Source organism: Schistocerca serialis, chromosome 9 (assembly GCF_023864345.2).
Source record: "Schistocerca serialis cubense isolate TAMUIC-IGC-003099 chromosome 9, iqSchSeri2.2, whole genome shotgun sequence".
Classification (NCBI taxonomy): Eukaryota; Metazoa; Arthropoda; class Insecta; order Orthoptera; family Acrididae; genus Schistocerca; species Schistocerca serialis.
This window is the reverse complement of record NC_064646.1, coordinates 68,211,010-68,787,725: the sequence shown is the minus strand read 5'-3', so window position 1 is coordinate 68,787,725 and position 576,716 is coordinate 68,211,010. Positions and strand designations below refer to the sequence as shown.

The following is a 576,716-nucleotide window of genomic DNA, read 5'->3' as shown; positions in this document are numbered from 1 at the left end:
AATGCGGCTCTTCGATGCCACGACTCTCTTTGGATGGTGGCCCTTCCCCTTGTGCTATTCGGCATTCGTGCAATCTATAAGGAAGACCTCAAAGGCACAATAGCTGAGTTTGTATACGGTCAGAATATTGTTCTCCCTGGCGAACTTGTGAGCTCTTCCGCTTCTCTCCCTCAGTCTGACTTACCTTCCTTTGTGGACCGCGTCAGACGCCACTTCATCAACCTCCACATCCCTCCGCCCACCAGCCATTCCCGCCCTAAGGTTCATGTCCCGAAATCTCTGAACAATTGCGAGTATGTCATGCTCCGAGATGACATTGTCCGTTCTCCCCTCCAACCCCCATATACCGGCCTGTACCGAGTTCTCCGGCGCTCAGCCAACGTCTATGACATCCAGATAAAAGGTTCAGCCGTTACAGTCTCTCTCAACAGACTTAAGCCTGCTCAAGTCGAGCCCACTTCTACCCCCCCTTCAGGCCACAACCACGCTACTCACTGTCGTGGCTCACGATGCTTCGACCACTCCCTCCACGTCGGACTTACTCACTCAGTCGAGTGACTTCCAGCTCCAATCGTCGAGCTCTTCTCCGACCTCGTCCTCTACTCCGGTCTCACGCGCTCCATCAAGTGATCACATGCTCCCCATGTCGAGCTTACCTACGATCACACCCTCACCGCCAGCCCCTTCTCCGGTCCCTTTGACCTCTCCCCCATCGCCTGCCTCGCCCTGTCGAAGTTTCTCACGCCCCCCATCTTGAACGTGCCCTCGCTTGAGGTGTTTGTGCCTGTCCCCCCAGACATAATCCACGAGATCTCTATAATACTACGCGAAGACACACTGTTCATCATGTGTTTCCCTTCATCCGGCGCTCATGACACAAACCTCTGCCATTCCCTGCCACCTGGTGAAATGTGTTCCCCTCTCACCTGACGTCGACCTGGACACGCTTCATGTGTTCGCAACACCCACCGGAGACATCTTCGTCGTCGCTCTGTTCCTCCTGCAAACCGCTGGCCTACCTGTCGCCACACGACCAGCACGCCCAGTCACCCAGTACGACGCCCGGCGCACTTCAACAACTTCCAGGTTCGGTGGCCGGACCTTCCTTCACGACATCTACCCACACAGCTCCCCGCCAATGCTGTCGAGCTGACCATGGTCCGGCTCCCGCGGACCACCCCAGCCGACGCCATAGTCACCCCCGGCCTCTCAGGAGTACTCCGTACTGCAGGGGGGAGGGGCATCATCTTTGAATTAAGCAAAACATTATCTTTGTGTAGTTCCGCCATCCAGCTCTTTGTAAGCCTTACTTGTGTAAAGAGGTGAATAAATGAACTCCTGATTATAAGGTGTTGTTTGGTGTATCTCACCCGAGCATCCACCTCAATCCCAAACAGTCTTGCCAGTCGGATTTTCGTAGTACTTTGAAATGCTGCTACATTCGAAAATGAACAATACGGAATTTGTATTTACTTCATTGGATAATGTATGAAAATGCAGTGGTCGAAACTCCGGGCGGAGAAAAAAGCTCGTCTTCGACCTTTTTTTTTTAATTTATTTACTGACGCAGAGGTTTTGGCGCCAGTATTTATCTTTGTGGCTGCAAAGCATGCCTGTGTAGCGCAAAATATATTCAACGGCAGAAGTTAGTTGCGGCGCCACCTACCAACATTTTTCAGAACTTCTGCTTACTTTGCACTCAATTCTAAGCAGTAGGCGGTTTTTTGGATTACAAAAAACGGAAAAAAGTGCAGCTTAGATTCGAGAAAATACAGTATTTATAAGCTGTAGCATAGCACACCTGGTTTGTGGGGGTGGCATAACTTTTGTAACACCAGTGGGTTGGATGGCTGTTACAACGGAACTCTATAGTGGACGACCCCTGGAGCACCTGTTTCACTCAATTGTTTTAGGTTTGTCTAAGCATGTGGAATTGTATTGGGGACTCTGTAGTTCCCAAGCCTTCCAATAGACTGGGTTCATATAGTTCTTAATTTTCTTATCATTCTTCTAGGCCCTTAAAGGCTATCCCTTCATATCAGGCAATCTGAAGAGTTTAGCTGCACATGAAGTCCATATCAGTAAGGGTCACAAGGAAATGATCTGACTGACTGAAAGGGATGTGTTGATTGGCACAGTTGTGGTACTTCATAAGCTAAGTTTGCCACCTGTGCTGAATGTCAAGCACCTCTTGAGATCAATCAGCAATAAATGGGTTCAGATTAGTCAGACTCTGGGTTCTCATGACTTTATTTTATTACAGTCTGTCGGATAATATTTCCATAAAACAATTGGCTAGAATGGATTCAGTACATTTTTGCCGTCTTGTAGCATACAATGAAATTGTTTTACGTTAGGTCTAAAAGTAACCTAATGAATGTGTATAACAGAAGCTATACAAAACATCTAAGAATATAATGTTACTACATCAGAATATCACCTGCCTCCAGTCTGGCATACCCTCTCGGCCATTATCATCTCCTGATCAGTCCACAGATACACATACTCAACATATTGAAAACTAGTGATAAAAGACATAAAACTTAGTGAAATCAGGAATCATGTGCGACACACCAATAGTATGTCTGCACTGAAATGTATGAGAACATAAATCTATTAACGATTACACTCCAAAACATGGAAGTTATACAAGATCCTAAATATTTAAAAATGTGCAGATGATGTCACTTAATTAAAGAAACACGTACATTGGGTAAGTCTACAGGGAACATGGCATAAATATCAAGAAGTGGTGTTCTTGTTTGTGGAGGAGCTTTCATAACTGGTGATGCTTGTTGATGTCACACTGATGTCTAATTTTGAGGATAGTGATGAAGTGTTGTATCCATGCTAATGATGGACATCTAATTGCCAGGCATCTAGTTTTCTAAGACTGTGGCAAAGTTGTTGAATAATATATTGCACCACTTAAGAGCATGTTACTCAGTAACTAACATTTGAAGTTGCATGTAAAAACAGAAAGCCAACCAAGGTGGGAGGTGGAACAAATGATTTCATGCACAGATTCTGCAGATAAGGCCACACAGTAACCATTGGAGAAAGTAAGTTTTGGTTGAACGTAACAGCTATAAATCACTCACAAATGCATGACAGGGTACTTCCCATGCTACACATACTAGGGTTTCAAACTGTTACTTGGCATATGGACTGCAGGACGAGTACTGACATGTCTGTATGTGCTACAGTTTTCTAGGTTTTTCTTCGTGGAACCTACAAGAGCGATATACAGGGTGTCGGGATGGGAGATATCCAAAATAATCTATAACTTGCGAACTATTTATTACATAGATTTATGGCTTACAGTGTAGCTAAAGAATACTGCCAAAGTTTTTTTCCTAAAGGTCACATCCTCAGAAGATTTCAGTTTGGCACCCTCTCGTGGCACAACAAATATCCATATATTCCACCTTGTTCCACGTAGCCTGGAGCATGTTTGGTGTAATTGTTGCCATAGTATCTCTTATATGGCCTGTCAGGTGCAGAAGATCGTTAATCTTCAACCAGTAGACAGTTTTTAACATAACCCCACAAGAAAAAAATCTAAAAGGGTTAAGTCTCAAGATCTAGCCGCCAAGCTGTTGACCCACCTCTGCCAATCCACCTCCCAGGCATTTCTATAATAAGAAATTCTTAGACAATGAGACTGATATGTGACAAAGTTCCATCCTGCTGGAATTTAGTTTCACTTTGTGGTTGTGGGAGGGCACCCTGTTCCAACACATCCAGGTATGAAATTTCAGCCACTGTTGGTTCTAAGAAGAAGTAGAAGTAGTGAACGATGACCATGTTATGCACTGAGCCAGTCCACACACTCACTTTCAGCATGTCCCTCTCCATTTCACATGTGATGTGTTTATTTTCATTGCCCCATATTCGACAATTACGTCTGCTTACATTCCACTAACATGAAAGATCAGAGAAACACACATGTTGAAGGCAGTTGTGTGACTCATCAATGCTTTGTAGTATTTCTATTGGGAAGTTCATAAGTATAACTTTGTCATTAGGTTTTATTATGTAAATCATTTGATTCTTCTATGCCAAACAATGGAAAATCCAGGATGAAATGTAACAATATTACGAAAAGGAAAGTTGCTATTCACCATATAGCAGAGATGCTGAGTCGCAGATAGGAACAACAAAAAGACTGGAATACTAAAAGCTTCTTTTGGCCAACAAGGCTGTTGTCGAGAATAGATGAGACACACACACACACACACACACACACACACACACACACACACACACACACACACACACACACACACACACACGTCTGCAGCCTCTGGCAGCTGAAGCTACGCTGAGAGCAACAGCAGCAGTACGTGATGGGAGTGGCAACTGGGTGGAGGTAAGGAGTAGGTTGGGGTGGGGAGGGGGAGGCATAGCAGAGTATGGATGGGAGACAGTCAAGTGCTGCAAGGGTGCACGCAAGGATGACGTGGAGAGAGGGCAGGACAACTGCGTGCAGTCAGGAAATTAGATGGAGGGTAGGGGTAGATGGGTGGGGAGTAACGGAAAAGGAGAGAAGTAGAAGGACTGGGTGGGTTGGTGAAATGAGGGGCGTGTAGTGCTGGAATGGGAAGAGGGAAGGGGTTGGATGGGTGAGAAAAATGATTAACAAAGGTTGAGGCCAGGAGGGTTTCCAGAATGTAGCATATATTGCAGGGAGAGTTCTCAGCTCAGCAATTCAGAAAAGCTTATGTTGGTGGGAAGGATCCGTATGGCACAGGCTGTGAAGCAGTCTTTGAAATGAAGGATGTTGTGTTGGTCAGCAACAGCGTGATCCACTTGTTTCTTGGCCACAGTTTGTCGGTGGCCATTTGTGCAGACAGACAGCTTGGTGGTTGTCATGCCCACATAGAATACAGCACAGTGGTTGCAGCTTAGCTTGTAGATTACATGTCTAGTTTCACAGGTTGCCCTGCCTTTGATGGGATAGGTTATGTTTGTGACCAGACTGGAGTAGGTGGTTGTGGGAGGATGTGTGGTATAGGTTTTTGCGTCTAGGTCTATTACAGGGATATGAGCCATGAGATATGGGGGTGGGAGCAGGGGTTGTATAGGAATGGATGAGTATAGTGTATAGGTTCAGTGGCTGGTGGAATACATCTACATCCATACTCCGCAAGCCACCTAATGGTGTGTGGTGGAGGGTACGTTGAATACCTCTATTGGTTCTCCCTGCCCACCACTGTGGCAGGTGTGGGAAGAATAGTGGGCAGGGCATTTCTCAATATATGTTAAGTTTCCTAACTCTCCTGGCCTCAATCTTCATTAGTCATTTTTATCACCTAACCAACCCCTTCCCTGTTCCCATTCCAGCACTACACTGCCATCATTCCACCAATGCATCCAGTCTTTTTACATCTCTCCTTTTCCGCTACTTCCCCCTGCAGGTCTGGGGGATAGAATAGGCCCGAGGTATTCCTGCCTGTAAGAGGTGACCGAAAGGAGTCTCTCACGTTTCAGCTTTAAGTGACGGTCCCCTGTAGGGTTTGACCTCAATTTTTCAAAATTTCCCCAAAGAGCGAGCTAATTGGGGAAGAGCACCTTACATGATGCATCTTGTCCATCATGCGCTGAGACCTATCGCATCCTTCGTCGATGGGGATCTGCACTTCTGCTCATTCTCCAACTGTTGGTCGAGGTCACCCTCATGGGTGTGTATTTTTCCGTCAACTGTGCAGTATCATTTTCTACACTGACGATGATAATGGACTTGGTTACTTGTTAGCACCTGATAACCAGCATGGTAGTCAGTCCATTGTGGTGGGGCCGCGATGTACCCTGTTGGTTGTAGCCCCCTGACCACACAGGGACTGCTCTACTGATGCCTGCCAGGTGATCTTTGCTGTGGCTGGGTTGCGCCCATGGTGATGGCCCCTGGTCAGAGTGGGTGGCATCAGGGCAGATGACATGCGATGAAGCGTAGTACATCATCTCTTGCTGGTGGTCAAACACCAGCAGTCTCTAAACGTTCTCGGGCTCAATTCAACACACAGAAGTACGACCCAAAATTGTTCCCTTCCCTGGCCACACCATGGAAGGAACGTCAGGCTAAGGATGGCAGCGGCTCTTATTCGCCCCTGTACCTTGTATGCTCAAGAGCTGATGGGAAATATTTCATGACGATGAAGCCTCAGTTTTTAGTTGAGCATTTAGAGGACAAGTTTGGAGAGATGGAGGGCTTGTTCATAATGAGATCTGCCCACCCAGGGGGCCTACAGTCCCTTTTGTGGGTACGTTTGTGGCGCACACGGGTATCCAAGCTATTGCAGGACTTCTTCCTTTTTCCAGACTGCATTACCATCCCTGTTCCTCTCCTTTCCTGTCCTTGCTCCTTTCTCCCTGCCCCCTCCTTTCCCTCTTGGTGGACTTCATTATGTTGACCTGGCTATTCTCCTGGCTTTGTTTTGGTATATGCTATTGTTTAGTTTACTGTTTCCATTTCCTTTTCGTCATTTTTTGGTCCCCTTGGGGTTTGACCTCCATTTCCAACGTTTTCCATTCAGTGTGGGCCATTTGGGGATGAACTCCCAACCTAGTTTCCATGGTGCAGGCTCCTCTCCTGCTCCCCTCCCTTTTCCTCTTGCACCCTGGCCCCCTTCATGCTAGGTCACTAGCACGGTAGCCAGTCCGTGTGGTGGGGCTAGTACCCACTTGGCTGAGCCCTCTGACAACACAGGGATCACACTGCTAGTACCTGAACTGTTAACGTCTCGTGGATGCCAAGGAGTCGATGCTCATCACTTTGGGGCATCAGAACTCCTGGCAATGGCCACTGTGCCAGACGGCCTTTGCTGTGGCTGGGTGGCGCCCACAGGATGGGCCCCTGGTCGGAGTGGGTGTACTAGGGCGGACGCCTTGCGCATGAAGTGACAAAAGCTTCAACATCCTGGCCATTCTGTGGCCATCTCTAAGAGTGATAGAAGACATGACACTCCTTCTTCTGATCCTCCCCTCCCTGGGAAAAGGGTCAAGCTCACCAGCTTGGGATGAAACCTTTCCCTTGGTACCTCGTTTGTACCAGGACAGATTTCGAAAGTTTTGCCTTGACCAAGCCTTTGTTTTTTGTGGAGACGACTGAAGGTATGTTTGGTGAAGTGGAATCCATGAGTAAAATGCGGTCTGGTTCTTTGCTCATAAAGACATCTTCTGCTGCCTAATCTGCAGCCCTGCATGCTTGTGACCATCTAAGTGACGTCCAAGTCTCCGTTGCACTCCACCAATCTTTGAACTCCGTACAGGGCATCATTTTCCACCAGGATCTCCTCCAAACTGACGAGGAGCTCCAAGCAAACCTCAAGATGCGAGGAGTCCGATTTATCCGCTGCGTACAGCGAGGCCCTAAGAACAATTGCACTTATACAGGCGCCTTTATCCTGTCCTTTGAGGGGGATATCCTCCCAGAGAAGGTCAATGTGATAGTGTATCGATGTGATGTAAAACCTTACATTCGACCACCAATGAGATGCTTTAAATGCTTACAGTTTGGACGCATGTCTTCCTGCTGCACCAATGATCCCTCTGCAGTGTCTGTGGGTGCCCCCCCTTCATGAGGGGAGTGCCTGTGCTCCCCTGACAGTGTGCATAAATTGTAATGCGCAGCATCCTCCACACTCGCCAGCATGCTCAGTGTATGGGAAAGAATGACGAATTCAAGAGTACAAGACATTAGATCAGCTTACCTACACTGAGGCTTGTCAAAAGTATGACTGGCTCCATCCCGTGCCTACAACTTCTACTTTTGCTTCAGTTGCGTCCATTCCCCCTCCTGCCCCTCCTCTTCCCAGTGCTGCCCCATTCGCTACACACCTTCCGCCTCCTTCTCACTCTCCTGCTCTCCCTCCCCATCAGGACCCATACTCTCCCCTTTGGGTGCCCCCCCCCCTCGCCAGAGAAGCGCTCCCCTTCTTTGGCAGCCACCTGTACTGGAGCTCCCTCCTGGGACTCCTCTTCCCGGCGGTCCCCTGAAAGGCGATCTGCAAATCCACATCGGTCGCAATCCAAGGCCGGTGGGTGCCAAGACTGCCAGGTGTAATTCCATGTCCAACCTTGCTGCAGTCCACCTTTCTTTTCCTTCACAAGAGAAGCAGCAGAAACACAAGAACAATCGCAACGCCCCTCCAGTCCCCCTGACCTTCTCCTCCTCCAGCCAATGAACCTCATCCTTATTGGTGACGGATGGTGACTCGGCAGTGTGACTGGCTCCAGTCCATTCGCTTCCCATTTGGACTCCTGCTTGAGAATAGTCCAGTGTAATTGTAATGAATGTTTGCGTCACCTCCCAGAGTTGCAGCCCCTTTTTTCCTCCTACTCTGCTGCTTGCATTGCTCTCCAGGAGACCCATTTTTTCAATTCTTACTCATGCACCCTTTGTGGGTTCCACGCTTTCTGTAGGAACCGAATTCACCCCTTGCGGACTTCTGGTGGTGTTTGCGCCTTGGTCCACAACAACATTGTTAGAAAATGGGTCCCCCTCCATACCACTCTGGAAGCAATTGTCGTCAGGGTCTATCTGGCCACTCCAATCACAAACTGTAACCTCTATCTGCCGCCTGACAGGCCGCCCACATCCCTTGCCCTAACCACCTTTCTTTGACAACTCCCTTTCTGCTTCTAGGGGACGGTAATGCCCACAGCACTCTTTGGGGTAGTCACACAACTACTGCCCTGGGCAGGACAGTTGAAGCTGTCCTGGCAGGGCTTGACCTCTGTCTACTAAACAACGGTGCTCCCTCACACTTCAGTGTGGCACATGGCAATTTCTCTGCCACTGACCTCTCCATCTGCAGTCCCAGTCTTCTTCCCTCCATTCAGTGGGGTGTCTAGCATGACATATGTGACATCGATCATTACCTGATTGTTTTGATCTTCCTTCAGTATATCTCGCTCCATCACCCTCCAGGTGGGCCTTCTGTAAAGCTGATTGGGGTGCCTTCTCCTCTGCTACCATCCCCCCTGTACTACCACACAGCAGTATTGATGAGTCTACACGGCCTTTGACTGCCACCATTCTCTCCGCAGCTGTTTCATCCATTCCTTCTTCCTCAGGTTCACACAGTCGGAAGATGGTCCCTTGGTGGAATCTGGAAATTGCTGTGGCCATAAAAGACTGCCGCCATGCTCTTCAATGCTCCAAGCGGCACCATGCTACTGCTCTCCTTCCGGTCTTAAACAATTCCATGCCCAGGCCTGTTATCTAATCAAATTTCAGAAATGGATTTGCTGTGAACGATATGTGGCTGCTATAAGGACCGCACACCTCCTCTTCACAAGTATGGGTGAAAGTCAGGCGAATTTTTGGCCATCGTCCTCTCACTGCCATTGCAGGAATTTCTGTGCATGGTGTTTTCCTTACCCATCCGAACTTTGTCACGGAGCATTTTGCTCAACACTTTGCCCAAGCCTCTGCATTGACTCCGTATCCACCCATGTTCCTCCTCCTGAAAGAGCGCTCAGAACGACTGCCTTTGTCTTTTGTTTCTCGCTGCTTGGAGCCTTATAATGCCCCATTTAGCGAGTGGGAATTCGACAGCCCCCTCGACCTTCATCCCAACACAGCTCCTGGACCGGATCAGATACATAACCAAATGCTCCAACACTTATCGGTGGCTGGCCACTGTCTTATACTGACCCTTTTCAACTGTTTGTGGAGTGAGGGGGTATTTCCTACCCAGTGGCAGGAAAGCACTGTTACTCCAGTTTTGAAGCCTGGGAAGCCACCTCTTCAGTTGGATAGCTACCGTCCAATTAGCCTTACCAACATCCTCTGCAAGCTCGTTGAACACCTGGTGAGTCAGCAGCTGTTTTGGATCCTTGAATCCTGCGACCCTGTGTCATCAACTCAAGGTGGTTTTCACTGTGGCCGCTCTACGATGGATAACTTGGTCCACCTGGAGTCTGCTATCTGGTCGGCTTTTGCCCATCGGCAACACCTCACTGCAGTCTTAATGCCTTGAGGTGGTGGACACCCATCGCTTCTTAGGTCTGGTCTTTGATGCCCAGTTGACATGGCTTCCTTATCTTTGCCAACTGAAGAGGACATGCTGGTTATATCTCAATGTTCTTAGATGTCTGTGGAATACCACCTGGGGTGCAGACCGCTCTAATCAACTGCGGTTGTACAAAGTGCTGGTCCAGTCTCGTTTAGGCTACGGGAGTCCTGTCTATGGTTTTGTGTCACCTTCGACATTGCAGATCCTAGACCCCATCTACCATTGTGGGGTATAACTTGCGACTGGTGCCTTCTGGACTAGCCCCATATTAGCCTTCTCACTGAAGTAAGGGTTCCACCACTGCAAGTTTGCACCAACAACAACTGATATCTTATGCGCTCCGCATTCGCTGCACCCCAAAGCACCCTAATTATGATCTCCTTTATCCAGACATGGAATTCAACCTCCTGCAGCAGCCGCCACGATGTGGGCTTACCATGGCTGCCCGCATTCAGTTGCTCTTTTCTGAGATCCAGCACTTCCCTTTACCGCCTCTTTTCTCCGCTCACGCACGTACTCCTCCGTAGTGCGTCTCTTGGCCACAGTTCTGTCTTGATCTCTCCATCAATTCAAAGGATTCTATCCATCCAGAGGCCCTTTGCCACCAATTCTACTGTCTCCTCAGTTCATTCAGGTTTCAGAAGTGATTTATACTGATGGCTCCATGATTGCTGGTCACATACACCTATGCGAGACACACAGAACTTCATTCCTTGCCAGATGACTGTAGCGTTTTTACTAAAGAATTGGTAGCCATCTTCTGCGCACTGGACCACATCCACTTCTGCTCAGGACTGTCCTTCACTAATTGTAGTGACTCCATGAGCAGTTTCCAAGCTATCAGCCACTGCTTCCCTCGCCACCTGTTGGTCATAGCTATCCAGGACTCCCTTTCTCTCCTTGATCAATGTGGATGCCCAGTGGTTTTCCTTTGGACCCCCAGCCCATGTTGGGATCCCTGGCAATGAACTTACTGATTGACAGGCTAAATTGGCTAAAAACAGGCCATCTCTTGCTACTGGCATTCCAGAAATAGACCTTTGCTCAGCATTACGTCATCTGGTTTTGGGACTTTGGAATGCAGAATGGTACACTCTTTCTTCGCCGAACAATCTCAGGACGATAAAGGATTCTACAGCTATGTGGCGGGCCTTACAGACCTCTAGTAAGGCCTCTGTCGTCTTTTGCCAGCTCCGCGTTGACCATACTTGGCTGACTCACGGTTAGCTCCTCCGTCGTGAGGACCCCCTCTCTGTTGTTGTGGATCAATGATGACTGCGGTTCACCTCTTACTGGAATGTCATGACTTAGCCCTCTGCGACGGACTTTTAGCTTTCCTGACTCGCTACCCCTGGCGTTAGCTGACAGTCCCTCAGCAGCTGATCTAGTTTTATGATTTCTTCATGAAGGGGTTTTTTATCACTTTATTTAAGGGTGGGACCCTCAACCTTATCAGGGGGTGGAGGGGATGGCAGGCCATCTTGCTCCCCCCTTCGCCCCGATTGGACTGGCTTCACCCTCTGCCTTTCCACTCCTTTCTTTATGGGGTCTGTTTTATCTTGAATGTCTATCTTGCCTACCTGTGGTTCTTCCTTCATATCTCTGTCATAGTCACTTTCTTTCCCTCCTCTCTTCTTCCACTTTCTTCTTTCCTTCTCTGCCACTAATTTTTAATTTTATGGTCATTGTTGTTCCCTCATATAGTGCGAGATTTTATCGGTTTTAGTTATTCCAAGATCTGAGGGACTGATGGCTGTCTAGTTTGGTCCCTTTTCCAATCAACCAAACTGAGATCTGGGTGTAATGGTACTTTGACTTCCACAAAGTTATAATTTATGATCGCGCATGCAGAAGAGCACTGCGCCAGCGACCGATTTTATAAATAATTTTGTTCTTTTTTTTTTACTTTTGCGTAGGTTTTTTGTTTTTAAGAACTAATGGAGGACTGTCTCTCTCTTGTCTTGATACGAAAGATGTGTATTTTTCGGCGATGGTTGAATGTGCTTTGGGTGAAAATTAAAATTACATTACAAAGCGAGGTTGTTTAAATAGCTAATGAGGAGAAGATAATAAAAGGTAACACCAGAATTGGCGTCCTGGTGACAGGACTTGCAATCTTCGGATTTGATACAAGTGCAGTTTGGATTTGATACAAGTGCAGTTTGGATTTGATACAAGTGCAGTTATTATAAATTTTGGACATTTTATCTAATTTTAACCACTTAATAGCATCAGAAAATGAATTTGGACTAAGTCTCATTCATTTCAAGTGTAATGTTACGTGCATGAAATTTACAACAATATTGTTTTCCCTGTTATTAATTCGTGTTAATTTTCATTTTCATGTTGAGGAAATTAATTTGGTAAAAAAAAAAAAAAAAAAAAAAAAAGGGGAAACGGATAACGTTCCATAAAATACACTCCTGGAAATTGAAATAAGAACACCGTGAATTCATTGTCCCAGGAAGGGGAAACTTTATTGACACATTCCTGGGGTCAGATACATCACATGATCACACTGCCAGAACCACAGGCACATAGACACAGGCAACAGAGCATGCACAATGTCGGCACTAGTACAGTGTATATCCACCTTTCGCAGCAATGCAGGCTGCTATTCTCCCATGGAGACGATCGTAGAGATGCTGGCTGTAGTCCTGTGGAACGGCTTGCCATGCCATTTCCACCTGGCGCCTCAGCTGGACCAGCATTCGTGCTGGACGTGCAGACCGCGTGAGACGGCGCTTCATCCAGTCCCAAACACGCTCAATGGGGGACAGATCCGGAGATCTTGCTGGCCAGGGTAGTTGACTTACACCTTCTAGAGCACGTTGGGTGGCACGGGATACATGCGGACGTGCATTGTCCTGTTGGAACAGCAAGTTCCCTTGCCGGTCTAGGAATGGTAGAATGATGGGTTCGATGACGGTTCGGATGTACCGTGCACTATTGAGTGTCCCCTCGACGATCACCAGTGGTGTACGGCCAGTGTAGGAGATCGCTCCCCACACCATGATGCCGGGTGTTGGCCCTGTGTGCCTCGGTCGTATGCAGTCCTGATTGTGGCCCTCACCTGCACGGCGCCAAACACGCATACGACCATCATTGGCACCAAGGCAGAAGCGACTCTCATCGCTGAAGACGACACGTCTCCATCCGTCCCTCCATTCACGCCTGTCGCGACACCACTGGAGGCGGGCTGCACGATGTTGGGGCGTGAGAGGAAGACGGCCTAACGGTGTGCGGGACCGTAGCCCAGCTTCTTGGAGACGGTTGCGAATGGTCCTCGCCGATACCCCAGGAGCAACAGTGTCCCTAATTTGCTGGGAAGTGGCGGTGCGGTCCCCTACGGCACTGCGTAGGATCCTACGGTCTTGGTGTGCATCCGTGCGTCGCTGCGGTCCAGTCCCAGGTCGACGGGCACGTGCACCTTCCGCCGACCACTGGCGACAACATCGATGTACTGTGGAGACCTCACGCCCCACGTGTTGAGCAATTCGGCGGTACGTCCACCCGGCCTCCCGCATGCCCACTATACGCCCTCGCTCAAAGTCCGTCAACTGCACATATGGTTCACGTCCACGCTGTCGCGGCATGCTACCAGTGTTAAAGACTGCGATGGAGCTCCGTATGCCACGGCAAACTGACTGACACTGACGGCGGCGGTGCACAAATGCTGCGCAGCTAGCGCCATTCGACGGCCAACACCGCGGTTCCTGGTGTGTCCGCTGTGCCGTGCGTGTGATCATTGCTTGTACAGCCCTCTCGCAGTGTCCGGAGCAAGTATGGTGGGTCTGACACACCGGTGTCAATGTGTTCTTTTTTCCATTTCCAGGAGTGTAATTTGGACGGACGCGAAAGAAAAATTTTGGATTGAAAACTGTATATTTGACGCAACATTTGCAACATAAGACTGAAAAAAAAGGTGGGTACAGAAATTTACATTTTTTCTAGTTTCAAGCAGCCATCTGTACTTCCTTTATTCCGATCCATTTATTTCGAAATTATTTTTTCAAATTGTAGTTAAAATTGATTTACTACTATTATTGCAAATGCTAAGTGAAGAGCATATTCACAGTCATTTATTTGTGAGAGGGAAATTTCAGTACCAGTTTAATAATTCAATTTCTAATTAGAAATCATACAGAAATATCCATTTCCATAAAAGAAATTTCAGATTTCAACATATCATATTTAAAAATTTTTTCTACCATTGGAAAATTTTATTTGCAATTAATTACGAAAATCGCAAGATGGATGCTAGATGCGTAGAAATTGTTTCCGCGGACGAGCTTAGTGAAAGTGACACATTGCAAAACATGTCCGACAGTCAAATGAATATTGAACTTAATTGTGAGGATGTTCAAGACATAATTTTACCGGACTGATTAAGGCAACAGCCCCTATATTTAAACAGATATACAGGCGAATGGAGAGAGAGTACTACGCGACATTGACAACGTCAACTTCAGAACCAGACATCAATCAGACACGAAAAATGATGGAACTAAGACACAGGACTCTGACATGCTCAACCAGATTCTGAAGTTACTTGGTGACCAAAACAGAAAATTTAACAAAAGATTTGACGCTTTAGACGAGAAAAATTACAATTTAAAACGTGACATTGGGAAATTTGACACTAAATTCGATGAACTGACACGGGACATTAAACAAAATTTTGAAAAACAATCGAGACAAATTGCCGACTTGATAGAAACCACCAGTAGTCTCGGAAGGAAATTTACTGACTTATCAGACAAGGTTACGAGACAAGAAAAGGTATTTGTGGAATTCAGTGACGAGACAAAAACTGACTTACAACGATGTAATGAGAAATTGTTAACAGTAGTTTTTGAACAACAGAAAACCAGTACCCAAGTTGACGAATTACGAGTCACACAAATCCGTAAAAACAAACCAAGAACACTTAGACCTGACGATTACAGACCTTTCAGGCAGATTAAATGATGTAACATTGGAGCAGAAATCCTTACAGGAAAAGTTAGAAAAGCTTGAAGACAGTGCAGATGTAGCATCTTTAAAGAATGACACAACTCTAGCAGAAAACTTGTACATGAATGCAAATTATGTGATGATTATTTAGATGAGAAGTTTGAGACAATGACACAGATCATTTTAGATAAGACAAAGGAACAAGTAAAGGGAGAAACAGATAATATTCAGAAAGAGGTACGTAAACTTAAAGAAAATGTAATACCAAGTTCGTCAGTGATACCAAAACCCATAACAGCCAACCAAAACATAAATGAGAATCATAATAATGCTAGACCCAGCACACAGCCGAAAATAGAATTATCAATGAGTGATACAAATCCCAATGAACCATTTTCAATGCTACCACAAGATCAAAATTACTATCAGACATCACCACATACTATGCACAGTTTGACACAAAATGCAGGACCCATAATACCATCGGGAGTAGCTGATGAAACATTAGTACGACATGGATCCTTTCAGACATTTTCATGTGATGAGAAAGACAAAGTGCATCCGATTGTTTTCATCTGCTCTTTTGATGGTATTTTCCCGAGACATTGTTTAGAAGCCGATAAAATTAGATATGTTACAAATTTGTTACGTGGAAGAGCAGCTAAGTGGGGAGCAGCAATTAAAAGACGATGTTTAACATTTGAACAGTTTGAACAAGCATTTCTTGAGGAATTCTGGTCGATCACAGAACAGCAACGTTTAAAACGAGAAGTATACAATTCAGAAATTTACAACCCAAAGAAAGAGACTTTACGACAATACTTTGAACGCTACCTAGACAAAACATTATATTGGACAAAACCAGCAGATTTACCAGACGTAATTAGAACACTTAAAAGCCACTTACCATTTCCTTACCGTGATAAATTAATAGGAGTGTCCGAGGACAACATAAAGAATTTTTTCAGTTATGTTGATGAGATAGATGTTGTTTACAGAGATGAGATCAGGAATTTCAATCAATTGTATCCGATCCATCCAAGCAATTCGCGTACGCACAACAGAAATGACAGAGGCTATTGGAATCCGCCTCCGACACCACAACAAAACACTCAAAGAAACAATTCGCACTACACTGGGACAAATCCATTCAATATTAGGAGAAACAACTCGCAGCATTGGCAAGGAAACAGTAATTATTACTATAATGGTTATCCGAACAGTAATTACAATCAGAACAATAACAGTTATATTCAAAATAACAACAGAAGAAGGAACCGAAATCATAGAGATCAAAGAAGAGAGGATAACAGGTACCATCCAGGATATTTTCAGAGAAACAACATCCAAACATGTATTGCAGGAATAACAGTAATGATAATACCAGTTACAGTCATGGGCGAAATAATGTATGGGGAAATCACAATGGACCACCGCCACGACACATGCAATACAGCAACCCTCAATTCGTACCTAACGGAACTCCCAATGCGATGCGAGGTAATGTCAACAACCAAACAGCTGATACTTGGGTGACGCGCGACAGAAATGTAAATATTATTGAGTTGGGCAATGAACCCAACCCGCAGCAACAACCGAATTTGCCGAAAACGAACGATGACCGAGCTAAGAGCTCGAGTTACAGTCAATAGGGAGCAGAGCGCAACGGAACCGACGATTTGTTTTCTCCGATATGATGACAGTAAGAAAATAGAAAAAGAATTATATCAGGATGTAGATTTTAATAGTACCAGTAAAACAAAGAAGATTATTCAGGCTATAACACGAGTTATGATTGGTAGTTATGAAGTGGAAGTAATGTTAGATTCAGAAAGCAGAAATATGACAGAGGTGTCAGGAAAGCACAAACATTTCAAGTTGATGAGTTAGTTTTACTAAGAACACATCCTAAACCCACAAAACTGAAACATTTAAACAGGAAATGGCAGATCTTATACTCTGGACCATACCGAATTGCAAATATTCCACACCCTGGCTGTTATTCATTAGAATATCCATTAACACATAAACCCAGAGGTCTACATCCACACAGACATTTGAAAAAATACATACAGTAAAATGTTAGCTAATGAGGAGAAGATAATTAATATGACATACAGCTATGATGAGCCTACATCTAAGTTATACAGATACTTACAATCTAATGAATGCAGGTAAGTCTAGAAAGCAATGTGAACCATCCAATAGCTAATAAGATATTTGGTTATAAGAGGAGTTGCTATTGAGGCATATACACATTAGAGGAGTCATATACACATTAGAGGAGGCAGAGAACTGAACAGAATTATTTTCCTTAGGAGGCATGTGATAATAGTAATGTTGATACGAGTGATGTGAGTGACTGAATGAGATGAGTGAATGTAATTTTAGGGAAATACGGAAGCGTCCGATCCCACCCGTCTGCTTTGACATATGACGTCACAAATATGGCGGAAACAAAAACAAACACACACACTTTCCACAAGAAGCCCAATGACACTAACGGGACAAGCGCGGGAAATGGGGTGTTTTGGGTGGGGGGCAAACTAAATATAAACAAATTTAGACGCCTTGCGTAGCTACAATGTGTAAGTGAAGACAGCCATGCATGAATACCCACCCACCTCCCCAGGGGTTGTAACCCCTGCAACCCATAGAAGATAAAGATGCTTCAGTAGCTGATTAGTGTTTTTTGCCTTTAAAAAAAAAAAAATATCTCACGGGATAGAACGAACAGATCAGAGAGATAAATATAATAAACTAAAACAGAAATTCGAGGAAACAGATAATTAAAATAAGTATTAAGTGTTTTTAAATTAAAAAAAAAAAAATATCTCACGAGATAGAACGAACAGACCAGAAAAGTAAATAAAATAAGATAAAACAGAACTGGAGACAGCCACACTCAAACCAAACTCCGCGCCGTCTTGACGTCACACACGACAACACCCTTACGTCACGGGTCAAAGCCGACGCGTGGGATCGGACGCTTCTGTCGACCCAATTTTAGTTTAATAAGAGGACAAATAGTAATACGGAGAGAGGTAAATGGAATATAAGATGAGAAAAGGGTATTATTATTGTTGTTGTTGTTGTTGAAGTAAAAAGTAAGTGGTGATGAATAAGAGGAATATATATATATATATATATATAATGCTGAGGAATAAGTATGTTATTTTGTGAAGAATGAATAATGGATAGGTGAGAATGTTATGAGTAACTGAGAATATGTTGAGAGGAGAGAAACTAGATTTGAACGCTATATCACATGTACTCATGGAATACAGAATGAAAGTAGTGGAAAGAATATTATTTATTGAAAGATTGGTATGCCTGAGATAATAACTAATGTGGTGTCTTATATATTCTTATAACTAAAGGTGAAAGTATAGATTTATGTGGAAAGAATTATTTACAGCAGCCACTGTTGGAAATATACCAGATGATTTAAATCTATTACACTTTAACACTAATCTAATGGGAACTTGTAATGAAATTTTTGGAGTTATGTAGTCTTGACACTTCAGATTGGAAGAATTATTTAAGAGAACATATTTAGCAGTCATCTAATGACATAATTAAAGCTCGTCTACTGAACTGAACTAATGCACCATTAAATAGAAAGGAGAAAACAAAACGTCAGTCCTCTGTTGCGGCTCATACTCTCATCCCTCCCTTAGAAAAATTTATACATGTTGATGAAATATTTGACATTATATAATTATATATCAACTTAAAATTCATCTCGCCTCCTGGAATAAAATTTACACATATTTCAAGCTTCAAGACAGCCCTCTGTAGGAGGATAGGTTCATGGGATAGTTGCTAACTACTTCATAAATACTAGTAAAGTCATCCCCTACAGTAGACTATACAGTGGAATATATATAATTATATAATAAGTAGAGAGGATATAAAATGTAGGCTGGCAATGGCAACGAAAGCATTTCTGAAGAAGAGAAATTTGTTAACATCGAGTATAGATTTAAGTGTCAGGAAGTCGTTTCTGAAAGTATTTGTGTGGAGTGTAGCCATGTATGGAAGTGAAGTGTGGACAATAAATAGTTTGGACAAGAAGAGAATAGAAGCTTTCAAAATGTGGTGCTACAGAAGAATGCTGAAGATTAGATGGGTAGATCACATAACTAATGAGGAAGTATTGAATAGGACTGGGGAGAAGAGAAGTTTGTGGCACAACTTGACCAGAAGAAGGGATCGGTTGGTAGGACATGTTCTGAGGCATCAAGGGATCACCAATTTAGTATTGGAGGGCAGCGTGGAGGGTAAAAATCGTAGAGGGAGACCAAGAGATGAATACTCTAAGCAGATTCAGAAGGATGTGGGTTGCAGTAGGTACTGGAAGATGAAAAAGCTTGCACAGGATAGAGTAGCATGGAGAGCTGCATCAAACCAGTCTCAGGACTGAAGACCACAACAACAACAACAATATAATTTGTGATTATCTGACAGTATGGAGAGACATACACAAATATTTATTTATGAATAGAATTTTACAGGTACCACAAGGTAAATACAGAATGAATATACAGCATGGAACGCAGCAGCAATTATCTAAGAAGATTTATTTATTTATTAAGTAAAACATTTATTTATATTGCTTGATACTCATGAAAGGAAGGAGATGAACTACACGAACTTTATAGGAACATGATTGTTTGCACACACACACACACACACACACACACACACACACACACACACACACACACACACACGTCCATACTTTACTTGTAGGATCCTAAGATATTTAGAGGGGCACCGCTCTTAGAAACGGTAATAGAGGGGTACCACTCTTAGAAACAGCAATAGTGTGGACACCACACTTAGAAACGGTATTAGGTATAGGAATTTTTACATTATATTAAGTTAACATGTATTTTATTTATCATATTTTATTTTGTGTAGTCCACTGTAGGAGATGACTTTACTAGTATTTATGAAGTAGTTAGCAACCATCCCATGAACCTATCCTCCTACAGAGGGCTGTCTTGAAGCATGAAATATGCGTCAATTTTATTCCAGGAGGCGAGATGAATTTTAAGTTGAATATTCTAGTGAGTTGCCACAATTATCTTCAAATGTTGCCAGTGTAAGGAAAGGGGAAGGAACAAAAAAAGGAATGAAAGGAAAAAGAATGAGCTAACAAATAAAATAAATAAAATGTATATTTCAATCTGAATGTAATGTAATTCACATGCCAGCACAATGATATTGAATGTAACGTAAAAAATTTACTATATTTTTCATTTAATTCTGTATATGTACTATATGACAACAATGTATCTCATGTAATGATTAATTGTAAATATTTGTATATTTATGTACTTACTATATCAAGAAATGTATTTTAAGGAGATGTTAATGAGCTGCAAAGGACTTGTGCATGTAGCACATGATTCACATAAATGGAACTGAAAATGCAAAGAAGAAACCAACGTGATGGAACACTGGTCAAGCAATATTTACGTAGTGTCAATATGCTTTGAAGTGTATGGTGTTGTGGAAGCCGGCAGGTCTTCAGGTTGGTGTAAAAGACAAGCTCATCACCTGTCGTAGGCAGTGAGGTGTTTCCTGTGCCCTCATTGACCATTTATACCCCGGTTGATGCCACCAAAATTTAACTGCTGGAGATCACAATTTCGTGTTGCCAGAATGAACAAACTTTGGATTTTCTTCAAGTCACACGCAAGAGATCCAGGCAGTACACACACACTCAGAATCCGATACTACGTTTAAAGACATTGGAGCAATATAATAGAAACATTTATTGTTCGAATTAATTCCATTGTATGATTGTAAACACGAATCATGTGAACTGAATTCAAACGCTGTGCTACAGGCGTCTAAAGTTAGCGAAATGAGGGATGCTCAACTACCGGACCTACCGATAGATGGCTCTAGCGCGTGCCGCCAAGAGATTATCATTGAGTGTCCGCCATATCTGAATTTGGCAAAAAAACGAAGTGTTAAAACACGGATGAAAATGTTTTTCGTTCTGCGCCCTCATAAGTATTTTATATTGGATGTTCTAGATATCTACACATCATCATAATGAAGTGTTTCTAATCTAGCGAGAAAAAACAGTGACAATTCTGCTACGAAATTCCTAAATTCGAGTGTGTTTTGAAAGTTTGACAAGCTGACCTATAAATTGTTTACTATTTTATGAGTGCTTTACTTATTTGCCCGTTTTAAAACACTATTTAAGATTCAATGGAGGTCAACAAATTACCTTACTTGCCGAAGCTTTTAACTACTGGTATAATTCGTAAAATCAAGTGTGGACAACAGTGAAGACGTCTCTTGAAAAAAAGTTGACATCGTGTGCTTAGGGGTATCTTTACTGACAACAGAAATTACAACTGAACTATTAAAGTATTACTTACGTATAAACAGAAAAAATCGTTATTTTTTCTTTATCTGAAGTGATGCATTACCGATCTGCATATATGCTGACACTGTAATTGCGACATGCACTTACGAATTTGGCACTCTCTTTGATCAGTAATTTAAATGCCATGATTTTATTAACGCCTGTACATGACACGGTGTATTTAAACTGAGTGATATGGTAGAAGCACCAGTTTTTAACAGTGCTACAGTCTTTGATACGAGACAAGAAATACATTTAAATGAGATAAACACAAAGCCCAACGTTAAGGCTCCTCTTAAATGCTTGACTTGTATCATTTGGAAGTTAAGTCTAGTAATAATATTATATTGGACTGATCCATGGTGATGTAGGAAGTGAAGGGACTTGTTGAAAATAACCTCGATCACAGCTGTTAATTTTAAGGTTGGGGTGTCTTAAAACTGTAATTTTCCAGTCTGACACCCAAACAATTTTAAAATTGAATTCAAAACATGTCAGTGAGCAAAATTAATTACACTTTGAATTACAACCATAGAATTCTATTTCTGTGAATCTTGGCTCCAGTCTTTGACATGGTGTCAATCACTGGAATGACTGGTTGTCAGTATACGGCCCAAGCAAAAAACAAACCTGAAAGTGAAAGCTGCAGAAGCTGGCCAGACAGGCACCCCAATGGCTGCTACAATCTCTGTGAGACAAGGGTGACATTATATTGCAAATTTAGTGTAAGAAGTTCCATATTGTCTGAATTTGTCATATACTGACAGGACAATCTAGTCCAGTCGATTTTCTTATCTGCAAAAGTACACTAGCCAATACCAGTGGCACAAAGGTAGTGCCACATTACAAACTATCTGGTAATAACAGAAGTATTGGTGGACAATGTACAGTAAATAATATGTAATAACCTGAGAAATTCAAAATTGGTTTGAAGAAATAGGACAGTATTTGGAAAGAGAGTAACATTTTGAAAATAACAAATGACGCAAGTAGAGTTTTCAGTTATGAAGGCTCGCTTAAATTTTTTTCCCCCTCTCTCTTTTCAATTATCAAGGGAAAAAAGTGCAAGAAAGTTGTGTACAATGTTGGAAATGATGAAAAAGAAAATTTCACTATGCTTCCTCCTCCATGTGAAGAGTATTCCTGTAATAATAGCTAATAGCATACCAAGAACATAAGGGTGTCACAGTGGAGATTTGTAAGGGTGTCACAGTGGAGATTTGTTTTCTGGTACAGACATCTGATACAACTATTCCACAACAAAACGTACTTTCAATAGGTGTGGTACCAGTGCACTCCCATGGGATAACAGAATATTATGTCCTCCAGGAATCACATTGGGTACACCACATACAGCATAAACTGTACAGCAACTACAATGCTTTGTGAGCAAGTAATAACAGTCAGTATCTTTAATTTTAACATAACTCTTGACTCCCATAATTATCTGCTTATACGTGTGCTTGTACTACACGTTATTGGTAAAGCAAATACTAATTGAATACGTCTTCACACTTTTAATACTTAGCAGAAATTCTGAAAAAAGTAAATTGTTTTACTACTGTATCACCTCTATGGCGAATTAAGAGATACTGACTGGTTTCTTTGAACATTTAATAGAAGCCGGCTTTTTTACATGCTATTGATAAAGAGCCATTCCAAGTTCTGTACAGAACAATCTCTCGCATTTTTCATGAGGTTTGTTATTCTGTACACTAATATTTCTTCTTCTAAATGGTAAATAATGCATTCAGGCAGTGCTGGTATTAAAGGTAATTCATGAAATAAATTATATTTAAACCAGAAAATTAAAGGTTCCACATGGCACATGAAAAGTACCTTGCTACACGCATGTATGTACAGATTCCAGAATGTCTGTGAATTTGAGTTACAAACTTTTTTAAATAGAAATATGAAGATCACAATACTTTGGGTCTGCAATAACTCAAACGTAAAATACTTTAGTTTCCTATGGGAAACTTTGTTCTTTACGTGACTTGTGCAACTGCTTTCACTCTTAATGGAAAACTAAATGGTTTATGTTAAAGTTAACTAGCAAAAAGTGTAACCATTGTTACATAATTTCTGTGAAGTAAGATTCCTTAATGTTATTTCCTTCCTTTGTCATCATAACTTGATAATTTCAGTTCCGTATGGGACATATGAACTAACAAAATGAAATGCTTTTATTACTATGACCAAACAAAATCTTTTTAACATGTAATACACAGTTCAAATCAGCAAAAAGTGTAACCGTATAATTAAGGTAAATGTTAATGAAAATTAGGCATGTAACATTACTGAAATTTCCTAGATTTCCACGTGTACCTGTAATCACTGTATTCTGCACTTTGTAGTGCTAGAAAGATAATTCTATATGATTATTTGCATTCTCTTCTCCCCCCTCAACACAGGAAAATATAATAGAAAGACATCCTAGCAAAATAAAGACAAAATTCAGAAAATTAGGTTTTGCCTGACTCAGGTCCCCTTATTCTAGAATGGTTATAAAGTAATAAGAATGCTTATGATCAACTGGAACATTGTGTTCATTATAGGAGGTATTAAAACAACTGTTTTCTTAAAGTGAAACATTCAAGTTAACATAGTTATTGAGGGACATATTTTCTCACACTGAAAGCCATCTGTCAAATAAGTCTCAGAACATTTTTTTTTCATTAATTTTACACAAATCACCCGTTTTTAATGCAAGTGCATATTTTGTAACACCAAACATCTTAAAATAAGCTTATATAATAAACAATTATAATTTTGTTACAATATCTACACAGGATGTAAAGACTAAATTTTACTTCAATGTGATTCATCTTTTGAAGTTCATCATCACACAACAACAAATCTATGGACAAAATAGTTTTAAAAAATCTGTCAAAATGTCACACCCATCTGCATGGAATGTCCCATTACATAATTTTTCCAATTTGAGCACTATACATGATTAAACAATGTGAGTTTACTTGATTTGTTGTTTAAAATTTTCTCAGCAGGCTTTTTTTCCACGTTTTTAAGCATATGCAGGAGTATAGGGATGCAATCTTACAAGCAATCTGAGTCTGATGTAAGTCCTCAATCCTAATTTCATAACGGTAATCATGACCAAGAGCAGGAAATGGGTAATCTACAAATTTCTTTTTAACACAATGCAAAATCTTGGCCTGTATATATTTCTGTCACATATCCCCAGCAGTCACAAACATCTAAAACAGTTTCTGAGTATTCTACAACAGAGTACACGCAGTCACTTGTTTTAACCAGTTTTCCCCAGTTAACAAAATTTACAAATGCATTTTTATTGTCCATATTGGGAAAAGCATAGAGAGAATCACATTCTAATGCAGATTTAACTACTGGTGGCTTCAGTATGTGAAGACAGTCTTTGCATGTGATCTGCCTTGAAAGCGCAATGACACACACCCTGAAATATAATAGAGTATGTTTTACTTGTGAAATGAGAACTTAATCTTATCGTCAAGAAGTGCACACCACTCCTCTACTTCATTTTCTGCAGCACTTTCATCACTTTCTACTACATGCTTTCCTGCATGAAAATCATAAACAGGTGGCAAACAACACACATTAATATTTGAGCAATTCCCTTTCATTGCAGTGACACTGTTACCCAAGAGCAACTTTCTCATGGCACGTTTGAACTGGTATGCATTTGGATTGTTGTTCCAACCACATCTGGACCGAATGCAGGGGAAAAAAAGCTCTATGTGGTCTTGTGACAGTTTATATGATAGCAAATGCTTCAAAGGAGATTCAACACGAAGCATACTTGTCAGAGCTATGTGCCTTACTGATTGCATATTGAAAATTATCCCAAAAGCAAAAGTATTTCTTGCATGGAGCAGCAATGGAACACCAATGATTTTTAAGCTTTTGATATAATTTTCAGTGTGTCTGAAAATACCAACGTGTTGAATGGGTTTTGTGTGATGTCCTTAGGTTAGTTAGGTTTAAGTAGTTCTAAGTTCTAGGGGACTGATGATCATAGATGCTAAGTTCCATTGTGCTCAGAGCCATTTGAACCATTTTTTTTAAATTTAATTTTTTTTTTAAATACCAAGCCAATAAGATTTGTTGTCAAGTCTCAGGGGGCTCTTATACCCTTTACCTAATGGATTTCTGGAGTTCAGAATATCAAAAATCGTATCAATATTATACAAAAATTCTACTGTTGCTTCACTTCCTTTAATATTTGGATCAACAATCCTCCTCAAAAACTCTATACTATCTGCCACACTAGAACTCAAAGTCTGTTGAGCTAATGAAACATTCATTTTTCTATTTACATAACTTAAATGTTGTCCTGATAGTTTGTTGGCAAATGTCATACCTTCTTCTTGTTGTACCTTGTTCAATTGCTCAATGAAATGCCATCTAATAATGCCAGTTGGAGACTCAATAGCAGATACTTCTGCTAGAGCATTTCTGGCAAACTTCATCATATGACATGTCCAACATACAATAAACATTGTAGCTCTTAAAATCACCCTTGGAAAAATTTAAAGCACAGCCAAGTGTACATAAAGTGCTTATATTTACCTTCCAGCCATTACATTTAACACACCAAACCCTAATGCCAGAACTATGCAGCCTCTCTAAAGCGGATTTCATCAGTGTGGCCTGATTATTTGCCTGTACACCGTTGATAAAGAAATATGCAATCGGGCATATAAATTTGCCTTTAATAGAGACAAGCATGAAAACCAGACCCTCAGATGCCTATATTACTTCTTTTGACTGAGGCACTTCCCCACCAAACTCTAAAAAACCTGTGTATTGCTTAGTTCCTTGGTCCCAAACTACTTGCTTCCTAAGTGCCACACTGTCTACAATTAGACATGAATCGCTGAACTGGTCCCTTACGATTGGGTTCGAATCAACGTACTTAAAAACATCTTTTAAGAAGCCAGTTTCACAGTCGACACTTGCCACCCATTTGGAAATCAATGATTTATGGGTCAGAGGCATTAATTTTTGCAGGTATTCATATGCTGCTGGTGAATAAAAGTACACAGTCATTGCAAACATTTTCACATTAGTTGTGTATCTATTACCCTTTGACGGAGAGAGTTGTCCACTAAATTGCACACTAATTCCACTTGTGTTCCTTTCTGATGATTGAAGAAGTTATGTAACTTCTCAGGAAGATGCCCCTTCTCCTTCAATGAACTTATGATGTCATCCATGGAAAACACTTTCTTCTCTCTTCTTCGAAGTTTTTCACGGACACACTTCGCATTTCAGTTAACGTTTTAATTCGTGCACAATGTCTGAGAAAAAATTGCAAGTTTTGGTCGCCTTCTCTTCCATTTCTACTATCGACTGTATACCACAATCAATTACTTGAGAACCAACTGCACTCTGAAATAAAGAAATAATTTCGTTATATATGATTGAAATAACTCAAGGCTTGATGAAAAAATATTATAAGAAAACTTTGGGGGTGTGAAAACATCCTTATACTAACGATTTCGACACAATTCGCAGCTTCTGCATTGGATAAATGGGACATGCTTTCCACGGAAGAATTCTCATTGACAAAATTCTCCACGCAATCAGTAGCTTCTGCAGAGGGCAAATCAAGCACGGATTCCAGGACAGAACGCTAAAAACAAAAATATGGAACTGTATTACAACATTGCTTAGACCTATGTAGCCCATTTGTGTCCGCACGAAATAAATTCACAAAAGTCAAAACCACACACATAGCAAGGAAATTAATTAGCTACCTCAAATGGAGAAGCATCGTTGTCACTCAAAATCCTAACATGTCGTCGTGGCTGTTTATTTGGTGGCATCAAATGTGTCGGAAAGTCAAAAATTGATGGCACTGCTTCGTGTCTGAGACGTTTCTTCCACGTTCCAGGGGTCACTACGTAATCATCTTGCCGGAAAAGGTTTCCGCAAAGAAAACTGCAAGACGTAGGTTTAAAATCTTTCCGCTTCACGGAAGTAATCCACTTCTTTAGCAGCTCTGGGTGCTTTAGAGGAAACCTGTTCAAAAACATCGAATTAGCAAACGCACTAAGTCTGTATTGTTGTCGTATTGTATCGATAGTCCTATTACCTGTGAAATGGTAAGTCACTTTCCTTACTCCATCGCTTCGTACACTTGAAAGCGGAACAAGAAATCACCATTTCTATAATCCTTAATTCCTTATACACCGTACAGACCGAAAAAAATTCTTGCCAAATTCGAATATGGCGGGCGATACAGACGACAGTAATCAGCTGGTAGAGCCATCTATCGGTAGGTCCGGTAGTTGAGCATCCCTCATTTCGCTAGATTTAGACGCCTGTCGCTGTGCTAAGCAAGGATAATACGCTGCAATTCAAAGACGACTCCTAAAGAAGATACACACCAGAAAGACTGTATACAAAGACTGATATGCAAAGAGCATTGTGCTCAGAAATATTTTTTGTAATATGTAAATTTCTTATTTTCTCATATATATATATATATGTGTGTGTGTGTGTGTGTGTGTGTGTGTGTAAATTTTCTATACTGCCACGCTCGCTTGCGGAGCATGTCAGTAGAGGAGGCACTGTAATGGTACTTTGACTACCGCGCCTCCGCCAATACAAAGATATAATTTACGATCGCACATGCAGAAGAGTGCTGCGCCAGCGACCGATTTTATAAATAATTTTGTTCTTTTTTTTTTTTACTTTTGCGTAGGTTTTTTGTTTTTAAGAACTAATGGAGGACACTCTCTCTCTTGTCTTGATACGAAAGACGTGTATTTTTCGGCGATGGTTGAATGTGGTTTGGGCGAAAATTAAAATTACATTACAAAGCGAGGTTGTTTAAATAGCTAATGAGGAGAAGACAATAAAAGGTAACAGTACATGGGTCAGTCTTGATCAAAACAGCATCCTCTGACCAGTCATGGGTGTTACTTGCTTGTGACAAGCTGGGAGATGTTTCTGTAACCATCATGCTCCATAAGAGCTTAAATATGGTCCAGGGTATCATATTTCACAGGGATCTTCTTTTGCAGCCTGAAGATGATCTGCACACCAATTTAGAGTGGCGAGGTGTACATTTTATTTGGCAAGTGCACCCGGGTCCGAGGAATAATCAAGTTGCCACTGGTGCCCTCATCTTGGCCTTCGAGGGTGATACATTACCCAAAAAGGTCAAGGTGATGGTCTACCACTGTGATGTAAACTCCAAAGTACCTCCCCCCAATACGGTGCTTTAAATGCTGGAAGGTTGGCCATATGTCCTCCTGCTGTACTTCCAGCGTCATATGTCGAGATTGCAGACGCCCATTACATCCCACTACTCCATGTGCCCTGGCTCCCATACGTGTCGACTGCGGAGAGCACCGTTTGCCTTGCTCGCCTGACTGCAGGATTCTCCAGAAAGAAAGGAAAATCATGGGGTACAAGACCCTGGACTGACCGACCTACACTGAGGCTAAGAGGAAATTTGAACGCTTACATCCTGTATGTATGACATCGTCTTACGCTGCCACTACAACATTTCTAGCCCCATCAGCTCTGCCAACCCCAGTCACCTCCCAGAAACTGAAGACTACCCCTTCCGCACCCGATGGTCAGGGACACTTCCCTCCCTGTTGCTCCCAGACGCGTTGGAGGAGTGTAAGTCTTCTTTGGCTCCTCTCGCTAGGAAGGGGTCCCTTGGGTCACTCCCTTCCCAGGTTTCTGCTAGTGTGAAAGATGACACCTGCCAATGGCTGAAGAGCCCAAAAGCAGCTGGTCATAGGGCTTCACACTCATCCTCAGTCCCGTAGACTGAATCAGTGAAGTCCTTCCAGCCAGGAAAACACAAGGAGCAGGGAGAGAAATCCAACAAGAAGATACCCAAGACCAAGGGAATTGCGGTGACACCCACACAACCGCTACCTACAAGCTCTGCATCTGCGGATGAAGTGGAGATTCTGTCATCTGCTGAGGACCTAGATCTCGCCGGACCCTCAGACACAGTGGATATAGACTGTTCAGGCAATAAGTCAGTGGCAGCAGGTGACCCTGAGGCATAAAACTACCTCATTGAATATTCCGTGACTTCCCGGTCTCATGATGACGTCATCCTCCAGTGGAATTGCAGCAGTTTTTTCCACCGACTGGCTGATCTAAGGCAACTGTTAAGCTTTACACCTGCTTTCTGCATTGCCCTCCAGGAAACCTGGTTCCCGGCAATGCGGACCCCTGCCCTCTGCTACTATAAGGGGTATTACAGGAATCGTAGCGACTATAATTGAGTGTAAGGTGGAGTTTGCAACTATGTCCTGAACTTGATTTGCAGTGAATCTGTGACCCTTAAAACACCTCTTGAAGCTATGCTGTCAGGATAAGGACGACACAGGAAATATCTGTCTGCAATTTATATCTTCCTCCAGGTGATGCAGTACCCCTGAATGTATTAGCTGCACTGATTGATCAACTCCCTAATCCTTTCCTACTTTTGGGAAATTTTAATGCCCATAACCCCTTGTGGATAGCACCATGCTTTACTGGTCGTGGCAGAGATGTCGAAAATTTACTGTTCCAACTCGACATCTGCCTCTTAAATACTGGGGCCGCCACACATTTCAGTTTGGCTCATGGTACTTACTCGTCCATTGATTTATCAATTTGCAGCCTAGGGATTCTCCCATCTATCCACTGGAAAACACATGATGATCTGTGTAGTAGTGACTCCTTCCCCATCTTCCTGTCACTGCCCCGGCATCAGGCACACGGACGCCTGCCCAGATGGGCTTTAAACAAGGTGGACTGGGAAACTTTCACATCTATTGTCACTGCTGAATCTCTTCCACATGGGAACATTGATGTGCTGGTTGAGCAAGTGACTACAACAATCCTTTCTGCGGCAGAAAACGCGATCCCTCGCTCTTTAGTGTGCCCCTGGTGGAAGGCAATCTCTTGGTGGTCGCTGGAAGTCGTTGAAGCAATTAAGGAGCTTCGGCGAGCTCTACAGTGGTATAAGTGGCACCCTTCCGTGGAGCACCTCATAGCTTTTAAAAGGCTCTGTGCCCATGTTCGCCAACTTAACAAGCGACAGAAGCAGGAGTGTTGGGAGAGATACATCTCGACCATTGGGTGCCATACATCACCTTCCCAAGTCTGGGCAAGGATCAAATGCGTTTTTAGGTACCAGACCCCAACAGGTGTTTCTGGTGTTAACTTAAATGGCGTGTTATCTACTGATGCAATCGCGACTGCCGAGCACGTAGCTGAGCACAATACTCGAGCCCCTGTGTTGGAGGATTACCCCCCAGCCTTTCGCACTCTCAAACGGCGGCTGGAAGGGGAACTCCTCTCATTCACTACACGCCACAGTGTATACTATAACGCCCCATTTACATAGTGGGAGCTCCTCATTGCCCTTGCACATTGCCCCAACACTGCTCCTGGGACAGATCGGATCCATAGTGAGATGATTAAACATCTCTGATCTGACTACAAGCGACATCTCCTCATTATCTTCAACCATATCTGTTGCGATGGCGTCTTTGCATCGCAATGATGGGAGAGAACTATCATTCTGGTGCCCAAATCCGGTAAAAACCCACTTGATGTGGATAGCTATCGACCCATCAGCCTCACCAGCGTTCTTTGTAAGCTGCTGGACCGTATGGTGTATCGACGGTTGGGTTGAGTCCTGGAGTTACATGGCCTACTGGCTCCATGTCAGGGCGACTTCTGCCAGGGCTACTCTACCACTGATAATCTTGTGTCCCTCGAGTCTGCCATCCAAACAGCCTTTTCCAGACGCCAACACCTGGTTGCTGTCTTTTTTTTTTTATTTACGAAAATCGTATGACACGACCTGGCAACATCATATCCTAGCCACATCGTATGTGTGGGGTCTCCGAGGTCCGCTCCCAATTTTTATCCAAAACTTCCAGTCGCTCCATACTTCCCATTTCAAAGTCGGTGCCTCCCATAGTTCCCCCATATTCAGGAGAATGGCGTTCTGCATGGCTCCTTATTGAGTGTGTCCCTGTTTTTAGTGGCTATTAACAGTCTAGCAGTAGTTGTAGGGCCATCTGTCTCACCTTCTCTGCATGCAGATGACTTCTGCATTTCATACTGCTCCAACAGTATTAGTGTTGCTGAGCGGTGTGTGCAGGGAGCCATCCACAAGGTGCAGTCATGGGCTCTAGCCCACGGTTTCCAGTTTTCGGCTGCTAAGTTGTGTGTTACGTGGCGTCGCACCATTCATCCGGAAACAGAACTTTACCTTAATGACAATTCACCCACTATAGTGGAGACTTCGATTCTTAGGACTGGTTTTTGATGCCCGATTGACTTGGCCTCCTTACCTTCGTCAGCTTAAGTGGAAGTGCTGGTAGCAATTCGATGCCCTCTGCTGCCTGAGCAACACTAACTGGGGTGCAGATAGCTCTAAGCTGCTGCAGCTCTACAGAGTCAATGTTCAATCCCGCATTGACTGTGGGAGTCTGGTTTATGGTTCGGCAGCACCCTCAGTGTTGTTTACTAGATGCAGTGCACCACTGTGGCATTCACCTAGCGACAGGAGCTTTTAGGGTCAGTCCGGTGACCAGCGTCCTGGTGGAGGCTGGAGTCCCTCCATTGTAGGTCAGGTGTGTACAATTGCTGGCCAGTTACGTTTCACACATTTGTAGTTCTCCTATGCATTACTGTCTCCTTTTCCCATCCACGGCGGTTCATCTCCTGCATCGGTGGCCCAGGTCAGGGCTTCCAATTGCAGTTTGTGTCCAATCCCTTCTTTCTGAACTGGAGCCCTTGCCTTTACCACCTATACTTGAGGTCCGTTCACGTACACCTCCATGGTGTACACCTAGGCCGCGAGTTCACCTGGACCTTTCACGTGGCCCTAAGGACTCGGTTAACCAAGGCCATGAAGTGGTTTACACCGAAGGTATTGATTACTAGTGATCAAGTCTGCTTCGCATATGTCCATGGAGAACATATTGAACAGCATTCCTTGCCCAATGGCTGCAGTGTTTTCACTGCCAAGCTGGTGGCTATATCTCGTGCTCTTCAGCACATCCATTCATGCCCTGGGGAGTCGTTTCTTCTGTATACTGACTCCTTGAGCAGCCTACAAGCTATCGATCAGTGCTACCCTTGTCATCCTTTGGTAGCAACCATCCAGTCAATCTATATCCTGGAATGGTCGTTCAGTGGTGTTTGGACCCCAGGTCGTGTCAGAATCCCAAGCAATGAACTTGCCGATAGGCTGGCCAAACAGGCTATGCCGAAACTGGTTCTGGAGATCGGCTTCTCTGCGACTGATTTGTGTTCAGTACTACGACACAAGGCTTTGTGGCTTTGGGAGACGGAATAGCATAACTTCAGTATGCACAAAAAACTGTGTGCCATTAAGGAGACTACGAATGTGTGGAAGACCTCCACGCAGTCCTCTTGCAGGGACTCTGTGGTTCTCTGTCAGCTTTGCATTGGCCACACTTGGGTGACACACGGCTACCTCATGTGCCATGGTGACCCACCTCAGTGTCGGTTCGGCACCCAGCTGACAGTGGCCCATATCTTGGTGAGCTGTCCTTCTTTGGTTGCTCTGCGACGGACTCTTCAGTTACCAGACGCGTTGCCATTACTTTTAGCTAACATCAACTCAATGCCTAATTTAATTTTACGTTTTAAACAGGACGGTGGGTCATATCATTCTATATAAGTTTTTGCACATGTCCTTTGCCCCTTTGTGTTCACCACTCTAATGCTTTTAGGCTGGATGTTTTAATGTGTCGCAGAATGGTTGGCTTTTCCTTTTTATTCTCATGGTCTGCCAGCCATGGTCATCCACTCCCTTGTTTTTATCCCTTCTGCCTGTTTCTTGCTTCTCTCTGATGTATTCCTTTTTTGTTTTGTCCACAGTAGTGTTGCTTGTCCTTCTGTAGTTCTTCTGGTTCTTCCATTCTCCTGTTATTGTGCTGTACATCTCCTTTCTTTTCTTCTTTCCATTGTGTAATTATTTTACAGGGAACAAGAGACCAATGACCTAGCAGTTTGGTCCCTTCCCCCCTTGCTTTAAACCAAGCAACCTTTTGCACTTCTCCTCCCTCCCACTCCTCCACCTCACCCCTGCCTTCCATCTAATCTCCTGACTTCACCTAGCTGCCCTACCCTCTCTCCATCTCATCCTTGCGCACTCCCCAGCTGCACTTCACTGTCTGCCACCCCTACCTTGCTATGACTCCCCCTCCTTGCCCCAGCCTCCTCCTTACCCCACCCAGTTGCCACTCCCACCATGCACTGCTGCTGTTGCTTTCAGTTTGGCTTCAACTGCTAGAGGCTGCAGCATTCATGTATGTATGAGTTGCGCGTGCATGTGTGTGTGTGTGTGTGTGTGTGTGTGTGTGTGTGTGTGTGAGTGAGTAATTGTCGTCTGCTTTTGATAAAGGCCTTGTTGGCCTAAACCTTATATTGTGACAGCTTTTTGTTGTTCCTATCTGCGACTCAGCATCTCTGGTGAGTAGCAACTTTCCTTATCATATTATTGTTACATTCCATTACGGATATTCCATTGTTTGATTTTTGCCTGATGGCTTTTCTTCGATCCTAACCCAGTGCTGTTTCCTTTTGTTACTATTTTCTAACGCATTGCTATATTCATTGTCCGTCCTTCTTTCTTTTCTTTCCTGTGTTTCCCTTGTTGCCTTACAAACCACAATGCACGCTCTACTTACGAGCCACACTGTATCAACCATCTTGGCCGCACAAAACAGGTGGCTACAAGACCATGCTGATAGATGGTGCAGCATTTTCACATTACTATCGCCGATATCATTAATCCTATACTTTCATATTGATCACTCTCCCCTATTTTCACGTGTTTTTTCCTGCACCTTTCCGGTGCCACACGATCTTGTATCATCCTATGAACCCCTCCTCACCACCCACTTTTTCTCCATTCTATCCCAGTTCCCTCCCACTAATTTCACCTCATCCAGTCACATCTGCTCTCCCCCTTCTTCACACTTATCCAACCTCAGACCTGCCACCCACAGTTAATTTCTTTTATATCTTTTATTTGATCTCACTGCCAATTTTAGTGAGTTTTCTCATTTCACTATCATCGACTCCCTTAGATTTCATCTTGTTTTCCTCTTCTTCATCCATTTCTTCCTTCTCGTGATTTTTCCCACGTATTTGGCTGTATTTTTGTGAATTTTTTTAATGTAATTCTACACTATTTAAATAATTTTGTGCATTTTTTCTACCACCATGGATCCTTGCTCCTTCCATCTGTTTCAATACTGAAAACTTTGCTTATCTCTAGCCGGAAGCCAGTCCTACATATTGTTTCTGCATTGTTGCTTGGCTTATGGAATGCCCGCAAATGGTATTACCATCGAATTACCCAGCTCTGCTTGCCATCCCTCGTTACACAACTACCTCCATCTTTTCAGATTCCGCCAATCCTTAGCCCTCACCAACATAGTCCTGCAGAACCATATCAACCAAGCCCAAACCTTGCCATACCTTCTCTCCATCTGTAAAATTCTCCTGCTATGCAATCCCAAATTCCTGGAACCCCTTAACAAACATTGAAACTCGTGCCCTCCAGGAACTAGGGCAACATGCACGATGCCACCTCAATAAAACTCTCCAACTTGCTCACTTCCTTCTCCCGCTTTGGAGTACCCCCGCCCCCCACCTCTACAATAACCTCCAAACCTCCCCCACATCTCATCATAGGAGACAAACCCTGTCTCGCAGATCTACTACATGTACCCCACCATCCAAAACTCCCTCCCATCACAACACAGAATCCTGAATCTAAACAGACCCATAACACAGTCATGAACCTTCCCTCCAGAAGCCTTAGCTACACAGATATATCAGTCCTTTCCAAAGGCCTAACCTTTTGCCCTACTCCAAAATTCAATCATGCATGACTTTTTAAAGACCTTCACTCCTTGCGGTCCCTACAGTAGAAACACCTTTTCGCCACCAAACCTACCTTTCAGACTCAACCAAAGACCAATGTTGACCCCTGCCTGACTCAGTTCACTCCTGCATCCAACCGTGATCCACTCCAACTACACCCTCTCTTCCCCAAATCACTCCTGGTTAACTTCAAAGGGTTTCTTAACCTCGAACCTTACCTCACCATCATTCCCCAAATCCCCCTCAACATGCAAACTAACCTTACACCCACAGAAAGAACCGCAGTCCACCATCTAACAACTGATCCTAACCTTACGGTCCGACATGCAGACAAAGGCTCCACCAATGTTGTTTTGAACCGCAAGGATTACCTGACAGAAGGACTCTACCAGCTGTCAGATACATCCACCTACAAACCTTGCTACAGTGACCCCATTCCAGAAGTCCAGCAGGATATCCAGTCTCTCCTCAAATCCTTAGGCCTATCCTGAAACCTCTCCCTGGAGTCCATCACTCTGCTCACCCCTACCATTCACTGCTCTCCTACCTTCTACATGCTTCCCACAACCCCATGGTGGCAGGTTATTGTGCCCCCACTGAGAGAATCTCTGCTTTCGTAGGCCAACACCTTCAGCCTATTACACAGAACCTACACTCCGACATAAAAGTTACCAACCATTTCCTCCACCAACTCTCCACAGTTCCTGTCCCTTTACCACACGGTGCCCTGCTCGTCCTATTGATGCTACTTCCCTCTACGCTAACATCCCTAATGCCCATGGCCTTACTGCTGTTGAACACTACCTTCCCAACACCCAGTTGTCTCCAAACCAACAACCTCCTTCCTAGTTGTTATGACCAACTATATCATCACCTTCAATTACTTCTCCTTTGAAGGAATTACCTACAAAAAAATCTGGGGTACTGCTATGAGCATCTGCATGGCACCATCCATGCCAGCCTATTCATGGGCCATCTAGAGGAATCCTTCCTAAACACCCAGAATCTTAAACCACTCACCTGATTTCGATTCACTGAGGACATCTTTACAATCTGGATCGAGGTTGAGGACATCCTACCCACATTAACCCAGAACCTCAACAACTACTCCCTCATTTGCTTCACCTGGTCCTACTCAAACCAACAAACCACCTTCCTAGATGCTGACCTCCATCGCATCTGCAGTGACAAGCAGTACCTCTCTAAATTTACTGAGGGTCTCACTGAGGCCTTCACAGACTGTAATTATCCTCCCAACCTTGTACAAAAACAAATCTCGCATGCCTCATCTTTCCAGTCTCCCACAACCTTCCAAAGTGTCACTGTCTGGCCACAGAGGAGCACTGCCCTCGTAACTCAGTACCACCCAGGACTGGAGCAACTGAATTACATTCTCTGCCAGGGTTTCGTGACCTAACATGAGAAATGTCCTGCCCACTATCCTTCCCACCCCTCCCACAGTGGTGTTCCACCGCCCACCGAACCTACACAATATACTCGCCTATCACTACACAACCCCTGCTCTCACTCCCTTACCTCATGGCTCATATCCCTGTAATAGACCTAGATGCAACACATGTCCCATACATCCTCCCACAACCACCTACTATAGTCCAGTCTCAAATGTCACCTATCCCATCAAAGGCAGAGCTACCTGTAAACCAGTTGTGTAATCTACAAGCTAAGTTGTAACCACTGAGCTGCATTCTGTGTGGGTATGACAACCAACAAACTGTCTGTCCACACAAATGGCCACCGACAAACTGTGGCAAGGAAACAAGTGGACCTCCCTGTTGCTGAGAATGCTGCCCAACACAACATCCTTCATTTCAATGGTTGCTTTACATCCTGTGCCATAGGGATCCTTTCCACCATCACCAGCTTTTCTCAGTTGCTTAGGTGAGAACTCTCCCTGCAATGTATGCTACATTCCCAAAACCCTCCTGGCCTCAACCTTCGTTAGTCATGTTTCTCACCCATCCAACGCCTTCCCTGCTCCATTCCAGCACTACACAGCCCTCATTCTACCAACCCACCCAGTCTTTTTACTTGTCTCATTTTTCGCTACCCCCCTCCCCCACCTATCTCCAGCCCTCCGTCTAACCTCCTGACTGCACCTAGTTGCCCTATCATCTTTACAGCCCTCCGTCTAACCTCCCAACTGCACCTAGTTGCCCTACCCTCTCTCCAGCCCTCTGTCTAACCTTCCGACTGCACCTAGTTGCCCTACCCTCTGTCCATCTCGCCTTGCGCACTCCCCACCAGCACTTGACTGTCCCCCAACCTGTACCCTGCTATACATCCCTCTCCTCGTCCCTGCGTCCTTCTTACCCCCACCCAGTTGCCACTCCCATCATTCACTGCTGCTGTTGCTCGCAGTGTGGCTTCAGCTGCCAGAGGCTGCAGTCTTGTGAGTATGAGCTTTCGTATTGTTAAGGTATTTTTGTTGTGCCTATCTGCAGCTCATCATATCCGCTATATGGTCAGTAGCAACTTTCCTTTTCATAATTTTGATTCTTCTGTGCTTTGGGCGATGCCTTTTGTGCAACATCTCATGCATTATTGAATGTGGATTCTGTAACTGCAAACTAGCAGCATAAACAGATATACGAGGAGTTCACTGAAATGCTTCTCTAATGCAGCTAGAGTTATCTTAGGTGGTCTGTGGCTTTCTAGGACTTTTTGCACTTATCAGACTATCTGTGATTCTCAGTTTATTGTTACAGAATTGAATCTTTTCCTCGTAAGCAGTTCACAATCCTATCGGGTTCCAAAAGATTGTCATTCAGACATAACAGATTGCTACTCTGACAGCCACAAAACACAGTGAATCTGCTCTTGCACTGTCACCATTTTACCCGTGCATAATAAAAAATAAATGATGCACATAACCTTGCCAGTCACAACAAAAAAAGATTCTCTTTTTAGTGATGTAATTTGGCAATGTTTTTATAAAATAGTTTGTGAGATATTAAAACTTTTATTTTGAATATCTGTGGAGTGACATCCATTATAAAGAACTAGATTCCTTATTTAAGACTGGTTTCTTAAGTAGGTTTTCGCAAGATAATTGGTGTTATCTTCAAGTGCCTGTCAATTCAGGTTTTTCATTGTTTCTGTGACAGTCTTCAGTGGCCCCTACATCCTTCGTTGCTGCCCTTCTGTATACAATCACCATCCTACATCAGCCATATTTCATATGGGTCCCACACACTTGAGCAATATGTAAATTCTCGTTTACACCGGCATGAACGAGAATTATCTCTGGCATAAATGGTAGGCCAACACAGGCAAACTGCATTCCCTGGCATTTGACTGTATTCCACTGGTTGTCAATCTTTTAACAAATTGTCAAAGGAAGTTCGCACCCTCTTAGCTTTGTTGCCTGCAATAAAGAAGGCTTCTGTCTATTATCCTGTTTTCTTTTGTTGTTGACATGAGTTGTGTGAGAGATGCAGTGGTCTGAAGAAAATGCAGTGTTGCTGGTAGAAAAATATAGGTATCATCATAGGGCTTTTTAGGCTCCAAAAGATCCCACCACAAGTGCCAAAGGAAAAGAAATATGATTGATAGAAAATAGCCAAAGCAGTCGAGGGTCCAGCTGTACACTTGAGAAAGATAATACATTTGTTAGATTCTTGCATCAGGTGGTAACAGTGAATAACAAAAGATATGTATTTGCTTTAGTTAATAAAGAAAAGCACAATAAATTTTCTTGAAAGTAAACAAGTGTGAGTCTGTATCTATTACACTGACTAAAATTAAACCTATGCAAAAGACCTGATCATTCTCATGGCTTGTGTTTTTAATATCTGTAAGTCAGTGGCTGATGTACGACTGTTATGTTAGAGATTTTTGATGATAAATAAAAACAGTTTACCAGGAACCATACTGTCTGACCTCTGCAAACTATGTAGCAGATTTTATCAAGTAGCGTATGTGACAGGTTGTACATGTGTTTCACATATCATTAATCATATTTCATTGACATTACCTTCCTTATACATAATTTAATAAAATGCCTGAAGTGCTCAACATATGTCACTGCAGACATCAGAAACTATCTAAGGTATAGCAGGTATTGAAATGCAAAATAATCACCAGTGTAAATGTCTCCAGTTGCTAATAACCACAGTCTAAATGCTAGCATTTCTTCAGGTTATGTTAATCATCAGTAATTAGTGTTCTGCTTTTAAATTTTCTTCTCAGTTGTAATAAGGAGCCAGTGAAGAGCATCAACTGATGTATAAGAAGTTTTTTAGGTGGGAGCATCTTGAACATCTATCCTACAGCCTGCAATTGTCATCCTGCAATTTACATGTGTTTGGTCTGTCAAAGGAAAGTGCTTCAACTCTGACAGCAAACTGAGGGACACATTAGAGGACTGACTCCTGTGATAGTCACAGGAATTCTGGGAACAGGGAATCCTTTGGCTCTTGAAACAGTGGGATAGTTGTGCTCAGGCTTCTGGTGATTACTTTTGAATAAGACCAATTACACCCATATTAGTGTTATGTACCTTTTCTTTTGAACACCTCTCATATGTTCAAAGTTCTGGAATATTGCCAAGGAAAGCTGGAGCTGCAATTCAATGTCTTGTTCACTACCTCCACATGTTTCATGCTTTTATACAAATTCACAAATTCAGACACCTAAATTCTATTCGTACACTATTTTGTTTGCTGTGTCAAAAACAATGCCATCATGGTGCAAAATAATCCTTTCTGAATATCAAAGGCTTATATTGTGGCTCTAACTATATTATGTTGCATCCTGTGTGCCAAGTATTGAAGTATTTGGGAGGGGGGGGGGGGGGGGGGGTTAGCGTTTCATAGGCTATGCCCATTTTCTTGTGTTTTTTTCCATTCCCTCTAGTGTAAAAAGTTGTTCACTGATATAGGCACATGGTACTGAACGTTCTCAAGTTGTGTGCTGATGCTTGTCTGCATCCAGTGTGTGTTTAAACAGTCTTCTTTGTTGATTGACTTCATTTTTCCAGTATCCTACCTTCAAAGCTAAGTCTGCCACTTGTTTTTCACACATCTGAGCCTATGAGAGATTCCATTTCATATCCTTCCAATTTGCTTTTCCCAGGTATTTATATAGTATATTACTTTCTGTGTTTTTTTGAAGTGAATAGTTTTAAATTTCTGAACATTTAAAACAAGTTGCCAACCTTAACACCACTTCAGAATTTTTCAAGATATGAATGACATGGTGTTACATACCATTCCAGATGATTGATGTATCTACCTACATTTGTTTACTGACATATGATACTTGCAAATGAAAACCACAAAACAAGTGATCTTACAGGAGAGCACAAATATTGTGTGAATTTCTCATTTTATTAGCTTGTGGAAAACCAGGCTGAGGGATGTCACATGTTTTCAAGGTGTGACAGTGATAGCAGTAACTTCATAAGAGGAAGTAACTGCACAGATGCAAATATAGAAGCTCCTAACATTGCCAGCCCACTTTGGAGAAGCATGAAGTCCTCAGAGAATATATAATTCTGACAGTAAGTATGCTGTTTGTGCTAACAAATGAAATGTAATTCAGATTCATTCATGTTTTGGATAGATTTCTGTGCAGAGATCTTGCGTGCGACATTGCGATTTGACAGAAGTTTGAAGTAATTTTTTATGCCATGGTGCCCTAAATATCAGACACAATTGACAGCACGCACAATGTCTAAATACACTAGACTCTCACTAATCCGGCCCTAAGTAGTCTGGCCTCTCAGTAATCTGGCGCACATCCAAAAACACATGCACAGTGAATTATCCTGCACAACAATGCTTAGTTAAACAATGCTTTATATACAGTATTTGAAATTTTAGCTTTCTTTACAGTTCGGAAACGTGTCTTCTAAAAGGAAACATGTTATGCTAGACCTCAAGCAGAAACTCGAAATTTTAGGTAAGAAAGCCATTGCTGCTGAGTTCAGTGTTGGACAAGCAACTATTTATGACCTCAAGAAGAAAGATGTTATTCGACAGTACTCAACACAAATGGATAGTGAGCTGGGAAAGCAGAAGATTATGCGAAAGAGTGAGAATGAAGAACTGGACGTGGCTGTTTATAGATGGTTCATACAACAATGCAGTAAAGGAATTCCAGTCAGTGGCCTGATTATAAAGGAAAAAGCAGCTTCATGTAGCAAACAACTTGGCCGTAGTAACTTGTTTGCAGCGAGTGAAGGTTGGCTATCAAACTGGAAAAAACTAAATGGCATTTGGCAGCTGACAGTCACTGGGGAAAGTCGCTCAGCTAATGATAAGGATGCTGATGAGTTTGTAAGCAAGATACGGAAGATAAAAGAGGAAGAAGATTTAATTCCTGATGCCTTGTATAATGCTGATGAAACAGGACTCTTTTACAAGATGTTTCCTTCAAAAACATTAGCTACCAAGAAAGAGAAGGAAGCTCGTGGTTACAAGCAACAGAAACAATACGTAACATTAATGGCGTGTTGTAATGCAAATGGGAGTGATAAAATACCGCGTAGGGTGATTGGAAAATCCCAATATCTGTGTTGTTTTCAACACACTGACATAAATACTCTACCAGTGTAGTATTGCACTCAAAAGAAAGCGTGTATGGACAGACAAATATTCTCTAGGTGGTTCCATGAAACATTTGTACCAGCAGTGAGAAAAGAGCTAAAGAAGAAAAAGCACCCACTGAAAGCATCCTTATAATTGAGAATGCTTGATTGATTGATTTATTGAGCACCTGTTTTATCATGTACAATGATATGGGACTTGTCATATGTTACATACAGAAAAAATATGAATAACAACATATTATGTAACAAATATCAGTGAACAATCTGAATTAATTATGTGGGCAAAAACAATTATAGCTTACATGATATAAATTTGTAACAATATAGGACACAAATAAGCTACATATATTTTGTGTATAATGGACAGCAACAAGAAACAATGATTATAACACTATATATTGACAAATTAATTAATTTTTGTGTGTACATAAAAGAGTCTACCCCATGACCAAAGTTTGTATATGAGTGACTTATAAGATAGGTGAAGGCACGCTATCTTTCTGAAGAATTCATGTCTTCACTAACACTGTAAAAACTATTACTAATTAACATTCTTTTGAGTTCACTTTTAAAACTGCTCAGCTTCTGAATCTTTTAATTTTTAAGGGAAGAGCACTATAGAGAATTTTCGGGTGGTATATTGAACTCTTGTTGTACTGGACTTTCTTATGCACTTCTCTGTAAAAGTCATTACTCTGTCTTGTTGTATAGTCATGGAACTCGCTGTTTAAAGAAGAAAACTGGGGATGAGACTTCAAAAAGCATGTACTTTCATAGATGTAAATGGATGGAAGAGTCATGATTTTATATTCCTTGAAAAATTCCCTACATGGATCTCTAGGTGCAGCTCCTTTTATGATCCTTATCGCTCGTTTTTGAATAATAAAAGAGCGTTTTACCTGACTTGAATTGCCCCAAAATATGACACCATATCGCAAAAGACTATGCAGAAATGCATAATATGTACACAATACTGTTTGATCACTGCAGCAATTTTTGAGCATTCTAAATACATAGCAGCATTTACTCAATTTTTTATTGGGCACATCTAAATGCTTGTCCCACTTTAGATGTTCATCTAACCAAATTCCTAAGAATTTCGAATTTGGCGTTTGTAGTATATTCTGTTGGCCTAGCTTCACAGTTATATTGGGCTTCACATTATTTGAAACATGTCTGTAATTCATCCATAATGTTTTTTTCTCATTCACCAATAAACTGTTGTACCTGAACCATTTACTTGCTTCAACTGTTGTTGTTTCAATTTTCCTCTTAAGGTCAGTCTCATTCTGAGCTTTAATAAAGAGACTTGTATCATCAGCAAGAAGTACACAATCAGCTTGTGTTAAATAGTTTGGCAAATCATTTATAAAGATCAAGAACAACATGGGTCCCAACACTGAACCTTGGGGCACCCCATAACTAACTTCCTTATAACCAAAAAAGTATGACTTTCCATCATGAACTATTTCTACTTTCTGGCATCTGCCAGATAAGTATGACTTGAACCATGCATGAGCAGTACCACGGACTCCATAGCAACTAAGTTTTTTGTGTAGTAGTTTATGATCAATAACTTCAAAGGCCTTTGATAAACCTAAAAAGACCCCACAATTTCCTTCATTATTATCAGTGGAAATTTGGACAAGTTTTAGAAAGTTGTATATAGCTGTTTCAGTTGATCTATTCTTTTGAAAGCCATTTTGTTCATTTACCAATATTCCACTTTTTTTACGAAAGTAGAGAGTTTTCCATACATTACTCTTTCTATAATTTTTGAAAAACAAGATAACATTGATAAAGGCCTGTAGTTTTTTACATTACAGCGACCCCATTTTTGTATAATGGTTTTATAATTGATTGTTTCAGCTTTTTAGGGAAAGTGCCAGTACGGAAAGATGCATTAATTATATCTATAAGAAGAGGGATAATATATCTGCTATGTTTAATGATTTTGTCTGGAATGCCATTGGTGCCACAGGATAATTTATTTTTTAGTTTGCTGATGGAATTCTGTACCTCATATACTGTTACAGGATACAAAAACATAGTTTTGGGATTCAGTGTGATGTTATGACTGATGTCTGTACTACTTTGTGTTTGTATGAGGTTTTGAACTACACTTGTAAAATGACAGTTGAATATATTGGCAATGTGTAATGGATCATTTATAGTTTTGTCCTCAGTTTTAATAACAATGTTGTTTCTTACTTTGCTTCTTCCTAAGTTACTATTGATCACTTTCCAAACTGATTCCATTTTTTTTTGCCATTATTTCTACTGATATATGAATCATTATTTAACTTTTTTGCTGCAGTAATTACTTCCTTGTATAATTTCCTATAACACTTAACACATTGTTTCAAAGCAGGATTTTGCCTTGCTGATTTACTTAACATTCTGAGTTGCCCTCCAGACTTTCTTATGCCCTGTGTTATGCATGTGTTAATTTTGCCTTTTACTTTCATTTTCTTAAGGGGAAAAGCAATATCAAAGTTATGTTTGTAATCAGCTAGAAATGACTCAAAATTCATGTCTATACTATCATGTCTATCTAGATCCCAACATGTATTTTTTAACAAGGAATTAAAAATCCTAATGTTGTCCTCATTAATACATCTCCTGTGGATGTGTTTCTCACTTTGCCTAGAGTTTTTACAGAGTATTATTTATACTAAGTTTTAGTGCTTTATGATCAGAGAATCCAGTGTCAATCACTTCTACAACATTGTCTAGTTTACGTAAGTCAAGAAATATTTGGTCTAATATTGTTTCAGTGTTCTTTCCACGTCTAGTGTATTCAAAGATAGTTGGCTAAATTACGCGAACAAAAGACATTGGTCAGTTTTGTAACATTTAAACAGTTGATTTTAAAATTTAAATGCTCCCAGTCATCCTTCAGATGTTTATCTAAAGTCCGATGGTATACATGTAAAAGCACTCTTTCATCAACCCAATGTGAAAGCCCTAGTTTAGCCCACGGACCAGGGAATTTTGGAATCAATTCTCGTCTCATTGCTGATCAAAAGTGAAAATGACTCTATTGAGACTATGCTGAAGGTGTGGAAAGTAATTAACATACTTGATGTTGTTTTCCAAGCAGCCGAAGCAGGGGATAAAATGGGGAGTGCTACCATAGTGGCTGGTTCAAATGGCTCTAAGCACTATGGGACTTAACTTCTGAGGTCATCAGTCGCCTAGAACTTAGAACTAATTAAACATAACTAACCTAAGAACTTCCCCCCCCCCCCCCCCATGATCCATGGACCTTGCCGTTGGTGGGGAGGCTTGCGTGCCTCAGCGATACAGATGGCCGTACCGTAGGTGCAGCCACAATGGAGGGGTATCTATTAGGAGGCCAGACAAATGTGTGGTTCCTGAAGAGGGGCAGCAGCCTTTTCAGTAGTTGCAGGGGCAACAGTCTGGATGATTGACTGATCTGGCCTTGTAACATTAACCAAAACGGCCTTGCTGTGCTGGTACTGCGTATGGCTGAAAGCAAGGAGAAACTACAGCCGTAATTCTTCCGAGGGCATGCAGCTTTACTGTATGATTAAATGATGATGGCATCCTCTTGGGTAAAATATTCCAGAGGTAAAATAGTCCCCCATTCGGATCTCTGGGCGGGGACTACTCAAGAGGACGTCGTTATCAGGTGAAAGAAAACTGGCGTTCTACGGATCGGAGCGTGGAATGTCAGATCCCTTAATTGGACAGGTAGGTTAGAAAATTTAAAAAGGGAAATGGATAGGTTAAAGTTATAGTGGGAATTAGTGAAGTTCGGTGGCAGGAGGAACAAGACTTTTGGTCAGGTGAATACAGGGTTATAAATACAAAATCAAATAGGGGTAATGCAGGAGTAGGTTCAATAATGAATAAAAAAAATAGGAGTGCGGGTAAGCTACTACAAACAGCATAGTGAACGCATTATTGTGGCCAAGATAGACACGAAGCCCACGCCTACTACAGTAGTACAAGTTTATATGCCAACTAGCTCTGCAGATGATGAAGAAATTGAGGAAATGTATGATGAGATAAAAGAAATTATTCAGGTTGTGAAGGGAGATGAAAATTTAATAGTCATGGGTGACTGGAATTCGTCAGTAGGAAAAGGGAGAGTAGGAAGTGTAGTAGGTGAATATGGATTGGAGGGAAGAAATGAAAGAGGAAGCCGTCTGGTAGAATTTTGCACAGAGCATAACTTAATCATAGCTAATACTTGGTTCAAGAATCATAAAAGAAGGTTGTATACATGGAAGAATCCTGGAGATACTAAAAGGTATCAGATAGATTATATAATGGTAAGACAGAGATTTAGGAATCAGGTTTTAAATTGTAAGACATTTCCAGGGGCAGATGTGGACTCTGACCACAATCTATTGGTTATGAACTGTAGATTAAAACTGAAGAAATTACAAAAAGGTGCTAATTTAAGGAGATGGGACCTGGATAAACTGAAAGAACCAGAGGTTGTAGAGAGCTTCAGGGAGAGCATTAGGGAACGATTGACAAGAATGGGGGAAAGAAATACAATAGAAGAAGAATGGGTAGCTCTGAGGGATGAAGTAGTGAAGGCAGCAGACGATCAATTAGGTAAAAAGACGAAGGCTAGTAGAAATCGTTGGGTAACAGAAGAAATATTGAATTTAATTGATGAAAGGAGAAAATATAAAAATGCAGTAAATGAAGCAGGCAAAAAGGAATACAAACGTCTCAAAAATGAGATTGACAGGAAGTGCAAAATGGCTAAGCAGGGATGGCTAGAGCACAAATGTAAGGATGTAGAGGCTTATCTCACTAGGGGTAAGATAGATACTGCCTACAGGAAAATTAGAGAGATCTTTGGACGGAAGGAACCACTGGTATGAATATCAAGAGCTCAGATGGAAACCCAGTTCTAAGCAAAAAAGGGAAGGCGGAAAGGTGGAAGGAGTATATAGAGGGTTTATACAAGAGCGATGTACTTGAGGACAATATTATGGAAATGGAAGAGGATGTAGATGAAGACAAAATGGCAGATAAGATACTGCGTGAAGAGTTTGACAGAGCACTGAAAGACCTGAGTCGAAACAAGGCCCCGGGAGTAGACAACATTCCATTAGAACTACTGACGGCCTTGGGAGAGCCAGTCATAACAAAACTCTACCATCTGGTGAGCAAGATGTATGAGACAGGCGAAATACCCTCAGACTTCAAGAAGAATATAATAATTCCAATCCCAAAGAAAGCAGGTGTTGACAGATGTGAAAATTATCGAACTATCAGTTTAATAAGTCACAGCTGCAAAATACTAATGCGAATTCTTTACAGACGAATGGAAAAACTGATAGTAGCGGACCTCGGGGAAGATCAGTTTGGATTCTGTAGAAATGTTGGAACACGTGAGGCATTACTGACCCTACGACTTATCTTATAAAATAGATTAAGGACAGGCAAACCTACATTACTAGCATTTGTAGACTTAGAGAAAGCTTTTGACAATGTTAACTGGAATACTCTCTTTCAAATTCTGAAGGTGGCAGGGGTAAAATACAGGGAGCATAAGGCTATTTACAATTTGTACAGAAACCAGATGGCAGTTATAAGAGTCGAGGGGCATGAAAGGGAAGCAGTGGTTGGGAAGGGAGTGAGACAGGGTTGTAGCCTCTCCCAGATGTTATTCAATCTGTATATTGAGCAAGCAGTAAAGGAAACAAAAGAAAAATTCGGAGTAGGTATTAAAATTCGTGGAGAAGAAATAGAAACTTTGAGGTTCGCCGATGACATTGTAATTCTGTCAGAGACAGCAAAGGACTTGGAAGAGCAGTTGAACGGAATGGACAGTGTCTTGAAAGGAGGATATAAGATGAACATCAACAAAAGCAAAACGAGGATAATGGATTGTAGTCAAATAGGGTCGGGTGATGCTGAGGGAATTAGATTAGGAAATGAGACACTTAAAGTAGTAAAGGAGTTTTGCTATTTAGGGAGTAAAATAACTGATGATGGTCGAAGTAGAGAGGATATAAAATATACTGGCAATGGCAAGGAAATCGTTTCTGAAGAAGAGAAATTTGTTAAAATCGAGTATAGATTTAAGTGTTAGGAAGTCATTTCTGAAAGTATTTGTATGGAGTGTAGCCATGTATGGAAGTGAAACATGGACGATAAATAGTTTGGACAGGAAGAGAATAGAAGCTCTCGAAATGTGGTGCTACAGAAGAATGCTGAAGATTAGATGGGTAGATCACATAACTAATGAGGAGGTATTGAATAGAATTGGGGAGAAGAGGAGTTTGTGGCACAACTTGACTAAAAGAAGGAACCGGTTGGCAGGACATGTTTTGAGGCATCAAGGGATCACAAATTTAGCATTGGAGGGCAGCGTGGAGGGTTAAAAATCGTAGAGGGAGACCAAGAGATGAATACATTAAGCAGATTCAGAAGGATGTAGGTTGCAGTAAGTGCTGGGAGATGAAGAAGCTTGCACAGGATAGAGTAGCATGGAGAGCTGCATCAAACCAGTCTCAGGACTGAAGACCACAACAACCTAAGGACATCACACACATCCTTGCCCGAGGTAGGATTCGAACCTGCGGCCGTAGCGGTCGCTCGGTTCCAGACTGTAGCGCCTAGAACCGCACGGTCACTCCGGCTGGCCGCTACCATAATGAAGAGGTGGAGAAAATTGTGGCCATCCATTGATGCCGAATTGGATCCAGTAGTGAGTGACAGGGATGAGCCAGACAATTCGGAATTATCAATTGCTTTGTACACTGACATGTTACACAACCTTTCAGGAGGAGATGAAATTTATGATGACGATGTTATTAAGTGGCTGAATGAGGAAAACTGTGATACAGACCAAACTTTAACAGATGATGAAATAATCAAAAGCATGCAAGAAAGTAGTGATGAAGAAGAGGAGGAGAGATCATGAAGATTTCTTACACTGCTGCTGCTGAAGCTGCGAAGGTCTTCCTGGAGTACATTATGCAACAACCAGATACATGCAGTACCGATGTAATGCTTGTAAAGCAGTTGCATGATAAAGCATTCCACCATTGCATATAATCATTGCGACAGTTGAAACTTAGGGACAGGTTTCATAGTGAGTGATACGACTGTATAATATATACACTTAAGGACTAAGTTTTCTTTGAAAATTAATATATTTTTGGATTTAATAAAGTATGTCCTCTGTGTTTCAAAATTGTAACCTTCGGTTTAATAACATATAGTACTTATATCCCATATGTTTTCAAAATAAATAAAAAACAAAATAAATGAATAAAATAAATTTCAGACACTCAATAATCCGGCACTTCCGCTAATCCGGCACCTCTATGTGCCAGGAATGGCTGGATTAGCAAGAGTGTAGTGTAGTTTCGGCTGCCGCAAGCTTAGCTCCTCTGGACTGGATGCGGAGGGAAATCTGAGTTCCAGACTCCGTTACCATACCATCAGGTGGTGACAACAGCTATCTGACCAGACCACAGGCAGTGTGCGTGACGTGACTTATGAAATTTTCCTGGGGTATTTCTTTTTCCAGTAATCTTCGGGTTTGCAGCCAGATCCCATCAACATTCTGCCATGATATTTCGGCCTTTAGACGTCCGGCCATCCTCAGGTGAGTAGACGAAGTACTGAAGAGGCCTGATGCAGTCATGGTACTTATAGCGAATCCTGCGTATGCGAATCGTACTGGCGGTTTATGGCTTATGCGTTGGGAGGTAACATGCGTGAGGCAGCAAAGTTGTGTGTGCTTCCCTCATCAGCAAGACGGATTTCCACGGATTCTTTAATTGCAGAGTCCGAGAAGCTGGAAACCGATGCTAAAATTTTGGTATTATTGTACTCCATTGAATGTCCTATGAAAATGCAATGTTCTGCTACTGCTGATTTTAGAGACTGCCTCAGATGGGTGTGTCTTTCGTGTCCTACACAGTGACCCTGGACCGTTCGTGTCGTCTGACCTATATATGCAGAGCCACACTTGCAGGGAATTTTACAAACACCCGACTTCCTCAATTGTAAATGGTCTTTATTGGATCTGACTAAGGCCCTGCTCTTTGCTGGTGGATGGAAGATGACATTAATATTGTTCTTCCTAAGCAATTAGCCTATTTTAGAAGACATGTTCCTGGCATATGGAAGGAACACAGTTGATTTAAGTCGTCAGTCTCCTCAGGGCGTTGCTTCTTGTTGTTATAACTGTGTATGGCGTTCTGTATTTGATGCGAAGTATAGCCATTATCTTTAAAAACCTTCCCCAGATTCACTAATTCTTCGTGAAGGCTGTCAGCATCCGATATTACATGCTCCCGATGAGTTAAAGTAGTGAGGACACCTGCGGTTTGTGCAGGGTAATGGCAGCTGGGCGCCTGAAGATATAGATCTGTATGTGTTGGTTTTCTGTAGACCGAATGCCCCAAAGACCCATCATTCTTATGGCATACTAATACGTCTAGAAAGGTTAAAGTCCCATCTTTCTCAGTCTCTATAGTAAACTTGGTGTTCTCATGTAAAGAGTTTAAATGACCATGCACAAGCCGGCCGGGGTGGCCGAGCGGTTCTAGGCGCTACAGTCTGCACCAAGCGACTGCTACGGTTTCAGGTTCGAATCCTGCCTCGGGCATGGATGTGTGTGATGTCCTTAGGTTAGTTAGGTTTAATTAGTTCTAAGTTCTAGGCGACTGATGACCTCAGAAGTTAAGTCGCATAGTGCTCAGAGCCATTTGAACCATGACCGTGCACAATTATAATAACAGAACCAACGCCCTGAGGAGACTGCTCACTATAAATCAACTGCGTTCCTTCCATATGCTGGGAGTGTGTCTTCTAAAATAGGCTAATTGCTTAGGAAGAACAATGACGATTTACAATTGAGGAAGTTGGGTGTTTATAAAATTTCCTGTGAGTGTGGCTCTGCGTATATAGGTCAGACGACACGAACGGTCCAGGAACACTGTGTAGGACACGAAAGACACACCCATCTGATGCAGTCTCTAAAATCAGCAGTAGCAGAACATTGCATTTCCATGGAACATTCAATGGAATACAATAATACCAAAATTTTAGCACCAGTTTCCAGCTTCTGGGACTCTGCAATTAAAGAATCCGTGGAAATACGTCTTGCTGATAATTTAATGGACCGCGACAGTGGCTTTCAGCTGGATAAAAACTAGAATCCAATTACTAAAATTATGCAGTCACAACGGAATCGACATACTTAGTTGATATTCATTCATTAGATTATTCTTACTTCATCGCTGAGGGAAGCACACACAACTTTGCTGGCTCGCGCATGTTACCTCCCAACGCATGCGCCATAAACCGCCAGTACGATTCGCATGTGCGGAATTCGCTATAAATACCATGACTGCATCAGGTCTCTTCAGTAGTTCGTCCACTCACCCGAGTATGGGCGGACGTCTCTGGGTCGAGATATCGTGGCAGAATGTTGATAGGATCCGGTTGCATATCCGAAAATTACTGGGAGTGTGCATGACGATGTGCATGCATCCTACCGAAAGGCAGTTATTCAGGCTGACATCCAAGTTCAGCAGGGCAGTTCCATCCCAGCAAACAACTGACAGGGAGATGTCAGCAGTGCCCCTTATGGACTCCACCACCACTTTCGAGGACAGTATGCCATCTTCTCTGTCCGGGTTCTAAGTGTGATTGGTGACATGGTAACTGTGACTTGGTATATTTTCTATTGTTTTTACTTAACTGAGAAGATAGTGCCAAGACTTTGATTTGTGATTTTATGCCTGCTGGACTTACAAATTTTCTGTACAATTTGGTCAACAGAACTTCTCTTATGCAGTATGACTATAAGACATTTTGAAAGTGCGAATTTTAAGCTAGACTGCAGATGTGATTTATTTTCAAACCCATTAATTAAGGAACTTTTTTATCTTGAACTTTGACTTTATTCAGACTTCATGATTTTATTCCCCATTAAAGAGTGTTGTGTTTTTCTTTATCAACTGGTTATTTTAAAGTATTGACAGACTTATTGATTTCTTTGATTTAGGAACTTTATTTTTTCTTCTGTGATTCGAGAGCTATTGTTTATTTTGCCCCTGTCAAGGAACTTTACTTTCGAATTTCAAGGAACTTTATTTCCAAAATACATTGAAGATTTTGGTGAAGTTGTGTTCAAGAAATAAACTTGTTATACTGTTACTACCTGTCACTCTAGTGGATATCCCATGGAACAAAACAAATCAGATGGTCATAGCTTTTAAGAAAGACTTTTTCCATGTGTCATGTTCTAGGTAATCTACCTCTGTTTGAAGGACAATTTCCAAAATGGCTGCTGCTTTGGATATGGTGGACGTAACACATCCAGTGATCATTCTCCTGTAGAGAATGCAACACACCAATAAACTCCTTGTCAAATGGTCAGCAGCTATCATGCAGTCAACTCCAGAGTTCGCCGGGCACTTCCCACATATTGATTCCTCCATGCGCAACATCCACCAATGCCACAGGCCTTCCAGCAGATCAGCTGCAAAGTAGAACCCTGATCCTGTTACATCACCAGGAATTACACTTTCTTGTCCATGACATTGCAGGTCTTCCGAATCCTTTCTGGGATGGATTGCACATTTGCAGGGATTATCTTGGAAATGTCGCTTCCACTGCACCATCAGCCAGTGCAAGCAGTCATACGCATCCTCCTTTGTCTGAGATATGGTGCTGACTCACTCCCCAGACGGGGATTTTGTGATTTGCTTAAGCTGTCCTTGGAGGTGTCCTTCCCTATGCTTTGGACATGTTCCTCAGTGATGCTGCAAGATCCAGCACATGTCTTTATCTTCCACTAGTGGGCCCTTCCCCATTCTAATATCCTCGGAAGCCAAACAAAGATCATGTGGGTTCCCACTGCTTTTGCGAAATTCCGTCCTGTTGCCAGTGCTTCATTGGTCATCAATGGCAACAATGGGCGAAATGTGCAGCATGTGGGAAATATGTCCACAAAGCAGAGGTTTTTTGTTCCTCTTTGGTCATGGTCATCAAATGGGCACCTATGGACTTTCAGGACTCTGGTGTTGCAGTAGGATGATCAAGAATGTATGTACAAATAGACTGACAGAACATCTTTTCAGCAGCAGTCATCGGAAAACAATGCATGTTCTGGAATAGGGGCGATGTAATAATGGAACTGTAGTTGCACATATACAGGATGTCCCAGGAGGAATGATCAATATTTAGGGATATGACAGGAACGACCGTTCGAAGCAAGAAAGTCAAGTAATCGTGGACTCTAAAATGAATGCCTTACATACGTTAAGAACTATGAGCACTTCCACCAATGTCCTTGGTGTGGCAATCGAAGCATTTCTTGCAGGAGGACTGAGGAATAAGAAGCCACGAATAGTCGTTATCCGCATGGACCAAGATAACACCATGCTAAAGAGAAAGAGCGAGCCGCAACGCAAAATAACGGCAAACAAGTGGAGTGTGAACATCGTTCCTACGGCAAACTGCGATTGTACTGTAATAAACATCATATCAGAGTGCAAAGCCGTCTCCCAAGCTAGCCACCGAAAATTTGCAGGAAATTCCTGAATTGACGCGTGATCCTGAACATCAGTCCGACAACATGACTCCTCTGATAAGTCAAAAGCTAAATCTTCCCCCTATAGCAGCAATTGCGACAATGTTTCAGCATTAGAATGCTGAGCCACGGGTCAGTAAAGAATTTCGTACTGGTAATTAGACATCACTGGCGTCCACTATTGTAAGTTATACGCTGTGGATGGTGAAACAGACTTTGATGTATTGAAAGAAACTGGAAGCGGCTTATAGTCTGTAACAAGGAAGAAATTCTGCCCGTACAAATGCTGATGGAGCTTTGTTATGTCACATAATGGCGAGCGCCTCTTTTTCCAACTGACTGTAACTGCTTTGAGCCTTGTTAAGAAGCTCTGAAGCAAAAGCAATAGATCTATCCACAGATCATATTCTGTGGGAGAACACTATAATCGCTCTTTCCGTTTAGTAATTTGTTAAAATTGGTTCTGACTTTTATATTCAGTCAAAAGCGAGAAACAACGATTACAATTGTGGGATGAATGCCGAAAATCGGCTTAGGCCGCTCTTTAACACGATGATGCGCTACCATGGAAAGATGATTAATCAATTTTGTGCGTCAGAATCAACTTCGCAATAAAATGACGCTTATAAATCGGCATCGGAGTTTGTTCTCATGCAATTGAATGAAGATGGGTTTGTTTTCTAGAACGTGATGAGAGCAGGTACGGCTGCGACAATGGCGGCACCTCCATTTTATATTTTATTCAGTCTACCAACCAAGAAATTTTCTTTTTTAAAAACATTAAAATTTTTTAGATGAGGACAAGAAGTAACTTAAATAACACAAATGAACAGAGTAAATATTCATATTATTGTAATTCAGCCAATCTAAATTAACATGATAGGACACTACCTTTTATTCCATCCATTCACTGCCGGCCGCAATGGCCGAGCGGTTCTAGGCGCTATAGTCTGGAACCGCGCGACCGCTACGGTCGCAGGTTCGAATCCTGCCCCAGGCATGGATGTGTGTGATGTCCTTAGGTTAGTTAGGTTTAAGTAGTTCTACGTTCTAGGGGACTGATGACCTCAGATGTTAAGTCCCATAGTGCTCAGAGCCATTTGAACCATCCATTCACTAGCATGGCTACGACGGAAGAGAGTACAAGACAGTAACAAGGCACGTTACCGTCTGTCCTAAAAACGAACTCGCAGCGATAGTAAGTCATAGTACTCGTACATGAGATCGGGGAGTTGTGATGATAATATTTATTTTTGGGATTACAACTGCCCAGTCCCGTACAAAGATGCACCAACCACTAGTATGACTGGCTTATCAAGATTATAATGAATGAACATTCGTCGCTAAGCAAGGCATCTTAGAGACGCTGAAAAGCGTGTCGAAATCCAGAGACCAAACAAAATGGGAATTCTTCCGGTGCAGCAGCGCCACAGTTGGCGTCGCGTTAGTTATGAGCTTAATGTAATAGGTCATCTTGCCCATTAATGGTTGGCTGGAGGGGGGGGGGAGGGGTCCAAACAGCGAGGTCATCGATCCCATCGGATTAGGGAAGGAAGTAGGCCGTGCTTTGACAAAGGAACCATCCAGGCCTTTGCCTGTAGCGATTTAGGGAACCAAAATCAGGATGGCAGGACGCGGGTTTGAACCGTTGTCCTCCCAAATGCGAGTGCAATGTACTAACCATTGCGCCATCTCGCTCGGTCATTAAAAATGGTTCAAATGGCTCTGAGCACTATGGGACTCAACTGCTGAGGTCATTAGCCCCCTAGAACTTAGAACTAGTTAAACCTAACTAATCTAAGGACATCACACACATCCATGCCCGAGGCAGGATTCGAACCTGCGACCGTAGCGGTCTCGCGGTTCCAGACTGCAGCGCCAGAACCGCGCGGCCACTTCGGCCGGCTCCTCGGTCATTAATGCCTGTCTCCTGCTTACTTTGTGAAGGGCCGGGAGCCCCTAATAGCAGATAAATGCGGCTGTGAAGAGTGGATGCACTGACCGTTGATAACATGCAACTACATTTAGAGGAACAATTTTTTTTTTTTTTACCAGTTCTGAAACAAAAACGCGTCCATGGAATGTGAGTTGTCCAAAAGAAATGATTTTAAGTCACATTTAAAACTTGATTTGTTACTTGCCAGACACTTTATGCTGTTGGGCAAATGATCAAAGATTTTTGTTGCTGAATAATGTACTCATTTTTGAGCAACTGACAGCTTCAATAAAGGATAGGAAAGGTCATTTTTCCCTCTAGTATTGTACATATGAACATCACTCACTGTTCTTCGCGAATTGAGATGGATTATTTATAACGAATTTCATTAGCGAATATATGTACTCTGATGGCGCAGTTACAATACCTAACTCCTTGAACAGGTGCCTACATGACGTTCTTGGGTGAACACCACTAATTATTCTCACTGCTCTCTTTTGTGCAGTCAATACTTTGTCTAAGTGGTGAGTTACCCCAGAAAACTATTCCATAAGACATTACTGAGTGGAAATATGCAAAGTATGTTAGGAGGCTGATCTGTTTATTACCAAAACTAGTGATTATACGAAGAGCAAAAGAAGCTGAAGTTAATTGTTTGAGAAGCTCAGTAAGATGCTTCTTCCAGTTCAAGTTGTCATCAGTGTGAACACCCAAAAATTTGGAGATATCTACCCTGTTAACTATGCCCTGTTCACATGCTACATCAATTGTCAGTATGACTCTATTCGGTGTACAGAACTGGATATACTGAGTTTTTTCAAAAGAGTCCATTTTCTGAGAACAACTTAATAATTCTTTGAAAGACATCCTTAAAAATATCTTCAGATGCTTTTTCTGGAATGGGATTTATTATAACACTCATGTCATCTGCAAAAACTATAGTTCTGCTTGCTGAACGCTAAGTGAGAGGTCATTCACATGTATAAGGAACAACAGGACCCAAAATTGAACCCTGTGGGACTCCCTTTGTAATAATTCCCCATTCACTAGAATTTACCACCCTCCCAACATTATTTGTGTTATTGAGCACAACTTTTTGCTTTCTGTTCGTTAAGTACGATTCAAACCAGCTGTATGCATAGCCTTCAGTTCCATAAAACCTGAGTTTTTCTAAGAGTGTGACATGATCCACACAGTGAAATGCCTTGGAGAGATCACAAAAAATACCAACTGGCGATAATTTGTTATTTAGGGCTTGTACTGTTTGATGGGTAAATGTGTAGATATCATTCTCAGTCGAGTAACCCTTCCAGAATCTCAACTGTGACATTCTCAGTAAATTATTTTCAATTAAATGTGAGACTACTCTTGAATACATAACTTTTTTCGAATATTTTAGAAAATGAAGTCAGCAATGAGATTGGTCAATAATTATTTAAGTCACGCTTATCCTCTTTCTTATGAAGAGGTTTGACAATTGCGTATTTGAATCTGTCTGGAAAAATTACGTATGTCACTAAGCACTCCACTTATTAAATTGGAACAACACTTCAAAATTCTGTTAGAGACTGCATCAACACATGAGCTCTTGTTTTTCAGTATTCTATTTCCGTTTGAAAAAAAGGAACATTTGTCTCTGTTACACTTCAGGCTGGCATCTGAAATCACTAGGAAAATTCGCTCAATATTTGCTAAATGGTCGGCAGATGTCCGTCCCGAAATCACAATGCTGTGCAGATAACTGGCACATGATAGTACTGTTGCAGTCAGCTGTTCCAAGAAATGTTCGAATGCTGCTGGAGCACAAACACAGTCAAAAGGCAACCATTGAATCTGAAAAAAAACAGGTGGATTTCTTATGACAAGAAAGCGTTTGGACTGGTCATCTAATGACAATTGGAGGTAAGCATCTCGTAAATCTAGCTTTGGAAATGACCGATGGCACCTAATTTACCCACGAGTTCTTCAGGCTTGGGATTGGAAAGGTATCTACCACTGACTGTGGATGAACACTTGACTTAAACCTACACAAAAGTGCAACCTGCCAGAGGGCTTTTAATAATCGCAAGGGGCGAAGCCCATTAAGTTGTAGAAAAGAGGGTAATCAAACTAATATCTTGCCACCACTGCAGTTCAGTCGCCACTTGATCGCACATTGCGTGAGGAATGGGCCAAGGCCGGAAAAATCTAAGTTGAGCATTGTCTTTCAATTTAATGTGGGCCTAGCTCTTCTTGAAACAAAGAGCCATATTTCTCACATAACTCTGTGACACTGTCACGAGAACAGAAGAACTCACTTGCTGGATGTTATCCTGGATACGCAGTCCAAACAAATCAAAGGAGTCTGTGCCAAAAACATTCAAACTGTCATGCAACCACAACAACTGTGCATGACACCGTTTTCGTTATCTCACGAAATGTCATGAGAAGCCTACAAATACTTAGCACTGGAATGTCATAACCATTATATGCAGAAAGCATGTGGTGTGACATAAAACGTAAGACTACCCAATAATTCGTACATGTGTCTATTCAAGAGCGTAACTGAAACGCCAGAAACCAACTGCAGTTGAACACTGTATTAGGAATCTGCAAGTGTAAAAAACGTTTGTGTGACTGACTGTGAATGGTAAATAACTACTGTAACCCCATTCTAGCAAACATCATCTGAAGAATATTGTTTCCTACTGGAGGACTTGGTGATCACATCAACAACATCCACTGCGGAACACATTGAATCTGAGCCAGACTCACAACTGACTTTAAGCTTTTGCAAACATCCAGACTGTACATGTCGTTACTTGCCACAGAACTCTTTGATTCCCATCAAGGAGATTCATCATGTTCATGTCCACTGTGTTCAGTAAACATGCTAGTGCACTATCATGCCGACAGCATGGCCGAAATTAACTAGAACACCACCTGGGTTGCTGCATGAGACTAGATTGGCACAGAAACTTGTGGGTACCATCATACTTAGTGGCGAAAATAGCCAGAGCATTGAAATCGATCTCTGCACTGTCTAAAGTGTTGGGTGACACTGTAATTTTAAGTACTTGTCCTAAGCTAGGTTCCAGCAATTTTAGGATGCCTGCTCGGATTCTAGGGTCCTACACATTTTGCGTAAAGAAATCTCATACCATAGTATCACTATAAGATTTTTCACAACCACATATGAATTTACAGCCCCCCCCCCCCCCCCTCTAAGCTTTGATATCCACTGTCTATGCATCTGATGCGGTTGCTTCCACATGCAGAAAAACTTGAATCTAGCAGTTGCTACAAATATCTGCACCTCAAAGTAATCGTCCAGCTTGTCCACTAATTGTTTGTAGTCAATGTCTTCTGGACGAGAATCTTGAAAAAGCTTGGAACACAACGGTACACATCGACCCTATAGTTGAGAGAAAATGTGCTTTGTGGTCTGTACCTGTAATGTTGTGCACATAAAAGTGTGCACAGTAGTCAGCCCTGTGTTCCTGTTGGCTGTCAGATTCTCTAAATTTTAGTGCCAACAGCGACATTGCTTGTTGTGATGTTGCTGCCATAACCTGGTGTGGCACCAGTTGAGAGAAATCTTGGCGTAGCTGTTGTATCTGCTGCCCCCGTAACTGTGAAATCTGACTTAGAGCCAGTTCTGGCATATGAGTAGCCACGAGGACTTGCGACCACAACCGTACATTAACTGATACTGAATGACTACTTGCAAACCAGAAGCAGACAGTTGGTGACACAACCACAATCCCTTAAAATGCAAGAAAGTACACATAGCGTTAAAGAAGCCTTCAGAAATCATCTGTCGTCCAACTGTGTGGCAGGTCTCACAAACACTGTGTGGACGAAAAGTACATCTTCAACTTTAGTCTCCTGGAATTCAACTGCAGTTGAAGATGAACTGTCAAACAAACTGGACGCCACGTATGGAACACAAGTTGATATTGATTATTGCAAATTACTTAATGCAGTGACAAAACAGCAACAATGTCCTGGGACTGCACTAGTCCTCATTAGAGTGCTCGAGCCACACTTAAGTCCAATCCGTAGCTCTGGGGAGCAGTCCACCGTCCAACTCTAGGCAAATATTGTTTACTAAAAACAGTAAGTGAGTAGCATGTGAACTCAAAGAAGTGGGCTCAAGAGCTAATACAAGACTGGGTCTAGATTCTCGGTGCTGTATGGATGAGGGCCATTCAATAAGTCATGTAATACATTTTTTTCTGAAAGCAGGTTGTTTTCATTCAGGATTTCAGTAGACCTTGATGTGTACATAGTTCCATGTAGTCAGCGCGTACACAACTTTCCCACTAGAGCGCGCCCTGCTAAGCTCAACAGCGCAGGCGCAGCGCTCGTCCGTCTCCGCACTACAAGATGGCGCTGCCTTAGAGATGGACCAAATTCTGCCTCCGCCGATCTTCGTATTAATATGTAACGCAGCCAATGAGATTGCTAATAACATAGAACCTTTTCTCCTTGCGGATCGCACTCGCACAGTGATACATGAACGCGTGAGGTATTATAACAAGTGTACAGACCTCCGATTAGTCAGTCTGCATTTGTCTGCACCAGTCTGTACCAGTCTGCATTAGTCCGTACCAGTCTGCCATTGTCTGTACCAGTCTATAGTCAAGTTTCAGTCTGCGCCTAATAAGATTATCATATTCCTGTACATAGCCATGAAGAGAAATGTATAGACACTTTGTCAAGTATCAGAGATATGTGAGAATAAGATTAACGTACCAAGACCAAAGGAACTTCAGATTGTCAATTCTAAATAGCATCCAGAATCAAGTTACATAAGGTTTATGCTTGTTACTATTTTAATAAATGTGTGTGAAAATTAATCAAGTTCTGTCTAAAGCTGGTCACCGTCAATCTGATACTCTAAGCGTGCAAGTGGCATTTCTATCGTCTGACCTAACGGCAGAAGATAAACACGCCACGATAAGACCACGAGACATATTGCTGACACTCGCCTACTTCGTTAGAGCGACAAGTCAAATAATCTGATGGTGTGTGTACCGAAGGTCTTACAGTACGCACACCACAACCATATTACTCCCCACTCTTTTGATTACAAAGCCCTATGTTTCAACATAATCTCCATTCAATGTGACAGCCTTAGGCCACTGTAGTGAGAGGGCCTGCATACCGCAATGGTACCACTCTACAGGTCGACGTTTGCTGCATCATAACCTCCCAATCATCAACGTACTGCTTCGCACAGAATGCATCCTTCATTGGGCCAAGCAGGTGGAAGTCGGGAGGTGCGAGTTTCAGGCCGTAGGCAGTTTTGTGAGCACCTCTCAGGTGCACAGACTTGTGTGAGGCCTTGAGTTGTCATGGAGAAGGAGAAGTTCCTTTGCGTTTTTGTAGGCATGAACACACTGAAGTCATTCATTAAATTTTCTGTGGGTACCACAATGTACTACAGGGCTGATTATTGCACCATGAGGGAGGACGCCAAACAGAATGAACCCTTCAGAGTCCCAGAAGATGGTCGCGATGACTTTACCGCATGAGGGTGTAGCTTTGTTCTTTTTCTATATGGCACCACTCTGTGTATTGCCATTTTGTTTCCGGTTCGAAGTGATAAAACCATTTTTCATTGCCTGTGACGTTCAACAAAAAATTGTTACTATCAACTTCGTAACGCGCAAGAGAATTTCACGCAGATGGTCCTTTGTTGCTCTTTATGGTCTTCTGTTAGGCAGCGACGAACCCAACAGCTTACACCTTTCAGTACCACAAATGGTAGACGAGTGTGGCAGCAATACCACACAGAGATGTCCAGTGGTGCACATTCCAACATTGTGAGAGTCACAGCTGTGTGCAACTGGCTGGAAAGTGGGATATCAGACAGGTTTGCGCGACCTTGTTGCGATGATGACAGACGCCTCGCCCAACGACTCAACTCTGCAAGCGCCTCCGAATATCTGTGATGCTCTGGTTTTCCGCAAAAATAACCTTAATAACAGCTATGTGCTTGGAGCGCACCCCCATTACAGACGCCGTTGTGAAGGCTATGTATAGCTCCACCACATGTCGGCACTTCATGAAACTGTAGGAGCTGAAGCACGAATATTCCACAATGTCCCGCAACAAATTCTACATTTCTTAACCCGAAATTGGTTGAGAAGAAGATGCAGCTTTACTTATTGAATGCCCTCGTAAATAGCGGCATCGAGTCACCACTGTGCACATTACCTGGAGGCGTTGCCCTCTCCTTGGTTTCTCATTGGAAGCTGGTGCTGCCACTAACTGGCCTCTGGTGATTTGTAGAGGCACATGGTAGCACCAGCTGTAGAATCTGGCGTGGTGTAATAGTGGATGAGACCACGATTTCTACCAGTGGTTCTTTCAACAGAACTTTCAGAACTTTAATTTTGCATTTGGGAGTCCTCAAATGGGCACCTGAAGCATCTGTGGCACAGTAAAATATCAAATGAAAAGTATTAATTTGAGGGAAAAAGGGAAGAAACTTACAGCTGAGAAAGAGATACATCTTAGAAAAGGTGAATGTTTTTCAAATGAACTATGGGATAAATGCGAAGAGGCACTGGATTAGGCTTCTCTCGAATCACAGTCTGTTGACTACCAGTAGAACATGCCACTACTCAGGTTACCATCTACTGATGCATTTCACAGTCGTCAGTTTTGGGTGTATACACTATGTGATCAAAAGTATCCAGACACCTGGCTGAAAATAACTTATAAGTTCGTGGCGCCCTCTTTGTAATGCTGGAATTCAACATGGCGTTGGCCCACTCTTATTCTTGATGAAAGATTCCACTTTCGCAGACATATGTTCAATCAGGTGCTGGAAGGTTTTTTGGGGAATGGCAGCCCATTCTTCACGGAGTTCTGCACTGAGGAGAGGTATCGATGTCAGTCGGTGAGGCCTGGCATGAAGTCAGCGTTCCAAAACATCCCAAAGGTGTTCTATAGGATTCAGGTCAGGCCTTATGCAGGCCAGTCAATTACAAGGATGTTATTGTCGTGTAACCACTCCGCCACAAGCTGTGCATTATGAGCAGGTGCTCGATCGTGTTGAAAGATGCAGTCACCATCCCTGTATTGCTCTTCAACAGTGGGAAGCAAGAAGGTGCTTAAAACATCAATGTATGCCTGTGCTGTGATAGTCCCACGCAAAACAACAAGGGGTGCAAGCCCCATCCATGAAAAACACGATCACACCATAACATCACCGCCTCCGAATTTTGCTGTTGGGACTACATGCGTTGGCAGATGACGTTCACCGGGCATACGCCATACCCACACCCTGCAATTGGATCGACACATTGAGTACCGTGATTCGTCACTCCACACAACGTTTTTCCACTGATCAGTCGTCCAATGTTTATGCTCCCTACTCCAAGATAGGTGTCGTTGGTATTTACCGGCATGATGTGTCACTTATGAGCAACTGCTCGACAATGAAATCCAAGTTTTCTCACCTCCTGCCTAACTGTCATAGTACTTGCAGTGGGTTCTGATGCAGTTTGGAATTCCTGTGTGATGATCTGCCTATTGCACATTACGACCCTTTTCAATTGTCGGCGGTCTCTGTCAGTCAACAGATGAGGTCAGCCTGTACACTTTTGTGCTGCACGTGTCCCTTCACGTTTCCACTTCACTATCACATCGGAAGCAGTGGACCTACGGATGTTTAGGAGTGTGGAAATCTCGCGTACAGATGTATGAAATAAGTGACGCCCAATCACCTGACCACGTTCGAAGTCTGTGAGTTCCGCAGGGCGCCCCATTTTGCTCTCTCGCGCTGTCTAATGACTACAGAGGTCGCTGATATGTCGTACCTGGCAGTAGGTGGTAGCACAATGTGCTTAATATGGAAAACGTATGTTTTTGGGGATTTCCGAATACTTTTGATCACATAGTGTAACTTCTTTGTCTATGGAGCCAAGAAGAAAGCAGCACATTTCATATGTATGATGAATAGACTGGAAATAAAATTGCAAATGAGATAACCAGCTTTCTGAATAATTTCTTTGAGAATATACTGAGCGGAGATATTTAATAGTGATAACAAAGACAGATTTCTAGTGTCTATTTATTCAGTGCTTCGTTACGTTGATGATAGTGATGTTGCAGAATGTAGTGTATCAGCAAGCGTGTCTATCTTCTGCAAGGTGAAGCTGCTGAAGAAATCTCGAAATATTATCCTTGCTGCTCCACGTGCATACCAAGGAAAGCTGCCATTAAAAACTGCACACTAAAAGACAAAATGGCATTGGCGGTGTTGTACAAACCACGTAATGACATATGGAACTATTAAGCAATTAAGCATTGAAGTGTACCTCTGACTCTGTTACAGAAAAGACACCGCTGAAATATTGAATATTCCACTTACTATAGTGACTATTTTTGTCTCATTTTGTTTGTATACTTGTATTCGATGAAAGGTATGAATCTTTATTTTACATTCGCTTTGATCATGTTTCAGAGTATTGAGTAACAGAAAGCTAGATTCTCTTATGCACTGGCGGAAAAACACCAAGAAGTAGTTGCGCGACGTAAACGAAAGTTGGTAGGCGTGTTTCTACACCTGAAAGATGATGTCTATTAAAATTTCGCACCAATCGCATAAGCGTGGCGCTAGTGTCCCCACTGTGAGAATGCAAATCAGATTTGCCTGAAACAGACGCTGTAACGGTCGCGAGCGTTAGTCACCTTTAAGATTGGGCTTCATGACTTTATGTTAGTCAAGAATGACTTTATGACGACAAAGACTCCATTATTAACACCTCACTGAGTTTGAACGAGGTCGTGTAATATGGCTACGAGAAGCTGAATGTTCCTTCTGTGATACTGCAGAGAGACTTGACTGGAATGCAGCCACTGTACATGTCTATTGGCAGCGGTGGTCACGAGAATGCATAGTTACAAGAAAACTAGGCTCTGGACGTCCAAGTGGTATTACCAAGATGGAAGACCGTCACATTCAGTGTATGACTCAAGTACATCATATTGCTTCTCAACAGCAACAGGAGCAGCATCTGGCACTACAGTTTCACAAAGAATCCTTACAAATAGGTTATTTCAAGGACAGCTACAAGTTTGTCGACCTATAGCGCGCATTCCACTGACCCCAAATCACTGTCATTTGTGACTTCAGAGGTGTCAATTGAGAGCTCATTTGAGGGCAGGGTGGAGATCTGTTGTATTTTCTGATGAAAGCTGCTTCTACCTCGCTGTCAGTGACGGGTGTGTGTTGGTTAGGAGGCGGCCAGGTGTGGGCCTGCAACCAATTTGTCTGTGTGCTAGACACACAGGAACTCTACCTGGATTTATGGTCTAGAGTGTCATTTCGTGTGATGGCAGTAGTATTCTCGTTGTTATCCTGCACAGCCTGCTTGCAAAACTGTACATCAATCTGGTAATTCAATGTGTAGTGCTGCAATTCGTCAACAGCAGTCCGAGGGGTGTTTTCCAGCAGGATAATGCTTGCCTACATACTGCTGTTGTAATCCAAGATGCTCTACAAAGTGTCGACATGTTTCCTGGATCTGCTCGATCACCAGACTTGTTTCCAGTCGAGCACATATGAAACACGCAATCGATTGTGTGTATATAGCATTTGAAACTGTTGTAACGGCCAGAACGTTGAATGGTTCAAATGGCTCTGAGCACTATGGGACTTAACATCTGTGGTCATCAGTCCCCTAGACCTTAGAACTACTTAAACCTAACTAACCTAAGGACATCACACACATCCCTGCCCGAGGCAGGATTCAAACCTGTGACCGTAGCAGTCACACGGTTCCAGACTGTAGGGCCTAGAGCCGCACGGCCACACCGGCTGGCTAACGTTGAATGCAAGCATGCAAACGTGCAAGGTGTCAGATGTCTCTTTGACGCTTGGAGTTCCATGCCTGTTGCACTTGATTGGTCAGTACAGGAATGGTTGATGCTGATTGTGGATGACACTGGAGTTGTCATCTGATGATGATGTCCCATATGTGCTCTGTGTGTGTGTGTGTGTAGATATATTGCAATGTAGTCACTTACATGTTACCTAGACAAATCTATTCCCGAAATTTCATAACCTTACATTAATTATTTTTTAGTGCTGCGATTTTTATCAGTGTATTTCACCACATTTTTAATATTTTGATGCAAGGCAGAGGTAACTCCAATTTACTCTTATATTAATATAAGTAACATTAATTGGTCTAGCCGGCCGGAGTGGCCGAGCGGTTCTAGGCGCTATAGTCTGGAATCGCGCGACCGCTACGGTTGCAGGTTCGAATCCTGCCTCGGGCATGGATGTGTGTGATGTCCTTAGGGTAGTTAGGTTTAAGTAGTTCTAAGTTCTAGGGGACTGATGACCTCAGTAGTTAAGCCCCATAGTGCTCAGAGCCATTTGAACCATTAATTGTTCTAATTTTTCAAATTGTAACCATCCATTACTACATTAAAGTAGGTGCTTTGAGAAAATATCTCTCAGAACTAAGCAAGCTAAATGAAACTTGTTAATCAGTTTTATGTCTCCCCTAAAAAATTTGGTGAAATTTCATTACTCAACTCTTGCACCAAAACCCTCAGTTCCTATTTCTTTACTTCACAGAATGCTGATAGTGAGTGATGCCACAAATGAAGAAATGCAAGGAAATCGCTGTAAGGTGCAGAGAATTATGGTTTACTATATGTAATTTTAAAAATAATTTAAAGTGCAGCCACAAATAAGACTTGATTTTAATTATTTCAGTTGTGTATCCTGTGTTTCTTTCTAGTTCTTGTAATTACTGTTGTATTTATGTTCAGCTATTTAAATTAAATACACGTTACGATCTGTCTGCGCAAACGTCTGCGCACATAACATCTGCGCAGACAGATCGTTGCGTGTGGACAGAAGATTTGCACCAACCTGAGGTGTGTGCAAACCTGGAAGTTGGAGTTGGAGGTTTGAGCGAAACCTCTCAAATCTGTGGGTTCAAACCACATCTGCACAGACAAGTTGGTGCGTGTGGACAGGAGATCGCCGCAAATGTGGCGCGAAACAGCTGTTTGCTCAGTCTAGTGTTTGTGTGCACAAGGCATTAAATTGACTGATACTCGTCAGTGTTCTCGAGAGTTTGTAAGTGAATTCATTGAAATATATAGAAACCACCCATGTTTGTGGAAGATTAAAAGTAAAGAATATAGTGCCTGAGACAAAGAGACGGAACCATACAACGCTCTAATTGAAAAATTGCGGGCAGTTGACGCCTCGGCAAACAGAGAAACAGTAATTAAAAAAAAATAATTCGTTGCGAACTGTTTAGCGAAAAGAGTTATTCAAAGTTAAGAAATCTAGAAGATCTGGTGTAGGAGTAGATCAAGTATACCAGCCAACATTATGGTATTTTGATCTGCTTGGCTTTCTTAGCGATCAAGAAACGCCAAGACCAAGCAGGAGTACGATAAAAGATTTAATTGGGTTGTCAATGTGCGAGGAAATGGAACATGAGGTAATGTAAAACAATTTATTTCACATATGTTTATCAAAAGTTAATTCAAAAGAATATATTTGTGTGCAAACATAATAGAAAATTAACTGCTGTTATAAAAAGAAACATGAATATACTTGTCCATGTTTTACAAAACAAAGTTTATTACGATACGAATCCATCCTGCCATGGAACAGCTCCAGTAGTACTGAAATAATGTTTATATTTTTTTCCAACAGAATTTGCGCTTTCAAAAATTTGTCCACTCCTTCCACATTGCAGGGCGTGCATAATTTCTTTGTCACATCTTTCGCCCAGTTAAGAGAACATTCGGTGATATTTTCGCCATCCAGTGACTCATATGGTGTGTAAAATTTTCCAGCTTCAAGTTTATGGTTGTATGGAAGATATGGAACCTTGATGCCAATATTCCAAACGTATATTTGTTTTGAATCACGTTCATACTTTTACTTATAAAATACTTTATTAAAATATACATATGTTCACTTTACAAAAGACGCACGAAGACTATCTATTGCGCCTCATCACTCACGCATATATACACAATCATAGCTGTCACCACAATCGATACTTCTCGAACATACTCGATATAACTTATTCTAGAACGATGTTCTGGAACTTTCTCATATCCGATATAAATGTATTACATAATTCCAACACACCTCCTTACATTTATATCGCGATGTTTAACATATTCCTAATTTTAATGAATTTTTCTTTACATAACGACTTTGTGAATATATCTGCAACATTTTCATTTGAATCTACTTTAACAATATCAATGAGCCCCTGTAAATACTACTCATTCACAAAATGGTAATGCACTTCTATGTATTTTGAATTCTTTGTAAAATTGCCAAACTTCGCTATATTTAATGCTCCTGAATTATCTTCATATATGACAATAGGTTTTTCAAATTTAACATTAAAAATGTCTAAAATATCATGTACAAGTTTCACCTCGCTTACAGATTCAGACAATGCTACATATTCTGCGAAAGTTGAAGCCTTTGTAACACTCGCTTGTTTTCTTGACTTCCAAAATACAACATTACCAAATAATCTAATTACATAACCAGAAGTTGACTTTCTATCCACACTATCACCTGCCCAATCTGAATCCACAAAACAATCTAAAATCTCAGCACTTTCATTCCTACAATAGTTTAATTTCAAATCTTTAGTTAAATATAAATATTTCAAAATTCTCAAAGCATATTTAAAATGAGTACTACTGTAACAGCTTTGGAATCTGCTCAAGTAATTCACACTATAGCTAATATCTGGTCTAGTACCCGAACTTACGTACAAGAGTGCACCTATCAAGTTTCTATATCTAACGTCATTACAATCTTCATACGCTGGTTCTAACCTTAAATTTACTTCCATTGGAGTTTTGTACAAGATCGAATCTTCAATTTTATATTTCGCAGCTAACGAATCAATATATTTTTCTTGACTCAAACTCATAACTCTTGTTTCACAATCATAATTAATATCGATGCCAAGATATCTTTTTACCTCACTTAAATCTTTCATATTAAATCGTTTTGACAATAAGTTCTTAATCTTAACAATTTTTTCTTTTCTCACACAGCAAATGAGCAAATCGTCGACAAAAATAATCAAATAAATCAAGACATCTCCATCTCGCAATACATAAAGACAATAATCATATTTACTCCTTTTAAAACCTAAACTTCTTAAAAACTCGTCAAGACAATTGTACCAAGCTCGTGAGCTTTCTCGCAAACCATACAATGCTTTATACAATTTACAGACTCTATCTGTACCATCATCATATCCTCTTGGCTGCTTTACATAAACTTCAGATAAAACTTTACAATTTAGAAACACAGTCTCTACATCCATTTGTTCTATAACCAAACCTTCTTGACAACAGTATGACAACAAAATCTTTAATGTTTGCATATTGGTTACTGGAGAATAAATATCCTCAACGACTTCTTTTTGTTGAAACCCCCTGACAACTAATCTTTCTTTGTAAACACTTTCTGATTTCTTTGTGAAAACCCACTTTACATCAATGGCTTCTTTATCAACTGGTTTATCTACTAATTCCCATGTTTTGTTTTTGTTCAAACAATCAATTTCCTTATTCATCGCTTTTTCCCAATAATTTGATTCGGCGCTGTTAATCGCCTCCTCAAAGCTTTCCGGACTATTTGCACTGCAAAAGTTTACATAAATAAAATTGCTGTAAACATAATCATTTAATATTTTTGGTTTTCTTTCTCTAGATGATCTCCTCAACTCAAGTACTTTCTCTGGATCATGATTATCAGAAAGCTTTTCATTTTTCTCAATTTCCTTCTGTTTTTCTATTAGTTCAGTTTCATTTTCTATATTTTCGTGTTCAGAATCACTAGAATATTCACTTACTGAATCATAATCTTTAAACCCAATACATTTAACACTACTTTCAACAATATCCACATGTCGAGCAACAACTATCTTATTGTTTATTAGCACTCTGTAGCCTACTTCACAATAACCCAGTAAAACCCCCAAATCGGCTTTCCTATCCCATTTCGACTTCCTCAGTTGCTCAGGTACTCTTACAAAAACTCTACTCCCATACAACTTCAAATGATTAACATTAGGTCTTTTCCCCAGTAATATCTCATAAGGAGTTTTCTTTTCAATGGTGTTAGCTAAAGTTCTGTTTTTGAGGTACGCTGCTGCACAAACCACTTCAGGCCAAAATCTCGTGTCTACTCGTGCTTTGGTTAGCAGACACCGAGACATGTCCATGATGGATCTGTTATACCTTTCAGCAGTACCATTAAGCTCATGCACATAAGGTGGACAAGCATTCAATACAATTCCTTTTTGTCTCACAAATTCATAGACATTTTCATTTAAATATTCCTTCCCATTGTCACATCTTATCTTTTTAACAGTTTTCCCAGTGAGATTCTCAACTTCATTAATATACTCTACAAAACAATTGTATACTTGATCTTTAGATTTTATGGTGTAAACACGAGCTGCCTTACTGTAATCATCAATGAAAGAAAGAAAATATCTTTTCCCATGCATTCCAGTAGTTGAGTGAGGCCCATTTAGATCTGTGTGAACAATTTCTAAGATTTCTTTTGCTTTGGTTCTATTATTTTTAAAAGGAACATTATGCATTTTGTTTTCGATACAGATTTTACATTTCATAAATTCTGATTCTAGTTCTGAAGGAACCCCATCTAACAATTGATGTTTACATAAAGTATTTAGATAATTGAAATTAACATGTCCCAAAATGCGGTGCCATTTTTCCTTTGTTGTCATATTATTATCTTTACTCATAACATTAACTTCTCCTTTATTAATAGTACTACTCATTTTATACAACCGACTCTCTTTCCATGCAATCGCAATCAATCCATTACCTTTATCAAAAATTTTAGCATTATTCCCTACCGATACAATTTTGTGATTATCTGTAATTTTGGCATAACTGATCAAGTTTTTTTCTATGTCTTTTACAAAGAAAACATCTCGCATATTAATTGGAACCATTTGATCATAGACAGGAAAATTACTAATTACATTACCAACTTTAGTAGCTTGCAAAATTTTTCCATCAGCAATTTTTACATTTATAGGTTGCTTTAAAGTTATACTCTTAGAAAAATATTCCTCATTATTAATAACATGATCAGTACAGCCACTGTCTAATAACCAATTGATTTGAATTTGATTGTTGTTACTTGACTCTACTGTTCTATTTTGACCTATCATAGAATTAACCTCTGTTATAAAACTGCTCATACCATGATCACTCTGATGGTAACCTTGCTTGCTGTGTTGCCAACCGCTGCTAAAACCATGCTGCTCTCCTTGACCACGTTGCCTGCTGCCATAACCTCCACGCTGCATGTTGCCGTAATTTCCACGCTGTACATTGCTATAGCCTCCACGCTGCATATTTCCATTACCTCTGTCGCTACTTTGAAAATGTACTCCACGATGCCATATGCCTCTGTTACTTGTTCTTCCCTGGTTACAATCACGTTTGAAGTGACCTACTTTGCTGCATCGATAACATACTTGCTCCTGATTTCTTGAATTCACTTTTCTTTCTGTGTGAAATGCATTTGATTTTACCTCTTCATTTCCAGTTTTTGCATTCAATAATTGAATCTTACTTTTAACGTATTCAACTGTCTGGTCCTCTTCCTTGAAGACGTCCACTAAGTCCCCAATATAGCTCATTGACTCTGGTAATGTTCGCAGCATATAATTTAACTTCTCCTTTTCCGTTACTTTAGCGCCTGCAGATTTCAGCTCATTTACAGTTTTTTCAAATGCACTGAAAAATGTCCCCATATCACTGTAATCACTTAACCTCAATTTGTCCAACTTGTTTCTGCATAATATTTGAAGGGCTGTAGACTCTTTCGAATATAATTCATCAAATTTCTTCATGATCTCGAAAGCACTTTCTCTGTCACTCACGAATTCTAGTTGCTTATTTGTGATTGCACCATAAATATAGTTGATAGCCTTCAAGTCCTCTTCATCCCACGTTTCGTTATCTGAACTCACTTTTGCCCTTGTAGTCACTGTATGGCATTTCTTCATTTTTAGGTACATGATTATCCGCTGCTTCCAGTTCCCATAGTCCTCGCCATCAAATACAGGAATAGTTATATCAGCCATGTCAAACTTTCTGAATAACACGCGACGGCCACAATATAATATTTAACTTCTACTTTTCTTTTCAACCACGCTCTGCTACCATGTTTTGAATCACGTTCACACTTTTACTTATAAAATACTTTATTAAAATATACATATGTTCACTTTACAAAAGACACACGAAGACTATCTATTGCGCCTCATCACTCACGCATATATACACAAACATAGCTGTCACCACAGTCGATACTTCTCGAACATACTCGATATAACTTATTCTAGAACGATGTTCTGGAACTTTCTCATATCCGATATAAATGTATTACATAATTCCAACAATATTCAACAACTCTGCATGCTCTAGAGGCGGTAATTAAAGATTCTTTCTTCCTTTGATGATTTTTCTTTGTGAATTGCGAAGGCATAATCACCAACAAAAACATACTCCATTAGGCCTATTTCCTGCGAATTTGCAATTTGTTGAGGTTGAGGAACTTTTAAACTATTATTAACAAGAAGTTTGTAAAATTTAGTGTTCTGCAGAACCCCTCCATCGGATGCTCTCTCATTTGTTCCCACATCACAGTACACAAATTCATAATTTGCATTAGCTGCACCCATTAAGACAACACTATCTGTTTTCTTATAATTGAAGAAAAACGATCCACTTTCTTTAGGAGGTACAATTCTGATGCGTTTCCCATCAATAGCTCCTAAACAGTAGGGTAACTGCCGTTTGGTTTCAAAATCACTTGCAATTCTCAGCCAGTCTTCTTCACATTTTGGGAACTGCAATGACAAAAAGAATTAAAATTAATTTGTGTAAAGTTTCTGTTAACAGTAACATTCAGCTAATTGCTAATGTACATGATCACAACAATAACAGAAAAATGAAACTCCATTGAGTTGTTCTTTGTCTGGAAGTGTTTTTGTTCAGTACTCATTCTACACTATCTCAGAATTTCATGTGGATAAAGAGTTTCGTAAGCATTCCTGTTTTCGTTTTAAGATGTGAGATTATGGAACTCTGTTTGGCCTTTTATTAACAATTTCTCGGTTTTTGTTAGTTAGACATATTTGTTAAGTTTTTCATTACACCACGTCATGTCATATACCACCACAATACTTACAGCTTGGCTCATATCACAATGTATCAGTTTTGTACATTCCAATATGCATACCTTTTTACAAAAATTATTCATAAGCTCTATAAAGATATAATAAGAAACAAAATCCAAAGCACAAATCACTAACATACAGTCTTTCTTTTTTTTCAGTGTGAAGGAGAGAATGACATAGAAAATGTAGCCATTGAAGATACTGACTCGAATCCAGTGACACCAGTAACTGGCGAGTCAACGCCAATGACACCAGTTACTCCGAGATCATGAAACTCCAATAACAGCTTGAGTAACGATCATTGTGGGAAGCGGAAACGTTCAGTGGAGGATGAAACAAACGAAATATTGTCGATGGTGGGCAAAAAATTGAACACAATGCAGCCACCAGATCCATTCGACACATTCGGCCAGCATGTGGCGAACAAGCTATGTGCACTCACCCCCCAACAGAATATCATTGCCCAAAAATGAATCGATGATGTGCTATTTGAAGGTGACATGGAATCTTTAAACAGAAACTTTAAGGTTGTTGAGGTTAAGACACTTTCAAACATGGAAAGCCAAAACTTGACACAGTTTTTTAAAGGTTTTCAATAATGCAAAATGTTCCATATGTTGTTTCTAATGTCACATTATAAGTACCAGTGATGCATACTGTGAACAGTTGATAGCCAATAAAGTTATATTTCAAAATATGTTTTGTTGCCTCAAATCTTTTGTGCCTTGCCTGTTATTATTGTACCACATATTTTCTAGAATACCCAATTATGGTAGTGTCTTGTGTAAACTGTGGTGTACAGGTGTTGCCTTATATATGAAGTACCTGTGGAGAGACTAATTTCATTTCTTTTATTGTATCATTGAAACCTGGCTGTGTCCCTTATAGGGACATAAACTTTTATAGTTGTTCCTTAGAGTATTTCATTATTTAATAGAAAGATATGCTATAATGAAGTTCATATAATTATTATAATAGAGGGAAACATTCCACGTAGGAAAAACATATCTAAAACAAAGATGATGTGACTTACCAAATGAAAGTGCTAGCAGGATGAGGCAACAGTTTGTTGCGAAAGCTTGAATTTTGTGTGTATGTTTGTGTTTGTTTGTGTGTCTGTCGACCTGCCAGCACTTTCACTTGGTAAGTCACATCATCTTTGTTTTCAGATATATTTTTCCTACGTGGAATGTTTCCCTCTATTATAATCATATCATTAATTTGAACCCAACAATTACGTTTGTTATTGTCGCTGTTGCATTTCGAAATCTTTCCTGTCGTCTTATTTTCTCTTTCTGTTTTTACCAGTAGTCTCACTTTGTATTCACCTTCCCCTTTTTACCGTAATCTACTATACAATTTTATCCCGCCTATATATACTCAATAATTCGTAACCCACTTCCAAACCATAACAAAAAAAAATTATTTTCCACTTTCAACACTACCGCTGCTATAAAATCCACCGTTTCTAGTTCAATAACAGTTGCTTTCACGTATTAAACAACCATTTGGGCTAGTTCTAATAACTTTTACTTTATTTCCACTTCCGTTTTTCGCACATCACTGATCATTTTTAGCCGCTCCCCACAGGTTTTAACGTCATTATTTCTTCGTCAGACAATTGTTAGCCCCATTTTCGTAATCTTTCACCACAACACCACTCCTTTTAATACATTTACACGTAGTTTTTTCGAAATATTCCCGAATTTCTCCGTCCTTTAGCGTGTTTTAGCGCCAACACAACCACCTAACCTTTATGCACATCGTTGTCTACCAACCCAAGTTCACCACAGGATCAACTTAACCAACACTTTTTCGCCTTTTTTCATACCAGATCTCCAGTTGCTTTCTAGTTCACCTTTATCTCTCCCCATATATTTTTATCTTTCATTTTCATTTCAACCTCATGTTACACTTTCCACCTTCTAATACCTTGTCACCCTCACAACACCCCCACAACGACCCCAAAAAGTTTTATTTACATTCCCTCCGCAAACATGCCCTCGCCCTAGCCAGATTACGCTCCCATATTGCCCTCGCCCACCTAATCCTTCACCTACACATCAACTCAGCCAACGAACATACCCGTCAACTCCTATTCTTAATAAAAGTCCTCAATCTTTCCTCTCCCACATCCACACCGGCTGTTCAGAGCATCCTCTTACAGGCCAACCGCAAATTAGAATAGCATGCCACCCTCCACCTCAAAAACCTATCCAATCTCCTGGTTTCCCACGTCCAGAAAGGCAACTTACTCACCCTTCACAACCTTTCCAGTAAACCTCAACCTCCTCTCATTGCACACAAACCCAGTCTCTCCCATCTACTCAATCTCCCACTTCCAGCTCCACTCCCTCCAAAACCTCAAAATTCCGATCAACACAATCTGGAACCACAACACCCTCATTCAGTAGTTAACCTTTCCTCCAAACCTCTCTCCCAATCCGAAACCTCTGTCCTATCCAAAGGCCTCACCTTCAGCCCCACTCCCAGATTCAACCAAACAGCCCTCATTAAAGATTTACTGTCCTACACTCGTACTCTCTCCTGGAAGTATCACTTTGCCACAAAGAAAAATGATCCTAATCCTACTCCTAATGATCCAACTCCCCAAGACACAATCCAAATTGAACCCTGCCTGGAACAGTTCCGTCCTCCATCACAGAGGGACCCACCTCCTCTTCCTCAAAATCACCCTCTCCAAACTTTCCAGGAATTTCTGACTTCCAGCCTTGCCTCTCAATCCTTCTTGAAAAACCTTAATCCTACTCCCAACATCACCACTGCTGAAGCCCAAGCTATCCGTGATCTGAAGGCTGACCGATCCATCGTCATTCTTCCGGCGGACAAGGGTTCCACGACCGTGGTACTTGATCGTCAGGAGTATGTGGCTGAGGGACTGCGTCAGCTTTCAGACAACACCACATACAAAGTTTACCAAGGTAATCCCATTCCTGATGTCCAGGCGGAGCTTCAAGGAATCCTCAGAACCTTAGGCCCCTACAAAACCTTTCCCCTGACTCCATCAACCTCCTGACCCCACCGACACCCCGCACCCCTACCTTGTACCTTCTTCCCAAAATTCATAAACCAGACCATCCCGGCCGCCCTATTGTAGCTGGTTACCAAGCCCCCACAGAGCGTATCTCTGCCTACATAGATCAGCACCTTCAACCCATTACATGCAGTCTCCCATCCTTCATCAAAGACACCAACCACTTTCTCGATCGCTTGGAATCCTTACCCAATCTGTTACCCCCGGAAACCATCCATGTAATCATTGATGCCACTTCCTTATACACAACTATTCTACACGTCCAGGGCCTCGCTACGATGGAGCACTTCCTTTCACGCCGATCACCTGCCACCCTACCTAAAACCTCTTTCCTCATTACCTTAGCCAGCTTCATCCTGACCCACAACTTCTTCACTTTTGAGGGCCAGACATACCAACAATTAAAGGGAACAGCCATGGGTACCAGGATGGCCCCCTCGTATGCCAACCTATTCATGGGTCGCCTAGAGGAAGCCTTCTTGGTTTCCCGGGCCTGCCAACCCAAAGTTTGGTACAGATTTATTGATGACATCTTCATGATCTGGACTCACAGTGAAGAAGAACTCCAGAATTTCCTCCCCAACCTCAACTCCTTTGGTTCCATCAGATTCACCTGGTCCTACTCCAAATCCCATGCCACTTTCCTTGACGTTGACCTCCATCTGTCCAATGGCCAGCTTCACACGTCCGTCCACATCAAACCCACCAACAAGCAACAGTACCTGCATTATGACAGCTGCCACCCATTCCACATCAAACGGTCCCTTCCCTACAGCCTAGGTCTTCGTGGCAAACGAATCTGCTCCAGTCCGGAATCGCTGAACCATTACACCAACAACCTGATAACAGCTTTCGCATCCCGTAACTACCCTCCCGACCTGGTACAGAAGCAAGTAACCAGAGCCACTTCCTCATCCCCTCAAACCCAGAACCTCCCACAGAAGAACCACAAAAGTGCCCCACTTGATACTTTCCGGGACTGGACCAGACTCTGAATGTGGCTCTCCAGCAGGGATACGACTTCCTCAAATCCTGCCCTGAAATGAGATCCATCCTTCATGAAATCCTCCCCACTCCACCAAGAGTGTCTTTCCGCTGTCCACCTAACCTTCGTAACCTGTTAGTTCATCCCTATGAAATCCCCGAACCACCTTCCCTACCCTCTGGCTCCTATCCTTGTAATCGCCCCCGGTGTAAAACCTGTCCCATGCACCCTCCTACCACCACCTACTCCAGTCCTGTAACCCAGAAGGTGTATACGATCAAAGGCAGAGCCACGTGTGAAAGCACCCACGTGATTTACCAACTGACCTGCCTACACTGTGATGTATTCTATGTGGGAATGACCAGCAACAAACTGTCCATTCGCATGAATGGACACAGGCAGACAGTGTTTGTTGGTAATGAGGATAACCCTGTGGCTAAACATGCCTTGGTGCACGGCCAGCACATCTTGGCACAGTGTTACACCGTCCGGGTTATCTGGATACTTCCCACCAACACCAACCTATCCGAACTACGGAGATGGGGACTTGCTCTTCGATATATCCTCTCTTCCCGTTACCCACCAGGCCTCAATCTCCGCTAATTTCAAGTTGCCGCCACTCATATCTGTCATTCAACAACATCTTTCCCTCTGCACTTCTACCTCGACTGACATCTCTGCCCAAACTCTTTGTCTTTAAATATGTCTGCTTGTGTCTGTATATGTGTGGATGGATATGTGTGTGTGTGTGTGTGTGTGTGTGTGTGTGTGTGTGTGTGTGTGTGTGTGTGTGTGTGCGAGTGTATACCCATCCTTTTTCCCCCCTAAGGTAAGTCTTTCCGCTCCCAGGATTGGAATGACTCCTTACCCTCTCCCTTAAAACCCACATCCTTTCGTCTTTCCCTCTCCTTCCCTCTTTCCTGATGAGGCAACAGTTTGTTGCGAAAGCTTGAATTTTGTATGTTTGTGTTTGTTTGTGTGTCTGTCGACCTGCCAGCACTTTCATTTGGTCAGTCATATAATTATTAGTTATTCAGGAAATGATCTGAAGAAATCCTCAGATCTTTCAAGTTCTGGCAACAAATAATTCATTCATCATAGGCAGTGCATTGTCAATAATCAATGTGATGTCATATTTGTACCACCACAGAAGTTCCAGGAATAGTGATTCCACTGAAGATGGATCATAAGAAACAGTTTAAGATTTGTCTTGTAGATAACACTATTACTTGACTTTTGCTAGTATTCTCTTCTCTACAAGATAGAAAGCATACAAGTCTTAACTGGGTGAGTTTGCTGCAGATATTAATCCATAACTGGTACACCTAGGTCCTATTGACCTGAGGGAAACTCCTTTGTTTATTTAATTTTTATTTTTGTAATGCCACAATCTCTCTCTCTCTCTCTCTCTCTCTCTCTCTCTCTCTCTCTCTCTCTCTCTCTCTCCCTGTACTTCCCTAGCAGTCAGTTGGCTACCAGATCATCCTTGTTGCAGGTGTGCCTTTGCTAGTCTGACTTTTGTTAAGCTGATAGGGTCCCAAGGAGCCAGGTGTCCCTTAAGTGACAGGTTTTTTCCCCCAGTATCATATTAAATATTTTGGATTAATGCTAACATACTTATGAAAAATGAATGATGAAGATATTATGGGTACTGTAAACAACCCACTAGACTGTTATTGATGACACAAGCTTTTACTACTAAGTCAAAGAGGAAAAAGACCAGATGTTGAGCACTGTTGTGTTTGGAATGTTCCATTGTTTTGTGTCCTAAACGTGTATGTAGTGTGTGTGAATTAAAAGTACTGAAATGAACTGATAGACTGAATGAGCAAAAACAAAGATTTTACAGCAATTTCTACTGCTGTGAACTGTTTTCGTAAATGATGTAGTCATTCAGCTGAAAACGTTGCAATAAAATCACTCCATAAGTTAAGCCTGCATAAATTTATACACTGAATTTGCACTCTTCTTTTGGTATACTGCTTTGAAGCTTATTCTATTTTGTGTTTAAATAGCTTATTATTTGTAGCTGATGAGTTGGACTTTGGAAAAGTAGGCCATATTTTTCACATTATATATTTTATGTACTTCACTGCCTTTTTTTAATAACATCTATAAGATATGACCAGAAATGATTAATGTAGTTTTAAAAGGATAGCAATAATCCTTATTTGATGTTTAAATTTCACCAAATTGTTTTCTTTTTTTACCAAGGCATACTCAAAACTGAAGTGGGTGCCGAGGATCCAGGTGTACGTTATGCATCAAAATTTTTAGGTGGGACCACAATTTGGATAACTTAAACAAAATTGTAAGATTTGCTTGCTTTGCCCTTTGAAATCTTTTTCATTGTGTTTACCTGCAACAGTGATTGTTAACACAGTTCCACTCAGTACTGTCCTATGCTATAATCTTATGTGACATTGTAGCTATAAGAAAAAGCATGCCCTATCTGTTCTGAAGAAAGTGCAGTCAGAAGGTTGTGTTAAGCTAATATTGGAAGGTCTTGCAACTGTGTGTTCTGGACAGAGGGATTATTACACTTGTTTTACTACCTAACATGTGGTTCATAACAATAGTAATTTAGAGATTAACTATAATATTCATAACCACAGTACTACAAGTAAAACTTTTCAGGCAGATAACGAATCTCTGTCTAGAATTCAGAGTGGAGTTTTGTATCCTGGAACAAAAGTTTGTAACAGGTTGCTTCTAGACAGTAACGAACTGAAAATGCGTACTCAGAAGCAAAGTAAACCATAGCTCATTTGGCTACAAAGGGGGTATACAAGGCTGTTCAGGTATACTGCGTCCAGGTTAAGTTACTCTCTGAGGATTTGATCGTTCTGTTCCACCAAATTACGGGGATGTTCCAGCATGTCCCACAGATTTTCTATGGGGTTCAAGCTAGGCGACTTTGCACACCGATCGAGATGTATCACAGTGTGGATGTTCAGAAAAACAGTCACATACTCTCCCAGCCTGGTGAAATTCGCTGTTGTCTTCTTCATATGTCCGTGTGAGCAATGGCCTTCTGCGAGGTGGCCAACTTCAAATATTAACTGGATTCAGGTCCCCTCGCAATATCCTCTCACTAACAGGTTACCATGGATCCTCATACACTGCCTGCAGCATTTCCTGTCAGGTTTGTTAGCCATTTGATTTACAAGCCATGAAACACCTCTCCTGTGACCTTGTTATAACATTTTTCTTATCTCAGTTCTGACATCATGGTCCATGTTGTTGTTGTGGTCTTCAGTCCAGAGACTGGTTTGATGCAGCTCTCCGTGCTGCTCTATCCTGTGCAAGCTACTTCATTTCCAAGTAACTACTGCATCCTACAGCCTTCTGAATCTGTTTATTACATTCATCTCTTGGTCTCCCTCTACGATTTTTACCCTCCACGCTGCCCTCCAGTACTAAATTGGTGATCCCTTGATGCCTCAGAAAATGTTCTACCAACCGATCCCTTCTTCTACTCAAGTTGTGCCACAAACCCCTCTTCTCCCCAATTCTGTTCAATACATCCTGCTTAGTTATGTGGTCTACCCATCTAATCTTCAGCATTTTTCTGTAGCACCACATTTCGAAAGCTTCTATTCTCTTCGTGCCTAAACTATTTATCGTCCATGTTTCACATCCATACATGGCTACACTCCATACAAATACTTTTAGCAAATTATAGATTATCTGTCTTGAACTGACTACAGTATAATTAAAAAGAATTACACCAGACGCGTTTTGCTTTTATTTACAAAGCATCTTCTGTGGTATTCTGTAAATTGGATACACCCGTTTGTACATTTTTTTCACTCTTTTTTAAGTTAAAAACAGCGTTTTCTTTATGAAGTTGTTCTGTAAGCTAATTACGGTGTTTCTTTACATAGTCTGCATCTTCGCCTTTTGCTAGCAGTGGTTGACGTCGACAGGCTTCATTTCACATCCGCAGTTTTTGGCATTTTGCGTTATTTCCTGCGCTGCACTATTTATAATTAACTTTCTTAACTGGTTTTCATTCATCACTGCTGCAGTGTTTATGCCTATTCGTTTGTTTTCGTTCACATTGTGAGTGTTACCAACCTATGAAACGATTGTGTGTGTGTGTGTGTGTGTGTGTGTGTGTGTGTGTGTGTGTGTGTGTGTGTGTGTGTTTGCGAGAGAGAGAGAGAGAGAGAGAGAGACCAACTTCATAAAGAAATTGCCGTTTTTAACCTACAAGAATCAAAAAATAAATGTACAAATGTGTGTATCCAATTTACAGAATACCACAGAAGATGCTTTGTAAATAAAAACGAAACGCGCCTGGTGTAGTTCTTATTAATTAAATTGCAGTCAGCTCAAGACAGATAACCCATAATAACAGATGTTAACAGCTGCTGTGGAAGATGGCCACACAAACAAACGTATTACTTTTAGAAAAGACTTGACACTTAAATCTATAATTGATGTTAACAAATGTCTTTTCTTCAGAAAGACTTCTCTTGCCATTGCCAGTCTACATTTTATATCCTCTTTGCTTCGACCATCCAGTTATTTTGCTCCCTAAATAGCAAAACTCCTTTACTACTTTAAGTGTCTCATTTCCTAATCTGTTTCTCTCAGCATCATCTGATTTAATTAGACTGCATTCCATTATATTTGCTTTTTCCTTTTTTTTTGCTGTTCATCTTATATCCTCCTCTGAAGACAATGTCCATTCCATTCAACTGCTCTTCCTGGTCCTTTGCTGTCTCTGACAGAATTACAGTGTCATTGACAAACCTCAAAGTTTTTATTTCTTCTACATGGATTTTAATTCCTACTCCAAATTTTTCTTTTGTTTCCTTTACTTCTTGCTCAATATATAGATTGAATAACGTTGCAGAGAGGCTACAACCCTGCCTCACTCCCTTCCTAACCACTGCTTCCCTTTCGTGCCCCTCGACTCTTATAACTGCCATCTGGTTTCTGTACAAATTGTAAATAGCCTTTCGCTCAGTGTATTTTACCCCTGCCACCTTCAGAATTTGAAAGTTCACATTCCAGTCAACAATGTCAAAAGCTTTCTCTAAGTCTACAAATGCTAGAAACGTAGGTTTGCCTTTCCTTAATCTAAGATAAGTCGTAGGGTCAGTATTTCCTCGCGTGTTCCAAAATTTCTACAGAATCCAAACTGATCTTCCCCGAGGTCGGCTTCTACCAGTTTTTCCATTCGTCTGTCAAGAATTCGCGTTTGTGTTTTGCAGCTGTGCTTTATTAAACTAACAGATCGGTAATTTCCACATCTGTCAACACCTGCTTTCTTTGGGGTTGGAATTATTGTATTCTTCTTGAAGTCTGAGGGTATTTCACCTGTCTCATACATCTTGCTCACCAGATGGTGGAGTTTTGTCAGGACTGGCTCTCCCAAGGTTGTCAGTAGTTCTAATGGAATGTTGTGTACTCCTGGGGCCTTTTTTCGACTCACGTCTTTTAGTGCTCTGTCAAACTCTTCACGCAGTACCGTATCTCACATTTCATCTTCATCTACATCCTCTTCCACTTCCATTATATTGTCCTCAAGAACATCACCCTTGTATAGACCACCTTTCTGCTTTTCCTTCTTTGCTTAGAACTGGGTTTCCATCTGACCTCTTGATATTCATACAAGTGGCTCTCGTTTCTCCACAGGTCTCTAATTTTCCTGTAGGCAGTATCTATCTTACCCCTAGTGAGATAAGCCTCTACATCCTTACATTTGTCCTCTAGCCATCTCTGCTTAGCCATTTTGCACTTCCTGTCGATCTCATTTTTAAGACGTTTGTATTCATTTTTTTCCTGCTTCATTTACTGCATTTTCGTATTTTTTCCTTTCATGAATCAAATTCAATATTTCTTCTGTTACCCAAGGATTTCTACTAGCCCTCGTCTTTTTATCTACTTGATCCTCTGCTGCCTTCACTACTTCATCCCTCAGAGCTACACATTCTTGTTCTACTGTATTTGTTTCCCCCATTCCTGTCAATTGTTCCCTTATACTCTCCTTGAAACTCTGTACAACCTCTGGTTCTTTCAGTTTATCCAGGTCCTATCTCCTTAAATTCCCACCTTTTTCCAGTTTCTTCAGTTTTAATCTACATTTCATAACCAATAAATTGTGGTCAGAGTCCAAATCTGCCCCTGGAAATGTGTTACAACTTAAAACCATATGAAGTTCAAATGGGGATTGGTATATTGACCTGATGATTCTACCAACCAATTTTTGAAATATGTAGGTAAGTTAGATAGAACATTGGAGATAAATGAAAGACAGAGTGGTAGGCTGACAAGATATGGTCATCATCAGAATGGGGAATGGTCTCAAAACTGTCATGAAGGCAGATATAAGAGTTTAGAGCCAGGAAACTATAACAATGATTATCAAGGAGGGAAAACAGTTGGAATGATACAAACAGAAATGAAATAGGTAATATGAACAGTGAAGTAGGCTATGGGAAGAAAATAACAGACTATTTGATTATAGGAGGATGAAAAATAGAGGAAATCGTCAGATACACTGAGGAAAACCTCACAGGGAGCCTGTCAGTTTGGGGTGATAAGAATGAATAAAATCAGGTTTATGGATATACAAGAACTATGGGAAGGGATGATTGACATTTCACCATTGTAATAGCAATAAAACATTCCAGAAAGGTGAGGAAGACAGAGCAGGGTGGAGATATTTTGACTAACCATTTTGGTGACTCAAACAGCCAATCCAAGTTTGCAAAACAGAAGGAGAAAAATGATTGTGATGAATATGGGACTATGAGATTAATAGAAAGTGAAAATGTATATTGTGAACATGTTATGAAGATGTTATTGCTAAGGTTGATGATGTGGAGACTGAGAATCATTTACTATCATTTTCTGGGGGGAGAGAAGAGAAAACAGGATAGGTATGGTTGTGAAAGGAATATTGAGATTATTAGTGATGTTTGTACTCAAGATAATGAAGAAATATCGACAGATAGTTGTGTTATGTATAGTAGTGTTAATATTGACGATTCTGATAATAAATGAGCAGAAATCTAATTTTGTGATGAACTATATGGGATGATTTATGTAGAAGTGAAGGATGAGAAAACATTGAAAAATGATACTATTCATACAGTTGTATGTGGTAGTGAAGTGCAGGATAATATTATGTAAGCACATGATAACCAGCTTACACCTGTTAACATATGTGAAATTGTGTCCATTTGTGATGATGTAAAAAGGCAAAACAGAACCAGTGTGGAGAAAGTATTGGAAGTAACACAGGTGGATTATAATGAGAGTAATCAAATACAGTGTTCTGGAAGAGTTTTGTCAGGATTTGCATCCAGATTAGGAATGGGGGTAGATTCTAAAGTAAATAATTAATCAACAGGTGTCAACGTCCCTCTGGGGGCTTTACAACCTCTATTAAAAGGGGATTTAAGTGATCAAGGGAGAGAATTGGCATTCAGAGGAGTTGAAAGTGATTTGTTAGCTGAATATGATGTGCAAGGCAGCCCATTTATTTGTGTAAAAAAAATAATGGGCAAGGGAATTGTCTGGTTGACACTTGATGTCCTGTCAGTGAAACCTTGGGAAGATTAAGGGAATGGATAAACAATGACGAAAATTTAGTTGAAATTCCAATAACTGAGGTTAGAATCAAAGGTACAACAGGGAAAAACAGTAAGATAATAAATAGACGAATTATATTATCGTTTATACAGTGCTGCTTGGTAACAAATGATATGGATGAAAGATTACAATTGGGAATGGACTGCATTGTAAGAGCAAATGTTAGTTTCAATCAGATTGACATGATATTATTATTCAGAGACCTCAATAATGGAATTTGTTCTGAAACTGAAGCAGTAATAAAATAAAAGTAATAGCAGCAACCAAAGTGTGGCGGGGGGGGGGGGTTGAACAATTGAATGAAAGGGGTTATTATGAAGAAGATGAGGGTTTTTTGACAATGTTACGGTAAATGAATAATACAGTGAACTAATCGCAGAAAAGGTAAGGGAGTTGGAGAAATTGAATCCAGAGGAACTGAAGAAATATTTGTGGGCATATTATGACTTCTTTTATGAATAACTAGAGGAGTAAGAGACTATCAGTGTAAGCTGAAGTTGAGATCACATGATCTATTCTTTATTCAGCCATATGGAGTACCATTTCCCAAAGGAAAGTAGTGGAAAGTCAATTACAGTTAGTGAAAAAATGGAAAATCACTAAACTTGCTTCGGGGAGTGGGGGGTTGGGAATGGATACTCAATTGTGCATCACATGTGTAGCAAACCCAAAGGACTCTTGAAATGTGGCATTCTCTTCTACCTTTTATTTTTCTGATGTCACATTTTTTTCTCCTACTGGTCTTTAAGTACAACCTTTTCAGTTTAATGTATCTAACTACCTTATATTTTCAGGTATGCACAAATCATTATGATTGCCAGGTGGGATAAGATAATTTTTGGATATGTTTAATGATGATGAGCATCAAAAATATTTTCTCAGGTCATAAAGTCACACAGAGAATTTTTTTAAATGAATGTTTATATCAGATAAATGTTATTTACATTATTGGAATATTCACAATGAATGCACTAGTAATGTGTTATTTGGAATAGAGCAAGGATAGCATGAACAGTGAAAGTAATACACAGATACATGTTTAAGGTAATTGTAACAGCAGCATTTATGTAGCAGTGAACTGAGTTCTCCACTAGTGTCAGTGAAGGAACATCCATGTGACAGTGAATGATGCTGTGATACGATACACCTATGAAAGCATAACTGTCCATTGTATCATATTTCAGCCTACACTTTTAAACATTTTTGCCTTATCAATGTAACATCATGTCAAAGTGCACTAGATTGCTTTCTTACTGTTTACTGAATGACCTTCCATGTTGTGATTACCTGTACACTTACTTTTAACTATGACTTTTAAGAAAGGACGTTGTTATCAGAAGTTAATAGTTATAAAATGTTTTCTTATAAAGAGAATAATGCTTACAATCAGAATAATGACACATATGTATACCTATAACTTTATTGATTAAGGGTGGCAAGAGGAAAGTACGTGATATCGCTCTTTAAAGTTTCTATAAACCTTCATGATGCATATGATATCATGAGTACATTCACTTGCAACATTACACACTTAATGAATTGTTATACACTCCTGGAAATTGAAATAATAACACCGTGAATTCATTGTCCCAGGAAGGGGAAACTTTATTGACACATTCCTGGGGTCAGATACATCACATGATCACACTGACAGAACCACAGGCACATAGACACATGCAACAGAGCATGCACAATGTCGGCACTAGTACAGTGTATATCCACCTTTTGCAGCAATGCAGGCTGCTATTCTCCCATGGAGACGATCGTAGAGATGCTGGATGTAGTCCTGTGGAACGGCTTGCCATGCCATTTCCACCTGGCGCCTCAGTTGGACCAGCGTTCATGCTGGACGTGCAGACCGCGTGAGACGACGCTTCATCCAGTCCCAAACATGCTCAATGGGGGACAGATCCGGAGATCTTGCTGGCCAGGGTAGTTGACTTACACCTTCTAGAGCACGTTGGGTGGCACGGGATACATGCGGACGTGCATTGTCCTGTTGGAACAGCAAGTTCCCTTGCCGGTCTAGGAATGGTAGAACGATGGGTTCGATGACGGTTTGGATGTACCGTGCACTATTCAGTGTCCCCTCGACGATCACCAGTGGTGTACGGCCAGTGTAGGAGATCGCTCCCCACACCATGATGCCGGGTGTTGGCCCTGTGTGCCTCGGTCGTATGCAGTCCTGATTGTTGCGCTCACCCGCCCGGCGCCAACACGCATACGACCATCATTGGCACCAAGGCAGAAGCGACTCTCATCGCTGAAGACGACACGTCTCCATTCGTCCCTCCATTCACGCCTGTCGCGACACCACTGGAGGCATGCTGCACGATGTTGGGGCGTGAGCGGAAGACGGCCTAATGGTGTGCGGGACCGTAGCCCAGCTTCATGGAGACGGTTGCGAATGGTCCTCGCCGATACCCCAGGAGCAACAGTGTCCCTAATATGCTGGGAAGTGGCGGTGCGGTCCCCTACGGCACTGCGTAGGATCCTACGGTCTTGGCGTGCATCCGTGCGTCGCTGCGGTCCGGTCCCAGGTCGACGGGCACGTGCACCTTCTGCCGACCACTGGCGACAACATCGATGTACTGTGGAGACCTCACGCCCCACGTGTTGAGCAATTCGGCGGTACGTCCACCCGGCCTCCCGCATGCCCACTATACGCCCTCGCTCAAAGTCCGTCAACTGCACATACGGTTCACGTCCACACTGTCGCGGCATGCTACCAGTGTTAAAGACTGCGATGGAGCTCCGTATGCCACGGCAAACTGGCTGACACTGACGGCGGCGGTGCACAAATGCTGCGCAGCTAGCGCCATTCGACGGCCAACACCGCGGTTCCTGGTGTGTCCGCTGTGCCGTGCGTGTGATCATTGCTTGTACAGCCCTCTCGCAGTGTCCGGAGCAAGTATGGTGGGTCTGACACACCGGTGTCAATGTGTTCTTTTTTCCATTTCCAGGAGTGTATTTTTTTAGTAACCTTGTCACACCACATCCATTATGATCTGACTGATACACATCACACACATGATGTCCAACATTTTATGTGCCAAAAAGGTCTCAAGGACAAATAAATATGATTTCATATTTTACTCTTTGGTGATTGTTATACTTGACTGAACTACCATATCTGACAAATTAACACTCACTGTGAAAATTGCAGAGTAATATAAAGTCTGTCACCCATAGGTGAACCTATAGTTTGTGCTTCATAGAGTCAACAGGACTGATACAATACTTCAACTTATATATATTCTCTACTGAATCTGTAGGATTTGGAATGCATATATTCTGCATAAATAGCATAGTGTTATTAAAGTTTTAAGCCGATCTTGTATAGCACATGTCGTTGCACTAATGTGTCACTGTAATACTGTTTAAAGCTCACTTATTGGTAATCTTTAATGACGAAAAGGCACATTATATTGTTGAACGAAAGGCATGATCACTCATAAACGATACACTGGCTCTGTGCAGAGCACATATCATTCCACTATTGTGACACTATATTATTATTTAATTAATATACATATTGAAAATGATTACTGATGATAACATACACATTATTACAGAAAGAGAGGCTAGATGGAATATTACTTGATCATTAATATTGAATATAACATATGTCGCTGCACAAAGCAATGAAAGACAATAGCTACCGATGAACATTGATTTATATCAATAGGGCAAGTTGAAAATTTGTGTCAGACTGAGATTTGATGACGTTTGTGTATTGATTCATAGTGCAGAACCAAAAAGCTTACAGACCATAGCATGTCTTACTACACAAAAGTGAGACCGATAATTGTTATGATAAAGAAGACTTCAATAATTATAACTGTGATATATGAATTGAGGATTTGTAATTGTTTGGAATGAAATGCATTAACATTACCAGGTTAGGCTTATACGTTTCTGTAAAGGCTGTATTTGACACTGAGGTTAATTTTTATCTTTATGTATTTCTTTGGATGCTTTCTACCAGATGTTTTTTAATTATGTTGTAAATCACATTAAGAGATTTGTTGTTCTATATAAGAGCTCTGGCTGACAGCATATGTGGTCAGATTTGTGTAACTTTTCCAGGACAAAATTATATATGATATATAAGGAAAGATGATTACATGCTACAGGCTGAAAGAAGCTGGACTGTGATTATGAACTCCTAATGGCTTGGATACATCTACATCTATCCTCTGAAAACCTCCATGAGGTGCATGGCAGAGGGTACATCCCATTGTACCAGTTATTAGGGTTACTTCCTGTTCCATATAGAGTGCAGGAAGAATTTTTGTCTGAATGCCTATGTATGTGCAGTAATTATTCTAATCTTATTCTCACAATCCCTATGTGATCGACACATAGGGGACTGTAATACATTCCTAGAGTCACCATTTAAAACCAGTGGTTGAAACTTTGTTAATAGACTTTCTTGGTATAGTTTACATCTGTCTTCAGTTCAATTTCTTCAGTATCTCTGTGACATTGGATTACACAAACCTGTGACTATTAGTGCTGCCCTTCTTTATATGTTCAATATCCCCTGTTGGTCATATTTGGTAAGGGTCCCACACACTTGAGCAGTATTCTAGAACTGATCGCCAAGTGATTTGTAAGCAATCTACTTTGTAGTCTGATATTCCAGAATTCGAATCAAGAACAGCTGCCAACATGAGTAACGTAGAAGTTGACATCCTCGGAGTAGTGAAGCAACTTAAATCACTTAATAAAAGCAAGTCTTCTGGTCCAGACTGTATACCCCTCAGGTTCCTATCAGAGTATGCTGATGCAATAGCTTCTTGCTTAACAATCATACACAACCGTTTGCTTGACAAAAGATCTTTATCCAAAGAATGGAAAGTTGCACGGGTCACACCAATATTCAAGAAAGGCAGTAGTAGTAATCCATTAAATTGAAGGACAATATCACTAACGATGACACGCAGCAGGATTTTGGAAAATATATTGCGTTTGACATAATAAATTACGTTGAAGGAAATGGTCTATTGACACACAGTCAACACGGATTTAGAAAACATCGTTCTTGTGAAACACAACTAGCTCGTCACTTGCATGAAGCGCTGAGTGCTATTGAGAAGGGGTTTCAGATTGATTCCATATTTCTGGATTCCTGGAAGGCTTTGGACACACTATCACATAAGCGGCTTGTAGTGAAATTGCGTGCATATGGAGTATCTTCTAAGTTCTGTGACTGGATTCGAAATTTCCTGTCAGAGAGCTCACAATTCGTAGTAACTGATGGCAAATCATCGAGTGAAACAGAAGTGATTTCTGGCGTTCCCCAAGGTAGTGTTATAGGCTCTTTGCTGTTCCTTATCTATATAAACGATTTGGGAGACTAGCATTTTCAAAAGACAGGGAATAAACATAGCATACACAACAGACAATTCTGTACAATAATACACCCCAAAATTGACAAAAAACAGAGACATATACCAGAAAGCAGGTATATATCAACTACAGTGTAACACTCGTGAAGCCACACACATAGGACAAACAGGTAGAACATTTGACGTCAGATACAAAGAACACATGAGAGCCTGGAAATATGTGACAAACCACTCCACATTGCAGAACACCTAAGAGAAAATGACCACAAACCAACCACTAGAGAAGGTGACATGAAAATAATTAGAATCAACAATAAAAAAACACCTCCTAACCATTCAAGAAAATTACCACATACAGAAAACCAAAGTAGAAGGGAAAATCCTGTTGAATGTCCAAGTACACATGACAAGCAATTCATTATTTACACTAATAGATAAAATAATAGAATAACGTTTGCAAAAAGGATTAATATAATAACACTGTCCAATACAATAATAATAGAACCCAACATCTTTACACTCACTCATCCATGAACCCCTGCACAGAATATTGAAACGAAAAGTCAAATCAGCTGTCACCAAAGTTTTCAACCACTCGCTAACAGCTAGTACACCCCCTCCCCCCCCCCCCAAAAAAAAACTCGTCGGCTCTATCCCTCCCTCTCTGTCTCTCTCACTCATACACACACACGGTATAAACATCATAAACAGAAGTTAGTCTGGAACATATACTTCGTTAGGTTGGCAACAAATAGGTACACATGCCAAAGAGGATGAAACACGTAATGGAGTCGCAATATTTACGTTGTGAAAAACAGTGTTCGACGAAATAGTTGTATCGAGTGACAAAAGAACGATAGTACACCACAAAAAAGAGTGAGAAACATGATGTACAGTGTGAGGAAGGCCAGAACACAAAGTTGTGATTATGTGGCAGTGATGAAAGTGGTAGTGCGACCTCCAGAGCAGATGTGAGGAAACGCAGATCAGCAAATCGTAAGTAATATACTTTTATACAAAAAAATCGGGAAGTGAACTGTTTAATAATCTAGAACTAACAAAACTGTATCGTTATAGATCCCACTGATGATGCCTTAGAACAGGAAAAGGTGAAACTAATATGGGATAAATAAAGTAACTAGCAGCAGGAAAAGGCAGTTTTATTTACAAAACAAGTATTTCCACATCTTCCTATGACTCTCCATCCAAGATAACATGCTTCGTCGTACCTACCAAAAAGTTCTCAATCTTCTCACAATTTTCACTTGATACCCCATATGACAGAACTTTTGACAGTAAGCATAGTTGAGGTAGTGAACCAAATGATTTTTGGAATTCAAGAAATACTGCAACTTCCTGATCGCTTTTATCCAAAGCTTTCAGTATATCATGTGAGAAAAGTGCAAGCTGGGTTCCGTGTGATCAATGTTTTCTGAATCCATGCTGGTTCGTATGGAGGAGGTCATTCTGTTCAAGATACCTCATTATGTTCTAAGATTCTACAACAAATTGATGTCAAGGATATTGGATGGTAGTTTTGTGGATCACTTCTACAACCATTCTTGTAGACATGTTTCACCTGTACTTTTTTCCAAGTACTGGGAATGGTTTTTTGGTCAAGGGATCTATGATAGATTTTAGTTAGAAGAGGAGGTAACTCAGCCATAAATTCACTATAGAATCTCACAGGGATTCGATCGCCTCCTGGGAGCTTTTCCAATTTTAACGATTTCAGCTGTTTTTCAACACCAATGACACTAATATTTAGTCTGTTGATTTTCAGTGGTACGAGGATTAAACTGGTGCAATTATCATGGGTTTTTCTTTCCAAAGAAACATTTGAAAACTGAGTTAAGCATTTCATCTTTTTCAGTTCCTTTCTGATTCGGTAGGGGCTGGACACCAGCTTTGCTGCCACTAACAGCCTTTCCATATGACCAGAATTTCTTTTGGTTTTGTGAAATATCATTTGAGAATATTCTGCTTTGTTAGCCGTTAGAGGCTTTACGTGTTGCCCCCTTGACAGCCAAATTCGTTTCATTCAACATCTCTGTATCTATAGCCCTACTCTTCGTTTTACACCTATTGTGCAGTAATCTCTGTTTCTTTAGAAGTTTCTTTACAGTGACTGTTTACAGTACCATGTAGGCTCCCTCCCATTAGGGACTGTTCTACTGGGTACATAGTTTAAAGGCACATCTGTGGGAAAAGCGTATTTTAAGTACAAAATATTTGAAACAAAATAAATAAAGAAATAAAATATCAGTTAAAACCTAAGTACTTTGAAATGTAATAAGTAAATAAATCAAGTATCAATTACAAATTTAGTACCATGAACGGTTGTATCAACTGTAGGATACAACCTAGGAAACAAATACAGAATTATGTCCCTCATACCAAAGCCATTGTCAAGCATGCCTAACAAGAGTAATGTATTAACAAACATTACTTAATTAAGAAATTACTTAATTATTATAATAAGTGTGGCTAACTTCCTAGCAACTATCCATGCATTAACCCATCAGAATCAATAATAAAAAAATTAATCTGACGCCTTTGTATCACAGCCAGTTATTTTATATACTAGATTGTGTTTCTTTGGTGCATAGACGATGTGAATATATATGAGGAGTCATTACCATTGAAAAATTGTAACAACCATACAGGAGAGAAATTTAATGGAAATTACGATTAAACTTGGAATCTGTATTGAAAAATAGGATCCAAGGTAAGATACCACATTGATACTTTAGCACGCTAGTTGAAGTGCACTCCAGACTTATAGTTTGCTTTGTATCTTCGATAAAAATTTTCTGAAACTGTAGCAGTCACTTTTGCTCATAATCACGAATTGTAATTTATTTTACCGAACAGACCTCTACAACAATAGACCTACATTATTTTAGAAAGCAGCCGAATTATGTCTTGTACAGCGCAAAATGGCGAGCACCCATTACACCTTAATGTTTTCCAATCAAATGCTATTCTTGCTCACTAAAAATACATTGTTGCCTTACTGTATTTGACCAAATGAATTTTCACGAATTTAATTTAAGGATTTTTTCCATCCACAATGCATTACATGTAGCATGATAATAACACACAAACATTTTACGAAAATGGAGCACGATGTACGACAAACACAAACAGAATCTGATATTGACACTGAACAGAATATTAACCATAACTTATGTTGACACAGACGTTCATGAGCAGTCAAAAGTTGAAATGCCTAGTGTCGACCACTAGTCAATTATTAAAAGCCAGCTCTGAACCAATTGTTGACCTGACATCAAATGATGTGACACAGACAGAGTAGTTTCAGTTGGCAAATATCGCTAATTTGCTTAATATTATAATCAAGCAAAGGACCGAAAATAAAAGAAGACAGTGACGCATGAATGTCATCAATACAAAATTGTATGACCAGAAATATACAGAATCATATGAACAAAAATAAAAAAGATACTGACATGCATATCGATGCACTATGAGCAGACATACAAAAAGATATGACAGTACTAAAAAGGAGCCATGACGAGATTAAGACCAATTTGATAACACTAAAAACCAGTAACGACACTTTATACAAAAGGATAAATGAGATAAACGCACGACTGAGCGGATAAACGTCTGAACTTGATCAAAGATTTTCCGAACTAAAGAGTGAAGTCAAAAACATAAATGCCACATGTGAAGCTGTTGCGACTTGCGTCAAGTGTTTCCCATCAATAACTATGCGGTTTACACGAATTGAAGACAAGGTAAACACGTTGACCAAACAGTTAACAGACAAGGTTCAGTTAGACATGGAAAACTTTTGACAAACATTACTGAAGAACTTCACAATTGAATTGATGAGGACAAATATTTCGATCAATGCATAAACGAAAAATTACCGACAGTTGTGCATGGCACCTTGACTGAATTTGTTAAAAATAATAAACACATCATAGCTTGATGCAGCACAAAGCAGTGCAGCACACCAAAAACATTTTAATGACTATGTGCAACAGTGCTGTACTAAAGGTCATAGTCAAAATGTTCAATATGGAAATGAAAATCGATACAAGTATGACATGTATCCCATGTACACACCATACACACCACATTGTCAACAAAACACACCAGCATGTACATCACCAAATCACAATCATCATATCAATAGACAATACGTTCCTGTACAGTCAGGCAGTAAGCATTATGATAAATCACTATATCACAGTCGTGATATCTGTGGACAATATATTCCCTGGTATTTAGCCGATGAGCTCTACAATCATGTCGGTCAAAGAAACAGGTATTACAGTGCTGAAGAGGAAGTAAGCTTAATCAGCATCGCCAATTTCACTCGCTTATTCTGGAAAAAACGTAGTGTACAACCTGTGATTTTTCCCAAAGCATTCAGAACGCGTTGCCCAGATCATAGAGTGACTGGAATAGTATTTCATAAGTAGTGGATTACATCCAGGGAGATGCAGCTGTCTGACAAACTACAAAGCTGACAGATGCGTAACTTAAGAACTTACGAACAATTCGAAATATCTTTCTTGGCCAAATTTTGCTCTTTAACTGTTCAAGAGCATCTCAGAAAACAGATCATGGAATCTGATCCTTTCAATGCCAAATATGGTAATTTACAAAGCTATTTTGAGAAATACCTAAACATGACAAATTTTCTAGACTAACCCGTTGCTATGTGTGATATACGTCGCCCACTAAAAGCGAGACTACCATTCTATATCAAAGAGAAACTACTGCACATTCCCGAATTCCCGACAACGACGGAGAATATTTTTTGACCGTGCTAGCTTCAGTTGATTTGCTATATGAAGATCAATGGTGTGGGCGGGAAAACAGCAACCACAGTGTTTACATAAGTGGTATGGAGGGCACGTGGGTTAGCCAATATAATCCTGGCTCGCCAGCTGCAGCAGAATCCGCAACCTGTCTTCGCAAACCAGTTTACTTATCATAATCAGCAGACAAATTCAAACATGAGTGGTAATCAGAACATCACATACATGACAGATGGTAACCCAAAGATGAGGTGCTAAAACAATAATGGTAATAATAGGAATGGAAACAACTGGAACTCGAATACGAATAAAAACAACTATCAGTCAATACACAGCCAACAAGGAAACTGGAACACTAATTACGGAAATGTGTACCAAAACACTGGTCCACCACCACAATACAACAACAACGACACATGTCTGTGTCAAGTGCCGCCACAGCCAATGCAAAACCAAAACTGGACTTTACCTACTTATCAGGAGGTAAGTCATAGTGTTCAACGACAAAAACCTCAGCAGGGTGGAGAGTGGAATCGGCAGTACCCGAACGTGAATGCAATTAAAATATCAGGTGTAACTCCACCTCCACCTGCACCGAATACGACGTTGACAAACTAATGACAGTCACCACTGAGTCCCAGGTTGTGGCTGATGAAAGTTTGGGGGCAACTTCAAAACTGAATCATTGTTTAATACACCCACAAAATAACAACACAATAACGATATTGTAAATAATTTTAAGCAACAACCACTATTGATATACGTTATAATCATGATGAGAATATATGAAATGAACTATTGGAGGAAAACACACAATGTCGTTCATCGACCAATGAAATAGTTTCAGCAACAACTGCTGGTATAGTAGGAAATATTTCAACCAGTATTGTCTTGGATACACCAGCTGCTGTGAGTGTTTTATCATAGAAGTTTTATAAGAAAATGATAGAATTTGAACCAGTGCCTGTATTTCCTGCATAAAAATGTAAAATTTCGATTGCCGTAACAAATAAGTCAAGTAAATTACATTTTACACAAAATCCTGTTAAAACAAGAAGGCCACGAAACGAACACACAGACAGTTGTATTAGGTGAATAGTGTAATGATTTAAGAACATTGATTAGTCATAAGTTAGAAGAAACAACTGCTGTTACTGATGATGAACATAATGAACTTTCTGAACTTCTAAGTATGTACAGATTTTTGCGAAACGACCAAGTCTCATTAAGACGTATATTTACAAAATTGATGTCAAGACTCACCAGATTTTCATTCATAAGCCTTACAATGTACCATTATCTCAGAGACTGGCAGTGTGGAATGATGTCAAACAGATGTTACAGTGGAAGATTATAGAACATTCTACATTTTCTTACTGTAGTCCATTACTTGTTGTAATGAAGCCTAATGGAAACATTAGATTGGTGTCATATGCTCAAGCTATAAATGAGATTCTATTACCACTGCGCGAAAGCCTGAGAACTTAGAGAAACAAATGCAAAAATATTTCAACACTATGTACTATTCCACCATTGACATGAAAAACTCGTTTTCGCAAGTGACAATCACTCCTAATTCCAGGAAATATGCTGCTTTTATATTCGGGAGGGGGATAGGCGGGGCTGACGGTATCAATTCTGCAGTCTACCTTTTGGACTGAATGTCAGTTATAGTGTGTTCATGACTGCTTTAGATACAGTGCTTCAAGATAAATTAGTAGAAGGTGTGACACATAAAGAAGATGACATTCTGGTCACCACAAAGATATAGAAAGAACATCACGAAATACTTGAAAAAATTCTGTACAAATTTGCACAAGGTGGTGCAACAGCAAATCTTAAGAAATCTAAATTTGCATGTAGTGAGATAAGGTATATAGGGCATATAATAAATCCACAAGTTACACTTTCTGATCTGCGTAAGTTGCTATTAAAATTTTTCCTAATAGATGTACCAAAAAACCATTGAAGTCGCTTCTAGACTCTGTTCTTTCTTCCAGTGTTACCTGCCACAACTATTAATCAGTAAATACATTTTAGCTTTACTTAAGGAAAAACATGTATGGATCTGGACAGAGCAGTGTCAGCCAGGTTTAGAAAACATAAAACGTGCATTAGTAAATTCAAACACTTTAAACCATCTGAGATTTTAGTCTACATTCTTGTATGACATGTGGCATGTGAGGCACACACACACACATATATATACATATACACACACACACACACACACATATATATATATATATATATATATATATATATACCACAAATGTTATGACGATATTTACCCATAAGCAACGCAAAAAATATTCGTGAGGCAGTGACATTGACAAATTGTACTGTCAGTCAACATCAATCCATGACTGATAGACATGTATGATAAATGAGATTACAACCAAACATTTCAGCCTTGAAGCAGATTAGGTACACGTCATGTAGAATAAATTATGATCACATCAAACCAAGGCCATATACACAAACTGCTTAACCCCAATACGCGAAATCTCTGTAGTTTTGAACTAAAATTCGTTTTGTAAGACGTCTATCTATTAGTATATGTGTGCCTGAGATTGTTTGCTGATTTTATCAAAATGTTGTGTCTAACATTTCTCTTTTCAAATTACATTACTTTATAATACAAAGTTTGGTTGAGAAATCTATAAAATCTGTAAAATTTGTAAATATTTGAAAATGTGTGTAGAGCAAAATGTGATATATAAAGCAATAATAATCAAAATTTGTAGTATGTAACAAATACGGGTAAAAATATAAAACTAAAGTAAAAAGGAGGGTGAAGGGACATTTTCGTACATTTCAATGACTGTGATGGCTATGAAACATTTGTGTAAAAAAATTAAAAAACAGTCTGTGTACATCGCAAGATGGACTGTAATCGCGATGTAACAGTATATGGGAAAGTGCAATGACGTTTCTCGTACATCGCCTACTGCGATGGAACAGTACGCAATTATAAACACCTAAACTACTGGACCTATAGTTGCAATGCATAAACACTGAAGACAGCTCTACGTGTGGAGGTCTTTTGGATAAGATTTCAGCGAATGAAATGTACTCGGAATGCGACGGCCTGTCACCTACATTAATCATGGATCGATGCCAGAATATTTCCATCTGATGTCTCATGCCCTTGCCTTCATGGAACAAGATATTGTGCAATGGTCATCGACTGATTTTCATCCACACGATGAATGAACTAGGAAAAGAGTGAAGGAAAGAATGACCAAAGTCACATATGATATCGAACAGTGAACAATAAGGTCGATGTACAACCACATTTGCATAACATAAAATACTAGAAACAATGCTTATCTCTGTTTTATTATTGTATATGTGTATGAACGTCGAACAACGACTCGTCGTAGAAAGACTGGAAATCTGTAACCAAAAGACATTCTAAAAGCAATAAACCTTGTCCAATGAGACAATCAACGAAAACGAAATGTATTCGTATAAACAGATGTAATAGTTTTAAGACTATTTTACCTGTTATAGATGTAAGTGCATATTTTCTTCTGAATACTCCATGTAGTGTTCTGTCGCTGTGATCATTTCCGCACAAGCTAATAAACTATCAGTAGCTTGTTGCGAGATGGACCAGTAGCGTAATGACTCTTAGCCTTGCTTGAAAATACATGACTGCACTTGTGTGTGGCAGTAACTACGACCATTGAAATGTACCTGGCGCAACCATCACATTAAAATTTGTGTACCTTGCATTCTTTGCGAAAACGACTTGTAAATATAGAATAAGATGTGCTTTAGGATGAATTTCTCGCCTGCAATTGCCCCACAATTCGGGGAGCGATATAAAGGCACATCTGCGGGAAGAGTGGATTTTAAGTACAAAATATTAGAAACGTAATAAATAAATGTGCAAAGTATCAATTAAAAATTAAGGACTATGAATGCTTGTATCAACTGTAGGATACAAGCTCAGAAACAACGTAGAATTAAGCCCCCCAATTGTTGTTGTGAAGTGGATGGCACCTTTTCATTTTAGAAGTGAGCCAAGATGGACACTTTTCTGCGATTACAGTACATTTATACAGCACACTGCCATTATCATGTATATTTCATAGAGGCGCTATAATACCAGGCGCATTCACATATTGTCGCATACAGCAACTGATTTAATGTATGTCTCATTGTAAATTTATTGTTTATGTGTGATAATTGAATCATATTGACATGGCTAAAAGTTCTGTGTTCATTAAATGCACATAAATAGTCCAGTATGAACCATTTCTTCAATGAGTAAATGTTTTCAAAGTCCAATAAAACAAGTTTTCATTTGAAGAGATAGCCACAAATGAGTAAAAGAATAAGAACAGACCTTACGCAAAAGCCATTGTCAACTGTGCCAAACATGAATAATGTTAATAAACCTCCCCTCTCGTGTATTTATCCATGCATGAACACACCATAATTAATTAAAAATAAATAAAACAGCTATCCAGGGCATGGTCAATTATTCTTTAAACTTGAGCCATAGTTCATCTCATGCTTCTGTCATTTGCTGATTTTTTTCAAGTTCCTCACTAATATATGATACTGTTGATTTTAATCTACTTTACTGAACATACACATCTTTCTGCTTGGTTTAGTTGTCCTAAATAACTGAAAGAATTAGTTACTTCTCACAGAATTAATGTAATGTTAAAATAGCTAACGTAATCCTATTTTTCTCATACATATTGTACGCTTATTGAGCAATAACTTTTATTTTAAAATGACAAATTTGTTGTTTTATTAGATAGTAGATTGCCTCGAAGAGTCTCACACAGTCTAGTGATATGCAACAATCTTCAGAGGTTATTGGTTCGTAACAGACCAGTTTAGGAGATTCACTGCAGCAGTGGATACCATAACTCTTAGTTCATTTAGGTAATTTAACTTCCCAGATTCCATTTAACAGTACATTATAATGCTAATACTATGTTCACACCAGGAATCTCTACCATGTAAACTATATGAAACACATATGATCTTGAAACAGCTATGCAACAAACCCACAGAACTTATTAAATAGTAGGAGTGTCTGAAATTATCGTATTCTGTTCTAAATAATTGAACAATGAAATCTTATGATGTAGTGCCACTTAACTCTCATCTGGTGGTCAAAACACATGAAATTATATCTGCTCTACTACTGTCAATCAGCAGAACAAATGTACATGATGTATATCTTTATTATCAAACCAATTACAATAATTCACAACATACTGCAGCCTGAAATCTGTAAACAAATCATGAAACGGGACTTCCATGTAAAAGAAAAGAATTCTTATGGATAATGAATGAAGGGTATAATCATATGTAAATTAAAAATATGGTAGGAACTTTCAATGTACTTTCATCTTCATGAAATTAAAAAACTAATGGGCTGATTGTTTGTTTCACATATTTAATTCAAATTCCTGTAATAACATTGAAATCTGCCTGAACGGTATGACTAAAATTGCTGAGAGTATTTGAAACTGTAAAGTACATGAGTCAATTCATTCGGATGTAATTAGTTCAGTATTAATATCAGCAATCTGCAATGGTAAAAATGAAAACATTGTGTCCTCAGAGTCTTGCATGGCAGCATATCTGAATAATATCTCCTCGGTTTTCAACCTGCGTTAATTCCAATAAAATTCGAACTGACATGGCTTGAAAACCAAAAAGATCTTATTCAATGAAAAGAATGTTTGGAATGACACATAAATGAGAAAGCCAATTCGCGCTGGTACATTGTTGATTGGGGGTTTTGTGATGCAACATCTATGTAACCATTTGCAATAAATCTGCAATGAGAAATATTAAGGTGTACCTGATTCTTATTTCACAATACACACTGATTGAACCTAAAACGTGAATCCAGTTCTCGACAAAGCACTCCACAACAATGAACAGATCTCAATATGAGTATTCTGAGTTAGATCACCTGCTCAGCCTGTTTACATTCAATCAAGCTTCTGACAGAAATGATTTTATATAAATACATTTTCGTTTAAGGAAGAACATCTTACATCTCAAAGTGATGAGAGTTGTTAAGTGTCACCAGAAATAAAAAGGAATATAACAAATTTTATGTATGAATTTATAGTTATTCAGGAACCATGAACTGCTCTGAGAAGTGAAATGGTGGCTGGTGTTGATATTCATATTAAGAAGCAGTACAATAAAAACATTTTGGTTTGGAAGTGATTATCATTTTGATGTTTGTGTTATAGTAGTAGAATTGATGGAAAGTTCATTGTAATAGTCATGGTTTGATGGGTTCCATCTGATGACTCTGAATTTTTCGTGATATAATTACACATGTTAATGTTATAGTAGTAGAATTGATGGAAAGTTCATTGTAGTAGTCATGGTATCTGATGGCTCTGAATTTTTGATGAAATAGTTACACATGTTAATGTTAAAACAACATTTTAATGTACAGTCAAGGCAAAAAGCTGTTATCAGCTATAGTCAAGTCCCTTGTTATTTCTTATAACCTAACTCTTCCTCATACAGTTTATAACAAAGTTATGGTAGTCAGTAGTGTTGCTAAAGATGCATCTCTGCAATCACATACAGTCTGCAAACAAATTGAGCTAATACTTGTGGTTTAACTACAGCTTAATGAATTAAAAAGGAAAAAATTAATTAGGATTCTGTAAAGAGGAACCCATTTACCAGCAGGGAAAAACGAAATGCGTTCTGTAAAGTAACCTACAGTTCCAAAGATAAATATTTCAAAACAAGTGTAATAATATTATAATACTAGTTTATTGAAATTTATATTGTACAAGCACTGTTGGGGATAAAGATATTAAAAGCAAGTGCTCAGAGCCATATATATATATATATATATATATATATATATATATATATATATACAACAACAATACTAGAATTTATCACAAGTTTGGCATAAATGAAAATGACTATGTTAACACATTATCATATATACAGTTACTGCATGATTTATCACACATGTGATTGCTACATTACGTTTGATAATTTTACATTATAAGATTCCATTTCAATTGGTGAGGAATTCATTTATGAAGTAGAAGCTGTGATCTATCAGAAACGATTTAAGCTTTTTTGAAAGAGCTTTCTCTCTTTAATAATTTGATGTTGTTAAGAAGGTGATAATATAATAGTGTACCTCTATGAAGAACACTTTTTTTGAAATTCTGATGTCCTGTCATAGAAGGAATTCATGTTATTGCTGTTTCTTGTTCGATGACCATGCACAGAGCTGTTTTGCTGATATGCATTGAAGTTTCCTAAATATTCTCTTGTAGAGACGATACTTTGAATTATGTACTGGTGTGGAATGGTCAGTATCTTTGTGTTGGGAAAAGAGGGAGACACACACCTTGTTTCTGTACATTGCATATGATTCTGAAAGCTTGTTTTTGAGTTTCGAATATGGATTGACAATAAGATGCATTCCCCCGAATATTATTCCATATCTAATAGCAGACTGGAAATGTGCATGATATGCCTGTGTTTCTGTTTCACTCTTACAGCTTGTCTTAAGTATCCAAGGGATATAACAGATTGATGACAGTTTAGCTGTAAGAACTTTAATATATGTATTCCATTTTATGTCACTCTGCAGATATATTACTAGGGATTTCACATCATCAACCAATTTTAAACTTTTGTTATTTACTTTCAGTGAGTGGTCTTTTTTTGCTTGCACTGTCTTATATGAAAGTTCATGGCTACTGTTTTTTCGGTGCTTATGCCAAGTTCATTTCTTTTGAAGCAGAGTGTTAGCTCCAGCAGTGATGTGTGTGTAGATGTTTGAAGGTCTTAATTCTGTAATCAAACTACTGGTGTCATCAGCAAGTAAAGTTTTATGTTTGGTGTAGACAGTTGCATTAAGGTCATCTATATACAAAAGAAAGAGGATTGGAAGATTGGACCTAATGTCGACCCTTGTTGCACACCATAATTCATTGTAGCTTTTTACGATGCACATGTCTCCAGTGATTTCATTCTGTTTGTGAACAATTTTTGTCGTCAGTAAGATTTGACCTAATCCACTCATTTGGAATACCTCTAATTCCCTTTCTTTCCAATTTACACAGGGTGAGTCACTAATTATTGCCTCCTAGAATAACTCCGAAAATAAGATAGTAGCTGAAAAGTTTGTGGGACAAATGTTGCATGAGTCAACAGGAGCCATAATATGTTGCTAGGTAGGTTTGCGTCAGAGATGTGAAGGTCAACTTCGTTTTTTTAAATGGGATGCTGTAGTTTGGTACTTATTTTCTGATAGCAGCTAAGGAGACGAATCCAATGATGTGTACCAGAAAGGTCTTTGAAGGTCAACAAAGGTCAAAAAGTGGCATGAACGTCCATTTACAGAATATGTTCGAAGTGATGACCATTGGTATCAATGCAGGGCTGCAATCTTCTTATCATGGATTGAGTGGTATTCCTGATCACATCAGCACTTATCGAGGCACGTGCTATGACAATTCTCTCTCTCGTATATCGTGCAAATAGCAAATATTCACCTAACACGGCGTATCCATCTAACGTGCCATTGGCATGTAAACGCCATTCTCACGGTTTCGCGTTACAACACTAGTAGAAATGGTAAGACTAGTATCGTCGAATCAAGCGAATGTGAAGGGTGTATTCCTTTGAAGAACAAGTCGATATGCTTCTTATTTATGGATAATGCCAACGAAATTCAGTGAGAGCTAGAGACTAATACACTGAAAGATATCCTCAATGTACTCACCCTAGACATCGTACATTTAAATATGTGTATGATAAAATCAGAACGACTGGATCTTTAACAGATTGGAAACATATCCAGCAAAGGAAAGTTACTAACGACAAAACAGAAATTGGCGATCTTGCCACTGTGGTTCGAGATCCTTGTGTTAGTTCGCCACATGAGTCCGGCATGAGCCAGGGTAGTGTTGTTCATGTTCTGCATCGCCATCAATATCATCCTTACCATATCAGTCTCTACCAAGAATTAACTGGTACGGATTGTATGCATCGCATTGAATTCTGCCAATGGGCTCAACTGCAGATTCAGAGGGATGAAACGTTTATTAATTTGATTTCATTTACTGATGAGGCTACATTCACGAACTATGGAAATATTAATTTCCATAATATACATTATCAGGCAACTCAAAATCCCTGTTGGTGCTGGAAGTTGCACACCAAAAACGGTGGTCGGTGAATGTATGGTGCAGGATTCTGGAAGACAGAACTATAGGCCCCTACTTCTTCGAAGGAAATCTTAATGGTAGGAAGTACAACACATTCCTGCAAGGAGCATTAGGTCTGTTGCTGGAAGAAATATCTTTACGAACGAGGAACAGTATGTAGTATCAACACGATGGGTATCCGGCACATTTCTCGCCGATGGCTAGAAATGAGTTGCAGAGACAATTCCCAGATCGTTGGATTGGATGCGGAGGAGATGTGTCATGGCCAGCTCGTTCGCCGGACTTGACGTTCTGGATTTTTTCTCGTGGGGATTCCTAAAAGACATTTTTTATAAAAACGTTCCAACTACACCCAAAGATATGCGAGAGAGAATTGTCAGAGCATGTGCTTTGAAAAGTGCCAATGTGATCGAGAATACCACTCAATCCATGATAAGACGATTGCAGCTTTGCATTGATACCAATGCAACATCTTCTGTAAATGGACGTTCATGCCTCGTTTTTGACCTTCGTTGACCTTCAAAGACCTTTCTGTTATGCATCATTGGATTCGTCTCGATAGTCGCTATCAGAAAAGAAGTACCAAACTATAGCATCCAATTTAAAAAAAAAATGAAGTTGGTATTCATATCTCTGACGTGACCCCACCTAGCAACAAAAGCCCAACATCATATTATGGCCCCCGTTGCCCCATGCAACTTTTGTCCCACAAACTTTACAGCTCCTATCATACTTTCTGGGTTATTCCTGGTGGCAATAGTTACTGACTCACCCTGTATAATAGAACAGAGGTATCTGTACTATCAAATGCTTTGGATAGGTCCAAGAACATTGCAGTAGACATTTCCTCTTCATGTACAGCTTTTAGGATAGCATGCATGAATTCACATAAAGCTGTGGTTGTGGATCTTCATTGCTATACCAAATTAAGTAGTTAAATGCCATGTCGCCATGAGATGAAAGAAAAATGAATGTTTCCAGTTGTTTGTACCCAAATAATTGTGAACTTACTGACAATCAGGCAAAGTGAGGTTCCGGAAGGTCGAAATAACGATAATACCTGTAACTGTTAACCACTTCATGATCAATAGAGATCCATTCACACTTTTCTTCAGTCAACATCCCGCCACAGTCTGGCAGCATCATGTCACCACCGGCAGGGTAACGTCATAGACAGTCTTGCCACTTTGCGATTTGTCTGTATTTGGCTCACTTGTCGTTCATAGTGATACTTTAGCCATTTGTCAAGATGCCGAAAATTACGACAGAAGACTTAGCAATGATGACATAAATTTTGCACAAAGAACTGTAATAAATCTAAAAAAGCTATAGATAAGAAAAATATTCACCAAAATAAAGTTTGTTGGAGAATAATACACATCATTTAAGGAATTAGAAGATCATGAAATTCCCTTGTAGAAATATTTTAGGATGTCCCAATATCAGTTTAGTGTTGTTTTGTCTAAAATTAAAAACCACTTACGTAAGCTAAATTTCACATTTAGAAAAGCCATTGTTCCTAACGTAAAATCGACGATGTGTTAAAGGTAATAAATGCAGTTTGCTTCAACTATGTTTCTTTAACCCTTCGGTGTGAGCATCTGCAGCATTTAACTGGAGGATTTATCTTTCTGTTAGTATCAAAGATAGTGTTATAGTTGGATGCACATCAAAATAGGTACTTGTTATTCATAACAGATGTTGCCACTTACTGCATTAGTACAGTTCACGGTTATAACAGTTTGGCCGCTATTGTTGCTCATAAAGCGAGTGTTGTGTGTGTGTGTCTGCCATATACACCTTCTGATGTAAGCATTTCCTGTTTTTCTTCCACTGTAAGGTAATCTTTCTTTTATTTTAGAACACAATGAATATTGACTCGAATCAAAGTTCACATTTGCAATTCTATTATTTTAAAAAATCTTGATTATTCTTTCTCAACAATATCTTACTTTTGTAAATATTTGTTTCATCCGGTCTCTAAAAGTGTGGAAATACAGCAAAAGAAGACCTTTTTATTGGCACCATAAAACTGTATGTTCTGAAGACTATGAGAATGTTTTATGAGTCTTGTCAGAGAAAGCATTATTAGAAGTGTCAGATTCATGTGAATCTTAGCTGGAAGAGGAAGTTATTGAAGAAGAAAACCACAGCAGTTACTCCAAACAATCAACAAAGGAACCATATGACCATGTTATTGAAGAGGGTAGACAAGAAACAGATGACTACCATTTTTACTCAAGAAAATACGAAGAAACAATTTGGATAAGTGAACCACTTCTTTCTTGTTCTAAAATCGAGGCCAAAGACATCCTAAAAGTTTTGCCAGGTACAAAAGGAAGTGGTAAAAGTACAGAAAATGAAATTGGAGTGTTTTACCTATTTATTACTGATAGGAAGATTGACAGCATTGATTGGAAAATACAAACCAATACACCAGGAATAGTAAAAGAGCTGAAGTTCAATGTTCAAGACAATGGGACTCCAGAGACACCACAAAGTCACAGATAAAGGTTTTTTTAGGTACATTATATCTACCATGTATAAAGAAAGAAGGACACATGATCTGCTGTGAACTGTGTGATTCAGATGGCACCAGAATGGTTATTTTACTATCTCTAGTCAATTAGAAGCGCTTTCGCTTTCTGCTTTGAGCTCTATGGTTCGATGACTTGGGCACCAAGAATGAGAGAAAACAAAGTGACAAACCAGCACCTCTTCAGGACTTCCATCGTGAATTTTACAACTACTGTCTTGCTCACTAGAATGTCAGCAAGTTTGTCACTAGTGACAACAATGTTACATCGTTTCAGAGGTCACTGCAAGTTTTTACAATATGTCCCCAATAAGCTTGCAAAGTATGGGATCAAGATGTATGCCTAGTATAATGTCAAATATTTTCTACCTTACCTTTGAAATTCATAGTGGCAAGCAGGTGCTAGAACCCCCGCTACTGTCTAACAAGCTTGATGACATTGTACAAAGGTTAGTGACACTAACTGAAAAAAGAAACAGAAATCTTACGACTGACAATTGCTACACTATCTACCCTCTAGCTGAAAATCTCCTCGGCGAAGCGTTGACTTTCTTGGGAACCATGGAAAAACATAATGAGTGCAGCATTTAATAATGTTTTCTCTTGTTATTTTCGCTTGACTTGAATCAGTGCCATTAAATAATAAAAATTAAGAAACGATGAAGGGAACAAAGAATATCAGCACCTTGTAAATGACAATGACAATAATAGACAACTGTCAACGCAAAAAATAAATAAAAGATTATTTTTATGAAACCATGTAATGTTATGCTATGTTTTCGCCATTAAAATGCAGCTAGCGATTATATAAACATTATTTTTCCCAGGGCTGAAAATGTAATACTGATTGTGGTGTAAAAGCCGAAAGACACCCATGGACAGAAATTTCAATGGTATGCCCACCAAAGGGCAGAGTCGGATACGTATGGGTCGCGTGAGGGGTGCCCCCTCCCCCCCCCCTTCCTGCGCCGCACCAGCCAGTCAGCCCGCACGCTGTTCGTTTTTCATATGTTTCTGTCTGGCACATAGATAGCTAAAACATATCTACGAAAAATGTCGTGGCCATTCTAGTGATAACGATATGTTATTCTGCCTGGCATTTGTTTGAGTAAAGTCGTGAATATTCTAGTTTTGTGATTAAAAAGCGACTAATGGGAGAGATCCTTCAAGACAAGAAAACAAGCATAAACGCTCTTAATGATAGTAATTGTGTTATTCAAGCCTTGTCTGTTTGTCGTAGATCTGACTATCCTACTTTGCACACGCTATACAAAATATTTGCTTGTCTACCTTTATCTATTGCTACAGTAGAAAGAAGTTTTTCAACATTGCGGCATATAAAATATGGCTGAGATCGACATGGAGGAGGATCGACTCAATGGATTATTGATGATGTAATTAAACAGTTTGCCAGGAAGAATGGCATATAGAATTAACCGTTTAAGGAAGTCAATCACAATTGTAACTTTTTTATAACATAAGATGGCGTTTTCTTGTAAATGTGTATAACCAGTGTAAATGAAACCTTCTCAAACTTTGCATGCGACTTGGTAATTCTTTATTACGGTAAAAGTAAAGGTAGTTGAAAATCTCTTTAGCGCCCCCTCCTTGAGGTTTTTCTGTATCTGCCACTGCCAAAGGGTTAATTACTTGTTTTATATATTACTCTATAATCCATGTAACTTGTAAAAAAACATATTTCTGAGGTGAAATGTTTATAAAAGCCCTGAGTACAGGACACATCTGAATTTGGGAATGAGGTTGTCGAATGATTGTACTACGTATCTTGTGGAGTAAAGGATGAGTTCGATGTAAACTGTTGCATTGGTTGGAAATGTGTCAATTGAGGCCTTTCGTAGTGTGTTTTCGTTTTGGGGACCAGTAATGGCATTTTCTTTCTACGTCTTGTTTCGCATTAGTCATTGTGTTTTGTTTTTTTATGTTGCAAGTACGAACACTGTAGGTCAGACACTATGGCAAAAAGTTTCGTCTTTCCCTTACTATTTTCTGGGATAAGCGCTGAATTGAGAAGCTACAGATTGAGATTATTCTCCATTTTTGAGCAAATACTCCATTAACACTGATGAAGCGGTAGCCTGTGTCTATTTTTTTCATAATGTAATGTGTTGAAGCTGGCATATTTTTTTTTTTTTTTTTTTTGCAGTGGTAAACAGCCTGACACTTGGATGTATTTTTTGGTTCGTTTCTTCAACTTTTTCAAATAAATCTTCATTTATACCCTGTCTCATAACTGCCATCATTAGATTCTTCATTTGTCTTTTTTGACTTTTATATGTTTCCTTGGTTTTTCTTTCTTTGAAGAAGGAGTGCGAAGGACATGCAAACTTCAATTTCTGTTTGATGATCTGCTGAAACGTTTGAGCTCAGCTACTTATGCAATAAGGGTCATTGCAAATTTTGTTGATAAACATCTTAGTAAATTAGCTTACTACACCTATTTTCACTCATTGCTTGCATATGGCATCACATTTTGGGGTAATTCATCACTGAGGAGTAAAGTATTTATTGCACAAAAACGTGTAATCAGAATAATAACTGGAGTCCACCCAAGATCATCCTGCAGACATTTATTTAAGGGTCTAGGGATATTCACAGTAGCTTCTCAGTATATATACTCTCTTATGAAATTCGTTATTAACAACCAAACCCAATTCAAATGTAATAGTAGTGTGCATAACTAAAATATTAGGAGAAAGGATGATCTTCACTATTCAAGATTAAATCTAACTTTGGCACAGAAAGGGGTGAATTATACTGCCACTAAAGTCTCTGGTCACTTACCAAATAGTATCAAAAGTCTGGCAGATAATCAACTAGTATTTTATAAGAAATTAAAAGAATTTCTGAATGACAACTCCTTCTACCCCATAGAGTAATTTTTAGATATAAATTAAGGGGAAGGAAAAAAAAGTTGTTATATTAACTTAATTATGATGTTAAATTAATTTAATTATGTCATGTATTGGAAAATTTGACTTGTTCCACATCATTACAAAATATCGTATTCATGATCCATGGAACTAGTATTAATCCAATCTAATCTAATCAGTTGTTTTTTTATGTCCACTCCTTGCCTACTCTTCATGTTTTTATCTACTTCATAAGTTGATCACATACAGATAGCCTCCCAGGTTTGCTTTTTGGCCCTGAAAATGAAAGAAATAGTAGTATACATGTATTACATTGCAGTAATATATTTTTAAAAACCTAGCACCTTACTATGCAGACATACTGAATAATGTTAATTTATGGTTACAATTTTTAGGAAAAAATCTTTGTGTTAATTTTAAAAAAAATAATTACAAAATAAATATATCGAGAACTATAAAAATGTTACATTGTTCTCTATTTTTTTATCTTCCAGAGCTACCAATTATTAACCACTTTACAATTGACACATTCATGATTAACACAAGCAATAATATTACTGTTTTAGGTTTTGTTCCAGATTTTTAGCGACTGGAGACTCATTTAAGACTATGTCATTTACTTACCTCTTATAATATTCCAGTGTCCATTGTATAGTGAAAGAGGTACACAAATTTATAATAGAATAATGGCAGAAGTAATGCCAATGCCAACAATATAGTACAGGGAGAGAATTTCTGATGAATTCTGGAAGATACGAAACTTCTCGCATTGTTTGGAAGCGCTAGCGGCAAGCATGTAGAATTTTTTCTCCACCAAATGGCCCTTCCCAATTTGTTAATTACAGCTGCACTTTCTCAGGTTTTTTTTAGCTTTGGTGGATGTAAATTATGTTTATTGCAGTTGATATTGGTTCCTATGGAAGAAATAGTCATGGTGAAACTTACAAATTCATATTTTGGAAAAGCATTAGAAAAAAAACTAATGTTCCACAAGACAAAAATCTTCCTGGAACTGAATGTCCGGGTCCATATGTAATTGTAAAATATGAAGCACTTACATTAAAAACCAATCTACTTGGGTCCTACAATAAAGGACATGGAAGTAAACAAATGTTTAACTACTGGCTCTCCTGTGCTAGATGAGTTTCGGAAAATGCTTTAGGACATTTGGTTCAGAAATTCAGAACATTTTCCCAAAACGCAAATTCTTTGCCTGAAAATGTAGACAACATAAATTGACTTCCCACATCTTGCATAATTATATTAAAGATAATATATTGATACTTCAACATCTAAATCCCCCTTAAGGAGAAACTAACTGGAGATGTCTACCCAGATAAGGAGGAAATGTTAAAAATATATCGGCTCAACCACTTATTTATGGTGTAAAACACTACGATTGACGCGTTTCAGAAGTCAAGCTTCCATCATCAGAATAATAAAAAGTAAAAGAACCTATTAAAACTCACTTAAATGGAACATGAACCAGGCACAATAAAATTGATAATAAAATTAAAACATCGTGACTACTTCCCTTGTTGCAGCCATGTCTTCCAAGGTGCATCTCCACATAGTCGTCAAAATATAAAAACTCTAAAATGGTGTCGCCTATGGTGTTCAATATCTAACCAAATAGTTCTCTCCTCTATAGTCGTAAACCACTCGTGCGTCTTCATTGATACCACACACCACATAGCCAAACACGACAGTGAAACGCGAGTGAGCTCACGCGCAAGTAAACAAGGAAGTCACAGAGATGTCTATACAAACAGATAACGTATACCTGTACCAATGACCTTGGAAGGCAGGGCTGCAACAAGGGAAGTAGCCACGATGTTTTAATTTTATTATCAATTTTATTGTACCTGGTGCATGTTCCATTTTAGCGAGTTTTAGCACGTTCTTTTACTTTTTGTTATTCTGATGATGGAAGCTTGACTTCCGAAACGCATCAATCTTAGTGTTTTACCCTATAAACAAGGGTTGAGCCGATATATTTTTTAACATTGACATTCACAACCACGACCTCTTATCCAGTATTGATAAAATCAAAGTAAGGAGGAAATGCCAGCGGTTCGGCAGTTCAAGTGCGTGAGAAGTATAACACATATTACAGTTCTGATAAAGTGGTAATATACTGACAGCGATTTATCATCTATACATTGACAATCTATCGTTATCTATAATGACAATGCTATACATAATGCAAATGATCTATGTATTATTAATAATAATAATAAACCATTTAACTGAATTACACCTGTTGTATTTAATGTTTCCTCTATTGTCTTTCATTTCCGGTCTTTGCGAAATTTGTCACTGACACTGTATTTCTTGTGGGGTATGTTATAAAGATCTTTGTATTGTCACACGTTCTCAGTAAGTTTTTCATCATTCATTTTCACGTTTTGGTAATGGCGCAAAGTGATACTTGGTTGTGCGTAGATCGGCAAGCTAAAGGTTGACTGTTGCAGTCAGATTCTATATTCACACTATTCGTATGGATCAGGGACGGACAGGAACCGCATGACAAACTATTGTTTTAGAGATAGTTCCCTCACGTTGATGTTTCGTGTCGTTGCCGGTCATTGCGAACAGTGCCATTCAAAACACTTTATAGATTATTTTTACGTGACGTTGACGGTCAGTGACGGGATGTTTACGTTGAGCATGGTGTGAATCGACCTGAAGTGTCAATAGCGGTGTGACTTTCTAACTATCGATAGTCGTTCACTGTACGTTGTAAGGCGCATGTTTTGAATTTGTGTGTGTTCTAACAGGAACTGCTAGAGTATTGGAATAACTTTTTTTTTTTTTTTAAACAGTACCAGAGAAATGGACTGGCGCTATTCTAGTGAAGACGAGTTATCAGCCCTAGATGGCATAAATGAGCAGACACAGAATTTGGAGCGAGCTGTGCTGAGGGAAAATGAAATTAATATAAGTAAGTAGTGTTTAATTTAACGTTCATATACGCTGTAATAACTTTTTTAGTTTATTGAAATGTTACATCCGCTACACAATAACATAATATTTCATAAGAAAACGAGTTATTTCTAGTAGCAGAAACAATATTACATGGCACATTATATGAGGAACTCACAATTACCATCCGTATATTTTTATACCATTGTGCTTTCTGTATGGTAAGCAGTTGCATGAACTTTTTACTTACCAAATTATTTTCAGGACTAGTAGGCCTTAACACTCTTTCGGTTCTGTTTTTTTAATTTTTAGAGGTAACTAATAAAATGATATACTCGTTTCGTCTCTGAATCAATAATATACCGTGTACTGTATTTAAAACTCCATAAAAGTGGAAGTTAGTGCATTTAAGCAAGCGGAAAATACGCTAAAAATTTTATTGCACTTCTTTTGTCTCTCATTCTCCTCTATATTTCGTAATCGAATATGAATATTACCATGCAACGAGTAATTTCACAGCAGGATGGCTTCTAATACAGTAAATTGTATAGGGATTTGATTATCAATCTTATACTGTAGCCTGAACAGAAAATCGATTTGAGGAGAAGCCATTAACAGGAGGCACCCCAGTGGAGCTGACTGCAGCAAGTGATGCACATAATCACTACAGGTTGCAATTAAAATTGTGTACCAGTTATATGACACATGATTACAATATTCTAAATTTGAAAGAAGATTAACGTTACAACAATGATGATACATACGGGTGGAATCTGACGCTTCCATTGACCCCATGGCTACATTGCAGACACTTAATCCTCTATTCATTGTTAACAAATTTCTCTTCTTCAGGAATGCTTTTCTTGCCATTGCCAGTCTACATTTCACATCCTCACTACCTCAGCTATTATTTTGCTGCCCAAATAGCAATACTCATCTAATACTTTAAGTTTCTTGTTTCCCAATCTAATTCCCTCAGCATAACCTCATTTAATTCAACTACATTCCATTATCCTTGTTTTGCTTTTGTTGATGTTCGTCTTATATCCTCCATTCCATTTCACTGCTGTTCTAAGTCCTTTACTGTCTCTGACAGAAGAACAGTGTCACTGGCAAACCTTAAAAGTTTTTATTTCTTCACCTTGGACTTTAATTTCTACTTCAAATTTTTCTTTTGTTTGCCTTGCTGCTTGCTCAATGCAGGGGATAGGCTACAATCCTCTCTCACCTCATTCTCAACTGGTGCTTCCCTTTCATGCCCCTCAACTCTTATAACTGCCATCTGGTTTCTGTAAAAATTGTAAATAGCCTTTCACTCCCTTTATTTTACACCTGCGATCTTCAAAATTTCAAAGAGAGTATTCCATTTAACATTGTCAAAACTTTCTCTAAGGTTACAAATGCTGTAAATATAGGTTTGTCTTTCCTTAACCTATCTTCTAAGGTAAGTCATAGGGTCAGTATTGTCTAACGCAGGGCTTCCTAACCTGTGGTCCGCGGACCCCTTAGGGGTCTGCCGGCTCTTTCTAGGGGGTCCGCGACCATCTTTCACCAAATCGTGTAAAATAATGAGTAAAATTATAGAATAAAAATGTGAAAATCTAATTCATCACTATTTTTTCGTATGAAAAACATGTGTACTTTTACTTCAGGTTGTATCCCCAAGCAGCGTTTGCGGTTCCTAAGTGGGAACGTATACACAGTTTAGTGCCGGAGAATGCGGCTTCTCTGATCGACTGTTTAGCAACAATACAGGGGTCGTTTGTGCTCTGGCTCACGGTGCTAGATGCGCTGAAACCTTTTACACATGCGCGGAGTGAGCTTTGCTGGCCAATCACAGCGCTCGCTGACACGTATGTGGCCCCAGGCATCATTAAATGCTAAACTTCCCTTGTCAGTGCACTACCTGTTTCATAAGTCGATTTTTGACCAGTTTATTACTTCTAACATGGATCGGTGGCTGAAGTCAGGATCATTGAAGAAGGCTGCAGTTTCTCCGTCGCCTTCACAACAAGGGAAGTTCCAGTTGAAATGAATGAGGAGGGAGGACGACCACACACAGGGCACACACACACACACACACACACATACACACACACACGCACACACACGACTGTTACGAAATATGCATGCTCCTTACACAACAGTAGCCAAATAGTGGAAGTGAACAGACCATAAGCAAGAGCTTGTCAACAACGAACAGTTTGGACGTGACATTGATTTCTCTTGGAGGAAGAAAGCTCCATCGTGTGAAATTTCAATTACCAAGTAATTTTAATCAGGCTATAGTGTGTTGAACAAAGGGAGTAAATCCACTAGTAAGTGTCTGGATACAGTGGGAATTCAAATTGGATCGTTAATTTCAAGTTGTTTTCATTCATCTCTAAACCAAAGACTATTGATACTTCTGGGGGGGGGGGGGGTCATTGGGAACATGGCACCTGCAGTAAGAAGCTTTCAGTTCCCATGGGTTTCACTCTGAAATTTGAAGTTACTGTACTCTTGACTGACTAGGGGTCCGCCATGGATTTTCGACTGAAGAAGGGGTCTGCCAGCTGAAAAGGTTGGGAAGCCCTGGTCTAACGTATTTCTGCATTTCTCTTGACTCCAAACTGATTTTCCACGAGGTTGGCTTCTACCTGTTTTTCCATTCTTCTGTAAAGAATTTGTGTTAGTATATTGCAACCCTGGCTTATGAAACTGATAGTTCGGTAATTTTCACACCTGTCAACAAGTGCTTTCTTTGGAATTTGAATTACTGTATTCTTCTTGAAGTGTGAAGGTATTTTACCTGTCTCATACATCTTGCACACCAGCTGAGACAATTTTGTCATGGCTGGCTCTCCCAACGCTATTAGTAGTTCTGACGGAATATTGTGTACCCCTGGCGCCTTGTTTTGACTTAGATCTTTCAGAGCTCTGTCAGTTTCTTCTCACCATATCTGCTATCTCATCTACATCCACTTTCCTTTCTATAATACTGCTATCAAATTCACCTCCTTTGTATAGACCCTCTATATACAACTTCCATCTTTCAGCTTTCCCTTCTTTGCTTATGGCTGGTTTTCCATCTGAGCTCTTGATATTCGTACTGCTGCTTGTACTTTCCCTAAAGGTCTCTTTCATTTTCCTGTCAGTGGTAGCCTGTATATCTTTCCCCTAGTGAAAAATGTTTTTGCCCTCTAGCCATTCCTCCATAGCCATTTTGCACTTACTGTCAATCTCATTTTTTAAACGTTTGACTTCCTTTCACCTGCTTCATTTGCAGCATTTTTAAAATTTCTCCTTTCATCAATGAAATTCAGTACCTCTTGTGTTAGCCAAGGATTTCTACTAGGCCTTGTCCTTTTACCTATTTGATCCTCTGCTGCCGTCACTATTTTATCTCTCAAAGCTACCCATTCTTCTTCTACTGTATTCATTTCCCCTCTTCTAGTCAACTGTTGCCTAATACACCTTCTGAAACTCTCAGCAACCTCTGGTTCTTTCAGATTATCGAGATCCCATCTCCTTAATTTCCTACCTTTTTTCCAGTATATTCAATTTTAAACTTCTGTTCATAACCAATAGATTGTGGTCAGAGTCCACATCTGCCCCTGGACATGTCGTACAATTTCAAATCTGGTTTCTAAATCCGTCTAACCATTATGCAATCAGTCTGAAATACTCCTGTGTCTCCAGGTCTCTTCCATGAATACAACCTTCTTTTATGGTTCTTAAACCAGGTGTTACCGACGATTAAATTATGCTTTCTAGCAGGCGGCTTTATCTTTCATTCCCTTCCCCCAGTCCTTATTCACTCCGTCTTCAGGCCACGAATGGCCTACCGGGACCATCCGACCGCCGTGTCATCCTTGGTTGGAGGATGCGGATAGGAGGGACGTGGGGGTCAGCACACCACTCTCCCGGTCATAAGATGGTATTCTTGACCAAAGCTGCTACTATTCGGTCAAGTAGCTCCTCAATTGGCATCACGAGGCTGAGTGCACCCCGTAAAATGGCAACAGCACATGGTGGCCTGGATGATCATCCATCCAAGTGCCGACCACGCCCGACAGCGCTTCACTGCGGTGATCTCATGGTAACCGCTGTATCCACTGCGGCAAGGCCGTTGCCTTCCAGTCCTTATTCACCTACTGTTTTTCCTTGTCTTCCTTTTCCCACTACTGAATTCCAGTCTCTCATGACTATTAAATTTTCGTTTATCTAAACTATCTGAATAGTTTCTTTTATCTAATCATACATTTCTTCAGTCACTTCATCATCTGTGGAGCTAGTTGGCATATAGACTTGTACTACTGTTGTAGGCATGGGCTTCATGTTATCTTGGCTACGATTATGCATTCACTATGCTGTTCACAGTAGCGTACCCGCATTCCAACTTTCTTATTCATTATTAAACCCTCTCCTGCATTATCCCTATTTGCCTTTGGATTTATAAAACCTGTATTCACCTGACCATAAGTCCTGTCCCTCCTGCCACTGAACTTCACTAAATCCCAGTAAATCTAACTTCAGCCTATCTATTTCCCTTTTTAAATTTCTAACCTACACATATTGGGTCCCATCGCTTAAGAAGAAGCAATATTGGAGAATGTTACCATATAGCAGAGATGCTGAGTCGCAATAGGCACAACAAAAGGATACACACACACACACACACACACACACACACACACACACACACACACACACACACACACGCAAACGCTACTTGCACACACGACTGCCTCCCAAAGTCCCACAGTCCAGTCACAGAGGAGCATTACCCTCGTAACTGAGTACCATTGGGACTGGAGCAACTGAGTTAAATTCTCCGTCAGTGTTTCGATTACCTCTTGTCATGCCCTGAAATGAGAAATGTCCTGCCCATTATCCTTCCACACCTCCTACAGTGGTATTCCACCATCCACCAAACCTACACAATATACTCATCCATCCTTACACAATCCCTGCTCCTAATCCCTTACCTTGTGGCTCGTACCCCTGTAATAGACCTAGATGCAAGACCTGTCCCATACATTCTACTACCACCACCTACTCTAGTCCAGTTACTAACATCACCTGTCCCACCAGGGCCACCTGTGAAACCAGTCATGTGATTTACAAGCTAAGCTGCAACCACTGTGCTGCATTCTATGTAGGCATGACAACCAACAAGCTGTCAGTCTGGATGAAAGGCCAGCGACAAACCGTGGCCAAAATACAAGTGGGCCACCCTGTTGCTGAACACACTGCCAAACATGATATCCCTCATCTCAGTGACTCCTTCACGGCCTGTGCTATATGGAACTTTCCCACTAACACCAGCTTTTCTGAATTGCGCAGGTGGGAACTCTCCTTGCAAAACATCCTACTTTCCCGTAATCCTCCTGTCCTCAACTTAGGTTAGTCACTGTCCTCACCCAGCCAGCCCCCTCTCTGTTCCCATTCCAGCACTACACAGCTGTCATTTCACCACCACACCCAGTCTTATAATTTCTTTTTTTTCTCTCTTTTCTGCTATTCCCCCCCCCCCCCCCCCCCTTCTCCCCACCTTCTCTCTTGCCCTCCGTCTCAACTGCAGCACTTCACTGTCCGCCACCCCCACCATACTATCCCTACCCCTCCCCGCCCCAGCCTCCTCCTTACCCCCACCAAGTTGCCACTCCCATCATGCACCAGTGCTGCTGCACACAGTGTGGTTTCAGTTGTCTGAGACTTCAGTCATGTGTGCAAGTTGGATTTGTGTGTGTGTGTGTGTGTGTGTGTGTGTGTGTGTGTGTGTGTGTTTTGCTGACAAAGGCCTTAATGGCCGAAAGCTATAATTGTGTGAATCCTTTTGTTGTGCCTATCGCGACTCAGTATCTCTGCTGTATGGTGAGTAGCAACTTTCCTTCTCTAATATTGTTACATTCCATCCTAGATTTTCCATTGTTTGATTTTTGCCTGACAGCTTTTCTTCGATCCTAACCCTGTGCTGTTTTCCTTTATTACTATTTTCTTTTGCGTACTCAATGTCCATCCTTCTTTGTTTTCTTCACTGTGTTTCTCTTGTTGCCTTACAAACCACACTGTGCGCCCTACTTACGAGCCACACTGTATCAACCATCTCGGCCGCGCATAACATATGGCCTCAAGACCTCACTGACTGTTGGTGCAGCATCTTATGTCCCACATTACTCCCGCCGATATAATTAATCCTATACTTTCAAAACTGATCACTCTCCCCGCATTAGTTCCCGTATTTGTGTGTTGTCTCCCACACCTTTCCGGTGCCACATGATCTTGTATCTCTACCGACGAACCACTCCCCACACTTTCTCCGTTCTATCCCTGTTCACACCCACTAAATCCACCTCATCCAGTCACATCTGCCATCCCCTTCTTCACGCTTATCCGCCTCAAACCTGCTACCAACAGTAATATACCGGGTGATCAAAAAGTCAGTATAAATTTGAAAACGGAATAAATCACTGAATAATGTAGATAGAGAGGTACAAATTGTCACACATGCTTGGAATGACATGGGGTTTTATTAGAACCAAAAAAACGCAAAAGTTCAAAAAATGTCCAACAGATCGCACTTCATCTGATCAGAATAGCAATAATTAGCATAACAAAGCAAAAATGATGTTCTTTACATAAAATGCTCAATATGTCCACCATCATTCCTCAACAATAGCTGTAGTCGAGGAATAATTTTGTGAACAACACTGTAAAGCATGTCCGGAGTTATGGTGAGGCATTGATGTCGGATGTTGTCTTTCAGCATCCCAAGAGATGTCAGTCGATCATGATACACTTGTGACTTCAGGTAACCCCAAAGCCAATAATCGCACGGACTGAGGTCTGGAGACCTGGGAGGCCAAGCATGACGAAAGAGACGGCTGTGCTCACGATCATCACCAAATGACGTGCGCAAGAGATCTTTCACGCGTCTAGCAATATGGGGTGGAGCGCCATCCTGCATAAACATCGTACGTTCCAGCAGGTGTTTATCTGCCAGGCTCGGGATGATGCGATTCTGTAACATATCGCCGTACCTCTCACCTCAGCAGTTACAAAAACAGAATCACGCATTTCCTCGAAGAAAAAAGGCCCGATAACGGTAGATGTGGTCAATCCAACCCATACCGTGACTTTCTCATCGTGCAATGTTTTTCCACGACAGTTATAGGATTTTCAGTAGCCCAGATTCTGTAGTTGTGGGTATTGACAGACCCTCAGAGCGTGAAATGAGCTTCGTCGGTACACAACACGTTACTCAACCAATCATCATCTTCCGCCACCTTTTGGAACGCCCACACTGCAAATGCCCTCCGCTTCACTAAATCACCAGGTACAAGTTCATGATGCTGATGGATTTTGTACGGATAGCATCGGAGGGTAGCCTCAGTGCCAACCAAACAGTAGTGTATGGAATGCCGGTGCGACGTGCAACTGCACGAGCACTGACTCCCGCATGCATAGACGAACCCGCAACAGTCTCCATTTCTTCCTGAACTGTCTCAGCAGCATTATGCCTTGTGCTCGGTCGGCCACTACAGGGTCTATCATCTAAACAACCTGTGGCTTCGAACTTCGAAATCATTCTCGCCACAGCTGCATTTGTCAACAGACCTTTACCCGTTTGAATCCCCTTCCTATGGCAATAGGATCGTAACGCTGAACTAGCACGTTCCCCATTCTGATAATACAGCTTCATTAAAAGCGCCTTTTCAGGTAACATCAACATGCTGCGACTGCTGGCGCATCTAATTCTCTCTCTCATTACAGCTCCTTTTATACACGATTGTCATGCACAGACACTGACGTTTTGCTGTCCAACGCCATCTGTCGGACATTTTGTGAACTCTCTCTCTCTCTCTCTCTCTCTCTCTCTCTCTCTCTCTCTTTTTGTAATAAAACCCCATGTCATTCCAAGCATTTGTGTCAATTTTCACCTCGCTATCTACATTATTCCGTGGTTTATTAAGTTTTCAAATTTATACTGACTTCTTGATCACCCGGTACATATATTTATTAATTATTAGTTATTCTCTACTTTGATCCTTGTGACTTCTCGCCAATTTTAGTGACTTTTCGCCTTCCGCTATCGTCGTCTTCCTCAGATTTCGTTCATTTTTCCCCCTTGTGCATCCATTTCGTCCTTTTTGTGATTTTTCACATGTATTTGGGTGTATTTTTTGGTCGTAATTATACTTTTTTACGCAGTTTATTGCAATTTTTGCACCACAATGGATCCTTGCCCCTTCCATCTGCGTCAATACAGAAAAGTTTCCATATTTCTAGCCAGATCCCAGTCCCACAAACTGTTCCTGTATTGTTGCTTGGCTCATGAAATCGCCCCTAATGGCCTTACCATCGAACTACCCATCTCTGGTTGCCACCCTTTCTTCCACAACAAACTTCACCTTTTCAGATTCTGCCAATCCTTAGCCCTCACCAACATAGTCCTGCAAAACCATATCAACCAAGCCCAGTCCTCCTTGCAGTACCTTCTCTCCATCTGCAAAATTCTCCTGCTATGTAATCCCAAATTCCTGAAACACGTAACACACATTGAAACTCTTGCCCTGCAGGAACTTGAGCAACATGCACAACACCACCTCAAAAAGCTGTCCATCCTGCTCACTTCCTATTCCCGTCTTGGAGTACCACTGTCCACCACCTCTACAATAACCTCCAAACCTGCCCCACGTCCCCTCACAGCTGACAAACCCTTTCTCGCAGACCTACTACACTTACCCCACCCTCCAAAACTCCTTCCCACCACCACACACAACCCAGAATCTAAACAGACCCGCAACACAGTCATGAACCTTTCCTCCAGAAGCCTTGGTCCCGCAGAAATATCAGTCCTTTCCAAAGGCCTCATCTTTTCCCCCACTCCCAAATTCAGTCATGCAGGACTTGTTAGAAACCTTCTCTCCTTCTCCCGGTCCCTACAGTGGAAACACATTTTCGCCACCAAACCGACCAATCAGACTCAACCAAAAACCAATATTGGACCTTGCCTAACTCAGTTCACTCCTCTATCCAACCATGATCCACCCTCACTGCCTCCAAACCACCCCCTGTTAACTTTCCAGAATTTCTTAACCTCGAACATTGCCTAACCATCATTCCCCAAATCTCTCAACATCCAAACTAAGGCTTACAATCTGCAGAAAGAACCACAGTCCACCATCTAAAAACTGATCCTAACCTTATAATCCTACCTGCAGCAAGGGATCCACCCCTGTTGTTTTATACCTCAAGGATTACCTGGCAGATTACCTGTCAGATACTTCCACCTACAAACAGTGCCACAGTGACCCCATTCCAGTAATCCACCAGGATCTCTAGTCACTACTCAAATCCTTAGGCCTATCCCAGAACCTCTCCCCCAATTCTATCTCTCTATTTACCCTACCATTCCCTGCACTCCCACCTTCTACATGCTTCCTAAAGACCATAAACCCAACCACGCAGGGTGACCCATTGTGGCCAGTTACTGTGCCCCCACTGAGAGAATCTCTGCTCTCGTAGACCAATGCCTTCAACCTATTACCTGGAAGCTATCCTCCTACATATAAGATACCAACCATTTCTTCCACAGTTCCTGTCCCTTTGCCACACGGTACTTGCCACAGTTGATGCCACTTCCCTGTACACTAACATTCCTAATGCCCATGTCCATACTGCTATTGAACACTACCTTTCCAGACACCCTATGGATTCCAAACCTACAACCTCCTTCCTATTCACCTTGACCAGCTATATCCTCACCCACAATTAGTTCTCCTTAGAAGGCATTACCTACAAACAAATCGAGGGAACGGCTATGGGCACATGCATGGCACCAACCTATGCCAACCGATTCATGGGCCATGTAGAGGAATCCTTCCTAAAATCCCAGAATCCTAAACCCCTCATGTTGTTCAGATTCAATGACGACATCTTTGCTATCTGGATTGAAGGTCAGGACACCCTAACCACATTCCTCCAGAACATCAACTACTTCTCCCCATTGGCTTCACCTGGTTCTACTCAACCCAACAAGCCACCTTCCTAGATATTAACCTCCACCTCAGAGATGGCTATGTCAGTACCTCCGTCCATGTCAAACCTATTAACCACCAGCAATACCTCCACTTCGACAGCTGCCACCCATTCCATACCAAGAAGGCCCTTCCATACATCCTAACCACCCGTGGTCATCGCATATGCAGTGATGAGCAGTCCCTCTCAAAACATACCAAAGGTCTCACTGAAGCCTTCACTGACCATAATTATCCTCCCAATCTAGTACAAAAACAAGTCTCCCTTGCCTTATCTTTCCAGTCTCCCACCACCTCCCAAAGTCCCACAGTCCAGCCGCAGAGGAGCATTCCCCTCGTAACTCGGTACCATGCGAGACTGGAGCAAGTGAATTACATTTTCCTCCAGGGTTTCAATTACCTCTTATCATGCCCTGAATTGAGAAATGTTCTGCCCACTATCCTTCCCACCCCTCCTACCCCTCCTACAGTGGTATTCCGCCGTCCACCAAACCTACACAATATACTCGTCCATCCTGAGACAACCCCTGCTCCCAGTCACTTACCTCATGGATCATACCCCTGTAATAGACCTAGATGCAAGACCTGTCCCATACATGCTACTACCACCACCTACTCCAGTCCCGTCACTAACATCACCTATTCCACCAAAGGCCAGGGCTACCTGTGAAACCAGTCATGTGATTTACAAGCTAAGTTGCATCCACTGTACTGCATTCTATGTAGGCATGACAACCAACAAGCTGTCTATCTGGATGAATGGCCTTCGACAAACTGTGGCCAAAAAACAAGTGGACCATCCTGTTGCTGGACACACTGCCAAACATGATATCCCTCATCTCAATGATTGCTTCACAGCATGTGCCATATGGATCCTTCCCACCAACACCAGTTTTACTACTGAACTGTGCAGATGGCAACTTTCCTTGCAATACATCCTATGTTCCCGTAACCTTCCTGGCCTCAACCTTCGTCAGTCACTGGCCTAACCCATCCAGCCCCCTCTCTGTTCCCATTTCAGCACTACACAGCTGTCATTTCACCGCCACACCCAGTCCTTTAATTTTCTTTTATTTCTCTCCTTTCTGCTAGCTACCCTCCCCCTCACCCTTTCCTCACCTTTTCTCCTGCCCTCCGTCCAATCTACAACACTTCATTGTCCGCCACCCCCACCATACTATCCCTCCCCCTCCCTGCCTCAGCCACCTGTGTGTGTGTCTATTGCTGACGAAGGCCTTAATGGCCAAAAGCTATAATTGTGTGAATCTTTTTGTTGTGCCTATTGCAACACAGTATCTCCGTTATATGGCGAGTAGCACCTTTCCGTCTCTAAAATTGTTACATTCCATCCTGGATTTTCCATTGTTTGATTATTTAAGAAGTCTTTGAGCCACTCATGTGTCTGGCAACCTATTCCGTATCCTCATACCTTTATTAACAGCCTGCGGTGGGGCGTGTCAAATGCTTTTTGTAAATCTATAAATGGATAATTCCATTTCAATTCAATGCAGCTCTCAAACTGACCCACTCAAGGTTCTTTCAAATTTGGTGCATCCAATGATCAAGGTAGGCTTAAGAAATCTAAAGCTACCAGTTTGCCAGAGGTATATGACAATTGTGAAGATTACAGGTCTGCAGAGTTTGGATATTGTATGAAATTTACATGCATCTGTCTCAACATAAATGACTATAATTCTTGTTCTAATCAGTTACAGCAATGAAACTTATATCATTGTAAAGCTTATGAGTAGAGCTTTACGTTGATATGCCACATGATGGATTTCTAATAATTTTCAAATTCAGGGTCATTGACCTTAACTTTTGACCTTGATTATCTCAAAACACTCCACCTCCAATTTTTTGAAAAAAGTGTGTCCTATTGCTCCAATATGTTACTATAAAGATGGTAAATATCAAGATGGCACACCAAAGGCATCATGACAAAACATTTATTTCGTCTACATCACTACACTAACAAAGTGCAGTAAGCAGCTTATCCAGTTTTTTCTTTTTTTATCAGAACAGCAGACAATAGCAGTCACTATTATTCTGACAAACTGATGAAAATTTCTTGCTGTGAACAGCCAATCATACAGATATTGATTTCAAACAATCACCATTAGCTTGTTTCATGGGTGTGCTTGTTTACTTAAGCTGCAATGTCTGTGTGCTGTGAAGTAGTATTCAGTAGAAGTTTGTAAAAAATTGGTTTCAAGTCAAAATTGTACTGTTCCAATCCATTTAAAGGAGGTGGTCATGCAATAGTACAAAAGAATTTGAGGAATGTTCAGGAGTGGACAGTAAAAAAGTGCTGTAATTTATTGTCAGGTGGAAAAATTTTCAGTAAATATAGAATGCAAAAATCACAAAACTCATCAACTGCTGCAGGTGTTACCTCAGCTGTGCAAGGTACTTCCAGTGAAAATGTTATGTAAAGATGAAATTGACCATCTTTAAACACTAGCTTTCAGTTTTTAGGTGAATCTCCTGTGAAGAAAAAGACACTTCATTGTGGGAAAAAGTATCCAAAGCAAAAATTGAAAAAGTTTCCTCTGTGTTGGAGCATACTTATGTGGCACAGCTGGAAAAAGAAACATGTGAAAAAAATTGGTGAAAAAGAAATCATAGCCCAGCTGAAAGATAAGTTTGACAGTACAGATGGGGAAAACATGTTGAATTATTGAGTGAAAAACTTGCTAAATACTGTAACAATCAATTATTGACAAAATTATTTAATTATATTCAAATTATTTAATTAGATAGATGAAAAATCTACTACCAGGTGGCAGCAGAACACACACATAAAAGACGGTTGTAATTGGCAAGCTTTCGGAACCAGTAGATTTTTTATCTCTCTAATTAAATAATTTTACTAAATACTGTTATATATTAGGAAAACTTGAAGAATACAGCAATTTTGAAACAGTATTATGCACCTACTACTCTTATATACATAGCCTTATAAGGTATAGTATTATACCCTTGGGGAATACAGCGTGTACAATAAACTGTTATGAACTCCAAAAGAGAGCCTTTCGAATTTTTAGGGGTGTTGCCACAGAGAGCCATGTAGAGAATTCTTTAAGAAATTAAAAATTTTTACCCCCTGGTTTATTCATTTATGAATCCATAGGTTTTCTTAAGTCACATCAAGAATTCTCTACTCTAAAGAGTGAAGTACATAACTATGAAACTAGAAACAGGCATGATTTTCACAGAAACAAACATTAAAAAACCCTGTACCAAAATAATGTGATGTATCTTCCAAAAATAAAGTTCAATGCCTTGCCTATAAGAATAAAAAAACTACAGAACTTACATAAATTCAAAAGAGAATTAAAGACACTATTGTTGAGTAAAAGTTACTATAGTGTTGATGAATTTCTTTGTCATCAAAACAGATAGTGCTTATCATTTCATTTAATCTTATGAACTATTGTTATTTAACCTATATGTATATGGAAGACAACAAATTTGTGCAAAAATGTAATGTATAATTAAAAAGTAATGTTATTTCATTTAATTGTTAGAAATATAAATTGTTCTCTCTCTCTCTCTCTCTCTCTCTCTCTCTCTCTCTCTCTCTCTCTCTCTCTCTCTCCATCTCCCTTTCTATATGATAATTACTGTATCATGTATATGATAAAATAGATGATAATAAATTGAACTGAATAAAACACAAATTTTAACAGTACTTCCAAAGTGCTGGAATATAAGGAAAACCATGAAAGAATTTTCCACGTCAGGTTACATGGTACAAAGGGCAAAACAGTTAATAGCAGAACATGGTATATTAGTGACACAAAATCCAAACCCAGATGAAACACATAATGAAAAAACTGTTCAATATGTACATGATTTTTTCTGTGATCATAATGTGAGCCTTGTGATGCCAGGAAGAAAAAGCTTTGCATTTGCAAAATAAAACTAAATTAGAGTACATAAGCAGAAACTGCTAGGGTTGAGCAATCTTAAGGCATTGTATTTATATTTAAAGACACATAAAATGGCTCTGAGCACTATGGGACTTAACATCTGAGGTCCTCAGTCCCCTAGACTTAGAACTACTTAAACCTAACTAACCTAAGGACATCACACTCATCCATGCCTGAGGCAGGATTCGAACCTGTGACCGTAGCAGCAGTGCGGTTCCGGACTGAAGCACCTAGAAGTGCTCGGCCGCAGCGGCCAGCTAAAGATACATATGTTATAATGTCATGTTTAACACACATATTTCAGAGCGACACAACACATATAAGTCACAGAGTAAGTCGACAAGCAAGACATGTGTACACGTTAGCATTCGAATGAGCACTGAGTCCCAGTCTAGCGACCGCTGCTCGGCTGGCCGCTTAGGTGGCGCTGCTGCTGCTGCACGGCTGGCAGACAGCGCCGCATGTAGAGGATGCCCGTAATTGCGCAGCGGCTCTTTGAATGATCGGCGAGTCACAACACTTTTCCCTCCTTTGAAATTGTTGCACTGGACTTGATGGAGGTGTCCTGGAGATGACTAACGTCCATAGGCGTTGTTTGACTCGGCGTAAAGTCTCGAGGAGGAGGCTTCCCGTACGGACACAAGTGTCCCCGATGATAACGGGTCGAGATGACAGGAGACGTAGGGGTCGAATCTGCTGGGGCCCCATGCACCAATCTGCCCATTGCGGCAAGTCCAGTTGATATGACAGGAGACATGGGCTCCATTTTGGCCGCCTGCCATATCCCCATACCCAGACGAGGTCGTCGGCGGTGAACCGGCCAAGTGAAGGCACCCGCGGCCGTGAGGCGGAAGGCCGCAGAAGATGAAGTAGCATGCTGTCGGCCATGTAAGAGCTCAGCCGGGCTGTGATCGCCCATGGGGGTGAAACGGTAAGACGCCAGAAACTGGAGAAGCGCATCATCAGCAGCAGAAGAAGTCAGAAGTTTCTGCATCTGAGCCTTAAATGTGCGAACCAGTCGTTCAGCCTCACCGTTGGATTGTGGATGGAACGGGGGGGCCGTGACATGCATAACGCCGTGACGAGCACAAAAATCTGCAAATTCGGAAGTGGCAAATTGCGGACCATTATCAGTAACAAGAGTAGAGGGGAGGCCTTCCAAAGAAAAAATGCGGGCGAGAGCACTGGTGGTTGCCGTGGTGGTAGGCGACGTGCAACGGACAATGAAAGGAAAGTTAGAGTAGGCGTCAATTACGAGGAGCCAATAAGTATCTAAAAGGGGTCCCGCTAAGTCAGCATGAATGCGCTCCCAGGGCTTCTCAGGCGAAGGCCATGGTGACAAAGATGACTTCGGGGCAGCAGCCTGTGACGCACAAGGGCCGCAGGCAGCGACCATGTGTGCTATTTCAGAGTCAATGCCAGGCCAGTACACATGACGGCGCGCCAGAGATTTTGTGCGAGACACACCCCAGTGCCCTTGGTGAAGGAGGCGCAAGACCGAAGCATGCAAAGACGCAGGTACCACAACACGCGGTGAAGCATTGTCAGTGGAAAGGAGGATAACACCATCCCTAGCCATGAGGCGGTAGCGCAAAGCGTAGTAGTTCCGCAACGGATCAGAAGTCTTAGCGGACGGGCGATCTGGCCAGCCCTTCTGAATACAGCGTAAAACCTGGGAGAGGGTAGGGTCAGAACCCGTAGCAGCCGCCAGCCTGTCCCCAGTGATGGGGAACCCATCCACAACCCACTGCTCGGCAACATCCAGGTGGAAACACAAAAGTTCGTCCCTATCGAATGCCTGATCAGGACCCATGGGAAGGCGAGACAGAGCATCAGCATTTGTATGTTGAGCCGTTGGCCGGAAATGAATCTCATAATTGAAACGAGACAAGTAAAGAGCCCAACACTGGAGGCGGTGTGCAGCCTTGTCGGGAAGTGACATTGATGGATGAAACAAGGAAACAAGTGATTTGTGATCCGTAACAAGATGAAATTTTGAGCCATAGAGAAAAACACCAAACTTATGAAGAGCATAAATAATGGCCAAAGCTTCTTTCTCAATTTGAGAATACTTTTGTTGGGCATCCGTGAGCGTTTTGGAGGCATAAGCAATGGGTTGTTCTGAACTGTCAGAAAAACGGTGTGCAAGGACTGCACCGACCCCATATTGAGAGGCGTCTGTGGCAAGAACAAGATGTTGGCCAGGTCGATAAGTAGCCAGGCACGGGGCCTGTTTCAGCATAGTCTTCAATTTCTGGAAAGCCACATTTCATGACACGGACCAGTGAAAAGGCACGTTTTTATGCAACAGGTGATGCAATGGCTGAGCCACCGACGCCGCAGACGGTAAAAACTTGTGATAGTAAGCTATTTTCCCCAAGAAGGCCTGCGGTTGCTAAACAGATGTAGGGCGAGGAAGGGCATCGATCGCAGCGACAGTTTGCTGAAGAGGACGAATACCATCCCGAGAGAGTTGAAACCCCAAGTACGTGATAGATGCCTGAACAAATTGTGATTTCTGAAGATTGCACTTAACATCGGCAGTCTGTAAGACATGAAAAAGTGTGCGGAGATTTTGAAGATGTTCTTCAGTGGTGGAGCCAGTGACAACAACGTCGTCCATGTAATTGATACACCCAGGGACAGGGAGCAATAATTGTTCCAAGAGTCGCTGAAAGAGAGCAGGGGCGCTAGCAACCCCGAATGACAAGCGTTGGTATTGATAGAGGCCAAAAGGCATGTTAAGGACCAGAAACTGTCGGGAAGCAACGTCAAGAGGAAGTTGATAAGCTTCCGACAGATCAATTTTAGAAAAATACTGGCCTCCAGCAAGTTTAGTGAACAGTTCTTCAGGACGGGGCATAGGGTAAGTGTCGATGAGGCATTGTGCATTTACAGTGGCATTGAAATCGCCACAGAGACAAATATCACCATTGGGCTTAGCAACGACAACAACAGGAGAGGACCACTCACTGGACGTGACAGGAAGCAAGACCCCTGAAATAGTGAGACGATCCAACTCCCGTTTTACCCGATCATGAAGGGCCACAGGAATGGGCCAAGCCCAAAAAAACTTAGGCCGAGCAGTGGGTTTGAGCATGATATGAGCTTCAAAGTCATTTGCACGGCCTAACCCAGGAGAAAAAAGGGACGAAAATGTCGTCGACAAGAAATCCAGTTGAGCTTAAGGAATAGCATCAGAGACAATATTGACAGTCATCTATGGAGAACCCAAAAACGCGAAAGGCATCAAAACGAAAAAGATTTTCTGCATTGCTCTGGTCGACCACAAATATGGGAACAGTGCGAATGACGGATTTGTAAGATACCTCAGCATGAAACTGTCCCAAGAGAGAAATTTTCTGTTTATTGTACGTCCGTAATTGCCGAGTGACAGGTGACAGGAGTGGAGAACCCAACTGAAGATACATCTGAGAATTAATTATAGTGGCAGCAGAGCCGGTATCCACCTGCATGCGAACATCTCGACCAAGGATTTGGACAGTGAGGAATAACTTCCCTGAAAGGGAAGAAGTGCAATTGACAGACAACACATAATCAGAATCACCATCATGTTCATGAACATCATGTATGCGGTCGGATTTGCAAACGGAAGACACATGACCTTTCTTTTTGCAATTGTGACACACAGCCCAACGTTGGGGACAATCCTCGTGTGAATGTTTCGTAAAACACCGAGGACATGAAGGAAGTTGCCGGGGGTTTTGCTGCAGTTTCTTAGCGGGTTGTTTACGGTTAGGCCGAGGCTGTGCGTGGGAGCGCACTGCGGCCATGTCAGCTGGCGGCCAGCGCACAGAGGTTGTATTTCCCCGACATCACCCCACGCCTTTATTTGCACCCCAGCGGTGCGAGAAATTTCAAAAGACTGCGCAATGGAGAGAACTTCATATAGAGTCGGATTTGCCAACTGAAGGGCGCGTTGCCGAACTTCTTTGTCGGGTGCCGACCAGATAATAGCATCCTGTACCATGGAATTGGCATAGGATTCTTTGTGAACGTCAGTAACAAATTGACACTTTCGACTGAGGCCGTGAAGTTCAGCAGTCCAAGCACGATAGGATTGATGTGGCTGTTTGTGACAATGATAAAAGGCAACACGAGAGGCTACCACATGCGTTTGCTTTTGAAAATAGACAGACAGAAGTGAGCACTTTTCAGCAAAGGACAAAGACGCAGGATCCTTCAAAGGAGCCAATTGCGACAACAACCGATACATTTGAAGTGAAATCCAGGAAAGGAACAGAGACTTACATGGTTGTTCGTCCGTGACATGAAATGCCAAGACGTGCTGTCGAAGACGTTTTTCATAATCAGACCAGTTTTCCGCCATCTCGTCGTAAGGAGGAAAAGGAGGTATAGCCAACGACGAGAAACGCCCCGCATTTGACGCCGTGACGAAATCGCGAATCGCCGCTGTTAGAAGCGTTTGCTGTTCAAGGAGATTTTGCAATAGTTGCTCGACAGTAGCCATGGAAACCTGTGGGTCAACGGTGAAAAGGAAAAATCCACTACCTCGTTTCCAATTGTTATAACGTCAAGTTTAATACATATATTTCAGAATGATACAACACATATAAGTCACAGAGTAAGTTGACAAGCAAGACATGTGTACACGTTAGCATTCGAATGAGCACTGAGTCCCAGTCTAGCGGCCGCTGCTCGGCTGGCCACTTAGGTGGTGCATCTGCTGCATGGCTGGCAGACAGCGCCGCACGTAGAGGACGCGTGTAATTGCGCGGTGGGGCTTTGAATGATCGGCGAGTCACAACAACATACCTAAATGTAAATATCAGAGTCCTAAAATTTTGTGAGTTGTGGCCACACTACATTCTTGTTGGCCAGTGGGGCCTATACTGTTGGTGTGACTCACACCAGAATTTTAAGTTAATGGTTGATCGGTGTAAGTTGAAATAACTAAAAATGTGTGAAGAACACACATTACCATCATAAAAACACTGTGTAGCACTTGTTACATGCAATCTTGCACTTCCAGCATGTTTGTTGGGTGAATGTTCCTATTGCCAAGTTTGACAATACTGATTGATTATCTGTTTGATCTGTTTGGTATGAACTGCATTGACAAAATTATGTAGAAGTGTTGATTAACTACAGGCAGGGTAGTCCTACAGACTATAACAAGATAAACATACTATTTCATTGAGGTGTTTGCATCGAGTATGTAGCAGCTCCTACAACACTCATGTGTCATCCAGCAGCAGTCACAGATTTTTAAAAACCCTAAAGAACCCAAAGTAAATTAATCTTTTATTGGTATAGTACTGCTCCTTCACAATTCAGGATGAAGTACGGGCATTCTACTGGAGTAACTCACAGGTTACAATTCACCCATTTGTAGCTAGTTAGTTAGTAACATGTTCCATGGATATTTTGCACGATAGATCGTAATTGTGTGGAATGAGTCATTATACATTCACATTGCAAACTAATTTGTTCATACAGTTACATCATTCTGAACATATCAATTTTTTATTACAAAAAGGGAAAAAAATACAGATATGTTAACATTTTTCGGACAACAAGAGACAGTGTGGTATTGGGCTGCAAGGCTCACACGTCTCTCAAGTCAGTTAACATGCACGTTGTGTATAGCCGATCCTCTTCTCTGAGTAATCAGCTACGTCGAGCTCCCAAACACTTCTTCTCTGAAGACTATAGCTGGTTATAGGAATTTATTAAACTACTTCTCTATCCTTTAAATAATTTGGGTACTCGTAGAATACTTTTCAGTTCAATCACTTTATATTTTCAACTTCCACAGACAACAAGTTCTGCTAGCTAACTTAGTCCTTAAACATTAAACTCATTTACACATATTGAAATATCATTGGTTTGATAACCAAATAACTTATGAACGTTATACATTTATCTTGCTTCGTTCACAGCGAAGACATGAAGTAAGTTAAAAGTCTCTGTCTCAAGTGAGTCCAATATGTGAATGAACATAGAAATCTATATTCAATTGTTCATTAGTCTTTTTACAATCAACACAGACACTAAAGAGCACAGAATACTACATAAACTTTTCTTGTTCTTTTCTACCCATACACGGAAACTCTGTGTACCGTACAGCAGGTACTTGTCTGCTATTGTTCGGCCGCCGGGTCCATCATTTCTCGTAACTGTTTTTTGACCTGCACATACAAATAGGCAATACGTAGTAGGGCATATTTGTTTCTCCCACTCACTTCTAAAATATTGGGTGTTCAAAATGGTGGAAGCCGAGTGGTTCTAGAATTTACTCTGAAATTCTCAAAGCACTACATATTCTCCCCCTTAAATCGAACATGCGATATTTTATAGAATCATTATGTAAATTTTTATCACATACAATTCTAGCAATATACATTCCAACATAGATCTTTGTACTCATTTAGAATAAATTTTTAGCTAATCTTTCATTTATTCTACTTTCATTCTATTCTGACATCAATCCTTAATATTACATCATGATCTGGTAAGTTTTCCTAATAGTTAGGATTTGTTAGGACTCTGTCTCAGTTTCCAATCACAAACTCCAGGTGTTCACGACACTTGAGTACTTTATTCTTTATTCTAATTCTTTGTACTACTTCTTTAATATGCAGTAGTCTTATTATTTACAAACTTTTTGTAGTCTAGAGGAACTCCGAGCAAAATAAAAGTGTTCCTGTTGACACTCATAAAACATAATAATGCTATTGAACTATAGAATTCAAACTTACCAGAATAATTTCTACAAAATTTTGTGATTCATGTCACGATACTGCCCTTTCCCTTCTAGAAACAGTATGCATACCTCACATACGGGTTGATCCTATGAGTACCCTGTCTCCTTCTATTTTGGTAGGTAAGCCCCATTTTTAATTCCTATTTTCCTATGGTACAAGTCAATCCCCTTCTTGGTGCCCCTGTCCGCACAGTATAGGTCCGCCTTTCTTAGGTCTGCCTATCTGCCCTTTTCGTCCAGTACATTCTGGGTGCGTCCCCCCTTATCCTTCTTGAGTAGGCCTCATGGTTCATTGCCCTAGTATACATCTTTATGTACACTATAACTAAATATTATCAGGTAAAACTAAAACCTACTTCACCCTTCACACTCGCTTTTTCGTATTTCTCTTTTATACTCTAGAGTCCACCTTTACTTATCAACTTCTACGTTTCCAGCATCCACTTCATGCCTACATACATTGTCCAATATATAATATGCTTACTTAGGTTATAAGAGTCCCACTATCCTACAAGTCGTCAGACTATTTGTTAGACTAACATTCCGGGATAATTATCACAATTAGTTCCTCCCTGACTTATGCTCATTAGTTATGCTCCTTACCAACATGATAGTTTTTTTCAAGTACCTAGGCGATGTAGAACCTTCACAATGAACAACCATAAGTGCGTATTTCTCTATGTGCACGTTCTTTCCCCCTACAACACATGACGGTTCTCACATCTTTTTAATCTGGACTTTCATTGTTTGCATCTTCTTGTTATCGCATGTGTATGCAGAAGTGTGTTTGTGTAGCCTGATTCTTCGGCCTACTTATATGAAATAAGTTGAAGGTTATTGAAAACCATGGAAAATAAGAAGGACTTCAGTGATAGAAGTATATGCATATGGAAAGAGGGAAAGATAGACCAGTACTCAGATGAGAAGTAAGAAAGGAAAAAGTAGAAATGGTTGCTAAGATTGAAGAAGAGAAAGAAGATAGCCCCAAAGACAGGAAACCCTTCCCACTCCCCTTCCCCAGGATCCCTACTTCACCGGTAATTGGGTGAGAAGCCAGAGGAGGTATGGTGTCTCCTACAGAACAGACATTCTCACCTTCACCTTTGAAGTCCCCAAAGAAAGATCTTAGCAATTCCTATGGAACGGCAAATGATGAAGAACCAGTCTCACTTGTCTGAGAGGGTTGTCTCAAAGGTGTGGTGTGTGTTTAGTGTTAGTCATGCTTGTACGTACACTACCCACCTCTTCCAAAACTAATATAAGCCCTCCCCTATACATCACATTTCATAAAAGGGTAAAAAAAATTCAACATTACGTATAAAATTATGTATGATATTATCACAATTATGTAATGATTCGTACAAAATAATATTTTCAATTAATCTAACATTCTTTGCAGTTTATTTTTCTGCACCCAGGTTTGCATAGACCAGCTTAGGTAAAAAATAAGATCTAACTTTACGTAGATGGTGTGAGAGACTGGCTGACTAGGCAAAAATAAGACCTAACTATACGTGGATGGAGTAAGAGACTAGCTGGCTAGGCAAAAATAAGACCTAACTATTTGTGGAGAGCGTCAGCTGCTGTCAGCATTACAATCGGGGCCACCGCTGACTAGAATGGAGTATGAAGGTGACTGAAATACTTATCAGGCACAATCCTCTAACAACCGAGGATGACTTCTTCCAAATACTTAATGGGCACATTCCTCCAGAGACTGTGTCAGTTGCTGTCGACATCACAGTCGAGAACACTGCTGACTAAAGCGGAGCATGCAGGCAACTTAACAGGCACAATCCTCTAACAACCGAGGACGACTTTTCCTAATGGTGGATGATAGGATAGTATAAGAAATATTTTCATTGAGTTTGGAAAAAACAACAGTCAAAACATTTCCAGAAATTATCCTTGCGGCAACTTTTTGATCAATTATTTCCTCTACCTGTTCCTCCAGATTACTTATATTTATTAAGTCTGTAGTGACTAGTTTCTCCTTAAAGCAACGTTCCACATTATCTACTCGAATGCTCACGCCTGCAATTTGCGTTTGAACCATAGGTATTAATTTATCCTGTTTTTGCAATCTCTCTTTTAAGGTGTGCAACCTCTGCTTTACAGAATCGAATATAACATTGCATACGCTTTGAAATGATCCTAACTTTTTGCCAAGTTCAGTTTCTACATTATTACATTTATCTTCAGTGTCAAATTCTAATTTTTTAAGTTAAATCTTGAAGTTGCTCATCCTGTCTCTGGTTAAATTCAGTAAATAGTTGATTAATGTGAGTATTCAAAATTTCTGTCTGTCAGACATTTTGTATCACTGGGTAAATGATCGAAAAGTTTTGTTGCAGCTTTGTGCTTTTGTGCACCCCTTTTTGTGCTAAAGACAACCTTAATGTGGAGTAATGAATGTCATTTTTCCTTCTGGTATTGTAATTATGTACCTCATTGTTCCCCTTCCACTGTAGTGGATTATTTACAACAATCTTCATGAGGGAATAAATATACTGTGAATCAGTAGTTAAAATGCCCAAGTCCTTAAACAGATATTTGCAAGATGATCGTAGGTGAGCAGCTCGTATCATTCTCACAGCACATTTCTGCGCAATGAAGACTTCCCTGTTTTTAAAGATGACTTACCCCAGAACATTATTCGATATGACATTACTGAATGAAAATATGCAAACTTACTGATTTGTCGCTCCCCAAATTTGCAATGATTCTTAGCACAAAAGTGGCTGTACTAAGGTGTTTTAGGAATCCCAGTTTAAATTCTTATCAGTGTGGATCCCAATGTATTATTTCCTCACTACGTGTTACGCTTGTCATTGGTGTAGTACCTCTAGATATGCAGAACTGAATATGTTGAATCTTTATAAATTAAAGGTGCGACCATTTGCAGAAAACCAGTCAGTGATACTTTTAAGAACTTTGTTTATCATTTCCTCTGCTTCTGTTTTATTACTTGGGCTGATTAAAATACTAGTGTCATCTGCAAAACGAACTAGTTCTGCTTGTTGTATACTAGACAGAAGATTGTTTACATATATGGGAAACAGTAGTGGATCTAAGACTGAATCTTGGAGATCCTCATATGTGATTTTTCTGCAGTCGGAATTATGTCCCTGGACTATATTAGTTGAATCATTAAGTACAGCTTTCTCTATTCTTTTGGTTAGATGTGACATTATCCAGTGGTTGGCTACACCATCAATCCCATAAAATGTTAATTTATCTAGGAGAATACTGTGATTCACACAGTCAAATGCCTTACAGAGGTCACAGATAGTACCAGCCAGTGCTATTTCAATATTTAATGCTTGTAAAATATGGTTGGTGAACATGTAAATGGTGTGCTCAGTAGAGCAACCATTCTGAAATCCAAACTGTGATTTGCTAAGAATACTATTTTGCTAAGGTGAGATACTATTGTAGAATACATAACCTTTTCAAAAATTGTGGAAAATGATGTCAGCAGTGAAACATGTCAGTTGTTATTGACATGTCTCTTATCACCTTTCTTAAGGAGGGGTTTAACAAAAAATGTTTCAAATGGCTCTGAGCACTATGCGACTTAACTTCTGAGGTCATCAGTCGCCTAGAACTTAGAACTACTTAAACCTAACTAACCTAAGGACATCACACACATCCATGCCCGAGGCAGGATTCGAACCTGTGACCATAGCGGTCGCTCGGCTCCAGACTGTAGCGCCTAGAACCGTACGGCCATTCCGGCCAGCAGGGGTTTAACAAGTGGATATTTCAGTCTCTTTGGAAAAAAGGCCTTCAGTTAGTGATGCATTACATATTTCACATAAGACAGAGCTTATTACATAAGAGCAAATTTTTAGTACTCTGCTACAAATGCCACCAGATCTAGATGATGTTATATTTTTGCTTGTAAAATATAGTTAGTGAACATGTAAATGGGTTTCTCAGTAGAGCAACCATTCTGAAATCCAAACTGTGATTTGCTAAGGATACTATTTTGCTAAGAAAATGTGTAATTTTCTTAATTGCAGTAGGAGAAGATGGTGATACATTCATGTGATTGAATTTTATGAAAGTTTCATTTTCAGCATATTGCTGTGATTTTGCTCTTTAACTGTTTGTTCCTATGATTTTTACTATATTTAAGAAATGATTATTAAATGCATTTGCTACCTGTGGGTCATCATTTACAGCTCTTCCATTCAGTTTGATAGTGCTGTTGTGTTCTGCTGTGGCTGGTTGTCTGGGTCTCACTTCACTACGTTTGAAATTGCTTTAAGTCTGTTGTCGGAAGGACTGATTTCTGAAATAATGTGCATGTTTTCTGATTTTTTAATAACCTTTCTTAGTAATTTTGAGTATTTTTGGTAGTGCGCAACTACTGCAGGATCCCAACTTGTTCTTGCCAGATGATACATTTCCCTTTTTCTTTCAAAAGATACTTTAATCTCTCTAGTGGTCAATGGTTTATTATCTAGATGTTTTCTGTCCTTTCTGACTGCTTATGTGGAAAGCTATTTTGAAATAATGATATGAATTTATCATGGAATAGATTAAATTTTATGTTAGCATTTGATTCATTATAGGTTACATCCCATGTCGTCTCCATTAAACTGTTCTTAAAGACATTTGTCCTGGAGTAATTAATTATTCTAACTGATTTGCAATGAGGAGTATTAGTACTGTAAAGCGCTATGTTAGTTATCCTAACTAACTGTGCGTCATGATCACAGAGACCATTTGTTACTGGGTAAACAGTTATTTTCTTACTTTGAGCTTCATCAAAGAAATCAGTAGCATGTAGGGTCCTTCTGTCTCACTACAGATATGCAAATACTAATTAAACAAACATGTGTCATATGCAAAAATACACTCCTGGAAATTGAAATAAGAACACCGTGAATTCATTGTCCCAGGAAGGGGAAACTTTATTGACACATTCTTGGGGTCAGATACATCACATGATCACACTGACAGAACCACAGGCACATAGACACAGGCAACAGAGCATGCACAATGTCGGCACTAGTACAGTGTATATCCACCTTTCGCAGCAATGCAGGCTGCTATTCTCCCATGGAGACGATCGTAGAGATGCTGGATGTAGTCCTGTGGAACGGCTTGCCATGCCATTTCCACCTGGCGCCTCAGTTGGACCAGCGTTCGTGCTGGACGTGCAGACCGCGTGAGACGACGCTTCATCCAGTCCCAAACATTCTTAATGGGGGACAGATCCGGAGATCTTGCTGGCCAGGGTAGTTGACTTACACCTTCTAGAGCACGTTGGGTGGCACGGGATACATGCGGACGTGCATTGTCCTGTTGGAACAGCAAGTTCCCTTGCCGGTCTAGGAATGGTAGAACGATGGGTTCGATGACGGTTTGGATGTACCGTGCACTATTCAGTGTCCCCTCGACGATCACCAGTGGTGTACGGCCAGTGTAGGAGATCGCTCCCCACACCGTGATGCCAGGTGTTGGCCCTGTGTGCCTCGGTCGTATGCAGTCCTGATTGTGGCGCTCACCTGCACGGCGCCAAACACGCATACGACCATCATTGGCACCAAGGCAGAAGCGACTCTCATCGCTGAAGACGACACGTCTCCATTCGTCCCTCCATTCACGCCTGTCGCGACACCACTGGAGGCGGGCTGCACGATGTTGGGGCGTGAGCGGAAGACGGCCTAATGGTGTGCGGGACCGTAGCCCAGCTTCATGGAGACGGTTGCGAATGGTCCTCGCCGATACCCCAGGAGCAACAGTGTCCCTAATTTGCTGGGAAGGGGCGGTGCGGTCCCCTACGGCACTGCGTAGGATCCTACGGTCTTGGCGTGCATCCGTGCGTCGCTGCGGTCCGGTCCCAGGTCGACGGGCACGTGCACCTTCCGCCGACCACTGGCGACAACATCGATGTACTGTGGAGACCTCACGCCCCACGTGTTGAGCAATTCGGCGGTACGTCCACCCGGCCTCCCGCATGCCCACTATACGCCCTCACTCAAAGTCCGTCAACTGTACATACGGTTCACGTCCACGCTGTCGCGGCATGCTACCAGTGTTAAAGACTGCGATGGAGCTCCGTATGCCACGGCAAACTGGCTGACACTGACGGCGGCGGTGCACAAATGCTGCGCAGCTAGCGCCATTCGACGGCCAACACCGCGGTTCCTGGTGTGTCCGCTGTGCCGTGCGTGTGATCATTGCTTGTACAGCCCTCTCGCAGTGTCCGGAGCAAGTATGGTGGGTCTGACACACCGGTGTCAATGTGTTCTTTTTTCCATTTCCAGGACTGTATCTGATTGCCTTCAGCATGGTACATTATGTGTGTATTCTTTCCAGCACAGTTTAATCAATCTCTTAAAATGTCACTTTCCAACTACAAAGCATAGCTACCACTTTTTGGATGGCGACTTTACATTGGTTTCCCATCATGGTTAAGAGTTTCCAAGCTGCAGCAATGTTTCGAAAATACAAGTATGATTCCAGACACACATAAGATTCATTGTGTAACACCTATTAACAATAGTATAATAAAATCAAAGACATATTCTGCTTCTTTAGTGAGCAGAGAATAGTCAGTGATTACTATATGGAAAAAAATCCTGTTAACAGACATACATGGATTTTCTGACCATATGTATGGCAGTCATTGGTGGGTTGCATATGTCTTACAAACTTAAGAAGAAACGGATGAAATACAGGCCAGCTTATTGAGTCCACATGGACCATCTCAGTCATTTGTGTTTCCTACCCTACCAGGTGCTTGTGTTATAAGAAGGCGTGACATTATCACAAGACTGGAACCAGTGACACCTTCTGGAAGGACACACTCTCTCCTTGCATTATATCTGGTGAACATTAATGATTTAATTGGAGACTTACGAAACAAGATGTAACCACTTTGTATTGCCTTTTCTTTGCAACTACTCTGTATATGGCTCATAATAATACTGCAGTAGTATGAGCCATACTTTTATACAACACTGCCCATGTACCTTCCCTCATGACGTGCGCGATTTCAGAGTGCGTGTATCCATGTAGTTTACAGGTCTGCTGATAGAGGCCACCTGGGTCAGTCCCCTGGTGCTCTCTGGTGAGCTGCCAAAGAAACAGCATTATTTAAGCAATTGCAAATGAGTGCTCAGCCCAGTCTTTAAGCTCAGTTACTATCGTCCAGTCAATGTGTTCAGTGCTATGCACAACCTGTATCTTACATGTTGCTCTATGAAGTACTATGTTCCATATATTGTGTTTGTTTTTGCTATAACAAACTTGGTGACAAGTGAGGGCTACATTTTCTCCACTTGTTAGTATCAGTGCTAAGTCATCTGACAAACACTTTGATGGAAGAAATACTCAAACATCTCACTACCCGGCAGAAAGCTTTCATGGAACAGCAGCAGGCTCTCACCACTACTTTCAGTCAAATGGTGTCTGTGTTACTCTCCTATCAGTGCAACCACTGCCCTTTCTGGCATATGATGAATTGGCTGAAGACTGCTTCTCCTAAGAGACATGGTTATGCCAACATTTCCAGGTTTCTTGCATGGGTGATGCAAACCTGTGTAGGGTTTTCTTTCTTTCTTTCTTTCTTTCCTGGCTTTTGATGCATATGTATCAGTTGTTGTGCCGACTTGCACGTATGCAAGAACTGGCCAGCTTATCATTTAATGAAATGTGCAAACTTCTCTCAGACTATTACTGAGACAGAATACATGTCATTGCAGTGCATGTAGAATTTTACTGTTATCAGAAATGCCCAAACCAATGTTACAAAGCCTAGGCTGCAGAATTACATGGTAGGCCCTGTTATAAATTTGTCACTAGTACCCATCACGAATCCTACGCTGATCACATGGTGTGTGATGTTATTACTTGTCTTGCCCTGGATAGGGAAGTCTGCAGAAAAGCACTTCAGTGTGAGAATTCAAAGTACTTCAATGGGAGAATCTGATGCTTATGGATGTGCTCAGCATAGCACAGTCCTTTGAAGTGTCATTCGCCACAGGCGAAGGGGGAGGTATCGGAAGTTGCTCAGACAACCCCTCTTAGGGACGCTGCGAGTGTTCAGGATGACTCAGAAGCTGTTGTAGCGGTACAACCTTCAACTCAATGTTGCATTGGGCAGCATTGGTTATGGCCACAGCAGCAACAGGCTGTGTCACAGCAGCGATGCATTCTCACCTTCCATCTTGCTCGTACTGCTTCGCCAAACACAAGCATGCTGCATGCCCTAAGCATTGTGCGATTTGTGACAGGCGTTGAAAGAAAGGTAGAAATAGTAGTACCGATGGACATAAATTGTATCTCTACAGTGACTGTTTCCCCAAAGAAATTGTTTATTGACTTGTGTGTGTTTAATAAACTGCTAAAAATGCAAGTGGACACAAGTGCAGCAGTGACTTTGGTAAATGCACAAACATAAAGGGACTTGTACTCCCCTGTCCTCACATAGGTTTCACAGAACTTGTTTAGCTACAGTAAACAGCAGGTTCTGATCTTAGAACAGTTCTCCACTCCTGTCTCTTAAAGGTCTGTTGTTTACCCTCTCATCTTCCTTATTGTTGATCATTTCTGTACCGCAGAACTGTTTGGGTTAGATGTGTTTAACGCTTTCAGTTCTTCCATTGCCCATGAGGTAAATTTAGTGTCAGATCAAGTTCTGTATCAGCAACTGGGGTCCCTCTGCTCTCAGTTTTCACCTCTGTTTTTCCCTGGGCTAGGTTGTACTACCAGTTTTCAGGCACACATTACCATGAAAGAGTCCACTAGCCCTTGCCCCCCCCCCTCCCCCCCCCCCCCCCCCCCCCGCCCCTCTCCAAGTGCGACAGGTGCCTGTCACATTGCACAACTCTGTCATGGCCGAATTAGACCATTTGACATCACTCAATGTCATACAGCCTATTTCTTTCAGTGAATGGGCTACACCAGTGGTTACCGTTAAGAAGCTAACCAGTAAGCTTTGTTTCTATGGTGACTTCAGTGTCACAGTCCATGATAGATACATACCCTTTGCCCTGCCCTGATGAGTTGCTTGCAAAATTGTCAGGTGGCCACTACTTTTCCCAGACTGATTTTTTGAAAGCATACATCCAGCTCTCTGTGCATGAGGACACTAAGCACTTTCTTGTTATCAATACTCCTTTCAGCTTGTACAGCTTTGTCTCTGTGGTGACTTCAGTGTCACAGTCCATGATAGATACACATCCTTTGCCCTGCCCTGATGAGCTGCTTGCAAAATTGTCATGCGGCCACTAGTTTTCCAAGACTGATTTGTCGAAAGCGTGCATCCAGCTCTCTGTGTACGAGAACACTGGGCGCTTTCTCATTATCAATACTCCTTTCAACTTATATCAATATCAATGCTTGTCTTTGGCATTGCTAGTGCACCTGGAAGTTTTCAGTGTTTTTTAGGACAGCTGACAGCCTCTGTACCTGGCTGCATCAATTACCTTTAGTTTCGAGTTCTTTCACCAAAGACCACCTTAGCAATCTCCAGTCGCTGTTTCCTGTTTTGCAGTCTGCTGGTCTCAAGTGTAATCTTCCCAAATCTCTAGCTTTTCAGCTGTCAATTGAGTACCTATGATTTCAAGGCTTTTTGCACGGGGTCAAGCTGTTGTGTCACCGTGTTGATGCAGTTGCAGTTTTGCCAAGGCCGACCAACATTAAGGAACTGCAGGCATTTCTATGTAAAGTTGCATGCTACCATAAGTTTTTACTGGGCACACCCACTGTTACACAGCCACTGCTGACACTTTTGTGTTAATGAACAGTGCAGCTGGCTGTTCAGAGGAAATGGGAGAACTGATGTACCTTCACTGATGATGCACGCAATTTTAAAGAGTATGCATTCATACAGTTCACAGGCCTGCTTATGGACTTGGTTGGCCCCCTGGCATGCTCTGGTGAGCTGCCAAGCAAACAGCATTATTATTAAGCAATCACAAACGAGTGCTCAGCCTATTCTTTACACTGTATTACTGTTGTCAAATCAATGTGCTCAATGCTACACACAACCTGTATCGTACATGTTGCTCTATAAAGTACTATGTTCTGTAAATTGTGTTTGTTCTTGCTATAACAATTACTTGTTAATTGTAATAATTATTGAATGTGTTTTTTAATAATTTGGTTTCCATATTTTTCTGCTAGTTTCTGCATTTTGATAGAGTACTGATGTTGACAAAATAAATTTTTGAGCATGATACCTTTTGTGTGTGAGCTTGATAGTTACTATGTTTATAATAATGTATTGGAGCAATACAATATTTTTTTTTTTTTTTTAAATTGAATGTAGAGTGTCAGAGGTTAAGGTCAATGACCATTAATATGAAAATTCTTAGAAACCAGTCATGTTGCTTACCAATGCAAAACTTTTCAGTGATTCAAGTTTCATTGGTGTAGGTGGATTAGAACCAGAATTACAGTAAATTATGTAGAGACAGATGCATGTAAATTTCACACAATTTCTGAGCTTTGCAGACCCTATATCTTTCTTCACAATTGTCATATATCTCTGCAATTGGCAGTTTTCCATCTCTTGTCTGGATCACTTGATGCACCAAAGCCAAAAGAAATCTGAGATGATCAGGTTGAAAATGTTACTTTTCTGCATTCAGCTGACATGGAATTACCAAAGTATGGAATCTTCCTGTTTCCCATCATCCGTAGTTTGCAGTATATCATGTGACGGAAGGGCATGCTGAGTTTCACGTGAGCAATGCTTTCTAAAACCGTCCTTATTCATGGACATCAGGTTTTAGGTCTATAGGATTTATTATGTTCAAACTCAGAATACGTTCAAGACTTCTGCAGCAAACCAGTGTTAAGGATGTTGGTGAGTAATTTTGTGGGTCCATTCTTTTGCCCTTCTTATATACAAGAGTCACCTGCACTGTTTTGAATCACATGGATTTGATTTGATTTGATTTTAACAGGAGAGCTAAAACAGCCCGCACCAAAACTAGTTTTATTGTGCGGTATCGCTCCCTGTATATCTGGTAAAGCCAACTAGTGCCCTTAAATAATGCAAGGAGTCCCTCTACCAGTTTTTTGTTAGACACAATTTCTACAGATCTAGTTGTCCCGAAGATTCTGTATCTTTCACTCTCCAATGCCATGCATTCAAAGATTAGGTGTGATGCCGTTTCTTCACCCTCATCACAGATCCTACATTTAGGGTCCTCTTCCATTATACCCATTGTGTGTAGGTGTTTTTTGAAGTTCCCATGGCCGGTCATCAGTCCAGTCATGAGTTTGATCTCTTTCCTGTTCAATCCCAGGATTACAGAGCTTCTTTTAAAACATGGCTTGGGCATCATTACCTTACCAGGTTTTTGTTTATCGACCTTGGTCCAATATCCTACATGCTGTTTCCTAAGCCAGTTCCGTAGTTCTGATTTGATCATAGCCTTGGTGATTGTCAAGACAGGTTTTGGTCCAATAAATGGAGTTGTTGCCCCCATCCTAGCCAATCTATCGGCTTGTTCATTGCCACAGATCCCTGAGTGGCCACGGACCCACACTAGGTACACCCTATTGCTTCACCCTAGCTCCACCAGAGCCCTGTGGCAATCTGCAACAATCTTAGATCTTGTTGCAGGAGCTGCCAATGATTTCAGGGCTGCCTGGCTGTCTGAATAGAAGTAGATGCTATGGCCATTGTAGCACCTACTCATATTCTCCTCCACACATGCCCTAATTGCAGTAATTACAGCTTGGAATACAGAGGCCAGTTTCCCTAGAGAGATGCTGCTCTCCAGTCTTGGCTGAACCCTGTACAACCCTGCCCCAACGCTTTGATCTGTTTTCGACCCATTGGTGAACAAAACGATGTTCCCCGTACAGTGTCGAACTGTTTTCTCCCACTGCTCCCTACTTCCAATCATTATGTTGTAAGGCTTGTTGAAGCAGTTCGGAGGTATTATATAGTCAGCGGGCATTTTCCCAGCCATACCTATATTTACCTCACTCACTATGTTAGTGTGTGATTCTGGCTATCCGAATGAGACCCAGCTTTGGCCAGTTTTAAGTCTGTATGCCCCAGCTGCTGCCTCCATCTTAACCCAAAGGTGAAGTGGAGGCATATCCAGCATGGCTTCCATTCCAGCGGTTGGTGTGCTGCTAATTCCGCCTGTTATGGCTAAGCAGGCCAATCTCTGCACCTTAGCAAGCTCTTTAGTAGCAACCTGCTGTTCTACCTTCTTCCAGCACACTATGGCTCCATAGGAAATCCTAGGTCTAACCACTGTGGTGTATATCCAGTGCATATCCCTGGGCTTAGGCCCCCGTTTTTGCCACAAGCCCTCCTAGTACTCACTAAAGTGCTTTTTGCCTTGGAGCAGATACTCTTAATATGAGGGGTCCAAGTTAGCTTTTCATCCAAAGTTACCCCTTGATATTTCACTGTCCCCTTCACAGGTAGAGTTTCACCGAAGAGCTTTAGATTCCAACTTGCATGCTGAATATGTCTCTTCGTAAATGGCACCACAACAGTCTTCTTAGGACTGACTCTCAGATCCTGTTTGGTGCACCATTTTTGCACAATGCCCAACCCCCCTTGTGCCATATTCCTGACTGTGTCAGTGAATTTGCCAAGTATTACTGTGACAAGGTCATCTGCGTATCCTTGGCAGAAGCATTGCCTGGAATTTAGTTCCTCAATGAGTTCGTTCACCACTAGATTCAACAATAGAGGAGACAAAACTCCTCCTCGTGGGCAGCCTCTAGTGGTCTTAATTACCATCTTTTCATTCATCATGGTAGCCTCTACCTTCCTTCCACTACGCATGGCTCTGGTCCACCTACACTTAGTGGTCCCCAGGTCATACACCTCTGCTGCCCTTACCATGGAATCGAAGGTCATGTTTCTAAAGGCCCACTCGATATCCAGGAAGATGCAGAGGGCTATTTCTTGGAAGTGAAGAGCTTTTTCCGCCTTCCTGACTAGTTGGTGAAGAGCTGTCTCACATGGTTTACCTAGTTGGTATGCGTGTTGGTTCAGGTGTAGAGGGACCCTACATAGCCTCCTCTCCCCAACGTATACATTAACCAGTTTTTACAATGTTTTGAGAATGAAGAAGGACAGACTGATTGGTCTCATATCCTCAGCCTTGGTATGATCAATTCTCCCTGGCTTAAGAATGACGACAACCTTCACTACCCTCCAAACATTGGGAATGGTTCCTACTGCTAAGCTAACCCTAAATAGCCTGCATAGGAATGTTATAAGCTTTCCTTCTGCCTGTTGCAGGAGAGCTGGAAAAATTCCATCTGGGCCAGGTGACTTGAACGGCTGGAATGTTCCCACCGCCCACTGGATTTTGTTGAAGTTCACACACTCCTTGGCCGATTCCCAGTCCTCTCTTCGAGTGTCTGAGAACCGTTGTCTCTCTGGGGTCGCATACTGGTCTTTGTTATCCGGCAGAGAATATTGAGGAAAATGAGTTTTGAGGAGCAATTCCAGCGTCTCATGTGCTGTCTTTGTATATTCCCCATCCTCCTTCCTCAATGTACCTCCTGGATTAGTTGGTACTCTAGTGAGAATCTTGTGAAGTCTGGCTTGTGCAGCTGTGCCTTCCACTTCCTCACAGAATGCCTTCCAGGATGCCTCCTTTGCATGCCTTATTGCAAGATTGTAACTGACAAGGGCCTCACGATATTTAGCCCATTGTCCTTTACGTCTTGCAATATTAAACAGTCCTGTACCTGTTTTCTCTGAATTTCCAGTTTGTTATTCCACCAAGGAACACTCCTATTTGTGCACTTCCTGGTGATTGTGCAGTTGTCCTGATATGAGGTCACTATGGCAGAGGTAACAGCCTCTACTACTTCCTCAAGTTCTACTGGCTTCCTTGTCGTGTTTTAATTTCTGATATGCCTAAGTCAAGGTCCCTCCCATATGTCTCCCAGTCTGTTTTTCTGGGATTCCTATAAATCATGGTCTGCCTGATTCCCTTTTCAACCCTGGAATTTAATGTACATGTGGTCCGCTGAGGATGGCTCTAACACCACATGCCATTGTTTGACATAGCTACACATCGTCATGGAACCAAATGTTATGTCAATTACTTCTTCCCTTCTGCTATTACTGAATGTAGGTTCATTGCCCCTATTCAGGACCTCTAAGTTGTTAGCTAAGAGGAATTCAAGAAGGTACTCACCTCTACTGTTGGTGTCCTTGCTGCCCCACACTAGGTTGTGGGCATTGGCGTCGCACCCCACCAGCAGTTGGTCACCTTGCCGATGGCAAGTCTCTACCAGTCTCCTCACCTCCAAGGGAGGGGGAGAACTGTCTTCGTAAGGAAGGTATGCTGAGGCAAAGACAATTTCCCTCGTGATACCTTCCTCAAATTGCTGCATTTTGATGGTCACTAAGTCCCTAGAGCAGAAAGCCATCATTGGCATGAAAGAAATGCCGTTTGTAACATAGATGCATGTTCTGGAGTTTCTTAGATTTCTAGCATAGATCAGCTTACCTCCAGTGCCTCCGAGGCCCAATACACCCCCTTTGTATAAATAGGGTTCTTGTATCAGGGCCACGTCCACTTCCTGTTCCCCAGGCAGCGGCTCGGGGCAGCAGAGGCCCCTTTACTGTGCTGCAGATTAATCTGCAGCACCTCCAGGCTCCGTCTTACTGCCATCTTTGAAGTCTTTGAGAACCCTGATGGTGACCTGCGAGAACCCTAAAAACAGTTTCAGGTCCTGCTCCCGCATCGCCTTCAGGGACTTCTCACCAACCTCCACCACCAGGGTTCGTCCTTCCGGAGCAACCTTCTGGTTAATCACTCTCCAGTCTTTTGTCGGGACTTTTGGGTTCTGGGCCCCTATTTTCCCGAACAGAGTCTTGGGAGAGACTTCCTTAAGGATCTTGGGTACCCATAATGATATCTTTGCGGTTTTAAGAAGCTCCGCTGCCGTGTTGACCAGCAGCTTCGCATCTTCCCACGTGGATATCATGGGCACCTTGTCCTTGAGCCATTGTACTGTGTGCACCCCCTCACAGACAAAAAAGAGTGCACCACGATCTAAATAGACCCTCCTGAAGTTGGGACCTGTGCCAGCATCCCCCCCCCCCCCCCCCAATCTTTTCAAAGAGGGCCATCTGTACTAGTTCCTCCTGCTGCGATGTAATGGCCACCAGTGGATAACCTTCCTGGATAACTGCTATCTTAAAAACCGAGACTGCATTACTATAGGTCTGTTTCCCTATTTCTTGCTTCGGTTTTTCCTGGACTCGCTTATCCACGGAGGAGGGAGTCTTTGATTCCTCCCTTATCCGCTTACTACCTGTCTTTGACGTTGTGGGGGTCTGCGTGTCCCCTTCAACCTGAGACAGTTTTTTTCTGGGCGTCTTGGGTTCTAGTCCCTTTACTTCCCTCCATTTGTGTTTAGGAAGCCATTCTTTTCCTTCCTTTTCCCTCTGTTCCCTGAGCAGCTTCCTCCTTCAGGCCCCAGACAAGCCTTTGATCTTAATCTGGTCTAGCTTCTTGGTTACAGTTCCCACTTCTGGTTCAGGTCTAGACCCTGATTCAGTAGTGGAAGTGCTTTCCATCAGTTCAGTCCCCGATGTTTGGGTATCTGAGGTCTCAATTTGCCCCACAGTTTCCTTTTCTTTTTCTGTAGTCGTGTCCATGTTGGTCCCACGAGATTTGGGGATCTAGAAGGTCTACACCACGAATACCCCGCACGGTGTAAGGCTAATTACTCAGGAAGGTCGACCGGTATCCCTGAGGCTCCGTTTGCAACACATCTTCCCATGTGCCACACACCCCTCAGCACGGATCGAATCACACCTTGGGTTGGGTCAGGGATTAGGGTAGGACTAGGAGTGGATAGGGAAGAAGGGACGTTGTGGGACACTCTTAGTCTGATCCATCGGCTGAGGCCTTTCCGGCAGTAGGTCCTCTACCTTCAGGATAGCCCTCAGCTTCCCGCAGATACGCAAGCCTCTCCACCAACACGGACAGTGCTTCGTCAAGGTGGTGTCCCCCGGAGAGGTGAATCACATGGAACTAACGCTGGGTCAAAGTTCACAATAAATGCAAGCTAAGTAAAGAGTCAATGCCATAGAGTACACTTCGTAAAACCGAATTCGGATTCCATTCGGACTTGATGACTTGTTTTCAACTGTTTCAGTTGTTTCTCTGTGCCAGGGATGTTTATTACTATATCGGCCCTATGGTCAAACAATGGCATGTTGTGTGAACAATTTCTTTTAAAACTTTGGCTTTTGTTTTGCTATCTTCTACTGCCACACCAGATCGGTCAACGAGTGACTGGGTGGAAGCCTTAGATGTGTTTAGCGACTTTACATAGGACCAGAACTTTCTTGGCCAGCTATTTTGCTAAAGTAGGACAGTTCTAGTTGTTGTATGCTTCACTCATAGATCTTTTCACAGACGCACGAATCTCTATCAACATTTGCCTGTCATCATTTGCACATTCTCTTTTGAACTGAGAATGCAACAGCCTTTATTCCTCAGCATTTGCCATGATTCATTGTTAAGCCATGGTGGGTCTTTTCGATCATTAATCCACTTACTAGGCACGTATTTCTCCAGAGCATGATTTATAATCTGTTTAAACTTTGTCCATAATTTCTATAAGACCATTGCACTGGAACTAAATGATGTCAATTCATTGTATGTGTATGATGCTAACAACTGCTTATCTGCTCTTTCCAGCAGAAATGATCTCCTAGCCTTCTAGATAGATTCACCAACTTTCATAACCATAGTCGCTATGATGACATCATGATTACTAGTCACCATCTCTATACTGCTGTCATTGATAAGGTCTGGCCTGTTTGTAGCTACAAGGTCCAAGATGTTTCCATTGCATGTGGGCTGCCAAACTAGCTGTTCAAGACTGTTTTTGGAAAACATGTTCAAAAGTATTTCACAAGACTGTCTATCTGTACCCCCTGCAATGAATCCATAGACATCCCAGTTTATACTCAGTAGGCTGAAGTAGATGCCAACCAGTATTGCATGATGTAGGTGTTTATACGGTACTGAACGTAAACTTTCTTTGAATGAATCTAGAACTGTTACAGTGGAGTTGGGTGGCCAGTAGAAACATCCAACAATTAGCTTGGTTTCACCTAGACCTGTTACACATGACCAGAAGACTTTACTGTTACACTTAGTTTTGACCTCAATACAGACAATATTTTTGTCATTGTCATCTCCATTGAACACTCCCTCTTCTATGGCATCTAATACACTCCCCCCTCCTATGGCATCTAATCTGTCTTTCTGATGTACATTCTGTGACTCACTAAATGTCCCAGAGCTTTCCACTTTAAGTTTCAGCCAGCTCTCAGTCCCAAGAATAATTTGAGTCAAGAATTTTCCTGGGGTGCAGCTTTATTACGAATACTTCAACAGTACACTGATAAAATTTTGACAGTCAAAGTGTCCTTACTCTGAACGTGGTCTGATTTTGCTATCTGCCTATCAACTGGCAAATGTTCATCAGAGTACCTCAAGCTACTGGCCTAGCTAAAACAGCCCTCATGTGCACTCCACAAGTACTCTGCTACTTAAGTAGCTGCTTGTTTTGTGTAATGCACCCCTGACCTATCAAAGGGAGTCCTATAATTACCCACCTGATAGCAGGTCCAGAAATCTGCAGTCAATAGCATCCCAAAGTCGACATCTAGATCCTCCACTCAGCTCCAAACTAAAGGACACAGATCAATTCTGGAAACATTGCTGCAAATTGCAAATTCTGCTTGCACTCTGCATGTGAGGCCACCTCCGTCAACTGCCTATATGAGCTGTGGATGGACTCAGAACACGTGCAACAGCCATTGTTGGTGCCGATATGAGCTACAACTTGCAGACAACTGCATCCTGCATGCTCAGTAGTGGCAAGCAAGGCCACCTTCACATCTTGGATGATGCCCCTCTCTCCTCCATGACAGACACTGCGTGGACATTGGCGTTCTTTCCAGTCCTGAATGATATCTTTTAAGGGGCTCCATAACGCACCTAATGCTGGAGCTCCTGATAACTATCAAACCCTGCCCACGTGTGTGTGTCTGGACCCTGCTGAAGGGGTCGCCACCTGTTCACTCACAGGGAAAATAGGCAAGGCCAGATGTCGAGCCTCCACATTGGCCCTCTGTCTTGAGTGACACAAATGTTATCACCTGTCTCTCACCCTGCTGTGAGGGCAGATCCATCACATCAGATACAATAGGAGGTGCATCAGCAGCAGAGCCCATGGGACAAGCAACCAACATCTGAGATGTCCCATATGACAGGGCAGATTCTCAGCCACCACTACACCCTGGAACAGCAGCCTGAAAGCAGCTGAGCATAGCCAAAAAATGCATTCAGTGTTTGTGAACTGAGGAAATCTCATCCTTTGTATGCATACGGCATGCACACATCCTATCCATCCCTAGCAAGACTAAATGAAGAAATAAACTATAAAAGCAGAGAGAAACCCAAATAAGTAACTTTTTACCCTCCAGATGTGTTACCAATGGACACTTATGCTTTAATGAGCTGTACAGCTAGCTGTTCAGAGGAAATGAAAACTGCCAACAAAAGAGCATGCATGAAACTTAAAAAATATAGTACTAGCAAAACACAGGAAAAAGCTAAATACATAACTTGCTGCTGTGGAGATGTAAACAGGCGACAGTTGAGGATCTGGCTGACTGGCTTACTAAACAAATGGATGCTTGCCTTCAAACCAGAACAAATGAGCAGCTGGTGCACTAAAGAGTGATGGAATTTACATTCTCAGTTACAAAACACGAGATTAAACCTCTTAAATAAAAATTTAAGAAATGTACTACTTGGAAAACACAGGAAAAGCTGAATATGTAACTTGCTGCTCGGAAGATGTGAACAGGTGACACCTAAGGGCCTGTTCACATCTCCCACAGGATGTGAAATGTAAACTTGTGCAATCACTCATGTAACTCAATGCAACACGAATACCTAGTGAAATTCCTAGACAGGTAGAGCTAACCATTAATGACTGTGAGAGTCACATCTGCAGTTTGACCATGCCAGTGCTTTATATGCCCAGTTGAGATGCTGCCTGATAAGCTACATGACTACGCATACTGCACTGGCTTCTCAGTGCACATGCAAGCCCAGTACTCCCATTAGAGATTAAGCACCCACCATCTCATCATAAGTGAAACACAAAGTCTCACTCATCCAGTGTCCTAGCTGTTCCCATCCATAAAATTTTGTATTCCCAAACTCGTATGTTGCTGCTATCTGCATCTTGAGCAAGCTACCCTGCATTCTGTGCACCATTTAGTGTGCAGTTGCCTTTATGAAAAAGCTGAAATGCTTCCTTTTGTCAACATTGTAGCTCCCCCTCCCTCCTCCCCCCCCCCCCCAAAAAAAAGGGAAAAAACCTCTATTAGACAGTAAAGTAATAGCTCTCATCTCCTCCCTGTTATGCTTCTTTATCTTGTCATTTGTCAATAGCTCACACCACTTCATCACTTTTGTTTTATCATATTCCTTTTTATCTCCCTCTTTCAACCTTTCCCTCGTGTTCATTGATGCTACTGCTCGTAATTTAAATCTACTTGCACGTAGTTGGTCTTAAATATTGCACTTATCAGGAATGAATATAAATTTGTCCTTTCCTATACTATTTATGTGACGGTAATTCATAAATGCTGGATTCTCTATCAGACATAACTTATAACATGCTTGTCACAGTGAATATAATTTAAAATATGTAGAATGCCTGATAAGACTTTCGAGAGGGTATCTCAACCACAATAAATAACACATATAAGAATACTAAATGAGAACTAAAACTCATTCACAACTTGCAAATATCTGTTCATCACTAACTCATACCAAAAGAGAGGGACCATTCATATACCAGTTAAAACTGAAAGTTTGCTTCACAAGTCACAGAGATCCAGTGTGTCCATCAGAGATTATACACCAAAGTCAAAACACATCTACTTCCCCACAACTGTCCTCTTTGCCAGTAGAGCAGAACTCCAGGAATGTATAATTTGTGGTGAACTTGACGGCTGGTCCATGAATAGGCAGTGGGGATTTTTGAACTCAAATGGTGTTGTGGCTAGGCATGGGCGGTGTAGGCATTGCTGCAGTTTAATGAAGTCACTTGTCACACTTGGTGGTGAATGGGACTAGTGCTGAATTGGTAGGTTGTTGGTGTGTTACAAGTGAATGGTTCATGCTCATTACATGCTAAAAGTTTGTAAGGGCCAGGGTAAGACAGTTGCAGCAGTGTGAGAACAGTGTCTGTCCTCACTGTTTGGTCTCTTCCACCAAATAAACTCAGTCCTTTAATGGATAAAAATGTTGGCTTCTCCAGGGCAGAATGCTGGTTTACAGTGAAGCTTAGTGATTGGAGGTTTCACATACTGCAGTAGAAACAGCTGTTTCTGCATAGATGTGCACTGATCTGGCTTGAAAAATTCTGATAGAAGCTATAATGTTTCCCCCTAGACCATCTTGGCCGATGATGCACTGATATCCAGCTTGGCTGCATGCAAAAGTTGAGTGACACTGATGGTCATTCTGCCATCCAGGTTCTGTTGTGGCACATAAGCACTGCTTTTAGTGTCCTGTGTCAGCCCTGCTCCATCTTGTTATTAGCTGGGTCGCAAGTAGTTGTGTGATGGTGGTGGAAACCACACAACTTAGCAAATTCACAAAATAACACTGACACAATTGTTGTCTTTGGTCCATTGTGACATATGCCGGGCAGCTGAACTGAGTGATTTACATTGTAAGGAATGTCTTTGTTCTTGCAGAAATGTCTGTAATCAGAGGAGTTTCAGACCAACAAGTATATCGGTAGTTGCCGTGAAGATATATCAGAACTCCTTTGTAGGAGGCAGCAGGCCCACTAATTCAGTGAGTACGTGGGGAAAAAAGCTGTGAGGTTTTAGGAAAATGATGTATTGTCTTATGTACATGGAGGCTGACTTTTGCTACTTGACATACCACATATGCTGTAGTACATGCGTGACAGTCGTTTTTAATACTCTGCCAAATGAACCTGTCCTTGGCAGGTTTTTCTTATGCTATTAGCTCCAGGGTGAGCAAGACTGTACACTGAGCTGAACACTTGCTGCAAAAAACAGTAGGTGTGAATTGTCTAGGAGGTTTTTTAGAGATACCACACGAAAATGATGATTTTGATCCCTTTAAAGACAGCTCTTTAGCTTCATTCTTACATCTCCATTTTTCACAACTTCTTCTAACCTTGGCTTCTTATGCTGATGTTGATTTGTCACAATCAGTTTTGTAGGAAATTCTGCTGAGCCTCAAAAACCACTCGCCCACCTTGTTATCAGCTCCATTCACATGTCTCACATCTATGGTAAACTGATTAATAAATTCTAAAAGGACTGATGACCTCCACAGTTTGGCCCCTTAGGAATTCACACAATAAATTCTAATTTTTGGGGAAGGTGTCTCCTTAGGCCTTCTGAAGGCAAAAGTAATGGGCTTGTGGTCTGTATAAATTACAAATGGTCTTGCTTCCACATACGGGTGGAAATGACAAATTTCTTTGTATATTGCAAGCAGCTCCTGATCGTAAGCACTAGACTGCAAAATATGGCAGTTATTCCTCAACTGTGAAAGATTGTCAGGAGTATATTCTGGAGGATCAAATTACAACCCTTCTGCATTTGTAAGCACTGTATGAGGTGGTGCAACATTGTTTTGTTGCTGAAGTATGACATTTGATGGGGTTAGTAAGGGACATGGTGCTGGTTTTGGAAACCTTGCCGAAATGCATCTAATGAACAAAGTAAGAGCATATGGACTATCAGACCAATTGTGTGATTGGATTGAAGAGTCGCAGCGGAGTGTCGTAGGACTGTTGCTATTCACAATATATATAAATGACCTTGTGGATAACATCGGAAGTTCACTGAGGCTTTTTGCGGATGATGCTGTAGTATATCGAGAGGTTGTAACATTGGAAAATTGTACTGAAATGCAGGAGGATCTGAAACGTATTGACGCATGGTGCAGGGAACGGCAGATGAATCTCAATGTAGACAAGTGTAATGTGCTGTGAGTACATAGAAAGAAAGATCCTTCATCATTTAGCTACAATATAGCAGGTCAGCAGTGGGAAGCAATTAATTCCATAAATTATCTGGGAGTAGGTATTAGGAGTGATTTAAAATGGAATGACCATATAAAATTAATTGGCGGTAAAGCAGATGCCAGACTGAGATTCATTGGATGACTCCTAAGGAAATGCAATCCAAAAACAAAGGAAGTAGGTTACAGTACACTTGTCCACCCACTGCTTGAATACTGCTCACCAGTGTGGGATCCGTACCAGATAGGGTTGATAGAAAAGATAGAGAAGATCCAACGGAGAGCAGCGTGCTTTGTTACAGGATCATTCAATAATTGCGAAAGCATTAGGGAGGCGATAGATAAACTCCAACTCCAGTGGAAGACTCTGCAAGAGAGACGCTCAGTAGCTCAGTACAGGCTTTTGTTGAAGTTTCGAGAATATATCTTCACTGAGGAGTCAAGCAGTATATTGCTCCCTCCTACGCGTATCTTGCGAAGAGACTATAAGGATGAAATCAGAGAGATTAAGAGCCCACACAGAGGCATACCAAAAATCTTTCTTTCCACAAACAATACGAGACTGGAATAGAAGGGAGAACTGATAGAGGTACTCAAAGTACCTTCTGCCACACACCGTCAGGTGGCTTGCAGAGTATGGATGTAGATGTAGATGCATGTCAATCGTTTCATTTCTAAGCCAGAGTTGTGCTGTACATAAGTACATAATAATGCAAGAAATTTGTGCCCAAAATGGTATCAGACCCTTCAGCTAACACAAAAGACCAGTCTAATGATCGTTGGAATCCTAAGTCCACTGTTGTTCTGCACCCACTGAATGTGGAGGTAAGCAAACTGTGGGCAGTATTGAGCCACGCGCCTCTCTCTCTCTTGTTGGTAAAATGGTCATGCTTGAAGCGCAGGCCACCAGGTATGTACACAGTGTATTACCTTCATACAAATGTCTCAATCCATGGAAAACACTAGCTTGGCTCAGATGTGTTGGATAGCCACAAGTACTGACAGTGTCAATATTTCTTGTTATTTGGTGTGGGCTGCTGGAAAGGAAAATGACACTTGGCTGCTGGTTTATTATGATGGCTGGTGTGGCAGTAGCTTTGATGTTGTCTCTGTATGTCTGTGCGGATGGATATGTGTGTGTGTGCGAGTGTATACCTGTCCTTTTTCCCCCCTAAGGTAAGTCTTTCCACTCCCGGGATTGGAATGACTCCTTACCCTCTCCCTTAAAACCCACATCCTTTCGTCTTTCCCTCTCCTTCCCTCTTTCCTGATGAGGCAACAGTTTGTTGCGAAAGCTTGAATTTCGTATGTATGTTTGTGTTTGTATGTGTGTCTATCGACCTGCCAGCACTTTCGTTCGGTAAGTCACATCATCTGTGTTTTTAGATATACTTTTCCCACGTGGAATGTTTCCCTCTCTCTCTCTCTCTCTCTCTCTCTCTATATATATATATAATAGGGCTGTTGTTGTTGTCGTCTTCAGTCCAAAGACTGGTTTGATGATGCAGCTCTCCACACTACTCTATCCTGTGCCAGCCTCTTCAGTTCCAAGTAACTACTCCAACCTACATCCTTCTGAATCTTTTTACTGTATTCATCTCTTGGTCTCCTTCTATGATTTCTACCCTCCACAATTCCCTCCAGTACGAAATTGGTGATCCCTTGATGTCTCAGAATGTGTCCCACCAACTGACCTATTCTTCTAGTCAGGTTGTGCCACAAATTGCTTTTCTCTCCAGTTCTGTTCAGTATTTCCTCATTAGTTATGTGATCTACCCATCTAGCTTCAGCGTTCTTCTGTAGCACACATTTCAAAAGCTTCTATTCTCTTCCTGTCTAAACTATTTGTCATCCATCTTTCACTTCCATTCACAGCTACACTCCAAGAAAAGACTTTTGACGCTTAAGTCTATACTCAGTGTTGTTCATAAATGCTTTTGTTGCGATTGCCAGTCTACATTTGACCACCATCACTTATTTCGCTGCCCAAGTAGCAAAACTCTTCCACTACTTTAAGTGTCTCATTTCTTAATCTAATTCCTTCAGCATCACCTGATTTAATTCAACTGCATTCCATTTGCCTTGTTTTGCTTTTGTTGGTGTTCATATTGTATTCTTCTTTCAAGTTACCAACCATTCCTTGCAGTTGCTCCTCCAAGTCCTTTGCTGTCTCTGACAGAATCACAGTGTCATTGGCAAACCTCAAAGTTTTTATTTCTGCTCCCAGGATTTTAATTCCTGTTCCAAATTTTTCTTTTGTTGCCTTTACTGCTTGCTCTATATTCAAATTGACTAACATCAGAGATAGGCTACAACCCTTTCTCTCTCCCTTCTCAATCACTTCTTCCCTTTCATGCCCCTTGACTCTTATAATAATATCTGCCATCTGGTTTCTATAAAAATTGTAAATAGCCTTTCACTCCCTGTGTTTTACCCATGCCACCTTTAGAATTTGAAAGAGAGTATTCCAGTCAACATTGTCTAAAACTTTCTCTAAGTCTACAAATTCTATAAACGTAGATTTGTCTTTCTTTAACCGATCTTCTAAGGTAAGTCATAGGGTCACTGAAATCCAAAATAATTTTCCCTGAGGTTGGCTTCTACCAGTTTTTCTATTCTTCTGTAAAGAATTTGTACTAGTATTTTACAAATGTGACATATTAAACTGATAGTTCGGTAATTTTCACACCTGTTAGCATCTGCTTTCTTTGGAATGAGAATTATTATATTCTTCTTGAAGTCTGAAGGTATTTCACCTGTCTCATACATTTTGCACACCAGCTGGGACAATTTCGTCATGGCTGGCTCTCCCAAAGCTATCAGTAGTTCTGACGTAATGTTGTCAACTCCTGGGTCCTTGTTTTGATGTAGGTCTTTCATTGCTCTGTCAAATTCTTCACAAAGTACCGTATCTCCCACCTCATCTTCGTCTGTGCCATCTTCCATTTCCATAATATTGCCCTCAAGTATATCTCCCTGTTATAGATCATCTATATAATCTTTCCAGCTTTCTGCCTTCCCTTCTTGGCTTAGGACTGATTTTCCAACTGCACTCTTGATATTCACACAGCTGTTTCTGTTAAATCTTCAAATTTAACACATATATTTCGGACAACACAATAACACATATAAGTCACTGAGTAAGTGGACCTGTGAACAAGTCGGCATTCGATTAAACACTGAGTCTCAGTCTAGCGGCCGCTGCTCGGCTGGCCGCTTAGGTGGCGCAGCTGCTGCATGGCTGGCAGACAGCGCCGCACGTAGAGGACGTGCGTAATTGCGCGGCGGTACTTTGAATAATCAGCGAGTCACAACAGTTTCCCTTTTATGTAGAGGTCTCTTTAATTTTCCTGCAGGCAGTATCTATCTTTCCTCTAGTGAAAAATGCTTTGAAACCATTACATTTGTCCTCTATCCATTCTTGCACAGCCATTTTGCACTTCGTGTCAATCTCATTTTTTAAACGTTTTTTGTTCCCTTTCGCCTGCTTCATTTGCTGCATTTTTAAACTATCTCCTTTCATCATTGAAATTCAATATCTCTTGCGTTAGCCAAGGATTTCTACTAGGCCTTGTATTTTTACCTATTTGATCCTTTGCCACCTTCACTACTTTATCTCTCAAAGCTACCCATTCTTCTTCTACTATATTCATTCCCCCTGTTCTTGTCAATCATTTCCTAATGCTCCCTCTGAAACTCTCTACAGCCTCTGGTTCTTTCAGTTTATCCAGGTTCCAGCTTCTTAAATCCTTAACCGTTTCCAGTTTCTTCAGTTTTAATTTTCCATTCATAACCAATAAATAGTGGTCAGAGTCCATATCTGCCCCTGGAAATGTCTTACAATTTAAAATCTGGTTCTTAAATCTCTGTCTTACCATTATATAATCAATTTGAAACCTTCTGATGTCTCCAGAACTCTTCCATGGGTACAACCTCCTTTCATGATTCTTAATCCAAGTGCAAAATTCTACCAGGTGGCTTCCTCTTTCTTTCCTTTCCCTCACTCCATATTCACCTGCTATTTTTCCTTCTCTTCCTCTTCCTACTATCAAATACCAGTCCCCTATGACTATTAAATTTTTGTCTCCCTTAACCATCTGAATAATTTCTTTTCTCTCTTCATACAATTCTTCAATCACTTCATCCTCTGCGGAGCTACTTGGCGTATGAACTTGTACTTCTGTATTGGGTATGGGATTCATGTTTATCTTGACTACAATAATGTGTTCACTATGCTGTTAGTAATAGCTTATCCATGTTCCATCTTTTTATTCGTTTTTAAACCTACTCCTGCATTACCGATATTTGATTTTGTATTTATCACTCTGTGTTCACCTGACCAGAAGGCCTGTTCCTCCTGCCACCAAACTTCACTACCTCCCACTATATCCAACTGTAACCTATACCTTTCCCTTCTTAAATTTTCTAATCTACCTGCTCGATTAAGGGATCTGACATTCCACTCTCTGATCCATAGGATGCCAGTTTTGTTTCTACTGATAATAATCGGATTATGGCTAGTAATACTCTGTGATAGATGCCAATTGTATAGTTGTCACCAACTTTACTATACGTTTTTCTCTGTGGACAGTGGAAGCAAATTAAAAAAATATCCTAAATAGTAACTGACTATATATTTGGCATACAAAAATGATTATTGTGGATGACTTATGGAGTATATGAAGAAATTGAATATGAAATGTAAACATAAATCACTAATACAGTAAAGCGGCTCTTTAAAGTAAAATTATTTGGTTTCCATTTTCTTTGCATCATACTTTCTTCTTTATTTGAGTAACATGTATGATATTCCCATTTTTAAGATCTGCGGGATGTACTGCAGAAAATGCGTGCCGAAATTAAAGCCACTGAAGAACAGTTAAGTACCTATAGAGAAGATATTAAAGCAACTCTCAACAGACAGAGAATTGTGGAGAATAGTATTCAAAGGTAAAACTTTTCACAATGTGACATATCAGAAATGTGTTGGCTATCTTGTTACTTTTTAAATCAGAATACCATGTTACCTTAAACAAGTGTTTATTCTTTCCAACCACTTTGTGTGCTTACATGTACTCTAAGTTTTCTTGTATTAAATGTTATAGCACGAACGATTCATCCCTTTTGGTGGAAAAGCTACGATGTGACCTCAAAAAGCAGGTGACTCTTGAACAAATAAGAACTGAAGAACAAACAGAAAGGTATCAAAATATAGTTACTAAATATGAAAAGCTGTGGAATGGCTATGAGGTCAGTGTTCATACAGTTTTTTCTTTTATGGTTTTTGTGTGAAGTGTATATCCCAGAAATTAGTAGTTAAATATTTTCTTGTCACAGGAGAAGTTAAGTGACATATCAGTATCAATTAATCAAAAATGTCTTAAACCTAAATATTCACTCATATTTATATAAAAACATGAGATTATGCTATGGTCCTATAGTTTAGTGTTATGAATCCCAAAAAAGACTTGTCAGGCTTATAACATTCATTATAATAGTCTGTACTTAGTACTGATACTTTCATTGAGTTGATTCATTTTCACAGGCGGTGTATAACTTGTTTCCCATGGTACCTGAAAGAAACAACTTACAGTTACGTATAAAGAGGCTGGAAATAATTGTTTTGCACAAAAGGAAGTTACTGGAGTCAGAGAAGGCAAAGAAGAATCAAATAGAAGCAATAAGAGGTGATTGTTTCAATTTTTTATGTACAGTAAAGTTGCCAAATTAAATATTTTTGTCAGATGTGTGTTATTTGGCGATAATAACACTCTTTACATGCCCATAACAGCTTTACAGTCTTGAACATAATCATTTTTTGACATCCACATTAATAGTCGTATCTTAAATATAATATACACAGAAATAACACACTAGCTAATATGGGTCAGATATCTTTAAGCAAATATTTGTGGCTGCTGGTATGCTAGAAATATATGTATGTAAAAAAAATTATACAACCAATAATGGAAAAAATTTCTCATGCTTTCAGCCATGTCGAGTGGTTTAAATCCATGATTTCATGGATTTTAAACACTCATGTGGCTGGAAGTCTGAGAGCATTTTATCAGTACACATCCCCAAAAAACTATGCATTCATCTATAACAAATAATGAAGTTTAGAAATCATTAAGTGAATTAATAACTGTTTTAAATCTCCTACAAAGGTTTTCTATGGAAATTATTTATATCGTTTGGTAACCTGTTAAAGAAATGTCTTCCAGCAAAAAGTGGTCTAATGATCCATAGTTCTTTTATTACTTTGTATCATATTCAGTCATTTATTCATCATCTTCTACAGATTACAAAATAAAAGGAGCAGCTTAATGTTTTGATGGGGGGAGGGGGCCTTTGGGGTGAATATTGGGACGAGAAAATTCTGATCCTATGAAAAATTGTTAAGCCTGTCTAAGGCTTGCATTCAGTCCCTTGTTGACCAATCTGGTGTGGCAGTTGAACATAGCAAAACAAAACCCAAAGTTTTAAATTTCATGTTCAAGAAATCATTCACATAGGAGAATCATACAAACATATCGTCATTTGTCCATCAGACAGACTTTGGAATGGATGACATAGTGGTAAGCATCCCTGGCATAGAGAAACAACTGAAAGGTTTGAAAGCAAGTAACTCACCAGGTCCACGTGGAATCGCAATTCAGTTTCACAAAGAGTATTCCATAGCATCGGCTTCCTATGTAGCTTGCATTTATCATGAATCTCTTGCTCAGCACGAAGTCCCAAATGACTGGAAAGAAATGCAGGTGACTTCAGTATATAAGAAGGGTAAAACAATAAACCAGCAAAATTACAGACCAATATCCCTAACTTTGGTGTGCTGCAGAATCGTTGAACATATTCTTAGTTTGAATATAATAAACTTTCTTGAGACTGAGATGCTTATGTCTACAAATCAGTATGGTTGTAGAAAACATCACTCGTGTGAAACTCAGCTTGCCCTTTTCTCACATGATATATTGCGAACTATGGATGAAGGGCAACAGGCAGATTTCATATTTGTAGATTCCCGGAAAGAATTTGACACAATGCCCCATTGCAGTCTGTTAATGAAGGTGAATGGCGAATGATCATCAGAGACAAGGGTATTGTCAGGAGTGCCCCATGGAAGTGTGATAGGACTGCTGTTGTTCTTTATATACATAAATGATTTGGTGGACAGGGTGGGCAGCAAACTGTGACTGTTTGCTGATGATGCTGTAGTGTACGGTAAGGTGTCAAAGTTGAGTGACTTTAGGAAGATATCAAGAAGACTCAGACAAAATTTCTAGAATTTAGTGTGGATAAATACGAAGAACAAACATGTAATGTTCAATTATGTATTACTAATGTCCTACTTGACACAGTCAAATTGTTTAAATATCCGGGTGTAACACTGCAAAACGATATGAAATGGAACGAGCATGTGAGAACTGTGATTAGGAAAGCAAATGGTCGACTTCGGTTTATTAGGCGAATTTTAGGAAATATTGGTTAACCTGTAAAGGAGACCACATTTAGGATGCTGGTGTGATCTATTCTTGAGTATTGCTGAAGCAAAATATTTAAGCAATTCAGAGGCAGGCTGCTAGATTTGTTACTAGTAGGTTTGAACAACACGTAACTGTTATGGAGGTTCCTTGGGAGCTGAAATGGGAATCCCTGGATGGAAGGCAACATTCTTTTTGGGGAACACTATTGAGAAAGTTTAGAGAACTGACATTTGAAGCTGACTGCTGAACGATTCGACTGCTGCCAACACACATTGCGTGTAAGGACCACAAAGATAAGATTTGAGAAATTAGGGTACATATGGAGGCATTTAGACAGTTGTTTTCCCTTCACTCTGATTGCGAGTGGAACAGGAAAGAAAATGACTGGTAGTGGTACAGGCTGCATTCAGCCACGTGCAGTATGGTGACTTGCAGAGTATCGATGTAGATGTAACTGGAAGCAATACAAATGTTTATCATAAAGTACCTGCTACAGCTTTATTATTACAATAAATATTGCACACGATCACATTTACACGACTTGTCATTATGTCAATATGTGATACATCTGATGAACTGGGCTATATATTTACCAGCAGAAAAAGAGGTGAATATGTTCTACTTTAAGAAATTAACAGAGAAGAGGGGAACCACATTCCACCTTCCTCACCAAAATATTTGGCATGCAAACATATTCATACTCTTTTAACACTGAACATTTTGAATCCTTTTACCCAGTCTCTCTTTGTAGAGAAGTCTCAATATTCAGCGTCTCCCTGTCTTGTCACTGTCTATATATGTCCCATGGCCTCCTTTTTCTCTCATTCACACTTTTTCCTGTCTGTTTTTCCCACTGCCACTGTCTTCGTCCCTTCTGTCTCTCTCTTAACACTGTCTCCTCTGTTGCTTTCACTGTATCTCTGTTCCACTGCCATTTTCTTTGTCACATTCTTTTCCCCTGCCATTGTTACTGTCTCTCTCTTTCTCGCTTACAGTCTGCTGTCTTCCTCTTCAATCACAATTGTCTCCTCTCCACATGTTCTTAGCGAGAGTTTGCTCAGTATTTTGATCCCTAACTTGACTTTAACACCTTGGCATAGAGGATGGAAGAACTTGGGCAAATTTTTTAACACATGGGCATAGGGCAATAGGGGAAAACTGACAAAAGTCAACACTGGCCCCCCTCCTTCCAAAATCGGTGACTGGTGGACTGTAGCCTCCTCTCTTTTGCTGCCACTCTCCACACTTGTTTCTTTCTCTCCTATTGAAGCTGGGGGCTCTATTCTTTACATTCTTCCCTTCTGCCTTTCTCTGCCTCCACCAGTGTCTCCTTTTTCTTTGACTCCCTCTGCATCCTGTTTCACTGCTACTTTATCTCTCTCACTGTCACTCTCTGCTTGTCCACCTCGATAGCCGAGTGGTCAGCACAGCTGAATGCCATGTGAGGGGCCTGGGTTCAATTCTCAGCTAGGCTTGAGATTTCATCTGCTCAGGGACTGTGTGTTGTGTTGTCATTTTTTTATTTTTATTTACACACCAAGTTCTGTAGGACCAAATTGAGGAGCAAATCTCCAAGGTCATGGAATGTGTCAGTACATGAAATTACAACATAAAAGTAACAACAGATAAAAATAAAATGTTTGTGAACCCAAAAAAAGTCACTTCATAAATTTAAGTAACGCAATCAACAATACAACAAGAATCAGCTTAATTTTTCAAGGAACTCCTCGGCAGAATAGAAAGAGTGATCCATGAAAAAACTCTTCAGTTTTGATTTGAAAGCGCGTGGATTACTGCTGAGATTTTTGAATTCGAGTGGTAGCTTATTGAAAATGGATGTACATCTTTCTGCACAAGAGTTCCAAGTCCAGTCCAAATGCAGGTTTGATTTCTGCTGAGTATTAACTGAGTGAAAGCTGCTTATTCTTGGGAATAAGCTAATATTGTTAACGAGAAATGACAGTAAGGAATATATGTATTGAGAGGCCAATGTCAAAATACCCAGACTTGTGAACAGGGGTCTACAAAAGGTTACACCACTTACTGCTCGAACCACCCATTTCTGTGCCAAAAATATCCTTTTAGAATGGGAAGAGTTACCCCAAAATATAATACCATACGACATAAGTGAATGAAAATAAGCAAAGTAGACTAATTTTCGTGTTGAATGATCACTCACTTCACATACCATTCGAATAGTAAAAATGGCAGCATCAAGTCTTTGAACAAGATTTTGAACGTGGGCTTTCCATGATAGTTTACTATCTATCTGAACGCCTAGAAACATGAACTGATCAGCTTCACTAATCATATGACTATTCTGTGAATTAAAACATCAGGTTTTGTTGAACTGTGTGTTGGAAACCGTAAAAACTGAGTCTTACTGTGGTTTAGCGTTAGTTCATTTTCTACAAGCCACGGACTTAGGTCATGAACTGCACTATTTGAAACTGAGCCAATGTTCTGGGGCACATTATTTATCTAAATAAGGAACAGTGATCCCTGTGCTACTATTCCCCTGCACCCTAGTTGGAAAAAACACAGTCTGCATCAGATCATATGAATTTTGGAGATTTACCAACATCCTTTTTCTTGCACCAACATATACAAAATTTGTATTGAAGTCACCACATGTGACTAGTTTCTGGTACTTCCTACAAAGTGTTTCAAGAACCCTCTCTAGCTTGAACAGAAATGCTCTGAAGTCAGAGTCAGGGGAACTATAAACAACAATAATTAGACGTTTAGTTTCACTAAATTCAACTGCTCCTGCACAACATTCAAATATCTACTCAGTGCAGTGTTGTGATACGTCTGTGGACTCAAATGGAATACTGGTTTTTACATACATAGCCACTCCACCGCCCCGCAAGGAACTCCTTGAAAAACAGCCAGCTAATCTGTATCATGGTAAAGGAAACCTCCGAATTGTCAAATTATGTAAGTGGTGCTCCGATATACCAAGAATTTCAGAGTCAACATCTATAAGCAGTTCACTTACTTTAATACCTCTTATATTTTGATGAAATATGCTAATTCCTTCTCTTCTTGGAAACATGACGTCCTCTGAAGGTCAGCCCTTAGTTAGAGGGACTTCCTTTAATCAGGTATACCTATTAGCTGACTTCAACCTAAAAAAGGTGCAGCTCTAACATCAACTACTACAGGAATTTTTCCATGAGTGATCCCACCTCCACCCACTACACTGTCACCTGCAAGCTTTGCCAGCCTTCCCTTCCCACACCTATTGAGGTGCAGGCCATGCCCAGTGAAACCCTATCTACTGATAGACCCAACTGGCATCACTGAAATGCGACCCATGCCCTCTGCCATCAGCACCCTCTCCAGCCCCACATTAACGCGCTCAACAGCCACATTAAGATGAGGCTGATCATGACGCTGAAACAGTTGCACAAAATGCACATTAGTGCCACCAGTTTGAGTAGCTATCTTTACCAGGTCACTACCTGCATCATATTCCCCGTCCCTATCAAGACAGTTCCTTGCTCCACCCACTTTCACTACCTGACCCTCCTTCGTAAAATTCATACATAACTCCCCTCTGCTGTCAGTCACCTGAGCCAACCTTGCACAATGCTGGTAACCTGGTACTCACTCACCAACACTTCCTGCAACTGCTGGCCCACACCTCACTGTGCGAACTACGTAGCGAACCTTCTTCTTTCTGTCAGACTTTGCAACTGACCTAGACTTCCTAACTCTTGAGGACTGCTGCATGTTCCCTACTTCTACAGCTACAAGAGGCTCCTCTCCACTCAGCTCTAACAACTGGTCAACTCTATTGCATATACGCAAAGTATAACTGTCTGAAAACCTCCTCCTCCTAGCTGCCTTCTTGCCAACTGCCAGTTCCCATTCCCCACCACCCTTCACCCTCTTCAACCTTTCTTGTTCCTCCTTTGCGCATTGTAACTGCACCTGAAGGGCACAGATCTTATGCTCCTGTACCTCTATCAACTTATTTCTACTGCAGTTTCTGCATTCCCAGGAGAGGGACTCACTAGAATGCCCACTGGCTTCCCCACTGAATCCCCCCCCCACAATGAAAATACTTTGAACAAATCCCACCCCGAAATCCACTACTCACAAACCTAAGACAGAGCCCTCACTTCTCACTCATGGTAAAATTTTACAGTTACTGAAAAAAAACTGTATGTCTGCATTACCTAAGTTCAGTTATACCAGTAGAACTATTTATGGAACTAACAATAGCAAATTGTTAGCTGAAACCAAAAATTCAAGCGGGCACTGAAACTCTCAACGAAGTTAAAACAGTGAATGAAAATTTTACTGAAATGTTTCACTAGACCCAATAAGAAACTTGAGCTGAAAACTAAAGCACAAAATTTACCAAACAACTTCAATGCACCAAAAACTCTAAACAGTGAGTGAATGTTTCCAAAAGTTTATTAAATCATTATTTCACCACAAACCACATGAAACACTGCTGAAAATTATTAAATTTAATAAATGTATAACAGTGCACAAATAAGTTTGTCAGTACTTAGCTTTATAACCACTATAGCTGCAACTGCATGTTGCAAAATGAAAACACACTACTGAGGTGTGAGGCTCACCGACGTGGCATCAAGTAAGAAGACTTGCACTAGGTGGCTGGGCTCTGAGCTGGTGGTGCTTCTGACCTAGCTGCACACATGTCATTATTATTATTATTATTATTATTATTATTATTATTATTATTACTGCCTCCTTTCCATTTCTTCCTCACTGGCACTGTTTCTCTGCTACTGTAGCTACTCTCTTTAAAAAAATAAAAAAAAAAAAAATGCATATATGCGCCCGTGTTAAATTTTTTTGTTAGGAACATGGAATGGGGTCCCACTGTGAACAATGATCTCGAACATGGGATGAATTGGTTGATGTTTGCATGCAACTGTAAATCACCCAGACTACTGTCAAATGATTGGCAGCTGCCACAATCTGGTGTGTTTGAAGAGATCCCAAGAATCGTTTAACTGTGATACTGGTACCAGAGGTATCTCACACACTGTTGTCTCCTGTGGATCCTGTCTCCTGTCATTACTCATCCACTTGACTTTGAGTGTTGTGTCAATGGTAGAGCTAGGTCTCCCGTACAGGATGGACAGGGACTAGAGAGGACTCAGGGTGTTGTACTGATACCCCTAACCAACAAGTTTGAGGTGCTCTCTTTCTCTGAAACTGAAATTGAGGCAGTGTGACTCACCTGTTTTAGGGAAACCTGTTCTGTCCAGTGTGAAGAGGAGGCAAATGTAGAAGGGTAGGGGTCTATTAATCGTCGGCAGTTCAAATGTATTGCGAATGGGTGGTACCCCTTAGTAAACTAGTAGCAAGGGACGGGAAAAGACCCCAGATGCACTATGTGTTATGCAGGGGACTTCATTCAACTTGTTGAAGAAGCTGTTCCAGCAGCCATTGAGGGAACAGGGTGCAAGCAACCGCAGATTGTGATGCATGTTGGAACAAATGATGCCAGTCATCTGGGCTTCTAGGTCATAATTGGACCATTCCAGTGACTGGCAAAGAAGTGGACAAGAAACTCAAATCCACTGAGCTAGAGCTTGAAGCTACATGTGAGATTGTTTGGGCAGGACTCAGTATCACGGGTGGGGATAAAATGATAATTGGGTCCTTCTAACACTGAACAAACTCATCTCCTGATGTAACTGAATGTTGTTGTTGTTGTTGTTGTTGTTGTGGTCTTCAGTCCTGAGACTGGTTCGATGCAGCTCTCCATGCTCCCTCTACGATTTTTACCCTCCACGCTGCCCTCCAATACTAAATTGGTGATCCCTTGATGCCTCAGAACATGTCCTACCAACTGATCCCTTCTTCTAGTCAAGTTGTGCCACAAACTTCTCTTCACCCCAATCCTATCCAATACCCCCTCATTAGTTATGTGATCTACCCATCTAATCTTCATCATTCTTCTGTAGCACCACATTTCGAAAGCTTCTATTCTCTTCTTGTCCAAACTATTTATCGTCCATGTTTCACTTCCGTACATGGCTACACTCCATACAAATACTTTCAGAAACGACTTCTTGACACTTAAATCTATACTTGATGTTAACAAATTTCTCTTCTTCAGAAACGCTTTCCTTGCCATTGCCAGTCTACATTTTATGTCGCCTCTACTTCGACCATCATCAGTTATTTTGCTCCCCAAATAGCAAAACTCATTTACTACTTTAAGTGTCTCATTTCATAATCTAATTCCCTCGGCATCACCTGACTTAATTTGACTAGATTCCATTATCCTCGTTTTGCTTTTGTTGTTGTTCATCTTATATCCTCTTTTCAAGACACTGTCCATTCCGTTCAACTGCTCTTCCAAGGCCTTTGCTGTCTCTGACAGAATTACAATGTCATCGGCGAACCTCAAAGTTTTTATTTCTTCTCCATGGATTTTAAAACCTACTCCAAATTTTTCTTTTGTTTCCTTCACTGCTTGCTCAATATACAGATTGAATAACATCGGGGAGAGGCTACAACCCTGTCTCACTCCCTTCCCAAGCACTGCTTCCCTTTGATGTCCCTCGACTCTTATAACTGCCATCTGGTTTCTGTACAAATTGTAAATAGATTTTCGCTCCCTGTATTTTACCCCTGCCTCCTTCAGAATTTGAAAGAGAGTATTCCAGTCAACATTGTCAAAAGCTTTCTCTAAGTCTACAAAAGCTAGAAACGTAGGTTTGCCTTTCCTTAATCTAGCTTCTAAGATAAGTCGTAGGGTCAGTATTGCCTCACGTGTTCCAATATTTCTACGGAATCGAAACTTATCTTCGCCGATGTCGGCTTCTACTAGTTTTTCCATTCGTCTGTAAAGAATTCGTGTTAGTATTTTGCAGCCATGACTTATTAAACTGATAGTTCGGTAATTTTCACATCTGTCAATGCCTGCTTTCTTTGGGATTGGAATTATTATATTCTTCTTGAAGTCTGAGGGTATTTCACCTGTCTCATACATCTTGCTCACCAGATGGTAGAGTTTTGTCAGGACTGGCTCTCCCAAGGCTGTCAGTAGTTCTAATGGCATGTTGTCTACTCCCGGAGCTTTGTTTCGACTCAGGTCTTTCAGTGCTCTGTCAAACTCTTCATACAGTATCATATCTCCCATTTCATCTTCATCTACATCCTCTTCCATTTCCATAATATTGTCCTCAAGTACATCGCCCTTGTATAGACCGTCTATATACTCCTTCCACCTTTCTGCTTTCCCTTCTTTGCTTAGAACTGGGTTTCCATCTGAGCTCTTGATATTCATGCAAGTTGTTCTCTTTTCTCCAAAGGTCTCTTTAATTTTCCTGTAGGCAGTATCTTATCTTACCCCTAGTGAAATAAGCCTCTACATCCTTACATTTGTCCTCTAGCCATCCCCGCTTAGCCATTTTGCACTTCCTGTCAATCTCATTTTTGAGATGTTTGTATTCCTTTTTGCCTTCTTCATTTACTGCATTTTTATATTTTCTCCTTTCATCAATTAAATTCAATATTTCTCCTGTTACCCAAGGATTTCTACTAGCCCTCATCTTTTTACCTACTTGGTCCTCTGCTGCTTTCACTACTTCATCCCTCAAAGCTACCCATTCTTCTTCTACTGTATTTCTTTCCCCCATTCTTGTCAATTGTTCCCTTATGCTCTCCCTGAAACTCTGTACAACCTCTGGTTTAGTCAGTTTATCCAGGTCCCATCTCCTTAAATTCCCACCTTTTTTAGTTTCTTCAGTTTTAATCTACAGTTCATAACCAATAGATTGTGGTCAGAGTCCACATCTGCCACTGGAAATGTCTTACAATTTAAAACCTGGTTCCTAAATCTATGTCTTACCATTATATAATCTATCTGAAACCTGTCAGTATCTCCAGGATTCTTCCATGTATACAGCCTTCTTTCATGATTCTTAAACCAAGTGGTAGCTATGATTAAGTTGTGCTCTGTGCAAAATTCTACCAGGCGGCTTCCTCTTTCGTTTCTTACCCAATCCATATTCACGTACTACGTTTCCTTCTCTCCCTTTTCCTACTGACGAATTCCAGTCACCTATGACTATTAAATTTTCATCTCCCTTCACTATCTGAATAATTTCTTTTATTTCTTCATACATTTCCTCATTTTCTTCGTCATCTGCAGAGCTAGTAGGCATATAAACTTGTACTACTGTGGTGGGCGTGGGCTTCGTGTCTATCTTGGCTACAATAATGTGTTCACTATGCTGTTTGTAGTAGCTTACCCGCATTCCTATTTTCCTATTCATTATTAAACCTACTCCTGCATTACCCCTATTTGATTTTATGTTTATAACCCTGTAGTCACCTGACCAGAAGTCTTGTTCCTCCTGCCACCGAACTTCACTAATTCCCACTATATCTAACTTTAACCTATCCATTTCCCTTTTTGAATTTTCTAACCTACCTGCCCAATTAAGGGATCTGACATTCCACACTCCGATCCGTAGAACGCCATTTTTCTTTCTTCTGATAACAACATCCTCTTGAGTAGTCCCCGCCCGGAGATCCAATTGGGGGACTATTTTACCTCCGGAATGTTTTACCCAAGAGGATGCCATCATCATTTAACCATACAGTAAAGCTGCATGCCCTCGGGGAAAAATTACAGCCGTAGTTTCCCCTTACTTTCAGCCGTTCACAGTACCAGCACAGCAAGGCTGTTTTGGTTAGTGTTACAAGGCCAGATCAGTCAATCATCCAGACTGATGCCCCTGCAACTACCGAAAAGGCTGCTGCCCCTCTTCAGGAACCACATGTTTGTCTGGCCTCTCAACAGATACCCCTTCATTGTGGTTGCACCTACAGTACGGCTACCTGTATCGCTGAGGCACGCAAGCCTCCCCACCAACGGCAAGGTCCATGGTTCATGGGGGGGATGTAACTGAAGACTTCAGAAAAACCTCAGTTCACTAGTACATAATTTCCCCAATCATACTGTAATCATTGGTGGAGACTGTAGTCATCTAACAGTTAATTGGAAAATTACAGTTTTTTAGTGGTGGGCATGATAAGGCATCCTGTGAAATATTACTAAATGCCTTTCTCTAAAACTACCTAGAACAGATAGTTAGGAACCCCATTCATAACAAAAAGATATTCGATCTAATGGCAACAAATAGACTTGACCTCTTTGAGGATGAACACATCGAAAATGGTGTCAGTGACCATGATGCGGTTATGGCTACAATGATTACCAAAGTAAAGAGGACAGAAAGAAGGTACAAAGGACAGAAGGAAAGATATATATGTTCAGTAAACTAGGTAAAAAACAATATCTCAGTGAGGAACTTGAACTTTTCAACACAGGGCATGCGAGCTAACATCACATAATGTTCTGGCTCACATGCTGTTCCTCTCCGTAGAAATGTCTTGGCTCAAACTCGTCTAGGGGTTGAACCACACATGTCCCATTACATGGCTTAATTAGACGCTTGTGACCCTTTGGTAAAATTATCTGGCTGATGGCAAGTTTGCGAAATACAAAGTTAACATAACACATAATAATATTAATAATAGTATGGGGAACTAAATTAATGACCCATAAATGATGTAGGCCACACAGTTGCAATTTGGTTAGAATAATGTTTATTCAGAAGCAAACTAATAGCGAAAGTGGTTGTATTACAATTGCTGTTACACTCACGCGCATATCCATTTGACACAGTTCAATCATTTACAATCGCTTTGCGAAATACAAGTTATCTACGCAGAAAGTTAGAGTTCACACCAGGCGCTCGGCTGCTCACCGCTCAGAGACTTAAGTCCCACAATACCACACAGCGCTAAATTTTTTATGTCATTTCATTTCCTAGCTTCCTAAAGATCGACTGTCTGCTTTCACATCTCCATCCAAAATGTACCCTTTGGTGTCTCCAGCCGAACTGTCCACTTTCACGTCTGCACCAGCACTGTCAGTCTGCCCGTCCCCAGCCACGTTTCCCACACTCTGAATATCCTCGCTCAACTGACTAGGACAGTTCCCTTTCCTAAAGCCATCCACCTGATTGGCTACAGCTTAGTCTACATTATTTTACATTTTTAAAAACAAAGAAGCTGTGACTTACCAAACGAAAGTGTTGGTATGTTGATAGAGACAATGAAAACAGTAAAAAACACACAAACACACACCCAAATTTCAAGCTTTCGCAACCCACAGTTCCTTCATCACGAGAGAGGGAAGGACGAAAGGATGTGGGTTTTAAGGGAGAGGGTAAGGAGTCATTCCAATCCCGGGAGTGGAAAGACTTACCTTAGGGGGAAAAAAGGACAGGTATACACTCGCACACACACACATATCCATCCGCACATGTACACACACAGGCAGACATATGTAAATGCAAAGAGGTTGGGCAGAGATGTCAGTCGAGGCGGAAGTACAGAGGCAAAGATGTTGTTGAATGACAAGTGATGTACAAGCGGCGGCAACTTGAAATTAGCGGAGGTTGACGCCTGGTGGGTAGCGGGAAGAGAGAATATATTGAAGGTCAAGTTCCCATCCCCGGAGTTCTGATAGGTTGGTGTCAGTTAGAAGTATCCAGATAACCCGGACGGTGTAACACTGTGCCAAGATGTGCTGGCCGTGCACCAAGGCATGTTTAGCCACAGGGTGATCTTCATTACCAACAAACACTGTCTGCCTGTGTCCGTTCATGCGAATGGACAGTTTGTTGCTGGTCATTCCCACATAGAAGGCTTCACAGTGTAGGCATGTCAGTTGGTAAATCACATGGGTGCTTTCACACGTGGCTCTGTCTTTGATTGTGTACACCTTCCGCGTTACAGGACATGAGTAGGTGGTGGTGGGAAGGTGCATGGGACAGGTCTTACACTGGGGGCGGTTACAAGGGTAGGAGGCAGAGGGTAGGGAAGGTGGTTTGGGGTTTTCATAGGCATGAACCAAGAGATTAGGAAGGTTAGGTGGACAGCGGAAAGACACTCTTGGTGGGGTGGGGAGGATTTCATGAAGGATGGATCTCATTTCAGGGCAGGATTTGAGGAAGTCGTATCCCTGCTGGAGAGCCACATTCAGAGTCTGGTCCAGTCCTGGAAAGTATCCTGTCACAAGTGGGGCACTTTTGGGGTTCTTCTGTGGGAGGTTCTGGGTTTGAGGGGATGAGGAAGTGGCTCTGGCTATTTGCTTCTGTACCAGTTCGGGAGGGTAGTTGCGGGATGCGAAAGCTGTTTTCAGGTTATTGTTCAGGTTATTGGTGTAATGGTTCAGGGATACAGGACTGGAGGAGATTCGTTTGCCACGAAGACCTAAGCTGTAGGGAAGCGACCGTTTGATATGGAATGGGTGGCAGCTGTCAAAATGGAGGTACTGTTGCTTGTTGGTGGGTTTGATGTGGACGGACGTGTGAAGCTGGCCACTGGACAGGTGGAGGTCAATGTCGAGGAAAGTGGCATGTGATTTGCAGTAGGACCAGGTGAATCTGATGGAACCAAAGGAGTTGAGGTTGGAGAGGAAATTCTGGAGTTCTTCTTCACTGTGAGTCCAGATCATGAAGATGTCATCAATAAATCTGTACCAAACTTTGGGTTGGCAGGCTTGGGTAACCAAGAAGGCTTCCTCTAAGCGACCCATAAATAGGTTGTCGTATCCAAAGGCCTCATCTTGAGCCTTACGCCCAGATTCAACCAAACAGCCCTCATCAAAGATTTACTGTCCTACACTCATAGTCTCTGCTGGAAATATCACTTTGCCACGAAGAAAAATAATCCTAATCCTACTCCTAATGATCCAACTCCCCAAGACACCATCCAAATTGAACCCTGCCTGGAACAGTTCCGTCCTCCGTCACAGCGGGACCCACCTCCTCTTCCTCAAAATCACCCTCTCCAAACCTTCCAGGAATTTCTCACTTCCAGCATTGCCTCTCAATCCTTCTTGAAAAACCTTAATCCTACTCCCAACATCACCTCAGCTGAAGCCCAGGCTATCCGTGATCTGAGGGCTGACCGATTCATTGTCATTCTTCCGGCTGACAAGGGTTCTACGACCGTGGTACTTGATCGTCGGGAGTATGTGGCTGAGGGACTGTCAGCTTTCAGACAACAACACACACAAAGTTTGCCAAGGTAATCCCATTGCTGATGTCCCGGCGGAACTTCAAGGAATCCTCAAAAGCTTAGGCCCCCTACAAAACCTTTCACCTGACCCCATCAACCTCCTGACCCCACTGACACCCCGCACCCCTACCTTCTACCTACTTCCTAAAATTCACAAACCCAATCATCCTGGCCGCCCCATTGTAGCTGGTTACCAAGCCCCCCACAGAACGTATCTCTGTCTATGTAGATCAACACCTTCCACCCATTACTTGCAGTCTCCCATCCTTCATCAAAGACACCAACCACTTTCTCGAATCCTTACCCAGTCTGTTACCACCAGAAACCATCCTTGTAACCATTGATGCCACTTCCTTATACACAAATATCCCGCGCGTCCGGGGCCTCGCTGCGATGGAGCACTTCCTTTCATGTCGATCACCTGCTGCCCTACCTAAAACCTCTTTCCTCATTACCTTAGCCAGTTTCATCCTAACCCACAATTTCTTCACTTTTGAAGGCCAGACATACCAACAATTAAAGGGAACAGCCATGGGTACCAGGATGGCCCCCTCGTACGCCAACCTTTTTATGGGTCGCTTAGAGGAAGCCTTCTTGGTTACCCAAGCCTGCCAACCCAAAGTTTGGTACAGATTTATTGATGACGTCTTCATGATTTGGACTCACAGTGAAGAAGAACTCCAGAATTTCCTCTCCAACCTCAACTCCTTTGGTTCCATCAGATTCACCTGGTCCTACTCCAGATCACATGCCACTTTCCTCGACATTGACCTCCATCTGTACAATGGCCAGCTTCACAAATCCGTCCACATCAAACCCACCAACAAGCAACAGTACCTCCATTTTGACAGCTGCCACCCATTCCATATCAAACGGTCGCTTCCCTACAGCTTAGGTCTTCGTGGCAAACGAATCTCCTCCAGTCCTGTATCCCTGAACCATTACACCAATAACCTGAACAATAACCTGAAAACAGCTTTCGCATCCCGCAACTACCCTCCCGACTTGGTACAGAAGCAAATAACCAGAGCCACTTCCTCATCCCCTCAAACCCAGAACCTCCCACAGAAGAACCCCAAAAGTGCCCCACTTGTGACAGGATACTTTCCAGGACTGGATCAGACTCTGAATGTGGCTCTCCAGCAGGGATACGACTTCCTCAAATCCTGCCCTGAAATGAGATCCATCCTTCATGAAATCCTCCCCACCCCACCAAGAGTGTCTTTCCGCCGTCCACCTAACCTTCGTAACCTCTTGGTTCATCCCTATGAAATCCCCAAACCACCTTCCCTACTCTCTGCCTCCTACCCTTGTAACCGCCCCCAGTGTAAGACCTGTCCCATGCTTCCTCCCACCACCACCTACTCCAGTCCTGTAACCCGGAAGGTGTACACAATCAAAGGCAGAGCCACGTGTGAAAGCACCCATGTGATTTACCAACTGACATGCCTACACTGTGAAGCCTTCTATGTGGGAATGACCAGCAACAAACTGTCCATTCGCATGAACGGACACAGGCAGACAGTGTTTGTTGGTAATGAAGATCACCCTGTGGCTAAACATGCCTTGGTGCACGGCCAGCACATCTTGGCACAGTGTTACACCGTCCGGGTTATCTGGATACTTCCCACTGACACCAACCTATCAGAACTCCAGGGATGTGAACTTGACCTTCAATATATTCTCTCTTCCCGCTACCCACCAGGCGTCAACCTCCGCTAATTTCAAGTTGCCGCCGCTTGTACCTCACTTGTCATTCAACAACATCTTTGCCTCTGTACTTCCGCCTCGACTGACATCTCTGCCCAACCTCTTTGCATTTACATATGTCTGCCTGTGTGTGTCCATGTGCGGATGGATATGTGTGTGTGTGAGAGTGTATACCTGTCCTTTTTTCCCCCTAAGGTAAGTCTTTCCGCTCTCGGGATTGGAATGACTCCTTACCCTCTCCCTTAAAACCCACATTCTTTCGTCTTTCCCTCTCCTTCCCTCTTTCCTGATGAAGCAACTGTGGGTTGCGAAAGCTTGAAATTTGGGTGTGTGTTTTTTATTGTTTTCATTGTCTCTATCAACATACCAACGCTTTCGTTTGGTAGGTTACAGCTTCTTTGTTTTTAGATATATTTTTCCCACATTGAATGTTTTCATTTATTATATTCATATCATTATTTTACATTTTAACAAATTTAAATAATGAAAGCTTGACCACTTTCACGTTCTAAATAAAGTAACAATAATATTCATTACATAATAAACATTAAATTCCTTTACATAAAACCAATACAATTTCCTGCTTAACTTTGAATGTAATGGTCAGTAGCCCTGCAACATTGTGCTTTCTGGTAAATAAATAAAGAACAAAAGTAAATATTATGTACTAAATTTTACAACAAATTTTCAATTACCTAATGATTCAATAAGGTGTCATGCAGTCATCATTCATTGTGTTTTGTGGGAGGAAATGATGATATGATGCATAACTGAAAATGCTGATAATTTAAATTTTATTATATTTTTGAAACAAATGAAGTTACAGAGGTGATATCTGCAACATTTGTCATTTTAATGATGCTCTTCTGTATGAAATGTCATTCGTTAAGATGACTAAAGCGTTCAGATTTTAGCATTCAGGTCGTTGTTACAAAACTTGTGAATTTCACTTTAACAGTAAATCATTAACGACTCTTTTTTTTTTTTTTTTTTTTTTAAAAAATTCCGATTTTGGCCGTCTAGGGACCGCGTTAAACAACTATTTTTCAATGCACATTTCTCCTATTGCGCTCCTCCTCTTTTCTCTTCTGCCAATATGTCTTCATCCTCTCTCTGTGCTGCGCCCTTCGGTCTTCTGTCCACACTGTTCCTCCAGTTCTTCTCTTCTTCACTTCAAATCCTTCAAAATGTTGAATTTTGTCTCTCATTAAGTCTCTGTTGGTTATATCATCTTCTCCTATACCCATCTCCTCTAAGTCTGCATTGGCTTCTTTGAACCAGGTAATTTGGGTTCTGGGGTTCTTGTCAAAAAACATGAATATTTTCTTTGTCAGCCTTTCATCATTCATTCTTTTCAAATGGGCGTAAAAGCTTACTCTTCTCTTCCTCATAGTATCTCCCACTTTCTCAATTTTGTCATACACTTCTCTATTACTTCTAAGCTTCCAAGTCCCATTCTCAAACCTCGGCCCAAGTACTCTTCTAATGATTTTTCGCTCCTTTTTTGCTATAGGTTCCATTTCCTTGTTAGTGTTCATTGCTAAACATTCAGATGCATACAGACACTCTGGCTTAATCACAGTGTTGTAGTGCCTTATTTTTGCGTTAATTGATACTGACTTCTTGTTGTACACATTCTTTGTTAGCTGGAATGCCATTTCCATTTTTCTTGTTCTTGTTTTATTTCCTTCTTTATCTGAAGCATTGGGCTGGATGATTTCCCCTAAATATTTGAAATTAGAAACCTTCTTTATCTGGCCATACTTATGTTCGGTGCCTCTTTTACATTGGTTAGGTACTCTGTCTTTTCAAAGGAGATTTTCAGTCCTGCTTTTTCTGCTGTTTCATTCAGAATATTGATCTGTTTGACTGCTTCTTCCAAACTTCCTGCCAGAATCGCTAAGTCATCAGCAAAAGCGAGGCAATCTACTTCTAATCCATCCTTTATTCTTCCTAATCTGATTTTTTGTATTCCTTCTTCAGTCGTTTTCTTCCTCCACTCTCTAATAACTTTTTCTAACACACAGTTGAATAGGGTAGGTGACAACCCATCTCCTTGTCTTAATCCTGTTCTGATTTTGAATGGTCTGGATACCTCACCACGGAACTTTACTTTTGCATAGGTATCCGTAAGTGTTTCTTTGACGATTGCGACTGTTTTCTTGTCTGCTCCAAACTCACTAAGGATGTTAACCAAGGTTGTTCTGTCAACGGAGTCGTACGCCTTCTTGAAGTCAACAAACATGATAAAGATGTCTTTTCCTCTTAATCGTCTATATTTAATAATTAACTTCAAGTTTAAAATTTGCTCCACACAAGGTCTTCCCTTCCTAATTGGTATTCACCAATTTCTTGATCAAGTTGTTTCTCCAATCTGTTTTGTAGGGCCTTAGATAGAATTTTATACGTTACCGGAAGTAAAGATATCCCTCTGTAGTTATTTGCATCGGTTTTATCCCCTTTCTTGAAGATGGGGTGGATTAATGCAGTTTTCCATTCTTCCGGTATACGTTCCGTTCTCCAAATCTCATTGATTATTCGCAGTAGTTTTTCTTGAGTTGTATTATCCACACTTTTCCACATTTCTGCAATTATCATGTCTTCCCCTGGTGCTTTATTGTTCTTAAGGTTTTTAATGATTTCTCTGATTTCTATGAGGCATGGGGGCTCAGAATTATTGTTTACAGTGTTTGGGGTGTTGGCTGGTAATTTTTCAATAGGTTCCTGACAGTTGAGGAGTTGTTCAAAATATTTTGCTAATATTTCACAATTTTCTTCATTATTCATTGCCAGTTTTCCACTGGTATCTTTAAAACACAGATTTGGTGCTACATATTTTTGTAGTTTCTGTCTGAATGTGCTGTAAAAGGATCTGTTATTGTTTCTCTTAAAATCTTTATCCATTTGTGTAAGTTGGTTCTTTTCAAATAGTCATTTTACTGATCTAATGAGTTTTGCTGTAGAAGATCTTTGCTGTTTGAACTCCAGGTAGTCCTTATCACTTTTGGTTGAGTGCCATTTCTTCCATGCCTTCATCCTTTGTTCTATTGCTTCCTCACATATCTCATCCCACCATTTGTGTTTCTTTCTCTTTTTCATTTTTGCGACTTCTTGAGCAGATCTTATCATTCCTTCTTTTATATCTTCCCATTTATCTGAACATATAACTATGTTTTGACAGAATTCTTCTCTTTTCTCTTTCAAGATGTTTGCGTCTATCTTTTGAGTTTTCCTGTTTTGTATTTGTTTCTTTCTTTGTGGTATGAAATTTAATTTGATTGTCGATAAGTAGTGGTCAGTTACAATGTTTGCCCCTTTCCGAACTCTCACATTCATTATTTCTTTTTGATTATAGTGTGTGATGGCTATGTGATCTATCTGGAACTCTCCAATACTTGTGTTTGGTGATTTCCATGTTTTCCGTTTCTTAGGAGGTTTTTTGAAATTTGTAGACATTAATTTTAAGTTATGACCCTTGCATAGTTCTATTAATCTTTCTCCATTTCTGTTTGTCCTTTTGTGAGCCGGGTAGTTTCCTACTGTTTTTTTGTATTTTTTTTCTTGGCCTATTTGTGCATTGAAGTCCCCAAACAGTATTTTCACATTTGATGTTGGGATTTTAGAAAGTTCGTGGTCTAGAGATTCCCAATATGTATCTACTTTCTGAGGGTTTTTCTTATTGTCATTGTTGATGGGTGCGTGGCAATTAATAAGTGTATAGGTTTTATTTAGGGCGCGGAATGTGAGAAAAGACAAGCGTTCATTAGGTGACTGGAAGTCGGTTATTGAGTTTACCCAGTTAGATTTCACGATGAAGCCTGTTCCAAGGTGGGGAAGGCCTCTTCCACATGGGTTCCAGCCTTTCTTTCCTTTAAATATCCTGTATCCTTCATAATCCATTAAATCTTCATCTGTAAATCTAGTTTCCTGCAGCGCACATATTTGGATTTTATATACCTTCAAGACTTTGGTGAGCTGCTTCAGTTTTCCCGGCTTCAAGAGCGAGTTAATATTTAGGGTTCCAAAGAAATGTACGTTGTTTTTCTTCGGTTTAGAGGATTTTGAATTTCTTGAACGACATGGTGCTTCAGGCTCTCCAAAATCCTTAGGGCTGATTGCGCTGCTGTTAGCGGCGGAGGATTGGTTACCTCCTGGAGTAGTTCTATCTAGAGAAATTGACATCATGCATAGTTATTTGAAATTCAGGAGGGAGATGGCTTTTTGGGCCATTCCGAGGTTAAAACTGGGATTGTAAGTTCCTGAGTGTGTGTTCAGCCGCTCCTAACATGGAGAACAGACGCTGTTTGTAGCCGCTCCTCTAGGAGTTCAGACGCTACATTTCGTTAGTTTTTGGTCCACCCTTGGTATTTGATTTCCCCAGTACCACCTATATCTAGGAGGCATTCCCCTATCCGCCACCTGGGAATAAACTATTATGGACATGATCAGTGTTCAAGTTTTATAGGGATCACCATGAAAATTTATGAAGGATGGTAGATTAAAATTGCTGTGGCTTCATTCCCTGCATTACTACAGAATTAAATAGTTTCCATAAATGTTTCCCTTTATGGCCAATATTAGGTCCGCCATATTTTACACTGCTTTGTTTCCTTGGCCACAAACGGCTTCTACTAGATTTCTCTATGACGTAGGTTCTCATCTGTCTCATTCACACACTACAGCGCATAGGCCTCAATAGAAAGTAGATGTCTGTGAGTTTCCCCATCTCGCCCTTTGTGGCACCCGGTCCTGGACGACAGGGTTCGTTTCACAATACCTGAAAACTGATTCTTTAGTCCATATACTTAAATGAGAGCGAAATGCTTGTTAACTCACACATCTCCTCTTCATAACATGTTTGTGTGCCATATATGTTATGAAGTAGCACCAAAATGTATAAGACAATAATTCATAATACAATAACATAAATATCCTAAGTGCCAGGTCAATAGTGTAATTATTTGTAGTGGTGTTGATGCAGCATGCTTTAAATTTAAAGAAACTTATATCTAACATAAATTGTGAGTTCCAGCATATTAATTAAATGCCAAATAAAACTATGCATTCACCAAAATTGACTGTTTATTGAAATGCCACAGAAATATCAGTGCCACTGCGCTCATTTTCACAAAACCTTTCTGTCACAGCAAAGTCTCCAGCGGCGCTCCACAGATTTGGAGCTGAGTACCCTGCCGAAATTCTGTATAGCTCTGCATTCCATCGCCAATGTTTTTCTTGAACAAATTTGTTGAAATTTGAATCGGGTGTGGATACTAGAAAAGAAAAACTTTCCGAGGACACCCAGGATCTGCACCAAATGCTTCTCCCAGTTGTATAGATATAAACAGATGTAAACTACACAGTAAACAATTGATTTACAGCTTACTCAGATTTGAATGTATACCGCAGATCAGGCTGGACAGTGAAGCGGGAGGCATGTTTATAGCGATAAAAAGTGCAATAGTATCGAGGGAAATTGACAGAGATCCGAAATGTGAAATAATTTGGGTGAAGGTCACAGTTAAAGCAGGCTCAAACATGGTAATTGGATGTCTCTATAGGGCCCCTGGCTCAGCAGCTGTTGTGGCAGAGCACCTGAAGGAAAATTTGGAAAATATTTAGAGTAGATTTCCCAACCATGTTATAGTTCTGGATGGAGATTTTAATTTGCTGGATATAGACTGGGAGACTCAAACATTTATAACGGGTGGCAGGGACAAAGAATCCAGTGAATTTTTTTTAAGTGCATTATCTGAGAACTACCTTGAGTAGTTAAACAGAGAACCGACTAGTGGCGATAACATATTAGACCTTCTGGCGACAAACTGACCCGAACTATTTGAAACAGTTAGTGCAGAACAGGGAATCAGCGATCATAAAGCTGTTACTGCCTTGATGATTTAAGCCGTAAATAGAAATATTAAAAAAGGTACGAAGATTTTCCTGTTTAGCAAAAGTGACAAAAAGCAGATTTCAGAGTACTTGACGGCTCAACACAAAAGTTTTGTCTCAAGTACATATAGTGTTGAGAATCAGTGGACAAAGTTCAAAACCGTCGTACAATATGCGTTAGATGAGTATGCGCCAAGCAAGGTCATAAGAGACGGAAAAGAGCCACCGTGGTACAACAACTGAGTTAGAAAACTGCTGCGGAAGCAAAGGGAACTTAACAGCAAACATAAACATAACCAAAGCCTTGCAGACAAACAAAAATTACGCGAAGTGAAATGTAGTGTGAGGAGGGCTATGCGAGAGGCATTCAATAAATTCGAAAGTAAAGTTCTATGTACTGACTTGGCAGAAAATCCTAAGAAATTTTGGTCTTATGTCAAAGCGGTAGGTGGATCAAAACAAAATGTCCAGACACTCTGTGACCAAAATGGTACTGAAACAGAGGATGACAGACTAAAGGCCGAAATACTAAATGTCTTTTTCCAAAGCTGTTTCAAAGAGGAAGACTGCACTGTAGTTTCTTCTCTAGATTGTCGCACAGATGACAAAAAGGTAGATATTGAAATAGATGACAGAGGGACAGAAAAACAATTAAAATCACTCAAAAGAGGAAAGGCTGCTGGACCTGATGGGACACCAGTTCGATTTTACACAGAGTACGCGAAGGAACTTGCCCCCTTTCTTTCAGCGGTGTACCGTGGGTCTCTAGAAGAGCGTAGCATTCCAAAGGATTGGAAAAGGGCACACGCCATCCCCGTTTTCAAGAAGGGACGTCGAACGGATGTGCAGAACTATAGACCTATATCTCTAACTTCGATCAATTGTAGAATTTTTGAACACGTATTATGTTTGCGTATAATGACTTTTTTGGAGACTAGAAATCTACTCTGTGGGAATCAGCATGGGTTTTGAAAAAGACGATCGTGTGAAACCCAGCTCATGCTATTCATCCACGAGACTCAGAGGGCCATAGACACGGGTTCCCAGATAGATGCCGTGTTTCTTGACTTCCACAAGGTGTTTGATACAGTTCCCCACAGTTATTTAATGAACAAAGTAAGAGCCTATGGACTATCAGACCAATTGTGTGATTGGATTGAAGAGTTCCTAGATAACAGAATGCAGCATGTCTTTCTCAATGGAGAGACGTCTTCCGAAGTAAGAGTGATTTCAGGTGTGCCGCAGGGGAGTGTCGTAGGACCGTTGCTGTTCACAATATATATATAAATCACCATGTGGATAACATCGGAAGTTCACTGAGGCTTTTTGTGGATGATGCTGTAGTATATTGAGAGGTTGTAACAATGGAAAATTGTACTGAAATGCAGGAGGATCTGCAACGAAATGATGCATGGTGCAGGGAATGGCAATTGAATCTCAATGTAGACAAGTGTAATGTGCTGTGAATACATAGAAAGAAAGATCCTTTATCATTTAGCTACAACTGCAACTGGAAGCAGTTAATTCCATAAATTATCTGGGAGTAGGCATTAGGAGTGATGTAAAATGGAACGATCATATACAGTTGATCTTCTGTAAAGCAGATGCCTAAGGAAATGCAATCCAAAAACAAAAGAAGTAGGTTACAGTACACTTGTTCACCCACTGCTTGAATATTGCTCACCAGTGTGGGATCCGTACCAGATAGGGTTGATAGAAGAGATAGAGAAGATCCAACGGAGAGCACTGCTCTTCATTACAGGATCATTTAGTAATCGCGAAAGCGTTACGGAGATGATAGATAAACTCCAGTGGAAGACTCTGCAGGAGAGATGCTCAGTAGCTCTGTATGGGCTTTTGTTGAAGTTTCTAGAACATATCTTCACCGAGGAGTCAAGCAGTATATTGTTCCCTCCTACATATAGCTCGCGAAGAGACCATGAGGATAAAATCGGAGAGATTAGAGCCCACACAGAGGCATACTGACAATCCTTCTTTCCACAAACAATACGAGACTGTAATGGAAGGGAGAACCGCTAGAGGTACTCAAGGTACCCTCTGCCACACACCGTCAGAAGGCTTGCGGAGGATGGAGGTAGATGTAGATGTAGATGCTCGTAAATTCTTCAATGATTCTGGCACATTATGCAAGTCCCACTAGAGATGTGCATCTTGTGACAGATTCCCAATTGACTTCATCAGCAAATTAATACTTTCTCTTAATTTAAATAACTCCCTTAGACTCAAAACTAATAACAAGTATGAACAAATCTCACCCCTCATTTAATTCCGTGCAGTGAAGCTGCATACACAAACTGTTACTCCATACTACAATAAATTTTTTCCCTCAAAATATTCTCAGATAAGTAGGTAAACATACATCTGTCTTCCTAGGTAAGCATTATTAATTTTCATTTTCCAAATTTTTCTGACCTCCATGCACCCAAATTGGCATGACCATAAGTTATAATTTGGAAATTACAACTAACATAAAACAATCCAAACACTTAAGCCTAACATATACATACACATAAATAAATCCCTTATGTACCGCTAAAACCTAATTTATATGCGTACTGTACACTGATATTTGACTTGATACCGTTCACCAAATAATCAAATTCTCTGACCTCCTCACACACAAATGTGCATCTAAACTATCTCTTTATAGTTGCACAGACCTTGTGCCAAAAAAAATCCTTATGCGACAAAGCAACAAACAAGCTACCATAAGTCTTGAAATAAATCATTTCAAATTACCCCTCCAAATAATCTTATAATCTAAACACAGATACACTTAACTCTTAACCGACTTTCCCCTTCCATCTCTAGAGTACATATATCCTGTTCAATCCAACCCTCAGTTTTGTATTCGTCCCAAAATAATGCATTAAATGCTTTTTTCACCCCTATTTAATTTTTTCTCCCTTCTAGATCTCTTGCTATCTTAAACTTCTCTTGAGTCCACAGATGAGGCAATAACAATTGTAATGTTCTACCGTACCATTTCCAATCAATTACAGTAAAATCACATTCCTCCTCAAGATACCATTCTGTCCAAATATCACTTTCTGTATTAGAATCAAACTCACCGCCTTCTCCTTTAAAATTATTGTCATTAGTAGCTACAACAACATTATCATGGAACAAAGCATTACTTTTTACATCCACATCATTACGAACACCTTCACAAACAGCACTTTCAACAGCCGCTGATACATCATACAACTTGCTACATAAAACCTCATTTACACCACCAATATAAGAACCGTTCCTAGTTTCACCATCCTCTGCCATTATGTCACATAAATTATAGTTACAGCATCATGAAATTTCAGAATCACCAGTACCATTGAATTCTGCTGCATTTTAATTTAAACCTGAGCATAACACCTTTTCCTCTCCTACACACACCTGTGCCACATTAATTGCAAATCACACATCAAATTCAAAGCCACATTCATTCTCAAACAAACATTCAAGATCCACAGGTTCATGCAGACTTTTGGGTTCACCTCCATTAGTAAAAAGATACACACTGATTTCTTCCTCTGAAGTGTCAATACCAGCAGCTACAACTTTCGTAAATTCTGCACATAAAACATCATTACTACCTTCCTTCAAAAATAATTCACCAATATCCGCCAATGCACACACAAATTCATCAACAGCTGACGAGACTACGGCTATGCCACCCTTATTAACCTCATTAACAATTTTCGCTGTCACAATATCACCTGAAACATCAACATCTTCATCGGTATAATCGTTACCGCTGTTTAGTACCTACTTCCACCAAATTCAGCTCCACTTCAGCCTCCTTTTGGCACATAGAATCTTTCATTGCATTAACATTCACACACTCGTTCATCTTCCATTCATAAAAGATATCATTTAACCATAAATCGTCATCATCGCCTTTATCGTTATCTTTAATTGTCTTAGGATTACACCTTTTATGCACAATCTGATTTGAAAATTTACCTGTTTGTTATCTCTTACTAATTTCATTTCAAAATTCTGACACCTTCCAGCCATTTTATTAACACCTATCACATTTCTGATTATTCGCATCCTATTCATCGCTGGTTTATTTTGCCATCTCCGGACCTGAGATGCGGCGAAACGTAGTTTCCTGATATCCCATTATGGTGGATCATTACACCAGGTGCCGGTCCCTCAAAACTACATTCTTGGTGTCACTCCCTGTGACGAAAGTATCTGTTCCCATTACCCCTTTGAAATAAATCATTTGATGTGTTCCTGTTACCGTTTCCCTTATCAAAACTGCTGTTTGCGTTACGTTTATAACTTCCTGAATGTCTTTCCTAGTAATTACTTGTACTGATCTCCACTCTGAAAGCTATTTGTCTGCTTACTTTGTGGTTTTAATTTCAATGCCCATTCTAATTTTTCTATGAAGTCCAAAAATTCATCTATTGAGTTGCTAGGACTGTGCATTAGATCCCATTGCAAATTTTCCGGCAACCACTTTTTCAATGTCGTAATTTCAGTAAGCACTCCCAATGGACGTTTCACACACATTATTCTTGCAAGTTCATGTTTACAAAATTCTTGCATCGACTCGTTCCTGTATATAAGTGTTGGCCCATTCGGAGTCGCGTTTGCTTCGCTTCACTCCAGAACTTGTTCAGGAAACTGCTTTCAAATATTTCGTAGGTAGTGAACGTATCACTGTGTATATTTGCCCACGATTGCGGCTCACCTTCCAAATGTCTTTTCTTGATTTTATGATTTTATCTTCGCCTCATCAGACATTCCCCTTATAAAACCATCCCTGAATGCTACTAGAAAATTTACTGGGTGAGATTTCCTGTCATCTCTAAAACATTTGACCAAACCCGAGTTCATCCACAGAACACTGATCATTGTAGAGGTTTGATGTGCAGCTAAAGAATTCAATTCACTTTTCTAACTTCACTATTTTCAATTTTAATTCCAGATTCTACTTGTTCCTTTATTTTATCTACTTCTTTCTCCCCTTTCCCTATTCCAACAGATAAGTTTCTAATAGCCTCTGACGTCTCAGTCGTTAGAGCATCTTGCTCTTACAGTTTCTTACGTTGCCTCCCAGGTCTGCCTACAGCTTTTCCGCCTAATTACTGAAATTTTGCTCTGCCTGATCTGCCTTAGAGTCAAGTATCCCAACTTCATAAGAAATTTTGCCCATTTCTTTCTGAATGGTTTTTATTTTTCTATCAGTTCCTCAATTCCATTAGCAATTCTACCTACTTCATCTTACTCAGCTGAAGCTATTTTGGATTGAACCGAATCAATTTTCAAATTTATGTCACCCATATCAGTTTTAACAGAATCAATTTTGGATCCCAATCCTCTTATTATTTGCATTAATTGTGACATCATGTCTCACCCAAATTTATCTCCCTTGCCTGATTTCGCACTATTCGCCCTACGAATTTCACCGCTGATCACACTCTCCCACTCCGACTTCGGGCTGAGTGACTCACTAGTATTTTCAGATCCACACAACTGGCAAACTGCTTAATATTAGTGTCTATTATTGGTGACTGAAGTACAGAATCATACATAATCTCACTATCAGCACAGGTACTTAGCTTTGTTGTGCTGGATCCTTCTGCCATGGTATTGCTGCTGATGTTGCAGTTGAAGAAGATACTGAAGATCTCGTAGCCTCTGCCGTGGTACTGCAACCGCCGCTGCATGATGAATCGCCATTGAGGATGCCGCTGCTCGCTGGAACCACGTGCTTTCGATGTCACCTCTTCTTCCACATTACTTTTTTGTCACTTGTAACCATCGCTAAACTCGGTGCACACAACTGTTGCAAAATTCGTAGCTCAGAGCCCCACACAAACTGCCTAAACTGCCACAGATTTGGGACCGAGGTCACAGAATGTCGTTAACTGTGAGAGTTACAATTGTAATTTCACAACTATTAAAGAAACCAAATATTCGGTCCTGAACTAATCCCACAATTAACTTCTGCGAGAGGTGCTGCCTATCAAAGTTCATATAATACTTCAGGAAACACTATGCAGAATTCAAATCCAATTCTAAACTTTCCAGAGTTCATATTCCGCAACTAACACTTTTCAAAATCCAATCCTGTGCCAACACTTCGCTGGATTCTTATTTCTCAACTAACACTTTCCAAATTCCTATCCCGGATGAGCCCCCAATTGCGAGCTAACATCCCATAGATGTTTGGGTTCACATGCGGTTCCTCTTCATTGAAATGTGTTGGCTCAAACTTGTCTAGGGGTTGAATGGCATGTGTCGCATTACACGCCCTAAATTAGAAACTTGTGACACTTTGTTTAAATTGTCTGAGGCAAGTTTGTGAAATACAAAGTTAACATAATATATAATAACAGTAATAATAATGTCGGGAACTGAATTAATGACCCATAAATGATGTAAGCCACACAGTTGTGATTTGGTTTGAAAAATGTTTATTCACAAAGCAAACTAATAGCCAAAGTGGTCATATGTAGAGCTACTGTTACACTTGAGTGCATATCCGTTCGACAGTTTGATCATTTATAATCTCATTCCGCAATACAAGTATTCTATGTGAAAAGTTAGAGTTCACACTACACACATGGCTGCTCACTGCTCAGAGACTTAAGTCTCACGATACCACACAACACGAAATTTTGTAAGTCAGTTCACTTCCTAGCTGCCTAAAGACCGACTGTCTGCTTTCCTGTCTCAATCCGAAATGTACCCTTTAGTGTCTCCACCCGAACTGTCCACTTTCACTTCTGAACCAGCACTGTCCCTCTGCCTGTCCCGGGTCACGTTTCCCCCACGCCGAATATCCTCGCTCAACTGATTAGAGCAGTTCCCTTTCCTGAAGCCGTGTGATTGGCTACAGCTTATTCTACATTATTTTATATTTTATCATATTTAAATAATCAAAGCTTGACCAATTTCATATTCTAAATAAAGTAACAATAAGATCTATTACATGTTGTTGTTGTTGTTGTTGTGGTCTTCAGTCCTGAGACTGGTTTGATGCAACTCTCCATGCTACTCTATCCTGTGAAGCTTCTTCATCTCCCAGTACTTACTGCAACCTACATCCTTCTGAATCTGCTTAGTGTATTCATCTCTTGGTCTCCCTCTACGATTTTTACCCTCCACGCTGCCCTCCAATGCTAAATTTGTGATCCCTTGATGCCTCAGAACATGTCCCACCGACCGGTCCCTTCTTATTGTCAAGCTGCACCACAAACTCCTCTTCTCCCAAATTCTATTCAATACCTCCTCATTAGTTATGTGATCTATCCATCTAATCTTAACCATTCTTCTGTAGCACCACATTTCGAAAGCTTCTATTCTCTTCTTGTCCAAACTATTTATTGTCCATGTTTCACTTTCATACGTGCCTACACTCCATACAAACACTTTCAGAAATGATTCCTTGACACTTAAATCTATACTCGAAGTTAACAAATTTCTCTTCTTCAGAAACGCTTCCCTTGCCATTGCCAGTCTACATTTTATGTCCCCTCTACTTCGACCATCATCAGTTATTTTGCTCCCCAAATAGCAAAACTCATTTACTACTTTAAGTGTCTCATTTCCTAATCTAATTCCCTCAGCATCACCTGACTTAATTTGACTAGATTCCATTATCCTCATTTTTCTTTTGTTGTTGTTCATCTTATATCCTCCTTTCAAGACACTGTCCATTCCGTTCAACTGCTCTTCCAAGGCCTTTGCTGTCTCTGACAGAATTACAATGTCATCGGCGAACCTCAAAGTTTTTATTTCTTCTCCATGGATTTTAAAACCTACTCCAAATTTTTCTTTTGTTTCCTTTACTGCTTGTTCAATATACAGATTGAATAACATTGGGGAGAGGCTACAACCCTGTCCACTCTCTTCCCAACCACTGCTTCCCTTTCATGCCCCTCGACTCTTATAACTGCCATCTGGTTTCTGTACAAATTATAAATAGCCTTTCACTCCCTGTATTTTACCCCTGCCACCTTTAGAATTTGAAAGAGAGTATTCCAGTCAACATTGTCAAAAGCTTTCTCTTAGTCTACAAATGCTAGAAACGTAGGTTTCCCTTTTTTTTCTAAGATAAGTCGTAAGGTCAGTATTGCCTCACGTGTTCCAATATTTCTACGGAATCTGAACTGATCTTCCCTGAGGTCGGTCTCTACCAGTTTTTCCATTCGTCTGTAAATAATTCGTGTTAGTATTTTGCAGCTGTGACTTATTAAGCTGATAGTTCGGTAATTTTCACATCTGTCAACACCTGCTTTCTTTGGGATTGGAATTATTATATTCTTCTTGAAGTCTGAGGGTGTTTCACCTGTCTCATACACCTTGCTCACCAGATGGTAGAGTTCTGTCAGGACTGGCTCTCCTAAGGCCGTCAGTAGTTCTAATGGAATGTTGTCCACTCCCGGAGCCTTGTTTTGTCTCAGGTCTTTCAGTGCTCTGTCAGACTCTTCACGCAGTATCCTATCTCCCATTTCATCTTCATCTACATCCTCTTCCATTACCGTAATATTGTCCTCAAGTACATCGCCCTTGTATAGACCCTCAATATACTCCTTCCACCTTTCTGCTTTCCCTTCTTTGCTCAGAACTGGGTTTCCATCTGAGCTCTTGATATTCATGCAAGTGGTTCTCTTTTCTCCAAAGGTCTCTTTAATTTTCCTGTAGGCAGTATCTATCTTACCCCTAGTGAGATAAGCCTCTACATCCTCACATTTGTCCTCTAGCCATCCCTGCTTGGCCATTTTGCACTTCATCTACATCTGCATCTACATCTACATTTATACTCCGCAAGCCACCCAACGGTGTGTGGCGGAGGGCACTTTACGTGCCACTGTCATTACCTCCCTTTCCTGTTCCAGTCGCGTATGGTTCGCGGGAAGAACGACTGTCTGAAAGCCTCCATGCGCGTTCTAATCTCTCTAATTTTACATTCGTGATCTCCTCGGGAGGTATAAGTAGGGGGAAGCAATATATTCGATACCTCATCCAGAAACGCACCCTCTCGAAACCTGGCGAGCAAGCTACACCGCGATGCAGAGCGCCTCTCTTGCAGAGTCTGCCACTTGAGTTTATTAAACATCTCCGTAACGCTATCACGGTTACCAAATAACCCTGTGACGAAACGCGCCGCTCTTCTTTGGATCTTCTCTATCTCCTCCGTCAAACCGATCTGGTACGGATCCCACACTGATGAGCAATACTCAAGTATAGGTCGAACGAGTGTTTTGTAAGCCACCTCCTTTGTTGATGGACTACATTTTCTAAGCACTCTCCCAATGAATCTCAACCTGGTACCCGCCTTACCAACAATTAATTTTATATGATCATTCCACTTCAAATCGTTCCGCATGCATACTCCCAGATATTTTACAGAAGTAACTGCTACCAGTGTTTGTTCCGCTGTCATATAATCATACAATAAAGGATCCTTCTTTCTATGTATTCGCAATACATTACATTTGTCTATGTTAAGGGTCAGTTGCCACTCCCTGCACCAAGTGCCTATCCGCTGCAGATCTTCCTGCATTTCGCTACAATTTTCTAATGCTGCAACTTCTCTGTATACTACAGCATCATCCGCAAAAAGCCGCATGGAACTTCCGACACTATCTACTAGGTCATTTATATATATTGTGAAAAGCAATGGTCCCATAACACTCCCCTGTGGCACGCCAGAGGTTACTTTAACGTCTGTAGACGTCTCTCCATTGATAACAACATGCTGTGTTCTGTTTGCTAAAAGCTCTTCAATCCAGCCACACAGCTGGTCTGATATTCCGTAGGCTCTTACTTTCTTTATCAGGCGACAGTGCGGAACTGTATCGAACGCCTTCCGGAAGTCAAGAAAAATAGCATCTACCTGGGAGCCTATATCTAATATTTTCTGGGTCTCATGAACAAATAAAGCGGGTTGGGTTTCACACGATCGCTGTTTCCGGAATTCATGTTGATTCCTACATAGTAGATTTTGGGTTTCCAAAAACGACATGATACTCGAGCAAAAAACATGTTCTAAAATTCTACAACAGATCGACATCAGAGATATAGGTCTATAGTTTTGTGCATCTGCTCGACGACCCTTCTTGAAGACTGGGACTATCTGTGCTCTTTTCCAATCATTTGGAACCGTCCGTTCCTCTAGAGACTTGCGGTACACGGCTGTTAGAAGGGGGGCAAGTTCTTTCGCGTACTCTGTGTAGAATCGAATTGGTATCCCGTCAGGTCCAGTGGACTTTGCTCTATTGAGTGATTCCAGTTGCTTTTCTATTCCTTGGACACTTATTTCGATGTCAGCCATTTTTTCGTTTGTGCGAGGATTTAGAGAAGGAACTGCAGTGCGGTCTTCCTCTGTGAAACAGCTTTGGAAAAAGGTGTTTAGTATTTCAACTTTACACGTGTCATCCTCTGTTTCAATGCCATCATCATCCCGTAGTGTCTGGATATGCTGTTTCGAGCCACTTACTGATTTAACGTAAGACCAGAACTTCCTAGGATTTTCTGTCAAGTCGGTACATAGAATTTTACTTTCAAATTCACTGAACGCTTCACTCATAGCCCTCCTTACGCTAACTTTTACATCGTTTAGCTTCTGTTTGTCTGAGAGGTTTTGGCTGCGTTTAAACTTGGTGTGGAGCTCTCTTTGCTTTCGCAGTAGTTTCCTAACTTTGTTGTTGTACCACAGTGGGTTTTTCCCGTCCCTCACAGTTTTACTCGGCACGTACCTGTCTAAAACGCATTTTACGATTGCCTTGAACTTTTTCCATAAACACTCAACATTGTCAGTGTCGGAACAGAAATTTTCGTTTTGATCTGTTTGGTAGTCTGAAATCTGCCTTCTATTACTCTTGCTAAACAGATAAACCTTCCTCCCTTTTTTTATATTCCTATTAACTTCCATATTCAGGGATGCTGCAACGGCCTTATGATCACTGATTCCCTGTTCTGTACATACAGAGTCGAAAAGTTCGGGTCTGTTTGTTATCAGTAGGTCCAAGATGTTATCTCCACGAGTCGGTTCTCTGTTTAATTGCTCGAGGTAATTTTCGGATAGTGCACTGAGTATAATGTCACTCGATGCTCTGTCCCTACCACCCGTCCTAAACATTTGAGTGTCCCAGTCTATATCTGGTAAATTGAAATCTCCACCTAAGACTATAACATGCTGAGAAAATTTATGTGAAATGTATTCCAAATTTTCTCTCAGTTGTTCTGCCACTAATGCTGCTGAGTCGGGAGGTCGGTAAAAGGAGCCAATTATTAACCTAGTTCGGTTGTTGAGTGTAACCTCCACCCATAATAATTCACAGGAACTATCCACTTCTACTTCACTTCAGGATAAACTACTACTAACAGCGACGAACACTCCACCACCGGTTGCATGCAATCTATCCTTTCTAAACACCGTCTGTACCTTTGTAAAAATTTCGGCAGAATTTATCCCTGGCTTAAGCCAGCTTTCTGTACCTATAACGATTTCAGCTTCGGTGCTTTCTATCAGCGCTTGAAGTTCTGGTACTTTACCAACGCAGCTTCGACAGTTGACAATTACAATACCGATTGCTGCTTGGTCCCCGCATGTCCTGACTTTGCCCCTTTGACCTGTTGAGGCTGTTGCCCTTTCTGTACTTACCCAAGGCCATCTAACCTAAAAAACCGTCCAGCCCACGCCACACAACCCCTGCTACCCGTGTAGCCGCTTGTTGCGTGTAGTGGACTCCTGACCTATCCAGCGGAACCCGAAACCCCACCACCCTATGGCGCAAGTCGAGGAATCTGCAGCCCACACGGTCGCAGAACCGTCTCAGCCTCTGATTCAGACCCTCCACTCGGCTCTGTACCAAAGGTCCACAGTCAGTCCTGTCGACGATGCTGCAGATGGTGAGCTCTGCTTTCATCCCGCTAGCGAGACTGGCAGTCTTCACCAAATCAGATAGCCGCCGGAAGCCAGAGAGAATTTCCTCCGATCCATAGCGACACACATCATTGGTACTGACATGAGCGACCACCTGCAGATGGGTGCATCCTGTACCCTTCATGGCATCCGGAAGGACCCTTTCCACATCTGGAATGACTCCCCCCGGTATGCACACGGAGTGCACATTGGTTTTCTTCCCCTCTCTTGCTGCCATTTCCCTAAGGGGCCCCAATACGCGCCTGACGTTGGAGCTCCCAACTACCAGTAAGCCCACCCTCTGCGACTGCCCGGATCTTGCAGACTGAGGGGCAACCTCTGGAACAGGACAAGCAGCCATGTCAGGCCGAAGATCAGTATCAGCCTGAGACAGAGCCTGAAACCGGTTCGTCAGACAAACTGGAGAGGCTTTCCGTTCAGCCCTCCGGAATGTCTTTCGCCCTCTGCCACACCTTGAGACGACCTCCCACTCTACCACAGGTGAGGGATCAGCCTCAATGCGGGCAGTATCCCGGGCAACCACAGTCGTAGTCCGATCAGGGGATGCGTGGGACGAGCTGGCCGTCCCTGACAAACCACCATCCGGACCCCCACAGTGATGCCCACTGGCAACAGCCTCAAGCTGTGTGACCGAAGCCAACACTGCCTGGAGCTGGGAGCGAAGGGATGCCAACTCAGCCTGCATCCGAACACAGCAGTTGCAGTCCCTATCCATGCTAAAAACTGTTTTGCAAAGACCGTCTGAACTAATCTACAGAGAGCGCAAACAAATCGACAAAATTTAAACGGTTATTAAAATACAAGATTGCCTAGTAAATGCAGTAATGCTGCTACTTGCGCACTGCTGACACTGCACGGCGGCGGAAGAAGACTACGCGAATTTACACTATTCAGGTACTAAAACGCGATGCTACACTCTCAAATACTATAATACTCCCGAAATTTATGAATTAAAGAATGCAAGTACCAAAAACACGCAAAGAAATTAAGAATTAAACTATGTAACAAATGAGTGAGCTAGGAGTATACGACTTGCTGCTCAGCTGCTTATCCAACGGCGGCAGGGAGCACACTGACTGTGACCAACCGACACTGGCCGTTCAAAACAAAAACAGAAGACAAACGACTACGCGAATTTACACTATTCAGGTACTAAAACGCGATGCTACAACTCTCAAATACTATAATACTTCCTTTGGATCTCATTTTTGAGGCGTTTGTATTCCTTTTTGCCTTCTTCATTTACTGCATTTTTATATTTTCTCCTTTCATCAATTAAATTCAATATTTCTTCTGTTACCCAAGGATTTCTACTTGCCCTCGTCTTTTTACCTACTTGATCCTCTGTTGCTTTCACTACTTCATCCCTCAGAGCTACCAATTCTTCTTCTACTGTATTTCTTTCCACCATTCGTGACAATTGTTCCCTTATGCTCTCCCTGAAACTCTGTACAACCTCTGGTTTAGTCAGTTTATCCAGGTCCCATCTCCTTAAATTCCCACCTTTTTTAGTTTCTTCAGTTTTAATCTACAGTTCATAACCAATAGATTGCGGTCAGAGTCCACATCTGCCACTGGAAATGTCTTACAATTTAATACCTGGTTCCTAAATCCCTGCCTTACCATTATATAATCTATCTGAAACCTGTCAGTATCTCCAGGCTTCTTCCATGTGTACAACCTTCTTTTATGATTCTTGATCCAAGTGTTAGCTGTGATTAAGTTGTGCTCTGTGCAAAATTCTACCAGACAGCTTCCTTTCTCATTTCTTACCCCCAATCCATATTCACCTACTATGTTTCCTTCTCTCCCTTTTCCTACTCTCGAATTCCAGTCACCCATGACTATTAAATTTTCGTCTCCCTTCACTACCTGAATAATTTCTTTTATCTCGTCATACATTTCATCAATTTCTTCATCATCTGCAGAGCTAGTTGGCATATAAACTTGTACTACAGCAGTAGGCATGGGCTTCGTGTCTATCTTGTCCACAATAATGCGTTCACTATGCCGTTTGTAGTAGCCTACCCGCATTCCTAATTTTTTTATTTACGGGGTTATTACAAATGATTGAAGCGATTTCACAGCTCTACAATAACTTTATTATTTGAGATATTTTCACAATAATTTGCACACACATACAAAAACTCAAAAAGTTTTTTTAGGCATTCACAAATGTTCGATATGTGCCCCTTTAGTGATTCGGCAGACATCAAGCCGATAATCAAGTTCCTCCCACACTCGGCGCAGCATGTCCCCATCAATGAGTTCGAAAGCATCGTTGATGCGAGCTCGTAGTTCTGGCACGTTTCTTGGTAGAGGAGGTTTAAACACTGAATCTTTCACATAACCCCACAGAAAGAAATCGCATGGGGTTAAGTCGGGAGAGCGTGGAGGCCATGACATGAATTGCTGATCATGATCTCCACCACGACCGATCCATTGATTTTCCAATCTCCTGTTTAAGAAATGCCGAACATCGTGATGGATGTGCGGTGGAGCACCATCCTGTTGAAAGATGAAGTCGGCGCTGTCGGTCTCCAGTTGTGGCATGAGCCAATTTTCCAGCATGTCCAGATACACGTGTCCTGTAACGTATTTTTCGCAGAAGAAAAAGGGGCCGTAAAACTTTAAACCTTGTGATTGCACAAAACACGTTAACTTTTGGTGAATTGCAAATTTGCTGCACGAATGCGTGAGGATTCTCTACCGCCCAGATTCGCACATTGTGTCTGTTCACTTCACCATTAAGAAAAAATGTTGCTTCATCACTGAAAACAAGTTTTGCACTGAACGCATCCTCTTCCATGAGCTGTTGCAACCGCGCCGAAAATTCAAAGCGTTTGACTTTGTCATCGGGTGTCAGGGCTTCTAGCAATTGTAAACGGTAAGGCTTCTGCTTTAGCCTTTTCCGTAAAATTTTCCAAACCGTCGGCTGTGGTACGTTTAGCTCCCTCCTTGCTTTATTCGTCGACTTCCGCGGGCTACGCGTGAAACTTGCCCGCACGCATTCAACCGTTTCTTCGCTCACTGCAGGCCGACCCGTTGATTTCCCCTTACAGAGGCATCCAGAAGCTTTAAACTGCGCATACCATCGCAGAATGGAGTTAGCAGTTGGTGGATCTTTGTTCAACTTCCTCCTGAAGTGTCGTTGCACTGTTATGACTGACTGATGTGAGTGCATTTCAAGCACGACATACGCTTTCTCGGCTCCTGTCACCTTTTTGTCTCACTGCGCTCTCGAGCGCTCTGGCGGCAGAAACCTGAAGTGCGGTTACAGCCGAACACAACTTTATGAGTTTTTCTACGTATCTGTAGTGTGTTGTGACCATATGTCAATGAATGGAGCTACAGTGAATTTATGAAATCGCTTCAATCATTTGTAATAGCTCTGTATTATTAAACCTACTCCTGCATTACCCCTATTTGATTTTGTATTTATAACCCTGTATTCACATGACCAAAAGTCTTGTTCCTCCTGCCACTGAACTTCACTAATTCCCACTATATCTAACTTTAACCTATCCATTTTCCTTTCTAAATTTTCTAACTTACCTGTCCGATTAAGGGATCTGACATTCCACGCTCCGATCCGTAGAACATCAGTTTTCTTTCTCGTGATAACGACGTCCTCTTGAGTAGTTCCCGCCCGGAGATCTGAATGGGGGACTATTTTACCTCCGGAATATTTTACCCTAGAGGATGCCATCATCATTTAATCATACAGTAAAGCTGCATGCCCTCGTGAAAAATTACGGCTGTAGTTTCCCCTTGCTTACAGCCGTTCGCAGTACCACAACAGCAAGGCCGTTTTGGATAGTGTTATAGGGCCAGATCAGTCGATCATCCAGACTGTTGCCCCTGCAACTACTGAAAAGGCTGCTGCCCCTCTTCAGGAACCACATGTTTGTCTGGCCTCTCAACAGATACCCCTCCGTTGTGGTTGCACCTACGGTACGGCCATCTGTATTGCTAAGGCACGGAAGCCTCCCCACCAACGGCAGGGTCCATGGTTCATGAGGGGGGGGGGGGGGGGTGATATGCGTTAGACTTACTTACTCAGACACTAAAATCACCGCCAATATTAGTTTTAAAATTACAGTCCCTAAGGACTACAAAAAACCCGTTATTTCACTAAACACTAGCAATTGTGCCAACTTTGATGGTGTTTCTAGCAGAGTGTTAAATGACAAATTTCACTTTTTCTGGAGTTTTTTTTATGCAGCCTATGACAAAATAACGACTGTTTTTCCAAACAGAACGCGTCAGCTGCCTCTAGTTCAGCTATTGTAAAAAATTTTCCATGAAGAAAGCCGTTAAAATCTCACAGATTTAGTACTGATTAAGTTAAACAAGATCATTATCCTCATCAGCTGGTGGATCCCTCACATATTGGGGTCTGAGTGACCAGCCCCTTCTTCTCAGTCTACCAGAACCTATTCGTCTTCCTCCCTAATGAAGCGGAAAACACTTCTAAAGCCAAGAATAAATTTTTTGAATTTCTATTCCTGAAGGAAAATAACGCCCTGCCGTACTGCCTCCTTGTAATTTTAGTCATTAGAGACAGATATTTTTAGTGTTGTGCACCCTCTTTCACCTTTGTTATGAAACTGTTCTGTACCAAACTCTTTTTTTTAGTCACTGGAGTTTGTTGCTAAAGAGATTAAGCTAAGGAAGGGTTTTATTCTGCAGCCTGTTTAATGAAAAGTACAAGAGGAGTTCCATTAGGATAAGGAGTCTGATTAATTTTCAAAATTTCTGTTCATTTTCAGCAATATAAGTGTTCACTTTTAGGTTGTACATTTGAAAAATTATAGATATTGTCAAGTGGCGGATGCATAGTACAATCCAAATGTGTGAATAAACTTTCAAATATGAAATTTTGGATTTTGGCCTTATTGAAATTTTATTTTGGGTTAGTATGGTACTAACCGATGAGATTACATTCCCTAAGTGATTTAGCAAAGGGTCAGAATTTTACTGAATAATCTGAAGTTCTGCGAGAGCCAACATGGCTGAAAGTTGGTTCAGGCATCTTCCATTTCTTCTCTGAAAGATATGTGAATAGTGATTTTTTTAATCTCATAATATACAGAGCCAAATAAAAATTAGAAATATAATTATTAATGATGTGGAGATGGAGCAAATATAGAGAACAGGCATTTGCAGTTTACTGCAGAATGATTCTAGTAAAGACTGTGAAGAAAAGATAACAGAAATAAGGGCTCGTGTGGAGACACATAGACAGTTCCTTTTCCCTTGCTCCACTTGTAACTGCATTGGGAAAGGGAATGCCTCGTAGTTGTTCGTGGCACCCTTTGCCATACACCTAATCATGGCTTACAGAGTAGATATGTAGATGAGTATTCGAAATTAATAAATTATTTACTTAGAATAAACTTTTATACTTACTTAATAAAGCTAATAATTAATAGAATCTTACTTAAATTATAAAAGTGTTCTTCATGAGTTCTTCCATTGAATAATAACATTACTGGACACTTCCGCACTAGAAGCGATTTGGTATCACATATGTGGTTATCATAATCACAGAGATCAGCTTTCACCAGGTATGCTTCACCTCACATTGAATGAAACCCAATTTTTGAAAGCTGCAATTCATCCTTGTGGCTGAGTTACCACAGTAATAAATGTAACAATAAATCCCAGGATTGTAGCCTAGCATAATTTTTAGCATATTAACCTGATGTGTAGAAGGTTGAGGGTTTGAATTTTGTCAAATGTAGCAAAGTTTTTTTAAACCTAATCAGAAAAGTTTGATTGTTATTTTTGTTCAATTAATTGGTAATTTTCTTTATTTCTGATTCTTTGTGCATCATTTTCATCATTGTATTGACTTTGTATTTGCTCTTACTTTTCTTCCTGCCATTCTTTTTTAATTAATTTGAATCTTGCTGCATTGCCTATATTCTGTAACCAAGTGTCAGTGAGGACTGCTCATGTGTTTGTAACATGGCAGCTCATGTAGCCAGAGTGAGAACAGTTTCAGGCAACCAATGATAATGACAAATTACTACTTGCTTTTAGCACTGAAACTGAGTTTTTTCTGTATCGAGTTTGCTTGTAGAGATTAGATTTAATTGCCATGAACAAAGTGATTGTGGTTTTAGACCTACTACAGAGTGTCGACTACTATTTTCCACTTCACGAGGTTGTGTTTAGCTTAGGACATGAGTTTAAATTCAGAGATGTAAAACACATCATCTGCCACAATTCAGTCATTGGTCACTTAAAAGTCAGCTGTTGACAGACTATCTTTCATTTCCAACACACCTCACAGCGCCGGCCGCGGTGGTCTAGCGGTTCAGGCGCTCAGTCCGGAACTGCGGGACTGCTACGGTCGCAGGTTCGAATCCTGCCTCGGGCATGGATGTGTGTGATGTCCTTAGGTTAGTTAGGTTTAAGTAGTTCTCAGTTCTAGGGGACTGATGACCACAGATGTTAAGTCCCATAGTGCTCAGAGCCATTTGAACACCTCACAGCAGCCACTTCCAACATTGCTCCGCATTACACATTAACAGCATTTGTCAAGTGACCTGCAATTTTTGTGTATCACTTATAACCGAATGGTAGCTGGCAGCTGATGTGGTGACACTGTAGTAGGAAGTGACAGATGTCAACTATCAAGTAACGAAACTTCCTGGCAGATGAAAACTGTGTGCCGGACCGAGACTCGAACTCGGAACCTTTGCCTTTCGCGGGCAAGTGCTCTACCAACTGAGCTACCCAAGCACGACTCACGCCTTTTCCTCACAGCTTTAGTTCTGCCAGTACCTCATCTCCTACCTTCCAAACTTTACAGAAGTTCTCCTGCGAACCTTGCAGAACTAGCACTCCTGGAAGAAAGGATATTGCGGAGACAAGGCTTAGCCCCAGTCTGGGGGGTGTTTCCAGAATGAGTTTGAGTCTCGGTCCAGCACACAGTTTTAATCTGCTAGAAAGTTTCAAATTAAAACACCATTTCATGTAAGGTGAGTTTTTAATCAAAAAAACATTTTAAAAAGAAATACATTTAGAAATACTCTACAGAACTCCCCTAATTTATTTAATGACTGTCATGTATAAAAACAAGTAATTAGCAATGTTTCATTAATTTGTAAAGTTACTCTTCTTTGACTTCCTTGAAGATACTTGCATATGACGACTGCCCCTGTTCAACATCCAACTATAGTCGGCCATCATAGTTCCATTCCAGTTCCCATGGTACTTCCTCTCCATCTTAATAACTTGGTGAAAATGTTCACACTGCACTTCACTATAATGTCCAAATTTTCCAGAAAGTAGCTGATGTATGAGTAGACATTCACACTCATGTTACAGCCAATCATCTTGAAATTTTGCAACATTTTTTCAACAATGGCTTTATAATTAGGATATTCGTTATTTCCTAGAAAGTTGTCAGTAACTGTTAGGAAGGTGGTCCATGTGTATTTCTCTCTCTTCTTCATTGTCTTATCAAAATCTTCATCCTTCATTAATTTCTTTATTTGAGGACCAATAAAAATTCCAGCTTTCATTTTGTCTTATGTGGTGAAGGGAAATTTCTGGGAAAGTTACTTGGAGCAGGGTCTGTCCAGTGGTAGAGCATTTACAGATTGCTTCATCAAGATCAGTTTTATGTGCAGTGGTGGAGGCAAGACTCTTTTTGATTTTACAAGCAGTTCATGCAGGATATTTTAGTTTCAGGCACATTTCTCTGCTCTGGCCGAAATTTCACACTTGAATGTCTCTACCTCGCCCAACTGTCCCATTCGCATAGAAAGAAGGCTTTTTGTGAACACAGCTTGTTGTGCTAATAGTATTCTGATAACTTTGAAGTTACCCCAGGTAAGCCATTTGTGTTCCTCATTCTGGATACTTATTAAAATTATCATGTTCTCACATGTCTCTTTCATTTGAACTGAATGGCGTACAGGAATGGACCCATACATGTTCCCATTATGCAATAATATGTCTTTCAGGCTCCTCGTTGATGAAGCCACTGTATAGCATCATGTTCAATGCCACAGAAGTGTATTAACTCATTTATGTTACTGCAGCAGATCAAGGACTCAATCTGTGAGAATGAAGTAACTAGTTCTTTCTTTCTATGTCTGTACCATGCGTAGTGTATTCCTGTTCCAGAAGATCCTTAATTTTTAACTGGGAGTCAAGCAATTCCACAGATTCCTTAAACAAATACGGATCCTTTACGAGATCATTAAGTTCATTCTGAGAGAACAGTTGTGGAGTAAAGCTGCATTCAAGCTGGTAGACATCAGTATTTTAGGTAATTGCATCAACTTCATTTTCACCATCATCTTCTGCCACGTTCCTTAAAACAGCTGGAGGAAGAAGAGCAATTAGATTTTTCTCCATATGCAACTGGCATATTGGTTGAGTCATTGCTTAGATATGTAATTTGGTTCTTATTTTTGGAATTGGTCCCTTGAACATTAACTAAACAGAAGTAATAATCATTAAGGTGATTTTTAGGCCCCCTCCACACCAACTGGAATCACAAATGGCATGCATGTTTTCTTCCCTTTTGTCCACAATCTTAAACTCTCAGCACAACAGTGGCAAAATATTTTTGGTGCCCAACCCTTGTCCTGATCTCCAAGTTTCATTTTAAAATAAGCATGGTAAGCCTTTTTCCACAAAGTCTGTTACAGCCACTCTGCTTAGGCACTGTATAATTTCCAAAAATGTAACAGAAAACGTTTGGGTTGTTAACACACTTACATGCTGACAATGTAGTAGCTATAATCAATAGGCTGTTTTATTATTACCATCTCAAATATATGGGATAATTACAATACAGCATCAGTAATGCAAGCTTGTGAGATAAACAATATTTTCTAGGTCACACAATAACAACAGATGTGACAGCATAGAGGTACAGGGCTTTACTGAGAAATTTTGCTTCAACACTATGCATAACCTACTGGCACAAGAATATATCTTTGAAGTCAAATTGCGACAAAACTGTATGTGACAGCAAAAAACTGAAAACCAATTTGGAAAGAGCATAAAAAGTTCAGATATACCACTCACTAGTTTTCAGTCATTTGATACCGTGCAGACTAGGGTAATCTTTTCTCCTGTATTTATAGTTTTAGTTGCTGTTTAACAGCACTGCCACCTGCAAATCTACATAGTAGATCATTAAATACTCATCTGACTAGTAGATAATTATCTCCGTGTCCACCTACTTATGTTTAAAAAAACATCACACCATTATTTTTCTATGATAAACTGTATTTTGCTGCAGGTTTAAGCTCTTTCATTATCCTGCTTTATCATGTCATATCATTTCGAAATAAAGCTGCTATATCTCGGTTTATGATTTATGCTGCTTTATCATTTTGAAATAAAGCTGTTTTAACTCCATTTATGATCTCTTTAAATTCACTATTTCATCAATTTTTTCATTTAATTTTTTCCCTCTCTCTCTTACTTTGCCCAAATCCAGCCACAAAATATGATACAAACACAAGATCACCTATCTTTTTGTACTTGCATAAACGATGGATCATGTGTACAGTTTATACTGTTTCTGCCACTTGTTAATTTGCCATCAGATCTTTCTTACAACAATTTTAAACAATGGAAAGTCTTGTTTGGAACATCAACAGTATTATGAGAAGGATAGATTGTTACTCACCATAAAGATGTCACATTGAGTTGCAGACTGGTACGACAAAAAGGTTGTTACATATGATGATATTGCAGTGCCTGTGTTGTTCGCTAGAAGTACAATGCAAATTTTCCACATGGATGTCTGAAGGAACAGGCACTGTGGCAACTACAGCCATTTTGAAATATGTGAAATATATTTGCATTTGTGAATATAGGCCACCATCAGCTGTATAATGGAATGACGACAATGAAAATTTTTAGAGGCCAGGGCTCAAACCCAGATTTCCCAGCCACCAAAAGCAGAAAATCTGGGTTTGAGTCCAGTCCAGCACAAAATTTCATTGTCGTCTTCCCATCACACAGTTGATAGTTGTCCATATTCATAAATGCGAATACATTTGATGTATATGTTACATATGAGCTTTCAGCCAAAGCCTTCTTCAAAATCGGAAAACGCATACACATTCACACAAGCAAGCACACTTCACACAGACATGATTGCTGCCTCAGGACACTATGACCATAATGCAACTGAAACATGTTGATCGGGACAACAATCTGGAGTGGAGTGGGTTGGGGAATGGGGAGGAATGGCTGGTTTGAGTGGAGTCAGAATGCAAGAGCAGAGAGCAGTGGACGAGTGTTGTATTGGGTAACCTGTACTGGGAGGAGGTGATAGGGCAGAGGGGCAGAAACAGTTTGGAGTAGGTTGTGGGGACAGTAGATTACCTTAGGTTGAGGGTGAAGAATCTGTTATAAGGATAACTCCCATCTATGCAGTTCAGAAATGCTGGCAGTGGAGGGGGAGGGTGGGGGTGGGATCCAGATGGCAATAATTGTGAAATAGCCGTTGAAATCAAGCATATTACGTTCAGCTGCATGTTGTGCCTCTGGGTGGTCCACTTTGCTCTTGGCCACAGCTTGCGGTGGCCATTCATCTTGGTGGTCGGCTGTTTGGTAGTCATTGTCACAGATGGCCCAGCCTCTGAGCGGCTGGGATAAGTGTGTGACAGATCTGGAATAAGTGGGTGGGTGGACTGGGTAGGTCTTGCAGCTAGGCATTCCCCAGGGATATGATCCTTGTGGCAAAGGGTTGGGATTGGGAGTGGCATAGGGATGGGCTAGGACAGGCTCATCCAAACTGCCCCTGGTGCACCAGCACCCGTGATCACACGAGGCCAGTGCACTGCGCAAATTCGTATGTTTTTGCAGTGGCTGAGCTGTGTCGCTTAGCTTACCATGGAGTCCGCCCACCATCTCTCGCCGTGCCGCTGTACGGGCGCTTTGTATGGAAAACAGACCACTGTGCCAGCAGCGGTCAAAAGCATTGATACGACACAAAGCCATTAGTCAACCAACATAAGGCTACAGTGGATTTTGATGGATGGTCAACAGCAGCAGATAAAAAAAAGGAGGAGAGGTGTGTCTGCACTATTTAAACCTGAGTGGGAAATTAATTTCTTTTATACTGCTGTCGAAAATCATGCCAAATGTTTAGTATGTCATCAGAATTTCATGTATTTAAAAAAGTACTTGGTTGAACGGTACTTTAATACCTGCCACAAAGATCAGTTTGAAAATTTGTTGCAAGTGGAATGCCAGTCAAAGCTTGAAGAACTGAAAGAAAATTTCAAGCAGCATTACAGTGAAGTAAGCGTTTCCTATCGTATGACTCTTTATTATTTATAAAGATGATAAATAAAACTATATTTTATAATCTGATATGTCACTTAGCAACGTGCCAGTTATCAAATATCAGATTGTCAGCAACAGGGAACATTTCTTTTTGGTTAATTTTTATATTTGGGTTGTATTAAATCACGTGGCACAGACATAAGAAAAAGTTTCAGGTGCATTAGTTTGTGCCAGTTTCTGAAAATCCTTCACAAATGCTCTCTCAGACAGCAAAGTCTCATGAAGAATCATTATTTGTTTTTGTGTAGTTGTGTGTTGATGGATGGGAAATCATGTGTGGTAGTTTGACCTATGTTTTCAATTAATTAAAACATAAATATTCCAATAGATAAAAATTTATTTTGCAACCACATTTTGCTGTCTTCGCTAGTGTCTATGACCGCTTTTCAGAGGAACTGGGGGAAAACGCACCTAAAACTAATCTTTTTTTATTAGTTTTTTATTTGGGTTTCAATAAACAATTAATTGTTAAAATGATAAAAGTTTTTGAAAAACAGGATCATACAAAATTAATTGCAAATCTCAGCTCGTCATATTCATTTGTAGTGTTGATGACAATCTGTGTGTCACCCTTTGAATTTCTCGACCTTATACCATTAAAAGACACAACCAAGGGTTTGGATATTTTTCTAGACATGGAAAATGTGTTAGTCAATGGGTTTAAAATGGGAATGACTGGCCAGTGTAACAATGAATGGAGCCCCTGCACTATGAGGGATATGCATTAGATTCCTGGGGTACGTCAGGTCAAAAATGGCTGAAGTCGGCTATTTCTTACTCACGGCAGTCCATTGTCTGATACACCAGGAGGCACTTTGTGCAAAGATTGTCAACATAAACAATTTATGGACACAGTTGTTTGAACGGTCAATTATCTTCACTCGCATGGACTCGCACATTGCCAATTTAAAGAATTTATGGCTGATATTGAAGCAGAGTACCTGGGCATCCCCTACCTTGCGGAAGGAAGATGGCTGAGCAGGGGGAAGGTGCTTCATTGGTTTTTCTCCTTGAGGGATGAAATCAATACCATTTTAGAAATGAAAGGACATCCAGAAGAATTACTTCATGATCTTAAGTGGGTGGTGAATTTGGCTTTTTTGTGTGTGGCCTAACTTGTCATTTAAATACTTTGAACATTTCACTCCAAGGTGAAAATCACTCTGTATAAAAATTTAAAAAAATAAAAATAAAAACTTATTTTGTAGGAAAAACAATTGCATGAGGAGAATTGTCAACACTTCGCTGCATTAGACAGAGTTAAAGAAAATTTAGATTTTTCGAATTATGTCCAAATCATTTGTGAATAACAAGATGAGTTTGAAAACAGATTTTAGGAGATAAGTGAGCTTCAACTAGTATTAGAGATATTTGTTCGTCCATTTTCCCTTCAGGCAGAGGACATTTCACAAGTGTTTCAACTAGAACTGATTGACCTGAAGTGTGATATCCGCCTGAAGCACAACTTTCTTATGTGTAAAACTTTGGATGACTTTTACAGCTGTTCTCCATGAGAGAAGTATCCTCTTTTGCACAAGCAGGCGGCCAAAGTTCTCTCAATGTTTGGTTCCACATATATTTGCGAGTGCTTTTTCTCCCTTTTAAAGCTTGGTAAAATTAAAAACAGTTCACTGCTTAGTGATAAAAATTTGACTAATTCTTTGAGGTTGGCAATTTCCTGGAATATTGTACCAAACCTACACAAAATCATTTTCTCAAATAAGAACAATGTGTAAAATGTTAATTGTCTTCTTTAACAATGTTGACTGTAAGGATTAGAGGTCTTTACAACCTTAATTCTGTTTTTAATAAGTTTTCAAACTTGGTCAAATAAAATTATTACGTACAAAACAGCAAACTAAGGATCCGATGTCTAAACTCTGAAAAGGGATATAAAAAGATGTAGCACAAAGTACAAAAAAAAATGTTTGCCTGTAACTAGTAACTACTAACAATAGAAATGAGACACTATATCCATTACGTAAAATTATTTCTAAAGTAGAATATTTATGACACTAGTTCATTTAAGAAATCGATGTATCTTTCAGAAGAAGCCTACTGTACATACGATGAATGTGCGTGTGCAATAGTGATAGACTCAACCTGTTGGTCAGAAAACTACTAAGTTGTACTTCGATTCTTGTTTTGGATATTGTTTTCTAAAGCTTTGTGTGGTAATTCTGCCACATGAACACTAATTGTTACCTAAACAATAAATGGTTTGCTTGTTTTACCGCTTATGAACCACTTTTACGGAGCTATGCTTCCTCTGTTATTTTGTTTACGTTGGATCTGATCGCAGTACACTCCAGCACAGAGCACTGCTGTGTGGCCTCACTCACTCCGCCTCTATCTCTCTCGCTCCTATGCCGACACTAGTGACACACGGTCACGTATGGGGTGCTGAACTATACTGCCTTGCACCCGCGGAGTGCGGCCGTGCCCGACAGGAACAGTACTTGGATGAGCCTGGACTAGCATGTTATGGAAATTGTTTAGGCGATGGAACACCACTTTAGGAGGTTGAGAAGGATCGTGAGTAGCCTGTCCCTAAATTTCAGGGCATGATGATAGATAATGAAAGTTCTGACGAAGGATGTGGTTCAGTTGCTCCAGTCTGAGGTGGTACTGGGTGATAATGAGGCGCTCCTTTGTAGCTGGTTCTTGGGGATGGTGTGAGGACTGGGAGTGTGTGGGAATATGGTAAGCAAAATCTGTTGAGGACTAGATTTGAGGGATAGCACCTAGCTGTGAAGACTTTTGTGAGACTTTCAAATATACTAGGCACTGGAGCTCCTATTACTGCAGATACACTGTCCCTGGGTGGCCAGGCTGTATGGGAAAAATTTTTTGTGTAGAAGGGATGGCAGCTGTAGAAATGCAGACACTATTAGCGGTTGGTGGGTTTAATGTGGATGGAGGTGTGAATGGAGCCATCAGAGAGATGGTGTCAACATCCAGGAAGGTGTACACGTGACCGAGGAGGACCAAATGAAGTGGATGGGACAGAAGATGTTGAGGATGTGAAGGAATGAGGATAAGGTGTCATGGCCCTGAGCCCACATTATGAAGACCAGGGGTTTGGGGTTGTGGGAGGCTAGGAAGGTTTCCTCTAGACAGTCCAAAAAAAAGTAGGCGTATGAGGATCCCATGTAGGTGCCCATGGCTGTGTCGCGGATTTTTTTGTGTACCTTCCCTTCAAAGGAGAAATAGTTGTGTATTAGGATATAGCTAGTAATGCTGGATTTAGAGGTCACGTGTGTGTAAGGTATGCTTGCTTGTGTGAATGTGTGTGTTTTTGTTTTCTAAAGGAGGCTTTGGCCTAAAGCTCGTATGTAATAGTCTCTTTGTCATGCATGTCTCTAACTCAATGTGTCATCTTTACGGTAAGTAACAATCTATCCTCTACAACAATTTCAGTTTTAATAGTTTACTATTTCTATTAGCGAGTGAAAAGAACTGTGCAAACTGTACAGATTGGCATGTTTTCAGTTTGTAACAACACATTATCTGAAGAAATGTACGTACATTTAGGAATGAAACAGGTTGTCATTTATGCATTTATAAAAGGATAATAATGTTCCTGAAAAGTGCTTGTCATCAAAATACTCAAAAAACTTTTCTTCTTGTTAAAGAACAAATCATGCAACTGAAGATTGTGCAGTTTATTAAGTTAATACTTCAGCATAGTTCACTGCATCAGAAATATTCAACATTGAAAGAGAAAATAAAGTAAGTATAAACTGACTTCTGCTCATTTTTCCTTAATAAAGTCTATTGTTTATACTTATAACATTATTCTCTTCCTGTTTTATTTCCTAACAGAAAAATTCAAGAAGAAATTGATAAAAAAAGGAAAGAGATAACAGAAATTCAATCTAAACTTCCCTGTGAGAAAGAGAAGACAGGTGAGACACAAAAAGCAGCTGTATTGTTACTAGAGATTCATTTATTAGTATTATATATTCAATATATAGTTGTATTGTTAATAACGTGGATTGCCTTTATTCTTTAACCATTAATCTTGAGTTTATCCATTTATCTAACTGTGTAGTTTTTACGATGTGTAATAGTAGTGTAACATTTGACTGAGTACCAACACGAACCACAGTCAGTGACCTCAGTTACATAGACAGTTTTCTGTTGTATAATTGTATCCTGTTTTTTTCTAAAATTATGACCTATTTAATTAGGGGAAATTTCTGATTGTCACATCAAAATAAAAAAACAAAGCAATGAAAAACAGCTCCAAAGACATGAATGGTTACTTCAATAACCATACCTTTTGAATACTTGTTTCCTCCAAACAGTATAGTTTAGAACTGTCTACATCATTGTGTATTACAGTTTGTAACTATTTGTTAATTGTTATATATTATTGGCCAGTTAATGCGCACTTGAGCATGCTAATATGGACACACGAAACACTATAACTTTTACATCACAAATTTTCGAAATAGTGGTCAAGGAGTAATATGTTATTCTGGTTTTCTCATTGATGACTATTAATGGCCATGTGGATGCAGATGTTCAAAGGCCTCAAACTGAGATACGTCATGCAGGTAACAGCAATATATTCAATTGCTCATGGCAGTCCTCACTTGATTATGCATATCCATGTTGTCATACTCATGAGGTATTTTATTGTGTCCAATTTTGTTCTGTCATGACTTTTTGAAGTACTTTTATCAAGTCCTAGGAAATAAGGAGGGAACTTGGAAATATGTATAGATCTTTGAGACAGAGAAGACATAAGGTAGAGTCTCTCAAATTTAGATTCAGAAAGGATATGCAGGTAACATTTTGAAACTGAAAGTAATTCTCAGATAGGCTAGCTGCAATGAATGTTCTACAGTATGGTGTATTGTATGGAAGAGAATCAACTTTGTAGCTCTACCCTCTCATAGTCTCTATACTAAATTCATTGTCGTTACTCTCTTTATTAGCTATTACATGAGGAATTGAATGATGATTTGCTGTAGGATAACAACATAAATGGTGTGCAAAACTAATACTTTATAATTGTTTATTTATTGTATGGTGATTTTCAGTGAACCTCACCTTCATAAAGAATCACAGATTAATTCACAATGTACCACACTGCTATGAAATTTATTTCCTGAAAAATCTTTCATAGCTTCAATGACTTTGAAATAAGTGACTGTTAAAAGCCTGTTATTTGCATGAGAACAAACTGTGCTTCATCATAGTCAGACACCAACAATCTACTCAATATGTACAATGAGTTTTGCCATCTAATGCATTGTTAATATATCACTTTAACTTGATTACGGTATGCTACTTCATATCATTGCCTGTGCTACTTGAGCATAGTTTACACACAGCTTGTTCAGAGGGTGCTAGTTATGAGAAAAAAGAAATGTGGTACGTATGGAGAAAAAATTAAATAATTTCAGATATATTTGTATTCTGTTTTTACTCACTTATTACTGCTCACCAGTTTCACTATTAATTATGACTTCTGAATCACAGGTACATCTGAAAAGTTCAATGACTGGTTTCAGAAAATAAAGAAAACAAGAATTACAAACAAAGTACATTTACTGACCTTCAAATTAACCATTTCAGATGTGATTTTTTCTGTACAAAGTAATTTTTTTCTTTGAGCTGTAGTGCTCTTAGCTGATTTTTTCATGGTTTTAGATGCAAGATTTATACAAAAATATGTACCCATTTCCAAAATTATAATTTTTTCATTTTCCTTCTTTTTATGGAGCAAAATCACTAATTTAGAAATATTCAGTGTTGTAAAAAATTAGCTGATCATTCACTATCACACAGAATAACAACAACAACAATAATAATAATAATAATCGGTTATACAGTGAATTATAACTAACCAACCACTTCTGTGTATTCTGGCAGTCACAAGCTGCTGTGCACTGCTACATTGACTTGATATATTTTTATAGTGATGCCCAAGATTTGGCAGCACTTGTACATGATGAAAAGATTGAACATGCACAAATATGTGTATATGAGGTTTCCATTGGGGAAAAATATTTCTCTTGCAGCCAAGACACATCACAGGATAATGTACACAACTGTAGCCAGAGGGTCTGAAAGGGTTAGTCACCATTAGCAACAACACATTTCTGCCATTAATTGTAAAGCTGTTGGAAACAGTCAGCAAATGCTTTTTTGGAATCACTCAAAGTACTGTGGTCACGCATTGCTGGATACCCACATCATTACAAGAGATGAAATCTGGTGCAACCAATACCATTTGGAGACTAAGCAACAGTCAGTGGTATGGTGTTCATTGTTTTTTCCACCTCCATTGGGTAGATATTCCTGATGGATCAAGCCACTGCAGTCAAAAAAGGTGATCAGCATCATCTCAATCTTGGATTTTTTGACAGCTGATTTTTTTGTGGGAGGCAGGGAAGATGGTGAATACCATGCTATTGACTGTTGCTTAATCTTCATATTGTATTGGTAGCACCAGGTTTTATCTCCTGTCATGATGCAGATATCCAGCAATGTGTAATGATGGTTTCTAGCTATTCCACAAGAACTGTATGCTGACACTTTCCAAAAGCCTTATAACCTATATCAAAACTGCATTGTAGCTAACGGTGATTACTTAGAAGGTCAGTAAAAGTATTTTGTTTGTAATTATAGTTTTCTTTGTTTTCTGAGACTATTCACCACACTTTTCAGATGCATCTTGCATTAGGACACAGTAAAGATGTTCTTTCTGTGTCAGATCCAGATCTTACAAAGTAATGTACGCAAGTCAAGAGAGTACTGTTCTTCAGCAGGTTTACCATGATTTCATTACATCATTGTGGCATGTTACTGGAATTAATCCACATGCTGCCACTGTTGTTGGGGCACTTCCTTTCTCCATTTCTGTCACCAAGCAGTAATTCTTTTGTGGTGTATACCAGGCTGTGTTCCTGCAAACACAGCTGCCACACTTATAGATGTGTACTGTGATTATGGTGCAGCACCTGCTGTTAGTCACTCTACTCCAGAAGTTGTAGGAAAAAGATGATGTTAACACGGTTCATCAGTCGGTTTTCCAATGAGCCTCATGCATCCACCACAGCATTAGATAGAGTTATCTCACCCTCACAATGAGCACAGACTGCTGGACTTCTGTCAGTTGCTTCTGAGTATACTGCTTTACTGGACCTGGATCTTGACTGCCCACGAGTCCACAGCCTCATGGGACTGTGTCGCTACTCATCTTTAGCACCTCCCTACTCATCACCATTATGGCTTTATGCATTTAGACTGCCCACGATCATCCTTGGCAACTTCCTGATCATCATCTCCTGTGGCTTTTATGGATTATGTAAGCACCTTCTAGACCATGGTGGGGGTTGACATTCCAGTTTGTAATCAAGTAGTAAGGACACTTGCCCTCAGAAAGTGTACTGGGTTCTGTTCTTAGTTAATAAACAAGCAGTTGTTATTACTACCTGTGCATTTTGATTGTTACCTTGCATCCCTCGGATAATGGACAGTAAAATGACAATGAGGCTGATTCTCACATGTGTAATATTTCATCATGATGGTGCAGAGTATTCATGCTCATTGTTTAGCATTGACAGTGCTCTCCATTGCCTGTCCGGACTGCCACTTGCTCCACTCTGTCTTGGCACACCAGGAGTTCACATCTGTAACCATTTAGCCCATGGTGGCGCCTCTCTTCACTTCATTCACAGTAGTTCTGCCCACACCCCTGGTGGCCCTGCTGCTCTACCAGTCCTTTTTCTTTCCAGCTATGGGTGCCACTCTTTTGACATGTGATATGCTTGGTCCTTCTTGCCTCTTCCGGGTGCCTCCCATGATGGGCACTTTGCAGTGGCCTTTGGTTTGTGCTATCACTGCTTATTAGGTTTCCTGTTGGCCTTGAGTTGTGCCTTCATGGAAATTTCAATGCAGACCCTGCCTACGCTGGGCTCACCCCACTGCTTCCTGCAGTGGCCAGTTGCCTTTTTCCCTATTCCAACATGTGTGCTTCTCTTTTTGTTGTGATCACTTATTGTATTGTTTTGTAGTTTAACTTGTTCTGGGTGCAGTCTTTGGGAAGTTACCTATGAAATGGTTGTTATGTGATTTTTCTATTTCTTGTTTTGCACATGAGCCTCAGGTGTCAAGTGCTATGAACACATTCTCAGCAATCAGATTTTTTTGTGTTTTTCATTCTTCTTCAGAGATTTGTGCATTTTCATGGGTTAATCAAGCTAGTTTCATACATGGTGTATCTAGCATTTTGGTTGTGTTCAGTACTTGTCGAACACAATGTTGTGTTATGGTAAACAGCAATCGGTGAATAATAACTTCTCGGACAAATGGTTACAAAGTGGCTGTGTGTACTGCTGTTGTCTTCCAGCCGAGGAAGCAGTGGTTCTGGTGGCTGTGTCATGCGTCTTGCCTTTTGGTGTCACACCTTCTCCAAGATGGTTGCACGATCTCTCCTTTAATGGGAGGAGGGATGTGGTCATTCCATGTCAATTCAACCTGACCATCTCAGATTTCTTTCAAATTTGGTGCATTCAGTGATCTAGATAAGAGATGGAAAAAAACCAATTTGCAGATGTGTGTTACAACTGTGAAGCAAATTATATGTCTGTAAAGTTTGGAATTAGTGCAAAATATACATGCATCCGTCACAACATAAATGACTGTAATTCTGGTTCTAATTCAGTTACTGCAATGAAAATGGTACCATTGGAAAGCTAACAAATAGACCTTTACATTGATATTGTAGCAGATTCAAAAATTTCTGCTTAAATTCTAGAGTCACTCAGCCTTCTACCATCTCGAACACGCAATATTCTGGATATGAGTGTAGGATGATAGAATCCTACCTACTGGGCATCACATGTTTGTGTGTGCAGGTTTAAAATCAGTCGCGGGAAGAAAGTAGATGCGGCGGATGAACGGCACCAACAAGTACCTGTCAGGCAATCCATAGATGTTTTAGTGAGTGTGTAAGGAAGAATCATGGAGTTTATATGCAGCTCTGTGCTTATTGTGTCACTGGCTATTGTTATTAAAACAAAGACAGTTGAAAAAAAAAAAAAACCTCTTGACATAACCTTGCTATAGGCAAGACTTGTTTTCTGATTTATGTTAAGAAAAGTTATGGTATCAAAGACAGCTTTCTTTTAACTGTAATTTAATTTGTTTCTGATGTTCAAATGTACAAGGGACTAACCGGAAGTTATATACTTATGTTGAAAGTGAGAGTTTTATTGTGTATGAAAGTCAGATACATCATTAATTGACAAAAAGTAAAGTTTGTATGTCTACTTATTTCATAAGTAGAAAGAGTCTAAAAATTCCTGTACCTAGCGTTATTCAATGGAGAAGAAGTTGAGAGGGTTTCCAGCCGCCGGCTATCGAGTAAAGAAGAGTGGCTGCAAATTCCAAGTAAGTCACCTAATAAAGAAGTGGAAGGTGGTTTGGAGGAATAAACCAAAATAACCCAGATTCACACTCACACTTTAAATCAGGAACGTTAGAACGTGGTGACTTGTGTGAAAGGACCGAGAAAACAGGAATTTTTAGTCAAAAATGAGAAAGAAGCTGTTACTTGTTGCCATAGCAACCAAACATAATAAGACAAGGGAATTACTCCGAAAATCAGAATATGTTCATGTATCCAATGGAGCAAAATTTAAATGGAAAAATGGTGAAGAAATGAAAAATTCACCATGATAAAAACAGCAAAGAGGATTTTGACATATTTGTCTAAGAAGATGTATGCATAGAATGCTTCAACCAAGAAGATCCAGTGCAGGGAGTATACAGTTCTCACACACTTAATTTAGATGCAAAAATTACTATTCCTATAAATTCTCCTGGATTCACTGAATTGTCATTTTCATCATTTCCACACAAGGAAGGTCCAAAGTTTCCACAAAAGAAAATAGTCTATTATTTTGGAAAAATCTTGTTTGCTTACGTCTTTATATTATGCTCATTAATTGAAAGTCTGTAAGCTCCTCTAAGTTTCTCCCTAATACTAACAGTTCCTAAAGTCACAGTGAAACCACATTATCGATGTGCTTCTTAGACTTGTCATGCTTTTCTGTCTTTTCTTTCATGTTGTGTATATTTCTAAAACCATCTTTTGTCCAGGTTCCACCACCATCAAACTGCAAACACAGATAGAAGAACGATGCATTTTTTCTTCTCAACCACAAGGCCAACTTTCCCATTCGAATAATTCAGAATTAAAGCAAGGAATATATTTCGTATTGTTGCCTATGGCTGGCTGAGATATTGTATCAGGTGTTGAACATCCTTGATTCTTTACTATGAGTTCCCCACGGAAAGACAATTGTGAAAACTCAAGCTGCTGAAGTTCTCTTAAGTCACAGATCTTATTTCTTGTGGATGCAAGGCCAAAGTTAAATTTTTCTGTAAAAGAAAACAACCAAAAAGTGAAACAAATAGACTAGCTAGCAGTATAGTAGTCATATCATTCGAGAAAAGGTACATGGTTAAGCATAACAGACGTGTCTTCTCCCTTGCAGCCTCACGTATAGCTGCTTAGGTGCACATGCACACAACAGTCAGTCTCTAGGACCATGGAAGAATAGAATGGAATAGAAGTTTATTTTCTTGTAACATACAATTTAAAGCCATTGACTTAATATACAAGAGACTTGTCGAAACACAAAAACGGGTTTACAATTTTTCTTATAATTTATTTATTTATTTATTTATTTGTCATCAGCCAACATAAGTTGAAATAGACAATTACATACTTAAAAGTTGATCACATTTGATAGTTTACATGTTTAGCTTTACTATATACATTCAGATTCCTTAATACTATACTATATACATTCAGATTTCTTAGTACTATACACACACTTATCAACTAACAATTTGTGAATGTGCTTATGGAAGGTATCACATGGTACGTCTCTCACTGGTGGTAGTAGCTTGTTATATAATTTTATCCCTATTTGTTTAAAGCTACTTTGGACCTTACACAGTCTTGTAAGGTAGTGTATGTATTTGATTTTTTGTAGAGAGAATACATGTTTTAATGTAAAGGGAAGGTACAGTCAAGATGCTGAGGTCTTTACATGCTTTGTATGTGATTCTTGGTTTGTAATGCCAGTAATTGCTCTTGTGACTTTCTTCTGCCACATGAACGTTGTCTGAGCACCATGAGAGTTGCCCATAGTTTTATTGCATACTGGAGGTGACACTGAAAGAAGGCAAAGTAAGAAGTTAAAAAAGTTGTTGTTTGCTAACTAATATTTTTAATTTCTTTAACAAGAAGACTACTCTTGATAGTTTGGTACATAACAGTTCGGTATGGCAGTTCCAAGTCAGTTTAAGATCTAGGTGAATTCCCAGAAGCCACATTGAGTCAGATTCATTTACTTTTGCATTAAGCTTGTGCAGGTAGAAAAACATAGTCTCGGTTTTGCTATTGTTTAGGATTAGCATGTTACTGTGGAGTCATATGGCAGCCTTTTCAAGACTAGCTTTTGTTTTTTGTTTCACCTCCTCCAATTTGTGGCCCCCAGTAATTAGGGTAGTGTCGTCAGCATATATTATTGGCTTGTCAGGCAAGAAAGTAGATAAGTCATTCATGTATATTAAGAAAAGGAATGGCCCAAGCACTGAGCCTTGTGACACACCTCTAACTACTGGCAGGGCATTTGATTGACAGTTATTTACTATGACCACTTGAGTTCTGTTAGTCAAATATGATCCAATTAGTGTCAGTTCATTATACTTGATACCATAGCACTGCAGCTTATTTATGAGTATTTTGTGTGACACAGTATCAAATGCTTTGCTCAGATCTAGTAGTAAGGCACATGTGTAGGAATTGTTCTCAAAGCCATTAAGAATGTCTGTTACAAGTGTTTCTACCGCATTTACTGTAGACAAATCAGGCCTAAATCCAAAGAGCGATGAGGAGATAAGATTATGATCACCAAAATACTTGCAAAGTTGCAATTTAATACAACATTCTGTTACCTTGGATATTAAAGGTATGAGAGATATTGGGCAATAAGTTTCAGGTTTGTTTTTTTCCCTATTTTATAAATAGGGACAACAATAGTAGCCTTCAGTACCTCAGGAAACTTTCCAGTTTTAAAGGTGCTATTGATCAGAAAGGTAAGAGGGGCAACAATTATGTCAATTATTTGTTTCAGGATGTTGTTCAAGATACCATACAGATCTTCACTGTAAGATGATTGTAGGTTTGTGACCACTTTGTGTACAATTTGGCAGGTAACCTGTTTCCACTTAAAGGATAAGTTATTGTCAGGTATGTTATGGAAAAAGCTTCCAGAAGTTGCATCATTTGGTGCAGAGGTAGGAGCAGCTTCATACTTAGTGCTGTTTACAAAGAATTCCTTCAATTTAACTGGCAATATTGGAATTTCTTGTTTGTTTTTATGTTGTCCTGTTATTGTGTGGATTACCTTCCAAGCTGCTTTGCATTTGTTGCTGGAATTTTCTATGAAAGCATCATTGGCTCTTTGCTTTGCTGTCTGTATTTCTGTCCTGTACCTCTTCCTGGCTTCTTTGTGCCTCTGTTTCCATTCTAGATTACCAGTTTTAGCTATTTTAATAGGACAATAAGAGTTTTTCTCTGGCCATGCAGGTTAGGAGTGAACCAGTTGTTTCACTTTTTCTTGTTTGATAGACCATGTGTTTTCACCTTTTTAGTTACTTGTGGGCAGCAGCTTTGAACTAAGCTCTTTAGTATGTTAATAAATATGTTAAAAGCATTGTCATTGCTATCACAGTTATATACTCTATCCCACTCAAGTTCTGATAATTTTTGTCTTAGCTGTGTGATGTTGCCTGGATATAACAGTCTGATCCTCTTAATGTGATTAGATTGCTGAATAGTGTATGTTTCACGATTGACCATCAGCCAAAGGCCATGGTGATCAGATAATATTGGATGTATCGCTCTGTACTGATATTCATCTTTTGGTAAATTGGAAATTATGTTATTCAGGCATGCCGCTAATCGTGTTGACTGGTCATTCACACAGTACAAGTTGCTGGATCTTAGCAGGTTTTGGAAATGTGTGACAGTTGGTGTTTTTTTTAGAATGTCAGTATTAATGTCACCAATGTATACTGTCTTGTGGTTCCTGTATTTTACCAACAGGTACTTATTTAGAGTCTCCATTTGATCAATAAACTGATCTGTATCAGAGCTTGGGATGCGATAAATAGAGATGAGCACTAACTTTTGTTTTGGAAGTAGCACTACAACAATTTCAAAAGGTTGGTCTTTGTAAAACTGATCAACTTTCTGTGCTACATATTCAATGTTAGAGTTTTTGTTTACAAAAATTGCAACTCCTCCATGTCTGCTTTTGTTTCTACAGTATGAACTTGCTAACTCAAATCCTTCAGGGATATACAGAGCAGTCGCATCAGCTGTGAACCAGTGTTCATTTACACAAAAAATATGGCGTGGGTTTGAAATTAGGAATACTTCTATTTAATCTATTTTGTTTCTGATTGACTATACATTTAGATGTAAGATTAAAATTCTGTTGTCAGCAAGGATAAGCAAAGAATTTGATACTTCTGTATTTACAGTTTTTGTGGCACTGACTGGGGCATAATAGTTCATAAAAAATCTTCACTACAGCTAGTCACTTTCCTGCATCTAGTAGATGAGCGAGTAGCAGCATTATCCTTTCTCTTGGGTGTTGATGTGGCTGTATCTGCAGTTTTGGCTGTTACACTTCTGTTGCAGTCTGGTGAGGTGGCCACCCTAGTTCTCTGATGGTCTTTTGAGACTTACATTTAATAGCTTCATTTATCATCTTTCCTAATGTATACTTTCCTTTATTGTTCAAGTGCAGTCTATGTCTGGTGAAGCATGTTCTGTCAAGTGAGCCGACATCTATTAGTCTGACATTAGTGAATGTGTTGCAAGTGCTTTTAAGTTTAACATTTATTCTATGAATTTCTTTGTTTAAGGCAGGTCATATCTGAGGCTAAACTTCACGAGTACAATGTTTAAATTTGTTAAGAATAATATAAGTCTCATGAGCTGTTTAAACGTGTTCATGGCCCTGTTTCTGTAGATGTCATTTGCTCCAGCACAAATCACTACATTGCCAGTAATATAACATACAGTACTGCATAATTACTTAATTAAGCAATTAATAATTTTTCTTCAAAAGTAACAAACTTTTAAAGATTAACAGTCCTTAGTACATGCTCTCTCCTGCTCAAATTTTCAAGTTGTCATTTATGAATTCTCCTACTGAATAGTAACATTTCTGCACTAGTTTCTCATATAAGGATTTTTTCAGTGTTTCTAATTTATGCTGTGCAATTCTCTTCCTTTCACTTTGTTATAAATTTTCATACCCATATAATATGGAGTTTGAGCATAAAGTTTTAAGTGGTGGGTGAGCAGCATAAAATTATTTTGATTTCCGGTGTTGTAATCATGTTGAAAATGATTTGCTACAAATAAATCAGGGTTACTCTGTACAGAGATAATCAGCACATGTATGAACAGTGAGGGAACATGTAATATATTTAGACTTTTTAGGAATGGACAACATAATTTTTTTTGCCTGACAACACGATTTTCTTTGCCCTACATTGTGCATATGTTTAATGATGGTTTTCTGAAGTTTTAGTATTCGACACATATGGTTTGAGTTACCCCAAAATACAATTCTGTACCTTATTACTGACTTAAAGTAGCTGTGATATACTACTTCTCTTATGCCCATACTGGTAGCATTGTACAATATCCTCGTTGCAAATGCTAGGCTATTTAATTTATTTGCAAGGCACTGTATATGTGATCCCCATGATAGATTTTTATCTAGTTGCATCCCTAGGAATTTCACGCAACTAGCTTCCTGCAATTCATAGTTTCTGTGACTGACCTGAATATCATTTAATTTTGCTTGTTTTCTTTTAAACTGCATTAACTGAATCTTTTCCATGTTTAATTTTAACCCCTGTAAATCAAGCCAAGTATCTAATTTTTCTAAAGTCTTTAATACAGTTTGTGGAATTCGATTAGTACTCTTACTTTCAATTATTAAAGATGTGTCATCTGCATATAAAACTGGCTGACACTCAATATTAAGTGGCAGATCATTTACATATGAGGGAGAAGTTCGGGTTGGTTACACCAAACAACACCCATTTTGCAGTAGTTCATTTATTCACCTAAACACAGGCAAGGCTCCCAAAGAACTGAACATGGCAGAACAGCCCAAAGACAATGCTCAGAGTCCAAAGACGATGCTCAGAGTCCAAAGACGAACGCATATCGATGCTGGTGTCGACCTCATCAGCACCACATAGCCCCCCCCCCCTCCCCCGCAGTATGCAGTACTCTTGAGAGGCCGGGGGGGGGGGGTGACCAGTGCTCTTGAGAGGCCGGGGGGGGGGGGGGGGAGGGTGACTAGGGTGTCGATAGGGGTCGTACGTGGGAGTCAGACCACGGTCAGCATGACAGCATCGTCAGGGGGCTGTGTGGGTAGATGTCGTGAAGGAAGGTTCGGCCACCGAACCTGTAAGTCATTGAAGTGAGCCGGGCGTCGTACAGGGCGTGCTGGTCGTGCAGCGACAGGTAGGCCAGCGGTTCACGGGTGGAACGGAGCGATGATGACGATGTCTCCGGAGGGCATAGCGAACACACGAAGCATATCCAGGTCGACGTCGGGCGGGAGGGGAACACATTTCACCAGGTGGCAGGGAATGGCAGAGGTTGTGTCATGAGCACTGGATGAAGGGAAGCACACGACGAACAGTGTATCATTGCGCAGTATTATTGAGATGTCGTGGATTATGTCCAGGGGGACAGGCACAAACACCTCAAGTGAGGGCACATTCAAGATGGAGGGGCGTGAGAAACCTCGACAGGGCGAGGCAGGCGTCGGTGGAGAGGTCGAAGGGGCTGGCAGGGAGGGCGTGATCGTAGGTAAGCTCGCCGTGGGGAGCATGTGGTCACTCGATGGAGTGCGTGAAACCGGAGTAGAGGGCAAGGTTGGACGAGAGCTCGATGATTGGAACTGGAAGTCACTCGACGAAGTCTGTAAGTCCGACGTGGAGAGAGTGGTCGGAGCGTCGTGAGCCACGACAGTGATGGCGTGGTCGTGGCCTGAAGAGGGGTAGAAGAAGGCTCGACATGAGCAGGTTTAAGTTTGTTGAGACTGTAACAGCTGAATCTTTCATCTGGATGTCATAGGTGTTGGTTGAGCGCCGGAGAACTCGGTACAGGCCGGTATATGGAGGGTGGAGGGGAGCACGGACAGTGTTATCTCGGAGCATGATGTACTCGCAATTGTCCAGAGATTTTGGGACGTGAACCTTAGGGTGGGAGTGGCTGGTGGGCAGAGGGATATGGAGGTTGATGAAGTGGTGTCTGACGCGGTCTACGAAGGAAGGTAAGACAGACTGAGGGAGAGAAGCGGAAGGGCTCACATGTTCGCCAGGGAGAACAATGTTCTGGCCGTATACAAACTCAGCTATTGTGCCTTTGAGGTCTTCCTTATAGATTGCACGAATGCCGAATAGCACAAGGGGAAGGGCCTCCGTCCAAAGAGAGTCATGGCGTCGAAGAGCCACCTTGAAAGTGTGGTGCCAGCACTCGACCAGCCCATTACTTTGCAAGTGATATGCTGTGGTATGGATGCGCCGGATGTCGCAATTGTTACAAATCTCGTTGAACAGGGCCGACTCAAATTGCCTGCCCTGGTCAGTTGTAATGATAGCTAGACATCCGAAACGCGATACCCATGACTCGACGAAAGCTCAAGCAACAGTTTCTGCCATAATATTGGGGAAAGGGACAGACTCGACCCAGCGAGTTATTCAGTCGATAGACGAGAGAACATAATGAAAGCCGTTAGAGGGGAGAGAGGGCTGACAGTGTCAATATGAATATGCTGGAAACGCCCAGGAGGAATCGAAAAGGCGCCGAGGGAGGGGTGAAGTGTGCTTGTGTACTTTGCAGCATTGGCACTCAACGCAGGAGCGTGCCCATTGCTGGCAGTCCTTGTTGATATTTCTCCACACAAAGTGCTCCGCTATGAGGCGGGTGGATGCACGAACACGTTGAGCTAAATTATACAATGCGTTGAAGACAGCTCGACGGAGCGTGGTTGGGATGAGGGGGCATAACGTGCCCGTACTGTCTTCCCACCAGAAATGCCAGGGAAGGTGGTGCGGACGAAGTGTAGTGATGAAGTAGAGTCTGAAATCAGGTTTTGTGTATCCTCGTCGGCGGGTTGGATGTTAGGCAGTTCAGAGAGGTCTAACAGCAAATGGACGGCATCGACTCGTGAAAGGAAATCAGCAACTATATTGTCAGCACCCTTTATGTGTCTGACATCGGTGGTGAGCTGAGATATGAAGTCCATGTATCTGAAGCGGCGAGGAGGCGGGTCAGCTGGTGGGATTGTAATGCCTGCAGCTAGGGGTTTGTGGTTCGCTAAAACATAGTAAGGGCGTCCCTCAACGTCAGTCTTAAAATGCTTGATCGCTTCGTAGACTGTGGGCAACTCCCTGTCAAACGCGGAATATTTCCGTTGTGCATTGGTGAGCTTGCGCGAGAAGAACTGCAGAGGCGAAGTTTGGCCGTCGATTGTCTGGCTAAGGACAGCGCCGATGGCAGTATTGCTCACGTCTGTGGTGATGAAAAGCTGCGCATTTGGGTGCGGATGCGCGATGGTGCAGGCCTCGGCAAAATCTTTGATGGCAGTGAAAGAGTCAGTCATAGCAGGGGTCCTTGGAACGGGCTGAGATTCAGAAGCGTTGGTGCCTGCCAAGGCATCTGTCAGTGGAGCCTGAATCTCTGCAGCTCGAGGTAGATGTTGGCGATAATAATTAACCATCCCCAGAAAGCGCTGGAGCTCTTTGAATGGCTAAGGTCTGGGTAGGTTTAGTATTGTTTGTACTTTCTCAGGGGGCGGTGAAAAGCCGTTGGCAGAGACCTGAAAGCCAAGAAAAGTGACAGTGGGTTGATGTAGCTGCAATTAATCCTGGTTGGTCTCGATGCCTGCTGCTGCGACTGTGTTCGTAACAGTTTGCACGTGTCTAATGTTGTCCTTGATGGAGGAGCTGAACACAAAGATGTCATCAAGATATGCAAAGCAGAATTTTACTTCGAATAGCACTTCATTGATGAAGCGTTGCCAGGTCTGGGTTGCGTTTTTCAGACAGAAGGGCATGAATCGAAACTGAAATAACCCAATCGGGGTGGTGATTGCTGTCTTCTCAGTGTCTTCAGGTGCCATGGGGATCTGGTGGTAGGCCCATCTGCAATCAATGACAGAGAACGTGGTCGCTCCTGCGAGGGAACTGGTCAATTCGGTAATGTTGAGTATGGGGTAGGTGTCTGTTGTGTCTAGACAAGACAGCCTAGACACAATGAGAGGAAGCCGAAAGGCACGCGCTAAGCCAAAGCAGGGTGCGTGAGGTCTCAAACAGGATACGTAATGAATGCTATAAAGAAAAGTACGTAGCTTCTGGAATACTTAACTTTAATCCATCCTTTTGGTACATCTGGAGATTGTGGCGATACAAGTGAGACTCTTTAGATACATGCAATGTTACTAATGGCGCCTTGCTAGGTCGTAGCCATTGACATAGCTGAAGGCTATTCTAACTATCTGCTCTGCAAATGAGCGAGGCTTCGTCAGTATGCATCGCTAGCTACGTCGTCCGTACAACTGGGGCAAGTGCTATTCCGTTTCTCGAGACCTGCCTTGTGGTGGCGCTCGGTCTGTGATCACACAGTGGCGACACGCGGGTCCGACATGTACTAATGGACCGCGGCCGATTTAAAACTACCACCTAGCAAGTGTGGTGTCTGGCGGTGACACCACATTCCTCCCCCGCAGATCGGCGAACGGTCGTGTTATAAGGCTTCCGCCCGCCGTGGGGAGGACCCCATGTTGACGTATGTGATGAGGTGGGGAGCCTAACAACAGGCGAGGCTGTGCCACCCGCACCCGGCCATTCGGTCCGAGGGGAGCTAGGAAAAGCCTGAAAACCTAGTCCAGGGTGCACATCAACATGAGGTGTATGCGCCCGTAAAGAGACAGGAGGGGCCGAAGGGTCGACCTCCATTGCGTCGGGGTATCCGACGCGCGATGACGTCATGTGGTCCGGAGCGGGCAAGAGTTCCATGGCGGAGGACAGCTGGTCACGGGAAGCGATCGGCGGCGCGTGACCCAGGGAGACGCTTGGCGGCTGCAGCGAAGCGTCTACTGCGGGCGTCGCCGGCGGGAGAACAAGCGGCGGCGGCAGCGGCGCGTCGCCATGGGGCAAAATGGAAGGCATCGTCGGTATCACCTGGGGATGAGGCGAGCCAGTAGATGGGTCCCCAGGGCGCTGACCGGACGGCACCGTCGCTGAAAGCAGACGGGGAGCAGCAGAACCCGTGCGACGACAGAGGCGCAGCTGATTGAGATGCCGACGCACCTCATCAGAGGCCCCCAAAACCAAATACATCGCGCGGCCGAGGCAGCGAAGAATGCGCCCTGCGAGCCAACGCCGTGAACCGCGAAAGTTGCGATAGAATACAACGTCGCCTGGAACAAAAGCAGGAGTCTGCCGCTGCACAGGAACCTGATGCGGCGGGTGCAGCAAAGACATCAAGGTTCGATGAGGACGACCGTGGAGCAACTCAGCCGGCGAGCGACCATCTCGGGGCTGAGAGCGATACGAAGACAAAAAGAGCAACAATGCATCCTCCCGAGAATGCGACTCTTTCAACTTCAACATCTGTGACTTGAAGGTCCGGACCAATTGTTTAGCGGCTCCGTTTGAGTGAGGCGAAAACGGCGCGGATGTCAGGTGTTGAATACCATTGGCCTGGCAGAATGACTGAAATTCTGCGGACATGAATTGTGGGCCATTGTCGGAAACAATAGTCTGCTGAAGACCTTCAATGCAAAAGATAGCAGACAACGCTTGGATGGTGGCAGATGACGTCGTGGAAGACATCCGGACAACAAAAGGAAAATTACTGGAGGCATCTACCAGAACCAACCATCGAGCATTCCAGAATGGACCAGCAAAATCTATGTGCAAGCGTTGCCAAGGGGAAGCGGCTTTTGCCCATGCAAAGACTTTCCGCGGCGGTGCGGATTGTTGTTCGGAACACGCCATGCAAGAAGAACACATATTCGTAATCGCAGCATCGATTCCAAACCAAGTACAGTGCTGACGAGCAAGTTGTTTCGTTCGCACTATACCCCAATGTCCTTGGTGAAGAAGCCGTAAAACAGAGGACTGTAACGAACGTGGGACCACGAATCTAGACTGATCATTATCAGAACGCAACAACAAAACACCACGTCGAACAAAAAGTCTCTCCTTGTGAGCAAAAAAACGGCGAACCAACGGATCCTCGATCCGAGACTTTGACAAAGGCCATTGCGTAGCAACAAAACGCAAAACGGTAGCAAGGACAGGGTCAGCAGCTGTGGCTGTAGCTACATGACGAAAATCAATCGGAAACGATTCGACCACTTCATCGGTTTCCGAATCAATGAACATGTAAGCAAGTTCGGAAGAATCGAATGCTCTATCCTCAGCAACAGGCAAACGGGACAACGCATCGGCGTTTCCGTGCTTAGCAGTGGACCGATACAAGATATCGTATCGGTACTGCGGGAGGAAAATAGACCAGCGAATGAATTTCTGCGCTGTACGCGGAGGTACAGGCTTGTTCGGATGAAAAAGCGACGTCAAAGGTTTGTGGTCTGTGATGATGGTAAAGTGACGACCATACAAGAAATCATGGAACTTAGTAACACCAAACACGAGAGCCAAAGCTTCTTTCTCTATCTGTGAATAATTTCTTTGCGCAGATGAGAGCAATTTGGACGCAAAGGCAATAGGGCGATCATGCGATCCATCTTTGTGCGCAAGCACAGCACCGATCCCGAAATCCGATGCATCGACCATCAACAAAAGGGGTTTCTGGGGATCGAATGGCGTAAGGCAAGTATTTGAAAGCAACGCCGATTTCAACTGGCGAAAGGCGCGTTCGCATTCCGTCGTCCAGACGAACGGAACACCCTTACGGCGTAAGCGATGAAGCGGAGCTGAAATGGAAGAGGCATTGCGCAGAAAGTGATGATAATAGTTAATTTTACCCAACACACTCTGTAGCTGCTTCAAATTCTGCGGCGAAGGCAAGTCTTGTATGGCACGGAGGTGTTCTGGACTGGGATGTATGCCTTGGGCATTGATGACATGTCCCAGATATGGCAAGTCACGAGCAAAAAACACACATTTGTCCTTCCGCAAGCGAAGACCATTTTGTCGCAACACTTGAAATAATGTTCGTAGGTGTGCTAAATGCTCATTTGCTGTCTTTCCGGAGATCACAATATCATCCAGATAGTTCGCTGCAGTAGGGACTGACGCACAAACAGTTTGTAAATATTGCTGAAACAATGCAGGGGGGGATGCACACCCAAATGGCAGTCTTTTGAATCGGTACAAACCAAGATGCGTGTTAACCACCAAGACGCGCTGGGATTCGGCGTCCACTGGGATTTGCAAGTACGCATCTGCTAGGTCCAACTTCGAAAAGTATTTACCCAGGCACAGTTTATCAAAAAGATCTTCCGGGCGGGGTAAAGGATAAGTTGCAATCACTAATTGTGGATTCACCATTGCCTTGAAGTCCACACAAAGTCTCAATTTTCCGGAAGGTTTCGGCAAAATTACTAAGGGTGAGGCACAGAGAGAAGCTTGTACACGTTCAATTACACCTTGTGATTCTAAATCGTGTAATGTTCTTGCGACCTCATCACGCAATGCGTGAGGAACATTGCACGCTCTGAAAAATTTCGGTTGCGCGTTGACTTTCAGTTCCAAATGTGCTTCATAGTTCTTAGCGCAACCAAGGCCCGGTGCAAAAATGTCTGCAACTTCTTCACATAGACGAGAAACACTGGCGGAAGGCACAGTCTGATTCACTGATAGGACCTGATTTACTATAGACATGTTAAACAACTGAAATAAATCTAACCCAAACAAGTTCACTGCAGTAGAAGAACGAAGAACGTAAAATGACACAAGTTTTGTTTGTCCCTTGTATGTTGCAAGAAGAGTGCACTGTCGTAACACAGGGATATGCTGTCCTGAATAACTATGTAACTTAACATTCGCGGCACGCAACGGAGGTTTGCCCAGTTGTATGCATGTGTCGTGATTGATCAATGAAACTGCAGCTCCGGTATCGAGCTGGAATGGTATGACCTTGCCATTAAAGTCCAAATCTACAAAAAGTTTATTGTCCTGCTGACGACAAGAGCGACTGTCTTGTGCAATTTGAACTGACACTGGTACAGAAGCACTTGCGACTTGACGAGATTTCCGGCGACGTCGACGCACAGTATTTGTGGGACGAACACAGTCACTGTTAGAGACAGTGGCACTGGACGAAGTGGAATTAACTACATGAATGTCCATGGGCGAAGGTTCACGAGCCTGAGTATTCTTGGTTCGATTCCGGCGCGAAGCAAAGGGCCTGGAATGATTAAGAGTGTCTGATCTGAGCTTTTTCTGGCAAACACTTTGAACATGTCCTTTCTTATTACAGAAAAAGCAAATAGCTTGGCGTGACGGGCAATTTTCACGCGAATGTCTAGTAGCACACCGCGGGCATGATTTCACTGCATTTGTATGCTGGCGCGGCACACCTGGTTTAGAGCGTGGCGGCAGCTGCGCGGACGTGTGCGAGGGCAGGTTAATGTTACACACGGCTGGTGAAGTTGCAAATGATTCCTGTGCAAAGCAAGCGTGTCTTGTCTATCCAATATGTCTATCACTTGTTGAAGGGAGGGATTGACGAGTTTCAAAATCTGTTCCCGTATGCGAACATCAGAAACGTTCTGTGCTATTGCATCACGTACCATAGTATCTGAATAACGGAGTCCACATTCACACTCAAAAGCACAATCCCGAGTAAGACCTTGCAATGTTGCAACCCAGTCCCTATTAGTCTGACCGGCCGTACGTTTTGTACGAAAGAAGGTATACCTTTTTGCAATGACATTGACTGTTTCTTTGAAATAGGCGTCCAATGCCGACAAAATTTCTTCGTAGGACATAGTTGCTACGTCGCGTCGGGGAAATAATTTCACTATCACACGGTACGTTTGCACCCCTACACACGCCAATAAATGAGGCTGCCGCTCGTTACCTTGAATTCTGTAGGCGGCGAGATGAAATCCAAACTGGCGTGACCACTCCGTCCATGTTTCCTTAGCTGGGTCAAACGGCCTAAAAGGCGGTGCAACTGCGAGTTGTAGCGGTGGAGCGGCAGCTGCCGCATCGTTTTGCAGTGCCTGTTGACCCTGGACGAGCTGTCCAAGGGCATCCAACAACGCCTGCGTCTGCTGATTCTGCAAGCGATAAAATTCGGACAGTACATCTGGCGAAGCCATGACACAAGTAAATGTAAGCAATTAGAAAGAACAAGACCCTTTCCGTTGACTCGTCGCCAAAAATGTTGTGTCTAGACAAGACAGCCTAGACACAATGAGAGGAAGCCGAAAGGCACGCGCTAAGCCAAAGCAGGGTGCGTGAGGTCTCAAACAGGATACGTAATGAATGCTATAAAGAAAAGTACGTAGCTTCTGGAATACTTAACTTTAATCCATCCTTTTGGTACATCTGGAGATTGTGGTGATACAAGTGAGACTCTTTAGATACATGCAATGCTACTAATGGCGCCTTGCTAGGTCATAGCCATTGACTTAGCTGAAGGCTATTCTAACTATCTGCTCTGCAAATGAGCGAGGCTTCGTCAGTATGCATCGCTAGCTACGTCGTCCGTACAACTGGGGCGAGTGCTATTCCGTATCTCAAGACCTGCCTTGTGGTGGCGCTCGGTCTGCGATCACACAGTGGCGACACGCGGGTCCGACATGTACTAATGGACCGCGGCCGATTTAAAACTACCATCTAGCAAGTGTGATGTCTGGCGGTGACACCACAGTGTCCATAATTGTTCGTGCGTTTAGTCTATGGTAGTCTCCGCACATGCGCCAGGACCCATCTTTCTTGGGTGTCATATGTATGGGCGTAGACCAGCTACTGGCTGAGGGTTCAATGACACCGGAGCTTAGTAGTTCAGAAATCTGATTTTTAAGGTCGGAGAGGCGCTCGGGACAAAGTCGACGTGGTTTACTGGAGATCAGAGGACCTGGCGTGAGGTGAAGCTTGTGTGAACTGTGCCATTGGTGACGATGGGAATGTTGCCGGCGGCATGGGAGGTGGTTTGTTTACAATGTGTGGCGAGTGGGGCAGGCGAGGTGTAGTCCTGGTGTTTGGAGCCACTCGGCAGATCCGACGGGAGCCGAGGCGGCGAAGTGTCCCAGGAGTCAATGTGACAAGATGGCTGCCAGCCCGAAGCAGTGGCACTGTGGTTGGGTCAGCTCGGTAGAGCTTGTGAGCCGTTAGTGAGTCCATTGTCTGAGGGTGCGGCCTGTGGCAGCGCGGTCACAGGCGAAATGCTTGGCGCGAGTGCACTGTTTGTGTTGTCAGTGGCGGTCGCACGGTGGCACGTAGGAGCCGAAGTTGCATAGTTTGAGGTGCTGTCCGCGAGGAGCCGGCTAGGAGCCGTCAGTTCAGGAACACGTGACACTCGTCATGCAAGCGCACTTGTGTCCGGCCGAGTGTCAAACACTGCCTTGTTAGGACGGTGTGGCCCTGCGGAACTGTCAGTACACGTTATGGCATTCTTGATAGCACAATTGCGAGGGGTAATGGAAGGTAAACACACGGAGGCTCGATTGCTGGGATTGCAAGCATATTCGGCGCTGTTACTGATCTTGCTTTGTCCTTGCTGTAGTGTCTAAATCCTTTGCTGCATCGGAGAGCTGGAGCTGTGTTTCGTGGAGCCGGAGGGAGAGCTCAAAGTTTCCCTTGCATAGGAGAGCGATGTGTTCGAGCTCGATAAGCCACTTGAGCATGGTTTCTTGTAACGTTGTCGACAGAGAGGAGCATGTACGGATGAGATGAGCCTGGACCGATGTGACACGGGGAGGGGGGGGGGGGGGGGGGTTGCTCGCGGAGTTCAGGGGAAGTGAGTCTTGGACGGATGATGAAACACGGTGTTTCGCACTAGGTCCAGTGCAAGTTTGTGGTGTCGCAAGAAGTCAATGCCTAGCTTAGGTTTGTCAATTTCGCACACCAAAAAAAGTCCACTCGAGTTTGCAGTTTGCGGAGAGTGAGATGACGCGGGAAGTTGAACCCGACCATTATAGTTTAGTTGAATTCACGGCTTTCAGTGAATTAATGATGAGGGCGGATGTTCAACGATGCTAAGGACGTAGGCAGCAGCGAAACATCGGCACCTGTGTCCACTAGGAAAAGGTATCCCGACGAAATGTCTTTAATGTAAAGTCGTCCGCAATTATCCGGTCATTGTAGGACAGAATGGAGCACTGGGGGGGGTGCCTGTCATGTTGTGTGCAGGAGGCGACACCCGGACCTACCTGCGATTGGCGTTTGGGAAGTAGCAGGGTGATCTGCAGTTTCGTGCCACCTCAACAAACCGTGTGTGGAAGTATGGTACGGGTTGTGCAGTTGCATACCCTGCGGAAAGTTCGTTGCCAGTGGCGGTGGCCGAGGTTCGGTGGCTGCAGAAGGTTCGGTTACAGGAGGGGCCCTGACCGTGGGTGGAGCCGGTGATGTCCCAGTTGCTTGTTTACTGTTCCCAGAGCGAGCGGAACGGTCGGCACAGTACGGCCCCGGCTGCGTCTGGCCACAGGGCAATGAGCCTGAACCTGGCACTTGTCAGGTAGGCAGTGGCTGGCGAAATAGAGCAGTGATGCATCATGTAGCTTGTCAGCAATAGTCATTCTTTGCTTGACTGGTTCAGGAGACCTATGAGCCAGAGCAAAGAGGATGTGAGGAGATAGTTTATGTGACCAGATGGCGAGGAGAGCTGTGTCAGAGAATAGATCGGCATTGACCAGGGCACGTAGTCGTCTCCAGAGCTGGGAAGGTTTGTTGTTGCCTAGTTGCTCGACGTGGAGCACTTGCCGTATTGCTGCCTCAGTTGAGCATGCAAGCCGACGTAGAACTGTATTTTTGGCCAGAGTGTACTGGGTAGATGATTCCAGGGCGTCGACCAGGTCAGCAATCAAGTCCTCCTGGTCATGCAGGTGGGTGAGGAGGCACAGAAACCTGGTTGACTCGTCAAGTTTGTAATGGTTGAACACTTCGTCCACAATTTTGAACCAGGTTGCTGCTCTGTTGGGATTAAATCGTGGCAGCGTCGGTAAGTGTTGTAGAATGTTAGGAAGAACAGGTTGAATCGAGTTCATCTGGGCACTGCCTGCATCGAGCTGTTGTTGCTGTGTTATTCCAGGATAGTGTGCCTCCAGGGGATGTGGCAACGACAGCTGTTCGGGTGGCAGCGTAAAGGTGACACATTGTGGTTGAGCGTGATCCGTCATGACGCGGAAGGCCGACGTGGGTGAGACACTGTAATGTGTCGATTGCGGTTGCGGAAGCTCAACACGTTGCAGGTGTGTTTGGATCGACATCTCGCAGAAGAGCGATGTGGATGAGGCACCGAGATGTGCCGAGAACAGTAGCAGTAGCTCGACTGGAGCTGGTGCAGGGGCGACAGGTGAGAAAAAGTTCAAAGTTTGAGAACGCAGGTTAGTCCGTGGAAAGCTCAATGTATTATCAGAGCCGGGGCCACCTGTGTTGCAGGGAGGCTGCGGAGGTGCGGGCTGTCCAGAAGCACAGTGTGGGAAATGATGTCGAACGTGGGATGGAATGTGTGAATGTTCACTGTTCATAGTCACTCCACTCAAAACAGTATGCGGATAAGGTGAATATCGTGGCACAAAACACTGAGGCATAGCAGTGGGGCTGAGATGGAGGTCAGGCACAGATAACAAGTTATTGTTCCTGTTGCAGGCCAAGGTATCAAAGTAGGAAGGCATGTACTGATGTTGGACCGAGGCAGGCGCGGGCGTGGTCGGATGCTGAGGAGGTAGACCTGTGAACGAAGCAGTTCCAGCCACGTGGCAGGTATCCGCATGGTACTGCATGGACTGCAGTGTTGCAAATTGTTGTCCTGGCGGTAGTAGGTTGTCCGACGAAGGATTTGCAGAAATCGGCATTGGTCCCGCACTGGATGGAGATCCGTAGGAGGTAGCTGCACAGTCGATGAGGGAGGGCACATGTGGTGGGAACAAAGGCATTTGATAGCTGGAGTCATTCGCATTCCTAACCTCACGTATTGTTGCAGGCTCGAAAACGTCTGGCGAAATCGGCGTAATCATCGAGTGAGAGGCATTGTGTTGCAGTCATGGTGGGTGTGCATTGCCCACAACATGGTGCATGTCGATCACAAAATCCGATGTTAGGCGCTGGGCCGAAGTCATTGTTCGAATGCTGTGTCGATGTAATACATGCAAAAATAAAGGACGCGGTGGTCGCGGACACAGTAAAATGGCGAAAACGGAAGACGTTACAACTAGGGGTCACCAGTGAGGGAGAAGTTCGGGTTGATTACACCAAACAACCCCCATTTAGCAGTAGTTCATTTATTCAACTAAACACAGGCAAGGCTCACAAAGAACTGAACATGGTGGAACAACCCAAAGACAATGCTCAGAGTCCAAAGACGATGCTCAGAGTCCAAAGACGAACGCATATCGATGCTGTGTCGACCTCATCGGCGTCACACATAAAACAAAAATAGAATTGGATCTAAGACAGAACCTTGGGGTACTCCATGTGAAATGGTTTTCCATTTTGAAGTATTTGTTCCTCCCTCTGATGTTATAACCACTCTTTGTCTTCAGTCGGTTAGATAGGACTTAAACCATTCTAATACCATGCCCCTAATTCCATACTTTTCCAGTTTACAGAGTAGCGAGGAATGATTTACACTATGACAGGCCATTGATAAGTCACAAAAAATTTCCTGTGCCATGCAGCGAGTTTTCTAGATATGAGCTAATTTTATCAACAAAATTATTTATAGCAGATATTGTGGTTTTGCCTTTTTGAAATCCGTACTGATTTTCTTAGATTATTTTAAATTTTTCTATGAAATTTTGAATTTGTATGGTGACTTCCTTTTCAAATATTTTGGATAATGAAATTATTCCCTTATGTTGTAATAGATATCTTATCATCCTGTCCTTTCTTCTTGTCAGAGATTTCCAAATATTCCTTTCCTCACCAATTCTGCAGAGAATCTCCGCATTCCTTACCTTATCAGTTCACCTAATTTTCAACACTCTTCTGTACCACAACCTCTTAAATGTTTTCTTTCTCTTCTTTTCTGGATCTGCCACAGTCCATGTCTCACTATCATAAAATACTCTGCTTCAAATGTACATTCACAGAAATTAATTCCTCAAATTAAGACCAGTGTTTGGCACTAGTAGAACTCTCTTGGACAGAAATGTCATTTTTGCTAGTTATAATCTGCTTCTTGTGTCTTCCTTGCTCTCTCCATCAAAGGTTATTTTGCTGCCTAACTACGGGAATTTCTTAACTTTGTCATCACCAATTCTGTTGTTAAGTTTCTTGCTGTTTTCATTTCTGCTACTACTCATTACTTTAATTTTTCTTGGTTTCCTCTCAGTCCATATTTTGTTCTCATTACACTGCTCATTCCATTCTGCAAGTCCTGCTATTCTTCTTCACTTTCACTGAGGATAGCGATATCATCAGCAAATCTTATTGATATCTTTTCACCTTGGATTTCAATCCCACTCTGGAACCTTTCCTTTTTTGTCGATGCTTCTTCAGTGTATAGACTGCACAGTAAGTGAGAAAGACTACATCCCTGCCTTACACCCTTTTCAATCTGAGCACTTCCTTCATGGTCTTCCACTCTTATTCTTCCCTCTTGGTTCTTGACTTATCATATATTACCCATCTTCCCTATAGCTTACCCCTATTTTTCTAAAAATTTTGAACAACTTGCATAATTTTACATTGTTGAATGGTTTTTCCAGATTGACAAATAGTATGAATGTGTCTTGATTTTTCTTCGCTCTTGCTTCTATTGTCAGAACCATTGCTGTCGTGCCTGTACCTTTCGTAACCCAAACTGATCCTCATCTAAGAGAGCCTCAATTTTCTTTTCCATTCTTCTGTATATTATTCTTCTCAGCAATGTGAATGTATGAGCTGTTGAAATGATGGTGCAATAGTTCTCACACTTGTTGGCTTTTGCAGTCTTTGGAACTGTATGGATGATGTTTTCTGGAAGTCTGGTGGTATATCTCCATTGTCATACATTCTACACACCAACAAGAATAGTCACTTTGTTGCCACTTCCACCAATGATTTTAGAAATTCCGGTGGAATGTTATCTATCCCTTCCACCAACGATTTTAGAAATTCCAATGAAATGTTATCTATCCCTTCTGCCTTAATTGATTTTAAGTCTTCCAGAGCTCTTTTCGATGATAGTCAGTGAAAGCCTCATAACTCCATTTTGTTAAATTTTACAGGAGAAGCAAAAACTGTTTCTTAAAGAAATATATGAAGTGATACAGATAATGATGTGTGTAATCTCCCCCCTCCTACCTTCTTTCATCTACTGTGCACATTAAACAGTGCCCAGTCCAAGTAATTAATATGCATAGCCTTTTATGAAGATTGAGAGGAGTGAAGATTATAATAAACTTTCGAGTTTATTTAGCTTGCCATGATGAAATAGCTCCGGTTCTTCTTGTGTAGGGGTCTGATTCTTGAAGCTGAAAATCTAACATCAGGACCTCACAACTGGTTTGGAAGATTGTTGTTGCAGAATTTTTTGCGTCTATATTTTCCTATGAATTTCTCACATTTTAGTATATCATACAGTTTTTTTTTATTTTTCACATTAACGAAGCCGAAATTACATTGTTTGCACCTATTATACAAAAATACGTCTGATCACATCAGAGGCAAGCTTACAACTCCCACACTTTGCAGAAATAACAATATTCCAAAGGGTTTACAATTTTTCTTAACATATGAATTCCTATTAGTTTCTGTTACATTATTAATTTCGATTATTATTTCATAAATGAATCCAGAAATAAACAGAATTGTATAATTAACAATAGAAATTTTCAGTGTGCAATTAATTTGTAATTTCAATTGTTTCTTAAAAAAATATAAAAAAAATAAAAAAATAAAATTAACTGTACATTCAGAACTAGTGCTTATTGATTGTAACATCAAAACTCAAATATTTTATAAAGTAATACCTTTTCATAAATTTTATCTTGTAATAAGGCATACTGTGTATAAAATTATATGAAAGATTTCAGAAAAGCAACTGAGATAATATTAATCTGTCCAAAATTCGAAAAGTAATACTGATATTGACAACTACAGTTGAGGAAAAGTAATGCTAGAGTAGGATGTCCCGTTACATGTGGCATATGTAACTATATAGTAGAAGCCTAGTTATTGACAGGTTAAAGAAATCCGTACACTTTCAAATTTCTCATTGATAACTGAGTTACTGGCTACTGGGATCAAGAGGTTTTCACAGACAGACGGAGCTACGAGGTTTTATTGTCTATCAACATTTTAGATTGTGATTCTAATGCTGGACCCCTTACCTCTTCCTTATTGACTCCTGTTTCTTCTTTTATCATGTCATCAGATAAGTTCACGCTTATTCAGAGAGGCCTTCAGTATACTCTTTACGTCCATCTGCTCTCTCCTTTGCAACTAACAGTAGAATTCCCATTGTGCTCTTAATGTTACCATCCTTGTCTTTGATTTCAGCAAAGGTTGTTTTGACTTTTCTATATGCTGAGTGAGTCATTCCAACAAACATTAATTTTTTTTTTTTCTTTACATTTTTCATGCAGCCATTTCACCTTGTCTTCCCTGCACTTCCTATTTTCTTGGGTGACTTGTATTTCTGTATACCTGAATTTCCCTGAACATTTTTGTACTTCCTTCGTTAATCAATCAACTGAAGTACTTCTTCTATTACCCAAGGTTTCTTCACTGTTATCCTCCTTGTATCTATGTTTTTCTTTCCAACTTCTGTGATTATACGAGAGAAGGAAAGTTGCTACTCAATATATAGCGGAAATGCTGAGCCGCGATAGGCACAATAAAAGGATTCGCACAATCATAGCTTTCAGCCATTAAGGCCTTTGCACACACACACACACACACACACACACACACACACACACACACACACGCGCGCGCGCAAGCGCAATTTGCACACACATCTGCAGTCTCAGAGAGCTGAGACTACACTGCGAGCAGCATCACCAATGCATGATGGGGGTGGCGACTGGGTGGGGGTAGGAGGAGGCTGGGGTGGGGAGGGGGGGGAATAGTATGGTGGGAGTGGCGGACAGTGAAGTGTTACAGTTTCGACGGAGGGTAGGAGAGAAGGTGCGGAGGGGGGAGGGGGTAAGTAGCAGAAAGGACCGAAATAAAATTAAAAATAAATTAAAAGACTGGGTGTGGTGGTGAAATGACGGCTGTGTAGTGCTGGAATGGGAACAAGGAGGGGGCTGGATAGGTGAGGACAGTGACTAACGAAGGTTGAGGCCAGTAGTGTTACGGGAACATAGGATGTATCGCAGGGAAAGTTCCCACCTGCGCAATTCTGAAAAGCTGGTGTTGGTGGGAAGGATCCATATGGCACAGGCTGTGAAGCAGTTATTGACATGAGGGGTATAATGTTTGGCAGCGTGTTCAGCTACAGGGTGATCCACTTGTTTTTTGGCCATAGTTTGTCGGTGGCCATTCATGTGGACAGACAGCTCGTTGGTTGATATTCCTACATAGAATTCAGCACAGTGGTTGCAGCTTAGCTTGTAGATCACGTGACTGGTTTCACAGGTAGCTCTGACTGGGCGAGTATCTTGTGTAGGTTCAGTGGACGGCGGAATACCACTGTAGGAAGGGTGGGAAGGATAGAGGGCAGAACATTTCTCAATTCAGGGCACAACAAGAGGTAATTGAAACCCTAGCGGAGAATGTAATTCAGTTGCTCCAGTCCCGGATGGTACTGAGTTGCGAGGGGAATGCTCCTCTGTGGCCGTACTGTGGGACTTTGGGAGGTGGTGGGAGACTGGAAAGATAAGGCACGGGAGATTTGTTTTTGTACAGGATGGGAGGATAATTACGGTCAGTGAAGGCTTCAGAGAGACCCTCGGTATATTTAGAGAGAGATTGCTCGTGACTGCAGATGCGATGACCATGGGTGGCTAGGCTGTACAGAAGGGACTTCTTGGTATGAAACGGGTGGCAGCTGTTGAAGTGGAGGTATTGCTGGTGGTTAGTAGGTTTGATGTGGACAGAGGTACTGATGTAGCCATCTCTAAGGCAGAGGTCAACGTCTAGGAAGGTGGCTTGTTGGGTTGAGTAGGACCAGGTGAAGCAAATGGGAGAGAAGTTGTTGAGATTCTGGAGGAATGTGAATAAGGTGTCGAGATAGCAATGATGCCATCTATGAATCTGAACCAGGTGAGCGGTTTAGGATTCTGGGGTTTTAGGAAGGATTCCTCTAGATGGCCCATGAATAGGTTAGCATAGGATGGCGCCATTCCTCCAGAGCCTCAACTCCTCCCCCATTTGCTTCACCTGGTCCTACTCAACCCAACAAGCCACCTTCCTAGACGTTGATCTCCACCTCAGAGATGGCTACATCGGTACCTCCATCCATATCAAGCCTACTAACCACCAGCAATACCTCCACTTCAACAGCTGCCACCCGTTTCACACCAAGATGTCCCTTCCATACAGCCTAGCCACCCGTGGTCATCGCATCTGCAGTGACGAGCAGTCCCTCTCTAAATATACCGAGGGTCTCTCTGAAGCCTTCACTGACCATAATTATCCTCCCATCCTTGTACAGAAACAAATTTCCCATGCCTTATCTTTCCAGTCTCCCACCACCTCCCAAAGTCCCACAGTACGGCCACAGAGGAACATTCCCCTCATAACTCAGTACCATCCGGGACTGGAGCAACTGAATTACATTCTCCGCCAGGGTTTCAATTACCTCTCATTGTGCTCTGAAATGAGAAATGTCCTACCCACTATCCTTCCCACCCCTCCTACCGTGGTATTCCGCCATCCACCATACCTACACAATATACTCGTCCATCCTGAGACAACCTCTGCTCCCAATCCCTTACCTCATGGCTCATACCCCTGTAATAGACCTAGATGCAAGACCTGTCCCATACATCCTCCTACCACCACCTACTCCAGTCCGGTCACTAACATTACCCATCTCATCAAAGGCAGGGCTACCTGTGAAACCAGTCACGTGATCTACAAGCTAAGCTGCAACCACTGTGGTGCATTCTATGTAGGCATGACAACCAACAAGCTGTCTGTCCTCATGAACGGCCACCGACAAACTGTGGCCAAAACACAAGTGGACCACCCTGTAGCTGAACACGCTGCCAAACAATATACCCCTCATCTCAATGACTGGTTCACAGCTTGAGCCATATGAATCCTTCCCACCAACACCAGCTTTTCTGAACTGCGCAAGTGGGACCTTTCCCTGCAATACATCCTACGTTTCCGTAACACTCCTGCCCTCAACCTTCGTTAGTCACCGTCCTCACCCAACCAGCCCCCTCCCTGTTCCCCTTCCAGCACTACACAGCCGTCATTTCACCGCCAGATCCGTCTTTTAATTTATTTTTATTTCTGACCTTTCCTCTACTTACCCCCTCCCCCCTCCGCACTATCTCTCCTACCCTCCGTCTAAACTGCAACACTTCATTGTCCGCCACTCCCACCATACTATCCCTCCCACTCCCCGCCCCAGCCTCCTCCTATCCTCACTCCCATCATGCGCCGGTGATGCTGCTCGCAGTGTAATTTCAGCTCTCTGAGACTGCAGATGTGTGTGCAAGTTGCGCTTGTGTGTGTGTGTGTGTGTGTGTGTGTGTTTGTGTGTCTACTGCTGAGAAAGGCCTTAATGGCTGAAAGCTATGATTGTGTGAATCTTTTTATTGTGCCTATCGCGGCTAAGTATCTCCGCTATATGGTGAGTAGCAACTTTCCTTCTCACGTATTGTTACATTCCGTCCTGGATTTTCCATTGTTTGATGAACTTCTGTGATTGCCTTTGTAGAGATGTCCATTTCTTTTCAACTGAACTGTCTACTGAGCTATTAATTATCACAGATACTATAACCTCAGAGAACTTCAAGCGCATCTCTTCGTTCCTTAGTACTTTTGTATCCCACTTCATTGTGCATTGATTCCTCCTGACTGGTGTCTTGACTTCAGCATACTCTTCATCACTCAATTTTTGATCTGAGCTTGTATCGCTCCTGGATACACTTACAATCCGCTAACTGATTTTGAAATCTCTGCCTGATCATGGCATTATCTAACTGGAATCTTTCCATATACCCCAGTATTTTCCAAGTAGACCTCCTCCTCTTGTGATTCTCGAACAGAGTATTTGCTATTACTATCTTAAATGTATTGCAGAACTTAATTAGTCTTTCTCCTCTCTCACTCCTAATGCCAAGCCCATATTCTCCTATAACCCTTTCTTCTACTCCTTCTCCTACAACCATGTTCTAATCCCCCACGAGGATTAGATTTTCATCTACCTTTACATACTGAATTAGCCATTCAATATCCTCATATTCTTTCTCTATCTCTTCATCTTCTGCTTGTGACGTCGGCCTGTATACCTGGATTATTGTTGTTGGTGTTGATTTGGTGTCGATTGTGATGAGAACAACATTATCACCAGTAACTCACTCTGTGCTCTACCTTCCTATTCATAACTAATCCTATTCCCATTATACCATTTTCTGCTACTGTTGGTATTACCCTATACTTATCTGATTAGAAATCCTTGCTTCATTCCATTTCACTTCACTGACCTCCACTGTATCTAAACTGAGCTTTAGGATTTCCATTTTCACATTTTCGAGCATCCCTACCAAGTTCAGACTCCTTGATTACCTGTCCTGGCTCCCAGAATATTATGCTTTCGTTGCTTATTCAATATTTTTCTCTTCTGAAGCACACATTGGTAGGAAGCACCATCTGCCGTCTAACATTGGTACTAAGCACTCTTTGCCACATAACATTGGTAATAAGCACCCTCTACTACCTAGCATTGGTGCAAAGGACCTTCTGCCATGTAACACTGGTACGAAACACCCTCTGCCACACAACATTGGTAACAATCAGCCTCTGCCTCGTAACTTAGGTAGAATATGAGAGTCACCAATAATTCTCTTTTGTTAAATGTTTAGGTGATTTAATCAGAATGGATAAAGAATACAATTATTAATTGTTTGGTGACATAGTCACTTTCTTTTTGAACATATTCTGCCATTTATTGGTGGTATTTTTTTGCAAAACATATTTGTTAAAATTCATTAATTTCCTGTGAATGATAAATGAAAAGCACTATTTTGCTTTTGTTCCACAGTATTACTTTTATTGTGTTAACCAGTTTCCACCTTACAAAGCCACTTTCAGACATTTACTGAGTATTGTCACCAAAGAAGTTACAATGTATGTAAACAACATTAGAGGAGAAGTTACACATCTAGATTGAAGCAGAAACATTAAAGTAAATAACATATTTGAAAATGTGGTGGTAATGCAATGTAAAAAGTAAAAAGCTGAACTGTAAATAAATAAAAACAGAGTAAACAGGAAAAAAACTTTAACACAAAACAGGAACAGCAAACCCACATAACAGTTTATATTAATAAACAAAACCAGTAAAATAAAATAAAATTAGTACTTGACAAGGCTACTTCAAGGAGGTATAAAACATGGAGAGTGATACACAAACTGATTAAAAGAAGAAAGAATTATCAATGTAACTACAGAATACATAAGGAACTTAAGCAATATCAATAAGATAAGCAGAAATGAATTTGGAAATGCAGGAAAATGGAGGAGTGTAAAGAACATACAGTAAATGCAATCATTGAGAGTGTGTTAGTACTGGATTTTAAAAAGGCTGAACAATACACAAATACAAAAGGAGCAAACAGGATAAACATTACCATTATACTCAAAACAGTAACCATTTAACAGTTTCCATGAAATAAATCAATCACGTAAAATAAAACAATGCTTGATGAGACAACTACAAGAGGTATTAAATATGGAAGGTAACACAAGTACTAGTTGAAAGAAAGCCTTAACAATTGAAACAACAGTCTATATGGATTACGTAAGCAATTTCAATGAAATAAAAGAACTCATTGAGTACAGGAAAATGGGGGAATATGTAGGAACAGACAATGTGGAAGTAATGAAAACCTGAGAGGTTTATGTGACATTTAGGAGAGGGGAAGTGTCTGGTCATTTAAGATTAGATCTCGACTATGAGCTAGATGTTTGTTAGTTTCCAGGGCTTCCAGCTGGTTGAGTTTATGGCCTTTGTTTGCTAGGTGAAGGATGTGGGACTCTGGCTGGTAGTTGCAGCCCTCACACAGTACATGCTCAGCAAATGTGGAATCAGAATTCTGCAACCTCCAGCTGCATTCATGTTCAGTCAGCCTAGTTGCTATGTCTCTGCCTGACTGACCAATGTAAAACTTTTCACAATCAGAACAGGTAATTTTGTATACTCCACTGTTGGCTAATAACTGGATCTTATCTTTGCTACCGGTACTGAAAATACACTGGGCTGTGGTGTTCTTAACATAGGAAGAAAGCCTATACTTGCAGGCTTTCAGTGCTTTGGCTACAATCTGTGATATCTCTGTTAGATATGGTAATGGACACCATTTCTTGCAAACAGTAGATGGGGAAGCAGATGGAGCATAGAGAAGGGGTATAATTTTCCGTTTTTGTTCCCTATGCAAGATGTGGTCAATAACAACTGGACTGTAGCCATTGGCTGAGGCAATAAATTTTATTGTATCTAACTCTTCTTCAAAATTATGTGTGGACATGGGGACAGGTATGAGATGGCGTACCATTGAGTGGAAAGCTGCATGTTAGTGAGCTATGGACTTTTGTGGACAAGGAGGTATTACTGTGTCTGTAGGTGTAGTTTTGCTATAAATTTTGAAATGGTATGTCTGTGTAATGGTGTCAATGCTGAGATCTAAGAAGTTTGTGGAGTTGTTGCCAATCTCCATTGTGAACTGAATATATTTATGTTGACTGTTTAGCTTTTTTCAAAAATCTGTTGAGTTGTCTTGTAGTACAGAGGACATCAGGTACATATCGAAACCAGTACAGGATATTTGCACTCAAAGGTTCTTTTTTCAGAAGATGTTGAACAAAATAGTCCATAAATATTTCAGCCAACAGTGAAGTAAGAGGAGGTTCCACTTCCACAGCTGTGCTACAAACAACACTGCATTTTGTTCACAGTGAGTTTCAGCCACTGCTTACTTCCTGGAGTCCATGAATCTGGTGTGGTAGCTAATATTCATACTAATAAACAAATACTTTACAAACTTAAACAAATCACACTGTTTTTGGACAAATCAAGAACAGAAATCTGAGGATGGCCAGTGACATGCACAACTCTGCACTGAGAGTTCCAGGGAAGACAGGAACCAGAGAGAATGCAGTGTGTTACACCCACCCCCAAATCAACAAGTTAGATGTGCTATCTTCCAATTGAAATGAAATAGAGCCAGTAAGACTCACTTCACCTGTTGGGGAACATGCTGTGTCCCATGTCAAGGGGAGACAAACACAAGAGGATAGGGGTCTTTTAATCAGTAGAAGTTACAACAGATAGAGGATAATGACACTCATGACAAAATGGCAGTGGGGGGGGGGGAGGGGGGGGGGGGGACACACCAGAGACATACTCATTGTGTACCTGGAGTCTCATTATATATGTCAGAGATGCTGTTCCAGGAACCACTGAGGGAACATGGTGCAGCTAAATGCAGCTTTGGGTATACATCAGAACAAATGATGGCTGTCATCTGGGCCCTGAGATCATGTATGGATCATTTCAGTGACTGGCACAGAAGATTAAAAAGAATAGCTTTGCTTATATAGTTTACACCATTGTCCTCTGAACTGATTGTGGCCCCCTGGTTCTAAGTTAAGTGGAAGGCCTGAACTATAGATTTCAAAGCTTTTGTGACAAACTAGATGTGACTTTCTACAATTGTGCTATGGAGTTGATATCTGTTGGGTCCACCTAAATGATTCAGGCGAGCACTACACATCAGAGGCAGCTACACAGATAGCTGACAGTGTGTGGATTGCATGCAAGGGTTAGGCTGCTTGGATTAGGGGACCCTCCATCCAATCCTGATAATGATTGCTGTAGGAGACCTGGAAGTATCAATGTAAGACCCAAAGAACTGCCTTATCAGGTGAATGTGTTAAAATCCTACTGAACGGAAGTGAAAAGCATTCACAACAAAGTGCCAGACTTTGAAGTCTTTCTAAAAAGTGGGAAAGCTCACATAATAGTAGGTGCAGAAAGTTGGTTAAAATCCAAAATTATAGCAGTGAGATTTTTGGGGAAAATTTAAGTTTATATTGACAGGATAGGTTGATAGCAAATGGATGTGGTGTATTTGTTGCAGTAGACAAGAAATTCAAATCCACTATGACAGAAATTGAAGCTACATGTGAGATCATTTGTACAATACTCGGTATTCAGGATAGGCATAAACTTAGAATAATATCTTTCTATTGACCACAATACTCACCCCCAGATTTAAATGAAAACTTTAGAGAAACCTCAGTTTATTAGTGTGAGAGTTCCCCAATCATTCTGTCATCTTCGAAGGAGACTTCAATCATTCAACAGTCAACTGGGATAATTACAATATTGTAAGTAGTGGGTGTGATAAGACATTGTGTGAAACATTACTAAAAGCCTTGTCTGAAAACTACCTAGAACGGATAGTTCAGAAGACCACTCATGGTGGAAGTATTGCTGCAGTCTGCTCTGCACTGCATGCAGTGTAGGATAGTGGTTAGTGTCTCTTGCTGTGGATTTCTAGTTTAAAGCCAACCCCTAGCAATTATTTGTTACTTAATATTTATCATTTCTGGAAGGTCACTGAAATATTTTATGAATACAGTGTTTGCATACTGCGCAATATTCATGTCCAGGAGTTCAGTTCTGTTCTGCAGCACATTCATATTTGTAATAATCGTGCTTTCAGTTCTAAGTGTTGCACTTCATTGATGATCCTGTTTTTGAATTTATACTTGAGTGTGGTTACAACATGACTTTGTTTGGTGGAGATGCTGGGCACTTCAAGACACCTACATCATCATGGCTCCAATTAGGCAATGTAAAAGCCATTGCCTACATGGACAAGAAACAGAATACAATCGGTACATTCTTCCAAAGGTCTGTATATTCAGCAGACCAATGGATTCTAAGTCAATAATAAGTCAACTGCACATCAGAAATCCATGTGTTTTCTTGAGATGCTGGTCAGAGCCTGATGAAATGGCTGGAAGATTAGAGTGCCAAACACAACAGGTGGGATGACATTATATGTTTGTAAATGTCTATTTTTAGTTGGGTGGCACAACCCAGCAGAGATTTGAAAACAGTGAAGAGAGGCTCAATAGCTGCAACAAATTTCAGGCTGAACTGAAAAAATAAAAAAAATAAATAAAAATCTCATCTGATGACCATAAACAGCAAGTCTGTTTAGCAGAAGAACAATTGAAGAACACAGCCCAACATTATGGGGAATGACACAGTCATACCTACATAATGCTTTAGCCCTTTGCAACATTGTGAACCTGAATATGACAGAAGGTGACAAAATCTCACATTTGATGAAAGGAGTCACAAAAGACAAGTACAATGCTCTTCTGGTAAAGGATGTCACAACTACCAAGAAATCCACCACACGGCATCAGTGCACAGAGGAAATGCAACAGAAACAAAGTCAGACAAAAGAGGTCCCTGTTGCAGTCATGGAAGACCACTTGACCTCATTTCCCTCATACACCAGATTGTAAGAGAAGAGATACAGCATTTTATGGCAGCCAGAACTGTCAGACCAATTACAGAAGAGATAACCAGCCTTGAATGTTGACCCCATACATCAGGAGTAACAGAGAATGTTGAAGGGGATGTTTACTGATCTTTGGCACTAGTTTCACCACCGGCCAAACATGCCACAAAGAATGGACTTGGCCAACTTGGACTTACACCACTGCCATCTAACATCAATGCAGCATCTAACCAACGAAGGTACAGCCAACTGCTCCACCAAGTAAAATGCCCTGCAGAAGAACAGATACTTGGAAGATGGAGGACAGCGCGCCAGTTTGTTTTCCCTGTGAAAGCCCTAGACATATTGTGCACTATTGCAGAATACAAATGTTTGATGAATATTACACCACAAGACATCAACCGTGACAACATTCCTATTCACACAGTTCACCTGCAAACAATTAAAGTCCATCTGTGGGATGAAGCTCATATTTGCATCCTGAACAAAGTTTCTCCCAAACATGCCACAGTCCTTCCCCATCAGCATACAGAAGAACCAGTCACTTACCTAGTTGCCAAATTCAGGAAATCTAAGCAAGGCAACTATCCACAGAGGTAAGGTCACCACAAATGAAGTTTCTCCATGGGTGACAGTTACCAAGATGACAGGAAGTATTATTGACAGCCATCCAGTCCATATGGTAGCTTCTTTTCCCATAATTTTTGTCCCTTGAACTGTTTATCCCTGTATTTTCTACTGCATTTCAGAAATGATTAGTAGATGTGTCTGCTACCAGTGAATGGTCAATTATAGGCTTTCCGTTCAAATAAGTAGTGATGTTATGCTCTTCTGTGGCCTGTTGTCCTGTCTCTTGTTTCCGTATATTCCATATAGACGTAAGTCCATTATCAGAGTTGCTGATTTCTGACTTAATGTGCGCATTCTTTGATTTTTCAATAACTTCTCTTATTAATGTTGAGTAGTTTTTGTAGTGTGTAACTACTGCAAGTGCAAAGTATCCTGTTAAAGCTTATTTACAAAGTTTCAAGAACCAGCTTTAAGTGATGAATCTGGGAATATATTACAACACCCTATGTATCACTCCTGTAGGAATTGTGAAGACAAGATTAGATTAATTACAGTGCATGCCAGAGATATTTAATGCAATGGGAAGTACCCTCTGTTATGCACTTCACACTGTTTTACATTGTTTGTATGCAGATTTAGATGATGATAAACCCAAGTAAATGGGGTTATTTGCCCAGCACTTTATGTGGTAACAGGTGAAGAATGTTCCTTTTTCTGCACCATATCATCAATGGAGAATTACTGTAGATGCATCTTGTAATGTCTCAGACAAAGAAAGTGTCAATGTCATAGAGATACCATTTGTTCCTATCCCGAAAAGAAGTTCAAAACAACTAAATTATGGCCACAGTATTTTGGTACATGCTGTGTGTGCTGCTGTTTGACTTCCTCAGCAATGGAGAGAATGTGAAAACTCCCAATTATTGTGCCAAGCTGGAATGAACACAGAAAAGCAACGAAGAGGAAACAACATAGTTCAACCACATGTGACTTCAGTTATATGTTATTTAGTTCATATCTGGGGGGGATATTAATGTTTAACGTCCCGTCGACAACGAGGTCATTAGAGACAGAGCGCAAGCTCGTGTTAGGGAAGGATGGGGAAGGAAATCGGCCGTGCCCTTTCAAAGGAACCATCCCGGCATTTGCCTGAAGCGATTTAGGGAAATCACGGAAAACCTAAATCAGGATGGCCGGAGACGGGATTGAACCGTCGTCCTCCCGAATGCGAGTCCAGTGTGCTAACCACTGCGCCACCTCGCTCGGTTAGTTCATATCTGATGGACTGTACTGGAATATCCTTGGTACAGGCTGGACCTTCATCAAATGATTTTCATCTCTTTGTACCATTAAAATAGCACCTGGGGAATTGCTACTTCAGAACCAATGCTGATTTTCAGGAGTCTATTATTAAGTGGCCCCTAGGCCTGGACCATGAATTTTTTGGTGCATGTTTCATCAGATTTGTTTACTGACAGAGGAAATGCTTGTCATGGTTACTATGTGGGAAATTCATAAATACCTATGCATTAGTACATTTATGTTTCTCTTTGATCTCCTGAATAAAACATTTTCTTACAGAGGACTTGTTACCTTACTTTTTCAAGCACCCTTGCATAGCACTTCTTGCTTTAATTTTGTCTGTTGTGAACAGTCACCATCTAGTACAATGTACTCAAAGAGTTGTTGAGATACTCACGTCTTTAAAAACCTATTCCATAATAAGCTCAGACCTGTTGTTAACAATCTAGAGTGTGGAATGATTTCTGGAAATCTACGAATATACACTGCTTTCCATTAATATTGCAAAACTGGGAAAGTACCAAATAATAAATTTTACTTATTGTGCATTTACTGTACAGTACGCAGAACATCTGATTAAATTTATAGGTGATCTTGAGGTATGCAGGGTATGAAATTTAGTACATAGAGCTGCCATCTCTACCAGAAACAATGGCTCTAATCCAACTGGATATCTAGTTGTACTGAGTTCGGATCACAGATACAGGTACACCATTCCATGCTACTTCAGCTTCACTATCCAGTCACATTAATGTGACTACATGTGAAAAGCCTGAATAACCATCTTTTGCAGTGAGGACCATTGTGAGACATGCAGGAAGAGAGACAATGAGGTTCCGGTGGGTACCAATAGGGATGTGGAAGCACGCTGGCCCCAGTGCCATGGCCATCTGCACTAGTTTCTCAGATGAAGATCCATGGCATGAACAGCCTGACCAACTTGGTTCCACAGACTCTTGATTGGGTTTATATCTGAGGAGTTTCATGGTCAGAGGAGTACAGGAAACTCATCCTGGTGCTCTTTGGACTGTGCATGTACACTGCGAGCTGTGTGACATGTCACATTGTTCTGCTGATAGTTGCCATTGAGCCGAGGAAAAACAAACTGCATGTAGGGGTGGGTGCACATGGTCTCCAAGAATAGATGTATATTTGTGTTGATCCATTGTACCTTTCTGAATGATGAGATCTCCCATGGAATACCACAAAAACATTCCCCAGATCGTAATGCTCCCTCCTCCAGCCTCGACGCTTTGCTTTCAGACATTGCATACCATTCATGCCCGATGGAACATAAAACATGATTCCTCTGAGAAGGCCACATGTCACCACTCAATGGACATCCAGTTGGGTACTGACATGCAAATCCCAACTTTTGTCACTGGTGAACAGCAGTCAGGATGGGTACATGAATCAGGTGCTAGCTGCAGAGGCCCATAGACAGCAATGGTCATTAAGGAAACACATTTGGTAACACCCTGGTTCATATGGATGGTCGACTGCCCAACAGTTTCACATCTCTCAACCCTACACATCTCCACAGCTGTCATTCCCCCCCTGTCATCTATCATGCATAGTGCACTACATTTATCTTGTCACTGGTTTTTAGTAGCAACATTTTGCCATGTATGGTATACTTTAACCCGACAGCATGCAAACTGTTTACAAACTTAATGATTTCGGAAATGCTTCCACTCTTGGGCTGAAAGCAAGTGATCAGGTACTTTTCTGGTCCACTTCTGCATTATGACAGTGACTGTACTGTTTACTGCATCCCTCCAACAAGATTTATATACCCTCCACTGATAGTGCTGCCACATGCTGTCTGTGAGTGGTTATTGCACGTTGACATTGATCATAGGTGGTGAACACCTTGATGTGACAGGGCCATGTATGTGCCTAGTTCATCATTCATAGTCGCTGGTAAGCGGTGGTGTTGTGCCAGTCTTTAGGCCACCCATGATCAAGTGTTTCCAGTGTGTGAGAGGTTTGGGGAGTATGCTGGCCAGGGCAACAATCAGACAACCTGGACAGCAGAGGCAGCATGCAGTCTTGTGTTACCTTGCTGAAAAATAATGTTATCAAGACCACAGTGATAGAGAACAGCCACTGGTCCTAACACATCGGAAATATAGTGTCTGGCCCAAAAATATCAGTTGTGTGAACCAGAGGAAATTGTGTTGCATTCACAATGGTACTCCATAGCATCTCACCAAATGGTGGGCCCATATGAAAATTAATGCAATGTGTGAGTGTTTGTTCCCCTTAGAGCCTCCACACAAGAATATGTCCATTGTGATGGTGTATGCAGTTCCATGACATGTCTAGAATGCTGATCTGGTTGGACTCCTGTATCCAGTGTTGTCACTGGGCACACCATTGACAGCTTGCCTCCTTTTCCTTCTGTGTCATGGGCAGTCTCAACATTGGTCACCTGCTGACAGCCGGTGTGCCTCCAGACATAAGTTGCACTGTCCATGTAGATACTTGTTTTGCTGCAAACAAGCACATTTTGTGATGCATGCTGCATGATGTGACTGTACAATCTTGCAGCTGCAAGTAAACCATATGTCTGTCCTCACAAATGCTAACTGTGTGGAGCCATTGAGATTCTGCATGATGTGATGTGATCCTGAACCCATCAATTCCATATTTGCATGACCTTCTTGGGATCCTGACTAATGTGAGCAGCAATATCACGGAACAATAAATCACAGATCCAAAAGGCCACACTCCTGCTGCTATCAATAGCTGATGTGGTGATAGATATTTCTCCATTTTATGTGAGGCATAACACAATCTTTCCATAAAGCACCGATGTTCAAATGTGATTTCTAAATGAGAAACTTGCTGTGTGATCTTTCCTTATACATAAAACAGAAATGGCATTACTCCTACCTACTTTGTGGGATTGTGCTGAAATACTAATCTCTTGCATATTCAAACATGTAATGCCAATTTGACATTTTTCACATGCAGCCTTCACAGTGTTGCAGTTTTAATGGCCACCAGTGTAGAATTTATATGTTGGCCTGCAGCTCCAGTTTTCAGAATATCTTGTGTGAAAATGGTGAACAGTGATTTACACATTTTATCCACAGTGAAATCTGTAACACCTCCATTTCAGATGATTTTAACCACAAATCTAACTACCTTTCCTTTGTTTCTGTTCCATGAATCTCACTATTTTGCTTTGCCCCTCCTTAATGTCCTGGAGATCCTTTGGTTCTGAGTGCTTGAGTATACCTGCATAACTACTTAATATTTATTTTTAAATAAATCATCAATTACACTGCTGTCTTTGTTATTGTGGTCTTCAGTTTGAAGACTTGTTTGATGCAGCTCTCCACATTGCTCTATGCTTTGCTAACCTCTTCATCCCTGAATAGCTACTGCATTTACCCTATAAGTAAATAAGAAAAACTCAATTAGTTATTTGAGAGAAAATTACTCAATGAATTTATGTCAGAGTTGCTATTTCAAACAAAGTGTGAGAAATAGACAAATGGGGTATCAAGATAAACAGTGTGGGGTTTAGTTTTGCAACTGAAATTTTTTTTGGAAAAAAAATGGTTAACTGCTTTATGAAATGACATGTCTAAAAGTAAGAGTTAGAGAAACATTTGATGCCACTGATTGACTGTTCAATCAGTTCTTGTTAGAATATTTTATATGTTATGAATGAAAACGCACATAACACTGGTGCAATATTCTACAATATGGGGCGCCATCTGAGAAATTAAAGTTCAGTTTTAAAGAGTATTCAGGAAGATTTGTCTGGTGGATTTTCTGAACTGTGCAGTCCAATTGCTGTACATGATTTTGAGCAACATTCAAAGGTGCCTCAAATGCTTTTCTAATCTATTTTATTTTTTAGTTTTAGACATATCATTTTACAAGACATTTAACTTTTTTCAATTTTTTAACTTTCAAAGTGATACCTCACCCAGGTCAGTTTGATACCCCATTTGTTCATTTCTTACTCTTCATTTGACTATGAATATTCAGACAAAAATTTGTTGTGCAATTTTCCCTCAACTCCCTAATTTAAGTTTTTCCTAATTACCCCATTTGATTTCAAGTAGTTAAATCTCTTTTGCATAACTATACCTCAAACTAGTGAATTTGAACCCCATTTGTTCATTTCACACACTTCATTCGGCTACAAAAATTTGGACAAAAATCCATTGTGTAATTTTTAGGGAGTTTTGCTTTTGCTCTGTTCAAACATTTGGCCAATAGTAAATTTCCATTTCATTATTTATAAGTGTAAGTTTTAATTTTGTTTCAGTTCTGTATAGTAAAATAGTAATTAAGTATAAATTTCAAGAAACTGAGTTGTTCTAATGTTAAAGTTTTCTATTGTATATTTCACTTGTTCTAGTGTCTGTGAAGCAGATTGAGTCTGTACAGAAAGTTGGTTTACCACATACGAAAGTTGTACCAGCTGTCCAGTCACCTAATGTCACATCTGACATGGATCAAAAGGTGTGTTGTGGCTATATAGCAGGAACATCGGATATTCTCTGATTGTCAGACTAAAGTAGATGTAAGCTGTGATTGTATTGAATTTTTATTGGTTCTGTTTTCTACAAAAGCAGCTTGTGCATAAAATATTAGTCAGATGAGTTTATATGCAAGGTAGATGCAACCATAAAGGTAAAGGGTAGATGATAATACATCAAAAACATTACACATACAATTTACATTTTGATCCATACCCATTTACACTACGATAACGCCTTTGGGAGCTATAAATGTACATACTGAATCTTTCAGGAGTCTCACAGCTGTCGTACTGATAGGAACAAAGATCCCAGCATGATATAATGACTACAAGATTAGGCCAGATTTTAACTTTACTGACCTGGATCTACATCAGATGCCTCTTGGTCTTTTATTGTCAATTGTCCCCCTGCTATTAATGGACTTTGTGACCATATGTGAAATAAAGTATGTCACACTGCAACAAATGGTTTTTGATGTCTTCATATTTATTTATATACACTGTTCCCTTTTTCACAGCTTTGTAACATGCAGGAATCTCAATATTTGAAAAAAAAAACAGTAAGCTACACCAATTAAACAAACATTCACAAAGTTCACTGCTTCACATTTTAACATTTTGGTCTGACCGACTGAGAACTACATGTTTACAATTTCTGTCCCAGGTAATGACTTAATTACTTTACATTTTGGATGCTTACTACAGACTGACTGATAATATATTGTTGCATAAATGGTTACATTTTGATAGCTAAACACAGCTGGTCTAAGGCCTTGTGCATCACACCTATTTATAGAGGTGTATAATATGGAAGGCTTATTTGTTGAAATACAGAGCTATTACACATTGGATTTAACATAAAAATCAGAAAACTTAAAAGAGACAAAGACACAATAGGTGGTAATGTAAGTTTATTTAACTTTAACCCCCACTGCCCTATAGTCAAGGGCATACAGAATTTGTGATCTTTAAACTTAATTTCCCAACAGACTCTTCTGTGGGTTGGATGCCGTGGTGGCGGCAAGCTGTCAGCTGCAGCACAGGCATATCTGCAGGCTGTGAGATGGTGGTGGTTAGTGTCTGAGAAAGTGTGATCCAGCCACTCTGGATTGGTTGTGGCATGAGGTGTTGGCAAGGTGTCGGAGACAGTTCAGGTTAAAATCCATGCTGGTGTGACTCATTCAAAGGAGAAATTCAAGGACTTGTCACTGTATAGAATTTCTCTCTCCTCATCCTCTCTGTGCAACACTAGGAAAGGACCATTATACGATGTCTGGAGGGGCAATCTGACTGAGTCCATATGCAGTATTACATGTGAACAGCTGTACAAATCTTTGTGCACAGACACCTGATGGTCACTGTGGTGAGAAGCAGGAGAGCAGTGGATGCTGGTGCAGTGATACTTCAGCTGCTGCACTAACTGTGGAAGATTTTCCAAGGCAAGTACCAGTGGTGGCACTTGGTGGTCTGCTGGAATGCATAGAGGCATGCCATATACCATTTTGGCCGCTGATGCACCAGTGTCGGGTTTGAATGGTGTTCAGAGGCCTAAGGGAAGGGCCTTGATCACTTGTAATATGGAGGGGGCAACCAAAACGCACAATCCACGTAGAAATAAATACTTTTGCAGTAGTTTCATCTGAGATGTTGTTAACTGGGGTTGCTTTTGCCCACCATATACATCCATCCATGACTTTGAAGAAATACCTGTGTGCATGTCAGAGTGGAAGTGGCCCGATCAGTCAAAGTGAATATGATTTGAATCTAGCTGGTGTGACCAGGAATTTACCAACCTCAGACGTAGATGACAGCCCAGTTTGCTCTGCTGGGATGGGAGCAGGAACATGCCCGTGGATATTCTTCCTTCTTGATGGAAGGCCACGCAAAGCAGTCTGTAAGCAATCTGATAGTAGATTTGGTCCCCAGATGGGATAGGTCATGGATCCTGTCAAAGGCAGACTTGTGAAATTTGTGCAGAATGTATGGGCATCAGCTATTCTGGGAGACATAACACCAAAGCTTTAACTTTGAGTTTGGCACAGGAATATGACTGAGATGAACTCCAGTAGATGGATCATTCAACAGCTGTTATAACTGTGGATCTTTAGCCAGCTCCATAGTGAGCTCTCTGTAGGATATCACAGATATGAGAGGAATGGTCAGCTACTAAATTTTCAGCATTTTTTATGGGTCTGTTGTGAACTCGCTTACGAACTCGATATGCTGGAAATGTCAGGGTGAGCACCTGTCACTAACATTCTCAAATGCATATGTAACTGACTTGCGGTCTGTAAAAATAGTCATTGGGCAAGCTTCAGCATGAGGACAAAAGTATCTGACAGCCTCATATATTGCTAACTGCTCTCTCTCCTATGCACTCCATTTTTTATGGGTTGCTGCAAATGTTTGAAGAAAAAATTGAGCAGTTGCCAGTGTTGTTCCACCTGTTGGTGGAGTGCTGACCAACTCAGTTCAACGACTATAGCCAGGTGAGTGTGAGACACATTGTGAGCGAGAAGCACTGCGTGACTTAAGCTCACCTAGGCATCGCAGAGTGACTTGTCCATTTAGGGGGTTTGTTTAATGTGTTGCCATCCTGTGGTGATGCAGCTTGCGAGCACATTCATGAGAGGTGTCCTTACAGCTGCCTATCCTGGGAGGTGACAGTGGTAAAAATTTACCATACCAAGCAAAGTCTCAGTTGCTGGTAATCTGTTGGTTTCAGCAGAGACTGTATAGTCCAATTAAAATTACTTGATAGTTGACGCCTGTCGCCTGCCACTACACTGTTGCCACATTGTCTGCCCACTGCTGCTCCATTGTAGATGGTGCACAATCGTGGTGGGTTACTTCACAAATGCTGTTAATGTGTAATGCAGAGCAATGTTGGAAATGGCTGGGAAAAGGTATGTCAGAAATGTGAGATGCACTGTCAGTAGCTGATTTTAAGTGACTAATGACTAAACTGTGACAGATGATGTTTTTGTAGCACTGAATTTAAACTCGTGTCTTAAGCTAACCACAATCTCATGGTATGCAATTATCCAAGAAAATGGTGGTCAACAATCTGCGACACAACTAAAATCATGATCACTTTGTTCATGGCGATTAAAGCTAACCTCTACAAGCAAACTCAAGACAGAAAAAATTCTGTTTCTGTGCTAAAGGCAAACTGTAATTTCTTGCTATCATTGGTTGCCTGAAACTATCCTCACACTGGCTACACGAGCTGCTGCATTGCCAACCGATAAACAGTTGATATTGGCACTTGGTCGCAAATTATAGGCAACAAAGGCAGATTCCAAATAAAAAAAGACTGATAAGAAGAAAAATAAGAGCAAATAAAAAAGTCAATTTGATGATGAAAATGATGTGACAAAATATTAGAAATAAAAAAATTGCATTTCAACCAATGAATTGAATATAAACAATAATCAAACTCTTGTTTCAATTTAGAAATAAAAAAATTTCGCTAAATTTGACAGATTTTAACCTATGGCCTTCTACACTACGTGTTTATACACTAACCACTGTGCTATGCCACATCACTGGGTTAAGTAGTAATATTTATAACTGTACTGACCCAGTCACAATGAATTGCAACCTTCAAAAATTCGGCTTCACACAATGTCATGCAAAGCTTATTTAATGTAAGCCAATCTCTGTGATTCTGATAACTGTATATATGATGCAGACTCAGATCTTGTGTGGAAGTATCCAGTAGGGTATGGTTAGTGCTGCGTATGAAACCTGTATTTTATTAGCATCATTATGTGTGTTTGTTGTTTCTAATATTGTAATCAGGTGGGATGAAATATGAAATAAAAGTGCCAGACCCATGATTCAGAATCTAAATACGCCGAGAAAGAAAGCCAGACAAGGAATTAGAAGTAAGCTTACCAATTGCTGTGGCAGTCTGGCAATGGCGAACAGTTCAGGTGTAACGTTGAGCACTCTGACTGGAGAAAACCAGCTCCAATGTGTGAAGTGTCAACTATCAAGTAATTTTAAAAAGTCTACAGTGTTGCAGTCCCTCTGTCAATAGATGAATGCCATTGGCTGAAATGGCGTTGCCAAGGAAAGTCACTTGGGTCTTTCCAGTGATGCATTTGTCCTCATTTAAAACTAATCTGTGGATAAGCAGCCATTGGCATGCCTCACACATATGCTCGTGTTGTACTTGAGCATTAGGGGAGAATACTGATGGGAATATTAGATTGTGTAATGCTACCTGTACTTAATAAGTGCTGGATCCCATGCTGAGAATTGGCCTGAACAGTTTTTTAACGTGAAATTACAGAAGCCACAAAATCAGCTTCTGTAGGTGACTTGTCAATATCAGCAAGCAGAGAAAAGAATAAACATAAAGTAAATGAGTTGCAGCTCCAAGTAGTCAGTAATAAACATTAACACAGTGCTCCAAGCAGTGGACATAAATTTGTTGGTTGATGCCATTCTTTTGTCACCACACAGTCATTTGGCGCACCACAACTGCGTCTCTGGATGGTGTGGATGGAGCTAACATACATGCCCACAGCAATAAACATGCATAGTAATCACTATGGGAGCCCCCTTGGTCAAAGCAGAGTGTGAAACATATTCTCTGAACTGGGCCAGGAGATGGACATTTCGTCTGGAGTGGTTGTTATGCTTGAGTGTGGAACATATTCTCTGAACTGGGCCAGGAGATGGACATTTCGTCTGGAGTGGTTGTTATGCTTAGGTTCTGCTTTGACTTGTTGTGGTAGCAGGGTTGAAAGTCGGGGTGTCACATCTGCCTTGTGTGTCACTTTTGACCACGAGGTGGGTGATGCCTCCTTGTAAATGTAACCAGGCTTCACTCTGCTAAGAGACACAGTGACTTGTTTTCCATTCACTTCACTAACTATCATGTATGTATGTGCGCAGGATGTGATGGGGTCCAGTATAGGATGGTTGTAGTGGTGGCTTCATGCAGTCTGTATGTAACATGCTGTGCAAACAACTGTTAAGGTTGTTGTGCACAAAAGTGGTTGGAAAACCATACCTGGAGGCCTTTGTACCTTTGATATGGTTTACATGTTCCTGTAACCTGTGAAGGAACTCTAGTTGGTCGTCTGTTTCTGACAGTTCACTGACATCAACTAACTCCCTTGATAGGTGCTAAGTCTTGCCACAAACCAATTCCACTGCCAAGGACTCTATATCTGGTTTGCACATAGCTTGTAGGCCCAGCAGGACTACGAGTAGTGCAGATGTACAAGATGTCCCTTGATACATTAGCGCAGCCTTCAGTATCCAATGCCAATGTTTCATGTTGCCATTGTTGGCCAGATGATAACTGGTCATCTTGTGATGGAAGTAGCCACAGAACTTCACCAACTGTGTGGATAAGTCTGGCTCAAACTTTCGGCCTCTGTCCACAGTGACCTGGAGTGGACAGCGAAATCTTATCAGCCAGGTCGATGTGAAAGCAGTGGCTAGTGTTTCTGCAGAGATGTTGTTTGTAGGTACTGCCTCAGGCCATCATGTATATCTGTCAGTCATTGTGAATATATAACTTTGGCTGTCCAATGGGGGAACTGGTCCACCACATCAAGATGAATGTGGATGAAGCATGACGAAGCATCTGGGAACTCCCTGATCAGGGAATGAACATAGTGAGTGGTTTTGCAAAGTTGGCAAGTTGTTGTTCACTCATAATAGTCTATTTCTATCCGTGATCACACAAACGACTGAGACACCAGCTTAAATGTTGACCAGACTCCAGGGTGACGAAGATTGTGTAAGGTCTCGAATGGCCTGCGAAATGGGGCAAAAGGACATGATCTGCTTTATTACACCTCACAGCGCAACTATATGTTCTCACCAGCCACATTGACTAGCAGTCTCATCATGCAGTATGGTATGCAGCTTGGGATCTTCTTGTTGCATCTTGGGAACCGCCATCACGGGAGAACCAAAGTTCCGGTTTATCGGCCAGGAATGGCGGCGGGTGTACTTTCATGCATTGTCCAAGCGAATCCTCCTCTCGTATATGTGTTCCGGCCGCGGATTTTGTCCTGATAATATCACTGTCCTGCTCCGTTGAATCCATTCCGTGGTGTCAAACATCGTTCCATTACTCCCGAACCTGACCGCGCAGCATACCCTGCCGGTGTACTGATCATGCTGTAGAGCTTCTGCCATTTGGCGTATGTTGTAGTGTACCTTCGTTGTCCTTCTCCTGTGCCTCTTGCCGTTTGTGTTCTTTTGACTTTGGGGTCACCACTTTGTAGCCATGACGTAGCTCCATTCTATTAATGATAGACTCTTTCCTATTCTTAATGTTCAACTGAATTCCGAAGCAATGAATCAGACATTAACATGGAACATCTAAGACAAAACAAACAAAAAGCAAAGAGTAAATGATTTTGTGCACACTAGAGTCTTTGCCGCTGCCCCTATACTGTGCACACGCAACTATTCGTCTGCGTGCTCCCACAACTCCTTTAAACTTAAACCAGAGTTCCTCTACATGCTATTGTCCTGTGCTGAAAGTCTTAAGTTCCTCATTGAGATATGACACTACTGATTTTTATCTAGTTTACTAAACATATGTATCATTCTGCTTGTTTTCAAACAATGGAAAATCCAAGATGGAATGTAACAATATTATGAAAAGGAAATTTGCTACTCACCATATAGCGGAGGTGCTGAGTCGCAGATAGGCACAACAAAAAGACTCTCACAATTAAAGCTTTTGGCCATTAATGCCTTTGTCAACAATAAATGACACACACACACACACACACACACACACACACACACACACACTCACACCCTCACACAAGCGCAACTCACACACATGACTGCAGTCTCAGGCAACTGAAGCCACACTGCGAGTAGCAGCACCAGTGCATGATGGGAGTGGTGACTGGGTGGGGGATAAGGAGGTGGCTGGAGCAGACGTACAGTGAAATGCTGCAGGTTAGATGGAGGCCCTCCGTCTAACCTGCAGCATTTCACTGTCCACCAGCGCCACCATACTATCCGTCCCCCTCCCCACCCCAACCTCCTCCTTATCCCCACCCAGTCAATGCTCCCATCATGCACTGGTGCTGCTGCTCGCAGTGTGGCTTCAGTTGCCTGAGACTGCAGTCATATGTGTGAGTTGTGTTTGCATGAGTGTGGTGTCTCGTCTATTGTTGGCGAAGACCTTAACGGCCGAAAGCTTTAATTGTGAGAGTCTTTTTGTTGTGCCTATCTGCGACTTAGCATCTCTGCTATATGGTGAGTAGCAACTTTCCTTTCCATAGTATTATTTCTGCTTCTTTTAGTTGCCCTTTGTACTTTCATAATCATTGTTGCCAAAACCACATCATGGTCACTAATACCAGTTTCTATCTGGACATCATCAAAGAGGTCAGGTCTATTTGTTACCATTAGATCCAATATATTTTCATTATGAGTGGAGTTCCTGACTGTCTGTTCTAGCTAATTTTCAGAGAAGGCATTTAGTAATGTTGACAGGATCCTTTATCAGCCCACCACTAAAAAAAACTGTAATTTTCCCAATTAATTGTTGGATGATTAAAGTCTACATCAATGATAACAGCATGCTTGGGGAACTTACGTACAAGTAAAATGAGGTTTTCTCAAAAGTTTTTGGCTACATCAGGAGACGAGTCTTGGTGAGAGAAGAATCCAATTATCATTTTATGCCCACGCATGGTACTAAGTCTTGCCCAAACACTCTCACATGTAGCTTCAATTTCTACCTTGGTGGATTTGAGTTCCTTGTCTACTGCAACAAATACACCACCTCCATTTTCCATTTGCCTATCCTTTCAATACACACTTAAATTTTCACCGAAAATCTCACTACTATCAGTTTCAGATTTCAATGAGCTTTCTGTACCCAATATTATGTGTGCTTCCCTGCTTTCAGGAGCTCTTCCAAAGTCTGGCACTTTGTTGTGAATCCTTTAGCAGTTTAACATTGCAATTTTAATACTGTCACCTGTGGGAGACATGTCTCTCAATCTTAAACTGATACTTCTGGGTTTCTTACAGCTGTCATTATCTGGACTGTATACAGTCATCTAATCTAATTTTTCTACCTGAGTTGTAGCCTCTGACGTGTAGCACTTGTGGCCCATTTAGTGGGGCCCTGCAGTTCTTAAACCTATGGTACAAGTTCAGTTCTGTGACAAGCCTAGCTTGTCACAGAACCTTTGAAGCCTCTGGTTCAGTCCTTCCATTTGCCTCAGAACCAAAGGGCCACAGTCAGTTCTGGGAACCATGCTGCAAATTGTGTGCTTTGTTGAAACTCCATGCACGAAGCTGGTCTTCTCAACCTTTTCTGCCAGTTGCTGCAGCTGTGACCTCAGAGGCCAGACAATAGGCATCATTTGTTCCAACATGCGTCACAATCTGCAGTTGCTTGCACTTTGTTCCCTCAATAGCTGCTGGAATAGCCTCTTCAACATGTTGAATGAAGCCTCCAGGTATATACTCTGAGTGCAAATGGCATCCTTTCCTGTTCCTTGCTGCCATTGCCCTAAGGGCTACCATAATTTGCCATATGTTGAGCTGCCGACATTCAATACGTACCTACCCTTTTGTGTTTGTCTCCTCTTGACACCAGGTAAAACAAGTTTCCTCGAAACAGGGGAAGTAGATGTCACTGATGCAGTTTCAGTGAAAGACATCACATCAGTCTTGTTGGTTAGGGGGATCAGTACAAAATCCTGAGTCCTTCCTGGTCTTCATCCACTCTGTACAGGATGCATAGATCTACCATTGACATGCCACTCACAGTCAAGTGGACGAGCAATGACAGATCCTTTAGTTTCTGCAGAGGAGACAGGAGTCACAGGAGAGAATAGTACTTAACATACCTCTTGTACCTATATCACAGGTAAACACCTCTCAGGAGCTCTTCCTGCAGCTGCCAATGATTTGACAATAGTCAAGGCAATTTCCAGCTGCTACAAATGTCAACCAACTCATCCCATGTTTGAAAACAGCATTCCCGGTGGGGCTCCATATGGCTGGTGCAGCGTGTTACAGGGCTGTGGACAAATAACTGTAAATTAAGCCCACTGATTATCTTTTAATCTGTTGAGCTAAAAAGTTGATAGTGCCCTAAAATTACCTTCCACAAAATGAGTAAAAATTACCAGTTTTCCAAAACATTTTGAGGTTAATTACAGTTGTTAGCCAACTCGAAAACAGAGTGAATTTATGACTAGCGTAGATAATATATAGTGCTACTCTTCTTCAAGGGAAAACTAGATGTAACACAATATATTAGTTAGAATAGCTGCTATAGTAACTATATCGCAAATGCTGATTTACTACAAATTACTCATGATTATGCAGAGGACAATGCCAGCTTCCGAAAATTCTCAAAATCCCATGTTTATTTGCATTGATAAGCAACGAAATTCAGGGGCAGTGTATTTTTGGGCATTAATTGTGAACCATAAACACTGATCTTCTATGAAATAAGCTACATATCCAAAACACTCAAAAACATTTCTCACATAATTATATGATGAAATTAGAGAGTGATTGTTGTGAATGAGGCTAAGCCTACTGGTCTCAAAAATTTTAAGAGCGCAGTTAAGTTTAAGCCTACAATTGATTATAAGAGTCAAGTTTATTGCGGCATTCAAGAATGTTCAAAATTTCACAATATCTCACAATACAAACAGGCATTGATTCCATCAGTGAAAGATCATGCAGAAGTTATTGATTAAATTGAACAAGTTGTAAATTTGAGTGAATAGTAACTGCAGACAATTGTTTTTGGGAAAATATCAACATAAACAGAAATTCACTTTACAAATTATAATCACCCTGAGTCATTTTATTGTTTATCGATGTGCCGTCAGCCATGGATATGTGTCTGTCATGTTGCCTATGCACAGTCTGCTATGTTGCCTATGCACAGTCTGCTACTACAGCTCCTATGGGGATGTACATTTATCCAGTCACCTGGTGAGTTACAAGACTGGCAATTTTCACTATTTTTTAAAAAAAATACTTGCTGCATATCTTAACAGCTAAGTTTTAGATGGGGTCTTTCTTTTGGTGTATTCTTCCCATATAAAACATTTCAGGGCATGTTTTGACAATGGCCTTGCCGCAGTGGTAATACCAATTCCCATCAGATCACCAAAGTTAAACGCTGGCAGGCTTGGCTAGCACTTGGATGGGCCACCATCCAGGTCTGCTGAGTGCTGTTGGTAAGGAGATTGCACTCAACCCTTTTGAGGCCAATTGAGGAGCTACTTGGTTGAAAAGTAGCAGCACCACTCACAAAAACTGACAAAGGCCAGGAGAATGGTGTGCTGACCACTTTTCCCTTCTGTATCCACATCCTGTAATCCCTAGGAGCTGAAGCCTTCAAGGCCTATTCGGATGGTGTTTGTTTGTTTATGTTTTGAGATGCTGGATTGGGAAAACTGTGTTACAAGGAGACGAAATGGTTGGCCATCACATACCTTCAGCAATTAAATTTCTATTACTACCAATAAAAACCCTAGGCTTTTCACACCTTACATTCCAATACATTTACTACATATTTTGTATTTTAGGTGAATAATAAGTGAAATTCACAATCAAAATGCTAGAAGTAAAAATAATTTCTAAGCACACTGTATATCTGTGTGTGGATTTCAGAAAGGAGTGTTATATACTCACCCAAAAATTCTTAAACAGTTGTTGACCGAAATCAGGCTGGATATTGGAAATAACAAAATATTAAGAACTAAATTAAAAGAGTACCTTTTTAGTTATCCCTTCAGTAATTTATCAGAATATTTGGAGTTAGAGATGTAAATTCCAATTAGCACTAAGTTTTATCTTCACCAGTAAATGTAAATGTAATTCATTTGTATCAGTACGTACACTGTTCCAATCCTCATGTTTTACACAGGAGATGGGTAAAAAATGATCTCAAGTGCCATTTTTTATAAAAAATTAAATAGATGTAAGAAAATACAATGGACTGAAAATTTTGACTTCTCTTTATTTGAGTTACTGTAATGCCATTTATACAATATTTTATTATGCTGGAGTAAATAAAAATTACAATGAAAAATAACAACATAAAAAAAGGTTCCTGAAAAGCTCCAAATTTTTTACAGGCATTATTGTTATGGCAACTGCAATATCATTTTTAAATGCACAGATAAATGGTTTTTATATATATATCTCAAGAAACAAAGATGATGTGACTTACTGAACGAAAGCGCTGGCAGGTCGAAAGACACACAAACATACACACAAAATTCAAGGTTTCGCAACAAACTGTTGCCTCATCAGGAAAGAGGGAAGGAGAGGGAAAGACGAAAGGATGTGGGTTTTAAGGGAGAGGGTAAGGAGTCATTCCAATCCCGGGAGCGGAAAGACTTACCTTAGGGGGAAAAAAGGACGGGTATTGTCTTTAAATATGGTGGTGGTTGTTGGGATGTTTAAGGGGGACTAAACAGCTAAGGTCATCAGTCCCCCACTTTAAATATGTCTGCTTGTGTCTGTATATGTGTGGATGGATATGTGTGTGTGTGCGAGTGTATACCCGCCCTTTTTTCCCCCTAAGGTAAGTCTTTCCGCTCCCAGGATTGGAATGACTCCTTACCCTCTCCCTTAAAACCCACTTCCTTTCGTCTTTCCCTCTCCTTCCCTCTTTCCTGATGAGGCAACAGCTTGTTGCGAAAGCTTGAATTTTGTGTGTATGTATGTGTCTGTTTGTGTTTCTATCGACCTGCCAGCGCTTTCGTATGGTAAGTCACATCATCTTTGATTTTTTGAAAAATTCGGGGTAGGTATTAAAATTCATGGAGAAGAAATAAAAACTTTGAGGTTCGCCGATGACATTGTAATTCTGTCAGAGACAGCAAAGGACTTGGAAGAGCAGTTGAATGGAATGGACAGTGTCTTGAAAGGAGGATATAAGATGAACATCAACAAAAGCAAAACAAGGATAATGGAATGTAGTCTAATTAAGTCGGGTGATGCTGAGGGAATTAGATTAGGAAATGAGGCACTTAAAGTAGTAAAGGAGTTTTGCTATTTGGGGAGCAAAATAACTGATGATGGTCGAAGTAGAGAGGATATAAAATGTAGGCTGGCAATGGCAAGGAAAGCGTTTCTGAAGAAGAGAAATTTGTTAACATCCAGTATTGATTTAAGTGTCAGGAAGTCATTTCTGAAAGTATTCGTATGGAGTGTAGCCATGTATGGAAGTGAAACATGGACGATAAATAGTTTGGACAAGAAGAGAATAGAAGCTTTCGAAATGTGGTGCTACAGAAGAATGCTGAAGATTAGATGGGTAGATCACATAACTAATGAGGAAGTATTGAATAGGATTGGGGAGAAGAGAAGTTTGTGGTACAACTTGACCAGAAGAAGGGATCGGTTGGTAGGACATGTTCTGAGGCATCAAGGGATCACCAATTTAGTATTGGAGGGCAGCGTGGAGGGTAAAAATCGTAGAGGGAGACCAAGAGATGAATGCTCTAAGCAGATTCAGAAGGATGTAGGTTGCAGTAGGTACTGGGAGATGAAAAAGCTTGCACAGGATAGAGTAGCATGGAGAGCTGCATCAAACCAGTCTCAGGACTGAAGACCACAACAACAACAACAACAACAACATATATATCTTCAATGGAATAGTGGCCCTTATCTGCCAAAAGGTTGTACAGCTGTCTTTTCAGTGATCCAAGCACTATATTGAATATATCCCTCTCTTATAGTTTAAAATATTATGAAAAGGAAAGTTGCCACTCATCATATAGTGGAGATGCTGAGTCACAGACAGGCACAACAAAAAGACTGTCACAAATAAAGCTTTCGGCCAGTCAAAAATAGACAACAGGCGCGCGCGCACACACACACACGCACACACACACACACACACACACACACACACACACACACACACGACTGCAGTCTCTGGCAACTGAAGCCACACTGTGAGTAGCAGCACCAGTGCATGATGGGAGTGGCAATTGGGTGGGGGTAAGGAGGAGAATGGTGGGGGAGGGATAGTACATTGGGGTGGGGGACAGTGAAGTGCTGCTGGGTAGCATGCAGGGGCGAGGTGGAGAGAGAGGGTAGGGCAGCTATATGCAGTCAGGAGGTTAGACGGAGGGCAGGGAAGATCTTGGGGGGTTGGGGGGGGGGGGGGGATTGCAGGAAAGGAGAGAAGATAAAAGATGGGGTGCGATGGTGGAATGAGAGCCTGTGTAATGCTGGAATGGAAACAGGGAAGGGGCTGGATGGATGAGGACAATGACTAACGCAAGTTGAGGCGAGGAGGGTTACGGGAACATAGGATATATCACAAGGAAAGTTCCCACCTGCACAATTCAGAAAAGGAGGTGTTGGTGGGAAGGATCCTTGTGGCACAGGCTGTGAAGCAGTGACTGAAATGAAGGATGTCGTATTGGGCAGCGTGCTCAGCAAAAGGGGGTCCACATCTTTCTTCGCCACAGTTTGTCAGTGGTGATTAATATGAACAAACAGCTTGTTGGTTGTCTTGCCCACATAGAATGCAGCATAGGGGTTGTAGCTTAGCTTGTAGATCACATAACTGGTTTCACAGGTAGGCTGCCTTTGATAGGACGGGTGATGTTTGTGACTGGACTGGAGTAGGTGGTGGTGGGAGGATGTAAGGGACGGGTCTTGCATCTAGCTCTATTACAAGGATATGAGCCATGAGGTAAGGGGTTGGGAGCAGGGGTTGTGCAGAAATGGACGAGTATATTGTGTAGGTTCAGTGGGTGGCGGGATACCACTGTGGGAGGGGTGGAAAGGGTGGGCTATTTCTCATTTCAGGGCATGATGAGAGGTAATTGAAACCATGACAGAGAATGTAATTCAGTTGCTCCAGTCCTGGATGGTACTGAGCTATGAGGGAAATGCTCCTCTGTGACCAGACGGTGAGACTTTGGGGGGGGGGGGGGGGGGCGGTGAGAGACAGAAAAGATAAGGCATGGGAGATTTATTTTTGTATACGGTTGGGAGGATAATTATGGTCTATAAAGGCTTCAGTGAGACCCTCGGTATATTTCGAGAGGGTCTGCTTGTCACTGCAGATGCAATGACCACAGGTGGCTAGGATTTATGGAGCGGACTTCTTGGTGTGGAACATGTGTCAGAGTGGAGTTATTGCTGGTGGTTAGTAGGTTTGATATGGACAGAGATACTGATGTAGCCATCTTTGAGGTGAAGGTCAACATCTAGGAAGGTGGCTTGCTGGGTTCAGTAGGACCAGGTAAAGCAAATGGGGAAGAAGGTGTTGAGGTTAGGGGAGAATGTGGATAGGGTGTCCTCACCCTTGTTCCAGATTGCAAAGATGTCATCAGTGAATCTTAACTAGGTGAGGGGTTTAGGATTCTGGGTGTTTAAGAAGGATTCCTCTAGATCAGGGCTTAACAACTGGATGGTTTTGAGTGCGAGTACTCGTGTCTGCTCAGGCACGTGCTTGCGAGCAGGTGCAAGGTTGCGGAGTAGGGCGGGAGGGGAAATGCGCGCGCACGTTTGAATAGGGCCGCAGCCTGCCTATTGAATTCGCACCGACCGTGTAATGTTTAAAGTACTACGATCAGCTCTAACAGTCACTTCGATGGTTAAGAATCATGTCAAGTCGCCGTTGTGTAACCCCAACCATGCTTTCGCAGTTCAACCCCCATTGGGAGGAATTGTATCTGTTTACAGAAAAAGATGGTGTTGCAAAATGTTTAGTATGTCACAAAACGCTGAACTCTTTTAGGAAATTTAATTTGCAGCGACATTGTATGTCGTACCACGCAAAAGACTACAGAAGTGGAAAATGTGATGGACCAGATGGTGCACAGGAAGTTATTAAACTTAAAAGGAAGCTATCCGAAGAAGATCTGGATGACGAAGAAAAATCAACTGAGGCAGCTCTCAGAGTGAGTTACAAAATTGCTTTGCTCTTAGCAAAATCCCTGCGCCTCTTCACTGATGGCGATTTAATAAAAGAATGTTTGGTAGTTGCAGCGGAACATTTGTGTCCATCTCAAGTTGAACAGTTTCGGATTGTGCCATTATCTAACATGACCATTATGCGTCGCATACAGGACATGGCAGACGATGTCCAGAGCCAGCTTACAAATATCTGTAAAGATTTTATGGCTTATTCTCTAGCTCTGGACGAAAGTGTTGATATCACTGGAACAGCGCAGCTTGCCATATTTATTAGAGGTGTTAATAGAGATCTTCAGGTGAGGGAGGAGCTCCTCGATGTAGTAGCCATGAAGAACACTACAACCAGAGGTGATATTTTAAGTAGTGTTGAAGAAAGTGTTGAAAATATAGCATTGTCCTGGAATTCTTTAATTTCAGTGTCTACAGACGGTGCACCAGCGATGACAGGGAAAAAATCAGGTTTCGTTGCACTGTTGAAGGAGAAAATGCAAAAACTGACCATGCCGAATGAAATAAGGGGCGTTCACTGTGTGATCCACCAGGAAAACTTATGTGCAAAGAGTATTACTATAAAAAATGTGATGAGTGTTGTTGTTCGTACAACCAATTATATAAGAAAGCATGGGCTACAACACAGGCAATTTAAAAGCTATGCCTTATTACAGCGAGGTCCGCTGGCTTAGTCCTAGCGAATTATTAAATCAATTGTTTTGCCTATTAGATGAGATAAATATGTTCATGGAAATAAATAACATGAGTGTTCCTGAATTGAAAGAGCCTTCATGGAAATGTGATCTCGCGTTCTTAGCAGATTTAACTAGCCATCTGAATGCTTTGAACATTTCAGTACAAGGAAAGATCTGCTAATTACTCATTTCATAGATCGAAGCTTTTAAAATGAAATTGACACTTTGGGTGAGTCAGCTGGAAACAGGAAATCTAGCTCATTTTCCTAAATTATCATCCATCCAAGATGTTCACAAACACTGTGAACGTTATTCAGATAGTTTAGTTGCCCTTAAGGAAGAATTTGATCAACGCTTCCAAGATCTGACAGCACTAGACAGTGATTTTGATCTGTTCTCCTCTCCATATTCGGCGAATATTGAAGAGATTCGTCCTGAGCTGCAACTAGAAATTATTGACTTGCAGTGTGACAGAGAATATAGAGACAAATTTCAGAACAAGAAAAACATTTTGGAATTCTACAGACACTTCCCTCAGGATAGATTTCCTCATTTGCACAAACTGCTGGCTACAATAATATCAATGTTTGGTTCCACGTATGTTTGTGAACAACTGTTCTCTGCAATGAAATGTAACAAGACGCACCTGAGAAACGCATTATCTGATCGAAATTTAAACTGCACGCTGCGCCTACAATGCACAAGAACAATTACTCCGAACATAGACGCAATTGTAAAGGGCAAAAAGTACAAGATAACCAAGAATCCCACACTTCAGTGACACCTTTTATTGTGTAACAGTTCACAAATTGATATGAATGTAGAGACATACACTAAGCTAATAAAATTATGTGGCACATGTACATTCTCCTTTATTTGTTTCATTTGTTGCAGTAATAATTCGTGAGTGATATCCCTGCAGGTGGCCGTGGATTTTCATTGACTGGCGGCAGCTGTTGTGTGCCCCACGTGACTCTCCCCACTCTCCGCTCTGGTCCAGTAGTGGGGGTAGCGTGCTCGCGCTGCTCTGTGCTCGCACCTTGCTGCTCACAGCTTGCTCTGCGAGCACGTATGTTGTGAAGACCTGCTCTATATGGTCCATAAATAGGTAGCCATAGAATGGTGTCATGCAGGTGCCCATAGCCGTTCCCCTGATTTGTTTGTAGATAATGCCTTCAAAGGAGAAGTAATTGTGGGTGAGGCTATAGTTGGTCATGGCAACTAGGAAGGAGGTTGTTTGTTTGGAATCCATCGGGTGTTGGGGAAAGGTGGTGTTCAATAGTGGTAAGGCCATGGACATTAAGAATGTTAGTGTCCAAGGAGGTGGCATCAATAGTGATGAGCAGGGCACCATGTGGTAAAGGGACAGGAACTGTGGAGAGTTGGTGGAGGAAATGGTTGGTATCTTTTACATAGGAGGGTAGGTTCTGTGTAATAGGTTGAAGCTGTTGGTCTATGAGAGCAGAGATTCTTTCAGGGGGGCACAGTAACTGGTCACAATGGGGCATCCTGGTTGGTTTGGTATATGGACTTTAGGAAGCATGTAGAAGGTAGGAGAATGGGGAGTGGTAGGAGTGAGCAGAGAGGGCCTCTGAGGAGAGGTTCTGGGATGGGCCTAAGGATTTGAGGAATGACTGGAAATTCTGCTGGTTTTCTGGAATGGGGTCATTGTGCCAAGCTTTGTAGGTGGATGTATCTGACAGATGGCAGAGTCCTTCTGATAGGTAATCCTTGCAGTTCAAAACAACAGTGGTGCAGCCTTAGTCCACATGTAGGATTACAAGGTTGGGATCAGTTTTTAGATGGTGAACTGCAGTTCCTTCTGTGCACGCAAGGTTAGTTTGCATGTTGAGGGATTTGGATAGTGTTGGTAATGCAAAGTTCAAGATTAAGAAATTCTGGAAAGTTAACAGGGGGTGATTTGGAGGCAGTGGGTGTGGATCACAGTTGGATGGAGGATTGAACTGAGTCAGGCAGGGTTTAACATTGATTTTTGGTTGAGTCTGATTGGTGGCAAAAAAGTGTTTCCACTGTAGGGACTAGGAGAAGGAGAGAAGATCTTTAATAAAACCTGCATGATAGAATTTGGGAGTGGGGCAAAATGTGAAGCCTTTGGAAAGGACTGATATTGCTGTGGGGCTAAGGCTTCTGGAGGAAAGGTTCACGACTGTGATTCAGGTCTGTTTATGTTCTGGATTCTGTGTGGTGGTGGGAGGGAGTTTTTGAGGGTGGGGTAAATGTAGTAAGTCTGTGAGACAGGGTTTGTCAGCTATGAGGGGACATGGGGGAGTTTGGAGGTTGTTGTAGAGGTGGCGCACAATGGTACTCCAAGGTGGGAGTAGGAAGTGAGCAGGCACTGGAGAGTTTTTTGAGGTGGCATTGTACATGTTGCTCTAGTTCGTGGAAGGTGAGTGTTCCAGTGTGTGTTATGGGTTCCAGGAATTTGGGATTGCATAGCAGGAGAATTTTGTGGATGTAGAGAAGGACAGCATGGAGGTTTGGGCTTGCTTGATGTCGTTTGGCATGACTATGTTGGTGAGGGTTAAAGGTTGGTGGAATCTGAACAGATGGAGGTCATTGTGGACGGAGGAGTGGCAGCTAGAGATGGTTATTTTGATGGTAAGCCATTGGCGGGATTCCATGAGCCAAGCAACATCACAGGAACAGTATGTGGGACTGGCTTCTGGCTAGGGATAAGGAAACTTTTCTGTATTGACGCAGATGGAAGGAGTAAAAAGCCATGCTGGTAGGAAAAACGTGAAAAATTATGCAAATAACATAGAATTATGTCTGGAAAAATTCGCAAAAATACACCCAAATACATGGGAAAAATTGTGAGAAGGATGAAACTGATGCAAAGGGGGGGAAATAAGATACAACGTGAGGGAGTCAACGATAGCGAAACCCGAAAACTCACTAAAATTGGCGTGAACTCACAATGAGATCAAAGAAAAAATGTAGATAATAAATAAATATATCACTGTGGGTAGCAGTTCTCAGGGTGGATAAGTGCAAAATTTATTATGAACAACTTATATTATTCTGTCTAAAGTTACATATGTCTTTAGCTCAAAGTATTGTGTGAGAACAGCAGATGAAGAATGTAGTTGGAAGTACAATTAAATTATCTGAAGTAATCGCTTTACTGCCAATATAGAAGGCCCAACAGTACTGACTAGCCGACAATTCATCCTCAGGCCACAGGCATCACTGGATGCAGATATGGAGGGGCATGTAGTCAGCACATGACTCTTAGGGCCGTATGTCAATTTACGAGACCAGAGCTGCAACTTCTCAGTCAAGTAGCTCCCAAAAATGGTTCAAATGGTTCTAAGCACTATGGGACTTCTGACATCTGAGGTCATCAGTCCCCTAGACTTAGAACTAGTTAAACCTAACTAACCCAAGGACATCACAAACATCCATGCCCGAGGCAGGATTTGAACCTGCGACCGTAGGAGCAGTGCGTTCCGGACTGAAGTGCCTAGAACTGCTTGGCCACAGCAGCTGGCAAATAGCTCCCCAGTTTGCCTCATCAGGGCTGAGTGCACTCCACTTGCCAACAGCACTTGGCAGACCAGATGGTCACCCATCCAAGTGCAAGCCCAGCCGGACAGCACTTAACTTCGTTGATCTGATGGGAACCAGTATTACCACTGCGGCAAGGCCGTTGGCTACAGCTAAGTTAGTAGACCATATAAATACTTTCACAGGTGACCTTACTTGATAGTGTGGGAAATGCCTATGACAGGACTGGAGGAGATGCTAGTAAAAGGATGTAAGTGACGCATCTTGCATTGAGGTCATTTACAGGGAAATGATTCAAGGTTCTGGGAGTGGGGTTATAGTAAAGGCAGACAAGTATAGTGTGTAGGTTGGTGGGATAGTGGAGTACCTTTGTGAGGATAATGGAATACCTTTGTGGAAGGGTGTGGTGGGCATGACAACATGTACAGTAAACCCAGGCACTGAACATGATTAAGTAGCTCCAGTCCTGGGTAGTACTGAGTCACAATGGGGATGTTCCTTTGTGGTGCATCAGTGGATGTATGTGGGATGATAGGTCACTGGAGTGGCAAGGCATGAGAGGACTGCTTCTAGGCAAGGTTCGGAGGGTAATTTTGGTCTTAGAAGGTTTCAGCGAGTCCATTGGAATTTTAGAGTTGAACTGCTCATCAGTGCAGATGCAATGACTGTGAATGTCTAGGCTGTATGTAAGGGACTTGTTGGTATGGAGTACTGTTGGTCACTGGCAGGTTTGATGTGGATGGACATATGGATGGAGTCTTCTGTGACATTGAGATTGACATTTGGGAAGGTGACTTGTTGAGCTGAGGATGACCATGTGAAGAAAATGGGAGAGGAGGTGTTGAGGTTCTGAAGGAATATGGACAGGCTGCCCTTACCCTCAGTCCTGACCATGACATCATCAATTAGCTGCAGGGTATTGGGTACTGGGTGTCTATGAATGATTCCTCTAGATGATCTATGAGTAGGATGGCATGTGAGATTCCATGCAGGTGCCTATGGCTGTATCACAGATTTGTTTCTAGGTGATGCCTTCAATAGAGAAGTAATTACCGATTAGGATGTAGTTGTTTATGGTGACAAGAAAGTAAGTTGACGGTCTGGAGTCATTTGAGAGTTGGGAGATGTAGTGTTCTGTGATGACAAAGTCATGGGCATTGGGCATGTTAATGTAGAAGGTAGTGGCAACATCACTGATAAGCAGGGCAGTGGATTGGTAAAACAACAGAAACTGTGAAGAGTCAGTATAGGAAATGGTTACTGTCTTTTATATAGGAAGGTAGGTTACAGGTAGTATGCTGAAGATGTTGGCCCACAGCAACAAGTGTTTGCTCTATTTGGCTACAGTATCCAGCCACAATAGAGAGGAAGCATGTAGAATGTAGGAGTGCGGAGAGCAGTAAAGTTGATGAGGGGGACAGACTCGGGGGAGAGGTTCTAGGACAGATCTAGGGATTTGAGGAATAACTGAAGGTCATTCTGGATTTCTGGAATGGGTTCACTGTGGCAGAGTTTACAGGTGTCCGTGTCTGGGATCTGATGGAGCCTGTCAGCCAAGTAATTCCTACAGTTGATAACTGCAGTGTTGGAACCTTTGTCAACAGTAGGATTATAAGATCAGTATGAGTTTTTAGATGGTGGACTGCAGTTCTTTCTGCAGATGTGAGGCTGGAGTCTATGTTGAGGAATTTGCTAAATGATGGTGAGGCATGGTTTGATGTTAGGAAATTCTGCAAAGTTAACAGCCGATGTTTCAGTGGGAGTAGCGGTGGATCATTGTTAGATGAAGGAGTAAAATGAGTAAGCCAGGGTTCAGTTTTGGTTTTGCATCAAATCTATTTGGTAGGATTTGTGGTGAAAAAGTGTTTCCATGGTAGTGTCTGTAAGAAGGAGAGAAGGTCTTTAACAAGCTCATGTGAATGAATTTTGGAGTGGGACAAAAATTGAGGCCTTCAGAAAAGACTTATTCTTCTGAGGGACTGAGGCTTTGGAGGTCTGTTTAGGCTCTGGGTTCTGTAGGAGTTTCCCAGCAGAAGCAGTAGGTATGCAGTGCAGGATTTGGTGGCTATGACAGGCCATGGGCAAAGTTTGGGCTATGACAGGCCATGGGCAAAGTTTGGTGGAGGCTCTTGTGGTGGTGGTGTTGGTGGATAGTGTTAGTCCAAAGTGGGAGTATGAATTGAATAGTTTGACAGTTTTTTGAAATGGCGTTGTATGTGCAGCTATAGTTCCTGGAGGACAAGCGTATCAATCTGGGAAATGGGATGCAGGAATTCTGGATTTTGTGAATGCAGCAGAAATAGTGCAATAAGACATGAGCCTGGTTTATATGATCATACAGGATAGGGTTGGTGAAGGATAGCTACTGACAGCACTTGGGTAAATAAAAGTTATTGTAGAAGGATGCGTTGCAGCTGGAGACAGGTAATTTGATGGGCAGGCCATATAGAGTCTCTGCCCTTGAGGTCCAAACCTTCAGCCTATCATCCATAACCTACCCTCCTAGATAAAATAAACCAACCATTTCCTCTACTGACTCTCAAACGATCTTGTCTGTTTGTGATTTGGTTCTCTATTCATCACAGTCAGTGCCACCTCCCTCTACACCAACATCCCCAATGTTCATGGACATGACACCATTGAACACTGCTTCTCCCAATTCCTGACTGACTCCAGACCCACAGCCTCTCTCCTAATCATCATGACTAACTACATCCACACCCACAATTACTACTTCTTTGAAGGCATCACCTACAACTAAATCTGCGGTGCAACCATGGCATCCAAATGGTACCATCTTTCACTAACCTATTCATGTAGCATCTGGAGAAATCCTTCCTAGCCACCTGAAATGCTGAACTCCTCACATGGTTTAGAATTAGTGATGATATCTTTGCGATCTGAACTGAGGGTGAGGATAAGTTAACCACATTCTTCCAGGATATCAACATCTCCTCTCTCATTATCTTCACAAGGTTGTCCTCAACCTACTGAGCCACCATCCTTGATGTCAACTCTGCCTCAAGTCTGACAGCATGAATATCTCTGTTCACATCAAAGTTCCAACCATCAGCAGTACCTCCATTTTGACAGCTACCACCCATTCCACACCAAGAGTTCTCTTTGATACCACCTAATCACTGGTAGTCATTCCATCTGTAATGATGGATGGTTCATCTCCAAAAATGCTAACGGTCTCACTGAGGTCTCCACTGCCAAACATTACCCTCCACACATTGTACAGAAACAAATCTCCCAATCCTTGTCTCCCTAGTCGCATACCCACTGACTGTCCACAAAGGAGTGCCCTCTCGCGAATCAGTAGCACCCAGTACTGAGCAACTTAATCATGTTCTCTGCCGTGATTTGACTACCTCTTGTTGTGCTGTGAAATGAGAAATATTCTACCCAACCTTCCCACAGTGGTATTTACTATCCATCCAACCTACACATTATACTTGTCTGTCTCTATTTCAACCCTACTCCAGCTCCTTGCCTCATAGTTCATATCTCTGTAAGAAACCTAGATGCAAGACTTGTCACATATGTCCTCCCACTATTACCTACTCCAGTTCTATCACAGGAATGTCCTACCCCACAAAAGGTGGGGAAACCTGTGAATGGATCTGTGTATTCTACCAACTTAGCTGCAATCCCTGTGCAGCATTCCACATGGACAGGACCAATAACAAACTCTCTGTCCACGTGACTACTACTTCCCCACTGTGACCAAGTTACAGCTGGACTACCCAACTGCCAAGCATGCTGTGCATCATGGTATACTTGACTTCAGTGACTGCTTCACAGACTGTACCTTCTATGTTATTCCCACTAACACCAGCTTTCCTAAACTGCACAAGTGAGAACTCTCTCTGCAACATTTACTCCCATAAACACACTGGCCTCAAATTGCTAGTGCTGTTTCACCATATGCTTCTATCTGCTTCCCTGCTCCCTCTCTGACCTACATGCCCTCTATCCCCCCATACATCTGCATAGTCTTTCATCTTCTCTCCTCTCCCTTTTCCCCTCTCCTCCCCAGCACTACATTTGGCGACCCATCATGCTGACCCCACTACACCCCTGCACACTCTCACAGGCAGCACATAAACATATTCCCCACCTGTGCCCTGCTATCCCTATCTCTTTCCACCTCAGGTTTCTTCTGCACCCACCAATACCAACCCCAGGGAAATGATTGCTCACTGCAGTTGGTTGATCCTCAGCACCTAGAGGCGACAGTGACCAAGTGTGTGGGCAAGTTGTGCATGTATAAATGTGTGTGTGTGTGTGTGTGTGTGTGTGTGTGTGTGTGTTCCTATATCTGATGATGGACTTTGACTGACTGCTCAGTCTGGTATTAAATTTCTTTGTCTTTCTCTCATTGCTTCCTCTATGTGGTGAGTATTAGTTTATCGTAATTCATACTGTCCTTCATATGTAAAGTAATCTAGGAGTAATTTCGTAGTTATCAATGTGAGCAGATTGGCACTAGTTATAACTGATTGATGTGGACTTCATAAAAGCAACTTGCAGGATGTTTAATTTAACTCAATTTACACCCATGACGACTCTCGTTCATTATGCTATTTGTGGAAAGTGATTTGTGAATTAATTAATTAATTAATTAATGAACGTGGTATTATTGCATTGATAATCATCTGTTAAAAATGTTTTAATCAGTTAATCCAATGATATGTTAATTGCATATTTTCAGGTGACAAAAAAAGTTCCCAAGGCAAGAGATTTGACCAAGAATCTATTATTTTCACCTCTGGAAATGACTCATATTGAACTACCACAGCTAAAGGTAATGATGAAAGTAATCTTAAATATCATTTGTCACAAAATTAAGTGTAGTAATTCATACCACAATACCATAAGAGTTGCTACTCGCTGCACTGAAAACGGGAAACAGAAGGATCTTTAGGAAAATGAAAGGGAATATTACAGTGAAAGTGACCTGTTGAAATTTTAGCTTTTGCATGTAGTATTCAGCTTGACAGTGAGCTCTGTTATTGGCTCACTGAGCAGTATTGTTAAGCAGAACATTTCAACATAGTGTTGAAGGAGCATATGAAGCGAAAAATATGCCATATGTGGAAACTTGTTCATGAAATGCATTAATTAATAATGACCTGTGTGAAAGGAACAGAAAACTAGGATCAAAATAGAATTTCTTAAGGTGAATTTTAGACAAGTGAGAGTTATATTTGAAGTATTAGTTTGAGAGTGAAGCCAGAAAAAAGATAGGAGAGAGGTAATAATTTATGGAAGTGTAATCTTGCAAAGATGAAGGTGCACTTACAGTTGTAAAAAAGCAGTTTACTATGGGATTCATATACTAATGTAACCTAGAACACAAGTTCTGCCATCATATTCTAGCTAAGAAGTATGCATTAAAAATCCCATGTCAGTGTTACAATGAAAAGAAGTAGTGTTATATTTCAACAATAAAAGATCCAAGTTCTGAAGAGATGTTATACTTAGGCTTCCAATAAGATACAAGCAAATATTATTGTAAAGATAATGTTCTGTTATGTGATACGTCACTTAAGAAAAGTAATTTTAAAAAAAGGCCACTTGAAACAAGTCTGGGAACTCATATTCTTCATCTTCTGGTTGCTGGGTTTCTATTCTATGGAGTAGTCTTACAAGGAGACAGTTATTGAACTAAAAGAAATAAAATCATCATAACTTCTGAACAGCTTGCAGTAGGACACTCAAACTGCACAGTTGGCTTCGGGGCATGATGGGAATTAGTATGGTTTGGTTTAGCAACGAATCCCACTTTTTAATGGATTGGTTCGTTAGTAAGCGAAATTGATGCATTTGTGAGACTGAGAATCTACATTTTCTGATCGAGAAGTCTTTTCACCCTCAATGAGTGACTGTGTGGTGTGCAGTGTCCAGCTACAGAATAATCGGTGCAATATTCCTTGATGGCACGGTGACTATTGAATGGTATGTGAAGATTTTGGAAGATGATTTTATCCCCGTTATCTAAAGTGACACTGAGTTGGACAAAATGTGGTTCATGCAAGATGGAGCTCGACCCCATCAAAACAGGAGAGTGTTTGATGTCCTAGAGAAGCACTTTTGGGACCGTATTCTGGATCTGAGCTACCCAGAGGCCACTGACATGGGCCTCGATTGGCTGCCACATTCTCTGGATCTGAACACATGTGATTCTTTTTGTGGGGCAGTATTAAAGGCAAGGTGTACAGCAATAACCCCAAAACCATTGCTGAGCTGAAAACAGCCATTCAGGAGAACATCAATGTCCCAACACTTCTGAGGGTCATGCAGAATTTTGCTATTCATCTGCGCCACATCATCGCCAGTGATGGCAGGCATATCAAACATTCGTAACCAAAATCTAAATATCTGTAGTGACATTTACATGTTGCATAAAGTGTCTGCACACCACAGTTTGTAACTAATTTACATTTTTTTGATGTCATTCAATAATTGTCACCCTGTAGGTTCAAAAAAATGTATAATGGAACGAGTAATAACTCATGATGTTAAAGAGTGACAGTTTTCTAAAAACCAACATAAATTTTGGTTTCCATTAGGCTGTTGCATAAACACTTTTTGTAATAAAGTAATGATAAATTGGCAGAAAACCAACTACAGAAACTGCTGTAACTTCATTTTCAGGATTGTGAAGTTGTCTGGTGTAATTTAATGAAATGCTTAGAGCACAAAGACTGTCTTGGGATGAGTGAAACATATCCCATTTCTCAGACAAAATCCAAAGAAAATGTTCTCAAATTATTTCTCAGCTTTGCTTTGTGTCACTGTTGTGAACCCATTACATTCCAATTGATGGCAATAAACTGATTCCTCACAATGAATTTTTGTCATTGTTGAAAGAAACAGAATTCAATTTTTGGCTTTCATACCCTTAAGTTTAGTCTTTTGAACATCCAAAAAAATTAGATTGAAGTTACTTAAAACATGGCTAAATATATGAAAATCTGGTAACTAACAAAGTGACAAAATGAGCAGAACATACTTGAAACATAGAGCTTTGTTAAACTGAAAATAAATATAAAGGTGACTGATGGCACTACAACACAAATAATTAATGTAAGTATATTTATATTTTTATCAAGTGGAATAATTACATCCAGAGGGCCAGTTTATTTGCTGTATATGGTTTTCAGACATTGATTGTTTGTTTACCTACAGAACGATCCATGATATTGCACTGTCATCAGAAACAGTACATAGAACAACTAAACTTCATTCAGCAATTTTGTAAAGATGATACACTCAGTTGCAGACAGCTACAACAAAAAGTCCATTACACACCAAGCTTTGGCCAAAGCCTTCTTCAGAAAAGAAAGGAAGGCACACAGATTCACACAAGCAGGCACACCTCATGCACACATGACTGCTATCTCTGGCCGCTCTAAAGGCTGCAACTGTTGCATTCAACAAAAGCCCCGATCAGGAAAGAGGCAGGGAAGGGGAAAGGATACCAGAGTATGGGGGGGGGGGGGGGGGGGGGGAGAGAAGAGTGCTGTCTGGCAGAGCATCCAGGAACTACTGTAGGAGGTGGCAGGACAAAGCTGCCAGAGACAGTGTCAGGAGTCTGTTGGGGAGAGGGAGGGGAACCACGAAGACTTAGGCTGTAGGGAAGGGACCGTTTGATGTGGAATGGGTGGCAGCTGTCATAATGGAGGTACTGTTGCTTGTTGGTGGGTTTTATGTGGACGGACATGTGAAGCTGGCCATTGGACAGGTGGAGGTCAACGTCGAGGAAAGTGTCATCTTCATGATCTGGACTCACAGTGAAGAAGAACTCCAGAATTTCCTCTCCAACCTCAACTCCTTTGGTTCCATCAGATTCACCTGGTCCTACTCCAAATCCCATGCCACTTTCCTTGACGTTGACCTCCACCTGTCCAATGGCCAGCTTCACATGTCTGTCCACATCAAACCCACCAACAAGCAACAGTACCTCCATTATGACAGCTGCCACCCATTCCACATCAAACGGTCCCTTCCCTACAGCCTAGGTCTTCGTGGCAAACGAATCTGCTCCAGTCCGGAATCCCTGAATCATTATACCAACAACCTGACAACAGCTTTCGCATCCCGCAACTACCCTCCCGACCTGGTGCAGAAGCAAATAACCAGAGTGACTTCCTCATCTCCTCAAACCCAGAGCCTCCCACAGAAGAACCCCAAAAGTGCCCCACTTGTGACAGGATACTTTCCGGGACTGGATCAGACTCTGAATGTGGCTCTTCAGCAGGGATACGACTTCCTCAAATCCTGCCTTGAAATGAGATCCATCCTTCATGAAATCCTCCCCACTCCACCAAGAGTGTCTTTCCGCCGTCCACCTAACCTTCGTAACCTGTTAGTTCATCCCTATGAAATCCCCAAACCACCTTCCCTACCCTGTGGCTCCTACCCTTGTAACCGCCCCTGGTGTAAAACCTGTCCCATGCACCCTCCCACCACCACCTACTCCAGTCCTGTAACCCGGAAGGTGTACACGATCAAAGGCAGAGCCACGTGTGAAAGCACCCCCGTGATTTACCAACTGACCTGCCTACACTGTGAAGCTTTCTATGTGGGAATGACCAGCAACAAACTGTCCATTCGCATGAATGGACACAGGCAGACAGTGTTTGTTGGTAATGAGGATCACCCTGTGGCAAAACATGCCTTGGTGCACGGCCAGCACATCTTGGCACAGTGTTACACCGTCCGGGTTATCTGGATACTTCCCACTAACACCAACCTGTCAGAACTCCGGAGATGGGAACTTACCCTTCAGTATATCCTCTCTTCTCGTTATCTGCCAGGCCTCAATCTCCACTAATTTCAATTTGCCGCCGCTCATACCTCACCTGTCATTCAACGACATCTTTGCCTCTACTTCCGCCTTGACTGACATCTCTGCCCAAACTCTTTGCCTTTACAAATGTCTGCTTGTGTCTGGGTATGTGTGGATGGATATGTGTGTGTGTGTGCGCGCGCGAGTGTATACCTGTGTCCCCCCCCCCAGGTAAGTCTTGGAATGACTCATTACCCTCTCCCTTAAAACCCACATCCTTTCGTCTTTCCCTCTCCTTCCCTCTTTCCTGATGAAGCAACAGTTTGTTGCGAAAGCTTGAATTTCATGTGTATGTTTGCGTTTGTTTGTGTGTCTATCGACCTGCCAGCACTTTCGTTTGGTAAGTCACATCATCTTTGTTTTTAGATATATTTTTCCCACGTGGAATGTTTCCCTCTATTATACAGGGTGATTCAAAAAGAATACCACAACTTTAGGAATTTAAAACTCTGCAACGACAAAAGGCAGAGCTAAGCACTATCTGTCGGCGAATTAAGGGAGCTATAAAGTTTCATTTAGTTGTACATTTGTTTGCTTGAGGCGCTGTTGACTAGGCGTCAGCGTCAGTTGATGCTAAGATAGCGACCGCTCAACAGAAAGCTTTTTGTGTTATCGAGTACGGCAGAAGTGAATCGACGACAGTTGTTCAGCGTGCATTTCGAACGAAGTATGGTGTTAAACCTCCTGATAGGTGGTGTATTAAACATTGGTATAAACAGTTTACAGAGAATGGGTGTTTGTGCAAAGGGAAAAGTTCTGGACAGCCGAGAATGAGTGATGAAAATGTAGCACGCATCCAGCAAGCATTAGTTCGCAGCCCAGGAAAATCGACTCGCAGAGCTAGCAGAGAGCTGCAAATTCCACAATCAACTGTATGGAGAGTCCTACGAAAAAGGTTGGCACTTATCTGTCTAACTACCTGAACATCAACTACCCGAGGCGATGGATCGGCCGCCAGGCAGCCCGTGACAGAGCACTTCATCACTGGCCTCCAAGAAGCCCTGATCTTACCCCCTGCGATTTTTTCTTATGGGGGTATGTTTTGGATATGGTGTTTCGGCCACCTCTCCCAGCCACCATTGATGATTTGAAACGAGAAATAACAGCAACTATCCAAACTGTTACGCCTGATATGCTACAGAGAGTGTGGAACGAGTTGGAGTATCGGGTTGATATTGCTCGAGTGTCTGGAGGGGACCATATTGAACATCTCTGAACTTGTTTTTGAGTGAAAAAAACCTTTTTAAATACTCTTTGTAATGATGTGTAACAGAAGGTTATATTATGTTTCTTTCATTAAATACACATTTTTAAAGTTGTGGTATTCTTTTTGAATCACCCTGTATAATGTATTTAGTTATATGTATTTAAATGTAAAATAAATTTTAAAAAATTGGCTAGGTCTGAGTAGGAAACTCGCTCCGAGGGTTACATGCAAACTTAATTATGTATATAAACAGTTCATCCATCCCAGGAGTCAAGAATGTGGATGATTTTTGCATTTTGTCAACATATATACTGGCAAGGTATTGGTCCTGGGAATTGCAAGACATTTAAAAATGTTTTAAGTTTGAAGTCGGATAACAAACAATAAAAGAAATGTTGTTTTCATGTGATATGATTAAAAATTAATAAATTTCTGATATTTTCCGTTTTACTTGCACTATGAAACCTTGTTATTTGCTGAATTTCGTAATTCTGAGTTAATGGGAAGTACACTATAGCTTTTAATGTGTGACTTTCTGAGTATCAGAATATGTGACATAAATGGTGATATCTTTTGATTACATTGCCTTAGACCTTAACTTTTTTACATTACCAAGGGACCTTAGTATGTGACACCAATTTCAACTTGATACATCTACCCATTCATGAGAAAAAGGGGTCTTAACAGACAGATGGACAGACTGTCAGACAAAAAATGACAAAGAAATATTATTTTCTTGTGATATAATTTCAAATTAACACATCAGTTTTTTTTTCCTTTACTTGTACTATGGAACCTTGTTTCCTGCCATATTTCATGATTATAGGTCACTGGGAAGTAACATACTAGTTTTGATGACAGTTTACGAGCATCAAAATATGTGACATAAATCGCCGTACCGTTTGATTGCATTGACTTAGAGCCTTACATTTATTACTGTGTCCAGGGGCTATAGACCTTAGTATGTGACATAAATTTCGATTTGATATGTCAGCTGTTTCCTGAGGAAACGGGGCTTTAACACATGGACAGACAGACAGTCGAATAACAAATGGTGGGGGGGGGGGGGGGGGGGGGGGGATTTTTTCCTTTACTCGTGCTGTGAAACTTTGCTTCTTGCAAAATTTCGTGAATATAAACCAATAGAAAGTACCCTATAGGTTTTGATGAGTGAGTTTGCAAGTAACAAACATGACATTCAACAATTCACAATCGAGTGCCTGGCAGAGGGCTCATCAAATCACCTTCCCTACCAGTCCACTTTCAAACAATGCACAGGAAACACGGACACTTAAATCTTTCTGTGCGGGCTGTGGTTTCTCTAATTTTATTACACTGAAGTGCCAAAGAAACTGGTATAGGCATGAATATTCAAATACAGAGATATGTAAACCATTAGAATACAGCGCTGCAGTCGGCAACATCTATATAAGACAAAAGGGTCTGGCACAGTTGTTAGATCAATTACTGCTGCTACAATGGCAGGTTCTCAAGATTTAAGTGAGTTTGAACATGGAGTTATAGTCAGTGCACTAGCAATGGGATACAGCATCTCCGAGGTAGCGATGAAGTGGAGATTTTCCCACATGACCATTTCACAAGTGTACCCTGAATATCAGGGATCTAGGAAAACAGCAAATCTTTGAAATCGCTGTGGCTGGAAAAAGATCCTGAAGACTGAAGAAAATCATTGAACATGACAGAAGTAAAATCCTTCTGCAGGTTGCTGCAGATTTCAATGCTGGGCCATTAACAAGTGTCAGCGTGTGAACCGTTCAATGAAACATCAACGATATGGGCTTTCGGAGCTGAAGACCCACTCGTGTACCCTTGATGACACCACGACACAAAGCTTTACACCTCGCCTGGGCCTATCAACACTGACATTGAACTGTTGTTGACTGGAAACAGGTTGCCTGGACAGACGAGTCTTGTTTCAAATTGTTTCAAGCAGATGGACGTGTACGGGTATGGAGACAACCTCATGAATCCATCAACAGTGCATGTCAAAAGGGATCTGTTCAAGCTGGTGGAGTTCCTTTAATGGCGTGCGCCATTGTGCAGTTGGAGTGATATAGGGCCCCTGATATGTCTAGATATGACATTTACAGGTGTCAGGTACGTAAGCATCCAGTCTGATCACCTGCACCCATTCATGTCCATTGTGAATTCCGACAGACTTGGGCAAAACCAGCAGGTCAATGCAACAACCCACATGTCCAGAATTGCAACAGAGTGGCTTCAGGAACATTCTTCTGAGTTTAAACACTCCTGTTGGCCACCAAATTCACCAGACATTAACCTTATTAAGCATATCTGGGATGCCTTGCGACATGCTGTTCAGAAGAGATCTCCACCCCCTTTGTACTCTTACTGATTTATGGACAGCCCTCCAGGATTCATGGTGTCAGTTCCCTCCAGCACTACTTCAGACATTAGTTGAGTCCATGCCAAGTAATTTTGCGGCACTTCTGCGTACTCAGCCGAGCCCTATATGATATTAGGCAGGTGTACCAGTTTCTTTGGCTCTTCAGTGTTACGATGGTCATACCTCCCAGTGTAGGTGGGCAACAACAAAACATTTTCACACTCGAGAAGAAAGTTGGTGATTGAAATTTCATGAGAAGATTGCCCCACAATGAAAAGCACATTTGTTTTAATGATTGCCACATCATTTCATGTATCATATTTGTGGTGCTGTCTCCCCTGTTTCACGAGCACCAAACAAGCTGCCCCTCTTTGAATTTTTTCGTTCCTATCTGATGTGGATCCCACACAGCCCATCAATACTCCAGAAGAGGACATACAAGCATAACGTAGGCAATCTGTTTAGTAGAACTGTTTCATTTTCTCAGCATTCTGCCAGTAAATTGTAGTCTTTGCTTTGCTTTCCCCTCAATGTTGACTATGTGATTGTCCCAACTTTTCCATCTTAAGTTATTTGTAATATTAATCCCTAAGTGTGTAGTCGAATTTACAGCCTTTAGATTTGTATGATTTATTATGTAACCAAAATTTAGCGGATTCCTTTTGGTACTCATATGGATAACTTCACACTTTTCATCATTTAAGAGTCAAATGCCACTTTTCACACTATACATATAGCTTTTATAAATTGTTTTCCTATTTGTTTCAATCATCTGATGGCTCTATAAGATACTAAATGACAGCATCATCTGCAAGCAATCTAAAGAGTGCTACACAGGTTGTCTCCCAAATTGTTTTTGCAGATCAGGCACAGCAGAGGGCCTATAACACTTGCTTTGGGAATGCCAGATATTACTTCTGTGTTACTAGATAACTTTCCAGCAGTTACTTTGAACTGTGACCTTTCTGATAGGAAACCTTGAATCCAGTCACACAACTGAGACAATGCTCCTTAGGCATGCAATTTAATTAGAAGTTGCTTGTGAGGAAAGGTGTCAAAAGCCTCCTGGAAATCTAAAAATGTAGAATCAGTTTGCCTTCTTCTGTCAATAGCACTTATTATTTCATGAGAAGAAAGAGTTAGTTGTGTTTCACAAGAACAAAATTTTCTGAGTCTGTGTTGGCTGTTTGTCAATAAATCGTTTTCCTTGAGATGACTCATAATGTTAGAACACAGTATATATTTGAAAATCCTGCTGCAAACTGATGTTAGAGATATGGGCCTGTAATTTAGTGGATTACTCCTATTCCCATTCTTGGGTATTATTGTGACTTGTGCAACTTTCCAGTCTTAAGGCATGGATCTTCCAATGAGTGATTAGTGGTATGTGACTGCTAGATATAGAGCTATTGTATCAACATACTCTGGGAGGAACCTGACTGGTGTACAGTCAGCATCAAAGGCCTTGCCTTTATTAAGCAATTTAAGCTGCTGTCCTATGTTGAGGATATCTACTTCTAAGCTCCTCATGTTGGCAGTTGTTCTTAGTTAGAATTCCAGAACATTAACTTCATCATCTTGAGTGAAGTAATTTTGGAAAACCAAGTTTAGCAACTCTGTTTTAGTGGCATGGTCATCAGTAACATCACTATTGTTATCACACAATGAAGGTATTGATTGGGTCTTTCCTCTGGTGTACTTCACATACAACCAGAATCTCTTTGGATTTTCTGCCAGATTTCACAAACAGAGTCTTGTTGTGGAAAGTATTAAAAGTATCCTGATTTGAAGTTCACGCTACATCTCAAGCTTCTGTAAAACTTCGCCAATCTTCAGATTTCGCTTTCTTTTAAGTTTGGCATGCATGCTTTTTTCATTGCTTCTGTAGCACTGTTCTGACCTGTTTAGTGCACCATGGGGGATCAGTACCATCTCTTATTAATTTATTTGGTATATGTCTGTCAATAACCATCAATACCTTTTCTTTGAACTTAAACTGCATCTGGTCTACATTTACATATTCATATTGGAAAGAATGAAGACTGTCTCTTAGGTAGGCCTCATGCGAATTTTTTTTAAATAGATGTATTTTGCATTTATTTTTGATGGCTTTAGATGTTAAGGTATTCAGTCTCACTACAACAACCTTGTGGTTGCTGATCCCTGTGTCCTTCATAATACTCCCTATTTCCTCAGGATTATTTGTTGCTAAGAATTCTAGTATGTTTTCACAACCATTTACACTTTGAGTGGGCTCCTGAACTAATTGTTCAATACAATTTTCTGAGAATGCATTCAGGATGATTTTGAATGATGTTTTATGCCTACTTCTGATAGTAAACATGTATTTTTGCCAGTATATTGAGGATAGGTTGAAGTCACCACCAACTATAACTGTATGAATGGGGTACCTATTTGAAAAGAGACTCAAGTTTTCTTTGAAGTGTTCAGCAACTGTATCATCTGAGTCAAGGGGGTGGGGGAAAGGTCTTATCAAAAGGAACCAATTATTAATTTATTCTGGTTGTCAAATAGAACCTCTACCCATACTAATTCACAAGAACTATCTACTTTGGTTTCACTACAAGGTAAACTACTGACAGCAATAAACACTCCACCACGTACTGTGTTTAATGTATCCTTTCTGAACATGGTTAGGTCATTTGTAAAACTTTTGGCTGAACTTATTTCTAACTTTATCCAACTTTTCATACCTGTAACGATTTGAGATTCAGTGCTTTCTGCTAGCGTTTGGAGCTCTGTTTATTTTCCAACATAGCTATGGCAGTTTACAACTACAATATTGATTGTTCCTATGTCTACCTCTTCCTGTGTTTGTCCTGCACCCTTTGAAACTGAAAGTCTTTCTGTGCTTTCCCAAGACCTTCTAACCTAAAAAACCACTCAGTTCCCTCTGCACAGCCCCTGCTACCTATGTAGCCAGTTGTGACATAAATGGCTGCGCCTTTTGATTGCACTGACTTAAAAGCTTCCATTTATTACAACGTCAAGGGATCATATGCCTCGGTATGTGGTATACATTTCAACTTGATAAGACTACCTGTTCCTGAGAAAAAGGGGTCTTAACAGACAGGTGGACAGGCACAAAGACAGACAGACAACAAAGTGATCCTATAATGTTCTGGTTTTTACTGATTGAGGAACATAATGCTAAAAGTTATCTGACTTTTGGTTTATATATTAATAAATGTGTTTATCTCTCTTCCAACTTAAATTAAGTTTCAGATTTTCCAACGTTTTATGTTGTGTGAAGAGGTGACAGAAAATTTTACAGTAAATAGTTGAAGTTAGTGACAAATAAAACACCCAGTTTGCAAAATGGAAACACTTTAACTATCAGATTAGTTAAGTGTATGTGCTCATGAGCTGTGCACAAAAATTTAATCATTACAGATCTATTACAGGTGCAAATCTATTCATTTTTCTGAATATACAGTATACATATTTCTTGACACTTATCCTCAAAAATGCTAAACCCATCATTTGAAAATTATTTTGATCTGAAGGAAAATATATTGCATGTTAACTTAGGCTGTGCAAACCTACATTCAACTGCATTTCAGTAAAATATGACATTTAGCTGCCACACCTCATTTGCTATTTTGACATGAAGTGATCCAATAGACACTTGTATTCGTGGATGATTCTGCAGTACTTTGCTCCTCCTTCAAGCCTGGAACAGCTATGTAGCAGTAGTGTGAACAGTGCACACCACTTTCAGTGCACACTAAGGAACTGTCACAATCTTTTCTGTATCCATTAATAGCATCATGTCAATATAAGGTTCCTAGTAGAGTATTACTTATTTTTGGCTGATTTTGTTGCACTCTGTATATCTTCTGGCCCATCAGTAGCAATACATTAGCTGGAGCTGACATTTAATAGGTTGGAGAAGGATCAGGCACTTATTGGCTATAAATTCTCAGCATAAAAATGATGTCTCACCTTCCACCATTGTTGCTGGTGTTGTGGTCTTCAGTCCAAAGACTGGTTTGATGTAGTTCTCCATCCAAGACTATGTTTACATCTACATCTACAATTGTACTGTGCAAAGCAGTGTGAAGTGCATACAGAGGGTATGTCCCATTGTGTCAGTTATCAGGGTCTATCCCGGCTCCATTCATGTATGGAGTGTGGGAAGAATGATTGTTTAAATTCCTCCATGTGTGCTGCAGTTGTTGAGCAAGCCTCTTCATTTCTGCATAGTTACTACAACCTACATCCATTTGGACCTGCTTACTGCATTCATCTCTTGGTCTCTCTTTACAATTCTTAGTCTCCTCACTCGCTTACATAACCTGACTATTCCTTGATGCCTCAGGATGTGTCCTATCAACTGACCCCTTCTGTTTGTCAAGTTGCACCATAAGCTTCTTTCCTCCCCAATTTGATTCATTACCTCTTCATTAATTATCTAATCTAACTGTCTAATCTACAATATTCTTCTGTAGTGTCACATTTTGAAAGCTTTTATACCCTTCTTCCTTCAGCTGTTTATTGTCCACACTTTGCTTCCTTAGAAAGCAAAATTTTAGACAAATACTTGCAGAAAAGACTTCCTAATAGTTAATTTTATATTCAGCATTGACAAATTTCTCTTTTCTGAATTGCTTATCTTACTATTGCTAGTTTGTGTTTTATATCCTTGCTTCTTCGGCTGTTGACAGTTATTTTACTGCCCAAACTGTAAAACTCATCCACTAATTTTAGTGTCTCATTTCTAAGTCTAGTTCTTTCAGCATCATGTCCTTCTGTTTGCTCACTATGCAGAATGAATGACACTGGTAACAGGATAGAACTCTGACTCATTCTCCTTTAAGCTACTGTCTCCTTTCATGTCCTTTGACTTTCATAAGTACCTTCAAACAAGACACTGACCATTATTTAGTAGTTAGTCTGTACTGACCTGCACATACATCTATAGTTCTAAATTAGTATTTACCTCATTTTTTTATTGTTTGCCTCTCTGTCTTCCGTAAAGTATTGAAGGAGATATCAAGTTGGTAAGGTAATGACCACGGTTCTCTCCTCTAATCATCAATACTTTTATTCCACAACAAATGTACAGGTCGCAGACTAGGCGGGAGCTGAGGTCCCGGAAGTATATAAAACAAAGATCAACTTGTAGACATAATACACATGTGACGTTCTGGCCTATCGATTCATGGATCGACGCCACATAGCCCCCCCCCCCCCCCCCCCCCCCCCCCCCCCCCTACAGTATGGAGTACGTGCCCGAAGGTGGGGGCAGTTGGTGAGAGTTTAAGTGGGTTACAGTGAGTTCCTCCGCGTCTAATGGCACCGGCCATGTGGGAGGAGAGCGTGGAGCAAATCCTAGAATGCTTATGCTGAAGTCTTGAAGCGACGTCGGCAGTCATAGTCTTCGGCCGGTGCGGGAGCGCTGGTGTGGAAGGGTGCCATCGGCAGGGAACCTAATGATCACCTTTCCACTTGGCGTAATGTAAGCACGTAGGTTGCCACACGTAGCACTTCGAGAGATTTTGAAACGCTTCACTACACGTTGTGACACACCACCTAACGAGTCACACAAATTGTCACACGCAAGCAGCACTAATGCGGTATCACCATTAAGACGACAGATAAACCACAAATGTCATTAGGATGAATGTGGGTAGAGAACTCGTAAGTGGCGCCTGCTAACAGAGAGGTAAGCTGAGCCGGTAGGATGGGGAAACAGTAGCACGGTGAGGGCAGTGTGCTGTGAGTAGAGGGGTGAGTGTCAGACGGTGAGGTCTGAGTGGGTGTGGCAGGAACCTGCAGGCTGCACCGGTTAGAAGAGCGGCGCGGTGTGCTGTCGCACGAAGATGGAACTGTTATAGTAGAGCCCTGGGAGCTGGGGCCTCTGCTATGGGAGCCGGGAGGCGGAAAACGGCAGAATGAGTGTGGGCTTGTTGACGGGGCCGGTATAGGCGTGAGCTTACTCGAATCATGAGCTGAGGAAGAAGGCCAAGGGTGGCCAGAGGTCGTGGTCTCTTGAACGGTGGGTGAGGTAGGGGAAAACTCGACGCGAGCAGGTTTAACCCTGTTGAGGGGGACAGTAGTTACTGAGCCCTTAATTACGATGTCCATTGTGTTACTGGTTCCTTTGACAACTCTATATGTACCTGTGTAAGGGGCCTGTAACGGGGCTTTTTAGTGTTGTCGCGAAGGAACACAAATTCGCAAGTTTCGAGCACCTTGGAAACATATGTTTGTGGTGGAGTGTGGCTGGAAGGGGGCGGGGGTTGAAGCTTGTTACAGTGTAACCTCACCCGTTCTACCAAGGATGGCAGTTCGGATGGTTTGGCGACTGGAGTAGGAGCAATAAGTTCGCCTGGCAGTGTAAGGGACTGGCCGTGGACGAACTCGGCCACTGAGCCTTAAAGTCTTCCTTGAAAGTGGTCCGCAAACTGACTAAGACGAATGGCAGGGCTTCCATCCAAAGGAGGCCATGGAAAAGTAGGGCAGTCTTAAGCATCCTATGCCAACGTTCCATGAAGCCGTTGCTTTGGGGATGGTATGGTGTTGAATGAATTTTCTTGATGCCACACAGCCTACACAGTTCAGAAAACAAGGCAGACTCAAATTGACGGGCTTGGTCAGTCGTCAAGTAAACAGGAGAGCCACAGCGTGAAATCCAAGTGTCTATGAAGGATCGTGCCACTGATTCAGATGTAATATTGCGTAACAGGGCAGCTTCCACCCAACGAGAGGTTCTGTCTATAAGAGATAGCACATATCTGTAACCCTTGGAGGGGGTGAGGGGGTCCACCAAGTCGTGCTGGAAGCGACTGGGAGGAGCGGTGAAGCTGCCTAGTGGGGGCAATGTGCGCCGCAAAACTTTATTTTGTTGGCACGGAATGCAGGCACGGGCCGAGGCTTGGCAGTCACAATGCATGTTGCACCAGACGATGCGCTCTGAAATAAGTCTGGTAGAGGTTCTCACACCTGGATGAGCTAGGTTGTGTAATTTGTCAAACATCTGTTTCTGTAGGTTTGGGTATCAAGGGACGCAGTGTACCAGTTGATTCGTCACACCAAACCTCGCCTATGACACCGGGAAAGGTGGATCGCACAGGTCTGAGTGACGAGCTGTGATCGTAAATAAGGTCCATAGTGTCCATGTATGCAGACTGCAGCTGAGGCAAGTTATAGAGGTCTATCAGAGTTGTGAGAGCACCGACACGAGACAAAAAATCTGCCACCACATTATCTGCACCCTTGATGTATCGTATGTCAGAGGTAAATTGCAATATAAAGTCCAAATGACGGAAGCGTCTAGGTGGAGGGTCAGTCAGGGTGTTCTTTACAGCAGCAACCAAAGGTTTATGGTCGGTTAAAATGTAGAAGTCCCTACCCTCAACCTCGGCGCGAAAGTGTTTCACAGCCTCATAAACTGCCAAGAGCTCCCTATCAAAGGCTGAGTACTTTTTTTGAGCGCTGTTGAGCTTCTTAGAAAAGGACTGCAAAGGAGAGGTAGTATCTCCGACGGTTTGGCTGAGGACAGCACCTACAGCGGTATCACTGGCATCCGCGGTAATAAAAAATGTAGCGTCCGGATGTGGGTGAGCAACAGTCACTGCGTTTGCTAGTAGGTGCTTCAGTTTGTCAAAAGCTTGTTCCATGGCAGGGGTCCAGGAGACCGGACGGATACCAGTTGTATTTTTGCCAGCAAGGGTGTCTGTTATGGGAGTCTGAACCTTGGCTGCGGCAGGCAAGTGCTTCCTATAATAGTTAACTGTTCCGATGAACCTGCACAGCTCCTTAAACGAGTGAGGGTGTGGCAAATCCAAAACGGGTTTGATTTTATCCTCGGGAGGAGTGAGGCCCTTAGCTGACACGATGTAGCCTAAGAATCTTACTAAAGTCTGGTGCAACTGGAGCTTATTATTATTCAGTTAAACACCGGCAGCAGTAAGAGTGTCTTTAACAATCTGCAAATGTTCCTTGTTCTTTTGCAAAGTAGGACTGAAAATAAGAATGTGTTCCAAGTAAATGAAACAAAAATCCAGATGAAACAACGCCTTGTTTATGAATCTCTGCCAAGTTTGTACAGTGTTGTGGAGGCCAAAGGGCATGAACTGGTACTGGAAAAGGCCGGAAGGTGTTGTAACAGCTGTCTTTTCAATATCCTCTGGTGCTATCGGAATTTGATGATAGGCCCTACAGTCCACTACCTAGAAATATATGGCGCCTGCAAGAGCATGTTTAAAATCCGCGACTTTAGGAACTGGGTACATGTCTATGATAGTACGAGAGTTCAACTTAGTATAGTCGCCAACCATACGCCAGGTGCCGTCGCTTTTTGTGACGAAGTGGATAGGCAAGGCCCAGCATCCGGCAGATGGTTCTATGACGCCGGCTGTTAAGAGATCGTCTATTTGTTCGCGAGCCACTTTCATGATTTCTGGCTTGAGATGGCGTGGTCGGCAAGAAATAGGCAGTCCGTCTTGTAAGTGAAGTTTGTGGGCAGTGCCGTCTGTAACCACGGAATCGCGCGATGCGGTACACGAGGTGACTGTGGGTGTGGTATAGTGTGCGCGGCGGCCGCTAGGCTGGGTTGTGGTGCGGACGGCAAAAGTTTGCATAAATGCCAGCTGTTGGGTAGCCGGGAGTGACAAACAAGTGAGCTACGCGAAACAAGGTTGGTACACTGTTTATTAAAGTGCGCGTCATTTATGATGGCGGTCGAGTTTAGGTTCATGCAAGGAAGTGCACATCGCCATGCTCGGACCCAAACACCACCGGCGGTCGACAATAGGCGCAACCAACTGCCAGTTATCCTCCAAGTGCCTGTTCATAACCGATAGGAGTTCCGGCGTAAAGTTTTTAATTGACACTGGGTTGGACCTGAGTATCATACCACGAACAGCCATACATCATTGCCGCCCGCCAACTGCCTTCCGTCTAACGGCTGCCAACAATTCTTCAATCGCAACATACGGCACACAGAGGATGGAGCTTAATCTTGGCCTACGTCGCCATACAAGTGGAATTTTACAGTGGCTGACGTCACAGAGGTGATCGTCGGGGATGACCTCCTGGCGCACTACCAGCTGTTGCCGGGTGTCACGAATGCACGCTTGGTAGACAGCGTCACTGGCTTAGCAGTCACGGGTTTCCGTCGCAACACCCCAACGCACAGTGCCAATTTTGTCCATGCTATGGAGGGTGAGTACACCAAATTACTGCTTAACTATCTGAACTTGACCAGGCCGCCCGGCCTTTCCAGGTTCATACCACATGACACGGTGAATCACATTCAAACGACTGATGGTCCCCCAGTAGCATGCCGACCTAGCCGTTTCGCTCCGGACCGATTGTTGATAGCGGAGGCACAATTTGACACCATGATTCGCGAGGGCATAATGCGGCCATCTAAGAGCCCATGGTCCTCCGCATTACATCTTGTTCCGAAGAAGGGTGGAGCTTGGCGCCCATGCGGTGACTACCATGCACTTAACGCGCGAACGGTGCCAGACAGATATCCCGTTCCGTTATTGAGGGATTATAATCACGCTTTACATGGTGCCACGGTGTTCACAGTTCTGGACTGCGCTAAAGCATATACACAGAGTCCGGTGGCCAATGACGACATTCCAAAGACTGCAATAATAACGCCTTTCGGTTTATTTGAAAGCAAATTTATGATTTTCGGTTTACGCAATGCCGCTCAGGCCTGGCAAAGGTTTATAGTCTCGGTTCTCCAGGGGCTGCCATTTTGTTTCTCCTACCTGGACGATGTGTTAGTGTTCTCTCCTGGCCATGAACAACACCGACAACATCTGCAAGAGATTTTCGAGCTATTGGAGTGTTACGGTGTCGTCTTGAACGTGGACAAGTGTGTTTTTGGGCAGTCAGAGGTGACATTTCTTGGCCATAAGATTTCTACTGAAGGCTCTCTTCCTCTGCTTGAGAAGGTGGACGCTATCTTGCAGCTACCCCGACCCACTACGATCAAACAATTACGTCGTTTTTTTGGAGATGCTCAATTTTTATCGACGACACCTTCCCCACACTGCAGATCTGCAGGAACCTTTGCTGGTGGCATAATCAGGCCCTAAAGTAAATAGCAAGTCTCTGATACAGTGGACAGAGGACATGTGTTCTGCGTTCAAGGCAGCAAAGAAGGGCATGGCCGATGCGGTGCTTCTCTCACACCCACAGCTCGATGCGCCATTAGCAGTTGTCGTAGACACGAGCCAGATGGTGATCGGAGCCGCGTTACAACAATGGTCGGACAACGCATGGCAGCCACTGGCGTATTATTCCCACAAGCTTTCGCCTGCACAGAGAAAATGGAGCACATATGACCGTGAGCTCCTGGCGGTGTACCAAGCAGTGAAATATTTCCGCCCCCAAGTGGATGCGCGAACTTTCACGATACATACAGACCACAAGCCACTCACGTTCGCCTTCCGTTGGAATAGTGTAAACTGCTCCCCCCGTCAATTTCATCACCTTGAGTTCGTGGCCCAGTTTACTACCGACATTAGACATATCTCTGGGATCGACAACATTGTTGCGGACTGCCTATCATGGATCAGCAGTGTTTCCAGTACCATAGACTTTCCTGCACTGGCACAGGCATAGAGAGACGATGAAGAACTCCTTGCCTATGTTAAAGATACGGCTTCCGCATTGCAACTGAAACTTGTTGATGTTCCGGGGGAAGATACACAGCTATACTGTGACGTTTCTCGCGGCCGACCTCATCCCTTTCTGATGCCTCCTTTTAGAAGACAAGCCTTTGATACAGTACATGGATTGTGCCATTTGGGGTTACGCCCAACATTCCGCCTAGTATCACAACGTTTCGTGTGGTCGGGCATGCAAAAAGACTGCCGCGAGTGGGTCCGATCTAGTCTTCAGTGCCAACGCTGCAAGATTAACCGCCATGTACACACATCGATCGGCGATTTTCCTGATACCACCGCCCGCTTTGCCCACGTTCATTTGGATGTAGTCAGACCACTTCCACCTTCGAACGGACAAAGATATCTGTTTACAATGGTCGACCGTTTTGGACATTGGCCGGAGGCAGTGCCAGTGGATAATATCACAGCAGACACATTAGCTTCCGCTTTTGCAATGTCGTGGTTGTCAAGATTTGGGTGCCCATCACATATTACCACTGACCGCGGACGGCAATTTGAATCAGACCTATTCTCACAGCTGGCCAAGTTCCATGGTTACATCCACCATAAGAGCACAAGTTATCACCCAGCAAGCAACGGAATGATCGAATGCTGGCACCGTTGTTTGAAGGCCGCGCTGATGTGCCACGAAGAAACCTGGACTACCGCACTACCAGTGGTCTCGTTAGGCTTACGGACGACTTTCAAACCAGACCTGGGGTTGTCAGCGGCAGAACCGGTTTATGGAGAAACACTGCACCTTCCTGGTGACTTTGTTTATGCTGATGCCATAGAGACAGTTGCTACTGGCCAACCGGATTTCTTGCGACGCTTGAGGGACCATGTATCAAAGATTTGCCCTCCGAAAGCCACACGTCATGACAAGCCGCCCACTTTTGGGCACCAGGACCTGGAACAATGTCGTCACATCATGCTCCGCACTGAGGGCGTTAAACCACCTCTACAAGCTCCTTATTCTGGTCCATATGAAGTGCTACGGCACAGTGCCCACACAACGGATATCCTAGTGAACGGCAAAACCACGACTATTGCGTTGAATCGGGTTAAACCTGCGTATGTTTTTCCTGACACCCCACTAGCGGCACCTCGTCATAGGCATCCACCTACCGTTGTTCCAGACACTGGCGCCACATCCCCGGCGCCGGCTCTTCAACATCCGCCGCCCAACGCAGCACAACATCCGCCTCCTAATGCTGTTCCTCCTCCTCCAACGCGGACGACCCGTTCTGGACATCGGGTGCACTTTCCGACGCGGTATCTCGACACTGACGCTCCACTTCCACCTGGGGCGCTGATGTAGCGATGCTGCCACGCGCTAATTCAAGCTCGCCGGTGTGGTGCGTGCGCGTGTGTCAGTGCAGTGCTGTGCGGTCGTAATTACTGTACACGACGTCTGTGTAGTTCCGTGCCCAACCTCTAGATGCTCTGTGTTTTCTAGCTTTTATATACTTTCTGCTTATTATTATTATTCCTTGTTTTTTGAGTTAATTGGTAGTTCCGTGCCTCCTGGCTTGTGTATACAGGTACTGTTTTCTCTCCCATAACTACGGAAGTTTTCCCAGAATTAAGGATCCTTCTGTAGAGGCCAGAAGCAAATTTTGTAACTCCGATCAGTCAATGCATGCCAGATATTTGCATGTCGTCAGATACGTGCTCGCCATAAAGTTATTGTTGCTGAACTGAAGGTCTTTATTCTTCTGAATCATGTTAAGCAAAGGTAGGACAGCCGCCAGTTTAGCTGAACCTGACAAGTTCATTGCAAAAGATGTTGATGTTAGTACTCAAGATTTAGTTTTTTGGTCCCCATCAGGGGTTTGACCTTCATCTCTAAATCTGAAATCTATAATGTGAGCCAGATGGGTAACATCTCCCTCCCTAGCATCTTTGGCGTGGGTTCCTCTCCCCCTCCCCCTCCTCCTCCCCATCTCCCACTCCCTTTTCCCCCTTCCCCTCCCTCCCTGCCGAAGTACTTTCGCCTCCTAGCTAGGTCATGTGCTTGATAGGCAGTCCACGTGGTGGGGCCGTTATGTACCAATCTGGCTGAGCCCCCTGATATCACAGGGATCACACAGCTGCTACATGTGCTGTGAACGCCTTGTGCAAGCCTAGAAGTTGTTGCTCATCTTTTCAGGGCATCGGAACTCCCGGCAATGGCCGTCCTGCTAGGACGCTGCGGACTTTCAAATAAAAAATTGTGATCCTCAGCTACATACCCTTAGACTCAGAGTTGAAATATTAAAAGTTATATTGTTGAGTCTACAGTATACAATATGAATATACACATGAATCAAATGGTCGAAGGTTCTTAACACTTGGCAATTGCGAATTTTGAATGTAACATAGAAATTTATTAATGAAAGATTGCAATTAAATAAAATCTGCATGTACCATTTTAACGGGTTTAAATGATGAGTACGATAGCAGAAGTACCTCTAAGAATGCCATTTATTGCTGTAAAACACTTATTGGTGTCAATGGTCCACCAATTAAATAAAATATAAGTGGAATAACAGGGAAACAATAGATTCCTACTTCATGTAATTAGTTATGAGCAACACCATAGCGCGGGAGATATTCACTTCTAAATGCATACTTCGTATTCACTGCAGAAGCCACGTAAATCTCACAAATGCACAAGTTGGCACTACGAAACATTTCTATCTCCCACGACCACGCGCAAACTGCTCAACACTCTCCAAGTATTTTCCATCGTGCCTTCCTGTCCAGCACTCACCTGTGTCCTGTGCAACTCAATGCTCCTCCTCCACTTACATACAGTCTCACCATTGACTTCAGTAGTTGCCTACCGTAGTAACAAGCACTGATTGGCTAGAGCACACCCACCATGTCTCCAAGCCAACGCACATTCACAAACGTATTGAAACACATACGAAATTCTGGATTTACATTTAAATAACTTGAAATTAAATAAATATTCCTACAGCTGGACCATAAATATGCTCTAATACACATTATTAAATACATAAGCAAATTAAATAGACATAGATCAAAGGAATAGAAACAAAAGTAGGCCAGTAGCCTAATGTCTCTCTGCTTTCTAAAACACAGTAAATATTTGACCAGTTTCTTCATGAATAGTATATATTGAATATAAACAAAGACATAGATGAATAAATATATTTATAAGCATGCTGCTACCGTTTTTTCGTGTAATTGTGGAGTACTTATAGCCTGATGCGATTAATAGCAATTCTAAGTCCAGCAAGGATAGAAGCACAAAGTAAAGTCTTGGCAATATCTTGTTGGTGAAGTAAGAACAGTAGAAATTATAACAAGTTCCAGCTAGCATTTTGTCAATCACACAGAAGCATCATGCTGTCCTGAAGATGATGACAGAGTTCAGCGTCATGCTGTCCTGGAAAATGGTGGCAGAGCTCATAGAGAGGCATTGCTGAAATCTCCTTGTTGATAATTCATTACAATGGAACTGCACTGCTAAGTTTACACACTGACCTAAATAGCTTCCTCATAGAAGGATACATGCGGGCCTATTTTTGTCATGGACACTACAGATGCAGGAAGAGGTGTGGTTCATCAATGACTTCTGTCATCACCATGCACACTCCCTGGTGGCCTGGACAGAATGCTGCTGTACTACCTGCTGGTCTGCTGCTAGAATGCCAGAACTCAAATTTCCTGTGGCATCCATTCTTTAGGCGCAAAGCTATTAACTATTTAGACATTGTACTTGGTTCAGTTGGAACTTAATGTACAGGGTGTCACGGCAATCTCCTCCAGGGTTCCCTGTGATGGTGTCGCTCCAAGAATTTCTCATGTTACAGAATGTCAACATGCACCACAAACCAACCTCCTAGAACTTTAAAGAAGGAATTTATCTCCGCATCGGATATTCTACCCACTTCCAGCCACATGACATATAAATAGTTCAATCACCTCACCTTATGAGAGGAGTAATTTTTTTCTGTATTATATGTAGGTGAAGTCTTTATTAGTTGCATTTTTAACATCAGTTAAGTCGATCATATGTATTACATAAAATTCTGAAGGGGTCGAGACATTGATATAATCATAATGCTAGTAGTTGCTATGCTACACACCCAGTATGTGGTTGAGATACTGAGTAGCCAACAGGCACTGAAAGAAATTTGAAAATGTTGTTGTCCTTTGGAACAATGTCTTTCTACTAAGCTAACTAATAAAACACACACTTACACACACACACCAATTTTGTTCTGGCTGACTACTTTGTCCCAATACCAGGATAGATGTTTGTGGTAAGGTGTTATGGAACCAAACTGCTGACATCATCGGTCTCTAAATATCAGGATGAATTGTTCCAAAAGCTAGGAACATTTTTTTTTTTTTTTCACTTTCAGATGTATCTATTAGTAAGTGGCAGTGCTGATTGCCAAAATTGACACTGAGTGCCAAATCGGTATGAGAAACAGTGAATGAGTGTGCCTCTTTATAAAGTATTGTGAGTGTTTTTCTTAGTTAGCTCTGAAGAAGAAAAACTCAGCATTGTTTTCAGTCTAGCTTATGCGCTTATCAATTGCTCAGTGCTTCAGATATGTGTTGAGTAGTTACCTTCACTGTATTGTGAAAGTTATCAAAAATGCCTACCAGACTAAGGCTTTCCCCTGTTAACTGAATAGTCTCCCAGCCCACGTATTCTTATGCTCCCTAGTAGAATTTTGAGTATAATAATGTAGTGTGTCCATGTTGGTATATGTGTATGTGGAGGGGGAGGTAGGGGTCATGAGAGGTAGGGAGACAGAGGGAGAGGCTGAACTTAGTTAAGTATAAATAACTATGAAAAAGTTAATTTAATTGGATTAATAAAAAATCTGCTCATTGAGCAGCAGCAGTAGAACACACATAGAAAACTACTGAAATCTACAAGCTGTTGGAGCCAGTGACTTCTTCTTCTGGCATAAGAGCTGAAGGGGAAGGAAGAGGAGTGAAGCAAAAGGACTGGAGAGGTTTAGGAAGTGAGTAGATATTGGAAAAGTCGACCGGAACTCTGGGTCAGGGGAGAGTTACCAGATGGGATGAGAAGGAAAAACCAATTGTTGGGGCTGCACGGGCAAGATTTGAAAACCTGAGAGCTTAAAGGTGGAAGATACGGTAATATGCAAGACAGAGATTACTGACAAAACATCATGCATTAGTTAATAAGAATGGAAAGGTAAGTGCATTATACGGGGTAGAGGAGGGGGGGCAGAGCAGGGAAAGCTATATAGGACAGAAAACAAAAGACATAAAAAACTAAAAGAGAGTGAAGAAAGGAATAGTAGCTGAGAAGACATTCTTAGACCAAAGAAATTAATGTAAATTGCGGCAGGTGGGTGGTGAGAACTAAGGACATGTTGTAATACCAGTTCTCACCTGTAGAGTTCTGAGACACAGGTGTCTTGGGAAAGAATCCATATGGCATGTCTAGTGAAACAGGCACAGAGGTCATGTTCCAAGCATGCACGCTCTGCAAAGGGACATTGTTTGTTGCCAGTATACAGCCCCCCCATGAACCATGGACCTTGCCGTTGGTGGGGAGGCTTGCGTGCCTCAGCGATACAAATGGCCGTACTGTAGGTGCAACCACAACGGAGGGGTATCTGTAGAGAGGCCAGACAAACATGTGGTTCCTGAAGAGGGGCAGCAGCCTTTTCAGTAGTTGCAGGGGCAACAGTCTGGATGATGGACTGATCTGGCCTTGTAACATTAACCAAAATGGCCTTGCTGTGCTGGTACTGCGAACGGCTGAAAGCAAGGGGAAACTACAGCCGAAATTTTTCCCGAGGAAATGCAGCTTTACTGTATGATTAAATGATGATGGCGTCCTCTTGGGTAAAATATTCCGGAGGTAAAATAGTCCCCCATTCGGATCTCCGGGCGGGGACTACTCAAGAGGACATCGTTATCAGGAGAAAGAAAACTGGTGTTATACGGATCGGAGCGTGGAATGTCAGATCCCTTAAACGGGCAGGTAGGTTAGAAAATTTAGAAAGGGAAATGGATAGGTTAAAGTTAGATATAGTGGGAATTAGTGAAGTTCGGTGGCAGGAGGAACAAGACTTTTGGTCAGGTGAATACAGGGTTATAAATAAAAAATCAAATAGGGGTAAGACAGGAGTAGGTTTAATAATGAATAAAAAAATAGGAGTGCGGGTTAGCTACTACAAACAGCATAGTGAATGCATTATTGTGGCCAAGATAGACACAAAGCCCATGCCTACTACAGTAGTACAAGTTTAAATGCCAACTAGCTCTGCAGATGATGAAGAAATAGATGAAATGTATGACGAGATAAAAGAAATTATTCAGGTAGTGAAGGGAGACGAAAATTTAATAGTCATGGGTGACTGGAATTCGTCAGTAGGAAAAGGGAGAGAAGGAAACATAGTAGGAGAATATGGATTGGGGGGAAGAAATGAAAGAGGAAGCCGCCTTGTAGAATTTTGCACAGAGCATGACTTAATCGTAGCTAACACTTGGTTCAAGAATCATAACAGAAGGTTGTATACCTGGAAGAATCCTGGAGATACTAAAAGGTATCAGATAGATTATATAATGGTAAGACAGAGATTTAGGAACCAGGTTTTAAATTGTAAGACATTTCCAGGGGCAGATGTGGATTCTGACCACAATCTATTGGTTATGAACTGCAGATTGAAACTGAAGAAACTGCAAAAAGGTGGGAATTTAATGAGTTGCGACCTGGATAAACTGAAAGAACCAGAGGTTGTAGAGAGTTTCAGGGAGAGCATAAGGGAACAATTGACAGGAATGGGGGAAAGAAATACAGTAGAAGAAGAATGGGTAGCTCTGAGGCATGAAGTAGTGAAGGCAGCAGACGATCAAGTAGGTAAAAAGACGAGGGCTAATAGAAATCCTTGGGTAACAGAAGAAATATTGAATTTAATTGATGAAAGGAGAAAATATAAAAATGCAGTAAATGAAGCAGGCAAAAAGTAATACAAACGTCTCAAAAATGAGATCGACAGGAAGTGCAAAATGGCTAAGCAGGGATGGCTAGAGGACAAATGTAAGGATGCAGAGGCTTGTCTCACTAGGGGTAAGATAGATACTGCCTACAGGAAAATTAGAGAGACCTTTGGAGAGAAGAGAACCACTTGTATGAATATCAAGAACTCAGATGGAAACCCAGTTCTAAGCAAAGAAGGGAAGGCAGAAAGGTGGAAGGAGTATATAGAGGGTTTATACAAGGGCGATGTGCTTGAGGACAATATTATGGAAATGGAAGAGGATGTAGATGAAGACGAAATGGGAGATAAGATACTGCGTGAAGAGTTTGACAGAGCACTGAAAGACCTGAGTCGAAACAAGGCCCCGGGAGTAGTCAACATTCCATTAGAACTACTGATGGCCTTGGAAGAGCCAGTCATGACAAAACTCTACCATCTGGTGAGCAAGATGTATGAGACAGGCGAAATACCCTCAGGCTTCAAGAAGAATATAATAACTCCAATACCAAAGAAAGCAGGTGTTGACAGATGTGAAAATTACCGAACTATCAGTTTAATAAGTCACAGCTGCAAAATACTAAGACGAATTCTTTACAGACGAATGAAAAAACTGGTAGAAGCGGACCTCGGGGAAGATCAGTTTGTATTCCGCAGAAATGTTGGAACACGTGAGGCAATACTAACCTTATGACTTATCTTAGAATAAAGATTAAGAAAAGGCAAACCTACGTTTCTAGCATTTGTAGACTTAGAGAAAGCTTTTGACAATGTTGACTGGAATACTCTCTTTCAAATTCTGAAGGTGGTAGGGGTAAAATACAGGGAGAGAAAGGCTATTTACAATTTGTACAGAAACCAGATTGCAGTTATAAGAGTCGAGGGGCATGAAAGGGAATCAGTGGTTGGGAAAGGAGTGAGACATGGTTGTAGCCTCTCCCTGATGTTATTCAATCTGTATATTGAGCAAGCAGTAAAGGAAGCAAAAGAAAAATTCGGAGTAGGTTTTAAAATTCATGGAGAAGCAGTAAAAACTTTGAGGTTCGCCAATGACATTGTAATTCTGTCAGAGACAGCAAAGGACTTGGGAGAGCAGTTGAACGGAATGGACAGTGCCTTGAAAGGAGGATATAAGATGAACATCAACAAAAACAAAACGAGGATAATGGAATGTAGTCAAATTAAATCGGGTGATGCTGAGGGAATTAGATTAGGAAATGAGACACTTAAAGTAGTAAAGGAGTTTTGCTATTTAGGGAGTAAAATAACTGATGATGGTCGAAGTAGAGAGGATATAAAATGTAGACTGGCATTGGCAAGGAAATCGTTTCTGAAGAAGAGAAATTTGTTAACGTCGAGTATGGATTTGGGTGTCAGGAAGTCGTTTCTGAAAGTATTTGTACGGAGTGTAGCCATGTATGGAAGTGAAACATGGACGATAACTAGTTTGGACAAGAAGAGAATAGAAGCTTTCGAAATGTGGTGCTACAGAAGAATGCTGAACATTAGATGGGTAGATCACATATCTAATGAGGAGGTGTTGAATAGGATTGGGGAGAAGAGAAGTTTGTGGCACAACTTGACTAGAAGAAGGGATCGGTTGGTAGGACATGTTTTCAGGCATCAAGGGATCACAAATTTAGCATTGGAGGGCAGCGTGGAGGGTAAAAATCGTAGAGGGAGACCAAGAGATGAATACACTAAGCAGATTCAGAAGGATGTAGGTTGCAGTAGGTACTGGGAGATGAAAAAGCTTGCACAGGATAGAGTAGCATGGAGAGCAGCATCAAACCAGTCTCAGGACTGAAGACCACAACAACATACATCCTCTCCCTATGCTCATTCATCTGAACTGATAACTTGCTGATAGTCATACCACTGTAGAAGGCTGAACATTGTGTACGTAACAGCTTGTACATGATGTATTGTTTCACAGATTGCTCTCCCACTGATAGTGTATGATTTTCCAGTTGCAGGGCTGGTATAGGTGGTAAGATGGTAGTGAGAGGCTGAAAAGAGCAAGTCTTACAGCAGGGACAGTCACAAGGGTAGGAGCTGTAGGGTAGAGAAATAGGTGCAGAAGGAGCCTAGGGTGTGACAAGGAGATTGAGAGACCAACAAAAAGCTATTGTAGGTGTGGTGAGCTCTTGTTTCTCAGTATTATCCAGGTCTTGAATGTATTATCAGTACTTCAATTAGGCTATGGCTTCCTAAAAGTCATTCCTTAAAATGAGATCCATTCTGTCCCACATTTTGCCACGAGTTTCTCAGAACCCCACAGATGGGAACTGGTATTACAACATATGCTTGGTTCTTGCCACCCATCTGGCAGTAATCTACTTTAATTTCTTCACTCTCAGCATTTCTTCTCAGTAACTATTCCTCACTTTTACTCCCTTTTAGTTTTCTATATCTTTTATTTTCTGACCTGTCTTTCCCTCCCTCCCACCCATCCCCATCCACCTCTGTCACATATAATACACTTAGCTTTCTGCTCTCATTAACTTGAGCATGAAGTTTTGTCAGTAATCTCTGTGTTGTGTATTACCATATGTTCTGTGGTGTCACCGCCAGACACCACACTTGCTAGGTGGTAGCCTTTAAATCGGCCGCGGTCCGTTGGTATACGTCGGACCCGCATGTCGCCACTGTCAGTGATTGCAGACCGAGCGCCACCTCACGGCAGGTCTAGAGAGACTTACTAGCACTCGCCCCAGTTGTACAGCCGACGTTCATAGCATGTTCCACTTCTAAGCTCTTGGGTTTTCAAATCATGTCCAGTGCAGTCACCAACTATCAGTCTTTCCTTCTCATCGGTCCAGTAACCCTCACCTGACCTTGGGTTTGGAGTGTTTTTCCAAAATCTCTCCATTTCCTAAACCTCAACAGTCCTCCTCCTTCATCTCTCTTCCTTCCCCTTCAACCCTTCTGCCAGAATAAGGAGCCACTGGCACCAAAAGCTTGTAAATTTGAATACCCTTATATGCATGTTCTCCTGCCACCGACTTGTTTGTAGATTTTTATATAAACAATTAAATTATGTTATATTTTCAAAAGCTGATTATTTTCATTGTAAAAAAATGAGAGAGTCATGTAAATGGTGAGTATATTGTCCTATTTATCACTGTGAAGTTTATTTACATACAGGATAATACATGGAATAAATTTTAATGCAAATCTGGAAGAAGCCTATGTCTTTCCATCACAATAGTTTTCATGCTTATATGTAACTGATTTAAAGGACAGAGTAGGCTATTCATACCAACATGCAGTATTAACTGAAAGTTGACTTGTATTATATTTAAGCTTAGAGTGTAACAAGCAAAACCGTAGTTACATTTTATGTAAGTTAGTCTCCATACTTCAGCAACCAAATAAAAGTATTTAAGAATTGAATTCAATGAAGAATCACTTTAAGCTAAATTTAAGTTACAATTGCCATAAATTTGTTTCGATATATTTGGAAATGAAATAAACACAATGTTGGAGCAGTATACTGGTGATGCTCTTCCTAAACAAGTTCTTATTATTTGACTGAGCAGGACAATTTATTAATAAGTATACTGTGTATGTGCCTCACACTCTCATGGTATTTGCTCAGTCTCTGGCTTGTTAGATAAATATTATCAGTAGTATGGTTGCAGTGTTCATGTGTACTATTATTTCACTCAAGCAAATGAAATTTGTTGTTCAAAAACAAATTGCACTGTAAGACATACATGCAATGGTCAAGCAGTAGTTCCAGTTCTTTAAAAATTGGCTTACTGGTTGCATGTGATGGGGATTGTATCATGTGCTTCATTATTTGTTTTTGTATGAGAAATATTTGTTTGTGTGTTGATCCAGAAAAGAGAATGCCACATTAAATGACAGAGTTGACAAGAGGAAAGTACTCATTTGTTCTGGTACTCACCTCACTTTAGATGAGCACTCTAAAGATATTGCACAGGTTGCTTCAAGAAACTGTATGATTAAGTCTACATCATACAAATAACTACACCAAGCTGTGCCATTTCCACACAAAAACGTACAATACTAAAGAAATGATATGGCAGAATATGAAGCAACAGAAACAACATGTTGGAATATCAACAATATTATGAAAAGAATAGATTGCTACTCACCGCAAAGATGACATGTGGAGATGCAGATGGGCATGACAAAAAGACTGTAAACATGAGCTTTCGGCCAAAGCCTCCTTGAGAACAGAAAAGAAAAACAAAAACACACCCACACACTCACAGCACACAAACTAGCACACCACACACACACACACACACACACACACACACACACACACACTTTATATGACACCACACTATCCCCTGCTGCTCTGGTGGCCCAAGTGGTCAGAGATAGTTGTCATGTAGGTGTGAGGTGTGTTGCTTGTGTAAATGTGTGTGTATTTTTGTTTTTATGAAAAAGGCTTTGACCACTTTGACCATAAGCTCATATGTATAGTCTTTTCATCATACTCAGCATGTCATATTTATGGCGAGTAACAGTCTATCCTTTTCATAACACTGCTGATATGGCAGAAAATGATTTAGCTGTAACCTAGGGATTGTTTACAGAATAATATGAGCTTTGTTTAAATGGCTCGGTTTGAGTCCTGTTCCAGAACACAGTTTTAATCCATCAGAAGGTCTCACTGCAGCATACAGCTGAGTAGTGAGTTATAGTTTCTCCTGAGCATGTGTTAGATCAACATACCAACAGACATTATATGCAACAAGTCAAGAAAGTAGGTAATTTGGTACTGTGTAACATTAGAGTGAATTTAAGCCAGAGCCAGGGAAACGTCAGCTAATGCCATCTTAACTCAGTTTCTCGTACAGGAATCTGGATTTAGCTTCCATTTTTGCGAGGAGTTTGAATCTTTATGACCTCACATTGATTAGTTATCTTCAAAGAAATAGAAACATGGTGAAAAATTCATGCTAGTATCCTATGTTGAAGGACATCTGATTTTCTCATTAAGTTGTGTGATCATTTTTGACGTGGAATGGATGTATTTATAACAATAATCTCTTCATCTTTCAGCTACCTGTATTTGATTCACCACCTAGAAAAGTACAGCGTACCTCTCGACTTCTGTCTAGACCTATAAGACTTTTTCCAGAATACAGTTTTCAAGAAAAGGAACCTTCTACAGAAGATACAACACTTGAATGCACTAGAAATGAAGCCGTTCCTGTGGAGGTCAACAGAGAAAGAAATGAACTAGGTGTGTATTAAGTACTGCAATTTGCCACAGCCAGCTATGTTCTTCAGTGTTATCATTGCGTTTATTTATGACACTGATTGAATAATTTTGTAATCAAAGCTCACTCTTCTCAATGATAAAGTTTATTCTTATTTGAAACACCTTTTCGGCATTATTATATTCCAATATGGCGTAATAATGTAAATGACAAAATGAAATTATATTTTTCATGGAGAAAGAACCTTACCAGCAAACAGGACAAAAGAAAATAGAACATAGAGTTGCACTGACAAACAATTCAAGTATCACAATGATGATGCATGCACTTTGTAGTATTGTGGAATCAGTTTTCTTTAAAGGGCACTCTGCAAGTCATGTAGGTTTTATACAATTTGCTGGAGATCATCCAGACATCATACATTTATTTAACAGTATTAAAGGAATAAATATGCTCCTATAGAAAGATATTAAAAATTAGAAGAATAGTATAAAATAAAGTAGCACTTGATAGAGTAGATACTATGTATCTTGTCTAACGTGCTGTTCAAATTTTAAGGCAAAATATATGGTCCGTGGACAGTATTGTGACTAATATTCAGTAAAAGATCAGGAACGTCTCAAAGAACCTATACAGCCAGATAACCAGCCTGGGACTGTCAATTGCCAATCACTGAGTGCAGACAGGAGATTGCAGTGTGGAAACTGACAACTAGATATAGTATTACAAACAAATAAGTCTAGTGAATAATCCAGAGAGAGAAACCAAGCCAGAGTGGAGCAGAAATAGAGAAAGAGTGATGTGTTGTGGCTTGTGATGAATATGCTACTGAAAGCAATGCTGTCACATGGCAGAACTTACAGTACTACAGTGAGCACTAAATGGCCAGTAAGAGGAGTGTGCACTGTGACAAGCTGAGGTCAATGGTGCAACATGGTCATGCTTGCATTTACAGATGTAACAACTTCACCTAGCAGCTATGGTCGAATTCAGCGCTCTCTGGGGCGGCTTTCAAAGTCACTGAGCTGGGATACCAGGTCCCTTCCCCCTGAAATGGGCTAATAACACTGGGAGCAACAAGGCTGATGTTTCTGGAGGTGAACTGGTGGTATGGTTGGCATCCTGGTGCTAAAGCTCACAGCCTAGTGTGAGGAAATTGGGCATCTGGCATCACACTGGCATGTGATGATGTAGATGTTGGTTTTGGTTGTGGAGACTGTGTGGAGATCTCCACCTCCATGCCCATATCCACAGAAATTGCCACTGGTGTTCTAGAGTGCACATTACACCTGTGCAGTTTTGGAACTGGCAAAGGTAGGCTTTCCTCATTAGTGTGGTCCACTGGCGGTGTACAGTTGGTACGCATGTATGAAGTTGGTAGGATACACTTCAAATCCCTCAGAGTATCAGCTGAAGTAAGACACTACCCATGGATGGCAATCACTGTAGCGGGACACCCACATGTCTTTCACCCTGTATGAATATGCCCACACCTCTTAGCTCTTTGGATATCACCTGGCATGCCAGGTCTCCAGCTCCCAGGCATGAAAGGCCAGGAAATGGAGGAAAGTTCATGGTTGGCTCCCATGGAGCAGCTCCACTGGGCTATGGTTGTGGTTGGACATGGTCTTGTACATGCTCAAGAACATAATTAGTGCTGTTGTGGTGGTGTAGTACCACTGCTTTCACCATGTGCTGATTAAATATCCACACCTGATGCTCTGCCATTGGAGGATGGTTGAAATGGCGTACTCTTTGCTCTGTGCACAGAACTTCTTTAGTAGAATTCAAGACGTAACGAAAGCCTGAGGCGTCGGTCTCAGGAAAGGCGATTACATGACGTCAGAAACCGGCAGAGGCCCTGTGGATTTGAGCGGCTGGTCACGATGTCACGAGTAGGCGTATTCAGTGTGTTGAGCTGTGCACACCGTGTACTGCGTTGTGCACACCCTGTGGTTTGCTACGTACATCCAGCGCAGTGCTGTGTACTCGCTGCATTGTGGTGTGCGCACCCTGTGCTGTGCTGGATACATCCTTTGCTGTACTGAGCTGTGCTGTGTACACCCTTTGCTGTGCTGTACACACCCTTTGCTGTGCTGTGCACACCCTTTGCTGTGTTCTGTGTACTGTGTACACCCTGTGCTGCGCCATCCCGCAGTGCCGTGTTGCCTGAGGCGGCTGTTCCATAGGAAAAGGTGAACGATGCCTGAAAACTGATGGAAAGTGCCTCGTGTGGTTTTTGTTATTTGCACAGTTGAACTGTGGTGACAGAAGATAATACTGATAAATTTGGAGGAACTGAAACGCTCGAATGGTCTCGACCAATGGTGGAAAGCTTATTACTTCTGAATAACAGCGTATAACGGGTGTATGTTGGTGTGCAAACGAGAGGGAGATCGAACTACTGAAAAAGACTGTTCTCACAGGAAGTTGTGGGATTATATATGTGATGTCATTTATTACGTATGTGGCAAGTCTTCTTTCGCCTATTTGTCCAAGTTATCTTCAAGCTGGTGGTATTTTCTAGTTAATTGCGTTCAGCAATTCGGTGGCAGACCCCCACCGCAAGACCGGATCCGCCATCGGTCCACTGCCTGAAACGCTGATGCATCGGTGAGCTTCCACCCTGTGGCCACAGCGAGACAGAAACGTAAGCCGCCTGCCAGGGCGACGAGACACAGCACCCGTTCCTTCTCAGTCAGCTGCTTCATGGACGTTTATTTCAATTAAACTTCCACCAAGCCAATTGTGCAGTATTGTTCCAAAGCTGTAATAGGAAACCCATTCAAGATTTCCCTCTTTTCCATGTCTATAAGGAAACTTGAGATTTCCTACTTGTCAAAAGCAGGGTCTGATCAGATGGGTAGTTGAGATAGAGGGTTTGCATTAAAGCATTGTACATTGGGCTTTTATTTAATGATATAATTGCAGGAGCTGAGGAAAAGCGGCCAACACTGGAGTTGCTCTGCTGTCCATTCTGGAAAGCTGGATGCTGTCCAAATACCACTACCAGAGGTTTCTGGTCCACACTTAAAGCGAACTTCGTTGTGAATAGCTAAACATATAATTTCTTAATTACAAAGACAATCGCTAAAGCTCCCTTTTCTATCTGTGACTAGTTCTGTTGAGTGGTTGTCAATATCTTTGACACACAAACTATTGATTCCCCATCTTCCTATGAGCCAGTACTGCACCAGTGTCATATGGAGAGGCACACAATGGTGAAAACTGCATAAGGCATGGTGCCAAGTGCAGCTTATGCTCCAACTGCAAGAAGGAGCACTGAAAGGCAGCTGTCCACCTATACTGAATCACTTTCTTTTGCAGCTTGTTTAGTGGGTGCATGATATGGGTCACCTGTGGGAGAAACAGAATAATAATTCAGCTGTTTTTGTTTAAAAAAATTTGCAGCTTTGATGCAAGCAGTGAGCTTTCTTTGTTGAGCAAGTGCCCAAGGTATTTCACTTGCTCCTGGAAACCTGGCATTTGTCTAAGCTGTTCTTTACACCTGCACCATCTGAAGTAAATAGGGTGCAAAGCTTTCACTGGTGGTCCTGATGCATAGTGCCCATGATAATTAAGTCATCAAGATGGCTTGTGCAAACGCGTATGGACATGGTTTAGTGTTCCCAGTATCTCTGGAAGATCCTCAGAGTGGAAGAGACCTCAGAAGTCAAATGCTCGTGTTTCTGTAAGACAAAGGAAGTTTTGTAACCGAAATTCTTTAGACTTCTTGTCCAGTATGATCTGCAAATATTTGATGCCTTGGTTGGTGTGGTTGTCTTCAGGACATAGGATAGGGTGTGTTTTTACTTGTGTCTGGGCATTGACTGTTGATTTAAAGTCTCCAAATAGCTAGAGAGAGTCATTGGGTTTCCTTACAACTCTGTCTGTCAGCCCAAACAGGCCTTGGAAGGCCCAACGGTACCAACTGGCCGCTGTGTCATCCTCAGCCCACCGATGTCACTGGATATGGATATGGAGGGGCATGTGTTCAGCATACCACTCTCCCAGCCATATGTTAGTTTACGAGAGCGAAGCTGCTATTTCTCAATCAAGTAGCTCCTCAGTTTGCCTCACTAGGGCTGAGTACACCCCGATTGCCAACAGTGCTCGGTAGACCGGATGGTCACCCATCCAAGTTCTAGCCCAGCCCAACTGCACTTAACTACGGTGATCTAACTTGAACCGGTGTTACCACTGCTTCCTTATCACTGCCAAGACCAAAGCCCAAGAACTTACTTTAAGGGGAGTTAGAACAGAAAATTTTCTTTTTTTTCATATTTTAGGAATTTTATCTCATTATAAAATTTGCAGTTTTCATATATATATTTTCCACATGGGAAAAATATATCTAAAAACACAGATGATGTGACTTACCGAACGAAAGTGCTGGCAGGTCGATAGACACACAAACAAACACAAACATACACACGAAATTCAAGCTTTCGCAACAAACTGTTGCCTCATCAGGAAAGAGGGAAGGAGAGGGAAAGACGAAAGGATGTGGGTTTTAAGGGAGAGGGTAAGGAGTCATTCCAATCCCGGGAGCGGAAAGACTTACCTTAGGGGGAAAAAAGGACAGGTATACACTCTCCCACACACACATATCCATCTGCACATGCACAGACACAAGCAGACATTTGTAAAGGCAAAGAGTTTGGGCAGAGATGTCAGTCGAGGCGGAAGTACAGATGCAAAGATGTTGTTGAAAGACAGGTGAGGTATGAGCAGCGGCAAATTGAAATTAGCGGAGATTGAGGCCTGGTGGATAACGGGAAGAGAGGATATACTGAAGGGCAAGTTCTCATCTCCGGAGTTCTGACAGGTTGGTGTTAGTGGGAAGTATCCAGATAACCCGGACGGTGTAACACTGTGCCAAGATGTGCTGGCCGTGCACCAAGGCACATCTGTGTGGATGGATATGTGTGTGTGTGTGTGTGAGTGTATATCCGTCCTTTTTTCCCCCTAAGGTAAGTCTTTCCGCTGTCGGGATTGGAATGACTCCTTACCCTCTCCCTTAAAACCCACTTCCTTTCGTCTTTCCCTCTCCTTCCCTCTTTCCTGATGAGGCAACAGTTTGTTGCGAAAGCTTGAATTTTGTGTGTGTGTATGTGTCTGTTTGTGTTTCTATCGACCTGCCAGCGCTTTCGTATGGTAAGTCACATCATCTTTGTTTTTAGATATATTTTTCCTACGTGGAATGTTTCCCTCTATTATATATATTGTGTCTGTATATGTGTGGATGGATATGTGTGTGTGTGCGAGTGTATACCCGTCCTTTTTTCCCCCTAAGGTAAGTCTTTCCGCTCCCGGGATTGGAATGACTCCTTACCCTCTCCCTTAAAACCCACATCCTTTCGTCTTTCCCTCTCCTTCCCTCTTTCCTGATGAGGCAACAGTTTGTTGCGAAAGCTTGAATTTTGTGTGTTTGTTTGTGTGATTGTCGACCTGCCAGCACTTTCATTTGGTAAGTCACATCATCTTTGTTTTTTTTTTTTATATATATATATATATATATATATATATATATATATATATATATATATATAAAAAAACAAAGATGAGGTGACTTACCGAACAAAAGCGCTGGCAGGTCGATAGACACACAAACATACACACAAAATTCAAGCTTTCGCAACAAACTGTTGCCTCATCAGGAAAGAGGGAAGGAGAGTGGAAGACGAAATGAAGTGGGTTTTAAGGGAGAGGGTAAGGAGTCATTCCAATCCCGGGAGTGGAAAGACTTACCTTAGGGGGAAAAAAGGACAGGTATACACTCGCACACACGCACATATCCATCCACACATACAGACACAAGCAGACATATGTTTTTATATATAATTTTTCCCACGTGGAATGTTTCCTTCCATTTTTTATATATATATATATATATATATATATATATATATATATATATATATATATATATATATATATACTAATTGGTAAGTTACAGCATCTTTGTTTCTTGTATATATTTTTCCCACGAGAATGTTTCCCTATAAACTCACAGGGGAAGTATTCTATTTTATTTCCTTAAATATAATCTACACAGTTGAAAATGTTAAAATTTTTACGTGCATTACTTCAAGATCTAATAATATCGATAATTTTTTTTATATAGAAAGCTGTGGATTGCTGCGTTATAGAGGTTAAATTACATATTTGTATTGTTAGCACTGTCAAAAACAGAATCATACCGTTTCATAGTATAAACACGCATTGTATGTCGAAGTGCTAACATTTTTCTGAGGAAAAGTGACGAATAGATTGGCAAATCTCTCAAAAAGTAAAGTATGATGCCAAAATGAAGTGTTCTTAAGAAACATGGGTTTCAGGGTAATAGATTTTTGAATAAAGGGAAACATTGTGTTCAACATGTGGCCTGTGAAGTTACAGACAATGAAACACAGGCAAACTCGCCAGTATCTAGTTAAACACCCATTAGTGCTTTGAAGATTAAAATAAAACATTGTGATACACAGTTTTCTCAAAATGAACATGATGTAAATGGTAGGTTATGTTGTATTCAGATAGATTTACACATCCTAACAAGGGTGTTAGGTGAATGTGTGTGTGTTGTAAAATATGTGGAGGGCCTGTTAGTTTACATGAAGACAGTGAGGTACCAAATGGACTAGCCAGGGAACTTATCATTAATTGTGCCAATTGTAAACACTCATTCATTTTTTAATTCTGGTAAGTGTAAAGAAATATTAGGTGGTTTTGTGGATTGAGAGCTATTGGCAAAGGACACATTGCAGCAAAAACAATGTGTGCTGTGGTGAATATGCCACACCCACCTTATAAAATTAACAAGTATGCAGGATTTATTGGAGTTACTATGGAATCTGTGGCATGTGAGTCAATGAAGGGTTCTGCAAATGAAGCTGTTGAAATAAATGATGGTATGACTGACATACCGGTAGCTTGTGATGGCACTTGGCAGCAGCATGGCTACAGTTCTAAGAATTCTGTTGCTACAGTGATCAGTGTGGATACTGGAAAGGTAATAGATTTCCATATTTTAACCAGACATTGTCATAAGTTTAAATCAGGCAATGAAGAAGGGTATGGCATCACTGACCCGAAGCAACAGTTCTTTGACTATGCTCTTTGTTTCGCTTTCTTGTCTTTGTGTTGTAACGATATGTTCAACAACCATCTTTCTGTATTTGCTCTATTAAGTGATGAAATAAATCTCGTTTCAATCCTAAAAGTGTGTTATTACAGATCAAAATCACGTAAAACCCACAATGGTGACCCCGACTTCAATGTTGTGTGTTCAGGAATTATTTTGTGCTTATTTTCATCAGTAACAGATTCCGTGTGCCAGCCCACATTGTCTTGGTCATTTTGTGCAAGTGTGTCACACCCTAGCAATTGTGCTTGCATTTTTAATAGTGTTCCTAATGTACAGTTGGTTAAAAGTGAACCGTTTACTGGCCCCTGCCATGCCAGCAGCCACTTAGCCATTGCCAGCCCAACATGGCCACCACAAATGCTACTACGCAGCAAGGCCTGCTGCCTGGATGTGCATGCCGCTCACTGACATAGTGAACAATAACCATGTGAAGGACATCTTGTTTCACCCTCTGGTTAAGCAGCCACCTTCCAGCTGGTTTGATGTGCAGATGCAGTTCGAGAACTGTGGTGCAAATGCTCATATGCATGCGGTCACACATTCTTACTTACCTGACGTCATTGAACCCCCCCTCCCTGTGGTCACATTAAAATTGCTTTCCGACTGCTCTCATAATGGCCCCAGCCATTTCTTCCGCACCAGTTTTGGGATAATCCCCCCCTTGGCTGTATTGCAACTGTCTTCCGCCCTCTGTTACAATGACACCGTCCATTTCACCCGTGCTGTGCCTGCCTCCAGTCCTGCAGTTGGGACACATTGTGCTGTTGGTTGTGCTGATCGACTCTTCATTTCCTGCTAGTGGTCGCCCCCCACGCAGACCTCGGGCAATGCATCGCCCACCGCTACTGCACTCCCGGCGCCGTGGGCTCCCTCAACTGCCAACATGGATCTTCGCCTGCCTGCATTACACCAACATGCAGAGCAAAGCGGATTCCAGAAATATGCACGCTGGAGCCTCAGACCAAAGCCCACCGTGGCACATGAGTGCGGCTTTTAGCGTTCTGTGCTATCACTCTACTAGTACATTGGCCTGCGGATGATATGCAGTTGTGTGAAATTTCGCCACCCCGCACAACTCACACAGGTGAGCGAAAAGTGATGACTCAAAATGGCGGCGCTGGTCTGTGGTAAGTGACAGGGGGCAACCAGATCTAGCCACCCAAGCCAAAATGAATGCGCGAGCAATTGTCTCAGCCATAATGTCCACCAGGGGTAGTGCCTCAGCCCAACAGGCAACGTGGTCAATCATGGAAAGGATGTATTTGTATCCCTCGGATGGGGGAAGAAGACCGACCACGTCAATGTGCACATGGCGCATGCAGCCCCTGGTGACGCTGAACTGTCCTAAAGATGGTTGCGCAAGTCTGCTCACCTTGCTCCATTGGCAAGGAATGCATGCGCATGACCACAAGCGGCAATCGTGCCACATGACTGGCCAGTCGAAACGTTCAGTTACGAGTCGTGTCATTGGCTGCGTTCCGGTATGGGCAAGATTATGTAACGCGTTGAAAATCCTGCGCCAAAGGGGGGCAGGCACCAAGGAAGGTGTGAATGAATAGAAACATCACAGATGATAGGAGCTGACGACCCGTGCAGGGCAATAGGTTTGATGATGAGCGAAGATCAGTCATCTGAGGGCAGACATTGTGTGTCCTGAAGCTGCGCCAGTTTCTCTAAGTTCAATGGAGCGGAGATCATTGAAATGCGGGAGAGGAAGTCAGCAACTACATTTTCCGCACTGTGTATGTAACAAGCGTCCCAAGAATTTTGGCAAATAAAGTCCATGTGCTGGAAGCAGCATGGTGGGAGATCTTTCACTGGGTTGCGGATCGCATCAACAAGAGGTTTATGGTCAGAATAGATGGTGAAAGTGCATCCTTCGAAGTCTTTCCTGAAATGTTTGATTGCCTCATAAACCGCGAGCTGTGTTGAGTCTAAAGTGTGCTGTTGGAGAACAGCACCCACCGCTGACTCACTGGCATTGGCAGTGATAGAAATCTGCACCTCGGGGTAGGGGTGCGCGAGAGAGATAGCCTGCGTGATGGCTGATTTCAAATTGTCGAAAGCATCCAGCATGGGCCTAGTCCAGTCCAGTTTATGCTCTACCATTGTATTTTTACTGGAGAGGGCGTTGGTTAGAGCCCACTCAATGGAGGCAGCTCCAGGTGTATGTCGCCGATAAAAGTTCACCGTCCCTAGGAAACGGCGTAGTTGTGCGTAATCCTCGGGGAGAGGCAGAGCAAGGATATTTGCGATTCGTGAGTCTGTAGGGCAGAGGCTGTTGGCCAAGACCGTATGGCCAAGGAAAGTAACAGATGTGGAACAGAGCTGCAATTTGTCATGGTTGATAACCACACCATTGGGCGTAAGAGCCGCATGAATTGCGTCAAGGTGACATTGGTGTTCCTACACAGACAAGGCAAAGATAAGTGTGTCATCCAAACAGACAACAGCGAAAGAGAGTGGTTGCGAAATCGAATGAAAGAAATGTTTCCATGTCTGCACAGCATTTCTTAAAGCATAGGGCATGAAGCGGTATTCGAAAAGGCCAAAAGGCGTAATGATCACCGTTTTCGGAATGTCCGGCAGGTGAATTGGAATTCGGTCATATGCCTTCGAACAGTCCAAGACAGAAAAGAACTTCGAGCCATGCAGTAACTGGGTGAAATCCTGGATATGAGGAATCAGATAGTTGTCTATAATAGTCCTAGCATTGAGGGACCTGTAGTCACTGCACATGCGGAGTGAACCATCCTTCTTTGGCATCGGGTGGATGGGAGAGGACCAGTTGCTGTCCGATAGTTGGAGCACACCCGAAGCCAGTAAATCCTGAACTATCTGTTTCGCTCACTACAATTTCGAGGTGTTAAAATGTCGAGCTTTGTGACATACGGGCAGGCTGTCCGTGGTGCGAATTCAGTGGTAGGTGCCATTGCTGATTGCCGAGACCCGCAAAGGGAGGCACATGTGGTGGGGTGAAAGGGGGGGCCACGAGCGGCGACAGTTGACTTGATCTTGGTGTCCCGGGATGGTGTGTACAAAGTGAACGCAGTAGGCAACGGCTGAGCACACAGTGCAGTAGCCACAGAAAGTGAGTGATCCCGCGAAGCGGGAACATGAGCGTCCAAGCCAGGCCAGAGTGACGTGCGTGGGGTCTCGGCGGGAGACAGTGACGGTGGGCATAGCGCAACGGCCACCCGATGCAAAGGATCCTGTGAAGCAGGAGCATCCTGCAGGTGCAACTGCGTCCACGCGGAACTGGCAGCAGGAAAGGTGCAGCTCGACACAGGAGCGAAGTAGAGTGAAGACACAGTAGGCGGAGGTCCTGTATGGTGAACCGCTCATCCTGCCTGCTGAATTCATCGAGGACACTTCTCCGACGGGCGCTGCTGACCTGCTGGCCCCCATCAAAGGAGTGCGTGCTCACGTGGCCCGCCTTTGCCTGCCTCCACCTCGCGCTCACACCACACAAGGACTTAAAATCCTGCGATTTTATCATGTTACGAGATGACTCTGTTCATGTAGCTCTGCAACCTCTGTACTCCGGCTTGCACCGCATATTATGCCACAGGGTCAATACATTCATGATTCTGCTCAATGGCCACCCGAGTACAGTTTTGGTACACATTTAAAGCCTGCGTGGTCCCTCCTGGAGCCACTTCTCGCTGCTCCCTACCGACTTGCTTCCGCTGATGCCTCGCCACCACCTGCGCAGCTGTCCGATGCGCAGGACCCTGACGACGACGTGCCCGAGCCGCACACTTCACGTGCTGGACGCTGCCTCCACCCACTGCGCTGGCACGAAGATTTTTTTGTGGATTTGTGCTAGCTCCATCCTGTCGTGCTCCACACGTCCGAGGGGGGGTGTGGGGGCTCTGTGGTGTCTCTGATGCAAAGTGACAGTTCTTTCACTATGCTCTTTGTTTTGCTTCCTTGTCGTTGTGTTCTAGTGCTATGTTTTACAGCCACCTTTCTGTATTCACTGTATTAAGTGACAAAATATATGTTGTTTCAATCCTAAAAGTGTGTTATTACAGTTCAAAACCAGGTAAAACTGACAAGGGCATATCTGTGACATAAATTATGAAGGAACAAGTGGTGGTATGGAGGCCTCTGCAGCTATTTAAATTTTTAGTCGATCTGTGAACGAAAGGGGAGTGTGTTACACTAAGTTCTTAGGTGATGGAGACTCAGAAGCATATAACAATGTAGTAGCTGTTCAACCTTACGGTGAGAAGATTATCAAAAAACTGGAATGTGTTGGTCATGTCCAGAAGAGGATGGGCACCAGGTTGAGGAAGTTGAAACAAAGTTTGAGAGACAAGAAACTTTCTGATGGTAAAACTGTATGAGGCAGGCTGACAGACAAAATGATTGATGAAGTACAACAGTATTATGGGATGGCCAATAGAAATAATACTGAGGATTTGTTGAAAATGAAGCAGGCAGTATGGGCTACCTTCTTCCACAGACTGTCAACTGATGAAAAACCAGTACACAACCTTCGCCCTCCTGGACATGATTCATGGTGCAATTACCGCAATGCCCAGTACTCAAACAATTCATACAGCCATAAAAATTCCATCCCAGCAGCAGTCATGGATATCATAAAACCTATTTACAGAGACCTGGCAAATCCTAAATTACTTAAGAAGTGTCTGCATGGTTAGCTTCAAAATCCCAATGAGTCGTTCAATAATCTTGTATGGATTCGCTTACCAAAATATGTTTTTGTTGGAATGAAGACACTTAAATGGGAGATTACTGATGCTGTTATTGCTTTCAATGATATCAACATTGGTAGGGTGAAACTGCTACAGCATATGGGAATTTTTCCTGGAGTAAACTGCATCAGAGAACTTGAACTGATGGACAAGGTTCGCATTGATAAAGCAGAGTATGCAACAAAGTTGGCCACTAAGGAGTCCAGAAAGTAGAAAAGAAGAAAAAACTTGGAAAAATATGAATAAGATGATAAACAGTATGGTGCAAGGTGCTTCTGAGTGACTAAAAATTAAAAATGAAACATATATCAAGTCTTTTGAGACTTTAGAAGCTGTTCCTGAAAATTGACATTCTCTGTTGCATTTTCCCTAAATCTTAGAAACCACTTTGAGTAGAGTATTCAAATTTTCAGGGAGTAATAACATACATATCCTGAGTCTACTGAACTAAAAGAAGAACATAATGTTATGTATAATTAAAATTATTTAGGATAACTTACAAAAAAAGTACACAAAATTTAAATCATGTGATTAAAAAATGGTATTTCCAACAGCAGTGGCTGAAATACAATTGCTGTAGTTCAGTAGACTCAGAACATACAGTTTTATGTCCTGTAAAAGTTTCATGTCAATGGCTACAGTGGTTCCTGAAATACAGGGAAACCAAGTCACATTGTCTAGATAGGGCGTTTCAGCTCCCTTTAATTGGCTGCATCACTGCAGACTTGCGAACGCAATTGATTTCCTGTTTAAAGGCCCTCTGTATGGAGTCTGGAATGGGTCGTATGCAACGGAAATTGGGTACTGCATCTGGACGTTAGGAGATACAAGTCTGGAAATCAGTGGTGCATCCTGCACCATTTTCAAAAATTGTTGCAAAAGCAGCACAAATGTCACAGAGTTTCTGGAAGGGAACTGTGTCAGAGGTGAGCTAAACTTCATCAGTGATGGGTAATCCAAAGAATGTTAAATCATTCAAACCAGAAATATCGCTGGCTGAGTGACTATTGACAGCAAACTGTGTTATCAGCTGTTTGAGCCTTTTGGAGGCTGTGGTGATTAGGAACTGACCCCAGAGCAGAAATGAACTGTCACCATATGCTACCAATATATTGTAGGGTGGAACTAATTCTGAGTAACTTCTGTGAGCATAAGTATGGAGATTTACCGGGGAAAATGTAGCCCCTGTGTCAACCTGGAAATGAATGTTTTAGTTTGCATTTTGTGGCTTGTAAACAACTTAGTAGAGAAAGGATCACCCAGGGGAAATATTACCTGAAGTTCATGCACCATTCCTTGATACAGTTGGGGAACTAGTTCTATTTATCCTGATGGTTTACAGCAGACTGTTCAGAGATGTCTATGTCTTTCTACAAAGGGTTTAGTGCGTCCAGTGATTTGCCATTTCGTATGTGCTTGTGCTATGGAGCAGTCTGGGCAAGTTGTAAAATCGCATTGCCCACACTGATCAGGCATGACTTGCTGTTCAGAGGTAATCTGAAATTGAAGAATCATGATGCTTCCATTGTGGAAATGGTTTGCAAGTATTCCTGGGGCATGATGCAGTGTCTGGATTGCTGCCATCTGTGGTCAAGCCATGAGGTGCTCATTTCCTGCATGCAAAATTTTGTCAGAGTGCATGATTGTAAAAAAATCTTCCAATGGTGGGTTATGTAGCTTGAGGGCTGATGTGCACACTCCCAGATTGGGAGCCTATTGGACTCCTACATCCTGAATTAAAGAGTCTGCATATGAGGTTGTGGATGCTAGGTTCGCATAAGTGAAATTGCGTCGGTGACTCAGTCCTCGTAAATCAGTGATCAAGGAGGAGAAGAGGCAAGTGACAAAGAAGCAAGTCACAGAAGTGCCAGATGTGGAGACCAGCAGCAGATATGAAGCAATCCAGGAAGATACTCAAGCAAGTCAAGACACAGCTGATCCACAGCCACAGCCTAACCAACAGGAGATATCTCCTATCATATCACAGTATCCAGAGACATACAAACAGCTGTATGACTGGCTAAAGAATAATTGCAATTACCCTTTCACCACCAGACAAGCAGTTCAGCATAAAATGAAGCTCACTTAGACATCTATGTCAAAGTCATGGATATGGTAAGAGTGAGAAGGATACTACACTTCATCGTGCCTATGGTGAGGCCAAAGGTGTTGAAGACAGCTATCTACAGCATCCCTAATAAGATGACTGATGAAGGACTAAAAGAACAACTTGAAGTTGTTTGTTTCAGGCTACTGTTGTGGACTACTTGTACTGTCAAGACACAGAGAGGAAGACACTGTGGTGAGCCGTTATACTGCAAGACACTGCAGTACATCGAGAAATATTTCAACTGATGAGGCTTTGCACACTAGCCATCAAATATGAGAAGCTGGGAGCTTTGCATAGACTCACATAGTGTTACTGCTGCCAAGCCTTTAACCATGTGGCAAGCCATTGCACTATGCTGCCTGTTTGCAACAAGTGCAATGGACCAAACGACTATAGACAGTGCACACAAATGAGAGAGACCCCTGCTAAATGCACTCTTTGTTGGAAAGCAATCCTGGAAGCTACAGAGGACGCCAGTCAGCAGAAGACAATGATGCCTATCAGCCAGGGCACTGAAAAAAATGCAAGATGATGTCTGGAGAGAATTGGCATCAAGACAGGCCATCCTTGATGGTATGATGAGTGGCCAGGATTCATATCGCACTACTGACAACAGCAGAGCTGCCGACTCCCCTCATCAAGAGAGTCAGAAGCCCAGTCCACACTGACAGGGCAAAATTTCCTGATCTACCAATACGTCAGTAGCAACAACCACGTCTTCTCTGGAGAGAAGACAACTGACAGTAGTCACAGCAGGCAGCGGAACTAGAACTTATTAACATCACCAAGCTACTCACAGACCTGAAAACAGCAATTTCTGATATCAGTAGACTGCTAGCCATTTTACATGACACCATAATTGCAGCTGTAGACGCAGCCATCAGAAGGGTCACCCTTGGAGGATGCAACACCACAGCAGCTCAATACAACCAGGCTCAGAAAAAATGTAGACTTACACACCATGATGTACAATTCCAATGGACTATTTCCTCATCTGTTAGACTTTCAACAGTTTTTGAGGGATGAAAACATCAACATATGCTTAGTGACTGAAACTCGCCAGACGTGCTGCTTGAGACCAGATCCAGTTAACGATTGATGCTACAGGACTGACTGGATGATTGCTGGAGGTGGCAGAGCCATCTGCACAAAGGCATCTATTCATCAATATGCTACAAAACTACAGGCAACTGGGACAACAGTAGTGACTGTAGACACCACTTAAGGAACTGTTCCAGTCATAGCAGCTTATAAGCTGCCTAAAATAGTACAAGCAGTGATCAAAGACAGAATTATAAACTTTATAAAGAAACAAAACATCTTAAACAAAGCACAGCATGGATTTACAAAGGGGAGGTCCACTAAAACTGCAGTGGGAAATTTCATAACACACATCACTGAGGCACTGGATCAAGAAAGGGAAGAATCTAATGTCGTTTCAGGCCTTTCAAAAGCTTTTGATTGTGTGTCATTAAATTCCCGTACAGGAACTGGACTGCTGTGGCAAAAAGGACATTATAAAAACCTCTGTTGAAAACAGCCAGTGGTGTGTCAAAATAAAACATAAATCCAGAAATACACAGAAAAATGTCTACTCTGATTTTCTGGAGATAAAATATGGAGTAGCTCAGGGTTCAATAATACGACTTCTGCTCTTTATCTTGTATATGAAAGATATGCCCACTACAGTAAATGAAAAAGCGATGATGTATGTCAGTGACACAACTTTACTAATATGCAGTGACTCAGTGAGGAATTTGGGAAAAAGAGCCAGTGAGAATCTTGAAATGGCAAAACGCTATTTTAGAGAAAACAATTCAGTGATCAACATGAAGAAAACTTTGCATACAAAATTTGAAACAAACAGAACTAACAGCTCAGAAGAATTTATTCTGAGCTTAGGGAATGCAGAATGTGGACTGTAATAGCTTTCTGGCAATGATGACGGACAAATTTCTGATGTGGGAAAACCACATTGATAAGATCTGTTCAAAAATAAATACTAATATATTCTTAATATAAAGACTGTGCTATACGGTGAACACAGAAACCTTGCTAAAAATTTTCTACCGACTTCTCTTCCTGCACATACTGTACTGTATACCAAAATGGAAAGGAGCAGCAGATATACACATACAGAGAATCTTAAAACTTCAATCAAAAGCCATAAGATGCACAGCTAAATTAACAATGTTGGAACCCTGCAAAAATGAATTCAAAGAATTTAAAATATTGACTGTGTCAGGTCTGTACATGTATGAGAACTAGGGATAATTATCATGTCTGTGGCAAAAGATCGAAAGTGATAGATAGGGACTATATAAATACAGGATGCTTATTTTACAACAGGATGCCACTGAGCATAATAGAAACGAGCACCTTCAAAAGAAAACCTAAGGAACATCTCGTTTCTGGAAGTCAATATAAGGTGAAAAGTACTTGCAGGCAAATCCATAGGACAAATATAAAGTTGGAAACGGAGTAAAACATTTTATTTTTCATGGGAAGCAAATCTCCTGAAAGCGTTTTTATTATGTGTAAACGTCTAAATATTTTCTGCGGTAAGATCAACATATATGACCTAAAAAATTCATTTTAATTTTGTCTAAATGTATTAGTACTATCACCAGTGTGGCAAAAATATATAACTTTGTAGACTAAGCAAGATGTATGAGACAGGCAAAATACCCTCAGACTTCAAGAAGAATATAATAATTCCAATCCCGAAGAAAGCAGGTGTTGACAGATGTGAAAATTACCGAACTATCAGTTTAATAAGTCACAGCTGCAAAATACTAACACGAATTCTTTACAGACGAATGGAAAAACTGGTAGAAACCGACCTTGGGGTGGATCAGTTTGGATTCCGTAGAAATATTGGAACACGTGAGGCAATACTGACCTTACGACTTATCTTAGAAGAAAGATTAAGGAAAGGCAAACCTACATTTCTAGCATTTGTAGACTTAGAGAAAGCTTTTGACAATGTTGACTGGAATACTCTCTTTCAAATTTTAAAGGTGGTAAGGGTAAAATACAGGGAGCGAAAGGCTATTTACAATTTGTACAGAAACCAGATGGCAGTTATAAGGGTTGAGGGGCATGAAAGGTAAGCAGTGGTTGGGAAGGGAGTGAGACAGGGTTGTAGTCTTTCCCCAATGTTATTCAATCTGTATATTGAGCAAGCAGTAAAGGAAACAAAAGAAAAATTTGGAGTAGGTATTAAAATCCATGAGAAGAAATAAAAACTTTGAGATTCGCCGATGACATTGTAATTCTGTCAGAGACATCAAAGGATTTGGAAGAGCAGTTGAACGGAATGGACAGTGTCTTGAAAGGAAGATATAAGATGAACATCAACAAAAGCAAAACGAGGATAATGGAATGTAGTCGAATTAAGTCGGGCGATGCTGAGGGAATTAGATTAGGAAATGAGACACTTAAAGTAGTAAAGGGGTTTTGCTATTTGGGGAGCAAAATAACTGATGATGGTCGAAGTAGAGAAGATATAAAATGTAGACTGGCAATGGCATGGAAAGTGTTTCTGAAGAAAAGAAATTTGTTAACATCGAGTATTGATTTAGGTGTCAGGAAGTCGTTTCTGAAAGTATTCGTATGGAGTGTAGCCATGTATGGAAGTGAAACATGGACCATAACTAGTTTGGACAAGAAGAGAATAGAAGCTTTCGAAATGTGGTGCTACAGAAGAATGCTGAGGATTAGATGGGTAGAACACGTAACTAATGAGGAGGTATTGAATAGAATTGGGGTGAAGAGGAGTTTGTGGCACAATTTGATGAGAAGAAGGGACCGGTTGGTAGGACATTTTCTGAGGTATCAAGGGATCACAAATTTAGCATTGGAGGGCAGCGTGGAGGGTACATATCGTAGAGGGAGACCAAGAGATGAATACACTAAGCAGATTCAGAAGGATGTAGGTTGCAGTAGGTAATGGGAGATGAAGAAACTTGCGCAGGATAGGGTAGCATGGTGAGCTGCATCAAACCAGTCTCAGGACTGAAGACCACTACAACAACAGCAACAGACTTTCCTTTAGTATGCAAGACTGTTCCATAAGTTAAAGTAGGCTGTTAGTATATTTCATCATTGTGTATTAATATTGATTGCCTATAAATAGTATTACAAAAATAATTGATTTATGTGTCAATGACAAATTTCTAAGAAATTTGCTTTATTCTGTATAAAATTGTAAACATGACATATCTAATGTCTGTTGATAAAAACTAAACTAAATGAAACTAATCCAGAATGAGATTTTCACTCTGCAGTGGAGTGCACGCTGATATGAAACTTCCTGGCGGATTAAAACTGTGTGCCGGACCAAGACTCGAACTCAGGACCTTTGCCTTTCCTGGAGCAAGTGCTCTACCATCTGAGCTACCCAAGCACGACTCACACCCCATCCTCACAGCTTTACTTCTGCCAGAACCTTGTCTCCTACCTTCCAAACTTTACAGAAGCTCTCCTGCGAACCTTGCAGAACTAGCATTCCTGAAAGAAAGGATATTGCGGAGACATGGCTTAGCCACAGCCTGAGGGATGTTTCGAGAATGAGATTTTCTCTCTGCAGCAGAGTGTGTGTTGATATGAAACTTCCTGGCAAATTAAAACTGTGTGCCGGACCGAGACTCGAACTGGGGACCTTTGCTCTACCACCTGAGCTACCCAAGCATGATTCACCTCCTGTCCTCACAGCTTTACTTCTGCCAGTACCTCGTCTCCTACCTTCCAAACCAATCACTGATGGCAATGCATAAACCTGGATGGAACAATGAGAGTATTACGAAAAGCATAGTTGGTACTCACCATATAGTGAAGATGCTGAGTCGCAGATAGGCACAACAAAAAGACTGTTAGCAAGTAAGCTTTCAGCTGAAAAGGCCTTCATCAGAATTAGACAACATACACGCACGCACACACATGTAAAACCACAACTTACACACACACACACACACACACACACACACACACACACACACACACACATGATGACTGTCTCTGGCTGCCAAGGCCAACCTGAGTGCAGATGCACATTTGTGTTCGACCTCCAGCGGGAATCTAAAAACTAGCGAGCATGGAGGACATTGACATGGACAGGGCTGCAGATAGGTGGCACTAGGTAGGGGAGTGGATTAATTGCCCATAGAGGTAAATCAATTATATAAATGTGTGGTGTCTGTACTTTTGGACAGGTCCAAAAGAATAGATATCACACATTCTTGTAATTGTTTCACCTTAGTGGGCAATTAATCCATAGCGTTCAGAAAGTTCTGTGAATGGTAGATTTACAATATAGAAAGGAATTAACAATTGAAAGTAATGTAAACATGACAAAAACCGAAAATAAAGTCCTCAATGGGAATAGACAAAACAGTTATCCAATATTTACGAGAAAAATACATGACTGTCAGTTCAAATACATCACTAATCCCAATATTGGTCATTTCAGTATATGCTATCACAGTGTGACTGTTTGAGGCACCTTGTCACAGATTGCGTGGCCCCTGCTGCCAGAGGTTCGAGTTCTCCCTCAGGCATGGGTGTGTGTGTGTTGTTCTTACTGTATGCATTTTAGTTTTAATCATTCATTGTGACCCAAGAACCAGATTTTTTATTTATTTATTTATTTTCTTAGCATCCTTGTATGTCAACATTATAAAAATGATATAGGATTTGTAATCATTGCCTTACATAGAATATAGGACATGAAAAGATTTACAATTATATGTCTATAAATAAAATATAATTACATATAACATGAAACCATATGCGTAACAACATTCATAATATGCTAAATTACAATAATAGATGAATACAATTTAGTTTTCAGTGAGCATTTTGGGTCATTACGATGAAGGAAATAAGCTTCTGTATATTGAATGCTGGTGATTTAAGTATTCCTTGACACTATAAAAACTCATGCTAATCAACATTTTTTTAAGTTCTTTTTTGGATATGTGGAATTTTGGTATACTTTTAATTTCCTTTGGTAGTGCACTAAATAAGATTTTTGGCTGATAAAGAACACTTGTTTGACTTTCTCTATGAAAGTCGTCTCTATTTCTCATTTTGTAGTCATGGACTTGACTGTTTAACAAAGAATGTTCCTGGTGTGCCTTCATAAAACATGTACTTTCATAAATATAGATACATGGTAGAGTCATGATTTATAGTTCCTTGAAAACTTTTTTACATGATTCTTTGTGTGTCATACCTCTGATTATCCTTATTGCCCGCTTTCGAAGCACAAACGAGTGTTTGGCCAAACTGGTATTCCCCCAAAATATGATACCCTTTCTTAGTGTGCTGTGTATGAGTGCAAAGTATGAACATAACACTGCGTCAACACTACAGAAATTTTTTAGTATTCTAAGAACATAACACTACTGACTTAATTTTTAGTTTAACATTTCTGTGTGTTTCTCCCACATTAAATATTCATCTAGCCATAATCCTAAAAATTTATTTGCTCTATCTTACACTGACCAAGTTTTGCAGTTAGGTCAGATTTTACTTTGTTTTTTATATGTTTTTTTGTCATTAACAATTAATTTGTTGTTTGTAAACCACATTTGCTTCTTTTGTGACTACTGTGACTCTCTCCAGTAAGTCAGTTTCATTTGTAGCTTTGACAAATAGACTGGTGTCATCAGCAAACAATAATGCATCTGCTGTTGATAAATGGCTTGGCAAATCATTTATAAATATTAAGGACTGCAATGGCCCCAGTATAGAGCCCTGCGGCTCACCATACCTGACTCTTTGGTATGCCAATGAGTAGACTTTACCCGCATGCTGTATCTCTACCTTCTGATACCTATTAGAAAGATAGGATTTGAACTAATCATATGCTACTCCATGAACCCCGTAGCAATATAGTTTCCTGAGCAGTAAATTATGACCAATGATATCAAAAGCCTTAGACAGGTCCAAAAACAGGCCACAGTTTAGTACATTTTTTTCCACAGAATTTATGATCAGTTTTAAAAAGTTATAAGTTGCTGTGTCAGTTGACCTATTTTTCCTAAAACCATTTTGCCCTTTAATTAGAATTTGATTTTTATTAAGAAAATGAGACAGTCTTTCATGCATTACCCTTTCAATTACTTTTGAAAATCCAGATAACAATGATATAGGCCGGTAATTGATAACATCAGACTGGTCACCCTTCTTGTAAATAGGCTTGACAATCGTTTTCTTTAGTTTTTCTGGGAAGACTCCTGTGCTAAAAGACATGTTAATCATGTCAGCAAGTGGGGAATCTATGTATCTTGCACTGTTCTTTATTAATTTGTCTGGAATCCCATCACAGCCACATGTAATTTTATTTTTTTAACTGATTTAAGGCATTTTGTACCTCTAATGCAGTAACAAGGTATAGAAACATGGTTTTATCATTCATTGGTAGTTGTGCTCTGGAGTTTAAATCACATTTTCCTTGAATTAGTTTTGTTGCAATATTTGTGTAATGTGTGTTGAATATGTTGGCTGTCTGTAGTGGGTCCTCAACGGTTTTCCCTTCACTTTTAATTACAAGAATGCTGTTTTCACTTTTTTGTTTACCTATTCTCCTATTTATTACCTCCCAGGTTGATTTTATTTTGTTAGTACCTTTCCTGATATATGAGTCATTATTTAGTTTCTTAGCCACTATTATAACTTTTTTATATACTTTCCTGTAAATTTTCACATATGGTTTTAATGCAACAGTATTTTTTGCAGATTTGTTTAACTTTCGCAGAATGTCTGCAGATTTTTTTATTCCCTGTGTTACACATGTCTTTGTTTTGGTTTAATAGGAAATGTGATATCATAGCAGTGCCAATAATTTGCTAGGTGTGACTCAAATTTTTTGTCTACACCACAGGTTGATTCTGTGTCCCAGGTTATATTTTTTAACATGTGATTAAAAACTCTTTGCTGTCTTCATTTACAAATCATTTCTCTCTGTATTTTTCATATACCACTGGATCCTTATTGGATATATTATATAATGTTAATGTGACTGCCTTAGGATCCGAGAACCCCATCTCTATTACTTCAGTGATACCCTCACATTTATTCTTATTGACAAGTGCTTGATCAATTATTGTTTCAGACCCATTTAAACATCTAGTGTCTTCTGTTACTGTTGCTGTCATATTATAAGATAAGAACAGATTGGTCAGTTGTTGTTGTTTACTGCAGTTAGTTTTAAAGTTAACATTAAAATCTCCAAGGACAATTGTATTTGTTAATTGCTGTTTGAGTTGATTTAGCAGCATTTCAAGGTTGTGGAGAAAAGAAGTAAAATTCCCTGATGGTGATCTATATATGCACACAATAAACATTTTCAGTTTTTTTTTAACTCACATACACAGTATTCAAAGTCTTTTTCTATGCATTTTACATTACTATATTTAACTTATTTTGCATCAAGACCTGTCCTAACACATATGCACGTACCACCACCCTTACTATTAACTCTACAAAAAATACTTATCATTTCAAATTCACGAATAACGGCAGTACATGACTGTGTCTCTTTCAGCTGATGCTCGCTTACACACAAGACTGCAGTTTCTTTTAAATAGTCATTTAGGAGGACTTCTATTTCACCTAGCTTGCTGCCTAAACCCTGTACATTCTGATATAAAGCTGTTAGCTTATTTTTGTTTTTTGATTTCGGTGCACCATTTACCTTACTATTTGTGTGATGCTGCCTGCCAATAAAAAATCCTGGAGATGTTTGGGGGGAGCTGTTTTTCTTCTGAGTCGAAGTTTAATGTTGCCTTCAGATATTTCTTCAGCTGGTGGTAGTGTGGATGGTGTTTCATCTTCTAATGATGAATATTCTTGCAGTGATTTTTGTCCAACTGCAGTAGATTCTGCTGCTGGTGTGGGAGAGGTACTCCCTTCTGTGAACTTCGTTAGAATTGATAAAGGAGCTGAAACTACGTCTGTTAAATCTTCATTTTGGTGTTGGAGAATTTCAGTTGTTGTGATGGGTGGTGGTAGTGGTATCGTAGGGCAATTCTTGTCTTCAACTGTTAACACTGCATTAAGTACTTCTCGACTAATGAATGCTTTTCCAAGTTTATTTGTGTGTAGCCCATACCTGGTAAAATGACTTCTTTCCACATATGTGGCATTCGGGAAGCTTTGGCATATTTTTTCAAATTTTCTATTAGTAACAGCAATTTCTTTGTTGACACAAGATTTTTCCATCAGATCATGTCTTTGTGGTATACTTGCAACATAGAAGTTCATATTTGTAATTTTCTACAGTGTGCTTCTTAGTGCTCTCGTGGCAAGTTTACCCTCATTCCTATAAACGTCATTAACACCCCCGATTATTAAACAGTTTCTTCCAGGCTCCAAAAACTGTTCACAGTTTTTTTAGAATTTCACTCAAGGGAGCCTGGTTTCATTATTCCACTAACCTTAAACATAGATTGCATGTTACAAATGATAACAGCTAAGCCCTTTCCATGACTGTCTGAGAGCATGCAAATATCTTCTTTGTTCTTCTTACTTGAAGTTGTCATGTTCTCATGATATGTATGTTCCCTGCTAATTATAGTACTGGTATTTCCTTGCTTGTTATTATGAGACTTCGTACTTGACTGGTTCTTAATCTCTGCATTTGGTGAAAGTACTTCGTTTCTTTCACTATTTTCACATCTTTTAGGATCATCACAAGTTAAAAGTTCAAAATTATTTGCTAATGGGAACCTGAAGTTGTTCTCATTACGGGTAACACGATGGAACTTTTTGGGCCATATGAAGTCATCGTTTTGCCCATTTACAATAGTTTCATTACACACTGAATTGACTTCTATCACTTTTTCAAGCTTCTGTACATACGGTTTGGCTAACACAAGATCGTATTTTAATGAAGCAGTCACGCAGTCTTCTCGATATTCCTTTTGTAAACACAATATATCACGATAACTACAGTGCACTTTTCCACAGTCACAAGTCATGTTTCTTTCTTCTAAAGTATTTAAACATTGTCGATGGATCCATTTTTGCTACCATGGGTATAATTTAACACCATTTCTCGCCTTCTTACTACATTTTACACATACAGGATTTAAAAACTCGTAATTTTCTGCTGATCTGTTGATTAGTACACTACTGGCCATTAAAATTGCTACACCACAAAGATGATGTGCTACAGATGCGAAATTTAATTGACAGGAAGAAGATGCTGTGATATGGAAATGATTAGCTTTTCAGAGCATTTACACAAGGTTGGCGCTGGTGGCAACACCTACAACGTGCTGACATGAGGACAGTTTCCAACCGATTTCTCATACACAAACAGCAGTTGACTGGCATTGCCGGTGAAACATCATTGTGATGCCTCGTGTAAGGAGGAGAAATGCGTACCATCACATTTCCGACTTTGATAAAGGTCGGTTTGTAGCCTATCGCGATTGCGGTTTATCGTATGGCGAAATTGCTGCTCGCATTGGTCGAGATCCAATGACTGTTAGCAGAATGTGGAATCAGTGGGTTCAGGAGGGTAATACAGAACGCCGTGCTGGATCCCAACGGCCTCGTATCACTAGCAGTCGAGATGACAGGCATCTTATCCACATGGCTGCAATGGATCGTGCAGCCACGTCTTGATCCCTGAGTCAACAGATGGGGATGTTTGTAAGACAGCAACCATCTGCACGAACAGTTCGATGACATTTTTCAGCAGCATAGACTATCAGCTCGGAGACCATGGCTGCGGTTACCCTTGATGCTGCATCACAGACAGGAGCGCCTGCGATGGTGTACTCAGCGACAAACTTGGGTACAAGAATGGCAAAACATCATTTTTTCGGATGAATCCAGGTTCCGTTTACAGCATCATGAAGGTCGCACCCGTGTTTGACATCGCGGTGAACGCACAATGGAAGCGTGTATTCGTCATCACCATACTGGCGTATCACCCGGCGTGATGGTATGGGGTGCCATTGGTTACACGTCTCTGTCACCTCTTGTCAGTATTGATTGCACTTTGAACAGTGGACGTTACACTTCAGATGTGTTACAACCTGTGGCTCTACTCTTCATTTGATCCCTGCGAAACCCTACATTTCAGCAGGATAATGCAAGACCGCATGTTGCAGTTCCTGTACGGGCCTTTCTCGATACAGAAAATGTTCGACTGGTGCCCTGGCCAGCACATTCTCCAGATCTCTCTCCAATTGAAAATGTCTGGTCAATGGTGGCCGACCAACTGGCTTGTCTCAATACGCTAGTCACTACTCTTGATGAACTGTGGTATCGTGTTGAAGCTGCATGGGCAGCTGTACCTGTACACGTCATCCAAGCTCTGTTTGACTCAATGCCCAGGCGTATCAAGGACGTTATTACAGCCAGAGGTGGTTGTTCTGGGTACTGATTTCTTAGGATCTATGCACCCAGATTGTGTGAAAATGTAATCACATGTTAGTTCTAGTATAATATATTTGTCCAATGAATATCCGTTTATCATCTGCATTTCTTCTTAGTGTAGCAATTTTAATGGCCAGTTGTGTATGTCTATACGTGGTGCCGCCATCTTGAAGAAAGATAACGGTCTATTCCAAGAATGAAACTTGTTGCTCACAAAGACTTCCTTAACATACAGCTGATTAGTTAAGCCATGATGTTCAGAATAATTGAACAAGGAGTTAAGCAATTTCTGAGATTCCAAGTTAGTGAAAAATCCAAATGCTGCCTCGGCTAGTAAGATACTAGCTCTCTCTCTCTCTCTCTCTCTCTCTCTCTCTCTCTCTCTCTCTCTCTCTCTCTCCCCCCCCCCCCTCTCCCCCCCCCCCCTCTCCCTCTCTGCCCCCCCCCCCTCCCCCTCCAGCCTAAGCTCACTTGCTAAAGCTGAAGCAACACATTTCAAAGTTATGTCAGAGAAAGAAATTCTGATGTAGGCTACAACAAAGAAAATCTCTTAATATTTTAATGACAAAATCCCAACTACATTACCAAAAAATGTTACATCTGATATATCTTGCACCAGACATTATAAATTGGCTCATGTAGAATAAATGTAACAATGTGAATATGTTGATTGAAAGTAGTTCTTCCAAGTTTAACTTGGCATATAATCCAGTTAACAATATATTTATAATTGGTGATGGTCCTCTCCTTTCTTCTTCATTTTTTATTGTGATAAAATGCAGTTGATTTTAACCTGGTCATCTTATGTTAATAACAAGCCACTAACTGTTACAAGATGGAATCAGAGACAGTGCAAAGTGTATCTAAAGATGAAACTTGGTTGGTCAAGTTCCACACCATCCATACAGAAAGTTCAAAGACTGATTTTATTCCTGGTGTATAGGTGATATCAGTGCCGTAGATATGGTGGCAGCTTGAACTAGTAATTATAAACAACAGATGTGTTTTCAACCACTTGTTGTGATTAGGCAGAGTTAAATAGTGCAAATGCAGCCGTAGAGTGTCAGTGTTGTGTGCCAAACTGCAGTGGAGCAACATCCTTAAATCATTTGTTCGAGACATTTTTCAGAATGTTTTAAATAAGAGAAAAGTGTGTGCAAAGTTTGTCCGGTATACCCAGACTGCTGAACAAAAACAAGATGTGGATGCCTGCCATGATTTGATTGAAATACAAACTGCGGACTTTTCTTTTCTGGAAAAAAGTCACCCCAGGTGATTAGACTTATCAATATCTACCACAAAAAACAGATATTCACATGAAGCATCAATACTTTGATAACATAACCGACATTCAAGCCATTGTGACATTCAAGTTGAACAACATCCCAAAAAAGGACTTTTTCAATAGTTTTGCATGCTTGTATGAACATATTGTGCATTGTAATCAAGTAGGTGGAGACCATGTAGAACATCTGAAGCACTGAAACTGTCATCTTACCTTTTCTCGTCTTTTTATAAATCCAGCCTCGAAACTTTTTGTTGTGACGGGATATGTCAACTGTGACCAGCTTGTACTTTTGCGTATGTGTTATATATTGTGTGGTATCTCCAACTTAACAATTTTAGTGATATGAAATTTAATAAATATATTTTCTTAGCTGTATATGTTTTATTTAAAGCTAGCTTATATGTGCCTGCATATGCTGTAATGCGTTTGTTGTGCACATAGGAACTCCAGCATTATATTAATGTCCCTCCTGAAGATAAAATTCCACAAATTAAAATAGATAATAGTATTAATAGTATTCACTTTCTTTCTGAAAGCTCAAATTTTGTGCCCATGTTTGTTTTCGACATAAATATCTTTTGAAACATTCTTCAATGAGCAAAAGACAATTTCTGTTTTTTTTTTTTACCCAAACATGTTTAGATGCTATTTCACGATCTTCAGTGGGATTCCTTTATTGTTCTTTTCCACAGAAAGTAAATGTTACATAAATAAACTAAAAGCTTTGGAATCATGGTCTTCATATTCCAGAAGTTTTTACAAAATATATACCTTTATAGCTAATGCTGTCGATCCTGTAGCTGTCTGGCTTCTGCATTGCAACTAACATTAGAATACAGTTTCTGATTTGCAGCTGCATCTGCGTTTACTATGGCCTGTATTTCCTCTTTAATGTATAAGATATCTTGCATGTGACTGTATTCATAATGTATTTTTACTCAGTGTCACAGATATTGAAGCTCATTATTTTGCTCCATACATTCTTGTCTTTCAAAGGCCTGAATAGTTTTATTTAATAAGAGGTAATATATGTGAATGTAGACTCTCCCAGTGTATATTACTAATGAATAGCGCTCAGGTGTCCACCCAGGTGGTAGTGTTAAAATACCACCATGATTCGACAAAAGTTATAATCTTCTGACAAAGAGTATGATACTCATTGAAACATCACAGTACGATAATGCTGCAACCTGAATGGAAACCTGAGAGCTTTTCATGAAGAGGTAATATAGCTTAAAGTTTTTATCAAACATCAAGTCAGGCATATTTTCAATAAATAACAAAATTATATTCACATATTTAACTATTTTCAAAGATACATGTATTAGTTTCATACTATTAAACATTTTTCACACATTTTAAGGATTTAATTTGCTTTTTATACAGTTCTTGCATCAGAAATCACACTATTTGAAGACCATATGGAAGTGGAGGAAACACAAGATATGGAGCAGGTAACTAGCACATTCAGCAGAACACCAGTACAGACACAGAGTCAGCATCAGCTGGAACAACAACAGCAGCAGCAAAAGCAGCTCTTAGGGCAACAAGGGGAACAAGAGCAGAGTCATCTTATGCATCAGCAAGTACATGAACAAAGGCAAGATGACCAGACTCATATACTCCAAGATCTGCAGACACCAGAACAACTGCAGCAGCAACAACAACAACAACAACAGCAACTACAACCACTGCAGGAGCAGTGCTTTTGGCAACAGGAGGAGCACCAGCAGGACAAGAACGATCCGCAGCAGTGTCAAAATGAAGCTCCAACAGAACATGTTACAGACATGCAAACAGATGATGAACCAGCTGGGGAAATGAGAAGCTCCAGTCAACCTTTAAGTGACAATAGTGATATATGTGGTAAGTAACATCATCCACTATATATTTACTGAATAATTAATTATGTCTATGTTGTATACATTTTGGCTGGGATTAAGTAGAGTTTATGAAGTAAATGAAAATCATAGATGGTAAATAAATGTCTGTGGCGAGTTATTAATTTGGTATGGGAGAGTCCTGGGTGCAGTACAGTATAATAGGAATAAAGGTAACCACTCACTGTGGAGGTGAAGCAAGATTGTCCAAAAGCTCAACAACATTTTCCACACACACACACACACACACACACACACACACACACACACACACAGTTACATTGTACGAGGTGAGTGCCGAGGGAAATCTCAGAGAAAAGAGGATTTGTCATGTCTAGATTAAATATACCAGCAGTTTCTTATTATATTAACAACTGGAATCATATGCTTTTGAGTTGCTGGTAATGGAGACTCATTTATACTCTTTACATTATGAAACTTCCCACTAGAAATCTCCAAATATTTCTTGATTAAATCAAAGGATGGGAAATCCAGAATGAATTAACAACAATATGAGCTTGGATAGATTGCTGATCACCACATAGAGGAGGCATTGACTGGCATGCACAGTCAAATGTAGACCAAGTTACCAGACAAAGTCCTTCATCAGATGAAACAAACACACACACACACACACACACACACACACACACAAAGGGCCATAGTTGCTTCAGCTCCCATAGTTTTATGAAGTTCCAATAGGGGACAGCTCTATATATAGCCTTCAAAATGGCATCTGTAAAGGAGGTGCATTCCAAGCTGAGAGCTATCATTGAGTTTCTTTTGGTGGCAAAATCTGAGCATCATAGAGATCTGTAGGTGCTTTCAAAAGGTCTACAGAGACCTGGCAGTGAATGAAAGTTGTTGGGTGAGGTCTCTCATCACCACAACGAGGTTGAGGAAACCTCTCCGATCTGCCACGTGCCAGCCAGTGGCCCGATGTGACTCCGGTAATGTTGGATCACATGGACACTTTCATTTGAGATGATTGATGGATCACAATCAAACACATCACTGCACAACTGGACATCTCTGTTGATAGTGCTGACACACTCATCCACTTGTTGGGGTACCGTATTTACTCAAATCTAAGCCGCACTCGAATCTAAGCCACGCCTGAAAAATGAGACTCGAAATCAAGGGCAAAAAAAAATCCCGAATCTAAGCCGCACCTGAAATTTGAGACACGAAATTCAAGGGGAGAGAAAAGTTTTAGCCCGCACCTCCATATCGAAACAAATTTGGTCCATTGTCATATGAGACCAAATTTAGGTCGAATGAATGACGATACAGGTACAGTAGTTTGGTTCGAGTCGTAAGCTTAGCAGTTAAGCTTTACCAGGTAGCCATTGCTATGCATCAGGCGCTCCGTCTGTATTTATACGGGTACCCTTCCTTTTCACGTGCTTCGTCTGGTTTGAATAGATTGCTTATTTTTCTTTGATCTAATAAGTGCTGTTCTCTTTGTTATAGGTGTTTACGTTACTCTAAGCTGAAAATGCATTATTGTGCTGTGTCATGCATTGTTTGTCACATTCTGATACTGTGTATTTACGAACTGTCGCCGCTCGCAGCATGGCTTGCTTTTGTGCGAGCTACCGCCGCTTACAATAAAAAAAAAAAGAAAGGAATTGTTTCATTAGCGAAACAATGGCAAGAGACTGCTATTTGTTGTTACTTACACTGCTGCTTTCTTTGATAATGATCAACAAGAGCCAAATAATAGACTGTGTATGATAGAAGATGTTCTGAATGAGAGTTTAGTGAAAATTTTTCTCCGTTTGAAAATCTTTGCAGACGCCACTTTTGTACATTACATTCAGCACAGAAATAAGAGTCATCTTAGATTTAAAAATCTAGTCAATTGCCGTGCTTCATTTCTGACTGTATCACTATTAGGCATAAGAATAATACGAATATAAACATGACATGATATGTATATTCTTCCGCGTTTGCTGTTGTCTCACACTAGTTTCGTAGTTTATTGGGCAGACAGAATTTAAATGAGATAGCAGCAAACATGAAAGAATACGTGGCAAAATGTTTATATTCGTATTATTCTTATGGTGAAGAGAATACTGCATGTGAGTCACAGTTCATAATAGTTCCTATTAACAACCATCTCTTCTCACGGGTAGGAAAAAATTCAGAACAGAGAGTTGGCCATATTGACAAACATCTCAAACATTCTTTCCAGTCGGATTTTCGTAGTACATTGATATGCTGCTACATTCGAAGATGAACAGTACGGAATTTGTATTTACTTCGTTGGATAATGTATGAAGGTGCAGTGGTCGAAACTCGGGACGGAGAAAAAGAGCTCGTCTTCCACCTTTTTTTTTTTTTAATTTATTTACTGGCGCAGAGATTTTGGCGCCAGTATTTATCTTTGTGCCTGCAAAACCTGCCTGTGTAGCGCTACATATATTCGACGGCAGAAGTTAAGCTGTGGCGGCACCTACCAACATTTTTCAGAACTTCCGCTTACTTTGCACTCGATTCTAGGCCGCAGACAGGTTTTTGGATTACAAAAACTGGAAAAAAAGTGCAGCTTTGATTCGAGTAAATACGGTACTCAAAGGTGTGTGCACACTGGGTTCCTCGCCACCTAACAAAATGAAACATGGGTTCATCACTTCAAAACAGAAACAAAACAGCAGCCCGTTGAGTGATGACATACCACCTCTTCTCAGAAGAAAAAGCTTGAAGCCACACTCTCAGCTGGTAAAGTCGTGATGACAGTGTTCTGGGACTCTGCAGGGGATATTCTGTTTGATGTCCTCCCTCATATTGCAAAAATCAACTTTGAAGTGTATTGTGCTGCTCTCGGGAAATTGAAGAAATAACTTCAGCATGTTCATCGACACAAAATTGCAAATGAACTTCTCTTTCACCATGACAATGCAAGGCTTCACACAAGTCAGCACACCTGAGAGCGGCTCACAAAACTTCATTGGACTGTTGGCCCAATGAAGGATATACTCTGCAGGAAGCAGTACACAGATGATGGGGATATTATGGATGCAGCAAGACACTGGCTCCAACATCAACCAGTAGAGTGGTACCGTGCTGGCATATAGGCCCTCCCAGTAAGGTGGCATAAGGCTGTTGCATTAAATGGAGGTTATGTTGAAAATAGGATTTTGTAGACAAATAAATGGGGAATAGGATGATGCATTGGAACACTGAATAAAACTAACCTGCTTTCAGAAAAAAATGTGTTGCATTACTTATTGAATATCTCAGGGAAAGACTTAAATGGAGGGTGTGGGGACAGTGGGTTACTGGAGATTGAGACTAGGGTGATGACAGGAGCAAAGGATGTGTTGCAAGGATAATTTCTACTTGTGTAGTCCAGAGGTTGCTAAGATGCTATGTATTCTCAAAATTATTATACGGAATGGAAGCGTGGACATTGAAAAAGAAGGACATGAACAGTTTAGAAGCTTTTGAAATGTGGGCATATAGAAGAATACTTAGAATTAGTTGGGTGTCGAGGATTACTAATCAAGATGTCCTAAGAAGAATGGGAAAGGAAAAAGAATTAATTAAAATTATTAAAGTAAGGAAGCTGCAATATTTAGGCCATGTTATTAGGGGAGTAAATTACAAAATATTGCAAATAATACTAGAAGGGAAAATTTGTGGGAAGAGAACGAGGGGTAGAAGACGGACATCCTGGATTGACAATTTAAAAAATTGGTACAACTGTTCAACGTCAGAACTCCTTAGATCAGCCAAATCAAGATCAGAAATTGCCATGATGACAGCCAACCTTCTTAGAGGAGACGGCACATGAAGAAGAAGAAGTCCAGAGAAGCCAGTAGCATATGGAAGAATCCAGATGGCTTGGATTGTGAAGCAGCCATTGGAAGTGAGCATGTTATGCTCAGCTGCATGTTGTGCCACCAGATATTAAATTTATTCTTGACAACTATTTATCTGTGGCCATTCATCATTGTGGACAACTGGTTGGTAGCCATACTGGCGTAAGAAGCTGTCCATTGTGTGCAGCAGGGTTGACATATGACATGGCATGTTTCGCAGGTGGCCCCATCTCTGGCGGTATAGGATAAGTCTGTGACAGAACTGGAGTATGAAATGCTGAGTAGCTGGATTTCGCAGGTATCAGAGTCTTCCACAGGGATATGATCCTTGTGACAAGTAGTTGGGAGTAGGAATGGCATAGGGATGGGCTAGGATTTTGTATATGTGGGGTGGGCAATGAAACACCAATTTACAAGTGGTGGGAAGGATCTTGGACAGGATGTCCCTCATTTAAGGGTATGATGCTAGAGAATAAGAATATGGTTCAGTTGTTCCAGTCTATGATGACATTGGATGACAAGTGCAGTGCTCCTTTGTATCTGATTCTTGGGTGGTGGGGGAAGGATTGTTGATGTGTGAGGATATGGCATGGGAAATATGCTTGTGGACTATGTTTGGAGAGAAGTGTCTGCCAATGAAGCCCCTCATAGAACCTTTAGCATTCTAAGGAAGGGAGTTCCTGTTGCTGCAAATACATCATCCACAGGTTGCCAGGCTGTAAGGGAGGAATTTTTTAGTGTGGAAGAGATGGCAACTGTCAAAATACAGGTACTGTTGGTGCTTAGTTAGTTTTACTTGGTTGTGGATGGAGCCATGAGACAGGTGTTCAGATTCATTTATAGTATCTTCATGATCTGGACTCGGGGCCAAAACACCCTATCCTCATTCCTTCACAACCCTATCACCTTCATTCACATGAGCTTCACCTGGTCCTCCTCAATCTAACTTGCTGCTTCCTAGATGTTGACCTCCACAGAGAGTTCTTTCACACAACACTTTCACTGCAAAGTGCTCCAAAACCACAGAACACCACATGTGATGGAACCACCCTTGATTTTGTAGCCTTGTTCTTGGCAGCACTGATCTTGATCACTGTGAAGCTGAAAGTTTAAATGAGTATTGGGTGGTGTTTGCTTAAAGATGTATACAACACCATTTTTCATATGACATCAACACACCAATTTCATTCCTTTCAAAGTTCAGTTATTAAACACAATGACTTGTTTTTATGAGAAATTATTAGCACCACTTTCCAGAATACGCACCCACAATTACAGCTGCAAAGTTAATTGTTCTGTTGTGGTACAGAACAAACAGTGCACATTAATATGAAATCATCACAGTTCACAATTAACACAGTCTTGCTCACAATTAACACAGTCTTGCATTTATTTATTGAACAAATGTTTAGACTTTGTTGGTTTGATTATCACAGTCCATAATTAGCATCATCATGTCCAACAACAGATCACTTCTGTGACAATAACATTTCACAGTAGTTGTTGATCTAACACAGTCCATTTGGTGTCCAAATTTTTACATACAGAATGAACAAATTTGTTGCATGGGCTAACACTGAGGGTGTATACAACACACATTTTCAAACCATGGACTGGCAGTTTTTGGTGACATCCGACTACTTGTAGATAGGCATAAGAACAAACAGTTATTTTGAAAACTACATAATGCTTTGAAATTTGGCTAAGTTGGATTTTACTGATTTTTATGAACTACAAGATTTTTGATTTACAGAAAATGATGTTGGTCAGAAATTTTGATAAATATAGGGTCTATTATCCTTACACATTGTGAATCCCCTTATTTATATGAATGAGTGCCTCATTGCAAATGAGAATAAATTATCTGAAATTATTAATTGATGCGTTAATCAACTAATGCTGTATATGATTTTTTGCAGACAAATTAAGGTAAAAAAGATATGTAGTCAATGTTTGGAAACTAACATTCATTGTTAAAAAAAACTGCAATGGAAAATGAGTCTGCTTGTAACCCTTGATGTTAATTACTGCAGAAGATAATTAGTTTTAGCTAATTTAAAATACTTTACAGGAAAGCCACAATGCTTAGCTTTCAAATGGTGTGGGTGGTCCTTCTCAGGTATGAGTACTGGTTCACAGGCTTTTGCATGTAGCAGACTGCACCATCAAGTCTAATTACCTGTAACTTTTAATTAACTATGCCCTAACGAGAAGTAATTACACAAAAGGAATAAGAACACTTGGAATGAGAATCTGAATAATAAATTTAAGAAAAATTTTAAAAATTGAGATTTTTATGTGGGTGTTACTTGCCAACAGATAAATGTACTGAAAATAAGAATTAGTGAAAAAATTCATTATTTATGGGTGTAGAAGAACATAACAGATGATAAGAATCCATCTGCTGTGTCACAACCTTAGTGCTTAATTAATCAAACAGTGTCATCTTTTCTCCTATACAAGTTCCATGAAACATGTTGACACAATGCTGCAATCTTGGGCAGTAATCGCATGATGTCACAACTCAACCATTGGTAGTCGTCAATAAACAATTCAGCTGTTTCAGTTGACTAAATAAATTTATGTTTGAAAATTAAATATATCTTTATAGCCCCTGAGGATGTCTTCTGCAGAAGTAGACAAAATTTTGGGTTCAATAACATGTGTTAGACCACAGCCTATTGCCCATAAAACCAGTATTATCAACGATATAATGATATACCATATTTATGTGAATCTAATGCTCCATCGAATGTAATGCGTACCCCAATTTTAAAAATTAAATTAATAAAAAACAGTAATTTTGGCACATCACTGGTAGGGTATTTTTCTATTGTTGAAATTTATTTTACAATGCTAACTTTATGTCAAAAAGTAGTGAATGTATACATGAACTATAAAAAATAACAATAATTTATTTTTAAGTTACTCATTATGGTAATAAGTGACATTTTTATTATTAAAAAAGAATGCCTAACTTGATTACCTATATGACATACAAAGAAACATACTGTAAATTGCAGGCATTACTCATCATTATTCACTAATGTCATCATTACTGGAATCCTTGGAAGAGCCTATATCAGAAGTAGATTCATTTCCTCCTTCCCTGCCATCCTCAGTGTAGTTCCAGAGCACATCATCTTCACTGCCATCCAGAGTATTTGAAATACAGCGTTTCTTGAATGATTTTACAATCATTGGTGCTTTGATGCACCTCCAGGCAGCGGAAACCCAATGTGCGATAATGTTGGGTGCAGGATGTTTAATTTTGCCTGTTGGAGTCAGTTCACGATTTGGTTCACAAAACCACTTTTCATACTGTTCCTGAATGTAACGTTTGAAAGCTTTATTTATACTAACGTCCAGGGGTTGTAATACAGGAGTCATTCCTCCAGGAATAATAACGAGGTCACTGGGTAGGCTGTGGATCTCCTTTTTTATGTCATCAGTGAGATGACCATGAAATGCATCAAGTAAAGTCAATGATGGTTGCTTGGAAAGCCCACCAGGATGGAGTTCCCATATGTTTCAGAGCCAGTCAAGCATCAAAGTTTCAGTCATCCATCCCTTCTCTTGATTCTGTACAATGATGTCATCAGGGAATGGCTTTTCATTTTTTGGAGTCTTGGGACTTGTTTTTTGCTTGAAGATTAAGAAAGGGGGAGTTTGTTCCCATCTGCTGTGATTGCCAGCATTTCTATTACATGCTGTTTTTCACACCCAGGTGTTTTGATGGTAACTTCTTTTGTACCCTTCTCGTCAGTCATATTTATGTGGCATATCAAACCAAATTGGAGTTTCATCAGCATTGCCTATTTGGCCCATCGAAAAATCCTTCTCTGTCTAAAGTGTGATAATACACTGCTGAAATTCTTGAAGTTTCTTCTCAAAATCCTGTGGAAGCGTTTGGCATATTGTTTACGGCATCACAGAGATAAGCCTGCTCATTTCAAAAAGTGAACAACCCAACCCCAGCTAGCCTTAAACACTTGCTTCGGTATATTAAGAGATGCAGCCATCTCTTTTGCTGTTTTTATTATGGTGTCGCTGGTCACAGGTTGCCCATTCTTCCTGCTTTCTCAGATGAATTCCAAAACATGTACTTCAACTTCAGGATGTCTTCCTTTACGAGGTCCAGTGAATTTTTTTCTAGTTGCGGTAGTTGCAAATAATCCCAATTACTGTTTCTTCCATAAGTGAACATTACTCTCAGCTATATGAACTTTCTTCCTGCCCTTGTGTTACCACATTTTTCAGCATAAAGAATTACTTTACACTTGAAAGTAGCTTCATACGATATTCTTCTCTGCTTGCCTTTCATTTCGTGGCTGCCTAATGCAAACACAATGCAAAGTACTGTAGTAGGCCAACAATAATATAACGAGGTTGAGAAGTATAACAATGGGTTGTAATGTATGGGACAGTACCTAAATTTCAATAATTTCCTATCATGGCAGTAATGAATTTTGTTCTGACGTCTGTGAACAGAATTCAGTACTGGAAATATATACCAGCTCTTTTAACTCGATAACCTCTTACCCGATTTATGTCTGCCTTTCTTTGATTTACAGATACCGTACCTATATTTTTGTGCTAGAGTTTAATAAATGTTTTGCTGCTTCAGATCACATAGAGTAAGAAATACCAGTGAATGATTCAAGTTTGCACTTGAATCTAATGCGCCATTGAATCTTATGCATATACCAACTTTGAGTACTTCGTATGGTTTTTTTTTTTTTTTTCTTTTTTTTCTTTTTTTTTTTTTTTTTTTTAAAAAAAAAAGTGCACACTAGACTCATGTAAATATGGTAAATGTTAATCCAGTCTCAAATTCCCTCTATCACCATAAAGCACAAGTAGCTACACTTACCTGATCACAGCAAATTGGTCTCAAGGGAAAGAGAGTGGTTACTGAATAATAAAAATAGTATCGAGACAGCATTATCGGAACCTGACTGGGCTGTGTTGTTTGTATGTGACAATATGCTTACAATTTGATAAAGGACAAATACAGTTTGCACATATATAAGATAAATGAGCTCTAAGGATAAATGCAATGAAATATCAAACAGTACATGATTGCATGCAGAATATGCAATTATACTCAGCATTATCATGTACTATTTGGTGTAATATGTTTATAGATCCTTTGGGTTATTGATATGTATCTTTCATATTTCTATACTATGTTTGTCTTTTATCAGTTTATGAGCACATCTTCCTTCAGGTAATGTGACATAATGTATATCTCATGTTTATTCCTTTTTTTTTCGACCACACTGGCTGGAGACAATGGCCCTGTGTGTGTGAGTTGTGAATGTGTGTGTGTGTGTGTGTGTGTGTGTGTGTGTGTGTGTGTGTGTGTGTGTGTGTTTTCTATTTTTGAAGAAGGACTTTTTTGTCTGAAAGCTTAAATGTCTAACAATCTTCTCATTGTGTTTATCTGTGACTCAACACCTTCTCTTAACATGGTAAATAGCGAACTATTCTTTTCATAATATTAACACTATTGCATCCCGGATATTCCACTGTTTGTTTATTCCTGTTTTCTTACAACAGCTTTAATGATGGAATCGGCCAATACGATTAGTTTGAAGAAATAAAGTGCAACATAGACAAAACATTTTGTGTACAATTGCATCATGGTCACAGACCTTTACAAAGACTACCTGACTTCCATAATCAAAATATCTTGTTGCAAGAAAAGGAAATTTTTGAAACAATTAGGGCAAGCAGAGAGGAAGGAGTGATTTCATATTTTAATAAATTGTGTAAAATCTGAGGAAAAGTGGCTAAAACGTCAAAAGAATTCTGATAATGTGTAAATTAACAATCCATATAATAAAATTAAATCCAAATGGGGACTAATTATAAGAGAAACAGCAAAACCAGTTAAGAAAAGGGAGGATTTAGTATTAAAGAAAAGACTCAAATAATCAGTAATGACAATCAGCTGGGCAACATGTTTAATCATCACTTCCTGGAAGTGCCTCAGAAGATTGTCACCGACAGGTCAAGGGATAAAGTAAAAAAATACATGCATTGAGCAGTGCCACGTACGTACATACATCCAAATCACAATGATACCATGCTCTGTCAAATGAATTGTGATTCTCACAAACTTCCCCAAAAGTAAAACTGTCATTGGCTTGATAATATCTCAAGTAAATTACAAAAATCCTCTTCTTCATGTATAACATCTTTAATCTTCTTTCAGTTGATGAGACATGTATTTACTCGAATCTAAGCCGCACTCGAATCTAAGCCGCACCTGAAAAATGAGACTCGAAATCAAGGAAAAAAAATTTTCCCGAATCTAAGCCGCACCTGAAATTTGAGACTCGAAATTCAAGGGGAGAGAAAAGTTTTTGGCTGCACCTTCAAATCGAAACAAAGTTGGGCCACTGTAGTATGAGACACAACTTAGTTCGAATGAATGACGATACAGCTGCAGTAGTTTGGTTCGAGATGTAAGCTTAGCAGTTAAGCTTTACCAGGTAGCCATTGCTATGTGTCAGGTGCTCCGTCCGTATTTATATGGGTACCCTTCCTTTTTCACGTGCTTTGTCTAGTTTGAATTGATTGCTTATTTTTCTATGATATGATAAGTGCCATTCTCTTTGTTATAGGTGTTTACGTCACTCTAAGCTGAAGATGCATTACTGTACTGTGTCATTCATTGTTTGTCGCATTCTGATAATGAGTGTTTACGGTAGGGTGACCAAATTATTTTCTGTGAAAACCGGGACACATTCACCCTGGTGCCAATGGACACCTCATTCCACATGTAGCCAGGTTTCTTCATTTTAAATATTAATGTTTTGTTGATGCATTTTGTTAACCCAATTATAACTAATAAGAGGATACAAATGATTGATATAATCTAGATTATCTGTATAATTAATGACATTTAATAAACGTATACAGTAATAAAGAAATGTATTACGATATTACAAAATTTTACAGCCATTCAACTTTTAATCAATTAATATTAACATGATCTTTAATATTACTGAGCACTTGTAGATGGAATTGACTGTCCTTGGAGAAAAGGTTATTTTTCACTGCCTCCAGCCTTCTTGATCACGTCTTTGTTCTTAGAGACACAGTGATAAAACTCGGCACAATCCATTTTGTAGTTGTACAGGATCTGCAGGATTGCTTCAAGAGAGTCCACCTCCATTCTGTTTCTTTCATCAGTCCACTGGATATTCATGAACGAAAATATTCTTTCCACATTTGGCATTATGGCCTGGGATTGCAAATAAATACCTTGCAATTATTACCAACTCAGAGTAATGCTGAAGACAGTCACAGCTTTTAAAAAAACTCACCCACTTCTCATGACATTCCAATGGCGTTTCCCCCCCCCCCCCCCCCCCCACCACCACCACCACTTGTGAAAACTTTCTTCAATAAAATTTGTCAGTATGCCGAACTGATCAAAGAGAATGGAATCATCAATTTCAATCTCTTTACTCTTCAAATAAGAAACTGTCTCTTCAAGACTTTCCCATTTTGGCACTCTCTTCAGTAACATCCAATCAAACACCGGCGATGAGGGTAAATATGAGGCGCTCCACTTGCTGAGATATTCTACACAAGTGTCATAAAACTTGTTAACTTCTTCTCTAAAACTCCTTTCCGCTGCTTCTGATACTTCTGCTCTTTTAAGGACAGATTTAACATTAAAAGAAATGAACTGCTGTTCTCTCCTCTTAGTAAGAGTTTCTAGAGTATTTTTCAAAACATCATTTACCTCTATTACACTTTTCGTGCTTCCCTCAATTTCCTTTATCCCATTCTGCAAAGTGCTAAAATGACTGTGAATGAACCATAAGTAGGCTTTACTTAAAGGGTTACTGAAAAACTGAACCAATATTTTGGGGGCTTTATCTTCATTTAGGAAAAAATCTTTTAACGGTTCAAACAGACGGATTACTCTTTCAACTGCTGGAAACAGTGATAACCAGCGAGTTTTTGAGTGACACATTACATTCATGTATTCAGTTCCGTCCACAGCTCATGGTCATGCGGTAGCGTTCTCACTTCCCACGCCCGGGTTCCTGGGTTTGATTCCCGGCGGGGTCGGGGATTTTCTCTGCCTTGTGATGACTGGGTGTTGTGTGATGTCCTTAGGTTAGTTAGGTTTAAGTAGTTCTAAGTTCTAGGTGACTGATGACCATAGATGTTAAGTCCCATAGTGCTAAGAGCCATTTGAACCATTTATTCAGTTCCCACATAATCACAGAACTCCTTAAGCCTCTCTGTTCCAACAGTATATATGTAAAAGTGTGAGTATACCTTCAGGACGATAGTTTCAACATCACAGCTTAAACTGTCAGCAGATGTCTGCACCCTATTGTGTAAAACATGTGCAGGGCACCCTATGCGTTCAATGATTTCATGCAATGTTGCCTTTAATTTGGTAAATACATTGCATTTGCCTTGTCTTTTTAAACCACCAAAGTTTGTGTTGGTGTTGTCTCCACAAAATGCCACACATTTATTTTTCTCAAAATCAAACATTTTGATAGTATTCATACAAAATCTTGAAATTTCGTCAGATGTTTCATTAGGTAGGGAACTCACCTTCAAAAGTTTGGTCTGCTGAACTTCAAACGGAAATATTTTAGTGGCCTTATGATTGCTGGCATCAGTGGATATCCCGTAGAAAGAAGACTTTGTGTGTATTCAAGGCTTTCCTTTACACTCTGGGGAGCAATAACTCCTTTCACTAAGGCTGACACTTTAGTTCTTGCTGAACTAAACTTTTTTGCAATGGAAGAATCATCAAACATAATGCTGTTATGCTTATTAGTACAATCACTAGATCTATAAGTTTGGTGATGTTTTACTGTGTGGTAGGCTAGTGTAAGCTCGGCTGCTCGAACTTTCGTCTCTTCACTTGACTGATGTTTCACAAAATAATTTTGTAGAGTTTTACTGCAGCTCGGTGCATCTGTTAATGTGTTTCTTTGACCTGATGTGATCAACTATGTCGGAACGTCCACCATGACTTATACTAATAAAACAGTTACATACGGAACACTCTGCTTCGTAATCAAAACGACCTTTCTTAATGAAATTCCATTCCTTGGAATAACAGTCACTGAACTTGCAGGCACGTTTCCGCATTGCGTTTCACAGTACTGCAGCAATAATACCACTAATATGAGAAAAAACTATTGCAGTTTGTTTGACAGAACATCAACTACTACACTGTTCTGACAATGAGTGTGTAAGTGGTGTGACAATCGGACGGTTTCACAGCTCTGTTACAATAATACAACTTATTACTTGTTGGCCAAAAAACCTCAAAGTAAATTATTGCCTGAGGGTATCAATACTGATAGTGTGATTACTAGTAAGGGACAATGGAGGTTTTAGACAAATAAGCTAAAATATATTAATTTCTTGTGTTGTATTTCCTTTAATATAGCGAAATCCCAAAAATTTGAGAAATTGTCACGAAATGTATTTAAAAACTGAATTCCGGTACTTCTGAGTGTCCCGAAACAAATTTTCAGGACACCGGAACACAGGGATGAAAACCGGGACAATCCCAGTTTTCCGGGACGTTTGGTCACCCTAGTTTATGGCCTGTCGCTGCTCGCGGCATGGCTCGCTTTTGTGCGTGTTACCGCCGCTTACAATCGTCTCATTAGCGAAACAGTGGCAAGAGACTGCTATTTGTTGTTACTTACACTGCTGCTTTCTTTGATAATGATTAACAAGAACCAAATAATAGACTGCATATGATAGAACATGTTCTGAATGAAAAATTTTCTCCGTTTGAAAATCTTTGCAGATGCCTCTTTAATATATTACATTCTGCACAGAAATTAGAGTCATCTTAGATTTAAAAATCTAGTCAATTGCCGTGCTTCATTTCTGACTGTGTCACTATTACGCATAAGAATGATACGAATATAAACTTGACATGATATGTGTATTCTTCTGCATTTGCTGTTGTCTCACTCTAGTTTTGTAGTTTATTAGGCAGACAGAATTTAAATGAGATAGCAGCAAACACGAAAGAATACGTGGCAAAATGTTTATATTCGTATTATTCTTATGGTGAGGAGAATACTGCATGTGATTCACAATTCATAAAAGTTCCTATTAGCAACCATCTCTTCTCACAGGTAGGAAAAAATTCAGAACATAGAGTTGGGCATATTGACAAACATCCCTAACAGTCTTGCCAGTGGGATTTACGTAGTACATTGAAACGCTGCAACATTCAAAGATGAACAATACGGAATTTGTATTTACTTCGATGGATAATGTATGAAAATGCAGTGGTCGAAACTCAGGGTGGAGGAAAAAACGCTCATCTTCCACCTTTTTTTTTTTTTAATTTATTTACTGACGCAGAGGTTTTGGCGCCAATATTTATCTTTGTGCCTGCAAAGCTGCCTGTGAAGCACTACATGTATTCGATAGCAGAAGTTAGTTGCGGCGGTACCTACCAACATTTTTCAAAACTTCTGCTTACTTTGCACTCGATTCTAAGCTGCAGGTGGCTTTTTGGATTACAAAAACCGGAAAAAAGTGTGGCTTAGGTTCGAGTAAATATGGTATATGCAATGTATTAAATCATGTTTGAAACAAATCACTATCACAGATTATATTTCCAGAAAGGCTGAGAAATTCCATTGTCATACCCTTTTACAAAATAAGAAGTAAAACAGACATTAATAATTACTGACCAGTCTCACTAATGACCTCCTCCTTGAAAATACTGAAAAAGACTCTGTATGCAAGAACAGTTGTATGCCTATTTGAAAATAAAATACTTATGTAATGCGAAGTCATTGGTGGAATTTATTATTATTTTATTATTTATTTTATGGCCTTCATTGGACCACTGTAGTCAAAAATACAAAGTTCTAAACAAGTTGTTATACATGGATACAATTTGGTTCAACAATAACTTAATATATTTAGGTAATATAATTATTAGAGGCTATTCTTATATGAAAGGTGTTTTGCTCTTCTGTCTGCCCAATATTTCTTCATTCTTTCAGATATTTTCTTTCTTTCTTCATCTGAGACAACTCTTCCTGTACTCCTTTTATTGATTTTCATTTGTAGTCTGGTTTGCGGGTCTTGCAGTATTCTGGTTTTCTCTGTCTTGTTTATTAGGTCATCTACTGTAATTTGAAGTTCTTTTATATCTTCCTTAATTTCTGTGATCCATTTAATGTCGCTCTTGCTATTCCACAATTTTTGTATTATTTTTTTACTAATTCTGTTTTCTGGAGTTCTCATCAGATGTCCAAAGAATGAGATGCGTTTCTTCCTGATTGTACTCATGACTGGTTCTATTTTCTTATATACTGTTTCATTTGATGCTATTCTCCAATGTCCATTTATTTTATACTGTTTATTTATACATGTCCTAATTATTCTTCTTTCTATTTTTAGTATTCTGTCAATTTCTGCTGTATTAGTTGTTTTGAAGATAGTTTCAGCTGCATACGTTATTTCTGGTTGTGAACTGTTTTATAGTGTTTTAATTTTGCATCTATAGATAGGCTTTTTTTGTTGTATGTAGTTTTGGTAATGTAATTTGCATAGCTCAGTTTTTTTATTCTATTTTGCCATGATGGCTTCTCATTTAGATTGTATGTTATTATTTCGCCTAAATCTTTAAATTTATCAACAATTTTGATTTCCTGTTCTCCTATTGTAATTTTGTTTGCAAGTGGTGGATCAGTTAGCATAATCTCCATTTTTTCAAATGATATTCTAAGGCCTACTTTCTCTGCTATTTCTTGTAGTGATTTCACTTGTTGCCTGGCTTCTTGAACGGTGTTGGCTAGGAGAGCAAGATCATCAGCGAATCCCAAGCAGTTTAAGCTAATATCATCTTTTGCACTTCCAATTCTTATCCTCTTTGGATTGTCCTTGTACCATTCTCTCATTATGTATTCCAGTGCACAGTTGAAAAGTAATGGTGATAGGCAGTCACCTTGTCTTAAGCCTGTTTTTATGAGGAATGGTTCCGAAATTTCTCCTCTAAACTTCACTTTTGATTTGGTGTTAGTTAGAGTGAGTTGTATTATTTTAATTAGTTTTGGATGGAGTCCTAGATTTCTTAAAATTTTTAATACTGAAGGTCTGTGGAGACAGTCATATGCCTTCTTAAAATCTACAAATGTTATTGCCAGAGTTTTGTTCCGTTTCTTGCAGTATGCCATAATCAATTTTAAACTAATTATCTGCTCTCCACAGCTTCTCCATGGTCTGAAACCACCCTGATATTCCCCTAACTCCTGTTCTAATTGCTCCTTGATTCTTTCATATAGGATCGTGGATAGAATTTTATATGTGCAATCTAGGAGAGAGATTCATCTGTAGTTTTCTGGGTTGCTCTTATCTCCCTTTTTGTGTAGTGGGTGGATGATAGCTGTGGTCCAATGTTCGGGAAATTGTTCTGTTACCCAAATTTTTGTTAGAGCCATGTGTAAGGAGGTCTTGACTGTGTCACTTGCATATTTCCACATTTCAACAAAAACCTGATCTTCTCCACATGCCTTATAATTTTTTTGTTCTTTAAGAATTTCTTCTACTTCTTGGAAAGTTGGAGGGTCTAGTTTGTTGGTTTTTATTGGGGTATTTATGTTGATTTGTAAGGGTTCTTTGGGTTCCTCGCAATTCAGAAGTTTGTAAAATGCTTTTGCCATGATTTCTGCATTTTCCTTGTTACTGTGTGTCATTCTTCCATCTTCATCTTTCAGTATTAGTGTAGGGGCCTCATATTGTTGTAGTGGTTTCCCAGAGATTTGGTAGTAGTTCTTGGAGTTGGTTTTATGATAATTACCTTCTATAGACTTTATAATATCTTTATGAAATCCTCTCTTGATTCTTCTAATATTTTGAGTGAATTTTTTTCTTTCATTTTTTTAGGTTGATGGCATTTTCTTCAGTTTTATGTGTTTGAAACTTTAACCATGCTTGGTGTCTATCTTCATGGAATTTGTCACATTCTGATGTCCACCATGCATGTTTCCTTCGTGGGTTCAAGGGAGCTACATTCTCTGCTTCTTTTTTAAGATTAGGCACTAGTTGTTCTAGATCATCTGTTAATTTGATGGTTTGTGTTATTTGTTGGTTCTTATTATTTTTAATTAGCTGATGTGGGTCAAACCTCCTTTTTATTTTATTAGTTTTTCCGGTCCTCTTCTTTAACGGTGTGAATTTGATTTTAATTTTAACCATATAATGGTCTGAGCCTGTGTCTACTCCTCTCAGTAGTTTAACATTGTGGATCTCCTTATGGAATTTTTTGTCCATACAGACATGGTCTAGCTGCCACTCGCCCTTCCTCCAGTCTGGATGTTTCTATGTTTTAAGTTTACTTGGCTTCCTCTTAAAGTATGTTGATTTAGATATAAGGTTGTGTTCTCTGCAGAGTTCTACAAGTCTTTGACCGTTTTTGTTTGTAAATTTATGTGGACTCCATTTTCCAATTATATCTTTATATTTCCTTTCTTTTCCCAACTGAGCATTGAAATCTCCCAATAAGATTTTTACATTCTTTTTATTTACTTTGTTCACAGTTTGTTCTAGAAGGTCCCAAAATTTATCTACCTCTTCCTTTGTTTTTGTTAGACAATTTTTTTCATTTGTTGGGGCATGAGCATTTATTATTGTATAGGTTTTATTCATTGTTTTAAAGCTTAGAGTCGCAATTCTTGGTGATACTGCTTGGAAATCCGTTACTGAATCTATTATTTTTATGTTTACTAAAAACCCTGTTCCAAACTGGGGACATTGTTTCATTGCTCTCGGTCCTGGTTTCCCATTATAAATTCTGTATCCTTGTGATTCGAATGGGTCCTCTGTGGTGTTTCTCATTTCTTGGATCCCTGTTATTAAAATTTTTTGTTTATTTAGTTCATCTGTGAGCTCCTTGAGTTTTCCGGTCTGAAGTAGTGAGTTTATGTTGTGTGTTGCTATATAATTTATTTGCTCATGTTTAATCTTCTTTCTGTGTTTTAGTGTGCATTTGGATGGTTGCAAACGCTCCGATTCGTTGCTATCTTCTAGTTGACTACCCACCGAATCTGATGTAGCCTTTTCCTGCCTTTTTGAGCAGGACGGTGGAATTTTTTTCCTAAAAGACCTTTCCATTTTTGACTGTCGAAGGTTGTCAACATTAGTTGGAGCAAGCTCCGATTTACAACTCCGGTTGTTAACCGCAGAGGGTGTGTTTGGTCCGCGAGAGCTATTTTATTTCACTCAAGTCCGCCAGTAAACCGGTGAGGACTTCCCTATCCGCCACCTGGGATGCGCCACGTAGGAGTATCACCTCTCCTCCTACTATGACAGCATAGTAGGTTCGTGGCATTGGTGGAATATAAATAATTGAAAGAGTAAAGATAACAACTTATCAAATAGTTGAGGCACTGAGGTATTGATATGAACATATACAAGACTTTACAAATACTTTTTCATAACTATAGGGCAGTCTCCTCTCTCTCTCTCTCTCTCTCTCTCTCTCTCTCTCTCTCTCTCTCTCTCTCACCCACCCCCATGCGCTACATTGGCCCAGACTACACTGGGCAGTACAAGATCATCTCCACTGCTTACTCTTTCAGTGACTGTTTTATGAAAGAGACTGTGCACATCCACATAGGAGATAATGTAATTAAGAAAGTCACAGGATATCAAATCAGCAAGAGTTCAGGAGGCAGCATATGCTATAGCCATTAATACTACAGAGGTTGATACTTACTGTATGTAAAAACATCCACTATCCTCTGATTTGATATCCTGCCTTTCAGCATTTTTACTGAATTTCTACAGAGAATGCAGTTATCAAATTGTTGGTTCTGATAGCCATGACAAGATATGTGCACACATTTTTTGTCTATGCCAATTAATGCTCCTATTGAGCTCTTCCACCAAGAATTGACATCACTTGAAGATAATGAGCAGGTACTTCATTGGCATATCACATAGTCTCATAACATTGTCTTTTGCAACATCACCCAAGAGCCTCAAAAATTTTGTTGTTTTGCAAAAATATTTCTAATCACAATTACAGGGGGGGGGGGGGGGGGGGGGTCAAAAAGTTTCCAGACTAACTGATAACGAATGACAGAAATTTCATAATAGCAAGTTATTTTTCAATATAATACCCATGTACATTAATAGACTTGCGGGCACACTCAGATAACTTCTGCATACCATTCAAATAAAAGGTCTTTGGTTTCGGGTCCAACCAAGCGTTCACAGCATCAATCACTGTCAAATTGTCATCCTTTGAGGTCTCTTTTGAAACCGCAGTCATGCAGAGTTTCCAGCGTTGTGAGGGCCTTCTGCGCTGGTGCGTTGTCCTGGTGCAAAAGAATTTCATGCGGCACTTTTCCGCACATTTTTTGCTTTATCTCTTGTCTCAAATGGCGCAGGAGGGTGCAATAGTATGATGCATTGATAGTTATGCACTTTTGCTAGTAATCCACCATAATTACCCCTTCTGAATCCCAGAAGACCGATGCCATCACATTACTGGCTGATTTTTGCACCCGGAATTTTATTGGGGTAGAGGATGAAGGATGTTTCCATTGTTGTTACTGTTGTTTTGTCTCAGGATCAAAGTGGTGAACCCATGTTTCGTCCATTGTCACATACCTTGCAAGAAAGCCGTCTTCATCCACTCCAAATTGGTGGCGATTCCTTCACAACACTGCACACACTCCCATCCCTGGTCTACATTCAAGTCTTTCAGGACTCACTGAGATAAAACAGTCCACATTCCCAAAATATCCACAACAATATCAGGGGCACACCCATGGGAGATTCCAAATGTGGTTTCAATGTGGTGCAATGGTGTTCGATGATCCCGCAAAATCGTATCATGTATTGTAGCCACTGTTTCATCAGTGGCAATGGCGACAGGCCTTCTGCTCCTTGGCGCATCTTCCACACTCGTTCTTCCACATTTGAAGTCAGACACCCAGTTTTTTAGTGTTGCATAAGACACAGAGGGTTCCTTAGTGTATTCTGCGTGTCCTCTGTAATTTCCTTGGGCGTCATTCCATTCAAATGAAGATATTCAATCCCAACACGTTTCTTGATTCTCTTACACTACAGTACACAACGCATCCTAGTGACAAAACTAATGAAGCTGGAACCACAAAATTTGACTTGCATACCTACAAAAGGGCACCATAAAAGTAGGTGGTGTTGTTTGTGCGAGACATTACAGTAACTATCTCGCGCTAGAAACTTTTTGATTGCCCCTCTTACACTAGGGTTAAAGGTGATATAGTTAGGTAGAAAGTAAGAGGGATAGTTACAAAGTTTTAATCATCACCTCGAAAAAGTCAAACTGCAATCATGAGACTTAGTGGTGGTTTTAGTCCTTCTCTACAAATTCACTCTTCAATTTATCACATTTTCCATACAAGAGAATTGTGTGAGAGCTTTGTTGTAGAAGTCTGTGTTATAGCTGTTTAGAAAATGTTCTACCCAATAATCGCACAGTGTTAAAGATGGCGGTCATTAAAGGTGTGCAATTCATAATCTCCGCTTTTAATTGAGGGGGGGGGGGGGGGGGGGGGGAACGCATATGTAAGTGTTCCCTGTGTGAGCAATATAATGCTGTTTATGATAATCTGTGTGTGCCATGCCATATTTTAATAAAAAAAAACACTGGAAGTCAAGATGAATTACCGGATAAACCACATGTAAGTACAAGGAACTCATATCAACTTGCAAAACGTGCGTCCTTGCAGCGAAATATTGAGGAAACCCATTGTCTGTGTGACGACATAATTAAGTTGCAAAAGAACTTGGTTTATTTGGAATCTTCAAACTGTGCAAATATTTTGCAAGCTTTACCGGTAACAAACAAGAGTTATTATGACGATCATTTTAGGTCTAAAAAGTTCACTTGCCCATTTCAAAGTGAAACAGTGTTTCAAGTTACCGATACACCAATAAACATTCGCAGTGACTTAGAGACTATCAAAAGTGCAGAAGGTAGGTGTGCAAATGAAACTACAAACACAAGTGAGTCAACAGAAGTGACAAGAATGATAGGAAAGCAATCTTTTAATGTAAATATTCATTCGGATAGTCACGGATGCGGACTCACGAAAGTTCTACATTCGGATTATGGTGTTAACTCTTGTAGCTATGTTAAACCTGGAGCACCTATGTGCGAAGTCACAAATAATATAAAAGCTGGAACTTCACGAAATGCAAATGAGTTTACAGTGATAATGGAAGGTGTCAATGATGTCTACAAGAATGAATTATCGCGTGCTGTTCTAAACTTAAAGTTAGTGTTGGAATCTAATACAAAAAACAAGCTCATCATCATTGGAATACCTCACAGACATGACCTTATAAATGACTCATGTGTTAATAAAGAAATCAATGAAGCTATCACACAGTTTGAGGAGCTCTGTGCAATGCATCAAAACACCCAGTTCTTGCCTCTGAACTATCTGGAGAGAAAATGCTTTACCAGACATGGACTGCACCTTAACAGTAAGGGCAAGAAACTTCTCAGTTATAAAATTATGGAATTGTTGGTTGCAGCTCACAGAAGTAATATTAATAATGTGCTGATAGCAGGAGAACCACGTTTAGCTTGCCAGCCACAAACAATAGCTTATCAAACCTTACTAACTGTAGCAGCAGAACCAACACTATCTACTGATAAAACACAGATGTCACCAACAGCAACATTACCTTCTCTAGAAACAACAGCAATTACAGAAGGAGCATTATTGTCACCCCAACAAACATCACAACTACTATTACCAGAGTCAGTTGTTGTGCCATCACCAATGACAGAAGCATCAGCCTCCATAACTTCGGTAGAAGAAGAAACTATAGCAATAGCAGCACCAATAGAAGACTCCTGTGCCCCACCATCAACATCTCAACAGGCCACAACCACAGTCTCCAGGGTCCCATCTCCAGCATCACCTGAAGGAGCAGAAAAATAAGAGATGAACAATGAGACACTTTTTTCAAAGCTTCTACCATCCACTGAAATGTCTGCTTCCACATATCCAAGAAAAAACCATAGAAGTAGAAGACCTGCTGTTCACAAAGACTATTTTTTATGGGATCAGTGCTGCATCAAGAAACAGAGGAAAGCTCATGTCAAATCGTAAGTAATGTGTGCACAAGCAGGACCCTTAACAGGAAACCGGTCAGTAAATCAAGCATCAATCCTGGAGTGCACAAGCAGGACCCTTAACAGGAAACCGGTCAGTAAATCAAGCATCAATCCTGATGTATTGAGAGATTCTAATTTAACACCCATAAACTGCAACTTTAAATCTGTATTGAAAGATAAATTCCTTATATTCCACCAAAATATCATGAGCCTTAGAGGAAAATTGGAGCTTTTGGGTCTCATGTTAAATGACAACTAACCTCATATATTGTGCTTTACAGAACACCCTGTAAGGTCTGCCATGCTGATGCCCCATCTGGAAGGTTATGTTTTAGCTGATAGTTACTGTAGATCAAACAGAGAGAAAGGTGGAGCTGTAATTTATGTCAAAGAGGGTATACCTCATCAATCACTTGACTTAAGTATGTATTGTGAAGATTTTAATTTTGAAGCATGTGGATCTGAAATTTTTGCTGATAATAAGTCTATTATCGTGGTAACAATTTATAGGGCTCCTGCAGGGAACATCTGTATTTTCTTAAAACAGCTTGAATCAGTTTTGGTAAAAATATATTCAAAGGGTAAGCAGTTAGTCATTATGGGTGACTTAAATGTAAACTTCCTTACAGGCAACACCAGTAGAAGAGAATTGGAACATTTATTGGAAACCTAGTTCAATTTCCTACCCTTATTGACTACATCTTTATTGATAAGTTTAGTTGTAGTCTTAGTACTGTATGTCAAATTCTTAATGGTCTGTCAGACCATGATGGGCATTTGCTAACTCTTGATGATTTGTGTCCTGGCATCAAAAAATATAAATCAGTTTTTAGGTCCTTCTGAACAATCAATGTGGACACTTTAGAAAATTTCAATCAGCTCTTGCAGCAGACTGACTGGAGCCCAATATACAAAGAAAGAAATGTTAATATTAAATTCAACATATTCACAGATCAATTCATGTCCTTCTTTGAAGCAGTATTTCACAAGAAAACTATTAAAATTAACCCCCAGAACTGCAAAATCAAACTCTGGATTACAAAAGGGATAAAAATTTCATGTAATACAAAAAAAGGTTCTATGTGTCACAAAGATGTTCTGAAGATCCTGCAGTAAAAGAACACTACAGATTATATTGTAAAATCCAAAACCTTACATATTAAAAGGGAAATAGACAACTCTAACGACAAAATAAAAACCATCTGGGATGTCATCAAAAGGGAGCTGGGAAAAAGAAAGGAGAGTGTATCCAGCATAGAAATAAGACAGTGCGATAATTTAATTAAAGAAACGAATGCAGTTGTAACAGTCTTAAATGAGCACTTTCTAACAGCTTCTGAGAAAACTTGCTGTAGGGGTTCAGTCAACGAGGCTATGGACCTTCTGAAAGGATCTGGTCTGTGCAAAATTAATCAAATGCTCCTAGCCCCAGTTACAGTCAGTGAAGTGAAAAGGATCATCACTAAAATGCAAACCAAAATGTCATCTGGCTTTGATAATATCTCCACTAAGGTACTTAAACATTGTCATAATGCCGTTTGTGTAATACTTTGCCGTATATTTAATGAATCCCTTCAACAAGGTATTGTCCCTGATAGAATGAAGTATGCCGATGTGAAACCACTGTTCAAGAAGGGGGAAAAACTGATGCTTCTAACTACCACCCTATATCCCTTTTAACATGATGCTTCTCCAAAGTTCTTGAGAAACTGATGCATAGAAGAATTGTAGAACACCTGAATTTCCACAAGGCTCTTAGTCAATGCCAATTTGGTTTCCAATCAGGCAACTGATGATGCCATATTCTCCTTTACTAATAATATTCTAGAAGCATTGAACAATAAATTGGCTTCAGTTGGTATTTTTTTCAACTTAACCAAAGCCTTTGACTGTGTGAGCCATGAAATCCTCCTTTCAAAAGCAGCCTATTATGGTTTAACTGACACAGTGGGAATGTGGCTCAGATCATACCTGACTGACAGAAAGCAGAGGGTATTGCTGAATCATGAAGATAGCGCAATAGCTCCATCTGGCTGGGGAACAGTTAGTGTAGGCGTGCCGCAAGGTCCGGTGCTTGGCTCTTTGCTCTTTCTTATTTTTATTAATGACCTTCCTCACTGTTCTAAGGCTACCATCAAATTTACTCTTTTCACAGATGATACATCCCTTGTAACTGAAAAAACACCTGAAAATGATATTGCATCATCTGCCAGCTTGTTGTTTCATGACTTCCATAAGTGGTTCAGATGCAACGGCCTAACTTTAAATCTAAAAAAACACCAGTTCATACATTTCCATGGGTGTTACAAAGTTCAGGATGACATAAGTCTAAGCTGTAATGATCAAGATATACATCAAGTTTATTCAACAAAATTTTTAGGCCTCCACATTGACAGTACATTAAATTGGTCTTGCCATATTTTGGACTTGAGAAAAAGACTTAGTTCAGCAACTTACGCTCTGCGTATTATAGCAACAACTGCTAATAGTGGTGCTGTTAAGGGTGCTTATTTTGGCTATTTCCATTCATTGTTATCCTATGGCTTAATATTCTGGGGTAACCAGCCAATGGCAAATAAAGTATTTGTAACGCAGAAAAGAGCAATTTGAATTATAAGTGGAGTTAACAGGAATCATTCATGCAGAAATCTTTTTAAAACACACAAAATATTAGCAATGACCTCACAATATATCTTATCCCTTATGTGCTTTTCAGCTAAGAACCTACACATGTACATCACCAATACTTCTTATCATGACTATGACACAAGAACAAAACATGACTCTCATGTTGACAGAAAAAACTTGAGTCTGATACAAAAGGGAGTATACTACTCAAGCATAAAGGTGTCTAATGCACTCCCGTCTGACATAAATAATCTTACCAGTGAAATGATAAAATTTAAGAGTAAATTGAAGGAATTTCTTCTGGAAAAAGCATTTTACTCTCTTAATCAATTTCTTAATGTAACATTGTAACTTAGATGTAATACTTTACTTGTAATGTTTGCTATTGCCACTTTGTAACTTAATACATCTTACATGGGAATTTGTGTTCAGGCAATTGGCACTATCAAATTCCTGCTAATGTATAGTTTGTATATGGACAATTGTAATTTATTATTTTATCGTTTTATACCTCTGTTTTACCATAGAAAATGCTTAAGCCTGTAACTATTAACATACTTTGTTTCTTATGCACCAATTGCAATTTACATTTGTTAGCATATACAAGTAGGCTACTGTGTTAATTTATATTGCGACTCGTTCCATATCCATGCAATTCTTTTGTATACTGGATCTACGGAACACGAATAAATAAATAAAATAAATAATCACAGTGTCATCATTCTGGAAATTACTAGGTGCCATGCATGAGAATACAGGACATGAGGCAAAAATATGGTATCCCAAAAAATCAGCATCTCCCATAAAGAATGAGGTGGGGCATTCTTATGGAGCAGAACACCACTTTCAACAGCTCCCTGCTACTCTGTGTCCTGACAGCCACTAGTAACAATGGTAGGAAGTTTCATTAGTATGCTCCTCTGACAGTTTGCATCTTACGAACACAATATGTTAGAGCAACGCCTTGGCAGTCCCTAAACCACACATCACTTTGTTCAATAATGGTTGTGCCTCTGCCCCCCCCCTTTTTCTTTTTTTCCATAGTAATACACTCAGCAACCATCCATAGTGATTAGGTGGCTAAAGAAGTTGTCTTGTGGCTAAAGAAGTTGTACTTGCATGACACGATCTAGATCAGCCTGTTCATCCCTTGGTTAGTCAATCATAAAACTTAGCACAGCTGCCCACAACACTGGAATTGGCTGAATCCACATCCCTGTTGGTACCTTCCAGAGTCTCACTGAGTCTCTTCCTGTACATCCACACTGCAAGAGGCGGGTGTTCGGGCTTTTGACAGGTGGTCATATTAATGTGTATGGACAGTGTAACAGAGTCCTTGAGGATCCAAACAGCAGATATGCACTCGAGGACAAACACGTTACATCAAGTGTGTCACACAGCCATCTTCTTGAGTGTACACACTCAAAAATCCCAGCCATGTGCTAAATGCACTGACAACCACCCACAACTCGCAGCCAGAGCTTGTCGATAATAACGACAGGGCTGGAATACACTAAAGTTTTTAAATATCCCTACACAAAAATAAACGACTGGTTCAAGTGTGTGGGATGTGAGAGGCTGTTATGCTATTGGCGATCCCTGAGCAATACCGTTATTGTCGAAACGCTATTTACCAACAATTAGGTATTCAAAATGATGATAAAAACCAAAGGGGGGCAGCTCACCACTTCGTAATTTACGCCCCACTTACAGTGTTTCAGACTTAATATAGCCTTAGACATTAATAGTTGAAAGACATATGATGTCTTTGGTATCTCATGTATGAAGGCAAAGAAATACAAAAAAGTGGTGAGGTAAGTACAGGGGCAAACAGATCCCAAATGATATACTTCGAAGCAAGGAATGTTAAAATGTTCAGAAAGCAAGGAATTTTCCTGTATTTTTTATTTTATCTTTCTCTTTGGCGCATAGTAAATGTGACCAAAAAAAGGAACAGCCTGTAGCAGTAGTAGTAATAGTAGTAGTAGTAGTAGCAGTACTAGCTTTATTCATCTGTGTATAAGTTTACTGACCTACCAGTCATGCTCCTTGGTAGCTTTCTTCTTCTCAAAATTCATGCATTGACTCAAGTATCTTGAAGTGTTTTTTGAAATAATTGTACACTACATCATCAGAGTAGATTTTTTAGTTCATACATGATTTTAGTAAATGGGGGCAGACTACAGGAAATGATCTCTGAGGGGATAAGGAGCAAAAAGGTCATACAGACATATGGTCGAAAATGCATTCAAAGTGAGGGAAACCCAGTTGAGGATGGAGGTGAAAGATCTTTGACAGTGTAGGTTTCAGTGATTGAAAGTACACATGGGAACACAGAAGTACGCAGGAACATTCTGTCTGTGATGGTATTTTTGCACCACACTCAAAAGGGCAGTGAGATGGAGCACCATCATGTAGTACCCACATTACTCTTCATACCACCAAAGACACTTCTTCCAGAAGGGTAGGCAGTGTCCCTCTGTATCTTGTGCAGATATGCTTCATCTGGTTGGCATTGTGGAAGGTTGACTGGTCCCATGAGATGGGCACCAATAATCCCCCTCCCCTCCCCCACCCCTCCAACACACATATTTGGGCTTAACCAGTGCTGATGGTTCACTGCCACCATACCATGGCAATTTTCTGTACTCCACAAGTGGATATTGTGAAGTTTGATGATACTGTACCTCACAAAAGTAGCGTCATCTGTGAATAGGATGGAGGCCAGAAATCCCAGCTCTGTAGTAGCCTTTGTGATGAACCAGAGACAAAACCATCACCACAGAGGCAAGTCTATAAATAGTAAGGCACAGATTTCAGGTGATATGGATAATTGCTCTTGGAAGCACTTCAGGAACTTACAGGTATTTCAAAAAGGACTTTACAGCTTTGAAAATTCATATAAATTAATTCATAGTACCTACAAAGGCGATTGTTGTGTCAATTTGTAGGAAAATACATCAAGTTTTGTCTCACATAGTTTGCAAGTGCCGAACCACACCATAAGAAGTGCTAGCGGCAGTTGTGTTAAAGATAGCTGCCTTCACTGGATCTGAGCATGCTAGCTGTGTGTTTTGGTTTAAAGGATCTAAGTCGGCGACAATAGTGCAGTGTAATTTCCTTACTAAGTATGCTAAAGATCCTCCTAATAGGCCTACAATTTATGAGTGGCATAAATGTTTTGTAGAAACAGGGTGCTCGGTGAAGACATTAGAAATCATCAAGTCATCCAAGCACATCTGATGACATCATTGAGCAAGTGAGACAACATTTTGTCAACAGATCAATGAAGAACGAAATGTTCACTTTGTGCAAGATGGTGTACCACCCCACTACCTGGGTGACACCCAGGATTTTCTCAATGTAATGTGCCAACTGCATGGCGCATGGCCCCCCACATTCCCCAGACCTGGCATCACTCAATTATTATTATTATTTTCGATTATTCCCATTTAAGAGAGCGTTTGAACTTGAATTCCTTTATGATGATTGTTTGTGTTTTTTCTGAGCCCAAATTTTCTTCATGTGTTCACCGTGTTGTTTCTTTTGCTCCGCTGTCCATTTGCATCCTGGTCTCTTCTGTGTTGTGGTGTCAAATTTATGTTTTTTGATGATGTTCCTGAATTCAGTTCTGTTTTCTGCATCGTTTACTGTTATTTGTGCTTGTCTGAGGTCCTCTTCAACTTCTTTTATCCATTTTGTTTTTCCCCTGCCTGAGTTGATGACTTTAAGAATTCGCTTTGAAATTCTGTTTTCATTCATCCTGTGGATATGTCCGTAGAACTGCATTCTTCTTTTCCTTACTGTATCTGTAATCTTGTCTGTGTATTTATATAATTCTGATGTTGGTCTCTTCTTCCAGATTCCTTGCTCTTGTATCGGGCCAAAAATTTTCCTGAGAATTTTCCTTTCTTGTTTCTCTATTTCTTTGATTTTAGTTTGCCCACCTATTTGTATTGTTTCAGATGCATACAGTGCCTCCGGAAGTACGACAGTGTTGTAGTGCCTCAATTTTGCGTTAGTGGATATGGACTTTTTGTTATAATAGTTCCACGTGAGTTTATATGCTTTCTGTAATTTTTTTATTCTTTCCTCATTGGCCTTTAGGTTGATCCCTGATGGCTGAATGATTTCTCCCAGGCATTTAAAATGTGGTACTTGTATGATTTTCCCATGGGTTGTCACATAGGCAATTTGTCTTGTGGCACTCTTTCTATGTACTGGGTTTTCTCATATGAGATTTGCAGGCCAGTTCTTTGTGCAATTTTGTGTAACTTCTCTATGGCGTTAGTGGCTTCTTTTCTATTATTTGTGAGGATTGCAAGGTCATCTGCAAAAGCTAAACACTTCACATTGAATCTATTATCTTTTCTAATGCCAATTTGGATTCCTTTGACTTCTTTTTCCCATGTCCTGATGATTTTTTCAAGAATGATATTAAAGAGTAATGGTGAAAGTCCGTCACCCTGTCGCACTCCAGTTTGGATTACAAATGGTTCCGAGATATCCCCCATAAATTTAACCTTGGAGACTGTGTCAGTTAATGTTTCCTGAATGATTGCTCTTGTCTTTCTGTCAATGCTGAATTCTTCCAGCGTCTTGCAGAGCACTACTCTGTCTATTGAGTCGTAGGCCTTTTTAAAATCTACAAAAGTAACCACTGTGTTTTGGGTGTTTCTCATCTGGAGAATCATTTTCAGATTCCAGATCTGCTCTATGCATGATCGTCCCTTGCGAAAACCAGCCTGGTATTCTCCTATTTGTGGGTCAGCTTGTTCTTCTAATCTATTCATGAGAACTTTTGATAGGATTTTATATGTGACCGGTACGAGTGAGATACCCCTGTAATTATTTGGTTCAGTTTTGTCCCCTTTTTTGTGGAGTGGATGGATGAGTGCGCATTTCCATTCAGAAGGGATCTGTTCTGTTTCCCAAATGTTTAATATGATTTGGTGAATTTTTCCTGTTAATCTTTCATCATTTAGTTTCCATAGTTCTGCAATAATTCCATCTTCTCCTGGGGCTCTATTGTTTTTCAGTGTCTTGATAATTTCTACAATTTCGTTGATGGTTGGCAGTTTAGCGTCAGGATTTGGTGTAGACGTCTCGTAGTGAATGTCCTCTGTAGGTCTTTCACAGTTAAGAAGTTTGTTGAAATAGTCTGCGAGGATTTGGCAGTTATTCTTCGTGTTAGTTTCTAGTGAACCATCCAGTTTCTTGAAGCAAAGATTGGGTGGCTGGTATCCTGCAATATGTTCTTTAAACGTCTTATAAAAATTCCTGGTGTTGTTCTTCTTAAAGTCTTGTTCTATCTCATCTAGTCGCCGTTTGTCATAATTTCTTTTTTCCCTCCGAATAGTTTTCGATGTTTGTTTTCGGATTACTAGAAATTGTTGCCATTTTTCTGATGTTTTGTGACTATTGAAGTTTTTCCAGGCATTGGTCCTTTCTTCTATTGCTTGGTCACATATTATATTCCACCACCTGTGTTTTCTCCTTCTCGGGGGTTGACCCAATTTCATTGTGGATTTGAGGACGTCCACAAGTTCTGTCCAGTTTGTGGTGTTTGTCTGACTAATTTCCTGTAAGATGTTTTCCTTGTTGAGTTTTATGTATTCGGGGTCTGGTCTCATCACTTTGTTTAGTTTTGGTTTTTTTCTGTTGGGTTGTAATCTGGTCTTTATCTGTAGAAGATGGTGGTCTGAGTCAAAAAATCCTCTTCTCGTTTTCACATTCAGAATTTCTGCTGTGTTACTCTTGGAGATGGCCACATGGTCTATCTGGAATTCATCCAACATTGTGTTGGGCGACTTCCAAGTATACAGTTTCTTGTTGGGTTTTTTGAATTGTGTTGACATAATTACGAGGCCGAAATTTTCGCAAAAGCTTATCAATCTTTCCCCATTCTTGTTAGTTCTCTTGTGAGCTGTATGGATTCCGGTGATTTTCCTGTATTTTTTCTCTTTACCTAATTGTGCGTTAAAGTCGCCTAACAAGATTATTGCATGGTGTTTGGCAATTTTGTTTGTCGTCTCTTCAAGGTCATTCCAGAAGTCATCCACTTTCTGGCAGTTCTTCTTGTTATAGTTATTTGTGGGTGCGTGTGCGTTGATCAAGGTATATGCTTTGTTGGCCGATTTGACGGAGAGCGTTGATATACGTTCTGAGGCAGACTGGAAGTCAATAACAGAGTCACTGATAGATTTGTGGACTGCAAATGCTGTGCCAAACTGTTTGAGTCCTTTCTCATTAGTTTTAACTGCTGGTTTTCCTTTGTAGATCCTGTAGTTGTCTGTATCAAAATGGGTTTCGTCCGTAAATCGTGTTTCCTGGATTGCAAGGATTTTGATCTGGAATTTTTGCAGCACGTCTGTAAGTTGTTTGATCTTGCCCAGTTTGAAAAGAGTATTAGTATTAAGTGTACCGATGAAGTGTCTTTGTTTTGTGTGTAATAATTTGGACGTCGTCTGGTTCTCAACCTTAGGCGTAACATGATGCTCCTGGTCCCCCGGAATCCGATGACCAGGTAAAGCCAGCCTTGCGACTGGTGCCTGGGATAGTGGATTCATTCCTTGTGTTATCATCATGTTTGGTTTTCAAGTTGAAAACTAACTTGGTGGTGGTCCTTCCGAGGAAAGATCACGAGGAATACGACTTAATTGTTGAGATCAAGAAGGTTGCTGCAGCCGCACCATCTAGGCGAACAGACGCTGACCCCTAACCGCTGGATACCAGGCAGACGTTAGTGGATTTCGGTTGATAGTTTTGGTCCACCCCGGGTATTTTATTTCCCCGGTACCCTCCATATCTGGAGAGCATTCCCCTATCCGCCACCTGGGGAGGCGCCCGATGGGAGACTATCAACTCCACACGGGCACTCAATTATTATTATTATTATTATTATTATTATTATTATTTTTTTTTTTTTTTTGGGGGGGGGGGGGTGATTCATTGAGGATGGAAGCCACATACAACATCTCTTGTTTAAGGTAAAAAAAAACCTGATGTGTTTCCCTACAAAAAACACTAAACCCAGCTGTATATCTTGTTTCAATAAATTTATATGAATTTTTAAAGTTGCAAAGTCCTTTTTGAAACACCCTGTACTTCTCATTGTGGTGTTCGCCTCCTTCAGCAATTCTGTTTTTATTTCATTAATAGTGACAAAACAATGTCTTTTCATGGTTATCTTTGGCCTCATGAATAGAAAAAAGTCACAGAGGGCCATGTCGAGCAAATACAGTGGCTGAGATAGCTTGATAGTCTTGTTTTTTGTCAAAAAAATTACAAACAAGCTTTGACATGTGAACAGGACTATTATCATGACACAATTTTCATGAGTGGTTTTGCCACAATTCTGGTCATTTTCTTCAGACTGCTTCAAGTAAATGGTGCATAACTTCCAAGTATGCCCTTACCTCATGGCTCATATCCCTGTATTAGACCTGTCCCATATATCCTCCCACCACCACCTACTCCAGTCTGCTTCCAAACATCACCTATCCCATTAAAGGCAGGGCTACCTGTGAAACCAGTCATGTGATCAACAAGCTAAGCTGCAACCACTGTGCTGCATTCTATGTGGGCATGACATCCAGCAAGCTGTCTGTCTGCACGAATGGCCACCAACAAACTGTGGCCAAGAAACAAGTGGACCATCCTGTTACTGAGCACGCTGCCCAACATGACATTCTTCATTTCAATGACTGTATCATATGGATCCTGCCACCAACATGAGCTTTTCTGAATTGCGCAGGTGGGAACTTTCCCTACAATATAGCCTACATTGCTGTAAACCTCCTGCCCTCAACCTTTGTCAGTCATTGTCCTCACCCATCCAACCCCTTCCCTGTTCCCATTGTAGCACTACACGGTCCTCATTCCACCATTACACCCAGTCTTTTTACTTCTCTCCTTATCCGCTACCTCCCACCCCACCCCATCTCTCCTCTGCCTTCCATCTGCCTCCCGACTGCACATAGCTGTCCTACCCTACTCTACCTCATCCCTACGTGCTCCCCAGCAGCACTTCACTGTCCCTTACCCATACCCTTCTATCCCTCTCCCTCCCCGCCACAGCCTCATCCTTACCCCCACCCAGTCACCACTCCCATCATGCACTGGTATTGCTGCGCGCAGTGTGGCTTCAGTTGCCAGAGACTGCATTCATGTGTGTGTGTGTGTGTGTGTGTGTGTGTGTGTGTGTGTGTTGTCTATTTTTGACAAAGGCCATGCTGGCTGAAAGCTTATTTGTGACAGTCTCTTTGTTGTGCCTAACTGCGACTCAGCATCTCCGCTTACGATGTGTTGTAACTGTCCTTTTCATAATAGTGATCCATACCAACCTGGATTTTTCATTGTTTGATTAATACCCCAGTCAGTGGCACCAAACGGCAGGAGATTTGAACACGAGTTGTGGTATTTTGCATGTAGTGGAAAAATGGTATGTTTCCGGAGTTGAGTTCCTATGCTAAACTTAATTGTCTTGGACCCAACTCAAGTCCTCAACATCTGTAAAGGGAACGTAGTTACACCCTGTACATCCACAGGATAAAATTTTATTACAGTCATTTTTGGTATTGTTAGTAGTCAAGGACTTGTGCAGTCACATCTCAGAACAGACCCGTTGATTGACTGTGAAAGGGAGACAGCAGTGACACTCAACTGTCAGCAGCATTCTCCATTGTCAGACAGGTTACATTGGTGTTAGCATATTGATAGGTTAATCATGCATCGATGGGCCCCTCTGTGTAGTTTGCCTTGATCTGCTGATATACAAAAGCCATCTGTGACACCAAAGGACACAGGTTCTACTGTTGCCAGGGGGACTACTTTCATGGTGCAATGGAGGCCAAAATCTGTATCCTTGCGCTGTTATTAGCATTCTGTTACCACAATTGATCTTGTTGAAGACTGACTAAACAAACTGTTTAAGGCTGGAGCTGTGTTGATCTTTATTGCATCACAGGTTAACATTCTCGTAGTGGATGCTCTCTCCTCTTTGTGCTTGGAATGACTTTCTGGAGTGCACTGATGAAGAGTGTAGCTGGGTATCATCTGTCTCAGTCCTGTTGAGCTGGTTGTGCAGGTGTTTGAACCTTGACCCACCTCGTTCCCCCTGTGCATGCTCTCACCTGCTCTCCAGATGCTGTATGCCAGGCTCATTTGTGAAGCTTGACAAAATCGATACGTGTTGTTAGAGGACGTCGTTATCAGGAGAAAGAAAACTGGCGTTCTACGGATCGGAGTGTGGAATGCCCAATCCCTTAATCAGGCAGGTAGGTTAGAAAATTTAAAAAGGTAAATGGATAGGTTAAAGTTAGATATAGTGGGAATTAGTGAAGTTCGGTGGCAGCAGGAACAAGACTTCTGGTCAGGTGAATACAGGGTTATAAATACAAAATCAAATAGGGGTAATGCAGGAGTCGGTTTAATAATGAATAAAAAAATAAGAGTGCGGGTAAGCTACTAAAAAAGCGTAGTGAACGCATTATTGTGGCCAAGATAGACACAAAGCCCATGCCTACTACAGTAGTACAAGTTTATATGCCAACTAGCTCTGCAGATGACGAAGTAATTGAAGAAATGTATGATGAAATAAAAGAAATTATTCAGATAGTGAAGGGAGACGAAAATTTAATAGTCAAGGGTGACTGGAATTCGGTAGTAGGAAAAGGGAGAGAAGGAAACGTAGTAGGTGAATATGGATTGGGGCTAAGAAATGAAAGAGGAAGCCGCCTGATAGAATTTTGCACAGAGCACAACTTAATCGTAGCTAACACTTGTTTCAAGAATCATAAAAGATGGTTGTATACATGGAAGAAGCCTGGAGATACTGACAGGTTTCAGATAGATTACATAATGGTAAGACAGAGATTTAGGAACCAGGTTGTAAATTGTAAGACATTTCCAGGGGCAGATGTGGACTCTGATCACAATCTATTGGTTATGAACTGTAGATTAAAACTGAATAAACTGCAAAAAGGTGGGAATTTAAGGAGATGGGACCTGGATAAACTGAAAGAACCAGAGGTTGTATAGAGTTTCAGGGAGAGCATAAGGGAACAATTGACAGGAATTGGGGAAAGAAATACAGTAGAAGAAGAATGGGTAGCTTTGAGAGATGAAGTAGTGAAGGCAGCAGAGGACGTAGTAGGTAAAAAGACGAGGGCTAGTAGAAATCCTTGGGTAACAGAAGAAATACTGAATTTAATTGATGAAAGGAGAAAATATAAAAATGCAGTAAATGAAGCAGGCAAAAAGGAATACAAACGTCTCCAAAACAAGATCAACAGGAAGTGCAAAATGGCTAAGCAGGGATGGCTAGAGGACAAATGTAAGGATGTAGAGGGTTATCTCACTAGGAGTAAGATAGATACTGCAGACAGGAAAATTAAAGAGACCTTTGGAGAACAGAGAACCACTTGTATGAATATCAAGAGCTCAGATGGAAACCCAGTTCTAAGCAAAGAAGGGAAAGCAGAAAGGTGGAGGGAGTATATAGAGGACCTATACAAGGGCAATGTACTTGAGGACAATATTCTGGAAATGGAAGGGGATATAGATGAAGATGAAATGGGAGATACGATACTACGTGAAGAGTTTGACAGAGCACTGAAAGACCTGAGCTGAAACAAGGCCCCGGGATTAGACAACATTCCATTAGAACTACTGATGGCCTTGGGAGAGCCAGTCCTGACAAAACTCTACCATCTGGTGAGCAAGACATATGAGACAGGCGAAATACCCTCAGACTTCAAGAAGAATATAATAATTCTGATCCCAAAGAAAGCAGGTGCTGACAGATGTGAAAATTACTGAACAATCAGTCTAATAAGTCACGGATGCAAAATATTAACGCGTATTCTCTATAGACGAATGGAAAAACTGGTAGAAGCTGACCTCGGGGAAGATCAGTTTGGATTCTGAAGAAATGTTGGAACACGTGAGGCAATACTGACCCTATGACTTATCTTAGAAGAAAGATTAAGGAAAGGCAAACTTACGTTTCTAGCATTTGTAGACTTAGAGAAAGCTTTTGACAATGTTGACTGGAATACACTCTTTGAAATTCTGAAGGTGGCAGGGGTAAAATACAGGGAGCGAAACGCTATTTACAATTTGTACAGAAACCAGATGGCAGTTATAAGAGTCGAGGGGGCACAAAAGGGAAGCAGTGGTTGGGAAGGGAGTGAGACAGGGTTGTAGCCTATCCCCGATGTTATTCAATCTGTATATTGAGGAAGCAGTAAAGGAAACAAAAGAAAAGTTCGGAGTAGGTATTAAAATCCATGGAGAAGAAATAAAAACTTTGATGTTCGCCGATGACATTGTAATTCTGTCAGAGACAGCAAAGGACTTGGAAGAGCAGTTGAATGGAATGGACAGTGTCATGAAAGGAGGGTATAAGATGAACATCAACAAAAGCAAAACGAGGATAATGGAATGTAGTCGAATTAAGTGTCCAAGGAATAGAAAAGCAACTGGAATCACTCAATAGAGGAAAGTCCACTGGACCTGACGGGATACCAATTCGATTCTACACAGAGTACGCGAAAGAACTTGCCCCCCTTCTAACAGCCGTGTACCGCAAGTCTCTAGAGGAACGGAGGGTTCCAAATGATTGGAAAAGAGCACAGATAGTCCCAGTCTTCAAGAAGAGTCGTCGAGCAGATGCGCAAAACTATAGACCTATATCTCTTACGTCGATCTCTTGTAGAATTTTAGAACATGTTTTTTGCCCGCGTATCATGTCATTTCTGGAAACCCAGAATCTACTATGTAGGAATCAACATGGATTCCGGAAACAGCGATCGTGTGAGACCCAACTCGCCTTATTTGTTCATGAGACCCAGAAAATATTAGATACAGGCTCCCAGGTAGATGCTATTTTTCTTGACTTCCGGAAGGCGTTCGATACAGTTCCGCACTGTCGCCTGATAAACAAAGTAAGAGCCTACGGAATATCAGACCAGCTGTGTGGCTGGATTGAAGAGTTTTTTGCAAACAGAACACAGCATGTTGTTATCAATGGAGAGACGTCTACAGACGTTAAAGTAACCTCTGGCGTGCCACAGGGGAGTGTTATGGGACCATTGCTTTTCACAATATATATAAATGACTTAGTAGATAGTGTCGGAAGTTCCATGCGGCTTTTCGCGGATGATGCTGTAGTATACAGAGAAATTGCTGCATTAGAAGATTGTAGCGAAATACAGGAAGATCTGCAGCGGATAGGCACTTGGTGCAGGGAGTGGCAACTGACCCTTAACATAGACAAATGTAATGTATTGCGAATACATAGAAAGAAGGATCCTTTATTGTATGATTATATGATAGCGGAACAAACACTGGTAGCAGTTACTTCTGTAAAATATCTGGGAGTATGCGTACGGAACGATTTGAAGTGGAATGATCATATAAAGTTAATTGTTGGTAGGGCGGGTACCAGGTTGAGATTCATTGGGAGAGTGCTTAGAAAATGTAGTCCATCAACAAAGGAGGTGGCTTACAAAACACTCGTTCGACCTATACTTGAGTATTGCTCATCAGTGTGGGACCCGTACCAGGTCGGGTTGACGGACGAGATAGAAAAGATCCAAAGAAGAGCGGCGCGTTTCGTCACCGGGTTATTTGGTAACCGTGATAGCGTTACGGAGATGTCTAATAAACTCAAGTGGCAGACTCTGCAGGAGAGGCGCTCTGCATCGCGGTGTAGCTTGCTGTCCAGGTTTCGAGAGGGTGCGTTTCTGGATGAGGTATCTAATATATTGCTTCCCCCTACTTATACCTCCCGAGGAGATCACGAATGTAAAATTAGAGAGATTAGAGCGCGCACGGAGGCTTTCAGACAGTCGTTCTTCCCGCGAACCATACGCGACTGGAACAGGAAAGGGAGGTAATGACAGTGGCACGTAAAGTGCTCTCCGCCACACACCGTTGGGTGGCTTGCGGAGTATCAATGTAGATGTAGATGTAGAAGTCGGGTGATGCTGAGGGAATTAGATTAGGAAATGAGACACTTAAAGTAGTAAAGGAGTTTTGCTATTTGGGGAGCAAAATAACTGATGATGGTCGAAGTAGAGAAGATATAAAATGTAGACTGGCAATGGCAAGGAAAGCGTTTCTGAAGAAGAGAAATTTGTTAACATCGAGTATTGATTTAGGCGTCAGGAAGTCGTTTCTGAAAGTATTTGTATGGAGTGTAGCCATGTATGGAAGTGAAACATGGATGATAACTAGTTTGGACAAGAAGAGAATAGAAGCTTTCAAAATGTGGTGCTTCAGAAGAATGCTGAAGATTAGATGGGTAGATCATATAACTAATGAGGAGGTATTGAATAGGATTGGGGAGAAGAGGAGTTTGTGGCACAACTTGACTAGAAGAAGGGATCGGTTGGTAGGACATGGTCTGAGGCATCAAGGGATCACCAATTTAGTGTTGGAGGGCAGCGTGGAGGGTAAAAATCGTAGAGGGAGACCAAGAGATGAATACACTAAACAGATTCAGAAGGATGTAGGTTGCAGTAGGTACTGGGAGATGAAGAGGCTTGCACAGGATAGAGTAGCATGGAGAGCTGCATCAAACCAGTCTCAGGACTGAAGACCACAACAACAACATTGTTAGAACAGATTCGTCGGACTCTTGACACTTCCAAAATGTCTGATCTCTCTGCAGCTAGCTGCCCTACCCACAGCTGTCACTAGCAGACTTAAAACTTTATGCTGTTGATTAGTCCTTCCACTAGAGAAAAGGCAAGGACAGTGCAGGAGCACTGGTGAATAAAAGGAATGTTTAGGGCTGGAGTAGGAGCTGGGAAGGGGATAGGCAGATAGGGGACAGGAAGTAGCAAAGATTGGGTTCAGAGGGGCTATGGGAATAAAGGATGTATTACAGGAAGAGTTTCCATCTGTTGATTTAAAAAGAAAAAGTTAGTTTTAGTGGGAATAATCCAATGGCACACACTATGAAGCAGTCATTGAAGTCAAGTACACTGTTTGTGTGGTATGCTCAGCATCTGGGTGGTCGTGCTGTCTCTTGGCCACAATTTGGCAATGGCCATTCTTGTGAACAGACGACTTGTTAGTGGTCATGCCCACACAGAATGAGGCACAGCTAAGTTAATGGCTGCTTTTGCAGGTAGCCATGACTCTGATGGAATATGAAATGTTTGTGGCGGGACTGGAGTAGGTGGTGGTGGGAGGATGTATGACACAAGTCTATTTCACAGATCTACATCTATATCTATACTCTGCAAACCATCATGAGGTGCATGGCGGAAGGTACGTCCCACTGTACCAGTTATTAGGGTTTCTTCCTGTTCCATTCACATATGGAGCACAGGAAGAATGATTGATTGAATGCCTTTGTGCATGCAGTAATTATTCTAATCTTATCCTCATGATCCCTATGTGCGTGATATGTAGGGTGTTGTAATATATTCCTAGAGTCATCATTTAAAGCTAGTCCTTAAACTTTGTTAATAGACTTTCTCAGGATTGTTTACGTCTACCTTCAAGAGTCTTCCAGTTCAGTTCCTTCAGTATCTCTGTGACATTCTCCCATGGATTAAACAAACCTGTGACCATTCATGCTGCCCTTCTCTCTATACATTCAATATCCTCTTTTAGTCCTATCCAGTGTGGGCCCTACACACTTTAGCAATATTCTAGAACTGGTTGCATGAGTGATTTGTAAGCAGTTTCTTTGTAGATTGATTGCACCACGTATTCTACCAATAAACCAAAGTCTGTCACCTGCCTTACTCACAACTGAACTTATGTGATCCTTCCATTCATATCCCTATGAAGTGTTACACCCAGGTATTTGTGTGGGTTGACCGATTCCAAAAATGACTCACTGATATTATAGTCTAAGAACACTATTTTTTTCTTTTCATTTTGTGATGTACAAAATTTTACTTTTCTGAACATTTAAACCAAGCTGCCAATCTCTGCACCACTTTGAAGTCTTATCAAGATCTGACTGAATATTTATGCAGCTTCTTTCAGGTAGTCTTCATTATAGATAACTGCATCATCTGCAAAAAGCCTGACTGTACTCTTAATATTGTCTGCAAGGTCATTAATATACAACATGAACAGCAAGGATTCCAACACACTTTCCTGGAGCACACCTGAACTTTCTTCTACATCTGACAATGGCTCTCCATCCAAGATAACAAGTTGCGTCCTCCCTACGAAAAAGTCCTCAATCCAGTCACAAATTTCACTTGATACCGCATGTGATCATACTTTTGATAATAAGTGTAGGTGTGGTAGTGTGGTACTGAGTCCATTGCTTTTCAGAAATCAAGAAATACGGCATCTACCTGATTGCATTGATCCAAAGCTTTCAGTATGCCATGTGAGAAAAGTATGAGTTGGGTTTCACACAATCAGTCTTTTCAAAATCCATGCTAGATGGAATTGAGGAGGTCATTCTGTTCAAGATACCTCATTATTTATATGTAAATTGAAGGAGGAGAGAGGAAGAAAGGAAAGGAAAGGGAGGGGATCACTGCTGTCAGGTGCATCGGGACATTATTGGAATCAGCAGTGACGAGTGAAAATGTGTACTGGATCAGGATTGAAACTTGGGATCTCCTGCCTACTAGAGAGGTGCATTAACCACTTGCGCCATCCAGGACACAGTGTTACTGCAACTGCACGGACTATCTCGGCACACCTCACAGCCGATCCACATTCCCATCAAGTGCCACCTATCTGCAGTCCCTGTCCAGTTCCTCTATATTCACACTATAAGATTTCCACAGGTGGTTGGATGTGTTTGTTCATCCACACTGAAGAAGGTGGATCCATTGCCCAACCAGGCCAGTCAAATTATGTGAATGCATGGTGACTGTTCTTTCAGACATGTTGGACATGATATTTGAAAACAGAGTTAAGTATTTCAGTTTTTGCTTTGCTACCCTCAATTTCATTTCCTGTCTTATACACTAGGGCTTGACACTAACAGCATTTACATATGACCAGAATTTCTTTGGGTTCTGTGAAAGATCACTTAACAACATTCTGCTACAGTAATCATTGAAGGCATCACACAGTGCTCTCTTGACAGTCAAACATGTTACATTCACTATCTATCTATAGCCCTACGCCTTGTTCTACACATACTATGTGGTAATCTCTGTTTCTTTAGAAGTTGCTTTACAGTGACTGTATACCATAAAGGTTTCCTCCCATTATGAACTGATCTATTGGGTGCATATCTATCCAGTGCATGATGAACTATTCTTTTAAACTTAAGCCAGAGTTCCTCTTATGCTCCTGCCTTGTACTGAAAGTTTCAAGTTCTTCATTGAGATATAACACAACTGATTTTTTGTCTAGTTTACTGAACATACATATCTTTCTGCTTGTTTTATTTGTCCTTTGTTCTTTGGTAATCATTGTTGCCACAACCACATCATGATCTCTGATACCGGTTTTGATATGGACATCCTCAACGAGGTCAGGTCTGTAGGTTGCCAGTTCCTACCTACCTGCTTTAGGTAGTTTTCAGAGAAAGCATTAGTAAAGTTTGACAGAAGATATGAGCCATGAGGCAAGGCATCGGGAGCAGGAGTGGAATAGGGACAGACATATATGTTATGTAGATTGGTGGTCAGTGGAATATCACTGTAGGAGGGTTGGGGAGAATATTTCACATTTCAGGGCATGATGGGAGGTAATTGAAACCCTGGTGGAGAATATGATTCACTCACTTTATTTATGGGTGATGAAAGACTTAGTCTAATAGTCAGTGTGCCTGTCTGCCACTTACTGTGGTGTGTGAGTTGATTAACAATCTATCCTCTTCATATTGTTGTTATACCATCCTGAATTTACCATTGTTTGAATTTTATTTATTTTTACCTCTCTATTTTATTTATTTATTTGTTTTTATTGCCTTTGTGAATTTTTTTGGTCATTCTAAATTCAATGATATTATTAACCACAAGTGGTTCAAATGGTTCAAATGGCTTTGAGCACTATGGGACTTAACTACTGAGGTCATCAGTCCCCTAGAACTTAGAACTACTTAAACCTAACTAACCTAAGGACATCACACACATCCATGCCCGAGGCAGGATTCGAACCTGCGACCGTAGCGGTCACGCGGTTCCAAACTGACGCGCTTAGAGCCGCACGGCCACACCGGCCGGCAACCACAAGTGGAATTAGGGAGTTATTTTATTGACATGTAATTGTAAGAATCCCAAGGTTTCCAGAGAGATCTTTACAAAAGTTTGGTTATCAACATTGTATAAACACACGCATGTTTCTGCAGATTTTTTTTTATCTCAGCTGTATTTCCTCATAAGATTATACCATAGGACAGTACTTAGTTAAAGTATGCAAAGTGTTAAGAGACTTATATGAAAAAGAAAATTCACTGAAGAAAACTCTTTCTCTTTCATTTGCTTTTTCCCCTGTCTCTTTTTCCATTATCCTCTGAATTTTTATTTATGTTATTCATTTCATTTCTCATTTCTGTTTCTCTTAGTCTATCTTCAAATTCTTACTCTATCCCTTTACCATCTCTGGCTGAAGCTTGCTCAGCACTCATCTTTGACTTCTGACTCTATGACACCTCCATCTTTCTCTCTCCCCTCATTATCTTAAAGGGTGATTTCCTCTCATCCTGTGGTCTCAGTGACCTGTCTCTTCTTCCTAACCCTTCCCAGCCTGTCACTCTCTCCTCTTTCTTGACAGTACTAACAGTTGTGATAACTAGGATTGGTTTTTCTTCACTTTTATGTGTCTTACAGTACTTAAAAACTTGTCTCTTACGGGTAAGTACTGGCCAGCCATTCTGTCTTCTTATAATCTTACTGCATTAAGAGAGATAGAGATCTGTTGTTCTTTGATAAATATTACAATGGTCAAGAGGATAGGGGATATTAAGCTAGCAATAGCAGGTAAACAACAGCAATTTAATGGAACAAAGGAAGCAGCAACTTTTTTTTTAAAAAAATTGTTAATTTTATGCCATTTTATATAGTTTAAGTAAGCACAAATAATTTATAGTAGTTCAACAATAATTAATTATTACTACAAATGCTAATGACTGTTTCACTTTGTTAATATGTATCTTGACTTATTCCACATCTGTGACTGTTATCCTTCACGATGGGATCCACAGATTACAATGAATGAATAAATGAGATCTCTCAATCATGCAACACATTGTGTCAGCCATTTATAGCAACTTTTGTTTTCTGTCTTCAAGGAATGATTTTAAACAGTGAGCCATAGATGTTGGGATTCTGTAATGATAGTTCGCTCAGAATATCTAGTGAACCAAACAACTGAATTGTAGTTGGTAAATTATAGAACATCATACATGAATGAGGAAATGGCTAGATCTATGGAAACAATGTCTTTAATGTATATTAAGTTTGTAATGTATGTTAATACCAACATTTTCACTGTTGTTATCCAGTCTGATTCTGGCTGTAAGCATGCCTGCAATAGGAAACTAGAAGTAAAAATTTTAGCAACAGTCTTAGACAAAGTTGATTGCTCTTTTTACCAATAATAGAAACAGGAGTAATGTGAGTATGGCTGCCAGGCTTTGGATTCCTTTAAGCAGTTTATTCACTTTGATTGTATGTCCATAAAACCAGCCCCAATTGCTCCTTCTTCGAAAACTCTTTTGTGGATATTAACAGGCTGTCTTACGTAGTATTACTGTTTAGTCACTTAGTAGTAATATTCATTATTTGTCAAATCTTGAAATTGAAATTTTCTTTATTTATGGATGTTATGCAAACAGAACAGTGTGACACACATACCAGAACCAAAGACCATGATTTTTTTAAAAAATTAATTTGTTAAGACGAGCATAATTAATTTTTCTGCTTACTATTTCAACAGACATGCATCACATCGGCCACGATGAATCTTTTGACTCAACAAGTGAAAGAGCACGAAGAGAATTTCTTTCAAAAGTAACTAAATCACCAGAGTTCATGTTCATTCCAAGGAAGGACCTCAATACAGAAGAGGTGAGTTGACAATATTTTGAAAATGAGCATGAGTTATAAACTGTAGTTTGGTTCAACATACTCTATTTTATATAAGTTAATAATCGATTGATGGGGATGCAGTTAGTGAAGCCACAATGACCTGGAATGATATTGTGCACACTATTCAGATAATTATACTGAGCCTGAAATGTAATGCACGTGTAGTACAGTTTAAAAATCTGTGTCTGATTAGAATTCAGATCTATATTTCTTGAACACAATACTCATTGAAAGCACTCAGTATTCAGGCTAATATCAACCAGAGATAAATGTCCATATGAACCATGGATCTTTCTGCAGAGGGGAGCAGGCTTGTCTCAATAAAACAAATATTCATAATGCAGGTGATGTCACAACAAAAGGTTACCCGTGGAGCAGAAACAAACCAAGATGATCGTGAAGCCCTGGTAGATAAATTCCAGTGTCTCCTATATAAACTCACTAAAGAAAATAAGAAACAAATTCTAATTGCTGCTGATTTTAACATAGATACAACAAGCAAAACAAGCATGTCAACGAAGTTCATTGACGTAATTCAAGAATATGGCTTTAGACTAGATTTTAATGACTTCACCAGAGTAAATGAGCAAACAGCAACATGCGAAGACAATATTTTAACAAATCATACATTTGAGGACACTGCAAAATTCTCTTTAAACCTAGGTATCTCAGATCACTCTGCTCTGCTATAGAATTAAACTTACAAAAAATAAATAGAAAAAAAATGGGAAGAGAGGCTTCATGAAACACAGTTCAGTGAAGAAAACATGAACTTGTTCTGTTATAGATTAAATGAGGTAGATTGGCCATTACAACAAGAAAACTCATGTTCAGAAAATTTTGATAAGTTTGATAAGTTTTTAAACAGTGAAACATTTCCACCCATAGCCTACCCAAGAAGGGCAACAAATAAACTAAAGTGGATTACCACTGGCATAAAAATATCTAGTAATAGGAAGAGAGAGCTACATGCTGAGCTGAAATCAAATAAGAGTCCTGAGTTCATAAACTATGTTAAAGCGCATAAAAAACTATTTAAGAAGGTTGCAAAAGCAGCAAAGGAAATGGCAAACATTGAATTCATTAAAAAACCCACAAATAAAACCAAAGCAGTATGGACAGTAGTCAAATCTGAACTTGGAATCAGACCTAGCAACCAGGAAATCTGTAAAATAAAGGTACAAGACAAAACAATTGTACATCCTGCTCAATTATCAGAAAATTTTAATACATTCTTCATAAATGTAGCAAGATATGATGTTCATGTAGACTCTTATCAAGACAATGTACATTTCTTTGGCTCAAGTCAGAGCAAGAAAGAGAGCCTAGTAAAATTTAACAAAGTAACAGTAAAAGATGTATGAAAAATACTGAAAGGCTAATAAAAATATTCTATTCTATTCTATTCTAGAAAAAACTATACTAAACCTAAAAAATAAAAATCTGTGGGATGGATGAAACACCTGCCAAAGTCATTAAAGCAGCTACAAATATAATAGCACACCCACTACACAAAATAATTAATCAATCACTTGAAGAAGGATACTTTCCAGAACGTCTAAAATATGGAGAAGTCAAACCAGTATTTAAGAAAGGCTCCAAAGATGATATAGGAAATTACTGTCCAATTTACCTTCTTCCTGTGTTTTCTAAGATATTTGAAATGATTGTTGCTATTCAAATTCAAATTTTGTGCTACAAATACAATGTAACCTCAAAAAATCAATTTGGATTCCAGAAAGGCAAAGTACAATTCATGCAATCAATGAATTTGTGATTAAAGTTAGTTCCACTTTGGACAAGTCACAAAAAGCTGCGGGAATCTGCTGTGACTTAACCAAAGCATTCAACTGCATGAATCACTCCTCATTATTATATAAAATGAAAAAATACGGAATTATGGGTAGCGCCTTACAGTGGTGTAAGTCATATCTAACAGAGAGAAAGCAAAGGGTTGTCATAATATCAAGCAAAGGGAAATACTCCTCGAAGTGGAGAACCATCTCACAGGGAGTACCACAAGGCTCAATTCTGGCCCCAATCCTCTTTCTTTTTTATGTAAATGACTTACCCATAAATATAAATTATCATTCAGTTTTATTTGCTGATGACACATCAGTACTGGTAGAAATTAAAAACACAGAAGAAATTCCTGAAAATTTCACAGAAACTCTAGAAAACCTAGATGTTTGGTTTCATCTAAATGGCCTAAAGCTAAATATTTCAAAAAAACATATGATGCAATTTAAGACAAAATAGTCTCTAACAAATGATATTCACATTATGCACAGAAGCCAGGAGCTAAATGAAGCAGAGAATGTTAAATTCATAGGAATGCAATTAGACAGAAACCTATCATGGTTCTCACATATAGATTATCTAAAAAATAAACTAAACAGCCTGGCATTTGCTATGACAATCTTAGCCAATGTCACTAGTATAGACACAAAAAAAGTAGTATACCATAGTTACTTTGAGTCAGTAGTGGGATGTTGTCTTCTGGGGGAATGCTAGCAACATGACAAAAATATTAACTTTGCAGAAAAAAATTATCAGAAACATATGCAGTGCAAAGCCAAGAGAATCTTGTCGGCCATTATTAAGAGATCTTAAGATACTAAGCGTTCTCTCATTGTATCTGTATGAAATAATTCCTTTCACAGGTAATAACCCTAAACTCTTTTCGTCAAATAATTTCCAGCATAGTTATGAAACTAGAAACAAAGAAAGCTTTATGCTGCCTACAGACAGGCTTAAGCTTTTCGCACAGACTCCACAATATATGGGAATGAAAGTATACAATAAACTGAAAGACAACGAATTTTAGAAATGTCTAAACTGAGGCAGTAAAGAGTGAATTGTATAGCACCCTGGTGCAGAAATGTTATTACTCTGTTGATGAATTTTTTAATTATCTGACCATCTGAGCAGGATAAAAACAATAATAATAAACAATATTCAGATTTCATTGTGATTATATAAAAAGTATTGTATTCCATGTATAATTTATCATAGTTATAAGCTGATGAGTCTCCTGTACATAAAATCAATTATTTAACTTGTAAGTTATGAGACAATAAAATTCTGATTCTGATTATGATGCAGAACAGCCAATGCTAAGTCCTCACCGTGAACAAAACTGCCTTCCTGTAGTTTTTTCTGCACAAGTTAAACAAATTTTATAATTCTGTTAGAATCCTTAGTAAAAATCAAGTGTTGTTGAAAAATATTACTTAAATTGAATATATTGATGTAAAATACTGCACATAATAAATTAAATATTTCATTTTAGTAAATCAAGTAGAAATTGTGTTACTTTTCTAAAAAATTGAATGTAAAAAATATTTATACATTATTCTTTATGGAAACTGTATTACATTGGTTTCAGTATAATGTAAAATAAAGAACAGGTTTTGTTTGTTCCTCATAAATTATTAATTGGAAATTAAAAAAGAGGTATAAGTAAGAGTTGAGAACCCCTTTCTAGGAATTGTGATTATATTGTGCATTTCCTTGGTTTGATACAATGACTCACAACTCCTGTAGTATTGTTAGTCAGCCACAGAAGCCTTATCTTGACTTCTTTCTTACTTACACAGTAGATCACACCAACTGAAACTTGGGAGCAGCAAAAATACTGGCTGAAGGAACAAGTAAATTAATGTCCCCTCCATCTTTTCTTCTTGCTACCTCCACTGTTGCATTTTTCTGCAGTCCTCAGTCACCAAAAATCAAAATCCTTTGGTCAAATAATAGTATATTTACTTAAGTATCCATTCACTTACTTTGAGATCTACACCATTATGATGTACTCCATTGTCATTCATGAGTAATCTGTGTAGGCTGCAGTTGTGTGAACAAAGTGCATCATTACCACATAAACCATGTTAGTGGTAGATGACTGTTCAGTAATAACATGTCTTTATGATACCACTTGGATGACATGGTACTGTAGAAATGACACTCTGACAAAAACTGTGCTGTGGGCCAAGGGAAAAGGTTCCTCTCTTAGGAAAAAGATAGAAACATGATGGTTAGGAGAAGTCGCATTCCTTTCACACAATTCTTAATCCATCTGTTTATTATTATTATTAATTCAGTTCTTGCACCCTCTCTGTGCCTGCACATGTAGCAGGGGCCTATCTCACGATCCCCTTTGTACAGAACTGTACTGAATAGAGGCCAGTCTAACATATGGTTCCCGAAAAGAGTCAGCAGCCTTTTCAGTGACTTTGAGGGCAGTGAGATATATGACTGACCAATCGGAATTGCAACATTGGTGAACACAGCCTTGCTATGTCAGTACTGAGAACCTCTGATAAGCAAAGAGAAACTGCAGTCATTGAGTTTCCTGCTGAGATGGAGCTCTACCATGTAATTTAATGATGAAGGCTCCATGTTGAATAAAATGTTCTGAGATAAACTAGACTTTATTCAGATCTCTGGGCAGGCACTACCCACGAGAATGTTGCCATCAGAAAAAAATGAATATGGCATTCTATGGGTCAAGGCATGGAACATTAGCTCCCTTAATTAGGTAGGTAGACTAAATAATCTGAAGAGAAAAGTGGATATGTTTAAGTTAGATATAGTCTGAATCAGTGAATTGTGGTGGCAAGAAGAAAAAGATTTCTGGTCATGTGAGTCCAGATTTATCAACAAAACAAATGGTGACAATGCAGGCATAGTGCTAATAATGAAAAAGAAATTAGGAATACTGGTGAACTACTGTGAGCTGGGCCAACCACCTTGCTGAAGTGGGTAACACCAATTGCCATCAGATCACCAAAGGTAAGCACTGTTGGGCTTGGCTATCATCTGGATGAGTGACTGTCCAAATCTGCCGAGCGCTGCTGGGAAGCGGGGTGCACTCAGCCCTTCTGAGGCCAATTGAGAAGTGGTGGCTCCAGTCATGAAAGCTGACAAAGTCCAGTAGAGCAGTGTGCTGACCAAATGCCCCTGCATATCTGCATCCAATGATGCCTATTGCTAGAGGATAACTCAGTGGTTGGTCAGCACCGTTGGGCCTTCCTAAGCATATCTGGACAGAGAATCATTATGAACTGCTTATTGGATGCATTTTTGTAGCCAAGACAGCCACCACCACAATTTTAGTACTAGTAAAACGTACATAGTAATCCTCAGATGATTAAGAGATTGAAGAAAAATGTATGACATGGTGAAATAAATTATTCATTGTGTTAAGGACAAAGAAAATTTAGTTGAAAAGGAAAGGGGCAATGAAGCTAACATGAAAAATATGAACTACAAGGATAATTTGATGGAGGATTTACAGTCCTAAGTTGAAACAAGGCACCTGGAGTAGATGACATTGCCTCAGAATTATTGAGATCCTTGGGCAACAAACCTATATCACCTGATGCATAAGATATATCAGACTGGAGGAACATCCTTAGGCTTTGAGTCAAAATAATAATATCAAATTCCAATGAAGGCAGTTGCTGACAGTGTGAATATTTAAGAACTGCTGTGTTGAGTTCAGGGACCTAAATGTCATGGCAGTTTCTGTTTACAAAGGGCCAGAGCAAGCTTTAATTGAAGCTTTCCTGGGCAAATTTCAGTACCTGGTAGAAAATCTCAATGATGAAAAAAGGTGGAACATTGTAATATCTGATAACTTCAATATAGTTGAAAGCAGTTTTACATCCAAATTCATAGACACAATAAAAAAATTTGGCCTTGAAATAAACTTCCTGCATGCCACTATAGTAAATGCACAGTCAGCAGCAGACTGTAGAGATATTATTTTAACAAATTATGTGTTTGAAGACGCTTATAAATATTGCTTGGATTTAGGAATCTGTGACTGCTCTCTGGTATTCATTGAACTACTAAAAACTAGCAGAGAAACTGCATCTAACGAAAGGAATATGAAGAGAAATTTCAGTGAAAACAATTCAGCTGCATTTAGTAATAAGTTAAGAGAGGTAGAACAGTCTTTCAACATTTGTATATCAAGTAGTAGTAACTTCGACAAATTTTTAAATACAGTAACTTCTTTGAAATTTTTAATGAAACTTTTTCACTTAGAACCACATGTAACAAAAGACTTCATAAAATGTATAATAATGAATATGTCAGCAGTTGCAATGCTTGTATTTGGCAACTAGGTTCAAAACTGACATGTTCATTTTGAAGCGTAGCCAACTGAGGCTGCACTGAAAGTGCATGATCTTTGTAATAGACATCAAAGCAGCAACACATGCTTTATAATATGTTGCAGAATGAATGTCACAATCCACGCATGAGTGGATTAGATAAATACAGGATCAAGGGCAATGCTCTGAAATGGCTTACATCATACCTGTAGAACAGAAAACAAAGGGTAACTATCACATCAAATGCAGTAACTTATTATAGTAAATGGAGTACAGTATCACAAAATGTGCCTCGACACTCCATTTTAGTACCAATCCTGTTTCTATTCCACAGAAATGACCTGCCTGTAAATGTAAATCCACCATCAGTTATGTTTATTGACAATACTTCTGATTTAATTGAAGATGAAGATGCAGAAAAAATTCCAAGCTCTATTTTGAGTTCACTGGATACTCTAGAAAATGGTTTCCAGTTAAATGAGTTGAAACTGGACATTGCAAAAACTCATATGGCACATTTCAAAACCAAACATTCAAAACTTGAAATGCAAAATAACAACTTTTGGAATAAGTTGACACAGTCAAATTCACATTACAAATAGTAGAAAATTCTATTGTCGTGAGTACATGAGAAATAGCATATTGTAGTTATTTCGAATCTTTATCACCATAGTATACGAAAATCACCGAAGAAGAAACCAGAAAGTTAACAGTAAATATGCCTTCAGTGGAATGAACAAATGGCAGGGACCAGCACAGAAGACAATATCATCATGTAAACAGACTGAGGAGAAAGCTGTGCCAGAGTGGACAGAAGTTAAAAACAAAGATCACAACAAAGCACCAGGCAGAAGTTAGCATCCAAACAACATATGAACAATTTTTTATGGTCCAATCCACTGCAGAAGAAAACAGCCAGGACCCCCAGGAGGTGAAAATCAGGTCAGAAACGAAAATACTAGAGCCTACTCTTTAAAGAAGTAACCACGCAAGAAACGTACCTCTCACAGAAATGAATAATTCTTTAACTCTCCTATATAATAATGTACAGGGCTTAACCAATAAGCTATATGAGCTGGAGGTCCTTTTGAATGGTTCATTGAAGGAGATTTCTATCTTGTGTATAACTGAACACTGGCTACAAGAACTACAAAAATGTGCAGTTGGGATTTCAGACTTCCAGCTGGTCAGCAGCTCTTGCAGGGAAACATACAGAGGGGGTGGAACATGTATATATGTAAGAACAGGTTTTAAATCAAAGGAAATTAGGCTTAAAATGCCTGCTGTATTGAAAAAGATTTCGAATATTGTTTATGTGAACTAACAGATAGTAAAATTATAATTGCATGTATATATAGGTCCACATCTGGCAATTTTGAATTATTTTCTGAAACTTTGGAAAATCTTCTGAACTATCTAAACAGTCAGTCAAAATACATAATTGAGCTTGCAGATTTCAGTATTAGTTTCAAGGATAACTGTGAAAAAGGGCAAAAACTTGTTAACCTAATAAAAAGATACAATATAGACATGTTTGCAGAAGAAACCACCACATACAGCAGCAAAAGTGTAAGTACAGTAGACCAAATATTCATTGACAAATCAAAATGTGGTTTTAAATCTGAGGTATTGGATACAGGTTTCTCTGATCATCAAGCAGTTAAATTGATTTTAGATAAATCTCATGAGAAAAGTGACAACAGGAGATATATTGAGAGAAGATTAATTAATGATTACAGCTTTAGGGTCTTTACTGTTAAAAAATGTAAACTGGAACATGGAAAGCAATCGTTCTGTAAATATAAAATTCAACAAGTTCTTCTCAAATTACAAAGACTGCTATGATATTTCATTCCCTCTGAAGAGAATGAAAATAAACAAAAAATCCAATTCATGGATAACAAGGACAGGCTCTGCTAACAGTATACTATGCCTTCCACATCACTGGCAGTGGGTTCTACACAATGCTGGTGACTACTTTTGAAGGACAGCAACAGGTACAAACATCTAACTCTTTTGTATCAGTTGTGAATGAATAGTTGCCACTATTTAAGTTCCAAACCTCATATGTAAACAATTTTCCATGTAATATACAAAAAGCAGAATTAGTCCTTTTCATAGATGACACTAGCACTGTAACCTATCCAAGCATACATACAGCAACAGAAGAAATGGCAAACAGTATTCTTAAAAGTATCATTGACTGGTTTCCTGCAAATGGTTTCACCCTCAACTTTAAAAAGACACAACATATGCACAGGGTGGAAACTTCAAAGATTTGAAATATCCATATTGATAAGAATTTAAACTGGTAAAATCATGTTTTGCAACTCTTGTAACAACTTAGTTCAGCCACATTTGTTCTTAGAATCATTGCAAATCTTGGGAATGGATGAATCAGTAAGTTGCTGTATTTTTCATATTTTTGTTCAGTCATGTCATGCAGAATAATGTTCTTTGATTACTCTTCTTTAAGAAAGAAAGTCTTCATTGCTCAGAAACGCACTGTAAGAATAATACATGTGCTCTCCGACAATCATGTTGTAGACAAGGATTTAGGCATTTTGACTACTGCTTCACAGCATATTTATTCCCTCAGGAAGTTTGTCATAAATAACTCACAGCAGTACAAATGGAACAATGTTGTGCATAATTACAGTAGCCAAAGAAAATATGACATTCATTACACCACATTAATGTTGTCTTTAGCACAAAAAGGGATTAACAATGCTGCAAACAAAATTTTTGATAATTTACCCAGTGATATACAATGCCAGACAGGCAGCATGAAAATAAACTGAAAAAGTTTTTTCTTGAAAACTCCTATTTTGTAGAAGAATTTATTCCTGTAATGTGTAAAAGGTGGTGGGTAGGAATTATTAACTCACATCTGTATGTCTTAAATTTTTAAAAAAATAAATGAAGGATCAGTATGCAAACATAACCATATTTACAAAATAATTTGTAACGTGAATTAAAATGACTTGTTCCTCATCGTTGCATGAAACTAAGTATCCAACCAACTCCATAAATCAGTATGGATTTAGAAGGCATTACTCGTACAAAACTCAGCTTGCCCTTTTCTCACATGATATCCTGTGAATCAGGGATGAAGTGCAAAATGCAAATTTCATATTCTTTGAAACTTCCTGGCAGATTAAAACTGTGTGCCCGACCGAGACTCGAACTCGGGACCTTTGCCTTTCGCGGCAAAGCAAGACTTAAGCAAGAGAACCACATTCTTAGTCAGGCTCTTGATTTCATCTCATCATGCCCTGAAATGTCTTCCCCTCTATTTTCCCCACCTCTCCCACAGTGGTAGTCAACATCCACAAGACCTTTGTCGTATCCTTTTCCATCCCTACACCACTCCTGATCTCAACCCTTTGCCTCATAGCTTACACTCTTGTAATAGACATAGACGTAAGACATCCTCCCACTATCACCTACCTCAGTCATACCGGATACATTTCTTACCTCATCAAAGGCAAGTTGTCTTGTGAAAGCAGCCATGTGGTCTACCATCTTAGCTGCAACCATAGTGTGGCATTCTACATGAGTTTGACCACTAACTATCTGTCTGTTAAAGTAAACGGTCACCAACAAACTGTGGCTGGATAATCCAGTGCTGAACATGCTGCCCAACATGATGTGCTTCATTTCAATGACTGCATCACAGCCCATGCATCCGGATTCTTCTCACCAACAATAGTTTTTCTGAAATGCACAAATGGGAACTCCCTGTATAACATAGCCTTCTTTCAAGTAATCCGCCTGGCCTCAGCCATAGCTAGTACCTGTCCTCTTATCTCTATCCATTTACCTGCTTCTGCTCCTGCCCTATACATGCTGTCTATCCCCTCAGTGCACCTGGATAGTCCTTTCACCTAATCCATATCTCTCCTCATCCCTCGTACCCCCCCCCCCCCCCCCCCCAACTACTCCTGACTCATCCCCCTCAGAGCATAGCCTTGAAAAACTGCCGCTAACAACCAATCATCGTGCCCGCTCCAAGTCCCTTCTGCACACTCCCACAGGCAGCACTACAGGATTTTCCCCATCCCTACCCTTCTGTCCCTCTCCCATCCCCCTCTCTCATACCTCTTCTGTACCTCCACTGCCCAGCCCAGCCGAAATCTTTGCGCATGGCAACTGGGCCTTAGTCTATGGACAGACATGACAGTGGTGATGTGCACTGAGTTGTGTACGTATATTGTGTTTTCCTACATCTGAAGAAGGACTCTGCCGAATAATTTATAACATCTAACAGTATTCTTTGAATGTGTCTCCCTGTTGCTTAACTCCTCTATGTGAAGAAGAGCAGTCTTTCTTGTTTCATAGTGCAACAACTCTAAAGATTATGACTGTAGTCAAAATACATTATCAAATTCAAAAATGATCTAGATGTTACTTATTTTGAACAATAAAAGAAAGTAGATGGAGGGAGGGGAAAATGGTGGTTGACAATTGCTTCATGTGGAGAACATTGTTAATCTTATAAAATCTCTTCTTTCTGTCTGTTCCCTATCTCATCTGGACAAAGATTACCTGTGAGACATCAGCATTTTTATTTTCTATCATGTTGTCAGCTATACTTCCATATTATTGGATGTGGTAAGTGCCACATCGTTTATTCAGCTTGTCTGTCTTGAGCTTTATTCTTGGACTACCTTCTGTTGATTTTACAAAACTTCTCTGATATTTTACAGGTTGACAAGGGTGATGACGTACAAATAGATACAAGATCTCAATATTTTTTGAATCCTCTTCAATCTTGCAGTGAACAAAGAACTGTAACAGAGCAAGAGAGACAACAAGAGGCAACAAAACAACAGGTACAGTTTACAACTTCTGGTGTTGTTAATAAACACATGCATTTCATATAGAAAAATTGTTTAAAATAAGTGAATCAGAATAAATAACAGATAGCAGTCACCCACATTAATGGAAAACAATAGAAAGAATAAGCAGTTCATCAGATCTTTCTTATATCAGAAAAATGAAGGCGTGTGTTAAAAAATGGACATGTTCTTTTTGGCTGTGCTGTTACTGGCATAATTAAGACTGATACTTCAGTCAAACTGAGGTATTAGAAATACGCTGGGAGAAAGTGCAGAAAGAGGAAAAGATGAGCTATTAAATCATATAAAGAAGAGAGACCACAAAATATGAAACAAAAACAAAGCAAACAGAACATACAATAAGTTGAAATTGATTGCTTCCAAGAGGGGAAATGAAATGAATGAAATTTCAAAAAGTATTTTCTTGGGAGAAAACTCAGCATTATGCATATTACAAAAATGGCATTGCCAGAAAGACTGAGGTGAAACATATGGTGTGAAAATAACTTCCAATGGCAGGAGCTATTACCTATGGAGGAATGAGAACATTTCAGTAGTAAATCCATTATGCAAGATCGAATTGTGCTCCCAACTAACTTGTGTAGAGACCAGATGTATGTTCAAAACTGTCAGTATTGCATCAAGTTACCAGAAAGTTTTTTCTCTCTCATGTGATCACAAACTCTGCCCATTGATTCAAGTAGAGTTTGTTTGGCATATGCGAACAACTTGGCAGATAGTAAGGTTTTTTATTGGTGAAATATGTTTCCTTATTTCCTGGTTCTGTGCAATTGCAGATTGAAACCAGTCTTAATATTCATTCTTCTTATTCGTTGAGTCATTCACAGTGTTACAGAGACCTACAGGAATGTGGTACAAGTCAAGTTATAGATTAACTGGCAGAAGCAGCCACTGCAGTCTGCCACTGTAATGGATACTGGAAACAAATAACAATTAATGCTAATCTTGTTGCATTACTAATTATGGGAATTACCTTCTAGAATGTTCAAATGACTTACAGGAAAGCAGCCGGATGACATCATCAACAGGAACCAATATTTTCACAGGTGCATGCTGTGCCTTGAAAATGACAGTTTGTGCACCTGTCTAAATATCAGCAGTTGTTAAAGATGTTCTCTAGCTGCATTATTTGAACGTTGTAAGTGCTGGGAAAAACTCGTGTCTCACGTTCTAGATTACTTTAGTTATTTTAATGTTTGTAATGTTTTGTTTTTATTTGTATTCCTCTCTTCCCTGTGCCACCCCTTCCTCCACCCATCAGTACCTCCTAAGTTTCTGAAATGGACTACATCAGATATACAATACACTATGTACTTGCCTGCTTAGTGATCTCTGGCAAGCCTTGGGTGCATATAAGACCTATGTTGCATCACAGAAAAGTTGTGTGTCAACACCACTCTCAGCATGATCTTCGTAGCTTTACAGTCACCGGCAGATGTCATAACAATAGTTGCATCTCCTAGCACAGAAAACTAGTCGTAGGGAGTAGTGTAAAGAGGAAAAATCATCATACTAATTTATTTCACATGGCTAATCTTCCTTAAAGTAAAGTTCTTGTGATGTCCTTTAGCTTTTCAAGAATGGTACCTTAGCAGAGACCATCTTAGTGAGTTGTAGGCTTCCTAGTGCCAATACAAAGATTACTGAAAAGAAAGCTCATGCTGCCATGGTTGGAAAACAGAAAATTTTTACACCTTCATCAGAGTATTTACTCATTGAGCTACTGCCAAACATATATATTTTTGAAATTTTTATCGGGGAAAAGTGTAGGGAATGCTGGCTTTGGCCAGAGTGCATCCACCCACGCATGCAATTCAGGGCCTTCATTGTAGCTATTTGGTGATAATACAGTAATAAAGAGAAATACATAACACTGTTTCAGGGCACAAGGGCCCCACTCCTTATCACAGAGTCTTTTGGCATAAAAAATATGCATTACACTGTATGAGTTTCTTCAGTCTGTATCCCTCCAAGTGGATGCGCCAAAAAAGTTCCCTAGGCACTAAACTCATCTTCAAATCAGAATCTTGGCTCTTTGTTTCCTTGAAATGTCCTGACGTATTGGACAATGCAAGTTGGTCAGTAAATACACACATGAACACTCTCCACATTGTCTATTATATTTATTTATGTACAACTCTTGTGCAGAGTCATCAGTAAGATGGCTTTTACAAATGTCAGATACATATAGGTCTTAATGTTACAAATGGTAATTATAACAATCAATAATGTCTGTAAGAATGTATTACAAACTTGACACATATTAACACAACAAGAATCATTAAATTACTGCATAGCATAAATTCTATATTTTATAAAGTTGTTTTCTGGATTTGAAAACCACTTGAAATATATTATGTCTAGCTAACATATATTTTATATTACTTTGCATCAGTAGACTCTTAAGTTTTACTGCTTTAAAATTAAATGGCTCCAGACACCTTTCAACTAATTTTTTTTAGTTTTGATTTGATCTGTTTTTTATTACTAGTTTCTAGCAACTATGGCAGCTTATGATACCATATCATACCATATTAGGTCTGACATTTTTAATTTAGTTCTTTGTCTGAAGTAGTTACGTAGTGTTGTGGCCATGTACATCACTACATTTAATTACAAAAGTTTTCTGAGAGAAAGTGTTTAGAAGTACAAAGAATCCTAGTGAACTATTTTTGTTGTATGAAAACTTAGCAGGATTCTTTACAGCCCAGTCCATGTATAACCCCAAACACACTTTTTTGCAGCAACAGTCCTCTATCAAGGTGAACATTTGCAGCGCAACCCCATATTTCCTTGCAGTAGCTAAGACAGGGATGGACTGTCTCATCATGTACAGTTTTCAGGGTGTGGGTGTGCACCATACTGGTCAGCTGTCTAAGAAGATACAGGCCTTAATGACTTTATTATACACAGAATTAATATCATTGAGTCCAAATGAAAGCCTAGAAATTTACAGCTGTTTGCTTCCACCGCCATTATTCTGCATAAGTCATTTACATGAGTGCTGTGTGCTTTAGACTGCTGTATCAAACCTGACCACCAGCAGATATTTGATATTTTGTGTTTATCATTTTGGGAAGGTCCCTGTAATATCATATGTTTGTAATTTTTATATATCTAGTAGATTTTATGGTTGTATGCAGGAGCTCAGTTCTGTTCTAGCTGTATGTTGATGTAAAATGCTTTCAGTTTCAAGTGTTGCACTTCACTGATGACCGTGCCTTCAGATCTGGACTTGATTGTGGTTTCAACATGATATTACTTCATATGGTACATCATACCTCAACATCTCCATTGTTTCAACTAGACAACATCAAACCCATCGCCTACACAGACAGGAACTGGAATACAAGCAGTACATCATTCCTAAGATCTGTAGATTCAGAAGGCAGATGGATTCCAAAACAGCATAAGTCAGCTGCACACCAAACATCCATCAGTTTTCTCTGGGGACATTTGTTAGGATCCAACGAAATGGCTAAAGGAATTTCACTAAGTCACCAAACACATCAGGTGGATGACATGATGTTTTTGGTAAATGTATACATCTGCTTGGACTGCGCAGCCCAGCAGGGATTCAAGAACAACACAGAGAAGATCAGTAGCTGGGACAAATCCTGGGCAAGGCTAATAATCAACAACAAGGCTGCTTAGTGGAAGAACAATTGAAGAACAGGGCTCATTGTTTTGGTGAAACAACACAATCATACATACAGAATGTTTTGGCCATTTGCAACATTGTGAATTGCAATGATGCCAACAAAACCTCATATTTGATGAAAGTAGTCACAGAAGATATGTACCAAGCACTTCTGGTTAATGATGTTACAACAACAGGAGAATTCATAAAGTGGTGGCAGCACAAGGGGGTGGGGGTGGAGGGAAGAGTTGGACAAAAGAGGGTGTGGCTGACTCACAAGTATGATCCATATGGTAGTTGTGGAATACCACTATGATCTCACTTCTCTCATACGGCAGACAATAAGAGAAGAAACAGAGCAGTATAGGGCAGTAGGAAATATCAGACAGATTACATGAGAGACAGCAGACATGGATTTTGACCCCATAATCAAGAGATATGGTAGTTGTGGAATACCACTATGATCTCACTTCTCTCATATGGCAGACAATAAGAGAAGAAACAGAGTAGTATAGGGCAGTGGGAAATGTCAGACAGAGTACATGAGAGACAGCAGACATGGATTTTGACCCCATAATCAAGAGATAATAGAGAATGTTGAAGAGGAGGTGTATTAATCTGTTCCAATGCCTACCACCAGTCAAATCCACCATGAAGAAAGGATTCAGCCAACTCAGACTTACACTGCCGCTCTCAAACGACAAATCAGCATCTGACCAATGCAGGTACAACTAACTCTTCCATTAAGTATAATGCACCATAGAATAACAGAAATTTTGAGAACAGAGGACAACATGCCAGTTTGTTTTCGTTGTGGATGCCTTGGACATGTTGTGCGCTACTGCAGAGATAATAGATGAGTATTCTACACCAGAAGATGTCAACCATCACAACAGTCCTATTCACTCCTGTCAACTGCAGATGAGTGTAGGTGACCGGTGGGATAAGCCTCATCACAATACTCTGGACAAGATAGCCACTCCTGTCACGAGCCACTTGCCTAGCTGCCAAATTCATGAAAACTAAGCAAGGTGACCATCTATAGAAGTGAGGCTCCCACAGATAAAAATCTTCAATGGATGACAGTTACCAAGATGAAAGTAAATCTAATAGATGTCATCATCTGTGGCCAACCAGTATGGGCGACAGTTGACTCGGAGGCTTCTTTTTCTATAATGGTGAATGCATCTTCATCAGCAGAAGAAGAGTGTCATCTGCGATATGAAAGCAGAAAGTTGCAGATGGAAAATACATCCAGCCAACAGGAACATGTATTCCAAAAATAACAATACATAACAGACCAAAACCCTTAAAATTTGTCATTTTAACAGAATATAGTCATAATGTTACTCTCAGATGAGACTTCTTGCAGGCTTCGCAGACAGTCATAGCTGTGGAAGATCAGAGCTACAGAAAAACTACTGAGGCTCACAAAGGAAATCTTCATGCCAGCAACAGTCATAAGTATTGTAAACGGTCAAGGATAACTTTGGATCACTATCTGCTGCTGGTGGGCACAACTCACTCCAATCTATGTCCATAAGAATAGAGGAACCAATCCAGAAAGGGCAGCTTAATGTCACTGATGAAGAATTGTGCTTCACTACAACTGCGTACAATGCAGGGAAGGCAGCTACTACTGAACTGCCAATAGGATCTGGCACAACAGAGGAACATCAGTGAGTAACAGCCATTCTGCACCAATTTTCAGATGCTTGCAAATCCAAAGTCAAGAAAAGACAGACCAAGCAGTGCATGATAAAACAAAGTATCAACATAGGTAATCAACCACCAATTAGCGAGCACTCATTTAGAGTGTCACTGGCTAAACAACAGATAATTCAGCAGAAGGTGAAGAGGATGCTGTAAGATGACATCATTGAACCTTCAGAGGGTTATTGGTCCTCTCTGGGTGTCCTTGTGAAGAAGAAGGATGGTACATTGCATTTCCAAATTCTCTACTAACAAATGAACAAAATGATAAAGAAAGATGTCTATACACTGTCTACAATGATGACACCCTGGACTGCTTGAAAGGAGTAAAGTATTTCTCAACTGTGGACATGATGCAGAAAGGCTACTGACAAGTCAAGGTAATTAGGCTACCCGCGGAAAGACGGCCTTTGTAACTCATGGCAGCCCCTATGTGTTAAAAGTCATACTGTTTGATCTCTGTAACACTCCAGCCACCTTTGAACATATGATGAAAAACTTGCTTCAACACCTTAAGCAGATGAAGAGCTTTTATTTAACCTGATCTGATTAGAGCCATCAGGCCCTCTTTTACACTGGACTAAGATTTCACAAGTACAGTACTATTTTTACGTCATAGTTACCTAAGTAACAACAATTTTAATGTATAGTGACAATGTGAGTAAGTAATACTGACTGTGAACTAATAAAGTTAATACTACCAGTACTAGTTCTACTATAGCAGCTGTCAATAAGTGATAATAGTAATAACAGTAACAACAACAACAATGATGATAATAATAATAATAATTGATGATGATGATGATGGTGACAGATATAAAAAGAATTTATAGGTGTACAAAATGACAGTTCCTGATACAGCAAGTTCTGGGGAAAGTAAATTTAAGGAGACTGTGCAACTTTACCTTTTGGCAAGTGGTAACTCTACTCCTACCAATCCAGTAGAGGGTGAGTGTACAAGCTGTTAAATGTCTCATCTGCACAGTAGTTATGTTGCACATGATTGCATTATGCACTTACATGAGCAAATAATGATTATTTAGGTGGCCTAAAAGATCAGTCAGTGAAATAAGAGATGAGTAAAGCAATGAAATAAGGATTTAAGGCTATATCCTTCATCACTCGTCAGACATCACATACGAAGCTGAATATTATGACCCTTCATCAAGAAGACAGAAGCACAGAGACAATGTGTGTGTCTTCCATAAAAAGCACCACTATAGTTCGTAGGTGCAAATCAGTCTTGACAGGATAAGGAAAGTGAAGACCCACTCAACAGTTATGAAGCTTTGCTGGTAGGGGCTGCCTTCAAAGGTCATCGTAGTGAAGAATATGTAACAACATGAACAGAATGCAAGGATCCACCAGTGCCACCAAACAAGGGAATATTGACTAGGTCTAGATACAGGCTGCTGTAGTCAGTTCCACTGAGGTATCCTGAAACAGCAGGCTCCTGATTCTCCAGGAGAGTGAGCAATGCCGCAAGCTCTGGTGAATGTAGTGTGGTGTAGTGATTAGCGTTGGTGGCTGGTGTGCTATGGGCTGCAACATCAAACCTGACCACCAGTATATATTTGTTATTTTCTGGCTTCAGCTGCCAGAGTGTGGTCATATGTGGTGAGTAGCATTTGTATGTGTGTATTTTGTCTATTTTCGATGAATGCTATTTTCGATGAATGCCTCACTGGCTGGAAGATCACTTTCCGACAGTCTTTTTGTTGTGCATAACTGTGACAGCATCTCCACTATATGGTGAGTAGCAACTATCCTTTTCCCAATAGTTTTAATTTTATTTATCATTTCTGGGAGCTTCATGTTTGTAACGTTTCTGTATCTGAAATATTTGATGGTTGCATGAATATTAGCATTCTTGAATATTCAATGTTTGCATAAATAACTGCACTCTCATCCAGGACATAGGCTCTGTTCTGGCTGTGCATTGGTGTCAGTAATAAATTTGCTTTCATTTGTAAGTTTGTACTTTCTTGATGACCCTGCATTCAGATTTGGTCTCGATTGTGATTTCGATGTGACAATATTGTATAGCCATAGTTACTTTATGCTTTGCTGAGACAAAAGCTTTACTCAGATCCAGAAATATTCCAGCAATGTGTGTATCAAGTTCTATATTACTGTATACTTCATGAAAGAAATGTAACAGCAGTGGCCACACCTCAGTCATTCCCAGTTACATGCTGTAGCTCGTTAAGAATTTCATGTTTTGAGAAGGACGTTGTGAGCTGGAACAGGATAACTGTTACAGATAAATTACTGAAGGTGGGAATTAATGATACCAATCATTGGCACATTTCTTAAACACAACACTCAAGATACCATCCCATCCAGATGAGTGTTTGTTCTTTATACTTCCAGTTGATCGCCTCCACATATCTGAGCTCTGCACCATGTGTTACATTAGGTGGTGTCAGAATGCCTCAGTGTGGTTCCGTAAAATTCGCCCCATTTTCTTTCTAACCCGTTACCTTGGTAAATGGTGTTCCACCTCTCCTCTGCTAGCCTGGTTTTCAAGGTGATGATGTTGGTGTTACTCAGAATCTACTTCTTCTCTGCTATTTTTTTGCTTTTGGTACAAAGTACTCCAACAACAGACAACAGTGATCTGAGTGGTGAAAAGCAACACTTTAGCAGTTAACATTGTCTTTTACATTTCTGTTCATATTGCATAATTTATTTTACTGGAGTTTGACTCTGTTAACCTAGTGTCAGAACTTACTTTGTGAGACTGTATGAATTTAATGTATCTTTCAGTTACATGTAGGTTATACTAAAAGAGTTTGGTTCAATATTTAGGTCTCCAACTATACTAAGATCAATAGGACCCATTTGCCTAGTTGCCCTGTTAAGGGTAGCAAAATAATATAACAAATCAGAATTTGGTGGGCAGTACATTCCAATACTTTGTTTAACTAACCCAACTGAATGAACATTTGTAGTGACTGCAATTCCAATCATTTCAATTGTTCCTTCTTTAGTATATTCTTCAATAAATCAGATCCTTTTAAATGTAAGATGTTCACTAATGAATATTGTTGCCCACTCTCCATCCCCCCACCCATCTACTTCGTGTTGTTACCTTCAACTATTTGCTTATACACGACCGTCAAATTTCTGATACTCACTGTTATTGACTTTCAATCCATGTTTTGTTACAGCTAATAGGGGTGGTGAATGCCCACCCCTGCACACTTGCAGCAAATTGAGCTTATTTCTAAGATACTGCGCATTTAAGTGCATCATCCTAAGGGGTACTGATCTTTTTTGTTTATGTTTCATTCTGTTTGAATTGTAACTGTTTGGCATAAGGGAGTCTGAATCAGTGGAATTATTATACAGATCTTTCACACTGCTCTGCAATGACAATTTACTCACGTCTAAGGTTGTCTCTTGTTTAGTTAAACACTTCTGTATTGCTTGATTATACCCTAAGCTAATTGGGTCCATAGTTTTATGCAGTTCATCACAAAGTCCTGCTATCTGGTTCACTAACTTGAGTTTTTCATTTCTGTGAAGTCAATGCCTGCTATGTTCTTCATGCTTCATTTTGCTTATATTTAGTAGGTGCTCATGATTTAATTTTTTACAAAGTTTTTGTAGCTTGATATTGTAGCACTCAATTTCTCTGTTAACACGTGAACATTGAGGGAGATCATGTCACACTGGTATGTTTCATCTATTATGGTGACATTTGCGCTGTGTATTTTTGGCAACAATTTCCTGAATTCTACGAGTGCTGACCTGCTCTCGTTTTTGTGAAAGTCACTGCTGCCATCTTTGATTACTACACAGTTGTCTCTTTCAAATTGTTTCTGTCATTAGGTTTCTGACTACAGCACTTAATGTAGCTCTTGGTTTAACATTTACGAATATGGAAAATTCTTCTTATGAAGCATTGGGAATGGCTTTTCCCATGGCTCTCAACATGCAGTAAAAACATTTTTGTGATTCCATGCATTAGAAACGTTTTGTTTCAACATTTATCAGAAGATTTGTTGTATTTACTATCACTTACACTGCTTGTTTTTTCGCTGACTGTATCGAGTGGTGCAAACTTGTTCGGTGACACTGGTGTGTCATTTCCAGTGCTTTGTTTGGTTTGTTTTTATGCTTTATTGCAATTCGCTTATATTTATTTGTAGGTTCAATGTAATTTGAGTTTCTCATTATGCCTGATTTGTCGTAAATATCAGTTTTCTGATTCGCAAATCACTTTTAACAATCTGAATTACATAGATTTGTAGTTATTTTCCATCACTGTTGTGCTATTTTCACAAATCTATAAACTTTTTTCATTTAAGAGTTTCGCGTTTTCTTGTTTCAAGATTCCTTTTTTGAGGGTTTTACTGTCACTATTTGACTACTTGATTATTTCATTTGTGTGTGTGTGTGTGTGTGTGTGTGTGTGTGTGTGTGTGTTTGTATTTACCATTTTCAAGAGACCCTCATGTTCCATCATGAACACAATCACAACATGACCAACTAATATAATTTATAAACTTCAGATTAATGTTCACACATTTTTGTGTAACCAGAAGATGAACTTCAAACACAGGATATCTTTTACCACTCATTTCTTGCATTCTTTGCATGGAAAGTTATTATTTTTAGCTAAGACTGATGTGGCACCGCAAAGATCTACTGGTGCCACCCATGCAAGTAGAAATTAGTTCTTTCTTAGGATACCATTTAAATATGAAAGGGGCATTCAATAAGTAATGCAATGCATTTTTTCTGAAAGCAGATTGCTTTTGTTCAGAATTCCAGTACACTATGTTACTCCCCATTCCTGTAGATACAAAACCCTATTTTTCAACATAATCTCTGTGCAATGTCACGGCCTTATGTCACCTTACTGGGAGGGCCTGTATGCCCTCATTGTACCACTCTACTGACCTACTGACTGACATCAGAGCCAACATCTTGCTGTATCAATAACCTCACCATCACCCATGTACTGCTTCCCGCAGAGTGCATTCTTGACTGTAGGATGGATGAGGAAGAACAGTCCAATGTAGTTTTGTGAGCCACTCAAAAATTTTTTTTTTTTTTTGGGTTGGGGGGGCGGGGGGTGGCACACTCCATGGATTGCTGTTTTGTCTCTGGTTTGAAGTGATGAACCCATGTCTCATTTCTTGTGATGATGTTCATCAAACATTGTCATGATCAGCCTTGTAACATGCAAGCAATTCCACACAGATGGTCCTTTGTTGCTCTTCATGGTCTTCTGTTACATGATGAAGAATCAAGTGGTTGCATACCTTGGAGTACCTCAACTGGTAGACATCCATTTTACAGCAAGGTGTTTGATTGTGATTCATCAATCGCCTCAAATGAGAGTGTCTGCACGTTCCAACATTGCAGGAGTCACAGCTGTGTGCTGCTGGCCAGTGTGTGGGAGATCAGACAGGTTGGCACAGTCTTTTTGTGATGATGACTGATGCCTCACCTAATGGCTTGTCATGCTTTTGTTCACAGCCAGGTCTCCGTAGACTTTCTGTAAGTGCTTACGAATATCTGCAGTGCTCTGTTTCCCCATCAAAAAAATTCAAAAACAACTCTCTGCATGGAATACACCTCCATTACAAACCAATTTTGTAGCCTACGTTTAGTGCCACAAATGTCAGAACTTCATAAAACTATAGGGCCTGAAACAGAATATAGAATGAGTAGAATACAAGTTTATTGCCTCATAATATACAGCATGGATTGTGGTGTGGCAAATCGTTGTCCTGGTGGTAGTAGGTTGTCCGACGAAGGATTTGCAGAAATCGGCATTGGTCCCGCACTGCACGGAGAACCGTAGGAGGTAACTGCACAGTCAATGAGGGAGGACACATGTGGTGGGAACAAAGGGGTTTGATAGCCGGAGTCTAGTGCACTCCTAACCTTACTTATTGTTGCAGGCTTGAAAACGTCCGGCGAAATCGGCGTAATCATCGAGTGAGTGGCATCGTGTTTCAGTCCTGGCGGGTGTGCATCGCCCGCAACACAATGCATGTCGATCACAAAATCTGGTGTTAGGCACTGGGCCAAAGTCATTGTTCGAATGCTGTGTCGATGTAATACATGCGAAAATAACCGACACGGAGGTCGTGGACACAGTAAAACGGCAAAAACGGAAGACATTACAACTCGGGGTCACCAGTCAGGGAGAAGTCTGGGTTAGTTACACCAAACAACACCCATTTTGCAGTAGTTCATTTATTCACCTAAAAGCAGGCAAGGCTCACAAAGAACTGAACATGGCGGAACAGCCCAATGACAATGCTCAGAGTCCAAAGACAATGCTCCAAGCCCAAAGAAGAACACATATTGATGCTGGTGTCGACATCATTGGTGCCACATATGTATGTTTTGTATGTATATGGAGATCCAATTTTTGCCTTGTGTAGTGAGTGTGTACATCTTCATTTTTGAGGAAGAGTGCGAGACTTTGAGTCACATACTGCTGTATGAATACTATGGTTTCATATATGTGAAGGCATGGAAGTGGGAGGATTTGCAGTTTTTTGAAGAGTGGCTTGCAAGATTTTCTGTGTTTGGCACCTTCTGTGATTCTTAAGACTCCTTTTTGGATTCTAATAGCTTGATGGTGTTTGGAGAAGCTCTCCAGAAGTTGACGCCATACCTCAGCATTGATTGGGCACTTGCATAGTACGCACTTTTTAGGCAGTCTTTACTACAGCAGCTTTCAAGGATTCTCATCACATAGCGGGATGTGTTCAATTTTTGCTGAGATTGTCAGTATGAGTTTCCACCTGACATTATCCTGGAACCACAGCCCGAGAAACTTTGTCAGGTCAACTCTATTTACAGCTTTGTTTGACAACAGATATTTATAGTTTGTGGAACCTTTTCCTTGACATTATGGAAGTTGATTGCTACAGTTTTTCCTTGATTTATGAGTAACGTATTGTATGTGAACCATTCTGCTATGCTATCCATTGTCTTTGTTATGTTTTCTTCTTGTAGGTTTTCTGATTTTGCTGTAACGAGAAAGTTTATGTTATCAGCAAACTGGTAAGCATTTTGATATGTATGTTTGTTTGTAGGTCATTTACATATAGGAGGGACAGCACTGGTCCCAATACTGATCCTTGGGGAACATCATATTTCATGTCTTGATAATCTGAATAATGGTCTGTGATTTTGTTCCAGTCAGCACGTTGTACTCCCACTGTTTGTTTCCATTCACAAAGGGATGACCTGACATAGTCATTAGGCGTGCCTCTGATACCGAGCTGATTGAATTTCTGTAGGAGTGCTTCATGATCTACTATATCAAATGCTATTGACAAGTTAAGGCATACACTAGTGATATAATCACCACTGTCCACTTTCTGGTAAATTTCACTTAGGAATTCATAGATAGCACTGTTGGTTGAGCGGTTCTTCCTGAAACCGTATTGTGCTGTGGATAGGATTTGGTATTTTTCCATAAATGCTGTAAGTCTTTTGTAGAAGGCTTTCTCTAGAATATAAATCACTCAACCCAAAAACTGCAGTATGAGCCAGTCACATGCAAAACTGTCATCGGACCATGAGAGACATTTGAATGACTACACATTCAATATCTAAGGGATGAACTTTGGTAATGCAAATAAACAAAATATCAATCTAATAGGACAAAAAACACATATTTCAATGGCATGACTTACTGCTATACTTTTCTCTGCTTGGACTAATTAATCTGTCTAAACAACAAGCTTTTTCTACCAACCCGATAGTATTGCACAGCTCTTCAATCTACTGCATTCAAGCAGTACAATATCAAACATCACACTAATTACATTGTCAAATGATGATATTGGTATGCTGATGTAATAACCTGCCTTTGCCAAGCATATTATAATCTAGGCTTGTACTCTGGTGCAGTAAGGTGACTGTATGATGATGAAATGAGAATATGTAAATTTTCTAATGGTTTTCCACATTATAGTTGTACAACATCAGTTATCCTTCTCATGTAGAGTTTATACTGCCTGAAGAAGTACACATCAAGGAGTTGCAAGCATTTTGTTGTTTTTAATGGCAGTATCTTGAACATAACATCGTAGGTTGCAAAACTTTCATCTAGGAGAATACGATCTTTATGGACAGACCAGGAACCACACACCACTAGCCTCTAGCAGACAATAGGCACCAACAGACAACAGCTGCACTTTGCATGTGAATGACTCAAACCATTGTTTTCAGCATGAGTGGTTTATATTCTAAGCACTTTTTATGTGGTTATGATTGTTCAAGATCACACATTTTCCTTATTAGTAAGTTACATTGTTACAGTGTTCTTGCAGTGGCCTGTGACTGGATGAGCTCCTGTCTTTCGTTGCAGGTGTCAGAGGACAGAAACATATCATGATGATGGAATTTTTGATTTAACATTCAGAAAAGTTTATGGGATTCCAAATCTCTTTATTACACTCTTCGCTGTTCACGGCATTTATAAATGATTTATCACTATGGTTGTCATCAGCAGATGCAGTGTCTTTTGCAGATGATACCAACTTGTGAAGGTTCTCATTCTTTATTTCTTCATTTGTTGTCCTCGGTGACGATGTAATGTGTTGTGATATTGGCTGAACAATGGGGTGTGGAAGCACAACACTGACTACTTTAAATAAAGTAGCCAACAGGTGCACAGTTGCGTTTCACAGTAGTTTACTTTCACAAACACACACCCCCCCCCCCCCCCTCTCCCAATAATACACAGTTATATGTAGCCAGTGCACTATTGTTTAAATTTCCATAAGCCTCATACTGCTACAATAGTTTACTGTTCAACATCTAGCAGTAAAAATCTAACCACAAAGTTCACAATTCTTGATGAATAGAAAGGTACGTATGGAGCAGACACTGTCATTGTTTTAACACACGGCCTAATTGTGGTGGACTGACTGTCTTGAGACCAAAAATCGGGCCTTATAAATTCCTCACAGTAATAGGTACTGAAACTACACATTGTTCGAAGTTTAATTTACAGAAATTACAATTAAAATTAACTCATTAAATTAACTGAATACATCAAAAAATTGGTTCTTTTTAACAGTTTCTTCTACTGCAAGGATTAAGCGAAATTATTTGCTTAAATCATGAAATTAACAGATATCATTAATTACTTTGGAATTATGGGTTGGTTTTGCTAACATGGTTTTGAATAGAGCCAAATATATCCTTTAAGAATACTATTAGTTGTTCCTCCAAATGATGAACTGGCTATATGAAAATCCCCATACAAAATATTTACTACATTTGCACAAAATATCCACAATTATGCATCTTCATCATAAGTGGTGTCCTTTTTGAGTAAACGAAGATTACATTTTAAAATACATATCACTTTATACAAGTCCTGTCTCGCTTAAAAAAAAAAAATTAAATCCTCATGGGTTGCAAAACACTAAATTACACTGCACATTGCAGTTCACTTTCAGGCAGAAAATTTCACTTGCTCAATGTTTAGTATTTTTCACGAGCACCTTCACACTTTTAATGAGCTTTAAGACACTTTTTCATCAAGCTGTCCACACTTTCAACAGGTCCAAGTAGCAGTTAGCAAGGAAATGCACTGCAATCAGCTCCCTTGGAGGGGATTCTCCTCCATGACAGTACATGAAAAAATTAGACAGAATACCCTACTTTAGTACACTTACTTTTACTTCTAACTTAAGTCTAAAAGCAATGTTTAACACTAATGGCAAATGACAGTCATTACGTCATAAATAAATACATTACATAGTTCTCATAACCTTACAGTAATTAGCACTAAATTTGACTATAGTACAAAAGGTGGTGACTAGAAAAAAAATTAAAATTAAGTACACATTACTCTACAAAACATTATTCTAAGTCATAACTGTCTGAAAATGGTTAAACTTGAATGATTTGGGTCTCTTTCCCATTTGAAAAATAGCAACAACTCAAGATGTGCAGTAGCATAGATTTACTAATGATTATGTTATGAAAAAAGAATAGAGTCATGTTTACATAGCTTAATTACTATTCAGATCAAAATTAAGGGGATGGAAGTTGTACCAAATCATTACCCCACTTCTCTACTCAACTCTAAGCACTACTCTCATTCAAATAGAAAATTAAATCCTCACAAAATGTTACCAAATAGTTGACCTGTCAGAATATTCACATCAGTCTAGCGCCACAGTTATCAGTTAATCAGCAAAATTACTTTTATTCATCCCAGTATTACCACTTTAAACTCATAATTCCTCAGAACACAAATATAAGTTTCCATATAACCTATAGATCCAATGATGCAGTATTATATGACTTGTAAATATCGCTCATTCTGTTAAACTCTCATTCCCACCTGTAGCATCATGAATTGCCAAAAATAAACAGTACCCAGTGTTGCCTAGTTCCCAAATAGATCATCAATATATTTATACCATATTTCTTTGTATACAATTATTTTTTTCATTAATCATGTCTGTCATCTCCATTATTTTACTTACATTTCTTACCTTGTTAGCTAGTGGACTACATTCTCAAAAAAACTATCCCTACTGCAAAGACAGGTTTCCTAACCATTAAGACCTTAACATTTGTTCATTTTTTTATTATTTTATTGTTGCTTCATCATCTAATAAATAAACACCCGCCCTGCTTATGTAATGCTAAATTGACAGTACTAAAAAACATGCCACAATAACAGATCCTTATGCTAAGGCAAACTTAATTCTCATTACTGAACAGGCAAAATTGTCACTTAGAAAAACTATTATATGCTTGACATTCTAGCTGGAAAGGCAATATACATACAAATCTTGCTTATTCTTTCCACACACATTGCTCCAGGCAACTATGTCTAAAGTTGGAATTCCTTAATGTTAGAAAAGGCTGTACCATGACAAACTTGTATAGGTAGATAGTTATCTCAATATACTGACTGCACCAAACACAAACACTTCTTCTTTACCACAAATAATTTTAAGATCTGGTATCGAAGATGGTTTATATTGCGTATTGCCTCTGTTTTGCACCAGATCATACTAATTTCACCTGATCTGATTACTTCAGGTATTAAATATCCTCCACATATGCTGACACTTTTCACTTTCAGTTTACCTTACCTCTTTGTTTAACAAAAATTCTTTAACCATGGTACCAATTTGCTTTCTTCATCCTCTTATGATTCTGTTACTTATAACTAACACATTCTATTTCGCTCACATCACCGCTCAATGTAGATGACACTTTTAACATTTCATCTACAATGGGACTTTTGTCACCATCATTCAAAGTTACATTCATGTCCTACTTATGTATTCCTGTTCATTTAACAACTTAATCTCTACAGCTTTGTCCTCAGTCACACAGTCTTGTTCATTAAGGTCACTCATTATGTATCACTTAATGCAGAACAGATTTTGCTATGAAATTAACTCATTTTTAATCACTTGTCTCCTGTTGCAGCTGTTGTCATCTTGACTTGTCGTCCACACAGCTGTTGCAAGTTGTAATTCTCTCCGCGAGGCATCTTGTTTATTCCGGTCAGCTGTGTCCACCTGCATGCTGATTGGCTGCTCCTGTACTTAACGGCTGCTTCCATAGAACCCACTCACTGTTTGGCTACTGTTATACTCTGGCCAAAAATCCAAGTGCTGATTGCCTGCTGCACCTTCTTCGTTTTTACTTTATTGTAAACCACTCGAGTCCAATGTTCAAAGTTTGTGAGTTCTACTTTATTGTGCCCACATACAATAGTCCTCATCCAAGGCACCAAATGAGACAGTGCACCTTCTTTATTTCTTCATTTGTTGTTCTCAGTGTTGATGTACTGTGTTGCGATACTATCTCAAAAATGGCGTATGGAAGTACAACAGTGACTACTTTAAATAATGTAGCCGACAGGTGTGCAGTTGCGCTTCACAATAGTTTACTTTCAATGTTCACAACCCCAACCCCAACCCCCCCCCCCTCCCCCCTTGCCCAATAATACACAGTTATATATGGCCAGTGCACTACTGTTTTAACTTTCCATAAGCCTCATTAATAGTTTGCAGGCAAACCTCCACATACTGCTACAATAGTTTACTACTGAACATCTACAAGCAGTAAAAACCTAACCACAAAGTTCACAGTTCTTGAAGAATAGAAAGGTACATATGGAGCAGACACTGCCATTGTTTTAACACCCGGCCTAATTGTGTAACATTATTTCACAGTTACGTTGAAGCATTGTTGTTGTTCTAACCAACAAAGGTTTCTCGTCTGAAATTCGGTCGTGGACTGTCTCAGGGCCAAAAATTGGGCCCTTATATCCTCGCAATAATAGGTACTGAAACTACACATTATTCGAAGTTTAATTAACAGAAATTACAATGTAAACTTAACTCATTAAATTAACTGAATACATTGAAAAATTGGTTCTTTTTATCAGTATATTCTACTGCAAGTGTTAAGCAAATTTTTTTGTTTAAATCATGAAATTAACAGATACCAATAATTATTTTGGAAATAATGAAGGGCTGATTTTGCTAACATGATTTCGAATAGAGCCAAATAAATCCTTTAAGAATACTATTAGTTAGTTGTTCCTCCAAATGTTCATAATTACTACAGAATTTATATATATTTATACATCAACAATAGAATTTAAGTAACGAAACAATTACTGACTTTGTTTGCCATATAATGAAAGATACTAACTAGGAATAGCCAAATTAAATTGGAAAATCAATTACATACATAAAACGAAGTACACAATTAGATCTGGTGTTATGTTCTTTAAAACTGAGGGTCAATGTTTCTCTTTTATAAAGTACAAATTGTCCTCACGTATGTTAGTGTTGTTCCCCCCCCCCCCCCCCCCCCCCCCCCCCCATGAACAATGGACCTTGCCATTGGAGGGGAGGCTTGCGTGCCTCGACGATACAGATAGCCGTACTGTAGGTGCAACCACAACGGAGGGGTATCTGTTGAGAGGCCAGACAAACGTGTGGTTCCTGAAGAGGGGCAGCAGCCTCTTCAGTAGCTGCAGAGGCAACAGTCTGGATGATTGACTGATCTGGCCCTGTAACACTAACCAAAACGGCCTTGCTCTTGTGGTACTGCGAACGGCTGAAAGCAAGGGGAAACTACAGCCATAATTTTTCCCAAGGGCATGCAGCTTTGCTGTATGATTAAATGATGATGGCATCCTCTTGGGTAAAATATTCCGGAGGTAAAATAGTCCCCCATTTGGATCTCCGGGCGGGGACTACTCAGGAGGATGTTGTTATCAGGAAAAAGAAAACTGCCATTCTACAGATCAGAGCATGGAATGTCAGATCCCTTAATCGGGCAGGTAGGCTAGAAAATTTAAAAACGGAAATGGATAGGTTAAAGTTAGATATAGTGGGAATTAGTGAAGTTCAGTGGCAGGAGGGACAAGACTTTTGGTCAGGTGAATACAGGGTTATAAATACAAAATCAAGTAGGGGTAATGCAGGAGTAGGTTTAATAATGAATAAAAAAATAGGAGTGTGGGTAAGCTACTACAAACAGCATAGTGAACGCATTATTGTGGCCAAGATAGACACGAAGCCCACGCCTGCTACAGTAGTACAAGTTTATATGCCAACTAGCTCTGCAGATGATGAAGAAATTGATGAAATGTATGATGAGATAAAAGAAATTATTCAGGTAGTGAAGGGAGACAAAAATTTAATAGTCATGGGTGACTGGAATTCGAGGGTAGGAAAAGGGAGAGAAGGAAACATAGTAGGTGAATATGGATTGGGGGTAAGAAATGAAAAAGGAAGCCATCTGGTAGAACTTTGCACAGAGCATAACTTAATCATGGCTAACACTTGGTTCAAGAATCATGAAAGAAGGTTGTATACATGTGGACTCTGACCACAATCTATTGGTTATGAACTGTAGATTAAAACTGAAGAAACTGCAAAAAGGTGGGAATTTAAGGAGATGGGACCTGGATAAACTGACAACCAGAGGTTGTACAGAGTTTCAGGGAGAGCATAAGGGAACAATTGAAGGGAATGGGGGAAAGAAATACAGTAGAAGAAGAATGGGTAGCTTTGAGGAATGAAATAGTGAAGGCAGCAGAGGATCAAGTAGGTAAAAAGACGAGGGCTAGTAGAAATCCTTGGATAACAGAAGAAACATTGAATTTAATTGATGAAAGGAGAAAATATAAAAATGCAGTAAATGAAGCAGGCAAAAAGGAATAAAAACGTCTCAAAAATGAGATCAACAGGAAGTGCAAAATGACTAAGCAGGGATGGCTAGAGGACAAATGTAAGGATGTAGAGGCTTATCTCACAAGGGGTAAGATAGATACTGCCTACAGGAAAATTAAAGAGACCTTTGGAGAAAAGAGAACCACTTGTATAAATATCAAGAGCTCAGATGGAAACCCAGTTCTAAGCAAAGAAGGGAAAGCAGAAAGGTGGAAGGAGTATATAGAGGTTCTATACAGGGGCGATGTTCTTGAGGACAATATTATGGAAATGGAAGAGGAGGTAGATGAAGATGAAATGCGAGATATGATACTGCGTGAAGAGTTTGACAGAGCACTGAAAGACCTAAGTCGAAACAAGGCCCCGGGAGTAGACAACATTACATTAGAACTACTGACAGCCTTGGGAGAGCCAGTCCTGACAAAACTCTACCATCTGGTGAGCAAAATGTATGAGACAGGCGAAATACCCTCAGACTTAAAGAAGAATATAATAATTCCAATCCCAAAGAAAGCAGGTGTTGACAGACGTGAAAATTACCGAACTATCAGTTTAATAAGTCACAGCCGCAAAATACTAACGTGAATTCTTTACAGACGAATGGAAAAACTGTTAGAAGCTGACCTCGGAGAAGATCAGTTCGGATTCCGTAGAAATGTTGGAACACGTGAGGCAATACTGACCCTACAACTTATCTTAGAAGAAAGATTAAGGAAAGGCAAACCTACATTTCTAGCATTTGTAGACTTCGAGAAAGCTTTTGACAATGTTGACTGGAATACTCTCTTTGAAATTCTGAAGGTGGCAGGGGTAAAATACAGGGAGCGAAAGGCTATTTACAATTTGTACAGAAACCAGACGGCAGTTATAAGAGTCGAGGGGCATGGAAGGGAAGCAGTGGTTGGGAAGGGAGTGAGACAGGGTTGTAACCTGCCCCCGATTTTATTCAATCTATATATTGAGCAAGCAGTAAAGGAAACAAAAGAAGAATTCGGAGTAGGTATTAAAATCCATGGAGGAGAAATAAAAACTTTGGGGTCCTCCGATGACATTGTAATTCTATCAGAGACAGCAAAGGACTTGGAACAGCAGTTGGACGGAATGGATAGTGTCTTGAAAGGAGGGTATAAGATGAACATCATCAAAAGCAAAACGAGGATAATGGAATCTAGTCGAATTAAGTCGGGCGATGCTGAGGGAATTAGATTAGGAAATGAGACACTTTTAAAGTTGTAAAGGAGTTTTGCTATTCGGGGAACAAAATAACTGATGATGGTCGAAGTAGGGAGGATATAAAATGTAGACTGGCAATGGCAAGGAAAGCGTTTCTGAAGAAGAGAAATTTGTTAACATCGAGTATTGATTTAAGTGTCAGGAAGTCGTTTCTGAAAGTATTTGTATGGAGTGTAGCCATGTATGGAAGTGAAACATGGACGATAAATAGAGTAGACAAGAAGAGAATAGAAGCTTTCGAAATGTGGTGCTACAGTAGAATGCTGAAGATTAGATTGGTAGACCACATAACTAAGGAGGATGTATTGAACAGAATTGGGGAGAAGAGGGGTTTGTGGCACAACTTGAGTAGAAGAAGGGATCGGTTGGTAGGACATGTTCTGAGGCATCAAGGAATCACCAATTTAGTACTGGAGGGCAGCGTGGAGGGTAAAAATTGTAGAGGGAGACCAAGAGATGAATACACTAAGCAGATTCAGAAGGATGTAGGCTGCAGTAGGTACTGGGAGGTGAAGACGCTTGCACAGGATAGAGTAGCATGGAGGGCTGCATCAAACCAGTCTCAGGACTGAGGACCACAACAACAACAACAACAACAATGTTAGTCTTAATTAGTTAGAAGTGAAGAAATGAATTTTAAAGATGCAGAATTTTACTGTTGTTTTTTAACTGTAGTTGATAGTTGAGGACAAACTTCATAAGGAAGTAAATGTATTGTGAAGCTGTTGTTAGTATGTCTAACTGTTTACAGAGTGTCAATGAAAGTGTCTGGTATGGGCATCACTTAATATACTTATTTCACACTTATGTGCAACAAACACTTTTTTCCTCAATAATGAGTTAACCCAAAATATGACGCTGTAAAACATTAGTGAATGAAAATAAGAAAATGAGGTCAACTTTTTAACACTTCAATCTCCTAAATCTGAAATTATTTGTAACGTAAAAGCTGTAGAGTATAGACAAGATCTCACTATGTGAGATTTACATTCAAGTTCTTATTAATATAAATACAAAAGAATTTAGTATTCTGTTTCATTTATTGATTGATTTACCTTCATGGACACTGCTGAAACTTCAAAAAGCATATAAATTTGTCTGTGTAAATGTAAGTCAGGATTTAAAATTCTTTAAAAATTTCTCTACATGATTCCCTCTGCCGATCACCTTTTATAATTTTTATAGCTCACTTCTGAAGTCTACAGATTTGTTGTGCCATGTCTTTGTTATCTCAGAACAGAACCCCACACATCAGTGAATTCTGCACACAAACAGTACTGTTTCTTAATCACTTACAGTTGACATTCTTGAAACATACTGAGTCTCACCTTTATCTTCTTCTTTTCCTTTGGCCTTTGTCCAACAGTTTCGCAGGGTTGGCATGGTTATGGACGGATTTGGCAGGGGTAACTTAAGAGGTGGCCAGATGCCCTTCCTGTTGCAACGCCATTATGCGAATGATGATGATGAAATGATGAGGACAACACAAACACCCAATCCCCAGGCAGAGAAAATCCCCAACCCGCTGGGGATCAAACCCGGAACCCTGTGATCCAGAGGCAGCATCGCTAGCCACTAGACCACGAGCTGCAGACCGAGTCTCACCTTTATCTATGATTACGGTAGAGGCTGAAGCAATGAATTACAATTTGTACCAGTGCCATTACAAATTTTAATTCATTGTTCCAGCCAGCCTATCATTATCATATATAACACTGTCTCCATATTGCAGTACGTTTAAAGCTTTCTTAACATGTAATAACAAACAACGGAAAATCCGGGACAGAATAGCAACATTGTTATGAAAAGGATAGATTGCTACTTGCCACATTAAAAGGGATGTCAAGTCACATACAGGCACTCAAAAAGACTGCCATAAATGTGAGCTTCTGGTCAAAAGGTCTTCTTGTAACACACACACACACACACACACACACACACTCACACACTCATTCATACAAGCACAACTCAGGCACACGACTACTGCCTGTGGCCACCAAGGCCCGACTCTCATTTATAGCAGTCTTTTTGTTATGCCTGTCTGGGACTCAACATCTCCACTATATGGTCTTAACATATAATTATGTTTACTTGGTTTAAATTTTACTATTTGTACTGCCTCCCCATAATTCAAAGAATTTTGTGTCAGAGGCTCGCTGAAACCTAAACGTCCAAAATTCCATTAACATAATAGTTTGTGTTTTGTTTATTGGGTGGCTGAAGTGCATCCAAGCTTTATTTAGTATTTAATAACAAGTTTGTGATGAAGCAAGCTGGGATAATTTTACTTCCCCTCTTGTTTTGCCAAGAGGCAAAAAGGAAGAAATGGCTTATGTAATACTTCACATATCCTTAGTGTGGCACTTACCCAGATATAAGAACAACTTGACAGATTACAAAATTAATTTCAAACAGGAAGTGAAATCTTATCTTCTTGATAGACTGCAAGGGGCAGAGAGGGAGAAAGTAATTGAACATTTAACAAAAATCACTCCATGCATGTTATAATAATAATATCTTAAGACAGTCATGTAAGTGGTTGCATGGAGTCATATTTTTCACTGAAAAAGTGTACTATAATTGTAAAACTGACTAGGTCCACACCATAGTGAGAGGATGCAATTATGATCCTTGGATCATGCCAATAAATACACTATTAAACAGTGATCTACATCTACATCTACATGGATACTCTGCAAATCACATTTAAGTGCCTGGCAGAGGATTCATCGAACTACCTTCACAATTCTCTATTATTCCAATCTTGTATAGCACACAGGAAGAATGAACACCTATATCTTTCTGTACGAGCTCTAATTTCCCTTATTTTACCTTGGTGATCATTCCTTCCTATGTAAGTCGGTGTCAACAAAATATTTTCGCATTCGGAGGAGAAAGTTGGTGATTGGAATTTCGTGAGAAGGCTCCGTCGCAACGAAAAACGCCTTTCTTTTGATGATGTCCATCCCAAATCCTGTATAATTTCTGTGACACTCTTTCCCATATTTCGCGTTAATACAAAACGTGCTGCCTTTCTTTGAACTTTTTTGATGTACTCAGTCAGTCCTATCTGGTAAGGATCCCACACTGCGCAACAGTATTGTAAAAGAGGACGAACAAGTGTAGTGTAGGAAGTCTCCTTATTAGGTCTGTTACATTTTCTAAGTGTCCAGCGAATAAAACGCAGTCTTTGGTTAGCCTTCCCCACAACATTTTCTATGTGTTCCTTCCAATTTAAATTGTTCGAAGTTGTAATACCTAGGTATTTAGTTGAATTTACGGCTTTTAGATTAGACTGATTTATCGTGTAACCGAAGTTTAACGCATTCCTTTTAGCACTCATGCGGATGACCTCACGCTTTTCGTTATTTAAGGTCAACTGCCACTTTTCGCACCATTCCAATATTTCTTCTAAATCATTTTGCAGTTTGTTTTGATCTTCTGATAACTTTATTAGCCAAAAATGACAGTGTCATCTGCAAACAACCGGAGACGGCTGCTCAGACTGTCTCCCAAATCGTTTATATAGATAAGGAACAGCAAACAGCCTGTAACACTACCTGGGGAATGCCAGAAATTACTTCTGTTTTACACGATGACTTTCCATCAATTAGTACGAACTGTGACCTCTCCGACAGGAAATCACAGATCCAGTCACATATGGTAGCTGAGATGATATTCCATAAGCACACAATTTCACTATGAGCCACTTGTGTGGCACAGTTTCAATAGCCATCCAGAAATACGGAATCGATCTGAAATCCCTTGTCAATAGCACTCAGCACTTCATGTGAATAAACAGCTAGTTATGTTTCACAAGAATGATGTTTCCTAAATCCATGTTGACTGTGTGTCAATAGACCATTTTCTTTGAGGTAATTCATTATGTTCGAACACAATATATGTTCTAAAATCCTGCTGCATATCAACGTTAACTATAAGGGCCTGTAATTTAGTGGATTACTCCTACTACCTATCTTGAATATTGGTGTGACCTGTGCAACTTTCCAGTCTTTGGGTACGGATCTTTCGTTGAGCGAACGGTTGTATATGACTGTTAAGTATGGAGCTAATGCATCAGCATGCTCCGAAAGGAACCTAATTGGTTGGTATACAGTGTGGACCAGAAGACTTGCTTTTATTAAGTGATTTAATTTGCCCTACTCCGAGGATATTTACTTCTACGTTACTCATGTTGGCAGCTGTTCTCGATTCAAATTCTGTAATATTTACTTCATCTTCCTTTGTGAAGGCATTTCAGAAGGCTGTGTTTAGTCACTCTGCTTTGGCAGCATTGTCTTCGATGGTATCTTCATTACTATTGTGCAGAGAAGGCATTTATTGTTTCCTGCTACTAACATACTTCACATACGACCAGAATCACTTTGGATTTTCTGCCAGGTTTCGAGACAAAGTTTCGTTGTGGAAACTGTTATCAGCATCTTTCATTGAAGTCCACGCTAAATTTCGAGCTCCTGTTAAAGATCACCAATCTTGGGGATTTTGCGTCTGTTTAAATTTGGCATATTTGTTTCGTTGTTTCTGCAACAGTGTTCTAACCCGTTTTGTGTACCAAGGAGGATCAGCTCCATCATTTGTTCATTTATTTGGTATTAATCTCTCAATTGCTGCCGATACTATTTCTTTGAATTTAAGCCACATCTGGTCTACACTTATATTATTAATTTGGAATGAGTGGAGATTGTCTCTCAGGAAGGCGCCAAATGAATTTTTATCTGCTTTTTTGAATAGGTATATTTTTCACTTATTTTTCGAGGATTTGGGGATTACAATATTCAGTCTTGCTACGACAGCCCTGTGTTCACTAATCCCTGAATCGGTTTTGATGCTAGTTATTAACTCAGGACTATCTGTTGCTAAGAGGTCAAGTGTGTTTTCACAGCCGTTTACTATTCACGTGGGCTCATGAACTAATTGCTCAAGATAATTTTCAGCGAATGCGTTTAGCACAATTTCGGATGATATTTAATGTGTACCTCCGGAATTAAACATGTATTTTCGCTAACATATCGAGGGTAAATTAAAGTCACCACCAACTATTATTATATGATTCTGGTACGCGTTTGAAATCAAAGTCAAGTTTTCTTTGAACCTTTCAGCAACTGTATCATCTGAAATGGGAGGTTGGTAAAAGGATCCAATTATTATTTTATTCGGGTTGCCAGCAATGACCTCTGCCCATACTAACTCACAGGAAGTATCTACTTCAATTTCGCGACAAGTTAAACTACTTCTGACAGCAACAAACATGCCTCCGCCAACCGTGTTTAGCCTATCCTTTCGGAATACCATTAGATTCTTCGCAAAAATTTCGGCTGAGCTTATATCCGGCTTTAGCCAGCTTTCAGTGCCTATAACTATTTGAGCATCAGTACTTTCTATTAGCACTTGGAGCTCTGGCACTTTCCCAACACAGCTACGACAATTTACAACTGTTATAACAATGGTTCCTGTATCTACGTTTTTCCTGTGTTCAGCCTGCACCCTTTGTGACTGAAGCCCTTCTTGTGTTTTTCTGAGACCCTCAACCTAAAAAAACGCCCAGTCCACGCCATACAGCCCCTGCTACCCGTGTAGCTGCCTCCTACGTATAGTGGACACCTGACCTATTCAGCAGATGTTCATAAATATAAAACTAGAAACAAAGGAAACTTTTATAAGGCAACACAAAGACCAGCTTTGTACAGAAAAGTATGCTCCATTAATCTTAACTTTTATTTATTGCTTTTCCTTAAAGACTCAAACAGATTTCACCAAACTATTTCAAAAAATACATCCAAACAGTCAGCATCGCCTGCAGTATTGAGGAATTTATGAAATGTCAGCATTAAATTAAATATACTTCACAAAAATTTCTACAGTAATTGCCCAGTTACAAAAGATATGATATTATCAATGACAGTGCAGTGTGAAGAGTGATTATTATAGAGAATTATGGTCTGAACACACTGTATATGGATGTTGAATAAATACCATATGATCAATAAATACTTTACAAAATTTATGATAGCACAGATATATAAGCTGTACGAACATGTAATGTAAGATATGAGAAATTAATTCTTTCTCTTTTGTGTCTGTCAATGACTCCTTTGCATCTGCTACTTGGTAAGTGGTCTCCTTTGCTCCAAAATTATTTACATTTCTGCTTGAACTTTCCTTACTATGAGTATACTTGCATGTATTTAAGTTGTGTGTATTTTTGCATATTTAATCTTGGTGCGTATTCAGGTGGCATCCGTAAATTGCAAACCGTCTGTGGATAGATAAATAAAAACAGCAGTATCCTGCAGTGGCTGTCTCTGCTGCTAATTTATGACTCATTCCACATCCATAAAGACTCAATTCGTTATGAAATTTATACAACATTGTTTACGAATGAATAGATTAAAATTAATCCTACTTTAGCATCCAAAGTAACAGCTATCATGTTTTTATTTGGTGAAGTATATGAACTTTCAGTCATCCCTGGAACAGGTGCGCTTAGATGAGACATTCTTTCTGTGTATAGTTGACATTCCATTAGAGAGATGGACAGATCTGCATGTTTCCACTCAGAGCTGAGTGTGCAGCTCTGCCTTTTATGCTTACTTATAGCCTTATGAAGGTGTAAGAGGTAATAGTTTCAACGGGCAAGATAACGATCATTGACCACATAGGATTTACCTCATAGGCAAATATCTTCCACAGCTATATACTTGGCAGCTTGATCACATCACCAAAATCACATTGAGTGTTCCTTGGATGGCCTCTAAAGGTATGTTACTACTTGCAGTCTGTTTCTTAATCATTACTGCTCTGAGACCAATTTTTCTAGGAGAATGTCATTCACTTACGGGCATCATCATTAACAGCATCATGAATTGCTATATATCATGTTTTGCCATTTGATATAATCACACCACACACTTACATTACTTGTACGGTGTACATTTCATGCACCTTGTAAATTCAAACAAAATTGTTTCTTTTTAATTGTGATTTTATGTTCTATTTTTGCCTTATCAAATGTTCTACTTATTGGATAAGTTTCATCATATCTGACTCATCAGTTTTAGTGTTATAATTATTTTCTGTTTGTGCTTTATTAATGAATATGTGTATACTATCTAAAAAGAAAAGGAAGTTCATTCAGTGCCAAAATTATCATTGTGCTGTATGAAATATTGGGTGTAAATATTAGAATTAATTATGTTGCATTCAAGTGATCCACTAATGATTAATGGCTTGATGTTACACGCCATCTGTCCAAAACATTTTGAGACTGGATTAGTAATAGACAGAAAAAAGTAAAGATAATGGTTTTACCAAATGGCATGAGAAGGAAAGACTGACTGTGAGGGACTGCTCCGGATGAGATTTGAAAACCTGAGGCCTTGAAGGTGGAAGACAGGGTAATATACAAGAAAGAAATATTGTCAAAACATCATGCATGAGTTAATAAGAGTGAAAAGCTAAGGGCACTATATATTATAGGGGCGGGGGGCAGTGAATAATAGACAGGTCAGAAAATGAAAGAGAGTGAAGAAAAGAGTAGTTACTGTGAAGAAATTCTGAGACAGAAGAAATTACTGTAAATGAAGGCCAGGTGGCTGGCAAGAACGAGTGAGATATTGCAGTGACAGTTCCCACCTGCAGAGTTCTGAGAAACTGGGAAACTGGTGTCTGGGGGGGGGGGGGGGGGGTAGAATCCAGAAGGAAAATGTGGTGAAACAGGCACTGAGGTCAGATTTTATCTTCTTCCTAAGATCCACAAACCCAATCACTCTGGCTGTCCCACAGTTGCTGGCTTCAAAGCACACACCGAACTTACATTTGCCGTAGTTGATCAACGCCTGCAATCTGTAGTATAAAGACTTCCCTCCTATATTAAAGAAACCAACCATTTTTTAGATTGTCTGAAATCTGTGCCCATCCCATCGAACATATTGCTTGTCACCTTTGACGCCACCTCCCTCTATACCAACATCCGCCATGAACATGGTCTGTCTGCTGCTGAACATTTCCTCAGTCAGTGCCCACCCGACTCCAAACCTGTGACATCCTTCCTGCTCACTTTAATGAGCTTTGTACTTACCAACAATTACTTTAACTTTGAGGAAAAGACATACAAATAGATCAGGGGAACAGCCGTGGGAAACAGGATGGCTCCTTAGTATGCCAACCTTTTCCTTGGTGGGGGCTTTCCTGGGATCCATAAGCCTTTCAGCCTCTGCTTTGGTTAGGTACATTGATGACATCTTTGTCACATTGACTCATCGTGAGGATGACCTGCTAAAATTCTTAAAATCTCTAAACACATTCTCCCAATTAAGTTTCATACGATCCTATGCCAAATCCCATGCCACTTCACTTGACGTTGATCTCATCCTCTCTGAAGGTCAGCTACAAACTTCTGTTCACATTAAACCTACTGACAAACAATGGTAATTAAATTTTGAGAGTTTCCATCCTTTCTATGTCAAACGTTCCCTCCCACACAACCTTGTCATTTGAGGTAAATGTATTTGTTCAGGTGCAAACTTTTTACAGCAGTACATCCCCATTCCCAATTCAGCCTTCACTAGATGTAATTAACCTACCAGCCTTTTTCAAAAGCAGATTTCCTGGGCTATTACATCCAATCCTGATACTGCTGATCCCCCTAAAAAAACAACTTAGGAGCACACCACTTGACACTCAGTTTTATCCTGGCCTTTAATGTATTAATCAGCTACTTCAACAAAACTATGACTTTCTAAAATCATGCCCTGAAATGAGGTCCATTCCGCCCACATTTTACTCATCACACCCAGAATACCTTTTCGTCATCCTCCCTTGTCAGACCATCTCCCTCCTAGCACCACCTATACCAGCCCTGTAACTGGTAAAACATATACTATCAAAGGGAGAGCCACCTGTGATACAACACATGTTGTGTACTAGCTGTTATGTAAACACTGTTCAGCATTTTACACCAGCATGACTTCCACCAAGTTACCAGTTAGGATGACTGAGCATAGGCATAGGGTGAATACTGGCATCTCACAATATCCTGTTGCAAAGCATGCTCTACAACACAACAGTTGTAGTTGTGACCCTGGTGCCTGTTTCACCACACGTCATCTGGATCTTTCCCCCAGATACCAGTTTATCAGAACTCTGCTGGTGGGGAACTGGCACTACATCATCTCCTTCATTCTCACCACCCACTTGACCTGTAATTTCTTCAGTCTCAGCATTTCTTCATAGTAAATATTCTGTTCTTCACACTCTTTCATTTTTTGACTTGTCGCTTTTTCCCTACCCCGCTCCCACTTCTATCATACACAATGCACTTAGCTTTTTGCTCTTATTAACTCATGTACAATGTTTTGGCAGTAATCTCTGTACTGCGTATTATGCTATCTTCCACCTTTAAACTCCCAGGTTTTCAGATCTCATCTGGTACAGTCCCAACAATCAGCCTTTACTTCTCATCCCATCCAATAAGTCTCCCCAGACCCAGAATTCTGGGCAACTTTTCCAAACTCTACCCATTTTCCTAAACCTCATCAACCCTTTCCTTTACCCCTCTTCCTTCCCTTTCAGCCCTTCTGCCAGAAGGAGCCGCTGGCTCCAGAAGGTTGCAAATTTTAATACCTTGTATACGTATAAGGAACTCGGTATATTCATAGTACCTTCACAATACATATAATCACTTATGAAATTTGTCGTTAATATCCCATCCCAATTCAAAAATAACAGCGAAGTGCATAGTTACAACACTAGAAGAAAGGATGATATTCACTATTCTGGATTAAATCTCACTTTGGCACAGAAAGGAGTGAATTATGCTGCCACAAAAATCTTTGGTCATTTGCCAAATAGTATTAAAAGTCTGACAGATAGCCAACCGAAATTTAAAAGCAAATTAAAAGAATTTCTGAATGACAACTCCTTCTACTCAATAGATGAATTCTTGTGTGTGTGTGTGTGTGTATTCTCCTGTTTGGTGAGTAGATTGTTTATCTATATAGTTACAACATATTTTCAAAAATTGATTATTTTCATTGATAAATTGGCTCAAATGTTGATTAGGTTGTCAAAGTTTTGACCCTCCATGTGAATAAAAAAAGGCAGACAGCATCAAAACAGGTGAATATGGAGGGTGATTGAGAACTGGCACTTTTTTTCCCACTAGAAACTGCACTATAGTTGCAGCAATGTGATTGGATCCATTCTCACTCTTGCTTACTTAATGCGATCAGGCCCAATAGGCCACGTGCTGCTTTGAAAGACTGCCTCCACTTTAGCCTGCCTTCAGCTCCTTTCTGCCATCCTTCCAGCAGTCCCACTCTCTGAAGGTCTTTGGATACACAGTCACTCCATCAAGTTCTGGGTCTTCCTATGGGCCTTCACCCAGTTGGCTTGGTGTTGAGTACAGTTTTTGGCCATTGGTTGTCCTGCATTCGAGCAACATGCCCTGTCCACTAGAGTCGTCGTGTCTTCATTATAGCCACGATGTTTGCCTCTTTGTAAATATCATACAACTTTGTATTGTGATGAATACTACATTTTTCACTCTCATTATTGTAAACTGGTCCAAAAATCTTCAAAAGGACTTTCCTTCCATATATCATCAGTCTGATTAGACCTTGCTTGGTTGTACTCCAGGTGGCACAACCTGCTGGCTGTAGGAGTATCTTGTAGATGTTTATTTTGAAATATCTTGACAAACTTCTGGTTTTGAGGAGAGCACTAAGGCCAGTGATTACCTGCTTGTAGTCTTCCCTGTATTTCCAGTTTACTGGATGGTTCATCTTTGAATACTGCGCCCACAAATTTGAACTCCCCGACGTGATGAGAACCTTCAGTTGTCTGTAAGGGTGGAAGTGGTTCTTGAGTTTCATTATGTCTGCGGTGTAGAACCACGTATTCCATCTTGTCACGATTGTTTTGAAGTCCAATTTTCCTCACAGTTGTTTCCAGAAAGTCAGCCATTTCCCCTAATTCTGCTTGCGCTCCAGATAGTAGCACAATATCATCGGCATATCTGAGGTACTTGATGTTCACATCGCATGTCTGGACTCCTCTGAGTTCATTAGATGACATCTCTCGCATTACCCTCTCTAATGCGAGATTGGAAAGAACAGGTGATAGTCCATCACCCTACAGTAGCCCAGTTTTTATTTTGAATGCTTCAGTCACCTTATTGTTACCTTTCCTGTAGTATCCATCAGGCAGGCCTTTGAGAGACTTACTAGTTTCTTGGCAAAACTGAACTCTTCCAGACACCTCGGCATACTTTCCCAATGAATGCATTCATATGCTTTTCTGAAGTCGACAAACAGCACATGTAGTTCTTGGCCAAACTCCCACCTTTTATCTACGTCTTGGTGTATGACAGATTTGGTCAATAGTAGATCTCCTGTGACAAAATCCTCCTTGATACTCTCCAATGATGGTGTCTGCCAATGGTTGAATTTGATCTAGAAGACAGTTTGAGAAGATATAACAAATATTGAGCAGGGTGATACCGCAGTAGTTTTCACATGCCATTCGGTCATTCTTCTTGTGGATGAGACAGATTAGTGCAGTCTTCTGGAATAGTTCAGCGTTCCAAACAGTCTCCATTAATTTGCGAATCCTTGCAACAAGTTATTCACCCCCTTCCTGAATTATTTCAGCATGGATGCCATCTTCTCCTGTGGTCCTCTCCTTTTTAAGCTGTTTTATCTACTTCCTGATCTCTTCTACAGTTGGTGGTACGCATTCAGGGTCTGCTGTGTGTGGTAGGGGGAAGTTAAAGAGTGTCATGTGTCTTCACAATTTAATAAGTCACTGAAATATTCTTCTCTTATCTTTGCAATTTGATATTCATTTGTCAGCATCTCACCTTTGTCATTTTTTATGAATTTCTCAGTGGGTTTATAGGTGTTCCTCAGATAGTTGACCTTTCTGTACATGTTCTCATCCTCCTTCCCTGGAAGTCGTCTTCTGTTCTGTAATAACCCCACTCACGAACTTCCTCTTTTCTCTCCGCAATACCACATATGTTTCTCTTCGGACTCTGTCAAATTCTCCCTTACTGCTCTGATCAGTTGCTGACTGTAACTTCTTGTCATGGGCTTCTTTTCCCCTGTTGACCGCCTCTTCATAGACCTCATCAAACCATTCCTTCTTCCTCACCACTCTTTTTCCAATGACTGCTCCGGCAGCCTTTGTAACCACATTTCTAATTTCTTCCCATTGCTGATTTACATCTGAGTCCTCTTTTTCCAGCAGTACTGTAAAACGATTCCTGATCTCAACTTGAAGTTCATTTCTGGTTTCTTCCTGGGCTACTTTTTCTATTTCTAAACATGCCACTTTCTTTAGTTTATGCAGTAGCCACCAGAAAGATCGCGGGAGGCGCCCATCAGCACGGCGCGTCACGGACGGTAGTTGCCGCAAGTAGAGTTCCGTCCACCAGAGGGCACACGAGAATTCGGACGCGACCTCTGCCGGCGTAACAACAACAACAACTCAGGCAGCACGGGCTGTGCCCAGTCAGTTAACATCGAGCATGCCTAGGGCACAGTCCCGGTCTACGCTAAGTGAAGTGCGACGTAAACGTGAACAGTGTTACTTCACAATTGGCGACGAGTAGGGTCGTTCTTTCGCGTGTTGCGTCATTGTTCCGGTTTCGCAGCTTCTCGATGGCATGGAGGATTTAGTGCGGGTTTTGGTTGAGCAGCAGACGGAGCTCATGGCCACCATGAAACAAGTGCTTCCGGCGTTGCTCTCCACGCAGTCTGCTCCAGCGCCGTTCCCTCCTCCCTTTCCCCCGTATGACGAGACGGCGGAGGATTGGGACCCATATGAACATTGCCTTCGGCAGCATTTCCAGGCGTTTCATGTTGCCGATGCGTAGGTATGTCGTACTCTCTTCTTGTCTTGGATATCTCCCTCGCTGTATCAAGTTTTGCGACAGTGCCGCTGCAGGAACCCTCGTCCTTGTCTTTTGACGCATTGTGGCTATTGCTGTCTTCATATTATCGCTGCCGCACGCATGTTGTGGCGGCTAGGGTCGAGTTCTATCAATGCAAGAAACAGCCCCATCAGTCTTACCGGGCGTGGGCCGCTACCCTGCACGGTCTTAGTCGCAAGTGTCATTTTGTCACGGAGCAGTCGCGAGAGTCGTATACCCACGTTATGGTACGCGACATCATTGTTCGTTCGGCCCCTGATAGGGAGGTCCGGCAACGGGCCCTGCAATTATAAGACCCTTCCCTTGAGGAAGTCCTGTCCATTGCTCAATCGTATGAAGTCTCTCACGCCGCAGGTCAACAGCTGGAAGCGTGGTGCGACGTCGCGGTGGTTCAGGGCGGCACGGCCGCGTCCACTGTGTCCGGAGTGGACGACGTGCGAGTGGTACAATCCGGCCGTTACGGCTGCTCCCGCACAGCGCATAAACCGAATTCTGGCCGCCGGCCCCTGTTGCCGTCCTGTGCGTCGTGCTATATACATCATGATCGGTCAGAGTGCCCCCAGCGTTGGGCCGTTTGTCGCAACTGTAATAAAAAAGGTCACATTGCTAAAGTTTGCTGCTCAGCCTCAAAAGATTCGAAGGAAGCAGGTACAGAGGACATGGACGTTGACATTCAGGAAGTTTCATCGGGCCCGGCTCCCGACGCATCGGCACGCAAATTCTTTATCGAGGTGTCGGTTCTGTCGCGCCGGTTACAACTGCAAGTAGATACGGGCGCGGCAGTTTCGTTGTTGAATGCACAACTTATTGCGACCTTGGATCGCCCCCGTTGGCGCCAGTTTACCGGTGTCTCCGTGGTTATGGTAAACAGTTCATTCCCCTACTGGGTCAATTCACTACCGACGTGACTTACAAATCAGTCACTCGGCCTATTACTTTTATTGTTGTCAGTGATGCGAGCTCCGCTAACCTTTTTGGCCTGGATGCCTTTCAAGCTTTCAGTTTTTCTATCGCTGACACCATACAGTTGGTCTCCGAAGACGTTCCCTATCAATCATTGGAATCTTTGGTCTTGGACTTTCCAGATATCTTTGAGGAGGGCCTGGGGCGTGTTTCAGATTTTGAAGCTCACTTAACGTTGAAGGCGTCGGCTCGCCCGCGTTTTCTACGCGCGAGGCAGATCCCCCTTGGCTCTCCGTCCTCAGGTAAAGGAAGAGCTAGACCAGCTGTCGGCCCTAGGGGTCGTTCTTCCCATTTCTTCTAGTGAGTGGGCTTCGCCCCTTGTTATTGTAAGGAAGCCCTCGGGAAAATTACGTCTTTTGTGGCGATTTCAAGGACACCATTAATTCCCAATTGGTGGTGGACACCTATCCTTTGCCTCGTGCTGATGAATTGTTCTCCGCCGTGGCGGGAGGCCAATATTTTCCGAAAATCGATCTTTCAGAGGCTTAGCATCAGATACCACTTGATGAGGACTCCAAATGGCTGGTGGTCGTCAACACCCCGTTTGTCCTTTACCAATATCAGCGGTTGGCCTTCGGAATATCCAGTGCCCTGACGATATTCCAGCATTATCTTGAGCACGTCACATCGACAATTCCTCATTGTATTAATTACCTGGATGACATAATTGTCACAGGCCACAGCACGAAGGAACACTTGCACAACCTTCGCACCCTCTTTCTCAAATTCAGGTCTGTGGGCTTGTGTTGCAACCTGCATAAGTCAAACTTCTTCCAACCGTCCATTGAGTATGTGGGCTACACCATCTCTCAGCACAGCGTCCAGCCACTAGGAAGTTTGGTCCAAGATATCGAGGACCTTCCTCGGCCCGCTTCGCTGAAAGAGTTACAAGCTTTTTTAGGCAAGATAGCCTATTACCACCGGTTCATTCCCAGGACTTCCACCATAGCCCGCCCCCTGTACTGCCTTCTGCGCAAGGGTGTTCCTTTTGATTGGTCGCCTGCATGCGAGCGAGCGTTCACCTCGTTGAAGGGCCTGCTCACGTCAGCGCCTTGTTTGGCTACTTTTGACCCCCATAAGCCGTTGGTCCTGGCTACCGATGCTTCGCAGTATGGGGTGGGGGCGGTCCTGGCCCATCGCAACGCAGATGGTTCCGAGCAACCACTGGCGTTTGCGTCTAAAACTCTTAGTCCCGCACAAGCCCATTACTCCCAGGTGGAAAGAGAGGCTTTGGCCATTGTCTACGCTGTTACCAAGTTTCACCCTTTCTTGTATGGCACGAAGTTTCAGTTAATCACTGACCATAAGCCATTAATATCGTTATTTGGCCCCGCCTCTCAGATTCCGGATAGGGCGGCCCACAGACTACAGCGCTGGGCCTTGTTCCTCTCTAAGTACCATTATGACATTCATTTTCGCCCTACCGGACAGCATGCCAATGCCGATGCTCTTTCCCGTCTTCCGGTGGGCCCGGATCCTAAGTTCGATCGAGAAGAGATTATGTGTTTTCATTTGGACGTGGCGTCCCGCCAAGCGGTTGATGGCTTCCCGATCACTAGTTCTCGCGTCGCCAGGGAAACGGCAGCTGACCCGGTTCTCCGGCAAGTAGTTCGCCTCATTCAGCAGGGGTGGTCATCCCGCCCTCCAGGCCGGGCCTCGGACCCTCTTCGTAATTATTTTATTCTACGAGACTGCCTCTCAGTCTTGGAAGGAGTTCTCCTTCTGGCTACCGATGATACAGCTCCTCGCGTGGTTGTTCCAGCAAGTTTACGAAGGGAGGTCCTCACGTTATTACATGCAGGGCACTGGGGTGTTTCCCATACTAAAACCTTGGCTTGCAGACATGTGTACTGGCCCGGTATTGACAGAGAAATTGAGCACTTGGTGGCCGCCTGTTCCCAGTGTGCGAGCCAACGGGCATCTCCCAGGGCAGCCTTCTCTTCCTGGCCGCCGGCAACCCAAGCATGGGAACGTGTTCACATTGATTTTGCGGGCCCGTTTCTCAATGGCTTTTGACTCATTGTCATTGATGCTTATTCCCGATTCCCATATGTGGTTCGCTGCTCCTCAACCACTTCAGAAGTTGCAATCCAGGCACTAGCAAAAATCTTTTCTGTGGAAGGTCTGCCAATCACCCTGGTCTCGGACAATGGACCGCAGTTTATTTCGCAGACCTTCCAGGATTTTTGTAGGCGCTTAGGTATTCGGCACGTTTGCTCTCCCCCCTTCCATCCACAATCGAATGGGGAAGCCCAGCGCATGGTGCGCACATTTAAGACGCAGATGAAAAAGTATGTACACGAATTTCCTGCGGAGGAGGCATTGACGTTTTTCCTGACGGCATACCGGTCCACACCAATGGGCGAACGCAGCCCCGCAGAGCTCCTCCATGGGTGCCAACCTAGGACTCTGCTGCACCTCCTCCGGCCTGGTCCTCGCCAGTCTTCGCAAAACGGAGTACCTGGCTTTCCCCTGGGTATGTCGGTCTGGGCACGTGGGTTTGGTCGCAATCCACGTTGGATACCGGCAGTGGTCCTGCGCCGAAATGGCCGCCGGCTCTATACCTTGCAGGCAGGGGACCGGGTGGTACGTCGTCACCAAAATCAGCTACGTCCACGTTTGGGCACCCACCCTCCGACCTCTCGGACACCGGCTTCCCCATTGCCGGCACCCGTGTTGGTTTCTCAGGGGACGTTACTGCCTCTCCCCGCTGTGACTCTGCCGCATTGCGATGGTTCTCAGCCCTGGCAGCCTCCAGTCACTCTAGCACCAGCATCGCCATCGTTCGAGATGCCCCAGCGAGAGCCGGCCCCCCTCGCAGGCCCGGTTTCTCAGGAGGCTGGTTCACCTGTGTTCGTCCCTTCCCCGTCGTCCCCAGCACTGGGTCTTGCCCCTCCCGCGTTGGAACAGGATCCGGAGTTCGACAGCTTGTCGCCCGTTCTGTCCCGGGCTCTGGTGGTGGGACAACGGGGGCCTCTTTGTGTGGGTCACTTCCAGCCGTATTCGAAGGTTCCGGCTCGAGGGTTGGCAGATCCCCTCGACTCCGGCCTTCCAATGGTTGTGTAGGTCATCGCTCCTGCCCGACGCTCCACCTTCCAACGCAGTGGATCACAGTGGCTTCGCCCCCCCAAGGAGGAGAAGTGCAGTAGCCACCAGAAAGATCGCGGGAGGCGCACATCAGAACGGCGCGTCACAGACGGTAGTTGCCGCAAGTAGAGTCCCGTCCACCAGAGGGCACCCGAGAATTCGGACACGACCTCTGCCGGCGTAACAACAACGACAACAACAGCTCAGGCAGCACGGGCCATGCCCAGTCAGTTAACATCGAGCATGCCTAGGGCACAGTTCCGGTCTACGCTAAGCGAAGTGCGACGTAAACGTGAACAGTGTTACTTTAGTTTACTTGTTTGGGTTGGTTTCAGGGTGATTCTGAGTTGAATTTAATCAAGAAACAGTCGAAACCACACTCAGCTCCACGGGAATTTCTTACATCCACAATCAAATTCCTGGCTTCTGCGTTAACTGCTATGTGGTCTATATGGTTGACTGTTTTTTCCATCTGGGGATACCCATGTTCCTTTGTGCACCTGTCTATATGGGAAGTTAGTGCTACTGATAAACATGCCCTTGGACATAGAAAAGCTAATTATCCTTATTCCATAGTTGTTACTATTTTCATGCAGACTATGAAGGCCTATTGTGGGAGTAAAGCTGGTCTCCTTTCCAATCTTGGCATTAAAATCGCTGATGAGAATTCTGCAGCAGATTTTAGGGATGAAATCCATAACATCGTCCAGCTCTGCATAGAATATATCTGTTACTTGATCTTCACTTTCCTCTGTTTGTGCATGACAGATCACAATGGTAAGTTGGTGGTTTTTCACTGATAAAGTTAGAACTGAGATTCTTGGGTTCACTACCGTAAAATTCTTTACCATTGGTACAATGTCTTTGTTAACACAGAGAAAAGTTCCAAAACTGTGCTTGACTGCTTCCCCATAGAATATTGTGTAATTTTCTACATCTGTTGTCCCTGTACCTTCCCATTGAACTTCCTGCAGGGCAACCATCGACATTTTCTGCTTTTCTAATTCTCTAACTAAAGTTATTGCTGCCTCAGGTTTGTACAAAGACTGTACATACCATGTTACAAATTGTAGTCCTTTTCTATGCTTAGTTCATTGCATTGGGTGTCTGGTCTGTATCCAACACTTCTCTCTAGCTTTCGTAACACAACTAATTTTACGAGATGGGGTTGTTAGCCCCATGCCCATCCCCCAACCTGGAGGACCAGAATATCCCATTTAGTCTGGATCATCACCTTCAACCAGTCCAGCTTGGGAGGCCCTACTGGTAGCTAAGCTACTGCCGGCTTAGCTCTCAGGATCATTTGCTCACACAAGCCCCACTACGACAACAAGGTAAGGATACCGTTGGGGGGCCATTCTCATGCAGAGAGAAGAAATCCCTTGCCTTACATTATTGCACAAGAACTTTCTGAATGCTCTTGCACAATCGATCCATGATGCCCAAATGAAAGTGAAAATTTATAGTGGTACTGATGGGAACAAATTCCATGTGAATGAGTATCAGAAAAGCCAATGGACATTGACTTTGCTGTCAGTTTTATCATTCACATCTTCTTTGATCTTGGCATACCATCAGAAACCTATTCTGTACTTTGTTGCTTCATGTTAATTTGTATTCATAACACAAAGTCTTGTCACCTGTGATGATTTTTCAGAGAAAGGAATTATCCATGTTTTTCATTTCAGTCAAGTAGTGGCAGAGGTCCACACATTGGTGTTTTGTGCGGGGTCACAGTATGTGGAACAAACTTTGTACACACATTTCCTTCGTCAATGCATTCTCCAGAATTGATTTACAGATGTTCAGTTCATCAGTAATAGTTCTCCATGAGACATGATAGTCAATTTCCAAAAGATCATGAATTTTCTTATTGATTCCACCAGATGAAGTTGAAGTAGAAAGCCCTGATTTCTTGTTGTCCTCATATGACACCTGCCATCTAAAACATTTAAACTACTCAAACATGCATGCATGACTTAAATAATTGCTACTGTAAGCTTTTTCTCATGGACTCAAATGTCTATGTAATGGTTTTACCAAGTAAAACATGAATTCAAACCACTGCTTGTTGCAGTGTTGTGATCTGCGACAACAGTGTTGTCACATTACAGCTGCACATCCTTTACTTAACAGTGCCTGCTCACAGCTGAGTGGTTTGCACATCTGTTGCTTATAGTTGTTAGTTCATAGTTACTATGCTGACATTGCATATACACCAGGAACACTGTCTCAGGACCTTTTGGACAGATAGTGTGCATTTAATATACTTTTCAAAAATGTCACAATTTATGTTATGTTTCATTGTACCTGCTGGCAGAATGTTGTACCACAAGACATTGGTCAAGAATGTTCAGAATCTGCAGAAGATTTACGTGCACGAGAGCACACTGGAGGAGGGGTTTCACCCAGAGGTAAAGGAAATCTTTTCTGTAATAAGTATGATTACTTGATTATTACAGATTACTTTAAAAATGTGCAAGATGTTTAGTAAGTAAAGCATTTCTTCTGAATGCAATGAAGATTGCTAGAAGATACTATAAAATTTCTCTAACTACTCGTAATAATGGGGTTGTTTTACTCATCGTATCTTGCAATCTGGCACAGCATAAGTCCTGAAACAGTAACTGTAAAAAAAAAATAACTGTAAAGTTATTTTTTAAATAATTAATCCTGTTTTTTGCTTCCACTGCACCTTTATAATAATATCAAATTAGTTAAAAGCATCTTGACAAACCTGAAACAAGTTGTGATATACTTACAATAATGAAATAAATCGTGCACAACAAGCTACATGCTCTCTGTCCAAAATCACACAATGTACTGACTCCCTCATGCCAATGTGGCTACCCTTATATATATGTTCTAAACAATCCCGAACAATCCTCAGCATTGTTTAAGATGAACATTTGATTAATTACCAATAAAATTTATACAAAATAAGTGAAAATACATATATAAACATATGTCTGCTCAGTACAGTAAGTATACTATGATATTAGTATATGTCTGTTATTTCTTTTGAGAATAAACTCTCAAATAAGAAATTACAATAATACATTTATATTTTTCATTGATTACTAGAGACTCCTGTTATGGGAATTGTTCCCTTCATTTACATAGCTTCTACACTTTGAACTGAAATAGATTAAACAGTTATTTTTTCAGTTATTAGTTTTTCTAGGTGAGTTACATATTTTGTTTACATGTGTGATCGTGAATTAGACTGGGAAATGTTCGTTTTAAATGGTTTTAATGGGCTGTTACATTTCAACACCCCCCAAACGGATGTGTGCAGCTGAAAGTTGAACAAAACCTTTTCTGACAGATCTATGTAACAGTCCTCATTTTACAATAAACGGGAGGAACAAGCATTTTACTTATGGTATGAGATAAATCCTGTGTTTGATTATTAATGTAAATTAATTATGAAGCATTATGCAAAAATTATTACTCAATAGTACAAGGAAAGAACAAGTTATTTGTTAACTGTATGAGCTAACATGCAACTTAGAGTTTCAAACTAGTACAGTATTCCTAAGAGTAAACATACTAATCGTTGTACTTTATATAAATGTAACTAGTCTTGATGTTTGCAGTTCGCAAACTGCTCCTTAGTGAATCTTGAATTATGCAGTATGCAGACTGCTTTGTTGAGGGTCTTGAAGTTTGCAGTACACAGACTGCTGTTTGGGATGAAATGTCTGACCAATGACCAATCTTACTATTTTTCATTTGTCAAGACACTTCCAATGCCACTTTTCCACCTTTACAATCATTCAAACATGATACGTAAGAGTGCAGTTACATATTACATCATATTGGTTGTGTTTTATAAGTAATTGAAACGGCACCAACAACTATGTGGTTGGGCCTTACATACAGGTACATGTTCACCACTTGGGTGTGAATACACAATAAATGAATCATAAATCATCGGTATATCATAACAATTATATGGTTGAACATTATACATAGTGACACATAGATCATGACAGTTATATGGTAGAGCATTATACATATATAACATAGTTAAGTAAAATCAGTACCTTCAACAGTGCAGAAATACTAGCTTATTTCCCGGATTCTCCTAAAAAAAGGGCTATAGTCATTTAATAGGCTGACAAGGTAAATTAGAAGGATCTCAGCAATAGTAACATAAGCATGTGAACAGAGACCAGAATAACTTGGTACTCAAATGAGAAGTAATAAATGAAATAGAAGATTCGGATGCTAGTATATAGCAAAGCAAATACATAAGGAATTATTTACCATTTGGGTCACAACATACAACAAAATTAGACATAAATAAATAATTTAGTATGGCAGAGTATGGTTACATCTAATAACGCAGAAATACTAGCTTGTTCCCCGGATCCTCCTATAAAATGGGTTTTAGTTACTTAATAGAGCAGGCACAGTAGATAAGAAGGGTCTCAGCAATACAGACAGATGCATGTGGACAGAGGGAAGGATAGCTTGGTACTCTAATGAGAAGTAAGAAATGAAATAGAAGGTTTGGAGTGTTTGTGTTGAAGAAGAAAAGATGACACACCCCAAAGACAGGAAACCTCCCTACCCAGGACCCCCACTGTTCTAATACTTCACTGTGGCACCAGAGGGAGAAGAGTGCTCAGCATTCCCTGCAGAACGGACTTGCCGCAGCTTCACCTTCCCAGTCCCTAAAAATTAACCCCAACACTCCCTATTGATTGATCAATGAAGGGCGAACAAATAGCTTTCTGCTGGACAGAGTAATTGACAAATACAATGCTGTATTGTTTAACCAAGTAATAAATGCTAGATCCAACAGCTGACTTATAAGCAGCCCCTCTAGTATCTGGGTTTGATCAAACATAATCAATTACATAAACATATAGTATTGAAACCTGTGACATATCTGAGACATATACATAAAAATTACTAAAGCGAGTTACAGAATTACTGTATTCCTCTGATATCTGTTGCTGCTCAAACATAAATTATTACTTAAACATGAAAAAATAGAAATAAGGTAGTCAAATGCATCAAGTTACAGTATATCTCTTACCAAAAAAATAAACAAAGTCAACTGCCTCACTGGGCAGATCATCCAAGTGTTACAATTTGATTTGATTTGATTTATTATTGGTACAGCAAAGCATATCATGATAGAGGACAAGTCAATCTGAAAAAATATGTTAAGATGGTATATGACGATAGATGACAGTAGTGGCACATAACTCACATAGCAGAATACATATAGGATATATAGACAAAATATAAAAAAGGTGGTGTGTGATGAGAGATGACGGTGGTGCATACTGCACATAGCAGAATACATATAAGAGATACAGACAGAATATGAGTAACAAACAATAATTAAATTATCTTACTAAGTAGAAATATCTACAAGTGAATATACAGTTTATTACAAGTAATTAAAATATTGTGGTACAAAGTTCACATAGCTGAATACATATATGAGATACAGACAGAATATAGATAAGATACAATAATTAAATTATCTTACTAAGTAGAAACATCTACAACTGAATAAACAGCTTATTGCAAGTAATTAAAATTTTGTTTCAAGAAATTCATGTACGGAATAGAAACAGTGATTTAGTAGCAATTCCTTTAATTTAATTCTCATTATTTTTGGGTTTTTGCTTGTTTTTATGTCTGTTGGGAGGTCGTTGTATATTTTAATACCCATACATTTAACCCCATTCGCATATAATTTTGTGTTGTGGGCTATAATTTGTAACTGTGTTTTGTTTCTGGTGTCGTGTGTGGCGGTCTGCATTTTTATCGAGGGCGTCCAAGTCCTGTACTGTAAAACAAGCTAGTTCCAATATATAGAGGCATGGCAGTGGTGGGATTTTTAGCTGTTGAAATAGTAGTTTATAGTGTTCAGTTCTTTTTTTACTTTTCATTATTCTTACTACTTGTTTTTGTAACTTGAAAATTGTGAGAGAATCAGAGCTCTTTCCCCAGAAGATTAGGCCATAGCTCAAGACGGACTCAAACACGGCATGGTACACCAGCTTCAAGGTATCAACACTGGCTGTGTCTTTTAATGATCGTAATAGATAGCAGGTTTTACTAAGCGTTTGTGACAATGCCTCAATATGTGGTTTCCAATTTAGTGTGTTACTGATGGTAAGTCCAGGAAATTTGGTGTCCTGCCTGTTCGTAAAGTCATCTTTGCCGATAACTATAACTGCACTGAAGGGGGTTAGATTTTGTCTAGTATGGAAGTTCATACTTACAGTTTTTTGAGTATTTATGAGTAGTCTATTTGCTTCAAACCACGATTGTAAATGACAAGTAGTTTCATTAACTGCATCTTGCAATGTGTCACCTCTACTGGTTATCAGGATATTTGTGTCGTCCGGATACAGAAAGGAGCTGGCATTTGGTATGTTTTCTGGGAGATCATTTATGAACAATATGAAAAGAACAGGACCAAGGACAGATCCCTGAGGGACGCTATTTGTTGTATGTAGTATATCTGACCTGCAGTGCCTGAATGTCTCTGATTTTCTTATTTCTACATATTGCTTTCTTTGACTAAGGTAGCTATGGAACCAATTGTAGGCTACACCTCTAATCCTATACTTATGGAGTTTCATAAGCAGCAGCTTGTGGTCGACCATGTCAAAGACATTGGACTGACCAAGAAATATACCGACAGCAGGTTGTATATGGTCCACAAAACTTGAGCACTTTTCTAGAAATGCATACAGAGCATGTGTGGTGGACCTATTTTTCCGAAATCTGTATTGGGTTCAAATGGTTCAAGTGGCTCTGAGCACTATGGGACTTAACATCTATGGTCATCGGTCCCCTAGAACTTAGAACTACTTAAACCTAACTAACCTAAGGACAGCACACAACACCCAGCCATCACGAGGCAGAGAAAATCCCTGACCCCGCCGGGAATCGAACCCGGGAACCTGGGCGTGGGAAGCGAGAACGCTACCGCACGACCACGGGATGCGGGCCTGTATTGGGAAGATGTGATCATGTTGTTAGAATTTAAACATATTTCTAATCTATTTAACATATAGTATTCAAATATTTTTGAGAAGGCAGATAGTATAGCAATTGGCCTATAGTTTGTCATGTCCGTTTTCTCTCCCTTCTTGTAGAGAGGTATAATTTTAGCAAGTTTTAGCTAGTTTGGAAATGTTCCCTCTAGAAATGAGGTATTTATGATATTTGACATGGGTCCAGTGATGTAATTTGAACACATGAAGTAAGAAGCAGGGTATCAGATCATGCCCTGCAGAATAAATCTTTTTGACTCTTTTTTTAATAATATCATCAATTTCATACGGTGTTGTAGGAGACAGGAAAAAGGAGTTCAGAGGAGTATTAATTTTGAGAGACAAGAGTGTGCAGTGTTTGGAGAGTTAGTCAGGAGATTTGTGGAAGGAGAGTGAACAGTATTTGAAGAGTTGGTTAGGAGATTTGTGGAAATTTCTGAAAAATAGCTGTTGAATTTATTGGCAATTTTATGTGCATTTTCAGTCTTTTGTCCATCTATATTTAGTGTTATTTTATCCTCTATCCTTAACTTTCTACCAGTCTGTTCATTTACTGTACCCCAGATGGTCTTACGTTTGTTGGAAGAGCACCTAATTGTTTTATCATTTTGAGCTTTCTTAGCCCATTTGATAACTCACCTGTATGTGTTTGTGTAATTTTTATAGTATACCTTGAACCCTTTGGATTTGCCACTGTCCAGTTTGCTAAGTCTGTGCAGCCGACTCATCTTTTCTGATGAAGCTTTAATACCTTTTGTGACCCAAGCATTCTGTTTTTTTGTTAGTGATAGTCTTTGTTTTCTCTGGGAAATTGCAATTAAAGTAATATTCAAATATCTGCAGAAAATTGTCATATTTTTCATTTGTTGTTGAGGAAGTAAATACACTTTGCCAGTCTTCTTTCTCTAAGTTAAGTACAATGTTCACATTTTGTGAAGCACTTTCATATGCATCAAACATATTTGCTAAACATTACAGAATCAAGAGTGACAATGACAAAAGAAGTTTTTTTTGTTACATTTTCAAAATTAAACAAGAGGCGGGTCTGAGATATAAAATTAAAGTTACTGGAATCTCAGGCAAGTGATATAGAATTTCGTTTTCTAAATGTCACAGCTTATATAGGTCTTACATTTAAGTTCAAGGACATATTTCATGTGTTTATAATCTTACAAAATTTTATATAAAGCTAAGACACACACATACAGGTAAGAAACATTCCACATGGGAAAAATATATTAAAAAAAAATAAAGATGCTGTGAAGTAGGTAGAAGGTAGGGGTGCGGGGTGTCGGTGGGGTCAGGAAGTTGATGGAGTCAGGTGAAAGGTTTTGTAGGGGGCCTAAGGGTCTGAGGATTCCTTGAAGCTCCGCCTGGACATCAGGAATGGGATTACCTTGGCAAACTTTGTATGTAGTGTTGTCTGAAAGCTGACGCAGTCCCTCAGCCACATACTCCCGACGATCAAGTACCAGGTCATGGAACCCTTGACCCTTGTCAGCCGGAAGAATGACGATGGATCGGTCAGCATTCGGATCACGGATAGCCTGGGCTTCAGCTGTGGTGATGTTGGGAGTAGGATTAAGGTTTTTCAAGAAAGATTGAGAGGCAAGGCTGGAAATGAGAAATTCCTGGAAGGTTTGGAGAGGGTGATTTTGAGGAAGAGTAGGTGGGTCCCGCTGTGATGGAGGACGGAACTGTTCCAGGCAGGATTCAGTTTGGATAGTGTCTTGGGGAGTTGGATCATTAGGAGTAGGATTAGGATTATTTTTCTTTGTGGCAAAGTGATATTTCCAGCAGAGTCTACGAGTGTAGGACAGTAAATCTTTGACAAGTGCTATTTGGTTGAATCTGGGAGTGGGGCTGAAGGCGAGGCCTGTGGATAGGACAGAGGTTTTGGATTGGGAGAGAGGTTTGGAGGAAAGGTTAACTACTGAATTGGGGTGTTGTGGTTCCAGATTGTGTTGACTAGAATTTTGAGGTTTTGGAGGGAGTGGAGCTGGAAGTGGGAGACTGAGTAGATGGGAGAGACTGGGTCTGTGTGCAATGAGAGGAGGTTGAGGTTTGTTGGAAAGGTTGTGGAGGGTGAGTGAGTTGCCTTTCCGAAGGTGGGAAACCAGGAGATTGGATAGTTTTTTGAGGTGGAGGGTGGCATGCTGCTCTAATTTACGGTTGGCCTGTAGGAGGATGCTCTGAACAGCTGGTGTGGATGTGGGAGAGGAAAGATTAAGGACTTTGATTAGGGATAGGAGTTGACGGGTGTGTTCATTGGCTGAGTTCATTGGCTGAGTTGATGTGTAGATGAAGGATTAGGCGGGTGAGGGCTACGGATTGTTCAGTTTGGAACTGGTATAGGGACTGATGGAAAGAAGGGTTACAGCCAGAGATGGGAACTTTAAGTGTAAGGTCTTTGGGGGTAATGCCAAATGTCAGACAAGCCTGAGTAAATGAAATATGGGAGCATAATCTGGCTAGGGCGAAGGCATGTTTGCGGAGGGAATGTAAATAAAACTTAATGGGGTTGTAGTGGGGATGTTGTGATGGTGACATGGTATTAGAAGGTGGAAAGTGTAACATGAGGCTAAAGTGAAAATAAAATTATATGGGGAGAGATAAAGGTGAACTAGAAAGCAACTGGAGTTCTGGTGTGAAAAAAGTCCAAAAAGTGTTGGTTTAAGCTGAGCTATGTTGATCCTGTGGTGAACTTGGGTTGGTAAACAACGAGGTGTACAAAGGTTAGGTAGTTGTGTTGCCTCCAAAACACATTAAAGGGTGGAGAAATTCGGGAAAATTTCGAAAAAAACTGCATGTAAATGTATTAAAAGGACTGGTTATGTGGTGGCAGATTATGAAAATGAGGCTAACAATTGCTGACAAAGAAATAATAACGTTAAAACCTGTGGGAAGCTGCTAAAAAATGATCGGTTATGTGGGAAAAACGGGAATGGAAATAAAACGAAAGTTGTTAGAACTAGCTGAAATGGTTGTTTAATAGGTGAAAGGAACTGAAGCTGTGAAATAGTATTCACGAGGTTACACGAGAAATGTGTGTAAACTGGGAATGGTGGATTTTATAGCAGCGGTAATGTTGAAAGCGTTAAAAATTTTTTGGTTATGGTTTGGAAGTAACTTACGTATTAGTGAGTATATATAGGCAGTATAAATTGTATGGTAGATTACGGAAAAAAGGGAAGGTGAATACAAAGTGAAACTACTTGCACAAACAAAAAGAGAAAGTAAGATGACAGAAAAGATTTTGAAATGCAACAGTGACAATAACAAGTGTAATTGTTGGGGTCAAATTAATGATATGAATATAATAGAAAGAAACATTCCACATGGGAAAAATATATTAAAAAACAAAGATGCTGTGACTTACCAAACGAGAAAGTGCTGGTAGATAGACACAATAAAAAACACACACACAAATTTCAAGCTTTCGCAACCCACGGTTGCTTCATCAGGAAAGAGGGAAGGAGAATGAAAGACGAAAGGATGTGGGCTTTAAGTGAGAGGGTAAGGAGTCATTCCAATCCTGGGAGCGGAAAGACTTACCTTAGGGGGAAAAAGGGACAGGTATACACTCGCGCGCGCACACACACACATATCCATCCGCACATATACAGACACAGGCAGACATGTGTAAAGGCAAAGAGTTTGGGCACAGATGTCAGTCGAGGCGGAAGTACAGAGGCAAAGATGTTGTTGAGTGACAAGTGATGTACGAGGGGCAGCAACTTGAAATTAGCGGAGGTTGTGGCCTGGTGGGTAACGGGAAGAGAGGATATATTGAAGGGCAAGTTCCCATCTCCGGAGTTCTGATAGGCTGGTGTCAGTGGGAAGTATCCAGATAACCCGGACGGTGTAACACTGTGCTAAGATGTGCTGGCCGTACACCAAGGCATGTTTAGCCACAGGGTGATCCTCATTACCAATAAACACTGTCTGCCTGTGTCCGTTCATGCGAATGGATAGTTTGTTGCTGGTCATTCCCACAGAGAAGGCTTCACAGTGTAGGCAGGTCAGTTCGTAAATCACGTGGGTGCTTTCACATGTGGCTCTGCCCTTGATCGTGTACACCTTCCGGGTTACAGGACTGGAGTAGGTGGTGGTGGGAGGGTGCATGGGACAGGTTATACACCGGGGGCGGTTACAAGGGTAGGAGCCAGAGGGTAGGGAAGGTGGTTTGGGGATTTCATAGGGATGAATCAAGAGGTTACGAAGGTTAGGTGGACGGCGGAAAGACACTCTTGGTGGAGTGGGGAGGATTTCATGAAGGATGTATCTCATTTCAGGGCAGGATTAGCCTTTACATATGTCTGCCTGGGTCTGTATATGTGCAGATGGATATGTGTGTGTGTGCAAGAGTATACCTGTCCCTTTTTCCCCCTAAGGTAAGTCTTTCCACTCCCGGGATTGGAATGACTCCTTACCCTCTCCCTTGAAACCCACATCCTTTCATCTTTCCCTCTCCTTCCCTCTTTCCTGATGAAGCAACTGTGGGTTGCGAAAGCTTGAAATTTGTGTGTGTGTGTGTGTGTGTGTGTGTGTGTGTGTGTGTGTGTGTGTGTGTGTGTGTGTGTGTTTTTCAAGTGGCAGTATTCATAAATAAGCAGTCATTAACAGAGTGACAGGATCAATTATAGTTATGATATTGCTGCTAAAAATTGCTGAAGTAGGCTGTATGCCACAAGAAACCAGTTAACCACAAATACAATGAATAATGACAGAGAATTAGGTTGCATGTGATAGCACATCATAGCATATGTCAATACATCAGTATTTCTAGTTTTGTGCCTGTAAGTTGTAGATTATAGTAAATGCATTTTTAAAAAAAGAAAGAAAAGAGCATTGATAATAAGCGAATGCTGAGAACAGTATATCATTGTATTAAGTATAGGCAGATAATATTACAAGCAGCAGTGCATTTGAATAAACACTCAAAGTTTGAAATTACATTGACAATAGGTGACTATAAAGGAATATATTGCATGTAACAGTTGTATATCATTGTATTGAGTCTAAATAGAGCAGATTAAACAGATGATTATAGTATGCATTGTATCATGTATAAGTAGTTGTCAAGCAATTTACAAGCAACAGTAATTGTTAGCCTTTCAGACAACTATTTTCATGAAAAAATTATGTCAGTTTTCAACTGATGAAATGCACATAGACATAATGATTGTACCACTTGTAGGACCAATCCCTTTACAAGTCAAACTCCAACTGTAGAGCAACTGAGCCTGACATGAACATTTCAGGTCAGGAAACCACAAAGACGGATAAAGGGATTTGCCCACAATAGCTGTCAAAAGGCACCTAGTTCTCGTAGCTTGAATGTCGTCATTGCAAATTATTCAGCATCTTCTTGTAGAGACTGAGAGCCACCATGGCCACATGCTACTGTAGAATCAAATTTACATTCGCAAATTAAGTACCAGTATCTTAAGTAAACTTCACTCACATACTGCTCAACAACTAGTTGACAGATTTCACATTGGTCATCACCACATTAGACATGATGTAGCAACATCAGATCAGACAGTAATTAAAATTGGGCACAGATAAGGTAAATTCCAACATAGGTTAAGGCATAGGGTAAAGTACTAGTGGTTAAATATGAATGGGTTAATATTAGGAGTAAAATGGTTAGTTGAGCCACTCTAACGGTGTGATAAATATATTTATATTTCCTCATCAGTTACATATTAATGAATCAACTGGTCTTCAATTGAAAGTAGATGTCTGCAAGAACCATAACTATATCATGAATACAAATCCTCAATCTTTAGTTTTTCCTTTGCTACTCATTACACATGAATTATTAGTGGTCATCAGAGTATTTTCAATAAGACATTGGAGAAAATTAACCAGTTTTCATTAGTAATCAGATAAGAAGCTAACATTTGTATGTATTGAAAAGCATGGACTTACTGTAACATACAGCAGTATTGAAAAGTTCAGATTTGTGTAGACATTGTGACAAAGAACACCTCATATCTATACTGAGGAGATACCATGACTTGTACAGATACCAGTCATGTTGTAAACATCATCCATACCTTATAGTATTAAGATGGCAAAAGAATAATTAAATAAGACTACCAATGGTTTGATCATTGAAGTGGTAGAAATTACATGAAAATAAAACTGTGTGACTCTTAAATCCTGGGAGTCAGAACTCTTCTGTTCCAGTAACTGTTTCCAACATAAAATTGCATTTTCCATATGCTTCACAGATGACTTACAGAAGTAATACAAACATAATTAATTTCTTTCTGATAAATGTTCCTTTTCCAAGTACAAATTAGATCTAACACATGTTAAGGACAAGATCATGACAAAGTATTTTGATATTTGATAGAAATTTACGTCTATCCAGTGACTTTCACATAATAGGTATAGTAACAGGTCAAACCAAATGAGAACACATATATAAGGCCACAAACATTCTAACCTAATTGTAACCATATCTCGGCTGTAAAATAATAGTACATTGCTATAACAGCACAGATATCTTAAGTAAACTTCACTCCAATTCTAAACATTTTCTCAACTTTTCATTAAATCAAATGAGATTATAACTTTATCAGCATAATGAGAATAACTGTATTGACATCCAGATAACCGGGGAGGGGGGGGGGGGGGGGGCTTGCCCAGTATAAAATACATGCACCAGTTCCTTTTGGCATCCAGTCTCTAACTACTTGTCCGCATCAGAAAGTGGATGAGGATAAGTAAGAGAGATGTGACTTGAAAAGGAAAGAGTCACACCAGCTCGGATCCTTGGGTTCGCCACCCCCAAATTGCAAAAAGAGCTTGCAACCTCCTGAGGAATGACAATTCTTATGATGTTATATGAGTGATGATGGCTGTTTGAATAATTTCAGCTGCGTAACATTCCTGAGTCCAAATAATCTTTGGGACTTAGGATATACAAGTCTATAAGCATTTGTATGTGGGTTTTCAACAATTTCAAATGGTGCTATATAAATATCAAAAAATTTCTTTATTTCTCTATTTAGTGCTTTAGATTTGGTGTAACTTTTTGTCAAAACTAGATCCCCAACTTTGAATTCCGTGATTTTTATCCATTTGTCATGCCATTTCTTTCTTTTTTCATAATAATCTTTCATAGTTCTGCTAACTATCTCCTCTCTTTCAGCTGCTGTTATACTTTTACAAGCTGGAAACTCTATAAGTTCTTTGATTAAGTAAGGTGGTTTTTGGTCAAACATGATCTCATAAGGAGAGCATCCTGCGGTAGTATGTTGTAGGCTATTCATAATGTCTTCAAATTCTTTAACATAACATAACCAATATGTGTGATCTTTCTGACAGTAAGTTCTACACAACCTACCAATTTCCCTCATGTACCGTTCAGTTGGGTTACATTTAAGTGAATAGCATGATATTAAGATGTGTCTGATGTTATGTCCTTCTACAAATTCCTTCCAAAATTTAGAAGTAAGCTCCCATTGTCAGATAAAATAGTCTTAGGTGTACCCACTTGAATAAAGTAGTCCTTCATAAATGTAGAAGCTATTTTCTTACTAGTGGCTTTCTTTGAAGGATAAAATTTCACGTATTTAGAAAACAAATCTACAATGACGAAAATATATTGAAATCCCCCTTTAGCTCTTGGAAGTTGACCATACAAATCTATCCCTACCATTCAAAGTGTTTATCTGGTACCACATTTTTTAAAAATCCATTGTTGGTTTTGTTACTAACTTTTGTTCTTTGACATCTGTCACAACAGGCGAGTAATGTCCTAACTCTCCTGGACATATTATGAAAATATATACGCTCTTTTATTTTTTGAATACATCACTATCTGTGCTGTGTCTATAAAATAGAATACCTTTGAAGACCTGATAATACATTTGCACTTTCTCATGACCTTCTTCCCTAAATAACTTTTACCAAACTTCCAATGATCATCACCATTTTGATATCTTCTCAATTGATTACAGATTTTTCTAATTTCACTTTCCTCTTTGACACCTTTAAAATACATTATTTTAAACTTTCCCTCCTAACTATTGTTTCCATTCCCCACTGGCATTCTTGACAAGGCATCAGCGATGACATTTTACTTACCCTTTATAAAATGAACTGTGTATTTAAACTGCTGTAAGAACATTGACCATCTGGTAATTCTCCCATGATACAATTTACACTCTGTAAGTTAATGCTTTATGATCTGTATAAACTTTGACTTCATGCCCAAACAAATAATTTTTAAATTTTTTGAATCGCCATACAATTGCTAAAAGTTCCTTTTCAGTAATCATGTAATTTCTCTCATTTTTTTGTAAGGTTCTACTTGCAAATGCTATAGAATGATGTTCAATTTTCCCGTTAATTTCTTTCTCTTGCAATAAATGTACCCCCAGTCCATAATCACAACAGTCTGTCATCATTGTTGTTGTTGTGATCTTCAGTCCTGAGACTGGTTTGATGCAGCTCTCCATGCTACTCTATCCTGTGCAAGCTCCTTCATCTCCCAGTACCTAATGCAACCTACATCCTTCTGAATCTGCTTAGTGTATTCATCTCTTGGTCTCCCTCTACAATTTTTACCCTCCACGCTGCCCTCCAATGCTAAATTTGTGATCCCTTGATGTCTCAGGACATGTCCTACCAACCGATCCCTTCTTCTAGTCAAGTTGCGCCACAAACTTCTCTTCTCCCCAATCCTACTCAGTGACTTCTCATTAGTTACGTGATCTGCCCACCTAATCTTCAACATTCTTCTGTAGCACCACATTTCGAAAGCTTCTATTCTCTTCTTGTCTAAACTATTTATTGTCCATGTTTCACTTCCATACATGGCTACACTCCATACAAATACTTTCAGAAACGACTTCCTGACACTTAAATCTATACTCGATGTTAACAAATTACTCTTCTTCAGAAACGGTTTCCTTGCCATTGCCAGTCTACATTTTATATCCTCTCTGCTTCTACCATCATCAGTTATTTTGCTCCCCAAATAGCAAAACTCCTTTTCTACTTTAAGTGTCTCATTTCTTAATCTAATTCCCTCAGCATCACCCAAATTAATTCAACTACATTCCATTATCCTCGCTTTGCTTTTGTCGATGTTCATCTTATATCCTCCTTTCAAGACACTGCCCATTCCGTTCAACTGCTCTTCCAAGTCCTTTGCTGTCTCTGACAGAATTACAATGTCATCGACGCACCTCAAAGTTTTTATTTCTTCTCCATGGATTTTAATACCTACTCCGAACTTTTCTTTTGATTCCTTTACTGCTTGCTCAATATACAGATTGAATAACATCGGGGAAAGGCTACAACCCTGTCTCACTCCCTTCCCAACCACTGCTTCCCTTTCATGTCCCTCGACTCTTATAACTGCCATCTGGTTTCTGTACAAATTGTAAATAGCCTTTCGCTCCCTGTATTTTACCCCTGCCCCCTTTAGAATTTGAAAGAGAGTATTCCAGTAAACATTGTCAAAAGCTTTCTCTAAGTCTACAAATGCTAGAAACGTAGGTTTGCCTTTCCTTAATCTATTTTCTAAGATAAGTCGTAGGCTCAGTATTGCCTCACGTGTTCCAACATTTCTATGGAATCCAACCTGATCTTCCCCGAGGTCGGCTTCTACCAGTTTTACCATTCGTCTGTAAATAATTCGTGTTAATATTTTGCAGCTGTGACTTATTAAACTGATACTTCGGTAATTTTCACATCTGTCAACACCTGCTTTCTTTGGGATTGGAATTATTATATTCTTCTTTAAGTCTGAGGGTATTTCGCCTGTTTCGTACATCTTGCTCACCAGATGGTACAGTTTTGTCAGGACTGACTCTCCCAAGGCCGTCAATAGTTCTAATGGAATGTTGTCTACTCCTGGGGCCTTGTTTCGACTCAGGTCTTTCAGTGCTCTGTCAAACTCTTCACGCAGTATCATATCTCCCATTTCATCTTCATCTACATCCTCTTCCATTTCCATAATATTGTCCTCAAGTACATCGCCCTTGTATAGACCATCTACACTCCTGGAAATTGAAATAAGAACACCGTGAATTCATTGTCCCAGGAAGGGGAAACTTTATTTACACATTCCTGGAGTCAGATACATCGCATGATCACACTGACAGAACCACAGGCACATAGACACAGGCAACAGAGCATGCACAATGTCGGAACTAGTACAGTGTATATCCACCTTTCGCAGCAATGCAGGCTGCTATTCTCCCATGGAGACGATCGTAGAGATGCTGGATGTAGTCCTGTGGAACGGCTTGCCATGCCATTTCCACCTGGCGCCTCAGTTGGACCAGCGTTCGTGCTGGACGTGCAGACCGCGTGAGACGACGCTTCATCCAGTCCCAAACATGCTCAATGGGGGACAGATGCGGAGATCTTGCTGGCCAGGGTAGTTGACTTACACCTTCTAGAGCACGTTGGGTGGCACGGGATACATGTGGACGTGCATTGCCCTGTTGGAACAGCAAGTTCCCTTGCCGATCTAGGAATGGTAGAACGATGGGTTCGATGACGGTTTGGATGTACCGTGCACTATTCAGTGTCCCCTCGACGATCACCAGTGGTGTACGGCCAGTGTAGGAGATCGCTCCCCACACCATGATGCCGGGTGTTGGCCCTGTGTGCCTCGGTCGTATGCAGTCCTGATTGTGGCGCTCACTTGCACGGCGCCAAACACGCATACGACCATCATTGGCACCAAGGCAGAAGCGACTCTCATCACTGAAGACGACACGTCTCCATTCGTCCCTCCATTCACGCCTGTCGCGACACCACTGGAGGCAGGCTGCACGATGTTGGGGCGTGAGCAGAAGACGGCCTAACGGTGTGCGGGACCGTAGCCCAGCTTCATGGAGACGGTTGCGAATGGTCCTCGCCGATACCCCAGGAGCAACAGTGTCCCTAATTTGCTGGGAAGTGGCGATGTGTTCCCCTACGGCACTGCGTAGGATCCTACGGTCTTGGCGTGCATCCGTGCGTCGCTGCGGTCCGGTCCCAGGTCGACGGGCACGTGCACCTTCCGCCGACCACTGGCGACAACATCGATGTACTGTGGAGACCTCACGCCCCACGTGTTGAGCAATTCGGCGGTACGTCCACACGGCCTCCCGCATGCCCACTATACGCCCTCGCTCAAAGTCCGTCAACTGCACATACGGTTCACGTCCACGCTGTCGCGGCATGCTACCAGTGTTAAAGACTGCGATGGAGCTCCGTATGCCACGGCAAACTGGCTGACACTGACGGCGGCGGTGCACAAATGCTGCGCAGCTAGCGCCATTCGACGGCCAACACCGCGGTTCCTGGTGTGTCCGCTGTGCCGTGCGTGTGATCATTGCTTGTACAGCCCTCTCGCAGTGTCCGGAGCAAGTATGGTGGGTCTGACACACCGGTGTCAATGTGTTCTTTTTTCCATTTCCAGGAGTGTATATACTCCTTCCACCTTTCTGCTTTCCCTTCTTTGCTTAGAACTGGGTTTCCATCTGAGCTCTTGATATTCATACAAGTGGCTCTCTTTTCTCCAAAGGTCTCTTTAATTTTCCTGTTGGCAGTATCTATCTTACCCCTAGTGAGATAAGCCTCTACATCCTTACATTTGTCCTCTAGCCATGCCTGCTTAGCCATTTTGCACTTCCCGTCGATCTCATTTTTGAGACGTTTGTATTCCTTTTTGCCTGTTTCATTTACTGCATTTTTATATTTTCTCCTTTCATCAATTAAATTCAATATTTCTTCTGTTACCAAAGGGTTTCTACTAGCCCTCGTCTTTTTACCTATTTGATCCTCTGCTGCCTTCACTATTTCATCCCTCAAAGCTACCCATTCTTCTTCTACTGTATTTCTTTCCCCTATTCCTGTCATTTGTTCCCTTATGCTCTCCCTGAAACTCTGTACAACCTCTGGTTTAGTCAGTTGAAGCAGGTCCCATCTCCTTAAATTCTCTCCTTTTTGCAGTTTCTTCAGTTTTAATCTATAGTTCATAACCAATAGATTGTGGTCAGAGTCCACATCTGCCCCTGGAAATGTCTTACAATTTAAAACCTGGTTCCTAAATCTCTGTCTTACCATTATATAATCTATCTGATACCTTTCAGTATCTCCAGGATTCTTCCATGTATACAACCTTCTTTTATGATTCTTGAACCAAGTGTTAGCTATGTCTGTCATCATACAAAATGGCATTAAGAAAGAATTGGCAGAAAGTGAAATCCTCCATAGACCTGATTTTTCTTTACCATTTTGTCTGTCATCATACAAAATGGTAAAGATAAATCAGGTCTACGGAGGATTTCACTTTCTGCCAATTCTTTCTTCGTCTGTCATCATACAAAATGGTAAAGATAAATCAGGTCTACGGAGGATTTCACTTTCTGCCAATTCTTTCTTAATCTGTCAAAAGCTATGTGGCATTCATCAGACCAATCCCACACTGCGTTTTTTTCTTAACAGGTTGCTCAAGCATGGTGCATTAAGTGCCTGTCTTTTCACATATTTACGATAGAAGTTTACTAAACCAAAATAAGATTTTAAATCTTTTTTTATTTCTAGGTTTTGGGAATTTTGCGATGGACTCAATCTTTTCTCCATCAGGAAAAATCCCTTTTTCATTTATGCAGTGGCCAAGAAATTTTATTTCTTTCATTGCAAACTTACATTTTTCTAATTTCAAAGTCAAACCCCCCTGTCTCATTTTCTCTCCAGTTTACTTTAAAATTTGAATTTGTTCCTCCCAGGTCTTACTTGATACCAAAATGTCATCCACATAAATAATTAACTTTTCTAAGAGTTCTTTACCCAAAACAAAATCCAATCCTCTAATAAATTCTGCCACAGATACATTTAAACCAAATGGTACAACACAATATTGAAAACATATCCCATTAGTCAAAAATGCAGTGTATTTTCTAGAATCTCTTTCTAATTCAGTCTGATGAAATCCAGAAGTCAAGTCATGACTATTCATATATATTACATTTTCTCACTTATTCAGTAGTTGTGGTTCATCATGGTGTGGGTTCCTGTAGTCATGTCCTAGTTCATGAACCACGGGCAATGTATGAGTGGCCAAGTAAGTGGTCCTGACAGTCGGGATACCAGTTACTTTGGAATAAGGCTGGGCATCTCGGACATATTCTGAGGAGTGGTCACCTTTGTGCTCATACGGCAAAGACTACCAAATCCACCGGTTAGTCCCTCAACCGTTAGGGGTAAAACTCAATGGGACTCGGGGCAAGTAAGGCTAGCAACCTGCTTCCCTGGTACTTTAAATATGATGCTGGCAACAATCAGAGCAAAATGCCTCGGACCTTTGGAGGTGACGGAGTCCCACCTCTAACTGACAAACCAGGGACTCCTAAGATACGACTTGGTAAACAAATGGTAATGAGATGGGGAGCTATTAATATCAATGGGGGCTACTCTGGGAAGAAGGTAGAGCTGGCAGAGGCTGCAAATATGATGGGGCTGGACGTTTTAGCTGTTAGTGACATTCGGGTAAGGGGTGAGAAAGAAGAGGAAGTGGGAGAATACAAGGTCTACCTGTCAGGAGTCAAAGAAGGAATAGCACAATGGGGTGTAGGGCTTTACATCAGGAAAGAAATGGAACCCAGCGTAGTTGCAATAAGGTATGTAAACGAACGACTGATGTGGATAGATTTGACAGTGTCTAGCAAGAAAATTAGGATTGTGTCAGCATATTCGCACTGTGAAGGGACAGATAAAGATAAGATGGATAGTTTTTATGAGGCACTCAGTGATGTAGTTGTTAGAGTAAAGGACAAGGACAGTGTTCTGCTCATGGGTGATTTTAATGCCAGGATTGGAAATCGAACAGACGGGTATGAAAAGGTTATGGGTAAATTTGGAGAGGATATGGAGGCCAACAGGAACGGGAAACAACTCTTGGATTTCTGTGCCAGTATGGGCTTAGTAATCACAAACTCCTTTTTTAAACATAAGAACATTCACCAGTATACTTGGGAAGGCAGGGGAACCAGATCTGTCATTGACTATATAATAACAGATCAGGAATTCAGGAAGGCTGTGAGGGACACACGTGTATTCAGGGGATTCTTTGATGACACTGATCATTATTTAATCTGCAGTGAAATTGGGATTGTGAGGCCGAAAGTGCAGGAGGTCAGGTCCATATGTAGGGGGATAAAAGTGGAGAAACTTCAGGATAAGGAAATCAGGCACAAGTACATAACAATTATCTCAGAAAGGTACCAGTTAGTTGAATGTAGTCAATTATAGTCATTGGAAAAGGAATGGACAAGGTACAGGGGGACAGTACTAGAAGTGGCTAAAGAATGTCTTGGAACAGTAGTGTGTAAAGGTAGGATGAAGCAAACAGCTTGGTGGAATGACACAGTCAAGGCAGCCTGTAAAAGGAAAAAGAAGGCATATAAAAAATGGCTACATAATAGAACTCAGGTAGACAGAGAAAGTTATGTTGAAGAAAGAAACAAATCCAAACAGATAATTGCAGCATCCAAGAAGAAATCTTGGGAAGACTTTGGAAACAGGTTGGAGACTTTGGGTCAAGCTGCTGGAAAACCATTCTGGAGTGTAATTAGCAGTCTTCGAAAGGGAGGTAAGAAGGAAATGACAAGTATTTTGGACAAGTCAGGAAAACTGCTGGTGAATCCTGTGGATTGCTTGGCCAGATGGAGGGAATATTTTGAAGAGTTGCTCAATGTAGGTGAAAATACGATCAGTAATGTTTCAGATTTCGAGGTACAGTGGGATAGTAATGATGATGGAAATAGGATAACATTTGAGGAAGTGGAGAAAATGGTCAATAGATTTCAGTGCAATAAAGCAGCTGGGGTGGATGAAATTAAGTCGGAACTCATCAAATACAGTGGAATGTCAGGTCTTAAATGGCTACACAGGATAACTGAAATGACCTAGGAGTCGGGACAGGTTCCATCGGACTGGACAAAAGCAGTAATCACACCAATCTTTAAACATGGAAACAGAAAAGATTGTAACAACTACAGAGATATTTCTTTAATCAGCATTGTGGGTAAAATCTTCTCAGATATTGTTGAAAGGAAAGTGCGAGTATTAGTTGAGGACCAATTGAATGAAAATCAGTGTGGGTTTAGGCCTCTTAGAGGTTGTCAGGACCAGATCTTTAGCTTACGGCAAATAATGGAGAAGTGCTATGAGTGGAACAGGGAACTGTATCTACGCTTTATAGATCTAGAAAAGACATATGATCGGGTTCCTAGGAGGAAGTTATTGTCTGTTCTACGAGACTATGGAATAGGAGGCAAACTTTTGCAAGCAGTTAAAGGTCTTTACATGGATAGTCAGGCAGCAGTTAGAGTTGACGGTAAATTGAGTTCATGGTTCAGAACCATGGATCATATGTTGAAAACAATAGACTGGCTGGGTGAGATTAAGATAGGTGAACACAAAATAAGCAGTCTTGCATATGCGGATGACTTAGTTGTGATGGCAGATTCGATTGAAAGTTTGCAAAGTAATATTTCAGAGCTAGATCAGAAATGTAAGGACTATGGTATGAAGATTAGCATCTCCAAAACGAAAGTAATGTCAGTGGGAAAGAGATATAAACAGATTGAGTGCCAAATAGGAGGAACAAAGCTAGAACAGGTGGATGGTTTCAAGTACTTAGGATGCATATTCTCACAGGATGGCAACATAGTAAAAGAACTGGAAGCGAGGTGTAGCAAAGCTAATGCAGTGAGCGCTCAGCTACGATCTACTCTCTTCTGCAAGAAAGAAGTCAGTACCAAGACTAAGTTATCTGTGCACCGTTCAATCTTTCGACCAACTTTGTTGTATGGGAGCGAAAGCTGGGTGGATTCAGGTTACCTTATCAACAAGGTTGAGGTTACGGATATGAAAGTAGCTAGGAATATTGCAGGTACTAGTAGATGGGAACAATGGCAGGAGGGTGTTCACAATGAAGAAATCAAAGAAAAACTGGGAATGAACTCTATAGATGCTGCAGTCAGGGCGAACAGGCTTAGATGGTGGGGTCATGTTACACGCATGGGAGAAGCAAGGTTACCCAAGAGACTCATGGGTTCAGCAGTAGAGGGTAGGAGGAGTTGGGGCAGACCAAGGAGAAGGTACCTGGATTCGGTTAAGAATGATTTTGAAGTAATAGGCTTAACATCAGAAGAGGCACCAATGTTAGCACTGAATAGGGGATCATGGAGGAGTTTTATAAGGGGGAGTATGCTCCAGACTGAACGCTGAAAGGCATAATCAGTCTTAAATGATGATGGTGATAATGATGATGATAATGATGATGATGATGATGATAATTCAGTAGCTCATCTATACTTTGAGGGTGGTCAGTTTCTCTCTCCAAATGTTTATTCAGGCGTCTAGAGTCGAGCACTAAACGAATACCCCCATCTCGTTTCGAAACTACCACTTATGGGTTATTGTAAGAACTACAACTTCTTTCTATTATTTCCCATCTTTCCATCTTCTGAAGTTCTCTTTCTACCTCCTTTCTCTTGCAGATAGGAAATCATACTGTTTTATTGAAAACAGGTCATGAGCTTTCAATTTTAGTCTACATTGATACCCTTTTACTCTCCCTGGTTTTAAATCAAATATGTCATTATAATCCCACAAAAAATTTTCAAGTTCTGTGCATTAAGGCTTTCAGTTTCAGATACCTTTTTAGCTACTAGTTTACTGTAATAATTAGCACTACCCTCATCAATATCAAATTCTTCCCCTTCCTCACAATAACCATCACTGTCAGTCTCTTGCATCTCTCTAATCTGACTGCTTAAACCATGATCTTCAATTACTATACTTGTTTCCCATGAATTCCACTTTTTGGTTCAACAAATGTTATTTTCATGTCACCCCAGATAAAATTTACTTTAGCCTTAACAATCCAGTTCATTCTTAGTATCAAGTTTTCATTCAAATCATCAATTACACCAAGCATCCTTGTATAAATTGCATCATTAATCTTAAATTCAGGTAAGACTTCTCTGATAATCAACTTACTGCTTTTTCCTGTTGCCCCTTTTATCCTTACCCCTGCTAATGGAAATTCTGTGAAATTTTTATTATTTTTGATCCTGTCTCTTAGTTTTCTCGATATTCCTGTAATTGGGCTGCCTTTATCCAGAAGACAGTTTCCTATCCAATCATTAATCTGTACTACAATATATGGACTTCCAAATTCTTTGCCCATTTCATTGACCTCATTTTCAAATAACAAATCCTCTTCAGTGTCCCAAAAATTAACAACTTTATCACAATCACTAGTTTTTATTACAGACTCTACACATTTACTAATCATATTACCACCAGGAGACTGTTCCACATTTTTCATAGCAATTTTATCATCTGAGTGCACAATTTGACAAATTTCACTTAAGATCTTACACTTTTGATTGCCATACTGACATTTACTACTATAATCATTGACTACACTTAGTACTCTATCACTAATTAGATCTTCCTTTCCATTTTCAGAAACACATTCAGACACAACATCACTGACATCAGCTGGTAACATTAATCTATCAGGCACTGCTCTACTGGTTTCTAAATCATTATTCGAACACATACCAGAAATTCCAGAAGCATTCAGCATCAAATCATCAACTTTAACTTCTACATATACCATCCCATCTAATTTATTTATTTATTTATTTACATGCCATAAATCCAATACTGCGAGGCATTTGCATGGATGCAGGATGTGTCAGAATTATTACAAATAATACAAAAGGAATACATAAAAGTACCTCTTGCAAGAGAATATCTGGTAAGAGACAAAAGACACATTAATAGGTATAGAAAAGATTACATTAAAGATATGGTAGATCTTAATAGCTAAATGAAAAACACAGTAATGTTAACAGTGATTGTGAGTATCGTAATGCACAATAGCACATCAAATTAGTAAATGAAAAAATCAATAACAGTTAACTCTACTGAAATATTCTTCTACCGAATAGAAGGAATTATCTAATAAATACTGTTTGAGCTGTTGTTTAAATTTGGGAAGCTCATGGATAAGTAATTTCAGTGATGGTGGGAGAGCATTGAACACCTTGCAGCTCATGTAACGAAATCGTTTTTGTACGACAGTAAGGTTTTTTGATTCATAATGGAGGTCTATCTTCCTCCTGGTATTGTGGGTATACAGGGTGATTCAAAAAGAAGACCACAACTTTAAAAATGTGTATTTAATGAAAGAAACATAATATAACCTTCTGTTATACATCATTACAAAGAGTATTTAAAAAGGTTTTTTTTCACTCAAAAACAAGTTCAGAGATGTTCAATATGGCCCCCTCCAGACACACGAGCAATATCAACCCGATACTCCAACTCGTTCCACACTCTCTGTAGCATATCAGGCGTAACAGTTTGGATAGCTGCTGTTATTTCTCGTTTCAAATCATCAATGGTGGCTGGGAGAGGTGGCCGAAACACCATATCCTTAACATACCCCCATAAGAAAAAATCGCAGGGGGTAAGATCAGGGCTTCTTGGAGGCCAGTGATGAAGTGCTCTGTCACGGGCTGCTTGGCGGCCGATCCATCGCCTCGGGTAGTTGACGTTCAGGTTTCATAACTAACCTTTTTCGTAGGACTCTCCATACAGTTGATTGTGGAATTTGCAGCTCTCTGCTAGCTCTGCAAGTCGATTTTCCTGGGCTGCGAACAAATGCTTGCTGGATGCGTGCTACATTTTCATCACTCGTTCTCGGCCGTCCAGAACTTTCCCCTTTGCACAAACACCCATTCTCTGTAAACTGTTTATACCAACGTTTAATACACCACCTATCAGGAGGTTTAACACCATACTTCGTTCGAAATGCACGCTGAACAACTGTCGTCGATTCACTTCTGCCGTACTCAATAACACAAAAAGCTTTCTGTTGAGCGGTCACCATCTTAGAATCAACTGACGCTGATGCTGACGCCTAGTCAACAGCGCCTCAAGCGAACAAATGTACAACTAAATGAAACTTTATATTTCCCTTAATTCGCCGACAGATAGTGCTTAGCTCTGCCTTTTGTCGTTGCAGACTTTTAAATTCCTAAAGTTGTGGTATTCTTTTTGAATCACCCTGTAGTATGAATCATTGGTTTTGTACGATTGTCCATTTTTACCAATGAAACATAACAGGGAGTAGGTATATTGGCATGCAGTTGTCAGTATCCATAATTTTCTGAAAAGGTTCCTACAAGAATGTCTAGGTTGAACTCTGTGCTCATTGTCCCAATAACTCTCTTTTGGGCAGTGAATATTTTTTTGGGTAGTGGCTGATTACCCCAGAAAATTATGCCATACAGCAATAATGCATGGAAATAACTAAAATAAGCAGTTTGTGTGGTATCTCGGTTACATACAGTGGAAATAATGCGAACAGCGAATGTTGCTGAGCTGAGCTTTTTGTGGAGATGCAAAATATGTTCAGACCATTTTAGACTGTTATCAATGTGTACACGCAGAAGCTTGGTTGACTCAACTTGTAGTAACTCACTACCATTCAGTGTGATACTTAATTGATCCTCAACTTTTTTCCTTACTCGGAAATGCACAAACTGGGTCTTATTAACATTTAGTGATAACCCATTATTTACAAACCAATTACATACTTCACTAAAGACAATATTGGCCAATTCCTCAAGATTGAGGTTGGGAGTTTTATTGATGAGGATAGAGGTGTCATCAGCAAAAAGAGTAAAGTGAGTTTTAAAGCTAGTATGCAAGGGAAGGTCATTGATAAAGATGAGGAAGAGAAGGGGGCCAAGTACAGAGCCCTGAGGAACACCACGGCCAATATAGCCCCATCTAGATGACACAGAGTACCCGTCAGAGTCGTTCAACATGACCTTCTGCTTTCTTCCAGCTAGGTAGGATTTAATCCATGAGCCAACGTAGCCACTTATACCATAATATTCAGCCTTTGCTAAGAGGATTTCATGATTAACACTATCAGAGGCCTTAGAAAGGTCACAGAAGATACCAACAGGAGGTAATTTATTATTAAAAGACTCTAAGATTTGATGGGTGGGGGAAAAAAAAGCTTGTTCTGTTGATACACCCTGATGAAATCCGAACTGGCTACTGTTTAATAACTTATAATGCATGAGGTGTTCAATAAGTCTTTTCTGAACCAATTTCTCAAGGATTTTAAAAAAGATTGTTAAAAGGGAGATAGGCTGATAGTTGGTAATGTCGTCTTTATCGCCTTTTTTAAATAGAGGTTTGACAGTAGCATACTTCAGTCTCTCAAGAACAATTCCATGCTGGATGGATTCATTGAACATGTGGCACAGTATTTTGCTTATCGGCTTATAGCACTCCTTCAGTAATCTTGAAGAGATACCATCTATGCCAACAGAATTCTTGCTCTTCATCTCTCTAACTATATTCTCAATTTCATGTACTGTGACAGGAGACACTTTAATCTGCTTGGTTTTTTTATTAATAGCTTTTTGAGGGGATAACATGGCTTCATTAACGGAACATGTTTTTCCAGTTTGTACTGCTGATGCCAGAAAGTGGTTGTTAAAAATGTCAGTGATTATTTCAACATTGTCATGAATGGTATCATTTGTTTTAATTTCTATTGTGTTTTCTGCAGCAGGGATTTTACCTGTTTCCCTTTTTATTATGCCCCACATGGTTTTAATTTTGTTATTAGAGACGTCAATTTCTGATTTTATAGAAATACTATTTGCCCTTCTTTGAACTTTTTTAGGATAGAGCAGTATAGTTTGTAATGTTTTTCCTTTTCTACACTATAACTGGATTTGAGTGAGGCATACAGATTCCTTTTCCTTCTGTGAGACGTTTTAATGCCCAGAGTTAGCCAGTTTTTATTAGAGTAGGTCTCGCGTTTGGATTTGACAGTCCTTTTAGGAAAGGCCGCTTCGAATAGGCAGATAAATTCATTTAGAAAAACATTGTACTTGTCATTAACATTGCCAAGAGCTCAATCTGGTCCCAGTCTACTTCTTGTAGGGAATTACATAAGCTATTGATAGACTGTGTGTTAATTACTCTGAAAGTTTTGCTGCAGGAATTGTTCTTACAAAGAGGGCTAACGTTATCAATTGAAAGTAGTTGACCATCATGGTCTGAGAGCCCATTCAATATACATTTTACAGTTATATTTAGAAATCTACTGCTGTCTAAGAAGATGTTGTTAATGCGACTTGTAGAATTAGCTGTGGCTCTAGTAGGAAAATCCACCAGTGCTGTTAAGTTAAAAGAGTTCATTAAATGTGATAAATCATTTCTTCCCATGTTATCTGTAAGAAAGTCAACATTAAAATCATCTACAATTATAATATGTTTTGTTTTTGCAAAGAGATGAGTTAACAGAGATTCTAACTATTTTAGAAAAATACAGATTTTGCCTGCAGGAGCCCTATAAAATGAAAGGACAGTAATTTCAGAGAAATCAGTACAGATTACAACTCCACAAACCTCACAGTGTTGATCAATGCAGTATTCACTCAAGTCTAAAGATCTATAAGCTATTTTCTTCTTAACGTAAACCACCACTCCACCCTTATCTAAAGAATGTTTGCAGTAAAGGGCTGCTAGGTTATAGTTATTCAGTTGCAGTGTGTCACAACCAAGTTTCATAAAGTGTTCACTAAAACAGATTACATCAGCATTATTAATAAAGTCCTTATCTAAAATGTTAATGGATGGCTCATCTAGTTTATTTAATGAGCCTTGAATGTTCTGATGGTAGACAGCAAATTTATTAGCACTGGCTGGAGATTTGAGGTGGTTGATTGGGTTAGTCTCTCTTAAAGTATTAACATTAGGCTAACTTGGAGGTGTAGTTATGACACAATTTCCTTTCCTTGTGATGATACCATAAAAAGTTGTCACTATGAACTGCGGCTTTTTTGGACCTCTGTAACATATCATCATCAACATCATCATCATCATCAACTGAAACATTCTCATCAGAAACATCATCACATTTAATATTATTTTCAACACGAAACTTATTTCTCTCTTCACACACTTCTTCAATAACCTCAACACTGTGACTACTCTGTTCTACCACATCTTCATTTTCCTGTTTATTATATACTGTAACTTCATCTGGAATTACTCTGTCATTCTCACCTCCATTGCCTAACACATGAACATCAGCTTCCACCCATACAGCACCAGTGTCAGTATTTTCACTCATTTCACAGTCACTCAACATTCTCACTAAACCATACTCATCAGATCTGTTCTCGTCACTATCAACAGCTACTACTGCATTACTACCGTTAAAGAAATTTGTCAAAGTGTTTTCTTCTAATTCAAATTCAGATTTTTTACTTGTTTGTTCATCTTTGTTTTCAGATAAAAAAATTTCCCAAAATTTCCTATCAAACTTCATTCTACTCACTTCATGTTGTATTCTGGGTACAAAATTTTGGTATGTTATATTTGTTCTGCCCCTTCCCCTTCTGAAATGACTCCAGTGTGCCTGATTGTAATTCCCATGTCTATTTGCCCCATTTCGCCAGGCTCCAAAAGAGGCAGGTCTTAGTTTTCCGGACCATTTCTTCTGTTTTCAAAATTGTTACTATTGTTTCCCTCATTTTGCCCTAACTGCCTATTTCTTGGTTCGAAATTCCTATTCTCAGGTCTCTGCCTATCATTCCTCTCCCCATTTCTTCTGTCATCATTTCTAAACCTGCTATTGAAATGATCATTGAAAGCTCTGTTATTGTTATTCCTGCTATCATCAGGTCTGTCATTACATCTGTCATTTCTTTCCCATGCTAAATCCAATTTATCTATATGTCTAAGGAATTGTTCAATTCTATCATCAGGTCTGAAGGCAAGACTCCATTGAACCCTACTCAGTAACCTACGTTATAGGGCCTCTATTTGGATCATTTCATCAAGTGGTTTATCAAGATGTACTAAAGTTCTTAACTGTTGTTCGCAAGAAGTTTCCATGAATTTGGTCCATTCAAAAATTCTGACTTAATTCTAGCTTGTTTAGTTTCTGACCAGAATTTGTTCATGAAAGCTCATTCTACCTCAATAACGACATTTCAGGTTTGATTGCTTGATTCACCGATGACAATGCCTCCCCGTCTAAGAACTTTTTAAAACTTTGTCTTTAATCTGGAACATGAAATCAAGTGGATGTATATTGCCTTCCCCTGAAAATGTTTTTATTTTTACATTACTCCACAATGGACTGTAACTACCGAAAGATTTCACAGCAACAGAATCTTCGATTTCTTGAAATTTAGATTTGAAGTTCGAAATTTCGCCTAAACAAGTGCCTACATCATCTTTTAACTCTGCGAAATTCTAATTTGCAATTTTATTGAAATTTTTTATACTTTGATCCATTTCTGTGAATTTCTTTACAAAATCTTTGATGAGTTTTTTCAATTGTAACACTTCTACAGTAGCAACTTTTTCGAAATTTTCCTCTCTTCAAATTTTTGGTTTTCCTGTTTTAAGGTAACAATTTCCTCTTCTATAGTCGACACATTTCTGGAATTTTCATCTACTTTTTCCCAGAGTTTTTCTAAACTCTCTTCTGTCTCGCAAATTTGGGTTCTTTGTTTGTCTAATTTTTTATCAGTCAGATCAAGCTTTTGATCAAAAGTGATTCTATGCTCGTCAATTGACCGTTTTTGTTCTTCCATAAGCTGAATGGCACTTACGCAGTTTAGGGGGTACATGCGCTGATCACGAGAAAAGTACCTATTTTTGAAGATATAAGCATATATTTGCACGCCCCTAAACTGCGTAAGTGCCTTAGGATAGATTTTTCGAACATGCTCAATGAAATTGTGGAATGGATTTTCCCCAAAACGTTGACGCCAGAAAAATTCCGCCAGGTAGTTATTCAGCATAGCATGGTGAGTTCCGAAATGCCTTTTATTTTTTTCTTTAGCTTTTTACCAGACTGACTGCACATGATTTGTAATTGCGTCTGTAAAGGGATCGACAAAATAAAGCAAATGATTAACAGTCAGATGTTGTAGCCCAAGTTACCTATTGTGTTGTAAGTTTGCCACAAATCAGAAACTACTGTGGTTCCAGGCAAAACATACTGTTGCAAAATTGGCAGCAAATGGGCAGCATCACGTCGTGGCACAGCAACCATAAAGCTTTGCTTTGTCTCAACATCATAACCACCGAAGACCCATTGCTCCCACACCATATGACCTCGATGGTACTTTCTCCTGATGAAGCAGCTCTCGTCTATTTCAACAGTATGGCCAGGGCCGCCCAGAACTATTGGTTCAATTAAGAAATATTCATGGCAGATATCCCTATAAAATTGGCACCAATCAACCACAGTGTGCTCACTGCCAATTTTGAGCTCCCTCATTAAAAATTTTTGCTTATTGAGTTCGAAAGCCCACATGTAAGACAGTCACAAAATTTTAGAAATGTCTAAATGACTGCCAGCAAAAAATCACATTTTCCTGATTGAACATTTCTTTCTACAGTCCCTGCCAACAGAGCAGTGCCAAATTTCGCCATCTTTCCCTGTAGTTTTCTCCAGCTTCATCTCGTTGTATCCAACACAATTCCCATTTTCACACACCATATCGTTCTTCAAAAGACCTTGTTGCCTAGCCCATTGTATAGAGCTTTGGGTGTTCTCTGTAACGTGGTATAAATCTTCCATTACAAAGTCACTCAAATCTGGAAAATTTCTCGCCATTTTGGCACACACAGTAATATACGATACTTCAAAACAGACAGCCTCAACAGAAAAATATAGGTTGTTGGGCACACTGATCAAGATACATAACTGTGAGCAACAGTGACATATACCATATGCAACAATATGCAAAGCCGACAATAGCTATCATGGTTAGGATGTATGAAACTGTAAGCATTACCTATGGCTAAAGAACTCTCTGAAGAAATATATTAAAGTGTCTGCAGCATATTGGCATAGCAACATGAATAAGTTGGTGAAAGACAGTTAACTGTTTTTTTTTTTTTTTGTTTTTTTTTTTTTTTTTTTTTTTTTTTTTTTTTTTTTTTTTTTTTTTTTTTTTTTTTTTTGCATCCATATGAATCTAAGTACTTTTTTGGTATTCCATGCATATATATGCTTATATCTCCATAAATAAGCGTTTCCTTCCAAAATAGGTACTTTTCTCGTGATCAGTGCATGTACCCCCTAAACTGCATAAGTGCCAGCTGAACTAACCTATCCAAGATCGATACATTAGGTTCAAATCCACGAAAAGGTGAACACACACTACTGTGGTCACTATTCTCTCCGATTTCATTGTCTCGATTAACTACATGATTAGCAGTAATATCTATGCTGTTTTCGAAGTTTCCATTAACCTCCCTGTTATCATCAACTTCCCTATTGTTATTAGTTTCTCTATTATCCTCCATAATGACATAGCAGACGAAAAACCACACACATAAAATTCAGGTAAATTTTGTATTTACTATTACCCTCCATAATGACATAGCAGACGAAAAGCACCACACATAAAATTCAAGTAAATTTTGTATTTACAAACAGTTGGTTCTCCAAGTTGGGTTTTCACATAAGTATACTTTGTAGTGTTACTCACGTTCTTCTTTGTCCTGTCCCCATAAAAATCGAATATTATTTCAACAATCGGGTTAACTCTGAAACAAAATACAAGATTAGTTTACAGATTTACACTAAATCCCAGCTCCATACACCAATTATAAAATTTCTCTAACTACTCATTATAATGGGGCTGTTTTACTCATCATATCTGGCAATCTGTCGCAGCATAAGTCCTGAAATAGTAACTGTAAAAAAATAACTATAAAGTTATTTTTTGAATAATTAATCCTGTTTTTTGTTTCCACTGAACCTTTATTATAATATCAAATTAATTAAAAGCACCTTGACAAATATGTAACGAGTTGTGATATACTTACAATAATGAAATAACTCATGCACAACAAGCTAAATGCTCTCTGCCCAAAATCACACAAAGTACTGACTCCCTCATGCCAATATGGCTACCCCTATATATATGTTCTAAACAATCCTGAACAATCCTCTGCATTCTTTAAGATGAACATTTGATTAATTAAACAATTAAAATTTATGCAAAAAACTGAAAATACATATATAAACGTATGTCTGATCAGTACAGTAAGTACACTATGATATTAGTACATGTCTGTTATTTCTTTCGAGAATAAACTCTCAAATAAGAAATTACAATAATACATTTATATTTTTCATTAATTACTAGAGACTCCTGTTGTGGGGATTTTTCCCTTCATTTACAGAGCTTCTTCACTTAGAACGGAAATAGATTAAACAGTTATTTTTTCAGTTATAAGTTTTTCTAGGCGAGTTACATATTTTTTTTGCATGTGCAATCGTGAATTAGACTGGTAAATGTTCATTTTAAATGGTTTTAATGGGCTGTTACATTTCAACACAGACAGAATGACTGAAATGCAAACTCTAGTGTGTAACGTTTAACTGGTGCTCATGGCAAACATTGAATGTTAGTGGAATAGATAAACAGTAACTCAGGGCAGCAGAGTCCTTCCATTGTAAGAAATTCTTTGTTGTGGTCTTATCCAGTTGCACAAGCAAGTCAAAGCTCCCAGAAAGATATAAAACAAGAACCATTTTATTTTAACAAATAAATGTATTGATTCGCTTAAAATCCACAGATTCAGTTAATGGTCTGATAACTGAACAAAAAGAAATTGTCTCCTATAACAAAACTGAATTCTGAATAATGGTCTCGTAGAGTTTGCAACCAAATGATAAATATGGATGTAATATGTCTGGTGCAGCCCACGATCTGTCCTGGATGATAATCAGTTCAATTCTAAATTTGAATGGTCCAAAAAGTGGATGGTTCTCATTGAGCACAATCACTTAAGTCCATAAATACTGGCAGATACCAAGTGTGAACACCCAGAGTCAACAGAGACCGATGTCGGAGAGGCTGAGGCTCGTAACTGATGGCTGGCGGCTCATCCTGGCAGCTGAGGTATAATGTCGTGGTCACTAAGGTGACAGGAACTTCTTGGTCACTTGGACACTGCGACGAGTAGATCCACAGTTAGCCCAGCGAACTGTGCACCATCAAAATGGGGTCAGGATGTAGGGTTACAGCTCAACCCATCCAAGACCCAAGCAGTACTGGCTTGTCATTGTAGGCTCATTAGCCTAAAATGTCAGGAATCTCAACCATTTTTAACCCTAAATGAGACAAAAATCAGCTTCTCTCCTTCAGTAATGAGTCTTGGAGTAACAGTAGATGAAAATCTAAATTGGACTGAGCACGTAACTGTAACGTGCAAGAAGGCATCAGCATGTCTCCGTGCATTGCAAAAATTAAGAAACTCTTCCCTTTTGACCTGAAAAAGAAACTTGTACAAACACTTATACTTCCAATTATTCTTTACAGTGATGTTATCCTGCAAGGCCTTTCTCAGGAAAGCTCAGAGATCTTGGAACTGATTATGAATGTTTGTGTTTACGAGGTTCGACTCTTTGATCAAATTTCACCATCAGATAAACAGGTATCCTGATCTACGGGCAAAGCAGTGCCCGCAATTGCGCCACTGTTGGTAGCAATACACATGCTACTAGTGGTGACGGAGATGCACTAGTTCTGATGACAGGAAAGAGACCTGAACTCTTTGAGGGTGTCCATATTGAAACTGGTTTCAGTGACCATATGGCAGATATAGCAACAATGGTCACACAGTTGGCTGTCAATAGGGCAATATGTGAAGTCGTCAATAACTACTGTAAAAGAATGTTATCAAAAGATCAGTCACAAAACTTAAAGAAATTCCGGCTGTATGTGAAAGCTGTTAGCTGCACCAAAGTTAGTGTTCGAACACTCATGGTTTACACAAGTAAAGAAAATGAAGTTGGCAAAGCAAAAGCAAAAATGTCATTTTCAAATGTTCCTTTTCAAAGAAAGATGCAGGAGTACAGCATTAGTTTAGTTAATGCACTACCACAGAAATAAGTAATATAGATGCTAATGTCAGTGGTATTGAGAAGCAGCTGAATTTGCTAAAAGTAAAGAAGACTCCAGGGCTCAGTGGAATCCCTGCTAGATTCTATACAATATTTTCAGCATAGTTAGCCCCCCTTTAATGATAATACAATGCAGATCCCTCAAACAAAACACTGTTTTTCCCTACATAACTGCACTGGTGTACCTGTCTTTAACAGCTTGCCAGAGCTGGGTATGTTGTGGATTATGTGATTAAATTTAAGACTGAATTTATTGACTCTGTTTTGAACAAGTCCTATTCTGTCAAATAGTATCTTCACGGACTCAAAATTACTGTTCCAGATTACTTTATAATGTACTTAGGTCTGTAAAATTATAGGCTAATCATTCATAAAGTTAACTTGCTTCATTGGCTTCTTTCCAATTCAATTCAATTTTTATTATCACATAACATGCCTTATACAATCAAAGATTGTGACATAAGTGACTTGTCAGTTTTTACATTATATATAACAATACTAAAAATACAATAAACTAATAATATACATGGTGTAACATCTTCAAAGAGGTATTTTAATTACAATTATAATGCATTGTTACCATTCATGAAATCTTCTACACTATAGTAACATTTATCTTTCAGATATTTTTCCAGGTCTCTTTTGGTGCCTTTTACATTTGGGTCATCCATATCTTTCCATATTTTATTTACAAATTTCATGCCCATATAGTATGGGGTTTTTTCATATGATTTTAAACGGTGGGTAGGTAACATGTAGCTCGTTCTATGTCTTGTATCATATTGATGCAAGAAGAAGTTGTGGGTTTCTTTTCGTGAAAGTGAGAGTTTCATAGATGTATATGCTTGGAATGCTCATTAGATCCAGTTTTACAAATAAAGGTTTGCAGTGTTGCTTTGGTTTTGCTCCCACCATTGCCCGGATGATTCTTTTTTGTAGTCTAAAAGCTCTAAGTAAATTTGTTTTTTCAGACCCCCAGAAAATTATACTATACCTAATGACTGAAACAAAATATGCATTATATACAGTTTTTCTTACAGCTAAATCAGTAATACTATACAAGATATTCATAATATATACAAGGCTATTCAGTCAACCCAGTATGTTGTCCACATGGCGACTCCATAACAGGTTTTTATTGACTAACACGCCAAGGAATTTGACACAGTCTGCAGTCTCTAATTTTTTGTCCATATACCTTATTTCACTTATGGACTGTGCAGATTGTTTTGTGGTAAAAAGAACAATTTCTGTTTTTGTAAAGTTTAATGTCAAGTTATTGTTTTTGACCCATGCCTCCACTTCCCCAAGTGTTTGTTCAATATGACGAATTAGGTCTACCTCATTTTTACAACAGACTACAGCTGTTGAGTCATCTGCATAGAGGATAGTATCAGGCTGGACCTGACATGGCATATCATTAATATAATATAGAAAAAGCAGTGGCCCTAATATTGAGCCTTGTGGAACACCTAATTGAGTGTTTTTCCAGCCAGAGAGAAATTTCTTGCCGTTGATGTTAATAAGTACTCTTTGTTTTCTGTTTGCCAAGTATGATGACATCCAGCTAAGAGATTTGCCTTGAAAACCATAGCGTGCCAATTTTTGGAGAAGCAGGTCATGATTTACTGTGTCGAAGGCTTTGGACAGGTCACAAAAGATGCCTGACACACACATTCTATCATCAAGACATCTGCTGACTTTTGTGACTAATTCATTTATTGCATGCCTATGATCCTTCTGCACAGAATCCATAGGATACAATGTACCTTACATAAGTAATGTAATCCTTGTCTTTTCCATCCTGTTTCAATTTTATTCTACTTTTTTCATTTGGCTTATCTGGGAATTGTTGTTTGTATGTTATCATTTTTTCTCTATTGTTTTTGTTGTTTCATTGTTCATCCATCTCTGTCTGCCCCATCCATATTTATTTTCTAACTGGCTGAGAAATCTGGTGTTGCCCAGGTTTTTATTTATAGCTGTGTGTTGACATACGTGCCAGGCAGAGTCTGGCCTCGTACTTAATGTTTAGGACATCATGTCTCCTGAACTATGTCATACAATGCTATAATTTAATAAGTATATTCAGCAGCATACACTATATTATTAAAAGTATCCGGACACCCCCAAAAACATACGTTTTTTGTATTAGGTGCATTGTGCTGCCGCCTACTGCCAGGTACTCCATATCAGCGGCCTCAGTAGTCATTAGACATCGTGAGAGAGCAGAATGGGATGCTCCACAGAACTCACGGACTTCAAACGTGCTCAGGTGATTGGGTGTCACTTGTGTCATATGTCTGTATGTAACATTTCCACACTCCTAAACATCCCTAGGTCCACCGTTTCTGATGTGATAGTGAAATGAAAACGTGAAGGGACACATACGGCACAAAAGCATACAGGCTGACCACGTCTGTTTACTGACAGAGACCACCGACAGTTGAAGAGTTTCGTAATGTATAATAGGCAGACATTTATCCAGACCATCACACAGGAATTCCTAACTGCATTAGGATCCAGAGCAAGTACTATGACCATTAGGCAGTAGGTGAGAAAATGCCAAACAATGCCTCGCTTGGTGTAAGGAGCATAAACACTGGATGACTGAACAGTGAAAAAACATTGTGTGGAGTGACGAATCACGGTACACAATGTGGCAATCTGATGGCGGGGTGCGAGTATCGTGAATGCCCAGTGAAAGTCACCTGCCAGCATGTGTATTGCCAACAGTAAAATTCGGAGGCAGTGGTGTTATGGTGTGGTCGTCTTTTTCATGGAGGGGGCTTGCATCCCTTGTTGTTTTGCATGGCACTATCACAGTGTAGACCTACATTAATGTTTTAAGCACCTTCTTGCTTCCCACTTTTGAAGAGCAATTTGGGGACGGCGATTGCATCTTTCAACACGATCGAGCACCTGTTCATAATGCACGGCCTTTGGCAGAGTGGTTACATGACAATAACATCCCTGTAATGCCTGTAATGGACTGGCCTGCAGAGTGTCTTTACCTGAATCCTACAGAACACCTTTGGGATGTTTTGGAATGCCGACTTCATGCCGGGGCTCACCGACCAACATCGATACCTCTCCCCAGGGCAGCACTCCATGAAGGATAGGCTGCTATTCTCCAAGAAACCTTCCTGCACCTGATTGAATGTAGCCTGCAAGAGTGGAAGCTGTCATCAAGGCTAAGGGTGAGCCAACACCATACTGAATTCCAGCATTACCGATAGAAAACACCATGAACTTGTAACTCATTTTCAGCCAGGTGTCCGCATACTTTTGATCATACAGTGTATGTGGATAGTGTTTGTAAAATGTGTTGCAAATAGAGTTAGTAACAACAAAGTAATAAATCTAAAGGTCATGCATGATGCTGCAATTTTTAACACATCTCACTGTTTATTATCTCTTTTCTCCTGAACTGTGTGTCACACAGTGATATAATAATGTAGGCACATTCAACAGTACATGTGGATGCTGACTGTGATATTTATTCCAAATAGACTTAGTAGTAAAGAAGTAATACATTTAAGCATCATGCATGATGTGCCAGTTTTTCACGTATCTCATTGTTTATGGTGTCGTATCTCCTGAACTCTGTGTCACACAGTAATACAACTTTGTACTGACATTCAGTGGTATATATGCATACTGTTTGTAAAATGTGTCATGAATACAGTTAGTAGTAAAGACATAATAAATTATGAAGTCATGCCTCATCCGGTACTTTCACAGCATGAACAGTGATAAAGTAGTAAGTGATACATATTTTTCCTTTCATCATTTTGCAGGAATTGTCAGTGAGAAATTTTTTTGTAAAGTTTGAAATTAAACGTGAAGTTTTTTGTAAGTCCCTAAGAGCTCTCATTCTCAAATACTGGATGAATAAAGTCTGGGAATTCATGTGTCTTGGACTATGCTTATTTTTCACCCCCCCTTCACCCCTTTGACAGGTAGGTGGTTCTTACCCCACCGCTATTGCTGCCTGACAGTATAGTATATAAGTAAGAAAGACACTAAGGTATATAAGCTAAGTTTGGGTGAAATCAGGCCAGTGGTTTAGGAGGATAGGTGGGAAAACACACACACGTATACCTGTGGGGACTCAACTAATAACACCATTGCTGTGATGGAAAAATACCTCTCTCGTTCCTGGCAACAGTGTATTGTGGACACTCTTTGGAATAAGAGTCTGTTCTCTGACTTGGAATGTGCCATTCACATTTATGTAAGCTCCTGTTCACAGCCATAAATCACCATCTATACCAGCCATATGTGTATGGTTTACATTGCTTAACTGCCATCATTGCAAGGAACTACACATCCATTTTTATAATGTGTGTGGATTTGCTAAGTGACATTTACACAACCAAAAACTACTCAAGGTTCCAATTATATCTATTATCCTCTTTTTATGTTTTCACCTAATTCTGTTCTGGTGATCTTTTTGACCTGGGATTTGTGTCTGTTGATGAACTGCCTTGTCTGTAAATTTTTTTCTGTATTTACTTGGCATATCATAATTCTTAATTTATTTTTAAAATGATTTCCTGCTCTTTTGTACATTGGACATATTTTGTTGCAGAAACAGAAACTAATATGGAGGGCTCGGATGATTTACTAGCTGTATCATTCCATTCTCTCTCTCCTCCTGAAGAGGGCATTGGAATGCCTCTAAGCCCTCCATCAAGTCAAGCTCAGGGGCACGCTGGAAATCAAGGTTGGAGCATTTTTTCTGTGTAACTGAAATTTATAAGCATTAGCATTTTGTTTGTTTGTTGCAGTTCCTTTATGCTTACCTTAGAAACTCATATCACTGCTGTTGTCTAATTGCCCTGTTTAGTTTGTGCACAAGAGTCATCCCAATTTTATATGTCTACTAGTCAAATATGTCAAAGCATTGTTTCTCTCCTATGCCAAAACTCCAGAAATTTCTAATTGCCAGCTTCATTCCCCAGTCCTAAAACTGAACCCCAAATCATCTGTCATCTTAAAGTAGAATTATTGATCCTAATGCTCCCTGTGGACGAAGACTCCACTGCTGTAGTACATAAATGTTGGGAGTACAGTAGAGAGGCTTTGTCAGGCCTCGGACGTCTTGATGCACAACAATGTTCCAAATGATCTCATTTCCTACATCGAGGCTGAGCTGTAGAAAATTATAAAAGGACTGCATCAATACCCCCCTCTGACCCGTGTCCCCTTGACTTCTACCTACTTCGTACAATACACAAATACAACCATTCCATCCATCCCATTCTAACAGATTTCATGGACATTAATGAAAGTACATTTTCCCTTGTAAAGCAGCACTTCCAATCCATCATACAGAGCCTCCCATCCTACATGAAAGATGAGGATGAGCAAGAGAGATGTTAGTAATAGTACCAGCGAGTCAAACACGGCAGATTGCCTCAGTGGTGGCATGGAGGTGTTGGTGCCTGGGATCCTATCATAATTACAAGTTACCATCATAATTCTGGATGATCTGACTGTCACAACCTGCAAGCAACAAACTCCTTAAGTATTTCTCTGATTTATCAGCAATCTGTTTTTGGTCTTTCTGGTGCCTGTATCACTCAAACTGTCTCAACATGGCACCAAAACAGTAAAACAATGTAATGTGGAGATTAACGGTGCCAGCCACAGAAACACATCCTGACAGCAAAAGAAACCATGTCCCTATGAGGTAGAGCTCTTGCTGCCGTGAGGTAGAGCTCTTGCTGTGTGGATTATTTAACACTTTGGTTTCCAAAGAAAATGGCCAGTTGTGGAGAGGGCTCTAATTTTCATAGCGAAACTAATTGTGTTCATTTGTACAGTTTTAGGTAGGTTGCCCACTTGAATTTGGTTGCCATACACTGGTTTCTTCTAATGACATGAAACACCTCTGTGGTGTCTCTCCAGGTGTGTAATCTTGCACCAAAGACCATTCAGACGCACAGCTGAGCTGCAATCTTGGCAAAACTTACCAACTTCTGAATTAGTTGCAATTACCACCAGCAAAAATTATGGAGAACAACTCTATACCAGTGCATCGTTACTGAAAAGGTTGCTACATTGCTGCTAGTCATGTTTTCTTTCATAGTTTTGAAATTGTAAAAACCTTTAAACAAGATTACAATGCTTATGAAGTATTAGTTCAAAGAGAAGAGTGGAAATTTGTTGGGCTAAATGTGAACTCTTCAAGTCCCTCATAGCAGCAACAACCATCCCATCTGTTTTAAGCATTATTTGTTATAGATATAAATCTGACATTACCATTGTGTTAATTACTGATTATTTAAATGTGGTTAAATAAACTAAATGGCTAAACTGTCCTTTGTAACTAACTGAAATCTGAGCAATCGTTCATTGAATCAAATAAACTAGTCTTTATTTTTTAACAAAAGCAGATGTCACAATCCTAAAGTAAACAACTTACAAACAGAACAGCCAGGTCAGTTCCAGACCTATTTCGGCAATCCCATTCCAGAAACCCAACATAGTCTGCAGTCACTCCTCAAATTCCTAGATATTTCCAAAACCTTGCTTTGGAATTTGCCGCCCCTTTCACCCCTACGTTCCTTGGTCATCCACATTCTACATGTCTTCCCAATATCCATGTACCAAACCACTCAGTGGCCCCCAATGTGGTTAGCTGTTGGTCTCCACTGACAGCTCTCCACTTTTGTAGACCAACAGCATTATCCAATTTCCCTCTTATATCAAAGGTCCTAGCTTTGTTACTGTCCAGCTTTCCTGTCCTTTTACCATCTGTAGCTCTAGCCCGCCTGGCTAGCTGCGTGGTGTAACACGCTGCTTCACGAGTGGGAACAAGTGCAGGTCCTCGGCATGAATCTGTCTGGTGGATTAGTGTCGAGGTCCGATGTGCCAGCCAGCCTGTGGATGGCTTTTAAGGTGGTTTTCCATCTACCTAGGCAAATGTGGGCTGATTCCCCTTATCCCATCTCAGTTACTCTGTGTCGGTGATTGCTGCACGAACATCATTTCCACATACACGAACACCATTATTATTCTACAATGCAAACATTTGGGGTTACACTAGTCTGGTATGAGACTAGGGTCTACTGGGGGCCAAACTGCACAATAACCCTGGGTTCGGTGTGGGGCGGCGGTGGGGTGTGTGGACTGCTGTGGTCTGTTGTGGGGTTGTGAACCACTGAGGGCTGCGAAGGGACGAAACCTCTCCATCATCTCTAGGTCCCTGGTTTAATACATACATACATACATCTGCAGCTCTGGACTTCACTGTCAATGCCATGTCCCTCTACAGCAACATCCCCAATGCCCATAATCTGAAATTAAATATTATCTCTCCTGTTGCCCAGCTCATGGCAGACCCTCAAGTTCCTTCCTCTTTGTGGCACGCCTACGAAACATTCTTTGCACTGTTACAGGAACACAAAAGGCTTTGTCATATGCTAATGTGCAAGAAGTGACTCTATTCTATATAGAATTGTCCAGAGAGCCCATTATTAGATGTTGATGGCATAATGCAGTGCAGTTGTTAGTACTTACAATGTAACAGTCATGATGAATACATTTATGAGGAACAAATATGCATGGTCTACTAATGACCTGCATGCATTACATGAAGCCTGATGAATCAAAGTCTGCAGAAATGTGGACTAACAAGAGGAGGGTGTAAGATTGTGGATAGGGATCAGTGATCAAAGTGAATGATGATGAATGCCTTCACAGACAGGCACTATCTCCCAGACCTAGTTTGCAAAAAGATATCCCATATCATTTTTCCTGACACTCCCAATCCTCCCACCATCCAGAAGAATCTGCTACAAAGGAGTGCTCCCTTCGTCACCCAGTACCACCCCCAACTGGAACAATTGAACCATATCGTTTGTCAAGGCTTTGACTGCCTATTATCTCTCTCTGAAATGAGGGACATTCTACCAAAGATCCTTCCCACCTTCCTAAAGTGCTGTTCTGTCACTCACCCAGCCTCCACAACATCCTAGTTCACCCTATGCCGCTCTCAATCCCAACCTCTTAACACAAGGAGCATATCCCTGTGGAAGACCCAGGTGCTAGACCTGTCCAGTCCACCCACTCAGCACTTCCTATTCCACTCCTGCCACAGGCTTATCCTACTACATCAGAGGCTGGGCCACCTATGAAAGCAGCCATATCATATATCAGCTCTGCTGCAGTCTTTGCACAGCTTTTTATATTGGTATGACTACCAAACAGATGTCCACCAGGGTGAATGGCCACTGACGGACTGTGGCCAAGAACAAAATAAACCACTCTGTGGCACAAGATGCAGCTGAATGTAAAATGCTTCATTTCAATGGCTGCTTCACTACCCAAGCCATCCACATCTCCTCCCCTCCACCATCAGCTTCCCCCTCCACCATCAGCTTATCTGAACTGTGCAGATGGGAGTTATCCTTACAACACATTCTCTGCTCCCAAAATTATCCCATCCTTAATCTACAGTAAATATTGTTCCCACACATTCCACCCAACAGTTTCTGCCCTCTGTGTCCCATCATTTCCTCCTTATTCTCACCTCCCACTCCCTTTGCGTGCCACCCTCTGCCAATGCACCCGCCGCCCTTCCCCTTCTCTGCTCCTCTCCTTTTTCACTTTGTGTTCCTTCTCCCACCTCTCCCTGTCCCGTTCCCACCTCCCTGCCCCACAGTCTCCCAACACTGCACCTAATGGCAGTCTAGTCCCTGCACACTCCGCCAGCTACACCTGTACCCTACTATCCCTTCCCTTATCTCACCCCCTCCTCATTGCTGCTTCTGTTCTACATGAAAGTTGTAGTCTGGTCTGAGCTGCCGGAGGTGGCAGTGATGTATGCATGAGCTGTACTTACTTATGTGAATGAATGTGTGTGTTTCCTTTACTGATGAAGGGTTTGACCAAAGGCTCTTTTTGTTATGACTGTCTGCAATTCAGCAATCATCTTTACGGTGAGTAGCAATATATCTTTTACTTATATTGCTGAACTGAACAACTGTGTAGTTCAAGGTGCAGGGTATTCCACCCTAAAGCCATTCACCCTAATGGGCATCCTGTGAGAGATATTATCCCTGGAAAGTAAACAAGATTGTTCCATCCATTAAAATTACTAATATCCAGAATTTTGGAAAGCATGACTTCAGCACTTATTCTGGTTAACCAAATTATGCAATAAATTGTGGAGAACCATCAAAGTTGCAATACTGATTTCCTTTATTATTTGATGACTGGTTTTGAGCCTAGACACATTTTCAGATCATCCAGTAACCTATGCAGTAATATACTGTTGTTCATTGTAGTTAAACACATCTTTCTCATATCTTCCACAGTTTGATGTCTCAGTTAAATGAATGAAGTTCAGCACTTACTGCTTCATACTAAAGATGTGTTTAACTATAATGAACATTCATGTGGCTGTCATATGTTATTGCATAGCTTATTGGATGGTTTGATAATGAGCTTAGGCTCTAAACCAATCATCAAGTAATAAAGGAAATTAATATTGCAACTCTGATGGTTCTGTGCAATTTACTGCATAATTTCATTAAAATTACATTAGTTTTCATAGTGGTGAAAGTCAATCATATATGGTGCTATAATGGCATGCTTGTCTTGGGTTTGATATAAGTTGTGTAGTATTTTTATTTGCCTATTTTTGTTGCTCTTAAATAGAGTTATATAATGGAGAAGACTACTGGATTTCAGACAATAGTTTATAGCTACAGATGTTCAGCTGCTTCACCTGTTGAGACTGAGAAATGATCTTTAATTAACTATTTTTCTTCTCTATTTTCACTCAGAAAGATATGATAGGGATACTGATCTATTGTCATGTAGAGATCTTATCTGTGGACCTTGCATGCATTTGCTCACTCAGTGTATTGCATTTGCTGAAGGTGGCATTCAGCAATTAATTCAGGGATGATTTATAGTGCACCTGAATTTTTACAGAACAAGCCCACAGTTTCTAAACACGAGGGTGCAATTAAAATCAAGTCACTTTTTTACTTGATATGAAGCCCAGCTGCCTATTTTGATATGATGAATTACACATGAAATACATCAAAATTAACAGGCAAAAAGAGTGAAAGAAATAAGTTCCCCATTACATTTACTGAAAACTAAATGCTGAATGGCAAAACTTTAATGATAACCAAATACTAAAATGGTAGTATTGAATATGTCCTCTTTTGCATGCACAATTAATTTCTGCACTATTGCATAATAAGTTGCAGTATTTAAATCTGCCTGTGAGCTACAAAATATTATTTTACAGGTTTCATGTTCAGTTTTGCACCACAATCTTCAGGAAGTATAATGTCTCTCTTTGGTGAAGGAGAGCCAAACCAAGAACAGGAAGATAGTAGTGTTCAACAAAAGAAGAGTGAAGCCTTCACTTTTACCTTCAACAAAAAGACCAAATCATCTAGTTTTTTCAAATTGTTTTAACTGTTTCTGTTTCTAATTTTATTTATCACTTTCACTACAGTCAAAACATTTCTCCAATTGAATATTGTTTTCACCCTGGGTTCAGTTTGCTAGTACTTAAACAACGACATAAATTAATAAAGTTAAATTCCTCGGAAGTAGGTCAAGTTGTAGTCATGTTACTGATGTAATTATTTAAAAAATATAATAAAAAGCAACCACTGAAAGGTAATTCTGTAAAGTAGACTCTACTCACATTATTAATTAGAGGAATTACTTCTAACTGACTGTTTTTTAATACTGGCAGACAAACAACTACTCTGAAAAAAAAATCTCTTCTTGAACTGCCCATTTGCTGTTTTTAGCAACTACATCATAGCAAGCATACATGTAACTTCTTTATTTCACATTCTGTCATTAGCTGTCTACATGCTGCAAAATTTAAAACCGCTTCATATGAATGTTAATGCTAACTGAATTCATATTCCCAAGTTAAGATATTCTGATAATTTTTAGAATGAGAATTTAACAAGGAATTCTTTTACTTTTTTTTATTGCCTGAGGATTACCAATTTGCTGCCTGATGTCTGGTGCCAACCTGTTGAAGACTGTTGCATCAGAATATGAAAAGCCATTCTGAATCCTAAACAGGGATACAAATAATGAATAGAAATTATTTTTATGTCTGATGTTGTAATTATTAATTTCTCACTTAACACTAAATTCATTATTGTTATTATACCATTAAAGAGCAAATGAACTGCCACATAAGTCTAATAACCCAAAAATTCCTCAGGAGGCTTCTGCACAATTTTCAGTTCTTTACTTCACATAATATTGTTATTGTACACTTCCGTACAATAAATACCTTTTTGACCTTCACCACATCATTCCAAAAACTTGTGTCACAGGACAGTAGTGAGTGAGAGTGTGCAAAGTAAACTAACAAGCATTCCCATTTGCAGGTCAGTTTTATTTATTTATTCAGTCCAGGAAATCATTTTTTGTACGTTGTTTGTATATATGATACAGGAAAAGGGATAAACATAATTAAATACAGCAGTCATTGTGACTAAATGATCAACACTATCAAAGTACATAACAATATAAATTGACATACTACATTTCTTGTATATATTACAGCAGTAGTTATTAAGTGAGGCTGCGTAATCAACACAAAGTAGATCATAGAATGAAGGACATATAAACGATTAACAACATTTGGTAAATGAGGTTTACGTATTATAGTGTTCCAGAAATTGAGAGACAGAGTAGAAGCAGTGATCAAGCAATAACTGTTTCAACTTTACCTTAACTGTATTTAACATCAATACAGATTTTAAGTAAGAAGGCATATTTATCTCCAGTATGATGTACTCCTGTTTGCGTAAGTTTGTGTTCACTGTGTTTACATTTATGTTCAGCTTTGGTCTAGTTTTTTATGCTTGTAAATCAAGTTATGTTTGGAGATATTTCCATTTTTTAAGGCCCCTTTTGTAAAAAAAATTATATATTACAAGGCAGAGGCAGTACTTTCAGACTTTTAGAAAGAGGTCTACAGTAATCCAGCATTTAGTTTTCTTTACGAGTGAGAATCCTAACAGCGTAGGTAAGTGTGTTCAGTTTTTTAATTAGATTGTTAAGGTGCATCTCCCACTTCAGATCCTCCTGAATATATATGGCTAAAATTCTTGTATGGCTCACATTTGAGACATTTTTTCCTTCAATGGTGAAAACAGGTTTTGTGGTCTGGAGGTTTTGTGGGATGTGAAAGTTAACTGCCACAGTTTTTCAGAATTTATGATCAGCCTATTGGTCCTGAACTGCTGTGGTACCTATGCATAACCGATGTTGCAGTTTCCTGCAGATTTTTCTCACTGTGTGATTTAATTAGAAAATTGGTGTTATCTGCGAAGAGTACTGTGGTTCCAGCATGTATTTTATTAGCCAAGTCACTTACATACTGCACAAGTAGGACAGGTCCCAGAATTGACCCTTCTTCCAGAGGTTTTTCAGTGTTATTTGAGCAACCAATAATGATTAATGTAGTGTTCTCTCAGAAGTTTTGGTTACTTTGTCCACAATTTTTGCACCAGGTTTTATAATACTTTGCACACTGAAACAATCATCTAATTTGCCTTATAGTGTATTCCCAGTTTCTTCCTTGACTATCACCTATAATGAAGAACTCTATTACAGTAGCAGTTATTTTAGGCCAGATTGCACATTTTCACATGAAACACAGAACTCAGACCTTTCACTACATCTCGTTCTTAGTGGATTACTCGTGTTTCTAAATCCCTTATTTCAAGCTTCAGGACATCATTTTCTTCTTGTATCACTTTTTTAACTTTGTCCTTGATCACTTTAGGCAACTTATCACAAAGGAACTAATGTTTCTAGCGGGGCTTCCAATGTAATTTGCTTTTGGGGCTTGAAGTTTACTAATTTCCATTTTCAGTGCACTGACCATAAATAGTAGACTGGATACTTACTCATTTAGTTGCAATATCTTGTGCTTACAGTTTGTGCACACTTTATGTTTACTGGAAATACTTCCATTTGATGGAGGAGGTGCACAACATACTTTTACACTGGCTGCCATCTAGAATTCATATCTGTATCCATGTTTTCAAATATCTTTGAGGAAGCTAATAGTAGTGGAAAAGTGGCTCATTGCCATATACATAATTTGCCAACAGATCCATGCCCGAGGCAGGATTCGAACCTGCGACCGTAGCGGTGACCCGGTTCCAGACTGTAGCGCCTTTAACTGCTTGGCCACCTCGGCCGGCATGGCAATTATTCCCTGGTGTCTTAACATATGTGTTATCATCCTGTCTCCTCCTTCTTCTCAGCATTTTTCACATATTCCTTTCTTCACTATGTAGAGAACCTCTTCGTTCTTTATCCTGTCAGTCCATCTAATTTTCACATCCTTCTCTAGAGTCACATCTCAAACACTTTGATTCACTTCTTTTCCAGAGATCTCACATTTCCTGATTTACTACCATAGAATGCTGAGCTCCAGGTACACATTCTCAGAAATTTCTTCCTCGGTTCAAGGCCAATGTTTGATACTAGCAGACTTTCTTGGCCACAAATGCCCTCTTTGCTTGTTCTAATCTACTTTTGATGTCCTCCTTGCTTTGTCTGTCATGGGTTATTTCACTTCCTAGGTAGCAGAATTCCTTAACTTTGTGTAATTCACAGTCCTCAGTTTCGAAATTAAGTTTTTCACTAATCTCATTTCTGCTACTCCTCATTACTTTTGTCTTTCTTTCATGTACTCTCAACCCATATTCCATACAAATTAAGGTGTCCATTCTATTTAACATGTCCTGTAATCTTTGTTCCCATTCGCTGAGAATATGAGTGTATTCCTACAGTCATCATTCAAATCCAGTTCGCGAAACATTGTAAGCAGTCTTTCCCAGGATAGTTTACGGCTATCTTCAGGAGTCTGCTAGCTCAGTTTCTTCACCATCTCTGAGACGCTCTCTCACAGATCAAACCAACCTGCATCCATCAAAATTGGTAGAGCCACCACAAGTTGCATGTAACTTCTTCTGTGTCTTTCACTTTTAACTCGATGAAAGCAAGCATCTTCAAGAAATTACGTAGCAAAGGGCCACACATTACAAACATCAGGCTGTGAATAGAGCCGCCATCATACATAAATACAGTACATTACAATACAATACATTTTATGTGTGGTGGCAGCACTATAAACACCCCAATACTCGTAATATGTGGCCCTCAGCTAGGTAATTTCTGTAGATGCTCACAATGGTCAAGTGAATTATGTAAAATGAAAAAAAAGTTACATGTGACTCATGGTGGCTCTACAATTTTAATTTCTAGTGGTTGCTGTTCCCCTGCAGCCAAATGACTGTGCTTGCTAAACCTGTGACCATTTGCATTCCCCTTCTCTGTATACATTTGTTATCTCCTGTTACTACTATTTGGTATGGTTCCCACACCCTTGAGCAATATTCTAGGATCGGTCACACAAGTGATTTGTATGCAGTCTCTTTTGTCAACAGATTACGTTTCCCAAGTCATATAAGAATAAACCGAGTCTGACACATGCTTTACCAATGCCTTAGCCTACGTGATCATTCCACTTTATATCTCTACAACTTCTTACAACCAGGTATTTTTATGAGTTGACTGATTCCAAATGTGACTCATGGATAATATAGTTCTAAGATACTACATTTTTATCTTTTTGTGAAGTGCACACTTTTACTTTTCTGAACATTTAAAACAAGCTGGCAGTCCTTGCACCACTTTCAAATCTTATAAAATTCTCACAATGTTAGTGCAGCTTTCATTCAGACAGTGCTTCATTGTAGGTAACTGCATCATCTGCGAAAAGTCTGAGGTTACTATTAATATTGTCCTCAAGGTCATTAATAGACAGCATGAACAGCAAGGACCCCAACATATTTCGCAGGTGCACACACAAAGTTACTTCTAGTCTGTCTAGAAAGAAAAGAACAAAGAACCTTAGTCAAGTCACAAATTTTGCCTGATACCCCATAAGATCGTACTTGTGATAGTAAGTGTAGATGTGGTACTCTGTCAATTGCATTTCGGAAATCGAGTAGTACTGCATCTACATGATTGCATTGAGCCAGAGCATTCAGTATGTTTTGTGAGAAAAATGCAAGTTCGGTTTACATGATTTATGTTCTCAGAATACATGTCGATTGGCATGGAGGAGGTCATTCTGTTGGAGAGGTCATTACATTTGAGCTTGGAATATGTTTTAAGATTCTACAACAAATGGATGTCAAGGTTATTGGATGATAGTTCTTTGTATCACTTCCACTTCCCTCTTGTAGCCTTGTAGCCAGCTGTGCCCTGTGCTATCTCCCAGCTATTAGGCGCAGTCTTTTGTTCAAGGGATCTATAATAGGTTATAGTTAAAAGAAGTGCTAATTCAAATTCAATTTCAGTGTAGAATCTGATAGTGATTCCATACGACCCTAGAGCTAGCAGGGGGAGGGTTGGGGGGGGGGGGGGGGGGGTCGGACATTCCAAGCTTCTGCTATTCTGGTCGGAACAATCAGCATATTGATTTGTGACAGTAGAATGTGTGTTTACTTAATTGGGTGTTTTGAATGATAACTCTCGATTTGTGACATTAATTTACCACTTAACAGAGCATGCTGACATTATCAGTGACCTCATCCTTGTGCCACCCCAGCAAAGCTCATATGAAGCTCGAAAATCCACCTGGATGCAGTGCTTGTCACAAACCCCAGAACAACAACTGAAAGAAGCAATCTATGCTGAACAAGTCATCGACAAGATGCTGTCCCAGCTGTGGCACCAGCTACAGACACCACTCGACACACACCCCATGCCAGATGCTGCCTTGTGGACTCTTTGGACTGTCTAGCTTCCACTGCATCTGCAACTCGCACACCATGATTGCTCATGAGGCAACACCACTAGATCTTAGTCAAACATCACATGTGATGAACTGCTCCAGTCTATGTCAAAAGCACACGACAGTGACATCGTTGCCCCCAGCCAGCATGCTAACCTGTGCAAAATGCCACCACCACTAGCCAGCAACAGTGCACTGAGCACCGCCATTGCTTCTAAGTCAACGAATTGTTGGTATAATGTCCAGTTTGGTGACACGACATGTAACTGCCGGTCTCCCTGCAACTACCTAAGCTCCAAATACAGACCTCAGTGTGTGCACCAGCCTGTGGCTAACACATCAAGCCACCAATGAGTGTGTGACAAATATTCCCCGCACGATTACCACAATTGGCTGGAAGGCTCTGTATATTTGACTGGAGCATGCTTAAACATTTCCTCTTAGATATGGGATCAGACATCAGTACAGTACCAAACGGTACGAATACAGCACTGTCTGGCACAACATCCCTGTAACTCTATGCTGCAAATGACTTGCATATTACCATGCATGGAACTACTGTACCTTGGAAGTAACCTCGGATCAAGAGTTTTCAGGGACATTCTACATCACAAACATGAGTGAACCTGTGGTGTCACCACCAGACACCACACTTGCTAGGTGGTAGCTTTTAAATAGGCCACGGTCCGTTAGTATACGTCGGACCTGCGTGTCGCCACTATCAGTGATTGCAGACCGAGTGCCGCCACATGGCAGGTCTAGTCTAGAGAGACTCCCTAGCACTTGCCCCAGTTGTACAGCCGACTTTGCTAGCGATGATTCACTGTCTACATACGCTCCCATTTGCAGAGACGACAGTTTAGCATAGCCTTCAGCTACGTCATTTGCTACGACCTAGCAAGGCGCCATATTCAGTTACTATAAGTACTATCTTCCAGAATGAATTCTGAACAGATAATATTGTCAATCATGTACCATCAAGAGTGATGTTCATCATTAATGGATTAAAGTTAAGTATCAAACTAATTATGTCCGCTTTCTGAATTCTCATTCCTTGTCATGTTCCAGACCTCACATCAGTATAGTTCTTCCCTCTTCACGCCAGCCTGCGTGAGATAAAACGTGTGCATTTCGGCCTCCACTTGTAACATGGTGTTGGCTCTTCTGCTAATACAAAATTGGCGACGAGGATGAGATTCGAACCCACGCGTGCATTTCGGCCTCCACTCCATCAGGAACTACCTCATGCTAAGCTGGACATCAGTACAACTATGCAACTATGACATGTATTCTGACACAGTAAAGGAGTTTGTTGTGATGATGGAGAACCTGATGATGACACACCAACTTTTTTCTGGAAACTCTCAAGCATCGGATGCACTCTGCACCAACAACACAGTGCTACATCAATGCATACATGATGCATCTGCTGCACTCACTTATGTGCAGGAGAAATGTGAGAGCCTTTTGCTCATGCATCACACAGCCAATGTCGGCACTGCGTCCAACATGCACACTCTGGCTAACCAAGTCTTACTACCACCATGATCCACAGCGACACAGTCAGTGATCCCGAGCATACCGCATCAAACACAGGTCAGTATAGCACCCTCTGCCTTGACTCTCAGAGCCTTGAATGAGTGTACCATCCCTACCCAACCAGTTGTGAGTGAAAGTTAAACAATGTGCCATCTGTAATGGTACAGTGCACTAAATTCCATGGCTCCTGGTTTGCCAGTCCAGTAAGTATACAGCTCTCAGTGATCAAACTACACACTACAGTTATCCAATTCCAAATATTCAAGACTTTACATATTTATTAGCGGGTGCTCCTATTTACAGTCTCATAGATTGCAGGAAAGCTTACCTCTAAAAACCTATGAGCCTGATCTCTAAGACCTCAATAATCACACCATTTGGACTTTTTTCGTTACTATTCACAGCTCGACTTGGTAGCAGCTCAAATCTGACTTATGATGTGCATGCCTGGATGATATCCTAATCTTTTCTAGCACCACACACAATCATTAACTGCATCTTGAACTAGTTCTTGCTGCCCTTCATGACGTGTGCATGATTGTAGATGAGGATAAATCAAACTGCAGAAAGCTAAAGGAGCTTGTTCAAGTACATACTAAATGCCACAGGGATCAAACCAACCTGAGAATGAATGGAACTCATTAAGCAGTTACCACCCTGAAGAATTACCATGACCTATGATGCTTTCTAGGCATCGTAAATTTTATCGGTGTCAGATGACAGTGATACAAGCCCTCATAGACACTTTCACACAAGGAAAGGAAAGTTAGAGTGTACCAGCAAAATGCAAGAACTATTCAAAGCAGCCAAAGAGTGCCTCGCAAAAGTGACCACTTTGGTCCACCCAATACCTGACACACAGCTCAATGTCACAACTGACACTAACAATTCAGCCATTGGAGCAGTCTTCCAACAAGCTGTTACAGGTGAAGCACAGTTGCTTTATTTCTTCTAAATAATAATAATAAATAAAAAGGCTCATGGCATCGCAGTCGAAATGATCTGCATTTGATCTTGAATTACTTACTGTCTACAAAGCAGTTAAATATTTTAGAGAAGATATTGAAGGAAGAGATGTCATTATCTATATGGATCACAAGCCACTCACAGACACCATGTGGCACCCCTCAAGAGATGTTAGCCCTTATCGCTTCTATCATCTTGACCTTACTGTACAATATATGACAGACTGCTGTCATCTACATTGCACAAACAACATAGTTGCAGACTACCTGTGCAGTATATAACAGATTTATTTCATCTACATTGTGCCAACAACACAGTTCAGACTACCTATCATGGATCAATGTTATTTCTCTACAGTTAGACTACTACAAACTAGTGGAAAAACAGAACCATGACATGACCGCTATGGACTTACTTAACTGCAATTCCACCAATCTTCACACAGAATAGCAGAAAGATCCTGGGACTAATGTCCAAGTGCTGCGTGATGTATTTCAGAACCAAATTTGGCAGCTGGTTCAAATGGCTCTAAGCACTATAGGACTTAACATCTGAGGTCATCAGTCCCCTGACAATGGCCTTGCCGCAGTGGATACACCGGTTCCCGTGAGATCACCGAAGTTAAGCGCTGTCGGGCATGGTCGGCACTTGGATGGGTGACCATCCAGCCGCCATGCGCTGTTGCCATTTTTCGGGGTGCACTCAGCCTTGTGATGCCAATTGAGGAGCTACTTGACCGAATAGTAGTGGCTCCGGTCAAAGAAAACCATCATAACGGCTGGGAGAGCGGTGTGCTGACCACACGCCCCTCCTATCCGCATCCTCAACTGAGGATGATAAGGCGGTCGGATGGTCCCGATGGGCCACTTGTGGCCTGAAGACAGAGTGCTTTTTTTTCATCAGTCCCCTAGACTTCTAGGCTTAGAAATACTTAAACTTCATTAACCGAAGGACATCACACACATCCATGCCCGAGGCAGGATTCCCCGAAGCAGGATTCGAACCTGCGACCGTAGCAGCAGCGCAGTTCCGGACTGAAGTGTCTAGAACAGCTTGGCCACAACGGCCAGCTGGCAGATGGTCCCCACATCCACGTGCTGCATGATTTTCAAACAATTAGACATCCTGGCGCACCCAGATGTTAGGCCTGTACTAGAGCTCATCACTGAATGTTTCGTTTGGTCAAACATTAAAAATGAGTGTCGAGCCTCGATACAAGCTTGCTTGCCATACCAGCTCAGCGAAGTTGGTTGTCACACACGACCTCAACTAGGACACTTTGGTATACCACGAGTATGTTTCCTACAAGTGTACCTAGATCTTGTCAGCCCCATTTCAGAATTGGAAGGTTGCAGATACTTACTGTCAGTTATTGACAGAGTTTCTCATTGGGGGGAAGCAGTGCCAATTAAGAACATTACAGCAGAGTCAACAGCTCTTGTGGTCATTGACACTTAGATAGCTCAATTTTGGCTGCCCTGAAATGATAACTAAAGACCAGGAAAACAGTTTGAATCTGCTCTATTGAAGGCACTCTGCAACCTCTACGGCATTACTCACAATCATACAACCGCTTACCACCCTCAGAGTAACAGGCTTGTGGAGCAATGGCACAGAATCCTAAAAGCTGCACTTACAGTGCCACAGAGGAATGTGGATGGAAGCCTCACCATGGGTGCTACTTGGTGTTCACCCAGTATTCAAGGAAGACCTATGCAGGTCACTAGCAGAAATCTTGTATGGAAAATCACTCACTCTCCCAGTAGAGTTCATTCCACCGACTCAGCTGTTCAAGCAACTGACTTTCTAGCATTAATCCAATGTGTGAAGACATGTATCAACTATAAGCAGGTGCCACTGCTTACTTCACTTATCAGTCTGGAAGTTTTGATTCACAGGGCACTGAGTAATCAAGAATTTGTAATACTATGGGATGATACAACCTGGCCTGCTTTACAGCCTTCCTACTGAGGCCCGCAGAAAGTTTTAAATCGGACACTCATGTATTCGAAATTTTGCCCAATGTGAAAGTAGTGAAGGTCTTATTAAATACTTAAGAACAGGGTGGATCTTTGGGAACACACAGCTGTGCATGACATGGACCTGGAAAAAATGGACAATGACCTGTGCAATCATTTACCCCTTGACATACGGACAGCTAATTTGGGCTTCAAGGAGTCAGTCATCATCAAACTTGACATGAGAAACTTTGAACCAGAGAACATCTGTGTGAAACTTGTAGACAATGATCTGATAGTGATCACGTGGCATGACAATCGTGTGACAGATATTGGACCGACAGCTGAACAAGTCACGCACACTTACCAGTTACCCCCGAACGTCACTTAAAGTTCTATACTTTCACATTTGTCAGCAGATGGTGTATTCACTATTATAGCCCTGATGGAACCACAACAACAGCTACTGCACACCACATCACAGTCAGTCTCAGATCCTCCTACCAATGCACCATGCCAGCAGCTCCAGCCTCCATCCCTGCCTGCACCAAACTGCTCCTGCTGACCACCTCAACATTTGGCACGATATCATAATACAGAACAAGCATTGCAGGTCAGCCCAAGGTGAGGAATGGTCCAACCATATCTTACTTTGCAGCCAGTCACGGCATGATTTGTCACTTTCATCTCATCAGACCAAAACCAAGAAACATTCCAATCATGTCCTTCTCGACAGCTGACCACAATCTGGCATGTCTGCACACGAGGCACCCGCTCAACAATAAATGCCCTCTGACAACCACTCTCCCCAGTGCTCCACACTATTGAGGGAGAGGGGGTTCTCTGTGGTGACACCAGCATGAGTAGTGCCTCTGACGATAGAACACATGCAGCTGAGTGCAATATCTGAGTTGACTCTACAGAAATGAATTCGGTTTAGAACCTTGCATGATGTGGATGTCTTGTAGGTTGAATTATGAGCAATAAAGTAGTATTGTCATATCAAGATGTTGTCACCATTATTGGTACAATCCCTGCACATAAAGGGAAAGCTGCAGTGTTCATCTCTGGTACACCAGTGGAGAAGTTGTCACAGATTCAGCTAATTAAAAAAATCCATGGAATTAATGTGATTATTTTATATACATAAGCTGACTTATGAATTTTCTTTTGTGTGAGACCACTTATGCAAGACAGGTCCAATTTGGAATTCTACTGTTTATCTCATTTCCACATAATCTTTCACTGATTCTGTCAATACCTATGTGTATTGCAAGATATTGTGTATTTTCGAACATTTGTGAGTGATGTGAAAAGTTCTCACCTTATTGTCAACTGTAAACTTATCTTGTGCATTTTAGACAGTTTGGCTAGTGTACACTCATTCAAAACCACTGTTCCTTAATTTCATTATATACTTACACTTCTTTATCTGTAATTAAAAAACATCGAAAAATTTGAAAAGAGGGATATACAAAACTATAGTTACGAGCATCGCTCTGTGTGGTGCTAAACTGTGGGAAGTCTCCAGGATTAATGAGAAGAAATGTAAGGCAGTGGAAATTGAGTTTTGGAGACAAAGTTGTGAAGTGACAGAAAGAGACAAAATAATAAATGAAGTGCTACAAGAACAGATGGGAGTTAGAAATGACATTTTAGGTGCAGCTGAAAATAAACAGCCAATATGGTATGGATACCTCAGAAGAAAGCAAGATGAGAGATGGGTCTCTAAAGTATGGTACTGGAGACCTCCATGACACAGAAGAAGAGGAAGACCCCCTGCTACAATGGAATGATAGAGTGAGGTATGCAATGTAGGGTAGGGCCATTTAAGAAGAGGACCGGCAGGATAGAAGGAGATGGAAACTTGGATGCAAGAGATGCTGCATGGTGTAGAAAACTCGCAGTAAGAAGAAGAAGACTTATGAGGAAAAAGGCGTATCTTTGAGAAATTTCTGACTTTACCAATTATATTTAGAGAATTTTTGCAAGTTACCATAGTGACATGCACCTAAGAAGGGAGGTGGTGGAGCAATGTGCAGTGGCAGGGAGCAGTGTACCAAGTGACACTCTAGCCAATAGCGTCATTCTGCCATGTCTGCCTGTAACACAAGTGTTGGGGTGCGTGTAGAACATTTAGTGTTCATTTTCATTTTAGTTTAAGTGTGGCACTGTAACTTAGGCACTACAGTGCTCACTATGCCTAGCATAAAGCGAACACGACAAGTATTATATTAAGAAGCAACGGTGTTAGTTTTCCAACCACATAAATTCTGCTAGGTAGAGTCAAAAGCAGACACAGTGGCCCATTATAGCACTCATGCCTGCATTGCCAGTTAGCAGGGTGGACACCAAATGGAATGTGAGGTGCAAGACAGAGACAGGGAGCACACTGGCAATGTTGCAACGTATTCTCCTTCTCTCTCTCTCGCTGTCTCTCTGCAGAACATGTCATGCAGCCAGCTCTCACATGCTCTCCATTATAGTGTTGTGTCTGCAACAATGTATTTGGTAGCAAATTGGCATTTGTGATTTACAATTACTGTAAATAACTAACATATTGTGTCATATTATTTTTCTCTTTTAACAAGAATATATACTGTATGTATGTAATATAAATTAACACTACAGTCAAATTTGTTAGTGACCATAACCTGAAAAGTGTGTGTAGCTGCTAAGGTTTCCTGTTTCAAAGAAACAATAAACTTGGTAGATACCAAGTTTTTGCACTTTATAGATATCTCATTTTTGGCCTCAGTTCTTAAAAGTTACTGGTAATACTCGTTACATAACAGGCTTATAAATTAAATTAAAAGAGAATTAGCAACTTGTGTAAAGTTATTGATTACTGTCTTGTAAAATATTGCACAAGTCATAATGCAACCTTTCCGATGAGCTAGTTGGTGTTCATAAGCACATGGACTACTAACCAGCAATTGGCAGCTGCTGTGAATGAATGTGTTAAGAGCGCTACTGAGAGTCATGTACCAGAGTTACCAAAAGTATCTTAAGTACTATCCTCTCCCTGCAGATACGGTCTGTCCTGCAGGAAATACACAATCTGTCTCTCTCATCCACCCGACAGTGAGTGGCATGTCAGTGGGAGGTCTAGATGTCCTGTACAGGGGAAACAGGGACCAGGGAGAACTTAGGATTTTATTACATGTCCCATTAACCAACAAGATCGAGTTGCTGTCTTCCACTGATACTGAAACGGAACCACTGAGACTCATTTCAACTGTTGTGAAATGTTCTGTGTTTCCCATTAAGGGGGCCCAACACAAAGGGGTAGACATCCATTAATTGTTAGCAGTTCAAAGGCATGGCAAATAATGGTATCCCTTAGGGAAGTGGCAGCACAGAATGGAAAGCAACACTAGGTGCACTCAGTGTGTATAGCTGGGGCTTTCATTCAACATGTTGAAGAGGCTTTTCGGGCATCCATTGAGGGAACAAGGTGCAACCACATGAAGTATGTGGCAGATGTTGGAACAAAAAATTCCCTTCTTCTGAGCCTTGAGGTCATTTTTGAATAATTCTTGCAACTGGCAGATGAAGCTGAGGATACCATCTTTGCTCATCGAGTTTCGACAAAACTCACTACTACCTGCGGCATTGTCCCCTAGAACAGATCATGGTGTGGGTGTTCTGAGGGGGGGGGGGGGTAGGCTTGAACCAGAGACTTGGGGGTGTTCTGTGACAAGCTTGCACATTAGCATTGAGAACTTTAAGGTCCCCCTAAATGGGTCAGCTGTGTATTACACATCAAAGGCTGCTACCCAGGTAGCTAGCTGACTGTGTGTGGGGTGCACACAAGGGATTTTTAGATTAAGTGACACTTCATCCCATGTTGATAATGGCAGCTGTAGGAAACCCAAAAATATCAGTGTAAGATCCAAGCAACACGTCCTACAATGGAGTATTAAAAATCCTAGTGGTTCACTGCTGAAGCATTCGCAACAAAATACCCGAGTTTGAAGTGCTCCTAAAAATCAGTGCAACACACATAATACTAAGTACAGAAATATGGTTAAAACTGGAAGTTGACAGCATTGAAATTTTTGGGGAAAATTTAACATTACATCAAGAGGACAGGCTAATGGGAAATCGAGGTGATGTATTTGTAACAGCAGAGAAGAAACTCAAATCCACAAAGACAGAAATTGAAGCTTCACGCAGATTGTTTTTGCAAGATTAAGTACCAAAGGTGGAAATAAAATTGTAATTGGATCCTTGTATCGATAACCAGGATTACCTCTAGACGTGGCCAAAAACTTACGAGAAAATGTTGGTTTGCCTGTAGGAAAGTGCCCTCATCATACTGTAATCACTAGAGAAGACAACTAATCAAGAAGCAAACAGGATAATTATGGTTTTGTTAGTACCATCATCAGTGATGGCTGTGACAAAACATCTTGTGAAACACTTTTAAATTCATTCCATAAAACCTACTCAGAACGGATAGTTTGAAACCCAAATCATGATGGAAATATAGTAGATCTAATGGCAACAAATAGACCTGGCCTCTTTGAGAATGTCCACATTGAAACTAGTATCAGTTTAGTTTTAAAAAAACCTCAAAAATGCTTAACGACATTAGTCAATTAAAACCTCGCAAATCCATTTGTAGGTGACAACTCATAATTCCAGTAACTCCATAATCAAAGAGTGATTTGAAAGGTGCATGCATTTCTCTAAACTGTCAATAAGTAGCTTCTACTGCACAGTTACGCATGTAGCAACTTTCTGTGTCACTTTGTTATTTTTTAAGCAACTGTTTTTGCTTCACCTGTAAAAGTTAACTAAAGGGAGTTAAGAGGTTGTCATTGCCTATCAGCGTTAAGCTTTCTCTGAAATCACGCAATAGTAATCCTAGAATTACAAATAGTGAACATCTCTCCTCAACAAAATCTAACTCTTACATTTATCTCTCTCTCAATGATCGATAAATACTCACAAAAAAAAGAAAGCGAAAAGCAAAAAGATTCTTGATCTTCATGCCTGACGAACTAACAGTGCTGCATTACCAACTGCTGCTGCTGCACTCTGAACAAACTTAATCATCACCTGTAACCCATTCTTCACAAAAACTATCGTACTAATGTAAAAATCAATTCTTGTTCTCTCGGGAATAAATCTTCTACTGATTCATAATTCCAAAAATCTCCATTGTTTGTCCTTTGCGGCTACTAAACCAGAACTCGACTGCGCATCAAAGCTCAATGAATGCCTCCTCTCCTCTCCTGGCGATCAGTAGATAAATCTGGCGCGCATCATCGCAAAGCAAAGATCACCCCTGACTCGTGTGTGTGCGGTGCAGCATCTCTGTCGAGGCTGCGCGCGTATGTGTATGCAATTCAAACCTGACGAGCGCGATTTCAGACACTAAAAACAAGAAAAATTCCTACAAAAATTAACACACTCACCTTTCAGTGTTATCTGCAGCGTTAGTATCTTGCGGCGCAGGTAGTACACTCGCAGCCACTGCAATTGCGATGTGCTTCGTAACTCTAAAACATCATGAGTGGTTCGCGGATGACTAACCTCGCCTGTTCACAAGGTAATGGGAAGCACTAACAACCTCGCGATGTTGACATATCTAGAAGCTGCAGCGGAAATGGGGTGAGAGTTGCCCCCCCCCCCCCTCCCGGCAGTTATTTAAAGACTAAATCGATGATTTACGGTGCATCTCCGCGGTACAAGAGAAGGTTCTTGTAGCCAGTGGAACAGGTGTGAGAGATGGGAAGCCTTTCTGCTGTCCTGGCCGCCTGCAGTGGCCGAGTTCCGGTCCTCAGGTTGGGTGACCTGAACTGGCTTGGATTCCCAGAAGGCGAGAGAACTACGTGTGCCTCCGCCACCGCGTGGATTCAATAACGACTCCAAAAAACGTCCAGAAAACGAAGTTAGATTTGGCAACCTTGGGCATTTTCTATATTAATTAAACTATAAAACTTAAACTTGTCCTGCAACTCCAGCTGATGGTCCTCTATGTATGCAATACCTCGGTAGTATTTAATTTAGTGTTATCAGTTCAGTAATTAAGTTTGATGAATTCGTAATTAATTAATCGACTGGTCTGAGTTAGGTATCAGTATACTCGGAATCTTATTTGGAGTGCGAATCTGTGATCAGAATTAAATGATTAATTTTATTACTCTCTCTCTCTCCCTTAGTGCGTTACAATAGTTCTAAGATAATCAGGTGCTAAACCTTCCTTTTTGGGCTATTTGAATGGTTGCAAATGACTTTACAAACAAAGAAAACATGAAACAAAGTGTCCTAATCGTGATTTTCTTGCACATTTTCCAAGAGTCAGCACATTTTACACTTAGTTTTCAGTGTCACACCTTTTTACCATATTTTCTCCTTCATCACCACCACCTCTTCCATGCTACCTCTTATTTAACCTATTTTTGAGACCCACTGCAGTATATTTGGGTTTTGGCGTGAAAGGTTTTCACATTGACATGTATTCAAAAGTTTGCCCAGCACTTTGGTTTTTTGAAAAGTAATAACACAGACAAATATGTCCCGCAGGATCTCAAATGGGCTACTACACGGAAGAGTAATTCTGAAAAGATGTGTTTTCTGTTCGAAAATAACATTTCACTGACAGACTTCCATGCTTCGTTTAAGTATGTTTTGGTAGCATATTGTAAGGCACCCATAAATCCCTTGAGTTGCTTTCCATCTGAGTACCTTTCGTGTTAACTATAGTCTCAAAGTGAGACCATGCGTGCAGATACCTTGAATAACTTCTCGTAACGTTGAGGTTAAGCTTGCTTTGTAGCTTCTTCTCTTGAAATCATCATACATCCCTAATGGGGATCTTCAGCGTCATTGGACACCCTCTTTGGCACTTACAAGCTTAACAGTTCGTCTAATATCTCCTCGTCGCCTTCCTCTTTCTCTCATGTTTAACCCTAGAAAGACACGAAAGATGTTCGAGGATATTCTTACCTTCCTAGACATTTATTTCCGTTCGGAAATCTACTATTTACACATGATCTGTTGATGCAACACAAAAGACAAGTACTGTAATACTATCTGCAGAAACAGTTTGACATTTGACGTATACTGAGGAAAGAAAAGTAATTTGGCAATCCAACACACTCTAATCACATTGCCGTGAATAAAAAAATACGATATGCAGGGGAAAATTGATAAAACGCTAATAAAGCTGTGTATAAGTCAATTAGAAACACATGTAGCAACGAGGTATGCCCATCTCTACTGTCTACATGAGTAAACTGCAGAATTCCTGGGAGCCTCGTGACCACTTCACGAGCAGAAATAATTTGAGGTTCAGTTCGTTACCAAATTGCGAATGTTACTTGTGCGACTTGTGTTGCTTTTCTGCTTGTTTAATTATTCTTTTGTGACCGCATCCAAGATGCCGAGATCCAAAAAGAGTGTTGCAAAATGTATGATCTTGTGAACGATTCAGCAGTGCCAGTATTCATCGTGAAGGATGTATAATAAGGTGGAGCATTTGTAATGTCTGAGTCGCAACTGATGAAAAAAATGTTCAGCAGCATGTGAAAAGCGCAAAGCAAGGAACTAAAATGTGGCAATAGCATCATGAGGGAGAAGTTTATTGGTGAAGAATTGTTATCTTCAAAAAATAGAAAAGACTTTCTTATGATACAGCGGTGGCATCTCCAAGCTAAACAATCCCATTATGAAATTGTATCTGGGAATATGTAGTAGATAATGGACAGTCTGTTCCCGATTAGAGTACTTTAGGAAAGCTACAATTTATCCTCCGTACGTATGAAAAAAGTGTGTCACAAATCGGACGAGTAGTAGGCGGTGATCCTGTTGTGTTCGTCGGTGTAACGAGACATCAAACATTATAGAACGATTAAATCGTGTAGGTGTTTATTTACTATATATACAGTAAAAACATACATAGCATTGTAATCATATAGGTGTCTATTTACTATATGTACAGTATTAAGCATACATAACTTTGTATCCTTGAGTCTCTCTGCAGTCTCCCTTCGTCCCACTAGTGCTAAATTACAGTATTCACTAGCAGTTGAGCAGCAATAGCACCGTGCTACGTTAGTAAAGTCACACTGCACTTTCTTTCGTAAGCTCGGCCTGATCTGAGTTGTCACAGAATAATCTGAGGCGGAGCTCGGGCTTGAAAAGACGACGAGGCCATCCCATTCGAATGTGTTATTTGAGGAATCGTACTGACTGATTTTGTCCAGTAACATGTGCGATCCGCTGACAATCAGTGAGGAAAGTGCATGCAAATCAGATTTATCAGTTTGAAGACAAGAAGCTTCTTATGCATCGAATTCCGTATCATTTCCCATGGGTAAGCGATACTTGAGTTTCCGCGTTTGCATGCTGTGCCATAGGGCGATGGACAATTTCATAATGTCAATTGGAAAAAATAGTGGCCCAAGTTGCAACTTCTACGCTGTACGACGAGGCACATCTTTGGTCGGATGGAAAAGAGCGGTCAACGGCCAATGATCCGTCAAGAGAAAAAGCTTTCTACCATGAGGATATTGATGAAATTTCGTGACGCCATAAATCAGGGGTTTCCAGACTTTTTGTCACTGTGTACCACTTTACATTTTTAGAAATTTGGTTGTATTACTAGAGTCTGTTTACTCTTTAACAAACCCTGTGCTGGGGGAGGGGAGAGGGAACTGGGAGGGGGGGGGGGGGAGGCGCAATGTTGAGCGAAGCTCAGTGGAAGCTTTTTTTCCGGGTCGCTGATGTTCACGTGTGACCAACTATGATAGCGACGACTAATGGAGGGAGGTGGGGAGGATAAAATCCGACCTTCCTGTGTGATGCATGCGGTCCAAAACAATTCCATTTTCTTTAACGTTGTACATATACTACTTTTATTAATCAGCTTTCTCACTATCATATTACTTTAAAAATAAAGCAAAGCAAGAGAATAAGTTTACTTATATCAGTACGTGTTTTGTTTACTTGTGCGTGTACCACCTGCAATGTTCTTGCGTGTCACCGGTGGTATATGTACCACCGTCTGGGAACCTCTACCATATATGATGGCTAAGGCTTCCTTTTCCAGCTGACTGTAGTTGGCTTGGGCCGTGGTCAATATCTCAGATGCGAATGCTACAGGGCATACGATGCAGCGAACCTTGGGAGATAACACTGTTCCTATTTCACATAATAATGCATGAAATGCAAGCACTACTGATTTTTTGTAGATTGGTATGAGTAAGGTGTGGGGGACTAAGAATAACCTTTTGCAACTTTTGAAATTATTGTTCACATTCTCCAGACCATTGGGAAGAAACATTTCTATGTCGGAGGCCTTAAAAAGGAACAGCAGTTTGTGCTGCGTTCAGAATAAATTTCATACAGCAGATCGAGTATAGATTTAAGTGTCAGGAAGTCGTTTCTGAAAGTATTTGTATGGAGTGTAGCCATGTATGGAAGTGAAACGTGGACGATAAATAGTTTGGACAAGAAGAGAATAGAAGCTTTCGAAATGTGCTACAGAAGAATGCTGAAGATTAGATGGGTAGATCACATAACTAATGAGGAGGTATTGAATAGAATTGGGGAGAAGAGGAGTTTGTGGCACAACTTGACAAGAAGAAGGGACCGGTTGGTAGGACGTTTCTGAGGCATCAAGGGATCACTAATTTAGCCTTAGAGGGCAGCGTGGAGGGTAAAAATCGTAGAGAAAGACCAAGAGATGAATACACTAAGCAGATTCAGAAGGATATAGGTTGCAGTAAGTACTGAGAGATGAAGAAGCTTTCACAGGATAGAGTAGCATGGAGAGCTGTATCAAACCAGTCTTAGGACTGAAGACAACAACAACAACAGATCAATTTGCCCGAAAATGCCTGTAGTTCCCGCTCATTTTTAGGGAATGGTAATCTCCGGATGGCCTGTAAAGCTCAGTTGAGGGACTAGCGCCGTGAGCGTCAATAAGATGCCCAAATATTCAATTTCAGTATTGAAAAATGAACACCTCTGTAAATAACACTTAAGTGCTGCATCGGTTAAAATTTGAAAGAAAAAAAAAAGATTCCAAGTTTCTTCAGTTTCCTGAAGGTAGCCCCTTCAGAGTCCTAGAAGGCCGTCGCCATGACTTTACCACCTGTGGGTGCGGCTTTGAACTTTTTCTTAGGAGAAGAGGTGGTGTGACGCCACCCCATGGATTGCCGTTTTGTTTCCGGTTAGAAATGATGAACCCATGTTTCATTGACTGTGACGACGTTCCATAAAAAAAATTGTCACGATCAGCCTCCTAACGTGCAAGCAATGCCGCGCAGATGGTCCTTCGCTGTTCTTTATGGTCTTCTGTTAGGCGACGAGGACCCCAGCTGGCACCCACCTTTGAGTACCCGAACTGGTGGACAAAGTGTGCTAGCTCTACCAACAGAGACTTCTTGTTGTGCAGCGAGGGGTTTGATTGTGATCCGTCAGTCACCTCAAACGAGTGTGTCCGCACGTTCCGACCTTGCAGCACAGCTGTGTGCGGCCGGCACGCGGCAGATCAGACAGGTTTGCACAACCTTATTGTGGTGATGCTAGACGCCTCGCCCAACGACTCACCTTGATTTTGTTCACTGCCACGTCTCTGTAGACATTCGGCAAGCGCATAAGCATGTCTACGATGCTCAGGTTCTCCGCCAAAAGAAAGTCAATGACAGTTCTCTGCCTGGAACCCACTTCCGTTATAGACGCAATTTTGAAGGCTGCGTACAGCGCCGCCACCTGTCGGAACTTTATGATACTATAGGGGCTGAAGCGGAAATAATCAACGACGTGCAAAAAAAAAAAAAAAAAAAAAAAACATTTTTCCAAGCGAAAGTGGCGGAGAAAAAATGTGTTTCATTACTTATCGAACGCCCCTCGTATTTACCATCTTGTAATGGTACTTGAATTACGTAACCATTACGGCAGCTCACCTGAACCTCTCGATACCAGCAGTATTCTACTGTGTTTCTGTAAAGTAGTTAACATATTTATGAGACAACATTCAGATTTGATTTCATTAATGTAGAGATACTTCGATACATCGATATGTTTATGTTCCAATGATATTGTTCATATATGTATTCTTTCTTATGTCACTATGATCTTTGACGTACTTGTAACTCTTGATTTTTGGGCGCGCAAACGGTTATTAGTTAGAGAGTCGGACCTTGAGAAAGTAAAGTCTTGATCGACATGTTGAAAAGACGCATATTGTAGCCAGTTTATAAAATGTGAACTTTAACAGTGAGGAAGATGTTTTCAAGTATGTTTTGTATTGTGAAGTGATGTTTTGTGTGTTACGTGATATTGCAGCAAAAGTAATAAAAAAGAAGTGTAACTTAAATTCGGAGTGCTGATTACTTTTTTACATCACCATTGTCCTGCAAAAGTGTAATCTTCAACAATGGTTTGTGAAACGCATCTATAAAACTTTTGAATATAGCAGAATAAAACCTAGGCCTCTTAGCATCCGAGCTTGGAATCATCACCACCTAGATTTTCGACGATTGAGTCATGACTTTACAACGAGACCAGCGTGGGAAACACGAAAAGATGAGTGCCTAGTTTATTGATTATTACATGAAATGACTTTATTAACTGTGCTGTAATGACACCTGCCACATAATAACTTTGTTGTTGCCCGAAAATGCAGTATTTAGCAGCGTGAGCAACACCACAATCATTACTAAATTTTGACCTTTGTTGTGGTAGGGTTGTTAGAACCTGAAAAATAATATCTATTCAAATTTCGCTGCAGTCCCATAAGATGTAGCGCCACTATGAGGATGCAAATGACGTTTTGCTGCAAATACACGCTGTAGAGGTCGTGAGCGTTAGTTACCTTTTAGATTCGACGTGGTTAGTTTACGTCAGTCAAAAATGCCTTTACGGCGACAAAGACACGATTATCAACACCTCACTGAGTTTGAACGTGATCCTGTAATAGGACTACGAGAATCTGAATGTTCCTTCTGCGATATTGTAGAAAGACTGGGCAGGAATGTAGCCACTGTATGTTATTGCTGGCAGCGGTGATCACGAGAAGACCGGGCTCTGTACGGCAACGTGGCACTACCGAGTGGAAAGACCGCCGTGTTCGGCATATGGCTCTGTCGCGTAGTACTGCGTGTTGAGCAGCAGTTGTCGCCAGTGACACAACGAACACTTTACAGATCGGTTACTTCATGGACAGCTCTGAGCCAGACGCCCTTAGCGTGCGTTCCACTGACCCCAAACTGTCACCAAGTGCGACTTCAGTGGTGTCAAGCGAGAGCTCATTGGAGGACAGGGTGGAGGTCTGTTGTGGTCACTGATAAAAGCTGCTTCTGCCACAGCGCCAGCGATGACCGTGTGTTGGTTAGGAGCAGACCAGTTGAGGGCCTGCAACTCACCCGCCTGCGTGCTGGACACACTGCACCTACAGTGGAGCTGTGGTCTGGGGTGCGATTTTGTACGACAGCAGGAGCACACTCATGGTTATCTCACGCACCTTGACTGCCAACTTGTACATCAGTCTGGTGATTAGACCTGTTGTGCTGACATTCACGAATAGGATACCAGGGAGGGTTTTCCAACAGAATAACGCACCCCCACAAACAGCTGTTTTAATCCGAGTTGCTCCACAAATCATCGACATGTTGCCTTGGCCTGCTCGATCACCAGATCTGCCTCCAATCGATCACGTAAGGGACATCATCCGACGACAGCGTCATCCTGTATTGACCCACCAAGTGCAACAGGCATTGAACTCCATCCCACAAACTGACGTCCAATACCTGTATGTTGTTGTTGTTGTGGTCTTCAGTCCTGAGACTGGTTTGATGCAGCTCTCCATGCTACTCTATCCTGTGCAAGCTTCTTCATCTCCCAGTACCTACTGCAGCCTGCTTAGTGTATTCATCTCTTGGTCTCCCTCTACGATTTTTACCCTCCACGCTGCCCTCCAATACTAAATTGGTGATCCCTCGATGTCTCAGAACATGTCCTACCAACCGATCCCTTCTTCTAGTCAAGTTGTGTCACAAGCTCCTCTTCTCCCCAATTCTATTCAATACCTTCGCATTAGTTATGTGATCTACCCATCTAATCTTCAGCATTCTTCTGTAGCACCACATTTCGAAAGCTTCTATTCTCTTCTTGTCTAAACTATTTATCGTCCACGTTTCACTTCGATGCATGGCTACACTACACTCCATACAAATACTTTCAGAAACGACTTCCTGACATTTAAATCTATACTCGATGTTAACAAATTTCTCTTCTTCAGAAACGCTTTCCTTGCCATTGCCAGTCTACATTTTATATCCTCTCTACTTCGACCATCATCAGTTATTTTGCTTCCCAAATAGCAAAACTCCTTTACTACTATTCCTGCAGCATCACCCAATTTAATTCGACTACATTCCGTTTTTCTCGTTTTACTTTTGTTGATGGTCATATTATATCCTCCTTTCAAGACCCTGACCATTCCGTTCAACTGCTCTTCCAAGTCCTTTGCTGTCTCTGACAGAATTACAATGTCATCGGCGAACCTCAAAGTTTTTATTTCTTCTCCATGGATTTTAATACCTACTCCGATGTTTTCTTTTGTTTCCTTTATTGCTTGCTCAATATACAGATTGAATAACATCGGGTAGAGGCTACAACCCTGTCTCTCTCCCTTCCCAACCACTGCTCCTCTTTCATACCCCTCGACTCGAATAACTGCCATCTGCTTTCTGTACAAATTGTAAATAGCCTTTCGCTCCTTGTATTTTACCCCTGCCACCTTCAGAATTTGAAAGAGAGTATTCCAATCAACATTGTCCAAAGCCTTCTCCAAGTCTACAAATGCTAGAAACATAGGTTTGCCTTTCCTTAATCTTTCTTCTAAGATAAGTCGTATGGTCAGTATTGCCTCACATGTTCCAACATTTCTACGTAATCCCAACTGATCTTCCCCGAGGTCGGCGCCTATCAGTTTTTCCATTTGTCTGTAAAGAATTCGCTTTAGTATTTTGCAGCTGTGACTTATTAAACTGAGTGTTCGGTAATTTTCACATCTGTCAACACCTGCTTTCTTTTGGATTTGAATTATTATATTCTTCTTGAAGTCTGAGGGTATTTCGCCTGTGTCATACATCTTGCTCACCAGATGGTAGAGTTTTGTCAGGACTGGCTCTCCCAAGGCTCTCAGTAGTTCTAATAGAATGTTGTCTGCTCCCGGGGCCTTGTTTCGACTCAGGTCTTTCAGTGCTCTGTCAGACTCTTCACGCAGTATCATATCTCCCATTTCATCTTCCTCTACATCCTCTTCCATTTCCATTATATTGTCCTCAAGTAAATCACCCTTGTATAGACCCTCTATATACTCCTTCCACCTTTCTGCTTTCCCTTCTTTGCTTAGAACTGGCTTTCCATCAAAGCTCTTGATATTCATGCCAGTGGTTCTCCTTTCTCCAAAGGTCTTTTTAATTTTCCTGTCTACAGTATCTATCTTACTCCTAGTGAGATAAGCCTCTACATCCTTACATTTGTCCTCTAGCCATCCCTGCTTGGCCATTTTGCACTTCCTGTCGATATCATTTTTGAGACGTTTGCCTGCTTCATTTACCTGTATAACACAATGTATGCACGCTTGCACACTTGCTTTCAACATTCTGGCTGGTACAACGCTTAATAACGTACTAGCATCTCACATTTGCAATGACTTATCTCGCGCGTACAATGACCTGTGATCTTGCAAACTTAATCACTTAAATATGTTACCTAGATAAATGGATTCCCGAAATTTCATTACTCTGTGTTAATTATTTTGTGATGTTACGATTTTTTTTCCGTCAGAGCTTTGTGATTACTGGTATATTAAAATTCTGTGAATGGAGAAGAAAACTTTTAATAACTTGTAGGAACATTTCGCCCTTGTATTCAGTAAAAAGAGAAGCTGGCAACCGTCCGAGATGGAGACGCTTGGTTCATGGGGCCACGACGGTCAGCAATGAACACAACGACTTATAATGATGATTCAGTAAAAAGACATAATTACACGAAAAATCTATTCGATTTCCATTAATTACCATGCCTTGGGCATCTGCAGAAGGAACAGAAAGTACTGATTTCATGACTTTTTGGTTCTCACGGTCTTAAGTCGTATGACCAGTATTAATCTTTCACTGCTTGATAGTGGCATGAGCTGTTTAATAGTTAACATTTTGTAAATTACATTTTGTATTGTAGGAAGGGCCCCTAACTCGTACATTGTTAACTTATCGTCTCACTGCGGGCAGCAACCAGACAACAAGAAAAAATTGACAACAGTGAAGAGCTCCGCAAAGCGTGGATCATTCATTCTGTTTCGGTTTTTGTTGTATACGTTTCAGTGCTGAAGCTATTATACTTACAGGAAGACCTCTCAAGAGGTATCTTAGCCCCTGTGCAGAAACGTATTCTCGTTCTTCGTGCTGGTCGAGCCTGTACCATTGTTCTGAAGGAACCGCCATCTCATTTTGCTGCCACCTACTGAGTTGTGTGTGTGCTTCGTCCGCTGTGAACAAAAAATTCCCTGCCCGCCTCGGCAACACTGCGGGAACGGAGACATGCGCACATCTGTTGATCAGCAATCTTTCTCAAACGATTTTAAAGATACTTTTCGGTAAAAAAAATAATTGTCTCGAACTTCGTAGTCTCATTTGTCAGTTTCATGATAACTGCCCATAATTTCATTCTCAGCCACAGCTATTGTCATATTTCTACACTATGTAAGGTACTGAGCGAAATTCGAATAGCTTAGAAGCAAAAATATCGGTCGCCATTAGTTTGTGCTTGGTGCATGTTAGGTCATACACAGATTATCCGACACATTATGACCACCTACTTACAAGGGAACCTCCCCATCGCACCCCCCTCAGATTTAGTTATAAGTTGGCACAGTGGATAGGCCTTGAAAAACTGAACACAGATCAATCGAGAAAACAGGAAGAAGTTGTGTGGAACTATGAAAAACTGAGCAAAATATACAAACTGAGTAGTCCATGTGCAAGATAGGCAACATCTAGGAGACTCCGAGTTCAGGAGCGCCGTGGTCCCGTGGTTAGCGAGAGCAACTGCGGAACTAGAGGTTGTTGATTCAAATCTTCCCTAGAACGAAAAGTTTACTTTCTTTATTTTTGCAAAGTTATGATCTGTCCGTTCGTTCATTGACGTCTCTGTTCAGTGTAATAAGTTTAGTGTCTGTGTTTTGCGACCGCACCGCAAAACCGTGCGATTAGTAACCGAAAGGACGTGCCTGTCCAATGGAAACCGAAAACATTTGATTGCAAGGTCATAGGTCAACCGATTCCTCCACAGGAAAACACGTCTGATATATTCTATACGACACTGGTGACGGCATGTGCGTCACATGAGAGGAATATGTTGTCGATCCATCTAACTTGTACACTTGGTGAATGGGTAAAAAGATTCTTCTACCTTGCCCAATTTAAGTTTTCTTGTGGTTGTGATAATCACTCCCAAAAAAGTGTGAAAACATAAGAGTCTGTCACATAAACTGCAACAAATGAATGCAACAGTTTCACAGTCGCACAGTTTTGTCTGTGCTCTGTCAAAACATGTTTTTAACGTTTTCAAATTTTTCCGTGTCTAGACCGTCAAATCCTGCATATGTCCAAGCAAATCTGAACATGTCCTGGAATTTTGGAGAGCGAAGTTGATTATATGTGAGTGCCTGAAGTTTGATAATTGTCTGAAAATAAAAAATTAAAGTTTTCTCCCAAGGGAAGACTTGAACCAAGGACCTATCATTCCGCAGCTGCACACGCTAACCACGGGACCACGGCGCTCATGGGTTTACACCTCCCTGGATGTTGCCTATCTTACACATGGACTACTCAGTTTGTATATTTTGCTTATTTTTTCATAGTTCCACACAACTTCTTCCTGTTTTCTCGACTGATATGTGTTCAGTTTTTGAAGGCCTATCCACTGTACCAACTTATAACTAATTCTGAGGGGGGTGCGTGGGGAGGTTCCCTTGTTAGTAGCTTGTTTGTCCATCTTTGGAACGAAATAAATCATTGATTCTGCGTATCAGGGATCCGACAGTTCGTTGGTAGGTTTGTGCCATAAGATGTCTACACGTAGGTCATGTAATTCGCGTAAATAACGTACCGCTGATTTGCTTACGCCGTGATGGCGCCCTATACCGACACAGATGGGTTCCATAGGATTTACATGGGGCGAATTTGGTTACATGGTTTGGAGACATGAACGTGAGTTCATTGTAATTCTCCTCAAACCACTGTAGCACGGTTCTGACTCAGAGACACGGACACTGCTAAAGGACGATATCGCCGTCGGGGCATGTCGCTGGATCAAGCTCTACGTTCAACAGTGAACGTTGAACAGTGTGCTCCGAAACTCTTGCGAATGCGCCAGCATTGTGCTCTTACGGCAGGGGTGCCACAGATCACCATCTATCCTATTTTACAGAGCAGACAAGCCTCCGAAGCCCACGTTCTGCGAAGTGTCGAGGACGTCCAACCATTTAGCACCTAATGGTAGTTTCACTGTACTTCTACCTCTTTCCGTAGATGCTCACGACATTAGCACGTGAACATTCCAACATGCTTCGCCGTTGGCGAGATAATCATTCACAGGCTCTGCGTAATAGTGATCTGCCCTCTGTCAAAGATGCTCATCTCAATGGACTTCCCCACTTGCAGCCCATATATTCGCTAGAGTGATCCCCATCCGTGTCTGTTCCCCTCATACTTTAGTTACCGTGTCACGTGCCTGCAGTGCCACCAGGCGGAATCCAGATTCGCGGTGGGCAGTGGTCATGTTTTGGTTTATCAGTAGACATTACTGTGTACGAAATGTAGCTAATATTTTGATTTTTGCTCTCAACTTGAGGCGAGATTTATATGTATTGCCAACCTCGATAAAATGAATTGTGGGTAGTGCACTCACCACTGATTGCACATGCTAACGACAGAATGAAAGTGGAATATCCATAACATCCCTCATGTCTCATAAACGGTTCGAGACACCAAAACGAGTTTGAGGCAAATGATAGTTCTCCAAGCGACATAGTTAATTACAGCGAGTAGCTACAGATTTTTTCAATAAATTAATGTAATTATTTTGCGGCCCTTCGACAGATGGCGAAATGAGAATAATATAGGTTTGTGACAACATGTGATGGAATCACACACTTATTTTTATACCGAGCATGAGCTATTCATGAACTATTGACCTGACTAGTCCTTAGTTGTTTGTTTAGTAACAGACTTTCTCAGGATTCCGTCGCAATTGCAACTGCAAAAATATGTCAAAGAAGTGAAATTGTGCAAGTCCTGCTGTGTTTTGGCAAAAGAAGATAGTTTTTAACATGGCAACAGGAGAAGAAAAAAAAAAAAAAGATTTACAAGTAGGAGAAAACAAAACGCTCCTTCTGAAGCACTTTCAGCGAAATCCTTTAACCCAGTTGCTTTTCAATAATACGTCGAGAAATACACTTGCATTTTGCGTCCAGGCAAAATGGCAATCATGTACCAACGTCGCATGTCCCAACGCATTAGCACAACAAACCGTGCTATAAAGGATATGTTTAGAGAGAGATCATTAATGTGGTGTATCATTAAAAATGCATAGTTTCGTAATACGCAAGTATAAATATGAAAACCACCAAATACGGCGTGTTAGTTGAAAGATGGCTACACTGAGTCACAGCGCCAGAGATTGCCACAAAGATTATTATTCCGCCGCCTCCACTGGTGCAGTAGTAGTTCAGAGGATGTAGAGGCAGTTGTTGTTCTGTTGGGCCGAGAGAGTAGACGCTGTTCGGTTGGTGTAATGTATAGATGGAAGATGTTGCAATTATCACAGTGTATTTGAGAAAGGAGATGGGCTTTGATTTATGATGCTGGTGTAATGGAAAATTTTCGTCAATATATAATGAGGTAAAAAGGTATTACAAATTTCTTTAATGACAATGCCTCTTGGTCACAGGCACAGTCAACAAAGCATCTGGCTCGTGTTCATGTATTAGACTTGTAATTCTGGCTTCTATATGCAATTATAGGATTTCTGGTTTTTCAATAGGTCATTGTAAATGGTGTTTAAAATATTTTGTCGTTTTGAGAAAGAACCGAGCCAGATACATGTACGTTGAGTCACACTACCACACACAGAACAGTTACACTTGTGCTTTGTTGTTTCGTAGCTTTTATAGTTGCAGGGGACTCAATTAATGAATTGTGTTAATGGAAATTCCTTGTCATTCTTTATTTTTATTCTATGCAGTCAGATTGCGTGCTAATACTAGTCAGGGCCAACCGGTTACAAGACTTCGTAACCGGTCACACAGCTACTAAAATTATTGCATTTTAATTAAGCCCCCATGCATAGTTTCGCAGACACTGAACTCAATCAGTATGGTGGCTGCTTGGTTTGCTCGTGTTAGTCGCATCACATGACACGTGACCTCGTCCGCCAGTCACAGCATAGGATACGCGACTGAGGTTATGGTTCATTTTTTTCATGTGCTTTGTTTCTTTGTGCTTATTTTTTTACAAAACACAAAATAATGTCTGCATCTAATAGCGAAAGTGACCAAAAAGTGGTAAGGGCTATTAAGATCCTGCTGGACAAACTCAGTATTCCACGTTAATAGGAAACATAAGAAGAAATTAAGTACTGAATTGTACACTAGTTATTCCCATGGCTGTAAAGGGTTTTTCGAAATGAATATATCGGGTGGTTGCTATTAAACTTTCCGTATTTAACACGTTGTAATACGGAACCTAATTACTGTACGAGTACCAAACTTGGTAGCATTAATGTTCAACTGAAACGCCTTTAACGTGCTGCTACGGTACATCATACCATTACGTACCGGTACCATTATTGCTACAAAAAGGGGGTCAGTATGGCGCACATAGGACGGCTGGAGTGACCGAGCGGTTCTAGGCACTACAGTCTGGAACGGCGCGACCGCTACGGTCGCAGGTTCGAATCCTGCCTCGGGCATGGATGTGTGTGATGTCCTTAGGTTAGTTAGGTTTAAGTAGTTCTAAGTTCTAGGGGACTGATGACCTCAGAAGTAAAGTCCCATAGTGCTCAGAGCCATGTGAACCATTTTTATGGCGCACATCGGTGTCTAGAAGATTCTGAAAGCGAAGCATTTCCTCAGGTATGCTGGCTACTTCTCTTGATATGCTGCGCTTCAGATCAACTTATGTGTGAATGTTTCTCTGGTAAACCCTGTCCTTCAGGTAGCGCCACAACCATAAATTACAGGGAGTGACCGTGCTGGCCAAGCATTTGGAAACGATCGGCTGATAATTCGATCGTTTCCATTCGTGTTTCGGAGAAGCAGTTGAACTTCACTAGCAATGTGAGGTGGGACCCCATCTCGCAAGAAAACTGTTGAGTTCAGTGCGTCTCTCTCCTGTAGGGCGGGTATGACATGCTGGCGAAGCGTATTGCAGTGTCGCTGGCCTGTGACACTGCACGTGTTTGGTCCTTGAGCGCCAACCGGTTCAAAAAAGGAAGGGACAATGATGAACGTAGCCATGAAGCCACACCATACAGTGACACGTTCACCATACAGAGGAACTTCATGCACAGTGACTGGATGTGAAGATCCCCACACTCGGCAATTGTGTGTGTTCACTTCATCCGTCAAAGAAAAATGAGCTTCATCTGTCCATAGGATGGTCCAAGGCCAGCCCTCGTCAACTGCGATCCTTGCGAGAAAGTGGAGAGCGAAGTCAACATGTCGTTGCGCGTCTTGAGGTGTAAGCTCCAGTACGAAATGGATCTTGAACGGATACCATTTGAGAATGGTTCGAAGCACCTTCCGTACAGTGGACCACGGGATGTTCAACTGTTGTGATACGGCACGTGCACTGCTTGACGATCGGGAATTGCGCGCAGTGTTGTCTGCCATAGCAACAGCGATTTCATCAACCATCTATCGTGCAACCGGTCATCGGCCTATTCAAGAGCGGGCGACGCCAAGTTCTCCAGTTGATTCGGACTTCTTTATCGTCCTCCGCACAGCAGGTGGAGAAAGAGGGCCCTTCTGTAAACATTTCTGCCGGCTATATTCTCGAAGTGCAACTGCAGCATTACTGTTGTTTTGGTCATAGAGCTTCATCAATAATGACCTGCTCCTCTTGTCCATGTTGAGACGTCAACAAGTGCACTGCGATTGGTCAGGTGCGTGAGACTATGAATCACGATGACTGATCACTGAACTGGAACTGAACGCTGGTGCTGTGACGCGTGGAATTTATGCTCCCCATACTCTGGACATTAAAGCTACCAAGTTTGGTGCTTGTACAGTAACTAGTTTCCGTGTTATAACGTGTTAAATAGGGAAAGTTTAAACACACTACTGGCCATTAAAATTTCTACACCAAGAAGAAATGCAGATGATAAACGGGTATTCATTGGACAAATATATTATACTAGAACTGACATGTGACTACATTTTCACGCAATTTGGGTGCTTACATCCTGAGTAATCAGTACCCAGAACAACCACCTCTGGCCGTAATAACGGCCTTGATACGCCTGGGCATTGAGTCAAACAGAGCTTGGATGGCGTCTACAGGTACAGCTGCCCATGCAGCTTCAACACGATACCACAGTTCATCAAGAATTGACTGGCATATTGTGACGAGCCAGTTGCTCGGCCACCATTGACCAGACGTTTTCAATTGGTGAGAGATCTGGAGAATGTGCTGGCCAGGGCAGCATTCGAACATTTTCTGTATCCAAAAAGGCCAGTACAGGTCCTGCAACATGCGGTCGTGCCTTATCCTGCTGAAATGTAGGGTTTCGCAGGGATCGAATGAAGGGTAGAGCCACGGGTCGTAAAACATCTTAAATGTAACGTCCACTGTTCAAAGTGCCGTCAGTGCGAACAAGAGGTGACCGAGACGTGTAACCAATGGCATCCCATACCATCACGATGGGTGATACGGCAGTATGGCGATGACGAATACACCCTTTCAATGTGCGTTCACCGCGATGTCGCCAAACACGGATGCAACCATCATGATGCTGTAAACAGAACCTGGATTCATCCGAAAAAATGACGTTTTGCCATTCGTGCACCCAGTTTCGTCGTTGAGTACACCATCGCAGGCGCTCCTGTCTGTGATACAGCGTCAAGGGTAACCGCAGCCATGGTCTCCGAGCTGATAGTCCATGCTGCTGCAAACGTCGTCGAACTGTTCGTGCAGATGGTTGTTGTCTTGCAAACGTCCCCACCTGTTGACTCAGGGATCGAGACGTGGCTGCACGATCCGTTACAGCCATGCGGATAGGATGCCTGTCATCTCGACTGCTAGTGATACGAGGCCGTTGGGATCCAGGACGGCGTTCCGTATTACCCTCCTGAACCCACCGATTCCATATTCTGCTAACAGTCATTGGATCTCGACGAACGCGAGCAGCAATGTCGCGATACGGTAAACCGCAATCGCGATAGACTACAATCCGACCTTTATCAAAGTCGGAAACGTGTTGGTGCGCATTTCTCCTCCTTACACGAGGCATCACAACAACGTTTCACCAGGCACCGCCGGTCAACTGCTGTTTGCGTAAGAGAAATCGGTTGTAAACTTTCCTCATGTTAGCACGTTGTAGGTTTCGCCACCGGCGCCAACCTTGTGTGAATGCTCTGAAAAGCTAATCATTTGCATATCACAGCATCTTCTTCCTGTCTGTTAAATTTCGCGTCTGTAGCACGTCACCTTCGTGGTGTAGCAATTTTAATGGCCAGTAGTGTATAGACACTCGGTACGTGTATCGAAGGCATATATCTATTAAACTGTGAGACACACTATTATGAAACTTGGGACACATAGTTACGAATCTCTCAAATTCAGGTTACAGATATTCAATATGTCCTCCGCTGGCGACACGAACAATATCACATCGATACTCTAATGCCTCCCATACTCGGACAAGCACGTCCATCATCACTGCTGTTATGGCAGTATGGATCCGATTCTTCAACTCTTCTGGGTTCTGTGGTAGTATTGGTGCATAAACGTTGCCCTTAATGAAACCTCACAAGAAGAGGTCACAGGGCGTCAGATCCGGTGACCGTGGAGGCCATCTGAGAGGTGCTAAGGCGCTGGCTGGCTGTTTGACGACCAACCCAATGGCTCGGGAGAGTTTAATTCAGATATTCATGCATTTGGCGACTCCAGTGAGGGTCCACCCCGTCTTGTTGAAACATGGAATTGTCCTCGTTCCGCCTCGGAAACAACATAGTTATAGTCCGATTAAAATTACTACATAGTTTGCGATTATCATTTGCCGCGCAGTGTTGTCACATCCGCTGCCGGGCTACCGCTCCGGGCTACCGCTCGGTTATAGGTAACAAACACGGCAGGTCACTTCACAAGTGCCATTCATATGTAACGCGGAGCAATGTTCGAAAAGGCCGCTGCGAGGTTTGACGGAAATAGATTCTCTGTCGGTGGCTTATTTTAAGTGACCAATGACTGAACTGCGGCAGACGACGGGTTTTGTAGCCCTGAATTTAAACTCATGTCCTAATCTAACTACAACAACGAGAAAACTCATGACAGAAAAGTTTCATAATATGTTTGTTTGCATAGCCATCTTCCGCAGCAACATTTCTGTTTTAGCAGTAAAAGCAAACTGTAATTTCTCTCTGTCATTGATTGTCTGAAACTATCCTCACACTGGCTACACGGAATGGCGTTACCAACCAATGAACCGTCTTGGTTAGCACTTGGTTAGCTATTATAGCTGACACAAGCAGATTCCATACGAAAAAAGAATGATACGAAGAAAAATAAGAGCAAATAAAAAAAAGTGAATACGATGATGAAAGCGACACGACAAAATGGTATAAATAATATAATTACATTTAAACTAATGAACTGAATAAAAATTATAATCGAAGTCTTTTGATTGTATTTATGACTGGCGCCACCATCGCTATGAGTAATTAACAGCCTTCAAAAATTTGGCTTGACGCAATATCGTCCGAAGCTTATTTAATATAAGTTGATATCTGTGATTGTAGTAACTGTATAAATAACGCTGAATCTCGTCTTGAACGGAAGGATCCCGTAGTGTTTGGTTAAAGGTTCAAACGGCTCTGAGCACTATGGGACCTAACATCTGTAGTCATCAGTCCCCTAGAACTTAGAACTACTTAAACCTAACTAACCTAAGGACATCACACACATCCATGCCCGAGGCAGGATTCGAACCTGCAACCGTAGCGGTCACGCGGTTCCAGACAGAAGCGCCTAGAAGCGCACGGCCACACCGGCCGGCAGTGTTTGGTTAGTTCTGTGTATGAAACGTGTGTATTTCGTTAGCATCGTTGTGTGTGTGTGTGTGTGTGTGTGTGTGTGTGTGTGTCTGTGTGTGTGTGCATGCGTAATGTGTGATGATACACTCCTGGAAATTGAAATAAGAACACCGTGAATTCATTGTCCCAGGAAGGGGAAACTTTATTGACACATTCCTGGGGTCAGATACATCACATGATCACACTGACAGAACTACAGGCACATAGACACAGGCAACAGAGCATGCACAATGTCGGCACTAGTACAGTGTATATCCACCTTTCGCAGCAATGCACGCTGCTATTCTCCCATGGAGACGATCGTAGAGATGCTGGATGTAGTCCTGTGGAACGGCTTGCCATGCCATTTCCACCTGGCGCCTCAGTTGGACCAGCGTTCGTGCTCGACGTGCAGACCGCGTGAGACGATGCTTCATCCAGTCCCAAACATGCTCAATGGGGGACAGATCCGGAGATCTTGCTGGCCAGGGTAGTTGACTTACACCTTCTAGAGCACGTTGGATGGCACGGGATACATGCGGACGTGCATTGTCCTGTTGGAACAGCAAGTTCCCTTGCCGGTCTAGGAATGGTAGAACGATGGGTTCGATGACGGTTTGGATGTACCGTGCACTATTCAGTGTCCCCTCGACGATCACCAGTGGTGTACGGCCAGTGTAGGAGATCGCTCCCCACACCATGATGCCGGGTGTTGGCCCTGTGTGCCTCGGTCGTATGCAGTTCTGATTGTGGCGCTCACCTGCACGGCGCCAAACACGCATACGACCATCATTGGCACCAAGGCAGAAGCGACTCTCATCGCTGAAGACGACACGTCTCCATTCGTCCCTCCATTCACGCCTGTCGCGACACCACTGGAGGCGGGCTGCACGATGTTGGGGCGTGAGCGGAAGACGGCCTAACGGTGTGCGGGACCGTAGCCCAGCATCATGGAGACGGTTGCGAATGTTCCTGGCCGATACTCTAGGAGCAACAGTGTCCCTAATTTGCTGGGAAGTGGCGGTGCGGTCCCCTACGGCACTGCGTAGGATCCTACGGTCTTGGCGTGCATCCGTGCGTCGCTGCGGTCCGGTCCCAGGTCGACGGGCACGTGCACCTTCCGCCGACCACTGGCGACAACATCGATGTACTGTGGAGACCTCACGCCCCACGTGTTGAGCAATTCGGCGGTACGTCCACCCGGCCTCCCGCATGCCCACTATACGCCCTCGCTCAAATTCCGTCAACTGCACATACGGTTGACGTCCACGCTGTCGCGGCATGCTACCAGTGTTAAAGACTGCGGTGGAGCTCCGTATGCCACGGCAAACTGGCTGACACTGACGGCGGCGGTGCACAAATGCTGCGCAGCTAGCGCCATTCGACGGCCAACACCGCGGTTCCTGGTGTGTCCGCTGTGCCGTGCGTGTGATCATTGCTTGTACAGCCCTCTCGCAGTGTCCGGAGCTAGTATGGTGGGTCTGACACACCGGTGTCAATGTGTTCTTTTTTCCATTTCCAGGAGTTTATACAGGAAATAAAAGGGCCATACCCAGGATTCGGGATCCAGACACATCAAGAAAAAAAAGCGGGACAAGGAAATGGAAGTGAACTAATCGTTGTGGCAGTTTGGCAATGGCGAACAGTTCGGACGTAATTAACTGCTTTGATTGGAGGAAACCAACTGCAACGCGTGAACTGTCAACTGTCAAATAATTTTAATCGGACTATAGGTAATGCTGACCATTAACCGTGTTTCCATTAAAGAAGCCCGTAAACTGATGAGTGAGATATCACACAATTCTGTCGGCCCCAAATTCGAACATTGTGTTTGTTTACTTCCCCACTAAGGTGGAATGTTGCTTCATCACTGAAAACGATACGTTGTGCGAAAGTGTTATCATTGTCGATAGTATTCTGAAGGTCGCAAGAAAATGCCACACATTTGCATTTGTCGCCATGACATAGAGCCTGTAACTGTAACTTACATGGCTTCGCCGGCCTGGGTGGACGAGCGGTTCTAGGCGCTACAGTCTGGAACCGCGCGACCGCTACGGTCGCAGGTTCGAATTCTGCCTCGGGCATGGATGTGTGTGATGTCCTTAGACTAGTTAGGTTTAAGTAGTTCTAATTACTAGGGGACTTATGACCACTGCAGTTGAGTCCAATAGTGCTCAGAGCCATTTGAACGATTTTTACATGGCTTCATAAGCAACTGACGTCTCAAAACACACCAAATTGTTGTTACAGGCAGTTGTAACTCCCAGTTGGCACGAACTACGTTCGAAAGCGGTTTGAATTCGTGCAACATTTTCGTCGGAAAACGAGAGCAGACAAGACTCCTTCCTTAACATACACGTCCTGTGTCTACCACCTGTCGATACCATCAGAGAATGTTTCATCCAGGATCAGTTTGGTACCTCAGCCTGAAACGTTTTTGCACTGTTATCACGGAATTACACTTTGTAAACTCGAGAACAGGAAATGGTATCTGCTGCAGTGTAGCTATTTTGTAACATGCGACGATAACCAAGCAAACATAAGACAGGTGACCAGTGGCGGCCGCTGTGTAAGAGCACAAGAGCAAGTGAACACCCTAACTATTGACATCTTGCAGATTTATTGGTTATTTTTCTTTGAATGCTGTTAAACGTAATGTAGATGCTGTAAACTGAAACACACGGCACTAAATCTACCACGCTGTGCTTCATATTGCTCATCTAGATTCGATGTAACGTGGTATCAGGGTCGCGAGCACACGTTCACTCATGCACGTTGCAAGGAGCTTCTACACACACGCAACTGCCCTTACGGGCCAAATACATACGGATTCGATACACAATGTGCACGGTTCACGGCGTGTACTGCTAGCCCAATACAAGTTTACGTCAGTGCCTCTGGGTTGTAGCACAGTGCAGCAGACTTTTATCGACGTTCGCTTGGCATAAATCCCGCTGGGCGGTAGCACACTCCACAGATATGCGAATTCACTCACTATGTAGTAATATTAGGCCGGACAACATCATATGTTACAGTTATACTGATAATATATGTATATATAAAGGAAAATGCCCTCTCAGGGGACACCGCCTTATAGTAGGCACCTTCAGTGCCGGGCGGGAGGGTTTGCGTGCTTCGGTGAAGTCGAGAGCTATGCCGGCGGTAGCATAGCTACTGGCAGGGTCTCCCAAGCCGGACTGGTCCCGACAGAGGAGCCAGACAAAGTGTGTCCCACAAGATAGCGCAGGGAGGGCTCTAGAGGCGTAGTGAAGCCAGCTTCCCTAGAGGAGTAAACCTCATACAAATCCTGGTCCTCCAGGTTGGGGGTTGGGCATGGGGCTAATAACCCCATACTGTAAAAAAAAAGAATATTACGGAAAATCAACAGAAGCCTCGGAAACTGGATGGAAAGCATGTATCACGACCCCGGCAAAGGAAACGGATAAAGGATCTAACAGTAGCATCATGGAATGTGAGGACAATGCTTCAGCCTGGAAAGATGAAAGAAATAGCCAATGAAATTTTAAAATTCAAATATGATATTGTAGGGCTACAGGAAATAAGATGGCAGGGGAATGGGCAGATAGATAAACCTGAGTACTCATTGGTATATAGTGGACCAGAAGAAAGAACAGGCCAACTTGGTACAGGGTTTATAATAACTAGGGAAGTTAGGAAAAGCCTTCTAGAATTTGAACCCATAAATGAAAGGATGTGCAGACTCAGACTAAAAGGTAAATTTAGGAATATATCAATAGTTAATGCACATGCACCAACAGAGGAAAAAGAGGATATAATTAAAGAACAATTCTACGAAGACTTGGAAAAAGTATACGGTGCAGTACCTAAATATGACCTGATGCTAGTAATAGGAGATTTTAATGCAAAAATAGGGAGGAATGAACATCTGTATGGAGTTTCTGGAAAATATTCACTACATGAAGAAAACAATGAGAATGGAGACTTATTATGCCAATTCGCAGCAAGGAATAATATGATTATTAAAAGTACCTGCTTTCCACATAAAAGGATCCATCTGGGAACTTGGAAGTCTGCAGCCAATGGAGTAGTCAATCAGATTGATCATATTTTAGTGATTGCACGCCACTCCACGTCAGTTACGGATGTACAGAGCTGCAGAGGACCAAACTGTGATTCAGACCACTTTCTGATATAATCAGTCTTGAGAGAGAAACTGTCACTAACAAATGGCAACAGAATGGAAAAGATGATGAAATGGAATACAGACAAACTGAACATCCCTGATGAAGTAAAAAAATACCAAGTAACGCTAAGCAGAAAGTTGAACAATGAAGAGACCACAGTAGGAGTAGATGAAAGGTGGAACAGGTTTGAAAAAGCCATTAAGGATGCTGCAGAGGAAATAATAGGCATAAGAAGGAACAGAAGAACCCAGGAGTGGTTTGATGAAGATTGCAGGTCAGCAATAGAGGAAAAGAACAGGGCAAGAACAAAAATGCTACAGAGAGAAACCAGAAATAATGTGGAACAATATAGAGAATTAAGGAGAAGAGCTAACAGACTGTGCAAGAGAAAGAAAAGAGAGTGGAATAAGAAGAAATTTCAAGAACTAAAAGAACTAAAGGAACAAAGTGAAATAAGAAAGTTCTATCATGCCATAGGCAAAATGAAGAATAGATTCCAACCAAAAACAATGGCCTGTTCCAGTAAAGATGGGAAAATGATAAGGGAGGAAGAACAGATAGTGGGAAGATGGGCAGAGTATTTCAAAGATACACTAAGCACCAGCCTAGAAGATGAAGAGACAGCTGCACAGGAGGGAAGAGTGGAGCAGGAAGTAGACAATGAAACCAATGAGGCAAGAAAACCAACACTACAAGAGGTCTCCCAGGCTGTGCACAAGTCAAAAAACAATCGAGCCTCTGGGGAAGACAGCATAATTGCTGAATTAATAAAAACTGGTGGTGAGGCTGTAATAAAGGAACTGCACACATTAATATCAGATATATGGGAAACAGAAACTATGCCAGATAATTGAAAAATTGGAATAATAGTCCCCATTTATAAGAAAGGGGACAGAACAGCATGTGAAAACTATAGAGGTGTAACACTCCTAAGTACAGCTTATAAGATCTTCACAAGTATATTAAACGAAAGGATACGGAAGTGTGCAGAAGGCATACTAGGGGAATATCAGTGTGGCTTTCGACCGGGCAGAGGAACAACTGATCAAATATTTGTGATAAGGCAAATGATGGAAAAATTCTATGAATATGATATAGATCTGCATTTCTTATTCATCGATTTCAAACAAGCCTTTGACAGCATAACTCGGCAAGAACTATACAGAATACTGAAAGAAGTTGGTATATGTGCTAAATTAATAAGACTAATCAGAATGACAATGACAGAGACGAGAGCAAAAGTAAAGGTCCTTAGCAGAACAAGTGAAAACTTTGACTTTAATAAAGGTGTGAAGCAAGGGGATAGACTCTCCACTGTCCTATTCAACATTGCCCTGCATAGTGCAGTAAATAAAATCGACAAAAGAGGCACCATATTTATGAAAACTAGCCAGATATGTGCATACGCTGATGACATTGCTATAGTAGGAAGAAATACCAATACACTCCTAGAAACATACCGGGCAATGGAAACAGAAGCCTTAAAAATTGGCCTCATAGTAAATGTAAACAAAACAAAATATATGGTAATGTCACAATCTGAGGCCAGAAGAACCCCTAAAAACCTAAACATCAATGGGAAATGCTTCAATGGAGTGTCCTCTTTTAACTACTTGGGAGCCCTAATAACAAATGATAACAGTATTGGAAAGGCTATAAGGGAAAGAATACAAGCAGGAAACAGAGCTTACTTTGCAAATATGCAGCTTTTCAAAAGTAGCCTTGTTACAAGAAAAACTAAATTGCTAATATATAATTCCCTAGTCCGCCCAGTTATCACATACGGCTCAGAGGTATGGACGTTGACAGAACATGATAAAAATGCTCTAAGAAGCATTGAGCGGAAAATACTACGCAAAATCTATGGGCCAATAAGGGAGGAAGAAGGCTGGAGAATACGCTACAATGCTGAATTACAGGAGTTAACACAAGGCAGGGACATAGTAAAATTTGTTAAATCACAGCGAATACGATGGCTAGGACACTTTGAGAGAATGGCAGAGGATAGAATTCCAAAGAAAATGATGAAAGGTATGATCCATTCAGTTAGGCGAAAAGGGAGACCTATAAGAAGATGGATCGATGAGGTAATAATGGATATCAGCAATATGGGAGTCCGGGGGTGGAAAAGAGCAGCAAATAACCGAGAAGTGTGGAGGAAGATTGTTGAAGAAGCCAAGGCTCACCAAGGACTGTAGAGCTACTGAAGAAGAGATAAAGGAAAATGATTTATTAAAATAATGAATGTTGATAATATGTGTATGTTTACAAGAGGAGGGAGGAGGAGGTTAGTGTTTAACGTCCCGTCGACAACGAGGTCATTAGAGACGGAGCGCAAGCTCGGGTGAGGGAAGGACGGGGAAGGAAATCGGCAGTGCCCTTTCAAAGGAACCATCCCGGCATTTGCCCGAAGCGATTTAGGGAAATCACGGAAAACCTAAATCAGGATGGCCGGGGACGGGACTGAACCGTCGTCCTCCCGAATGCGAGTCCAGTGTGCTGACCACTGCGCCACCTCGCTCGGTATATGTTTATAAGAAAGACGATGTTTATTGGAAGCTGGTACGTGCTTAGGGCACTTGTTTTGTAAGATGTAAAAGATGTAGTGAAGTCCCACCGCAACGGAAGTGGCAAGGCGCGATGCAAAAGGTGGTTTTGGCGGTCAAACTGGGCGGCTCCTTGGTGGGAACGGTACGCAGTAAGTGGCCAGCAGTAGCACAGCACACATCGACGGTGCCAAGAGAGGCAATTGGAAGCTGTTTTCCAGGGAATTTTGCCTCGGATGTAGATCTGGCTATTACTGGGTATTCTCGGCAAAAAGGAATGGCTCTAATATGTGGAAAATCCGACGCCAAAAAGAGATTTTATCAAGCATTCAAACATCAAGAGCCGTAAGTGCAGTTAGCCGCCATGTCGCTTGCCACCAAAAGTTCGCCACTGCTTCGTTAACTTCATACATCCAGATATGTATATGGGCATGGACCAATTAAATTGTGTGAGTGGTTTTAATAATAATCCAAATGCTATAAATCTGTGTTCGGAACCGTAACTTCTATCCTGACCACGAACCTATGCAGGGTTCTCTCCTAAATGCTACTAAAACGAGTATCCTGTTTTAAATGAACAATTATTGCTTTCAAGTGATTCAAAGTGGTTTCTTTTTCTTTGTTAAATGTGAAAGGAGTAGCAAAAGTTAAAGCTAAAACCACAAAATTGAAGTCCGGTAGGATTTTGCTAAAGTACTCTCAGTTTATTGCAAAGCATAGTTTTGCAAGAATACAGTGTCAGATTGTGCAAATGTTATTGTCTAGAATACCTGCTTCACAGGTGGTAAAAAGGAGACAAATAAGTTAAGCTTGTTTTAAAATTAGTGGTGCCTTAATTTCTATCATGAACGATTTCCTCTTTTTAAAAAAAGGTAATTGAGCTCAGTGTTGAATATTTTGTCTTACAAAGTAGAATATAAATTATTCCAAGTGAAGTTAAGGAGTAGCTTTGTTTGAATTAGTCTTTTCTACTGAAATAATGATAGAGCTTGACTAGTGACATTATACTAGTTTATGGGTCCCCATCATATTCTTCACATAATAGAAAGGTAATTAGACTATTGTTGCTGCTAAGGAAATCTGATATATTTATATAGAGGAGTGTAAACAGTGTAATTATGGCATTATTTATCTTTATTTGTGTTTTTACATGTCAGGTAAGATAGAAGCCCCTCATGTCCAAAATTAGTCCTGCACTTCATGCATTAGTTTAAGTACTGATCTTGAGTGTGGCCGTTATTAGTATGAGTTTAGTGCAGATTTGCTTTCCATAATTACTGGAGTGTGCGTTATTGATAACTGCTGCTACACACAGCTCAGAGTAGCCTATGTCAGTTTGTATCCTGTGCGCTATTCAAAGGGGAATATTAATGAAAGTAACTTTAATAACCATTACCCAATTTTCTTAAACATATATTTCCAAATTAATGTGCCCAGTTCGGCTGGCGACCGTTCATTTTTTTCATTCACATATGAATCTGGTCACTTTCATTAACTCCCAAGGTTAAAGTCTGTTTAGTTTTTCTGTTAATTTCACCATCTTCAAAATTACGGTCCGGTACCTTCATCCATTAGACACACGCGCAGTTAAAATTCAAAATCCTCACAGAGGGTAACATTAGCTTGTTCTACGGCAGGCTAGTGTTATAAGTTCTCAACCCTAAGACGCAAGTCCAGGAAGTCGTAGCCTTGCTTGTCACAGGACCTTCGAAGTCTCTGGCTCAGTCCTTCCACTCGACTCAGATCCACAGAGCCACGATCAGTTCTGGGGACAGTGCTACAAATTGTGAGCTTCGTTGAAACTCCACGCCCAAGACTGGTCTTCTCAACCATCTCGGCCAGTAGCTGGAATGACCCAACAATGATTTCGGAGCCCAGACGATAGGCATAATTTGTTTCAACGTGGGCCACAATCTGCAGTTGGTTGCACCCTGTTCCCTCAATGGCTGCTGGAATAGCTTCTTCAGCATGTTGATGAGACCTCCGGGCATACACACTGAGTGCACCTTTCCTGTCCCTTGCTGCCATTTCTCTCTAAGGGGTACCATCATTCGCCGTACGCTTGAACTACCGACGGTTAATAGTCCCCTATCCTTTTGCGTTTGCCTCCTCCTGACAGCGGACAAAACAGGTGAAGTGAGTCCCAGGCGCTCAGTTTCAGTTTCAGTGAAAGACAGCACCTCAGACTTGATGGTTAGGAGGATCAGTACAACATCCTGAGTATTGGCTGGTCCCCATCCAGCCTGTACAGGACGCCTACATCTACCATTGAACACCACTCACAATCACGTGGACGGGTAATGATAGATCATGTACTTTCTGCAGAAGAGACAGGATCCACAGGATAGGACAGTACTTGAAGTACCTCTGGTACAGGTATCACAAGTACACGACTCTCGGGAGCTCTTCCAATCATTTGACAGCTGTCAGGGCGATTTCCAGCTGCTTACGAATGTCAACCAACTCACCCCGTGTTTGAGAACAACATTCACAGTGGGGCTGCATTTTGGCCGGTGCAATATTATTACAAGACAGTGTACAAAGGACTTTAAATTAAACCTACTGATTATCTTTTAATCCACAGAGCTAAAAAGCTGCTAATTTCCTGTAAGAATTGAAGCAGATACACAAAACAAGGTTTCTACTAGTATTAAGGCAACTAGTTTCCTAAAACATTTTGTTGCTAGTTATAGCTGTTAGCAAACGCAAAAGCCGAGTTAATTTACGATAAATTCAAATAATATATAAGGCTACTCCTCTTTAAGGGAAAACTAGTTGTAATATAAAATGTCAGTTAGACAATTTACTACAATAACTAAATCATAAACCCCGACTGCTTGTAATGTCTGTTGCAGCGTTCTCTCCACGATATTTTCAGAAATTTTATAAATTATATAACTCAGTACATATCTCGAAATATCTCTTCTTATCTCACCGATTCCTAAACTTTAATATACGATGATTATCTATGCAAAGTAGTTTCAAGCCCTATTATTCCTTGGAGCGTGCATTTACTCCATGGAATAGCTTCTCTGCTATCTATGTTTTCTCTTATGAAAAGAATGATTCAGATCTGGCCGATTAGCCGTGGAAAGAACGAGGATGTATATGTATGTATTGTTGAGCTAGTCGCCATCTTGATGAGATTCTGTATGAGAAGGAATTTAATACATGAAATAAACTAAAGTAAGTGTGTTCGCGTATTATTTAACTGATTATTATTGACAGTGTCTGCTTACTATGCTGTGTTGCACGGGATCAGTGGGGAACGTCTGATTTACACCGGACGAACCTGCCGTTTTGTACGCTCAAGATATCCACTTTATTACTTTCAATAAATGGGCTAACATGGTCTTACCAGCAGATCTCCGATCTTCCCCATGTGATCACCGAATGTTAATAATTATTACAAATGTTTTCAGGAGATCGATTGACAATTTTCGTCGCGCCGAGACTTCGAAATTGCTTCACTGCCTTATGGAATTTAAGTTAATCAGGATAGAACAGTGTTGAAATGTGTGAATGTGATAAGCCTGCTTTGTGAATGAAAATTCCCTTAATATACGCATGTTTTTTACTATTCTGATCAGTGAAGCTAAATCAGGCCGGTGTGAGAGAGGTTTTTAAATTTCAGATCCTAATTAACGATAAATGCAAATAATATATAAGGCTACTCCTCTTTAAGGGAAAACTAGTTGTGATATAAAATCTCAGTTAGACAATTTACTGCAATAACTAAATCATAAACCCCGACTGCTCATAGATTATGCAAAGGACAATGGTAGCTTTCCAGATTTCTCTAAAACGCAGGTTTATTTTTGTTGATATACAACTAAATTCAGGGGTGATGCATACTTTGGCTGAAATGTGAACCACAAACGCTGATTTTCTACGAATTAAATTACGTATCCAAAATACTTGTACCACTAACCTACGAAAATAAAGTTTCTTAAACTAACCTGTTTCTCACGTAACTGAGCAATTAAATTAGAGAAATGGTGTTTTGAACGAAGACACTCCTACTGTCCTTAAAAAAATTTTAAAAGGGCACAATTTAGTTTAAGCCTACAATTGCCGTGCAGGGTATCCGCGCGGTCTAGGCGCCTTGTCACGACCCGCACTGCTCCCTCCGTCGGAGGTTCGAGTCCTCCCTCGGCGAAATAAATTTTTCCTACAATTGGCGATAATAATACTAGATCACCGCGGCTCTCGCACTGGCGTGCCGAAGAAGAACACTGCAGCATAAGTTTATCTCGATCAAAATCGGTAAAATGTGCAGCGCAAACAAGCACGTCTTTTTGCCTGTTGCAGCTAACAATGCTGAGGCGTTGAGAACCATAAAGCATTTATTCATGCCTCCGACATCTGTTGATGTTATAATGGGTCAGGTTTACCTCTGCTGTAGGGTCACACTGTACGTATATCTGTACAGTCACGAAAAGCTGCCTCACTGGTTTCTCTGATATTCACTTAAATACTGGGAGCCTTAGACAGTGTGCTTTTGGCCCTTACGGCTCTCAGCGTCTCATTCGTATTCTCGTCAGATGTCCTTGTTGGTAGATAGTACTGCGTGAATTTAATCATTTCCGCAAATGACAGTTTGTGTTTGAAGTTGGTTGTCTACTGTGCAGGAATCGGATTTCCTGTGGAGTGTTGCTTGATCGGTTGATTTAGGGGAGGGGGCCAAACAACGGGGTCATCTATCCCATCGGATTAGGAAAGGATGGGGAAGGAAGTCGGCCGAGTCCTTTCGAAGGAACCATCCCACCATTTGCCTGAAGCGATTTAGGGAAATCACGGAAAACCTAAATCACCATGGCGGGACACTGGTTTGAACCGTCGTCCTCCAGAATGCGAGTCCAGTGTGCTAACCACCGCGCCACCTCGCTCGGTGTATAGATTGTCAACATGAAATCTGTTGAACCTGTATTAAGAGCCAAGAGAAAAGAAAATTACCAGGGGAAGTCAGCCGCAAAGAAACTAGGGCATCTCAAACCAGATCTGTTGTCAGAAAATGACGAAGTCAAATAAGCGTGACGATAAGCGAACATTTAACAAAGTAGTGTATAATAGGCAAATTTTCAGCCCAGCAGTTAATTCGTTAACGAAAATATGAAATAGGGATCTTGTATATTTGTCCAAAAGAAAGGTTCCAAAACTCCCACTTACACAAAAATGCGAAGCGGAGAGTAGCGAAAGCATAAACGTTATTTCGTTCTTGCCATTAACTGTACTTAATTATATACAAAACAATAAATTTCCACAAAAACAATTCTTCCTTTTTCAGGCAAGCTATGCATATTATTATTGTTATAATTATAATTATTAACAGCGGCTGAAGTTGTATGAATATGTTGAATCAAGATGGCCGCCGAGTGAGATCACAGGTATTTTCTTCGTCCGCTAAAAGAACTTATTTCAGAGGAAATAGTATCAAATTTAAATTTTCTTTGTTTCGTATACTTGCTGTAGTGTCCGTTATTGTCGCACATATGAGTATTAGCGTCTCAGCAGAGGTTGTTCTTGAAAAAACTTTGTGTTATCTTAAGTCCCAATAATCGCAACATAACCCGAAATTTTGCGTGACAAACACAAAAAAATATATTCAAGTTTTCTTGATAGTGCAAAATTCGTTAGAAAAAGACAGCTACTAGTTTATTCAGTGTCTATTGTTGCAATAAAAGTGTAATTAAACGTTTCCAAATCGTATGTAACTAACACATTTCGTATTTCGTACTGTTTACTAGTTAGACGTGATCGAGGCCTAAATTTTCCAAAGTTATAAATGTTAAAAAACCTGACCAACATGCCTCATACGTAAATTCTCTATAAGCAAAGTAATAACTAATTCATTCGGCTGTCATTGTATCTCTAAATCAATACAAAAACAACAATAACAGCACATAAGACCTTTGTGTCGTTTTTTGTTTACATATAACCAATCTCGCGTCCTTGACAAATTTAAAACATTCTTCAAACTTAATTATTCTTTCGTAACTTACGATGAGTGAGAAATGTAGGAGTTGTTATAAAGTAGTGAGTAGAGAGATTTGTTGCAAATCTTGTAGGAAATATTTTCACTGGTGGTGGTGGGGGGGGGATTGCAGTGGAACTGCAGAGTATGCAGTAGGAACATTTTGACTGGGAAACAGAAAAGGAAAATCTGTGTCCTTCAGGCACACTTGGAGGAAGCAAGGAAGGAACTGATAAAGATCAAGGGGGGGGGGGGGGGGGAGGAGGGCGGTTGGGAACTGGCAGCTGGTAGGAGGATAGGAAGAAAGAGAACGGGATCTGGCAGTTTTATCATCAACACCAAAAACAGGTATCTACCACTGCCAGAGTTAAGTGGAGAAGAGCCTCAAGTAGAACGAGGAGCAGAAAACGTGCACCACACTTCAACCGAGGCCAAGAAGCCTAGGAGTGTACAAAGTGTTAGGAAGAAGAAAGTGCTGCTGCTAGGTAGTAGCCATGGGCGAGGTGTAGGCCCTCAGTTACAGGAAAGTTTAGGGGCAGCGTATCAGGCCACCAGTATCTTCGAGCCAAATGCAGGGCTAAGTCATGTGATAGAGTACTTAGGGTCTTTATGTAAGAACTTAACAAAAGAGGACCATGTAGTGGTAGTGGGTGGGGTGGGAAACTGTTTGGACAGGGATGGGGAATATGACATGGGTGGTGACCTGGACAAGATAGCTTCTCTGACTCATGGCACCAACGTACATTCTGGCATATGATCGGCTACACCTTGATGGAGCTGTGAGGCGAATCAATGTGGGGTTAGGGATGGCTCTGGGGGCAGCCAACTTTGCTCATGTTTCTCTGATGCTCATCGGAACTATCAACAGATGGGGTTTCATTAGGCGTGGTCTACACCTAAACAGGACTGGGAAAGGAAGATTGGTACAGCTGATTCATGAAAGTATATGAGGTGGATCTCGGGCCACACATGAGCAAATTCCTGTTTCATGGGTAGGAAAGGTAAGTCTTTTTTAGGATCAATGAAGACAACAGATTCCCCTGTCAAAAATAATATCTCCAGCACTTTAAAAAAACTGAAACAATCACTCACAAGACAGATTTTAACACTCCAAATATCACACATGCCAGATGTCACATAGAAAAACAAACAATTGGAAAGAGTAACATGGGGCATTTCACAGACTTAAAAATCCTCCATCAAAACATGCAATCAATAAAAAATAAAATACAACTATTAGAATTTGAGCTACAATCTTGAACTGCACAGTAGTTTGTGTTACTGAGCGCTGGTGTAGAGACACAGAAATCCAACATGTACTGTTGTCATTGTATGAAAGGGCAAACTCTTACTGCAGAACTGCATTTATACCAGAAAAGGAACACAGTTCAAATCAGGTCATGACCTCAGTATAGTAATCGAAGACAAACACTTTGAAATATCAGGGTTTGATTTCACAATAAATTAATCGTTTTATGTGTGTATAGTTCTCCAAGTGGTAGTGTGGACACTTTTTTCAATAAATTAACAAAAGTTCTAGGTAAGTCTCAAGTACAAAGGTCAACATAACTCTGTGTGGAGACATTAACTTCAACACTAATACCATAAATGAATGCAGCAGCATTCTCATAAATATCGTTCTTGTCCCTATGGGTCAATAGAGCAACAATGGTTACTACAATGACTGCATCAGTTATTGACCATGAGGACGCAGATATGGACAGGGATAAATGTGATGTAGCTGTAAAAGAGCTCGGACTATCAGGTCATCTCTGTCAAAGAACAATAGCAATTTCAGGCATCGAATCATTCCCTACACTACAAGCCTACAAACGACATCTATCAGAAATCAAAATAAAAGATTTTTCAAAATAACTAGCAAAAAAAGCTGGGATGAAGCGTATAAGGAAACCAATGTGAGTATGAAATTCTCTACATTATTTAAAATGAACTTTGAAAAGGGATTCCAAAAGTATGCATGTCTGTATCAACATCTCATAAAAACAGATCGATGACAGCAGGTATTAAGAAGTCCTCCCAAACACTTAAATACCTCAGTTCCATGAAAAAGAGTCGCAATGATCCAGAATTCTTAAATTTCTATCAGATACAAAAAGATCTATAGGAAGGTGCTTATTGCTGCAAAAGAGTCATTTAATGACAAAAATACATATTGCAGAGAATAAAAGCAAAGCAGTCTGGGATGTTATAAAAAAGGAAATGGGGAGAGGCAAAGAAACACAGAATAACATACTGCTAAGGGAGAGGAATAAGGTAATAAATGATCCACAACACTTTGCAAACTATGTAAATGAGCATTTATCAAGTATTGCAGAGAAGTTACAACAATAATTCCCCAAAACAAATATAACACCAGTAAATAATGTTGCACTAAATACAATATGTTACTTCCAACCACAGAGAATAGAGTCAATAAAACTGTTCAAAAACTAAAAAATAAAAAGTCAGAGGCTTAGATGAAGTACCAATCTGTCTACTGAAACAATGCATAGAGATTATACAAGGCCCCTTGACAAATATAATAAATGAATGTTTCACATCAGGGACATTTCCGGATCAGTTAAAACAGGCAAGTGTTGTACCTTGCATGGGGGCTTAATTAAATAAAGAATGCAAATACTTTTTAATTTTTAGTAGCTGTCTGTCCGGTTACGCAGTCTCGTAACCAGTTGGCCCTGACTGGTATTTGTACGCAATCTGACTGCATAGAATAACAACAAAGAATGAAAGGAAATCTCCGTTAACACAATTAATTAATTAAGTCCCCAGCAACTATTAAAGCTACGAAACAACAAGGCACAAGTGTCGCTGTTCTGTGTGTGGAAGTGTGATTCAACGTACACATCAGCCCGGTTCTTCCCCAATGCGACAAGATATTTTAAATACCATTTATACTGAGTAATTTAAAAAAAATAAACAAATACTATAATTGCACATAGTAACCAGAAATACAGTCTAATACAAGAACACGAGCCAGATGCTTTGTTGACTGAACCTGTGACCAAGAGGCATTATTTTTTAAGACATTGAAATAATAAAAAAAAACGGAATTTTTTTACCTTCATATATATTGACGAAAAGCACACTCTGATCATTACAGCATCCCCAATCCAATAACATCTGGTGTCTAGCCCATCAAAACAATACTACAAATTCTGAACAAGCACTCACTACCGCAACTTTTCAACCGCGACTCACGACTCTACATCTCAACAAGCACTGCCTACTACGACTTCTCGACAAGAACTGCCTACTGCTACTTCTCAATAAGCACTCTCCACTACCACATCTCAACAAGCACTGGAGGCGGCTGAATAATACTCTTTGGCGCAATCTCTGGCGCTGTGGCTCAGTGTAGCCATCTTTCATATGCCCCTCCTCCACGGGCCAGAATTTGATGGTATTTTTGCCAGCATTGGTGGTGAAAATACCACCAAATTCGTTCAAAAAACACAAACAAAAATAAAAGATAATATTAATAATTAAATATCACATAACTAGCCAAAATTTTGGCTTTGCACTGACCCTTCAATAACCTAATATATAAAATACAGTAAGTAATACAAATACTTGCATACATGTGATTTTACATATTAGTCTACATAAGTATCATGTGGTTAAACAATTTAATCAATAGCGTCAGCCATGACAAATAGGTTCAGGTAAGAGTCTCATAACATCTTATAAACAGTAAACACACAAAAAATCAGTTCTTACAAATATTCACATAAAACCCTTTCAATATATCAATAAACAAGTAGTTGGCAGTTCCAGCAGTAGCACCCAGCAATGGTCAGCAGGTGCAAACACCAACGAGTGACATTATTTCAGTAGAAACAGTTCCATCAGTGGCACCCAGCAATGTTAAACAGGTGCAGACAGCAAGAAGTAACATCATTTCAGTAGAAGCAGTTCCATCAGTGGCACCCAGTAATGTTGAACAGGTGCAGACACCAACAAGTGACATTTCAGTAGAAGCAGTTCCAACAGTGGCACCCAGCAATGTTGAGCAGGTGCAGACACCAACAAGTGACATCATTTCAGTAGAAGCAGTCCATCAGTGGCACCCAGCAATGTTGAACAGGTGCAGACACCAACAAGTGACATTTCAGTAGAAGCAGTTCCATCAGTGGCACCCAGCAATGTTGAGCAGGTGCAGACACCAACAAGTGACATTATCTCAGTATAAGCAGTTCCAACAGTGGCACCCAGCAATGTTGAACAGGTGCAGGTAACAGTCCATAATATTCACTATCACTAATCAGACAGTTCATCAGAGTTTATCATCAGAAATTTAGCATCTCCTAGTGGCACCCAGCAATGTTGAATAGGTGCAAGCACGAACAACAGTTTGAAGGCACACACAATTGCTTTTACAAAATTATTATCAATGCTCTTACACTAAACATACAAATTATAATAAACACACAATTGATATCAGATAATTGTCATATTAACTATTACAAATACACAAATACCAGTAAACCTATAATAATTATGGTTGTCTGTGCAAGTCACAACAAACAAGTAAAATAATATTTAGGAGATAGGTCGGTACCAATTATTTGGGATTAGGAAAGGAAAACACACAAAACACACTCATTCATCTTTCATCCACATTAAGTACTACTGTGTAATTGAACAGTGTTAACTGTGTAAATGCAATTCTGTCCAAAATTTTATGTTCAACTTGTGTATCAAGTAGTAGTGGCAGCAATGTATAACAGTCAATAATAGTTAGTCAATGTCATAGTCATCATGTCAAGACCAATGTTTGCCAAGCCAAATCAAAATGTACGGTTGCTGAACAACTGTCAGTGTGCCAAGATATGCAATTACTTCCTCTCCCCAAAAAAAGTATATACTGCTTATTGATTTAACAAAGTGTGTGTGTAGACAATCTTCTTTCTACTTGAGTGTTCTAGTCTGCCATCTTCATCCTCCTTGTTCCATATAAACAAAAAAAAATGCTCCTCACTTACTTTACCTCTTATCCACCAAAGCTCCAATAATCATCAGCATCACATAATCTTAATACTTCAATAATACCTCTTACGTCGATACAAATAAATCTTATCATCAATATCATTTACCTTACCTATTATCCACCAAAACTCCAATAATCATCAACTTCACACAATCTCAATACCTCAATAATACCTCTTCAATACGTCGATACATATAAACCTTATTACTAATATCATTTCACTTCCGTAACAACTCTTTCCTCTAGTCAGTCTCCTCGAACAAGTACAGATAAAATCCTAGTGCAAACGTCAATTCATCATCCCATACAATCCAAAGACACAATGTCCACACACAACCTCTGTGTAATCCACCTGACCCATATCTTCTACTCATTATGAATTATAAAATACATTTTGCTTACCTTGTCCATCATAAAATAAAAGAAATGCATACATGACCTCTAACAGCCTTTAGTTCGAATAACTTTCAGTAAGTAGGTGCGAGTACGTAGTATGAAAGATCACATAAGACTTTGAGTGAATAAATCGTAATATTTCACAGTGTGCACACCACTTCAAGAATCATGGCAAAACAGAAGCAAACATGTGGAGTATTTCTTATGTCAAATGTCACTTACTATTTCAGTTGCTCACGAAGAATGCAGTGAAATAACTGTAAATGGTCTAAACCTAGTGTTGGTATGTCATGTCGTTAGCTTCCTTCCTATTAGCATAAATTTATACAGCTTCCATAAAACCTCCAGCTCATGTGACTTCTATGAAGTTTCTTGTACTAATGTCGTTCGTCGAATTATAGCTGTTCATTTTCTTATCTTAAAAATATAAGGCACTGAGCGTAAGCAAAACATGTGAAACGTCCCCTTTTTTAACAAATTATACAAGACTGTGCTTAACCTGACACACAATACTTTTAGCGCAACGCAATCTGACTTTCAAGAATCCCTACAAAAGAATGGCCCTGACTAACATTAAACTATATCTTCCAGAAATCACTTACCTCACAAAAATCTTCATTACTCGAACTACTGCAATACAGCGAGCGCCACTACTGCCAGCTAAATAAAAGATTCAAACTACTGAAGGCACTAACTACTGATAGGGATAGTTAGCAAATGAAAGATATTAATAGAGAACGAACAATGTATTTACCTTGATATCATTATATATAAATATAGCAGTTCATGACAAATTACAAACCTCCGCCATCTCTCTCCCCACATCCACCACTGCTGGCGGCTCACCTCCAACTGCGCAACGCTACGCGCTGTTCGCATCCAGCTGCCGCTGCCCAACACTACAATGGCAGACAACAATGCAAACCAGCCACAGACTGCACACAGCACAGCCAGTGATTTTCAGAGCGCTACGTGGCGTTACCAATATAAGAACCTAAACAGCCTACTTACATACACAGCCAGTGATTTTCATACAGAGGTGGCGTTACCAATAAAAAAACCTAAACAGCCTACTTACATAAACAGCCTACTTACATAGCCCCCATGCTCCCCACAAAAAAAATTTTACAAATTGGATTGGGCAGTGGCCAATACAGATTTGAAAAAAATTTTTCATAATTACAATAACAAAGAAATCAAATGCACACACTTATTGATACAATGTTGGTCAAAAGCTCAAATTTTCTCACAGTCCATAAAGACAGTCCTGATCGTTCATCATAATAGTAATTACAGGTTTTTTTTCACACTCATTAGTAAAAGAAATTGCACACAGAAGTAGTGGATTTCCATGCAGTCTTGAAGAAGTAGTGTCCTTCCATCGGAAAGACAGTGCTGACTCTTGACATGCTGACAGGTAATGGGCCACAACATAGCAAACCCACAGCGTCATTCGACGTTTTGAAGAACATTGGTAGGTAGGTCATCACAGAGTAGACCCACTGCAGTCCTGGTAGAGATTACGGTATTAGTGGGCCATCAGAGGCGCAGACCCACTGCAGTCTTTGCAGAAATAATGGTACTGTGAGTCAGCAAAGGTGTAGACCCACTGTAGTCCTAGTAGAAATAATGGTATTGGTGGGTCATCAAAGATGCAGACCCACTGTAGTCCTTGTAGAAATAATGGCGTTGGTGGGTCCTCATAGACGCAGACCCACTGTAGTCCTTGTAGAGATAATAGCGTTGGTGGGTCCTCATAGATGCAGACCTACTGTAGTCCTTGTAGAAATGTCCAGCAGCCATCTGTTGCGATTGTGCAGGTGCACATTCACCATCGAAGAGTCTTGCGGAGAATATAGCAAGTCCATAAACCACCACTTGTGCACTCACAAAGTTTTTGGAATTGTCCTTAGAACCAGCAATGCTGTTATCCAGTCCCTTGCTGAATTAGTAACACACGTGCAAACACTAACAGTCCCTACTTCTCACACATTGTCCATATACTATGACCAACAGAAACGTGTGCAGTGAAATGGAACTTACAAGTTACTTAATTTGATTAACTGGTGTCAATTACAATATTATAACACGAAAATATAATTACAAAGGTACAAAATACATCATTAAAAACATAACAATACAGATAACATTTGTAGTAAAACAGGCGTTACAAAAGAATAGAAATAGACATATACGTCAGTGTTACAGGAATTATGACATGAGTACATACATAAAAGATCAGAATAATTTTCGAAACATCAACTTCACACATGAGCATTAACACAAAACAGAATAAATAATGTCTAACATCTTTACAAAGTAAATAACATATTATTAATGCCAATTATATTCGAGGATAGCAGTATTCCTCATCATAGTGAATGTAGCTTAGTATTAGAAAAATTCTACAATATAAGTCTTATCAGATAAACATATAAATACAGGAAAAACATAAATACCCAAGGGTACACAAACATATAGCGGAATAATACAAGGAAAGGACAGGGTTTGTTTTACTGCAGTATTTTGCAAACAAAACTTTCTTTACTTCTCGGAGATCTCCCTTCGTTCTTGATTATTTCCAAAAGTCCTATCTATACCTACTTTCTGTACTTTTCTCGTATAGCCTCTCAGTGCATTTCTTCAAATTCATCGCAACTCATTCTCTTATAGGCTACCCCCTCTTAAGCTAACTTAAATCTACTGAGCTCAGATGCTAAACTAAGGGACGAGGCAATGCAGCAGCACAAAACAATTAACACAAACAGCAATGACAAAAAAATGGAAATTTGCAAAGCAAGCTACAGTAAATCTAAATTACCAAGCAATGCAACATTACAACTAATATGAGCCAATGTGCAGCAACAAGAAAAATAAATGAGTAGTAAAACTTTCTTAGCAGAGTAACACAAAGTCAAATTCAGTAACACTATGGCTGGCAAACAGCAGCTTATATCTAAACATGACATAGCTCAAGCAGGAAAAATAGTACATTAAAGATAACAATGGAGATAAGGGAAATGTATAATCACATCTTAATGTCTAAGTAATTAAAGTGGTGCACCACAACAACTTATTGTAAAAAAAATATTACCATGTACTTGAAAATAATATTATGTATGCAGTTACTGTTACTAGTCCCTTCTTATTGTTCTTTCCTTTCCAAGTGCTCCTTTTTTGAAGAATGTGGATCACAAAATTATTATTTGATAGATCTGTTGACAGAAAGTGTTCACATTAGCAAATGCATTTAATTTTATTTTATGAAACCAATGCTGCAACACAGCTGGAAAACAGATGTCAAATGAAATAAGCAATTACGCAAACCAAAGCATAAAAATATCATTCAATAGTCATGTGGCATTTCGTAAGTCAGTAGCTCTCAACTCTCGTAGAAAGACACTTGTCATAATCAGGTGTGCAGAGTACGAATATTTCCCATCAATTCATAAGCATTTCAGTAATTAGCACAAAGTACGAGTAACCATACGTTTTCAGGTAATGAGCGTGTAATATTTGCGATGCTTTCTACAAAGGAACGTCAATAGCGAGGATAATGGCCTCCCTTTTTTTTTCTACCTGTGCCGCTGAAAGGCTAATGGCTTTTTTTTTTCGGGCGGCTGTCGCCCAGGTGGGTGCCCGCGACGCATTACGTGCAGGTGGTCACTTAACTTTCTTACGGAAATATTTACGACAGCAGTTTCCGCTACAGTGACAGTCTCACATAAAAATATTTCACAAGTCAAGAATTAGCGTTGCAAATCTGTAGAAACAAAATCCTATAAATATAAGTGTCCAAACAAAATATTCGTCAGCATTGTGATACAGTCACGCATTTACGCACATTTCATAACTCTTAAAGTACGATTCTTGGTTTCCAACATACTTCTTATTCCTCATATACGGTAGCATCATCTTATTGATCATAATCATATCTCAACAGCATAGTACACATCGTCGTCGTAATAATATCATAACATCTCAGTCAATTCTCAAAATCATCGTAGCTTCCTCCAATAATTTCAAAACCTAAAAAAGATTCTCTGCTCATTTCAATAGTGTTATCTACCTCAAACGTACTTTAAAATCATGCTCCCTTACCAAATATATCATTCAAAGCTCTCATAGTATCACAACGGTTCCGAAAAAATATGAGCATTTCACAAAGTACAGACAAAATACAATTTCATAAGTGTGAAGTTATCCAACTGTGTAATTGCGTAAACATCTGTCACTGATGTAATAAAAAAAAGTTTATCTCTCAGTTATATGATCAGATAGCTGTGTAATTTGTGTGTTAGAGAAATATGGTACCGATGTGTAAAGTTGTATAAGCAAATACCATATTAGCTAGGGTTCCTTGTGGTTGCCACACACATGGTACACAAAGTAGGCGTATACCCCCCTGAGGATTAATGTAATTATACCCTCAGGTGTTACGGATTATTGCAATGGAATGAAATGTATCACGGAAAAACTTCGTATCATTGTACTTCCAATATCTTAAAAAAATAAATGTTTTAAGTAGAAAATTAATCACTCAAATACGTGTACTGTACCGCTAAACTGTGCATCTTGTTGTAAGATAATCTCTGTGGAAGTGTCGTAGTTATCATCCTCCGAAAGCTAAGTTCTGCATAAGTCAATTTACTTACCTCATCATAAACGAAAGTGAAAATCTTTGCGTATAGATATCTTAGTTATTACCCTTATTGTTGTGATGAAGAAATTACTGTGCTGTAATGTATTGTTGTGCTACGGAAAAGGCTGTCTCATTGTAGCTATACCACAAAAGTTACTATTAAAACATGTTTTACTTTCCAGAATAATACAGAAAAACTGTGCAGATACAAAACAGATACTCCGCAAAAGCAACAATGTAAATTGTGTCACACATTAGTAACGTCGTGATATAATCGTGTAGCTGTCACGTAAACTAACCACTGTGTCATCTGGTATCTCTCAGAAAGTACTTTAAATACAGAATATATTTTCAGGTAACCAAAATGTTGCATTAAAATCTCATTAGTAGTACCAGTATGTCTCGTAAGTATGTAAGCCTCATAGTCGTTACGTAATCGTGCAACTAACAAGCAAGAATGTTCAAATACAACACTGTGTCGTCTGTTCACTATAACAATACATTCGTAATTTCTGTTTAAAAATGTTCCCTAGGTTCTAGACTGGATGTTTAACTTCAAACATTGTTGCATGTTAACAGTTTCTTAAATCTGACAAAGCATACTAGTAATGTGAAGTGAAAAGTTTTATGGCAAAGACAAAGTTAAAAAGCAGATAATCTTTCAATAAACGGTTTTACATGTGAAATGTGGTGTAAACCTTTACTCTTCCTAGTGCACAGAGTTTCAACTTCAAAGCAATTATCATGTTGTATACATCGGTAAAGAATGCTAAAATTTTTCACAAGGTTAGCGTCAATGTTATTTTTCTCTGAGCCAGCCGGCGCACGTGGGTGCCTGCGGCGCGAGTCATTGTCTGTCTCTTTGTTGGCGCGCGTTGTTATTGGGATTAGGAGACCTAACTTCTACAAATTCGCCTTGCCGAGAGGGCCCAGCTCTGTTAGAATCCCGCCAGTTCTGATGAAATTCACGTCTGTCGTTTTGTAGGTAATTTCCACAGTTTCTTTCTTGTCGGTCACGTGGTTGAGAATTTCTCCCTGAGTCGTAACTGCGCGCTGGACCGTTGCGTCTAAAGTTATTCTGTCTCCCGTAATAATAATTATTTTGGTTCCCATATTGTCTGTTTCTCTGATTGTCTCTGTGATAGTCACTACCGCGGAGAGGTAATCTTTGCCTGTAATTATTACTACTCTGCCAACGGTTGTCATACGGGTGGTGTCTATTTTGGTCCCGATTTGCGTTGTAAGAATAGACCTGTCGTGTCCAGTTATTGTTTCTGTCGTCACGGAATTGTGACGGATGTGACCTGTAGTGATTGTTTTCCTGTTTTCGCATCCCACGACTGTCTGTATCAATTTCCAGTTCTTGTAACAGTCCCTGAAATGCTTCAATGTCGTCTCTGCAACGTCCTGCCAAAATAATATGTCGTAAATGTTCAGGCAGCTTGATTAAGCAAATGCGGATGAGTTCTGAGGGGCTGTATGGGTTTGAAAGATACTGATTCTTATGCAACATATCTTCAAAATATTTCATAAGACTGGAAAATTCAGATTGTTCGAAACGTTTCATCATTATGATGCTATGTTTTACTCGGTCTTGTGTGGCTTGAGACCAATATGCTGAGAGGAAGGCATGGTAAAACTCTCCTTCACTGTGACAATCGTGAATGACCGATCGCATTCTTACAGCTGGTTCGTTCTCTAAATAGCCACACATAAATTCTAACCTGTGCTCCAATGACCAATTGGGAGGAAAACAATGAGGGAATTGATGGAGCCACGCTTGTGGATGAAGGTCGTTGCCGGAATTCTTAAATGTTTTGAATTTACGTGTAGTAATGAACAGCTTATAGTCAAAATCATCACGTCGGCGTGTCGCATGTCGGTCATTGTTACGTCATGTCGGTTGTTCAATCTCAAAATTCGGTGCACATTGCCAATTTCTTTCATAATTTCCGAAATGCGTTGTGTTATTATTTTGTGGCTGTTCCGTATTTCTATGTCCCTCTTCCCGTATTGGGGCGCGAGTGTCCTCTGAAATACGTAATTCTTGTACTACTTTTGCCAACTGATTTTGCACTTCCCGGATTTCTTTTGTACTGTGTATTGATTTGATTTTGATTTTGTTTGAATTTTCTAATTTCTACATACTCTTCAGTGTCAGTGAAGGCTGCAGGTGTTGTGTTATTCAGATCATCATCTACCTTTGTAGATAAGTTAGTGAACTGATCTGAAAGTTCGGCTACTTTATCCGATAGTGAAATTGTTTCCTCTGTATGTTTTTCTGAACCAAGTTTCAGAGTATCTACTGTGTCCTTTAAGTTTTCCTGAGTTTTTGCAAGTTGCGTAACCGAATCGGTAGATGCAACTGAGTCAATTTTAGCTTGCAAGGTGTCGTGATTTTCATGAACAATGGTTTGCAGTTCTTTTATGGCTGCTTCGTGATTCTGTAATACATTTTCATGCCGCGAAAAAATGGGTTGAAAATGCTCACAAATTTGTGTTTTTACGTCATTACAGACTTTTTGACATTTCGATTCAGTGTTATGTAACTCACTAGTTAAATCTTCACGTGTTTGTTCAAGTGTGGTGTCTAACTTTTGAAGATTTTGTCCCATTGCGTCTAACTGTTGCTGTGTTTGTCTCTAGTATTGTTCCATTGTGTCTAACTTTTGAAGCTTTTGCTGTGTTTGTCTCTGATTTCGTTCCATTGTGTCTAACTTTTGAAGATTTTGTCCCATTTGTTGCATTAATTGTAATAACAATGCATTAGTGTCTGGAATCTGTTCCTCTGTGCTTTTCGGCAGTGAATTTGCACCGGCAACATTCACATTTTGACAAGCGGAAAATGTGTCTTGACTCATTTGCGAAAACGGTGAGGACCCAAAACCTGAATCTACAGTATTTGCAAAATTGTGTCCTGTCATTTCGGATTCCTGAGGCGAGCTGTTGCCGACCGATCGATCGATAATGCTTCCCTCTTCACTAATTGTTTCACTGTCCACGCCATTGTTTGCCGCCCGCTCCATTTCCCTATGCACAATTACCAAATTACTACTTTGAACATCAGTTAATACATTACTCGGTGGCGCTAACATACTGCTTTCATTTTCGCTGTCATTTCTCAGTTTACTTTGGAGCCTAGTATTACGTTTTTCACACGCCATTATTGTCACAGTATTTCACACGACAACACAGAAAAACACAATATGAATAGCAAAAATAAGAGAACACATTAACATAGCACTGAAAATAATATGTAGTTAATTACAAGCGCAGCTGCGAAATACTTGGTGCAAATCTACATGCATACCACAACTGTTTCACAGTACAACAATGAAAAACCACAACTACCAAGGAAATTCTCTCTATAATTACGCGCTAGCAATAAACAAAAGCTACACTAAATACACAAACTACAAGAAAAAATCAGAAGATTCCAGTGAGGTATCCTAGGCTAAGGGTCGACATATGAAACGTCCCCTTTTTTAACAAATTATACAAGACTGTGCTTAACCTGACACACAATATTTTTAGCGCAACGCAATCTAACTTTCAAGAATCCCTACAAAAGAATGGCCCTGACTAACATTAAACTATATCTTCCAGAAATCACTTACCTCACAAAAATCTTCATTACTCGAACTACTGCAATACAGCGAGCGCCACTACTGCCAGCTAAATAAAAGATTCAAACTACTGAAGGCACTAACTACTGATAGGGATAGTTAGCAAATGAAAGATATTAATAGAGAACGAACAATGTATTTACCTTGATATCATTATATATAAATATAGCAGTTCATGACAAATTACAAACCTCCGCCATCTCTCTCCCCACATCCACCACTGCTGGCGGCTCACCTCCAACTGCGCAACGCTACGCGCTGTTCGCATCCAGCTGCCGCTGCCCAACACTACAATGGCAGACAACAATGCAAACCAGCCACAGACTGCACACAGCACAGCCAGTGATTTTCAGAGCGCTACGTGGCGTTACCAATATAAGAACCTAAACAGCCTACTTACATACACAGCCAGTGATTTTCATACAGAGGTGGCGTTACCAATAAAAAAACCTAAACAGCCTACTTACATAAACAGCCTACTTACACATGCAATAGCGAGTAAATATACCAGTAGAGAACAGAATGTCTACAAGTGGATGCAGCACAATCCCTACAGCGAGGCTCTGCCAAGCGAACAATCTGTAATTAATACCATAGTGTAACCTAAACTCTATGTTCGTACACAGTATATCAGCATTTCTATATACCAAATTAAAGAGTAGTTATGTCAACAAAACAGAAATGTGTAAATATGCAATCCATACGCAAAGCAGCAATATATATCTTACATAATAAACAGGTCATTAGCATCATATCAGCATAAGCAAATAAATGTTCATATGTAATCTTAATAAGTAAACATGAACGCGCAAGCAGATAAATCACAAAGTATAACCTACATACATAACCACAGTCAGCACAATTAATCAGGTGACAATTATGATTTAAATAAATAAGCACAGCAGGCACATAATAAAAAAAATATATATGTGACGTCAGTGAAAAAGCATAGCAGCCAAGCGATGCATAATATACATAAGTAATAACCCTGTTCATTAATAAAACATTGTCAAAATCAGCAAATGTACGCAAGCATGTCGCTTCACAAGTAAATTCATAGAACATGAAATTTAGCACAAAGTATAAATCACGTAATCGCGAGCAGCAAATTACGTCTAAAGTACGTACCTAAGTGGAAATATGTTACCTGAAAAATAAACTCAATTAATAGTTATCTTTTTAGTTTATTAGTTTCTTCTTCGAAATTAGATTCTTCCTGAAAATTTCTCGATAGCAAGTCCTCTTAACGTCGGACACACACAGAATTTACCTGATGTTCTTAAATATTTTATACAAGCGTATCCTGAAAAATACTGAACGTTAATAACATAATTTATCAAGTCACTATAGCTTTATACTGAATTTAATCAGAGAAATTAGACTGTGTATTTGTTTACGGCTGTCAGTGCATTCGCACTGAGCGCTCGATCAGCTGTAGGTGCGCGTGACATAGGAAGCAATTGTTTGCGGTCAACGACTGCCTTGTGCGGCGCGCAGACTTGACTGTTGCTTTGAGTATGTTCCGCCGCCAAAACACAGCGCGGTATCCTTGTATTCTCTGAGTGTTTACGTATAACTGTTAGTTTCTCAAAAGTATGTCATTCCACAAAAACTTTAACGTTAGATATATGATGTATTCCCTTAGAGCGTCGAGATTTAAGAGTTTCTACTTCAACAGTGTTATCATGAATAATTTTGCGAACTCTATATGGACCGTTATAAAGCAGAAAAAATTTGCGACACAAGCCTTTTCCTTTGTGAGACAAACGATGAGACTTAACTAACACCTTTTGACCAACTGACAAGATTTTTAAACGACCAGGACGTTTAGCTGATTTCTCTCTTCTAGCAGCCGCAGATGCAATATTTTGCAGAGCCATGTTCACAACTTCAGAATGCCGCAGTTTCCGTGTAGGCGGAAAAGGAACAATTTCAGAAATGCGATTTGTCGGTACTTTATTTTTTAATATCGATATAGGCGGTAAAGAAGTTGAATCATTAGGGATTTCATTCAGAATGTTTTGAAAAATATGAAGATACTGATTCCAAGTTCTGTGATTCTGATGACAATAAAGTCGACACAATTTATTGATTTCCTTCATCCATCTCTCTGAAGCGTTAGATTGAGGGTGAAAAAGTGAAATGAAAATTGGTTTAATCTTACGACGCCGTAGAGTACGAAGCCAAATTTTAGAACGAAACTGTGATCCATTATCTGATATAATCTTATCAACATGACCCACTTCTCTAAGAAAATGTTTGATGAAAGCATTAGACACTGAACGAGCTGTTGCTTTGCGTAAAGGTGTAAAACACACATATTTTGAGGTCAGTTCCACTGCTACCAAAATGTACGCAAAACCATCAGTAGAACGAACCACTGGACCGAACAAATCGACTGCAGCCATGTCCTTTAATTTCGCTGGAATTTTTGTGGCGGCGTTCGTAGCGACAAGCAAATCGCTGTAGAAACGGCTTACGAAGTCACCGCCACACTTTTAATAGCGGGCCGACCGGTCCGCTGGAACAGTGAACATAAAGATGAAAACCCAAACACTCTGATTAAATAAAAGTCGGTACTCATCTTTATTAACGAAGATACAGAAACACAGTAGTGAACTCCGTGTCTACAGAAATCTGTCTAGTTCGAGTCGGAGCGGCTAGGTCAGCGTCGGCTGACGACAAACAACAACTCTGCTGCGATGAACACACAACTGACTAGCAAGTACACAATTCGGTGGCGAGTATGCAACTGAGCGGCGAATACAGAACTCCTAGCGCTCGCGACTCCAGCGCTTAAGAAACCAGAAGCCAGCGGTGGCGCGCGCAGACTTGCGGCAATTTCCTGTCTCGCTGGCGCTGCTTATGCGGACGGCGTCCGGACTTTGATGCTGCCAACCTTTTTGGCAGCGGGCTCGGGTGGCATTACTGGCTAGGATATAACACTCCTCCCCCCCCCCCCCCAAATCGCCGCACCGTCGTTGAATAATGACGTGGCGAGCGTCGACGGCGGGGGAGGGGTCTGGCCGCAGGCGTAGCGGACGAGACCGGGGCGGAGACTGTTGTCGGTGGCAGTCCCCGGTCCGCACCCTAGCATTGGCTGCGCGGGGCCTCCGGAAACACCGACTGAAAACCGAGGTCAGGGTGCACGCCTGTGACCACGGGCGCAGCTTCTGGTACTGGACGCGACGGGGAGTCGGGACCCACGAAGAGAGGCAGCGTCTCCTGACGCTGCGTCGACGGCTGCTGAGTGGGCGCCGGACAAGGCGCTGCGGTGTCAGACTCCTTGGGGGTGCCCAAGGAAAGCGGCTGCAGGACAGGCTGCACAGCCACCGCTTGGGAAGGCGGCCCGGCTGAGGGGTCGACGTCCATCAGCTCCGAAGGCGGTGGCGACTGAAGAGGGACCGCAGGCGCCGGAGCGACCACCTGGGGCGCTCCCGGATGAAGCTGCGCGGGAGGCATGAACGGGACGGGCTGTCGGCGTGGTAGCGGCGTCGGCTGCTGCTGCTGCCCTGGGGGCGGCAGCGAAGTCGGAAGGCGCGGCTGGAACCCGCCGCGGACCAAATCTGTGAACAAAGAACGAGCGGCAGAATCCGGGCGGCCAGCGCGACGCAACTGGTTCTGATGCCTCCTGTGCACCCCAGTAGCACCTTGAACAGTATAAAAACCGCGACCCTGGACACTTATCACGGTACCACGTTCCCAACGACGGCGACCGTGATAAACTCTGAAAAAAACGGCGTCGTTGCGCTGAAAACGCGTGCGATGCTCAGAAGCGGCGGGTGCAACAACCGTAGTAGGGTGCGATGACGACGGCCGTGGAGAAGCTCCGCAGGCGAAGGGCCGTCGCGTGGCGTGGTCCGGTACGACGACAGGAACGTGATGAGGGCCTGCTGACGAGAGTGCGTAGCACGAAGGCGGTCCATATGATCCTTGAATGTGCGTACAAAACGTTCCGCTGCACCATTCGATTGAGGGTGGAACGGCGGAGTAAGAACATGGCGAATTCCATTGGCAGAACAAAAACTTTCAAATTCAGCAGAGGTAAATTGTGGACCATTGTCAGACACTAAAACTTCTGGAAGACCCTCAATACAAAAAATTGAAGTCAACGCCTGTATAGTTTGTGCAGACGTTGTAGACTGCATGGGCACAACGAATGGAAAATTACTAAATGCATCTATCACGATGAGCCAACGAGAATTCCAATATGGACCAGCGAAATCAATATGTACTCACTGCCAGGGACCGGCAGGGCGTGCCCACTCAAAATAGCGTTGAGGCGGAGCAGCTTGGTGTTCGGCACACGTCGAACAATCTGTAGACATCTGCGTAATCTGCTTATCAATGCCGATCCATGTACAATGACGGCGGGCAAGCTGCTTGGTGCGGACCACTCCCCAATGACCTTGATGCAACAAGTCGAGGACCTTGGATTGGAGCACTGGGGGAACCACTACACGAAGCTGGTCATTCTCGGTGCGTAACAGCAAAACTCCGTGCGAAACAGACAACAGATGACGTTGCGGATAATAGCGACGAACCACAGGATCCGATATGTCCTTTGCCTTGGACGGCCAACCACGTTGAACAAAACGTAATAGTAAACTCAGATGAGGATCCGTAGCTGTCTCACGTGCCACCTGACGATAATCAATCGAAAAATCCCGGAGGGATTGATGCTCATCGGCGTCAATCTGATGGCAAGAGTCGTCAGAGGAATCGAAGACATCATCCGCAGCAATCGGCAATCTAGAAAGCGCGTCAGCGTTTGCATGCTGAGCTGTAGGGCGATACAGTATCTCATACTGGTATTGTGATAACAAAAGACCCCAACGTTGTAGTCTCTGAGCTGTCCGCTGAGGAACTGGTTTAGACGGATGAAACAGTGACGTCAGGGGCTTGTGATCTGTTACTAAATAGAATGGTCTACCATAGAGGTAGTGATGGAATTTTGTGACACCGAACACAATAGCCAACGCTTCCTTGTCCAATTGGCTATAATTACACTGATCTTTGTTTAGCAATTTAGATGCGAACGCAATAGGACGTTCGGTGTTACCGACTCGGTGAGACAACACAGCACCGAGGCGGAAAGAAGAGGCATCACAAGCTAACACCAGAGGCTTGTTAGGGTCGTAATGGACCAGACAACGATCATTCAATAAAGCCTCTTTAAGCTGCTGAAAGGCTGATTGGCAATCAGCTGACCACACAAACGGAACATTCTTACGGCGGGGACGATGCAACGGTGCAGCAATCTGTGATGCATTAGGTATAAACCTAATATAATATGTCAATTTGCCAAGAACTGCTTGCAATTCATGCAGATTGCGAGGGGCGGGCAAATCACGAATAGCTGCTAAATGTGACTGGGAGGGATGAATGCCTTGAGCATTAATAACATGTCACAGATACTCCATCTCCGTAAGGAAAAATGAACATTTATCGATGTTGCAACGTAGGCCTGCCTGAGACAACACTTGAAACAAACACTCCAAATTACGGAAATGTTCAGCAGGCGTCCGACCGGACACAACAATATCGTCTAAATAGTTGCAACACGATGGCACATTAGCCAGAAGTTGTGACAAAAAACGCTGAAAAACAGCTGGAGCTGACGCATAACCAAAAGGCAAACGCAGAAAACGGAACAACCCCAACGACGTGTTTATGACAAAATACTGTTGTGATTGCTCGTCGAGGGGCAATTGCAAATATGCTTCACGGAGATCAATTTTGGAAAAGAAACGAGCTTCCCCTAACTTATCCATCAGCTCGTCCGGTCTAGGCAAAGGAAAAGTATCAATGACAGTCTGAGGATTAACTGTCGACTTAAAATCAGCACACAAACTTAACTTGCCAGACGGTTTCTTTATAATAACTAAGGGAGAGGCCCACTGGCTCGCTGAAACGGGTTGAATAACACCGTTGTTTTGCCAACGACGAAGTTCATCTGCTACAGGTGCCCGGAGGGCGTGAGGCACTGGACGAGCACGAAAAAATCGAGGCTGAGCATTATCTTTTAACGTAATATGAGCGGCAAAGTTCGCAGCACAACCTAGTTCGTCTTTAAATATGTCACTGTATTGTTTACACAAATCGGGTATGCTGTCTTGAGGAACAACAACAGAATTAATTTGCAACACATTGTCTTGGATAGACAGGCCAAACAAGTCAAAACAGTCTAATCCGAAAATGTTTACACTGTCTGTAGCGCGGAGCACTGTGAATGGAACTGTTTTTGTATTGCCACGGAATGTGGCTGGCACGCTACATACACCTAACACAGGAATTTGTTCTCCACTATAAGTAGCCAAAGAATGTTTTGCCGCTGAAAGTTTAGGGCGGCCGATAGCCGCATACGTAGCACTATTTATGAGAGTCACAGACGCACCAGTGTCTAATTGAAAATTGAAGGTCTTATCCTGGATGCGTAGCTTCACAAATAGTTTATTACACTGTCTCTGGATCGGTGCAGTGGAGGCGGAAGACACAAAATCAGCGCGTTTAGCGCGTGTTCGCTGCTTACGACAACTCGTGGGTTGGGCGGGTGGAACAACAACTCCCGCTTCACTTGCAATCTGTACATTAGTTTTTACAGCGTTTGAATTACGCTTGGGTCGCATAGCAGAGGGCTGGGTGGGTGGCTTATTGCGAACAAGTTTATTACCCACACGAACCGTGGAAGAGTCTTTAAACGCGACCTTCTGGGCGGGCTGGCTTTGAAGAACATGTATATCCATGGGCTGGGCAGCACTAGAATTGTTCTTGCGTTTACGCAAACAAACAGTCTGGATGTGTCCTTTCCTTTGACAAAAGTGACAAACCGCGTTTCTTAACGGGCAACGTTCACGAGGATGAGCAAGAACACACTTAGGGCAAGACTTAACTCTATCATTTTGCACACGCGGCTGACGAATGTGTTTAACACGACGCGGCCGGCTAGTGTTTACAGTCTGACTCTGCCGGTGGGGCCGCGGGCGTGACAGAACTTGCTTAGCACAGGCAATTGGAGAAATACATTGCTGATCTAACTCACATTCAGCATAGTCAAAAGTATCTTGGGCTTCAATGATGTTCATCACAGTCTCTAATGACGGGTCAGGCAACTTTAAGATAGCAGCACGAATACGAGAATCTGCAATGTTTTGAGTAATAGCGTCTCGTAACATGACATCACTGTAGGAAGCTCCACACACACAATTAAATCGGCACTGACGGGTGAGGCCCCGTAAATCTGTTAACCACTGTTTATTAGATTGATGTGGCAGTTTCTTTAATCTGAAGTACTTGCATCTGGCTGCTGCCACATGAACTCGCGACTCGAAATACTCAGCAAGCTTGTTAACAACAACGTCATAGTCTAAAGCTTCTGGCTTGGATTCCGGGAACAACTTACAAAGTAGTCGATAGACTTCCACGCCTGCAGTGGAAATTAAATAAAGCTGCCGCTCAGTACCCGTGATTTTGTAGACTCATGTGCGCCTGCAACTGCGCGAAATATTCTCGCCATTCTTCTCTTGATGCATCAAAAGCACGGAAAGGTGGTGCTGCCTGTGCTTGTTCCTTTTGTGTTGGAGGATTAGCCGTTTGTTTGGCGATTGCTTCCACCAAACTTTGTATTTGCTGACTCTGTAACAAGATCAACTGTTGTAATTCGGCAGACATAGTGAACACAAATTAAACAAGCCCCCAAAATTTTATCGCTATAATTAGTATAACCATAAACAAGTTGAACCAGCCCTGCACACGAGTTCGGAAGCCCTCGTCGCCAGTTTTGTGGCGGCGTTCGTAGCGACAAGCAAATCGCTGTAGAAACGGCTTACGAAGTCACCGCCACACTTTTAATAGCGGGCCGACCGGTCCGCTGGAACAGTGAACATAAAGATGAAAACCCAAACACTCTGATTAAATAAAAGTCGGTACTTATCTTTATTAACGAAGATACAGAAACACAGTAGTGAACTCCGTGTCTACAGAAATCTGTCTAGTTCGAGTCGGAGCGGCTAGGTCAGCGTCGGCTGACGACAAACAACAACTCTGCTGCGATGAACACACAACTGACTAGCAAGTACACAATTCGGTGGCGAGTATGCAACTGAGCGGCGAATACAGAACTCCTAGCGCTCGCGACTCCAGCGCTTAAGAAGCCAGAAGCCAGCGGTGGCGCGCGCAGACTTGCGGCAATTTCCTGTCTCGCTGGCGCTGCTTTTGCGGACGGCGTCCGGACTTTGATGCTGCCAACCTTTTTGGCAGCGGGCTCGGGTGGCATTACTGGCTAGGATATAACAGGAATGATAGGAAGCAACGGTGCTCTGTGAGAAATAGTTGGCGGCTTAGCTTTTTGACATAATTTGCATTTGGCAAGAACAGATCGAATACGTTTTTCCATATTACTGAAGCAGCAATTTTCCCGTAATTTATGAAAGCATTTTCTGGGACCAAAGTGTGCATAACTGAAATGTGTATACCAAATCAATTTGTTGCCCCGCTCATCAGGAATACAAACTAACCAAAGAGAGTTGTCGACCGATTTTCGTTTAAAAAGAATATCATTGCGAACTAAATAATACTGTCTGATCGCTACGCTTTCCTTTCTCCTCCACTTCTCCTTAATGTCCTTCCAGATTGGATCCTTGTTTTGCTCCTTAGCGATGTCCTGAAGCGAAGACGAAACAAAATTCTCAAACACAACACCTTGAATATACATCAAACAATAATTGTTTTCCTTGCAGTCCTCCTCAGCACTTTGTTTTAAACCCATGGGTGCATATGATAAAGCATCAGCAATAATATTTGAAGAACCCTGTATGTAAACAACACTAAAATCAAATTCCTGTAGATACAGCGCCCATCGTGACAATCTTCCATGTGTTAATTTTGTTGACGTAAGAAATTCCAGAGCTCGATGATCGGTGTAAACCTTAGTATGTCTGCCATACAAAAATATGCGAAATTTTGTGAAAGCCCATACAACAGCCAAAGCTTCAAGTTCCGTAATCGAATAATTCTTTTCTGATTTAGAGAGAACACGACTTCCAAATGCAATAGTTTTCTGTACTACAACGCCGTCTTCTTCTATCTCTTGAAATAAGTGTGCACCTAAGCCTTTGTATGATGAGTCCGTCGCCAAACAAAAATCTTTAGATAAATCCGGATGTGAAAGAAATGGAGCAGCAACTAAAGCATCACGAAGTTGTTCAAATTCTGACTGAGCTTCCTCATCCCAACACCAATTAGAATTCCTTCCAGATACACTCCTGGAAATGGAAAAAAGAACACACTGACACCGGTGTGTCAGACCCACCATACTTGCTCCGGACACTGCGAGAGGCCTGTACAAGCAATGATCACACGCACGGCACAGCGGACACACCAGGAACCGTGGTGTTGGCCGTCGAATGGCGCTAGCTGCGCAGCATTTGTGCACTGCCGCCGTCAGTGTCAGCCAGTTTGCCGTGGCATACGGAGCTCCATCGCAGTCTTTAACACTGGTAGCATGCCGCGACAGCGTGGACGTGAACGGTATGTGCAGTTGACGGACTTTGAGCGAGGGCGTATAGTGGGCATGCGGGAGGCCGGGTGGACGTACCGCCGAATTGCTCAACACGTGGGGCGTGAGGTCTCCACAGTACATCGATGTTGTCGCCAGTGGTCGGCGGAAGGTGCACGTGCCCGTCGACCTGGGACCGGACCGCAGCGACGCACGGATGCACGCCAAGACCGTAGGATCCTACGCAGTGCCGTAGGGGACCGCACCGCCACTTCCCAGCAAATTAGGGACACACTTGCTCCTGGGGTATCGGCGAGGACCATTCGCAACCGTCTCCATGAAGCTGGGCTACGGTCCCGCACACCGTTAGGCCGTCTTCCGATCACGCCCCAACATCGTGCAGCCCGCCTCCAGTGGTGTCGCGACAGGCGTGAATGGAGGGACGAATGGAGACGTGTCGTCTTCAGCGATGAGAGTCGCTTCTGCCTTGGTGCCAATGATGGTCGTATGCGTGTTTGGCGCCGTGCAGGTGAGCGCCACAATCAGGACTGCATACGACCGAGGCACACAGGGCCAACACCCGGCATCATGGTGTGGGGAGCGATCTCCTACACTGGCCGTGCACCACTGGTGATCGTCGAGGGGACACTGAATAGTGCACGGTACATCCAAACCGTCATCGAACCCATCGTTCTACCATTCCTAGACCGGCAAGGGAACTTGCTGTTCCAACAGGGCAATGCACGTCCGCATGTATCCCGTGCCACCCAACGTGCTCTAGAAGGTGTAAGTCAACTACCCTGGCCAGCAAGATCTCCGGATCTGTCCCCCATTGAGCATGTTTGGGACTGGATGAAGCGTCGTCTCACGCGGTCTGCACGTCCAGCACGAACGCTGGTCCAACTGAGGCGCCAGGTGGAAATGGCATGGCAAGCCGTTCCACAGGACTACATCCAGCATCTCTACGATCGTCTCCATGGGAGAATAGCAGCCTGCATTGCTGCGAAAGGTGGAGATACACTGTACTAGTGCCGACATTGTGCATGCTCTGTTGCCTGTGTCTATGTGCCTGTGGTTCTGTCAGTGTGATCATGTGATGTATCTGACCCCAGGAATGTGTCAATAAAGTTTCCCCTTCCTGGGACAATGAATTCACGGTGTTCTTATTTCAATTTCCAGGAGTGTAGTTCACATAAAGGAGGTGTGGCCAAATCGTCCAATCTAACAAAGCGTCTAAGAAAATTACAGGCCAAGGAAACTACGAACACCACGTTTTGTAGTAGGAACAGCATAATTACGAATAGCATCTAGTTTCTCTGGATCAGGAAGAATACCTTCTGTAGAAATAATGTGACCAAGAAATTTCACCTGAGAGCGACCAAATTCAGATTTTTCCAAGTTCACTGTAATGCCAACTCTTGCAAAAATACGTAATAATGAATCCAAAATTTTGTTATGCTCACTCCAAGAACGTTTAGCAATAAGAATATCGTCAACATATGAAATAATATTGTCAAGAAGATAAACAGGTAAAATTTCGTTTAAACTACGAATGAATGCTGATGAAGATACAGTAAGTCCAAATGGTAATTTCAGAAATTGCTTTTGGGTAAAATAGTCATATCCGGTTATTCTTTACCGACTCTCTAGATCGATTGATAGTCGAGGACATGTTTTGATAGATACAAAGAATAGTAAAAGAGTAGGCAGCGGTGCAGAAAACTAAAAGGGAAATAGCACCACTGCAGCTTGGGGCCCTGTGCACACTACGGCACATATTCACTTAGCGTAGCGAATCCCCTGAGGACTTTAATAGCCGCACATAATTTCCAGTTTGTGACTTAGTGGCCAATTTGGTGGAAGTGCGTACGTAAATTGATCTAACCATGAACATGGGTGTATGTCATTCTTAGAATTGCGAAAGATCTTAAATTTCCGAACAGTTAAGAAGTGTTTATAGTCAAAGTTCTCTCCTCGTGGCGACAAAAACCTACCGCGCCTGTCCCAGTCCGAATGTCGATTATTGTCAAGTTCACGTGCCTGGCGCTCTGTTGTTGCATCCCGTAAATGAAATAAATTATTGTCTTCAAAGCCCTCTGCTATCTGTGATTCTAAATTTCTTCTGCTGTCTTTTCCTACGATTTCGCCTTCAATTTGTTTGACTTGCTTTTGTAATGCCTCAAATTCCCTTTTAACGCGTTCATTAAATTTTCCCTGCTTTTCAACATGCTTATTTATGTTCTGGTACTCTTTGGTTTCTGCAAATGGCAATGGAGCTGTATCATCTGAATCTTTGTTCCCATTTAACTAAGACTTGTCAATTTATCTGCAATCTCCTCAACTCTTTCCGATAAGTCACCTATTTGTTCTTTCTATTTATTTACATGTTCCGTAAGTGTCGCGACTCGGGTTTCAGTATTGACACATTTAGTAGTTAACTGTTCATACTGTTGTGTTAGGTTATTTATTCAGTCATTTGGTACGGATTCCTCGATTCTTTCAAGTACTTCTTCCTTATCGTGTGCACGTTGTAAATTAAACTCTGAAAATTTTTGTACTATCACGTGAGCTCTTTCTTCCTGTTCTCTATCCTGTTCCTTTTGTCTGATTTCTATTGAAATTAATCTATTATTGTGAGAATTCAAAATCGGTTGTACTTCTTCTCTAATTTCTTTCTTTAATTCATCTTTTATGTTTTTGAAACATGTCCCTACTCGTGAATCTAACCGTGTTTCCATTGTTTCCATCTCTGTTTTAATTGTTCCTATTTGTGAGTCTAACCATGTTGCCAAAGTTCCCATCTCTCTTTTTAATTCAGATCCTAACTGTGTTTCCATTGTTCCCATATCAATTTTAATTGTTCCTATCTCTGTTTTAATTGTTCCTATTTCTGTTTTAATTTCAGATCGTAACTGTGATCCCACTGTTTTTAATTCAGATCCCAAATTTAATATTACACTCATCAACTGCTCCACATTGACTGGTTCGAAATTCTTTTCGCACCTAACATTTCCCGCAAAACCAGCTTCCTTCGTCATAGCTGTAAAGCTATCTGTGTTCCACACTATTCCAGAATCTTCTGTCATTAATCTCGTATTCTGAAAATTCTTTAATTGTGAAAAGTTTTGAACTGGTTCTGGACTATTTTCCCTGCTTATTAAATTGTTTTCCACTTCATTATTCATCATCCTGTTCTCCTGTGTTGGCGAGTTCGCCATGTCAACAATTTCGTTATTCTGACTATCCATCATTTTTGCCTTTTTCATCGATCACGTAATCATTTACAAAACATGCAAAACTCGTCACTATACGAAAATTACACACAATGACACTTTATCTCCAACAATACCATTCACACGAAATGTTTCCCTCAAACACGATTAACGAACAATTGAAATCCTCATAATTGCACAAAATTGTCAAACCCGTATACAAGACAACAAAAATTAAATTCTGCAAAAAATACCATTAGAAGAATGACAATTATCAAATCTACACATGCAATATAGACTACAATTACTAAACTACAAATTACTACAACAATACTACTGTCTGCTATTTTTACAATCAAAATAATTCCAAGGGACGATCCGAAGCAGCGGTCGCCACGTGCATGGGGGCTTAATTAAATAAAGAATGCAAACACTTTTTAATTTTTAGTAGCTGTCTGTCCGGTTACGCAGTCTCGTAACCGGTTGGCCCTGACTGGTATTTGTACGCAATCTGACTGCATAGAATAACAACAAAGAATGAAAGAAAATTTCCGTTAACACAATTAATTAATTAAGTCCCCAGCAACTATGAAAGCTACGAAACAACAAGGCACAAGTGTCGCTGTTCTGTGTGTGGAAATGTGATTCAACGTACACATCTGGCACGGTTCTTCCCCAATACAACAAGATATTTTAAATACCATTTATACTGAAGTAATTAAAAAAAATAAACAAATACTATAATTGCACATAGTAACCAGAAATACAGTCTAATACAAGAACACGAGCCAGATGCTTTGTTGACTGAACCTGTGACCAAGAGGCATTATTGTTTAAGACATTGAAATAATAAAAAAAAACGGAATTTTTTTACCTTCATATATATTGACGAAAAGCACACTCTGATCATTACAGCATCCCCAATCCAATAACATCTGGTGTCTAGCCCATCAAAACAATACTACAAATTCTGAACAAGCACTCACTACCGCAGCTTCTCAACTACGACTCACCACTGCTACATCTCAACAAGCACTGCCTACTACGACTTCTCGACAAGAACTGCCTACTGCTACTTCTCAATAAGCACTCTCCACTACCACATCTCAACAAGCACTGCCAGTGGAGGCGGCTGAATAATACTCTTTGGCGCAATCTCTGGCGCTGTGGCTCAGTGTAGCCACCTTTCAACCTTTGCTTAGGAAAGATAATCTACATCTACGTGATTACTCTGCTATGCACAATAAAGTGCCTGCAGAGGGTTCAATGAACCACCTTAATGCTGTCTCTCTACTGTTCCACTCTCGAACGGCACGCGGGAAAAACGAGCACTTAAATTTTTCCGTGCGAGCCCTGAGTTCTCTTATTTTATCGTGATGATCATTTCTCCCTATGTAGGTGGGTACCAACAGAATGTTTTCGCAATTGGAGGAGAAAACTGGTGATTGAAATTTCATAAGAAGATCCTGTCGCAACGAAAAACGCCTTTGTTTTAATGATTGCCACTCCAATTCACGTATCATTTCTGTGACACTATCTCCCCTATTTCGAGATAAATCAAAACGAGCTGCCCTTGTTTGTACTTTTTCGATGCCATCCATCAGTCCCACCTGATGCGGATCCCACACCGCACAACAGTACTCCAGAATAGGGCGGACAAGCGTAGTGTAAACAGTCTCTTTGGTAGACATGTTGCACCTTCTAAGTGTTCTGCCAATGAATCGCAGTCTTTGGTTTGCTCTACCCACAATATCGTTCCAATTTAGGTTATTTGTAATTGTAATCCCTGAGTATTTAGTTGAATTTACAGCCCTCAGATTTGTGTGACTTATCGCGTAATCGAAAATTAGCTGATTTCTTTTAGTACTCATGTGAATAACTTCGCACTTTTCTTTATTCAGTGTCAATTGCCACTTTTCGCACCACACAGATATCTTATCTAAATCATTTTGCAAGTCGTTTTGATCATCTGATGACTTTACAAGACGGTAAATGACAGCACCATCTGCAAACAATCTAAGACGGCTACTCAGATTGTCTCCTATGTCGTTAATATAGATCAGGAACAATAGAGGGCCTATAACACTTCCTTGGGGAACGCCGGATATTACTTCTGTTTTCAGAAGACATAGAAAATTACTAGCCCATTTCCCTGCTGTCACGATTCTCAAAAATAATAGAAGCAATTATGAAAGACAGAGTAATGAATTACCTGAATAAATACAATCTTTTAAGCAAATCACAATTTGGTTTCTGAAGATTCTATTAAATAAATTAGAATAAGAGGGGTAGCTAATGACTGGTTTCGATCATACCTAGCGGTAATGGTACAAATACTAGAGATAAGACATACTTCAAATAGATCCAAACATTTTGTAAAACACTTATCAGAACCAAAATACATTAATATAGGGTTTCTGCAAGGTAGCATATTAGGACTAATACTATTCCTGATATACATCAATGACTCTCTCAATAGTGTTACTCACGGTGAAAAAATTCTCTTTGCTGATGACAGCAATATTATAGTCACTGAGAAAACATGAGAACTGGTTGCAGGGATTGCAAATGAAGCTCTCAAGGAAGTTTACGATTGGTCAATAAGCAATAAAGTGACATTGCACATAAAGAAAACTAATGCCATGAATTTCAGTCTGTAGAGGGAAAATGACAAAGTTAAATTAAATGTAGATGGCACCTGTATTGACTGTGTAACAAATGCAAAATTTTTGGGAATGAATATGGATTCTCAGTTGAAATGGTGTGAACAACAAAGGTACTTGTAAACAGAATGTCATTAGCATGCTATGCCCTTGGAATCCTATCATCAGTGTGTAACATGCAGTGTCTTTTAGTTCCATACTATTCATATGTACGTTCAGTTTATAGATATGGCATTCTTTTTTGCGGAACAAAAGCACAAAATATGAACATAATTTTCAAACTCCAGAAAAGAGCCAAAAGAATCATAACCAAAAGTGGTAGTCGAGCTCGTTGTAAAGATCAGTTTAAAACACTGGTAATTTTAATTGCTCCATGTGAATACATTTACCAGTCAGTTGTCCACATCAAAAATAACATTGGTAATTACTGCACAAACAGTTCTGTCGATGACCATCTAACAAGAGCTAGACTCAACTTACATTTGCCAAGAAAAAATAAACATAAAACTGAAAACAGCATTTTCTACCAAGGAATAAAACTGTACAATAAACTACCAAAAGAGATAAGAGAAATTGCAAAAGGACACTTACTTAAAAAGGCAGCTCAAAAGTATCTGTTATGCAATATAATTTGTACATTGAAGGATTACTTAGATAAAACAGAGTAGGGGTTTAGTAAAAAAATGTTATGCGAATAAATAATAATAACGATTATAAAACATTCCACATAAAACTTTCACACTGTGTTTTTTCCCTTCTTTTTTCCTTTTCTAGAAAAACTTACCCCCAAGCTATGCATTGCACAATACTAAAACCTCTTCCTCTTTCTGAGATCAAAATTCCACTCATTATAGAGGGATACTGACTCAGTTTTTCAGGATAGCAAATAGGAAGTTGTGGTACAGAAAATGGCCCAAAGGTAACCAGGGTGTGTGTGTTTGTGTGTGTAGTGAGTGAAGAGTTATGAAACAATGTGTGTATAGTGTGTGCAGTGACTGATAGTGAGATATGAGTGAACAGTGTGATATTACATTATTTCATAAGTTATTTGTAAAAAAAATTTTGTATGTCAGGAGCAAATCTAATGATTGTCTCTAACTAGAAATTTGTAGATATATGTGTATACGAATTAGCTTATTTTAAATTGGTCTAAACTTGTAAATACTTTGAAATGTCCTATATCCTCGTAAAAAGAGATCTACGGATGAATAAAGCTACTACTGATAAGTGTAACTTTTAAACAGCAGATGCTATTAATTTCGCACTCTCATATTTATCTGAATTTAAAAATTTGTGAACAATCAGAATGTATACCTACGAGCCGCCACCGCAACTCACACATAGCGGCAATGAATATAAAGTAAACAAAAGGACTCATTCCTCTAACAACCGAGCCGTGGCGAAGTAATCGATAGTTTTCCAACATAGTACGGAAATAAGAGTAAACAGCTACGACAATGGAGTTTTACGCAATAATCGACTGTTAGCATTATTCTGTCAGCATTTCAGATTATTTCATAAGAGCAGTTAGACGTTTCTCTTTTCGGTCTGTAAAATGACTTTCTCGATGGAAGAAAGAATTGAAACTGTGGAACATTTGTGAAAAGAGGTTCGATTAAGGAAAGTCTAGAAATTTTCGGGGTCAAGTATCCGGACAGAGGACTACCAGCAAAAAGAGCAATACAGAGTACGTTTAAAAACTGGGGCACCTATGGATCTGTTCAAAATGTAAAACGACAAAGACTTCCTCCAGTTCGCACACCACAAGTTACTGAAGACGTTCGGTGAAGAATTATTCAAGCCCAAAGAAGTCTACACGTAGCCTAAAATGGCACAACAGGGGCTTGTAAGTAGGAATTGCCTGTGGGTATTGAAAAGCCTTAATTTGAAGTCGTATCATGTGACGGTTGTGCAGCAATTATGGGAGGATGACAGTCAGAAACGTGTAGATTACTACAAGTGGCTTTTTAACAGCATCAACGATGGTTTGTTAGAACCTTTCCATTACACCATGAGTGATGAATCATGATATCATCTCTCTGGTCATGTGAATTCACAGAACACATGGCACTGTGCAATGGATAACCCTGAAAATTTTTTTTTAAAATCTTATGGGACTTAACTGCTAAGGTCATTAGTCCCTAACCTTACACACTACTTAACCTAAATTATCCTAAGGATAAACACACACACCCATGCCCGAGGGAGGACTCGAACCTCCGCCGGGACCAGCCGCAAGCACTCCATGATGAAAAATTAGGCGTTTGATGCGGTGCGTCATTGGACTGATATTATTTGACACTACCCTCAACACGTTTGCATATATGGAAATTTTCGATACATTTTGTGCTCATCTCACTGAATATGAAAGTATCTTCTTCCAGCAAGATGGGACAACATGCCACACGTCTAAGCTATGCGTGAAACGAGTCCATGATGTCTTCACTGAGGAACGAACTGTCAGCAAACATTTATGGTTGCCACGCTCGCCGGATTTAACAATTAGTGATTTTTTCGTGTGAGGACATTTCAAGAGCAAGGTCTATGAAACAAATCCACACACAATACAGGAACTGCAAGGCAATATCAGCCATGAATTTGCCACCATCGATGTCCGAACTTTATGCCGGGTGTATCTGAACTTGGTTAGACATGCACAGCTGTGTATTGATGTTGCAGGGCATCACTTTCAACATCTTCTATAAATGTTTTTTCACTCTATGTTTCATTGTAATGAATAGTGAGTCCACTTCATCTCTTAGTTTCTGCAATTTCACTGCATTTCCTCTATTTGTACAAGGGCTGCTTTTACCTCCGCCAGCCTGTACATTTATTCTCATGACAAGGAAAAATACGAAATATCACATATAAATTTTCAATGCTAAATGACTTTTAAACGCTGCGACATATTCATATTTTTTCGTAACAATTATTTTTCCGCATAACCTCCTCTACAATATCCTTACAAGCTTTGCAGATTGTTTCTGACCATCCTTTATATATATATATACACTCCTGGAAATGGAAAAAAGAACACATTGACACCGGTGTGTCAGACCCACCATACTTGCTCCGGACACTGCGAGAGGGCTGTACAAGCAATGATCACACGCACGGCACAGCGGACACACCAGGAACCGCGGTGTTGGCCGTCGAATGGCGCTAGCTGCGCAGCATTTGTGCACCGCCGCCGTCAGTGTCAGCCAGTTTTCCGTGGCATACGGAGCTCCATCGCAGTCTTTAACACTGGTAGCATGCCGCGACAGCGTGGACGTGAACCGTATGTGCAGTTGACGGACTTTGAGCGAGGGCGTATAGTGGGCATGCGGGAGGCCGGGTGGACGTACCGCCGAATTGCTCAACACGTGGGGCGTGAGGTCTCCACAGTACATCGATGTTGTCGCCAGTGGTCGGCGGAAGGTGCACGTGCCCGTCGACCTGGGACCGGACCGCAGCGACGCACGGATGCACGCCAAGACCGTAGGATCCTACGCAGTGCCGTAGGGGACCGCACCGCCACTTCCCAGCAAATTAGGGACACTGTTGCTCCTGGGGTATCGGCGAGGACCATTCGCAGCCGTCTCCATGAAGCTGGGCTACGGTCCCGCACACCGTTAGGCCGTCTTCCGCTCACGCCCCAACATCGTGCAGCCCGCCTCCAGTGGTGTCGCGACAGGCGTGAATGGAGGGACGAATGGAGACGTGTCGTCTTCAGCGATGAGAGTCGCTTCTGCCTTGGTGCCAATGATGGTCGTATGCGTGTTTGGCGCCGTGCAGGTGAGCGCCACAATCAGGACTGCATACGACCGAGGCACACAGGGCCAACACCCGGCATCATGGTGTGGGGATCGATCTCCTACACTGGCCGTACACCACTGGTGATCGTCGAGGGGACACTGAATAGTGCACGGTACATCCAAACCGTCATTGAAGCCATCGTTCTACCATTCCTAGACCGGCAAAGAAACTTGCTGTTCCAACAGGACAACGCACGTCCGCATGCATCCCGTGCCACCCAACGTGCTCTAGACGGTGTAAGTCAACTACCCTGGCCAGCAAGATCTCCGGATCTGTCCCCCATTGAGCATGTTTGGGACTGGATGAAGCGTCGTCTCACGCGGCCTGCACGTCGAGCACGAACGCTGGTCCAACTGAGGCGCCAGGTGGAAATGGCATGGCAAGCCGTTCCACAGGACTACATCCAGCATCTCTACGATCGTCTCCATGGGAGAATAGCAGCCTGCATTGCTGCGAAAGGTGGATATACACTGTACTAGTGCCGACATTGTGCATGCTCTGTTGCCTGTGTCTATGTGCCTGTGGTTCTGTCAGTGTGATCATGTGATGTATCTGACCCCAGGAATGTGTCAATAAAGTTTCCCCTTCCTGGGACAATGAATTGACGGTGTTCTTATTTCAATTTCATGCTAACAGTCGATTATTGCGTAAAACTCCATGGTCGTAGCTGTTTACTCTTATTTCAGTACTATGTTGTCAGAATCTGACGGTCAGATTGTACAGTTCTATATGAATCATTCACACGTGGCCACTGTCATTGCTCAGCAATAAGACCTGTCTGCAAGTGTGTCTGAGACGGGAGAAGCTCACGGATACAGTTGCAATTGGACTTAACACCTGTAAATGACAGCGACAATGTGTGTGTTAGTTGCGCTTATATGAATAGGTGAGTTTTCTACTTATAATGAAGGACTTAGTCCAAAAGCTGAATAATTCTTGCATTTTTTTCATTGTGCCTGTCTGCAACTCAATGCCTCTGTTATGTGCTGAGTAGCAATCTGTCTTTTCCATATTGTTGTTTTCCTCCTAACATACATATATGTGAGAAGAAAGCAAGAAGGGACCCCTTACCAAAAATTTTAGGTTTGGAATTATGTGATTTTTATGTTCAGTATTAAATTCTGAACAATTTGTAGAAAGAAGATTTCTGTCTTTAAATTGCAGTGAGTTATGGCTGGCTGAATATTTTTGATGGGAAAGGGGTGCTTTGTCATAATGAATTTTAAAGTTTCACTTTATTGCCTCTGTTTGATTTTATATATTTAAGAAACAAATTCTACATATATATTTCCCTTAAAATGTCCTTTATTGAATGGCTCAGAGTTTTTAACATATCATTACACATTAAGTGGTTAATCCCTTCAGACCTACAGCAAAATTACAGTGCCCATAAATTTAAAACAAAGTACATCGGCCACGAACTGAGAAAAATCAGCGAACCCAGCGTTCTTTTTTTATTTTATTTGTTTTTTGGTAAAATGTTGATACTTTTATTTTACATAATGGAATCTTAAGGGCCATAGGCCCAGAACCACCAAAAAATTTTAATTCACAAAACCCCCAATAACAGATTACTAAAATCATTTATTTTATAGGCCAAAGGGTCTGATGCTCAGCTTCTAAAAAACTTCTGTCTGAAGAGGTTAAAGATCTATCATCTTCTTCGTTGGTTCTGCGATGTCTGGTGGATCAGGTTTTCCTCGCAATGCGTACTGCCACTGCCCTGAGATTCTCATTCAGTTTCTGGCTCGGTTGTTAGAGGAATGAGTACTTTTTGTTTACTTTATATTCATTGCCGCTGTGTGTCAGTTGCGGTTGCGGCTCGTAGGTATACATTCTGATTGCTCACAAATTTTTTAACTCAGATAAATATGAGAGTGCGAAATTAATAGCATCTGCTGTATAACAGTTATACTTATCAGTAGTAGCTTTATTCATCCACAGATCTCTTTTTACAAGGCTTTCCGGGTGGGAAGGCGTGCCGGTCCCCAGCACGAATCCGTCCGGTGGATTAGTGTCGAGGTCTGGTGTGCCGACCAGTCTGTGGATGGTTTTAAAGGGGGTTTTCCAGCTGCCTCGCGAATGCGGCTTTGTTGCCCTTATTCCGCCTCAGTTACATTATGTCTGCGATTGCTGCGCAATCACTTGCTCCACGTACGCGTACACCACAATTACTCTACCAAGCAAAACATTGGAGTTACACTCGTCTGGTGTGTGACGTTCCTGGAAGGGGGGGGAGGGGGGGGTCCACTGGGAGCCGAACCGCACAATAGCCCAGGGTTCGGCGTGGGGCGGCGGTGGGATGAGAGGACTGCTGCACCCTGTTGTGGGGTTGTGAACCATTGTGGGCTACAGCGGGGACGAAGCCTCTCCGTCGTTTCTAGGTCCCCAGTTCAATACAATACAATACTATACTGAACAAGTGTATGGTACTGTTTGTGAAGCTAGCGAAGGTCCTAAATGAAATGGTTTTGGAATCAACAGTGGTACCGATATTATAAGAAAGCTATAAGAATTCATGTTTCTTTGTTGTATACTGTTCTGGCATGAAATTATGTTTAGGATCAACCAAGTCAGCAAAGCTCTACAAAGAGTTAAACCTATTGAGTGCTGTGGACCTAGATGAAAATGCTGTCAGCTTTTTGAAGAGGGTGGGTTCAGAAGAGGCCTATAATAGACTGATAATAATGGATGCAAAACAGCTTGCTGACCACCTTGGATCACACTCAGACTTTGAAAAAGAAAAGAAATTTCGTGCCAGGAGAGTGAAGAAGTAATCTACCTGTGAGTTTAATGATGACTCTATTGATGAAGATGAAGCGGAATGCTCCTCTAGGGTAAAATTTTCGACAATATCGTCGATTCAGCTATGTTGTTGTTGTGGTCTTCAGTCCTGAGACTGGTTTGATGCAGCTCTCCATGCTACTCTATCCTGTGCAATCTTCTTCATCTCCCAGTACCTACTGCAGCCTACATCCTTCTGAATCTGCTTAGTGTATTCATCTCTTGGTCTCCCTCTACGATTTTTACCCTCCACGCTGCCCTCCAATGCTAAATTTGTGATCCCTTGATGCCTCAAAACATGTCCTACCAACCGATCCCTTCTTCTAGTCAAGTTGTGCCACAAACTTCTCTTCTCCCCAATCCTATTCAATACCTCCTCATTAGTTACGTGATCTACGCACCTTATCTTCAGCATTATTCTGTAGCACCACATTTCGAAAGCTTCTATTCTCTTCTTGTCCAAACTAATTATCGTCCATGTTTCACTTCCATGCATGGCTACACTACACTCCATACAAATACTTTCAGAAACGACTTCCTGACACTTAAGTCTATACTCGATGTTAACAAATTTCTCTTCTTCAGAAACGATTTCCTTGCCATTGCCAGTCTACATTTTATATCCTCTCTACTTCGACCATCATCAGTTATTTTACTCCCTAAATAGCAAAACTCCTTTATTACTTTAAGTGCCTCATTTCCTAATCTAATTCCCTCAGCATCGCCCGATTTATCTGCTTAGTAAAAGATAAATTTGAGCTTATGGACAGCCATAGTAAGAGCTTCATGTCTCTAGACGATATTCATAATGGTGGGAAACTAATAGTCACACATATGGCTCTTGCCGCTTAGTTAAGTAATTAATGTAGATCAATCGGAAGAAACTAAAGATGAAGTGTTGATTTTAGCGCCCATTCTTTCTGTTAGAAGTTCTCCGCAAAGTTAATCATTAAATATTACAAACAAGTATATTGACATTTTTCGAAATACCTTTTTAACTGTACGAATCTTCCCGACTGTGCCTGTGTATACGTAGCTAGCGGCAAAACTAGTTTTGCTAAACGGAAGCTGTTAATGACATGCCTTAGGATAACACTTTCTCAAGCTCGGTTGTGTGGACTTGTCAACTATAGCCATTTAAACCAGTACCTTGAAGTCAAGAGACTGACATTCTATTTTGCAATATGTTGCCAAGTTAAAGGCCAGAAAATTTCAATAAAACCTTTTTAGAAAAAGCACCAGTACATCTACTGAACAACTGCAGGAATTATACTTGAGTTTATTTATAGAATATTCTTCTTTGGTATCACACACAAACTGGTGTTTTGTTTTTCAGCTGCGTACATAAAAATTTTTTGAGTTCTTTCATGGCAAAATATGTAAAATTTAACTACTTACTGGTGACATTTCCTTATATAAGCCATATAGGTTACTTGATTAAACAGTTTCTTATATTTAAAACGTCAATATAAAATTAGATTATAATCTGTTTCTTTCTGTCCCACGTTTTCCGCTGGAAAGTTAAATAATTTGTAAACCACAGAATTCAAGAGTTCTGTTATTAAATTTAACAAAGAACAGGAATTTTATACTTTCGTTCTTTGTACTCAGCTTTATAGAAAGCACATTTTGATTGAAACTAAAACAGTAAAATAATTCTAGTTCTTTCTGCTTTCATTAAAAGGTTCTAAAGACATCAGGCACCGCGTTAAATGCAAATGAACCGTTCCTTAGCACTGGCATGAGATTCAGAAACTTATTTCTGTTACAGAGGTATATCTATGTAGTTCTTATTCTAAAAGAAGAAAAACCATTTCTACGATCACAAACTTTAGAATTCTTTTTAAAGGTCTTACGTAGTGCCTAAGGAAAGGCAAGTAATTTCTGAGGAAGGTGGGAAGGGGTAAAGGATATGTTGCTTGCGTGGAAAAATGTTCTCAACCAGTCCTGCTTCCAGTTAATGTTGACGGAACGTTCATGTGTGCTAATTCTCATCACCTTTGTCTTTCCTCCATCCTCTCCACCTTAAATTGACACAGCAAACACCGCGTGATCATCTGCATACTTAATTGTCTCTTTCTTTCTCCTCCTGCTGTTATGCATCTTGATTTTTCTAACGTTTTATCCGTCAGTTTCTCAACGTAAATATTGAAAAGCTTTGGTAACAAAAGCGACACCATTGTCTAACGTCTCTTCCAATATCCGCCTCATTTGTTTCCTTATCACCTATCCTTACTGTCACTCTTTAACTTTTGTGTTGTTCCTTTATCAGTCTTCTGTCCTTGAACGATATGCGTCATCACAGGCCCCACCTCTTTTGTTAAACAATGACGGGTGCGCAGCAATCGATCGCGCGAACTGTTCTTACATTCACTCTATAGAGCGCAGGTGAGCTTAACCTTCTTGTCAACAGAGAGGCGATAAAGCAAAGTGCTTTACCCAGTATGGCACCCAACGTAACGCTGCTACGATAGGAATTCCATGTCTTAACACGTCAAAGTTTGCGAAAGTGCTCGGAGTTTGTTGAAAGTTTCCCAGCAGTATGTTCCTCCACGAGGCACTTTGAGGAATCGGTACAGAGGATTCTGTAGCGTCCGTGACTCCGTGTTCAAGGCAGGTGGCCGGTATTAAGTTTTGTTGGAAGAAATTTTCACGGCCTGAAATCAGTCGTTAGTGGAAAGGGAGATTGCCCAGTAGGGAGCGTGCGTGGTGATCAAAATGCGCCAGAATGTCTTGAGCTTGTGGTACGGCGCGGTGGAAGGCTGAGGTATACTGTGGAGATTCAGTGGCACGAACACATCGGAGCCAGACCGGCTCTGGAACCTGGATTTCCTGCTTTTCGCGAGCAGTCGCCTTAACCATTACACTCCCTGAGGATACTTACAAGCCTGACTCAAGCTTGTATCTTAACTGATGTATCATATATGATTTCCCAACACTACTTCTAGTGGTTCTCCCACGGTTTCGTCACGATGATCCCGTACCCGCTACAGGAGTAACTGACGGTGTCGTTGAGTCAGCACGGGAACGCACGTACGAGTGATTTGCTGCGGAGCTCCAGGTTCCATGCAATAGTCCCCCATTCGGATCTCCGGGCGGGGACTACTCAAGACGATGTCGTTATCAGGAGAAAGAAAACTGGCGTTCTACGGATCGGAGCGTGGAATGTCAGATCCCTTAATCGGGCAGGTAGGTTAGAAAATTTAAAAAGGGAAATGGGTAGGTTAAAGTTAGATATAGTGGGAGTTAGTGAAGTTCGGTGGCAGGAGGAACAAGACTTTTGGTCAGGTGACTACAGGGTTATGAACACACAGTCAAATAGGGGTAATGCAGGAGTAGGTTTAATAATGAATAGGAAAATAGGAATGCGGGTAAACTACTACAAACAGCATAGTGAACGCATTATTGTGGCCAAGATAGATACGAAGCCCACACCTACTACAGTAGTACAAGTTTATATGCCAACTAGCTCTGCAGATGACGAAGAAATTGAAGAAATGTATGATGAAATAAAAGAAATTATTCAGATAGTGAAGGGAGACGAAAATTTAATAGTCATGGGTGACTGGAATTCGAGTGTAGGAAAAGGGAGAAAAGGAAACATAGTAGGTGAATATGGTTCGGCGCTAAGATATGAAAGAGGAAGCCGACTGGTAGAATTTTGCACAGAGCACAACTTAATCATAGCTAACACTTGGTTTAAGAATCATAAAAGAAGGTTGTATACATGGAAGAACCCTGGAGATACTAAAAGGTATCAGATAGATTATATAATGGTAAGACAGAGATTTAGGAACCAGGTTTTAAATTGTAAGACATTTCCAGGGGCAGATGTGGACTCTGACCACAATGTATTGGTTATGACCTGTAGATTAAAACTGAAGAAACTGCAAAAATGTGGGAATTTAAGGAGATGGGACCTGGATAAACTGAAAGAACCAGAGGTTGTACAGAGTTTCAGGGAGAGCATAAGGGAACAATTGACAGTAACGGGGGAAAGAAATACAATAGAAGAAGAATGGGTAGCTTTGAGGGATGAAATAGTGAAGGCAGCAGAGGATCAAGTAGGTAAAAAGACGAGGGCTAGTAGAAATCCTTGGGTAACAGAAGAAATATTGAATTTAATTGATGAAAGGAGAAAATATAAAAATGCAGTAAATGAAGCAGGCAAAAAGGAATACAAACGTCTCAAAAACGAGATCGACAGGAAGTGCAAAATGGCTAAGCAGGAATGGCTAGAGGACAAATGTAAGGATGTAGAGGCTTATCTCACTAGGGGTAAGATAGATACTGCAGACAGGAAAATTAAAGAGACCTTTGGAGATAAGAGCACCTCTTGTATGAACATCAAGAGTTCAGATGGAAACCCAGTTCTAAGCAAAGAAGGGAAAGCAGAAAGGTGGAAGGAGTATATAGAGCGTCTATACAAGGGCGATGTACTTGAGGACAGTATTATAGAAATGAAAGAGGATGTAGATGAAGATGAAATGGGAGATACGATACTGCGTGAAGAGTTTGACAGAGCACTGAAAGACCTGAGTCGAAACAAGGCCCCGGGAGTAGACAACATTCCATTAGAACTACTGACAGCCTTGGGCGAGCCAGTCCTGACAAAACTCTACCATCTGGTGAGCAAGATGTATGAAACAGGCGAAATACCCTCAGACTTCAAGAAGAATATAATAATACCAATCCCAAAGAAAGCAGGTGTTGACAGATGTGAAAATTACCGAACAATCAGTTTAAAAAGCCACAGCTGCAAAATACTAACACGAATTCTTTACAGACGAATGGAAAAACTAGTAGAAGCCGACCTCGGGGAAGATCAGTTTGGATTCCGTAGAAATATCGGAACACGTGAGGCAATACTGACCTTACGACTTATCTTAGAAGAAAGATTAAGGAAAGGCAAACCTACGTTTCTAGCATTTGTAGACTTAGAGAAAGCTTTTAACAATGTTGATTGGAATACTCTCTTTCAAATTCTAAAGGTGGCAGGGGTAAAATACAGGGAGCGAAAGGCTATTTACAATTTGTACAGAAACCAGATGGCATTTATAAGAGTCGACGGACATGAAAGGGAAGCAGTGGTTGGGAAGGGAGTAAGACAGGGTTGTAGCCTCTCCGCGGTGTTATTCAATCTGTATATTGAGCAAGCAGTAAAGGAAACAAAAGAAAAATTCGGAGTAGGTATTAAAATCCATGGAGAAGAAATAAAAACTTTGAGGTTCGCCGATGACATTGTAATTCTGTCAGAGACAGCAAAGGACTTGGAAGAGCAGTTGAACGGAATGGACAGTGTCTTGAAGGGAGGATATAAGATGAACATCAACAAAAGCAAAACGAGGATAATGGAATGTAGTCGAATTAAGTCGGGTGATGTTGAGGGTATTAGATTAGGAAATGAGACACTTAAAATAGTAAAGGAGTTTTGCTATTTGGGGAGCAAAATAACTGATGATGGTCGAAGTAGAGGGGATATAAAATGTAGACTGGCAATGGCAAGGAAAGCGTTTCTGAAGAAGAGAAATTTGTCAACTTCGAGTATAGATTTAAGTGTCAGGAAGTCATTTCTGAAAGTATTTGTATAGAGTGTAGCCATGTATGAAAGTGAAACATGGACGGTAAATAGTTTGGACAAGAAGAGAATAGAAGCTTTCGATTTGTGGTTCTACAGAAGAATGCTGAAGATTAGATGGGTAGATCACATAAGTAATGAGGAAGTATTGAATAGGATTGGGGAGAAGAGAAGCTTGTGGCACAACTTGACCAGTAGAAGGGATCGGTTGGTAGGACATGTTCTGAGGCATCAAGGGATCACCAATTTAGTATTGGAGGGGAGTGTGGAGGGTAAAAATCGTAGGGGGAGACCAAGAGATGAATACACTAAGCAGATTCAAAAGGATGTAGGTTGCAGTAGGTACTGGGAGATGAAGAAGCTTGCACAGGATAGAGTAGCATGGAGAGCTGCATCAAACCAGTCTCAGGACTGAAGACCACAACAACAACAACTCCAGGTTCAACAACGTGCACGAAACACATGTGCCTGCACCAGCGTTGTGCTTTGTCGTCAGATCGCCGCCCTGTCCTGCTTTACGGAGCGGGCAAGCCTCCAATCTCTACGTCCTGTGATGGGGCATGGACGTCCCACATCTTATTACTTACTCGTGGCTTCACCGTCCTTGAGTCACTTGTCATAGGTGCTCACGACAGTAGCATGCGAACTGCCAACCAGCTCCGCCGTTTCCGAGACACTCGTTCCCAGGCACCGGGCATAACAATTTACCCTTTATCAAAGTCGCTTGCCCATTTGTGGCCCGTATCATCACTATATTTGAAACTTCCTGGCAGATTAAAACTGTGTGCCGGACCGAGACTCGAACTCGGGACCTTTGCCTTTCGCGGGCAAGTGCTCTACCAACTGAGCTACCCAAGCACGACTCACGCCCCGTCCTCATAGCTTCACTTCTGCCAGTACCTCGTCTCCTACCTTCCAAACTTCACAGAAGCTCTCCTGCGAACCTTGCAGAACTAGCACTCCTGAAAGAAAGGATATTGCGGAGACATGGCTTAGGCACAGCCTGGGGGATGTTTCCAGAATGATATTTTCACTCTGCAGCGGAGTGTGCGCTGGTATGAAACTTCCTGTCAGATTAAAACTGTGTGCCGGACCGAGACTCAAACTCGGGACCTTTGCCTTTCGCAGGCAAGTGCTCTAGAACAATAATGCTTACCCTCATCAGATACGTACAATACAGATGGCGATAGTATCGAGTACACAATGTATAAAAGGGCAGTACATTGACAGACCTGTCATTCCTACTCAGGTGGTTCATGTGAAAAGGTTTCCGACATGTTTTGGCTGGACGACGGAATCATAGGTGGAGCTAGACGCATGGCACATTATATTTCGGAAGCCGTTAGTGAATTCAGTATTCTGTGGTCCACACTGTCGAGAGTGTGCCAAGAATACCAAATTTCGGGCAAAGCAGTAGCCAACGGCTTTCACTTAATGACCAAGACCAGCGACGTATGTGTAGAGTTGTCAGTGCTAACAGACGAGCAATACTACGAATTATGTATGAATAAAGGAGTCGACTCACCGAAAGACAGAAGCGCTGTGTCATCGATAGGTATACAAGCACAAGGCGCAGAGCTTGTCTAGCTTTCGGAATGCACTTCCTTTTTCTAGCTGTAGGAAAATCAAGCACACAAACACACACTCACCTTCATGCACATAATCCGTGTGGCAGGGGACTGGAGGTGGAAGTGACATAGGGATGGATTTGGATGCTACGGATCTCGTGGACGGCTGATCACCGCTTTGGGAGGCGTTGGAAATGTCTTGGGCAAAATGCCACTCATTTCAGGGCATGATGATAGATACTCAAAACTCAGACAAAGGATGTGGTTCAGTCGTTCCAGACTGGGGTGGTATTGGGTGACGAGGGGGGAACTTCTTTATGATTGGTTCCTGGGATGTATGTGAGGACTGAGGTGTGTGTGAAGATATGGCATGGGAAATCTGTTGAGAAATAGGTCTAGAGGGTATTACCCATTTGCAAAGGCCTTTGTGAGGCCTTCAGCACACTGGGCGAGGGAGTTCTCATCACTGCAGATGAGTCTACCACGGGTGTCCAGGCAGTAAGGAACGGATATTTTGGTGTGGACGCGGTGGCACATATCAAGTGCGGGTACTGTTGGTGATTGGTGAGTTTGATGGGGACTGGGGTGTGGATGGAGCCATCTGAGAGGAGGAGAGCGACATCTAGGAAGGTGTTACAATGGTTGAGGAGGACCAAGTGAAGTGGATGGGAGAGAAGGTGTGGAGGATGAGGAGGAATGAGGATAAGATGTCCTGGTCTTGGGTCCAGGTTATAAAGATGTCATAAATAAACCTGGACTAGGCCAGGGGTTTGGGGTTTTGGGATGATAGGAATGTTTCCTGTAGGTGGCACTTGAAGAGATTGGGGTAGGGGGATGCCATGTGAATGGCTATGACTGTGCCTTGAATTTGTTTGTATACATTCCCTTCATTGGTGAAGTATTTATGGGTTTGGATGTAGTTGGTTAGGTGTATGAGGAATGAAGCGTTGGTTTTGGAATCTGCAGAGCATTCTGAGAGGTAGTGTTCAATTGTGGCAGGACCATGGACATGAGGGATGTTGGTGTATACAGAGGTTGCATCAACAGTGATGAGTAGGTATCTGGGAAGTAAGGGTGTGGGGATGGTAAAGAGCTTGTGAAGGAAGTGGTTGGTATATTTAATGTTGGAGACTAGTGTTTGGACAATTAGTTGGAGATGATGATCAACAAGTGCTGAGATTCTTTTGGTGGGGGCACTATAACCACCCATGAGGAGATGACAGGACTGTTAGGTTTGTGGATTTTGGGGAGCATGTAGAAGTTGGGTGTGCATGCTGTTGTTGGAGTGAGTAGGGAGATGAATTCAGTGAAGAGGTTCTGGAAAGGGCCTAAGGATTTTAGCAGGGATTGGAGGTTATGTTGTATTTCTGGGATGGAATCACTCTGGCAGAGCTTGTAGGTGGAGATGTCAGACAACTGGCAGAGGCCCTCTGCCAGATAGTCAATCCAGTTCATGTGGTGGACCTTTTGTCTGCCAGGAGGATGATAAAGTCAGGATCCATTTTTAAGTTGTGTTGAAAGATAGTTGCTCTTAGGGAGGGACCTGGACAAGGATGGTGAAGCCAGGTTGGAAGTTAGGAATTCCTGGACGCTGATCAGGGGCTGTTTAGGTGGGAATGTGGGAGAGTCACAGTTATATGGTTTTAAGAATTGGGACAGGCAGGGTTCGATGTTGGGATTGGATTGGGTTCGATGTTGGGTTTGGGTTGGCTTTTGTTGGAGAGGTTGGTGGCAAAGAAGTGATTCCACTGTATGGAACAGGAGAAGGTGAGTAGCTCTTTCACAAGCCCAACATGGTTAAACCTATGAGAAGGTCTGTGGGGCTGAGGATTTTGTTGGAGAGATTAACAACAGTAATCTAGTATTGTTTCATCTCTGGATTTCGTGGAGTGTTGGTAGGAGCTTTTGGAGGATGTGGTAGGTTGATAATGTCAGCTAGGTAGGGTCTGAGTGCTAAAAGGGATTGATGAGGAGGAACACTGTGGATAGGACAGGGGTTGGATAGTGGTGCCCCAAGGCGGGAGTAGGATGTCAACAGGCTGGAAAACTTGTGGAGCTGGTGTCTGGAATGTTCGCCTAGGTGTTGGAATGTCAAGATTTCAATTTGGGGATTACACAGTAACAGTATTTTGCAGAGGGAGTGGAGGTTGTTCAGGGATGCCTGAGCCATGGATATGTTATTTTGTAGAATTATGTTTTTGAAGGAAAGGGACTTTTGGATGGGTTTTTGATAGGGATACGGAAACTTTTCTGAACTGGTGAAGATAAACAGAGCATGGGTCCATTGTGGAGGTGCGATAGCGTTATGTAAAGAAGTTGGCGTTGCAAGTGGCGAGTAAAGGTGTCAGGTGGTTGTAGGGGAGTTGAATAACGTTGACGTATGCCAGGAATGAAAGGAATTGTGTTGGGGGCAGGGGATAGTTTTGTGACTGGGGTAAATCAGATCACCCGTGGTATGTGTCCAAGCGCACGAAATGAATTTGATCGTGCGAGTTTTGTTGTCTCCCGTAAGAGGGCTCGTGACGATATTGTTTGGAGCCTAGACGACTGGAAAGCCATGGCCTGATCGAATGAGTTCCGATTTCAGTTGGTAAGAGCTGACAGTAGGGTTGAGTGAAGCACAGACTCGCCGAAGCCATGTACCCAAGTTGTCAACAATGCCCCATGCAAGCTGTTGGTGGCTACATTATAGTGTGGATTGTGTTTACATGGAATGGATTGAGTCGTCAGGTCCAACTGAACCGATCATTGACCGAAAATTGTTATGTTCGGCGACTTGGAGCCCATTTGTAGCCATTCAACGTTGGAATTTTTATGGACGACAACGCACCATGTCACTGGGCCACAATTTTTTGCAGTTAGTTTGAAGAACATTCTGTATAATTCGAGCGAATGATTGGCTAACCAGATCACCTGACATGAAACCCATGTACATTTATGGGACACAATCCAGGGGTCAGTTTGTGCACAAAGTCTAACACCGGCAACACTATCGCAGGTATGGACAGCTATAGAGGCACCATGACTCAATATTTCTGCAGGAGACTTCCAACTACTTGTCGAGTCCACGCCATGTCGAGGCGCTGCACTGGATTGGGCAAAAGGAGGTCCGACACGATATTAGGAGGCTTCTCATGAATTTTGTCACCTCAGTCAGAACCACCTATGGTTGTCCGGCAGCAACAAGAGGGAACAATAACGAAAATTTGAGTGAGGCCTGGAGGCGAGCTCAGACAGCCCCTAATGGCTAGGGGCGATGGGGAAATGCCATTCATATGAAAAAACTGTAAAACCTTTTGATAATTTCATCACACACTATCAATGTGACATTATCCCGTTCATCCATAAATCAATTGCAGTAATGAAACAGGAAACATTACGCATAGAACCGTATGATTACTGCTACATTAACATGCTGTGAATAGACTAGCAAACTTTTAGTGACTTGTCGGAATTAATTCGCCCTCTTATCGTGTAAAAGGATACTGTTATACGAAAATCTCCTGTTTCTTCTTTAATCTTTTACCCTTTATACATGCACGTTTTATGATTTCAGTATCTTACTGTATGAAATTTGAAATGCCTGTCTATTATTTCGTATTAGATCAATGGTTCTATGTGAACATTTCTTAGTTCATTTCTTTGTTAATTAATTTATTTTATCTGTTACAAAATTTTTCTGTTCTCTGTACATTATAAACTGCTATATGACTAAAGTGGTTAAGATGACTGCTCGCGGTATGCGGGGAACTCGGGTTCGTACTCGGTATGCCCCAGGTTTTCGCTAGTCACTACACATTCATTACATAGCAGGTTGAGCATTTGTGACATGATTTCACAATTGACGACTTTGGATTTACGCTGATTTCATTCCCATAAATTCCATTCTTTCAATTGCACCTTCATTGATTTCATCTCCATTATGTCCATCATTTTCATATCACTGAATCGAATTCAGCTGTGCAAACTTGAAGTAAGCCAATTTTTGTCTTCTCTACTGCACTGAATATTTTATTACAGTAACTTTGAACTTAGCACGGTTCACACAATTTTTCATAATAACGGACCAGTTACTTGGAGTGGTTAAGTAGTATCGATTGCGATCTACTACTGCAGAGCGTGTACCTGTTTTGGGAATGTCTCTGTAGACCTGAATAGCAATTTAAATTTTTCACTAGTCGCAGAACACAGGAGCTCAGTTTTGGAACGGACGGTGAGGTTTTCTCCTGTGGTGTGGGACGTAACCGCACTAACATTGATAAATGCAACGACAAACTGTTAGGTTGGTTCATAAGTTCGTAGCGTTTCTCCGTAACAGATAGACATAACATAGATTTTAGTTAGGAATAATATATTCTCCTCCACTATTTACAACACTCTCTCAACGCTGGGGTAACTTTCCGACTCCGCGACTGTAGAAATTACGTGGTTTTGAGGCGAAGAATTCGCCGAGCCATGTTGTACCGTACTGAAGGTTGTGCGATAGAGAGCAAAAAAGGTGACAATATGAGGGTGCACAATGACTTGCCAACCCAACTTCTATTTACTGTTTTTGTCAGAATGCAGGATGACGTTATTGTGGAGTAGCACCACTTCACGCAGTCTTCCTCGTCGTTTTTCTTGGATTACGTCTGCAAGACGTCTCAACTATTGATGATAAATGTCAGCAGCGATGGTTACACCTCGGGGAAGCAATACGCAGTACAACACATCGTCGATCTTCTACCAGATGCGTAACACTATCTTCTGTGAATGGGCGCAATTCATTGTATGGGCGTTGCTGCTTTGTTTGGGTTCAACCTTTCCTTTATTTTTCTTACTTTAGCGCTAAGGTACCGTTTCTCGTCACCAGTAAAGATACAGTATAGGAATGGTCGGTGTTGTTCACGAGTCAATTGAAAACGAACAAACACAGATGCACATATGGTCATCTACGGATTTTTATGGTTTTGGCCTAGCCTAGAGGATGCGGTACCCATACATCCGATTTTTGAACATTCCCTATTGCATGCAAATGTCGCACGATGCTGGAATGACCACAGTTCATCACATCGGCCAGTTCTAGAATACACTGACGTGGATCATTGTGGATTAATGCGTGTAAACGATATTCATCAAACCCCGAAGGTCTTCCTGTACGTGGAGAGTCACTAATGTCAAAACGATCTTCCTTAAAACGAGAGAACCATTTTCTTGCCTGCTTTGCCCAATGGCATTACCGCCGTACACGGCGCAAATGTCTCTGGTTGCCTCCACTTCTTTCACCCCTCTATTGAACTCAAACAGAAAAATGTATCGTAAAAGTTCCGATTTCTCCATTTTATTTTCTAGCGTCCACAGATCCACTCAATGTCTCCAAATAACAATGTGTACACTCAAATAACAACAGTAAACTACAAATAAAAAATGACAATCGATAAATAAACCCATAGCAACCGGAATAACAGCGAGCAAGGAGAAAAAGAGAGGAAGAAAAGAGCGCTACGAACTTGTGCACTAACATAATATTTTCTAAAGAGGAATAAAAATTTAAGTGCCTTAATTATCTACAAAAACAGCGAAATCTTGGGTCCTAACTCATTCTCGCGTCTCATCACTTCACGATTCATACACACTCACTCACACACACACACACACACACACACACACACACACACACACACAAACACACACACACACACACACACACACACATTGCTATTACTCTTATCATAGCACTTTGCACTTGCAACATAATTGCTCTTTACCAGGTTGACTTCGACAGCTTGCTCGGTGTCTGAATGCACTGAAAACAATCAAACAAGGAAGCAACAGCGAAAATATTCTTTATGTGAAAGAAACAGTAAATACATCGCACGTATTCTTGAACGTAATGGCAGACCTATGCCAGTGTGACCTATTTATGTACTCCTCAATGCTGTAGAAACTATTAAACAGTAGACCTTATCTGTTACAACTCTGTTTAATAAATCTGATTCAGCGTTGGTAATATAAACTGATCGTTAACTTTGTGTTTCAGCCACATTGGGAGTTTTGTACCGAAAATATTATTTAGTTCATCAAAACCACCATAGGCCATTTTTAGTCTTCTGTTTATTTCTTTACACATCCATCCAGTCATACTCTTCAGTTGTCCTACATACGGAAACTCATCAAATGATTCTGTGAATTATAAATATTTTATTTTCGATACGTTATCTACACACTGCTTTACTTTTATAATACTTGAATTTGAGTCCTAGTTTCGAAATTATGCGATTAAGTTATTCCTTGCGCTTTTGAAATTTATCTGCTCTGCAGGCAAACAGTAACATGCCGTTAAAAAAACGAAGATGATCAGTTATTACCTCAGTCTTACCACCATTAATTATAGAGAATTTTAGATCAGACGCATTTCGCTTTTATTTACGAAGCCTCTCCTGTGGTTATTGGTGTTTCTGCCTCTTGTTCACATACTTTGCTACACCAAGAAAAAATGCAGATGATAAACGGGTATTTATTGGACAAATATATTAACTAGAACTGACATGTGATTACAGTTTCACGCAATTTGGGTGCATACATCCTGAGAAATCAGTACCCAGAACAACCACCTCTGGCCAGAATAAGGGCCTTGATACGCCTGGGCATTGAGTCAAACAGAGCTTGGATGGCGTGTACAGGTACAACTGCCCATGCAGCTTCAACACGATACCACAGTTCATCACGAGTAGTGAGTGGCGTATTGTGACGAGCCAGTTGCTCGGCCACCATTGACCAAACGTTTCAGTTGGTGAGAGATCTGGAGAATGTGCTGGACAGGGCAGCAGTCGAACATTTTCTGAATCCAGAAAGGCCAGTACAGGTCCTGCAACATGCGGTCGTGCCTTATCCTGCTGAAATGTAGGGTTTCGCAGGGATCGAATGAAGGGTAGAGCCACGGGTCGTAAAACATCTTAAATGTAACGTCCACTGTTCAAAGTGCCGTCAGTGCGAACAAGAGGTGACCGAGACGTGTAACCAATGGCATCCCATACCATCACGATGGGTGATACATCAGTATGGCGATGACGAATACATTCGTTCACCGCGATGTTGCCAAACACGGATGCAGCCATCATGATGCTGTAGACAGAACTCGAATTCATCCGAAAAAATGGCGTTTTGCCATTCGTGCACCCAGGTTCGTCGTTGAGTACACCATCGCAGGCGCTCCTGTCTGTGATGAAGCGTCAAGGGTAACCGCAGCCATGGTCTCCGAGCTGATAGTACAAGCTGCTGCAAACGCCGTCGAACTGTTCGTGCAGATGGCTGTTGTCTTGCAAACGTCCCCATCTGTGGACTCAGGGATCGAGACGTGGCTGCACGATCCGTTACAGCCATGCGGATAAGATGGCTCTCATCTCGACTGCTAGTGATCCGAGGCCGTTGGGATCCAGCACGGTGTTCCGTATTACCCTCCTGAACCCACAGATTCCATACTCTGCTAACAGTCATTGGACCTCGACGAACGCGAGCAGCAATGTCGCGATACGATAAACAGCAATCGCGATAGGCTACAATCTGACCTTTATCAAAGTCGGAAACGTGATGGTACTCATTTCTCCTCTCTAGAGTAACATATAGAAGCATGTACCTGTCAACTTAAACTGAAGGAGGGCTCTTTTATAATTGTAACAACATATAGGTCCCCTTCAGGAAACTTTCATTTATTCCTGGAAAACTTGGATGCGTTTTTGTGCTGTCTGTCAGATAGGGGAAAGCAAATTATTATTTGTGGGGGCTTCAATGTTGATTCATTGAAAGAGAGTAATAGGAAGAATGACCTGGAACTCTTGCTCGGTTCTTTCAATTTGACATCTGTCATTAATTTTCCTACTCGGGTAGTAAAGGACAGCAGCACATTGATAGATAACACTTTTATAGACCCAGATAGGTTTAAAGACATAAATTCTTGTCCTGTTGAGAATGGGCTTTCTGATCATGATGCTCAGCTAGTTACAGTATATGACATAGCTCCATTCAGTAATTCAAAACTACCCTCCAAAGTTGTGCGTTCAATTAACGACTCAACAGTTAGAAATTTCAAAGAAAATCTTCTGCAGTTAGACTGGGATGAGGTGTGCAAGGAACCCGATGGTAATTTAAAATATAACTTATTTCATGATACACTTGTAAGATAATTTGAAAACTGTTTCCCCAAGAAAGTATTTAAATCTAATTATAAGAAACTATCCAAAAAACCTTGGCTTACTAAAGGAATAAAAATATCTTGTAATCACAAAAGGGAACTGTATCTAACAACAAGAAAGAGTAATGACCCAGACACAGCCAAATATTATAAAAACTACTGTGTTACATTAAGAAAGGTTATTAAAAAGCCCAGAAGCATGTGCATGATGTCTGAGATTAATACCTCTGATAACAAAATCAAAACAATTTGTAATATTATTACAGTGGAGACAGGACAATCAAGAGTACAGGATGACGGCATCACCATCAAAGCGAATGGAAACTTGAAAAACAACAAGCCGGAAGTCTAAACTATTTTGAATAATCATTTTTTAAATGTTGTACAGAAAATAGGATCTAAATGTTCATTAGAAGAAGCAAGGCAGTTAATGGAAGAGGCCTTACCCACACCATTTGATACAATTGAAATTCCTCTCACCTCTTCATCTGAAATTAGGAAGATAATAAACTCTCTCAAGAATAAAAGCTCACATGGGATTGAAGGCATTTCCAGCAGGATAATAAAAGCTTGTTCCCAAGAAATAAGTGGGATTCTTATCCACATGTGTAATAGCTCTCTGAAGCAGGGTATTTTCCCAGATAACCGAAGTATGCCATTGTTATACCACTGCATAAAAAAGGGGATAGTCTGATGTCAACAACTACTTCCCAATCTCTCTTCTGACTGCCTTATCCAAAATTCTTGAAAAAGTAATGTAATGTAGAGTAGCTTCACACCTGTGTAAAAATAAAGTTTTAACAAAATGTCAGTTTGGTTTCCAGAAGGGTTTTCCAACGTAAAATGCTATATGTACTCTCACTAATTAAATATTAAATGCTCTGAGTAACCGGAAGTCACCTGTTGGGATTTTTTGTGATCTATCAAAGGCTTTTGACTGTCTAAATCATGGAATACTTCTAGATAACCTCAAGTACTGTGGTATGAATGGGACAGTGCTCAAATGGCTTAAGGGCGCTGAAGACCTTGCTGTCGTGCGCCCACAAAACCCCTCTACTACTACCCAAATGGCTTAAATCATACCTAACTGGAAGAGTGCAGAAAGTTGAAATAAACAGTTCACATAATATGCAAAAAACTGGTGATTTCTCAAACTGGGGAACAATCAAGAAGGGGTGCCACGAGGTTCGATCTTGGGTCCTCTGCTGTTCTTAATATATGAGGGCTATCCACGTTTTGGAATTAAAAATAAGTAAAGTATTGGAATTTTTTTATTATATACAGATGAAAGCCACGTAATGACTGTCTTTTGGGACATAGAATGTGTGATTTTTGTGGATTTCCTGGAAAGAGGCACTACAATAAACTCTCAAAGGTATTGCCAAACTCTGCACAACCTCAGAAGAGCAATACAAAACAAGCGCAGGGGAAAGTTGGGCTCAAAGATCTTGCTGATTCACGACAACGCCCGGGCCCACACGGCAAATGCCACTCGTGAAGTTCTCGAATCTTTTAAGTGCGAGTTGTTTCCTCATCCGCCGTACAGTCCCAACCTGGTACCGAGCGACTTCCACTTATTCAAGAATGGTTCAAATGGCTCTGAGCACTATGGGACTCAACATCTTAGGTCATAAGTCCCCTAGAACTTAGAACTACTTAAACCTAACTAACCTAAGGACATCACACACACCCATGCCCGAGGCAGGATTCGAACCTGCGACCGTAGCAGTCCCGCGGTTCCGGACTGCAGCGCCAGAACCGCTAGACCACCGCGGCCGGCTACTTCCACTTATTCCCAGCAATGAAGAAGTGGTTGGCTATGCAGCGTTTTGATGACGACGCACAGCTTCAAGAAGAGGTAACCACGTGGTTGAAGGCGCAGGCGGCCGAAATTTACGACGAAGGAATTTCCAAGCTCGTCCATCGCTACGATAAGTGCCTTAATTTAAATGGCAACTATGTAGAAAAGTAGTATTTAAGTGTGGCTTTCATCTGTATATACACTCCTGGAAATTGAAATAAGAACACCGTGAATTCATTGTCCCAGGAAGGGGAAACTTTATTGACACATTCCTGGGGTCAGATACATCACATGATCACACTGACAGAACCACAGGCACATAGACACAGGCAACAGAGCATGCACAATGTCGGCACTAGTACAGTGTATATCCACCTTTCGCAGCAATGCAGGCTGCTATTCTCCCATGGAGACGATCGTAGAGATGCTGGATGTAGTCCTGTGGAACGGCTTGCCATGCCATTTCCACCTGGCGCCTCAGTTGGACCAGCGTTCGTGCTGGACGTGCAGACCGCGTGAGACGACGCTTCATCCAGTCCCAAACATGCTCAATGGGGGACAGATCCGGAGATCTTGCTAGCCAGGGTAGTTGACTTACACCTTCTAGAGCACGTTGGGTGGCACGGGATACATGCGGACGTGCATTGTCCTGTTGGAACAGCAAGTTCCCTTGCCGGTCTAGGAATGGTAGAACGATGGGTTCGATGACGGTTTGGATGTACCGTGCACTATTCAGTGTCCCCTCGACGATCACCGGTGGTTTACGGCCAGTGTAGGAGATCGCTCCCCACACCATGATGCCGGGTGTTGGCCCTGTGTGCCTCGGTCGTATGCAGTCCTGATTGTGGCGCTCACCTGCACGGCGCCAAACACGCATACGACCATCATTGACACCAAGGCAGAAGCGACTCTCATCGCTGAAGACGACACGTCTCCATTCGTCCCTCCATTCACGCCTGTCGCGACACCACTGGAGGCGGGCTGCACGATGTTGGGGCGTGAGCGGAAGACGGCCTAACGGTGTGCGGGACCGTAGCCCAGCTTCATGGAGACGGTTGCGAATGGTCCTCGCCGATACCCCAGGAGCAACAGTGTCCCTAATTTGCTGGGAAGTGGCGGTGCGGTCCCCTACGGCACTGCGTAGGATCCTACGGTCTTGGAGTGCATCCGTGCGTCGCTGCGGTCCGGTCCCAGGTCGACGGGCACGTGCACCTTCCGCCGACCACTGGCGACAACATCGATGTACTGTGGAGACCTCACGCCCCACGTGTTGAGCAATTCGGCGGTACGTCCACCCGGCCTCCCGCATGCCCACTATACGCCCTCGCTCAAAGTCCGTCAACTGCACATACGGTTCACGTCCACGCTGTCGCGGCATGCTACCAGTGTTAAAGACTGCGATGGAGCTCCGTATGCCACGGCAAACTGGCTGACACTGACGGCGGCGGTGCACAAATGCTGCGCAGCTAGCGCCATTCGACGGCCAACACCGCGGTTCCTGGTGTGTCCGCTGTGCCGTGCGTGTGATCATTGTTTGTACAGCCCTCTCGCAGTGTCCGGAGCAAGTATGGTGGGTCTGACACACCGGTGTCAATGTGTTCTTTTTTCCATTTCCAGGAGTGTAATAAAGAAAATTTCCAATACTTTATTTATTTTTAATTCCAAAACGTAATGTACTTTGTGGATAGCCCTCGTATATTAATGACTTGCCATTCTATATTCACGAAGATGCAAAGCTGGTACTTTTTGCCGATGATACAAGTATAGCTGTCACACCCGACAGACAAGAATTAACTGGTGAAATTGTAAACGATGTTTTTCAGAAAATCATTAAGTGGTACTCTGCAATTGGGCTGTCATTAAACTTTGACAAAACACAGTATATACAGTTCCACACAGTAAATGGAATGACTGCATTAATAAATATAGACTTCGATCAGAAATCGGTAGCTAAGGTAGAATATTCAAAATTTCTAGGTGTATGCATTGATGAGGGGTTGAACTGGAAAAAACACACTGAGGATCTGCTGAAACGTTTGAGTTTAGCTACTTATGCTATTAGGGTCATTGCAAATTTTGGCGATATACATCAGAGTAAATTAACTTACCACGCCTATTTTCATTCTCTGCTTTCGTTTGGCATCATATTCTGGGGTAACTCATCATTGAGTAAAAGAGTGTTCATTGCACAAAAGCGTGTAATCAGAATAATTGCTGTAGCTCATCCAAGATCATTCTGCGGACACTTATTTAAAGAGCTAGAAATCTTCACCGTAGCCTCACAATATATGTATTCACTTATGAAATTTGTTATTAACAATCCGAACGTATTCAAAAGCAATAGCAGTATATATGGCTACAATACTAGGAGAAAGGATGACCTTCACTACTCAAGGTTAAATCTAACTTTGGCTCAGAAGGGGGTAAATTATGCTGCCACAAAAGTCTTTGGTCACTTACCTAATAGCATCAAAAGTCTGACAGACAGCCATATAGCATTTGAAATGAAATTAAGAGAATTTCTTAATGGCAACTCCTTCTACTCATTAGATGAATTTTTGGATATAGTAAGTGGGTAATTTCCCAACCTCCACAAAAAAAAAAAATTATTGAGTGTCATGTAATATTTTGTCTAATGTAATATATTGTATAGACACCTTTTATTAACCTGACACGTTCCACATCATTACATCATGATCTATGGAACAAGTACTAATCTAATCTAATCTAATCACAACAACGTTTCACCAAGCAACGCCAGTCAACTGCTGTTTGCGTAAGAGAAATCGGTTGTAAACTTTCCTCATGTCAGCACGTTGTAGGTGTCGCCACCGGCGCCAACCTTGTGTGAATGCTCTGAAAAGCTAATCATTTGCATATCACAGCATCTTCTTCCTGTCGCTTAAATTTCGCGTCTGTAGCACGTCATCTTCGTGGTGTGGCAATTTTAATGGCCAGTAGTGTATTATTAGATACCTGTATTTCTCCTGTATGGTCTTGTGTTGTTAAACCTGCACTCAGCTGACCAGAAATCCTATTCTCCGCACCTTTTTTGTTATTTATTCCTCTTTCAACTCTACAAACTATCTTCGGACGCTAGAGCTGTGTGAGGCTTAGGGACACGGCCTGTTATCGCCACACGCCTTTGTGTAGGGGAATAAGTGTGAATGGTCCTCATTAACGCCCAAACGCGCACGTCGTCGAGACTAAGTGTAAGCAGGAGTTGGCGTAGGAGAGAGATGATGACAGAAGGGAGATGCTGACTTCGCAGTGGCGAGATGACGTCGAGTTGGATCGTCCGGGGTGTGTTTCTCGATCGATTATTCCTGCTACGAGCGCCATTTGATATTGTTGAGTGGTACTTAAGATAGGTAATTAAATTAGTGAAATCCATGTGAAGTAAAGTCGAAAATAGAAAATAAATGTTAAGCTTGGTTTAGTTTAGAACAATTACACACTGGCAAACAGCGGGCAAAGCAGCAGTGGTAACGGCCGGCGCTTGCAAGTCAGTACAGTACATTCAGAAGCCATCGCCCTCCCCACATAAGCGGAAGCTGTCGATTCAGCCGTCTGGGCATCCCCGACCGGCTCACGTGTTTCTCAGTTGCATGTGAGCACCCCTACATTCCAAGAGCCAATGACCGACGTTAAGAAGATTCTTCGAGAAGCTTTTCAACGTGACAGAAGAGGCAATGACCGTGAAGTCGTTTACCTCCAGTGAATTGAAATGAATAAATACGCGAGACGCAGTGGGCCTGAAAAGAGGAGTAGTTTTCAGTTCAGTTTCGGTGCTGAAGACCGTCATGCAGGAAAAGACTACATCGTACACAGAAGCACCAAGTCTGCCGCTGTGATGGAATAGGAAGCAGCCGCCAGAAGACAGAAGTTAGAAGGTATATGAAAGCTGATTTTTATATACCCGGGTGACTCGTGAGGACGGGAAGGAGACGGCCTCACATCAGCAGTCACCTGTGAGCTGGTGATGAAGATCGGACAGCCGAAGACTGGCAAGCTGGAGTCGGTTGTTCGAGTCCTGGACACTGGCCTTCCCCCGCCGCGCCGCTCCGCTGGCCGACGCACAACACTGACACACGCGGCCACTTAGAGAAGAGAAACACTGGGACGCCACATCCAAGGTACCACCATCCGATGCACGACTTCGTTCTCAATACTTAAACGGGCCACCGCACGAGGCGCGTCTCCAGTCAACTGGGCGAGACGGCGACACGAGATACACACCGCTGGGCCTAATCAGACGCCGCCGCTGCCGCAGCAGAGGCTTCACAAACGACACAACTGCCGCTCTCCCAGCCAGAACAATCGAGTAAAGAAACTGTTGTACAAAACTTTCAATAAAAGTTATCTTATGTAAAAATGCTGTTTCATTCTACCTCATACCCGAGCCAAGGAAGAACTCACCCTGCCCACATGTTGTTAAGAGAGAAAAAGTAATTTATTTAGTGTTTCTCACCCTGACATAATGCTTTAGAATCAAAAGCCCTTTGCAGTAATGCTCACCCTGACAACTGACTAGCATCAAAAGAGAGCACCCAGTTACAATATTTTCTGAGCCTGAGGGCGACTACACTGGCAAGAAGAACGTTTACTTTTTGTTATGTTGGTACGAAACGCACCATAATGTAAGCGATCTCTGAAACTGGTTTGCTCATATGTCTTTGTTTTGCGTATTTCGTCCAAATCGCT

The 576,716-nt window shown here is 41.0% G+C and overlaps 2 protein-coding genes across 2 annotated transcripts; one reads left to right on the top strand and one right to left on the bottom strand.

The window, feature by feature from the left end:
- Positions 1-71,819: 71,819 nt before the first annotated feature.
- Positions 71,820-72,601, bottom strand: LOC126419373 (uncharacterized). Its single transcript, XM_050086561.1, has 2 exons — positions 72,590-72,601; positions 71,820-72,248 (listed from the first exon to the last, which is right to left on the bottom strand). Exons 1-2 carry the CDS (start codon positions 72,599-72,601, stop codon positions 71,820-71,822), a joined length of 441 nt encoding a protein of 146 aa, XP_049942518.1.
- A 39,234-nt stretch (positions 72,602-111,835) lies between these two features.
- Positions 111,836-472,521, top strand: LOC126419228 (bromodomain-containing protein DDB_G0280777-like). Its single transcript, XM_050086365.1, has 15 exons — positions 111,836-111,962; positions 159,557-159,683; positions 159,839-159,983; positions 160,279-160,420; positions 208,832-208,928; positions 209,022-209,104; positions 251,382-251,485; positions 275,364-275,456; positions 305,769-305,952; positions 333,982-334,461; positions 377,970-378,100; positions 388,950-389,075; positions 429,230-429,323; positions 466,565-466,699; positions 472,247-472,521. Exons 1-15 carry the CDS (start codon positions 111,854-111,856, stop codon positions 472,417-472,419), a joined length of 2,223 nt encoding a protein of 740 aa, XP_049942322.1. The 5' UTR covers positions 111,836-111,853; the 3' UTR covers positions 472,420-472,521.
- Positions 472,522-576,716: the final 104,195 nt, after the last annotated feature.

Excerpts from the sequence above, each read along its gene's own strand:
- LOC126419228 (XM_050086365.1), top strand. The coding sequence starts at position 111,854 with ATGGACTGGCGCTATTCTAGTGAAGACGAGTTATCAGCCCTAGATGGC. Across the intron at positions 251,486-275,363 it reads CATCTGACATGGATCAAAAG|GTGACAAAAAAAGTTCCCAA; the intron begins GTGTGTTGTGGC and ends GCATATTTTCAG. Across the intron at positions 378,101-388,949 it reads AGGACCTCAATACAGAAGAG|GTTGACAAGGGTGATGACGT; the intron begins GTGAGTTGACAA and ends GATATTTTACAG.